The sequence below is a fragment of the Coregonus clupeaformis genome, chromosome 26, assembly GCF_020615455.1.
Source record: "Coregonus clupeaformis isolate EN_2021a chromosome 26, ASM2061545v1, whole genome shotgun sequence".
NCBI lineage: Eukaryota > Metazoa > Chordata > Actinopteri > Salmoniformes > Salmonidae > Coregonus > Coregonus clupeaformis.
The window spans coordinates 13705986-14282701 of record NC_059217.1 but is presented as its reverse complement, the minus strand read 5'-3'; the positions used below and the strand labels follow the sequence as shown (position 1 = coordinate 14282701).

The 576716-nt window shown below is 43.1% G+C and overlaps 4 protein-coding genes and 1 pseudogene across 21 annotated transcripts in view; 4 read left to right on the top strand and 1 right to left on the bottom strand.

The window, feature by feature from the left end:
* The first annotated feature begins 109268 nt into the window (after nucleotides 1–109268).
* LOC121540406 (prothymosin alpha-A) lies at nucleotides 109269–113422 on the top strand. The gene is made up of 5 exons (XM_041849253.2): nucleotides 109269–109440; nucleotides 111968–112036; nucleotides 112315–112405; nucleotides 112649–112731; nucleotides 112815–113422. The coding sequence occupies exons 1-5, from the start codon at nucleotides 109396–109398 to the stop codon at nucleotides 112854–112856; spliced, it is 330 nt and encodes a 109-aa protein (XP_041705187.1). The 5' UTR covers nucleotides 109269–109395; the 3' UTR covers nucleotides 112857–113422.
* Nucleotides 113423–210037: 96615 nt separating this feature from the next.
* LOC121540404 (disks large homolog 1-like) lies at nucleotides 210038–519771 on the top strand. Of its 16 annotated transcripts, none has more exons than XM_045207754.1 (24): nucleotides 210038–210729; nucleotides 211190–211321; nucleotides 228756–228931; nucleotides 313121–313426; nucleotides 400906–400959; nucleotides 408406–408456; nucleotides 409570–409694; nucleotides 413331–413500; nucleotides 413902–414038; nucleotides 418846–418990; nucleotides 425368–425494; nucleotides 451482–451638; nucleotides 451796–451898; nucleotides 482916–483030; nucleotides 505980–506156; nucleotides 507783–507849; nucleotides 513085–513184; nucleotides 514970–515011; nucleotides 515792–515842; nucleotides 516042–516143; nucleotides 517829–518001; nucleotides 518081–518190; nucleotides 518448–518539; nucleotides 519446–519771. In XM_045207754.1, the coding sequence occupies exons 1-24, from the start codon at nucleotides 210711–210713 to the stop codon at nucleotides 519550–519552; spliced, it is 2838 nt and encodes a 945-aa protein (XP_045063689.1). In that variant the 5' UTR covers nucleotides 210038–210710; the 3' UTR covers nucleotides 519553–519771. The 16 variants fall into 16 exon arrangements, 14 of the variants coding, with proteins under 14 accessions (XP_045063689.1, XP_045063679.1, XP_045063681.1 ...); XM_045207744.1 differs by lacking the exon at nucleotides 513085–513184 and adding an exon at nucleotides 513608–513656 and having other exon boundaries at nucleotides 210039–210729; XM_045207746.1 differs by lacking the exons at nucleotides 513085–513184; nucleotides 514970–515011 and adding an exon at nucleotides 513635–513656 and having other exon boundaries at nucleotides 210042–210729.
* Nucleotides 519772–524269: 4498 nt separating this feature from the next.
* On the top strand, nucleotides 524270–542127 carry LOC123481307 (annotated as a pseudogene).
* Nucleotides 542128–556244: 14117 nt separating this feature from the next.
* Nucleotides 556245–566566, top strand: LOC121539924 (nuclear cap-binding protein subunit 2). Its single transcript, XM_041848570.2, has 4 exons — nucleotides 556245–556409; nucleotides 565136–565317; nucleotides 565551–565689; nucleotides 566089–566566. The coding sequence occupies exons 1-4, from the start codon at nucleotides 556335–556337 to the stop codon at nucleotides 566158–566160; spliced, it is 468 nt and encodes a 155-aa protein (XP_041704504.1). The 5' UTR covers nucleotides 556245–556334; the 3' UTR covers nucleotides 566161–566566.
* Nucleotides 566567–573378: 6812 nt separating this feature from the next.
* The window catches only part of LOC121540403 (sentrin-specific protease 5), a 14188-nt gene continuing 10850 nt past the window's right edge, over nucleotides 573379–576716 (bottom strand). For all 3 annotated transcript variants that reach the window (XM_041849252.2, XM_041849249.2, XM_041849251.2), the window contains exons 8-10: nucleotides 576183–576266; nucleotides 576041–576091; nucleotides 573379–575944 (exon numbers count right to left, since the gene is read on the bottom strand). In XM_041849252.2, the coding sequence (XP_041705186.1) occupies nucleotides 575834–575944; nucleotides 576041–576091; nucleotides 576183–576266 (246 nt within the window). In that variant the 3' untranslated portion in view covers nucleotides 573379–575833. The remainder of the gene's footprint in view (nucleotides 575945–576040; nucleotides 576092–576182; nucleotides 576267–576716) is intronic.

Sequence of the window (576716 nt, the reverse complement as noted above, 5' to 3'; positions counted from 1 at the left end):
TAATGTGAGTCTGGAAGGAGAGTTTACAGTCTAACCAGACACCTAGGTATTTGTAGTTGTCCACATACTCTAGGTCAGACCCGTCGAGAGTAGTGATTCTAGTCAGGTGGGCGGGTGCGGGCAGCGTTCGATTGAAGAGCATGCATTTAGTTTTACTTGTGTTTAAGAGCAGCTACGGAAGGAGTGTTGTATGGCATTGAAGCTCGTTTGGAGGTTTGTTAACACAGTGTCCAATGAAGGGCCAGATGTATACAAAATGGTGTCGTCTGCGTAGAGGTGGATCTGAGAATCACCAGCAGCAAGAGCGACATCATTGATATACACGGAGAAAAGAGTCGGCCCAAGAATTGAACCCTGTGGCACCCCCATAGAGACTGCCATAGGTCCAGACAACAGGCCCTCCGATTTGACACATTGAACTCTATCTGAGAAGTAGTTGGTGAACCAGGCGAGGCAGTCATTTGAGAAACCAAGGCTATTTAGTCTGCCAATAAGAATGCGGTGGTTGACAGAGTCGAAAGCCTTGGCCAGGTCGATGAAGACGGCTGCACAGTACTGTCTATAATCGATCACGGTTATAATATCGTTTAGGACCTTGAGCGTGGCTGAGGTGCACCCATGACCAGCTCGGAAACCGGATTGCATAGCGGAGAAGGTACTGTGTGATTCGAAATGGTCGTTGATCTGTTTGTTAACTTGGCTTTCAAGTTAAACTGGTTCGTATTTTCCACATTGTAAGTAATGGAGGTTGGCTAGGTTGCTAATGGTTTACATGTAAGAGAAGGGATTAAGATGGCGTCCGAACTTTCTGCACGTTTTTTGGGGACTCCAGGTTTGGGTGAACGGACCAATCAGACGCTCAAGACTGCCATGAGCAAGTCCCTTGACATGTACCAGGAACGGTGGGAGGACAAACTGAAGGTAATTCTCTTTGCACACAACAGCAGCGTCCAGGCCTCCAGAGTACTCACCCTATCGCCTGCTGTGTGGACGGGAGCCACAGCTGTTTACTGAGGTAAACAATGCAATTGTATATACAATTATTGCATATACTGCAGTATTAAACATTTCTGATTGACTTAGTGATGTTTGTCTATTGCTATTTTTGTATAACATACTTTGAGATCACTGAAACTCCACCTGATGTGGTGGAAGCTGTCGAACCAGATCAGAACGCCTTCAAGGATCACCTTCAGGCATGGGCTGAGAGGGATGTGGAGGTTTTTGACCAGGTAAAAATGATTGTCCGCTGTTAATTTATTTTCTGGCCCTCACAGATATGTAAGAGATGTATTTGTAATAATATGAAATATAATTGCATTTATTTCTATTATCAATCAAGGTGAGACTGAACATGGACAAGGCGCAGGAGAAACAGAAGGAGAGCTAACGGAGGAGAATCAAGAAGGGGACCAAGTGCTTCGACATCCGGGCGAATGACTTGGCTTGGAAGAAGGACGAAAGGAAGGCGAGACCTGGGAATCCTTGCTTCTCTTTCGCTCCTAGCTGGAGTCACCATCCGTTAAGGTGAATATAAAAATCTCAGATGATAACTATTTGCATTTGCCTCCTCGTGGTGGGCGGCATCGCGATGCTGTCAGCAGTACCAACACTGGCCCAGGGTTTTCTCCAAATTTGTATTTGTATTTATTAAGGATCCCCATTAGCTGCTGCCAAGGCAGCAGGTACTCTTCCAGGGGTCCAGCAAAATTAAGGCAGATACACATTTTAAAAACATTTTAAAAATCTATACATTCATAACAGATTTCACAACATATTAAGTGTGTGCCCTCAGGCCTCGACTCTACTACCACTTATCTATAACACAAAATCCATGTGTACGTGTGTATGTTATTGTGTGTTTGTATGCATGTGTTTATGTTTGTGTTGCTTCACAGTCCCCGCTGTTCCATAAGGTGTATTTTTACTGCTGCCATGAATTACTTGATGTGGAATAGTGTTCCATGTAGTCATTACATTTACATTTACATCATTTAGCAGACGCTCTTATCCAGAGCGACTTACAAATTGGTGCATTCAACTTATGATAGCCAGTGGGACAACAACTTTTTCTATGGGGGGGTGGGGGAGGGTGGGTAGAAGCATTACTTTTGTACTATTCCAGGTATTCCTTAAAGAGGTAGGGTTTCAAGTGTCTCCGGAAGGTGGTCAGTGACTCTGCTGTCCTGGCGTTGTGGGGGAGCTTGTTCCACCGTTGGGGTGACAGAGCAGCGAATAGCTTTGATTGGGCTGAGCGGGAACTGTGCTTCCGTAGAGGTAGGGGGGCTAACAGGCCAGAGGTGGATGAATGTAGTGCCCTTGTTTGGGTGTAGGGTCTGATCAGAGCCTGAAGGTAAGGAGGTGCCGTTCCCCTCACAGTTCCGTAGGCAAGCACCATGGTCTTGTAGTAGATGCGAGCCTCAACTGGAAGACAGTGGAGTGTGCGGAGGAGCGGGGTGACATGAGAGAACTTGGGAAGGTTGAACACCAGACGGGCTGCAGCATTCTGGATAAGTTGTAGGGGTTTAATGGCACAGGCAGGGAGCTCAGCCAACAGCAAGTTGCAGTAATCCAGACGGGAGATGACAAGTGCCTGGATTAGGACCTGTGCCGCTTTCTGTGTAAGGTAGGGTCGTACTCTACAAATGTTGTAGAGCATGAACATGCAGGATCGGGGTGTTGTCCAGGGTCACGCCAAGGTTCTTTGCACTCTGGGAGGAGGACACAATGGAGTTGTCAACCGTGATGGCGAGATCATGGAGCGGGCAGTCCTTCCCCGGGAGGAAGAGCAGCTCCGTCTTGCCGAGGTTCAGCTTGAGGTGGTGATCCGACATCCACACTGATATGTCTGCCAGACATGCAGAGATGCGATTCGCCACCTGGTTATCAGAATGGGGAAAGGAGAAAATGAATTGTGTGTCGTCTGCGTAGCAATGATAGAAGAGGCCATGTGAGGATATAACAGAGCCAAGTGACTTGGTGTATAGAGAGAATAGGAGAGGGCCTAGAACTGAGCCCTGGGGGACACCAGTGGTGAGAGCACGTGGTGCGGAGACAGCCACGTGGTAGGAGCGACCTGTCAGGTAGGACGCAATCCATGAGTGAGCAGCGCCGGAGATGCCCAACTCGGAGAGGGTGGAGAGGAGGATCTGATGGTTCAAAGTATCAAAGGCAGCAGATAGGTCTAGAAGAATAAGAGCAGAGGAGAGAGAGTTAGCTTTAGCAGTGCGGAGAGCCTCCGTGACACAGAGAAGAGCAGTCTCAGTTGAATGACCAGTCTTGAAACCTGACTGGAGGTCATTCTGAGAGAGATAGCAGGAGAGTTGGCTAGAGACGGCACGCTCAAAATAAAGAAGGGATACTGGTCTGTAGTTGTTGACATCGGAGGGATCAAGTGTAGGTTTTTTGAGGAGGGGTGGAACTCTCGCTCTCTTGAAGACGGAAGGGACATGGCTAGCGGTCAAGAATGAGTTGATGAGCGAGGTGAGGTAAGGGAGAAGGTCTCCGGAAATGGTCTGGAGAAGAGAGGAGGGGATAGGGTCAAGCGGCAGGTTGTTGGGCGGCCGGCCATCACAAGTCGCAAGATTTCATCTGGAGAGAGAGGGGCGAAAGAAGTCAAAGCATAGGGTAGGGCAGTGCGAGCAGGACCAGCGGTGTCATTTGACTTAATAAATGAGGATCGAATGTAGCCAACCTTCTTTTAAAAATGGTTGACGAAGTCATCCACAGAGAGGGAGGAGGGAGGGGGAGGAGAAGGAGGATTCAGTAGGGAGGAGAAGGTGGCAAAGAGCTTCCTATGGTTAGAAGCAGAGGCTTGAAATTTAGAGTGGTAGAAAGTGGCTTTTGCAGCGGAAAGAGAGGAAGAGTATGTAGAGAGGAGGGAGTGAAAAGATGACAGGTCCGCAGGGAGTCTAGTTTTCCTCCATTTCCGCTTGGCTGCCCGGAGCCCTCTTCTGTGAGCTCGCAATGAGTCGTCAAGCCACGGAGCAGGAGGGGAGGGCCGAGTCGGCCGGGAGGATAGGGGACATAGAGAGTCAAAAGATGCAGAAAGGGAGGAGAGGAGGGTTGAGGAGGCAGAATCAGGAGATCGGAGGAGAAGGATTTAGCAGAGGGAAGAGATGATAGGATGGAAGAGGAGAGAGTAGTGGGAGAGAGAGCGAAGTTTGTGACGGCGCATTACCATCTGAGTAGGGGCAGAGTGAGTAGTGTTGGAGGAGAGTGAGAGAGAAAAGGATACAAAGTAGTGGTCGGAGACTTGGAGGGGAGTTGCAGTGAGATTAGTAGAAGAACAGCATCTAATAAAGATGAGGTCAAGCGTAATGCCTGCCTTGTGAGTAGGGGGGGACGGTGAGAGAGTGAGGTCAAAAGAGGAAAGGAGTGGAAAGAAGGAGGCAGAGAGAAATGAATCAAAGGCAGACGTAGGGAGGTTAAAGTCATCCAGAACTGTGAGGGCTGAGCCATCCTCAGGAAAGGAACTTATCAAGGCGTCAAGCTCATTGATGAACTCCCCAAGGGAACCTGGAGGGCGATAAATTACAAGGATGTTAAGCTTGAATGGGCTAGTGACTGTGACAGCATGGAATTCAAATGAGGAGATAGACAGATGGGTCAGGGGAAAAAGAGAGAATGTCCACATGGGAGAGATGAGGATTCCTATGCCACCACCGCGCTGACCAGATGCTCTCGGGGTATGCGAGAACACATGATCAGACGAGGAAAGAGCAGTAGGAGTAACAGTGTTTTCTGTGGTAAGCCATGTTTCCGTCAGCGCCAAGAAGTCGAGGGACTGCCTTGTTGGCCGCAGAACGGCAGTTCCAGAGGCTGCCGGAGACCTGGAACTCCACGTGGGTCGTGCGCGCAGGGACCACCAGATTAGAGTGGCAGCAGCCACGCGGTGTGAAGCGTTTGTATGGCCTGTGCAGAGAGGAGAGAACAGAGATAGACAGACACATAGTTGACAGGCTACAGAAAAGGCTACAATAATGCAAAGGAGATCGGAATGAAATTAACTAAACATCTGGGAAAGCGAGAGAGCGGGGCCTCCCTCACTTACGTTTCACTGAAACACTCAAAAATAACTCTTCAATGTTTTCTAGGAACAGACTCCAACTTAGTTTATTCAGCTAGATAACTTTGTACAGTATTCTTCCGTGAAAACCGCCCAGGGCACCGAATCTTATGACGCCATAGCCAACTAGCATGCTTTTGGGTTTTGGGTTAGTTTTGACAGTTTGAGTGAGTACGTTGTCAACTTATTCAGCCAGTTAGTTAGCTAGCTAGAATAGTTAGCATACTAGCTAGCCATTGCTCTCTGCCAACGAACCAACCCCTCCTCCCACGGCACAAAACACACAGAGAGAGCCAAGCTAACGTTAACTAGTCACCCATGTCCCGAATTCCCCTTGAATGACTCTGGTTACCAGTATGTAAAAACAAAACAAAAATAAATGTAGGTTAGTCATGGCTCTATGTAGTACTGTGCGCCTCCCATAGTCTGTTCTGGACTTGGGGACTGTGACGAGACCTCTGGTGGCATGTCTTGTGGGTTTTGCATGGGTGTCCAAGATGTGTGCCAGTAGTTCAAACAGACAGCCACCAGATGTGATGAATGAGCCATCTGATTCAATGGATGATGGAGCGGAGTTTGCCTTTTTGCCCAACATTTCATTTAAGGTGCTCCAAAGCTTTTTACTATCATTCTTTATGTCATTTATCTTTGTTTCATAGTGTAGTTTCTTCTTCTTTTTATTCAGTTTAGTCACATGATTTCTCAATTTGCAGTACGTTTGCCAATTGATTGTACAGCCAGACCTATTTGCCATCTATTTTGCTTCATCCCTCTCAACCATACAACTTTTCAATTCCTCATCAATCCACAGGGATTTAACAGTTTTTACAATCATTTCCTTAATAGGTGCATGCTTATTAGTAACTGGAATAAGCAATTTCATAAATGTGTCAAGTGCAGTGTCTGTTTGCTCCTCATTAAACACCACGGACCAACATATATTCTTTACATCAACAACATAGGAATCACTACAAAACGTATTGTATGACCTCTTATACACAATATTAGGCCCAACCTTTGGCTACTATATTGTGACCACTACATACAATGGATTTGGATACTGCTTTCAAACAAATCTTTGCAGCATTAGTAAAGATATGATCAATACATGTTGATGATTTAATTCCTGTACTGTTTGTAACCACCCTGGTAGGTTGACTGGTTACAGTTTGAAGCTTTCTCTTGAGTGGGCAGCTTGATGACAGCCAGTCAATATTTAAAGTACCCAGAAAGTATACCTCTCTATTGATATCACATATATTATCAATCATTTCACACATGTTATCCAGATACTGACTGTTAGCACTTGGTGGTCTATAGCAGCTTCCCACCAGAATTGGCTTTAGGTGAGGCAGATGAACCTGTATTCATATTACTTCAACAGTATGTAACATGAGATCCTCTCTAATCTTCACAGGAATGTGGTTCTGTATATAAACAGCAACACCTCCACCTTTGGCATTGCTGTCTTTTCTGTAGATCTTATAACCATGTATTGCTACCATCAAAGGTATTATCTAAGTGAGTATCAGAGATATGAATTCAGAATATGAATGTCATCTGTTACTAGCAAATTAATGATTTCATGAACCTTTATTTCTTAAGCTACATATGTTAATGTGGGCTATTTTTTAACACTTTTCTGGTATGCTTGATTGTTTTTCTTGCTTCACTGGGAAGCTTGGCAGAGGTAGACATGCTCAGGTTATTTTTTATTAGTGCAGGGTGAGCTGCACGCAGTGGACTTCCTACTAGGGCACACCACCTCAGTGCTAACAGTATTACTCTGGTTCATAGGCATATGATTACTGCATACAATAGCTGTAGGATCAGCAGAGGCATTCAGGGCAGTAAGAGGGACAACTCAGCGACACAATGGTAGGGATTAAATGAGCTGGACTTGGGTCATTGATAAGTCATTGTCTCAACGCAGCTTTATAATGCTGTGAAAGGATCCAGGAACACACATGATTTGGGTGGATCCCATCCTCCTTATAATATGAGCTTTTTTTCCAGAAGGTATCAAAATTGTCAATACATTTTACACCCACAGAGCTGCAATAGTCTCGTAGCCAGTTATAGAGGGTTAAAAGTCTGCTGAACCGTTCAATGCCACGATTTAGGGAGGGCAGAGGGCCAGATATTATGGGGCATTTGTTGGTGTCAAGTAGAGACCCAATCAGTTCTTTAAAATCCATCTTCAGCTGTTCTGAGCTGCCCTTCATAATGTAATTTGACTCCACATGAACCATGACAGTATCAGACCCCGGTGACTGACTCACAGCCTTGGGAAGCAACCTGGTTATATCCTGAACTTTTGCCCCAGGAAAACACAAAGTCTTTGCCCCAGGTACAGATACATGCCTCACCATCAAACTCCCTATCACAATCGGCGGAATAATCCGGCCTCTGCCGTGTCTCGAAGCAGATTGCGAGGCCAGAGCCACAGAACTCACCTGAGAAGAGGGCTGCTAAGACGCCGGCTGCGTGCAGGCCACAACAGCCAAAGCGACAGAGCTCTGATCCAGAGAGCACAGCCCAGCGGAGGGGGACCGTTGTGGTCCAGGCTGTGCCCAGGCAGTTGATTGACTAGGACAGGGAGAGGTAGCTGGAGGGCATCCACAGCCATGGAGGGAACACCAAAGCCCCCGGCAGAAGACAGCTGGTACTGGGGCTCAAAGCGATTTGAAAGTCCAGAAGCGGGGGAAGAAGACAGGCATGCCTAGAATGATTTTTCTCCTTCTTTCTGGTTCCGACACGCATCCATTTACACTCACCTGGATTCGGAACAATGAGCAGCCATTTTCTGGTTCAAGCTAGTAGAGGGGTGCAGTGGCTGAAATTGATCATAGTCCAGGAAGGTCCCATTATCATCCTCTTGGATGTTTTGATAGGAAGCATTTAAAGATGCTGATAGTCTCATAGAATCCTTATTCAGTTCAAGGCGCTTGGTCAAATTCTTTATTTCTTCATGAAGAGTAATAATCCTTTCTTTAGCTGCATCAATACATTTTTCACAAATGAAGGTATCCATCTGACCTTACTCTGTGACAACAACGAACATGTCACAGATTATACATTTAATATCACGTGAGTCCCCAGCAGATTCAAATTAGTTTTCACTGCTGCACGCCGACAATACAAGGGAACAAACATTTCCCGGCTCCGCCGGAGACTTAGATGCTCCCTCCATGGCCGCGGACACCCTCACCAGCCCCCGCACAACTGTGTTGTTGTTTGTCTCTCATTGAATGTGAAGAGCGAGAAAGAAGCGCAGGGGGGCGGGTGATGTCTGGGTCGGTTGTCAGTGGCAGGTCGCCGGCTGTTCCTTGCTATGCACCGGCCCCGGCAGCATTTTAGGGTTCAGTGTAGGTTCTCAGAGCTGTGTTGTGCGTTATATTTTTTGTGTTTTTTTTTAAATTTAGACCTTGGTCCTGTTTTTGGAATCAAGTTCATGAAGTCTTTCTCCTTAAGCGAGAGGAAACTTTCTTCATCTATTTCTTCATCTTCAAACCTCTGAATCAAGTCACTGTGGTTCCATTCAGTTAATATGTGTCTGACAAAATCAAATGATGCCATGAGAATTTACTAATGACCTGGCATCCTCCCAACAGCTAGCTAGTTAGCGAGCTAAAATTAGACTCTGTGTTTTTATCTTGCTAAATAAATAGCTACATAAATAGATAAGCTAGCCTATTAGCCACGTGGCCCAGTGGTTAGCCTTGAGCAAATCTCAAGGCTAACCACTGGGTCACGTTAAGTAACCTCCACTTCCAAGTAGGTACTGTTAAGGTGTATGACTCCAGTGGTCATGACACCACCCTGGAGTTTCTCTCACAACTCACCTCTCTCTTATCTTTTCCAGGGACCATCCCTTACCTCCCTCATCAACCCCACTGACATAAAGAATTACAGACAGGTATCCTTTCTTTTCTGTCTGCCATTAACATTATTGCACGTCTAATCAAACATTTAAATTAAATTATTCAATAACTGTAACCTGTGTGTTTGCTTGTTTACATCTCTGTCTCCTACCCTGTTCCCTTTAACTCTGCTCCTGTTCTCCAGGACCTAGGGGTTCTGCCCAAAACCCAGACATGGATCCACCTGATGTCCTTTTCATTACATAATCTACAGCTACTGTTATTGTCATGTTGTCATTATCTGCTAAGAAAGTTTTCTTGCTCTATCATACTGGGCACATAATGTAAGATACACAGATTAGCTAAAAACACTGGCACTGCAAACACTCGGAACAAAGAGAGCAGCAGTGCCTGGACTTCTCAGTCTCCCTCTTTGAGTCCTCATTCCAAGACTGATTGCCTGTTCAGAACAAGTGACAGGCAGAACCTCCCACCCACACAGCACCCACATCCTCTCTATTCCACACACCAGAATCCAGTATTTCAGTCTATGATGTGAGTGTAAAAAAAAATCTGTGAAAGTAAATTGACACACGTGTACAACAAAATATACACGTTTATATATTTAAACTTAAATATTGCCAGGTTGGTTTTCACAGCTGTTTCACAAGGTGTTCATTATTGTAAATTGTAAGGTATCCCTTGATGGTATTTGTTAGTTCAATATTATTAATTGTTGTATCCTAGGACCTACAATAGATACAGTTGAAGTCGGAAGTTTACATACACTTAGGTTGTAGTCATTAAAACTCGTTTTTCAACCACTCCACAAATTTCTTGACAACAAACTATAGTTTTGGCAAGTCGGTTAGGACATCTACTTTGTGCATGACACAAGTAATTTTTCCAACAATTGTTTACAGACAGATTATATCACTTATAATTCACTGTATCACAATTCCAGTGGGTCAGAAGTTTACATACACTAAGTTGACTGTGCCTTTAAACAGCTTGGAAAATTTAGAAGCTTCTGATAGGCTAATTGACATAATTTGAGTCCATTGGAGGAGTACCTGTGGATGTATTTCAAGGACTACCTTCAAACTCAGTGCCTCTTTGCTTGACATCATGGGAAAATCAAAAGAAATCAGCCAAGACCTCAGAATAAAAATCGTAGACCTCCACAAGTCTGGTTCATCCTTGGTAGCAATTTCCAAACGCCTGAAGGTACCATGTTCATCTGTACTAACAATAGTACGTAAGTATAAACACCATGGGACCACGCAGCCGTCATACCGCTCAGGAAGGAGATGCGTTCTGTCTCCTAGAGATTAACGTACTTTGGTGCAAATCAATCCCAGAACAACAGCAAAGGACCTTGTGAAGATGCTGGAGGAAACAGGTACAAAAGTATCTATATCGGTCCTCTGTAGCTCAGCTGGTAGAGCACGGCGCTTGTAACGCCAAGGTAGTGGGTTCGATCCCCGGGACCACCCATACACAAAAAATGTATGCACGCATTACTGTAAGTCACTTTGGATAAAAGCATCTGCTAAATGGCATAATATTATTATTATTATTATTATTATTTGATGAGATAGCCTATAGGGAGGAGGTCAGAGACCTGGCCGTGTGGTGCCAGGACAACAACCTCTCCCTCAACGTGACCAAGACAAAGGAGATGATTGTGGACTACAGGAAAAAAAAGAGGACTGAGCACGCCCCCATTCTCATCGACGGGGCTGTAGTGGAACATGTTGAGAGCTTCAAGTTCCTTGGTGTCCACATCACCAACGAACTATCATGGTCCAAACACACCAAGACAGTCGTGAAGAGGGCACGACAAAGCCTATTCCCCCTTAGGAGACTGAAAAGATTTGGCATGGGTCCTCAGATCCTCAAAAAATTCTACAGCTGCACCATCGAGAGCATCCTGACTGGTTGCATCACCGCCTGGTATGGCAACTGCTTGGCCTCCGACCGCAAGGCACTACAGAGGGTAGTGCGTACGGCCCAGTACATCACTGGGGCCAAGCTTCCTGCCATCCAGGACCTCTATACCAGGCGGTGTCAGAGGAAGGCCCTCAAAATTGTCAAAGACTCCAGCCACCCTAGTCATAGACTGTTCTCTCTGCTACCGCATGGCAAGCGGTACCGAAGTGCCAAGTCTAGGTCCAAAAGACTTCTCAACAGCTTCTATCCCCAAGCCATAAGACTCCTGAACAGCTAATCATGGCTACCCGGACTATTTGCACCGCCCCCCCAACCCATCCTTTTACGCTGCTGCTACTCTGTTAATTATTTATGCATAGTCACTTTAACTCTACCCACATGTACATATTACTTCAACTACCTCAACTAGCCGGTGCCCCCGCACATTGACTCTGCACCGGTACCCCCCTGTATATATAGCCTCCCTACTGTTATTTTATTTTACTTCTGCTCTTTTTTTTCTCAACACTTTTTTTGTTGTTGTTTTATTTTTACTTTTTTTGTTACAAATAAATGCACTGTTGGTTAAGGGCTGTAAGTAAGCATTTCACTGTAATGTCTGCACCTGTTGTATTCGGCGCATGTGGCCAATACAATTTGATTTGATTTGATTATTATTATTATTGTTATTATTATAACCTGAAAGGCCGCTCCGCAAGGAAGAAGCCACTGCTCCAAAACCCGCCATAAAAAAGCCAGACTACAGTTTGCAAATGCACATGGGGACAAAGATCGTACTTTTTGGAGAAATGTCCTCTGATCTGATTAAACTAAAATATAACTGTTTGGCCATAATGACCATCGTTATGTTTGGAAGAAAAAGGGAGCTGCTTGCAAGCCGAAGAACACCATCCCAACCGTGAAGCACGGGGTGGGAGCATCATGCTGTGGGGGTGCTTTGCTGCAGGAGGGATTGGTGCACTTCACAAAATAGATGGCATCATGAGGAAGTAAAATTATGTGGATATATTGAAGAAACATCTCAAGACTCACTCAGGAAGTTAAAGCTTGGTCGCAAATGGGTCTTCCAAATGACCCCAAGCATACTTCCAAAGTTGTGGCAAAATGGCTTAAGGACAACAAAGTCAAGGTATTGGAGTGGCCTTCACAAAGCTCTGACCTCAAATCCTATAGAACATTTGTGGGCAGAACAGAAAAAGTATGTGCGAGCAAGGAGGCCTACAAACCTGACTCAGTTACACCAGCTCTGTCAGGAAGAATGGGCCAAAATTCACCCAACTTATTGTGGGAAGCTTGTGGAAGGCTACCCAAAACGTTTGTCCCAAGTTAAACAATTTAAAGTCAATGCTACCAAATACTAACTGAGTGTATGTAAACTTCTGACCCACTGGGAATGTGATGAAAGAAAAAAAGCTGAAATAAATAATTCTCTCTACTATTATTCTGACATTTCACATTATTAAATTAAAGTGGTGATCCTAACTGACCCAAGACAGGGACATTTTACTAGGATTAAATGTCAGGAATTGTGAAAAACTGAGTTTAAATGTATTTGGCTAAGGTGTATGTAAACTTCCGACTTCAATTGTGTGTGTATACAGTGGGGAAAAAAAGTATTTAGTCAGCCACCAATTGTGCAAGTTCTCCCACTTAAAAAGATCAGAGAGGCCTGTAATTTTCATCATAGGTACACGTCAACTATGACAGACAAATCGAGAAGAAAAAAATCCCGAAAATCACATTGTAGGATTTTTTATGAATTTATTTGCAAATTATGGTGGAAAATAAGTATTTGGTCACCTACAAACAAGCAAGATTTCTGGCTCTCACAGACCTGTAACTTCTTCTTTAAGAGGCTCCTCTGTCCTCCACTCATTACCTGTATTAATGGCACCTGTTTGAACTTGTTATCAGTATAAAATACACCTGTCCACAACCTCAAACAGTCACACTCCAAACTCCACTATGGCCAAGACCAAAGAGCTGTCAAAGGACACCAGAAACAAAATTGTAGACCTGCACCAGGCTGGGAAGACTGAATCTGCAATAGGTAAGCAGCTTGGTTTGAAGAAATCAACTGTGGGAGCAATTATTAGGAAATGGAAGACATACAAGACCACTGATAATCTCCCTCGATCTGGGGCTCCACGCAAGATCTCACCCCGTGGGGTCAAAATGATCACAAGAACGGTGAGCAAAAATCCCAGAACCACACGGGGGTACCTAGTGAATGACCTTTAGAGAGCTGGGACCAAAGTAACAAAGCCTACCATCAGTAACACACTACGCCGCCAGGGACTCAAATCCTGCAGTGCCAGACATGTCCCCCTGCTTAAGCCAGTACATGTCCAGGCCCGTCTGAAGTTTGCTAGAGTGCATTTGGATGATCCAGAAGAGGATTGGGAGAATGTCATATGGTCAGATGAAACCAAAATAGAACTTTTTGGTAAAAACTCAACTCGTCGTGTTTGGAGGACAAAGAATGCTGAGTTGCATCCAAAGAACACCATACCTACTGTGAAGCATGGGGGTGGAAACATCATGCTTTGGGGCTGTTTTTTCTGCAAAGGGACCAGGACGACTGATCCGTGTAAAGGAAAGAATGAATGGGGCCATGTATCGTGAGATTTTGAGTGAAAACCTCCTTCCATCAGCAAGGGCATTGAAGATGAAACGTGGCTGGGTCTTTCAGCATGACAATGATCCCAAACACACCGCCCGGGCAACGAAGGAGTGGCTTTGTAAGAAGCATTTCAAGGTCCTGGAGTGGCCTTGCCAGTCTCCAGATCTCAACCCCATAGTAATAATAATAATAATAATAATAATAATAATAATAATAATAATAATAATAATAATAATATGCCATTTAGCAGACGCTTTTATCCAAAGCGACTTACAGTCATGCGTGCATACATTTTTTTTGTGTATGGGTGGTCCCCGGGATCGAACCCACTACCTTGGCGTTTCAAGCGCCGTGCTCTACCAGAAAATCTTTGGAGGGAGTTGAAAGTCCGTGTTGCCCAGCGACAGCCCCAAAACATCACTGCTCTAGAGGAGATCTGCATGGAGGAATGGGCCAAAATACCTTGTGAAGACTTACAGAAAACGTTTGACCTGTGTCATTGCCAACAAAGGGTATATAACAAAGTATTGAGAAACTTTTGTTATTGACCAAATACTTATTTTCCACCATAATTTGATAATAAAATCATAAAAAATCCTACAATGTGATTTTCTGGAAATGTTTTTCTCATTTTGTCTGTCATAGTTGACATGTACCTATGATGAAAATTACAGGCCTCTCTCATCTTTTTAAGTGGGAGAACTTGCACAATTGGTGGCTGACTAAATACTTTTTTTCCCCACTGTATATATATACAGTGGGGAGATCAAGTATTTGATACACTGCCGATTTTGCAGGTTTTCCTACTTACAAAGCATGTAGAGGTCTGAAATTTTTATCATAGGTACACTTCAACTGTGAGAGACGGAATCTAAAACAAAAATCTAGAAAATCACATTGTATGATTTTTAGTAATTAATTTGCATTTTATTGCATGACATAAGTATTTGATACATTAGAAAAGCAGAACTTAATATTTGGTACAGAAACCTTTGTTTGCAATTACAGAGATCATACGTTTCCTGTAGGTCTTGACCAGGTTTGCACACACTGCAGCAGGGATTTTGGCCCACTCCTCCATACAGACCTTCTCCAGATCCTTCAGGTTTCGGGGCTGTCGCTGGGCAATACAGACTTTAAGCTCCCTCCAAAGATTTTCTGTTGGGTTCAGGTCTGGAGACTGGCTAGGCCACTCCAGGACCTTGAGATGCTTATTACAGAGCCACTCCTTAGTTGCCCTGGCTGTGTGTTTCGGGTCGTTGTCATGCTGGAAGACCCAGCCACGACCCATCTTTAATGCTCTTACTGAGGGAAGGAGGTTGTTGGCCAAGATCTCGCGATACATGGCCCCATCCATCCTCCTCTCAATACGGTGCAGTCGTCCTGTCCCCTTTGCAGAAAAGCATCCCCAAAGAATGATGTTTCCACCTCCATGCTTCACGGTTGGGATGGTGTTCTTGGGTTTGTACTCATCCTTATTCTTCCTCCAAACACGGCAAGTGGAGTTTAGACCAAAAAGCTATATTTTTGTCTCATCAGACCACATGACATTCTCCCATTCCTCCTCTGGATCATCCAGATGGTCATTGGCAAACTTCAGACGGGCCTGGACATGCGCTGGCTTGAGCAGGGGGACCTTGCGTGCGCTGCAGGATTTTAATCCATGACGGCGTAATGTGTTACTAATGGTTTTCTTTGAGACTGTGGTCCCAGCTCTCTTTAGGTCATTGACCAGGTCCTGCCGTGTAGTTCTGGGCTGATCCCTCAACTTCCTCATGATCATTGATGCCCCACGAGGTGAGATCTTGCATGGAGCCCCAGACCGAGGGTGATTGACCGTCATCTTGAACTTCTTCCATTTTCTAATAATTGTGCCAACAGTTGTTGCCTTCTCACCACGCTGCTTGCCTATTGTCCTGTAGCCCATCCCAGCCTTGTGCAGGTCTACAATTTTATCCCTGATGTCCTTACACAGCTCTCTGGTCTTTGCCATTGTGGACAGGTTGGAGTCTGTTTGATTGAGTGTGTGGACAGGTGTCTTTTATACAGGTAACGAGTTCAAACAGGTGCAGTTAATACAGTTAATGAGTGGAGAACAGGAGGGCTTCTTAAAGAAAAACTAACAGGTCTGTGAGAGCCGGAATTATTACTGGTTGGTAGGTGATCAAATACTTATGTCATGCAATAAAATGCTAATGAATTACTTAAAAATCATACAATGTGATTTTCTCGATTTTTGTTTTAGATTCCGTCTCTCACAGTTGAAGTGTACCTATGATAAAAATTACAGACCTCTACATGCTTTGTAAGTAGGAAAACCTGCAAAATCGGCAGTGTATCAAATACTTGTTCTCCCCACTGTATATATATATATATACAGTGGGGGAAAAAAGAATTTAGTCAGCCACCAATTGTGCAAGTTCTCCCACTTAAAAAGATGAGAGAGGCCTGTAATTTTTATCATAGGTACACGTCAACTATGACAGACAAAATGAGGAAAAAAAATCCAGAAAATCACATTGTAGGATTTCTTATGAATTTATTTGCAAATTATGGTGGAAAATAAGTATTTGGTCAATAACAAATGTTTCTCAATACTTTGTTACTGTATATACCCTTTGTTGGCAATGACAAAGGTCAAACGTTTTCTGTAAGTCTTCACAAGGTTTTCACACACTGTTGCTGGTATTTTGGCCCATTCCTCCATACAGATCTCCTCTAGAGCAGTGATGTTTTGGGGCTGTCACTGGGCAACATAGACTTTCAACTCCCTCCAAAGATTTTCTATGGGGTTGAGATCTGGAGACTGGCTAGGCCACTCCAGGACCTTGAAATGCTTCTTACGAGGCCACTCCTTCGTTGCCCGGGCGGTGTGTTTGGGATCTTTGTCATGCTGAAAGACCCAGCCACGTTTCATCTTCAATGCCCTTGCTGATGGAAGGAGGTTTTCATTTAAAATCTCACGATACATGGCCCCATTCATTCTTTCCTTTACACGGATCAGTCGTCCTGGTCCCTTTGCAGAAAAACAGCCCCAAAGCATGATGTTTCCACCCCCATGCTTCACAGTAGGTATGGTGTTCATTGGATGCAACTCAGCATTCTTTGTCCTCCAAACACGACGAGTTGAGTTTTTACCAAAAAGTTCTATTTTGGTTTCATCTGACCATATGACATTCTCCCAATCCTCTTCTGTATCATCCAAATGCACTCTAGCAAACTTCAGACGGGCCTGGACATGTACTGGCTTAAGCAGGGGGACATACCTATTGCAGATTCAGTCTTCCCAGCCTGATGCAGGTCTACAATTTTGTTTCTGGTGTCCTTTGACAGCTCTTTGGTCTTGGCCATAGTGAAGTTTGGAGTGTGACTGTTTGAGGTTGTGGACAGGTGTCTTTTATACTGATAACAAGTTCAAACAGGTGCCATTAATACAGGTAATGAGTGGAGGACAGAGGAGCCTCTTAAAGAAGAAGTTACAGGTCTGTGAGAGCCAGAAATCTTGCTTGTTTGTAGGTGACCAAAATACATATTTTCCACCGTAATTTGCAAATAAATTCATTAAAAATCCTACAATGTGATTTTCTGGAGAGAAAAAAATCTAAATTTGTCTGTCATTGTTGACGTGTACCTATGATGAAAATTACAGGCCTCTCTCATCTTTTTAAGTGGGAGAACTTGCACAATTGGTGGCTGACTAAATACTTTTTTTCCCCACTGTATATTTTATCTTCAAATATCCACCATTTGCCTTAATGACAGCTTTGCACACTCTTGGCATTCTCTCAACCAGCATTTCAAGAGGTTGTCACCTCAAATGCATTTCAATTAACAGCTGTGCCTTCTTTAAAGTTAATTGTGGAATTTATTTCCTTCTTAATGCGTTTGAGCCAGGCACTTGTGTTGTGACAAGGTAGTGGGGTATACAGAAGATTGCACTATTTGGTAAAAGACCAAGTCCATATTATGGCAAGAACACCTCAAATAAGCAAAGAGAAATGACAGTCCATCATTATTTTAAGACATAAAGGTCAGTCAATACGGAAAATTTCAAGAACTTTGAAAGTTTCTTCAAGTGCAGTCACAAAATCCATCAAGCGCTATAATGAAACTGGCTCTCATGAGGACCTGCCACAGGAAAGGAAGACCCAGAGTTACTCTGCTGCAGAGGATAAGTTCATTAGGGTTACCAGCCTCAGAGATTGCAGCCCAAATAAATGCTTCACAGAGTTCAAGTAACAGACACATCTCAACATCAACTGTTCAGAGGAGACTGTGTGAATCAGGCCTTCATGGTTGAATTGCTGCAAAGAAACCACAGCTGCGCCATACAGGTTGCAAAATAAATGGGAAGAGATTTTCGATTTACCGGTTCCATGGCATATGCTTTATGAACTGATATAAAATACTCCTGTTGAACGCGGAACGAGGGAGAGCTCAGTTTGTTGTTTTGAATGTGTATTGGATAGTTTCTTAGTAGCTAGCTAACTTTTTTGTTTGGCTACCGCGACGCATTTGGCATCAGTTGCTGGGACTGCTACTCTCTGTCCAGTGATCCTACCAACCAAGGTCTGAGGAGCTATTTGACATAGCAGCTAGCCTAGCTGATAGCTAGCTAACTAGCAAGCTAGCAGGGTTTCTTGAGGGCTTGAACGCAGCCTGCGATGCGGTTAGCCATTGTGGCTGGGACCTCGGATTATCCCGGGTTTGTGGCTGTCTACATCCCTGCTGTTTGTTGTGTTCAATCTTCTCTGTGACCTGCCCTGGAACTGCGAGGAGTAACAGCGTAACCTACGTTGCTAGCTACCATGACAAAGATCAAAGCCGGCGGGAGTACCGTTAAGGACAGTGGTGTCTCTCTATAACACGTGAAGGATATTTTAAACAAACAAAAATAGTTCTACAAGCAGTTGTTACAACAACAAGAAAATAGATTCAAGCGTTTTGTCCAAATACTGGTCGATTCAACTAATAAAAGAATGGACAACCTGACCAGAGAGGTCCAGGACCTGAAGAACAGTTTGCAGTTCTCGCAGGGTCAGCTCGATGAGGTGAAACAGGAGAACAGCAAGATGACAGCAAGCTGTAAGTCATTGAGAGAGGACATCAGTTCTGTGTGTGAATCCATGATAACAATGATAGATGTATCAGACTATCCCGAGGGACAATCAAGGCGGAGCAACATGGTTGTGGACAGAATTGCAGAATCTCCACATGAGCCCTGGACGTAGTCTGAGGACAAAGTGAGGGAAATGATCTCTGAGAAATTGAAGATGGACCACCGGAAGATTGAGGTGGAGCGCGCACACAGGACTGGAAAACCCACCACCAGCCCAAGTGACAGGCCCAGGCCGATTGTGGTCAAGTTCCTGAGGTTCAAGGACAAGGTAGCTGTTCTGGAAAGAGCCAAGAACTTGAGAGGAACGTATATCTTCCTCAATGAGGGCTATCCTGAAGCTTTGCACCAGAAGAGGAAAGAACTTATCCCAGCCATGAAAGCTGCCAGAGTCATTGAGGATATTGCTTACATCCACTATGACAGGCTCATTGTCCACCCTCCCTCCCAGAAGCCTGGAAGGGATGAGAGAGCCAAGCATATGGGTTCGTAGCTTCAACCCCGCAGCACACACACACCAATTGATTAATGGACTGCTGAATGTATATTTTTTTCCCTTGCTTTGTTTGCTCATTTCCATATTATGTATATCTCTGATAAGCTACCAGGAAAGGGCTGACAATAGCCCATATTAATATATGTAGCCTTAGAAATAAGGTTAATGAAATCAATAACTTGCTAACATCAGATAACATTAATATATTAGCCATTTCTGAGACTCACTGAGATAATTCATTAGATGATACAGCAGTAGCAATACAAGGATGTAACATCTATAGAAGAGACAGAAATGCTTATGGGGGAGGTGTTACTGTATACATTCAGAGCCATATCCCTGTAATGCTTAGAGAAGATCTTATGTCAAGTGTTATTGAAGTGTTGTGGTTGCAGGTTCACTTGGCACATCTAAAGCCTTTTCTTTTGGGGTGTTGCTATAGGCCACCAAGTGCTAACAGGCAGTATCTAAATAATATGTGTGAAATGCTTGATAGTGTATGTGATGTAAACAGAGAGGTCTACTTTTTTGGGGACCTGAATATTGACTGGTTTTCATCAAGCTGTCCGCTCAAGAGGAAGCTTCTCACTGTAACCAGTGCCTGTATCCTGGTTCAGGTTATTAATCAACCTACCAGGGTGTTTACAAATACTACAGGAATAAGATCATCCACATGTATCAATCACATTTTTACTAATACTGTAGAACTTTGTTCTAAAGCTGTATCCCTACCCATTGGATGCAGTGATCACTATATTGTGTCTATATCCAGGAAAGCCAAAGTTCCAAAAGCTGGGCCTAAAATAGTGTATAAGAGATCATACAAAATATTTTGTTGTGACTCTTATGTGGATGATGTTAAAAATATTTGTTGGTCTGATGTGATGAATGAGGAGCACCCATATGCTGCACTTCCAATTATTGATAAACATGCACCTGATAGGAAACTGACTGTTAGAACTGTTAAGGCTCCATGGATTGATGAGGAATTGAAAAACTGTATGTTTGAAAGAGAAGGGGCAAAAGTAGTGGCTAATAAGTCTGGCTGCACATCTGATGATGAAGATTTTTCTGTAAACTATGAGATAAACAAAGTTAATTACAGACATGACGAACATGGAGTTGCTGGGCAGGAACTTGATTGGTTCCTTTCGCTGGGTTTGTGTGTGTGTGAAGTGGGGATCTGACCTCGGGTCGAATTCCTCGCTCTAACCTAATCCATTGCAGTCCTACCTTATCAGAGACTGAAACCAGACTGTTGCCTGTTGCCTCTCTCCTCAAAACAATCAGACAGAGTGGAGCCAGAGTTGAACAGAGTTTAGACTAATCATGAATAATTACAGCATGACGAGAGGGAAGAGAGGAGTGGGTTTGAGTACGTTTGAAAGATTGAGTGTGGACCTGTCATGTCCAACAAACAATCTTCAGGTCAAGCCAGGGTGAGCCGGGGTTGAACAGAGTTTAAACTGAACATGATTATTTTTGCTTGACAAGGGCTTGATTGATTGAACACTTTTGATTCTAAACTGAATAAAAGTCAAATTTAGCCGCTATCATAGACTAAGGAAGTGGGCAGAGCGGTAGAGAGAGGGAAACTGAAGATAATGGTGGGGGAACCCAAGAGGGAGGGGCTTTAAGCTAAGATGTATGTGAATATGACTATATTAACGGAGAGCTGAGAGGTAGACGAGAGGTGCTCTGCAGACCAGCTCGGCTTCCGTTACTCTGTGTAATAAAGTCTATCTTGATTCTACAAAAACTCTGGAAGAACTTTGATTTTTAATAAGTATAGTGATAATTTTCCACATCGCTGACTGGCTGACTTACTGCAAATTGAGAAATTATGTGACTAAACTCAACAAAAAGAAGAAGAAACTGTATTATGAAACCAAGAGCAACCAAGAGCAATGATATATAGAATGATGGGAAAAAAACTTTGGAGTACTTCAAATGAAGTTATGGGCAGAAAGACAAATTCAACTCCATCTTTTATCGAATCAGATGGCTTATTCATCACAAAACCATTTGATGTTGCCAATTATTTTAATGATTACTTCATTGGAAAAGTGGGCAAACTTAGGCAGGAAATGCCAACAACGAACAGTGAGCCCTCGTATTCATGCATAAAAAACTAATAATGAAAGAAAAGCATTGCAAGTTTGAATTTTGTAAAGTTAGTGCGGGAGAGTTGGAAAAATTATTGTTAACGATCAATAATGACAAGTCTCCTGGCATTGACTACTTAGATGGAAAGCTACTGAGGATGGTAGCTGACTCTATAGCCACTACTATCTGTCGTATCTTTAATCTGAGCCTAGAGGCAAGTATTTGTCCTCAGGCCTGGAGGGAAGCCAAAGTAATTCCGCTACCCAAGAGTGGTAAAGTGGCCTTTACTGGATCTAACAGCAGACCTATAACCGATTACCTATAACCGATTCTATCTTTTTGGAATGTTTCTGTAAGCAGAGAATACCACTAATATTCTAAATTGCGGAGCATTTCATAAAATAACCATATATTCCTGTGAGAGTGACACTTGCTTTTCATTTAAAAGTGAATGTTTTCATAAGCCTATAGGTCTACCAAGAAACCATGTTGAGGCTGAGCAAGACCTTCGATAGGCTAGTAGACTATGCTGAAATAATCGTGGAGTTAATCATTGTTCTAGCCTTGGTCACTTTATATAATCTGGACCGTTGTTTTTTCTAAGGCTAAGCACACAAGGGGTAGCATATGCTTTTTACCTGTCTCTATAACAAGGGTTAGGCCTATATCCTCACATACCCCCTCAATTCAAGCCCTGCTTTTAACCATAAGACATCTCCACAGAAATGTATAGCCTAAGGATTGCATGGTGACAGTGATTGGGTCTGTTAAACTGGTAAACTTGTGGTAAACTGGGAACTCTGGGGGAAAAAACGAGGTCAAATCATGACATCAGTGATTTTCTTTCTGAGTTCCCAGTTGTCTTGAAGGCACTGAAGTCGGAAGTCAGAGATTGCCGAGTTCTGAGTTGTTTTGAATGCGCCAGTAGAGACCAAGGCTACCTCTTATTTCTGAATAGGGCTACCTCCAACAAAGAAGCCCTTGTGTCCGTATTGATTTGAGATATAGGCATATCTACACATTAATGGTGGCTGGCTGCAAATCAACTAGCCTAATAATTTTTGTATTGAGGTGATATGCCTATTTTAGCTAAATCGACAAATGAAATTGATTAGATAACTCTGGCAATGAAAAATATTCTTTACAAAATCATCTACATGTAGACGTTTGTAAGGCGTTCATGGTGAGATCTTTAATAATAAACTTACAAGCAGACTGACACGGGACGTGTAGTTCTGTATGATAGCCACATTAGTGGCTTATTAGCGTTTAATTTTGGGGGGTAATTACAGGCGAAAATATTGATAAAAGTGACCTTGTCCAAGAGAGATTTGCGCGGTTTTCAAAACGTCATGCCAGGGTAAGCCAACACGAAACACAGACCTTATATGAAGTAGTTCTAAAATCCCAGACGGAAAATAGTGAATGGGGAAAAACTGATTGGAACCATTTCCAGGTTTTACCACTAGGTTTTATGGGTATTATGACTCATACTGTGATACTCAATTACTTGATGCAGTTACAATGTGAACAGGTAGTTCCACCCTTTCTCCACCTGATGGCGCCCCTTGCAAAACTATGGAACTCCTAGAGCCCTGATATATTCTAGGGGGTTATCTAATCTAATACTGTGATAATTTTCTTGCTTCATGCAATCCTATTCTATAATTGAATAATGTAGAAATGCAATGCCAGTTTTTAAGTTAAAACATCTTAGTAACTTACTCATTTATCACAGATATGCTGCTGCAATGCATGTATTGTGGATGTGCACCGATGTGAATGATTACGGTGTGTGCAGTCTGTGTGCAATGAAGGTTGTGTTTCTGTGTGTGTGTGTGTGTGTGTGTGTGTTTGCTTGGATGGTTGTGTTTGTGCTTGTAGAAGCACTGCATGGAGGAGGGTTTTAGAGGTAGCAGTATAATGTTTGCACACTGTTTAACGGGTTTGTTTTAACCACAGGCAGCACCTGTTTCTGTGTGCTGGCTGCCTGTTCCTGTAAGCAAAGCAGAAGTACTACTACAGGCAGTTCTTTGGTGCAGTTCTGAATATGCATATTTTTCTCACTGACACTCCCCCCTTTCACTCCTTACTCTCCCTCCCCATTTTCACTCCCTCCCTATCTCTCTCCCCTTCTTCTCTCTCTGTCTCCCTCCACCTCCTCCCTCTTTCGTTCTCTCTTCCCCTACCCTTTACTGTTCACTTGCTCACTTGGCAAAAAAGAAAGAAAAAAAGGCAGCAGCTTACTGCTCAGCTGGTGTGTTTCCATAGAAACACTGACCTCACGCTGTGACAGGCGATCTGGGCAGGTTGCCATGGTGATCTGCTGTGACATCAAACTTGAGCCTCTAGTTGCCATGGTACCACACCTACTGGCTCAGCAGCAGCTATTTCAGTGCTCCGCTTTGAGCCAGAGTTACAATGTTCCAGTTTTTACACAACGCCATATTGTGTTCTGTGTTCTCATTTTTTCCGTCTCTTCATGTTCAGTAGGCTGCAGTAGTCTACATGCAGGCAAAGAGCTGTGTTCTGACTGTGGTTGCTTGTCTCTCATTTATGGGTGTACATACTACGTACGACCTCAGTAACGCAGATGTAATGGGAATATACGATCACTGTCTGGACTGTATCCTCGTTTCATCAGTCGCTGCTAGAGCGTCTGGGTGTCTGGTAGAGCGAATGAGGGTAAATTTGCACTGTGTGTGTGTGTGTGTGTGTGTGTGTGTGTGTGTGTTTGTGTGGCTTAGCATCCGGTTGTCTATGGCTAAATCAAAATGTGCACTGTGTCTGTGTGCACGCTCACACTGCATCCGTGCGCAGTGTCATTGAGAGGGGAGCTGCACAGGGCTCCAAGGACATATGCAGGATGATCAGCTCTGCGATGGTAATCCAGAGATGGCACGAGCTCTCGCACATGCTTCCGTCTCCATACTGCCCTTCAACAAACACATCATAGCGCCGCTGTTCTCTGGTCAGTTTTTACCATGCAGACTATGTTCCTCAATATGAACAGATCTGTGTTTTATTTACTAGACCCACAGCAGGTACTGTAGGTAGGGCCATTAAAGACATGGCTGCTCTATCATGAGGCCCATTTGATCCTGAGGGTTCCTGTAATTAGAAGCCTTACATTTAGAAATTGCTCATTAAAAAGCACATGGTGGGTATCCAGGGACCTGTATTAATGGCATTATGTGTTTGCGTGTGTGTGTGCATGCTATTGTGTGTATGTGTGTGTGCACGTGTGTTCTCCTGAGTGTTGTGTATGAGTGTGTGCAAAAAATGATTGTGTTCTTACCTAAATTGTGTGGTGTGTTGTGTTTGTGACAGTTGTTTGTGTGTGTACAGTACAGTAATCACCTCAGGCGCAGCCAGCCTCTGACTGTCATCACTCATGCAGCACATCTGTTTTTCAGCTCTCTCTTTCTCTCTTACCTCTCTCTCTCTCTCTCTCTCTTTCTCTCTTACCTCTCTCTCTCTCTCTCTCTCTCTCTCTCTCTCTCTCTCTCTCTCTCTCTCTCTCTCTCTCTCTCTCTCTCTCTCTCTCTCTCTCTCTCTCTCTCTCTCTCTCTCTCTCTCTCTCTCTCTCTCTCTCTCTCTCTCTCTCTCTCTCTCTCTCTTTCTCTCTCTCTCTCACACACATACACACACACACACACACACACACAATCAGCCTCCAGTTAGATAGAGCAATCAGGGTAGTATTTCTGCACGGTGGACTAAGAGCAGAGAGGGGCAGGCAGGCAGTCAGGGGTATCGTGGCAAGATTACCCTGCTTCTGGGCGTGCTGGTCATTAGGATGGTAAATTAGGTTTCATTATGGATGGTGTTGCCCTGCTTTGCTGACTGGTGGGTTTGTTCAGTTCATTCCTCACTCACATGGTCACATGGTCCCTCCCAGCATCCCACCTCACTTCACAGCATCCGGGTTCAACCTGGTTCTCCCTCATGGATCTGATAACTGAGAAAGACAATTAGGGTTGTTCTGGAATATGGTGCCAAACTTCTAGTCTAGTATGTGATAGATTTGAGTAGATTTAGTTAGATCAATCCACAATAAATGATCTAGAAACATTCTGGCCTCTGTTCTATTTTCCTGTTTTGATGTAACACCACATCCTGTGCTGAGTTAGAGGAAGTGTGCTCCAGGTAATGCCCTCCCAGTGAGAGAGAGACAGCTCTGTAGGAGAGCAATTTGATGCTGGATGTGGGGTCTATGGGTTGACTTCAGACTGGGCATAGATAGACTAGGGCCTGGGATTCAATCAAATCGTGGGTTATAGGCATTGCAGCTTTTAAAGGCAATGTTCGCTGAGATCCCATTCACGGTAAACGCTGCATATGTCGGCTCAATCGGAAATGGCTGATTAAAACCACAATGCCTAAAACCCGTGATCGTATTGAATCCCGGCCTACATTTCCACCCCTCACCAGTCTGTGCTTGTAGAGCCCTGTGGGCTCTGCTTCCGGATATATCCTGAAGGGAGGATGAGGCAAACTGCTGGAGGAGAGAAATATGGCTGTTTATATGCTGTACCCTTTCTATCTCTCTTTGTTCGCCAACAAACACTGTTATGGTCCTGACTAGGAATGCTAACAGGCAGTGGATGATATTCCCTGTGTGGTGAAGTTGCAACTAGACACTGATCTAAGGTCAGTTTTTCTTTTGTCACCCTTATATTTAAGGTTAGGGATTTGGAGAGAATAAGCTGATCCGAGATCTGTGCCTAAGGGCAACCGCCAGCTGGAGTACCACTCAGCGCAGGAAAGAATAGCTTGGTCATGAGGTTGTAGCATGTAGTTTCAACTGAAGAGGGCCGTAGGATACAATTGTTCCTCTTTCTATCATCTAACTGGAAACAATAAGAGGGATAGAAAACTCACAGCAAATAGCTATCTACCACAGTCACAACAAGCATATACAAAACAGGCATTTTGTGGATGCTCTAGTCCATTGTATAGTATTGGTCCTCTGTAGCTCAGCTGGTAGAGCACGGCGCTTGTAACGCCAAGGTAGTGGGTTCGATCCCCGGGACCACCCATACACCCAAAAAAATATATATGCACGCATGACTGTAAGTTGCTCTGGATAAACGCGTCTGCTAAATGGCTTATTATTATTATAATTATGTCTCAGGCCATTTGAAAATAAAATTGCAGCACAAAAATGTACAGCACAACTACTATCATTTTGGCTGGTGTGTAGATCCATCCAAAGATGGTCTGGTCCCTTTTCTCTGTCCATTCTTTAGTGCTTATAAGGCATTGCATCCTATATAGACATGGCCTCAGTATCATATTGGTCTAGCTCCATCCGGAGCTAACTGTGAATGATAGAATGTGAATTCCTGGAGTGAATGAATTAATCTGCAGCCTCATGTTTCTTCTCAAATAAGCCTTAAAATGCTGAGCCCCTGCTAAGTCACAACAGAGCTTCAGTATACCTGACACAGAAAAGATCTGTCACAGAGAACAGTCAGCCTGAAAGAGATGTTGTCTGCAGAAGATGAGGTGAGAGAGCTGACCTAATGCCATATCAGCCTAGTGATCATCAGGGAAATAAAGGAATGTCTGTCTGGGCGTATTTAGTAATAAGGATCTATGCTAATATTGGTTATATCATTGGCAGCTGCCTAGAGTTTTTGGATTGTGAGTGACCAACGTAAAGCTGAACTGGCTTAAATTACCAATTAGATCAACTAAGCTATGTTTCTTTAGCCGTGACCCAAGAGGGACTGGCCCTGACCAACCATTGGATCCTGATATGCCAATAGAGAACCACCATGTCAGGGGTATTCAAATCTTACTCTACGAGGTCCGAAGCACTGCTGGTTTTCTGTTCTACCTGATAATGAATGGCACCCACCTGGTGTCCCAGGTCTAAATCAGGCCCTGATTAGAGGGAAATAATGGAAAAAAGCAGTGGAACTGGCTTCGAGGTCCAGATCTGAATTTGAGGGCACTCTGTTATATCATTATTCTGCTACGGAAGGCCTTCCAAGGTCACCCCTATAGGTCAATGGGTTCGCATTCCTAATTCTTCTTGCCCCCTCTATTCCATCCATAATGGTTTCTCCCGCTTGCATTGCGTTCAGGCTGAAATATAGCACACTCCCTCTCTCCCTCTTTTCTGTCACTCATCTTCTCGAGCTACCTTTTCCATTTCCATTCCTCTGATTTCTTTCAGGTCTCTCTCCCCCCCCCACCTCTCTTTTGTCTTACTCTTTATTATCTGTATTCCTCATTCTCACTTGTTTGTGTTTCAAGTTTTAATGTCATGTCCACAAGTACGTGAAATGCCTTTCTTGCTAGCGCTAAACCCAACAATGCAGTGATCAATATCATTGTAGTACCAAAAAATAACAAGGTAGAATAAAAACACACGAGAAATGAAAATAACAAATAAGAAGAACACGAGAAAGTAAGAAGCTATATACAGGGTCAGGTCCAATACCATATTTACAATGTGCAGGGATACTGGAGTGATAGAGGTATATACACTATATATACAAAAGTATATGGACACCCCTTCAAATGATTGGATTTGGCTATTTCAGCCACACCCGTTGATTACAGGTGTATAAAATAGAGCACACAGCCATGCAATCTCCATAGACAAACATTGACTTACTGAAGAGCTCAGTGACTTTCAACGTGGCACCATCATAGGATGCCACCTTTCCAACAAGTCAATTTGTCAAATTTCTGCCCTGCTAGAGCTGCCCCAGTCAACTGTAAGTGCTGTTATTGTGAAGTGGAAATGTCTAGAAGCAACAACGGCTCAGCCGTGAAGTGGTAGGCCACACAAGCTCACAGAGCGGGACCGTCGAGTGCTGATGTGCGTAGCGCGTAGAAATCGTCTGTCCTTGGTTGCAACACTCACTACCAAGTTCCAAACTGCCTCTGGAAGCAACGTCAGCACAAGAACTGTTTGTCGGGAGCTTCACGAAATGGGTTTCCATGGCCAAGCAGCTGCACACAAGCCTAAGATCACCATGCACAATGCCAAGCATCGGCTGGAGTGGTGTAAAGCTCCCTGCCATTGGACTCTGGAGCAGTGGAAACACGTTCTCTTCAGTGATGAATCTGGGTTTGTCTAATCTGGGTTTGGCGGATGCCAGGAGAACGCTACCTGCCCGAATGCATAGTGCCAACTGTAAAGTTTGGTGGAGGAGGAATAATGGTCTAGGGCTGTTTTTCATTGTTCGGGCTAGGCCCTTTAGTTCCTGTGATGGGAAATCTTAATGCTACAACATACAATGACATTCTAGACGTCTCTGTGCTTCCAACTTTGTGGCAACAGTTTGGGGAAGGCCCTTTCCTGTTTCAGCATGACAATGCCCCCGTGCACAAAGCAAGGTCCATACAGAAATGGTTTGTCGAATCGGTGTGGAAGAACTTGACTTGCCTGCACAGAGCCCTGATCTCAACCCCATCGAACACCTTTGGGATGAATTGGAATGCCGACTGCGAGCCAGGCCTAATCGCCCAACATCAGTGCCCGACCTCACTAATGCTCTTGTGGCTGAATGGAAGCAAGTTCCTGCAGCAATGTACCAACATCTAGTGGAAAGCCTTCCTAAAAGCTGTTATAGCAGCAAAGGGGGGACCAACTCCATACTAATACCCATGATTTTGGAATGAGATGTTCGGCGAGCAGGGGTCCACATACTTTTGGTCATGTAGTCTATGTATAGGGGTAAAGTGACTAGTCATCATTATGTATGATAAATAGAGTAGCAGCAGCGTAAATTAAGATTGTATGTGAGTGAGTGTGTGTGTGTGCGTGTGTGTGGAGTCGGTATAAATGTGTGTGCATGTTATGTGTGTGTTGGAGTGTCAGTGTGAGTCCTGTGAGTGTGCATAGAGACAAGGGTCAACTCAGATAGTCCGTGTAGCCATTTTGTTAGCTATTTAGCAGTATTATGGCTTGGGGATAGAAGCTGTTCAGGAGCCTGTTGGTGTCAGACTTGATGCACTGGTATCGCTTGCCATGCGGAAGCAGAGAGAACAGTCTATGGCTAAGGAGGCTGGTGTCTTTAACAATTTTCCGGGCCTTCCTTTCACACCGCCTGATATAGAGTTCCTGGATGGCAGGGAGCTCGGCCCCAGTGATGTACTGATCTGTCCGCACCATCCTCTGTAGCGCCATGCGATTGAGGGCGGTGCTGTTGCCATACCATGCAGTAATGCAGCCAGTCAAGATGCTCTCAATGGTGCAGCTGTAGAACTTTCTAAGGATTTGAGGGCCCATGTCAAATGTTTTCAACCTCCTGAGGCGGAAGAGGCGCTGTCGCGCCTTCTTCACGACCGTGCATGTGTATGGACCATTTTAAGTTCTTATTGATTTGGACCCCGAGGAACTTGAAGCTCTCGACCCGCTCCACTGCAGCCCCGTCGAGGTGGATGGGGCCTGTTGGAGTGGGTCTAGGGTGTCTGGGATGATGGAGTTGATGTGTGCCATAACAAGTTATTGAAACTAGCACATCAATGAGTAGTTATGTCATATAGATAAACGTAACTGTATTTCATTTGCAACTGTTTTTCACTGTGAGTGAAAGCATCCATCCGTGATAATACTTATGGCATTTGGCCAATAAGGAACATCAACGTAATAAATTATAAAACATTTATTTATGTCTATAGTTGCAACATTAAGTTATGCTTTATGAAGCTACATCATCACAAACTCTGGGTGAACCTTTGCTGCAGTTTTTTGACTTCATTTGGGAATATTTTCCCTACCTCGGAGTGGAGAATGCAAAACTGACCTTAGTGTTAAGGGGGCACACAGCAATGCTGTTTTTCCAGCAGTTCTGTAAAATATATAAATACTCAATCAATTATAATTCTGTTCGGTATAGAAAGAAATATGTTCACATTTCGAGGCATCCATGTAGAGAATGCCCTCTGGCTGTTCTGATAGTTCATGACAGGCAGGGCCGGATTAATGCAGAGGCTTACTGAAACCCCTGGGCACAGGCCCGTGGAAGGCCAAATATATATATATATATATATATATATATAATAAAGGAAATATATACTGTATATATTCTATTCTATCTGGTTTTTTTTACTACAACTGCCAACCACAGGAGGACTCAGGAGCCCGCTCTCAATGAGTGTAGACAGCCTGCTGCTGCCTGCTGTCGCTCTGCTAATCATCAGATGGGGGAGTAGAGGAGGTAGGGGGCCCACGTGGGTAACTGGGGGGGCCCTGCCTTGATTGGGTAACTGATTAATACACATTTTTAAATAAACTGTGTCATGAGTCTCATGTGATGGTCCCACGTGAGAAGCCCAAGATCAGAATACAGTACAGATCACTCTTTCTCCCGTGGTCATTTTTATGAACACAGGAGGGATTGATGTGGGGGGTTTAATGACCCCTCACGCCAATCTTAAATGGTTTGCAGCAAACGATTCCCTGTTGGTCCCTAGTATTGGTGAGCGGAATGTCTCTGTGTTACAGTTACAGATTGCCGCCTAAAAACTCTAACATCAAAAGATTGGACATTGGAACATTGATGTTGAGATCCAAATGTTTGGAATGGTCGGTGAGGATCTAAACAATAATCATGTGATATTGTTTATTGTTTTGTGATGTCATTAAGGATGGTATTACTAAATAACTGTATCTCTAGAAGTGTACACATTTCAGTTGTCAGGTTTGTATCTAAATGTTGTATAAAATATATGATTAAGTATGATAATATGTTTGTGAAGATAGCAATGTGATTTTAGCCTTCTAAATGAGAATTGTTTTTCATATAAACTTTTGCCAGTCAGTAACCACGCCCAAGTAAGCACAGACATTGGGCAGGCATGATGGAACACCCCTTTTTACTCAAGCATATAAAGGCTTGAAAAACAAATCAACCTTTAGACCAGCAAGCCCCATGGTTTAAAGTGGTTGACACTCTACAGACCAGGAAGCGTGAGATGGTAGTCCACACGTTTGAAATGGTGAGAAATTCTGAAACTCTCAATCTCTACACAAGAAGAAGAAACTCACTAGACCGTAGCATTACCAGTCTGTAGCTGGCATGTAAAGCAGTCTAGAACTTTCACTAAAGACACGAGTTGGGAAGGACAATCCCTCTCTGACAACCGTTGGTACATCTAAAGTAACTTTTCTAACAAACACTCCATTCGAAGACAAGCCCAGTCTCACCGAAGTGGGATAGGACACTCAAACCCCTCTTTTTGAGAAAGTGGTTCAACAGAGAGACGACGATCAAGGACAGCTACAGGTAAATATGTACATTGCATTTCTTCTCCGAATGAGCGGTGGTTAGGGTGCTAAGTATTATGATTACTGTGAGCGTAGTTTCCAAATGTAACAACGATAGTTTGAATGTCTGTCTCTCCCTTTCACTCTCTTTCTACTGACCCCTCCTTCTCCTAACTAAGCAGTCATGTTATTGTTAGTCCAGTCTACTAGGGACCTGTTTTTATTGTATTACGTTAGTGAGCCAGTATGAAAATGTATGCACTCACTAACTGTAAGTCGCTCTGGATAAGAGCGTCTGCTAAATGACTAAAATGTAAATGTAAAATGTAATCAATAACCTATACACTGTGTGTGTGTATGTATTCTGTGTTATTATTTAGTTAAATCAAATCAAATTGTATTTGTCACATGCGCCAAATACAACAGGTGTTGACCTTACAGTGAAATGCTTACTTACAATCCCTTAACCAACAATGCAATTTTAAGAAAGAATACCCCAAAAAATCACAATAAAATACAATATAAAATAATACAAAATAAAAGTAACAAATAATTAAAGAGCAGCAGTAAAAAAAACAATAGCGAGGCTATATACAGGGGGTACCGGTACCGAGTCAATGGCGGGGGCACCGGTTAGTCGAGGTAAATGAGGTAATATGTACAGTGCCATGCAAAAGTTTTCATCCCCCATGGCGTTTTTTCCTATTTTGTTGCATTACAACCTGTAATTTAAATTGATTTTTATTTGGATTTCATGTAATGGACATACACAAAATAGTCCAAATTGCTGAAGTGAAATGAAAAAAATTACTTGTTTAAAAAAATGCAAAAAAATGTATAACAGAAAAGTGGTGCGTGCATATGTATTCACCCCCTTTGCTATGAAGCCCCTAAATAAGATCTGGTGCAACCAATTACCTTCAGAAGTCACATAATTATTTAACTAAAGTCCACCTGTGTGCAATCTAAGTGTCAATCAATCAATCAATCAATTTTATTTTATATAGCCCTTCTTACATCAGCTAATATCTCGAAGTGCTGTACAGAAACCCAGCCTAAAACCCCAAACAGCTAGTAATGCAGGTGTAGAAGCACGGTGGCTAGGAAAAACTCCTAGAAAGGCAAAACCTAGGAAGAAACCTAGAGAGGAACCAGGCTATGAGGGGTGGCCAGTCCTCTTCTGGCTGTGCCGGGTGGAGATTATAACAGAACCATGCCAAGATGTTCAAAAATGTTCATAAGTGACAAGCATGGTCAAATAATAATCAGGAATAAATCTCAGTTGGCTTTTCATAGCCGATCATTAGAGTTTAAAACAGCAGGTCTGGGACAGGTAGGGGTTCCATAACCGCAGGCAGAACAGTTTAAACTGGAATAGCAGCAAGGCCAGGCGGACTGGGGACAGCAAGGAGTCACCACGGCCGGTAGTCCCGACGTATGGTCCTAGGGCTCAGGTCTCTCAGTTGGCTTTTCATAGCCGATCATTTAGAGTTGAAAACAGCAGGTCTGGGACAGGTAGGGGTTTCGTAGCCGCAGGCAGAACAGTTGAAACTGGAATAGCAGCAAGGCCAGGCGGACTGGGGACAGCAAGGGTGTCATCATGCCCGGTAGTCCTGACGTATGGTCCTAGGGCTCAGGTTCTCAGAGAGAAAGAGAGAACGAGAGAATTAGAGAGAGCATACTTAAATTCACACAGGACACTGGATAAGACAGGAGAAGTACTCCAGGTATAACCAACTAACCCCAGCCCCCCGACACATAAACTACTGCAGCATAAATACTGGAGGCTGAGACAGGAGCGGTCCGGGAGACACTGTGGCCCCATCCGAAGAAACCCCCGGACAGGGCCAAACAGGAAGGATATAACCCCACCCACTCCGCCAAAGCACAGCCCCCGCACCACTAGAGGGATATCCCCAACCACCAACTTACAATCCTGAGACAAGGCCGAGTATAGCCCACAGTGTAACGATCCCGGCAGTCTGAGTCGGGTCCTGTCTGGTGACTAGTTTTTCCTGTTCGTGATCTCCAGTTTCCCGAGGGTTCGGGAACGCTCCGGGGAGCTCTCTTGTTTTCCGCACCTGCATCCCATCAGCAATCTGCACACCTGGTCCTGATCATCACCCTTCTTAGGCTCTGGCCAAACATCCAGTTCCTGCCGGATCGTTAGCCATGAACATCACTCGTCCGGAACCCTCACCCTACCTCTGCCTGATGGTCGGCGGCTGCCGAGCCATCATTGGACCAACAACTGCACCCTCAACAACTCATCCACGCCGCCCGCTCTGTTCCCTGGATTATCCTGCACCTTTTTTGAATCTGTAATAAACCCTCACCTTCGTTCAACTCTCCTTGTCCTGGTCTGCTTCTGGGTTCTGTCTGAGGGAACCGTGACACACAGAGGTCTCCACCACAGCACAAACCAAGGGGGGGAGGGCGCCAACCCAGACAGGAAGATCACGTCAGTAACTCAACCCACTCAAGTGACGCACCCCCCCAGGGACGGCATGAAAGAGCACCAGCAGGCCAGTGACTCAGCCCCTGCAACAGGGTTAGAGGCAGAGAACCCCAGTGGAGAGGGGAACCGGCCCGGCAGAGACAGCAAGGGCTGTTCGTTGCTCCAGCCTTTCCGTTCACCTTCACACTCCTGGGCCAGACTACACTCAATCATATGACCTACTGAAGAGATAAGTCTTCAGTAAAGACTTAAAGGTTGAGACCGAGTCTGCGTCTCTCACATGGGTAGGCAGACTGTTCCATAAAAATGGAGATCTATAGGAGAAAGCCCTGCCTCCCGCTGTTTGCTTAGAAATTCTAGGGACAATTAGGAGGCCTGCGTCTTGTGACCGTAGCGTACGTATTGGTATGTACGGCAGGACCAACTCGGAAAGATAGGTAGGAGCAAGCCCATGTAACGCTTTATAGGTTAACAGTAAAACCTTGAAATCAGCCCTTGCCTTAACAGGAAGCCAGTGTAGGGGAAGCTAGCACTGGAGTAATATGATCAAATTTCTTGGTTCTAGTCAGGATTCTAGCAGCCGTATTTAGCACTAACTGAAGTTTATTTAGTGCTTTATCCGGGTAGCCGGAAAATAGAGCATTGCAGTAGTCTAACCTAGAAGTAACAAATGCATGGATTAATTTTTCTGCATCATTTTTGGACAGAAAATTTCTGATTTTTGCAATGTTACGTAGATGGAAAAAAGCTGTCCTTGAAACAGTCTTGATATGTTCGTCAAAAGAGAGATCAGGGTCAAGAGTAACGCCTAGGTCCTTCACAGTTTTATTTGAGACGACTTTACAACCATCAAGATGAATTGTCAGATGATCTCAGTATATATACACCTGTTCTGAAAAGCCCCAGAGTCTGCAACACCACTAAGCAAGGGGAACCACCAAGCAAGCGGCAGCATGAAGACCAAGGCGCTCTCCAAACAGGTCAGGGACAAAGTTGTGTAGAAGTACACATCAGGGTTGGGTTATAAAAAAATATTTGAAACTTTGAACATCCCATGCAGCACCATTAAATCCATTATTAAAAAATGGAAAGTATATGGCACCACAACAAACCTGCCAAGAGAGGGCTGCCCACCAAAACTCACGGACCAGGCAAGGAGGGCATTAATCAGAGAGGCAACAAAGAGACAACCCTGAAGGAGCTGCAAAGCTCCACAGCGGAGATTGGAGTATTTGTCCATAAGACCACTTTAAGCCGTACACTCCACAGAGCTGGGCTTTACGGGAGAGTGGCCAGAAAAAAGCCATTGCTTAAAGAAAAAAAGAAGCAAACACGTTTGGTGTTCGCCAAAAGCCATGTGGGAGACTCTCCAAACATATGGAAGAAGGTACTCTGGTCAGATGAGACTAAAATTGAGCTTTTTGCCCATCACCCCGAGAACACCATCCCCACAGTGAAGCATGGTGGTGGCAGCATCATGCTGTGGGGATGTTTTTCATCGGCAGGGACTGGGAAACTGGTCAGAATTGAAGGAATGATGGATGGCGCTAAATACAGGGAAATTCTTGAGGGAAACCTGTTTCAATCATCCAGAGATTTGAGACTGGGACGAAGGTTCACCTTCCAGCAGGACAATGACCCTAAGCATACTGCTAAAGCAACACTCGAGTGGTTTAAGGGGAAACATTTAAATGTCTTGGAATGGCTTAGGCAAAGCCCAGACCTCAATCCAATTGAGAATCTGTGGTATGACTTAAAGATTGCTGTACACCATCGTAACCCATCCAACTTGAAGGAGCTGGAGCAGTTTTGCCTTGAAGAATGGGCAAAAACCCAGTGGCTAGATGTGCCAAGCTTATAGAGACATCAAGAGACTTGCAGCTGTAATTGCTGCAAAAGGTGGCTATACAAAGTATTGACTTTGAATGAATAGTTATGCACGATCATGTTTTCAGTTTTTTTTGTCTTATTTCTTGTTTGTTTCACAATAAAAAATATTGTGTAAATCAAATGATACAAACCCCCCAAAAATCAATTTTAACTTTAGGCACTGTACATGTAGGTAGAGCTATTAAATTGACTATGCTTTGATAAAAAAAGAGAGTACCAGCAGCGTAAAAGAGGGGGGCAATGCAATTGTCTGGGTAGCCATTTGATTAGATGTTCAGGAGTCTTATGGCTTGGGGGTAGAAGCTGTTTAGAAGCCTCTTGGACCTAGACTTGGCGCTCCGGTACCGCTTGCCGTGCGGTAGCAGAGAGAACAGTCTATGACTAGGGTTGCTGGAGTCTTTGACAATTTTTAGGGCCTTTCTCTGACACTGCCTGGTATAGAGGTCCTGGATGGCAGGAATCTTGTCCCCAGTGATGTACTGGGCCGTACGCACTACCCTCTGTAGTGCCTTGCGGTCAGAGGCCGAGCAGTTGCCATACCAGGCAGTGATGTAACCAGTCAGGATGCTCTCGATGGTGCAGCTGTAGAACCTTTTGAGGATCTGAGGACCCATGCCAAATCTTTTCAGTCTCCTTAGGAGGAATAGGTTTTGTCATGCCCTCTTCACAACCGTGCTTGGACCATGTTAATTTGTTGGTGATGTGGACACCAAGGAACTTGAAGCTCTCAACCTGCTCCACTACAGTCCTGTCGATGAGAATGGGGGCGTGCTCGGTCCTCTTCTTTTTCCTGTAGTCCACAATCATCTCCTTTATCTTGGTCACGTTGAGGGAGAGGTTGTTTTCCTGGCACCACATGGCCAGGTCTCTGACCTCCTCCCTATAGGCTGTCTCGTCGTTGTCGGTGATCAGGCCTACCACTGTTGTGTCATCAGTAAACTTAATGGTGGGGTTGGAGTCATGCCTGGCCATGCAGTCATGAGTGAACAGGGAGTACAGGTAGGGACTGACCACGCACCCCTGAGGGGCCCCCGTGTTGAGGATCAGCCTGGCAGATGTGTTGTTACTTACCCTTACCACCTGGGGGTGGCCCGTCAGGAAGTCCAGGATCCAGTTGCATAGGGAGGTGTTTAGTCCCAGGGTCCTTCGCTTAGTGATGAGCTTTGAGGGCACTATGGTGTTGAACTCTGAGCTGTAGTCAATGAATAGCATTCTCACATAGGTGTTCCTTTTGTCCAGGTGTGAAAGGACAGTGTGGAGCGCAATAGAGATTGCATCATCTGTGGATCTGTTGGGGCGGTATCCAAATTGGAGTGGGTCTAGGGTTTCTGGGATAATGGTGTTGATGTGAGCCATGACCAGCCTTTCAAAGCACTTCATGGCTACAGACGTGAGTGCTACGGGTCGGTAGACATTTAGGCAGGTTACCTTAGTGTTCTTGGGCACAGGGACTATGGTGGTCTGCTTGAAACATGTTGGTATTACAGACAGGGAGAGGTTGAAAATGTCAGTGAAGACACTTGCCAGTTGGTCAGCGTATGCTCCGAGTACACGTCCTGGTAATCCGTCTGGCCCTGCGGCCTTGTGAATGTTGACCTGTTTAAAGGTCTTACTCACATCGGCTACGGAGAGCGGGATCACACAGTCGTCCGGAACAGCTGATGCTCTCATGCATGTTTCAGTGTTACTTGCCTCGAAGCAGGCTCGTGTCATTGGGCAGCTCGCGGCTGTGCTTCCCTTTGTAGTCTGTAATAGTTTGTAAGCCCTGCCACATCCGACGAGCATCGGAGCCGGTGTAGTATGATTCGATCTTAGTCCTGTATTGATGTTTTGCCTGTTTGATGGTTCGTCGGAGGGCATAGCGGGATTTCTTATAAGCTTCCGGGTTAGAGTCCCACTCCTTGAAAGTGGCAGCTCTACCCTTTAGCTCAGTGCGGATGTTGCCTGTAATCCATGGCTTCTGGTTGGGGTAGGTACATACGATCACTGTGGGGACGACATCATCGATGCCCTTATTGATTAAGCCAGTGACTGATGTGGTGTACTCCTCAATGCCATCGGAAGAATCCCAGAACATATTCCAGTCTGTGCTAGCAAAACAGTCCTGTAGTTTAGCATCTGCTTCATCTGACCACTTTTTTATTAACCAAGTCACTGGTGCTTCTTGCTTTAGTTTTTGCTTGTAAGCAGGAATCAGGAAGGTAGAATTATGGTCAGATTTGCCAAATGGAGGGCGAGGGAGAGCTTTGTACGCGTCTCTGTGTGTGGAGTAAAGGTGGTCTAGAGTTTTCTTTCCCTCTGGTTGCACATTTAACATGCTGGTAGAAATGAGGTAAGAACGATTTAAGTTTCCCTGCATTAAAGTCCCCGGCCACTAGGAGCGCCACCTCTGGATGAGCGTTTTTATCTGTTTGCTTATGGCCATATACAGTTCATTGAATGCGGTTGTCATGATGTCTTTTCATGGTGTTATGGGAACAAGGTTACATTTATTAGATGAGTGCCACAGAGTCTGGATTCCAGTATGTCGAGGGAGATTACTGAGGTTTATCTTGGAATTATTGATGGACATAATATACGGACTTGGGGTACAAGGTAATAACATCAAAGAAGGGAGTGCCCACTGATGGTTAACAGATGGTGTTGAAGAAACGTGTAACATGACGTATATAAACTGAGAGGTTTTCTTTGTCTAGTAGTTCGGGTGACAAGAGGCAGAGCATGCTCCTTTTGTTAGACAAACCCGGTACCGAATCTATTAAATATTTGTATGAACTCTCCATCTAAGTGTTAAATATCTTCTTGCATCATGAATTACTTGATACCCGAGAAACTCATCATAACAGCGGTCTTAGTGCCAGCATCGGTTTGTGGTGGTAAATAGACAGCTACGAAGAATATAGATGAAAACTCTCTTGGTAGATAGTGTGGTCTACAGCTTATCATGAGATACTCTACATCAGGCGAGCAAAACCTCAAGACTTCCTTAGATATTGTTTACAAATATGCATAGACCGCCACCCCTTGTCTTACAAGAGGCTGCTGTTCTATCCTGCCGATAAAGTGTATAACCCGCCAGCTGTATGTTATTCATGTATTATTTCAGCCACGACTCGGTGAAACATAAGATATTACAGTTTTTAATGTCCCGTTGGTAGGATATTCGTGCCTGTAGTTCGTCCACTTTATTATCAAACGATTGTAAGTTGGCCAATAGTATCGATGGCAAAGGCAGATTAGCCACTTGTCGCCGACTCCTTACCAAGCACCCCGATCTCGTTCCGCGATATCTCCTTTTCTTTCTACTGCGAATGACGGGGATGTGGGCCCTGTCGGGTGTCTGGAGCAAACCCCTTCCGTCCGACTCATTAAAGAAAAATTATTTGTCCAGTTCAAGGTGAGTAATCGCTGTTCTGATGTCCAGAAGCTCTTTTCGGCCATAAGAGACGGTAGCAGAAACATTATGTACAAACAATGCGAAAAAAACACATAAAATAGCACGGTTGGTTAAGAGTCCATAAAACGGCAGCCATCTTTATATCCTTTAGTTAGTAAGTAAATAATTAAGGCAATTTGTGTATTGCTGATTCATCAATAAGGTTAGGGTTCTTGCAGGTTCAAGGATTACGCGACGTTCAGAATGAGACTGATGAGGTAACGTTAATGATTTAATTTGTAAGTCGCTCTGGATAAGAGCGTCTGCTAAATGACTTAAATGTTAAATGTAAATGTTAATAAGTGACTGTTATCGATATATAACATATACAGTACCAGTCAAAAGTTTGGACACAGCTACTCATTCAATGGTTTTTCTTAATTTTTACTATTTTTAAATTGCAGTATAATAGTGAAGACATCAGAACTATGAAATAACACATATGGAATCATGTAGAAACCAAAAAAGTGTTAAACAAATCAAAATATATTTTATATTTGAGATTCTTCAAATAGCCACCCTTTGCATTGATGACAGCTTTGCACACTCTTGGCATTCTCTCAACCAGCTTCATGAGGTAGTCACCTGGAATGGATTTCAATTAACAGGTATGCCTTCTTAAAAGTTAATTTGTGGAATTTCTTTCCTTCTTAATGCTTTTGAGTCAATCAGTTGTGTTGTGACAAGGTAGGGGGGGTATACAGAAGATAGCCCTATTTGGTAAAAGACCAAGTCCATATTATGGCAAAAACAGCTCAAATAAGCAAAGAGAAATTACAGTCCATCATTACTTTAAGACATGAAGGTCAGTTAATACGGACAATATCAAGAACTTTGAAAGTTTCTTCAAGTGCAGTTGCAAAAACCATCAAGAGCTATGATGAAACTGGCTCTCATGAGGACCGCCACAGGAATGGAAGACCCAGAGAAGTTCATTAGAGTTACCAGCCTTAGAATTTGCAGCCCAATTAAATGCTTCACAGAGTTCAAGTAACAGACACATCTCAACATCAACCGTTCAGAGGGAACTGTGTGAATCAGGCCTTCATGGTCGAATTGCTGCAAAGAAACCACTACTAAAGGACACCAATAATAAGAAGAGACCTGCTTGGGCCAAGAAACATGAGCAATGGACAACAAGACTGGTGGAAATCTGTCCTTTGGTCTGGAGTCCAAATTTGAGATTTTTGGTTCAAACCGCTGTGTCTTTGTGAGACGCGGTGTGGGTGAACGGATGATCTCTGCATGTGTAGTTCCCACCATGAAGCATGGAGGAGGAGGTGTTATGGTGTGGGGGTGCTTTGCTGGTGACACTCTCTGTAAGTTATTTAGAATTCAAGGCACACTTAACCAGCATGGCTACCACAGCATTCTGCAGCGATACGCCATCCCATCTGGTTTGGGCTTAGTAGGACTATTATTTGTTTTTCAACAGGACAATGACCCAACACACCTCATGACTGTGTAAGGGCTATTTTACCAAGAAGGTGAGTGATGGAGTGCTGCATCAGATGACCTGGCCTCCACAATCCCCTGACTTCAACCAAATTGAGATGGTTTGAGTCGGACAGCAGAATGAAGGAAAGCAGCCAACAAGTGCTCAGCATGTGTGGGAACTCCTTCAAGACTGTTTGAAAAGTATTCCAGGTGAAGCTGGTTGAGAGAATGCCAAGAGTGTGCAAAGCTGTCATCAAGGCAAAGAGTGGCTATTTGAAGAATCTAAAATATAACTTATATTTTGATTTGTTTAACACTTTTTTGGTTATTACGTGATTCCATATGTGTCATTTCGTAGTTTTGATGTCTTCACTATTATTCTACAATGTAAAAAATTTTAAAAATAAAGGAAAACCCTTGAATGAGTAGGTGTACAAACTTTTGACTGGTAGTGTATATATTTTTACTCTGACATGCACTGTCAACTTTGGGACCTTATATAGACAGGTGTATGCCTTTCCAAATCATGTCCAATCAATTGAATTTACCACAGGTGGACTTCAATCAAGTTGTAGAAACATCTCAAGGATGATCAATGGAAACAGAATGCTCCTGAGCTCAATTTCGAGTCTCATTGCAAAGGGTCTGAATACTAATGTAAATAAGGTATTTTTTTATTTTTTATTATACATTTGCAAACATTTATACAAATCTGTTTTCGCTTTGTAATTATAGGGTATTGTGTGTAGATTGCTGAATGATTTTTTTTATTTAATCCATTTTAGAATAACGCTGTAACGTAACAAAATGTTAAGGGGTCTGAATACTTTCCGAAGGCATTCTATGTACATATCTACCTCAATTACCTTGTACCCCTGCACATCGACTCTGTACTGGTACCCCGTGTATATATCCAAGTTATTGTTACTCATTGTGTATTTATTCTTTGTGTTATAATTTTTCTATCAATTCCTCGTGTTATTTATTTTATTATTACGTTCCTTCTCTGCATTGTTGGGATGGGCCCATTAGTAAGCATTTCACTGTTAGTCTACACCTGTTGTTTACGAAGCATTTGACAAATAAAATGTGATTGGAGCGGGCTGGTGGTGTGTGTGGGGGTGGAGGAGGGGGTTCTCATTAACACTCGCCCTGTGATGCAAAGGCAGTCTAGAATTGTCACAACATTTACAGCAATAAAGCTGAGGCCCATTTAGTGTATAATGTTGCCAGACTGAGCAACAGAACAGCCTCATATGGTCTCTATATAAGATCATTTTCTCTTGTGTTGTTTCTCGAGAGAGATCTATCTCGTCTGACGTGGAATGCAGGGCTCAGTGAAGCAGCAGCAACGTTTCACTGATATCATTGGTTCCCTGGGGCACAGATGTCTCAGACAGAGACATTGATTACGTACATCCACACCAAGGAGAGTATCTCCCAGACCATTGGCTATGAACAGGACGTGTCATGGGCCTCTCACTCCACCGGGTTACCACCTTAATTTTCTTCCACTCTGCTCACCACTCTCTCTACTCAGCCTAACTAGCTCCACCTGTCCCTGCTCTGCTCTGCTCTAATTACTCTGCCAGCTGCGCTGCATTACCCACTACCTCTCCCAGTATTTAAGGCCCTGTCTTTCAGCTCTCCGGTGTCAGATCGTCTGCAAAGCTCACACCCGGAACCTGTTTGCTCGCGCTTCTGGCTCACCCTGGTTTTGTGACCCCCGGACCTGCCTGTTTTTTGGATACTCTTCTGCCTCAGGAGATCCAGACCTGCTTCTGCCATTACGACTCCTGACTACTCTTCAATCCCGGTAACTCTGACCAGCCTTCTGCCTTGCTACTACGTATTTTGGATTTCCCTTGAACTGTACTGCTGCCTGGTTTCATTCCGCCCTGTTGTGTCTGTGTCTCCCCCCAGGACTTCTGGACCACCCACCACCGGCTTCATAGGACGCATCGCTGCCACTGGGGGGGGGCACAGACCCAGCGCATTGGACGGGATCCCTGTTACCCCTGGAGCCTTCATTCACTCCCTACTTCCCTTTTCCCTTAAGTTTAATAAACTTTCTGGTGTGACGCAATTGTGGTCCTCTGGTCGTCTGTCTGAACCGTGACAGTACGATCTGACCATTATGGACTCAGCGCACACTTTCCCCGACATGGAAACCGATGAGCATGAGCAGCAGTTCCAGCAGCAGCAACAACAACTCGCCATGATCATTCAACTCCTCACCAACCTTACCCCAGCCAGTCTGCCCACCAGCCCAGCCCCCGAGTTACCTGCCCCGGTCATTGCAGCCGCTGCTCCGGAACCCAAGATTGGAAACCCCGAGCGGTTCAACGGCGATTCAACCCAGGTCCGGCCATTCCTGACTAGCTGCCGACTTCAGTTCTCCTTGCAGCCAAGGACCTTCGCCACGGAGGGGGCTAAAGTTGGGTATGCCATCACTCACCTGACGGGCCGAGCTCGACTCTGGGGAACAGCAGAGTTCGAACGTCAAACCCCCGCATGTGCAACCTTCGACCTGTTTGCTGAGGAGATGCTGAAGGTGTTTGACCTGGACTCACCCACCGCAGAGGCGTCTCGTGAACTGTTCAGTATTCGACAAGGCAGACGTACAGTCGCAGACCATTCCATCGACTTCCGAACCCTGGCTAGACGAAGTTCTTGGAACACACCATCGTTGGTGGACGCGTTCTTCCATAGTTTGGCTGACTATATCAAGGACGAGTTGGTCTCCCATGAACTGCCTTCCACTCTTGATGAAGCCATCGCACTGACTGTCAGGATCGACAGAGGGATACAGACCCGTCGTCGTGAGAGGGGGCGCCAAGGTCCACCTACTACCGGCATTCGGAGAGATCCGACTGGGCTCCTGTCATCTACTGCCACTCACCCAGGTCAGCTTGATCAGTCTGAGCCTATGGAGATTGGGCGAGCCTCCCTCACTCCTGCAGAGCGCCAGCGCCGCTTCACCTCAAACCTCTGCCTCTATTGTGGAGGTGATGGACATCGTGTGGTAACCTGCCCTTTAAAGGGCCGAAGCTCACCGGGCGTAGGGGGAGTCCGGTTGAGTTCAATGACCATCCAGTCCTCCGACCGCAAACCCCTGCTGCAAGTTCACCTCCGCCTCTCTGACTCTACTCACACCCTGGCTGCTCTGGTGGATTCTGGCGCCCGAAGCCAACATAATGGACATCAAGCTGGCACGCCAACTGGGACTGGAGAACCTCCGTTTGACACCTCCTATTCCTGCCCGGGCACTGGACGGACACTTACTCGGATCGGTCACTCATGTCACGGCCCCGGTCTCGATGGGTCTGTCCGGAAACCATCAAGAAACTATCCAGTTTCACCTGCTCCCCTCTCCAGGCCAACCCCTCATCCTGGGTTACCCATGGCTCCGCCCGGCACAACCCTCAGCTCGACTGGGTGACCGGGGTGATCAGGGAGTGGGGAGAGGACTGCCACCGAACCTGCCTGCTTGCTGCCGCACTACCCCCTCGGCCAGTACCTACTAACTCCGCTCCTGACCTCTCCAATGTCCCAGAATGCTACCATGGTCTCAGAGAGGTGTTTAACAAAGCAAGAGCCACATCTCTGCCCCCTCACCGACCGTGCGACTGTGCCATCGACCTCCTCCCTGGAACAGCTCCTCCAAGGGTCGTCTTTATTCGTTGTCTGCTCCTGAAAGAAAGTCCATGGAGGACTACATCAATGGCTCTCTGTCCGCAGGATTAATCCGTTCATCTTCATCTCCTGCTGGTGCTGGCTTCTTCTTTGTGGGGAAGAAGGACGGATCTCTTCGCCCCTGCATCGACTACAGGGGACTCAACGACATCACAGTGAAAAACCGTTACCCTCTGCCTCTGCTCACCTCTGCTTTTGAGTTGCTCCAGGGAGCCACTGTTTTTACCAAGTTGGATCTCAGAAACGCTTACCACCTAGTGCGGATCCGGGAGGGAGATGAATGGAAAACCGCATTCAATACACCAACAGGCCACTACGAGTATCTGGTTATGCCTTTTGGCCTCACCAATGCTCCTGCTGTGTTCCAGGCTCTAGTGAATGATGTACTGCGGGACATGTTAAACAAGTTTGTCTTCGTTTACCTGGATGACATCTTAATTTACTCCAGAAACCTGTCTGAACACACCCGCCATGTCCAGCAAGTCCTTCATCGTCTTCTGGAGAATTCCCTCTACGCCAAGGCAGAGAAATGTGAGTTTCACGTCAAGACAGTGGCCTTCCTGGGGTACATAGTGGCAGAGGGAAGTATCCAAATGGATCCTGCCAAAGTATCAGCAGTCACTTCATGGCCAGTTCCGGAGAACAGAAAGAAGCTGCAACAGTTTCTGGGGTTTGCTAACTTCTATAGGAAGTTTATCCGGAACTACAGTACCGTTGCTGCCCCTCTCACTGCTCTAACCAGCACCAAGCAACCCCTTCACCTGGACCCCAGCAGCCGACAAAGCCTTCAGTACCCTCAAGGTGAGGTTCACCTCCGCTCCCATCCTCCAGATGCCTGATGTGGACCGGCAATTCATTGTGGAGGTGGACGCCTCGGATGTGGGGAGTTGGTGCTGTGATTTCTCAGTGGGCTGCGGAGGATAGGAAGCTCCATCCCTGTGCCTTTTTCTCACGTCGGTTGTCCCCCTCTGAGTGCAATTACGACATAGGGAACCGTGAGCTGCTGGCTGTGAAGCTTGCCTTGGAGGAGTGGCGTCACTGGCTGGAGGGGTCCACCATTCCATTTCTCGTTTGGACCGATCATAAGAACTTGGAGTACATCCGCACGGCCAAACGGTTGAACTCCAGGCAGTCCCGCTGGGCCCTGTTCTTCACCAGGTTTAATTTCACTCTGTCATACCGGCCTGGATCACGCAACACCAAGCCAGACGCCCTCTCCCGTCAATTCCAGAAGGATGACACCCTCCAAGGACCCTGTGTCGATCCTGCCAAGTCCCTGCATCGTTGCAGCTCTGACCTGGGCTGTTGAGGAACAGGTGCTGGAGGCTCTCCGTAACCAGCCAGGTCCCAGCACTTGCCCAGCTGACCGCCTTTTTGTCCCCGAAGACCTGAGGTCCCAGGTCATTCAGTGGGGACATGACTCCCGCCTAGCTTGTCACCCTGGCTCCACCCGCACTTACAACCTGCTCGCCCAGAGGTTCTGGTGGCCCTCTCTGAGGAAGGATGTACGGGAATTCGTCCAAGCCTGCCCCATCTGCAACCAACACAAGTCGTCCTGCCAGCCCCCAGCCGGATTGCTGCAGCCCCTGCCTGTGCCCAGACGTCCCTGGTCTCACATCGCCCTTGACTTTGTCACGGGGCTGCCCCCCTTCAAGTGGCATGACCGTCATTCTCACCATCGTTGACCGTTTCAGCAAGATGGCACACTTCATTCCCCTCCCCAAGCTCCCAACCGCCAAGGAGACCGCCCAGGTGGTCCTGGAACACGTCTTCCGGATCCACGGACTGCCTAAGGATGTAGTTTCTGACCGTGGTCCACAATTCTCCTCCGCTTTTTGGAAGGAGTTCTGTCACCTGCTGGGAGCCACAGTCAGTCTGACTTCCGGATTCCATCCCCAATCCAATGGGCAGTCAGAGCGGGCTAATCAGGAGCTCGAGAAGGCACTGCGATGCATGACTTCACGCAACCCCCACTCCTGGTCGCAGCAATTGACATGGGTGGAGTACGCACACAATTCTCTGACCTGCTCTGCCATCGGTATGTCCCCTTTCCAATGTGTTTATGGATACCAGCCTCCTCTATTTGCCAGCCAGGAGGAGGAGGTTACTTGCCCATCTGCACTTGCTTTTGCCCGTCGATGTCGCCGCACCTGGTCACAAGCCCGAGCCACACTCCTCAGGTCCGTTGCCAGCTACACTACCGGGGCCAACCGTCGGAGAATTCCTGCTCCCACCTACCATGTTGGTCAAAGGGTGTGGTTGTCATCGAAGAACCTGCCACTCAGGGTGGAGTCGCAGAAGCTGGCACCTCGGTTCATTGGCCCATTCCCTATCATAAGAGTGATTAGCCCAACTGCTGTCCGGCTCCAACTGCCTAATTCCCTGAGGGTGCACCCCACTTTCCATGTGTCCAAGATTAAGCCCATCCATGAGAGTCCGCTGGTCCCTGCCGCGCCTGGTCCTCCTCCTCCACGGCTCGTCGATGGTGGTCTGGTTTACACCGTCCGCCGCCTGCTTCGGTCCAGACGGAGGGGTAGGGGTCTCCAGTACCTCATTGACTGGGAGGGCTATGGACCTGAGGAAAGGACCTGGGTGCCAGCTAGTCGGATTGTGGATAGGACTCTCATCACCGCTTTCCACCAACGGCATCCTGATCAACCTGCAATCCGTAGGGGCCGCCCCAGAGGGGTCCCTAACCGTCCGGCCCGCTCGGCTTCCTGTCCTGTGCCTGATCCTGTCTCGGGACCTGTCCCATCTCCCGACCACGGCCCTCCGGCTTCCTCCGAGGATGAGGACGTTCACTCGGACCGTTCGGAGGAGTTCCAGCCCTCCTCCGGCTCCCCTCCTCCCGCCCGGCGTGGTGTTGCTCTTGGGACTTCTGGGGCCGTCCCTTGGGGGGGGGGTTCTGTCATGGGCCTCTCACTCCACCGGGTTACCACCTTAATTTTCTTCCACTCTGCTCACCACTCTCTCTACTCAGCCTAACTAGCTCCACCTGTCCCTGCTCTGCTCTGCTCTAATTACTCTGCCAGCTGCGCTGCATTACCCACTACCTCTCCCAGTATTTAAGGCCCTGTCTTTCAGCTCTCCGGTGTCAGATCGTCTGCAAAGCTCACACCCGGAACCTGTTTGCTCGCGCTTCTGGCTCACCCTGGTTTTGTGACCCCGGACCTGCCTGTTTTTGGATACTCTTCTGCCTCAGGAGATCCAGACCTGCTTCTGCCATTACGACTCCTGACTACTCTTCAATCCCGGTAACTCTGACCAGCCTTCTGCCTTGCTACTACGTATTTTGGATTTCCCTTGAACTGTACTGCTGCCTGGTTTCATTCCGCCCTGTTGTGTCTGTGTCTCCCCCCAGGACTTCTGGACCACCCACCACCGGCTTCATAGGACGCATCGCTGCCACTGGGGGGGCACAGACCCAGCGCATTGGACGGGATCCCTGTTACCCCTGGAGCCTTCATTCACTCCCTACTTCCCTTTTCCCTTAAGTTTAATAAACTTTCTGGTGTGACGCAATTGTGGTCCTCTGGTCGTCTGTCTGAACCGTGACAGGACGAACCTGAGACACACTGGAAATGAGGGTAGGGCTCAATTCAGAATTGAATTGAGAATGCCTCATCAATTCCAATTAATTGAATCTAATTTTAATTGAAGTAGTAAACAGGATACAGAATTGCAACTCGAATTTGAATGAAAGGAAATACATTTAATTAAAATGTTATTCATTTAGCAGATGCTCTTATCCAGAGCGACTTACAGGAAAAATTTAGGTTTAGTGCCTTGCTCAAGGGCACATCGACATATTTTTCACCTAGTTGGCTCAGGGATGCGAGCCAGCAACCTTGCTGTTACTGGTACAACGCTCTTAATTGCTAAGCTACCTGCCGCCCCTAAATATAATTGAAGTGTAGTCTGTACAAATATACATATTGTACATAAAACATCAAATGTGTCGTTATATATACAGTGCCTTCAGAAAGTATTCATACCCCTTGACTTATTCCACATTTTGTTGTGTTACAGCCTGAATTCAAAATTGATTAAATAGTTTTGTTTCTCACCCATCTACACACAATACCTCATAATGACAACTTAAAACAGGTTTTTATATTTATTTGCCAATTTATTGAAAATGAAATACAGAAATATCTGAATGCTGTAATTTTATCTAAACCATCAGGTGTACGCCGACCCCAGCTAAGTAACTCATGCAAAGAGTTAAAGCGCAATTATGTGTTTTATCTCCAGTACTCTGCCATGATTGTCAGTTATGTAGCTGCTCTACTGATAATCTCAGTGCGTCCTTGCTGGGATGACACAATCAGTCTACTACCGGAGAATATTAACACCAAACACAAACACATTGGTTCACCGTTCCACGGGAGCGGACAGTACACAGCATACCATAATGTTCTGAATAATGGCCAAGTCTACCTCGCTCCTTATTCTACTGAACCGCTTAGGCGCAACAAACACAAGTCCAACATTTATCGGAAACTGTTAAACTACCTGTTCACTACCCTCCTGCTCTCCGGGGATGTGCAACTCAATCCTGGGCCCAACATCACCGGAGCCAGCGATACGCACCGGAGTGGAGGGCGGTGGATGGCCTCGTCCACTGATCGTCGCCGCTGTGGAGGTGGGTGAGTGCTATGGTCCTGTGGTTTCTCTCGACTCACCCGGCTCCAGGATGGATTTTGACTCTTCAAACATACCAAAGTCGCTATGTGCGATCCCTGACTCTGCTTCTGGTATGCAAGCTGTTTTAATTAGTTTCCCGCATCCAGTGCAGGCGGGAGGGATTGTTAATTGCGCTACCGAACTGCCCCTAATCAAAACGAAACAAAACGGCCTAAACCCAGCCGTCAGAAAACACAGAAAATTTACTTTTTTTCAATGTGTCAATCACTATCGAGTCATCTGGGACCCACGAGCTAAGCCCAAGGGACTACTAGGGGGCACTTGAACATTCGTAGTGTCATTCCAAAAAGTGATCAAATTCAACATCTACTCACAGACTCCAACCTTGACTTTCTCTGCCTCTCAGAGACATGGCTCCATAGAAACTCTCCATCTGCTGCTTTGATTGTGCCTGGCTACAATGTTTTCAGGAGAGACAGGACTGAAGGAAGAGGAGGGGGTGTGATGATTTATATTAAAGAACATATCCGATGTAAACAAATTGAGTGGTCATGTGATAATGAACTAGAATGTATTGGCCCGAACATTACACTGTCTCCCCAAATGTCTTTTACCCTCATTGGAATGTATAGGCCACCTTCCACCAAAAGTGTGTTTTTTTGATCAGTTTAATAACATGCTTAGGGAATGTGATTTTGGGAAAGAGGTCATCTTAATGGGAGATTTTAACATTAATTATGAAGACAAGTGTTGTAGGAAAACCCTCAAACGGATCACTAATACCTTTGACCTTACACAGCTAGTTAAAGGGCCAACCAGGGTGACTTGTTGCTCTAAAACACAGATTGATTTGGTGTTCAGTAATAAACCAGAGAGAGTGACTAAATCATTCAATATGGTTACTGGGCTATCTGATCATAATCTGACACTTATAGCCAGAAAGCTGTCTAAGAGCAGGTTTAACCTCTCTACTTTTAGAAAGCCTGATCAACTAAGAATACCTAAGAGTGAATTAAGCTATTTTGAAAATGCAATTAAGGGAATGAACTGGAATGATCTCTTGTCCTATGCAGACGTGGAAGCTGATTGTCACGATCGTCAGGGTAAGGAGTAGACCAATGCGCAGCGTGATGAATGAACATGTTACTTTATTATATTACAGCACGAACAAAAACAATAAACGACTCGTGAAGTCCACGGTGACAATGACCGAACACGGAACAAAAACCCCCCACACCCAAGGGAAAACATACAGATGAAATATGGCTCCCAATCAGAGACAACCAGCCGACAGCTGACACTCGTTGCCTCTGATTGGGAGTCACACAGGCAAACATAGAAACAGACAACCTAGAACACCCAAACAAAGAAACAGAACACATCGAATGAACACACCCTGGCTCAACATATAGAGTCCCAGAGCCAGGGTGTGACAGTACTCCCTAAAGGCGCGGCCTGCGCCCGCGCCTCAACTAAAGCAAAACAGGGGAGGGCTGGGCGGGCATACCTCCTCGGCGGCGGTTCTGCCTCCGGCCTTGACCACCACCCTCCAATGAACCCCCCATAGCGCCCCTGGTCCAGTCTGGCTCCGCTGGCTGGAGCTGACCTGGACGTAGCAGGAGCGGCTAGCTTCAGCTCCGTTGGGGAGCAATAAAGCGGTACCTGATCTGGCACCGATGACCCAGGCACGGGTTGTGCCGGACTGACGACTCGCACCCCTGGCTTGGTGCGAGTGGCAGGAACGAGCCGAGCCGGGCTGGCGACGCGCACCGTAGACTTGGTGCGAGTGGCAGGAACAGGCCGGACCGGGCTGGCGACGCGCACCATAGACTTGGCGCTTGGAGCAGGGACAGGCCGGGCCGGGCTGGCGACGCACCCCGTAGGCTTGGTGCGTGGAGCAGGGACAGGCCGGGCTGGGCTGACGACGCACACCGTAGGCTTGGTGCGTGGAGCAGGGACAGGCTGGGCTGGCGACGCACACCGTAGGCTTGGTGCATGGAGCAGGGACAGGCCGGGCTGGGCTGGCGACGCACACCGTAGGCTTGGTGCGTGGAGCAGGAACAGGCCGGGCTGGGCTGGCGACGCACACCGTAGGCTTGGTGCGTGGAGCAGGAACAGGCAGGGCTGGGCTGTCGACGCACACCGTAGGCTTGGTGCGTGGAGCAGGAACAGGCCGGGCAGGGCTGGCGACGCACACCGTAGGCTTGGTGCGTGGAGCAGGGACAGGCCGAACCGTACTGGGAACACACACCACTGGCCTTAAACGGGGATCAGGAACGGGCCGGACCGGACTGGCAATACACCTCAGTACCTCTCGCCGTGCCTCTACAACTTCCTTCCCTCCTCTCGCCAATGGCTCCCGTAACCCGGTGGCCTTCTCTCCTCGTCTCCCATTTCGCCCTGTGGCAGCCTCCTGCTGCCCAGTCGCCCATGCCGTGTGCCCCCCCCTAAAAAATTATTGGGGGTGCCTCTCGTCCGTCCGACGATGGCACTGCTGACGCCGCTGCTCCTCTCTCGCCAGGGCCTTAATCCTACCCCAAGGTCCCTTGCCCCCGAGCATGTCCTCCCAGGACCACACTTTGCCCACCTGGGCCATCGCCAGCCTCTCCATCTCCTTTCCTGGCGCTTCCTCCCATGTCCAGTCTGCCTGCTCCTGGACACGCTGGTTGGTCCTTTTACGGTGGGTTTTTCTGTCACGATCGTCGTAGGAGTGAGTAGTCCAATGCGCAGCGTGATGAATGAACATGTTACTTTATTATATTACAGCACGAACAAAAACAATAAACGACTCGTGAAGTCCACGGTGACAATGACCGAACACGGAACAAAAACCCCCCACACCCAAGGGAAAACATACAGATGAAATATGGCTCCCAATCAGAGACAACCAGCCGACAGCTGACACTCGTTGCCTCTGATTGGGAGTCACACAGGCAAACATAGAAACAGACAACCTAGAACACCCAAACAAAGAAACAGAACACATCGAATGAACACACCCTGGCTCAACATATAGAGTCCCAGAGCCAGGGTGTGACACTGATAGTCAAGTTTTTCTATCCACAATCCAGACTACATTAAATGGTTTCCTAAAGAAAATCAAATCCGAACCTGGCCAAAAGAGTACTCTTCCTTGGCTAAATGGAGAAATCTGGAAATTGATGAAAGAACGAGATTATTATCTAAAAATAGCCCTAAGATCCAAATTAGAGCATGACAGACGTAGGTTTACCATGTTGAGAAATAAGGTGATGAAAGAAATCAGACAGGCCAAGGCAAACTTTTTTATTAACATAATTGGTGAAGCAAAGGGAAATTCTAAACTGATCTGGGAGAATCTAAAAAAGTTAACAGGGAAAGACCATAGTAACACTGCAAAAAGACTAGAAATCATGGTGAATAACAATCTAACACAGGATGCAGTCGAAATAGCAATAGCCTTCAATTCCTACTTTATTGACTCTGTCAGGGTTCTGACACAGAACCCCTCCACTGGTTTCTTGGGCTCAGTGCTAGTAAATGATGCTCAACCTGTCTTCATCATAAGGGAGGTTTCTGAGTCAAAGGTAGACAAGGTGATTAGCTCACTAAAGAACTCTAAAGCCAAAGATGTGTTTGGGATGGACTCTACCTTTCTTAAAAACTACAAAGAGTCACTCATTGGCCCCATTACTAAGGTCACCAACACATCTATTGGTCTCGGGGTGTTTCCAAGGGTATGGAAGTCGGCCATAATAACGGCCATCTTTAAATCAGGCGACCCTGCTGATGTGAGTAACTACAGGCCCATTAGTATACTACCTGTGGTGTCAAAGATTGTTGAAAAGTGTGTAGCAGAACAACTGATTGCCCACCTCAACAACAGCCCCTTCACATTACATTCCATGCAGTTTGGCTTCAGAGCGAAACACTCCACAGAAATGGCCAACTGCTTTTTTCTGGAAAATGTGAAGTCCAAGATGGACAAAGGGGGCGTTGTTGGGGCTGTGTTTCTGGACCTAAGGAAGGCTTTTGATACTGTTAACCATGAGATTCTCATCACAAAATTGTCCAAGTTTAACTTTTCCCCCGATGCCTTGAGATGGATGAAATCATACCTTGAAGGCAGAACTCAGTGTGTCAGAGTGAGCAATGAGCTGTCGCCCACTCTTAGCTATGATGTGGGTGTGCCCCAAGGGTCAATACTGGGGCCCCTCCTGTTCAGCCTGTACATTAATGATCTGCCTTCTGTCTGTACTGGGTCTGAAGTTCAAATGTATGCAGATGATACAGTGATATATGTGCATGCAAAGAGCAAACAACAAGCTGCACAAGAACTCACTACTGTAATGGTCCAGGTTACAAAGTGGCTCAGTGACTCGTGTTTGCATCTCAATGTGAAAAAAACTGTTTGCATGTTCTTCACAAAGGGGGCAACAGATGCTACTGAGCCAGAAGTCTATGTGTCAGGGGAGAAGCTCCAGGGGGTATCTGATTTTAAGTACCTTGGCATCATACTTGATTCCAACCTCTCTTTTAAAAAGCATGTGAAAAAGGTAATTCAAATAACCAAATTCAACCTAGCTAATTTCCGATTTATACGAAATTGTTTGACTACAGAGGTAGCAAAACTGTACTTCAAATCTATGATACTCCCCCACTTAACATACTGCTTGACTAGTTGGGCCCAAGCTTGCTGTACAACAGTAAGACCTATTCAGTCTGTCTATAAACAGGCTCTCAAAGTGCTTGATAGGAAGCCCAATAGCCATCATCACTGTCACATCCTTAGAAAGCATGAGCTCCTGAGTTGGGAAAATCTTGTGCAATACACCGATGCATGTCTTGTATTCAAGATCCTAAATGGCTTGGCTCCCCCTCCACTCAGTATTTTTGTTAAACAGAAAACCCAAACATATGGCAGCAGATCCACAAGGTCTGCCATGAGAGGTGACTGTGTAGTTCCCCTAAGGAAAAGCACCTTTAGTAAATCCGCTTTTCTGTGAGAGCTTCCCATGTCTGGAATACACTGCCATCAGACACACATAACTGCACCACATATCACACTTTCACAAAATGCTTGAAGACATGGCTAAAGGTCAATCAGATTTGTGAACATGGTCCCTAGCTGTGTGTTGCCGCTTTCCATGTCTGTTGTCTGTAACTTGTGAGGTGTGGAAACACTTTGTTGCTTTTATGAATTTTGTCTTGCTGCTTTTTGTTCTATGTTGCTCGGTCTGTATGCTACGTCTTGTTTGTCCTATGTTGCTATGTCTGTATGCTATGTCTTGTTCTATGTTGTTATTGTCTATATTGTAATTGTTTTTAATAACCTGCCCAGGGACTGCGGTTGAAAATTAGCCGGCTGGCTAAAACCGGCACTTTTACTGAAACGTTGATTAATGTGCACTGTCCCTGTAAAAATAAACTCAAACTCAAACTCAAACTCAAACATAAGTATTCAAACCCCTGAGTCATTACTTTGTAGAAGTACCTTTGGCAGCAATTACAGCTGTAAGTCTTTCTGTGTAAGTCTCTAAGAGCTTTCCACACCTGAAATGTGCAACATTTGCCCATAATTATTTTCAAATTCTTCAAGCTCTGTGAAATTGGTTGTTGATCATTGCTAGACAACCTTTTTCAGGTTTTGCCATAGATTTTCAAGACAATTTAAGTCAAAACTGTAACTCAATCATTCACTGTCTTCTTGGTTTTCCTCTAGGATTTTGCCTGTGCTTAGCTCCATTCCATTTGTTTTTTATCCTGAAAACCTCCCTAGTCCAGCATACCCATAACATGATACAGCCACCATTATAATTGAAAATATGGAGAGTGGTGCTCAGCAATGTGTTGTATTGGATTTGCCCTAAACATAACACTTTGAATTCAGGACAAAAAGTGAATTGCTTTGACGCATTTTTTGTAGTATTGCTCACCTCCTTTGGCTGCCATTCCTTCCAGTTCTCTGCTGCAAATGACTGGAACGAACTGCAAAATTCTCTGAAGCTGGAGACACTTATATCCCTCACTAACTTTAAGCATCAGTTGTCAGAGCAGCTTACCGATCACTGCACCTGTACACAGCCCATCTGTAATTAGCCCACCCAACTACCTCATCCCCATATTGTTATTTACATTGTTATTTATTTTGCTCATTTGCACCCCAGTATCTCTATTTGCACATCATCTTCTGCACATCTATCACTCCAGTGTTAATACTAAATTGTAATTATTTTGCACTATGGCCTATTTATTGCCTTACCTCCGTAACTTACTACATTTGCACACACTGTATATAGATTTTCTATTGTGTTATAGACTGTACGTTGTGTTTACCCCATATGTAACTCTGTGTTGTTTTTATCGCACTGCTTTGCTTTATCTTGGCCAGGTCGCAGTTGTAAATGAGAACTTGTTCTCAACTGGCTTACCTGGTTAAATGAAGGTGAAATAAATACAAATAAAATAAAATAAATAATTATTTTCACTCTGTCAATTAGGCTAGTATTGTGTAGTAACTACAATGTTGTTGATCCATCCTCAATTTTCTTCTATCACAGCCATTATACACTGTAACTATTTTAAAGTCACTATTGGCCTCATGTTGAAAGCCCTGAGCAGTTTCCTTCCTCTCCAGCAACAGAGTTAGGAAGGACGCCTGTATCTTTGTTATATACTTTTTAAATATACTGATCTACCAATAGGTTCCCTTCTTTGCAAGGCATTGGAAAACCTCCCTGGTTTTTGTGGTTGAATCTGTGTTTAAAATGCACTGATCAACTGAGGGACCTTAAAGATAATTGTATGTGTGGGGTACAGAGATGAGGTAGTCATAGAAACATCAGGTTAAACACTATTATTGCTTGGATTGAGTCCAAGCTACTTATTAAGTGACTTGTTAAGCACATTTTTACTCCTGAACTTATTGAAGCTTGCCGTAACAAAGGGGTAGAATACATATTGACTCATGACATTTCAGCTTTTCATTTTTAATTAATTTGTAAAAATGTATAATTTCACTGCAGCACAACGAATTTGAGATGGCAGGTTGAAACAAATACACTTCGCCTTGTCATAATACGCATAATGCATGCCTGCTCTCTCTCTCTCTCTCTCTCTCTCTCTCTCTCTCTCTCACACACACTCACACTCACATACACACACACACACACACACATTTACACCCTGTGTGACACATATTAATGAGAGTGGATGTGGGTCATCATACTAATACAGTACATGGAAAGAAGGAGTAACGACTACCGCTCTCTTTGACAATATCTGGAGAGAAACATGTTGATAATGCTGGATTTTAATTGCTGGTACTGGACAGTAGGTTACAGTAGGTTGGAGGAAGAGAGAAGGGGAGGAAGAAAGGCGTCTCTTAGAGGTGATCCCTCATATCAGGACTCAATTCATTTATCACACAGCCTGCCAATAAGCTAGAAGCACCATCCAACACAATAGCCTCCAGGGAAGGTTACAGTGCTTTTCACTGGCTGCTGCCATATAGTAGTCTAGCTACAGTAGCTACAGTACTCTATTCCTCCCAGGGAGAATAGCCAAGGGCAACGCAGGTCAATTAGACAGGCTAAAAGGAGCATTAGCTGAGCTGACACAACCTCTCGGCTGCATTTCTTTCTCCTCCTCCTGCCCTCCTGTTCACTGCATCATGGTTTCTTTCACAAGCGCTTGTTTTGAGCCTGAACAGAGGGCAGACCTGGCCAGGGTAGTGATAGTTTTATTACATGTTTTGAGGTTGGGGGCTTTGAAAGACCTTGACATTCCTCTTTAATTGTACCTATGTGTGCTGCTCCAATAGCTTCACTCCAATGGCAAAAAAATCTGTTTCTTTTGGCAAGTAATATACATTTTAAACTGTTACTTTTTATGTAAATTTGTTTTGTATGTTTTAATTTTAGAGGAGAGTGGGGTAAGTTGAGCTATTTTTTTGCATTCAGCATCACTCCGTCAAGGGAAATATAATATTATTTCTAACAAAGATACATACTGTATATTTCAAAATGTTGTGTATCCCTGGAGATAATCAGAATTCATGTAAACAATACAGTTTTGGAAAAACATTTCTTGTCCAAAAACAAGTGGTCTCTTGGCATAACTTCATAAATTGAGCTGCGGGACAGGGTAAGGTGAGCCGCCTACACATTTCTGTACTGAGTGAAATATTACCACTCGTTTTTCAAACCATGTTTATCTTTATTTCCCAAACACAATTCAACACAATCACTTTTAACATAGGCCAGGCCCTGTTGTTACCTCATATCCCAGCAATAATGCCTTGCCGTACGCCTGGGAAGAAAACACTTCCATTGGCTCAACTTTCCCCATGGCCATTTGCTCAACTTACCCCAAGAATAACATTTTGACGATATTAGCCCACACAGCTACAAGGATGCACTTTTATGGTAGGTTTAGGACCTCATATAGAAGCTTAAAGTGTATAGAGACCCCAACTGATGTATAGAACAATCTTAAAATGATCTACTTTGGTTTTGATTCAAGAATCATGAAACGTCTACCAAAATAAATAAATTAGACTTGGTGAAAATCTGTTATTTTATTACCTAACTCGTTTACCACTTTTTACATGTGGTTTCTTCACAGACTACATGAAATGAGGACCTCTTCCTAAATATGTATTAAAATGATACATTTTGTGTATGGTTTCCTAGAAACAAGTGTGGCTCAACTTACCCCTTTGGCTCAACTTACCCCACTCTCCCCTACACCCCATTTGTGAATGTCAGTGATGTTTAACTCTTGAGGTTTTATCTTTACAGGGTGGAGGAAACAAGCATTTGTCATCAGTTAATCAGCTGCCTGAGAAAATACAGTTGGAAAGAAAAAGCGACCCAACCTATGATTTCACCTTTACCCAACTATGTTGTTTTGCTTTACAAACAGTCAATCTGTATCAACTTTTAGTGTGTCTATCACAATGGAGGCATACGACCTTACATTTAGGTAGCAAAATAAGAAATGGGCTCAATGTCTGTCATATTGCAAAGGAAAACTAGTGTTGATGTTTTCTATTGTCTCCATTCAATTTATGAAAACAATGAAGGATGGGTGTGAAAGATTACTGCATAGGTCAAAGGCTTTTTCTTTCATTTACAAAAGGAAGTGCAGGCTAGATGCACTGTATGATTTCCCTAAATCTTAAACCACTTACAGATTTAGAGAGTATTTAGAAACAAACGGTTGCAGTTACAATCTATTGTTCAGTGTTCATCCTTTCACATTAGAACATTTAGAAAATTGGCATAGCTGCAAAGCCCTCCCACAAATAACCTTTTCACGCCAATTTTCCTCTGTTGTTTTCTGTCATTGTTTCACTACAGGTGTACCAACAGTGTAATTTAGTAGATATTGGTAGTCTATTGCTGAGCTGAGCCATTCTCAGGAAGTCTACTTCTTATTGCTGTAGTACCGTGTAATAATGAGTTATTAATCTGTCTTGAGTTTGTGCAGCCTTCCCTTACTGCTCACAAAAAAAAAGCTTTTCCCGCCACTTTCTCTCTCTGTGACAGGAGTTCAAACTGTGATACAGTCCTACAGGCCTCACCCTGAGAAGCCCTGTCTGTCTCTCAGTCCCTCCTTCTCTCTTATCTCTTTCCTTCCTTCTCTCTCTCTATTTCTCTCTCTCCTTCTCACTTCCTTGTGGAGTTGCCTCCAATCCACTCCACTCCACTCCTCCCTCTCTCTCTCTCTCTCTCTCTCTCTCTCAACCAGGCCCATGTATGGGCAGGTACTTATACAGGCTGGATGGGAGCAGGAGGGGAGGAAAAGAAGGCTAGCTGTGTCAGAGTGTTTACTCAAAGGAGGAGTGAGGAAGGCAAAAGATGAAGGAGTGTAGATGGGAGACAGAGATAGACAAGCTACATCTGTCCTTGTGAGACTCATATCACATCACAACAATGTCTATGCATGTGTGTACAGTAGGATGCATTCACTTGAAGAGGGTGACCAACTGTGCTGAAGTGAGTAAACAAAACGTTATCATCACATAACAATACAGTAGGCACGCACGCACGCACGCACGCACACACACACACACACACACACACACACACACACACACACACACACACACACACACACACACACATTCTTTCTTTCATTGTGCCCCGTCCGGTCCCCGGGTAGATAAGGCACGGTTCTCCATTTAGAAAGCCTTCTTTCTCCCCGCTCTATTTTAGAGTAAACTCATTTCCACAGGAAATCAGCAGTGCCATGGTTTTGCTCTTATCAGGAAAACACGACTTGTATGGACCTGAGTGGAACTACAGCACACATTCCTCTCATTCCCACCCCACTCCACTCTCTCTCTCTTGCTCTCTCTCTCTGTCACTCACTCACTCTCTTTCTCTCTCCGTCTCTCTCTCTTTCTTTCTCTCTCTGTCTATCTCTTTCTCTGTTTTAGGCTGAACCGTAACATCCTTCTGCAGTGTGCATCCCTCAGCTTGTCTCGGTCAGTATTTCGAACCAGTAAAGATCGACCTATCTGCTCCTTGGGATTCTGGAAATAGCTCATCATGAATACATTGTGTGTGTGTGTGTGTGTGTGTGTGTGTGTGTGTGTGTGTGTGTGTGTGTGTGTGTGTGTGTGTGTGTGTGTGTGTGTGTGTGTGTGTGTGTGTGTGTGTGTGTGTGTAAGTGTGTAAGTGTGTGTGTGCAAGGAAAACAGCTGTCCTTCTTGTTCACTAGAGTTGATAAAGTTGTAAAGGTCACCTTTGTCATGACTACGGATGGGGTTCCAGTCCCTGGCAGTGCATAGAGTATTTTTAACACAACTGTAGCACCTCGATCGTTTTGCTTAGCAGGACTATTAATAAGCCTATCATCCCTGGGAAGGGCATACTTCATAAAGCATGTCAACTCTATACACAGAGTTGGAATCAGTCACCATTAATAGGGTATAGTGTTGTAATGTCTTAGACATCTCCCTTGTGCGGATTGGCTAAGGCGGTGACTTTTTCACTCCAAAGTTTGTCTTGTGGCCATTGGGTTGCGTTCATATATGTTCTCATCTGTTTTTAATCATGTGGCAGCTGTTTAAATGCACATAAAGGCAGCTAAGTAGGTGTAAGTTGATGTTCAAACTGCTATCTAATAGAGAGAAAACGGACTAGCAAGGGCTGTTCAGGAACTTCAGACTCGACTGAACAAGCATCAGCTAGGCAGTCCGGAGTCCACTCCTGAGTCTGGCTCCGTGTCTTTCTTTTAGCCGTGAGGCAGCTCCGAATGCGCAGTGTCAAATTTCTCTGTCCTCGCCTCCTCCACCGTCCGCCATTTCGCATTAAAGATGCCTGTTCTTGCACCCTGTCATGGAGGATCAACTAATTGCCTTTTACACTATTACCGCGCAGAGAACAGTAATGGGGAAGAAATGACGACGCTGCTCTTTTACTGGTGGAGCTGCGCACTGGAGATCCAAACGGACCTAAATCCATTTTGCTCCTTTAATTGACTCTCTGCTTTCTCCTAATGGAAATAGAATCCTTTTGAATATGATTTCTTTACATTTCGATTGTTATTGATTGTTTATGTTTTCCATCTCCTCATGACCCACGCTCCAATACAAGGTTTCCAATGATAGGCTACCTGGTCACACAGGTTATGCATATCTGTTTTAGGCACTGTCACACAACTGATAAAACGAATCTCACAAATAATGATTTTATACAACATATTTTTTTTAATAGTCTTTTAAATCACACGATAAGACATGTAGCCTATAGGATATTATAGCTAGCCTACCTCAAAACAGATGTTAGCCACTGCTCCATGATCCACCACCAACCACTCGACTTGAATCTTCTTTTCCAGCTTGCTTTATTTTAATGGATGGCCATATTTTTTTGTTTAGGTGGCTAATGAGCACTGAGATGTTTTATCTCTATATTTCCTTCATAAGGCTAAGTTTGACAATTATTTACATTTACATTTACGTCATTTACTAGGAGATAGCTAAGCTAGTCGACATGTTTCAGCTAGCTAAGCTACCTAGCTTGAAGACGTGGTAACAGTGCGTGTTAAATAACTAACTAGCTATGAAGTTGACACATCAGTTCAATCAAATTTACCAGGCATAAGACGTTGATTTATCTGTAGCCAACGACGATGAGCCTTCTTGGGCGGGCACTTCTACTGTAAATCAATGGAGCACGAAGATGGGCTTTTGCTGGCTAGCTCTCCCAGCAGGTGCCAGCACCCTGAGCCAATTACGCACAACCAGAAAATATCAACGATGCCTAAGCTCTGTAATTTCTCTATCTGCCCCTCCACCACAGAAATCACAGAGCGAGGATGAAACAGCTGCATTTTGGAGCTGCCTTACTCAACGAAAATCTGCCAAAACAACAATATAATGGGAAAGCAACCACATATGCTTTATTAGATCAAGCAAATTTTTTTTTTTATAAAATACATTTGTTTGCTAACTGATATATGTGACTTGTTTCAGGAAACTAGGCGTATGTCGTGCGTCATTACTTCACAGGAGAGCCATTTGAACGTAAAAGAAATGCCTTCTGGAACGTGTGAACTTTCATGTGCCTTAATAACAAACTTGTATGCCATCTGTAAATACGAATACAATTGTTAAATTATGAGCCTAGTTGGTTTAGCCACAGAAAAAGACAGCAACCTTCCCTCTAGCCATGATTGGCTGAGATAATGAGTGGACTGGACATGCCGAGAGATGAGTTTGGATTGGTCTGCCATGTAGCACGCTTCTGTCTATTTGAGCTGGTCAGTATGTGTAGGTAATCCTTTCTAATGCAGCTTTTTTTTAAAGATACCACGTAGTAGAACTGCATAAGTGTTGCTCTCCACTTTCTGGAGGACCGAGTTTTGAAATCAGTGGAATTAGAGTATGATAGCTAAGGAGATGGAGAAAATTCTGGCGTTTGATTGCAAATATGCAGACGGAGTCGAAAAGAGAACACACAGAAGGCTGTTGTAAAACACATGTCTCCGGGTTACATCTTCAAACTAAGGGCAACCATGGCATCTGTGACTGAGAGGGAGAAGCGTCCATCCATGTATACGGGTAATATAGTCTAGCTGGCTACATTTTCAGATATTACACGTTTCTAATTTTGTCAGAAAGTCATTTTCATTTCAAGTTAAAGTGTACTGTTAGCTAGCTAGCTAAGGTTAGCTGGCTGGCCCGTTAGCTAACGTTACATCTATGATCTGTGTAGTAATATTATTTGAATCTCAGAGCCATTTGCTTTGCTAGTTATAGCCTAATATTAGCTAGCTAACATTGAACCTGGTCTGTTCGCTACGTGCAGATTCATGCAGGGTAGTAACATCATGAGTTGGGATTATGGTTCATTGTTTAGCTAGCTAACAAAAGACTCCACTATGCAAGTAACCATTTCAATAGAATGTGCATGATATCACTGCGACAACTGTTGATAGATGTAGCTGGTAAATTCGCTCTGGCTATGTACTCCGATTTCAAAGCACTCTCGTCTGAGTGTGCCAGAGCGCAGAATATCTGATGAATTTACGAACTCTCAACACTCGTTGAATATGGCCAGTGTCAGTAAACGTTGACAAAAAAGCATAATTAAATTGTTGCCAGCAGCACAGTTGCAGTCACCAATGCTCTGGATAATATACAGCCTAACCAGCTCTGCTAGGGCAAGTAAAATGTGTCTGAAAGTAGCTAGCAAGCTAGCTAATGTTAGCCAGTTAGCTTGGGTGCTTGACTGTTGTTGTTAGGTCAGAATGCTCGGATCAACCCTACTCCTTGGCCAGAGCGTCTAGTGTGCGCTCTGAATGCTCCGAGAGCGAAACGGTCTGAATTTACGAACGGACAATCTGACAATGCTCTGAGTTTACGAACGCCCAGAGCACACTCTGGCACTCCAGATAAAATGTACGAACACACCCATAGTATAAACCAGCCTTTAGTCTTGAAATCTTTGGTTGTTTAGTACATAGCCTCACATGCGAATCCTTAAAGAGATGGGTGGGGCTAAAGCTTAAGAGGGTGTGAACGATGCTGAATGGGTGTAGACAAAGAAGAGCTCTCCAGTAGGTGTACCAAAACCAAAGGCCATTTTCTCAAAAGTGAGGTTACAAGTTTATCAACTTTCAAAGCAGAATAACTTTCCCATTGTTCCTCAACAGTAGTGTATGATATACAATTTTCTAGCTGTGAGTGTCTACTTTTTATTTAATGTAAAAAACACAATTTCAAATGTTGCTACAGAAGACCGAATCGAGCCTATCGGTCACATATTGTTGCATGGAAATCTCCTGGATATTGGTGGGGCTCTGCCCCACATGACGCATCGCATCTGAGTCTGTCGCTGATTACAGAGAGGCTAGTTAGCCTACAGTTAATAATATAATAATAATAACATGCCATTTAGCAGACGCTTTTATCCAAAGCGACTTACAGTCATGTGTGCATAAATGTTTACGTATGGGTGGTCCCGGGGATCGAACCCACTATCCTGGCGTTACAAGCGCCATGCTCTACCAATTGAGCTACAGAGGACCACTAATCTAGCCTAGGCCTACCTACCTAATTCAATAGCGGCCATTCTCCGATAAATAGCCTAGCTGTGCATAATGGTTCAAAACGCGGTGGAAAGTTCAGCGCACTGCAGAGGTTTTCCCCGAAAAACCATGAACTGCCCAGCTAGTGTGTGTGAGAGAGTTGGTGGGCCATAACACAGACAGTAGCTCTCTTTATTGCACCCATAGACCTACTGTTGGATGAAATAATCCCAACTGTTGTCTGATGTGGTCTGGGAGTTGTAACATTAGCAGCCTAACCGTTGATATGATCTCTATTCTCTACTCACTATAAAGAAAGAAAGTAAAGTGAGACTTTTCTGTAATTTGAACAGTAAAACACTGTAGAATGCACAGTAAAATACCTTAAATGTGTTTTACATAATTAATACTGTAGATTGAATTGCATTATGGGTAACATACTGACCAATACTGTTATTAAAGGAAACATCCAGCCAAAACCACAAATTCCTATCATTTACAGTGTTAAATAACACCAAATATGTGAGAACAATATTGTTTGTGAACAAATGTTTAATTTTGTCATTTTAATAAGGGTTGGTAGCTAGCTAGGTAGGTAGGTAGGTAGCAAGTGTAGTATCTGAAAGTCTATGATTTTGCTGACGTTTGCAAATGGTGTAATAGATGAACTTTGCTTTGCTGAAACATCTGGAAAGCATTACTACATAGGCTTCTTGGAATAGAGGACATTTGGAGATATGGGGAGGCCAGGGATTGGTCTATCAAAAACCACCCATCTTATGTTACATAGGATATAAATACCATGTTTTAAACAAAGGACAGAGAGAATAACATATTAGAGATTGGGTCAGTTGTTCTCCAGATGTCTGCAGGAGTCTGTAAATTGATACTGTAATCTTTGATGTAATAAACCATTATAATCAAGGACAGTGTCAGCAGATTTCTTGTCATCACAGCATATCAGCATTGTTGTCTCGACACCACACAAGCAAGCAAGCACGCAAGCACGCAAGCACGCAAGCAAGCAAGCAAACAAACGTAGCTGCACACAATAATACCAAAGTTAATATCAGCATGTGACATAGCTAGTTAGCTGTAAAGTCACCTAAACAAACTGCACTATCAATTTAGGAGTCTACAATTCCACCATGTTCAACCTGCAGATCGATGTGCCTCGCATAGTGGAGTCTGACATTCGCAACGGCCATGCAACAGCACCATGCAATGCACCCTGGGCTGAAGAGGCAGACAAATTGAGAAATGTGGTGTACCCTCTGTTAAATTACACATTTCTCAAGGTAGGAATATCGCAGAAATATGATAAATGGCTCATTCGAGAGAAGACAACCTCCCGCTTTATGACATCGGACAGTATTGGAATCTGACAGTGATTACCTAGCAGCCAACCTGCTTGCACCAATCCCATGCAATTACAGTAAAATACTGTATTAATTCATTACAATTACCAAAGAAAGGTTACAGTAAGAGTAAGATTACAGTATACTGCTGCAAGTATAATGCTGTACATTTACAGGGGAAAGTTTTACAGTGTATGGTCTGGGAGTTCAGTTGTGACATCAGTAGCCTCACCTTTGATATCTATTCTCTACTCACTATAAAAGCAGGTGATGTGATGCGCATATCCTATATGTGGATATTGATGGGTAAGAAGGACTCCATGGGAAGCAGTGGCAATTGTTAGGCTACTGAGTGGGCTATCCAGACTAAATAAAAATGAATGAATATGAAGAAATATAATTCTACACCTCAACAGCTCTTTAGGGATGCTGGTTGGTGGTTCCACTCCAAAAGTTCAAGAGCGTACAGTCCCAGTTGTAGGAGCAAGGAGTCCTTGGGGTGGACTGAGCGGCTGCCTTGAGGTTCAGCACCCTGTCATTTGGCATTGGTTCAAGGAGAACTAACTGCAGGCTGCAGATCAAAACATTCAGTTCAAGGTCCTCTTGAAATAGGAATACCCCACTTTTGGGGCAGGAAATCAAGTCAAAAACAGATCCACCTTGTCCCCTAACCAGGAAAGACTCTTGGCCCTAATCATGAAACTTAGCCTAGGCAACACACACTGAGTGTACAAACAAAACAAAACAAAAAACAAAACAAAAACATTACGGACACCTTCCTAATAAGGTTACACCACCCTACCAAACATTAGGAACACGGGGCATGGACTCTACAATATGTCGAAAGTGTTCGACAGGGATGCTGACCCATGTTGACTCCAATGCTTCCCACAGTTGTGTCAAGTTGGCTGGATGTCCTTTGGGTGGTGGACCATTCTTGATACACACAGGAAACTGCTGAGCGTGAAAAACCCATCAGCATTGCAGTTCTTTACACAAACTGGTGCGCCTGGCACCTACTACCATGCCCTGTTCAAAGGCACTTAAATATTTTGTCTTGCCCATTAACCCTCTGAATGGCACACATACACAATCCATGTCTCAATTGTCTCATGGCTTAAAAATCCTTCTTTAACCTGTCTCCTCCCCTTCATCTACACTGATTGAAGTGGATTTAACAAGTCACATCAATAAGCGATCATTGCTTTCACCTGGATTCACCTGGCCAGTCATGGAAAGAGCAGTTGTCCTTAATGTTTTGTACACTCAGTGTACATTATAGATGGTTAAGCATGACTGGCTTCCTCAATTAGAAAACATGTATATATACAGGCTGTCACTTGAAACAGGCAAAATGGAAAGTACTACATCACTCTGTGGGTTAAGGGGCAGGACACTTGGGAAGTTTCCTATTGGAACAGACTGCATGGTCATTTTGAGCACAATTTTCCTAATCTCTACAAATCCTTGATTTTCTTCAACTGTGTCGACACACAAGGATTAGGCTTAAATGATGTAAAGTCATGAGAGAGCCAAGGAAAACCCATACTGTGGGAGTTACATTAACCTCTACGGGATCTGTGTCCCATATACGGGACGGTTGAGCTAACGTGCGCTAATGTGATTAGCATGACTTTCCAGGACATAGACATGTCTTATATGGGCAGAAAGCTTAAATTGTTGTTTATCTAACTGCACTGTCCAATTTACAGTAGCTATTACAGTGAAAAAATACCATGCTATTGTTTGAGGAGAGTGCACAACAACAAAAAACGTATCACGGCAACTGGTTTGATACATTCACCTCTGAAGGTAAATAAGGTACTTACATTCAGTAATCTTGCTCTGATTTGTCATCCTAAGGGTCCCAGAGATAAAATGTAGCATAGTTTGTTTGATAAAATCAATTTTTATATTCAAATGTAGGAACTGGGTTCTACAGTTTGAACCCCTGCTGTCTCTGGCTCCACACCCACCCTGCCCGGCCATCTAGATGTGTGAAAGTTAGTGTACAAGCTAATGATCCATCACGTATCACATTCCTGGGAGTGTGTAAACTTACATTTAGTATTACCATATCATTTGTGTATGTTCTCTATAGTTATGTACTTGAAAATGTATCAATTGACCAATTCGGCACATTTGGGCAGACTTGATACATGATAGTCCAGTATTGCAATGCTTCACGGGATCAATCTAAAACCTTGCCCACACACTGCTGCTGTCTAGTGGCCAAAATCTAAATTGCGCCTAAACTGCAATATTATACTGTGGCCTTTCTCTTGCATTTCAAAGATGATGGAACAAAAAAATATAAACAATAGAAAACGCATGTTTTTTTGTTTGTATGATCTTTTACCAGATCTAATGTGTTATATTCTCCTACATTAATTTCACATTTCTACGAACTTCAAAGTGTTTCCTTTCAAATGGTATCAAGAATATGCGTATCCTTGCTTCAGGTCCTGAGCTACAGGCAGTTGGATTTGGGGTATGTCATTTTAGGCGAAAATTGAAAAAAAGGGTCCGATCCTTAAGAGGTAAAATATAAATCAAGTTCTCATTCTTTATAGGTCTTTATATTCACATTCATAATCAATAAATGTCTTATATTTTCTCAATTATAAAATATTCAAACTATCAACACTTGATGACTGTAGATTCTTGTTCTACAGTATATAACATCTGTTTACATTCCTGTCTTTTTTTAAAGTTAAATTGAATAAAGGAAAATGAAATAATATCGAAACTATTTATTTGAAATAATCCAACCCATAGATTTGACTGGAAGGAAGGTTCTGTTAACTAATTCTAGAGAGGTGAGGTTAGGTTCGCCCAGCTCTAACAGCAGACAATGTCACTGTTCAACACAAGATGGCAGTAAACAACTAATAATGAATCTAGCATGCCAAATATCCCACACAACTGCTGTTACGTCTGTTTTCACAGGAGTTCATGATACCTTGCAATTGCACAAACAAAGAACTCAAACGGCCTAAATGCTCATTGGTCACTGTTGGAAAGCAGCCAATGGAATGACGTTGAGAAATATAGGCTGCTCAGTTTCGGTCTCAGGAGTCTTTATTAAGTGAGTAAAGACAAAAACACTTTATTTGACTGTGTTTTAGAGCAGGGGCCCAATCTGTTGTACTTCTCCAGGGAGAGGGGTGGGATAGGAGGAGATAGATGAAGAAAGAGGGAGCGAGAGTGACAGAGAAAGAGAGAGGGGACGACTCGCAGGTTCTCGATGACAACCAGCCATGCCAGTGGATTAAAGTGTCTCATTCCACCAGTGGTGGAAAAAGTTTCCAATTTTCATTCTTGAGAAAAAGTAAAGCTACCTTAATAATAGAAAAGTCACCCAGTAAAGTACTACTTGAGTAAAAGTCAAAAAGTATTTGGTTTTAAATATGCTTAAGTGTCAAAAGTAAATGTAATTGCTCAAATATACTTAAGTATCAAAAGTTAAAGTATAAAACATTTCAAATTCCTTATATTAAGTAAACCAGATGGGATGATTTTCTTGTTTTTTAAATTTACGGATAGCCAGCAGCACACTCTAACACTCTGACATAATTTACAAACTAAGCATTTCTGTTTAGTGAGTCTGCCAGAGGCAAAAATATAATTATTAAAGTAAAGTACAGATACCCCAAAAAACTACTTAAGTAGTACTACTTAAGTAGTACTTTCAAGTATTTTTACTTAAGTACTTTACACCACTGCATTACACACATATGACACAGCTCAGGAGACATCTGATCACCACACAAACACACACACACACACACACACACACACACACACACACACACACACACAGTGTTAAGCCGCAACCCAGTAAGGACTGACCTCGCCCCACCTGGGGTCCCTACCTTTTTAGGATGAACATCAATATTTACAGGGCCTTCAGAAAGTATTCACACCCCTTTACTTTTTCAAAATGTTGTTGTGTTAAAACCTGAATTTAAAATTGATTAAATTGAGATTTTTTTGGTCACTGGCCTACACATTATCCCCCAAACCATAATGTCAAAGTACAAATTTATACAAAATTAAAAGATGAAATGTCTTGAATAAATATATATTCAACCCCTTTGTTATATCAAGCCACGAGTAACAATGTGCTTAACAAGTCACATATTTAGTTGCATGGACTCACTCTGTGTGCAATAATAGTGTTTAACAAAAAAATGTAATGACTACCTCATCTCTGTACCCCACACATACAATTATCTGTAAGGTCCCTCAGTCGAGCAGGGAATTTCAAACACAGATTCAACCACAAAGACCAGGGAGGTTTTCCAATGCCTTGCAAAGAAGGGCATCTATTGGTAGATGGGTAAAACATAAAAAGCAGACATTGAATATCCCTTTGAGCATGGTGAAGTTATTAATTACACTTTGGATGGTGTTTCAATACATCCAGTCACTACACAGATACAGGCATGCTTCCTAACTCAGTTGCCGGAGAGGAAGGAAACCGCTCAGGGATTTCACCATGAGGCCAATAGTGACTTTAAAACAGTTACCGAGTTTAATGGCTGTAATAAAAGAAAACTGAGGATGGATCAACAACATTGTAGTTTCTCCACAATACTAACCTGATTGACAGAGTGAAAAGAAGGAAGCCTGTACAGAATACAAATATTCCAAAACATGCATCCTGTTTGCAATAAGGCACTAAAGTAAAACTGCAAAAAACATTTACAAATAAATTTACTTTATGTCCTGAATACAAAGAGTTATGTTTGGGGCAAATCCAACACAACACATTACTGAGTACCATTTTTCAGATTTTCAAGCATGGTGGTGGCTGCATCATGATATGGGTATGCTTGTCATTGACAAGGACTAGGGGAGTTTTTTCTATGATAAAAAATAAACAGAATAGAGCTAAGCACAGGCGAAATCCTATAGGAAAACCTTGTTCAGTCTGCTTTCCAACAGACACTGGGAGACAAATTAACCTTTCAGCAGGACAATAACCTAAAACACAAGGCAAAATATACACTGGAGTTGCTTACCAAGAGTGCATTAAATGTTCCTGGGTTGCCTAGTTACAATTTTGACTTAAATCGGCTTGACAATCTATGGCAAGACTTGAAAATGGCTGTCTAGCAATGATCAACAACAAACTTGACAGAGCTTGAAGAATTTTAAAAATAATAATGTGTAAATATTGTACAATCCAGGTGTACAAGGCTCTTAAGAGACTTACCCAGAAAGACTCACAGCTGTAATCGCTGCCAAAGGGGATTCTAACATGTATTGACTCAGGGGGTTGAATACTTATCTAATCAAGATATATGAGTGTTTTATTTTTCATAATTATTTTACAAATGTTAGAATTGTTCTTTCACTTTGGCTTTCCATAATATTTTGTGTGGAATGTTGACAAAAAATGACAACTAAAGCCATTTGAATCACACTTTGTAACACAACAAAATGTGGAAAAAGTAAAGGGGTGTGAATACTTTCTGAAGGCGCTGTAAATACATCTCGGCTGATATATACTAAAAAAAAAATATATATATATTATATTACTATATTACTATAACTGTATAATATACTACTATACAGTTAATATCACTTGTCATACCACATTATAGTTTATGATTGATTAATATTTCATAAATGTTCCATGCCTTTTATGGTTAGAGTTGTCAGTAAATAATACAAACATTCTTCATCATACCCCTTGAATTATTTAAGTAGTTCTCACATACATTAGATTTGTTTTAAAGGAAAAGACTAAAGGTGTTCTCTGGGAAGGAATGTCTCTCATGATGGAAACAGATGTCTTTTTTTGCTCTTTTTTATTTTATTTGTCCCAGACAAAAGTGTACTCCATGTACATTGTAGGTGTATTTTAAGTGCAGCATAGTTGAGTGTGTTTATCAGTAATAATATACAATAACTGTGAAGGAAGTCATCAGCTGTTGTGGTGTGAGATAGCCAGTGATGGTGGATCCCCCAGCTCTTCTGTTCTCCACCAGAGGCCCCCAGAGGGCCAGGTTCACAGCTCTAGCCTCCAGCAGTCTGGAACATCTAGAATAAACCCAGGATTCTAGTTCAGTCAGGGCCACTCTGGTTCAGTTTCATTCACACCTACCGTGGCCATATTTATTAGATAACTTGGTTTACATACTACCTCCTGCACCCACACACTCACACATCTCTGAACACTGGAGGGATCTACCTGTGGCAGGAGGTACTAAAATTAAAGTGCCCAAAACAATTCTGTGATTTTAGGAAAAATTTATATTTTGATTCTAGAGACTAAACAGCGAACAGCAGGTTGGGTTGAATCGAGCCCTCTGTCTCTCTCTCTCCCAGTGACCATTGCTCTGATTACCTCAGAACCAGAGTCACGCTGCCCTTTCTACAGGCCACATCAGCCAAAGAAAACACACAAACACACATCTGGAACCTCCACCCTGTCCTTTTGTGGTTCTGTCTGATGTCACTAGTGAAGATCTCAGTTAATCTGCTGGCTATTTGTCTGAGTGATGGGCAGAGTGACCAATCAGATCAGCCATTTGGTAGACCTGTGATCTCTCTCTCTTTCTGTCTTTTCCTACCGTCTCTCTTTCTTTCTCTTTGGTTCAGAGGAATGGAAAGATGGTGTGATGAAAGAGCGTTAGTTCCTCTGAGGGCTAAAGTGTTGACACGGAACATGCCTGACGAAAGAGCTCATTACAATCTGTCTGTTGTATGGAGGTATATAGTAGCCTATAGGTATATACTTACCTATATACACTGAGGGTACCAAACATTAGGAACACCTTAATATTGAGTTGCACCCCTTTTGCACTCAGAACAGCCTCAATTCATTGTCGAAAGCGTTCCACAGGGTTGCTGGCCCATGTTGACTCCAATGCTTCCCACAGTTGTGTCAAGTTGGCTGGATTTCCTTTGGGTGGTGGACCATTCTTAATACACACAGGAAAATGTTGAGCGAGAAAACCCCAGCAGCGTTGCAGTTCTTGACACACTCAAACCAGTGCGCATGGCACCTACTACCATACCCATTCAAAGGCACTTAAATCTTTTGTCTTGCCTATTCACCCTCTGAAAGACACAAATACACAATCCATGTCTAAATTGTCTCAAGGCTTAAAAATCCTTCTTTAACCTGACTCCTCCCCTTCATCTACACTGATTGAAGTGGATTTAACAGGTGACATCATTAAGGGATCATAGCCTTCACCTGGATTACCCTGGTCAGTCTGTCATGGAAAGAGCAGGTGTTCCTAATGTTTTGTACACTCAGCAGCTCCTACACAAAGGCATTATTGAGTGTGTACTCTAGTCCCAGACATCAACATGACATCACCACCGCCTAGTGTTGCTGAACCACAGGACTACATGTTCAGACTGGTCTTAGTTAGGCATTCCTCTCTCTCTCTCTCCCTCTCTCTCTCTCTCTCTCTCTCTCTCTCTCTCTCTCTCTCTCTCTCTCTCTTCGCGCACACTCTCTCTCTCCCTCTGGGACCCACAGCAGGATTATGAATCCACAATAAGTACAGGGTAGCTAAATGACGCTATGTTGCAGTACTGTAGAAAGAGGGAAGAGTTTTAGAATGGTCTCCACTCTTTGTTCTTTGTTTCAGATGTAAGCAACATTGCATAGTGGTCACATAGAAATCTATTGTATAGAAAGCAAGACTTGCCATATCAACGCATACATTACATGTTTAGTTATTTCTAGCAATGTGTTCTAAACATTAAAGCCTTTGCACAATCCACAGCTCTGGTATTATATTTTTGGCCTACACACTACCCACTGTAAACAGACAAATAATGTGCCAGCGATCTATGTGTTCTGTATATACTTACTGACCCATGTAGTTGGTATATATCTGAACCCTAACCCTCCCGTACACAAGCACCAGGTCTCCCAACCCTAAACCTCCCCTACTGAAGAACCAGGCCAAGACCTCTCCTGTCTGATTTCGTATGGGTTAACTAGCATCTCACACATACTGTGGAAAGAGGTTAGCTGACTACAACTATGTTTCTTCAACGTCTTGTGCTCATAGGGCCTTGTCTGGCAAAAAACAGTGTTTTCACTCGTACAGTGCATTCGGAAAGTATTCAGACCCCTTCCCATTTTTACAGCGTTATTCTAAAATTGATTAAATATATACCTCATCAATCTACACACATTACCCCATAATGACAAAGCAAAAACAGGTTTTTAGATTTTTTTTCAAATGTATTAAAAATGCAAAACAGAAATACCTTATTTACAGTATCTCACAAAAGTGAGTACACCCCTCACATTTTTGTAAATATTTGAGTACATCTTTTCATGTGACAACACTGAAGAAATGACACTTTGCTACAATGTAAAGTAGTGAGTGTACAGCTTGTATAACAGTATACATTTGCTGTCCCCTCAAAATAACACAACACACAGCCATTAATGTCTAAACCGCTGGCAACAAAAGTGAGTACACCCCTAAGTGAAAATGTCCAAATTGGGGCCAAAGTGTCAATATTTTGTGTGGCCACCATCATTTACCAGCACTGGCTTAACCCTCTTGGGCATGGACTTCACCAGAGCTTCACAGGTTGCCGCTGGACTCCTCTTCCACTCCTCCATGACGACATCACGGAGCTGGTGGATGTTAGAGACCTTGAACTCCTCCATCTTCCGTTTGAGGATGCCCCACAGATCCTCAATAGGGTTTAGGTCTGGAGACATGCTTGGCCAGTCCATCACCTTTACCCTCAGCTTCTTTACCAAGGCAGTGGTCGTCTTGGAGGTGTGTTTGGGGTCGTTATCATGTTGGAATACTGCCCTGCGGCCCAGTCTCCGAAGGGAGGGGATCATGCTCTGCTTCAGTATGTCACAGTACATGTTGGCATTCATGGTTCCCTCAATGAACTGTAGCTCCCCAGTGCCGGCAGCCCCAGACCATGACACTCCCACCACCGTGCTTGACTGTAGGCAAGACACACTTGTCTTTGTACTCCTCACCTGGTTGCCGCCACACACGCTTGACACCATCTGAACCAAATAAGTTTATCTTGGTCTCATCAGACCACAGGACATGGTTCCAGTAATCCATGTCCTTAGTCTGCTTGTCTTCAGCAGACTGTTTGCGGGCTTTCTTGTGCATCATCTTTAGAAGAGGCTTCCTTCTGGGACGACAGCCATGCAGACCAATTTGATGCAGTGTGCGGCGTATGGTCTGAGCACTGACAGGCTGACCCCCCACCCCTTCAACCTCTGCAGCAATGCTGGCAGCACTCATACGTCTATTTCCCAAAGACAACCTCTGGATATGACGCTGAGCACGTGCACTCAACTTCTTTGGTCGACCATGGCGAGGCCTGTTCTGAGTGGAACCTCTCCTGTTATACCGCTGTATGGTCTTGGCCACCGTGCTGCAGCTCAGTTTCAGGGTCTTGGCAATCTTCTTATAGGCCATCTTTATGTAGAGCAACAATTATTTTTTTCAGATCCTCAGAGAGTTCTTTGCCATGAGGTGCCATGTTGAACTTCCAGTGACCAGTATGAGGGAGTGTGAGAGCGATGACACCAAATTTAACACACCTGCTCCCCATTCACACCTGAGACCTTGTAACACTAACGAGTTACATGACACCGGGGAGGGAAAATGGCTAATTGGGCCCAATTTGGACATTTTCATTTAGGGGTGTACTCACTGTTATACAAGCTGTACACTCACTACTTTACATTGTAGCAAAGTGTCATTTCTTTAGTGTTGTCACATGAAAAGATATACTCAAATATTTACAAAAATGTGAGGGGTGTACTCACTTTTATTAGATACTGTACATAAGTATTCAGACCCTTTGCTATGAGACTCGAAATTGAGCTCAGGTGCATCCTGTTTCCATTGATCATGCTTGAGATGCTTCTACAACTTGATTGGAGTCCATGTCAATTGATTGGACATGATTTGGAAAGGCACACACCTGTCTATATAAGGTCCCACAGTTGACAGTGCATTTCAGAGCAAAAACCAAGCCATAGGTCTGGGGAAGGGTACCAAAGATTTCTGCAGCATTGAAGGTCCCCAAGAATACAGTGGCCTTCATCATTCTTAAATGGAAGAAGTTTGGAACCACCAAGACTCTTCCTAGAGCTGGCCGCCTGGCCAAACTGAGCAATCGGGGGAGAAGGGCCTTGATCAGGGAGGTGACAAAGAACCCGATGGTCACTCTGACAGAGCTCCAGAGTTCCTCTGTGGAGATGGGAGAACCTTCCAGAAGGACAACCATCTCTGCAGCACTCCACTAATCAGGCCTTTATGGTAGAGTGGCCAGACGGAAGCCACTCTTCAGTAAAAGGCATGACAGCCCGTTTGCCAAAAGGCACTTAAAGGACTCAAATACCATGAGAAACAAGATTCTCTGGTCTGATGAAACCAAGATTGAACTCTTTGGCCTGAATGCCAAGCGTCACGTCTGGACAAACCTGGCACCATCCCTACGGTGAAGCATAGTGGTGGCAGCATCATGCTGTGGGGATGTTTTTCAGCGGCAGGGACTGGGAGATTAGTCAGGATCGAGGGAAATATGAACGGAGCAAAGTACAGAGAGATCCTTGATGAAAATCTGCTCCAGAGCGCTCAGGACCTCAGACTGGGGTGAAGGTTCACCTTCCAACAGGACATCGACCCTAAGCACACAGCCAAGACAACGCAGGAGTGGCTTCGGGACAAGTTTCTGAATGTCCTTGAGTGGCCCAGCCAGAGCCCGGACTTGAATCCGATCGAACATCTCTGGAAAGACCTGAAAATAGCTGTTTAGCGACGCTCCCCATCCAACCTGACAGAGCATGAGAGGATCTGCAGAGAAGAATGGGAGAAACTCCCCAAAAAACAGGAGTGCCAAGCTTGTAGCATCATACCCAATAAGACTCGAGGCGGTAATCACTGCCAAAGGTGCTTCAACAAAGTACTGAGTAAAGGGTCTGAATACTTGTGTAAATGTGATATTTCCCAAAATCTGTTTTGATTTTGTTATTACGGGGTATTGTGTGTAAATGGATGTTTAAATTGTTTTTTTACATCCATTTTAAAATAAGGCTGTAATGTAACAAAATGTGAAAAAGTCAAGGGGTCTGAATACGTTCCGAATGCACTGTATTTAATTGTGTGGGCATTCTCTCTGACACAGAGTAAGCCACACTCATTTAGTTACCAAAGTGGTTGCAGGGCTGACAATTAAATAAATCGTAGATGTCAACATTACAAAGCCAGCCGTTGGAATAATAATCCCATAACCGTGGTTATTTGAATGGATCAGATAATGCAAAACTACTAACGTTGGTAATGACATTCTGAGGGATCATGGTTGCTATTTGGATGATCTCTAATCTTGACTGTGAAACTAGTAGTGTGTGCCCATGCTACAAATCTATCAATTATTTTAGCACAAGCCAGCTGTGTTGTTTGGGTGGTGAAGAGTAGTCAGTAGGAGTTTTGCAGTCCATACCCTGCTTGGTAAATGTTTTCAGCTCTGGACAGATAAAGATCTGTGTCTGTCTCTAGTGCTTAATGCTTAGGTCACATCCACAGAGAGCGCTATTCACCCGTTTTCCTAACGCCCTGGCACTGTACACACTCACGCAGACACACACACACAGACACACACACACACACACACACACACACACACACACACACATTGTAACCTATTGAGACAATGAGGCAGTCTTGTGTCGGAGAGCAGAGAGGAGGGGAGGCATAGTGAAAACAAAGCCACTCTATCTCAGCGTTATTAGAACCAGAGAGTCGGAGGAGGCTCTTAGCTCACTATCCATCCAGCCTTACATCATCATCTCTGGGTGACTCTCTCCACTGAGACACTGCCACAAACACTGCCACGGACACCAGGCTTGGGGCATTTCCATTTTCAATTCAGTCAATTCAGGAAGTGATTTGAAATTAAATGAATGAAGGAAATGATTTTCATAAAAAACAATGGGCAATTTTAAACTCAAGAATTGCCCTCCCCTTCTCTCTGCTGTTCATTTTGTATATGGTATTTGCCTGGGATTTGTTAAGGAATTATGTAGTAAGTAATCTCTTGTACACAGATTACGTGAACATAAATTACGCAAGATTTTAGTTATTGGTTAACCGAGATTATGTAGTAAGTAACATTGGATACTTTCTGGTATGTCCATGTTTCACTAGATTCAACATCATTGGTAACTACCTAGTTCCAAATCCCAGTGGTGCTTGTTATAATGAATCCCAAAGAAATAAACATGTAAAATAGATGTTATTACTATGTTATTACCATTTTGCCCTTTTTCTCAATAACTCAACCACATTACTGTCAACTCAAGGTCCTGACCTCAGTATTCATGAGCCTGTCTTAAACACATAACTCATGTTTGATACTATCTAAGTTTGGAGATCTGTCTGTCTAATCGTAGAACTGCCTTGGTCATAATTTGTTTCATACACTACATATACAGTGCTGACCTGAACTGACCTCTGGGCTGAACGTGTTTCATTCAGGAGCCAGGAACTATGAGACGATTTAGTCACGGTTCATAACATGGGGATACACGCATACACATATTTTCTCGCAAATCTCACAAATCGATCTGTTACTCATTCTAATTTACATGACAGAAAATAATTTCTGCTGTCCACAGTACATATTTCTATCCCAACTCCACTCAACACTCCATTGCACTCTTGAATAAGCCCCATGTCTATCTTTATGTGTGTATGCAGTGTACCAATGTGGCCACCAGAGAGAAGTAAAGAGATGTAACAGAGCTGTGAGTACAAGACATTACCAGGCCATTGGTATTGTATTGAGTGTGCAGTGCAGGCAGCTCAGTGAAAATCAATGGAGAATTCCACTTTGCCTGAAACGCGTCCCGAGACACAGCAGGATGTCTGCAGCTGCTATCCAGGATAAGCACTAATCACATTCAGAAATCCCACACCATTCCCCCTGGAATACACCATTCCCAAATACTGGAATCACACTACATAAAGGGGAATATAGGAATACTGTGCTTTGGCAAGGAGATAGCTCTTTTCATGTTCCAGAGCAGGTGTTTGTATAGAGATGGAGAAAGTATAAAGAAGATAGAGGAGGGATGGATGAAGGAAAGGGAAGAAAGAACTTGAAGAAGGGAGAGGAGGGGGTTTGTTAGGGGTAGAGGAAGTCCTACAGACGTGTTATATGAAGGAAGGGGGGGGGGTTATCTTTTTCAGATTGATTCCCCCCATATTGATTGGTTATCCAAAGAGATGGGCGTGGAGAATTCTCCCCATCACATTTTAAACTGCTCTGATAGCTCATCTATTAGTATACTAAGGCTGCTGGCTACTGGGATCTGCTGTACAGGAACAGTTCTGTGCTGGGGGACTACTCTGTGCTCAGGCCGCCTCAATGCTGGGGATCATGACACAGCTCTGAGCTGGGGCCTCCTCCATGCTTGGGATCATGTAGCTCCGCGGTGGGGACTAACAGCTTTGTTCTGTATCACTCTCCCCAAGAGAACCTGTGGAAACCAACTCGTCGAACATCTCATTCCAAAATCATGGGCATTAACATGAAGTTGGTCCCCACCTTTGCTCCTATGACAGCCTCCTCTCTTCTGGGAAGGCTTTCCCCTAGATGTTGGCACATTGCAGCTGGGACTTGCTTCCATTCAGCCACAAGAGCATTAATGAGGTCGGGCACTGATGTTGGGCGATTAGGCCTGGCTCACAGTCTGCGTTCCAATTCATCCCAAAGGTGTTTGATGGGATTGAGGTCAGAGCTCTGTGCAGGCCAGTCAAGTTCTTCCACACTGATCTCGACAAACCGTTTCTGTATGGACCTCACTTTGTGCACGGAGGCATTGTCATGCTGAAGCAGGAAAGGGCCTTACCCAAACTTGCCACAAAGTTGGAAGCACAGAATCGTCTAGAATGTCATTGTATGATGTAGCGTTAAGATGTCCCTTCACTGGAACTAAGGGGGTTAGCCCGAACCATGAAAAACAGCCCTAGACCATTATTCCTCCTCCACCAAACTTTACAGTTGGCACTATGCATTTGGGCAAGTAGCGTTCTCCTGGCATCCACCAAACACAGATTAATCTGTCGGACTGCCAGATGGTGACGCGTGATTCATCACTCCAGAGAACGCGTTTCCAATGCTCCAGAGTACAATGGCGACCACCTTTACACCACTCCAGTCAACACTTGGCATTGTGCATGGTCATCTTAGGCTTGTGTGTGGCTGCTTGACCATAGAAAACCATTTCATGAAGCTCTCGACGAACAGTTATTGTGCTGATGTTGCTTCCAGAGGCCATTTGGAAATCGGTAGTGAGTGTTGCAACCAAGGACAGACAATTTTTACGCCCTACGCGCTTCAGCACTCGCCGGTACCATTCTGTGAGCTTGTGTGGCCTACCACTTTATGGCTGAGCCGTTTTTGCTCCTAGACGTTTCCAATTCACAATAACAGCACTTACAGTTGTTGCTCCTAGACGTTTCCACTTCACGATAACAACACTTACAGTTGTCCGGGGCAGCTCTAGCAGGGCAGAAATTTGACAAACTGACTTGTTGGAAAAGTGGCATCCTATGACGGTGCCACATTGAAAGTCACTGAGCTCTTCAGTAAGGCCATTGTACTGCCAATGTTTGTCTATGGAGATTATATGGCTGTGTGCACAATGTTATACACCTATCAGCAACGGGTGTGGCTGAAATAGACGAATCCACTCATTTGAAGGGGTATCCACATACTTCTAGATCGAATGTGTTATACACCAAGTCACTTGGCTCTGTCATATACTCACATGGTCTCTCCTATCATTGCTACGCAGACGACACACAATTAATTTTCTCCTTTCCCCCTTCTGATAACTAGGTGGCGAATCGCATCTCTGCATGTCTGGCGGACATATCAGTGTGGATGTCGGATCACCACCTCAAGCTAAACCTTGGCAAGACGGAGCTACTCTTCTTCCCGGGGAAGGACTGCCCGCTCCATGATCTCGCAATCACGGTTGACAACTCCATTGTGTCCTCCTCCCAGAGTGCAAGGAACCTTGGCGTGACCCTGGACAACACCCTGTCGTTCTCCGCCAACATCAAAGCAGTGACCCGATCCTGCAGGTTCATGCTCTACAACATTCGCAGAGTACGAACCTACCTTACACAGAAAGCGGCACAGGTCCTAATCCAGGCACTTGTCATCTCCCGTCTGGATTACTGCAACTCGCTGTTGGCTGGGCTCCCTGCCTGTGCCATTAAATCCCTACAACTTATCCAGAACGCTGCAGCCCGTCTGGTGTTCAACCTTCCCAAGTTCTCTCATGTCACCTCGCTCCTCCGCACACTCCACTGGCTTCCAGTTGAAGCTCGCATCTACTACAAAACCATGGTGCTTGCCTACGGAGCTGTGTGGGGAACAGCACCTCCTTACCTTCAGGCTCTGATCAGACCCCTCACCCAAACGAGGGCACTACGTTCATCCACCTCTGGCCTGCTAGCCCCCCTACCTCCCCTACCTCTACGGAACCACAGTTCCCGCTCAGCCCAGTCAAAGCTATTCGCTGCTCTGGCACCCCAATGGTGGAACAAGCTCCCCCATGATACCAGGACAGCGGAGTCACTGACCACCTTCCGGAGACACTGAAACCCTACCTCTTTAAGGAATACCTGGAATAGTATAACATTAATCCTTCTACCCCCACCCCCCACTCCCCCACCCCCCCCATAAAAAAGATAAGAGCGTCTGCTAAATGACTTAAATGTAATTGTAAATATGTATACTCAGTAGGCGTGTGTGTGTTTGTGTGTGTTTGTGTGTGTTTGTGTGTGTGTGTCTGTGTGTGTGTGTGTGTGCGTGTGTGTGTGTGAACGCCCACTCGAATCCTACAGGAATGTAGTGCGGAGGAGTGATTCACAACCACTGATACTGTGGCCGCCCTCTCACTCAACCTTCCCCTCTCATTACACACACACACACACACACACACACACACACACTCACTCACACATTTTACACACAATTTAACATATTTCTTCCACTGGTTACTTATGAATTACCTGAGGGTATAGATAGACACCAACCACTCACTTACATCTTATACATGTATGCTGAGTGTACAAAACATTAAGAACACCTTCCTAATATTGAGTTGCACCCTCTTTTGCCCTCAGAACAGCCTCAATTCGTTGGGGCAAGGACTCTAAAATGTGTCGAAAGCGTTCCACAGGGCTGCTTGCCCATGTTGACTCCAATGTTTCCCACAGTTGTGTCAAGTTGGCTGGATGTCCTTTGGGTGGTGGACCATTCTTGATAGACATGGGAAACTGTTGAGCCTGAAAAACCCAGCAGCGTTGCCGTTCTTGACACACTCAAACCGGTGCGCCTGGCACTTACTACCATTGGCACTTAAATATTTTGTCTTGCCGATTCACCCTCTGAATGTCACACATTCACAATCCATGTCTAAATTGTCTCAAGGTTTAAAAATCCTTCTTTAACCTCTACGGGATCGGTGTTCCGTATACGGGACGGTTGAGCTAACGTGCGCTAATGTGATTAGCATGACTGTTGTAAGTAACAGCAAACTTTCCAGGACATAGACTTGTCTTATATGGGCAGAAAGCTTAAATTATTGTTAATCTAACTGCACTGTCCAATTTACAGTAGCTATTACAGTGAAACATTTTTGTATTACCATATCATTTTTGTATGTTCTCTATAGTTATCTACTTGTAAATGTATCAATTGACCAATTCGGCACATTTGGGCAGACTTGATACAAAAGTATTGCAATCTGAATTACGCCTAAACTGCGTATTATATTGTGGCCTTTCTCTTGCATTTCAAAGATAGAAAACGCATGTTTTTTTGTTTGTGTTATCATTTACCAGATCTAATGTGTTATATTCTCCTAAATTAATTTCAAATTTCCACAAACTTCACAGTGATTCATTTCAAATGGTATCAAGAATATGCATATCCTTGCTTCAGGTCTTGAGCTACAGGATTTGGGTATGTCATTTTAGGCGAAAATTGAAAAAAAGGGTCCGATCCTTAAGAGGTTAACCTTGACTCCTCCCCTTCATCTACAACAAGTGACATCAATAAGGGATCATAGCTTTCACCAGGATTCACCTGGTCAGTCTATGTCATGGAAAGAGCAAGTGTTCCTTGTGTTTTTAACATTCAGTGTTTAATGACTGTATATGAAATTAATGGATTATTTGAATTATGTAACACTACAGAATACGGAAGCCATATAATACAATAGAATAGAATAGAATAGAATAGAATAGAATAGAATAGCTTGTACAACTGTTTTGTCCACCAAAAATGGAAATTTGCTATGACAGAACATTATCCAGAATCTCAATCTGCAGAAGCTGGTTAACAGTAATGATGATGAGGTATCCACTTCAAGGGGAAAGGAGGGAGGGAGGGAGGGAGGGAGGGAGGGAGGGAGGGAGGGAGGGAAAACAAGGAAATAGTATTGACAGGGAAATGGTGTCTGTAATACCTACATCAGGGATCATCAACTAGTCAGGTAGCCGGAACATAATTACAAATAATTTGTAGACCGCAAGAAGCCCAAACAGATATCATATTTTACTCAAACATAATCATTTCAAACTACATTTTTACACGATCACGTGTCTCTCTATTATGCGTGGGAATACTTGGGAACTGATCTCCAAAATTAAAATAACTTGGAACTGATTTCCTAGTGTTTTTATAGTCTTTTATGTCCAATGATAAAAATAATAAAAACATGTTATTTATTTTTTGCTTAGAAAACTTGGTGGGGCAAATAAAACCACCCGCAGGCCAAGTTCGGCCCGAGGGCTGCCAGTTGGGGAACCCTGACCTAAATGTTTCAAGCAGACCACCATAGTCCCTGTGCCCAAGAACGCCAAGGCCCCGTAGCACTCACATCTGTATTTATGAAATGCTTTGAAAGGCTGGTCATGGCTCACATCAACTCCATCATCCCAGACACCCTGGACCCACTCCAATTCGTATACCGGCCCAACAGATCCACAGATGATGCACTTTCTATTGCACTCCGCACTGCCCTTTCCCACTTGGACAAAAACAACACCTATGTGAAGATGCTGTTCATTGACTATAGCTCAGCGTTCAATACCATAGTGCCCTCCAAGCTCATTACTACGATAAGGACCATGGGACTGAACACCTCCCTCTGCAACTGGATCCTGGACTTCCTGACAGGCCTTCCCCAGGTGGTGAGGGTAGACAACAACACATCCGCCACACTGACCCTCAACACGGGGGCCCCTCAGGGGTGCGTGCTTAGTCCCCTCCTGTACTCCCTGTTCACCCACGACTGAGTGGCCGCGCATGACTCCAACACCATCATCAAGTTTGCTGATGACAGGACGGTGGTAGGCCTGATCACTGATGACGATGAGACAGCCAGTACAACAACCTCTCCCTCAAATTCAGCAAGACAAAGGAGCTGATCGTTGACTACAGGAAACGTAGGACTGAGCACGCCCCCATTCACATCGACAGGGCTGTAGTGGAGCGGGTCGAGAGCTTCAAGTTCCTCGGTGTCCACATCACTAAGGATCTATCATGGTCCAGACACACCAACACAGTCATGAAGAGCGCATGACAATGCCTCTTCCCCCTCAGGAGGCTGAAAAGATTTGGCATGGCCCCTCAGATTCTCTACAGCTGCACCATTGAGAGCATCTTGATCGGCTGCATCACCACTTGGTATGGCAACTCCTTGGCATTCGACCGCAAGGTGCTACAGAGGGTAATGCATATGGCCCAGTACATCACTGGGGCTGAGCTCCCTGCCATCCAGGACCTCTATACCAGGTGGTGTCAGAGGAAGGCCTTACAAATTGTCAAAGACTCCAGCCACCCAACTCTATTACCGCATGGCAAGTGGTACAGATGCAACAAGTCTGGAACCAATAGGACCCTGAAAAGCTTCTACCCCCAAGCCATAAGACTGCTAAATAGTTAGTTAAATAGTTAACCAAATAGCTACCCAGCCGATCTGCATTTACCCTTTTTTGAACTAACTGTTTTGACTCATCACATACGCTGCTGCTACTGTTTACTATCTGTTGCTTTATTCCTAGTTATATGTACATATCTACCGCAATTACCTCATCTCAATACTGGTACCCCTTGTATATAGCCAAGTTATCGTTACTCATTGTGTATCTATTATTACTTTTATTATTACGTGTTTTACTTTTCAATTTTTACTCTATTGTCTTTCTCTGTGCATTGTTGGGATGGGCCCGTAAGTAAGCATTTCACTGTTAGTCCACACCTGTTGTTTACGAAGCATGTGACGAATAACATTTGATTTGATGTTTTCCAGACAACAACCTGTGATTGTTCACTCCCTTTTCCTCCGGCAATATCAGGGTGGAGTACAACATTGTACTGACACCCTTTCACCACATATGGAACACCTTTAGTGAGGTCAACAACATCATATTAACCAACAGAAAAAGAGACATCTGGTAAAATGTCTGTGTTGTAAGCAATGTTCCCTCAACATTTTTTAGGCACTGAGCAAATTTCAGGTCTGCTGAGCGCAAACTTGAACGTTGTGAAAATTCAGTGCAACTTCCAGCACACATTTACTATGAACACTGAGGATATACCCACTTTAAATTACAGTTTTAACAGTGGCCATGTAGGCTACTGTGGCTATTTGATCATAATGTAGGCCTACCAGAGTGGCCTAACAAAAAACAAAGGAGAAAATGCATCCCTTAACATTTTAACATGGAAATAGCTGTTATATCATTCAGCCTACAGTAGCAGCCAATGTGTGGTGTTCAATGTAGGCCTACATTCCATGAGACTTTTGAAAAAAAACATGCAGGGCTTAACATTAACCTGTTTATCCACTTGTCCTTCAGACAAGGAGGTGTTTGATGCAAGAAACCACTTTACAAAATAAAATGCATTATTATTCCCATACCATTATTACAGAGAATCAGACCAATTATCTTACCCTCTGCCTATTGGCTACTAAGCTTATTCAAGCCTGTCTCAAAATACAACACTGCCCCTTTAAGACCAAAAACCCCTCTTTACCTGGCTCACTTTTCAAAGATGTCTAGAAATGTAGACGTTTTGTGCTATAACTGGGCTAATAACGCACTAACTAGCAAAGGATATGAACAAAATGTGCACACGTGCATACATGCAGCTCTCCCTTTGATCTCAAAATAAGCACATCTACTCACGACCGCTCATGCTGTAAACACAGTCCAGTTCAAAGTAAATGGCACAGATCCATATATGGCAATGGTCTATTTGCATATACAGTGGGGGGGAAAAGTATTTAGTCAGCCACCAATTGTGCAAGTTCTCCCACTTAAAAAGATGAGAGAGGCCTGTAATTTTCATCATAGGTACACGTCAACTATGACAGACAAATTGAGAATAATTTTTCCAGAAAATAACATTGTAGGATTTTTGATGAATTTATTTGCAAATTATGGTGGAAAATAAGTATTTGGTCACCTACAAACAAGCAAGATTTCTGGTTCTCACAGACCTGTAACTTCTTTAAGAGGCTCCTCTGTCCTCCACTCGTTACCTGTATTAATGGCACCTGTTTGAACTTGTTATCAGTATAAAAGACACCTGTCCACAACCTCAAAAAGTCACACTCCAAATTCCACTATGGCCAAGACCAAAGAGCTGTCAAAGGACACCAGAAACAAAATTGTAGACCTGCACCAGGCTGGGAAGACTGAATCTGCAATAGGTAAGCAGCTTGGTTTGAAGAAATCAACAGTGGGAGCAATTATTAGGAAATGGAAGACATACAAGACCACTGATAATCTCCCTAGATCTGGGGCTCCACGCAAGATCTCACCCCGTGGGGTCAAAATTATCACAAGAACGGTGAGCAAAAATCCCAGAACCACATGGGGGGACCTAGTGAATGACCTGCAGAGAGCTGGGACCAAAGTAACAAAGCCTACCATCAGTAACACACTACGCCGCCAGGGACTCAAATCCTGCAGTGCCAGACGTGTCCCCCTGCTTAAGCCAGTACATGTCCAGGCCCGTCTGAAGTTTGCTAGAGTGCATTTGGATGATCCAGAAGAGGATTGGGAGAATGTCATATGGTCAGATGAAACCAAAATATAACTTTTTGGTAAAAACTCAACTTGAAGTGTTTGGAGGACAAAGAATGCTGAGTTGCATCCAAAGAACAACATACCTACTGTGAAGCATGGGGGTGGAAACATCATGCTTTGGGGCTGTTTTTCTGCAAAGGGACCAGGACAACTGATCTGTGTAAAGGAAAGAATGAATGGGGCCATGTATCGTGAGATTTTGAGTGAAAACCTCCTTCCATCAGCAAGGGCATTGAAGATTAAACGTGGCTGGGTCTTTCAGCATGACAATGATCCCAAACACACCGCCCGGGCAACGAAGGAGTGGCTTCGTAAGAAGCATTTCAAGGTCCTGGAGTGGCCTAGCCAGTCTCCAGATCTCAACCCCATAGAACATCTTTGGAGGGAGTTGAAAGTCCGTGTTGCCCAGTGACAGCCCCAAAACATCACTGCTCTAGAGGAGATCTGCATGGAGGAATGGGCCAAAATACCAGCAACAGTGTGTGAAAACCTTGTGAAGACTTACAGAAAACGTTTGACCTGTGTCATTGCCAACAAAGGGTATATAACAAAGTATTGAGAAACTTTTGTTATTGACCAAATACTTATTTTCCACCATAATTTGCAAATAAATTCATTAAAAATCCTACAATGTGATTTTCTGGAATTTTTTTTCTCATTTTGTCTGTCATAGTTGACGTGTACCTATGATGAAAATTACTGGCCTCTCTCATCTTTTTAAGTGGGAGAACTTGCACAATTGGTGGCTGACTAAATACTTTTTTCCCCCACTGTAGGCCTACTGCAGTTCTGAATGCTGTAAAGTACGGGCCTAGTAGTGCGTGTTAATGCAATAGAATCCTACGCAGATGCGTACTGCCTACAATAAAATCTCTTGCATAGTTCGTTTTGTTTCGGTATGTTGCATTGAAAGTGGCTAATATTGTGTTCATTCGATCACAATTGCCACAGTAAAAGAAAACGTTGATAGTGTTAACAGGGAAAACTCTTGAACGGTGGTCACCAACCTTTTCTGAGTCAAGATCACTTTCAGTCAAAATGCATGCCGAGATCTACCGTTACGATCTTAATAAACGTAAGCCTATGCAACTTTAACCAATTAAAAAACAGTGCTGTTGCAATGAGGTTTGTGCAGTAACCCAATACATTATCACCGCATATTGGCTTTGCTTGAATTGCCCTGCCAATGAATGCATTGTGGTTCGGGGCCATTTAAAAATATTATATATCAACATTTGAGGTAGGCTATCACATCGGTAATAGACCCGTTGTTGTATTACTTGTGAAGCACAGCTGAGTGAGCATACATTTAAATAATTTGCTTTTTATTTATATTTTACTGGGCTGATGGTGCCTGGCTGCATCTGATGGTCAGTCTCAGCGGAGGGAGGGAGCAGCAGACTGAGGGTCCTCCTCTCAACATCCCTCCGCTCTCCCTTTCCTCCACTGACCAAAAAGGGACATCGTCTTCTAGCTGATGGCGAAAACTCGAGTCGCACCGCATTATTTCTGCCCCATGCAGAAATTCATGTTGTTACGCCTATGAACAGAGAATGTGAAATATTCCGCAATATTAAAAAAGAACCAAGCCGCTAACAATAAAAACAACGCACACCTATAGATACACTTTCCTACTCATTCATTACTGCTGCAGTGCTTGTTGTAGCGCTGAGTGGAAATAGGAAGAATGCACATTTTATGGCTTATAAAAGTGTTGAATACAAAGTGTTGACAGTGCTGAGGAAGAACTTAAACATGAACTCACTCATAAAAACAGCAGCTCTTTGCTGTATTCGTTGACAGTCTCTCTCTAGTCATGGTTTTTAACTTTTTGAAATCTCACAGTATCAACTTTGCTGTAGCTTTCTTTTATGCCTGCTACGTTACAGCAGACACGGTCATCTGAGCCATCCGATTGGCCAGCGGTAGGCCTATAGTGCACTTGATTTGCTCTCTGGGCCCGCCGGGAAGGCAGAGTTTGTACCTTCAGACACATAACATGGTTCAATCTCGTCTTTCTCTCTGTGGGCTGATATTTCTGCATGGCAGTCCAGGAGGAGCTGCACGGCATTCTCGGTCTACTGCGGCGTGTGCTTGCATGCAGTTTCGAGGGAACATTGGTTGTCAGCTGTGTTAGTGTGTTTTAGGTTGCTGTGTTAACTGTGTTTTAGGCTGAGTTGTCAGTGTTTAAGGCTATGTTGACTATTGTAGAAGGCTGTGTTGATTGTGTTAACTGCGTGAGCTGCAGCTCTGGGCCTCTGCCAGGTGGTTCAGAAGAATGGGGATGAGGGGGAGGGGTAGAAGGGAGGGAAAGGGGAGGGCCGGAGAGAGGACAGGCTTTGTGTGAGATCCAGATCCAGGGGGCCACAGCAATTATAGGAGAACAGACTGGGGGAGATCGGAGAGAGGGGAGAGGGAGAGGGGGGCAAGAGGGGGTAACAAGCTCTAGGGGGGACATGAGAGGCCAGGGGGGCTAGTGAGCGTGTGTGAGCCTGTTCATGACCCTACTCCAAACCCCCTCCACACACTCCTACTTGTTTGGGCCTTTGAGGCTGAAGCTCCTTTGCAGACTTTAACTCACATATCATAGCGCCTCCTATTGGTGACAAAAGGGACTTACACTACAGAGATGTACAGTATGTCAGTTATTCAAGCCAGTACAACGCTTGCACAGAGCGAGAGAGGGTTAGGCAGTGACTTGAGAGTGTTGATCAGAGGCCAAAACTTCTGGTGACTGGATGATTTGACTTTGAAGATCCTCTTTCAAAATCGGAGAGTCCCTCAGAGTTTCAGTCCTTTCTGTGGTGCTACACACACATGCACGCATGCACACACACATGCACACACTCATACACACACACACACACACACAAACACACACACAGATTTGCACTTTACCGTTACAGAATATATATTTTATCTATATTGTTGATGTGAGGTACTGATGTGCTAGAATTGGAGTGCTTTTCATCCAGTTGGACCTGTGGATTACAAAATAGAACAGTATTACTCTGTTATATCATGCTCTTTATCATGCATATACCATAACCTATCTCTGCATTTACTGTAATGTATTGTGTCTGGTGTATCGATCTGGAATTCTACATTATGCATTACACTGTATCTTTTTCATTACATTTCTAAGCATATTAATCAGTGGTTAAACTGCATTGCACAGGAAAACATTACTTTTGTATTGATACAAAACATCTACTGGCATATCAATGCATTATAATGGTTTTGTATTGTGTTTTATATTTCTTTGTGAGGTTCTTGATTTCATCAGAACAGCAGAAGTATATGTCACTTATCCTATACCTTTGCATTATTTGTTGTATTTTTTTTGTATTTAAAATTCTAATGACATAACATATTGTACAGAGATCCTTTCTGTAACAGTGTGTGGCTGTCCATTCCATCCTAAGAACACACAAAGTATACATGACTTACCTCGTACTAAAAAGCCAAGGCAGTAGCCTGGTAATGTTGATAAAGTCCGTAAATTTCAGTATGAGGGGAGTCAGTCAGTTCTCAGTTCTATCTACCTGTCCCTCTTAGTTCAAGCTGAGGAGTGAGCCTGGCTCTCTGGTGCTGTGGCTTTATACTCTTCACTCACTCAAACTACACAGGAGCGCCACCTAGGCCCTAAGCATGGAAATCCATTTTTTGAGAGGCTCGAATAAACTTTCTGCTTGGATGCGTTGTCTTTATCTGTGATTCTGTCCTTTTTATTGGTCGACAACAAAGACAGGATTCATGTTACACAATGATTCTGAGGTAGCCTACAACATAAAACAGAACTTTTATGAGAGTGATCTAAATTCACCTGTAAACACAAATCATTAGAACTTGTTGTGAGGTCCTTGTGGGTAGTGTAGTTTTACGTAATGATCGTAGTATTCTGTATTGTTCAGGTTAGGAGGCTTCCTAGGCTGTCCCCCTATTGGGCCTACCCCGTGCCTGTGAGATCAGTGGTAGGTTTACTATGGATAAAAGTTGCCCTTAGGTACAGATCTTAGAAAAAAAGGTGCTATCTAGAACCTAAAAGGGTTCTTCGGCTGTCCCCATAGGAGAACCCTTTGAAGAACCCTTTTTGGTTCAAGGTAGAACCCTTTTGAGTGCCATGTAGAACCCTTTACATAGAGGCTTCTATATTACATTTACATTTAGGTTTTAGTCATTTAGCAGACGCTCTTATGGAACCCAAAAGAGTTCTACCTTGAACCAAAAAGGGTTCTCCTCTGGGGACAGCCAAAGAACCCTTTTGGAACCCTTTTTTCTAAGAGTGTAGGATCAACACAAAACTGACCTTCAATCAATATCTTGGGGGAGCATCAGTGATACAAAGCGGCTGATGGGAACAAAGATCTTTCGTTGTGTCTTTTGTGTCACACTGAATTAGACCTGGACAAAGGGGCCAGAGGCCTAGTAGCACACTGAATACTGCCTGAAGATGAATAGGGGATCATCACTAACAAACATACCCCCATGTACCCCCGTGGTCCTCTGTAGCTCAGCTGGTAGAGCACGGCGCTTGTAACGCCAAGGTAGTGGGTTCGATCCCCGGGACCACCCATACACAAAAAAAATGTATGCACGCATGACTGTAAGTCGCTTTGGATAAAAGCGTCTGCTAAATGGCATATTATTATATTATTATTATTACACGCGCAAACTCACACACACACTCCTTAATGAGTGAAAACCTATTGAAATAATGCACCCACTAAACAAAAGCTTGGCTGATAGGTATTAACCAATAGGATAACCATTCTCATACGCTGAGATAACTGAGATAAACCACTGGATGAACACTGAACTGATAACAACACATGGGTTTCCAGGGGAGCAAACAAACACACAGACTGGAAGGAAATGTATCTGCCACATCCAATAGAAGCAGTGTAGTTTTCTCTCTTCCAACATAACCTTGACGTTACAGTGGAACTCTCTGTGTAACCTTGGGGCTATTCTGAGGCCTATCCACTGCCACATTAGTATTAGACCAGAGAGTCATGTTCTCAACAGAGCCCTCTGGCTGTTATGACTTCCTCTTCACTCTGATCAATGCTTCCTCCATATTGTAGTTTACATTCCAGGGTGCTTTAAAATGTTGTACAGCTTCTTAAATAGACTGTTTAGTATGGTGTGTTTCTGGTCAAGACATGTGACACCTAAACTGGACTCGCATGTGAAGAACAAGCTTTCATGCTGAGGTGACTCATGCATTGGTCTGGGAAACTGCAGCAATCCCAACATCCCTATAAGAATATATGCCATTTATGGCAAACAAGAGACACCTTAGGATGGTCAAACTTGCTGTATGTGATTGTTTATGATGGCTGGATGACTGAAATAGTGGTCTTTGTGCACCATGCTTGATCAGCTACCTCTTCTCTGCAACCCTTTTACTGTCCATCAAAGCCCAAGGGTCATCTTCAAATGTATACAGTATAATAATATAATAATATGCCATGTAGCAGACGCTTTTATCCAAAGCGACTTACAGTCATATATGTGTGTGGAGCTGTGCTATGTCCCTCACAACCAATGCTTCTTAGTCATAGTCTATGACCTACAGTGAGGGAAAAAAGTATTTGATCCCCTGCTGATTTTGTACGTTTGCCCACTGACAAAGACATGATCAGTCTATAATTTTAATGGTAGTTTATTTGAACAGTGAGAGACAGAATAACAACAAAAAAATCCAGAAAAACGCATGTCATAAATGTTATGAATTGATTTGCATTTTAATGACGGAAATAAGTATTTGACCCCTCTGCAAAACTTAGTACTTGGTGCAAAACCCTTGTTGGCAATCACAGAGGTCGGAGGTTTCTTGTAGTTGGCCACCAGGTTTGCACACATCTCAGGAGGGATTTTGTCCACTCCTCTTTGCAGATCTTCTCCAAGTCATTAAGGTTTCGAGGCTGACGTTTGGCAACTCGAACCTTCAGCTCCCTCCACAGATTTTCTATGGGATTAAGGTCTGGAGACTGGCTAGGCCACTCCAGGACCTTAATGTGCTTCTTCTTGAGCCACTCCTTTGTTGCCTTGGCTGTGTGTTTTGGGTCATTGTCATGCTGGAATACCCATCCACATCCCATTTTCAATGTCCTCGCTGAGGGAAGGAGGTTCTCATCCATGATTTGACGGTACATGGCCCGTCCATTGTCCCTTTGATGCGGTGAAATTGTCCTGTCCCCTTAGCAGAAAAACACCCCCAAAGCATAATGTTTCCACCTCCATGTTTGACGGTGGGGGTGGTGTTCTTGGGGTCATAGGCAGCATTCCTCCTCCTCCAAACACGGCGAGTTGAGTTGATGCCAAAGACCTCGATTTTGGTCTCATCTGACCACAACACTTTCACCCAGTTCTTCTCTGAATCATTCAGATGTTCATTGGCAAACTTCAGACGGCCCTGTATATGTGCTTTCTTGAGCAGGGGGACCTTGTGGGCGCTGCAGGATTTCAGTCCTTCACAGCGTAGTGTGTTACCAATTGTTTTCTTGGTGACTATGGTCCCAGCTGCCTTGAGATCATTGACAAGATCCTCCCGTGTAGTTCTGGGCTGATTCCTCACCGTTTTCATGATCATTGCAACTCCACAAGGTGAGATCTTGCATGGAGCCCCAGGCCGAGGGAGAATGACAGTTATTTTGTGTTTCTTCCATTTGCGAATAATCGCACCAACTGTTGTCACCTTACAGTTTACAGTTACAGTCTTATCCAGAGCGACATCCAATTTGTGAGAAACCTTCTCACCAAGCTGCTTGGCGATGGTCTTGTAGCCCATTCCAGCCTTGTGTAGGTCTACAATCTTGTCCCTGACATCCTTGGAGAGCTCTTTGGTCTTGGCCATGGTGGAGAGTTTGGAATCTGATTGATTGATTGCTTCTGTGGACAGGTGTCTTTTATACAGGTAACAAGCTGAGATTAGGAGCACTCCCTTTAAGAGTGTGCTCCTAATCTCAGCTCGTTACCTGTATAAAAAACACCTGGGAGCCAGAAATCTTTCTGATTGAGAGGGGGTCAAATACTTATTTCCCTCATTAAAATGCAAATCAATTTATAACATTTTTGACATGCGTTTTTCTGGATTTTGTTGTTGTTATTCTGTCTCTCACTGTTCAAATAAACCTACCAGTAAAATTATAGACTGATCATTTCTTTGTCAGTGGGCAAACGTACAAAATCAGCAGGGGATCAAATACTTTTTTCCCTCACTGTAGCTACACTCTAGGTAACCTCTAGGTAACCTTAGGTCACCATCACAGGTTCTGTCACTCTCCACATCTCTTGCTGGGTGTGCCCCAGTCCGTAATCTATGCCAACCAACCACAGTTAATATCAGCCAAATTATCATCCTACACAGTAAAAATGACAAAGTGAATTTGAAGAAAATGTTGCTCTGCCAAAGATAACATTTGGTCCCAGTCCAAAAAGAGTAAACCTACTCTGGCAACAGAGTTATTTTTTCAGAGTTGTATTTGCTCAATTTAGTGTTGATATTTAACTCCGCGTCATTGCGTTTAACTCTGTACAGTATTATTTGAAAATAACTCTGTCACTTTTTTAACTCTCTGCAGTGTTGTTCAGTATTCTAAAGTTAATTGTTTAGAGTAATGTTTACTCCTACCAGTGTCATTAGAAATTTACTCTGACTCGTAATATTAAATACATTGTCTCTTATCAGGGTAAACACAGGAAAAATATATTGCTATCATAAATCAGCCATCACAAAATATAGCATTACAGGACTTGTTTATTACATGAGATGCCAAAAACAGCCCAAACAGTACTTTCATGGTGTATGACAGGGTTCTTCAATTCCGGTCCTGGAGGGCCGAAACACCTCTGTTTTTCATCCTCTCCTTCTAATCAGGGGCTAATTCAGACCTGGGACACCAGGTGAGTGCAATTAACTACCAGGTAGAAATAAAAAACAGAAGTGTTTCGGCCCTCCAGGACCGGAATTGAAGAACCCTGGTGTATGATCTTTGAAACAAAATTAATTCCAGACAAGAGTAGTTATATGTTGTACAATCATTTAAATAAAATACATTCTAGAGCATTAACAGACATTACCAAATGCAATCGGGACAGCACAAATTGAAGGCCACACCCCCGTGCCTCCGTGGGGGAATTTCTCCCCACAGGGGCATGGCCTTTTGATTCCGAAATCTCCCTACATGACATCTGTAGGTATATGTACAAATATGTACAATTGTTCTGGTACCAAGTACAAGCGTGGGAAAAAAATCACATGAAGCAGTACGGGACCACAAACAAACTTGAATCATCACCACCATATGACATCTGTATGTCGAACGCTTTAAAGAATATATTTAAAATCAACAACATCTCACAATGAACTTTAACACAAACAACCAAATCTGAACAGTATACACTGAGTACACCAAACATTAGCAACACTTTCCTAATATTGAGTTGCACCCCCTTTTGCCCTCAGAACAGCTTCAATTTGTCAGGGCATGGACTACAAGACGTTGAAAGCATTCCACAGGGATGCTGGCCCATGTTGACTCCAATGCTTCCCACAGTTGTGTGAAGTAGGCTGGATGTCCTTTGGGTGCTGGACCATTCTTGATACACATGGGAAACTGTTGAGGCTGAAAACCCCACCAGCGTTGCAGTTCTTGACACACTCAAACCGGTGCACCTGGCACCTACTACCATACCCCATTCAAAGGCACTTACATCTTTTGTCTTGCCCATTCACCCTCTGAATGGCACACATTCACAATCCATGTCTCAATTGTCTCAAGGCTTAAAAATCCTTCTTTAACCTGTCTCCTTCCCTTCATCTACACTGATTGATGTGGATTTAACAGGTGACATCAATAAGGGATCATAGCGTTCACCTGGATTCACCTGGTCAGTCTATGTCATGGAAAGAGCAGGTGTTCCTAATGTTTTGTACACTCAGTGTAACCTCTACAGGAACATTCCCTTGATGTTTGGCCCATTTTACACCCAAAACCTTAGTGGAAGATGACACCTGGAGTGCGTTTGCTATCTAATGAGCTCCTTCCATTACAATGAAGGACACCATTTCCCCTGGATCAATATCCAATCTATCTAGGTTTGCCAGTTGTATGCCATGTGGGTTTGGTGTTTCTTGGCCAAAGTTTTAGTTATGTATTAAAGCTTTTCACTCGTTTTTTCAGTTTTTTTATTGGGTTTTGCTTCGTAGCGCATACAACCGCTATGGAGAATAGGGCTGATTTTCTCAATGTATCTCAGATAATGCCCCATAGAATTATGCCAGGGTAAGAACCTATTTCCAGGAAACAAATGCTTACACAATCTGTGGTGTTCGGCAATCAAGTGCTTCAAACAGACTGTAATACCATCTGATAACACTACAGAAAATACAATCTGGACTATTTGAAGCAACAATAACAGCAAATGCCAGTGTTGAGAATTTGGACACACCAAGTCACCAAAGATAAGTGGTAGATTGCGTAGTAGACACCAAGACTGAATGTCAGTTAAGGCAAAATCATTGTAACCCTGAAATAACGTCACTGCAGGGGGTCTGTTGTTTCTTTCCAAATAACCATAGTTGAAGCTCTGAATTCTCATGTCAATTTCCTTTTAGGTTAAATGCTCGTTTTGCAAGTGCTGTAGTAGCAATTTAACCTCATGCCCAACTGTTTCAGGAGGGGGTCGCAGTTCTGGAGCGACCCACTAGGTGTCATCCTCCGACAACCTTAGGCACCTCCTTACTCAAAGTCTGGACTAATCACCATCCTATTGGTGTCACCTGTGTCTATCTGTTCACCTGTGTATTTATGCCCTCACTTCCCTTGCTCAGTTTTCTCTGTTAGTTTCTCTGTGCTCAGCAGTACTAATCAGTGTCTGATTGGAGAAGTATGTACAGGTACTCGAGAAGTGTTCTCCCTGTTTCGTTATTATTTCAGTCATAGTTACTATTTCGTATTTTGGCTGTCAGCCTGTTTTTGGAGACTGATTTGCTCCACCTTTCTTTTATCATGTTAAGTCTGTTGTTTTGTATCCTGGCTTCGGGACCACCAGTAAAGATCCTTGTTTCACCATCTCTGCCTACTGCCTACTGTCTATCCTGCACCGCACCTGGGTCACACCTCACACCAACCCTTACACCCAACACCCTCCAAGATGTCATGCATGATATCAACTGAAAAGTTCTCACTTGCATGAAAGTACTGTAATGAATTTAACAGACAAGATTTTTTAACACCTATCACATAGTGCATAACGCTTCGATCCAAGAGTATTAGCGGTTTCAAAGTCGTCATAGAAGAGCTGAATTTGTTTCGCAAGTTTCTCTTTTGAGAATATAGCATGATTCTCAATGAACGCTCCATCATTTAAGTCATTAAGTAGACTTTCTTTGGGACCATCCACAGGCTGGAACATTTAGTTTATGTGTGTATTTTTACATAGACTCTATCGTCTGCAAAATGGGTATGTACATAATTTATCTGTAACTATAACCTGGTTATATGTTCCAATGGTTCTATTACATCGCGTGTCAAATCTTGTGACAAGAACATATTCAACTGGATCTACAGTTCCCCACTTCTCTGAGAAATATTTCAACCTTTTGGTTTCAGAATTCAATACACTGAAAGGATTTTCCATTTGCTCAAAACCCTGATCTGTTTTACACCCAATATCATTGTTGCCAGTTTCCTGTAAAGACAGACACTTCTTCACTGACTCTTTACCTTAACTGTGGATATCATCAACTACCTCTTCCATGGAACTGACTAAAGTATTCACTGTTGTTTCACCAACTCCTGCTGCTTTGAGATGAGCTACTGTCGTGGCACAAATATCTACAATACTCTTATTATACAGAGCTGAATCACAATGTGATCACCAAAATTGTTTGCTGCAAAAGTGTTAGCAGCGATAAAGGCCCTCAGCTCTGCTACCCTGGGATTTGCCTTAGTTGTTTCAACGTCAATGTTGTAGATTGTTATTTGTAGAGAAGTGTACATGTTTGCCAGACTCTGACTGTATGAGGGACCAAATACAACGTGAGCTTTGAAAAGCTCATTAAAACAGCCCAGTGAGCAAGATGCCTTACAAGGTACTGCATGTTTGTCGATCATGATGAAGTAGTCGTTAACTAGGTACCCATGTCAAGCAGATAGGGCTGTTGACTTCCGGTGATGCCATCCAGATGCTGCTGGATGCTGGTCCCTGCCTATAAGACAATAATGTATTGTTAGAACATCTACTATTAATTCTCACAAGCCAGACAGAAAAAGCCATATCTCAGACTGGCCAATAAAAATAAAAGATTAAGATGGGCAGTCTGAGATATGGCGTTTTCTTTGCAACTCTGCCTAGAAGGTCAGCATCCCGGAGTCGCCTCTTCACTGTTGACGTTGAGACTGGTGTTTTGCGGGTACTATTTAATGAAGCTGCCAGTTGAGGACCTGTGAGGCGCCTGTTTCTCAAACTAGACACTCTAATGTATTTGTCCTCTTGCTCAGTTGTGCACCGAGGCCTCCCACTCCTCTTTCTATTCTGGTTAGAGACAGTTTGCGCTGTTCTGTGAAGGGAGTAGTACACAGCGTTGTACGAGATCTTCAGTTTCTTGGCAATTTATCACATGGAATGGCCTTCATTTCTCAGAACAAGAATAGACTGATGAGTTTCAGAAGAAAGTTATTTGTTTCTGGCCATTTTGAGCCTATAATCGAACCCACAATTGCTGATGCTCCAGATACTCAACTAGTCTCAAGAAGGCCAGTTTTTTTGCTTCTTTAATCAGCACAACAGTTTTCAGCTGTGCTAACATAATTGCAAAAGGGTTTTCTAATGATCACTTAGCCTTTTAAAATGATAAACTTGGATTAGCAAACACAACGTGCCATTGGAACACAGGACTGATGGTTGCTGATAATGGGCCTCTGTACGCCTATGTAGATATTCCATAAAAAATCAGCCATTTCCAGCTACAATAGTCATTTACAACGTTAACAATGTCTACACTGTATTACTGATCAATTTGATGTTATTTTAATGGACAAAAAAATTGCTTTTCTTTCGAAAACAAGGAAATGTCTAAGTGAACCCAAAGTTTTGAACGGTAGTATATATACACTGCTCAAAAAAATTAAGGGAACACTTAAACAACACAATGTAACTCCAAGTCAATCACACTTCTGTGAAATCAAACTGTCCACTTAGGAAGCAACACTGATTGACAATAAATTTCACATGCTGTTGTGCAAATGGAATAGACAACAGGTGGAAATTATAGGCAATTAGCAAGACACCCCCAATAAAGAAGTGGTTCTGCAGGTGGTGACCACAGACCACTTCTCAGTTCCTATGCTTCCTGGCTGATGTTTTGGTCACTTTTGAATGCTGGCGGTGCTTTCACTCTAGTGGTAGCATGAGACGGAGTCTACAACCCACACAAGTGGCTCAGGTAGTGCAGCTCATCCAGGATGGCACATCAATGCGAGCTGTAGCAAGAAGGTTTGCTGTGTCTGTCAGCGTAGTGTCCAGAGCATGGAGGCGCTACCAGGAGACAGGCCAGTACATCAGGAGACATGGAGGAGGCCGTAGGAGGGCAACAACCCAGCAGTAGGACCGCTACCTCCGCCTTTGTGCAAGGAGGAGCAGGAGGAGCACTGCCAGAGCCCTGCAAAATGACCTCCAGCAGGCCACAAATGTGCATGTGTCTGCTCAAACGGTCAGAAACAGACTCCATGAGGGTGGTATGAGGGCCCGACACCGTGCTTACAGCCCAACACCGTGCAGGACATTTGGCATTTGCCAGAGAACACCAAGATTGGCAAATTCGCCACTGGCGCCCTGTGCTCTTCACAGATGAAAGCAGGTTCACACTGAGCACATGTGACAGACGTGACAGAGTCTGGAGACGCGGTGGAGAATGTTCTGCTGCCTGCAACATCCTCCAGCATGACCGGTTTGGCGTGGGTCAGTCATGGTGTGGGGTGGCATTTCTTTGGGGGGCTGCACAGCCCTCCATGTGCTCGCTAGAGGTAGCCTGACTGCCATTAGGTACCGAGATGAGATCCTCAGACCCCTTGTGAGACCATATGCTGGTGTGGTTGGCCCTGGGTTCCTCCTAATGCAAGACAATGCTAGACCTCATGTGGCTGGAGTGTGTCAGCAGTTCCTGCAAGAGGAAGGCATTGATGCTATGGACTGGCCCGCCCGTTCCCCAGACCTGAATCCAATTGAGCACATCTGGGACATCATGTCTCGCTCCATCCACCAACGCCACGTTGCACCACAGACTGTCCAGGAGTTGGCGGATGCTTTAGTCCAGGTCTGGGAGGAGATCCTCAGGAGACCATCCGCCACCTCATCAGGAGCATGCCCAGGCATTGTAGGGAGGTCATACAGGCACGTGGAGGCCATACACACTACTGAGCCTCATTTTGACTTGTTTTAAGGACATTACATCAAAGTTGGATCAGCCTGTAGTGTGGTTTTCCACTTTAATTTTGAGGGTGACTCCAAATCCAGACCTCCATGGGTTGATAAATTTGATTTCCATTGATAATTTTTGTGTGATTTTGTTGTCAGCACATTCAACTATGTAAAGAAAAAAGTATTTAATAAGATTATTTCATTCATTCAGATCTAGGATGTGTTGTTTAAGTGTTCCCTTTATTTTTTTGAGCAGTGTATATATATATATATATATATATATATATATATATATATATATATATATATATATATACTGTGCATTCGTAAAGTATTCAGACACCTTACTTTTTCCAAATTGTTACTTTACAGCCTTAATCTAAAATGGATGAAATAAAAAAAAATCCTCATCAATCTACACACAATACCCATAATGACAAAGCAAAAACAGGTTTTTATACATTTTTGCCAATTTATGACAAATAAATAACATAAATACCTTATTTACATAAATATTCAGACCCTTTGCTATGAGATTCGAAATTGAGCTCAGGTGCATCCTGTTTCCATTGATCATCCTTCAGATATTTCTACAACTTGATTGGAGTACACCTGTGGTAAATTCAATTGATTGGACATGATTTGGAAAGGCACACACCTGTCTATTTAAGGTCCCACAGTTGACAGTGCATGTCAGAGTAAAAACTAAGCCATGAGGTTGAAGGAATTGTCCATTGAGCTCCTAGACAGGATTGTGTAGAGGCACAGATCTGGGGAAGGGCACCAAAACATTTCTGCAGCACTGTCCCCAAAAACACAATGGCCTCCATCATTCTTAAATGGAAGACATTTGGAACCACCAAGACTCTTCCTAGAGCTGGCCGCCCGGCCAAACTGAGCAATCGGGGGAGAAGGCCTTGGTCAGGGAGGTGACCAATAACTTGATGGTCACTCTGACAGAGCTCCAGAGTTCCTCTGTGGAGATGGGAGAACCTTCCAGAAGGACAACCATCTCTGCAGCATTTCACAAATCAGGTTTTTATGGTAGAGTGACCAGACGAAAGCCACTCCTCAGTAAAAGGCACATGACAGCCATCCTCCTCCATGCTTTACGGTGGGAAATACAAATGAGGAGATCATCCGTTCACCCACACCGCGTCTCACAAAGACACGGCAGTTGGAACAAAAAATCTCCAATTTGGACTCCAGACCAAATGACACATTTCCACCGGTCTAATGTCGATTGCTCGTGTTTCTTGGCCCAAGCAGGTCTCGTCTTCTTATTGGTGTCCTTTAGTAGTGGTTTCTTTGCAGCAATTCAACTATGAAGGCCTGATTCACACAGTCCCCTCTGAACAGTTGATGTTGAAGCATTTATTTTGGCTGTAATTTCTGAGGCTGGTAACTCTAATGAACTTCTCCTCTGCAGCAGAGGTAACTCTGGGTCATCCAGTCCTGTGGCGGTCCTCATGAGAGCCAGTTTCATCATAGTAACTTGAAGAAACTTTCAAAGTTCTTGAATTGTTCCGTATTGACTGACCCTCATGTCTTAAAGTAATGATGGACTGTCGTTTCTCTTTGCTTATTTGAGCTGTTCTTGCCATAATATGGATTTGGTCTTTTACCAAATAGGGCTATCTTCTGTATTCCCCCCCTACCTTGTCACAACACAACTGATTGGCTCAAACGCATTAAGAAGGAAAGAAATTCCACAAATTAACTTTTAAGATGGCACACTTGTTAATTGAAATGCATTCCAGGTGACTACCTCATGAAGCTGGTTGAGAGAATTCCAAGATTGTGCAACGCTGTCATTAAGGCAAAGTGTGGCTATTTGAAGAATATCAAATATCAAATATATTTTGATTTCTTTAACACTTTTTTGGTTGCTAAATGATTCCATATGTTATTTCATCATTTTGATGTCTTCACTATTATTCTACAATGTAGAAAATAGTAAAAATAAAGAAAAACCCTGGAATGAGTAGGTGGGTCCAAACTTTTGACTGGTACTGTATATACACTGAACAAAAATATAAACACAACATATAAAGTGTTGCTCCCATGTTTCATGAGCTGAAATAAAAGATCCCAGAAATGTTAATTCTCTAAAATGTTGAGCACAAATTAGTTCACAACCCTGTTAAAGACCATTTCTTCTTTGCCAAGATAACCCATCCACCTGACAGATGTGGCATATCAAGAAGCTGATTAAACTGCATGATCATTACACAGGTGCACCTTGCTGGGGACAATAAAAGGCCACTCTAAAATGTGCAGTTTTGTCACACAACACAATGCCACAGATGTCTCAAGTTTTGAGGGAGCGTGCAATTGGCATGTTTACTGCAGGAATGTCCAGCAGAGCTGTTGCCATAAGCCACCTCCAAAGGCCTTTTAGAGAATTTGGCAGTACGTCCAACCGGCCTCACAACCGCAGACCACATGTAACAAAACCAGCCCAGGACCTCCACATCTGGCTTCTTCACCTGCGGACTTGTCTGAGACCAGCCACCCTGACAGCTGATGACACTGTGGGTTTGCTTGACAGGCAGGGCCCACAAAATATGGGAAATTAACCTAAACCACTCAGGTATAGTTCACTTTTATTTTATGTCACTCAAATATCCAATCAATGGTGGCCAATATTGAGAGATATCATGAGGCTACCCTCACGTATCTGACATTACATGATGAATTGATGTTTACTTCATGCAGTTAGGCCTACTTGCTACATAACTCTGATGATAGAGCTAAAAGTGCGCAATTTTTTTGCATGGAATCATCGAAAATGTGTAGTTCTGACTATGCTTTTCAAGAGATGATATATTTCAACCAAATAGTTAACATTTGTTTAACAATCCCTTGAAAACGGCACACAGTTGTCAATGGTTTTAGCGGTGTTGGGGGTCTCCTTACACCCCAGTAGGCAAATCGAACCCTCTACATCTTATTGTGATGTTTTATTGATAATGAAAGTAATAAAACAATTCCTCATCAATCTACACACAATATCCCATAATGACAAAACGAAAACAGGAGGGAAAGATGAACGCTTGAGGGAAAGATGAACTGAGCAAAGTACAGAGAGATCTTTGATGAAAACCTGCTTCAGAGCGCTCAGGGCCTCAGACTGGGGCAAAGGTTCACCTTCCAACAAGACAGCGACCCTAAGCACACAGCCAAGACAACGCAGATGTGGCTTCAGGACAAGTCATTGAATGTTCTTCAGTGGCCCAGCCAAACCCCGGACTTGAACCCAATCAAACATCTCTGGAGAGAACTGAAAATAGCTGTGTAGCGACGCTCTCCATCCAACCTCACAGAGCTTGAGAGGATCTGCAGAGAAGAATGGGAGAAACTCCCCAAATATAGGTGTGCCAAGCTTGTAGCTTCATACCCAAGAAGACTCGAGGCTGTAATCGCTGCCAAAGGTGCTTCAACAAAGTACTGAGTAAAGGGTCTGAAATCCTATGTAAATACGATATTTCCGCTTTTTATTTGCAATAAATGTGCTAAAATATCTAAAAACCTGTTTTTGCTTTGTCATTATGGGGTATTGTGTGTAGATTGATGAGGGGGGAAAAACAATTTAATCAATTTTAGAATAAGGCTGTAATGTAACAAAATGTGGAAAAAGACAAGGGGTCTGAATTCTTTCCGAATGCACTGTAGGCTTTATGACCGTGTTTTCACAAATGTTCACAAATTTGATATAATTAGGGGACATGATCTGGAATTAAAGTGGGAGGGGCGTTTAATTTCACAGGGTAGCAATGGCATAATTCTCCAGAACCTGTCAGTCACCTGCATCAGACTCTTGCTTTTATTTCATCCTTGCACCTCTTATGTGAAATGTCTCTAGCAATCCAATGAAATACTACAGTCAGTCACCATCCACAAAATGACAACTTCCGAAATGTATGGAGGATTGTCTACAAACATATACACTCAGAATTTAATGAAAACAAATTGAGAGATAGTAGAGAGAGAAAGTTCATCATGAATACTGTGTGTGTGTGTGTGTGTGTGTGTGTGTGTGTGTGTGTGTGTGTGTGTGTGTGTGTGTGTGTGTGTGTGTGTGTGTGTGTGTGTGTGTGTGTGTGTGTATTCCTGAACAGTTATCCTATGGGTTTCCAGTTGATTCTCATCCATTCTCATTAACATAATTCAATACAGTAATACTGGACATAAAATGGCTAGCTAACTAACTAGCCATAACTACATAGAACTACTCTTATAAATTGTTATATGAATGATCAGTATGAAAATGTATGCATTCACTAACTGTAAGTCGCTCTGGATAAGAGCGTCTGCTAAATGAAAAAAAATATCACACAAACAATGAGCATGTGTTGTTTGTTGTAGGTGATTCCACAATCCTGTTTCTCTGAAATAATATTCTGATAAATGCTGTCTGTCAGATAGATAGCAGACATACACAGCTGCTGATAACACTTTGAGACAAAGAGAACGTGAACTTTCTTATCATTTTTTATTTTTTATTTTTTGGGGTGGGGGAATGGATCAGCTTAATATTGCAGATAGATTGTATCTTCTATCAATGTAATTGTCTGCATCACTTCCAATCCCCCATGTTTTTAAAACATTTTTTTTTATATATATACTCCCCTTTATTACTTTTCAACCCCACCATCCTTTCCCTACTTGGAGTAAATTAGTGAACAACAATGCCCAGGCCTCTACTTCCGGTCTATAATTACTATCTACACCTTATGGACAGAGTTAATTTTACAATAATTCTATTATATATATATATATATATATATATATATATCTTTAAATTTTTTTTGCTCCTGAACTTCTACTCTCAACCTCTCCGATCATTTTCATGATGTCCATCCGGTTTGCTTCTATATGCCATATCATTCTAACTGTGCTCTTTCCCAAAAGCTCCCAACATACAACCTATATACTTATTATGGACACAGTATGCTTACATTATTAGATATCTTTGTTATTATTTGTTGTTATTTGTTATTAGTCCCATCCTTCAACTCAACTCTATTCAATACCTCCCATCTATCTCTTAACACCATCCATATAGGATTTCTATTTGCCATATATATTTCAACCGTACTGTGATGTTTTACAAAAGTTCTGAACCTTTCTATTCTCATTGCTTCTACAGATTGTGAATTAAAAATAAACATTTTTGCTAAAAGTATTATTATATTATTCATTGATTGACTATGACTTTTCAGATCACCCAGCACACATACACAGCTGCTGATAACACTTTGAGACAGAGAGAACGTGAACTTTCTTATCAGTTGTTTGTTATGTATTGTTCATCTATAATATATGGTTTTGGCTGTGTGGAGTATTCATTATGTAATCTGTTGTTGTTTGTTGTTGTTGTCCGTATAGTCATACTCAGCAACAATTACCCTTTGGGGCCAAATCAAATTTATTGAATTGGTTTTTCTTTTCAGGAGGCTGTTGCATACTGCTCATCATTGCAAAAACGTGTTATTAATGTGTAATAGTCAGATCTAGACAGAATTTGCAACAGTATCATTTCTAGAATCCCCTGAAATTATTGAACACATCAAACCCAATACTGCTGCAGAACACGAACAGCTACTATTATGTTGATTACTGTAAAGCAATGCTGTGTAGGTGAGAAAACCTATGCAGATTCTGTCTGCCCAAAACAATCTTTCAACATGCTTTGTAGATACTTAAATTAAAAATATAAGATAGAGGCAAATGAAGAACTCACATTTTTCGGTCAATCTTTAAAAGTTGGCCCGCACTGCTATTTTCCCATCTGTTTGAGGAGCTCCTCCAGTGTCTTGAGTGTTCCACTAGAGGGAGAAGAGGAGAGAGTAGCTGTGGTAACAATAGCACAGAAACATGATACAGTAACTCTGTCAGGACAATTTGATGTTAAATATGACAGACAGGCAGCCCATTGACAATCACACAGCTTTTCTTTATGTTGTTCTACCACAGATAGTAATTTATCCATTCACAGAGAAAGGTGTGTGTGTGTGTGTGTGTGTGTGTGTGTGTGTGTGTGTGTGTGTGTGTGTGTGTGTGTGTTTGTGTGTGTGTGTGTGTGTGTGTGTGTGTGTGTGTGTGTGTGTGTGTGTGTGTGTACTGTATGTACTATGTATGTGCCCGTGTGAGATAAGATCCCATCTCTGTAACAGGACAACACACATGTTCCCATCCCAGCCTGGATCCTCTCTGCAGGTCACAGCATGTAGAGTCCATCGGGGCCTCCTTAGGAAGAGACGTTTTGATTTCTACAACGTAACACAAAGCAACCTGACACAGCTGTCCTACAATTCCTTACAAATGTAACACATGCTTGCTTTGATTATTGAATACTTACCATACATTAGTGTACATTTTCAGCATGTAAGATTACAAACATGCAGTCAAACTTCTTTGCAAATGTTGAATATTGTTTGTTGACACACAAAACTTTCACTTTTTTCCATCTTCTATTTCCTATTTTATTCACTTCTGAAAATAACAACCGCACATATTGTTATTGTGCAAATGCCTAATAAATATTACCCTATGTACAACTGTTGCAACAAACTACTGACATCATTGCCCTATGTCAATGGGCTCATACCATATGGTGCATAGCCCAACTGTCTCAATAGGCCATTTAAAATACATTATTTATTGAAAATCTTCATTAACATACAGTACCAGTCCAAAGTTTGGACACACCTACTCATTCAAGGGTTTTTCTTCATTTTTGCAATTTTTTACATTGTAGAATAATAGTGAAGACAACAAAACTATGAAATAACACATTTGGAATCATGTAGTAACCAAAAAAAGTGTTAAACAAATCAAAATATATTTTATATTTGAGATTCTTCAAATAGCCACCCTTTGCCTTGATGACAGCTTTGCACACTCTTGGCATTCTCTCAACCAGCTTCACCTGGAATGCTTTTCCAACAGTCTTGAAGGAGTTCCCACATATGCTGAGCACTTGTTGGCTGCTTTTCCTTCACCCTGCCGTCTGACTCATCCCAAACCATCTCAATTGGGTTGAGGTCGGGGGATTGTGGAGGTCAGGTCATCTGATGCAGCACTCCATCACTCTCGTTCTTGGTCAAATAGCCCTTACACAGCCTGGAGGTGTGTTGGGTCATTGTCCTGTTGAAAAACAAATGATAGTCCCACTAAGCCCAAACCAGATGGGATGGCGTATCGCTGCAGATGCTGTGGTAGCTATGCTGGTTAAGTGTGGCTTAAATCTAAGTAAGTCACAGATAGTGTCACCAGCAAAGGACCCCCACACAATAACACCACCTCCTCCATGCTTTACGGTGGGAACTACACATGCGGAGATCATCCGTTCACACACACCGCGTCTCCGCGTCACTCCGTTCACAATGTCCATTGCTCGTGTTTCTTGGCCCAAGCAGGTCTCTTCTTATTATTGGTGTCCTTTAGTAGTGGTTTCTTTGCAGCAATTCGACCATGAAGGCCTGATTCACACAGTCCCCTATGAACAGTTGATGTTGAGATGTGTCTGTGACTTGAACTCTGTGAAGGATTTATTATGGCTGCAATTTCTGAGGCTGGTAACTCTAATGAACTTATCCTCTGCAGCAGAGGTAACTCTGGGTCTTCCATTCCTGTGGTGGTCCTCATGAGAGCCAGTTTCATTGTAGCGCTTGATGGTTTTTGCGACTGCATTCGAATAAACTTTCAAAGTTCTTGAAATGTTCTGTATTGACTGACCTTCATGTCTTAAAATAATGATGGACTGTCATTTCTCTTTGCTTATTTGAGCTGTTCTTGCCATAATATGGACTTGGTCTTTTACCAAATTGGGCTATCTTCTGTATACTACCTTGTCACAACACAACTGATTAGCTCAAATGCATTAAGAAGGAAAGAAATTCCACAAATTAACTTTTAAGAAGGAACACCTGTTAATTGAAATGCATTCCAGGTGACTACCTCATGAAGCTGGTTGAGAGAATGCCAAGAGTGTGCAGAGCTGTCATCAAGGCAAAGGGTGGCTATTTGAAGAATTTGAAGAATTTGTTTAACACTTTTTTGGTTACTACATGATTCCATATGTGTTATTTCATAGTTTTTATGTATTCACTAGTATTCTACATTGTACAAAATAGTAAAATAAAGAAAAACCGTTGAATGAGTAGGTGTGTCCAAACTTATGACTGGTAGTGTATGTCAGCATCCAGTGACTTCGTGCTATCCAGTACTGAGGGTTTAAAAACCACACTCTCCAGGTTTTGCAAACACCCCTAGTGGAGTACTACATTTGATTGACAGTCGGATTATCCAATCCATGGGCGCAAAGCGTCAGGATTATGTTTGTTCCAGTTCATCTACCAATGAGGTTAGTTCTTTTACAATCACGACGACATATGGCACTTGGAAAAAGCCATCTTGGTGAGGTAAGTATCTCCTTTTACCTCAATGGTGCACTCATGCATAAAAGGAATCACTATGCAACACTGTTACATTTATTTTCTGACAATGTGTGAGTTTTTTGCCTTGACTCCTTGGTGTAGGCTATAGGTTCAACTTATTATGACTTCAATTTTTATTTCAGCGCAGTGTGCGTAAAGTGTGTGCATAAAGTAGCCTATTAATGCATTTCCTGACTGATTGCTATTTCTAAACAATGAATCCTCCAACAAATATGCTCTAAACATGTTTCAGAAGTAAATCTCGGTGGCGTCGACCTTCACTCACACAAACACACAATAATGTCTGAGCCGGGAAAGGGAAGCTTCTAACCGCGGAAAAGGGCGCACGCGCATTTCGGTTTCCAGAGAGCGCGCGCGCGAGAGAGAAAGCGAGAGAGAGAGAGAGAGAGAGAGAGAGAGAGAGAGAGAGAGAGAGAGAGAGAGAGAGAGAGAGAGAGAGAGAGAGAAAAAAAAACAGAGGGAGGGGCGTAGATAAAGAAGGGGAAGGGTGGGTGCGGAGAGGGGGGGGGGGGGTGAGGAGTGCGGTGGAGAGGAAGGTTTAAGTAGAGTGGGAGGAAGGGGGAGGATGAGAGGGGGGCTATTCGTCAGTCTGTCGTGAGTAAACTAGAGATAGGCTTCCTTCTTTGAATGCCACAATAAGCCATTGAAGATCTTTTAAATCATTGCAGCCAGTTCATCCATTTGAAGTTGTTACATTTCTTCATTACATTAGTTAGGCTACATTAATTAATATACAGAATATAAAGATGTGTATTTTAGCAAACTAGACCGTCTATCAGTCAAATGAAAGTGCACGCAGGGTCAACCAGCAACATCTCATGTAATAAACATTAAATAACCTTTTTAAGTAATGATTGATTAGGTTAGACTATTTGTAATAACGTTATAAGTGTGTTATTACGTGTAACAACTGCGGATATGTGTGTTACATGTTGCCCAATGCAATAGTCTAGAACTGAATCCATCTGTCCACTATTGGACATATCCTATGTGGGAGTTGTAATTTAATATTGGCATATATTACGTCCTGACGCGAGAATCGTCCACTTTGACACATTTAATCTTGTGTTGACAGAGAGTAGCCTATGCTATGGGGGTCATCAATCCCAGCGCGGGTTACGGACAGCCACTTGTCACAGCAATGATTCGGAGAGGCTGGTAAGGGGGCGTGAGCGCCTCTCAGAAAATACTGTCCATTGTTCCCCTCGGACCAATCGGGGCTAGAAATTGTCCTAATTATGGACCAATCATAACGCACTGGCCGTCCCCCGACTCCGCCCACAACTGTATATTAAAGATTCCCCGGTCGAGCCATGCCACTGGCACTATTGGCTGTCTTTTTTTGTTTTACAGTGGTCGGACTGAGTGGATTGTATCATTATTTATCATCCTTTTTTTACGAGCCCAACATTTGTTACATTAGGCTAAGACAGAAACATGGCTGACACAAAAGTCGAAACTAGTAAGGAGATCTCTGCCAAGGTAAGTGGACGGCAACTTGTGACCTGAGTGATGAATAAATGACAATTTCTACACTTTCTTTCATTCAAATATATTCCGGATTTAAGATTTTGAATGGAGAACAACTATCGGAAGCTGGAACAAGTGTTTATCCGAGCTTCATTAAACCTAGCTGGCTTTGGATGTGTCTTCTGTTGCGGATGTTGGAATGGAAACACTTTTATTGGAGATCTCTATTTATTGGAGGCTCTGTCGTAGCCGGCCGCGACCGGGAGACCCATGGGGCGGCGCACAATTGGCCCAGCGTCGTCCAGTGTAGGGAAGGGAATGGCCGGCAGGGATGTAGCTCAGTTGGTAGAGCATGGCGTTTGCAACGCTAGGGTTGTGGGTTCGATTCCCACGGGGGGCCAGTATGAAAAATAAAATAATGTGTGCACTAACTGTAAGTCGCTCTGGATGAGAGCGTCTGCTAAATGACTAAAATGTAGCCAAACAATTTGTATCCAAAGTTGCACTCACCTCACTAGTCTATTGAAACAATCACGCCAAGCGATGCTTTTATTGCCCGGAGTATAACAGTCTGCGCGCGGTTCTTTGTTTATGCTAACGTATCCGTTCACTTGAACACCGATTTTAAGCTCTTTTGAAGAACTCACTCACACACGCACGCCTGGTTTACCGTTTCGATTAATTAGCTTTGTGTGCATCTAATATCATAGGCTACATTGCAGTTGCCGGACGCAATCGCGGCTGCTATAGTGGCTACTGATCCATTCTCCAATTTTGTACCACGCACCGGTCTGTCATAACTTGCTACTTGAATATATCCCATTGTTTTTGGAGGTGGTTTCATGGAGTATATGATATTGATATAGAAGTTTATGGGGAATGGCTCGGGCATAAAAGCCTCGCGCCTTTTATAATACAGAATGAGGTGAAAGGGATTTAAACAGCGCGTAAATGTTTAATAACGTAACCAACATAAAACAATTATACCCGACCTAAGTACGAGATGAATAGGCTACAGGAGTAATTATATTTACTGTAAACGGAGTGACGATAGCTGCTCCTGTCTTCGAGCTCTGTGTTTATGTTGAGTGATTCACGGCTGTATTGACATGGATAAACCCCGCGGTGTGTTCATTCCACCAGGCTTGTCTGCGCGCAATGTGACGGAGCCTCGATCGGAGCTCCGGAGTCTCCCGTTTAAGAGCATCAGTTGGCTTGTAAACCAAATTTGGATTGACATTCTTTCTATAAAAAAAGCGCACGAAGTGTGTCATCCAGACAGTGATTCACTTTGGTCATATTTGGCGAGAAAATATATTTTGATTTAGACAGCGGTAGTCTTATGATAAATCGAACTCGATGAGTGTATATGTGGGCTTTGGTGGCGCGCAATAACGATATGAATAACCAGTGTAGGACGTGAGTGCGAGCGAAAAGTTGAACTGTGTTCATTCTCTCTTTCTCTCACACACCAGCTCCTTTACAGCGTAACCCTATTCGGGGGGGTGGACGGACAAAAACCCAAAACCCTGGCATTGCAAGCGCCATGGTATACCAACTGAGCCACAAGGGTCCACTCATCATATGTTGTTCAAACGACCCCGGTGATGATAAAACACATTTGGTATGTTGATGTCTCTTTTAGTCTATAGGATGACATTTATGCTTAGTTTCCCTCGCTATTGGAGCAGCGGCGCCGCTGTGCGTAGTTGCCTATATATAGGCTACAATACAATATTGGCATGTAAAGGTGTTGTTGAAGGAGGGTACAGGGGGATGTAGCTGCTTACCGGCGTATGGGCTCAGCTCTACTCAAACTAATTCATGAATAGATTTCCTTATAGGAAGAGGTTAAAACTAATGAGAGTAAGACAATCTATTTTTTTTGGGGGGGGGGGGGGCACTAAAAAGGGCTATTGGAAAAAGTGCCTTTGTCCTTCAAGTGAAAAGTCGTTAACATAGCCTGATATTATCATAAAGACCTTTAATGGAACACCAACACCCAATCAGAATGGTTTTTGATTGGTTACAAACCTTATTGTCTTCATTTGTAGAATGGAAAGTCAATCAAACGCATATCCCTTCTAGACGCTATTGTCTCACTTCCCTGGAGTTAATTTAGTCAGCCTCCTTCTGGTAGCGTTCGTTTGGACGCTCTTATTGGCTGTGTTAAAACAGGGTTCAAGGGGATTTGTAGTCTTTTTCCGGGCGTGTCTTCATAGCGTCCCATTACATGGGTCCTTGACTGAACTACAATGCTCGTTGCACTCAACTCGCTCATGGTGTCAGGTTGCAACACTTCTATTAGATCTCCAAAAGTAGGCGGGGAGTAGAGCAGAAAAGCAACCAATAGAAGGTTTAGGATCAAAGTATCGCATTTCAAATGAAAAACGAAAGCATGCTTTACAACTTTAGGTGAGGTTGGAGGGAGAGAGGATGTGTGTGTGACAACCTTGATTGAACCTGTGATATATATTTTATCCACCATGTGCCACACACCTTATGACTCAAACAGTCTCTCATTTTCAATTTCCCCCAGGACCTGAAAGAGAAGAAGCTTGTTGAAGAGGCAGAAAATGGAAAAGACACCCCAGCCAACGGAAAAGCTGTAAGACTTCACCTTTAGGACTTTACCTTTAATTGGCCCTTTTCTCCATTTTACCTTTAAGATGGCCCCATCAGTTTCTTTACACCTGTCCTCACCTGTCTTCTTCATTACCCTTATAAAAAGGTATTTGTAGAAGTAAATCTATGAGGCAACTCATGTTTTCTTTTGTTTTTATTACTAACAAGATATCACCACGCCGAAATAATACAGTGTTTCATCCAGCATGTATTTTTCCCTGGAGACAAACATATCTGATGCATTGTGTTGTTTTTCCACAGGAAGCTGAGGAGAATGGCGATCAGGACAATGATGTAGAGGAGGATGATGATGATGTGGGAGAGGAGGAGGATGAGGAAGATGATGCTGAGGGTAAGTGGTCTGGTCTTTCACAACGCTATGATGCTCTGGATAAGAGCGTCTGCTAAATTACTTAAATGTAAATGTATGATGGCAGAGTATCCATTACATGTTGACATATTCACCTTGTGGCAGTGATGTCTATTTGCTTGTACTAGTCTGAGGCAGTCTGCCTGAGAAATTGTTTTGTTGGAGCGCCCTCTATGTGTTATAAACTGTAACTACTAGAAACTAAACCTGTCTTCCTCTCTGAAGGTGATGAAGAAGATGATGACGATGAGGTCGAGGGTCGTGCAGGCAAGAGGGCGGCAGAGGATGATGAGGATGATGATGACGAGGTAATGTAAGAACTTGAATCTATCTATTGCATTTACACATAGAAACAAAAATTACTGATCACATATTGACTTTTTCTTTGCAGGATGATGTTGGAACGAAGAAGCAGAAAACCGACGATGATTAAGAGTTTTGTGTTCAACCCGCTGGAAGCTGCTGCAACCTCTCTCCTCGACCGATGAGCGTTTTGGAGGGAAACTGTGGTCATCATCAAGTAGAGTTCAACGTCCGTGTACACACACACCCAACTGCAAATTTTTTTAGAAAACCCAAGACGTCAAAGTTCTACCTTCTTAACAAGATACAGTACTTTAAAATGAGAATTTGTTTGTATTTTTATTTACATTTTATATTTTTGTACATATTGTTAGGAGGTTAGCCATTTTTCGACAGTGATCTCTGGTTACCAAACGGTGCTTTGAAGTTGATGCTTCTCTATGAAATAGACTTTACTTGTGGTTTGACCATGTCATGCTATCTCAACACAAACTTGTACAAATTTCAGAAAACAATTAAATTCAAAGCATTCCAGTAACTTTGTAATTGTACTTTAGTTGTACCATACAAAGTTGGTTTGTATGAGATGGCAAGGCCAAAGAAAAGAGGTGTCTTTTCTGTCTGTTAAATGGCTGTCTGTTGTGGCCTGTTTAATGTATGTGTGAATTTCTTGAACAACAATAAACCGGAATCTTATTTTGTGAGTTCTTAATTTCTTCTGATTCGTTTTTTTTGTTTTGTTTTTTTGACCCCGTCATAGATGGGACTTCATAATGTTATGTTACAGACAGCCACCTCAACTATGAAAATCATCATGCAGCTTTTGGCTCTATAATCTATAAAAGTATCGTTTTCAGATATGCTGTTCATGTGTTTTATTGGCCTGTTAGAACTGTACATCAATGTAAATTATTCATGCCTTATCTTAAAGACTTCAAGATCTGGTAAATTATGTTGCATTTAATACATTTACCTGAGTGAATCCTTACTTCCGATACACATTTCTTTAAACACCAAATATCACACATCAAAACAAAAATACATGAAGTGCTAATTGACCATTTCCACAACAGCTGCATGCTCTTAGGGGTTAATTTCTAGGAAATAACCAGGGAAATATTTAATAACTATTATAGCCCAATGGACTGTGTCATTTCATTTGACATTAGAAGAGTAGATGTTGAAATCAAAAAGTAACCTAACAGCATTAATCTGCTCAATATATAACTTCCATGTAATTACATCAATCAACTACCTTATTATGACACGATAATAACCACATAAACACCAATATATAATACAACTTTATTGTCCTCCCTCACAAGTTACATTATCACATCACACATACATTATGTTAAAAGCAGTATTACAACTCATTCCTTTGCCTACCATGTGTCACTGTGGTTGTGCTTTATGTGGTAACACGGTTTCAGGTGGGATGTAAACAGACATAAAACCGCTTCCTGTCACATGGTGCGGTAGTCAGGTGTTTCTGAGAGCTGTGGCGAGTCAGAGTGGAAATGGCCAAAGCAGCTCTTGGTTCTGTGGGTTTCCTGTGAGGCCAATAGGAACTTAACCACTGACACAAACTAACAACCTCACTCCCTGACGAAAGCCATGCCGAAACGAGTCAGAGTTTTAAAAGTTGTTCCACTGAACATGCCATAGCAATAAAGGCACTTTTAAGAGTACTATGAAGAGTGCCCTGGTTCTCCTTGTTTTTCTATTACAGAGAGAGAGAAGCAGCTATGCTATGTTAATAATAAGAACCAGTCAACCAGAGAGCAGAAAGAAACTGCTGTGGTTCCTCCTCCAATGCTGCTACTGCCACTGCAGCCTCCTAAACAAGTGGAACAAGTAGATGTTTTTCTATTTCAAGGAAACATGCCGCTAGTGTTTTCTGTTTCACTCTTGTCGGCTATGTTGACATAACTAATCTTTGATAAATAGCTTTGGATGTTGTGGATTAATAAAGTATCTATCTATTCAGAATATCAACATAGCGTGCAGTAGAGGGGCCGAGATATCAAAATTGTAAGGTGTAAAGCAGAAGGGAACAGACTTTATAATGTATTGTGGAATACATGAACATGCATTATTTCAATGGGGGATACTGCTACTGAAAATTATTGTTCCAATTAGGCTACTACACATACTGATCTATTATTAAATACTAATCTAATGAAGCATCATATACATACTGTATATACATATACAGTGCCTTCGGAAAGTATTCAGTCCCCTTGACTTTTTCCACATTTTGTTACATTACAGCCTTATTCTAAAATTGATTAAATAATATACATTCCTCAGCAATCTACACACAATACCCCATAATGACAGAGCAAAAACAGGTTTTTAGTAATTTTTGTGACGTAAGGAGGGGTCTATGTTGATAGAGTGAATGTGTTCGCGGTAGAAAAGAGAGAAGAGAGGGAGTGCCATAAGGGTGGGAGGGAGGAGAAGAAGGGGGTGCAGGTGTGGGCAGGACCCAGAGTTGGAGCCCCCAGGGTGGCACTGATGACAATGAGGGGAGCTAAGTGCCAAATGGTCTCCTTCCCTCCCTCCCTTCTCTCTCTCTCTCGCTAACCCTCCCTCTGTCCCTCCCTCCTTCCCTCTCTCCCAGTCTTCCCTCCATTCCTCACTCACTCACACTCACCGAACCTTGGCTCAGAACAAAGTGTGATGCAGCTACGTCCTTCCCTCCCCTCATACCCAACCTAAAGTGCCATACTGTCCCCCTATTCCCCTCCGTTGCTCCCCCTTTCTCTCTCCACCCTCCCCTCCAACCCCTACACCCTCCTTCACCTAACTCTGGCTCAGATCCAAATCCTAAAATATTCCGCTCCTTCCCTCCCTCAATCCCTAACCCCAGGTCCAAGTGTTACATTTCCTCCCCTGTCCGTCTGTCTCTCCGTATCCCAGGCCCAGATGGTGAGTTTTCTTCTCCAGTCTGGTGGAGCACCAGCAGCTGTGCAGATGTCCTGCTCTTCCTCCCCCTCCTCTTTGGCCCCTCTTTTACGCTAACTTAATTTCACTTGTTTTGTGTTGCTTTAACCCTAATGCCATATTGTCTCTATGTGGGTGTTGTACATGTCTAGTCAGAGACCATTTTCTCTAGGGCACTCGAGAACAACGGTACAGCGAAGCCTAATCATTACAACAATTATTATCTGGGTGAACGGTACAGCGTAGGCTAATCATTACAACAATTATTATCTGGGTGATTTTTTTATAGTCGCACTGGTGCTCCCAAAATAAAATGTCAGGTTGCACAGCATGCTGTGTACATGTATGATTACAAATCGTTTTTTGTATGATAGTTTCATTTTGTATTATAGTTTATGTCTCACATTGTAAGGTTAGAGTATTTGGTCATTGGATGAACAGTAAACATTCTCCACCTTCCAAATTGTATTTTCACATACGGCAGACAGTGACAATGACCCATGGTGCTAATAAGCTTTTCATTAGAGGAAACAGGATTGACTCTGACTCGTCAGAAGAAGCAGGGAGGCTGGTGTTGATTGTCTCCATGATGTCAAAAGGAAACCAGGGCACCGGAGCTCATGGTATAAAGTCTTAATTAAAAGAAGACTGGTAATCTTCTGCTGTTTCCTGTGGAGGTGTTTACATGTTACATGTTTACTGATTTCAATGTGTGTGTGCATGCGTGCATGCATGTGTCTTTCCTGGTCTAAGGGAAACTAGACCAGGGTTTAGCTCAGTGAGTTAACACTGTCTTGTAATGCACATGCAGGTTCAAATCCAGTTAGTCACACATACGTGTGTGCGTGCGTGCATACGTTTGTATGTGTGTGTGTCAGCTAGAGAGCGCTAAAGAAAGCAGTCAACTGGTCAGTGTGAGGCTGAAGGTTAGTCTCTCACTGGGTCACAGATTAACACTGTATTTCGTCATGCATGCCATGACACTGTACCACACACACGAAATCCAATACTATCCTGCACTACACATTTTGCTATGTCACAGTGATACTGTAGCTAGAGTGATCTTTTGTACTGATGAGTGCAAACATATTTCAATCCTGATCCCTCATTCCGTTCCCAATAAGAAGACAATAAAAAGCCAATTTCACTGCTACCCTCACCAAAATATGATTTGAAACACATCAATGTAGCTACACCAACATTTAGACTAAAATGGCACACTAATAGTTCCCCAGCTCAATAACCCCAAATTACATAGTAGAATGTGCTCCATTTACCGCAATTCACCCAAATTACATAGACCATTTCAGTTACTCACAAATCAACAAGTTCTTCATGGAGCTGTCTGCCCAGCTGGTTGGAAAAGCTGCACAGGGAAGAGAGTGGAATGCAGCCACTAAGTCAACAGTTTTCAACTGCTGTGTTTAAGTATTGCTTCTAGCCAGGATCATGAGCAGTGTACCAGTCCAAAGGGTTAGTTTGGCTCTTAGGTTCTGTAACCATCTCTTCCTTTCAGTCTTGAGAACCCTGCTGTGTCCTCTGTTTGAACATAATGTATATGCCTCACATCCAAATGGAATGCCTGGATTCTAGAACTCTCTCAATATCTCACCTCTCACTTTCTCTCTCCCTCTCTCTCTGTATGCAGAAGGAGGGAGTAGTATAATGTGTGTGTGTGTGTGTTCTGACCCCAGGCTTTAGTTCCCTGGCAGATAGACAGAAGAGAGAGAGAAGCACACTCCACAGCATCTCCCAGAGAGCCACAATGCATGGTGCTGTATCTCATACTCCTCTACTGCCACCTGGTGCTAAAGAGAAGTACTGCTGCTCCATTTGACATTGCCGCCACCTTGGTGGAGCTGTCTTCTGTAGACTGCCTAATGAATAATAATAAACCAGCACATCACCATAGGCCTAGATATATAAGATACACTAGAAAATGGCAAGATTAGAGTACAAATGACTTTGTATTGCCTAAAGCCTTCCTCAAGCCTTCTTGGTCCCTCCCCATGTTTGCCTTTTCCTGTCCTATTGACAGCCATACAGCCTACTGACAGCCAGGTAGGGGAGAGTGGGGTATGTTGAGCCATTCTTTACATTCAGCATCACTACATCAAGGGAAATATAGTATTCTTTCTAACAAATATATCTACATATCTTTCAAGATGTTGTGAATCCCTGGAAAGAATCAGAATTCATGTAAACATAACAGTTTTGAAAACATAGCTTGTTAAAAAAAACGGAGTCTCTTGGCACAACTTACACAGGATATGAGGTAAATTGAGCATAAGGATTGGGTAAATTGAGCAGCCTTGGGGTAAGTGGGTGGTGATGTCCTGTGACAGTGGATGATGGTGCTGGTAGGTCAAAGTTTAATTCATAGAATGGGGGTGTGGTATATTGTATATCTTAAATGTATGCCTACATTCAGACATACAGTTGAAGTCGGAAGTTTACATACACTTAGGTTTGAGTCATTAAAACTCGTTTTTCAACCACTCCACACATTTCTTGTTAACAAACTATAGTTTTGGCAAGTCGGTTAGGACATCTACTTTGTGCATGACACAAGTCATTTTTCCAACAATTGTTTACAGACAGATTATGTCACTTATAATTCACTGTATCACAATTCCAGTGGGTCAGAAGTTTACATACACTAAGTTGACAGTGCCTTAAACAGATTGGAAAAATCCAGAAAATGATGTCATGGCTTTAGAAGCTTCTGATAGGCTAATTGACATAATTTGAGTCAATTGGAGGTGTACCTGTGGATGTATTTCAAGGCCTACATTCACACTCAGTGCCTCTTTGCTTGACATCATGGGAAAATCAAAAGAAATCAGCCAAGACCTCAGAAAAAAAATTGTAGACCTCCACAAGTCTGGTTCATCCTTGGGAGCAATTTCCAAACGCCTGAAGGTGCCACGTTCATCTGTACAAACAATAGAACGCAGGTATAAACCCCATGGGACCACGCAGCCGTCATATCGCTCAGGAAGGAGACACATTCTGTCTCCTAGAGATGAACGTACTTTGGAGCGAAAAGTGCAAATCAATCCCAGAACAACAGCAAAGGACCTTGTGAAAATGCTGGAGGAAACAGGTACAAAAGTATCTTTATCCACAGTAAAACGAGTCCTACAGTATATATCGACATAACCTGAAAGGCCGCTCAGCAAGGAAGAAGCCACTGCTCCAAAATAGCCATAAAAAAAGCCAGACTATGGTTTGCAACTGCACATGGGGACAAAGGTCGTACGTTTTGGAGAAATGTCCTCTGGTCTGATGAAACAAAAATAGAACTGTTTGGCCATAATGACCATCATTATTTTTGGAGGAAAAAGGGGGTCGCTTGCAAGCCGAAGAACACCATCCCAACTGTGAAGCACGGGGGTGGCAGCAACCGGCTGTGGGGGTGCTTTGCTGCAGGAGTGGCTGGTGCACTTCACAAAATAGATGGCATCATGAGGAAGGAAAATTATGTGGATATATTGAAGTAACATCTCAAAACATCAGTCAGGAAGTTAAAGCTTGGTCGCAAATGGGTCTTCCAAATGGACAATGACCCCAAGCATACTTTCAAAGTTGTGGCAAAATGGCTTAAGGACAACAAAGTCAAGGTATTGGAGTGGCCATCACAACGCCCTGACCTCAATCCTAAAGAAAAAATGTGTGGACAGAACTGAAAAAGTGTGTGCGAGCAAGGAGGCCTACAAACCTGACTCAGTTACACCATCTCTGTCAGGAGGAATGGGCCAAAATTCACCCACCTTATTGTGGGAAGCTTGTGGAAGGCTACCCGAAACGTTTGACCCAAGTTAAACAATTTAAAGGCAATGCTACCAAATACTAATTGAGTGTATGTAAACTTCTGACCCAATGGAAATGTGATGAAAGAAATAAAAGCTGAAATAAATCATTCTCTCTACTATTATTCTGACATTTCACATTCTTAAAATAAAGTGGTGATTCTAACTGACCTAAGACAGGGAATTTTTACTAGGATTAAATGTCAGGAATTGTGAAAAACTGAGTTTAAATGTATTTATCTAAGGTGTATGTACATTTCCGACTTCAACTGTAGATCTCTCTGTTCAATATCACTTACCCTTCCATTTATTGACCAGTTGTCTGGGACAGGGATGTTGTTTCGATGTGCCAATTTGTAGGCAAGTTCTCTGCATTTGAAGCTACTAAGCTACATTTGAAGCTATTAAACTGGTCCGCGAGATTCTTCATATGTTTAGCAAATGTGAGCCTCTATCATAGCCTCTCTTTCGCACAGGTACATGTTCTTTTTTTTGTGTGTCTTTATTTGTCTGTTCAGTGTCCTTCAGGCTTTTTCTTTGTTGGTATATCCTCAAATGGACTTCTACCCTTCTCTCACTTCCTTGAATGCTCTCTCAATAACCTTAACCTGACTGACTGGGATGCTGACGGGAGAGGTTGTGTTTTCTCTAGCAGGAGGTAAGCTTGGCTTCTTATATGGTGTTGAGTAAAGCTTAAACCATGTATTTAGATTGTAGGTAGGTATTATAGGTAGTTTACTCAGGTAGTTATTGAAGGTTATTGTAGGTAATTATTGTAGGTAAGGACTGTATTCGGCGGACTCCGGCGAAGCACGAGGCTAGCCTACCCACTACTTGGACCAACAAAGCTAGCTAGCTAGCGGGTAGCTACCGGTAACTTTTAGCAACTGTGGTTAGCTGTTTCCAATGTTATTTCACGCTTAAGAGTACCTGTAATTGAGCCAGCTAGCTGCCACCTTCAGCTGTTTTTCTAACCTCATTATCATTAACGTTAGGTGGTTGGTAGCTGCTGTACTTAATTTCGGCTACTGATTGCAGTCTGCCAGTTTGGCTTTATACATAGCTTGGGCTTTGTCGAGTAAGGCTTAAACTATATATTTAGATTGTAGTTAGGTACTATAGGTAGGCATCGTGGGCTGTATATTATTAAGTAGTATAGGTAGGCATCGTGGGCTGTTGTGGGTAGCTGTTGTGTAGTTATTGTAGGTTACTTTTGTATTCGGCGGTGCCGGATGTAGCATGAAGCTAGCTAGCTAACTCACCTCCTGGATTAGCTGGCGAGTTGCTATTAGCAACGGTTGCAACTAAAAACAATATCCTTTTAGCCAGCTACATTCATTCGCAGCGACGTCGTTTTTCAAACAAAGTCAACACAGTAGCCATTGCTAGCCAGCCAACACTACCAGCAGGCTGTGGTAGCTAAATACAATATCTTTGTGCTAGCTACCCAACGTTTAATCGTTGCTGCGTTATGAAAGGTAAGCTTGGCTTCTTATATGGTGTTGAGTTAAGCTTAAACCATGTATTTAGATTGTAGGTAGGTATTGTAGTTTGGTATTATAGGTAGCTTACTCAGGTAGTTATTGAAGGTTATTGTAGGTAATTATTGTAGGTAAGGACTGTATTCGGCGGACTCCGGCGAAGCACGAGGCTAGCCTACCCACTACTTGGACCAACAAAGCTAGCTAGCTAGCGGGTAGCTACTGGTAACTTTTTGCAACTATGGTTAATTGTTTCCAATGTTATTTCATGCTTAAGAGTACCTGTGATTGAGCCAGCTAGCTGCTACCATTCAGCTGTTTTTCTAACCTCATCCGAGGCATTAACGTTAGGTGGTTGGTAGCTGCTGTACTTAATTACAGCTACTGATAACAGTCTGCTGTAGTTTACAACAATTCTAATTTCTAAAGTGGAAGTTGGGAGAGTTTTACTCGGGTGGTTCAGTGAAACAATTATAGTTTCTGAGGTGGAAGTTGGGAGAGTTATATATATATATTTTTTTTTGGTGAGGGAGGCCTGCTCTCTCCTTTCCCTGATGTTTAGTTCATTTCATCCCGATCTCCTCTGCATTATTGTAGCCATCTGCTGCAGCCTGTCAACTATGCCTCTGCCTATCCCTGTTCTCTCCTCTCCGCACAGGCTACACAAACGCCTCACACCGCGTGGCTGCTGCCTCTCTAACCTGGTGGTCCCTGCACGCACCACACACCTGGAGTTCCAGGTCTCAGGCAGCCTCTGGAACTGCCGTTCTGCCGCCAACAAGGCTGACTTCATCCCAGCCTATGCCACCCTCCAGTCCCTCGACTTCCTGGCACTGACGGAAACATGGATTACCACTGAAAACACTGCTACTCCTACTGCTCTCTCCTCGTCTGACCATGTGTTCTCGCATACCCCGAGAGCATCTGGTCAGAGGGGTGGTGGCACAGGAATCCTCATCTCTCCCAAGTGGTCATTCTCAATTTTTCCCCTAACCCATCTGTCTATCTCCTCATTTGAATTCCACGCTGTCACAGTCACTAGCCCATTTAAGCTTAATATCCTTGTCATCTATCGCCCTCCAGGTTCCCTTGGAGAGTTCATCAATGAGCTTGACGCCTTGATAAGTTCCTTTCCTGAGGATGGCTCACCCTTCACAGTCTTGGGGGATTTCAACCTCCCCACGTCTACATTTGACTCATTTCTCTCTGCCTCCTTCTTTCCACTCCTCTCCTCTTTTGACCTCACCCTCTCACCATCCCCCCCACTCACAAGGCAGGCAATACGCTTGACTTCATCTTTACTAGATGTTGCTCTTCTACTAATCTCACTGCAACTCCCTCCATGTCTCCGACCACTACTTTGTATCCTTTTCTCTCTCGCTCTCCTCCAACACTACTCACTCTGCCCCTACACAGATGGTAACGCGCCGCCGCAACCTTCGCTCTCTCTCTCCCACTACTCTCTCCTCTTCCATCCTATCATCTCTTCCCTCTGCTCAATCCTTCTCCCTCCAATCTCCTGATTCTGCCTCCTCAACCCTCCTCTCCTCCCTTTCTGCATCCTTTGACTCCCTGTGTCCCCTATCCTCCCGGCCGGCTCGGTCCTCCCCTCCAGCTCTGTGGCTTGATGACTCATTGCGAGCTCACAGAACAGAGCTCCGGGCAGCTGAGCGGAAATGGAAGAAAACTAAACTCCCTGCCGACCTGGCATCTTTTCACTCCCTCCTCTCTACATTTTCTTCATCTGTTTCTGCTGCTAAGGACACTTTCTACCACTCTAAATTCCAAGCATCTGCCTCTAACCCTAGGAAGCTCTTTGCCACATTCTCCTCACTGCTGAATCCCCCCTCCTCCCTCTCTGTGGATGACTTTGTCAACCACTTTGAAAAGAAGGTTGACGACATCCGATCCTCGTTTGTTAAGTCTAATGACACTGCTGGTCCTGCTCACACTGCCTTACCCTATGCTTTGACTTCTTTCTCCCCTCTCTCTCCAGATAAAATCTTGCGACTAGTGACTGCAGGCCGCCCAACAACCTGCCCGCTTGACCCCATCCCCTCCTCTCTTCTCCAGACCATCTCCGGTGACCTTCTCCCCTACCTCACCTCGCTGATCAACTCATCCTTGACCGCTGGCCATGTCCCTTCCGTCTTCAAGAGAGCGAGAGTTGCACCCCTTCTCAAAAAAACCAACACTCGATCCCACTGATGTCAACAACTACAGACCAGTATCCCTTCTTTCTTTTCTTTCCAAAACTATTGAGCGTGCCGTCTTTAGCCAACTCTCTTGCTATCTCTCTCAGAATGACCTTCTTGATCCAAACCAGTCAGGTTTCAGGACTGGTCATTCAACTGAGACTGCTCTTCTCTGTGTCACGGAGGCTCTCCGCACTGCTAAAGCTAACTCTCTCTCCTCTGCTCTTGTCCTTCTAGACCTGTCTGCTGCCTTTGATACAGTGAACCATCAGATCCTCCTCTCCACCCTCTCCGAGCTGGGCATCTCCGGCGCGGCTCACTCCTGGATTGCGTCCTACCTGACCGGTCGCTCCTACCAAGTGGTGTGGCGAGAAGCTGTCTCCGCACCATGTGCTCTCACCACTGGTGTCTCCCAGGGCTCAGTTCTAGGCCCTCTCCTTTTCTCCCTATACACCAAGTCACTTGGCTCTGTCATATCCTCACATGGCCTCTCCTATCATTGCTACGCTGACGATACACAACTAATCTTCTCCTTTCCCCCTTCTGATAACCAGGTGGCGAATCGCATCTCTGCATGTCTGGCCGACATATCAGTATGGATGACGGATCACCACCTCAAGCTGAACCCTGGCAAGACGGAGCTGCTCTTCCTCCCGGGGAAGGACTGCCCGTTCCATGATCTCGCCATCACGGTTGACAACTCCGTTGTGTCCTCCTCCCAGAGTGCGAAGAGCCTTGGCGTGACCCTGGACAACACCCTGTCGTTCTCCGCCAACATCAAGGCGGTGACCCGATCCTGCAGGTTCATACTCTACAACATTCGGAGAGTACGACCCTGCCTTACACAGGAAGCGGCACAGGTCCTAATCCAGGCACTTGTCATCTCCCGTCTGGATTACTGCAACTCGCTGTTGGCTGGGCTCCCTGCCTGTGCCATTAAACCCCTACAACTCATCCAGAATGCCGCAGCCCGTCTGGTGTTCAACCTTCCCAAGTTCTCTCCACGTCACCCCCCTCCTCCGCACACTCCACTGGCTTCCAGTTGAAGCTCGCATCCGTTACAAGACCATGGTGCTTGCCTATGGAGCAGTGAGGGGAACGGCACCTCCGTACCTTCAGGCTCTGATCAGTCCCTACACCCAGGCGAGGGCATTGCGTTCATCCACCTCTGGCCTGCTGGCTCCCCTTCCTCTGCGGAAGCATAGTTCCCGCTCAGCCCAGTCAAAGCTGTTCGCTGCTCTGGCACTGCTTTTTTTTCTGAGGTCTTGGCTGATTTTATTTTGATTTTCCCATGATGTCAAGCAAAGAGGCACTGAGTTTGAAGGTAGGCCTTGAAATACATCCACAGGTACACCTCCAATTGACTCAAATGATGTCAATTAGCCTGTCAGAAGCTTCTGAAGCCATGACATCATTTTCTGGAATTTTCCAAGCTGTTTAAAGGCACAGTCAACTTAGTGTATGTAAACTTCTGACCCACTGAAATTGTGATATAGTGAATTATAAGTGATATAATCTGTTTGTAAACAATTGTTGGAAACATTACTTGTGTCATGCAAAAAGTAGATGTCCTAACCAACTTGCCAAAACTATAATTTGTTAACAATACATTTGTGGAGTGGTTGAAAAAGCAGTTTTAATGACTCCAACCTAAGTGTATGTAAATTTCCGACTTCAACTGTATATATATATATATATATATATATATATATATATATATATCAGTGGGGAGAACAAGTATTTGATACACTGCCGATTTTGCAGGTTTTCCTACTTACAAAGGATGTAGAGGTCTGTAATTTTTATCATAGTTACACTTCAACTGTGAGAGACGGAATCTAAAACAAAAATCCAGAAAATCACATTGTATGAATTTTAAGTAATTAATTTGCATTTTATTGCATGACATAAGTATTTGATACATCAGAAAAGCAGAACTTAATATTTGGTACAGAAACCTTTGTTTGCAATTACAGAGATCATACGTTTCCTGTAGGTCTTGACCAGGTTTGCACACACTGCAGCAGGGATTTTGGCCCACTCCTCCATACAGACCTTCTCCAGATCCTTCAGGTTTCGGGGCTGTCGCTGGACAATACAGACTTTCAGCTCCCTCCAAAGATTTTCTATTGGGTTCAGGTCTGGAGACTGGCTAGGCCACTCCAGGACCTTGAGATGCTTCTTACGGAGCCACTCCTTAGTTGCCCTGGCTGTGTGTTTCGGGTCGTTGACATGCTGGAAGACCCAGCCACGACCCATCTTCAATGCTCTTACTGAGGGAAGGAGGTTGTTGGCCAAGATCTCGCGATACATGGCCCCATCCATCCTCCCCTCAATATGGTGCAGTCGTCCTGTCCCCTTTGCAGAAAAGCATCCCCAAATAATTATTTTTCTACCTCCATGCTTCACGGTTCGGATGGTGTTCTTGGGGTTGTACTCATCCTTCTTCTTCCTCCAAACACGGTGAGTGGAGTTTAGACCAAAAAGCTATATTTTTGTCTCATCAGACCACATGACCTTCTCCCATTCCTCCTCTGGATCATCCAGATGGTCATTGGCAAACTTCAGATGGGCCTGGACATGCGCTGACTTGAGCAGGGGGACCTTGCGTGCGCTGCAGGATTTGAATCCATGACGGCGTAGTGTGTTACTAATGGTTTTCTTTGAGACTGTGGTCCCAGCTCTCTTCAGGTCATTGACCAGGTCCTGCCGTGTAGTTCTGGGCTGATCCCTCACCTTCCTCATGATCATTGATGCCCCACGAGGTGAGATCTTGCATGGAGCCCCAGACTGAGGGTGATTGACCGTCATCTTGAACTTCTTCCATTTTCTAATAATTGCGCCAACAGTTATTGCCTTCTCACCAAGCTGCTTGCCTATTGTCCTGTAGCCCATCCCAGCCTTGTGCAGGTCTGCACTTTTATCCCTGATGTCCTTACACAGCTCTCTGGTCTTGGCCATTGTGGAGAGGTTGGAGTCTGTTTGATTGAGTGTGTGGACAGGTGTCTTTTATACAAGTAACGAGTTCAAACAGGTGCAGTTAATACAGGTAATGAGTGGAGAACAGGAGGGCTTCTTAAAGAAAAACTAACAGGTCTGTGAGAGCCGGAATTCTTGCTGGTTGGTAGGTGATCAAATACTTATGTCATGCAATACAATGCAAATGAATTACTTAAAAATCACACAATGTGATAACAATTACAGACCTCTACATGCTTTGTAAGTAGGAAAACCTGCAAAATCGGCAGTGTATCAAATACGTGTTCTCCCCTCTGTATATGCTTTGACCATGACAGTTTACAATCTAAGGTAAGGCCAAGTAATTTCTCCTCAACTTGTTCAATAGCCACACCATTCATTACCAGATTCAGCTGAGGTCTAGAACATAAGGAATGATTTGTACCAAATACAATGCTCTTAGTTTTAGAGATGTTCAGGACCAGTTTATTACTGGCACCCATTCCAAAACAGACTGCAACTCTTTGTTAAGGGTTTCAGTGACTTCATTAGCTGTGGTTACTGATGCGTATATGGTTGAATCATCAGCAAACATGGACACACATGCTTTGTTTAATGCCAGTGGCAGGTCAGTGGTAAAAATAGAAAAGACTAGAGGGCCTAGAGAGCTGCCCTGCGGTACACCACACTTTACATGTTTGATATTAGAGAAGCTTCCATTAAAGAAAACCCTTTGAGTTCTATTAGATAGATAGCTCCGAATCCACGATATGGCAGAGGTTGAAAAGCCATAACACATACGTTTTTTCAACAACAGGTTATGGTCAATAATATCAAAGCCTGCACTGAAATCTAACAGTACAGCTCCCACAATCTTCTAATTATCAATTTCTTTCAACCACTCATCAGTCATTTGTGTCAGTGCAGGACATGTTGAGTGCCCTTCTCTATAAGCATGCTGAAAGTCTGTTGTTAATTTGTTTACAGTGAAATAGCATTGTATTTGGTCAAACACAATTCTTTCCAACAGTTTGATAAGAGCTGGCAGCAAGCTTATAGGTCTGCTGTTAGATCCAGTAAAGGCCGCTTTACCACTCTTGGGTAGCGGAATTACTTTGGCTTCCCTCCAGGCCTGAGGACAAATACTTGCCTCTAGGCTCAGATTAAAGATACGACAGATAGTAGTGGCTATAGAGTCAGCTACCATCCTTAGTAGCTTTCCATCTAAATTGTCAATGCCAGGAGGTTTGTCATTATTGATCGTTAACAATAATTTTTCCAACTCTCCCGCACTAACTTTACAAAATTCAAACTTGCAATGCTTTTCTTTCATTATACATTTTTTATGTATGAATACGAGGGCTCACTGTTCGTTGTTGGCATTTCCTGCCTAAGTTTGCCCACTTTTCCAATGAAGTAATCATTAAAATAATTGGCAACATCAAATGGTTTTGTGATGAATAAGCCATCTGATTCGATAAAAGATGTTGAATTTGTCTTTCTGCCCATAATTTCATTTAAAGTACTCCAAAGTTTTTTTCCCATCATTCTATATATCATTGCTCTTGGTTTCATAATACAGTTTCTTCTTCTTTTTGTTGAGTTTAGTCACATAATTTCTCAATTTGCAGTAAGTCAGCCAGTCAGCAATGTGGAAAATTATCACTATACTTATTAAAAATCAAAGTTCTTCCAGAGTTTTTGTAGAATCAAGATAGACTTAATTACACAGAGTAACGGAAGCCGAGCTGGTCTGCAGAGCACCTCTCATCTACCTCTCAGCTCTCTGTTAACATAGTCATATTCACATACATCTTAGCTTAAAGCCCCTCCCTCTTGGTTTCCCCCACCATTATCTTCAGTTTCCCTCTCTCTACCGCTCCGCCCACTTCCTTAGTCTATGATAGTGGCTAAATTGGACTTTTATTCAGTTTAGAATCAATAGTAGTTCAATCAATCAAGCCCTTGTCAAGCAAAAATAATAATGTTCAGTTTAAACTCTGTTCAACCCCGGCTCACCCTGGCTTGACCTGAAGATTGTTTGTTGGACATGACAGGTCCACACTCAATCTTTCAAACGTACCCAAACCCACTCCTCTCTTCCCTCTCGTCATGCTGTAATTATTCATGATTAGTCTAAACTCTGTTCAACTCTGGCTCCACTCTCTCTGATTGTTTTGAGGAGAGAGGCAACAGGCAACAGTCTGGTTTCAGTCTCTGATAAGGTAGGACAGCCATGGATTAGGTAAGAGCGAGGAATTCGACCCGAGGTCAAATCCCCACTTCACACACACACAAACCCAGCGAAAGGAACCAATCAAGTTCCTGCCCAGCAACTCCATGTTCGTCATGTCTGTAATTAACTTTGTTTATCTCATAGTTTACAGAAAAATCTTCATCATCAGATGTGCAGCCAGACTTATTAGCCACTACTTTTGCCCCTTCTCTTTCAACCATACAGTTTTTCAATTCCTCATTAATCCATGGAGCCTTAACAGTTCTAACAGTCAGTTTCCTATCAGGTGCATGTTTATCAATAATTGGAAGAAGCAATTTCATAAATTCATCAAGTGCAGCGTATGGGTGCTCCTCATTAATCAAATCAGACCAACAAATATTTTTTAACATCATCCACATAAGAGTCACAACTAAATATTTTGTATGATCTCTTATACACTATTTTAGGCCCAGCTTTTGGAACTTTGGCTTTCCTGGATATAGACACAATATAGTGATCACTGCATCCAATGGGTACGGATACAGCTTTAGAACAAAGTTCTACAGTATTAGTAAAAATGTGATTGATACATGTTGGGAATCTTGTTCCTGTAGTATTTGTAAACACCCTGGTAGGTTGGTTAATAACCCGAACCAGGATACAGGCGCTGGTTACAGTGAGAAGCTTCCTCTTGAGCGGACAGCTTGATGAAAACCAGTCAATATTCAGGTCCCCAAAAAAGTAGACCTCTCTGTTTACATCACATACACTATCAAGCATTTCACACATATTATTTAGATACTGGCTGTTAGCACTTGGTGGCCTATAGCAACACCCCAAAAGAAAAGGCTTTAGATGTGCCAAGTGAACCTGCAACCACAACACTTCAATAACACTTGACATAAGATCTTCTCTAAGCATTACAGGGATATGGCTCTGAATGTATACAGCAACACCTCCCCCATAAGCATTTCTGTCTCTTCTATAGATGTTACATCCTTGTATTGTATTCTTGGCTCTTTCCAGAACAGCTACCTTGTCCTTGAACCTCAGGAACTTGACCACAATCGGCCTGGGCCTGTCACTTGGGCTGGTGGTGGGTTTTCCAGTCCTGTGTGCGCGCTCCACCTCAATCTTCCGGTGGTCCATCTTCAATTTCTCAGAGATCATTTCCCTCACTTTGTCCTCAGACTACGTCCAGGGCTCATGTGGAGATTGTGCAATTCTGTCCACAACCATGTTGTTCCGCCTTGATTGTCCCTCGGGATAGTCTGATTCATCTATCATTGTTATCATGGATTCACACACAGAACTGATGTGCTCTCTCATTGACTTACAGCTTGCTGTCATCTTGCCGTTCTACTGTTTAACCTCATCGAGCTGACCCTGCGAGAACTGCAAACTGTTCTTCAGGTCCTGGACCTCTCTGGTCAGGTTGTCCATTCTTTTATTAGTTGAATCGACCAGTATATGGACAAAACGCTTGAATCTATTTTCTTGTTGTTGTAACAACTGCTTGTAGAACTATTTTTGTTTGTTTAAAAGATCCTTCACGTGTTATAGAGAGACACCACTGTCCTTAACGGTACTCCGCCGGCTTTGATCATTGTCATGGTAGCTAGCAACGTAGGTTATGCTGTTACTCCTCGCAATTCCAGGGCAGGTCACAGGGAAGATTGAACACAACAAACAGCAGGGATGTAGACAGCCACAAACCCGGAATAATCCGCGGTCCCAGCCACAATGGCTAACCGCGTCGCAGGCTGCGTTCAAGCCCTCAAGAAACCCTGCTAGCTTGCTAGGCAGCTAGCTAGCAGCTAGGCTAGCTGCTACGTCAAATAGCTCCTCAGACCTTGGTTGGTAGGATCACTGGACAGAGAGTAGCAGTCCCAGCAACTGATGCCAAATGCGTCGCGGTAGCCAAACAAAAAAGTTAGCTAACTACTAAGAAACTATCCAATACACATTCAAAAAAACAAACTGAGCTCTCCCTCGTTCCACGTTCAACAGGAGTATTTTGTATCAGTTCATAAAGCATATGCCATGGAACCGGTCAATCGAAAATCTCTTCCCATTTATTTTGCAACCTGTATGGCGCAGCTGTGGTTTCTTTGCAGCAATTCGACCATGAAGGCCTGATTCACACAGTCTCCTCTGAACAGTTGATGTTGAGATGTGTCCGTTACTTGAACTCTGTGAAGCATTTATTTGGGCTGCAATCTCTGAGGCTGGTAACTCTAATGAACTTATCCTCTGCAGCAGAGTAACTCTGGGTCTTCCTTTCCTGTGGCACGTCCTCATGAGAGCCAGTTTCATTATAGCGCTTGATGGATTTTATGACTGCACTTGAACAAACTTTCAAAGTTCTTGAAATTTTCCGTATTGACTGACCTTTATGTCTTAAAATAATGATGGACTGTCATTTCTCTTTGCTTATTTGAGCTGTTCTTGCCATAATATGGACTTGGTCTTTTACCAAATAGTGCTATCTTCTGTATACCCCACTACCTTGTCACAACACAAGTGACTGGCTCAAACGCATTAAGAAGGAAATAAATTCCACAATTAACTTTTAAGATGGCATACCTGTTAATTGAAATGCATTTGAGCTGGTTGAGAGAATGCCAAAAGTGTGCAAAGCTGTCATTAAGGCAAATGGTGGATATTTGAAGATTCTCAAACGTAAAGTATATTTTGATATGTTTAACTCTTTTTTGGTTACTATAAAAAGGTTTGTACAATGTAAAAAATCCAAAAAAATAAAGAAAAACACTTGAATGAGTAGGTGTGTCCACGCTTTTGACTGGTACTGTATGTTGTGCAGAAAAAAAGTACATTATGAATGATTTTGTCTTAGTTAAGAACTAATTGTCATCCAATAGGCTTTGATTACATTTCCAATATCCCCGTCCACGTGGAAATTTTGTAAGACTTATGTGGAGGCTAATTAGATGGTGGTCTGATCGCATTCGGTCTCCTATTAATATATATTTTTTTACTTTTGATGCCAGCAAGAATGAGACCAGGAAGTATTCAAGACATCTAGCTTCATTAAGCCTCCTCCATGCTTTATCTTGGCCAGGTCGCAGTTGTAAATGAGAACCTGTTCTCAACTGGCTTACCTGGTTAAATAAAGGTGAAAAAATAAAAAAAATAAAAAAAATGTACAGTTGAAGTCGGAAGTTTACATACACCTTAGCCAAATACATTTAAACTCAGTTTTTCACAATTCCTGACATTTAATCCTAGTAAAAATTCCCTGTCTTCGGTCAGTTAGGATCACCACTTTATTTTAAGAATGTGAAATGTCAGAATAATAGTAGAGAGAATGATTTATTTCAGCTTTTATTTCTTTCATCACATTCCCAGTGGGTCAGAAGTTTACATACACTCAATTAGTATTTGGTAGCGTTGCCATTAAATTGTTTAACTTGGGTCAAATGTTTCGGGTAGCCTTCCACAAGCTTCCCACAATAAGTTGGGTGAATTTTGGCCCATTCCTCCTGACAGAGATGGTGTAACTGAGTCAGGTTTGTAGGCCTCCTTGCTCGCACACGCTTTTTCAGTTCTGCCCACACATTATATATAGGATTGCGGTCAGGTCTTTGTGATGGCCACTCCAATACCTTGACTTTGTTGTTCTTAAGCCATTTTGCCACAACTTTGGAAGTATGCTTGGGGTCATTGTCCATTTGGAAGACTCATTTGCGACCAAGCTTTAACATCCTGACTGATGTCTTGAGACGTTGCTTCAATATAGCCACATCATTTTCCTTCCTCATGATGCCATCTATTTTGTGAAGTGCACCAGCCACTCCTGCAGCAAAGCGCCCCCACAGCATGATGCTGCCACCCCCGTGCTTCACGGTTGGGATGGTGTTCTTCGGCTTGCAAGCTTCGCCCTTTTAACTCCAAACATAACGATAGTCATTATGGCCAAACAGTTCTATTTTTGTTTCATCAGACCAGAGGACATTTCTCCAATAAGTACGATCTTTGACCCCATGTGCAGTTGCAAACCGTTGTCTGGCTTTTTTAAGGCGGTTTTGGAGCAGTGGCTTCTTCCTTGCTGAGCGACCTTTCAGGTTATGTCGATATAGGACTCGTTTTACTGTGGATATAAATACTTTTCTACCTGTTTCCTTCAGCATCTTCACAAGGTCCTTTGCTGTTGTTCTGGGATTGATTTGTACTTTTCACACCAAAGTACGTTAATCTCTAGGAGACAGAACTCGTCTCCTTCCTGAGAGGGTATGACAGCTGCGTGGTCCCATGGTGTTTATACTTGCGTGCTATTGTTTGTACAGATGAATGTGGTACCTTCAGATGTTTGGAAATTGCTCCCAAGGATGAACCAGACTTGTGGAGGTCTACAATTGTTTTTTCTGATGTCTTGGCTGATTTATTTTGATTTTCCCATGATGTCAAGCAAAGAGGCACTGAGTTTGAAGGTAGGCCTTGGAATACATCCACAGTTGCACCTCCTATTGACTCAAATGATGTCAATAACCCTATCAGAAGCTTCTAAAGCCATGACATAATTTTCCGGAATTTACCAAGCTGTTTAAAGGAGCCGTCAACTTAGTGTATGTAAACTTCTGACCCACTGGAATTGTGATACAGTGAATTATAAGTGAAATATTCTGTCTGTAAACAATTGTTGGAAAAATTACTTGTGTCATGCAAAAAGTAGATGTCCTAACCGACTTGCCAAAACTATAGTTTGTTAAAAATAAATTTGTGGAGTGGTTGAAAAACAAGTTTTAATGACTCCAACCTAAGTGCATGTAAATTTCCGACTTCAACTGTATATCTCACTAGGTCAGTGTTTTTCAGCCTCCATATATCCACTAGTTCTAATGTATCCATGATATTTGTGATCTTCTTAAGTGCTTGAGGGTGATAGTTTGTAGTGTGATTTCCTTTACGATCCATTGAGGTACACATTATAATCTATAAATCTTTAATATCCTTTATATTTAGAGGGAATGTTTTCCCATTTGTGGAACCAAACATGCACACAGTCATGCAATAAAATGCAATAAAATGCAAATTAATTACTTAAAAATCATACAATGTGATTTTCTGGATTTTTGTTGTAGATTCCGTCTCTCACAGTTGAAGTGTACCTATGATAAAAATTACAGACCTCTACATGCTTTGTAAGTAGGAAAACCTGCAAAATCGGCAGTGTATCAAATACTTGTTCTCCCCACTGTATGTCTGGTGCAGAGGGACAAGAGAGACCCATGAGAAAACACGTTTTGAGCTAAATGGAAAGGCAAGTAATATTGCACAGTAAAAAGGACTCTTTCATTATTTCTTTCTGGCTTTCATTATTGTCATGTTGCCATGCCAAGCTAGAATTTGTACATTGTATTGTCAGAAATGTCAAGTGTAGAAAAAGAGGTCTCTGAAGAGGGGGTGGGTTTCTTTAGGATTCAGATTAGGCATAGATGCTTGTAATGTCCAACTGGTATAGTCATGATGATAACACTGACATAACATCATGTCACCCCTCCAACTCAGTACCTCCTCATGTATACTCCAAATGCCATTCTGTTTGGGCTGTACTTTGTTAGATGAATATCTCACATTAAAATGCCCTCTTTCATAATTTAATTCTGTCTTTTATTATTGTCCTGTTCACATGGGAAACCATCAGGCCAGGCTAAACATTTGTCTGAATTTGAGAGTCAATCTATCATTACGTGTACTGCATGTAACATCTGTGGTTTAGGATTGTTTATCTTGAGCTGAATAGGCAATATGTATTATTTATTTATTAAGTTTATTTGGCAGGGGCAATGTACCACAAAACATAATTCTCAGAATATGAGAAGTCAGGCATTGCACCAGATTTAGCTGACAGCTAATTTACATCTGCAATCCCAGGCAGCCGAACATATACAGTTGTCCGAAGTTTACATACACTCATTTTTCAACCACTCCACAAATGTCTTGTTAACAAACTATAGTTTTGGCAAGTCGGTTAGGACATCTACTTTGTGCATGACACAAGTCATTTTTCCAACAATTGTTTACTGACAGATTATTTCACTAATAATTCAATGTATCACAATTCCAGTGGATCAGAAGTTTACATACACTAAATTGATTGTGCCTTTAAACAGCTTGGAAAATTCCAGAAAATGATGTCATGGCTTTAGAAGCTTCTGACAGGCTAATTGACATCATTTGAGTCAATTGGAGGTGTACCTGTGGATGTATTTTAAGGCTTAACTTCAAACTCAGTGCCTCTTTGCTTGACATTATGGGAAAATCAAAAGAAATCAGCCAAGACCTGAGAAATTTTTTTTTAGACCTCCACAAGTCTGGTTCATCCTTGGGAGCAATTTCCAAACACCAGAAGGTACCACGTTCATCTGTACAAACAATAGTACGCAAGTATAAACCCCATGGGACCACGCAGCTGTCATATCGCTCAGGAAGGAGACGCGTTCTGTCTCCTAGAGATGAACGTACTTTGGAGCGAAAACTGCAAATCAATCCCAGAACAACAGCAAAGGACCTTGTGAAGATGCTGCAGGAAACCGGTACAAAAGTTTCTATATCCACAGTAAAACAAGTCATATATCGACATAACCTGAAAGGCCGCTCAGCAAGGAAGAAGCAACTGCTCCAAAACCGCCATAAAAAAGCCAGACTATGGTTTGCAACTGCACATGGGGATAAAGATCGTACTTTTTGGAGAAATGTCCTCTGGTCTGATGAAACAAAAATATAACTGTTTGGTCTTAATGACTGTCGTTATGTTTGGAGGAAAAAGGGGAAGGCTTGCAAGCCGAAGAACACCAATCCAAACGTGAAGCACGGGGGTGGCAGCATCATGCTGTGGGGGTGCTTTGCTGCAGGAGGGACTGGTACACTTCACAAAATAGATGGCATCATGAGGAAGGGAAATTATGTGGATATATTGAAGCAACATCTCAAGACATCAGTCAGGAAGTTAAAGCTTGGTCGCAAATGGGTCTTCCAAATGGACAATGACCCCAAGCATACTTCCAAAGTTGTGGCAAAATGGCTTAAGGACAACAAAGTCAAGGTATTGGAGTGGCCATCACAAAGCCTTGACCTCAATCCTATAGAAAATATGTGGGCAGAACTGAAAAAGTGTGTGCGAGCAAGGAGGCCTGCAAACCTGACTCAGTTACACCAGCACTGTCAGGAGGAATGGGTCAAAATTCACCCACCTTATTGTGGGAAGCTTGTGAAAGGCTACCCGAAACATTTGACCCAAGTTAAACAATTGAAAGGCAATGCTACCAAATACTAATTGAGTGTATGTAAACTTCTGACCGACTGGGAATGTGATGAAAGAAATAAAAGCTGAAATAAATCATTCTTTTTTATTTTATTTATTTCACCTTTATTTAACCAGGTAAACCAGTTGAGAACAAGTTCTCATTTACAACTGCGACCTGGCCAAGATAAAGCAAAGCAGTGCGATAAAAACAACAACACAGAGTTACATATGGGGTAAAACAAAACAAAGTCAAAAATACAACAGAAATACATATAATATACAGTGTGCAAATTTAGCAAGTTATGGAGGTAAGGCAATAAAATAGGCTATAGTGCAAAATAATTACAATTAGTATTAACACTGGAATGATAGATGTGCAAGAGATGATGTGCAAATAGAGATACTGGGGTACAAATGAGCAAAATAAATAACAACATAGGGATGAGGTAGTTGGGCGGGCTAATTTCAGATGGGCTGTGTACAGGTGCAGTGATCGGTAAGGTGCTCTGACAACTGATGCTTAAAGTTAGTGAGGGAGATAAGTGTCTCCAGCTTCAGAGATTTTTGCAATTTGTTCCAGTCATTGGCAGCAGAGAACTGGAAGGAATTGCGGCCAAAGGAGGTGTTGGCTTTGGGGATGACCAGTGAGATATACCCGCTGGAGCGCAGACTACTGGTGGGTGTTGCTATGGTGACCAATGAGCTAAGATAAGGCGGGGATTTGCCTAGCAGTGATTTATAGATGGCCTGGAGCCAGTGGGTTTGGCGACGAATATGTAGTGAGGACCAGCCAACAAGAGCGTACAGGTCACAGTGGTGGGTATTATATGGGGCTTTGGAGACAAAACGGATGGCACTGTGATAGACTACATCCAATTTGCTGAGTAGAGTGTTGGAGGCTATTTTGTAAATGACATCGCCGAAGTCAAGGATCGGTAGGATAGTCAGTTTTACGAGGGCATGTTTGGCAGCATGAGTGAAGGAGGCTTTGTTGCGAAATAGGAAACCGATTCTAGATGTAACTTTGGATTGGAGATTCTTAATGTGAGTCTGGAAGGAGAGTTTACAGTCTAACCAGACACCTAGATATTTGTAGTTGTCCACATACTCTAGGTCAGACCCGTCGAGTAGTGATTCTAGTCGGGTGGGCGGGTGCAAGCAGCGTTCGGTTGAAGAGCATGCATTTAGTTTTACTAGTGTTTAAGAGCAGTTGGAGGCTACTGAAGGAGTGTTGTATGGAATTGAAGCTCGTTTGGAGGTTTGTTAACACAGTGTCCAATGAAGGGCCAGATGTATACAAAATGGTGTCGTCTGCGTAGAGGTGGATCTGAGAGTCACCAGCAGCAAGAGCGACGTCATTGATATACACAGAGAAAAGAGTCGGCCCAAGAATTGAACCCTGTGGCACCCCCAGAGAGACTGCCATAGGTCCAGACAACAGGCCCTCCGATTTGACACATTGAACTCTATCTGAGAAGTAGTTGGTGAACCAGGCGAGGCAGTCATTTGAGAAACCAAGGCTATTTAGTCTGCCAATAAGAATGCGGTGGTTGACAGAGTCGAAAGCCTTGGCCAGGTCAATGAAAACGGCTGCACAGTACTGTCTATTATCGATCGCGGTTATAATATCGTTCAGGACCTTGAGCGTGGCTGAAGTGCACCCATGACCAGCTCGGAAACCGGATTGCATAGCGGAGAAGGTACGGTGGGATTCGAAATGGTCGGTGATCTGTTTGTTGACTTGGCTTTCAAAAACTTTTGAAAGGCAGGGCAGGATGGATATGGGTCTGTAACAGTTTGGATCTAGAGTGTCACCCCCTTTGAAGAGGGGGGATGACCGCGGCAGCTTTCCAATCTCTGGGGATCTCAGACGTTACGAAAGAGAGGTTGAACAGGCTAGTAATAGGGGTTGCGACAATTTCGGTGGCTAGTTTTAGAAAGAAAGGGTCCAGATTGTCTAGCCCAGATGATTTGTAGGGGTCCAGATTTTGCAGCTCTTTTAGAACATCAGCTGTCTGGATTTGTGTGAAGGAGAAGCGGGGGGGGGGCATGGGCAAGTTGCAGCGGAGGGTGCAGAGCTGGTGGCCGGGGTAGTGGTAGCCAGGTGGAAAGCATGGCCAGCCGTAGCAAAATGCTTGTTGAAATTCTCGATTATTGTAGATTTATCGGTGGTGATAGTGTTTCCTAGCCTCAGTGCAGTGGGCAGCTGGGAGGAAGTGCTCTTATTTTCCATGGACTTTACAGTGTCCCAAAACTTTTTGGAGTTAGTGCTACAGGATGCAAATTTCTGTTTGAAAAAGTTAGCCTTTGCTTTCCTAACTGCTTGTGTATATTGGTTCCTAACTTCCCTGAAAAGTTGCATATCGCGGGGGCTATTTGATGCTAATGCAGTACGCCACAGGATGTGTTTGTGCTGGTCAAGGGCAGTCAAGTCTGAGGAGAACCAGGGGCTATATCTGTTCTTAGTTCTGTATTTTTTGAATGGGGCATGTCTATTTAAGATTGAGAGGAAATTACTTTTAAAGAACAACCAGGCATCCTCTACTGACGGAATGAGATCTATATCCATCCAGGATACCTGGGCCAGGTCAATTAGGAAGGCCTGCTCGCTGAAGTGTTTTTGGGAGCGTTTGACAGTGATGAGGGGTGGTCGTTTGACCGCGGACCCGTTACGGACGCAGGCAATAAGGCAGTGATCGCTGAGATCCTGGTTGAAGACAGCGGAGGTGTATTTAGAGGGTAAGTTAGTCAGGATGATATCTATGAGGGTACCCATGTTTACGGATTTAGGGTTGTACCTGGTAGGTTCGTTGATAATTTGTGTGAGATTGAGGGCATCTAGTTTAGATTGTAGGATGGCCGGGGTGTTAAGCATATCCCAATTTAGGTCAAGCGGCAACAGTGAGAGATTTATTTCTGGAAAGGTGGATTTTTAGAAGTAGAAGCTCAAACTGTTTGGGCACAGACCTGGATAGTATGATGGAGCTCTGCAGGCTATCTCTACAGTAGATTGCAACTCCACCCCCTTTGGCAGTTCTATCTAGACGGAAAATGTTATAGTTGGGGATGGAAATTTCAGAATTTTTGGTGGCCTTCCTAAGCCAGGATTCAGACACTGCTAGAACATCAGGGTTGGCGGAGTGTGCTAACGCAGTGAATAACTCAAACTTAGGAAGGAGGCTTCTGATATTTATGTGCAGAAAACCAAGACTTTTATGGTTACAGAAGTCAACAAATGATAGCTCCTGGGGAGTAGGAGTGATACTGGGGGCTGCAGGGCCTGGGTTAGCCTCTACATCACCAGAGGAACAGAGGAGGACTAGAATAAGGATACGACTAAAGGCTTTAAGAACTGGTCTTCTAGTGCGTTGGGTACATAGAATAAAGGGGGCAGTTCTCCGGGCGTTGTAGAAAAGATTCAGGGCATTATGTACAGAAAAGGATATGGAAGGATATGAGTACAGTTCAGGTAACCCTAAGCGTTGGGTAACAATGAAAGAGATAGCGTCATTGGAGGCATCGATTGAGCCGGTCTCGGCGTGTATGGGGGGTGGAACAAAGGAACTATATGAGGCAGTTTGAGAGGGACTAGGGGTTCTACAGTGAAATTGTATAATAAGAACTAACCCAAACAGCAATAGGCAAGGCATAATTGACATGGGAGAGAGGCATAAAGCAGTCACAGGTGTTATTAGAGAGAGCTAAGACACAACTGGAAATAGCGATAACGTTTGGGCTAAGACTAAACAGAATAAACAGGACAGGGTACCGTGTAAAGGAACAGTCCAGCAGGCATCAGCTGTGCAGCTGAGTGATCATAAGGTCCAGTGAACAGCAATATGTGAGTCCGAGAGCAGTTCAAATTGGTGCTTCAGCACAGCTAGCAGGGAGCACAGTTGTAGTTTGCGTGTGCTAGCGGGCCGGGGCTGGCAGATGGATCTTCGTGGTCGTCAGAACGGGAAGCCTGTTGAAACCACATCAGACTATTTCGTCGGCAAACCAGTCGTGTTGGATCGGCGGGGCTCAGTGTCAACACTAGGAGGTCCCGTCCGATTGACAGAGAGGTAGATAGCCGGGAGATGGGCCTGAGGCTAGCTCAAGGCTAACTGGTGCTTGCTATAGGGCAATGGTAATCAGCCAACAACAGGTTGCAGCTAGCTAGCTGGTTGTGATGATCCGGCGCTAGGGTCCAGTGATTCCGGCAGAAAGTCCAATAAGCTCTGGGTCGATAGCACGCTGGGTCGATAGCATGCTGTGCAGACTGGCCGACGAATTGTCCAGGCTAGAGCTAGAGCTGGCTGGTGGATAGTGTATGCCACGGACAGTGGTGAAGACGCTAACGTTGACTAATAGCAGGTAGCCATTCAGATTGCGGCTACACTCGTTTCAGCTCACGGTTCTTGATGAAAGTTATAAAGAAATAATAGAATCCTTTCCACGTTGGGTGAGGCGGGTTGCAGGAAAGTATATTTAGTTAAAGAATGAAAGTAAAAAAAATAAAGTGGTGATCCTAACTGACCTAAGACAGGGAATTTTTACTAGGATTAAATGTCAGGAATTGTGAAAAACTGAGTTGAAATGTATTTGACTAAGGTGTATGTAAACTTCCGACTTCAACTGTAAACATGACAACATTATATACAAAAATACATTTAAAACCATAGATCAGGACATGCAGATATTTTAACAGCATTTCATCAGGTGTAAAGCTTAATGTCTGTCAAGATGAATAGGCTATGTATCAGAATAATATGTAGGCCTATCATTCAGGACAGATCATTGTGTTTCCTAAGGTAATCCAAGCTTTACTTTATTGTCCGCAAGGGGACATTTGTCCAGGACACCACATAGCTGCTGCATACAGTAACAGTACAAACATGAAAGTACATTCAGTCACAAACATTTCACGTGTCCCTATCATACATAGCCCACCTAATCACAGAAGATTTAATCAGACCTACATACAGTATATATCACATTGCACATGATCTCCACCTACATACTGCTGTTTAGGAATTTGACTGGCAGGTGGAGGAAGGAGTGCTTTTATCTGTTCAGCTTACACTGAGGAACCCTTTTGCGTATGACTGAGGGGAGAAGTTGAATCTCTGGGTGGAGTACATTGGAGAGGTCTGACATTATTTTCTTGTCCTGTCTCATGATTGTTTGTTCAAAGACAGTCTACTACAGTGACGGGTGCGACCTCACTCCCATCACCTGCATGGCTGTCTGGACTAGGCGATTGATTTGTGATTTTAAGGTAACTGATGAGTTGCCAAACCAGGCTGGAATGCAATAGAATAGAATGCTCTTTATGACAGCCTGGTAGAATAGGAGACCTTCTGTTTGACTCCCAAAATCTGGAACCTATGCAGAAAATAAAGGCGTTGTTGGACCCTAGAGCATTTGTAAGAGTGGACCTGAGTAATGTCCACATTATGGACCACAACAGGTGAGGGGTGACCAACAGATTTGGGGTCAAAAACAATTTCCTAATTTTGCTTGATATTTAGAATGAGGTGGTGGTCATCACACCACTGCACAAACATCTGTATCTCTGACCTATACACAGTAGTATCGGTGTCTAGACATTGGACCCAGAATGGCAGTATCATCAGAAAACTGGACAATATAGTTATCAGGGTGTCTACTTGTACATTCATTTGTATACAGTGTGAATACGATGGGTGAACTCTCAGCCTTGGGGGGCACCTTAATGACCTCGAGCTCAGATAGGGTCTCGTTCACTTCTGTTGGTCAGAAATGAGTGATACCACCTGATGGTATAGGGTTTGACTGACATCTGTCTGAGCTTACTGAGGAGGATGTGTGGCTGCAAGAAGTTAAAGGTTTGCTGCCCAATTCTACAAGAACAATTATATTCAACCAAACACAATTTTATTTTCATCATCTGATGATAGTCAAATAGATCCCATGAGTTATAATAATCAAACATAGATTTATTGGTAAAGGAAAAATTGGTAGGCTGTTTGCTGCCCAATAGTAATTATAATGAGCCTTATTCACAAAACACAATTGTACTGTCATCATCATATAGCCAAACAGATGTCATAATGAGGCCCAATAATTATAGGCCCAATCATGAAGATTTATTGGTAATAAATGAAAAACTGGTTGACATAAAAATTACTTTTATTTTCATATTTAGGCTATAAGTGAGGAGTTTGTTGTGTGTTTTGTTAACATTCAAATGGAACAGAATGATTCTTTATCAAGAATAGAGTGTATTTTTGCTCTCCCAGTCTTGTTTCACACGGTTGGGAACTGACCAATAAAAACATGTTAAGAAACTAAAAACAACATGCTCAATCAAAACACCCACTTTCAGACACACTCCACGTATGCAGTTACCCATACTTGTGTTCTTTTCACACTGTTACATGACGTCAGTGTCAACACATGTGGGCACGTTCGAGGTCGTCCATATTTTCGAGCATGTTGCCCAGATGGGCAGATCTTGACATGAAGCCTTAATAAATAAATAAATGCACCAATGCATCCCATTCGAAAGTGAGAATGTTCCTCAACAGTAAAACCCTTGCAAGGTTACGTGATGGAATAAGAGTTTATCTTATGAAAATTGATTCAACTTAGATCAATAGACGGGTTGGTTGTTTAGCAACAAAACTGACGTGTGCGCAATATGGGGAAAAACAGACGGGGTTGGCTTAGGTTGTTGACAACATGTAAGCTATATTTCGTCTCTAATGTTTATTGAAAACATAAATAAATATGCACAATGAGCACTTGTTGTCTCTCAAATACATCGTTACATTTGTTGCTTAGCTAGCTAGCGAATCTTAGCCATATTAGCATTGACATGAAATAAGTTAAAACACCTCAAAACAAGACATGGTATAAAGAACAAGATTAAACAAGCCACTTACGATTCGCCATATGGCAGTTTATTGTCATTCTTGCTAACAATCTGGCCATCCAGAATCACAACATGCTGACTTCTGCCCCATCGAAGCATGCACATTGTTTTCATGAGGTTGTTGTCCCATGTAGCTCAATTGGTAGAGCATGGCGTTTGCAATGCCAGGGTTGTGGGTTCGATTCCCACGGGGGGCAAGTATGAAAATGTATGCACTCACTAACTGTAAGTCGCTCTGGATAAGAGCATCTGCTTAATGACTAAAATGTAAATGTAAAAATGTTGTGAGCTAACCCATCTATAGGCTTACAATTTGGCAAGAACTAATGACTATCTCACAACTTTAAACATAGCTGTTTATTAATGTGTCTAAAAATGTTTAATTGATGTAAGTAATTGACCCATTCTCAAATGCACCATTAAATGATTTAACAATGTACGTTTTTTTAAAAATGTGAACTGTTTGTGAACCCATTTTTTCCATTTGGCCTGGGCATCAGACTCCAGACCTTTATTGCAGAGTTATGTCAATAAGGTGATTAGTGGTCGGTTTTCAGTTGGCTGACACTTATCACGTGGTTTGTGCAGGCTGAAATATGGTGTGTTAGGATGCTATCGGAAACTTTAACATTTCTAGCAAGCATGGTAAAAAGCATTTGTTGTTACACCCCTGTAATTACAGACTGCAATTACCACCAGTTACATGTTGCTATTACAGTGTAACTATGAATTATTACAATTATTTACAGTACTTGTTAGTGCAATTACACATGTAATTACACTGTAATAAGGACCCCTAAATTGAAGTGTTACCAAATGTGCCTTTCAAAAATGCCATTTACATGACAGAAGGCATTAGCTGAATCTTTTTCAATACCACACAAATGACCAAAATGAGTGGCTACTCTGACTGACAAACTGCGATCAATCTGGTCTTCAATTCAAGCAAACAATAGCCCAGGCCAATGAAGCGACACACAGATTGTACAATATTGGGAGGAAATATATATATAATACTTTTTATTTGTATATTTGTTTGCCTCTTGGGCCCCAAACGGGCTTGGGCCCAGCCCCTGACTCACACAATTGACCAGTCACATTTATTTATTATGCAGTTTATTAAAAAATATATATTAATCAGTTACCCAATCAAGGCAGGGCCCCCCCAGTTACCCACGTGGGCCCCCTACCTCCTCTACTCCCCCCATCTGATGATTAGCAGAGCGACAGCAGGCAGCAGCAGGCTGTCTACACTCATTGAGAGCGGGCTCCTGAGTCCTCCTGTGGTTGGCGGTTGCAGTAAAAAATACAAAATATATACTACATATATAATATATACAGTATATATTTTCTTTATTATTATTTTTGTAAATTATACTAATTATACTAATTATAATTATTTTGCCTCCTCTTGGGCCCCCCACAGCCCCTGCATTAATCCGTCTCTGGCTATATGTACTGTTAAAGAGACTGAATGAACATAGGATATGAAAGTATGTGAATGTATATTTTTTTTATGTAATATTTTTCTATTGATAATGATAACTGTGAATTTATATTTTTCTACAAAGCAATTGTGCTGAACCAGATAATTGACCCTTGACACTTTTGGAAAAAATATATTTATTAAATTCTATTGAGATATCTTTTCTTTAAACCAGCCAACTTTCTCTTGTCTCATCATTTCCCCTGTTTTACAGGAAACATATTATCTGTTTTCCTGGTCTCAATCCTGGGACCTGTAACAAACACATCATAAACCATGATAGCTTTTTTTTTATATACAGGAAATTAGCTTTTTTTTCTCTCTGCCCCATAACATGTTGTTGTTATGATAATGTTATCTGGCTTAGGGCTGGCTAACGCTACCACGCTTTTTGAATAATTCCTTTTTTATATTTTAATGATGATTTTGAACCCCTGCTCAGATGAAACCTCTCTCCTGGATGAAACAATTCATCAGTCACTCTCCCCCATCCTCACCTACAGGTCCTCCTGGCTGGCTGAGTTAGTGCTATTTTAGCCAATGCAAACACAACACTATTTAGAATATCTAGTGTATTCGGTATACTGACTCACTTTTGAAAGTGGTCCCACAAGGGACCCTGTTTATAGTATCTGTAGGCTATCCAGTGCTTAAAAAAACATGTACACATAACTACTAGACATACACACAATTGTATTTATTTCACCTTTCATGCTACTCAAAGATAAATAGCATACATTTTTCTAAACTATTACACCTGTTACTGAAATGGTTGTTCCAGTTTAGATGGTTTAGGTAGTCTCATTTATTCATCGTTCTAACCCTGGCAGTCATTCTGAATGCAGATTGTGGGTTTGCATCTATTTTAAGTTACAAAACATCCCCAGTCAAACAGGATTCCAATTAGACATCACTTTGCAAGCCAGCATAATGTGACTTGATGCTGGTTTTGCAGGTGACCAGCATATGCTGGTGACCCGCTTATGTGTCCAAAACACAACGAAGGCTGGTCTCCAGCAAAAACACAATGAAGGCTGGGCTCCAGTGAAAACACAACGAAGGCTGGTCTCCAGTGAAAACACAACAAAGGCTGGTCTCCAGCGAAAACACAACAAAGGCTGGTCTCCAGTGAAAACACAACGAAGGCTGGTCTCCAGACCATTCTGGTCTATGCTGTTTTTTCAGCAGGGACCCCTGACCTAGACCCTAAGGCTACTGACATGACAACAACAGGAAGTCAACAACAGTGACATGGAAGCCTGACAGTGGATAAATGATAAAAGAGACATTACCATTGGAAATATGATCCTTTCCTTATACAATATGTTCTCGTGGGAAGAATGACGGATGCAGTGGTTGCTTTTGTGGAACAAAGGTAATATTTAAAATTATTGTCCTGTGTAGAAGTATTTTGCCCCAGAATCTGTGGTGTTTGGTGGTGTTTTGGATAACACTTGGAGAGAAGGCCCTCTCTTGTAGGCGTCCATCCATCCATTGTTGGATTGTCATGTCCTTCCTGAGAAGTAGTGAGTGCCTGAGGGAAATGTAGGTTCTCTTTTTTTGTTCACTGGGGTTCGTGTAGACTTTGTAACAACAACATAAAAACATTGTATGTATAGATTGTATGATGCATCCCTTCCACTGAGTGTTTAATGTGTGGTTGTGTGAGAGCTGGAGGTGGATGTGGTGCTGATATGATGCCGCAACAGTAGTAGGCCTTACTAACCGTCACACTGTGTAGGCCTTTCCTCTCTGCGTCTGATAAGCACCATCTGACACGGGGAGTGAAACATGCCACAAAACCACCCACGCAGCACAGCCCTTCACTTCCTGTTTGTCATTAGTGCTATCCTGAGATCAGTTAGCTCCACTTCTGTTTCCCTTTGAAGTTACTCTGGCTATTTGGGTCAGGGTGACAGAAAACAGGTCAGTTTTGGTCTGTTAGCAGTGAGTGACACATAAAGGGACACATTGGTGTTTGGATACCATCCTCATAAAAACATGAAATAAAGTGATAGGGGTATTTATAAAAAAGAATATGAGGATAGTGGACCCTACGGTCTTGTCAGGGGGGTGCGAAGCATCAGGAGTCAGGTGCAAAATGGTGGTCTTTATTTACCGGTGCAGAAGGTGAATAAAGCTGCATCCAAAATATTTTGCTGAAAAACACTGACATAGACTTTCAAAATAGTAACTAAATGTCCAATTAACTGAAGCTACTGGCTTCTAAGGCAAAACACCTTTAAAATAGGCAGAGCACCTAGCCTATAACTTTTACAGTGTCAATCATTCCTCACGCAGATGAGTCTAAGAGAGCACTAGGAGAGCATGTCACTCCTGCCTAAGCTCTCCTGAAAATCAGCATAGACTAGAGCAGGGCTGTTAAATTCCGGTCCTGGAGGGCCGAAACACTTATTTTTAGTTTTTTTATCTGGTAGTTAATTGCACTCACTTGGTGTCCCAGGTCTGAATTAGTCCCTTATTAGAAGGAGAGGAAGAAAACCAGAAATGTTCCGGCCCTCCAGGATCGACATTGAACAGCCCTGGACTAGAGCAACCTGAAATAAAAACACTGGAAAAATCCAAAATCCACCTAAACAGGTATTTCATCATAATATTTCACTCAATAATCAATCCTTTTCACTAATTTCAACATCAATGGCCAATACATAATACACTACATGGCAAAAAGTTATTCCACACCAATCTCAACAAACCATTTCTGTATGGACCTCGCTTTGTGCAATGGGGCATTGTCATGCTGAAACAGGAAAGGGCCTTACCCAAACTGTTGCCACAAAGTTGGAAGCACAGAATCGTCTAGAATGTCATTGCATGCTGTAGCGTTAAGATTTCCCTTCACTGGAGCTAAAGGGCCTAGCCCGAACCATGGAAAACAGCCCCAGATCTCATCCACCAAACTTTACAGTTGGCTCTATGCATTCGGGGAGGTAGCGTTCTCCTGGCATCCGCCAAACCCAGATTCGTCCGTCGGACTGCCAGATGGTGAAGCGTGATTCATCACTACAGAGAACATGTTTCCACTGCTCCAGAGTCCAAAGGCGGCAAGCTTTACACCACTCCAGCCGACCCTTGGCATTGCGCATGGTGATCTTAGGCGTGCTTGCGGATGCTCGGCCATGGAAACCCATTTCATGAAGCTCCTAGCGAACAGTTATTGTGCTGACGTTGTTTCCAGAGGCAGTTTGGAACTCGGTAGTGAGTGTTGCAACCGAGGACAGATGATTTTTACATGCTATGCGCTTCAGCACTCAGCGGTCCCGTTCTGTGAGCTTGTGTGGCATAGCACTTCGCGGCTGAGCCGTTGTTGCTCCTACACGTTTCCACTTCACAATAGCAGCACTTACAGTTGACCGGGGCAGCTCTAGCAGGCCAGAAATGTGATGAACTGGCATGCTATGATGGCGCTACGTTGAAAGTCACTGAGCTCTTCAGTACGGGCCATTCTACTGCCAATGTTTGTCTATGGAGATTGCATGGCTGTGTGCTCGATTTTATACACCTGTTAGCAACGGGTGTGGCTGAAATAGCCGAATCCACTAATTTCAATGGGTGTCCACATACCTTTGTGTATATTCGGGCAGGTAGCCTCGAGGTTAGAGCGTTGGCCAGTAACTGAAACGTCACTGGTTCGAATCCTGGAGCTGACAAGGTCAAGAACTCTGTTGCTGTGCCCTTGAGCAAGGCACTTCACCACAATTGCGCCAGGGGTGCTGGACAATGGTGACCCTGGCCATGACCCAACTCCCTGTGGGTGTCTCAGGGGAAGTTGTGATATGCAAAAAACACATTTCCATTACACACGTGTGTAACAGGACAAATATAATCACCCCCCAAATTAATATTATTTATACATCATATGTGAAGGACCTCGGCGTTACTCTGGACCCTGATCTCTCTTTTGACGAACATATCAAGAATATTTAAAGGACAACTGTTTTCCATCTTCGTAACATTGCAAATATCAGAAACATTTTGTCAAAAAAATGATGCAGAAAAGCTAATCCATGCTTTTGTCACTTCTAGATTAGACTACCGCAATGCTCTATTCTCCGGCTACCCGGATAAAGCACTAAATAAACTTCAGTTAGTGCTAAACACGGCTGCTAGAATCCTGACTAGAACCCCAAAATGTGATCATATTACTCCAGTGCTAGCCTCTCTACATTGGCTTCCTGTTAAGGCTAGGGCTGATTTCAAGGTTTTACTGCTAACCTACAAAGCATTACATGGGCTTGCTCCTACCTATCTCTCGGATATGGTCCTGCCGTACATACCTACAAGACGCAGACCTCCTTATTGTCCCTAGAATTTCTAAGCAAACAGCTGGAGGCAGGGCTTTCTCCTATAGAGCTCAATTTTTATGGAATGGTCTGCCTATCCATGTAAGAGACCCAGACTCGGTCTCAACCTTTAAGTCATTACTGAAGTCTCATCTCTTCAGTTCGTCCTATGATTGAGTGTAGTCTGGCCCAGGGGTGCGATGGTGAAAGGCAAGGCACTGGAGCGACGAACCGCCCTTGCTGTCTCTGCCTGGCCGGCTCCCCTCTCTCCACTGCGATTCTCTGCCTCTGACCCTATTACGGGGGCTGAGTCACTGGCTTTTTCGTGGGCTATACTCAGCCTTGTCTCAGGGTAGTAGGTTTTTGGTCTGTTGATATCCTTCTGGTGGTGTGGGGGCTGTGCTTCGGCAAAGTGGGTGGGGTTATATCCTGCCTGGTTGGCCCTGTCCGGGGGTATCGTCGGACGGGGCCACAGTGTCCCCCGACCGACCCCTGTCTCTGTCTCCAGTATCTATGCTGCAATAGTCTATGTAACTGGGGGCTAGGGTCAGTCTGTTATATCTGGTGTAATTTTCCTGTCTTATCTGGTGCCTGTGTGAATTTAAGTATGCTCCCTCTAATTCTCTCTCTCTCCCTTTCTCCCTCCCCTCCCGGAGGACCTGAGCCCTAGGACCATGCCTCATGACTACCTGGCCTGATGACTCCTGGCTGTCCCCAGTCCACCTAGTCGTGCTGCTGCTCCAGTTTCAACTGTTCTGCCTGCGGCTAGGGAACCCTGACCTGTTCACCGGATGTGCTATCTTGTCCCGGACCTGCTGTTTTCGACTCTCTCTCTCTCTCTCTCTCTCTACCGCACCTGCTGTCTCGACCTCTGAATGCTCGGCAATGAAAAGCATACTGACATTTACTCCTGAGGTACTGACCTGTTGCACCCTCTACAACCACTGATTATTATTTGACCCTGCTGGTCATCTATGAACGTTTGGACATCTTGAAGAACAATCTGGACTTCAATGGCCATGTACTCTTATAATCTCCACCCGGCACAGCCAGAAGAGGATTGGCCACCCCTCAGAGCCTGGTTCCTCTCTAGGATTCTTCCTAGGTTCCTGCCTTTCTAGGGAGTTTTTCCTAGCCAACATGCTTCTACATCTGCATTGCTTGCTGTTTGGAGTTTTAGGCTGGATTTCTGTATAGCACTTTGTGACATCGTCTGATGTAAAAAGGGCTTTCTAAATACATTTGATTGATTGATTGATATATTCCAAAATATCAGGCCATAATATAAACATAAAGATATTAGGAAAACACAAACACCCCTCTTCAACATAGAAGATTTTCATTACTATGCTCACTCACCTGCTGGATATCTATGAACATGACCGGCGCGCCCTCATCAGTCTACAAACAATCCACGGCGGTGAGTATAGGTCGGCGATACAAAGTAACTTTAAACTATACACAATGTTACAATTTTGTATCGCCTGTGATCTTTTATGTAACAAATTTAATGCATGTTAAGGCTTTAACAACAGAATGATGCTTATACACACTATCAAATGACTCACAGAAATGTTAGCAAACATTTTCAATGTGTGTTTGGCACCAATGAGGGGTTAGCAATGGAGTGAAATGTCCCACGTGACAAGCGCTCTTCAGACAAGTCTGACTGTTACAGTAATCATCAGTAGGCCTGTGATTAAATACACCTACTCTCACTGATCAGAAGACTTTGCTATAGATGTTGTTGCTGTTATTGTTTCTTACTCAGATTAAGTCACTGATGTAACCTGTCCTAGTGTAGAACATAAACAAATACTATTGTAATGCTTATGAGCCCATGTTATTCAAATCCTGTCCTCTTTAGCAGTGTTAAATAGCTCTGGTTTAACTGGCACATCCACTATGAGGAGCACAAAAGAAGGGTTTATCTAAGGACATGAGAAAGGTGTGTGTGTGTGTGCACAACTGTGTCTATGTGTTTGAGTGTGCGTGTTTGCGTGAGTGGGCGTGTGTTTGAGTGTGTGTGTCACATGGAAGGACATGAGAAAGGTAGAGAGGTAGTGATTCATAATTTGACAGGTCCTTTGTGGCCTCTAGGTTGAAAAGAGAAAAGAGGAAGGTCGTCCGACTGGACATACGACTGGACTGAATAGTCTTGAGATTTCTGTATGCCACTTAAGCTGTTGTAAGGATATACAGTAACATTGTCACATTGACTGGCAGCTCTCTCTGATAGGTGTTGTGTGATGTGTTTCTGTCATCATGTGCAAACAAACCCAATGTAAACATGTTTTCAATATGGATCAGATAATGGGGATTGGAAGTGTTCATTATGCTTATTTAAGTGTTTTTTTTTTTGTGTTCTGTGGTGTTATGACTATGTTGTTATGGGTTATATTATGTCATGCATTTATATCAGTGTTTGTGTGATGGCCTGCCAAGAGATATAGTGTTTAATTAACTCTAATGACTGAGCTCTGCATTGATAAACTCAGGCTAATTGTCTGGGAAAACCAGTTTCTCCTTACAGTCTTGGCTCAATCAGGTTGTTGGTTGTACTGGCATTTGTCTCCCTCTTGTGGTCAATGGTTCGTTTCAGTGAAACTTATCCTCAGTCACAGACCATAAACTGTCTATTCAATCAGCTAACATACAATTCTGACAGACATACCAGTCAAAAGTTTGGACATACCTACTCATTCAAGGATTTTTCTTAATTTTTTACTATTTTCTACGTTGTAGAATAATAGTGAAGAGATCAAAACTATGAAATAACACATATGGAATCATGTAGTAACCCAAAAAGTTTTAAACAAATCAAAATATATTTTATATTTGAGATTCTTCAAATAGCCATCCTTTGCCTTGATGACAGCTTTGCACACTCTTGGCATTCTCTCAACCAGCTTCACCTGGAATGCTATTCCAACAGTCTTGAAGGAGTTCCCACATATGCTGAGCACTTGTTGGCTGCTTTTCCTTCACTCTGCGGTCCGACTCATCCCAAACCATCTCAATTGGGTTGAGGTCGGGGGATTTTGTGGAGGCCAGGACATCTGATGCAGCACTCCATCACTCTCCTTCTTTGTAAAATAGCCCTTACACAGCCTGGAGGTGTGTTGGGTCATTGTCCTGTTGAAAAACAAATGATAATCCCACTAAGCCCAAACCAGATGGGATGGCGTATCGCTGCAGAATGCTGTGGTAGCCATGCTGGTTAAGTGTGGCTTGAATTCTAAATAAATCACTTACAATGTCACCAGCAAATCACACCCACACCATAACACCTCCTCCTCCATGCTTTACGGTGGGAACTGCACATGCGGAGATCATCCGTTCACCCACACTGCGTCTCACAAAGACACGGCGGTTGGAACCAAAAATCTCCAATTTGGACTCCAGACCAAAGGACACATTTCTACCGGTGTAATGTCCATTGCTTGTGTTTCTTGAGCCAAGCAGGTCTTTCTTCTTATTGGTGTCCTTTAGTAGTGGTTTCTTTGCAGCAATTTGACCATGAAGGCCTTCTTCACACCGTCTCCTCTGGACAGTTGATGTTGAGATGTGTCTGTTACTTGAACTCTGTGAAGCATTTATTTGGGAAGCTACAGTGAGGGAAAAAAGTATTTGATCCCCTGCTGATTTTGTACGTTTGCCCACTGACAAAGAAATGATCAGTCTATAATTTTAACGGTAGGTTTATTTGAACAGTGAGAGAGAGAATAACAACAACAAAATCCAGAAAAACGCATGTCAAAAATTTTATAAATTGATTTGCATTTTAATGAGGGAAATAAGTATTTGACCCCCTCTCAATCAGAAAGATTTCTGGCTCCCAGGTGTCTTTTATACAGGTAACGAGCTGAGATTAGGAGCACACTCTTAAAGGGAATAATCCTAATCTCAGTTTGTTACCTGTATAAAAGACACCTGTCCACAGAAGCAATCAATCAATCAGATTCCAAACTCTCCACCATGGCCAAGACCAAAGAGCTCTCCAAGGATGTCAGGGTCAAGATTGTAGACCTACACAAGGCTGGAATGGGCTACAAGACCATCGCCAAGCAGCTTGGTGAGAAGGTGACAACAGTTGGTGCGATTATTCACAAATGGAAGAAACACAAAATAACTGTCAATCTCCCTCGGCCTGGGGCTCCATGCAAGATCTCACCTCGTGGAGTTGCAATGATCATGAGAACGTTGAGGAATCAACCCAGAACTACACGGGAGGATCTTGTCAATGATCTAAAGGCAGCTGGGACCATAGTCACCAAGAAAACAATTGGTAACACAATACGCCGTGAAGGACTGAAATCCTGCAGCGCCCGCAAGGTCCCCCTGCTCAAGAAAGCACATATACAGGCCCGTCTGAAGTTTGCCAATGAACATCTGAATGATTCAGAGGAGAACTGGGTGAAAGTGTTGTGGTCAGATGAGACCAAAATGGAGCTCTTTGGCATCAACTCAACTCGCCGTGTTTGGAGGAGGAGGAATGCTGCCTATGACCCCAAGAACATCATCCCCACCGTCAAACATGGAGGTGGAAACATTATGCTTTGGGGGTGTTTTTCTGCTAAGGGGACAGGACAACTTCACCGCATCAAAGGGACGATGGACGGGGCCATGTACCATCAAATCTTGGGTGAGAACCTCCTTCCCTCAGCCAAGGCATTGAAAATGGGTCGTGGATGGGTATTCCATCATGACAATGACCCAAAACACACGGCCAAGCCAACAAAGGAGTGGCTCAAGAAGAAGCACATTAAGGTCCTGGAGTGGCCTAGCCAGTCTCCAGACCTTAATCACATAGAAAATCTGTGGAGGGAGCTGAAGGTTCGAGTTGCCAAACGTCAGCCTCAAAACCTTAATGACTTGGAGAAGATCTGCAAAGAGGAGTGGAACAAAATCCCTCCTGAGATGTGTGCAAACCTGGTGGCCAACTACAAGAAACGTCTGACCTCTGTGATTGCCAACAAGGGTTTTGCCACCAAGTACTAAGTCATGTTTTGCAGAGGGGTCAAATACTTATTTCCCTCATTAAAATGCAAATCAATTTATAACATTTTTGACATGCGTTTTTCTGGATTTTTTTGTTGTTATTCTGTCTCTCACTGTTCAAATTAACCTACCATTAAAATTATAGACTGATCATGTCTTTGTCAGTGGGCAAACGTACAAAATCAGCAGGGGATCAAATACTTTTTTCCCTCACTGTATCTCTGTGGCTGGTAACTCTAATGAACTTATCCTCTGCAGCAGAGGTAACTCTGGGTCTTCCTTTCCTGTGGCGGTCCTCATGAGAGCCAGTTTCATCATAGCGCTTGATGGTTTTTGCGACTGCACTTGAAGAAACTTTCAAAGTTCTTGAAATTTACCAGATTGACTGCCCTTCATGTCTTAAAGTAATGATGTACTGTCGTTTCTCTTTGCTTATTTGAGCTGTTCTTACCATAATATGGACAGTCTTTTACCAAATAGGGCTATCTTCTGTATACCCCCCCCTACCTTGTCACAACACAACTGATTGGCTCAAACGCATTAAGAAGGAAATAAATTCCACAAATTAACTTTTAAGAAGGCACACCTGTTAATTGAAATACATTCCAGGTGACTACCTCATGAAGCTGGTTGAGAGAATGTCAAGAGTGTACAAAGATGTCATCAAGGCAAAGGGTATTTACTTTGAAGAATCTCAAATTTCAAATATATTTTGATTTGTTGAACACTTTTTTGGTTATTAGATGATTCCGAATGTGTTATTTCATAGTTTTGATGTCTTCACAATTATTCTACAATGTAAAAAATTGCAAAAATTAAGAAAAACCCTTGAATGAGTAGGTGTGTCCAATCTTTGGACTGGTAGTGTATGTACCCCACCAGGCATGCTACCAGGGGTCTCTTCACAGTCCCTAAATCCAAAACGAAGTGAAGGCAACGCACAGTATTATATATAGCAATGATTTCATTGAACTCCCTGCCATCTCAAATCACTAAAGCAAACAGCAAAATGAGCTTTAAAAAACTAAAACAGCAGCTCACAATAAAATGCCTCTTCCCTTACTGACCTAAATAACTTGTAGACCTATTATGTACTGATATTTGTGTATGTGTGTAGCTGGTGGGAACTGCTGGGTGTGAATGTGGTGTAGGGGAATAAAAATGGAAATGTAAGAAAAGTTGCTGAGGTAGAAAACCATTGAGTTGAAAGTTTAGCAGGAGGAAACTCCACACGATTCAAGGTTGCTGTGTTCACATTAGGGAATCTAACGGGAGTGATAGGCCTACTTCGGTGCAACTCCATATGATTCAAAGCAAGGGCGAATTTGTGGTGTAGACGGGGAAAAAACATTTGGGGGACATTTTAAAACACATTTCCTGCAATTCTACACGGTTTGACATGACTTATTACACCTCTTTTGAGGGGTATTTTGAGGGGTATTTTGAGGGGTATTTTGAAAACACAGTATAAGTGGAAGGATAAGTGGAAGGGTAATCATTAATGAAGGTATTTCAAGGCAAATATTAAGAACACACAAAAGATGAAGACAGTTGTATTGTAATCATGCACATGAATATTTACATATAAAAAGTTCCTGCAATTCTACAGTTTGACATTACTTTATGGCCTCTCTTGTGGGTTATTTCGAAAACAGTATAAGTGAAGGATAAGTCTCCATCATCAATTAAAGTATTTCAAGGAAAATATTAAGAAGACACAAAAGGTGAAGACTGAGTACTATTTTAATGATGAACATTAATGTTTACATAGGATATCATCTACAAAGTTGATCGTACATTGACTATCAAGTTTTGTAGTTTTCATAGTTTACAGGTGGAAGACATACACTTGGGGGGGGGGCTGAGCTAAAAGATACCTTCCAGTATATTTAGTCCTGATATTCAGTCTAACAAACTGCTGTCATTTAAGACAATAGTTAAAAAGTGGCATTTAGATATTCCACTTAATATTAAAGAAATATGGTCACTGGCACTGGGACACCTCAGGGTTCAGTGTGGTCTGAGTTGAACTAAGGACTGGCTGAATGACTGTTGAGAGTAGAGAGAGTAGAGAAAGAGAGACTCAGAGGAGAGTCTCCATTGAAACTGTAAAATAGTCCTGGAGTATTTCAATTACTGGTACTGAAGCTTGAGGGTTGATGTAATTGGTTCCAGGCTGGGCTCTAACGGTGGCTGACATACACACCTGACTGCGAGGCAAGTGCTGACTTGGCTGAGGCTAAGCAGCACACTGAAATCAGGGGCGATTCTAGGATGTTTTTTTCTAGTTTGCAAAACCAGAGAGAGAAGTGAATACAGATTGAGAGGCATTGGGTAGTGAAAAGTGTCGGCATACAAACAATGGGCATATTCCTGGCTTTGTGAATATTCCAGCCATGTAAATAGTCTTTGTACCATGTGACATTTAAAAGTCCTCTTCCTGTTAGCTTGTCCTTGCTGTGTTCTGGGGAACATCTTAATCTTAGGCTGTACTGGACCTACCGCTCTGGATTGTGAAATATCTAAAAGCATAACTACAATATCAAGATTAGTCCCTCTTATTTCAAGATCAAAGTTATTTGTTGTGAAATGGTCTGAAACAAACCCACTGACTGGAAGATCAAATTTGACAACATACCTTGAGGTCCAACAGGACAGCAAATGTGGATCCAGATGGGACTGTGAGGTGCTCTCTGTCACTGTCGCTATCTGAACCACTGCTGTTATGCCTGCTCAGAGACTGATCTTCTTCTCCCTCAGAGATTTGGTGGGAGCTCTCATTCCTGGGTATATCTAAAACATGAATTGATTACCATGGTTAATATTGAGGAAAATGTACTTACTATGACTGTGCTATGTGGTTGTCTCACCTAGCTATCTTAAGATACAGTGGCTTGCGAAAGTATTCACCCCCCTTGGCATTTTTCCTATTTTGTTGCCTTACAACCTGGAATTAAAATTGATTTTTGGGGGTTTGTATCATTTGAGTTACACAACATGCCTTCCACTTTGAATATGCAAAATATTTTTTATTGTGAACCAAACAGGAAATAAGACAAAGAAACTGAAAACTTGAGCGTGAATAACTATTCAACCCCCCAAAGTCAATACATTGTAGAGCCACCATTTGCTGCAATTACAGCTGCAAGTCTCTTGGGGTATGTCTCTATAAGCTTGGCACATCTAGCCACTGAGATTTTTGCCCATTCTTCAAGGCAAAACTGCTCCAGCACTTCAAGTTGGATGGGTTCCGCTGGTGTACAGCCGTCTTTAAGTCATACCACAGATTCTCAAATGGATTGAGGTCTGGGCTTTGCCTAGGACATTCCAAGACATTTAAATATTTCCCCTTAAACCACTCGTGTGTTGCTTTAGCAGTATGCTTAGGGTCATTGTCCTGCTGGAAGGTGAACCTCCGTCCCAAATCTCTGGAAGACTGAAACAGGTTTCCCTCAAGGATTTCCCTGTATTTAGCGCCATCCATCATTCCTTCAATTCTGACCAGTTTCCCAGTCCCTGCCGATGAAAAACATACCCACAGTGAAGTATGGTGGTGGCAGCATCATGCTGTGGAGATGTTTTTCAATGGCAGGGACTGGGAAACTGATCAGAATTGAAGGAATGATGGATGGCGCTAAATACAGGGAAATGGTGTTTACATTGACATTACATTTTCGTCATTTAGCAGACGCTCTTATCCAGAGCGACTTACAAATTGGTGCATTCACCTTATGATAGCCAGCACCACTTTACAATATGTTGTTTCTTTCTTTGGGGTGGGGTAAAGGGGGAGGTAGAAGGATTACTTTATCCTATCCCAGGTATTCCTTAAAGAGGTGGGGTTTCAAGTGTCTCCGGAAGGTGGTGAGTGACTCCGCTGTCCTGGCTTCGTGAGGGAGCTTGTTCCACCATTGGGGTGCCAGAGCAGCGAACAGTTTTGACTGGGCTGAGCGGGAACTGTGCTTCTGCAGAGGTAGGGGGGCCAGCAGGCCAGAGGTGGATGAACGCAATGCCCTCGTTTGGGTGTAGGGACTGATCAGAGCCTGAAAGTACGGAGGTGCCGTTCCCCTCACAGCTCCGTAGGCAAGCACCATGGTATTGTAGCAGATGCGAGCTTCAACTGGAAGCCATTGGAGTGTGCGGAGGAGCGGGGTGACGTGAGAGAACTTGGGAAGGTTGAACACCAGACGGGCTGCGGCGTTCTGGATGAGTTGTAGGGGTTTAATGGCAGAGGCAGGGAGCCCAGCCAACAGCGAGTTGCAGTAATCCAGACGGGAGATGACAAGTGCCTGGATTAGGACCTGTGCCACTTCCTGTGTAAGGCAGGGTCATACTCTGCGAATGTTGTAGAGCATGAACCTACAGGATCGGGTCACCGCCTTGATGTTAGCGGAGAACGACAGGGTGTTGTCCAGGGTCACGCCAAGGCTCTTTGCACTCTGGGAGGAGGACACAACGGAGTTGTCAACCATGATGGCGAGATCATGGAACGGGCAGTCCTTCCCCGGGAGGAAGAGCAGCTCCGTCTCGCCACCTGGTTATCAGAAGGGGGAAAGGAGAAGATTAATTGTGTGTCGTCTGCATAGCAATGATAGGAGAGGCCCTGTGAGGACATGACAGAGACAAGTGACTTGGTGTATAGCGAGAATAGGAGAGGGCCTAGAACTGAGCCCTGGGGGACACCAGTGGTGAGAGCACGTGGTGCGGAGACAGATTCTCGCCACGCCACATGGTAGGAGCGACCTGTCAGGTAGAACGCAATCCAAGAGTGAGCTGCGCCGGAGATGCCCAACTCGGAGAGGGTGGAGAGGAGGATCTGATGGTTCACAGTATCAAAGGCAGCAGATAGGTCTAGAAGGACGAGAGCAGAGGGGAGAGAGTTAGCTTTAGCAGTGCGGAGAGCCTCCGTGACACAGAGAAGAGCAGTCTCAGTTGAATGACCAGTCTTGAAACCTGACTGGTTTGGATCAAGAAGGTCATTCTGAGAGAGATAACAACAGAGTTGGCTAAAGACGGCACGCTCAAGAGTTTTGGAGAGAAAAGAAAGAAGGGATACTGGTCTGTAGTTGTTGACATCGGAGGGATTGAGTGTAGGTTTTTTGAGAAGGGGTGCAACTCTCGCTCTCTTGAAGACGGAAGGGACATAGCCAGCGGTCAAGGATGAGTTGATGAGCGAGGTGAGGTAAGGGAGAAGGTCTCCGGAAATGGTCTGGAGAAGAGAGGAGGGGATAGGGTCAAGCGGGCAGAATGTTGGGCGGCCGGCCGTCACAAGTCGCAAGATTTAATCTGGAGAGAGAGGGGAGAAAGAAGTCAAAGCATAGGGTAGGGCAGTGTGAGCAGGACCAGCGGTGTCATTTGACATAACAAACGAGGATCGGATGTCGTCAACCTTCTTTTCAAAATGGTTGACGAAGTCATCCACAGAGAGGGGGGAGGATTCAGCAGGGAGGAGAAGGTGGCAAAGAGCTTCCTAGGGTTAGAGGCAGATGCTTGGAATTTAGAGTGGTAGAAAGTGGCTTTAGCAGCAGAAACAGAGGAAGAAAGTGTAGAGAGGAGGGAGTGAAAAGATGCCAGGTCTGCAGGGAGTCTAGTTTTCCTCAATTTCCGCTCGGCTGCCCGGAGCCCTGTTCTGTGAGCTCGCAATGAGTCGTCAAGCCACGGAGCAGGAGGGAAGGACCGAGCCGGCCGGGAGGATAGGGGACATAGAGAGTCAAAGGATGCAGAAACGGAGGAGAGGAGGCAGAATCAGGAGATTGGAGGGAGAAGGATTGAGCAGAGGGAAGAGATGATAGGATGGAAGAGGAGAGAGTAGCGGGAGAGAGAGAGCGAAGGTTGCGACGGCGCATTACCATCTGAGTAGGGGCAGTGTGAGTAGTGTTGGAGGAAAGCGAGAGAGAAAAGGATACAAAGTAGTGGTCGGAGACTTGGAGGGGAGTTGCAGTGAGATTAGTAGAAGAACAGCATCTACATTGGGGAGAACAAGTATTTGATACACTGCCGATTTTGCAGGTTTTCCTACTTACAAAGCATGTAGAGGTCTGTCATTTTTATCATAGGTACACTTCAACTGCGAGAGACTGAATCTAAAACAAAAATCCAGAAAATCACATTCTATGATTTTTAAGTAATTAATTTGCATTTTATTGCATGACATAAGTATTTGATACATCAGAAAAGCAGAACTTAATATTTGGTACAGAAACCTTTGTTTGCAATTACAGAGATCATACGTTTCCTGTAGGTCTTGACCAGGTTTGCACACACTGCAGCAGGGATTTTGGCCCACTCCTCCATACAGACCTTCTCCAGATCCTTCAGGTTTCGGGGCTGTCGATGGGCAATACGGACTTTCAGCTCCCTCCAAAGATTTTCTATTGGGTTCAGGTCTGGAGACTGGCTAGGCCACTCCAGGACCTTGAGATGCTTCTTACGGAGCCACTCCTTAGTTGCCCTGGCTGTGTGTTTCGGGTCGTTGTCATGCTGGAAGACCCAGCCATGACCCATCTTCAATGCTCTTACAGAGGGAAGGAGGTTGTTGGCCAAGATCTCGCGATACATGACCCCATCCATCCTCCCCTCAATACAGTGCAGTCGTCCTGTCCCCTTTGCAGAAAAGCATCCCCAAAGAATGATGTTTCCACCTCCATGCTTCACGGTTGGGATGATGTTCTTGGGGTTGTACTCATCCTTCTTCTTCCTCCAAACACGGCGAGTGGAGTTTAGACCAAAAAGCTTTATTTTTGTCTCATCATACCACATGACCTTCTCCCATTCCTCCTCTGGATCATCCAGATGGTCATTGGCAAACTTCAGACGGGCCTGGACATGCGCTGGTTTGAGCAGGGGGACCTTGCGTGCGCTGCAGGATTTTAATCCATGACGTCGTAGTGTGTTACTAATGGTTTTCTTTGAGACTGTGGTCCCAGCTCTCTTCAGGTCATTGACCAGGTCCTGCCGTGTAGTTCTGGGCTGATCCCTCACCTTCCTCATGATCATTGATGCCCCACGAGGTGAGATCTTGCATGGAGCCCCAGACCGAGGCTGATTGACCGTCATCTTGAACTTCTTCCATTTTCTAATAATTGCGCCAACAGTTGTTGCCTTCTCACCAAGCTGCTTGCCTATTGTCCTGTAGCCCATCCCAGCCTTTTGCAGGTCTACAATTTTATCCCTGATGTCCTTACACAGCTCTCTGGTCTTGGCCATTGTGGAGAGGTTGGAGTCTGTTTGATTGAGTGTGTGGACAGGTGTCTTTTATATAGGTAACGAGTTCAAACAGGTGCAGTTAATACAGGTAATGAGTGGAGAACAGGAGGGCTTCTTAAAGAAAAACTAACAGGTCTGTGAGAGCCGGAATTCTTACTGGTTGGTAGGTGATCAAATACTTATGTCATGCAATAAAATGCAAATTAATTACTTAAAAATGTGTGATTTCGGCAGTGTATCAAATACTTGTTCTCCCCACTGTAGTAAAGATGAGGTCAAGCGTATTGCCTGCCTTGTGAATAGGGGGGGACGGTGAGAGGGTGAGGTCAAAAGAGGAGAGGAGTGGAAAGAAGGAGGCAGAGAGAAATGAGTCAAAGGTAGACGTAGGGAGGTTAATGTCACCCAGAACTGTGAGGGGTGAGCCATCCTCAGGAAAGGAACTTATCAAGGCATCAAGCTCATTGATGAACTCTCCAAGGGAACCTGGAGGGCGATAAATGATAAGGATGTTAAGCTTGAATGGGCTAGTGACTGTGACAGCATGGAATTCAAATGAGGAGATAGACAGATGGGTCAGGGGAGAAAGAGAGAATGTCGACTTGGGAGAGATGAGGATTCCTGTGCCACCACCCCGCTGACCAGATGCTCTCGGGGTATGCGAGAACACATGGTCAGACGAGACGAGAGCAGTAGGAGTAGCAGTGTTTTCAGTGGTAATCCATGTTTCCGTCAGCGCCAAGAAGTCGAGGGACTGGAGGGTAGCATAGGCTGAGATGAACTCTGCCTTGTTGGCCGCAGAACGGCAGTTCCAGAGGCTGCCGGAGACCTGGAATTCCACGTGGGTCGTGCGTGCAGGGACCACCAGGTTAGAGTGGCAGCAGCCACGCGGTGAGAGGCGTTTGTATAGCCTGTGCGGAGAGGAGAGAACAGGGATAGACAGACACATAGTTGACAGGCTACAGAAAATGGCTACAATAATGCAAAGGAGATCGGAATGAAATGAACTAAACATCTGGGAAAGCGAGAGAGCGGGGCCTCCCTCACTTACGTTTCACTGAAACACTCAAATATAACTCTTCCAACTTCCACTTTAGAAATTATAATTGTTGTAAACTACAGCGGTTCAATGTTTTCTAGGAATAGACTAACTTAGTTTATTCAGCTAGCTAACTTGGTACAGTATTCTTCCGTGAAAACCGACCAGGACACCGAATCCTATGACGCCATAGCCAACTAGCATGCCAGCCTCCAATAACACGGTTTAGCACCAATACTTACAACAAACCACCAGTGTGTTAACATGCCAAGCAGATCATTCATGTCCGTGTCTGACGTTGTGTAAAGTTTTGGGTTAGTTTTGACAGTGTTCTCGGGGTGATGAGAGGAGTTGGGTTTGCGCCAGACATTTTCCTTGATGGCCAAACAGCTCAATTTTAGTCTCATCTGACCAGAGTACCTTCTTCCATATGTTTGGGGAGTCCCTCACATACCTTTTTCTTTAAGCAATGGCTTTTTTCTGGCCACTCTTCCGTAAAGCCCAGCTCTGTGAAGTGTTGGGCTTAAAGTGGTCCTATGGACAGATACTCCAAACTCCGCTGTGGAGCTTTGTAGCTCCTTCAGAGTTATCTTTGGTCTCTTTGTTGCCTCTCCGATTAATGCCCTCCTTTCCTGGTCCGTGAGTTTTGGTGGACGGCCCTCTCTTGGCAGCTTTGTTGTGGTGCCATATTCATTCAATTTTTTAATAATGGATTTAATGGTGCTCCGTAGGATGTTCAAAGTTTCGGATATTTTTTATAACCCAACCCTGATCTGTACTTCTCCACAACTTTGTCCCTGACCTGTTTGGAGAGCTCCTTGGTCTTTGTGGTGCTGCTTGCTTGGTGGTGCCCCTTGTTAGTGGTGTTGCAGACTCTGGGGCCTTTCAGAACAGGTTTATATATACTGAGATCATGTGACAGATCATGTGACACTTAGATTGCACACAGGTGGACTTTATTTAACTAATTATGTGACTTCTGAAGGTAATTGGTTGCACCAGATCTTATTTAGGGGCTTCATAGCAAAGGGGGTGAATACATATGCACGCACCACTTTTCCGTTATTAATTTTTTTGAATTTGTTGAAACAAGTTATTTTTTTCATTTCACTTCACCAATTTGGACTATTTTGTGTATGTCCATTACATGAAATCCAAATAAAAATCCATTTAAATTACAGGTATAGGATAGGAAAAACGCAAGGGGGATGAATACTTTTGTAAGGCACTATAACTAACTGTAAGTCACTCTGGATAAGAGCGTCTGCTAAATGAAAAAAAAAATGTAAGTGGTGTCTTGTGAACTGGATAAGGAGGAAATCACATGAAAGGTGTAACTGATTGTTACTCTGACATGCACCTGTGCATGTCACGATCGTCATTTGAAGAAACGGGCCAATGCGCAGCGTGGAATGCGAACATACTTTTATTAAATATTCACCACACGAACAAAAACAACAAAACGATACGTGAAGTCCTTGGGTACATACACAAACCATACACGGAACAAGATACCACACCACACAAATGCCAAATGACTACCTAAGTATGGTTCCCAATCAGAGACAACAAGCAACAGCTGATTCACGTTGCCTCTGATTGAGAACCACCCCGGCCAACATAGAAACACATAACGTAGACTCTACACACCCTGGCTCAACATAACAGAGTCCCCAGAGCCAGGGCGTGACAGTACCCCCCCCCCCCCAAAGGCGCGGACTGCGACCGCGCCAAACATAAACCGAACAGGGGAGGGCCGGGTGGGCATTCCTCCTCGGAGGCGGATCCGGCTCCGGGCTTGACCACCACCCTCTAACAACCCCCCCGTAGCGCCCCTGGTCTGGTCTGGCCCCGCTGGCTGGAGCTGGACTGGACATCGGTGGAGCGGATTGCTTAGGCTCCGGTGTGGAGCAGCTGACCGGTACCTGACCAGGCACCGGTGAAACGGGCACGGGCTGTGCCGGACTGACGACGCGCACCACAGGCTTGGTGCGGGGAGCAGGGACGGGCCGGACCGGGCTGACGACGCGCACCATAGACTTGGTGCGGGAAGCAGGAACGGGCCGGACCGGGCTGGCGACGCGCACCACAGGCTTGGTGCGGGGAGCAGGAACAGGCCGGACCGGACTCACGACGCGCACCATTGGCTTGGTGCGGGGAGCAGGAACGGGCCGGGCCGGGCTGACGACGCGCACCATAGACTTGGTGCGGGGAGCAGTAACGGGCCGGACCGGGCTGGCGACGCGCACCACAGGCTTGGCGAGGGGAGCAGGAACAGGCCGGGCCGGGCTGGCGACGCGCACCATTGGCTTGTGGTGCGAGGGGCAGGAACAGGCCGAACCGGGCTGGCGACGCGCAACATTGGCTTGGTGCGAGGGGCAGGAACAGGCCGGACCGGGCTGACGACGCACACCATTGGCTTGGTGCGAGGGGCAGGAACCGGCCGGGCCGGGTTGGTGACGCACATCACAGGCTTGGTGCGAGGGACAGGAACAGGCCGGACCGCACTGGGAACACACACCACTGGCCTTATACGGGGATCAGGAACGGGCCGGACCGGACTGGCAACACACTTCAGTACCTCTCGCCGTGCCTCTACACTTTCCCTCCCTCTAATCACCAATGGCTCCCGTAACCCGGTGGCCTTCTCTCCTCGTCCACAAACTCGCCCTTTATCTGCCTCCAGCAGCCCCGTCGCCCATGCCATGTGCCCCCCCCCTAAAAATGTATTGGGGGTGCCTCTCCCCCGTGGATTTGCCCTCCATGGCTCTCGCCACTCTCCATCCTCTGCTCCCAAGTCCAACCTCTCTCCTCTTCATGCGGCTTGACCCAGTCGAGGTGGTATCTTCTGTCACGATCGTCATTTGAAGAAACGGGCCAATGCGCAGCGTGGAATGCGAACATACTTTTATTAAATATTCACCACACGAACAAAAACAACAAAACGATACGTGAAGTCCTTGGGTACATACACAAACCATACACGGAACAAGATACCACACCACACAAATGCCAAACGACTACCTAAGTATGGTTCCCAATCAGAGACAACAAGCAACAGCTGATTCACGTTGCCTCTGATTGAGAACCACCCCGGCCAACATAGAAACACATAACATAGACTCTACACACCCTGGCTCAACATAACAGAGTCCCCAGAGCCAGGGCGTGACAGTGCAACAGGTCGAAGGCTGCTGGTCTGGCCCTGACTGGTCTCAGCTTGGCTTTGACCTGCATTGTCTGTCTGACAGGGTTTCTTCTTTAAAAATAAGCTTTGGATATCTTGTTTCCTTTTAATGTTTTATATTTTCCCCACTAACATCTCCCTAAAGAATAAAATAATTCTGTATTATACTTAATTGCGTATATACAGAGTACACAAAACATTAGGAACACCTTATTTTGCCCAGAACAACCTCAATTCGTCGGGGCATGGACTCTACAAGGTGTCAAAAGCGTTCCACAGGGATGCTGGCCCATGTTGACTCCAATGCTTCCCACAGTTGTGTCAAGTTGGCTGGATGTTCTTTGGGTGGTCAACCATTCTTGATACACACGGGAAACTGTTGAGCGTGAAAAATCCATTAGCGTTGCAGTTCTTGACACACTCAAACCGGTGCTCCTGGCACCTACTACCATACCCCATTCAAAGGCACTTAAATCTTATGTCTTGCCCATTCACCCTCTGAATGGCACACATACACAATCTATGACTCAATTATCTCAAGGCTTAAAAATCCTTCTTTAACCTGTCTCCTCCCTTCATCTACACTGATTGAAGTGGATTTAACAAGTGACATCAATAAGGGATCACAGCTTTCACCTGTATTCAGCTGGTCAGTCTATGTCATGGAAAGAGCAGGTGTTCTTAATGTTTTGTACACTCAGTGTATATATGCATACTAGACATTCTAGTAAATTAGGCCAATATCTAAAGTATAATACATACATACAAATATTCAGGTCAGGTTAGCTAAACATGGTAGCTAGCTTGACTTTATATAATGTTTTGAAGTGACCTTTGCTCAATTGAATGTCAATAACCATTAACCTACACAAAGCTACATTTAAGAGCTAAGGTTATGGTCTTGTCTGAATAAAGACACAATTCTTATGTAAATTATATATACCCATAGATTCTTGTAGATAATAGCTTATAGATGCTCATGGGCTTATTGCAACATTCTCACCGCATCGCAACCCAAAATATAAGGTTGTTTTGTTCCAATAAAAATGTAAACAAACAATTTATAGCTTCAAAATTAGCCTTTTAGTTAGTCTGCTGAAGTTAGCAAGCTATCTCCCCCTTTTCTTGTGGCAACAGGTCACAAATCTTGATGCTGTGATGCCACAGACTGGAATATTGGTAAATTAGCGATTGTCTTACGTCAGATAGCGTATTGATTCCGCCTGCAGTGACCTGTCTCGTATCTCGCAAAGGTTAATGGGAGAGGAAGTGAGCTTGTGAGAGTTCTGAAAGCACTTTGAAAAAAATATGTGTTGAAACATCAAAGACAACGACGGGTTGGGAGGTAACGATCGAGGAGAAGCATGGAGAGGCCAGAGATAACCGAAACAGAAGTTGGGTTTTGAAGAAACGGCATCAGTGCGTGCTCTGCAAGCAATACAGCGGATGAAGGCGTGGCAAGAGCGTGGTGAGAAGATAGACGTAGTTATGGACAGCGAGGAAGAAGGAGAAGAGCCAAGTGCAGTGGGAAGATGTGTGTTGAGGAAGAATGGCACCAAGTACAAACCGTATTCTGCTGTCTCTGATGGCACCGAAATTGAACCTGACGAGAGTGAGGATGAATTACCTGTGGTGGCAAGTGTGGTGGGGACCGCCGAGTCCGAGCCTCGCCCCGATTGTCATGCGGAGGATGATTCGGGCCCAGTGGGAGTGAGATTTTTGGAGAGAGTGTATCCCTGCCTTTTGGCTGATCCATATGTGTTCTCAGGCTGGGTGGAAAATAAGTTGGGTGCTGTTGGATCGGTGAAGTTGGCTTGAAGTGGACTTGTGATGGTTTTCTGAGTTTCTTTCATCCAGAGGGAGCGGGCACTTCGTGTCACATGACTAGGGACAAGACCTTTGAAGAAAGTGATTACTAGGGTTAAGTGTTGAGGTGGAGCAACTGAAATGGAAAATTCCCTGTGTCTGTGACGCCTGCCGTTTGGTGCGACGCAGACCCGATGGCGAGTGTGGTGAAACTTAGAAGACATTGTCTTTCCTTTTGAAGCAGATTCTTTACCTGATAAAGTAATGTTAGGATATGTCAGTTATCCAGTGAGAGCTTTTGTGCTGAACCCACTAAGGTGTTTCAGATGGCAAGCTTATGGTCATGTTGCAGCAGTGTGTTGAAGGAGATTCCGAGATGCAGGAAAAAGGAATGCGTAAATTGTGGGGGTGCCCATGTTGCTGGGGATCAGAAGTGTCTGGTGCGAGAGAGACAGGTTGAGGTTGCCAGGGTCAGAGTAGAACAGAAGGTGTCGTATGCTGAGGCAGTGAAAAGAGCAGAGGATGATGGGTCAAGGGTGAGTTGTAGGCCTAGGCCAATACAGAGTGATATGAATTTGTACATCAGTAAGTTTGGCTTCTTAGAATTCATTGCCATGGTTATCAACTGTACCGCAGAAATGGAACGTAAATCACAGAAAATAGATGTTGTGGTGGCAGCTGCAGAGAAGTACTTGGGTGTACAAGGTTTTACTGCAGAAGAGTTACAAGTGTGTTGAATGAAAGTGTCCTGTCCTCCCAGGCCGTTGGCCTGGTGTAGGATCAGTTAGGGTCAAAGTAGTGGAATGGGGTGGTGATAAAAAAAAAATGAAATAGTGGTATATAGGTGTAGGGTTAGTTGGTGGTGCATTTATTTTATTTTTTTCCTTCCTTTTTTATTTTTGTATCACAAAATGTAAATTGATCGATCACACACTATCGCACAGTAGGTGGCGGCATGCACAAACAAAATGTGTGAAGGCCATAATAAAGAAGAAGAAGAAGAAGAAGAAGAAGAAGAAGAAGAAGAAGAAGAAGAAGAAGAAGAAGAAGAAGAAGAAGAAGAAGAAGAAGAAGAAGAAGAAGAAGAAGAAGAAGAAGAAGGTTAATGGGATAGCTCGAAAGTAGTTTGGTTACAATGTGCTGTCTAACTTTCAACTATATTACCTAGGTGACATTGTCTGCTGAACCCCATTTCTGCCTCAAAACTGTCTGAATTAATCTAAGCTAAAACAATAAATATGTCAATAATGTAGATTTCTTTGGTGAGGAATTATTTTACATCTAGCTAAGGATTATTATTATTCAATGAGCAGTATTTCTGAAGTTTGCTAGCATGAAAGCTAGCATAAATTTGTCCAACAATAACGTTAGCTAAGCCAGTCACTGAAATCATCTTTGACTGAAACGATGCTGCTAACCAAACAGCTACCTACTAAGTGCTGCACACCAGTGGAAACTGGTGGGAGGAGCTATAGGAGGACGGGTTCATTGTAATGGCTGGAATGAAATTAATGGAACGGTATCAAACACATCACACATATGGAAACCACGTGTTTGACTCAGTTCCAATAATTCCATTCCAGCCATTATAATGAGCCTGTCCTCCTATATCTCCTCCCACTAGCCTCCACTGCTGCACACACAATGTTGAATATTGCAACAAAAGCTAACTAGTGCTAATGCTTACATTATTAGGAGTTTTCATGAAGCAGCTGTTCTTCTGTCACAAGTTATTGCAGTAGCCTCCCGAGTCAGCTGCTGTGTTCAACTGACCCAATGATAAGATCGCAGAGAAACATGCTGATCTACGCACCAATTTCTGATAAAAGTCAGTTCCTCTTAATTGTGGCTCTGCATGTCTACAACTTCAGAGTAATTTAAACAGGCTATGCAAGCTTTTTATGTCAGTGAATGAAGAGCTATAGCTAACTATTTAGCTACTTGTCAGTAAGCTATCTAGCTACAACAGTTACTATACCTACATAGTTGATCAAGTCACTGCACTGGCGACATCCTTGCACAGAATTTGTGCAGGAGCTAGCCACCAGTTAGTTTTTATTTTCTCACAATAGCAAACTATTAAATCACTGTCACAATGTTTGTAATAATTCAGCTACCTAGTTATTCTGCCTACAGTGGGGGAAAAAAGTATTTAGTCAGCCACCAATTGTGCAAGTTCTCCCACTTAAAAAGATGAGAGAGGCCTGTAATTTTCATCAGAGGTACACGACAACTATGACAGACAAATTGAGGAAAAAAAATCCAGAAAATCACATTGTAGGATTTTTAATGAATTTATTTGCAAATTATGGTGGAAAATAAGTATTTGGTCACCTACAAACAAGCAAGATTTCTGGCTCTCACAGACCTGTAACTTCTTCTTTAAGAGGCTCCTCTGTCCTCCACTCGTTACCTGTATTAATGGCACCTGTTTGAACTTGTTATCAGTATAAAAGACACCTGTCCACAACCTCAAACAGTCACACTCCAAACTCCACTATGGCCAAGACCAAAGAGCTGTCAAAGGACACCAGAAACAAAATTGTAGACCTGCATTAGGCTGGGAAGACTGAATCTGCAATAGGTAAGCAGCTTGGATTGAATAAATCAACTGTGGGAGCAATTATTAGGAAATGGAAGACGTACAAGACCACTGATAATCTCCCTCGATCTTGGGCTCCACGCAAGATCTCACCCCGTGGGGTCAAAATGATCACAAGAACGGTGAGCAAAAATCCCAGAACCACACGGGGGGACCTAGTGAATGACCTGCAGAGAGCTGGGACCAAAGTAACAAAGCCTACCATCAGTAACACACTACGCCGCCAGGGACTCAAATCCTGCAGTTTCAGACGTGTTCCCCTGCTTAAGCCAGTACATGTCCAGGCCCGTCTGAAGTTTGCTAGAGTGCATTTGGATGATCCAGAAGAGGATTGGGAGAATGTCATATGGTCAGATGAAACCAAAATAGAACTTTTTGGTAAAAACTCAACTCGTCATGTTTGGAGGACAAAGAATGCTGAGTTGCATCCAAAGAACACCATACCTACTGTGAAGCATGGGGGTGGAAACATCATGCTTTGGGGCTGTTTTTCTGCAAAGGGACCAGGACGACTGATCCGTGTAAAGGAAAGAATGAATGGGGCCATGTATCGTGAGATTTCGAGTGAAAACCTCCTTCCATCAGCAAGGGCATTGAAGATGAAACGTGGCTGGTCTTTCAGCATGACAATGATCCCAAACACACCGCCCGGGCAACGAAGGAGTGGCTTCGTAAGAAGCATTTCAAGGTCCTAGAGTGGCCTAGCCAGTCTCCAGATCTCAACCCCATAGAAAATATTTGGAGGGAGTTGAAAGTCTGTGTTGCCCAGCGACAGCCCCAAAACATCACTGCTCTAGAGGAGATCTGCATGGAGGAATGGGCCAAAATACCAGCAACAGTGTGTGAAAACCTTTTGAAGACTTAAAGAAAACATTTGACCTGTGTCATTGCCAACAAAGGGTATATAACAAAGTATTGAGAAACGTTTGTTATTGACCAAATACTTATTTTCCACCATAATTTGCAAATAAATTACAATGTGATTTTCTGGATTTTTTTTCCTCATTTTGTCTGTCATAGTTGACGTGTACCTATGATGAAAATTACTGGCCTCTCTCATCTTTTTAAGTGGGAGAACTTGCACAATTGGTGGCTGACTAAATACTTTTTTCCCCCACTGTATATCATGGAGAGTCATATGAGAGCGCAGTGATATAAAAAAATGAGGAAGTATGTTTTAATCTTTTTAATGGTGGGATGCTCAATATTCAAATTTTAATATGAGTTCCACGTCCTACAAGACAGATCGGTTGAGGGACAAGCGTCGCGGAGTAGTGACGCCATCTGACGTGAGACATTTACATTTACATAATTTAGCAGACACTCTTATCCAGAGCGACTTACAAATTGGTATGATCGTGAACTCACCCCTTGTCACACGTCATCAGAGCACAACGCATGCTGAATGCGGAACGAGAGAGAGCTCAGTAAATATATATATATATTTTTATTTTTTATTTTTAATTGTTTATTAGCCAACCTGTTTAATTTTGATCCCGCAACTTCCAAACCCTGACGTCTGAAGAGCTGCTGCTTGGCGAAGCAGCTAGCCTAGCTGCTAACTATCAAGCTAGTCAGGTTTCCTTGACAGTTTGAACACAGCCCACGACGTGGTTAGCCCTTATGGCTGGGACTGCGGATAGTCCCGGGCTTGTAGCTGTTTAAATCCATGCTGTTTGTTGCTGTTTCCATCGACCCTGCAAACTGTGCTGGCTGGAATTGTGTGAGTACCAGCGTTAGCCTACGTTGCTACCATCATGCCACCCAAAGTTAAAGAAAGTTGGGGTAATGGAGAAGACAGTGTTTCGCTAACACAGGTGCTTGATCTTTTAAATCAACAACAAGATGTCTACAAGCAATTGTTACAACAACAGGAGAATGGCTTCAAGAGCTTTGTCCAAATACTGGTGGACTCAACTAACAAAATAATGCACTATCTGACCAGAGAGGTCCAAGACCTTAAGAACAGTTCTCCCAGGGAGCGAAGGATGTCATGAAAGAGACTTGCAGCAACCACCATGCAAAATATGTATTTTTAAAAATATTTTAAAGAAATGATTGAGGGGGCGAATCAACCTGTCCTTAATATTGGCAACTTTGCCTGTGATTCAAGGTTGCTGCATTCACCTTAGGGGAATGTAGAGGGAGTGAAACTTCAGTGCAACTCCATACGATTCAAGAGATACAGTACATGTTACCCCAGGAAACCCATTACTGGTGGTAACTGTATATGACAAGGTAGCTTTATTCACGTCCAGGGAATTTTGCTAAACAATGTAGCTTTATTCACGTCAGGGGAATTTAGCAAAATAAGGTAGCTGTATAGACGTCAGGGGAATTTAGCAAAACAAGGTAGCTTTATTCAAGTCAGGGGAATCTAGCTGAGTGTGGTGCAACTCCAAACGATTCAAGGTAGCTTTATTCACGTCAGAGGAATTTTGCAAAACAAGGTAGCTGTATTCACATCAAGGGAATTTAGCGAAACAAGGTAACTTTATTCACGTCAACGTCAGGGGAATTTAGCAAAACAAGGTAGCGTTATTCACATCTGTGGATTGCGGTGCAACTCCATACAATTCAAGGTTGCTGCATTCACATTAGGGGAACATAGCAAGAGTGAAACTTAGGTGCAACTCCATATGATATGATATGTGGCTCTGTTCACGCCAGCGGAACTGAGCAGATGTTAACGGCTTCAGTGAAACACCACATGATTATTGCATTTCATTTTCGTTTTTGTGTGTTGCACTTGCGTTCAGTAGCATCTATGAGTCATGATTATGAACCAAGGACACAGATGGTTCCTGATGTTGCGAAATTCTCTCTGGTGTTTACAGAACAACTGGTGCTGTGTATTTGGGCAGTTACCTGTAGATTGTGATTTGACTGTTTCACCACACTGCTTTCTGTAATGTGTACTATATTCCAGTAGATGTCAGCACATTATTACTGTTAGCCAGTACACACAGCAAATGACAACTCAAGTGTGTGTGCATTTATTCTACTCAGAACCGGCTCTAACCTTATGGGGGCCCTAAGCACCTAGCAGCAAAACATTTTAGTGGCCCCCCTCTTGACGGCGGAGAGTTAAATTCCTGCAATTCTACACATAACAAATGTAATGCAATTCTACTCATTTTGCTGTGGCAGTATGGTGGTGGCAGCATCATGTTATGGGTATGCTTGTCACCGGCACAGACTGGGGAGTTTGTTAGGATCAAATTAAATATGAAAGGAGAAAGTACCAGGTAGAAAGTTAGAGTAAAACCCGCCTCAGTCTTCTGAAAATCTAACCCTGGGATTGAGTTGTATTTTTCAGTGGAAGAAAACACATTTTAACGCCAAAGACACAGCAGAATGGCTTTCCAAGAGGTGTTGCGTGTTCCTGAATGGTCCAATCTCCGTCCTGAAGCTTATAGTTGCTGCTGATCTTAGATTCCCTCGAAGCACGCTTCACTGTAATCAGCTCAGTGTCAAAGAGCCCTGTCTGAGAGAGACCACTTTATCTGCCATGCTTTAGTGACACGCATGTGTGCGCGCACGCACACACAAACACACACTAAAGGCTTTGGATTAGGTTACCTTATACAACCGTCTCATTGTAAATGCATGGGGAAGTTTGGAACTGTAGGATTATAGGTCAAGGTGTATTGATTAAAGTGTATTGTCTGTTCCCCAATCTCCTCACCTTCTCTTCCTCTCTGCCATCTGATTACTGCTCTATAATAAGCTCTAAATAAAGGTTTGTGATGGTGAATAATAGTGACCTAATTCCCTTCACTATATGTATTTTCACCTCACCATATGCCCTGTGTTATACCTTCTCTCAGTGGAAGCAGAGGTGTTGTCTCTTTTGAGAAGGAGTCATCATAATCAGTTCCTGGTTGTGACACTGTGGTTATCAGTGGAGAATGGACTGCACCTGTTCAGCACCTGTTTGTCATTATACAATTTTAAAAAAGGGCATTGCATTGTATAATGACATATAATATACAGTGAGGGAAAAAAGTATTTGATCCCCTGCTGATTTTGTATATTTGCCCACTGACAAAGACATGATCAGTCTATAATTTGAATGGTAGGTTTATTTGAACAGTGAGAGACAGAATAACAACCAAAAAATCCAGAAGAACGCATGTCAAAAATGTTATAAATTGATTTGCATTTTAATGAGGGAAATAAGTATTTGACCCCTCTGCAAAACATGACTTAGTACTTGGTGGCAAAACCCTTGTTGGCAATCACAGAGGCCAAACGTTTCTTGTAGTTGGCCACCAGGTTTGCACACATCTCAGGAGGGATTTTGACCCATTCCTCTTTGCAAATCTTCTCCAAGTCATTAAGGTTTCGAGGCTGACGTTTGGCAACTTGAACCTTCAGCTCCCTCCACAGATTTTCTATGGGATTAAGGTCTGGAGACTGGCTAGGCCACTCCAGGACCTTAATGTGCTTCTTGAGCCACTCCTTTGTTGCCTTGGCTGTGTGTTTTGGGTCATTGTCATGCTGGAATACCCATCCATGACCCATTTTCAATGCCGTGGATGAGGGAAGGAGGTTCTCACCCAAGATTTGACAGTACATGGCCCCGTCCATCGTCGCTTTGATGCGGTGAAGTTGTCCTGTCCCCTTAGCAGAAAAACACCCCCAAAGCATAATGTTTCCACCTCCATGTTTGACGGTGGGGATGGTGTTCTTGGGGTCATAGGCAGCATTCCTCCTCCTCCAAACACGGCGAGTTGAGTTGATGCCAAAGACCTCGATTTTGGTCTCATCTGACCACAACACTTTCACCCAATTCTCCTCTGAATCATTCAGATGTTCATTGGCAAACTTCAGACGGGCATGTATATGTGCTTTCTTGAGCAGGGGGACCTTGCGGGTATTGCAGGTTTTCAGTCCTTCCTTCAGTGTGTTACCAATTGTTTTCTTGGTGACTATGGTCCCAGCTGCCTTGAGATCATTGACAAGATCCTCCTGTGTAGTTCTGGGCTGATTCTTCACCGTTTTCATGATCATTGCAACTCCACGAGGTGAGATCTTGCATGGAGCACCAGGCCGAGGGAGATTGACAGTTATTTTGTGTTTCTTCCATTTGCGAATAATTGCACCAACTGTTGTCACCTTCTCACCAAGCTGCTTGGCGATGGTCTTGTAGCCCATTCTAGCCTTGTGTAGGTCTACAATCTTGTCCCTGACATCCTTGGAGAGCTCTTTGGTCTTGGCCATGGTGTAGAGTTTGGAATCTGATTGATTGATTGCTTCTGTGGACAGGTGTCTTTTATACAGATAACAAGCTGAGATTAGGAGCACTCCCTTTAAGAGTGTGCTCCTAATCTCAGCTTGTTACCTGTATAAAAGACACCTGGGAGCCAGAAATCTTTCTGATTGAGAGGGGGTCAAATACTTATTTCCTCATTAAAATGTAAATCATTTTATAACATTTTTGACATGCGTTTTTCTGGATTTTTTTGTTGTTATTCTGTCTCTCACTGTTCAAATAAACCTACCATTAAAATTATAGACTGATAATTTATTTGTCAGTGGGCAAACGTACAAAATCAGCAGGGGATCATATATTTTTTTTCCTCACTGTATGCACATCCCAACAGTTCAGAAAAACAAGTTTGGAAGAGAAGTATGAGCTCATATGAATAATGTATTCAACTTGATTGGGGAATCTAAACATAGTCTATGTCTGCGTCTCACCAATAAATCCCCTTTAGAAGCACATTCGAGTTGCAGAGCTAAAATAAACTTGAAGATTCAATGTACCACGAAGCCAGAGAGAGCGGAAGAGAGATCATTTTTCGGATTAAGTGAAAATAGTAATGAGTGCCATTTGATTAGTTGGCTGGTTCTCCTCTCTGCTCTCTCAGTGCTGTGTTGTAAAGGCAGATATTGTTCTGACTGCCAAGTAGCACCCACCAGCAACACTACTGTGTATTTTAGACCTTGACTAGAGTGTGTTAGTGTGTGTGTGCTTGGAAATGAGTGTGCTCTTCCCCACTCTCTTGTAAGCCCGGCACTGTGGCCATAGAGTCCTCGGAGGGATTGAGTGCTGTGTTGTGTTGGTGTCTGTTTGGGTCATTGTCTGTTGATTGGAGCCTTCTCTATTGAGCCGTAGGAGGATTTAAGAATGTGCATTAGGGTGGGATGGAAACAAAAGGCACAAGAGAGGATCAGGACAAGGTGGAGCCATTCACCAGGCTATTACCACATCATCAATTATTCATTAACATCATCATGTAAGTCACATAATGAGATGAAACAGGCAGAGAGTGGTTCAACAGAAAAAACAACTGCATACATGTTCTGGGCTTGATATTATAAGTCAAATCAAATCAAATTTGTCACATGCACCGAATACAACAGGTGTAGACCTTACCGTGAAATGCTTACTTACAAGCCCTTAACCAACAATGCAGTTTAAGAAACACCCACACTACCCTCTGTAGCTGAGCAGTTGCCATACCAGGCGGTGATGCAACCGGTCAGGATGCTCTCGATGGTGCAGCTGTATAACGTTTTGAGGATGGGGACACATGCCAAATCTTTTCAGTCTCCTGAGGGGAAAAGGCATTGTCGTGCCCTCTTCACGACTGTCTTGGTGTGTTTGGACCATGATAGTTTGTTGGTGATGTGGACACCAAGGACCTTGAATCTTTCAACCCGCTCCACTACAGCCCTGTCGATGTGAATGGGGGTGTGTTCGGCCCTCCTTTTCCTGTATTCCACGATCAGCTCCTTTGTCATACTCACGTTGAGGGAGAGGTTGTTGTCCAGGCACCACACTGCCAGGTCTCTGACCTCCTCCCTATTGGCTGTCTCATCATTGTCGGTGATAAGTCCTACCACTGTTGTGTCATCAGCAAACTTAATGATGGTGTTGGAGTCGTGCTTGGCCACGCAGTCGTGGGTGAACAGGGAGTACAGGAGGGGACTAAGCACGCACCCCTGAGGGGCCCCTGTGTTGAGGAACAGCGTGGCAGATGTGTTGTTGCCCACCCTTACCACCTTTGGGCGGCCCATCAGGGGAATGTTGTATTCCCTAATTTTCAAAATTCCTCTGATCTTGCTCTCAAATATCACATTAAACGATTATCAATCCCCTGATCTTCACAGTCAATTGAGGTCATCATATTAGATTACATTTGGTTGACTGGTTCTTACATGTAATTATCTCAAATCTGTTGACAGTCAAACAAACAAAGCCTACTTTATAACGACAAGGAAGCCCAATCTGTTTATACACACACACATACACACACACACATGCACACGCACACTAGATCTGGGACGATAAACCGAAAATTATCAACACCGACCAAACCAACCACTTATCGTGGACATTTTGCTGAAATTGTTAATTACAATAAACAACCTATAGGGCCCTACTAGAGAAATGTGAAGTTTGAAATGAAATACATTTGCTAATATGGTTGATTGTTAATGGGACACAGATGGCAAGATGGCGCCTATAGACACGGCCACCCTGTTTCTAGCTCCTAGACAACCTTGCAGTATTTTGTTATTTCTTCCTTTATTTGCTCAGAACGTTTATGGTATAATTAAGCAATAAGGTCCGAGGGGGTGTGGTATATGGCCAATATACCACGGCTAAGGGCTGTTCTTACGCACGACGCAATGTGCCTGGATACAGCCCTTAGCTTTGGTATATTGGTCATGTACCACAAACCCCTGAGGTACCTTATTGCTATTATAAACTGGTTACCAACGTAATTAGAGCAGTAAAAATACATGTTTTGTCATACCCGTGGTATACGTTATGATATACCACAGCTGTCAGCCAATCAGCATTCAGGGTTTGAACCACCCAGTTTATAATTTCCTATAACCGACAAGAACTTCTGAACATTAGATCGGCGATCACTCACCACAAATTGGGGTATGTTTCATGATTAGTAACTAATGGTGTGACTATGGTAGCGTACAAAAACTGAAGACCTTTTGCTCTCCCGATCTGGAATGCCTCACCATCAAATGCCAACCACATTACCTCCCAAGAGAATTCTCATAATTTATTGTCATGGCCGTTTATATCCCCTGTCAAGCCAACACTACGATGGCACTCAAGGAACTATACAAGACTTTAAGCAAACAGGAAACCGCATATCCTGAGGCCGCATTTGTTGCATCTGTGGACCTTAACAAATGAAATCTGAGGAAAATTCTCCCGAAATTTCACCAATATATCTCCTGTGTTACAAGCGGAGAAAGGATGCTTGATCATTGTTATTCTTCCTTCTGGGATGGCTACAAGGCCCTCCCCCGCCCCCCCTTAGGCAAATCAGATCATGCCTCCATTCTGCTCCTCCCTACCTAAAGCCAGAAATTAAAGCAGGAAGCACCCGTGGGAAGGACTGTTCAACGTTGGTCTGACCAATCGGAATCCATGCTACAGGACTGTTTTGATCACGTGGACTGGGATATGTTCCGGGTTGCCTTTGGGAATAACATCGACGACTAAACTGACTCTGTCACTGGTTTAATCAGAAAGTGCATAGAGGTTGTTGTCCCTACAGTGACGATTAGAACATATCCAAACCAAAAACCGAGCATAGATGGCAGCATACGTGCAAACTGAAAGCGAAAAACCACCACATTTAACCACTGTAAGGTGACAATGAACATGTATGAGTACAAACAGACCAGCTATGACTATAGAATAACTATCTTCAAAGCAATGACTTGGGATGTTGGTTAGAAGATTAAAGCTTCTTTTAAGTAATAATACTTGTTCACGTTACATTTTACCACTTTAGATACTACAAAACAATAAAATAATGTTGTAAGCGAAAGCCAGGATAATCACTTGTCACTTGTACATAACTGGCGCGTTCTCGTTTTTCTTACTTCCTGTTGCAAGGCATTCTGGTACTTGCAGTCAATAGTGTAATCCAATACTAACCAATACAACAGAAATATGTACATAGTTCTCTCAATCTCCATCACATGAATTCTAATACAGTTAGTCTTCTACATATGTAAATAACTGTAAAAGAAAAATATCTTTAGATACAGCTCAATGAATTAACAGTAAACATTAACTCTGTAACCCATTAAAGTTACAACAATGACCTTTGTAAGTCAATCAATGAGACAAAAATACATTACAGGGACAAGGTGGATGCAATTCAATGGCTCAGACACGAGACGAATGTGGCAGGGACTTCAGACTATCACGGATTATAAAGGGAAAACCAGCCACGTCGCGGACACCGACGCCTCATTACCAGATGAACTTAAAACCTTCTTCACCCGCTTCGAGGAAAATAATATAGAGCCGCCGTCGGGGGCCCCTGCAGCTTACGAGGACTGCAGGCTCCTGATCTCTGTAGCCAACGTGAGTAGAACTTTCAAGCATGTTAACCCTCGCAAGACCAGCTGGCTGGAGTGTTTACAGACATATTCAACCTCTCCCTATCCCACTCTGTTGTCCCCACTTGCGTCAAGATGTTGTAGTGTCGAGTCAATGTTGCTAATTATGCTGTAACAAAGGAGTCCGCTTATACTGAGCTTTGATCATAAGTTTTATTCATATCACAAGATTTCAGCATAAGTTTACAGATGTCCAGAGCATCCGGAGAGCAGTGTCCGAAAAGAATATGTCTGCTCTAATGTTCTTTGTTCAAACCCAGTACTTATAATATTCCCCAAAATATGGGTGGCTCCCTCTACTGTCCAATCCCCTGTCTACAACACACACTCCCTCTGTTCTATGGGGCGTCACCCTAAAACAACTCCCTCTGAAACTAAATAAACATCCTCTCAGGTTCCACTTGAAAACATTAGCAAAGTCATAATTCTTAATACACTACATATTTTCCCCCTTCGAGACTAACTAAAAGTCTCGAAAACAAAAAGAATAGGATTATGACAAGTAACAATCTCTCTTATTGAGTATCTTTAACAATAAACCCAAACCACTTTTCTCTGGAGTGTAAATACCTTTCTATGAAATATGAACAAATCTTTATGAAGTGTGAATACATTACTATGAAATATGAACAAATCTTTATGAAGTGTGAATACATTACTATGAAATATGAACAAATCTTTGTGAAGTGTGAATACATTACTATGAAATATGAACAAATCTTTATGAAGTGTGAGAGCGAAAAACCTGTCTGGCAGCCTTCTTTCCAAATATCCATCCATCAATCAAGACAGTAAAATTCTCTCACGGCCCCTCTGCCCCACCGACAACGATGAGACAGCCTATAGGGAGGAGGTCAGAGATCTGGCCGTGTGGTGCCAGGACAACAACCTCTCCCTCAACATGACCAAGACAAAGGAGATGATTGTGGACTACAGGAAAAAAAGAGGACTGAGCACGCCCCCATTCTCATCGACGGGGCTGTAGTGGAACAGGTTGAGAGCTTCAAGTTCCTTGGTGTCCACATCACCAACGAACTATCATGGTCCAAACACACCAAGACAGTCGTGAAGAGGGCACGACAAAGCCTATTCCCCCTCAGGAGACTAAAAAGATTTGGCATGGGTCCTCAGATCCTCAAAAAATTCTACAGCTGCACCATCGAGAGCATCCTGACTGGTTGCATCACCGCCTGGTATGGCAACTGCTTGGCCTCCGACCGCAAGGCACTACAGAGGGTAGTGCGTACGGCCCAGTACATCACTGGGGCAAAGCTTCCTGCCATCCAGGACCTCTATACCAGGCGGTGTCAGAGGAAGGCCCTCAAAATTGTCAAAGACTCCAGCCACCCTAGTCATAGACTGTTCTCTCTGCTACCGCACGGCAAGCGGTACCGGAGTGCCAAGTCTAGGTCCAAAAGACTTCTCAACAGCTTCTACCCCCAAGCCATAAGACTCCTGAACAGCTAATCATGGCTACCCGGACTATTTGCACTGCCCCCCCACGCCATCCTTTTTACGCTGCTGCTACTCTGTTAAGTATTTATGCATAGTCACTTTAACTCTACCCACATGTACATATTACCTCAACTAACTCAACTAGCCGGTGCCCCCGCACATTGACTCTGCAACGGTACCCCCCTGTATATATAGCCTCCCTACTGTCACTTTATTTTACTTCTGCTCTTTTTTTTCTCAACACTTTTTTTTGTTGTTGTTGTTTTATTTTTACTTTTTTTGTTTAAAATAAATGCACCGTTGGTTAAGGGCTGTAAGTAAGCATTTCACTGTAATGTCTGCACCTGTTGTATTCGGTGCATGTGACCAATAAAATTTGATTTGATTTGATTTGAGGTACTCCAGATCAATTCATAAATCTTTATCAATGCATTTGAAACTATGATGCCATTAAATACACATGAAAGCCCAAGCAAACAAAATACTATCCAAAATGTCCACTCTCAGGCTGGTCGACCCATCGGACCCTACGGTGGATTATCTCTATCCCTGCCTAGACTCCATGTCCCTAAGCTTCCACGAAATAAACAAAAACATCTAAGATCCCCACATGTATCCAATAACATCAAATATCATTCTACAAAAATGTATACCTAAGAATATGACACAAATTATGTATTACACATGCAAATATGTCTATATTTCATTGCAGACACTGGAATGTAGTCCACTACACTTCATTTCCTCCGCAGTCTCGACTTCCAATGCATCGTTGATGATGGAATTGGAACATTTCCACACCTTCCTTGTTCCATCTCCTCCTTTCCCCTTCATATTCTCCTTTCATATTGTCCCTTCATATTGTCCTTGTTTGAGTATTTCAATCTCTACATATTCCCCCAAATGCTTCTGGAAGAAAAGAAAAGACCAAACAGTATCTTTTGCAAAACAACACATTCAAATTAAAACATCAATATCAACTAAGAATATAAAAATGATATATAAATGATATATGAATGAATATAAAAATGATATAAAATGATAGAATAATGTGATTCATTCATACATTTCCCCCCTTTGATTCATAACAAAATACTAAAATCACACTAATATTGAAAAACATTTGAAAAATAATCAAAAAATCAAAAAGGATATTTATCCATCAATACTCCATCCAGTCCCACTTGTCCATCTTCATCCAGATCAGGAACAGTCAACAACGGCATCTGAGTGTTGTCTCCAGGCATCACAACTCCAACCCATCTCAATATCATAGCTTTCGCAAAGGTCAGTAACAAATTACAAAAGCAAAACATCACACACAGTGCTATCAAAGCTGCTACTAAAATCTGAACCATCACTGCTCCCACTGGGCCTAACTGATCTTGCAACCAAGTCTTCGCTAACCATCCAGCTCCTTCAGATCTACCAAATGCATCCCTTATATTCTTCAATGCATCTATAACACTAGTGATATTATCTGAACTATCTGGAATCAAAGTATAACAATCATCCCCCGTCAAATTCATAGCCAAACATAAGCCACCTTGTTTTGCTAGAATATAGTCAAGAGCCATATCATGTTTTAACAGCGTCAGTCTGTGACTTCTTTGAGTATTCAACAGAAGGTTAAACCCTCTTATCGTTTCATTTGCAAAACCCTGCAAAGTATAGGTAATATTATCTATGTTATCTTCCCAGACTATGAAATTCCTCTAAATTGGTGCTGGAGCTATCTGCTCCCTTGTAATCAAATGCGATATATTTATGGCTTTAATAACTATCAATGTTGAAAGAGTTAAATTGCTTCTCACTGTTGTTATAATAGGCTGAAGTGTTGATGTCCTTGTTGTTACTTCATCCATTCTCCCTAAGACTTTGAACTCCTGACTTGTATTTCCATCTATCACCACTAGTGTCACTACATTCGCTCTCAGTCCTAACTCTAATCCCTCACTTTCAAACTGTTGATTATAAAAATACACTTATAATCACCTTGATCTTCCTGCTGGGAATTGTAAATATAGATACCGCAATCACCCTCTCCTACTACTAACATTGAAACTTAGCTTACTGTCCAAGTGTTCCTTCAACCCTAGTTTTCCTAACTTTTTTTAATCTAATCTTTTCTCCTAACTTTTAAAAAACTATTCCACTGATTTATTCACAAAATCCCTTTACCACCAATTTTTAGAATATGTGATCGGGAAGTCCCCACCTGCTTCTGACTTCTTTACACACAGACTTGGCAAACGATTGAACATCTTTTAGCCTAGTTTGAAATCTCTTGGTGTAGGAATGTAACCAAGAATAACAGTCACCCCTTTTAACTTTATTTTTCAGACAGATTGTCTAATAGGCAGTCCAATAGATTGTCCTCCTTCCTATGATATTATCTTTTCAAGCAAATATGATTCCCAAAAACCTTACTCCTTTAAAATCTTCTACCAGACAGCCGTCTAGTGTACAGTGGGGAAAAAAAGTATTTAGTCAGCACCAATTGTGCAAGTTCTCCCACTTAAAAAGATGAGAGAGGCCTGTAATTTTCATCATAGGTACACGTCAACTATGACAGAAAAAATGAGAAAAAAAATCCAGAAAATCACATTGTAGGATTTTTTATGAATTTATTTGCAAATTATGGTGGAAAATAAGTATTTGGTCAATAACAAAAGTTTCTCAATACTTTGTTATATACCCTTTGTTGGCAATGACACAGGTCAAACGTTTTCTGTAAGTCTTCACACACTGTTGCTGGTATTTTGGCCCATTCCTCCATGCAGATCTCCTCTAGAGCAGTGATGTTTTGGGGCTGTCGCTGGGCAACACAGACTTTCAACTCCCTCCAAAGATTTTCTATGTGGTTGAGATCTGGAGACTGGCTAGGCCACTCCAGGACCTTGAAATGCTTCTTACGAAGCCACTCCTTCGTTGCCCGGGCGGTGTGTTTGGGATCATTGTCATGCTGAAAGACCCAGCCACGTTTAATCTTCAATGCCCTTGCTGATGGAAGGAGGTTTTCACTCAAAATCTCACGATACATGGCGCCATTCATTCTTTCCTTTACACGGATCAGTCGTCCTGGTCCCTTTGCAGAAAAACAGCCCCAAAGCATGATGTTTCCACCTCCATGCTTCACAGTAGGTATGGTGTTCTTTGGATGCAACTCAGCATTCTTTGTCCTCCAAACACGACGAGTTTAGTTTTTACCAAAAAGTTATATTTAGGTTTCATCTGACCATATGACATTCTCCCAATCCTCTTCTGGATCATCCAAATACACTCTAGCAAACTTCAGACGAGCCTGGACATGTACTGTCTTAAGCAAGGGGACACGTCTGGCACTGCGGGATTTGAGTCCCTGGCGGCGTAGTGTGTTACTGATGGTAGGCTTTGTTACTTTGGTCCCAGCTCTCTGCAGGTCATTCACTAGCTCCCCCCTTGTGGTTCTGGGATTTTTGCTCACCGTTCTTGTGATCATTTTGACCCCACGGGGTGAGATCTTGCGTGGAGCCCCAGATCGAGGGAGATTTTCAGTGGTCTTGTATGTCTTCCATTTCTTAATAATTGCTCCCACAGTTGATTTCTTCAAACCAAGCTGCTTACCTATTGCAGATTCAGTCTTCCCAGCCTGGTGCAGGTCTACAATTTTGTTTCTGGTGTCCTTTGACAGCTCTTTGGTCTTGGCCATAGTGGAGTTTGGAGTGTGACTGTTTGAGGTTGTGGACAGGTGTCTTTTATACTGATAACAAGTTCAAACAGGTGCCATTAATACAGGTAACGAGTGGAGGACAGAGGAGCCTCTTAAAGAAGAAGTTACAGGTCTGTGAGAGCCAGAAATCTTGCTTTTTTGTAGGTGACCAAATACTTATTTTCCACCATAATTTGCAAATAAATTCATTAAAAATCCTACAATGTGATTTTCTGGATTTATTTTCCTCAATTTGTCTGTCATAGTTGACGTGTACCTATGATGAAAATTACAGGCCTCTCTCATCTTTTTAAGTGGGAAAACTTGCACAATTGGTGGCTGACTAAATACTTTTTTCCCCACTGTACATCTTATTGTACAGTTCAATTTACACAATGCATCTCTTCCCAACAATGCAATAGGTATATGTTCTGATACCAGTATGTGTATTTTAATTTCTCTTTGATTTTTATAGCAGAGCTCAATTATTTCCTTAAGAGTAATCAGCTGTTTTACTCCCTCAAATCCCTATCCTAATTAGTTAATTTTACATAGTGAGATGTGTAACCTCATCAGGCTCAACACAGATAAAAGCTTTTCCACTATCACTTCTCCTAGTCCTTTTATTTTCACTTCAATTGTTGGACATTTTTTTCCTCCCTAATCGGTGCTATCAGCTGACACCCCCCTTCGGATCTTCTAGGCACTCTAGAATCCTTGCTCCCTTAAGGGTTCACCTGTCCTCCAGATGATCTTCACTTGCTCCTTTATCTTCCTCTGAAATTCTTTCTCTCCAGAAACTATCTATGGATATGAAACAACTTTTACCTCTAGTTGTGGCTGGTACAATTGCATTTGACCATGTTCAGTTGAAGCTGTAGCAGTGATTGTTGATTTGATTCACTCTGATTCTTCATAACCAAAGCTTCTCTTCTCCTTCTTCTTCTCCCCCAGCTCTATTTGATTGAGTTTTCTGAGAGTTTCTTGGTCCTGTTCTTTCTGGTTGTGTTCCTTTTTTCTGTACAAATCCACTTGATGGGCTATATATTATCTGTATAGACACCTTTTGTCATGCTTCCAAGTCCAACCACCTCTGCCAGTTTACTCCTTACTGGTGAGGGCAGTCCCATCTGCAATTTAGCTCTCAAAATTGACTGCTCAATTTGACTCACATCTGGATCATTTCCAGCAATATTTCTCCACACTTGATGAACTCTTGACACATAGGCTCTCGGATTTTCTTGTTGTCCTAATGGGTCAATCAGAATGTTATCAGGATGTACATTTGTTGGAAATGTATCTTTCAATGCTCTCCACAGACGATTCCTACTTGCAGCCAACAATTCAGGGTCGTTCACTGCAGTCCCCACATATCTATTCAGTCCCGCTCTCTGAAAAATTTCTTCCATACCTGGAATCCCCAAGAGATTAGCCAAAAGTATCTTAATGTCTCATATAGCAGACTGTGTTCCCACTGTCATTTCTTCCAATTTTGAAATCCAAGGATAGGCTCCATCTTGAAGAGTAGGCAGCTTCTCAAGTATATCTGACATATCGGTACTTTGCAAAGGCTTATATTCTAAGTTTTGACCTCGAATGATCACTGGCATAATTTTCTTGCTAGTGCCCTCTTTCCTTGGCCTCAATGTATATTTTTTCTCAGATTCTTGGGATTCTTTTCTCAGCAGTTTCTTCTTCTGTATCTTCAGCTTCTTGAGTTGTTCCTCCAGTTATTTTACTTCTCCTAAATCATTCGCTTTATCCAGGCATGATACGCATCGGTCTATATCTCTTTCTATTTCTTCTGTGCTAGTCATTGCTGGATAAAATCCTCTTGAATATGAAGCACCCTTACCAGTGGCGGCTCCTGAAAAAATTCTCAGGGGGGGCAATTTTTCTGATGATTTAGGTGACCTACACACATTTTTAAAAAGATATGTCCAGCAACAACATGAAGACAGGGACAGCATATAAGTCAATACCAGAAGCATTTATTGACTGATCTCAAAAGTGTTGGCTTACAAAATCAAAATAAGTTATCACAGTAAAAATAATCAAGGGTGTTCTTTCACATTCCTCAACACTGCATAAACAATATGCATTTCCATAAACAAATGAAATATCAGCTGAAAATACAGCATCTTGGTATTTGTTCAGATTGCAGGATCAACAAGAGCTTTTACCACATTTTTTGCTTCATGGTTGAATTGGAAATATGTGCACCTGAGCATAATTCACAACAAGCAAGCAGGAGCTTTTGATAGAGGCTACTGAAAACATTGATGCAAGTTATTGGTAATAAGACATTTTTATAGACTTCCATATTCTGCCCTCTTGTATAGATTTGTGAAAATGAACAGTGATAGACATTTTGCCTGAAAACAGAATTTGAAAGTAATTTCTAGAAAAGGTAAACACAGCTATCTGTATGGCTTTGTAAAAATGAACAACCATATTCTGGCCAATTGTATAGATTTGTAAAAACTTTTTTTTAAATGAAAAATAACTATTTTAAACAACATCAACTGTGAACTGATTTGGGCGTGTGTGTGTTAAAGAGACAGACAGGGAGGGACAAAGAGAGAGAGAGGCTACATTACTTGTACTGAAACTGTTCTCTTCTCTGTTTCAATACAGCAAAGCGTTCAATGACTTTCTCATTGAAATCAGGCATGCTGAGGACTAGTTCCCTCTCCATGGAAAGCATGGCCAGTGCATTCAGACGTTCCTGGCCCATTGAATTTCGCAGGAATGTCTTAACTCGTGTCAAAGTTGAGAAACATCTCTCAGCTTCAGCTGTTGTCATGGGAGTAGTTATGAGGATGTTCAACAGAGTCACAGTCTCAGAGAACGTCTCCTGGAGGTTGTAGCTCATGAGAACCTGGTACTGTGCCAGTGCACCACAGCATCCCTTGAATTCAGGATTCTCATAGATCAGAGATAGTTCTGTCTTGAGCTTTGCCTTGCTCAGCATGGGGTATGCATTCACAGTGGCATTCAGAGCCTCATCAGGAAATGAATGGCAGTACCTTTCAAACATGTCTGCTTGCAGTAAGGTAGCACTCACAAGGTGGCCAGAGAAAGAGAACCTTTCTTTGGTGTGATCCAGGATGGTGTTGCAGACCTCTTCAGCCTCTGCTTCTCCTCTTCTCTCAAAGCTGTTCTGGGTCTTTTGGCTCCTGTTGCTTCTTGCAGCTGCTGTTGAGAGGAGTCCCTGAAGGCAAACAGACCAATGTGTTTGTTGGCTTTGTACAGTACTGTTGTCTATGTGATGCACAGGTATATGCAATGTATCCATATATAGTACAAATACTTCAGTTCCACTTAAAATGGGCAGGGATGCATAAAGTCTTTAGTGTTTAAGTTAGCCTTTGTGTCTCACATAGCCTGGATGTTCAGCACAGTATACAGTGGTGCTCATAAGCTTATGATCCCATGCTAAAGTTGACTAAAAAGAGGAATAAAAAAGAAAAGAAAATTGGTGTCCTTAAAGGTTGGATTTTCCAACTTTTTTAATTAAGTCATTAAGATCAATTTCCAAAAAGATGATTTTTTTTATTTTTGTATTCCTCTTTTTAGTCAACTTTAGAATGTGTTCATACACTTATGAGCACCACTGTACAGTACACATAGTATATAAAATAAGCTAGATTACACCACTGGCCATATATAATGAGAATAATGTAATTTCAAACACAAATGCAGTCTCCTTTCATGCATACATTTTCAAATAAAGCTCTGCTTTGAGAAAGATCGAATGATATTGTTTAATCTTACCTTATGGCCTGCACACTGCTTGTGAAGCTGTCGAGGGCACGTTTGATAAAGACAGCATCGATGTCCTTCTTCTGTAGCTTCTGGTACAGAATGTCGACGTGGGGCATGATTTTGTGAAAAAGCCGCAGGAAAAAAATGTAATCTTCATCATGTAGCATCCTCACGTAGCCAGATGCCTCTCTCACGGTGGGCTGGTCAAATGAACCCAATGAACCCGTCCGAATGGCTTCAAAACATTCTATGAGGTCGTCTCGATTCTCGTAGACAGTGTTCACGACTCTGCTTAGTAGAAACCTGTTGAATTATTAAATTTGGTCTGGGAGGTCCTAATTGTTTCGTTGCCAATTTATCTTGATTTGTTCGCCGACAAAAAGGAACTTCTTTCAAAGAGACAATCGAGTTGCACTAAAGGCTAGCCATTTTGACAGTAGTAGTGAATTGATTGATGAGGCTACCCGCTCTTTTCTTAGTTACGTTCATGGTTATGTTACGTATGACGAAAGCGCGTAAGTGCAAGCCCTCAGAAACCCATAGAGATTGTATTGAAAGCTCTGATATTTGAAAAAAATTGATTTTACATTAGAGGCTATGAGAGACTTCTGGGCGATTTTCAACCTGACTGAAATCGCCCCAAAACGGGCGGGGACATTTGAAGCACGACTTTAGCCTGATTGGACATTTAGTGGCAGATCAGACGTCTAGATTAGAACACTGATAACTACTGTTGCCGTGATATAATTGATTAGAAAAAAAATCCCTTCCTTTTTCCCGTTTGGCAGTGCGTCGCCCATATCGCCCTAATGAACACACCGCCCCTGACCCTTACTCTCCCACTCTTTATCGCTGTCTTCATCTTTACTTTTATCAGAACTCGAATCTCCTGTATTCTTCTTCTTCAAACATCCATCACCCCTTTTTTCCGCTCTTGCCAACCTCCGTCTGATCACATGGTCATATCCACCCATGATCTCTTCTGGATCACTCTGATCATCATCATCATCATCATCATCTTCATCAAGTTCCATTCTCCTGAACCTCATTCTACCCTTAGTTTCCAGACATCTCGGTTTTTTCTTACTTCTGGAGTTTGGATTCATTTTTATGGTCGTTTCTGCTTGTCCTCTCTCTATTATTCATTCATCTTCATCTCTGATGCAATAATCACCCTCCTGAACGATCACTGGAAGCTGAGGATAGACGTCCTTAAGCTCTACTTCTTCCTCATAAGGTGGGGGTCTTTTTGCTGAATCCGTATGTGAGAAAGGTGTACTGACTTCTGCCATTAGTTTTTCTGTCGCCTTTCCTTGTTTCACCATTTTCTCTATACCTTTGTTTATTTTATCGCTGGCATCTTTTATCAGTTTTTGTCTGAGAATGAAGGACAACTTAAGAACACCCAGCTCTCTTTGTCTCTTTTCTTTACGTTGTTCCCTTTTTTTCCCTTTCTTTTGATCTGCTTTATGAATTGACAGAAGCACTTTCATTATGTTGATTACATCAGGGTTAAGAGTCCCTTCCACTGGCCATGGTTGTTCAATGTCAGGCCAACGTTTGTTCCATTTGCCGGATAACCTAGCAATACCATTAACTAAAGGATTACTATTTTGTACTATATCAACAGGTGTAATTACCTTCATAGTCCTTATGTCCTTTTTCCCCATTGTAACAACTCTTTTATATTCCTTTATTGTGAATTATTTTATTATTTTAGAATATATAGCTTAGTGTCCTCCCTTTAATTATTAATATAAACAAAAAAATTTTTTTTTTCTTTTAAATCCAAATAATAAAACAATTATCAATAAAAATATGAATATTCAAAAATAAAAATGTATTTATTTATTCTTAAATTAAACAATTAATCAATAAATGTATGAATAATCAAAAATAATTTTTTATTTATATTTCCTATTTTACTAATTTATCAATTAGTGGCTATCTTACCACCTTCAATCAGGAAAAGTACAGAAAAGTAGACAACTTCAGAGCAATCCAAAAAGAAAATACCTATAATCCAGCAACACTACAGTACTCATAAACCAATTATTTAATAAGCACCCAATTATCTTAATTTTACAGAATAATGTCAGTACTCGATTCCCAACACAACTCTAATCAAACCCACTCATGCACAAAAACTCCTAAATGCAATCACTTCAATTGATCAGTCTGTTGCCAAGTCCCTGCCAAATTGTCATAACATCAAATATCCTCTCAAGAAAACAGTTTCATCGTCAAACAGCAGCCGATGTAACAACCAGAATACACCATTAGACTCTAAATGTCTCTGTCTTTTGTTCCTTCGTTCGTCTACGCCTCCCCCCTTGCACAGTGTAGCAGAGGGGTGACCTATTTACCCCTACGTCACTCTAGTGTCGTAAAATCACACGCATGCGCAGTACATTCATCACTACGATTTCACAGTGGAAGGAGTTCTCTATCAGCTCTCTTCACTCCAGACAACAGAACGTTGGCAGTCTGCTATACCTCCTCTCTTTTACCCTTATAGACAAACAATAACACTTAACAGAGCTCACAAAACATCAGGCACCAAGCCCAAACTATCTAAACACACCTTTTGGTGGCTCGTCCCATTCCTATGGACCACCAAGGAAAAAATATTAAACATAACCCGCATCAAAAATTGGCATGTAGCAAGAATTAGCATTTAGCATTTAGCATTAGCATTAGCATTAGCATGTAGCATGAACCATAATTAGCAGGCCACGTTTAGCATTTCTCCCTCCGCCGTGCCGTAAAATTTCTTTGTTTGCTAAATTTGTGCTACCACGAGATCCCTGTGGAATTGAAACGAGTGGTTACATCAATCAAACAATTCGTCAACTGTCAGCTGAGCAGTAACATACAATATCAATATACCACGGCCTCCAGTCCCCAGGACTCACCTAACTACACCTAACGCGTTATTAGGATTTTTGGCCCACCTTAGAGGTCGCCTTTATAAAAGGGCTTACCGTTGATTCACGGCGGTTCTAAGTTACATACATATGCCTAAGCCTTATTCCTCTCAATCGATTGTTCTTGAATTCTTATTCAAGCAAAATATCTCTATAGACACTCTATAGACACTCCCCCCTTTTGCGCTGTTTACCAGTGCAAAGACATTTAGAATGGTTAGGCCAGACCCCTAGTCCACAGCAATAAAAGCAACACAAGCACACACCGGTCCTGTACGGTACATCTCCTGAGCGCACACACCCAGAAGCTAACGAAGGAAACACACACAAGACCGTGAGAAATCTCACCTTAAGCCGGCGTCTTGAGCGAGAGTCACGTCGTTGCTCATGAATATGACACTGCAGAGACGTAAACCCGCCTCATCACTCGTCGCCAAATTTGTAGTGTCGAGTCAATGCTGCTAATTATGCTGTAACAAAGGAGTCCGCTTATACTGAGCTTTGATCATAAGTTTTATTCATATCACAAGATTTCAGCATAAGTTTACAGATGTCCAGAGCATCCGGAGAGCAGTGTCCGAAAAGAATATGTCTGCTCTAATGTTCTTTGTTCAAACCCAGTACTTATAATATTCCCCAAAATATGGGTGGCTCCCTCTACTGTCCAATCCCCTGTCTACAACACACACTCCCTCTGTTCTATGGGGCGTCACCCTAAAACAACTCCCTCTGAAACTAAATAAACATCCTTTCAGGTTCCACTTGAAAACATTAGCAAGGTCATAATTCTTAATACACTACAATGTCAATCATTGTTCCTGTACCCAAGCAAGATAAAGTCACTGAACTAAATTACTATCACCCTGTAGCACTCACCTCTGTCATCATGAAGAGCTTTGAGAGGCTAGTCAAGGAACATATCACCTCCACCTTGCCCGACGCCCTAGACCCACTACAATTTGCATACTGCCCCAACAGATCCACGGACTACGCAATCGCCGTTGCACTGCACACCGCCCTATCTCACCTGGACAAGAGGAATATCTATGTGAGAATGCTGTTCATCGACTACAGCTCTGCTTTCAACACCATAGTGCCCTCCAAGCTTGTCACTAAGCTCAGGGCTTTGGGTCTGAACTCCTCCCTGAGCAACTGGGTCCTTGACATCCTGATGAGCCAACCCCAGGTGGTGAAGGTAGGCAACAACACCTCCTCCACGCTGATCCTCAACATGGGGTGAGTGCTCAGCTCCCTCCTGTACTCCCTGTTCACCCATGAATCCAACTCAATCGTTTGTTGACGACACGACAGTGGTAGATTACCAACAACAATGAGACAGCCTACATGGAGGAGGTTAGAGCCCTGGCGTGGTTCCAGGAAAATAACCTCTCCTCAACGTAAAAAAAAACGAAGGAGCTGATTGTGAAGTACAGGAGACAGAAGAGGGAGCACGCCCCCATCCACATCGATGGGGCCACATTGGAGAAGGTCAAAAGCTTCAAGTTCCTTGACGTGCACATCACTGAGGATCTGAAATGGTCCCACCACACCGACACCGTGGGGAAGAAGACACAAGAGCGCCTCTTCAACCTCAATGGCCCCTAAGACACTCATGAACTTCTACAGATGCCCCATTGAGAGCATTCTGTCTGGCTGCATCACCGCCTGGTACGGCAACTGCACCATCCTCAACCACATGGCTATCCAGAGGGTGGTGCGGTCAGCCCAACGCATCACCGGAGGCACACTGCCTGCCCTCCAGGAAATTTACAGCACTCAGTGTCAAAGGAAGACCAAGAAGATCATTACGGATCTCAATCACCCGAGCAATGGTCTGTTCACTCTGCTACCATCTAGCAGACAGAGACGGTACAGGTGCATCAGACCTTGAGAGGATCTGCAGAGAGGAATGGGAGAAACTCCCCAAATACAGATGTGCCAAGCTTGTAGCGTCATACCCAAGAAGACTCGAGTCTGTAATCGCTGCCAAAGGTGCTTCAACAAAGTACTGAGTAAAGTTTCTGAATACTTATGTAAATAAGGTATTTCAGTTTTTATTTTTTATACATTTGCACACAAATAAAAAACTGTTTTTGCTTTGTCATTATGGGGTATTGTGTTTAGATTGATGAGGGAAAACATTTTAGAATAAGGCTGTAATGTAACAAAATGTGGAAAAAGTCAAGGGGTCGAATGCACTGAATTTTCGACATAGCTCATCCTAAAATACCTACTACTTTACATACCACTTTCTTTTTCAAATTATATACTCTCCATACAAACCACATATTTATATTCTGGATTCTCACACATGCTCACTCTAATATACACTACATGACCAAAAGTATGTGGGCACATGCTCGTCGAACGTCTCATTCCAAAACCATGGGCGTTAATATGGAGTTGGTCCCTCCTTTGCTGCTATAATAGCCTCTACTCTTCTGGGAAGGCTTTCCACTTGATGTTGGAACATTGCTGTGGGGACTTGCTTACATTCAGCCACAAGACATTAGTGAAGTCAGGCACTGATGTTGGGCGATTAGGCCTGGCTTGCAGTCGAAGTTCCAATTCAATCCAAAGGTTTTCGATGGGGTTGAGGTCAGGGCTCTGTGCAGGCCAGTCAAGTTCTTCCACACCGATCTCGACAATCCATTTCTGTATGGACCTCACTTTGTACACGGGGGCATTGTCGTGCTGAAACAGAAAAGGGCCTTTCCCAAACTGTTGCCACAAATTTGGAAGCATAGAATCATCTAGAATGTCATTGTATGCTGTAGCGTTAAGATTTCCCTTCACTGGTACTAAGGGGCCTAGCCTGAACCATGAAAAACAGCCCCAGACCATTATTCCTCTCCCACCAAACTTTACAGTTGGCACTATGCATTGGGGCAGGTAGCGTTCTCCTGGCATCCGCCAAACCCAGATTCGTCCATCGGATTGCCAGATGGTGATTCATCACTCCTGTGAACGCGTTTCCACTGCTCCAGAGTCCAATGGCGGCGAGCTTTACACCACTCCAGCCGATGCTTGACATTGCGCATGGTGATCTTAGGCTTGTGTGCTGCTGCTCGGCCATGGAAACCCATTTCATGAAGCTCTCGACAAACAGTTATTGTGCTGATGTTGCTTCCAGAGGCAATTTGGAACTTGGTAATGAATGTTGCAACCAAGGACAGAACATTTTTATGCGCAACGTGCCTCAGCACTCAGCGGTCCCATTCTGTGAGCATGTGTGGCCTACCACTTCGTGGCTGAGCCGTGGTTGCTCCTAGAGGTTTCCACTTCACAATAACAGCACTTACAGTTGCCCGGGGCAGCTCTAGCAGGGCAGAAATTTGATGAACCGACTTGTTGGAAAGGTGGCATCCTATGATGGTGCCATGTTGAACGTGACTGAGCTCTTCAGTAAGGCCATTCTACTGCCAATGTTTGTCTATGGAGATTGCATTGCTGTGTGCTCAATTTTATACACTGTCAGCAACGGGTGTGGCTGAAATAGCCAAATACACTAATTTGAAGGGGTTTACACATACTTTTGTATATATAGAGTATCTACTTTGGATTGTTATTTCTTGATTTCTTGTTTAGATATTTTTTTTGTATTTGTGTATTTGTTTTCCTGTGCTGTTTGTAAATACCCTGGTAGGTTGACTGATAACCTGAACCAGGTTGCAGGCACTGGTTACAGTTTGAAGCTTTTTCTTGAGTGGGCAGCTTGATGAAAGCCAGTCAATATTAAGGTCACCCAGAAAATATACCTCTCTGTTGATATCACATACATTATCAAGCATTTCACACATATTATCCAGATACTGACTATTAGCACTTGGTCGTCTATAGCAGCTTCCTACAAGAATGGGCTTTAGGTGAGGCAGGTGAACCTGTAGCCATATTACTTCAACAGTATTTAACATGAGATCCTCTCTAAGCTTTACAGGAATGTGGCTCAGAATATAGACCACAACTCCGCCCCATTGGCATCTCTGTATTTTCTGTAGATGTTATAACCATGTATTGCTACCACTGTATCATCAAAGGTATTATCTAAGTGAGTTTAACAGATTGTTAGAATATGAATGTCATATTCTGTTACTAGCAAGTTATTGATTTCATGAAACTTGGTTCTTAGGCTACATATGTTAATGTGGGCTATTTCTAGCACTTTTCTGGGATGCTTGATTGTTTTTATTGCTTTACTGGGAAGCTTATCAGAAGTAGACATGACCATGTTATTTATGTTTAAGCTGATAGTGCAGGGTGAGCTGCACACAGCGGACTTCCTACTAGGGCACACTGCCTCAGTGCTAACAATATAACTGTGGTTCATAGGCACATGATTACTGTATACAATAGCTGTAGGATCGACAGAGGCATTCAGGGGAGTTAGAGGGACATAAATTAGGTTACTTACATTGTGACTGCCAACGCCGCTGGGATAGTGTACATTTGCTGCAGCATTACGACAACTCAGCAACACAATTGTAGGGACTATCTGACCTGGGCTTGGGTCATTGATAAGTCATTGTCTCAACGCAGCCTTGAAATGCGTGGACAGAGTCTAGGAGCGAAGATGATTTGGATGGACTCCGTCATTCCTGTAGAGCGTCTTCTGTTTCCACAAGGTGTCAAAGTTATCTATAAAAGTTATTCCAACAGAGTTCACACCCACGGCCCAACGATGGTACCGGACCTGAAATAATTAGCCGCTTTTTTGAATATTTCAGAGCTAGAATCAGTTCTTTAAAATCAATTTTCAGTGGTTCCGAGCTAGCCCTCCTGATGTTGTTTGACCCCACATGGACTATGACAGCGTCAGCTCCCGGCAGCTGTTGTAGAACGGTTGGAAGCAGCCTTGTAATGTCCTGTACTCATGCTCCAGGACAGCACAGGGTTTTTGCCCCGGGAACCGAGATGTTTCTTATCATAGAGCTGCCGATGATGACAGCTGGTGCAATGGCTGAGGAGGTCCGGCCGTTCTTTCACCTCGAGTGGTTTCGCAAACCCCTCGAGTGTGCGGGTGTCACCTTGATAAAAAAAAAATCTGGTTCTTCAAAATGTCCACCATCACAATTGCCATCACAATAAGCACATTTTATATTGTGTGTAATTGTGTAATTATAATTTTTGTGAGTTTGATATTCAAATTGTTTCTAATAGGTAAATATCTCAGGAATAGTTTAGTGAGTTTTCAGAGCAGTGTAATACTTTTTTCACATTAAACAAGAGGTAAATAAGAGCTTGTTAATAAATGTCCCCTAAATTATATTAATTAACAGTAATTTCAATCCGAATGTGCAAATTGTCCAAACAGATACGCAAGGTAGATGGATTATTTAAAATATGTTATTGGACCATAAACAGATATGGCTCTTTAACCTTTACAGACCAAATAATGATGATCCACACTTCTTTGACAATATATATAATAAATTATTAACCCTGCAAGCAATTCAAGACTCTATTATTATGGTGGGAGATTATAATACCGTTTTAAATAGCTCAATGGACCGTAAAGGAAATCACACTACAAACAATCACTCTCATGCTCTTAAGGATTTTGTGAATGTCATGGATACATTAGAACTAGTAGATATATGAAGGCTTAAATATCCTGATCTAGTGAGATATACATGGCGGAGACTCAATCAAGCTAGTCATCTTGACTTCTTTCTTATGTCATTCATTCTCGTTAAAGTTAAAAAAGTGTTGATAGGGGACAGAATGCGGTCGGACCATCATATAATTGGCATATACATTACTCTTACTGAATTTCCACGTAGGCGAGGATATTGGAAATGTAATCAATGCATATTGGATTATAACTTGTTTTTAACTAGAACAGAGGAATTTATAACTGATTTTTTTCGACTTAACATAGGTACAGAAAATTGTATGGGACACCTTTAAATGTGCCTTTAGAGGCCATACAATTCAGTACTCATCTCGAAAACAAAAGCAATTTAAGTCAAAAGAGTCCATACTAACTGGTGGACTTATGTCGCACATGCAGCTAACAAAAACATATGGAAATGTCTGCTCTACCCAAAATTACAACCAAATAATTGCAGCATTAACGCAAAAATGGAAGAGGAAAGTGGAAGGGGGAAAAGGTAAGGAACTTGTCTATAGGCCCTGCATTAAAGAACATAATTGGTTAAAGAAAATTGTGATAAATAAAAACGTATACCAGTTTCATTTAAGGACCAAAGGATTGGAAGCCGTCCCATACAGATTGCAAAATAGTTGGGAAGAGATTTTTGACGTACTGATTCCATGGCATAGTGTGTATGAACTGATACGCAAAACGACGCCGGATTCAAAACTTAGAATTTTTCTATTTTAAATTATTATATACAATTCTTGCTACCAATAGAATGTTATTTATATGGGGGATACAATCTTCCGAGTTCTGCAGATTTTGCTGCGAAGAGAAAGAATCATTAGATCATTTGTTTTGGTACTGTCCATTTGTAGCTTGTTTTTGGACACAGGTCCAGGATTGGCTAAAGGATTGCAATATTTACCTGGAGCTAACCCTGCAGATAGCACTACTGGGTGATTTGAAAAGTCATAGTCAATCGATCAATAATATAACATTACTTTTAGCAAAAAAAAATATTTTCAATTTACAATCTGTAGAAACAATGAGAATAGAAAGGTTCAGAACTTTTGTAAAACATCACAGTACAGTTGAAAAATATATGGCAAATAGAAATCCAATATGGATGGTGTTAAGATATAGATGGGTAGTGTTGAATGAAGTTGAAGGATGGGACTAATAACAACTAACAACAACTAATAACAACAAGATAACTAATAATGTAAAGCATACTGTGTCCATAATAAGTATATACAGTGGGGAGAACAAGTATTTGATACACTGACGATTTTGCAGGTTTTCCTACTTACAAAGCATGTAGAGGTCTGTAATTTTTATCATGGGTACACTTCAACTGTGAGAGACGGAATCTAAAACAAAAATCCAGAAAATCACATTGTATGATATTTAAGTAATTAATTTGCATTTTATTGCATGACATAAGTATTTGATACATCAGAAAAGCAGAACTTAATATTTGGTACAGAAACCTTTGTTTGCAATTACAGAGATCATACGTTTCCTGTAGGTCTTGACCAGGTTTGCACACACTGCAGCAGGGATTTTGGCCCACTCCTCCATACAGACCTTCTCCAGATCCTTCAGGTTTCGGGGCTGTCGCTGGGCAATACGGACATTCAGCTCCCTCCAAAGATTTTCTATTGGGTTCAGGTCTGGAGACTGGCTAGGCCACTCCAAGACCTTGAGATGCTTCTTACAGAGCCACTCCTTAGTTGCCCTGGCTGTGTGTTTCGGTTCGTTGTCATGCTGGAAGACCCAGCCACGACCCATCTTGCTGCTTGCCTATTGTCCTGTAGCCCTCTGGTCTTGGCCAATGTGGAGAGGTTGGAGTATGTTTGATTGAGTGTGTGGACAGGTGTCTTTTATACAGGTAACGAGTTCAAACAGGTGCAGTTAATACAGGTAATGTGTGGAGAACAGGTGGACTTCTTAAAGAAAAACTAACAGGTCTGTGAGAGCCGGAATTCTTACTGGTTGGTAGGTGATCAAATACTTACGTCATGCAATAAAATGCAAATTAATTACTTAAAAATCATACAATGTGATTTTCCGTCTCTCACAGTTGAAATGTACCTATGATAAAAATTACAGACCTCTACATGCTTTGTAAGTAGGAAAACCTGCAAAATCGGCAATGTATCAAATACTTGTTCTCCCCACTGTAGGATATAGGTTGAGAGCTGTTGTTGTGAAAGAGCACAGTTAGAAAGATATGGCATATACAGTGGGGAAAAAAAGTATTTAGTCAGCCACCAATTGTGCAAGTTCTCCCACTTAAAAAGATGAGAGAGGCCTGTAATTTTCATCATAGGTACACATCAACTATGACAGACAAAATGAGAAAAGAAAATCCAGAAAATCACATTGTAGGATTTTTAATGAAGTTATTTGGAAATTATGGTGGAAAATAAGTATTTGGTCAATAACAAAATTTCCTCAATACTTTGTTATATACCATTTGTTGGCAATGACACAGGTCAAACGTTTTCTGTAAGTCTTCACAAGGTTTTCACACACTGTTGCTGGTATTTTGGCACATTCCTCCATGCAGATCTCCTCTAGAGCAGTGATGTTTTGGGGCTGTCGCTGGGCAACACAGACTTTCAACTCCCTCCAAAGATTTTCTATGGGGTTGAGATCTGGAGACTGGCTAGGCCACTCCAGGACCTTGAAATGCTTCTTACAAAGCCACTCCTTCATTGCCCGGGCAGTGTGTTTGGGATCATTGTCATGCTGAAAGACCCAGCCACGTTTCATCTTCAATGCCCTTGCTAATGGAAGGAGGTTTTCACTCAAAATCTCACGATACATGGCCCCATTCATTCTTTCCTTTACACGGATCAGTCGTCCTGGTCCCTTTGCAGAAAAACAGCCCCAAAGCATGATGTTTCCACCCCCATGCTTCACAGTAGGTATGGTGTTCTTTGGATGCAACTCAGCATTCTTTGTCCTCCAAACACGACGAGTTGAGTTTTTACCAAAAAGTTATATATTGGTTTTATCTGACCATATGACATTCTCCCAATCCTCTTCTGGATAATCCAAATGCACTCTAGCAAACTTCAAACAGGCCTGGACATGTACTGGCTTAAGCAGGGGGACACGTCTGAAACTGCAGGATTTGAGTCCCTGGCGGCGTAGTGTGTTACTGATGGTAGGCTTTGTTACTTTGGTCCCAGCTCTCTGCAGGTCATTCACTAGGTCCCCCCGTGTGGTTCTGGGATTTTTGCTCACCGTTCTTGTGATCATTTTGACCCCACGGGGTGAGATCTTGCGTGGAGCCCCAGATCGAGGGAGATTTTCAGTGGTCTTGTATGTCTTCCATTTCTTAATAATTGCTCCCACAGTTGATTTCTTCAAACCAAGCTGCTTACCTATTGCAGATTCAGTCTTCCCAGCCTGGTGCAGGTCTACAATTTTGTTTCTGGTGTCCTTTGACAGCTCTTTGGTCTTGGCCATAGTGGAGTTTGGAGTGTGACTGTTTGAGGTTGTGGACAGGTGTCTTTTATACTGATAACAAGTTCAAACAGGTGCCATTAATACAGGTAACGAGTGGAGGACAGAGGAGCCTCTTAAAGAAGAAGTTGCAGGTCTGTGAGAGCCAGAAATCTTGCTTGTTTGTAGGTGACCAAATACTTATTTTCCACCATAATTTGCAAATAAATTCATAAAAAATCCTACAATGTGATTTTCTGGATTTTTCTTTTCTCAATTTGTCTGTCATAGTTGACGTGTACCTATGATGAAAATTATAGGCCTCTCTCATCTTTTTAAGTGGGAGAACTTGCACAATTGGTGGCTGACTAAATACTTTTTTCCCCACTGTACAATAAAAAAAGTGTACTTTTTTCCCCCCACCCCAAACACTTATGTCATGTAAAGTGCAGGACATTACTTATCTCTGGTGACAGACTATTCTCAGGGCAAAAAGTTACAGAGAGCCATTCAAGGGTAAAAACGCATGACGTAGAATGCACTGGCATTTACAGTATTGTTAGTATGGTCTATACCAGGGTTCTTCAATTCCGGTCCTGGAGGGCCGAAACACTTCTGTTTTTTATTTCTACCTGGTAGTTAATTGCACTCACCTGGTGTCCCAGGTCTGAATTAGCCCCTGATTAGAAGGAGAGGATGAAAAACAGAGGTGTCTCAGCCCTCCAGGACCGGAATTGAAGAACCCTGGTCTATACAGTACATGGTTGTTTGTAAAGACCCATGCCTGTCATTAAGACTTTGTCTGACATGACCAAATGTAACACTTTACATCACCCATCGGACTATATAGGCTAATACTGTTATAAAACTATCAGCTGTCAGATGTGACGGAATGTGTAGACCTGTTGTATGTGTGCAGCGTGAAGGTCTGTAGAGACAGAATGACTCAGTGTTGGCCTTCGTGGTCTAGACACAGACAGAGAATAGTTAGAGGTCTTGGACAGCTCAGACAGGTGAATTGGGCTGGAGGTAAGTTGTGAAGTTGGCTTGTGAATAGAAGGTAAATTGTTGAAATAAGGGTACCTAAAGTTATTGTCAAGTGTGTCCAGATTTCATGAAATATGACCTATAATTAATTACAAAAAAGAGTGTGTTGGGACTTTTCTGTGTTGGGATGGTGTCCCAACAATAGAATGGTGTGGGCGTATACCGGTTAATCAAAATATTCATGCAAGTAGACCACTGATTGGCCAGCTCATCCTCCTCAGGAGGATAACATCATCCTCTATGAGGAAATAGCAAGCATTTTTTAAATGGTCTGTTTGAGATACAAGTTTGAGGTGGGGTTTTTGAAGTGTTTTTTTTTCTCCAATTTATGCTTTGGCCACAAATACGAGTATAAGATATGTCAACAACATTGTTTGGGTATGAGTTAACAGAATATTAACTTTTAAAAGTGATATTTTCACCGGACAGTTACTTTAAATGACTTTAATGATTTTTCTTCAATCCCTGTTTTGTTCAGTACTCCTGAGGACAAACCAGCAGAAAGAACCGAAACTGCATCTCTTCCTCCTTGGGCAAGAGTGGGCTCGCTGAGGTGAGTGGGTGGTGGGAAGACAGGGGTTGTAAAACATATTTGGAGGATATGAATGACGATCATTAAAACAAACTAAGGCAAATAAATAACTGAATGAACGTTCCCACTCTCTTTAGGACAAGACTTTGACAGGGGTTCAGTAAGGAATTTTCTATTGGAAGGGTTGGCTCTAGACATGTTTAACTCTGACACATATAACTCTGACACAATTATTGGCAAAATATCTGATCTGATTGGTCGAAAGACCAATTAGTGGAAAAATATCAGAATTGGGCTATCTGTGTAAACGCAGCCATAAAGCATCAAATGCATGACATTGCACTAAAAATGGTGGAGGTAAGTGAACCAACATGCCAAATATCTACTTTCCCCTGTACGTGTTTCATCACATCAGCAGATAAAGGAAATTAGACAAGTAGAGAAAGCCACCACATTACTTGTATGCATCATATAAGTTACTACCATGCTTATTCAACAAAACTAACAAACTGCACTATGATATCAGCTAGTCCAGACAATGATGTCTCTCCCCCTATAAAATAATATCACTCCCAGTCCCCCAGTGTCCTGACGGCCCCCAGGTCAGCTGAGTGAATGACCAGTGCTGTCTGTCAGGTGGCCAGTGACAGAGAACCTCTGTTCCCAGGATAGTGGTATGTGCTGTGCGGACTGGGCCCCGCCCTCCCCAGACCATTACATGGTGGTTGTATCCGGCACCTGGCATCACTCCTCTCACAAGACGGACCAGGCTGAGGCTAACAAAGGCCTGCTGTAGTCACAGAGGGAACAAGCAACAATGGTGGAGTAAGGACGCTGGTCTATTATTTTGTTCACACACACACACTTACACACAGGCAGACACGCACGCACGCACACACACACACGCGTACACACACACACACAGACACACACACTCAGGCCATATTCTAACTTCCATATGAGTATACTTTATCTTTTCCCTATTGATATCAGTTGATGATTCATGTGAAAGTTTTAGTCTTACGTTTATTTGTCAGGAGTCAAACCAAAGAACTTCAGTCAGCTGTAATGGCAAAACCTTATCTGCATCATTAAAGTGAGCGTGAGAGGAGAACCCCCTCCCTGCAGACATCCCAGTAAGCCTGAGAATGCTGCAGACCTCAGTGGCATGGTATATGCAGAATCACAGGGTTATGTCTCAAATGGGTTCGTATATGTACGGATCCTGCATTCAAATCAGCCTCCCTCTCTCTTTCTAGCGCTCAAAGGGAGCAGAAGACAAGTGAGTGAGCAGGCATAGACTGAAGAGATGATGGGTGATGGGAAGGGAGGAGAGAAAAAAGGATGGAGAGAAAAATACAAATGTTCTGCTTGTCATCTATCTAACTTTCCTGGGATCATTATAATAATGGTGCTATAACATGATGTAAGGGATATTTTGAGGGAGGGATGAGGCCATCTGGACAGTCAGTGGATGTCATTACAGTAAGTGATAAGTCTTTCTCCGTCAATACTTTTCATCAGTAGTAGCAGACAGGGCAGACTAGATCAGATTACAAGGAAATCCCTCACACTATAGAGGGATGGATGGATAGAGAGGGGAGGGACAATTGGCCACAAAGCCACCCAATCAATCAATCACGTTCTCTTGGTAACAATCAATTACAATCCCACAAAGTCAGGAACACCAACATCCATGACATTTGACTGAGTAACAGTCATTTCATTGACAATGTGTCCAGTAACACTGTGTGTGTGTGTGTGTGTTTGCGTGTGTGTGCGTGTGTGTGTGTGTGTGTGTGTGTGTTTGTGTGTATTCTGTGCCAGCCAGTGGTAGTAAGGTTCTGGTGCCAGTGGTAATAAGGTTCTGGTGCCAGTGGTAATGAAGGTCCCATACAGTCCTCTCTTATAGGAACACAAATCTACACATTATGGGGCCAATAGCACACAGTATACCCATAGGGTTACTCAGCGTTTAAAACCAAAATATGTTGTATACCTTGACAGTTGATATCTACCTCCAGTGAAATTTGTAGTCAGAATGGTAGTCATCCTATTAAATTCAAGAAATATATGAAATGGCTTCTTGCTGCGTAGTAATATATAATTGGTGAGATGTTCTTGTTTTCCACATCCTAAAGAAAGCCTAAAACCTTGCTACAGAGTGAAAGGTTGGGTTTAACTAAATTACTTCAACGAAATAAATGGAATTCAACTGAAATTTAGAGATTAATGAACCATTAATAATGAATCTCAGATCCTTTCCTGAACCTCTCCAACCCTGCTACCAAAGGATGTCTAACACTTATCATCCTCTGCAGAACCTCTAGGAAACATACAGAGCAAGCAAACATTCATAAAACATGACTACTAGAAAATAACACCCTCTCTTAGCCTCTTCCCTCTCCTCTCCTCTCCTCTCCTCTCCTCTCCTCTCCTCTCCTCTCCTCTCCTCTCCTCTCCTCTCCTCTCCTCTCCTCTCCTCTCCTCTCCTCTCCTCTCCTCTCCTCTCCTCTCCTCTCCTCTCCTCTCCTCTCCTCTCCTCTCCTCTCCTCTCCTCTCCTCTCCTCTCCTCTCCTCTCCTCTCCTCACTGCTGTCTAATCTGGGCCATAGTGTGTGCTGCTGCTATCTGGTCTGTGTAAACGTGAGTGAGCACAGTGCTAGGAACAGACAGACCAGGGTTATTTATATCACAACATACCATAAAGAGAACCAACCAGACACCAACCCCGAGTTTATGTGAGTATACAGACAACAGACACCAGGAATATTAGAGCACCGCACAATGGATCAGTTAAGCATGACAATGCAAGAATCAGACACAGACAAGCAGGCAGAGAGAGATATAAGGAGGCTCTCAGATCAAGAGCATTGCTTGAAACCTGCAGGGAATATGGACCAGTTTGTAGTGGTGGTGCACCACAGACGATTCACTGATGGAATGGAGTCCTTGGTATGAACAGAATATAGTCTATGCAGTGCATATGAATGAATTAATGGATAAATTGATAAATGAATGAATACGGGTTGACAACATCTTGTTCTGTGCTAATGTATGGAAAAGATAGTGATCCTTGGAGGTAGTTGGATTTGGCTGGGATCAGACTGGCAACCCAGTACACCCAATCCAGGTACACTAACCAGGTGCACTTACCAGGTGCACTTACCAGGTGCCAATAGGATTAACCCATCTGACTGTGGTCATGGTATGCTGCCAAGGGCAGGATGAGGATCACCACTTTGTATTGAAATTGTGTGTGTAGTGGACAATATTCAATAAATCCCCTGGGGATTAACTGTTGAAGTCCTCATACTTTAATCAGGTATTGGGATTATTACTATGAATCTGATGTCAGGGAATAGTCCTCCAATTCATTGCCTGGCCTCCATAGTTTAATCTTGTGTTATTACAAATCTCACCATGCAAATCTGTAATGTCGCCTTCAGGCTACCTAGATATTACATTAATTCTAACCATAACAGATCGATACATTAACATGTAACATCACTGAAAAACCTGTGTGCTTGAATGTAGGCTATAACTTTTGTAAGTCAAGTTAATTGTAAGGATTTTTTATTTATTAATAATGTCAAATTGACAGCTGTACAGAAAGACTCATGTGAAGGCCAAATCACAGAGGATGAACTTCTAGATGCAATTAAACCCTTTAAGTCCAGGAAAACTCCAGGGTTGGATGTCATACTAGTTGTGGTATATCAAACCTTTTTTGATGTACTCCGAGGACCGTTATTAGCATGTTTTAACCTCTCCTATAAAAATGGTAGATTATTATATACTCAACAAGAAGGTCTGATTTCACTATTACTGAAACAGGATCCAGGTGGTAAAAATAAAGATCCAGTCCATTAAAAAAATTGGAGGCCCCTTCCACGTCAGTGTTGTGACGCAAAAATTATAGTAAAATGCATAGCGCATAAAATTCAAAAGCTATTGTCGGATATTATTCATCCTAATCAGACAGGTTTTTTACATGGACGATACGTTGGAGATAATATAAGACAAGTACTGGAAACAGTAGAACACTATGAAAAATCAGGGAAACCAGGCCTGGTATTCATAGCTGACTTTGAAAAGGCTTTTGATAAAGTACCACTGGAATTTATATAAAAATATTTCAATTTAGGAGAATCTCTTATACAATGGGTTACAGTTATGCATAGTAACCCTAGGTGTAAAATAGTAAATAATGGCTACTTCTCAAAAAGTATTAAACTGTCAAGAGGAGTAAAACAAGTTTTCCAATATCGGCATATCTATTTATAATGGCCATCGAAATGTTAGCTATTAAAATCAGATCCAACAATTGTATCTAGGGGCTAGAAATCCAGGGCTTAAAAACAAAGGCATCATTGTATGCTGATGATTCATGTTTTCCTTAAATCCACAACTAGAATCCCTCCATAGCCTCATAGAGGATCTAGATAATTTTTCTAATCTCTGGATTACAACCAAATTATGATAAGTGTAATATTACGTATAGGATCACTGAAAAATACAACTTTTACATTACCGTGTAGTTTACCAATAAAATGGTCTGATGGTGAAGTGGACATACTCGGTATTCACATCCCGAAAGAAAGAAATGATCTCACTACAATACATTTTTATAGAAAGTTAGCAAAAATAGATAAGATCTTGCTAGCATGGAAAGGAAAATAGCTGTCTATTTATGGAAAAATCACCTTGATTAACTTTTGAGTTATATCCCAGTTTACCTATTTTCTTATGGCCCTGCCTAAACCTAACGACTCAATTATATGATCAAAAAATATTACATTTTATTTGGAATGGCAAGCCAGACAAAATTAAAAGGGCCTATTTATATAATGAATATGATTTCGGAGGGGAGACATTATTAAATATTAAAGCATTGAACCTCTCACAAAAACTCAACTTAAATCAGAACTGGTTCTCTAGCAGATTAGTAAGAATGGCTCAACCAGTGTTCTAGAATGGCCCTTTTCCCTTTATTCAGATTACAACCTCTCACTTCCGGTTAATTGAAAATTAAATAATCTCCAAAATATCGCTATTTTTTTAAACAAGCCATAGAAAGTTGGTTGCAATTTCAGTTTAATCCACTGGAAAAAAAAGATCAAATATTAGAACAAATATGATGGTTAAACTCAAATATGCTAATTGATAAAAAAAAAACTGTTTAAAAACAGTATAATCTTTGTAAATGATATCATAAATATATGGAAATGTCTGCTCTATCCAAAGTTACAACCAACTAACTGCATCATTACCGCAAAAATGGAAGAGGCAAGTGGAACAGGGAGAAAGTAAGGAACTTGACTGTCGGCCCTGCATTAAAGACCAGAATTGGTTAAAGGAAATTGTGATAAATAAAATAGTATACCAGTTTAATTTAAGGACCATAAAATTGACAGTTGTGCCATACAGATTACAAAATAGTTTGGAAAGAGATTTTTGATGGACCGATTCCATGGCACCTGCATGGTTTATGAACTGATACACTAAACGATAACGGATTCAAATGTAATTTTAATTATTATTTTCAATTTAAATTACTATACAAAATTATTGCAACCAATAGAATGTTATATGGGGGATACAAACCTCCCAGCTCTACACATTTTACTGCGAAGAGACAGAATCATTAGATCATTTATTTTGGTACTGTCCATATGTAGCTTGTTTTTGGTCACAGGTTCAGGAATGGATGAATAATTGCAACATTAACCTGAAGTTAACTCTGTAAATAGCACTGCTGGGTGATCTGAAATGTCCTAGTCAATCTATCAATAATATAATAATACTCTTAGCAATACATTTGATATTTAATTTAAAATCTGTGGAAGCTATGAGAATAAAAAGGTTCAGAGCTTTTGTGAAACATCACAGCACAGCTGAAAAATATATGGCAAATAGAAGTCTAAACTGGATGGTGTTCAGAGATAGATGGGAGGGGTTGAGTGGAGCTGAAGGGTGGGACAAACCCCCCCCCAAAAAAACACGATAACCAATGTAAAATATACTGTGTCTGTAAAATTTTGCCTTGCAAAAGCATGCATTCCCCTTGGCGTTTTTCCTATTTTGTTGCATTACAACCTGTAATTTAAATAGATTTTTATTTGGATTTCATGTAATGGACATACACAAAATCTAAGTGTCACATGATCTGTCACATGATTTCAGTATATAACACCTGTTTTGAAAGGCCCCAGAGTCTGCAACACCACTAAGCAAGGGGCACCTCCAAGCAAGCGGCACCATGAAGACCAAGGAGCTCTCCAAACAGGTCAGGGACAAAGTTGTGGAGAGGTACAGATCAGGGTTGGGTTATAAAAAAATATCTGAAACTTTGAACATCACACGGAGCACCATTAAATCCATTATTAAAAAATTGAAAGAATATGGCACCACAACAAACCTGCCAAGAGAGGGCCTCCCACCAAAACTCACAGACCAGGCAAGGAGGGCATTCATCAGAGAGGCAACAAAGAGACCAAAGATAACCCTGAAGGAGCTGCAAAGCTCCACAGCGGAGATTGGAGTATCTGTCCATAGGACCACTTTAAGCCGAACACTCCACAGAGCTGGGCTTTACGGAAGACTGGCCAGAAAAAAAGCCATTGCTTAAAGAAAAAGGCATGTGGGAGACTCCCACATCACTTATCCGCCAATTATTTTTTAGAATTTTCAGAGATTTTTTTTAAAATTTCACTTAACCAATTTGGACTATTTTGTGTATGTCCATTACATGAAATCCAAATAAAAATCCATTTAAATTACAGGTTGTAATGCAACAAAATATGAAAAACGTCAAGGGGGATGAATACTTTTGCAAGGCACTGTACCTCAAGAGACTTGCAGCTGTAATTGCTGCAAAAGGTGGCTCTACAAAGTATTGACTTTGGTGGGGTGAATAGTTATTTACGCTCAAGTTTTCTGTTTTTTATGTCTTATTTCTTGTTTGTTTCACAAGAAAAAATATTTTGCATCTTCAAAGTGGTAGGCATGTTGTGTAAATTAAATGATACAATCCCCTGAAAATCCATTTTAATTCCAGGTTGTAAGGCAACAAAATAGGAAAAATGCCAAGGGGGGTGAATAATTTCACAAGCCACTTTATAAGCGGGAAGTAGAAGTATAGGTGTTGTTGTCCATTAGTTTACTCCAATTAGGGGAGGTAGGGTTAGGGGAAAATAATGAAGGAAAATATATTTTAAAATCTCTCTCTCTCTCTCATTTAATTTAAGGGCTTTATTGGTATGGGAAACGTATGTTAACATTGCCAAAGCAAGTGAAGTAGATAGTAAACAAAATTGAAATAAGCAATTATTATTAACAGTAAACATTACACTCAGAAGTTTCAAAATAATAAAGACATTTCAAATGTCATATTATGTATATATACAGTGTTGTAACAATGTGTCAAGTGCCTTCGGAAACTATTCAAACCCCTTGACTTTTTCCACATTTTGTTAGGTTACAGGCTTATTCTACAATTGATTATATTGTTTTTTCCACCCTCATCAATCTAAACACAATACCCCATAATGACAAAGAAAAAAAAGGTTTTTATAATTTTTTTCTAATAAAACAATAACTGAAATATTACATTTCCTTAAGTATTCAGACCCTTTAGTCAGTACTTTGTTGAAACACCTTTGGCAGCGATTACAGCCTCGAGTCTTCTTGGGTATGACACTACAAGCTTGGCACACCTGTATTAGGGGAGTTTCTCCCATTCTGCTCCGCAGATCCTCTCAAACTCTGTCTGGTTGGATGGGGAGCGTTGCTGCACAGTCCAGGATCTGGCTGGGCCACTCAAGGACATTCAGAGACTTGTCCCGAAGCCACTGCTGCGTTGTCTTGGCTGTGTGCTTAGGGTCGTTGTCCTGCTGGAAGGTGAACCTTCGCCCCAGTCTGAGGTCCTGAGCGCTCTGGAGCAGGTTTTTCATCAAGGATCTCTCTGTACTTTGCTCCGTTCATCTTTGCCTCGATCCTGACTAGTCTCCCAGTCCCTGCCACTGAAAGACATTCGCACAGCATGATTCTGCCACCACCATGCTTCACCGTAGGGATGGTGCCAGGTTTCCTCCAGATGTAAGAGTTCAATCTTGGTTTCATCAGACCAGAGAATCTTGTTTCTCATGGTCTGAGAGTCCTTTAGGTGCCATTTTGGCAAACTCCAAGTGGACTGTCATGTGCCTTTAACTGAGGAGTGGCTTCCATCTGGCCACTACCATAAAGGCCTGATTGGTGGAGAGCTGCAGAGATGGTTATCCTTCTGGGAGGTTCTCCTATCTCCACAGAGGAACTCTGGAGCTTTGTCAGAGTGACCATCGGGTTTGTGGTCACCTCCCTGAGCAAGGCCCTTCTCCTCCTATTGCTCAGTTTGGCCGGGTGGCCAGGTCTAGGAAGAGTCTTGGTGGTTCCAAACTTCTTCCATTTAAAAGTGATGGAGGCCACTGTGTTTATGCACATGAGCTCAATTTCGAGTCTCATAGCAAAGTGTCTGAATACTTATGTAAATAAGGTATTTCTGTTTTTATTTAATTTTTTATTTGCAAACATTTCTAAAAACCTGTTTTCACTTTGTCATTATGGGGTATTGTGTGTATATATATATATTTTAATCAATTTTAGAATGTAACAAAATGTGGAAAAAGTCAAGTGGTCTGACTACTTTCCAAATGCACTGTATATATATTTATAAAAAATAAATATTGGTGATTGGAAATTTTGCAGACAATGACATTGATAGAAGCCAGATGATCCACCCCCCAAAAAAAACAAAAAAAAAATATGTTTAGGTTACCTGACAGGAACTACCTAGTCTATACCTGTTTGTTAATACACAGGTTTTAGACCACTCAGTGTAAAGTTACTTTTAAATTATTTCTTACAAACTTTCAGATCTCACCTCTTCCACACTTGGGACTCCATTTTGGAGGAACGTTTGGAATTTCACATACATAGGTTGAACAAAAAAAGGGGAGAGCGCGGGGCAGGGGAACTTTGACTTTGAAATATATGGAGGATAGCGGGAAACGAGTAATTCAGCACTCAGGAAGAAAAATATGATTCAGCCTACTCACGAATTAATGCACAGACTGAACTTTCCGATTTGTTACTTGACATATTTTGATACTTTAAAATGTACGTTTTCTCATATTTTTCAGGCGGCTATATTAATTGCACAGTGCAGAGCAGGGCTTGCTGAGAAGCGGTTTGTTTATGTTTAGTGTGTGAGAGTTGATTGGATACGAACGGGACATACAGCAATAGGATCGTAGCTGTTGTTGGTAAACTGGTGTTAGAATCTTGCCCTGCGCTGTCACTATTGGCGGGTGTCAGTAAACGAACACTGTCATTTAGCTAACAAACTGGTCGCATTGCCATTCACGTTACAGGGCATCTGAATAGGCTATAATCAAAAAATAAATAATTCGGATTCATTGGATGTATTTAGTCTAGTAACAAAACAGTGCCTTTTGTAGCCTATTGAACAGGCGGAGCTATAGCGCACTTTGCGTTTTTGTGGAGAGAAGAGACTAGCTTCTATTCATGCTAAAACGGTGCAAATTCCTTGGTTGCTCCTCTGTAGCTAAGGATATCTGAAGCAAGTAAGTGTAGGATACTACACCCAACATTAGCCTGCACGAAACAGTGCCTGCGTTTACTTTTCGGCTGCACTTGGGAGCTGTCATGCATATACGAAAGAAAGGTGAGAATCTGATTAGTCGGTTTTGTGATAGATAGCACATAGCCTAACATGTAATGGCAGCCTGCTATAAGAGCGATATGCTACATAATTTCAATAGCTGTAGCAAGCTAAATCAAACGACAGCATGCCAATGTAAACGAATAGAAACATTGTTGCCAGTTGTGTTGCCACCTCAACTGATATTGCGCAACAAATGTACTCGCGCAACAAATGTAGCGACAGTCAGACCACGTACTGTATGTTGCATGTGAGTTGTTGCCAATGCATTGTGCCACCTGCTGTCAGTCACCGATTTAAATACGAAACCATAGCCAGTCGGTTGATATCACATAGCTTATATATATATTAATTTGATTATGTTTCAAAGTTGGCATTCATTCATACATTCATTAATTCATTCATTAATTCATTCAATCATTCAATCATTGCCTTGTTGGTTGTTGATATGTTTTGTTTACAGATGCCCAAAGAGCTTTACTGCTCATGGAGGAATACAAGATGAAACTTGGACAGACAGAAGACCAACAACTCATAGAGTCACTAGAAAGAGTCATCAACATCTTTCAGAGCAACCTCTTTCAAGTCTTGATAGGTAGGATTGCACTTCATTCAAACCTAGGCCTAATGTGGTCACAAACACAAAGTCTGTCAAATCAGTTTTGGTGTTGTGTTGATATTTTATTATCAGCTGTAACAAGTTTTATACAGGTCTATAGTTTTCAGAAATGTCAGGCATGCATATACAGTATTTTGTCAGCAGTTGACTTCCACTACTTTTCCTGTGTATTGTCAGTGTCACCTGACAGGGCCCAAAAAAGTATAAAATAAATAGAGCCTGCACACTCATAAGCTCCACCATGTACCTTTATTCACAAAAAAAAGATGTTTCAATCCTGAAACCCTGCAAACAGGGGACGTCCTAAGGACGTCCAGAGGACCATGACACAACCTCCTGAAGTCCCCGGGACGTCCTATTGACTCATTTCTGTTTGCAGGGAAGGGTCTTCGTCAGGTCACTTGACTAACCTGCTTGAGCAATGCAAACAGGTTTTTCTGTTTTTACCTGGAACATGTCTCTCCCCCACCCGGACCACACTAATCTCACCATGCTCAAGTTGAAATGTTTTACCTAGCAAGGAATACAGTGATTTGATTCAAACAGAATGGTCATTATAAATGTGTATATTCTAATCATTTCAAGTTATGCTGTGCCTTATCTAGGGCTTTATGCCTGTAATAACATAGTAACTACTACACTACTAACTCATTTCAAACTGAATTTGTACAGTTTCCTATCATTACAATTCAGTCATTCTTTTCTGTGGGATATCTTTCAGTTTACAGACTAGTAATAACTTTATTGTTCCCAAAGTAGCCTAGTTGTTTACTAACTATTTGGCATGAAGGCAATGGACATCATGAAAATGATTGGCGAGGTTGAGGGTAGAGGAAGTTCAGGAGTAAAAACAAACAAAATATAATTATTGTAAAATTGACTGTGTCCATAAAATATCTATAGTATGTATAAGTTGGATGTTGAGGCCTAAGAATTGTTGTTCACTAGTTTACTCCAATTAGGGAAGGCGTGGTGGGGTTGGAAAGTAATAAAGGGAAATATATTTTAAAAAAGGGTATATGTGTATGTATGTATGTACAGTGGGGAGAACAAGTACTTGATACACTGCCGATTTTGCAGGTTTTCCTACTTACAAAGCATGTAGAGGTCTGTAATTTTTATCATAGGTACACTTCAACTGTGAGAGACGGAATCTAAAACAAAAATCCAGAAAATGACATTGTATGATTTTTAAGTAATTAATTTGCATTTTATTGCATGATATAAGTTTTTGATACATCAAAAAAGCAGAACTTAATATTTGGTACAGAAACCTTTGTTTGCAATTACAGAGATCATACGTTTCCTGTAGGTCTTGACCAGGTTTGCACACACTGCAGCAGGGATTTTGGCCCACTCCTCCATACAGACCTTCTCCAGATCCTTCAGGTTTCAGGGCTGTCGCTGGGCAATACGGGCTTTCAGCTCCCTCCAAAGATGTTCTATTGGGTTCAGGTCTGGAGACTGGTTAGGCCACTCCAGGACCTTGAGATGCTTCTTACGGAGCCACTCCTTAGTTGCCCTGGCTGTGTGTTTTGGGACGTTGTCATGCTGGAAGACCCAGCCACGACCCATCTTCAATGCTCTTACTGAGGGAAGGAGGTTGTTGGCCAAGATCTCACGACACATGGCCCCATCCATCCTCCACTCAATACGGTGCAGTCGTCCTGTCCCCTTTGCAGAAAAGCATCCCCAAATAATGATGTTTCCACCTCCATGCTTCACGGTTGGGATGGTGTTCTTGGGGTTGTACTCATCCTTCTTCTTCCAAACACGGCGAGTGGAGTTTAGACCAAAAAGCTCTATTATTGTCTCATCAGACCACATGACCTTCTCCCATTCCTCCTCTGGATCATCCAGATGGTCATTGGCAAACTTCAGACGGGCCTGGACATGCGCTGGCTTGAGCAGGGGGACCTTGCGTGCGCTGCAGGATTTTAATCCATGACGGCGTAGTGTGTTACTAATGGTTTTCTTTGAGACTGTGGTCCCAGCTCTCTTCAGGTCATTGACCAGGTCCTGCCGTGTAGTTCTGGCTGATCCCTCACCTTCCTCATGATCATTGATGCCCCACGAGGTGAGATCTTGCATGGAGCCCCAGACCGAGGGTGATTGACCATCATCTTGAACTTCTTCCATTTTCTAATAATTGTGCCAACAGTTGTTGCCTTCTCACCAAGCTGCTTGCCTATTGTCCTGTAGCCCATCCCAGCCTTGTGCATGTCTACAATTTTATCCCTGATGTCCTTACACAGCTCTCTGGTCTTGGCCATTGTGGAGAGGATGGAGTCTGTTTGATTGAGTGTGTGGACAGGTGTCTTTTATACAGGTAACGAGTTCAAACAGGTGCAGTTAATATAGGTAATGAGTGGAGAACAGGAGGGCTTCTTAAATAAAAACTAAAAGGTCTGTGAGAGCCGGAATTCTTACTGGTTGGTAGGTGATCAAATACTTATGTCATGCAATAAAATGCAAATTAATTACTTAAAAATCATACAATGTGGTTTTCAGGATTTTTGTCTCCACGTACTGTAACTTACAGTTGAAGTGTACCTATGATAAAAATTACAGACCTCCAAATGTTTTGTAAGTAGGAAAACCTGCAAAATCGGCAGTGTATCAAATACTTGTTCTCCCCACTGTATGTGTGTATATATATATAAGTGGTGGTTTTCTGGGACCTGGCCTCCTACCAAAAACATTTCTGGACTGTCTGAGTTACATCTCTGTTTTAAACAGTCTGTGTGTGATTGTGTGCGTGTGTGTGTAGGCTGTTCCCCCTTTTATAGGCCCTGCATTGCAATATAAGTCTAGTATCTTTACTGTTTGTAATGAATACTAAAAAAATTACAAACAGGTTGAGAGTCGTCTATATGCTATCTATTTCAGTAGCCAATAAAGAGTGTGTGCTTTGTACTGTAGATTGCTGGACTATGTAGCAACACGTCTTCTAATATTACCTTTAGATCTAAAGTCATGTCTACCTTTAAGAGACTGGGTGCTCAGTAGACATATACTGTATGTTGCTTTACTCAGTTGTTGTTGTTTTTCCTCCAACTTTTATGTTTTTGGCAAAAGTTGAAGAATGGTCACATTTGATCATAGCAGTACTCATATAAAATGTATTTGAGTGAAAGGTTCCATAAATGTCTGTCTCCCTGTGATAGAAGTTCCGGTCCAGACAGTTAGGCTAACTTTCATTTGATTCCTTTCCACCAGCCCACCCCTGTAGGTAATGCTCATTGGATTGGAACACCTCCATTCACTGGTGTAATTGAAGAGCATGGCTTCTCGACTGGTTAACCACTCCTCATTGTCCTCCTTTACATGCTCTTTTAATCTTATTAGCTGGTTCCCCTGGGTCTCCCTGGCCCTCCTTGGGACTCCCTGGGCCTCCCTGGCTCTTCCTGAGCCTCCCTGGTTCCCTTGGGCCTCCCTGGTTCCCCTGGTTCCCCTGGGTCTCCCTGGGCCTCTCTGGCTCTCCCTGTTTCTCCGGACACTAGGGTTTCATGCTTTGATCAGTTCACACACAGGAGATTTCTTGACCTTGACCCTTGCAAGGATTCACACACATTCCTACATTATACACACGACTGCTGATCAATACATAGACATACAGTACAGTAACCTACTACTACTACACACACACACACACACACACACACACGCACGCACACTCACTCTGACCCACTCTCGTTCGCTCCTCCCTCCCTCCCTTTGGGACATGTTGCATGGTTGAATGGGATAGGATGGGAAGCAATCTGGGCTGTGTAAGATATGTATAAGAGTCAGGAGTGTAATCCGTCTACTGACATGATTATTCTAATGCTACTGCTGGTAATCTCTTCTGCTTGATTTACTGCCTGTTCCCAGAGCCTTTTCAGGTGTGTGTGTGTGTGTGTCACTTTTCAATACAGAGGCCTAATTCTACTGCAGCTTTATCCAACTCTTATTTGATCTAATTCTCATCATAGTGCAGCAGTGGGCAATGCTTGTTTTGGTTGAATAGAGCCCCAGGTGTTTTACTGTAGCTAACATGAATGTGGCTGCTGCACTCAAAAACATGTTCAAAACGTTTTACAGTTGGTTTACATTTTTGGGCTTCGGCAGCTGTATCAAACCACCTGGCTAGAGATGTGCAGTCAGTGTGCACGTACTGTATGAGTGTGTGTGTGTGTATTTGCTAAATTATGTTTGAGAAGGGAGGATACAGTTTAATATTAATTGCTGAGACACATCCGGTGCGGCAGGTAGCCTAGTGTTAAGAGTCGTAGCCGTAGCCGGCCGCGACCGGTAGACCCATGGGGCGGCACACAATTGGCCTAGCGTCGTCCAGGGTAGGGGAGGGAATGGCCGGCAGGGATGTAGCTCAGTTGGTAGAGCATGGTGTTTGCAACGCCAAGGTTGTGGGTTCGATTCACATGGGGGAATAATGTACTCACTAACTGTAAGGCGCTCTGGATAAGAGCGTCTGCTAAATGACAAAAATTAATCAAATAAAAATAAAGAGCATTGGGCCAGCAATCGAAAGGTCACTGGTTTGAATCCCTGAGCTGACTAGGTGAAAAATCTGTTGGTGTGCTTTGAGCAAGGCCCTTAACCCTAATTGCTCTGGATAAGAGTGTCTGCTAAAATGTAAGGTGATGAATTATATTCATGGTGTGCTCCTCCTCCATCATTGTTGAACCTGTGAGCTCCACTCATCCTCTTACTCTTTCCCCTGTAGTTATCATAGAGCTCCACTCAGGGCCCACTAGGCCACTCCAAGGTATCCTGCTCTAATTATTTCCTACAGAAGCCTATACTATATATAGTCCCAGGCAGTCTTGAATCGTGCAAGGTGAATACAGCAGGCAGGCCAGCTATCTTCAGAAAGGGATGGACGGGAAAGTGCGTCATTAACCTTTGAGCAACTGCATCTTGATTTGGACACGGGTATCGCGAATGTCAATCACTAAGTTGTATTGGACCTGCTATAAGCTGCCTTACTCATTGTGTGTGTGTGTTCTTTTATTTTGGTAATGGTATGATGAGTTGGTGAGAGGGGATTGACCTGAGCCGATCACTTCTGAATGCAGGTCAGAGTCAGCCTGCCTTGACCTGGTGCCCAGGGGTTACAGGTCAAGGGTCAGGGCAAAAGAGTTGTAGAACTCTAACTTTACTAGACCTTGACTAACTTTAACCCTCTGAAGACTACAATTTTTTTTTAGCTAGAATTTCTGAGAAATGAGTATGTGAGGCAGAAAAAATAACACAATAGTTATAAGCTGTAATACTGTAGCCCTGTAATTCCTTCCCACTTCCTTCCTGTGGCAGGTTGTGACCTTAGACAGTTCTCAGTAATCCTTGGCTTTCCCCTTAAAGGTGTTACACCTAGAATGTCTTACTTATGTGGAAGCTAAGTGAATTGCAACAGCACTAGACTGCATTCAAAACAAATCTCCCACCTCCCATGCATCCCATTTCCCCGTAACTGTCACGCCCTGGCTCTGGGACTCTGTTATGTTGAGCCAGGGTGTGTGGTTTCTATGTGTTTTGTGTGCTAGGGTGATTATCTAGTTCATTTGTTTCTATGTTGGCCGGTGTGGTTCTCAATCAGAGGCAACGTGTATCAGCTGTTGCTTGTTGTCTCTGATTGGGAACCATACTTAGGCAGCCTGTTTTCCACAGTGTGTTGTGGGATCTTGTTCCGTGTTTGGTTAGTGTCTATTGCCAAGGACGTCACGTATCGTTTTGTTGTTTTGTTCGTGTGATCATTAAAAATAAAAGTATGTTCACTCATCACGCTGCGCATTGGTCCACTTCCTCCAGCGATCGTGACAGAAGATCCCACCATAACTGGACCAAGCAGCGTGTCCAGGAGCCAACGCCAGAGAGGGCTCTAAAGGATATCAACCTCGACTGGGTCAAGCAGCGTGAGGAGGAGAGAGGCTGGACTTGGGAGCAGAGGAGCGAGAGTCTGGCGAGAGCCATGGATGCCTGGCCCACGGGGAGGAGAGACGCCCAGAAAATGTTTAGGGGGGGGCTCACGCCGTGGACGACGGGGCAGCAGGAGGCCGGGATAGAGTGGTTCAGCGGGTTGGCAAAGGAGGCCGCCAGGTTACGGGAGTCACTGCTCACCAGGGGGAAGGAGAATGTAGAGGCATGGCGAGAGGTACTGGGGTGTGTTGCCAGTCCGGTCCGGCCCGTTCCTGATCCCCGCACCAAGCCTGTGGTGCGCTTCGTCAGCCCGGTCCGGCCCATTCCTGCTCCCCGCACCAAGCCTGTGGTGCGCTTCGTCAGCCCGGATCGGCCCGTTCCTGCTTCCCACACCAAGCCTATGGTGCGCGTCGCCAGCCCGGCCCGGCCTGTTCCTGCTCCCCGCACCAAGCCAATGGTGCGCGTCGCCAGCCCGGTTCGGCCCATCCCTGCTCCCCGCACCAAGTCTATGGTGCGCGTCGCCAGCCCGGTCCGGCCCGTTCCTGCTCCCCGCACCAAGCCTGTGGTGCGCGTCGTCAGTCCGGCACATCCCGTGCCTGGGTCACCGGTGCCTGGTCAGGTACCGGTTAGCTGCTCCACATCGGAGCCTGAGCGATCCGCTCCACCGATGTCCAGTCCAGATCCAGCCAGCAGGGCCAGACCGGACCAGGGGCGCTATGGGGGGTTTGTTGGAGGGTGGGGGTCAAGCCCGGAGCCGGAACCGCCTCCGAGGAGGAATGCCCACCCGGCCCTCCCCTGTTCGGTTTATGTTTGGCGCGGTCGCAGTCCGCGCCTTTGGGAGGGGGTACTGTCACGCCCTGGCTCTGGGACTCTGTTATGTTGAGCCAGGGTGTGTGGTTTCTATGTGTTTTGTGTGCTAGGGTGATTATCTAGTTCATTTGTTTCTATGTTGGCCGGTGTGGTTCTCAATCAGAGGCAACGTGTATCAGCTGTTGCTTGTTGTCTCTGATTGGGAACCATACTTAGGCAGCCTGTTTTCCACAGTGTGTTGTGGGATCTTGTTCCGTGTTTGGTTAGTGTCTATTGCCAAGGACGTCACGTATCGTTTTGTTGTTTTGTTCGTGTGATCATTAAAAATAAAAGTATGTTCACTCATCACGCTGCGCATTGGTCCACTTCCTCCAGCGATCGTGACAGTAACATGGCGGAGACTCGCGCTTGAGCTTTCAGTTTTGGTCCACCAGCCTAAAACAGCTGTAAAAACTATATTTTTTGTTATTGAACATATATTTCACAGCGATTTAGATGGTACAATGATTCCCTACACTATTGAGTGCTTGTTTTCTCACATAAACTGAAATTGAGCGAACAGTGTAGAATTCTAGCGACCAGGAAATGACAGAGCGATTTATACGTTGGCCACTTGACCCGATTTCCACTAGATAACACAGCCACAAAAACAGCTTTGCCATTTTGAGAAATCGATACGCGAATATCAAGGCCAATGACAACACTGGCAGGTAAGTAATACTGTGAAACACTCTGTGTGGCTCAGTTGGTAGAGCATGGCGCTTGCAACGCCAGGGTTGTGGGTTCGATTCCCACGGGAGACCAGTATGAAAATGTATGCATTCACTACTGGATAAGAGCGTTGGCTAAATGTAAAACATTATTATTACAGATATATTAAGGACATTTTCTGAAATTACTATGCAAAAATGCAAAAATTCCTGTGTAGCACCTTTAAGTGTTGTCTAATCTCCTTACCTGATCTAGGCTCTGTGATGCCCTGCAAACAACCCTCCATTTTGTAACCACACTGGCTGGAGGAAGGGAAGGGCAGGGCAGCACTGCTGTGCCCTCTTCAGAACCATGCCTAACTCAGACCTATATTTGTACTCGACAAAGTCAAACTATCATCCATGTTGGATTCAAATGCTCCACGATAAAAGCATTGTCATTTGTATTTTCAAAATGCAAAAATAGCGCTCATAGAAATTCTAAATGCTAAACAGAGTTTGCAGACTTTACAAAAACGTTTATTTTGTATTTAGTTCCCACAAAATGCTAGATAATGTGTTCCTTTGAATTGAGGTCTGGTCTGCTATTCTCGTACAATTCCTGCTTGTTCTTTTATTTTTACGAGATCCTTTAGCATTGTCAGCATGAGGCTGTTATTTTGTATTTTTTTTCGGCCATTTTCTGGTGTGAACAACGTGTAGCTTGTCTCTAGTTGGCTCTAGCCTTTTGGGGGCCCTAAGCGAGATCTGTTTGAGGGGCCCCACACCTTGCGGCAAAACATTTTATTGGCCCCTCTCTTGACAGTGGAGAGAATTTTAACTTTTAAAGGTAATTTCCTGCAATTTTACTAGGGCTGTCCCCGACGGTTGACCGAGAGTCGTCTGTTCTTTAGAGTATGATTGGTCGAAATGTTTAAACGTGTATTTTTCCATATAGACACACCCTATGAGTTTGAATATAATCAACTATATGCACTGAGCTTGTCTGATGCTTCAAGCGCACTGTTTGATTAAATAATTAAGACACACAAATAGGCCTGTGGCGGTCATGAAATTTCGTCAGCCGGTGATTGTCAAGCAAATAACTGCCGGTCTCACGTCATTTACCGTTAATTAACACAAACACATTTAGCATCTCCTGTATTCCACGCATAGCCTACAAGCCACTGATGCAGACCTTTGGAACATCTACATTTTAAAAAGTCTAATAAATCCATGTAATATAGCCTACACAATCACATTAAATCCATTATTTATTTTAGACAGGTCTAAAGAAACATGATATGAAGAAAATGTAGTCTATTTCAGAAGAACAGAGTAGCATACTCTGAGTTGTCCTTATGTTAGGCCCTGATCTGACTATGCCATATGACTGTGGATTACACTAGTTCATTTAGCAGACAAGATTTGCTTAGAATTCCGTGGCATTATTTTATATTATTTTATAATATGAAGAATACAATTGAACATAGCTGAATAAAATAGGAAGATATATTCTCCAAACGATTTGAGGGAGTGCGCACATGCGGCTATTCTGTGTTGAGTAGTTAACAAAGAAACAGGTACTCCTATATGCTTAATTTAGAGTTATTTATGTAGCTTTACATGCTGACTAGACCGGGTGCGCGTGTTGATTTTGTCCAACCACACCAAACGCGATCAGGACAAGCAGGTTGAAATATCAAAACGAACTCTGAACCAACAATATTAATTTGGGGACAGGTCGAAAAGCATTACATATTTATGTCAATTTAGCTAGCTAGCTTGCTGTTGCTAGCTAATTTGTCCTGGGATATAAACATTGGGTTGTTATTTTACCTGATATGCACAAGGTCCTCTACTCCGACAATTAATCTACAGATAAAAGGGTAAACAGAGTTAGTTTCTAGTAATCTCTCCTCCTTCAGGCTTCTCTTCTTCTTCTTTGGACTTTATATGGCGGTTGGCAACCAACTTTAAGGTGCATTAACCCCACCAACTGGACTGGAGTGTGTACCTCAGTTCATCTTTCAATCACCCACATGGGAATATGCTCCTAAAAACCAATGAGGAGATGGGTGAGGCGGGACTTGCAGCGCGTCAAGCGTCACAAATGGAACCAAGTTCTATTTTAGCGCCTGGCTACGCAAACGCTCGTTGACGTGCACGAGCAGTGTGGGTGCAATGATTGAATAACATGTATGTGTACATTTCTTTTGCAATGCTCGCACACGCGACGCAAGCGGTGTGGTCAGCATGTTAGTTGTGATACAAACGTTGGGCTATATGTTTAGATTTTTTATACATTCTAAGGCTGCATGATGCGACTCTCTCATTCACAATTTGACAAGCACTTGATAATGCCTCAAATTTCCCAGCGGCATCCCCTTTGTGTGGCCGTAATGTCCCCTAAAAAAATCCATGCCTTTTGCGGCATTTCCAAAGCACCTTTCACTCAAATAGCTCTCTGTCACGTGAGTGGGTCTTTCTCACAGGCTACAAGTGAAAACAGACACATCGGGGACGCAACTGCGCGCGTCCTTATCCAATTCCGAGTCGCATATTGAAGATATTGGAAGAACTGTCCACATTTACTTTTCATCAGCCAACAAGATGAGGAGGCCTAACAAACAGCAAAAGCACTAGCCTATGTCAATCTACTATCCCTCATAGTACAAGTTGATCTGTTCTATTCTATTCTGTGTGAGAAATACATATTTACATAGTGGCTCCGGAGAAGATGGCTGCCGTTTTACAGCCCTCTAACCAATTGTACTATTATGTGTGTTTTTCCGTGTTATTTGTAATTTGTTTTGTACATAATGTTTCTGCCATCGTCTCTTATAACTAAAAATAGCTTCTGGATATCAGGACAGCGATTACTCACCTCGTATTGAACTAATAATTTTTCTTCAACGAGGCGGCCGCGAAGGATATCCTACAGACACCCGACAAGGCCCAAATCCCCGTCATTCGCATGAGGAAGAGACGGAGATATCGTGGACGTAGGTCGGGGTGCCTTGTAAGGATCCGACGGCAAGCGAGTAAACTGCCGCTCCCATCAATTCTATTAGCCAATCTTCAATCATTGGAAAATAAATTGGATGACCTAAGATTACGGTTATCCTACCAACGGGACATTAAAAACTGTAATATCTTATGTTTCACCGAGTCGTGGCTGAACGACGACATGGATAACATACAGCTAGCGGGCTATACGCTACATCGGCAGGATAGAACGGCTGACTCCAGTAAGACAAGGGGTGGTGGTCTGTGTATATTTGTAAACAACAGCTGGTGCACAAAATCAAATACTAAGGAAGTCTCAAGGTTTTGCTCGCCTGAGGTAGAGTATCTTATGATAAGCTGTAGACCACACTATTTACCAAGAGAGTTTCATCTATATTTTTCATAGCTGTCTATTTACCACCACAAACCAATGCTGGCATTAAGATTGCACTGAATGAGCTGTATAAGGCCATAAGTCAACAGGAAAACGCTCATCCAGAGGCAGCGCTCCTAGTGGCCGGGGACTTTAATGCAGGGAAACTTAAATCCGTTCTACCTAATTTCTACCAGCATGTTAAATGTGCAACCAGAGGAAAAAAACTCTAGACCACCTTTACTCCACACACAGAGACGCATACAAAGCTCTCCCTCGCCCTCCATTTGGCAAATCTGACCATAACTCTATCCTCCTGATTCCTGCTTATAAGCAAAAACTAAAGCAGGAAGCACCAGTGACTCGGTTAATAAAAAAGTGGTCAGATGACGCAGATGCTAAGCTACAGGACTGTTTTGCTAGCACAGACTGGAACATGTTCCGGGATTCTTCAGATAGCATTGAGGAGTACACCACATCAGTCACTGGCTTCATCAAGTGCATAAGTGCATCGATGATGTCGTCCCCACAGTGACCATACGTACATACCCCAACCAGAAGCCATCAAGGAGCGGGACTCTAACTCGGACGCTTATAAGAAATCCCGCTATGCCCTCCGACGAACCATCAAACAGGCAAAGAGTCAATACAGGACTAAGATTGAATCGTACTACACCGGCTCTGACGCTCGTCGGATGTGGCAGGGCTTGAAAACTATTACAGACTACAAAGGGAAGCACAGCCGCAAGCTTTCCAGTGACACAAGCCTACCAGACGAGCTAAACCACTTCTATGCTCGCTTCGAGGCAAGCAACACTGAAGCATGCATGAGAGCACCAGCTGTTCCGGATGACTATTTGATCACGCTCTCCGTAGCCGATGTGAGTAAGACTTTTAAGCAGGTCAACATTCACAAGGCCGCAGGGCCAGACCGATTACCAGGACGTGTACTCCGAGCATGTGCTGACCAACTGGCAAGTGTCTTCACTGACATTTTCAACATGTCCCTGACTGAGTCTGTAATACCAACATGTTTCAAGCAGACCACCATAGTCCCCGTGCCCAAGGACACTAAGATAACCTGCCTAAATGACTACCGACCCGTAGCACTGACGTCTGTAGCCATGAAGTGCTTTGAAAGGCTGGTCATGGCTCACATCAACACCATTATCCCAGAAACCCTAGACCCACTCCAATTTGCATACCGCTCCAACAGATCCACAGATGATGCAATCTTTATTGCACTCCACACTGCCCTTTCCCACCTGGACAAGAGGAACACCTACGTCATAATGCTATTCATTGACTACAGCTCAGCATTCAACACCATAGTGCCCTCAAAGCTCATCACTAAGCTAAGGATCCTGGGACTAAACACCTCCCTCTGCAACTGGATCCTGGACTTCCTGACGGGACGCCCCCAGGTGGTAAGGGTAGGTAACAACACATCTGCCACACTGATCCTCAACACGGGGGCCCCTCAGGGGTGCGTGCTCAGTCCCCTCCTGTACTCCCTGTTCACCCATGACTGCATGGCCAGGCACGACTCCAACACCATCATTAAGTTTCCCGACGACACAACAGTGGTAGGCCTGATCACCGAAAACGATGAGACAGCCTATAGGGAGGAGGTCAGAGACCTGGCCATGTGGTGCCAGGATAACAACCTCTCCCTCAACGTGACCAAGACAAAGGAGATGATTGTGGACTACAGGGAAAAAAAGAGGACTGAGCACGCCCCCATTCTCATCGACGGGGCTGTAGTGGAACAGGTTGAGAGCTTCAAGTTCCTTGGTGTCCAAATTATACAGCTGCACCATCGAGAGCATCCTGACTGGTTGCATCACCGCCTGGTATGCAACTGCTTGGCCTCCGACCGCAAGGCACTACAGAGGGTAGTGCGTACGGCCCAGTACATCACTGGGGCCAAGCTTCCTGCCATCCAGGACCTCTATACCAGGCGGTGTCAGAGGAAGGTCCTCAAAATTGTCAAAGACTCCAGTCACCTTAGTCATAGACTGTTCTCTCTGCTACCGCACGGCAAGCGGTACCGGAGTTCCAAGTCTAGGTCCAAAAGACTTCTCAACAGCTTCTACCCCCAAGCCATAAGACTCCTGAACAGCTAATCATGGCTACCCGGACTATTTGCACTGCCCCCCCACCCCATCTTTTTACGCTGCTGCTACTCTGTTAATGATTTATGCATAGTCACTTTAACTCTACCCACATGTACATATTACTTCAACTACCTCAACTAGCCGGTGCCCCCGCACATTGACTCTGCACCGGTACCCCCCTGTATATATAGCCTCCCTACTGTTATTTTATTTTACTTCTGCTCTTTTTTCTCAACACTTTTTTGTTGTTGTTTTATTTTACTTTTTTATAAAAAATAAATGCACTGTTGGTTAAGGGCTGTAAGTAAGCATTTCACTGTAATGTCTGCACCTGTTGTATTCGGCGCATGTTGCCAATAAAATTTGATTTGATTTGATTTGATTTGGGACAGTTGTGGGATGGGATAGATCCCAAATTAATACAACCACTAGCATAAAAAAAACAGTTTTGAGCAATGAGGCTGACACAACAGATCAGAACTTATAGTTGATAAACTATTAGGCTATTTCTTCACATAATAAGCTCAGCAATGCGCACATGGCAGTAGGCTATTAGCGCGAATGTTCCATTAGCAGGAAAACACCATTCTCAAAAGTGACCGCAAATGCGATTATGCATATAATGCTTTTATTATAAAGGTTCATTGTTATGGTGAAAATGATCTTTCTCAAACTTGAAACTCACTTGCTGCGTACGTATGCCAGTTAGGCTCTAAACCCGCTGTAAAGCGAATTCATGTGCTTCATTTTAAGAAGTTATTTGGCCGCTTTAGGGCTATGGGCTAGGCTACATAAGGTGTGCGACTATGATTAGAAAAAGTTGCAAAAAAAAGGAATGCGTTTCTTGCCTTACAGCACACAAGCTGGGCATCATTGACAAGGGATAATATATAATTCACAAGTGATAGGCTAATATTGTCACCCATCAGACTATTCTTGATTTAATCTTGTATTTACATACGCTAAACAATATATGTGTGAAATTTGTTTTGATTTAGAATGGACCATTATCATGCACCTGTTGGAATAGGGGCAGGGGAAAGAAATACATGTCATCTATAAACTTAAATAGCGAATGGAGGACTCTTTTCCCGTGGTTAATTTTCATGCCAGCCAGGTAGGCTATACTCCTGTTGTAAAAAGAAGCAATATGCTTAATATTAGGAAAGTTGAGAAATAAATATAGGAGGCCTAGCCTATAGAAAGCTGATGGGATCCTCCTCTTTTTAATAGAGTCCAATTGCATAGCCTATAGAAATGTAGCGCAACATGAGCTCATGGGCTCTCATGAAGTGTTTGATTAGATCTTCGATTACATTTGCATTGATTTCAGAGTGATTAGAGGGACAATATAGTTCTGAGTACCAGGCAGTTAGCAAGTTTTGTAGGCTACTAATGACCATCAGCAGCATCAGAGCTTGGAGAAGCCTAATTTCCGTGACTAAATGGTCAAGTGGAATTTGACTGCCATCATGACTCATGACCGCCGGTGTGGCGGTAATACGGTCACCGTAACAGGCCTGCACACAAATGACTCAAGAGGGAGACCAATGGCCACGCTGTGTGACTGGCGCATGTTGTCTCTCTCTCCTCCTTGCTGCAGCGAACAGGCACCTCAGCACAGCAAGTGTTTATCGCAATGTCCATGCTGAAGCTGCAATATAATTACAGCCATTTGGTTTCTTACTTGTTTCTTTGACTGAAAAGTTATATTACCGAAATACCTCATTTGTTTAGGAAAAACATTCCCTATTCCCTCAACCCTTGCTCTCTTTACGTGAAACATGTATGCATTGCATGCATGTGACCGATAAGGCCTGACCTATAGCCTATCATAATCACATCAATAAATCGGTAATAACTAACTCTGAACACCGTAACACGTGACAGCAAAATGGATGCGGAGGACGTAAAAAATTATCTCGAAATGGGGGAATGTTTACAGGTTGCTCAGGAGGGAAAGGGGAAGTCAGATGTGTGGAAGACATTTGACTTAGTTGTGGAAACTACTGGAGATCAAGAAAGAGGAGGGTATAGGAGCAAGCGCTGCGTGAGTATTGTGTGCCAAACAAGTGCTGAACGATTACAATATAATGATTTCTTCTGACCTTTTTTAACAGCTCATGAGAGTGTTTTTTGAAATAATACTGACATTTTGAGAAATATGAATAACATTCCACCCATGAGGCCACTAGGTAATTTGACTGCAGGAAAGTGCTAGACAAACATTTACATTTGCAATAGAAGCTGGATCTGTCTTATTTCTGTAGATATACAGTATATATGGATGATTTATAAAGCTGTTACATAAAGCCAGGCACGTTTAACAGTTAAGCTATTGATTATAGACCTAATTAAGTTTGGGTTTCCTCTCTCCTCAATTTTCTTAGACAATTAAGGCAAGGTCTGTTTCCTCGACTCGTCTTTTCGTTGCTGCCTCCGCCTCATTGTTCTCAACACCAATATGCTAACTTCGCTATTATGCACATAGCAACATACAGTTGAAGTCGGAAGTTTACATACACCTTAGCCAAATACATTTAAACTCAGTTTTTCACAATTCCTGACATTTAATCCTAGTAAAAATTCCCTGTCTTAGGTCAGTTAGGATCACCACTTTATTTGAAGAATGTGAAATGTCAGAATAATATTAGAGAGTGATTTATTTCAGCTTTTATTTATTTCATTGCATTCCCAGTGGGTCAGAAGTTTACACACACTCAATTAGTATTTGGTAGCATTGCCTTTAAATTGTTTAACTTGGGTCAAACGTTTCGGGTAGCCTTCCACAAGCTTCCCACAATAAGTTGGGTGAATTTTGGCCCATTCCTCCTGACAGAGCTGGTGTAACTGAGTCAGGTTTGTAGGCCTCCTTGCTCGCACACGCTTTTTCAGTTCTGCCCACACATTTTCTATAGGATTGAGGTCAGGGCTTTGTGATAGCCACTCCAATAGCTTTACTTTGTTGTCCTTAAGCCATTTTGCCACAACTTTGGAAGTATGCTTGGGGTCATTGTCCATTTGGAAGACCCATTTGCGACCAAGCTTTAACTTCCTGACTGATGTCTTGAGATGTTGCTTCAATATAGCCACATCATTTTCCTTTCTCATGATGCCATCTATTTTGTGAAGTGCACCAGTCCCTCCTGCAGCAAAGCACCCCCACAGCATGATGCTGCCACCCCCGTGCTTCATGGTTGGGATGGTGTTCTTCGGCTTGCAAGCCCCCCCTTTTTCCTCCAAACATAACGATGGTCATTATAGCCAAACAGTTATATATTTTTTTTTTTTGTTTCATCAGACCAGAGGCATTTCTCCAAAAAGTACGATCTATGTCCCCATGTGCAGTTGCAAACCGTAGTCTGGCTTTCTTATGGCGGTTTTGGAGCAGTGGCTTCTTCCTTGCTGAGCGGCCTTTCAGGTTATGTCGTAATAGGACTAGTTTTACTGTGGATATAGATACTTTTGTACCTGTTTCCTTCAGCATCTTCACAAGGTCCTTTGCTGTTGTTCTGGGATTTATTTGCACTTTTCGCACCAAATTACGTTAATCTCTAGGAGACAGAATGCGTCTCCTTCCTGAGCGGTATGACGGCTGCGTGGTCCCATTGTGTTTATACTTGCCTACTATTGTTTGTACAGATGAACCAGACTTGTGGAGGTCTACAAATTTTTTTCTGAGGTCTTGGCTGATTTCTTTTGATTTTCCCATGATGCCAAGCAAAGAGGCACTGAGTTTGAAGGTAGGCCTTGAAATACATCCACAGGTACACCGCCAATTGACTCAAATGATGTCAATTAGCCTATCAGAAGCTTCTAAAGCCATGGCATCATTTTCTGGAATGTTCCAAGCTGTTTAAAGGCACAGTCAACCTAATGTATGTAAACTTCTGACCCACTGGAATTGCGATACAGTGAATTATAAGTGAAATAATCTGTCTGTAAACAATTGTTGTAAAAATTACTTGTCGTAACCGACTTGCCAAAACTATAGTTTGTTAACAAGAAATTTGTGGAGTGGGTGAAAAACAAGTTATAATGACTCCAACCTAAGTGTATGTAAACTTCCAACTTCAACTGTATATGGAAAGGTGCCAATTCACCGGCGCTCTGAAGATTATGTTTCAGATCCACAGACAGCGACTGCTATCCATCGCGGGAGAAAGCACAATTATTATAAAATAATATTATATTTATTAGCGTTGCACCATTATTCTTACATAATATATATATATAACCATTTACAATTTCAGTATCACGTCTTAGAGTGAAGGACTGTGCCATCCCCGTGGGCTCCGCAATGGATTAGTCCACTGAGACAGGCGCGACTCAGACAGATGTCTTGTGCACCATAAGAAATAATAAAACATTTTGATTGTTCGACTAAAGAAATCTCAGTCGACCAACAGCCAATCAGCCCTACAATGCTTACAGATTCTCCACTCCCCATTCACCTCATGGACATTAATCCATTCTTCTCCCTACTCATTCAGATATCCAGGAGTTTTATGAAGCGACCTTACAGGACGGCCAGGCATGTGTGGAGCTATCCAAGCCAGCGGAGCCCCCTGCTCCCCCTGTCACCCTGTGGGACTTCTCCAGCCTGCCCTCCCCCTCCACCGCTGTCACCTCTGACACCCTGCCCAGCAGCCTTACACCCAGCATAGAGGTAAGCACACTTTATAGCACTGATATAAGCACTTATAAGTTATGTTATTAGCATTTATATGGTAAAAACCCTGTTTATATTGCCCCAATCTGTCCACTAGAACCAAATGTGGTAAGCCAGCCTGCTGCTCACTGTTTCCATAGTCCTCCTCTGTCTGAAAATGTGTATGGCTATGTGGTCAGTCACCATACATTGCTCTTTGGGTGTTTGGGCTTAGGTCTAAGTCTTGAGTTTGAGTCTCTTTGTGTGAAAAATGATAATCCTCCTCTGTAATGTACAGCTACAGCGGTGTGGCGTCAGTACTGATACCTGTTTGTATGAGATCAAATAAAATCAAGCTTTATTTACACAACACATTTCAGACATGGAATGCAACACAATGTGCTTCACAAAAAAATAAAAATAAAAATGAAATTACTAATATTTACTACATGACAAACATAAGAGGATAAAAAAACAAAAGAATAACAATAAAAACTGAACGACTAGAACGATGTGTTTTAAGATCTCTTTAAAGAATGTCCACAGTTTCGGCCCCCTTTAGGTTCTCTGGCAGGCTATTCCAGAGGCTGGGGGCATAGTAACTAAAGGCTGCCTCTCCATGCCTCTTGGTCCTAGGCTTTGGGATAGTTAAAAGGCCAGTGCCAGAGGACCTGAGGGACATACTGTGTACATAACTTAAAAGCATGTCTGACATGTATTGGGGTGCACAATCGTGGATTGATTTAAAAACCAATAGAATAATCTTAAAATTAATTCTAAAACTCACAGGCAGCCAGTACAGAGACCTTAAAAACCGGTGTAATGTGTGCTCTCCGTCTGGTCTTGGTCAGTACCCATGCTGCAGCATTCTGTATGTTTTGCAGTTGACCAATGGCTTTCTTGGGTAGACCAGACAGGAGAGTATTACAGTAGTCAAGCCTGCTTGTAATAAGCATGGATGAGTCTCTCTGTATCAGCCTGAGAGTGAAATGGCCGCACCTTGGCAATGCTCCTCAGGTGGAAAAAATCTATTTTGGTCACATTCCTAATGTGTGATTCGAAATTGAGTTCAGAATCTAAAATAACACCTAGGTTTTTTACCTGTTTTTTTATTTTAATTGCCAGTGAATTAAAATGTGCGGCCAGATTCTCTCTCTGTGCTTTGGCTCCAACAATAAGTATGTCGGTCTTGTCTTGATTTAGCTGGAGGAAGTTGTGAGCCATCCAAGTATTCAAATCACTAATACAGTCTAATAATGTATCCGTGGAGCTAAAATCCTCTGGTGACACAGAAATGTAAAGTTGTGTATCTTCTGCGTAGCAGTGAAAATCAATGCTGTGCTTTCTGATAACGCAGCCAAGGGGTATCATACAGTGGGGGAAAAAAGTATTTAGTCAGCCACCAATTGTGCAAGTTCTCCCACTTAAAAAGATGAGAGAGGCCTGTAATTTTCATCATAGGTACACGTCAACTATTGTAGGATTTTTAATGCATTTATTTGCAAATTATGGTGGAAAATAAGTATTTGGTCAATAACAAAAGTTTCTCAATACTTTGTTATATACCCTTTGTTGGCAATGACACAGGTCAAACGTTTTCTGTAAGTCTTCACAAGGTTTTCACACACTGTTGCTGGTATTTTGGCCCATTCCTCCATGCAGATCTCCTCTAGAGCAGTGATGTTTTGGGGCTGTCGCTGGGCAACACGGACTTTCAACTCCTTCCAAAGATTTTCTATGGGGTTGAGATCTGGAGACTGGCTAGGCCACTCCAGGACCTTGAAATGCTTCTTACAAAGCCACTCCTTCGTATTCCAGGCGGTGTGTTTGGGATCATTGTCATGCTGACAGACCCAGCCACGTTTCATCTTCAATGCCCTTGCTGATGGAAGGAGGTTTTCACTCAAAATCTCACGATACATGGCCCCATTCATTCTTTCCTTTACACGGATCAGTCGTCCTGGTCCCTTTGCAGAAAAACAGCCCCAAAGCATGATGTTTCCACCCCCATGCTTCACAGTAGGTATGGTGTTCTTTGGATGCAACTTTGTCCTCCAAACACGATAATTTGAGTTTTTACCAAAAAGTTCTATTTTGGTTTCATCTGACCATATGACATTCTCCCAATCCTCTTCTGGATCATCCAAATGCACTCTAGCAAACTTCAGACGGGCCTGGACATGTACTGGCTTAAGCAGGGGGACACGTCTGCCACTGCAGGATTTGAGTCCCTGGCGGCGTAGTGTGTTACTGATGGTAGGCTTTGTTACTTTGGTCCCAGCTCTCTGCAGGTCATTCACTAGGTCCCCCCGTGTGGTTCTGGGATTTTTGCTCACCGTTCTTGTGATCATTTTGACCCCACGGGGTGAGATCTTGCGTGGAGCCCCAGATCGAGGGAGATTATCAGTGGTCTTGTATGTCTTCCATTTCCTAATAATTGCTCCTACAGTTGATTTCTTCAAACCAAGCTGCTTACCTATTGCAGATTCAGTCTTCCCAGCCTAATGCAGGTCTACAATTTTGTTTCTGGTGTCCTTTGACAGCTCTTTGGTCTTGGCCATAGTGGAGTTTGGAGTGTGACTGTTTGAGGTTGTGGACAGGTGTCTTTTATACTGATAACAAGTTCAAACAGGTGCCATTAATACAGGTAATGAGTGGAGGACAGAGGAGCCTCTTAATGAATAAGTTACAGGTCTGTGAGAGCCAGAAATCTTGCTTGTTTGTAGGTGACCAAATACTTATTTTCCACCATAATTTGCAAATAAATTCATGAAAAATCCTACAATGTGATTTTCTGGATTTTTCTTTTCTCAATTTGTCTGTCATAGTTGACGTATACCTATGATGAAAATTACAGGCCTCTCTCATCTTTTTAAGTGGGAGAACTTGCACAGTTGGTGGCTGACTAAATACTTTTTTCCCCCACTGTATATAAACTGAACAGTACCGGACCCAAATTCAAACTTTGTGGCAAATTCAAACTTTGTGGAACGCCACTTGACATATATATTTTCTCTGAGTTATGTTCACCAAGGGTTAAATAGGTCCTGAACCAATTTAGAACTGGACCGGAGAGGCCAACCCACCTCTCCAGTCTGTCCAGAATGTCATCATGTTCAACAGTGTCGAATGCAGCACTTAAATCTAAGAGTACAAGGACAGAGAGCTGTTTGGCATCTGTGTTGACTCTAAGATAATTTACCACTTTAACTAAGGCTGTCTCTGTGCTGTGGTGGGGCCGAACACCAGATTGTAATAAACATTTAAAAAATATTAGAATTATTCAGAAATACAGTTGGCAGTTAAAAAAATAATTTAGCTGTTTGAAAACCAATTTCTCCAGAATTTTGCTTAGGAATGGAAGGTTGGAGATTGGCCAAATATTGCTAAGAGCTGAAGAATCTAGATTACTTTTCTTCAGAAGGGGTTTCACCATAGCAGTGTTTAGTGCAGTGTGGAAAGTGCCTGTCAACAGTGAGTGATTAACAATAGCTTGCACTTCTTCAGATTTGCAACTAAAAACTATTTTGAAGAAGGTGGTTGTCACGATCGTTAGAGTGAGTAGACCAAGGCGCAGCGTGAGATTTGTACATCTTATTTAATTAAGTGCACACACAATAAACAAAACAACAAACGATACGTGAAGTCCACGGTACAAAACCAAAACCAACTGGAACAAGATCCCACAACTATTGTGGGAAAACAGCCTGTATAAATATTGCTCCCAATCAGAGACAACCAGCAACAGCTGACACTCGTTGCCTCTGATTGGGAACCACTCTGGCCAACACAGAAATACAAAACTAGAATCCCGACATAGAGCAAATACATAGAATCTACACACCCTGGCTCAACATATAGAGTCCCCAGAGCCAGGGTGTGACAGTACCCCCCAAAGGCGCGGACTGCGACCGCGCCTCAACATAACCCAAACAGGGGAGGGCTGGGTGGGCATTCCTCCTCAGAGGAGGTTCCGGCTCCGGGCTTGCCCACAACTCTCCAATAATCCCCCCGTAACGCCCCTGGTCCGGTCTGGCCCCGCTGGCTGGAGCTGGACTGGACATCGAAGGAGCGGATTGCTTAAGCTACGGTGTGGAGCAGCTGACCGGTACCTGATCAGGCACCGGTGACCCAGGCACGGGTTGTGCCGGACTGACGACGCGCACCCCTGGCTTGGTGCGTGGAGCAGGAACGGGCCGGACCGGGCTGACGATGCGCACCCCTGGCTTGGTGCGTGGAGCAGCAACGGGCCGGACCGGGCTGACGATGCACACCCCTGGCTTGGTGCGTGGAGCAGGAACGGGCCGGACCGGGCTGACGATGCGCACCCCTGGTTTGGTGCGTGAAGCAGCAACGGGCCGTACCGGGCTGACGACTCGCACCCCTGGCTTGGTGCGTGGAGCAGGAACGGGCCTTACCAGGCTGACGACTCGCACCCCTGGCTTGGTGCGAGTAGCAGGAACAGGCCGGGCCGGGCTGGCGACTCGCACCCCTGGCTTGGTGCGAGTGGCAGGAACAGACCGGGCTGGCGACACGCACCATAGGCTTGGTGCGAGTGGCAGGAACAGGCCTTACCAGGCTGACGACTCGCACCCCTGGCTTGGTGCGAGTGGCAGGAACAGACCGGGCCGGGCTGGCGACGCGCACCGTAGGCTTGGTGCGAGTGGCAGGAACAGGCCGGGCCGGGCTGGCGACGCGCACCGTAGGCTTGGTGCGAGGGGCAGGAACAGGCCGGGCTGGGCTGGCGACGCGCACCGTAGGCTTGGTGCGAGTGGCAGGAACAGGCCGGGCCGGGCTGGCGACGCGCACCGTAGGCTTGGTGCGAGTGGCAGGAACAGGCCGGGCCGGGCTGGCGACGCGCACCGTAGGCTTGGTGCGAGGAGCAGGAACAGGCCAGGCCGGGCTGGCGACGCGCACCCTTGGCTTGGTGCAGGGAGCAGGAACAGGCCGGGCCGGGCTGGCGACGCGCACCGTAGGCTTGGTGCGAGGGGCAGGAACAGGCCGGGCCGGGCTGGTGACGCACACCACTTGCTTGGTGTGAGGAGCGGGACTGGGTTTCGTCATAACCCTCCGCTCCCTCAGCTGCCTACACAGATCCTCTCGCCGTGCCTCTACTCTCACCTTCTCCCTTATCGCCTCCAGTAGCTCCACCCTCTGCACCACTAACTCCTGCTCCCTCTGCACCAATAGCCCCCTTAACCTGGTGGCCTCCTCACCTAACCTCCTAATACGCCCTGTAGCTGCCTCCTGCTGCCCCGTCGCCCATCCGACGACGACCCTGTTGACGCCGTTGCTCCTCTCTCCGTCGCGCCTCTACCGTCTCCCTCCATGGACGGCGATCCATCCCGGCCTGGATTTCCTCCCAGGTCCAGGACCCCTGCCCGTCCATTATCTGCTCCCACGTCCAGGCTGCCTGCTCCTGGACACGCTGCTTGGTCCTGGTATGGTGGGATCTTCTGTCACGATCGTTAGAGTGAGTAGACCAAGGCGCAGCGTGAGATTTGTACATCTTATTTAATTAAGTGCACACACAATAAACAAAGCAACAAACGATACGTGAAGTCCACGGTACAAAACCAACTGGAACAAGATCCCACAACTATTGTGGGAAAACAGCCTGTATAAATATGGCTCCCAATCAGAGACAACCAGCAACAGCTGACACTCGTTGCCTCTGATTGGGAACCACTCTGGCCAACACAGAAATACAAAACTAGAATCCCGACATAGAGCAAATACATAGAATCTACACACCCTGGCTCAACATATAGAATCCCCAGAGCCAGGGTGTGACAGTGGTGGGGATAGGATCGAGAAGGCAGGTAGAAGGCTTAAGTTGTGATATCACTTTCCTGAGCATGTCTGTGTCAATCTGGGAAAATAAATCATTTGCGTGGTAGGCTAGGGCACATATCAAACTTATCTCTGAAATATGCCGCAAACTCATCACATTTAGATGTGGAGGAAAGTTCACATATGTTTGCGGGGGTAGGATTTATCAGGCCATCAATGGTCGAGAAAAGCACTCTCATACTATTCTGATTTATTAGTGACCAAGTTAGAAAAATGAGCCCATCTGGCATTTCTAATTGCCTTGTTAAATACAATACATTCGGAAAGTATTCAGACCTTGACTTTTTTCACACTTTGTTACGTTACAGCCTTATTCTAAAATTGATAAAATTGTTTTTTCCCCCCTCATCAATCTACACACAATACCCCATAATGACAAAGCAAAATCAGGTGTTTTGAAATTTTTACAAATGTATAAAAAAAAAATAATACGTAAATATTACATTTAGTAGTATTCAGACCCTTTACTCAGTACTTTGTTGAAGCACCTTTGGCAGCGATTACAGCCTTGAGTCTTCTTGGGTATGACTCTACAAGCTTGGCACGCCTGTATTTGGGGAGTTTCTCCCATTCTTCTCTGCAGATCCTCTCAAGCTCTGTCAGGTTGGATGGGGAGCGTCACTGCACAGCTATTTTCAGGTCTCTCCAGAGATGTTCGATCGGGTTCAAGTCCGGGCTCTGGCTGGGCCACTCAAGGAAATTCAGAGACTTGTCCCGAAGCCACTCCTGCGTTGTCTTGGCTGTGTGCTTAGGGTCGTTGTCATGTTGGAAAGTGAACCTTCGCCCCCAGTCTGAGGTCCTGAGCGCTCTGGAGCAGGTTTTCATCAAGGATCTCTCTGTACTTTGCTCTGTTAGTCTTTCCCTCAATCCTGACTAGTCTCCCAGTCCCTGCTGCTGAAAAACATCCCCACAGCATGATGCTGTCACCACCATGCTTCAACGGTGGGATGTTGCCAGGTTTCCAAATATCCAAATATCTTCCACTTAAGAATGATGGAGGGCACTGTGTTCTTAGGGACCTTCAATGCTGCAGAAATGTTTTGGTACCCTTCCCCAGATCTGTGACTCAACACAATCCTCTCTCGGAGCTCTACGGACAATTCCTTCGACCTCATGGCTTGGTTTTTGCTCGGACATGCACTGTCAACTGTGGGACCTTATACAGACAGGTGTGTGCCTTTCCAAATCATGTTCAATTAATTTAATTTACCACAGGTGGACTCCAATCAAGTTGTAGAAACATCTCAAGGATGATGAATGGAAACAGGATGCACCTGAGCTCAATTTCGAGTCTCATAGCAATGCGTCTGAATTCTTATGTAAATAAGGTATTTTTATATTTTTAATAGATTTGCAGAAATGTCTGAAAACCTGTTTTCGCTTTGTCATTTTGGGGTATTGTGTGTAGATTGATGAGAAAAAATAGTAATTAAATCAATTTTAGAATAAGACTGTAACGTAACAAAATGTGGAAAAACGGAAGGAGTCTGAATACTTTCCTAACGCACTGTATGTAATTCCACCCAAAAAATTATTCTGTTGTTGCTAACTATATTCATAAAAACATCCACTTTTTTTCCGTCAATATTGTTGTGGACCCCCTGCAGTACCTCCCCCAGTTGAATACCCCTGGTCTATTAAGGAATACCTGGAATAGTATAAAAGTAATCCTTCTCCCCCCCATAAAAAAAAGAAAAGTGGTTGTCCCACTGGCTATCATAAGTTGAATGCGCCAATTTGTAAGTCGCTCTGGATAAGAGCGTCTGCTAAATGATGTAAATGTCTATGTTTATGGCTGTTAATCTTTCTGTGGCATAGTTTTCCACAAATATTAAACGTTTGGAAGAAATGTAATTGTGGGCTATATTTTCAGCTGGCGCTATGGAGACGCAAGTATCAAACGCACGTTAGTTTGCAATTTCGTCATGTAAAAACTGGAGCACTGGCATTTTTCACCCCTGACAGCAGGTTCGGAAATTGACATGTCTAACATCAGCTCGCCTCCGCTGAGGTGGGAGGGGTTGCAATATTCGAGATGTGTCCTTAATATTTGAGGTTTTTGTCCTCTTGCTTTTTCATGATTCACAATTCACATACCTGCATCATTTCGCTTGTTCAAGTAGGCTATCCATCCAGTATTTTGTATAGATGTGCGAATGTTATGTTTAAACACGTTTAGGCCTACGTATACACCCAGTGTCATGAAACAAGAGATGCGATTTATAATATCATGCTTCTGACCCCATCCTATTTAGAAATATTGTTGTTGTTTTAAAAAACAGTTTGCTTGTTTTTCGTTTCATTTTATAAAAAAACAAGCATAGCCTCCCCTCTCCTCAATGTTTTTTTTGTCCTGCCCAATGCATTCTCCAAATAGCAGCCTATCAATAAAGGGTTTGGCTCATGAGAATGCTTTGAAATGAATAGTAATAGTAAAGCTTTATTAAAATATCAAGTCTGGGAACAGCAAAACAGTGAGCGGACTTCTCCTTTTTATCATTATTTTAGCCAGCTCCCATTATTATTTTGAATGTGCGTAAAAGCCTCCATAGTCTACCTTAAAATGTGGCAATATGTAACTTTTTGGGCGCCATAGAAAAATGAGTTATAGATCTATCATTCTACTTGAAAGCAAGTCTAAGAAGCGGTAGATCTGTTCTATGTGCGTTATTTCTATGCTTCCCGTTCTTGTTTTGTTTTTGCGTCTTTTACTTTCGGTTTTGTACACCAGCTTCAAACATTATTTTTGGTTATGGAAAATATATTTCACAGCAGTTTAGATGGTACAATGATTCTCTACACTATACTAGCTTTTTTTGTCACATAAACTGAAATTAGGGTAACTATTAGAGTTTTAGCAACAAGGAAATGCCGGAGCGATTTCTGCATAGTGCAACTTTAAGAGTCTATTGACGCGTCAATCTAAGTAAAATAATACCCATCAAAATCTGTCAGTTTAAGCTAGAGAGGTGGCAGAGCTACAGCTGTGTTTGTCAGACTATGAGACATCCTTGGTCTTCTCACGTAAACGTCTGTAGCGTTCAAACTATTATGACCACTCTATGGAAAGGGGAGACTCACGAACACGATGGTGTTCTCTGTTTTGCTATAAGACCCCCACAAGTGTCACGGGACTCGTCTGAAGTCGCTAACGCTGATGTGCCAACTTCTGTCTGTAGCGTTCAAACCGTTTGAGCTACATACTGATATGGACCCACTATGGCAAGGGGAAACTCTCACAAACACAATGGTGTTCTCCATTTTGCTTCTTACAATGTGGACTGTAAACTTGTTCAACATATTTAGCAAAGATGGGATAGGCTTACATGCATGTTGTTATTTTGTTTCTGTAGGCAGGTAGCTTAGTGGTTAAGAGTGTTGTGCCAGTACCCGAAAGGTTGCTGGTTCTAATCCCCAAGCCGACTAGGTGAAAAATCTGTCTATGTGCCCTTGAGCAAGGCACTTAACCCTAATTGCTCCTGTAAGTCGCTCTGGATAAAAGCGTCTGCTAAATGATTAAAATGTAAAAATTTTTTAATGTATTTAACAAACTAATATATAACAGATTAACATTAGAATTGGAGTTGATTACAACGCAATACTTAAAAGACCATAAATACACAACTTGAAGCAACCACATATTTAGCCATTGAGTACGTTCTGATTGGCCAGTGAGGGGTCAAGCCTCGACACACCTACAACTGGTTTATTCATCAAAACCCAGCCCTTTCGCGCCACCGCCAACTACTGGGCCCATAATTCCGGTTGTGAAAATAGCTAAAATATTTCTGACACCCCCGAACCTATAGCGTTACTGCCAGTGCTAAGATTTACCATTGCATTAGGTTTGTTAAAATAGAGCCCTGGGGCCTCATTTATAAACGTACTTACAAAATATACCCCAAAACATGCATGCGCCAATTTTCAAGCAGAAGTTGGCATTTATAAAACTTGACTTGAGAATTTGCTTGGCTTCCCGCAAACTAGTGGCAATAGCCTAGTATTTTGTGAAAATGGGGGATATGATGACACGCTTGTACATAACAGCAAAAACTGATAGATTTAATAACAAGATGCAATCATTTGCCATTAGTGAGAATAGTAAATATCAATTTACTTTGCATCTTTTCATCAAGTAAACAATATTTAATTTATGAACATAATAGGCCTACATAATACATATTTTCATAATCATTGCAGAATAAATTCCTCACCACCTTTTATGGCCATGATTGGCTCATATTCCCGAAGAAGCTTTAGCCAACAACAAATTACTATGCACATCTAATTTAATTGGGCCTATTAGATAGGCTATTAAGTATTTTGCTCTATGCATTCGAAAGGGAGTGCGGTTTACACAGTGGAATTTAACAGATGCTTTGAAGTGTATAGGCTACCTCTGTATGTAGGCCTACTGTAGTTTTACATTATTTCGAGTAGACGTAAAATACCGGTCAAAGGTTTTAGAACACCTACTCATTCAAGAGTTTTCCTTTATTTTTATCATTGTAGAAAAGTAGTGAAGACATCAAAACTATGAAAAACACATGGAATCATGTCGTAACCATTTTTTTAATTTTATTTTTTACAAATCAGAATATTTTAAATAGGATAATCTTCAAATAGCCAACCTTTGCCTTGATGACAGCTTTGCACACTCTTGGTATTCTCTCAACCAGCTTCATGAGGTAGTCACCTGGAATGCATTTCAATTAACAGGTGTGCCTTCTTAAAAGTTAATTTGTGGAAATTCTTTCCTTCTTAATGCGTTTGAGCCAATCAGTTGTGTTGTGACAAGGAAGGAGGGGTATACAGAAGATAGCCCTATTTGGTAAAAGACCAAGTCCATATTATGGTAAAAACAGCTCAAATAAGCAAAGAGAAACGACAGTCCATCATTACTTTAAGATATGAAGGTCCGTCAATCCGGAAAATTTCAAGAACTTTGGAACTGGCTCTCATGAGGACCGCCACAGGAATGGAAGACCCAGGGCTACCTCTGTTGCAGAGGATAAGTTCATTAGAGTTACCAGCCTCAGAAATTGCAGCCCAAATAAATGCTTCACAGAGTTCAAGTAACAGACACATCTCAACATCAACTGTTCAGAGGAGACTTTGTGAATCAGGCCTTCATGGTCGAATTGCTGCAAAGAAACCACTACTAAAGGACACCAATAAGGAGAAGAGACTTGCTTGGGCCAAGAAACATGACCAATGGACATTAGACCGGTGGAAATCTGTCCTTTGGTCTGGAGTCCAAATTAGAGGTTCCAACCCCTGTGTCTTTGTGAGGGTGGGGGTGAACGGATGATCTCTGCATGTGTGTTTCCCACCGTAAAGCATGGAGGAGGAGGTGTTATGGTGTGGGGGTGCTTTGCTGGTGACACTGTCTGTGATTTATTTATAATTCAAGGCACACTTAACCAGCATGGCTACCACAGCATTCTGCAGCAATACGCCATCCCATCTGGTTTGGGCTTAGTGGGACTATCATTTGTTTTTCAACAGGACAATGACCCAACACACCTCCAGGCTGTGTAAGGGCTATTTGACCAAGAAGGAGAGTGATGGAGTGCTGCATCAGATGACCTGGCCTCCACAATCCCCCGACCTCAACCAAATTGAGATGGTTTGGGATGAGTCGGGCCGCAGAGTGAAGAAAAAGCAGCCAACAAGTGCTCAGCATATGTCGGAACTCCTTCAAGACTGTTGGAAAAGCATTCCAGGTGAAGCTGGTTGAGAGAATGACAAAAGTGTGCAAAGCTGTCATCAAGGCAAAGGGTGGCTATTTGAAGAATCTCAAATATGAAATATTTTTTGATTTGTTTAACACTTTTTTCCTTACTACATGATTCCATATGTGTTATTTCATAGTTTTGATGTCTTCACTTTTAATCTACAATGTAGAAAATAGTAAAAATGAAGAAAACCCCTTGAATGAGTAGGTGTTCTAAAACCTTTGACCGGTAGTGTACTCTACAATATTTCAGAATCTACGGGCCGTGCAGCATATCTAGGTTTGGGCAAAAGTAAACGCAAAACATTATTGAATTCAATCGATCTGTTTGCAATCGTTTTTTTTCTTTCAGAAACTGTCAGATACAGCAAATGTCACAGTAAAAGTTGTAAACATTCTGCCAACACCTCCAGAAACATTTGATCAAGTTTGCCATTGCTATTTCCTTTAGAATCTTCCTTGGCCTAATTCCAATTCAGCAAATAAGGGCGTTGTTGTCACCTTAAAAGGTGAATGATGGCCGTTTTTCTGACAGAGTTCGTTCATGCACGCACAATTTCAGGACAGGTCTGATTCATAACAGAAAAAATGCGTATGTATGGCGTGCGCCAAGTTTATAAATCTCTATATTTTTGTACGTGCGCGCAGCCTTTTCAGAAATGGCACACTAAGATATTTAGTGTGACATGTACGCAACGGTTATAAATGAGGACCCAGCGTGTTCATGTCTGATATCAAATAGTATTTTGATGTGTTCTGTCTTTGTATTCAATTATATATTAAACCAATATGTCCTGAAGCCTTCAAGGTGATGAGTTGGAAAGTTATTTGCAGTCACCACCATTGTCACCCAGTGCTGCGAAACTTGGTAATAATCCATATTCTCAGATTTGATATTGCAAAGGGGTTATCCATGTGTCTTAAGCAGTGGGTGATATGTCTCACTAAGACTTTTGAATTAAAGTTTAAGCAAAATGTTTAAGCATAACTTTTCATGGCAATGTCTTTGTTGAAATTAATTGATTGTCTCTCTCTCCTCTCTTCCTCCTTGTGAATAACATTGCCTCGATAGGATTCTCCCCTCCTAACAGAAATACTCCTTGTGCTAGGAAAATCTTTTTCTGCTGAGTTCAGGCACGTAAGTAATCTGTTTAGATGAGGTGTGTTCTGTTCTGTCACTCCATGACTATCTGCCCCATCGCATGATGTCCACCAGTCATTCGCTGGCAGTGGTGCCTGGAGAACTGGGTATACTCATATTTTGCCAAAAACTTCCCAAAAGGAAAGGTGCCCTGTGCAAAACATTTTATGAGAAACAGTTGCACACTCTGAATGACCTAAAATGATAAATCCAATATTATTCTTTCACAGTCAGGCCAATACAAGCTGTACTGTGCAAGTAGGCTAATAGTAGGCCTACTATTGAAACAGATAAATGAGGCTGTCAACTGAGTCAGAAATTCACAGGTTTCAGATATTTCAAATGTTTTTCAGGTTTTCGCTCTCAAAGTCCCACTTTTTAAATAGAACAACAACAAAATGTAATGTTCTAAGTCCACAACAATGCTTAAACCACATAAGGAGATCGCTTTTAATGTCTGGAAAAAATCTAAGAAATTTAGATTTTTTTGTGTAGTTACCCTTTAATTGAAGTGCCAGGCACCTACCACTGTTGTTTGGTTAGTGGTGTTTCTGAAGCACATGAGATGGATTTTGAAAAACATATGGCCACTTGATTGATACAAATAATCATGATATCATTCTGCCAGGTAGGCATATGCTACTTTGTAGCTAGTTAACATTTAATTGAGAAGGTTTTTGAGAAAGCCTTTCCATCTACCAGAAGATGTTTAGGCCTATCATTAGCATCTCTATATTTTTTATATTCCTTAATTGTTTGAAACCTGAACGTTTTAATACATATTATGAGGCATGTCTTACCTTGCTTCAAAGTAGCCTACAGCCAAAATCCCACCATAGAAATGTGGAGGCAATTATTTATAAAGACTACCTCATATGCATTGTCCTGTTCTAAAGGCATTATCCTAGTCATATTAGCAACCCATGATAGTTGTTGCATCTTTAGATCTCCCCTCTACATTTCGAACGGATATTTCCAAACTCTATTCATGAAATCAATTGCATGTGTGGTGCGCATTTTAGAACGTGTTTTCATTTCAATTGCATTTTGGAACATTGGCATGTAGGCTTACCGCCGTGTGAACATTTCTGCTTTGAAAATGTAAAGAAATAGATTATCAACATTTGAAGCAAAACATTCTGATCTGTTCCATCAGCCTTATTAATTGAAATGGCATATACCTCCACTATACTAATTTGATACGCATCCTGGGATCTAAGAAGTGAGTATACACTATGCCCACTGAAAAATAAGTAGGTCTATGGCATATACATGTGTATACCCTACACTACATCACTGTTCACTAAGCTCTGATTTCATATAGATTTAATATACTGTATGCCTGGTACCATTTTCGCCCCTAGCATAGGGGCCCAAAATGTCATTGCCCCATTCATCCAAACCTGCAGCCATTGGACTGACACCCTTCCCCAGGCCACTCCAGACTTGTGGCCTCTGATAGCTGGACATCAGTTTTTAATTCTCATTACTCAGCACCTCTTACTCCTCGTTAAGAAGGGGTCGTCACACTTGCTGCTAATGAGTTCTGCTCCAAGCCAATTCTGCACTTTTATGTCATATACTGTATCAGTGTTAGTCAGCATTTGTCCTAGTTTTCTTTCTGTGGCTATTGTGTTACAGTTATCGTTAGTGTTGGGAGTGAGGGAGAGTGGGTGAAGGCAGGCAGTGAGGAGTCTGTACACTCCGTGCCTTAGGGAAATCATTTGATGGCTACATGCTCCACAGAACACCATCTGAGATCCAGACTGTTGGAATATTAATGTGTTAGACCCCCCTGAAGGTCACTGGGTTTCTAATGTTTTGGTTCACACATTTGAATATGCTGACATCAAATCAAAAATAAAATCAAATGTATTGGTCACATACACATGGTTAGTAGACGCAGAAGAAGGCCCTCAAAGTTGTCAAAGACTCCAGCCACCCTAGTCATAGACTGTTCTCTCTGCTACCGCACGGCAAGCGGTACCGGAGTGCCAAGTCTAGGTCCAAAAGACTTCTCAACAGCTTCTACCCCCAAGCCATAAGACTCCTGAACAGCTAATCATGGCTACCCGGACTATTTGCACTGCCCCCCCCACCCCATCCTTTTACGCTGCTGCTACTCTGTTAATTATTTATGCATAGTCACTTTAACTCTACCCACATGTACATATTACTTCAACTACCTCAACTAGCCGGTGCCCCCGCACATTGACTCTGCAGCGGTACCCCCCTGTATATATAGCCTCCCTACTGTTATTTTATTTTACTTCTGCTCTTTTTTTCTCAACACTTTTTTTTGTTGTTGTTTTATTTTTACTTTTTTGTTAAAAATAAATGCACTGTTGGTTAAGGGCTGTAAGTAAGCATTTCACTGTAATGTCTGCACCTGTTGTATTCGGCGCATGTGGCCAATAAAATTTGATTTGATTTGTTATTGCGAGTGTAGTGAAATGCTTGTGCTTGTAGTTCCGACAGTGCAGCAATATCTAGCAAGTAATATCTAACAGTTCCACAACAAAAACCTAATACACACAAATCTAGGCCTCCTGTAGCTCAGTTGGTAGAGCATGGCACTTGCAACGCCAGGGTTGTGGGTTCGATTCCCACGGGGGGCCAGTATGAAAAATGTATGCACTCACTAACTGTAAGTCGCTCTGGATAAGAGTGTCTGCTAACATAAAAAAATATATATAATGGAATAAGAATATATAAATATATGGATGAGCAAAGTCATTATCGGTGGCATAGTCTAAGATATAGATAGAATACAGTGTATACATATGAGATGGGTAATGCAAGATATGTACAGAAAACATTAAAATGGCATTATTAAAGTGACTAGTGTTTTTCAAGTCTGTATGTAGGCAGCAGCCTCTCTGTGCTAGTGATGGCTGTTTAACAGTCTGATGGCCTTGGGATAGAAGCTGTTTTTCAGTCTCTCGGTCCCAGCTTTGATGCACCTGTACTGCCCTCGCCTTCTGGAAGATAGCGGGGTGAACAGGAAGTGGCTCGGGTGGTAGTTGTCCTTGATTATCTTTTTAGCCTTCCTGTGACATCGGGTGCTGTAGGTGTCCTGGAGGGCAGGTAGTTTGCCCCTGGTGATGCGTTGTGCAGACCGCACCACCCTCTGGAGAGCCCTGTGGTTGTGGGCGGTGCAGTTGCCATACCAGGTGGTGATACAGCCCGACAGGATGCTCTCAATTGTGCATCTGTAAAAGTTTGTGAGGGTTTTAGGTGACAGGCCAAATTTCTTCAGCCTCCTGATGTTGAAGAGATGCTGTTGCGTCTTCTTCACCACACTGTCTGTGTGGGTGGACCATTTTAGTTTGTCAGTGATATGTACGCTTAGGAACTTAAAACTTTCCACCTTCTCCACTGCTGTCCATCGATGTGGATAGGGGGGTACTCCCCCTGCTGTTTCCTGAAGTCCACGATCATCTCCTTAGTTTTTTTGACGTTGAGTGCGAGGTTATTTTTCTGACACCATACTCCGAGAGCCCTCACCTCCTCCCTGTAGGCTGTCTCATCGTTGTTGGTAATCAAGCCTACTACTGTTGTGTCGTCTGCAAACTTGATGATTGAGTTGGAGGCGTGCATGGCTACGCAGTCATGGGTGAACAGGGAGTACAGGACGGGGCTGAGTACACACCCTTGTGGGGCCCCAGTGTTGAGGATCAGCAAAGTGGAGATGTTGTTTCCTACCTTCACCACCTGGAATAACGTTTAGAGAATATTAAGTTGGACATTAACTGTTATCTATAGTCTATTTTACAGAATGTTAAATAGGAAATTAACAATATCTCAAATGTATCAATAGGTCAATATTGAAAATATACTGTACTGTTGCATTGTGGGATGGGTGCCAACAGTGTCTGTGGGCTCAGGGGGCAGATCTGATCTCACTAGGCTGTCCCTATTTTTTTGTCTGATTGCAGAATACACCAGTGCTTTTTCAGGATAGCTTTAATTTTCTCTGAGCACTTGGTGTACTTTGTGCAAAAGACTGTTGCCTTCTTTTTATTTTTTGTCTTAGTTTTGAGCATTTCTTGGTATTTTAGATACAGTATTTTCACCATTGCATCAGTAAGAGTTTTGACCTTGTAGCCTCTAATTTAGAATGTGTCACTCATTTTCTTAGCATTGTTGTCAAAATCGGATCATTGGCCACAGATGCGTTTAACCCTACACAACTGGGTATATGGTAACCCATTCTTGAGTGGGAGGGGATGCATACTGTCTGCGCGTAGCAGGGCATTGCGGTCGGTGGGATTTGTGTAGATGTCAGTGTGCAATGTTTCATTCTCTTTAATGATCCATAAGTCCAGAAAGCATATTTTTCGCTCATCAGTCTACATGGTGAATTTGAGATATTTAGAGAGCTCTCGTTTAGCAGAGTGTGTAATTCATTTAGCTTCTGCTGACTTCCTCCCCAGAGGACAAAGAAGTAATCTATGTGTCTCTTCCATATGAGGATTTTAGACAGGAGGGGATGTGTCTCTGTTTTGTAAATGAGCTCTTCCTCAAATTGTACCACCTATAGATTAGCATAGTTGGAGGCAAAGGGGGAGCCCATGGTCACACCCCTAATCTGGAGAAAATCCTGTATGTCTGTGGAGCATTCGGTGGAAAGAGCGTGTATATGGAGAGCTTCTGGTGATACTTTTCTTTGGAGAAACCATGTCTCAGGATTGCTTCAGAGAGATCATGCGTTATCTCCATTTTGATGACAAAGAAACAGACAAATTCGATATGGTATCCAACTAATAAATAATTGAAAATGTTTGACTGCTGTCATATCGACACTTACATTCATTATAATGCCATTATCGCTTTTGTGCTGATTTTCACTATTTATCAAGCACACTTGGCACTTATAATGATGTTTAGGATTCTGATGTTTTCATCATATAATTATTTTTATTTTTATTTTTACATATAGCCTATAGTAACATAAACTAATGTTTGAAGTAAAATATAAATCGTATTCTAATGTTACCTTAAACCTTCATAAACACAACCAAATTATAATTTTTGCGATATTATATATGAAATGTATTAATTACACTGTTAGAATATTGCAGTCAAAATGAATGATAGTTTGCTTGAAGGGGGAGTACCTCGAGGCCCAGAGGTTTTAATGTTAACTACCTTACTTTGATTTTTTTTATTAAAATGGTTACAAATAATCTAAAATAGCTTCTTAGCAAAGAGCAATTTCTCAAGCAAGAATTTAACTAGGACTGTCTGGGAGTGGTCTGAGTGGGGAAGGGAAAATTATCTGTTATTGGAAAAGAGGTTTGGAACTCTTTCTTATACAGTGGGGAAAAAAAGTATTTAGTCAGCCACCAATTGTGCAAGTTCTCCCACTTAAAAAGATGAGAGAGGCCTGTAATTTTCATCATAGGTACACGTCAACTATGACAGACAAAATGAGAAAAAAAAATCCAGAAAATCACATTGTAGGATTTTTTATGAATTTATTGGCATATGATGGTGGAAAATAAGTATTTGGTCAATAACAAAAGTTTCTCAATACTTTGTTATATACCCTTTGTTGGCAATGACACAGGTCAAACGTTTTCTGTAAGTCTTCACAAGGTTTTCACACACTGTTGCTGGTATTTTGGCCCATTCCTCCATGCAGATCTCCTCTAGAGCAGTGATGTTTTGGGGCTGTCGCTGGGCAACACAGACTTTCAACTCCCTCCAAAGATTTTCTATGGGGTTGAGATCTGGAGACTGGCTAGGCCACTCCAGGACCTTGAAATGCTTCTTACGAAGCCACTCCTTCGTTGCCGGGGCGGTGTGTTTGGGATCATTGTCATGCTGAAAGACCCAGCCACGTTTCATCTTCAATGCCCTTGCTGATGGAAGGAGGGTTTCACTCAAAATCTCACAATACATGGCCACATTCATTCTTTCCTTTACACGGATCAGTCGTCCTGGTCCCTTTGCAGAAAAACAGCCCCAAAGCATGATGTTTCCAACCCCATGCTTCACAGTAGGTATGGTGTTCTTTGGATGCAACTCAGCATTCTTTGTCCTCCAAACATGACGAGTTGAGTTTTTACCAAAAAGTTATATTTTGGTTTCATCTGACCATATGACATTCTCCCAATCCTCTTCTGGATCATCCAAATGCACTTCAGACGGGCCTGGACATGTACTGGCTTAAGCAGGGGGACACGTCTGGCACTGCAGGATTTGAGTCCCTGGCGGCGTAGTGTGTTACTGATGGTTGGCTTTGTTACTTTGGTCCCAGCTCTCTGCAGGTCATTCACTAGGTCCCCCCGTGTGGTTCTGGGATTTTTGCTCACCGTTCTTGTGATCATTTTGACCCTACGGGGTGAGATCTTGCGTGGAGCCCCAGATCGAGGGAGATTATCAGTGGTCTTGTATGTCTTCCATTTCCTAATAATTGCTCCCACAGTTGATTTCTTCAAACCAAGCTGCTTACCTATTGCAGATTCAGTCTTCCCAGCCTGGTGCAGGTCTACAATTTTGTTTTTGGTGTCCTTTGACAGCTCTTTGGTCTTGGCCATTGTGAAGTTTGGAGTGTGACTGTTTGAGGTTGTGGACAGGTGTCTTTTATACTGATAACAAGTTCAAACAGGTGCCATTAATACAGGTAGCGAGTGGAGGACAGAGGAACCTCTTAAAGAAGAAGTTACAGGTCTGTGAGAGCCAGAAATCTTGCTTGTTTGTAGGTGACCAAATACTTATTTTCCACCATAATTTGCAAATAAATTCATTAAAAATCCTACAATGGGATTTTCTGGATTTTCTTTTCTCAATTTGTCTGTCATAGTTGACGTGTACCTATGATGAAAATTACAGGCCTCTCTCATCTTTTTAAGTGGGAGAACTTGCACAATTGGTGGCTGACTAAATACTTTTTTTCCCCACTGTATATGCTTTTAGCAGACACTTTTTTCCAAAGCTACTTACAGTCATGCGTATATACATTTTATGTATAGGTGGTCGCGGGAATCGAACCCACTACCCTGGCATTACGAGCGCCATGTTCTACCAACTGAGCTACAAAGGAGCTATCTTATTGGTCTATTAACAAATTTAACGCCAGGTGATGTCGCCAGATAGGCCAGAACTCCATCCCACCAAAACAGGTAAAACATTTCAGGCGGTCTTTTCATCTCTTACAGTGCCTTCGAGAAAGTATTCATAGCCCTTGACTTATTCCACATTTTGTTGTGTTACAGCCTGAATTCAAAATGAATTAAATATATATTTTTCTCACCCATCTACACACAATACCCCATAATGACAAAGTGAAAACTTGTTTTTAGACATTTTTGCAAATGTATTGAAAATGTAATACAGAAATATCTCATTTCCATAAGTATTCACACCCCTGAGTCAATACTTTGTAGAAGCACCTTTGGCAGAGATTACAGCTGTGAGTCTTTCTGGGTAAGTCTCTAAGAGATTTCCACTGCTGGATTGTGCAACATTTGCCCATTATTATTTTTATAATTCTTCAAGCTCTGTCAAGTTGGTTATGATTATTGATAGACAACCATTTTTATGTCTTGCTATGGATTTTCAAGAAGATTTATGTCAAAACTATAACTTGGCCTCTCAGGAACATTCACTGTCTTCTTGGCAAGCAACTCCAGTGTAGATTTGTCTTTATGTTTTAGGTTATTGTCCTGCTGAAAGGCGAATTCATCTCCCAGTGTCTGGTGGAAAGCGGACTGAACCGGGTTTTCCTCTAGGATTGTGCCTGTGCTTAGCTCCATTCCGTTTCTTTGTTATCCTGCACTCCTTAACGATTACAATGATTACTAGCAATGTTCCCTCTAAGCTGCATGCGTGCAATCAGCCCGCGCAGAGAAGCACGAGAATGAACTTCCCCCTTAGTTAACACTAACAACGTTTCCCTTTACTGTGGGAATTGTGATCGAATCAACACAATATTAGCCACTTTCAATGCAACATACCGAAACAAAACAAACTATGCATGACTTAATATGCAAAACTAACTATGCAAGAGATTTTGTTGTAGGCAGAACGCATCAGAGTAAGATTCTATTGCATTGACGCGCACCACTCAGCCCGTACTTTACACAGACCGGTATGGCATAACCAATCAGAGCTGCAGTAGGCCTAAATGCAAATAGACCATTGCCATATATGGATCTGTGCCATTCACTTTGAACTGGACTGTGTTTACAGCATGAGCGGTCTTGAGTAGATGCGATTGTTTTGAGATCAAAGCGAGAGCTGCATGTAGCCACATTTGCACATTTGTTCATATCGTTTGCTAGTTAGTGAGTTAATAGCCCCAGTTATAATTTGTAGTCAGCAATGGGGCAGTGATTGCTTCCTAGAAGAGCACAAAACGTGTACGTTTCTAGACATCTTTGAAAAGCAAGTCGGATAAAGAGCAGTTTTTTGTCTTAAAGGGACAGTGTTGTATTTTGAGACAGGCTTGAATAAGCTAAGTAGCCAATAGGCATAAGAGTGTAGAATAATTTGTCTGATTCTCTGAAATAATGGTATGGGAATAATAATGTATTTTATTTTGTAAAGTGGTTTCTTGCATCAAACAGCACAACAACTTTTTCAGTCACCTCCTTATCTGAAGGACAAGTGGATAAACAGGTTAATATCAAGCCCTGCATGTTTTTTCAAAAGTCTCATGGCTTGCTTGCGAAAGTATTCACACCCCTTAGCATTTTTCCTATTTTGTTGCCTTACTTATTTTTGGGGGGTTTGTATCATTTGATTTACACAACATGCCTACCACTTTGAAGATGCCATAAAAAAAAAAAAAGTGAAACAAACAAGAAATTAGACAAAACAACAGAAAACTTGAGCGTGCATAACTATTCACCATACCCCCCAAGTCAATACTTTGTAGAGCCACCTTTTGCAGCAATTACAGATACAATTATCTTGGGGTATGTCTCTATAAGCTTGGCACATCTAGCCACTGGGATTTTTGCCCATTCTTCAAGGCAAAACTGCTCCAGCTCCTTCAAGTTTGATGGGATACGCTGGAGTACAGCAATCTTTAAGTCATACCACAGATTCTCAATTGGATTGAGGTCTGGGCTTTGACTAGGCCATTCCAATACATTTAAATATTTCCCCTTAAACCACTCAAGTGTTGCTTTAGCAGTATGCTTAGGTTCATTGTCCTGCTGGAAGGTGAACCTCCGTCCCAGTCTTAAATCTCTGGAAGACTGAAACAGGTTTCCCTCAAGAATTTCCCTGTATTTAGCGCCATCCATCATTCCTTCAATTCTGACTATTTTCCCAGTCCCTGCCGATGAAAAACATCGGGGTGATGAGAGGTGTTGGGTTTTGCCTTTTGGCGAACACCAAACGTGTTTGCTTATTTTTTTCTTTAAGCAATGGCTTTTTTCTGGCCACTCTCCGTAAAGCCCAGCTCTGTGGAGTGTATGGCTTAAAGTGGCCATACGCCAATCTCCGCTGTGGAGCTTTGCAGCTCCTTCAGGGTTATCTTTGGTCTCTTTGTTGCCTCTGATTAATGCCCTTGCCTGGTCCGAGAGTTTTGGTGGGTGGCCCTCTCTTGGCAGGTTTGTTGTGGTGCCATATTCTTTCCATTTTTAAATAATGGATTTAATGGTGATCCGTGGGATGTTCAAAGTTTTTGATATTTTATAACCCAACCCTGATCTGTACTTCTCCACAACTTTATCCCTGACCTGTTTGGAGAGCTCCTTGGTCTTCATGGTGCCGCTTGCTTGGTGGTGCCCCTTGCTTAGTGGTGTTGCGGACTCTGGGGCCTTTCAGAACAGGTGTATATATACACTGAGATCATGTGACAGATCATGTGACACTTAGATTGCACACAGGTGGACTTTATTTAACCAATTATGTGAATTGGTTGCACCAGATCTTATTTAGGGGCTTCACAGCAAAGGGGGTGAATACATATGCAGGCACCACCACTTTTCCGTTATTTATTTTGTAGAATGTTTTGAAACAAGTAATTTTTTTCATTTCAATTCACCAGTTTGGACTATATTGTGTATGTCCATTACATGAAATCCACATAAAAATCCATTTAAATTACAGGTTGTAATGCAACAAAATAGGAAAAACGCCAAGGGGGATAAATACTTTTGCAAGGCACTGTAGGCCTAGATTGAACACCACACATTGGCTACTACTGTAGGCTGAATGATAGTACAGCTAGTTCAATGTTAAAATGTTATGGGACACATTTTCTACATTTTAATGGTAGTCCACTCTGTTAGGCCTACATTATGATCAAATAGCCTCAGTAGCCTAGTTGACCACTGTCTGAAACTGTAACTTAAAGTGGGTACAGCCTCAGTGTTCACAGTAAATGCGCGCTGGATGTTGCACGTCATTTTCTCAACGTTTTTTGTTTGCGCTCAGCAGACCTGAAATTAGCTCAGTGCCGAATTTTCTTTGAGGTAACATTGATTGCAAGCATAACATGATGCAGCCATCACTATGCTTGAAAATATGGAGAGTGATACTCAGTGATGTGTTGTGTTGGATTTGTCCAAACATAACGCTTTGAATTCTGGACATAAAGTTAATTTCTTCGCCAAATTTTTTGCAGATTTACTTTAGTGCCTTATTGCAAACAGGATGCATGTTTTGGAATGTTTTTATTCTGTACAGGTTAGTATTGTGGAGTAACTACAATGTTGTTGATCCATCCTCAGTTTTCTCCTATCACAGCCATTAAACTCTTTAACTGTTTTAAAGTCACCATTTGCCTCATGGTGAAATCCCTGAGCCGTTTCCTTCCTCTCAGGCAACTGAGTTAGGAAGGACACCTGTATATTTATAGTGACTGGGTGTATTGATACACCATCCAAAGTGTAATTAATAACTTCACCATGCTCAAAGGGATATTCAATGTCTACTTTGAGACCCATAAGGCGGCGCACAATTGGCCCAGCGTCGTCCGGGTTAGGGGACGGTTTGGCCGGCCGGGATGTCCTTGTCTCATCGTGCTCTAGCAACTCCTTGTGGCAGGCTGGGTGCCTTCAAGCTGACTTCGGTCGGCAGTTTGACGGTGTTTCCTTCGACACATTGGTGCTGCTGGCTTCCGGGTTAAGTGAGCAGTGTGTCAAGAAGCAGTGCGGCTTGGCAGGGTCGTGTTTCAGAGGAAGCTTGGCTCTCGACCTTTGCCTCTCCTGAGTCCGTAGGTGAGTTGCAGCGATAAGTATGCTTGGGGTCATTGTCCATTTGGAAGACCCATTTGCGACCAAGCTTTAACTTCCTGACTGATGTATTGAGATGTTGCTTCAATATATCCACATAATTTTCCTTCCTCATGATGCCATCTATTTTGTGAAGTGCACCAGTCCCTCCTGCAGCAAAGCACCCCCACAGCATGATGCTGCCACCCCCGTGCTTCACGGTTGGGATGGTGTTCTTCGGCTTGCAAGTCCCCCCTTTTTCCTCCCAACATAACAATGGTCATTATGGCCAAACAGTTCTATTTTTGTTTCATCAGACCAGAGGATTTCTCCAAAAAGTACGATCTTTGTCCCCATTTGCAGTGCAAACCGTAGTCTGGCTTTTTTATGCCGGTTTTGGAGCAGTGGCTTCTTCCTTGCTGAGCGGCCTTTCAGGTTATGTCGCTGTAGGACTCGTTTTACTGTGGATATAGATACTTTTGTACCTGTTTCCTCCAGCATCTTCACAAGGTCCTTTGCTCTGGGATTGATTTGCACTTTTCGCAACAAAGTACGTTAATCTCTAGGAGACAGAACACGTCTCCTTCTTGAGCAGTATGGCGGCTGCGTGGTCCCATGGTGTTTATACTTGCATACTATTGTTTGTACAGATGAACGTGGTACCTTCAGGCGTTTGGAAATTGCTCCCAATGATGAACCAGACTTGTGGAGGTCTACATCTTGGCTGATTTCTTTTGATTTTCCCATGATGTCAAGCAAAGAGGCACTGAGTTTGAAGGTAGGCCTTGAAATACATCCACAGGTACACCTCCAATTGACTCAAATGATGTCAATTAGCCTATCAGAAGCTTCTAAAGCCATGACATCATTTTCTGGATTTTTCCAATCTGTTTAAAGGCACTGTCAACTTAGTGTATGTAAACTTCTAACCCACTGGAATTGCGATACAGTGAATTATAAGTGAAATAGTCTGTCTGTAAAGAATTGTTGGAAAAATTGCTTGTGTCATGCTCAAAGTAAGTGTCCTAACCGACTTGCCAAAACTATAGTTTGTTAACAAGACATTTGTGGAGTGGTTGAAAAACAAGTTTTACTGACTCCAACCTAAGTGTATGTAAACTTCTGACTTCAACTGTATATACTAGGCGATGTCAGAGGAAGTCCCAAAAAATGTTCAAAGACCCCAGTCACTCAAGTCATAGACGGTTCTCTCTGCTACCGCACGGCAAGCGCTACCGGAGCGCCAAGTCTAGGTCCGAAAGGCTCCTTAACAGCTTCTACCCCCAAGCCATAAAACTGCTGAACAATTAACCTTTGTTTTTACAATGCTGCTACTCTCTGTTTATTATCTATGCATAGTCACTTTACCCCTACCTACATGCACAAATTACCTTGACTGACCTGTACCCCCACACATTGACCCCTATTTATAGCCTCATTGTTGCTATTTTGTTGTGTTACTTTTTTTAAATCTTTTTTTTTTACTGTAGTTTATTTAGTAAATATTTTCTTAACTCTATTTTCATAAAACTGCATTGTTGGTTAAGGGCTTTTAAGTGACAAATACAATTAGATTAGATTAGATTTGATTAGCACAGTTTTAGACCGGCAGCAGCCCCAATTATTTCCTTCTAAATTATGAGACAGTAGGGGTTAACAAGATACCAGCATCCTACACTCTACTGTGGGGTACTGTAGCCCACATGGCTCTCTCTGACTATGGTGTGAGGGAGCGCAATGCTCCTGTGAGCGCACCAGCCCACTGTGTGCATTGGTAGCTATTCGAGCTCCTATCAGTGTAAGTGAAAACGAACATTATCCACTACTGCCCTCCGTAAACCTGCGAAACGAAGGATGCGGACCTCACCTTACCCCTGGACTGTGGCATGGAACGAGTTTTACTCACCGAGGCGGTGTGTGCTCATCGCATTCGTTTAGTGGGTAGTTGTGTGGTCGTAAAGCGCAGATGTGAAGTGTGCTGTAGGATCATTATGAGATGCTGATCGGTCTGGGGCTGCTGCTGCTGCAGTGTTCGGGAGAATGGACTGCCTATGCATTGTTACCACAAAGGTAAGCAAGCTGGGGGTGCATGTCCGTAGTTGTCCCTGTTGATTAGTGCTGAGCAAATAGTGTTTTTTGAGGTAGTTTTGTTTAGCTTCTAAAATTATACTTTTTTTTATTTCATTTATTTTATTAAATACATTATGAAATAAGGACATTACAATTATTTTGTATAGCTTTTTGATGGAAATTCCAAAGCCAAATATAGTGAACATTCAATTGCCAAAATATTTAAAACATTCCATTGTCTCTGTCAGGTCCACCTTTGGTAGACATCAATAGAACAATAGGAAATTACTATGAAATAATACAATATTTCAGTTGTGTATATTACTTAGTTTTTATAATAATATAATAATATAATAAGCCATTTAGCAGACGCTTTTATCCAAAGCGACTTACAGTCATGCGTGCATACATTTTTGTGTATGGGTGGTCCCGGGGATCGAACCCACTACCTTGGCGTTACAAGCGCCGTGCTCTACCAGCTGAGGACTTAATTATTTTTAATTCCTTAACCCTTTAGACCCCAATAGAATTCTAGAATCCTGCTGTAGATGAGAGAGAGAGAGAGAGAGAGAGAGAGAGAGAGAGGAGCAACAACAAAAAGGATACAATTGTGGTCAGAAACATCATCTCTCTCTCTCTCCCTCGCACACTGTCTCTCTCTTCTTTCCTCTCAACCATACACATACTCTCTTCCTAATAATAACCTCTTAGGGGTTTCCATAATAAATTATGTGGTACAGTTACACGCCTCTCATTCCACACACGACAGTATTATCATGATGCTATACAGCACTTTCAATCAATCAATCAAAATAATTGTATGAAGCCCTTAGTGGGCAGATTTTTTCTCAGTTGATGGTGTGTATTTGTATGTCAGACTGATGAAAAGTCAGACAGGATAGAGTACACAAAAATACGTTCATGAATATGTTCATACTGTAGATGGGTGAAATTATAACCATGAAGGCTATATAGGGTACACACTTCAAGACCCATGGTTACTTTTCGTAGATGGTAAGAATTCAAAGTATGTTGCACAATGGTTTACAGATTCAACATATCATCAACTATTGTTTATTTATTTAGGAAGTTGAAAGTAAAAGATTACAAAGATGACACTGTGCAATTTAGCCAATCAGGTTTAGAATAATTCTTCATGTATTTCGATGGACAAAGTTAGCTGGTTGTCTTTGTAGGGAGGGAGTGAGACGATCAAGTGACAGCGTTGTGAGTGAAGCAAAAATGTTGCCTCCAATCAACTCTCGTTTTCTTGCCTGACAGACTACAGAGTTCGCCAATGTTAGCTGATTAGTTACGAAACTGGGACACTTTCCAAATGAATTGCATCAGTAGAAACAGGACAAAACAAGCAACTTGTTAGCTGGCTATGGAAACAAATATCACTGCAACTAAGCTTTTCTTGCCTGACAGACAGACTAGCTAGCTATAGCAAGCAGTTTGGGCCGTTTCCATATGAATTATATTTGTAGAAACAAGACAAAACAACCAACTATACTGAACAAAAATATAAACGCAACATGCAACAATTTCAAAGATTTTACTCAGTTACAGTTCATAGAAGTAAATCAGTCAACTGACATCAATTCATTAGGCCCTAATCTATGGATTTCACATGGGGGCAGCCATGGGTGGGCCTGGGAGGGCATAGGCCACCCACTTGGGAGCCAGGTCCAACCACTGGGGAGCCATGCCCAGCCATTCAGAATGAGTTTGTCCCCACAAAAGGGCCTTATTACAGACATAAATACTCCCTCAAAACTTGAGATATCTGTGGTATTGTGTTGTGTGACAAAACTGCACATTTTAGAGTGGCCTTTTATTGTCCCCAGCACAAGGTGCACCTATATAATGATCATGCTGTTTAATCAGCTTTTTGATATGCCACACCTGTCAGGTGGATGGATTATCTTGGCAAAGGAGAAATGCTCACTAACAGGGATGTGAACAAATTTGTGCACAAAACTTTAGGGAAATAAGCTTTTGTGCATATGGAACATTCTGGGATCTTTTATTTCAGCTCATGAAAGATGGGACCAACACTTTACATGTTGTGCTTATATTTTTGTTCAGTATAGTTAGCTGACTATATACAGCTAAACACTGCAACTATTTCCATGAGACAGAGAGCAATCATTCTAGCTCCTGTTCCACCACTGATGTGCTCGCCTGTACCAACCAAGTGATGATGACAAGATTTGCTAATCTGAGAGCTATTCCCCAAGTTTCATAGCATCAAACATAAACAACACCAAACATATGTCTGTCAGCTGTTTAATTATTTCACTTACTTCAACATCATCACTTTCAAAGTATAAGGACGTGTCCGAATCCGTATCACCAACCAACATAGATACAGCCTCTTCCACAGTGAAAAGTTGTGGCCGCTTCCGTCATTTTGAGCAATTACATTTTTTTATATTTTTTGTCAAATTACATCATACCCTGTTTCCGGTTTCTGGTTGATGACAACAGCCATGCGAATACGACAACAGGTTGTTAGCAAGTTAATTTTGCGATATTGACACAGATATTATTGTTAGAAACACAAGGCAGTTCGCAGCCGCTATAGTAATTTAAAGAATGGAGGTTGATGGCCGCTATTGGTTCTAAAGGGTTAAAGTCATCATCTCATCTCTGCTCAGATATCCATCTAACATTATCTCTATTCTTCCCATACTGTACAGTGAAAGATGGCGCTGCAGTGGAGAGCAGCCGTCTTACGGTCTCCTGACCAATTCTGTTATTTTGTGTTTTTTTAAAGCTGATTTTAACTTTTTTTGTACATAATGTCTCCTCCAACATTTGCTATGACCAAAAACAGCTTCTGGACATCAGAACAGCGATCACTAACCTCGATATGGACGAACATTTCTTCTTCAACAAGTTGGCAGCTCTGGACGTTCTGCTTACTCAGGACCAGGCACTAATAATCCGGGACTCGAAAGAGGAAGCGGCGGCGAAAGAGAAGCAGTTGAGTGGGCTCCCTGACAAGACTATGTCAGCGAGCAAATAGACCGCCATTGCCCTCTGTTCTATTGGCAAACACGCAATCACTGGAGAACAAACTGGATGAGATCCGTTCGAGATCTCCTATGAACAGGACCTGAGAAACTGTAATATCCTATGTTTCTCAGAGTCGTGGCTGAACGAGGACATGGATATATGGAAAGTATTCAGACCCCTTGACTTTTCCCACATTTTGTTACGTTACAGCCATATTCTAAAATGGATTCAATTGTTTTTGTCCCCTCATCAATCCACACACAATACCCCATAATGACAAAGCAAAAATAGGTTTTAGAAGTTTTTGCAAATGTATAAAAAATGTAAAAAGTATTCAGACCCTTTACTCAGTAAAGGCAGCGATCACAGCCTCGAGTCTTCTTGGGTATGATGCTACAAGCTTGGCACACCTGTATTTGGGGAGTTTCTTCCATTCTTCTCTGCAGATCCTCTCAAGCTCTGTCAGGTTGGATGGGGAGCGTCGCTGCACAGCTATTTTCAGGTCTCCAGAGATGTTCGATCAAGTTCAAGTCCGGGCTCTGGCTGGGTCACTCAAGGACATTCAGAGACTTGTCTCAAAGCCACTCCTGCGTTGTCTTGGCTGTGTGCTTAGGGTCGTTGTCCTGTTGGAAAGTGAACCTTCGCCCCAGTCTGAGGTCCTAGCACTCTGGAGCAGGTTTTCATCAAGAATCTCTCTGTACTTTGCTCCGTTCATATTTCCCTTGATCCTGACTATTCTCCCAGGCCCTGCCGCTGAAAAACATCCCCACAGCATGATGCTGCCACCACCATGATTCACCATAAGGATGGTACCAGATACAGTGAGGGAAAAAAGTATTTGATCCCCTGCTGATTTTGTACGTTTGCCCACTGACAAAGAAATGATCAGTCTATAATTTTAATGGTAGGTTTATTTGAACAGTGAGAGACAGAATAACAACAAAAAATCCAGAAAAACGCATGTCAAAAATGTTATAAATTGATTTACATTTTAATGAGGGAAATAAGTATTTGACCCCCTCTCAATCAGAAAGATTTCTGGCTCCCAGGTGTCTTTTAAACAGGTAACGAGCTGAGATTAGGAGCACACTCTTAAAGGGAGTGCTCCTATTCTCAGTTTGTTACCTTTATAAAAGACACCTGTCCACAGAAGCAATCAATCAATCAGATTCCAAACTCTCCACCATGGCCAAGACCAAAGAGCTCTCCAAGGATGTCAGGGACAAGATTGTAGACCTACACAAGGCTGGAATGGGCTACAAGACCATCGCCAAGCAGCTTGGTGAGAAGGTGACAACAGTTATTGCGATTATTCGCAAATGGAAGAAACACAAAAGAACTGTCAATCTCCCTCAGCCTGGGGCTCCATGCAATATCTCACCTTGTGGAGTTGCCATGATCATGAGAACGGTGAGGAATCAGCCCAGAAATTTGACATGTGTTTTTCTGGATTTTTTTGTTGTTATTCTGTCTCTCACTGTTCAAATAAACCTACCATTAAAATTATAGACTGATCATTTCTTTGTCAGTGGTCAAACGTACAAAATCAGTAAGGGATCAAATACTTTTTTCCCTCACTGTAATCTTGTTTCTCATGGTCTGAGTCCTTTAGGTGCCTTTTGGCAAATTCCAAGCGGGCTGTCATGTGCCTTTTACTGAGGAGTGGCGTCTGTCTGGCCACTCTACCATAAAGGCCTGATTGGTGGAGTGCTGCAGAGATGGTTGTCCTTCTGGAAGGTTCTCCTATCTCCACAGAGGAACTCTGGAGCTCTGTCAGAGTGACCATTAGGTTCTTGGTCACCTCCCTGACCAAGGTCCTTCTCCCCCGATTGCTCAGTTTGGCCGGGTGGCCAGCTCTAGGAATAGTCTTGGTGGTTCCAAACTTCTTCCATTTAAGAAAGATGGAGTCCACTATGTTCTTGGGGAAATGTTTTGGTACCCTTCCCCAGATCTGTGCCTCGACACAATCCTGTCTAGGAGCTCTACAGACAATTCCTTCGACCTCATGGCTTGGTTTTTGCTCTGACATGCACTGTCAACTGTGGGACCTTATATAGACAGGTGTGTGCCTTTCCAAATCATGTCCAATCAATTGAGTTTACCACATGTGGACTCCAATCAAGTTGTAGAAACATCTCAAGGATGATCAATGGAAATATGATGCACCTGAGCTCAATTTCGAGTCTCATAGCAAAGGGTCTGAATACTTATGTAAATAATGTATTTCTTTTTCTTATTTGTAATACATTTGCAAACATTTCAAATAAACTGTTTTCACTTTGTCATTATGGGGTATTATGTATAGATTGATGAGGAATATTTTTTATTTAATCAATTTTAGAAAAAGGTTGTAACGTAACAAAGTGTGGAAAAAGGGAAGGGGTCTGAATACTTTCCCAATACACTGTACATCTCACTGGTTTTCTATGTATCGTCAAGACCGGACAGCAGACTCGGGCAAGATGAAGGGAGCAGGGGTGTGTTTCTTTGTGGCTGGTGATTTTAATGCAAGGAAACTGAAATCCGTTTACCTCATTTTTACCAGCACGTCACCTGTGCAACTAGAGGTGACAAAACTCTAGATCACCTTTACTCCACAAGCAAAAACTCAAACAGGAAGTACCAGTGACGTACTCAAAACCGAAGTGGTCCGATGAAGTGGATGTTAAGCTACAGGACTGATTCGCAGGCACAGACTGGAATATGTTCAGGGATTCATCCGATAATATTTAGGAGTTTACCACATCAGACACCGGCTTCATTAATAAGTGCATCAACGACATCATCCCCACAGTGACCGTACGCACATACCCCAACCAGAAGCTATGGATTACAGGCAACATCGGCACTTAGTTAAAGGCTAGGGCTGCCGCTTTCAAGGAGCGGGACACTAATCTGGACGCTTATAAGAAACCCCGCTACGACCTCCCATGAGCCATCAAACAGGCAAAGCATCAATAAAGGACTAAGATCGAATCCTACTGCGCCGGATTTGACGCTCGATGGATGTGGCAGGGCTTGCAAACTATCACGGATTACAATGGGAAACCCAGCCTCGAACTGCCCAATGACGCGAGCCTACCAGACGATCTAAATGCCTTCTATGCAAGCAACACTGAACCATCTATGAGAGCAACAGCTGGTCCGGACAACTGTGTGATCTTGCTCTCCGTAGCCGATGTGATTACTCAGCAAACCCAGAACATTAGCTAAGATTCCCATTAAGTTCTAGTTGGGGTTTTATCTAACATTAGGAAAACATAATGGTTTTGATGACTAAATCGTGTTTTATATATATATATATATATATATACAGTACCAGTCAAACATTTGGGTCAAGGGTTTTTCTTTATTTTTACTATTTTCTACATTGTAGAATAATAGTGAAGACATCAAAACTATGAAATAACACATATGGAATCATGCAGTAACCAAAAAAGTGTTAAACAAATCAAAATATATTTTATATTTGAGATTCTTCAAAGTAGCCACCCTTTGCCTTGATGACAGCTTTGCACACTCTTGGCAAGCTCTCAACCAGCTTAATCTGGAATGCTTTTCCAACAGTATTGAAGGAGTTTCCACATATGCTGAGCACTTGTTGGCTGCTTTTCCTTCACTCTGCGGTCCAACTCATCCCAAATCATCTTAATTGGGTTAAGGTCGTGATTGTGGAGGCCAGGTCATTTGGTGCAGCCCTCCATCACTCTCCTTCTTGGTAAAATAGCCCTTACACAGCCTGGATGTGTTTGGTCATTGTCCTGTTGAAAAACAAATGATAGACCCACTAACCCCAAACCAGATGGGATGGCGTATTGCTTCAGAATGCTGTGGTAGGCATTCTGGTTCAGTGTGCCTTGAATTCTAAATAAATCACAGACAGTGTAACCAGCAAAGCACCCCACACCATAACACCTCCTCCTCCATGCTTCACGGTGGGAACTACACATGCATAGATCATCCGTTCACCCACACACTTATTACACAGTTTTGATGTTTTCACTATTATTCTAGAATGTAGAAAATAATTTAGGAAAAATAAAGAAAAACCCTTGAATGAGAAGGTGTGTCCAAACTTTTATTTATCTATCTATCTATCTATCTATCTATCTATCTATCTATCTATCTATCTATCTATCTATCTATCTATCTATCTATCTATCTATCTATCTATCTATCTATCTATCTATCTATCTATCTATCTATCTATCTATCTATCTATCTATCTATCTATCTATCTATCTATCTATCTATCTATCTATCTATCTATCTATCTATCTATCTATCTATCTATCTATCTATCCTTAATCAGTATAAAGGAGGAAATGTTGCCTACTTGTTGAGCAAAATCAAACCTGTAATGCATCCCAATGTATTTGCTTGCTGGTTCAGTAGGGCCCCCTGGAGACAACTGCAGGTCTTGACAGGTGGTCTTGCAGTCAGCGACCATCTTCTGGTAGAGAGACTGCTCACTCTGAACAAGCAGGAGATGCTGCTCTTGCTACTTCAGCTTCGCCTAGTTTCCTGGAACGAGTCACATATGCTATGAATGTCATATAAACAGATCAAAGTATGATGACCAAAGTATGAAAAATTACTGTTGTTTCTACATTGATAATGTTTGATCATAAAGTTACTGGTCCCCTCCCCCATGTCAAACACTTTATTAAGGGGACAAGGTGGTTTATATAGCTAGATAGCTACTGGTAACACTTTACTTGACACCCAGCGTCATAACACATTATGACACGGTCATAACCATGTCATAATATGTCATAACAGCTAACATAACTTTTCATAATATGGTCATAACACTGTCATGACACATATTTTGACCTGTTGTGACATATATTGCATTATTTTATGGCTGGTTATGACACCTACATAAGGCAGTCGGGAGGAGGCAAGATCAGGTGGGACAATTCTAGCCAATGAGAGGACAGATATTCGTGTGAACAACAGGCACAAAGTGTTTTATGTCAAAGTTGCCGGGATGTCACGTGTCCTACATATATCAGTACACTCGTAACAACCTAAGCATTACAAAATTTATATTTGATGAAATATGCTCACGTAGTAAACAAGCCATTACATTTTTGTTGACCAAATTCAACACTCTCTCATTGACCTCCATACAAAATCTCCTCGCTTGGTGAGTGAAAAAAACAAATAAACGCCACCTGATGGAGAAGACTGATTTTGGGCACAGTTATCCCTCTCGCTTCGCCTCTTCCTCTCTGGTATAGGCTATCTGTCTCTGTCTGAGCCGGGGGGGAAAGGCGCAATGGATTATGGTCATTGTAGTTAATTACCACATTTCTGTGTTGAACTAGGTTGAATATTTGCCTAATGAAAACTTCTACTCCCTTCAGTCCAGCGTCCCACATACAGTGCCTTCAGAAAGTATTCACACCCCTTGACTTTCTCCAAATTGTGTTGTGTTACAATGTGGGATTAAAATGGATTGAATTTTCATTTTGTGTCAAATATCTACACAAAATACTATGTAATGTCAAAATGGAAGAAACATTTGAACGTTTGTAAAAAACTAAAACACGCCCTGAGCCAATACATGTTAGAATCACATTTGGCAGTGATTACAGCTGTGAGTCTTTCTGGGTAAGTATCTAAGAGCATTCCACACCTGGATTGTGCAACATTTGCCCATTATTATTTTCAACATTCTTCAAGCTCTGTCAGGTTGGTTGTTGATCATTGCTAGACAACCATTTTCAGGTCTTGCCATTTAATATTTAAGTCAAAACTGTAACTCGGCCACTCAGGAACATTCACTGTCTTCTTAGTAAGCAACTCCAGTGTAGATTTGGCCTTGTGTTTTAGGTTATTGTCTTGCTGAAAGGTGTATTAATCTCCCAGTGTCTGGTGGAAAGCAGACTGAACCAGGTTTTCCTCTAGGATTTTGCCTGTGCTTAGCTCCATTCAGTTAATCTTTTATCCTGAAAAACTCCCCAGTCCTTAACGATTACAAGCATACACATAACATGGTGCAGCCACCACTAGGTTTGAAAATATGGAGAGGGTTACTCAGTATTGTGTTGTATTGGATTTGCCCCAAACATAACACTTTGTATTCAGGACATAAAGTTAATTTCTTTGCCACATTCTTTAAAGTTTTACTTTAGTGCCTTATTGCAAGCAGGATGCATGTTTTGGAATATTTTTATTCTGTACAGGCTTCCTTCTTTTCAGTCTGTCAATTAAGTTAGTATTGTGGAGTAACTACAAAATGTGGAGTAACTACAACCTCCCTGGTCTTTGTGGTTGAATCTGTGTTTGAAATCCACTGCTCGACTGAGGGACCTTACAGCTAATTGTATGTGGGGTACAGAGATGAAACACTATTAAAACACTATTATTGCTCACAGAGTGAGTCCATGCAACTTATGTGACTTGTTAAGCCAATTTTTACTCCTGAGCTTATTTAGGCTTGCCATTTTTTATTAATATGTAGAATGTTTTAAAAACACAATTCCGCTTTGACATGATGGGGTATTGTGTGTAAGCCAGTGACACAAAATCTCCATTTTAACTGGGGTCTTAAACTATGGGCTCATTCCATCATTTTCTGTTGTAGGAAGGTTCAGAAAACAGTTTTTAATTGTCAATAGAAATGTGGTCTATGAAGAACTATATTGCTGATATTTTTGTTAATTGTTTGAGTGAACAGGACTGGTCTGCTTCATTGAAATGCAATGAGGTGGAAAATGCCTGGTGCAATTTTAAAAAAAAATTTTTAGATGCTGTAGACAAGCAGGCCCCGATTTTTTTGTTGAATTAAGCAACGAACAGATCCATGGATAAACGATAACATTTTAAAGGCAATTAAGCTTAGAAATGAATGCCTTCTGGAGTTCAGGAAATCCAGGGCAGATTATGTTCTTATAGACAATAAGAAATTAAGAAATGATGTTAACAGGATGATAGAGAAGGCCAATAAATATTATTTTAATGACAAAATAGTTGAGAATAGGAATAATCCGAGTAAATTATGGAAGTGGCTGAAGCTGTTAGGTTACAGTAACAGACCAAAGCTCGAAATCTTAGTTTGGACATCGGAGGAAAGGTTACATCAGACAAGACCATGGTTGCAGACTAGCTATTTTACAACTATAGCTAATACATTAGTTAGCAAGTTACCTTGTCAGGTTGTTATGGGGAGTGTCAAGTCCAGCAGTTTTACTCGCAGCAGGGGATTCAAGTAGATGCTTTTTTATTTGAAAAAGTGTCTGAGCCAACTGTGCTAAAGAAGCTGAAATAACTTGACCATTCCAAAGCAACTGGCCTTGACAACATCCTGCCAGATTTCTAAGTGATGCTGCGGTAATTATCACCCCCTGCGTAACTCACATTGTAAGTCTATTGAACTCGTTTTTTTCCCCAGTAAACTAAAACTTGGGTCATTCCTCTATATAAAAAAAGGAATAAGTTAGATCATGGAAACTATCAGCCTGTCTCAATCCTGTGTATTTGATCGAAGGTCATGGAAAATATTATGTTCGAGCAGACTGAGAGTTATATTTCCTTACATAACCTACTATATGAGCTCCAATCTAGCTTTAGGAAATTCCATTCCACCGACACTTGCCTACTATATCTAACTGACCACACCAGAAAGGAAGTAGATGGAGGGACATTTTGTGGTATGGTAATGTTAGATCTCCAAAAGGTGTTTGATACAGTGGATCATGAGATTCTGTTAATCAAACTAAGAGCCATGGGCTTTAACAATTTAGCCGTAAAATGGATTAGCTCTTATTTGCAAGGAAGAAAACAGATGGTGGATGTGGATGGGACCCTGTCTAAACCCAAAATCTTGAACTGCGAGGTACCCCAAGGGAGTGAGCTGGGTCCACTTTTCTTTCTGTTGTATATAAATGATCTGAAATCTGCCTGTACATGTGACCTTTTCCTCTATGCAGATTATTCTGCACTGTTGGTTTCCCACAAAGACAAACATGTGGTTGAGAAAGCCCTCAGTGCAGATCTTCTGAATGCCCATCTTGTTTGGGTCCAAAGTGATAGTGGTAGTAGGTGACATAGTAGGCACAGCAAAAGGCTCAGTTAATTATAGTGGATGTGTGCTAATTAACCATCTGACAGGGGAGAGCATGGCACAAAAAGTTATCTCCAAAGTGAACCGTAAAATTACGTTTCTTGCAAGGATCTCCAAGTATTTGGATAAGAATGCAATTGTGGCATTGGCAGGGGCTCTTGTTCAGTGCTACTTCGACTATGCATGCTTTTCCTGGTACAATAGTGCCCCCAAGATAATTAAAAATAAATTGCAGACATCTCAGAACAAATTAGTCAGGATTATTCTTAAACTTCCAGCGCGTACTCATCTTGACCATTCCCACTTTGAAAGCCTCAGATGGCTCAAAGTGGAGGAGATAGTCTCTCAGATTTTGAATAGTTTTGTTGAATAGTTTTCCAAAGAATTTGAAACTTATAACATTCAAGTTCTCACTGAAAAAATTGCTAAATAGCAGCATGTCTCAAAAGTGAGTCGTAAGATTATAGTACGTGGCTGAGAAGGAAATGCCCGGGATAGCATATGGTCTGCCTTTTGGTGCCTATTGTGTATCATATTGTGATTGTCTTTTATATTTTAAGGATTGATTGTTTTATATATTAAGGGTATGTGAGACAAGGGAGATGTACTGTCCATAATTGTTTATTAGGAAATGGAACTGTACTAATTAGCTCAGTTTATAAAACAAACAACAATTTTGTCTGTCATTGTATGTTGCCACTACAATTGCCGCCAAACCTTGCTGCATCCCCCCTAACCCTTCAAAAGGACCTCAATAGAAATACGCTTTTAAGCTTTATTGTGTTATCCTTGATGATTTTCTTAAATTGTATGTGGAGGCATCACCGGCTGGAGCACCCTTATGTATGTATTTTAAAAATGGTCTAATAAATTCAATCAATCAATCAAATTCATGCAGTAACACACAAAATGTCAAGAGGTGTGAATAGTTTCTGAAGGCACTGTACTTGTTGACTTAATTCCTCCTGTAAATTATTTGATTTCTCTCTAGAGCATGCCCCCTCGCTCAGCACTACCGTTAATATGAAGGAGCAGATATTTTTTCCGGTTGGCATGCTAAATAATACATTGATCAACCGTCAAAGTTAATTTGAGGTTAAATTGCAGTTGTGCCATATTAATCAGATTTATCATGGCTGAAGTACATTTTTGATGATCTTGATATTGGATTTATGCATGATTGCACAGGTGCTCATCTTAGTCTAATGACTAGGTAACAGGACAGTCAGTTAATCTTAAACCTATTAACTGTACTTACCAGTGTTTTCAAAGTGTTTAATGTCAGGGCTGGGAATTGCCAGGAAACTCACAATATGATATTATCACGATACTTAAGTGCCGATACGACATGTTTTGCGATTCTCATGATTAAATATGTGTTTTGCGATTCGATACTGTGATTTTATTGTGATGTTCCAAACATATTGCTCACCATCTCTGCAGTGAGACAAAATAGCATGGAAATAAAAGTGCTGAAAACAATTTGTCTCCCTATTTAAAAAGAAGATGGAGAACAAGCTATGAAGGAAAAATACTGGAGTTTTGGTGCAGGTTCAGCCAACTAGCGCAAAAATAATATTGTGATGTTGTCAAAACTATATGATATATCTTACAAAATAATATCCCAATATGTAACTGTATTTATTCCCCCATCACTATTTAATGCGTGCTTTAACAAAGTTGTGAATACAAAGTTGTGAATACTGCATAGCATGAACAGCATTTGTTTGAAAGTTATTGGACTGTGACTGATTTAATTACCTTTCCTATGATGCTAATTAGTCAGAGTAGCCTAAGCCTATATATCTGAGTGAAGATTATTCAAGTGATTTGTTTGATAAAGTTATGAGTAAGTAATAATAACTCCCAGATAGATGACATGAAAAAGGGTCATCCCTTTTTGGTGTTTGGTAAACAGTCTCCACTCCCCAAAATGGGTTGCTTTGTCAGTAATTTTAAACATAATTTTGTCTATTCGTTTTTTTTTTTACATACATATTTTATTTTTCAAGAAAAAATATCTCATACAGTTCCTTTAGGGATTTTTTTTGTCACAGAGATATACTGTACATGCAAGTTATGGGGGGAAAACATATTATCAAAAAACAAAAAAATAAGAAAGATAGGTAATGTTAGCTAGCGCTAGTCGGCTATACCTGTACCAAAACTCCAGTAATTTCCATCCTATAGCTTGTTCTCCATGTTCTTTTTAAATTGTAAGCCAACATGTTTTCAGCACCTTTATTTCCATGACTGATCAAAACTCGTTCATTCATGCTCTCTCTTGTCTCTCTGCAGCAGACATAGTGAGCAATATGATTGGAACATCAAATCGCAATAAATATAGAATCGTGAGAATAGTGAGAATTGCAATAAATATCGTATCGGCACTTAAGTATTGTGATAATATCGTGATGCCCCTGGCAATTCCCAGCCCTAGTACATACTGTACGTACACGCGTTGATCTTGTTTATTCAATGCCTACTGTTTGCTGTCTGTCCCTCATGTGGGACATGAGGTGGCGACCCCCTTCACAGGTTAGCATTTTCCGTCATGAATCTTGCCCTGGAGGCTGCTCTGCAGAGTGGTCATTAGCTGGCACAGCCACAAAGTCATAAAATCTGATTTTAAACCTTAACCATAACCTTAACCACACTGCTAACCATAATGCCTAACCCTAACCTTAAATTAAGACCAAAAAGCACATTTTTGTTTTCAGGAATTTTTACAGTATAGCCAATTTTGACTTTGCAGCTGGGACATTTCTACTAGAAATCTCTAAATTCTGCCTCCAGGACAAGACTCATGCCAATAAATGTCAACCTGTGCCCCCTTCCTACACCCCTTCTATCCTATGTTACAGTAGCCTACAGTTGAGTTTATTTCTACATCAGATCAATATTTTTAGCTCTGCCTCTGCTTCTTTGAGTGAGGCTGAAATTGGGTTGGTGGCACAGCAGTCCCTTTAAAGGGCTACGTGGTCTCAGGGTGTAAATTAATATTTTATCAGACTGGCTGGCTGGCTGGCAGCGGGGTCTCTCTCCTCCCCAGTACTTATAAGTCTTCCCCAGCCCTGCTCTGGGTATGGACAGGCCAGCCAGTCCCACAACCACTGAGGCCCTGTGGCCCAGTTCAACTGGATCAGAAATAACTTTTTGTAAATCACGTTATACATTGTTACTAAAACAGGAATAAGGTCAGACACCCTCTCTTTTTTGCCTTGTGGTCATGTACCCTGAACTTCTATCCGGTTAGAGTAAATGAAGATGGGCTTCTTTCCGCCTCCTGCTCTAGAGTCTGGTTCCTCTTAATGTTTATTCTTGCCTGGGGAGTTGATCCATTCCACTGTCACCTTGTCTTGCTGCTCTTCTGGCAGTAAGACCCACACTCTTAGAAAAAAATTTACAAGTCTCTATAAATACATTTTTAAAAAGTGATATACAAATGAAATGTTATATATTTATGTATTTCGTATAATTCTGTGTATGAACAAAAAATATCACATTTGTCATACAGAGGTAACCTTGTTGAAAGAAACACAAGATGGGTAATTGAGGTGTGACATACAGTAACAGTAGCCTATTCCCACTCCAATGTGTAAGGCCCTACAAAATCTGTGTTGTGGAGAACGTGGACGGAATCACAGAATCCAGACATTACAACGGAACTCAACAATATTCAAAAATCTATTGAACGTAGTAGGAAATCAAGTAAATGTATTGAAATTATTCGAAAATCCATTAATTTGCCCAAGATTATCATAAGACATGAACGAAATGAATCAGTGATTCGTATTTTCCTTCAACTTTATTTTTTTGTTTTTGTAAGATATTTTTTTTTCTTCAAACAATACAGAACATACACATACAAACGACAGCATACAACTCCCCACAAACATCAGCGATATCACACCTGCCCAGACCCACCTGCTCACACCCCCATCTCCAGCACCCTCATCACTCTCCACCACATGGCCTCAAACTGCAACATTTTGTTTCTCTCAGTCGCCCACGCACTTTCAACATTTAGATAATAAAACATTTTACCTTTCCATTATGTTAACGTTGGAAGATTGGTTGATTTCCAGTAAAAAAATAAAAAAATAATCTAGATGTCAGGACTGAGACTAGACCGCTCAGGAGCTCTCAGCACCTCTTGGAAAGCCATTCTGGTGTGTCTTTGGCATAAAAAAATGTGTAATTGTCTTGCTGAAACATTAAACTCTATCCCAGAGTTTTCAGAAGACTGAGGCTGGTTTTCCTTTAACTTTTTACCTGGGCTTTGCTCCTTTCATATTTATTTTGATCCTGACAAACTCCACAGTCCCTGCTGATGACAAGCATACCCATAGCATGATGCTCCAACCCCATTCCTTGAAAATACAGAGGGTTTCACTCTGTGTTGTGTTGGATTTAGGCCAAAATGTTAATGCCTTTGCTGCGTTGTCTTGCATTATTACTCAACAACCTTGTTGCAAACAGAATGAATTATTTAGAGTGGAATTTTTTAACACAGGCTTCCTTCTTTTCACTTTGTCATACAGGCCAGTAATGTGGAGTGAATGCAATGTTGTTGATCATTTTGTATTTTCAAGTATTGTGGTGGCAGTATCATGTTATGGCTTTGCCTGTAACCAGCAGGGACTGGGGAGGTAGTTAGGATCCAAACAAATATGAAAGGAGCAAAGCCCAGGTAAAAAGTTAGAGGAAAACCCGCCTCAGTCTTCTGAGATCCTAAACCTGGGATAGAGTTGTATTTTTCTTAAGATACTGTAGCTAGGTGAGACAACCACATATCACATTCAAATTTACAGGATACGAACACTCCATTCCAGCTAAACTATGGATATATATGTTTCATACACATCTAAAAATTGAGAACAGTAATATTTTACACACACATAAAGGTACCCATAAGCAATCATATAAAAAAATATAAAAAAAATAACAATTGGTGGAATAGCGTTTTGGAAATAAACTCTTCATATTTTAATTTTGTATATTTTAGTAATTTGGAAATGTTCTATAATTTTTCTTTCACTTTGAAAATGTGGAGTAGTTTGTGTGGATCGATAGGGGAAAATCGAATGTAATCGCTTTTATGATTTAATTTTAAGGCAGCAAAATGTGAAGACTGTGCAAGGGATGTGTAGACTTTCACTAGCAACTGTATATGTCGTAAATCAGCTCTGTGTTTTGACTTCCTGGACATTAGTTCTGTGTGTTTATATCCCCATGTTCACACAGAGTAATTATTTAGAGGAGTTTCACATCTACATGCAGTTAATGATCTTTATGATAATTGTGCAATGTGATTGACTGTTTTAACTCCTAGTTTTACAAACATCTTATACTACTGAACATTATTGGTTAATTGTGTTGTTGTTTAACCGACGCTCCCCAGGTCAGTTCTCTTTAATGTATTTGAACGCAAACATCTCCAAGACCATAGCTATGTTGAGAGTAAGACAAAACATTTTCCTAATTAGCCTCAGTAGGGAAAGTGTGCTACAGAATAATCTCCATGTCAGTCTGGTGCCTTGGCCCTTGTGCAGTGCGTCATTCAGTCATCTTCGTGAGAAGAGGGGAACTGGACAACATCTGGACCCCCTCTGCTATGCTCTGCTCTGTTCTGCCCTGGGGGAGACCTGGAACTAGAACTCACTCACCCCTGATCTGCTCTGCCATGCAGGAATTCTCTCTCTTTACTGGAACCGAAGAGCTGTGTCCAAAATGGTACCCTATTCCCTATATACAGTACTGCACTACTTTGATGGTCAAAAGTAGTGCACCAAATAGTGGATAGGATACCATTTTGGACACAACCCCTTAGGTGCCATTTCGGGACATACCCCCAGCTCTCCTATAGACTCCCGCTATAACTCCATCCTCCATCCTGTTGCTGACCTTCCCCAAAAAGATAAACAGCCTCTTCTCAGAGGAGACAGGATATTATTGTCACTATCTTATCTGGCCACTATAGAAAGGATGAAACTTTTCTGACCATATAATTTAAAGTTTGACCTTTAGCGCCAACCTTAGTCATTATCCTAACCTCACCCCCAACCTTGTCCCTGGGTCTTGGTTAAGAACAAAAATAGCTCATGTAGCTGAAATAGCTGAAACAGCTGTATCATCATTCTTTCTAGCATGGTCATCTATTGTAGGGACTACCACCACAGGATGGCTGGGCTCTGGAGGAGACTAGGGGAGAAAGAGAGATCTCTCTTAGGAAGACAGGAGGTTGTCTGGAACAATAGTAGAGAATGACATTGACTGCAGTACAGTAGAGTTATGCCTTTCTCTTTTATGTACACAGTTTACAGAGTTTGGGATTTAGCTCTAATGGACATTAAGGAGTCGTTTGTGAATAAATGTCTGAAAGACACTTTTTCTTAGGCTGTCTGAGAGGCAAGGGTTGTTGACCACTTTCCATTCTGTTATCAGTCGTTTATCACTCAGAAGGGGGTCAGTTCATCTGCCTACAGACATACAGAGCCCATTTAATCACTTCCTGTCTGCCTGTGTGTCTGTAGCAGTCTGTCTGTCTGTCGTTGACCAATGGGAAAGCTGCCATCCATCTCTACAGCCAGCTCGTTAAGCTAATTATGGTGTCATGAGAACCTGACCAACCACAGGGCTGAAGGGACAAACATATAGTGTAGTGACAGGGACCAGGGAGGGATGTGCTACCTCCAGGGTACAAATTACAGGGGTCTAGAGGGCACCTCAATAACAAATCAGGCCCCACCCATAAATGTCAATGTGGGCCCCCCCTACAATTGTGAAAGATATCGACGTCGTGCACCCCCAAGAGCCAATGGGTAATTCGAACCTTGGCTGCCCCAGCTCATCCCTCAAGATCAGCCACTTCAATAATCTACCTCTGACACACAGACAGACAGACAGACAAGTCAATCTCAGCTCATCCATTATCAAATCACAGGCCTCCCCTGATAAAACACTTCCTTTACAGTAAGGTTGGTAACACTTCCTTTACAGTAAGGTTGGTTGAGCTAAAACCAAGGGATCTGTAAGGGTCATGTGTTTGTGTTCGTGTGTGTGTGCATTTGTATTTGTATTTATTATGGCTCCCCGTTAGCTGCTGCCAAGGCAGCAGCTACTCTTCCTGGGGTCCAGCAAAATTAAGGCAGTTATACATTTTAAAAACATTACAATATATTCACAACAGATTTCACAACATATTAAGTGTGTGCCCTCAGGCCCCTACTATACTACCACATATCTACAACACAAAATCCATGTGTACGTGTGTGTATAGTGCGTATGTTATCATGTGTTCGTATGCATGTGCCTGCGCCTATGTTTGTGTTGCTTCACAGTCCCCTCTGTTCCATAAGGTGTATTTTTATCTGTTTTTTAAATCTAATTGTACTACTTGCATTAGTTACTTGAAGTGGAATAGAGTTCCATGTAGTCATCACTGTAGTTTGCCTTTTTTGCCCAAAATTTCATTTAAGGTGCTCCAAATCTTTTTACTATCATTCTTTATGTCATTTATCTTTGTTTAATTTCTATGTCATTTCTTCTTTTTTATTCAGTTTAGTCACATGATTTCTCAATTTGCAGTACGTTTGCCAATCGGTTGTGCATCCAAACGTATTTGCTATTTCTTTTGCCTCATCCCGCTCAACAATACACATTTTCAATTCCTCATCAATCCACAGGGATTTAACAGTTTTTACAGTCATTTTCTTAATGGGTGCAGTAACTGGGATAAGCAATTTCATAAATGTGTCAAGTGCAGCATCTGGTTGCTCCAGATTACGCACAACAGACCAACAAGTATTCTTAACATCAACAACATAGGAATCACCACAAAACGTATTGTATGACCTCTTATGCACTATATTAAGCAAAGCCTTTGGAATTTTGGTTTTCCTAGATATGGAAAAATGAAGGAAAACCCTTGAATGAGTAGGTGTTCTAAAACTTTTGACCGGTAGTGTATATATATATATATATGCACACTACCAGTCAAAAGTTTGGACACACGTACTCATTCAAGGGTTTTTCTTAATTTTTACAATTTTTTACATTGTAGAATAATAGTGAAGACATCAAAACTATGAAATAACACATATGGAATCATGTAGTAACAAAAAAAGTTACTACATGAGGACCGCCACAGGAATGGAAGACCCAGAGTTACCTCTGCTGCAGAAGATAAGTTCATTATAGTTACCAGCCTCAGAAATTGCAGCCCAAATAAATGCTTCACAGAGTTCTAGTAACAGACACATCTCAACATCAACTGTTCAGAGGAGACTGTGTGAATCAGGCCTTTACTTTTCGAATTACTGCAAAGAAACCACTACTAAAGAAGAAGAGACTTGCTTGGGCCAAGAAACACGAGCAATGGACATTAGACAGGAAATGTGTCCTTTGGTCTGGAGTCCAAATTTGAAATTTTTGGTTCAAACCGCTGTGTCTTTGTGAGACGTGGTGTGGGTGAACGGATGCTCTCCGCATGTGTAGTTCCCACCGTAAAGCATGGAGGAGGAGGTGTTATGGTATGGGGAATTCAAGGCATTCTTAACCAGCATGGCTACCACAGCATTCTGCAGCGATACGCCATCCCATCTGGTTTGGGCTTAGTGGGACTATCATTTGTTTTTTAACAGGACAATGACCCAACACACCTCCAGGCTGTGTAAGGGCTATTTTATCAAGAAGGAGAGTGATGGAGTGCTGCATCAGATGACCTGGCCTCCACATTCCCCCGACCTCAACCCAATTGAGATGGTTTGGGATGAGTCGGACAGCAGAGTGAAGGAAAAGCAGCCAACAAGTGCTCAGCATATGTGGGAACTCCTTCAAGACTGTTGGAAAAGCATTCCATGTGAAGCTGGTTGAGAGAATGCCAAGAGTGTGCAAAGTTCTCAAGGCAAAGGGTGGCTATTTGAAGAATCTCAAATATAAAATATATTTTGATTTGTTTAACACTTTGTTGGTTACTACATGATTCTATATGTGCTATTTCATAGTTTTGATGTCTTCACTATTATTCTACAATGTAAAAAATAGTACAAATTAGGAAAAACCCTTGAATGAGTAGGTGTGTTCAAACATTTGACTGGGAATGTATATATACATACAGTGGGGAGAACAAGTATTTGAAACAGTGCCAATTTTGCAGGTTTTCCTACTTACAAAGCATGTAGAGGTCTGTAATTTTTATCATAGGTACACTTCAACTATGAGAGACGGAATCTAAAACAAAAATCCAGAAAATCACATTGTATGATTTTTAAGTAATTCATTTGCATTTTATTGCATGACGTAAGTATTTGATCACCTACCAACCAGTAAGAATTCCGGCTCTCACAGACCTGTTAGTTTTTCTTTAAGAAGCCCTCCTGTTCTCCACTCATTACCTGTATTAACTGCACCTGTTTGAACTCGTTACCTGTATAAAAGACACCTGTCCACACACTCAATCAAACAGACTCCAACCTCTCCACAATGGCCAAGACCAGAGAGCTGTGTAAGGACATCAGGGATAAAATTGTAGACCTGCACAAGGCTGGGATGGGCTACAGGACAATAGGCAAGCAGCTTGGTGAGAAGGCAACAACTGTTGGCGCAATTATTAGAAAATGGAAGAAGTTCAAGATGACGGTCAATCACCCTCGTTCTGGGGCTCCATGCAAGATCTCACCTCGTGGGGCATCAATGATCATGAGGAAGGTGAGGGATCAGCCCAGAACTACACGGCAGGACCTGGTCAATGACCTGAAGAGAGCTGGGACCACAGTCTCAAAGAAAACCATTAGTAACACACTATGCCGTCACGGATTAAAATCCTGCAGCGCACGCAAGGTCCCCCTGCTTAAGCCAGCGCATGTCCAGGCCCATCTGAAGTTTGCCAATGACCATCTGGATGATCCAGAGGAGGAATGGGAGAAGGTAATGTGGTCTGATGAGACAAAAATAGAGCTTTTTGGTCTAAACTCCACTCGCCGTGTTTGGAGGAAGAAGAAGGATGAGTACAACCCCAAGAATACCATCCCAACCGTGAAGCATGGAGGTAGAAACATCATTCTTTGAGGATGCTTTTCTGCAAAGGGGACAGGACTACTGCACCGTATTGAGGGGAGGATGGATGGGGCCATGTATCGCGAGATCTTGGCCAACAACCTCCTTCCCTCAGTAAGAGCATTGAAGATGGGTCGTGGCTGGGTCTTCCAGCATGACAACGACCCAAAACACACAGCCAGGGCAACTAAGGAGTGGCTCCGTAAGAAGCATCTCAAGGTCCTGGAGTGGCCTAGCCAGTCTCCAGACCTGAACCCAATAGAAAATCTTTGGAGGGAGCTGAAAGTCCGTATTGCCCAGCGACAGCCCCGAAACCTGAAGGATCTGGAGAAGGTGTGTATGGAGGAGTGGGCCAAAATCCCTGCTGCAGTGTGTGCAAACCTGGTCAAGACCTACAGGAAACGTATGATCTCTGTAATTGCAAACAAAGGTTTCTGTACCAAATATTATGTTCTGCTTTTCTGATGTATCAAATACTTATGTCATGCAATAAAATGCACATTAATTACTTAAAAATCATACAATGTGATTTTCTGGATTTTTGTTTTAGATTCCGTCTCTCACAGTTGAAGTGTACCTATGATAAAAATGACAGACCTCTACATGCTTTGTAAGTAGGAAAACCTGCAAAATTGGCAGTGTATCAAATACTTGTTCTCCCCACTGTACATACAGTATATATATTTTTTATTTATTTATTATTATTATTTGTATAATGTAGATATAGAGAGGTATGTTGCCGGAAGACCCCATCCGCCGACCCCAGGAAGACCGCCAACCCCCTCCTCTAGACCTCTTTCACCCTCCCCCGCTAACTCTGCCACCGCTGCTGAAAAAAATCCTTGGGTAAACACTGCAGTTACACATGTTGTTGATGTTGTGGCTATTGTAATTTTCTTTAATGACAACAGGTGGACTCAGACATTAAAAACTGTACTTTTTTTTCAATCAAAGGTTGCTTTGTGGATTTTATATGTTCAGCCCCTACTCTTGCAATTACGTTAGTGGGTCCCCCTAGATTTGACCGCAAATCCAATATGGTGTCCAAATCCAATTTGGCTGCCACAATACTGTTAAATGGTGGTTTAATCACCTGTATATTCACTCTATGTGTTTTAAATAAGATAAAAATTTTAGATTTGTGTACTGTACAATTTCTGTGTAATTCAACTATGTTGGGAATCCAATATGCCCGCCCTAATTACATTCAAACACCTTTGTCTGAATTTAGAAAAGGCAGCAGACTGCTTGGCATGGCAACACCAAGTATTTCAAGTCACAAGCCTCTTTTAGGATCAATGAGGCAACTCGGAGGCTCCAACGAAAGGAAAGAGAATCCAACTCTGAACTTGGACACCTGTTCCCTAGCTTTACAACTTTCCCCCACTGTGGTATAACTTGAGCCTCCAGGATTGGGCTGTTAAGTAACCTCCTTCTCATTTCGAAGTGAGTTTTGATTCATTGCTAGTCCAATATGGCTGCCTGAATCCAACATGACATTGACATGTTCCGGTGCCCTCTTAAGCTGTTCAGGTTGAGCTGGCACATTGCTTCTTCCAGAAAATCATGTCCAGCATCTTATATGTCTGCCCTAGAGTTGCCGTATATGTCGACAGTCATTATGAAGTATGGGGAGGATGCAACCACACATGATTACAAGCGCATAAAGCATAATTTACAGTGCAAAGACGCAGAGACACGATAGTCTGGCGTCACATTGTGACATAGCTACGCAGTTCTTAGACCACCGTCCGCGGGGGATGCACAGCCCAAACGCGCACTTCCCCAAAATTCCCTACCAACTACCTCCTCTGCAACCCCTTTCCTGTCCATCAAAAAAGCCCAGGGAAAATGTGTGTGGATCTGTGCTACGTGCCTCACAACCAATGGTTCTGAGTCATAGTCTATGACCTACACTCTAACTAACGCTCAGGTTCTCTCACTCTGCTCAACACCTGCTGGGCCTGCCCCAGACCATAATCACAGCCTACCACCCACATTTAATTTTTGCCAAATTATCATCCTACCCGACTTCCAAAATAATATGAAGGAATATGTAGGACTTGACCTGCAGGACTTTTTTCCACATACAACATAAAAAACTCACAGGCCAATTAGGTGTTGGAAATATCTAAGGGGAGGTCTGTTTATAAAAGCCCTTTCACAGTCTTTCTTTCACATCCAGACAACCAGCCATTCCACTACTGGGGTATCCCCGGCATCATTCAGGCTGGGGTAACATTCCAGTTAGTCAATGGGTCTCTTTGGCATTCAAGCTGCATCTGCTGAGTGCCTGCACCAAACTGTAGAAATGAAAACTGATCACCCCACAGCCCAAATACCGTGCCAGTCGTACAGTAAGGATACTGCCCTTGTCGCTGCAGCTTGCCCAGAATGACCAGTTAGCTGTGCAAGTTGATCAGGCCCCAGAACTACAAACACCACTGGCTCACCCTGTTAGGATACACTCATGTCCTGCACACTTAGTTTCAGTGAGGAAAAGAGTGGAAATACAATACAAAATAAAAAAAGGGCAACGTATAGGTAACTGCCAAAATAATGGAAACACTTGAGTAAATGAGGTATACAAAGTGTATTAAAAGTAGGTGCTTCCACACAGCAATTCACATCCCATCATGCTTAGGGTCATGTATAAAAATGCTGGGTTGGCCATTATCATGGCCATTATTTTGGCTACCGTAGCTATGCCCACATAGGATGACAATGCCCCCATCCACAGGGCACGAGTGGTCACTGAATGGTTTGATGAGCATGAAAATGATGTAAACCATATGCCATTGCCATCTCTCTTCACCAGATCTCAACCCAATTGAGCACATGGGAGATTTTGGAGCGGCACCTGAAACAGCGTTTTCCACCACCATCAACAAAGCACCAAATGATGGAATTTCGTGTGGAAGAATAGTGTCGCATCCCTCCAATAGAGTTCCAGACAGGATCTATACCAAGGTGCATTGAAGCTGTTCTGGCTCGTGGTGGCCCAAAGCCCTATTAAGACACTTTATGTTGGTGTTTCCTTTATTTTGGCAGTTACCTGTAAATGCAGGTGAAGGTGTTTGAGTGTAATCATGTTGGCCATATTGGATTTGAAAATCGATTTATTTATTTATTTTTAGTCATTTAGCAGACGCTCTTATCCAGAGCGACTTACAGGAGCAATTAGGGTTAAGTGCCTTGCTCAAGGGCACATCGACAGATTACCTACACCAAAACAGTCTTTACAGGCATGAATGTTTTACACAATTCTGAAAAAATATTTACATTTACAAAAATCATATTTACAGGTGATTTAACCTCCATCAAATGGTACTATGGAAGCCATTTGGGATTTTGGACACCATATTGGATTTGAAGCTAAATCCAGGGTGGCCTCCTGACTTAATTGCAAGAGTAGGGGCTGAAAATACAAAATCCTTCAAGGATTCTTGGACCCCAACATTTTTTATTTAGATTTCTGAGTCTACTTGTTTTCTTAAGAGCCGATTACAGTAGCCACAACATAAAAAAACAAAAACATGTATAACTGTTCAGCTACCAAAAAGTAAATCTTACATTCGTCATAAATATTCCTAGTTGATATTTCCGCCTATTGTATCTCTGTGTTTACAGGTCTATATTTCCAAGAAGCATTAAGATATCATAATGCTGTTTGTTTGTGTATGTAGGTTATTCCACATTTTAGCAATATCAGAGCTTGCAATATTTGTTAACATTAAGCTTATGTGACTCATCCCTCCTCCAGCAAGGCATTATTCTGCACTTTTTGAGTTTAGGGGTTGTGTCACAATATCTATCAATTTAACCACTTTTGCAGTAAAACATTTTTACACAATCATCCATTTCATAAATGAGAGACATTATAGATGTGAAAAACATGGTTGTGTTTTGTTATATCTCGTGTAGGGGTATCTAAAAATGTTGAGGGCCTTACCACTAGCCTACGATACTTAGGTGCCAATATGATATGTATTGCGATTCTCACAATTCTATATGTATTGCGATTCGATACTATGATTTTATTGCGATTCGATGTTCCAAACATATTGCTCACCATGTCTGCAGCAGAGGGACAAGAGAGAGCCATGAGAAAATGTGTTTTGGTCAGTCATGGAAATAAAAGTGCTGAAAACATGTTGGCTCACCATTTAAAAAGAAGATGGATAACAAGCTAGAGAAGAAGAAATACCAGAGTTTTGGCACAGGTACAGATGATTAGCGCTAGTTAAAGTTAACTACCTAAGCTTTAGAGAATCGATACTTGGAGTCATAGAATCAATATAATATTATCAAAAATAATATCGCAATACTCTACTGTATCAATTTTCCCCCCATCACTAAACGTCAATGTGCTTCCTGTGAATTTACCTGACCCCACAGCACCTGCGGTCAAGGACAGACACTGTGCTCTCTCTTCTCTACTGCAGTGTTTCTCAATCCCTTCCGTAGTGAATTCCAGTTGTTTCACATTTTTGTTCTATTCCACCACTAGCACACCTGCTGTTTAACTTGTCAGCTAATCATCAAGCCCTTGATTCGGCCCTTATCGTCTCCACGCTGTTTCAATGGACGCGTTCAACTTGTTTCGATAGCTCGGAGCCAGAGCAAAATTTGATTTAGAGTGGAGTCGAGAGGCGGAAGGAGAAGATGGCGGAAACTGAGCTTTTGTTTGAAACTGTGAGTGAGTCGGGGGAAGCTAATAGCACAGAAAGTGAAAATGTGTGGAGAAGAAAAAGGGAAACAAGAGAAGTAAAGCTGTGGTGGAAAATTGGAAACCACTAGACTGTATGTAATCCTGTCTAACGCAGCTTTTTTTTTTATGTATCGTGGCATCCGTGACAGGGAGACGCGTCCATCATACATGATGTATACGGATAAGATAGACTAGCTAGCTACATTTTCAGATATTACACGTTTCTAATTTTGACAGAAAGTGTACTGTTAGCTAGCTAGCTGGCTGGCTCGCTAACGTTATGTATATGATCTTATTATTCATATCTCAGAGCTATTTGCTTGCTAACATTGAACCTGGTTAGTTAGCTACCTGCAGATTCATGCAGGGTAGTAACGTCATGATTTGGGATTATGGTTCATTGTTTAGCTAGCTAGCTAACGTTAGTTGACTGGCTTACTAGCTAATGCTACGTATATGATTTTATTATTCATATCTCAGAGCCATTTGCTTGGATAGTTAGAGCCTAATGTTAGCTAGCTAACATTGAACCTGGTTGGTTAGCTACCTGCAGATTCATGCAGGGTAGTAACGTCATGAGTTGGGATTATGGTTCATTGTTTAGCTTGGCTTTGCTAGTTAGAGCCTAATGTTAGCTAGCTAACATTGAACCTGGTTGGTTAGCTAACTGCAGATTCATGCAGGGTAATAACATCATGAGTTGTGATTATGATTAATTGTTTAGCTAGCTAGCTAACGTTAGCTGGCTGGAACGCTAGCTAACGTTATGTATATGATCTTATTATTCATATCTCAGAGCCATTTGCTTGACTAGTTAGAGCCTAATGTTAGCTAGCTAACATTGAACCTGGTTCGTTAGCTACCTGCAGATACATGCAGGGTAGTACCGTGATGAGTTGGGATTATGGTTCATTGTTTGGCTTTGCTAGTTAGAGCTTAATGTTAGCTAGCTAACATTGAACCTGGTTGGTTAGCTAACTGCAGATTCATGCAGGGTAGTAACGTCATGAGTTGGGATTATGATTCATTGTTTAGCTAGCTAGCTAACGTTATCTGGCTGGAACGCTAGCTAACGTTACTTATATGATCTTATTATTCGTATCTCAGAGCCATTTGCTTGGCTAGTTAGAGCCTAATGTTAGCTAGCTAACGTTGAACCTGGTTGGTTAGCTACGTGCAGATTCATGCAGGGTAGTGATGTCATGAGTTGGGATTATGGTTAATTGTTTACCTAGCTAGCTAGCTACATGTCTTAACAAAACACTCCACTATGCAAGTAACCATTTCGGGTGCGTTCATATATTCAGTCTGAGTATGCCAGAGCTGTGAAGAACTGATGAATTTACGAACCGCAACACCCGTTGAATGTGGCCGGTGTCAGTAAACATCAGCAAAAAAGCGTAATGAAATTGTTGCCAGCAGCACAGTTACAGTCACCAACGTTCTGGATAACATGAAAACAGCCTAACCAGCTCTGCTAGGGCGAGTAAAATGGTCAGTGGGGTGTTCTCTTATTAAATGACCATTTTACTCACCCTAGCAGAGCTGGGTTTTTTATTTAACTAGGTAAATCAGTTAAGAACAAATTCTTATTTACAATGACGGCCTACCCCGGCCAAACCCGGACGACGCTGGGCCAATTGTGCACCGCCCTATGGGACTCCCAATCACGGCCGAGTTGTGATGCAGCCTGGCATCGAACCAGGGTCTGTAGTGACGCCTCTATCACTGAGATGCAGTGCCTTAGACCGCTGCGCCACTGGTTAGGCTGTTTTCATGTTATCCAGAGGTAAACAATTAACCATAATCCCAATTTTGTGTCTGGAAGTAGCTAGCCAATGTTAGGCAGTTAGCTTGGATGCTTGACTGCCGTTGTGACATCAGAATGCTCGGATCAACCCTACTCATCGGCCAGAGCGTCAAGTGTGCGCTCTGACCACTCCGAGAGTGAAATGAGATGGGTGGGGCTAAATCTTAAGAGGGTGTGAACGATGCTGAATGGGTGTAGACAACGAAGAGCTCTTCAGTAGGTACCAAAACATTCAAAGGCCATTTTCTCAAAAGTGAGATTACAAGTTTATCAACTTTCAAAGCAGAATTACTTTCCCATTGTTCCCTTAAATGCAGTGTATGATATACCATTTTGTAGCTCTGTGTCTCTGCTTTTATCAAATTTTGCTACATAAGACCGAATCAAGGCGGTCGGTCACATATTAGTAATTGACCGACCAGGTCTCTCCAGATCTCCCAACAATAGTATTTCTAGGGTTCATTTTAGATCAATGTTATGCATTTTCAGCCATTCCTGAACCTGAGACCAGAAACAGGCTTCCTGAGGGCAATACCAAAAACAAACAGTCTATTGATTCTGGATCCTCACAACAACATCTGCAGAGCTGCGATGATTGTATGCCCCAAATATTCAACATTTTGTTGGTGGCAAGAATTCTGTACAATAATTTTAGCTGAAAAGCACGAAGTCTTGAATCTTGCGTCGTTTTATATATCAACTCATACACCCTGTACCATGGAATTGGTATATCAAAAATCTCTTCCCAACTATTTTGCAATCTGTATGGCACAGCTGTCAACATCCTGGTCCTCAAATGAAACTGGTATACTTTCCTATTTATGCAATTTTTATTCCTCCACCAGTTTTGATCATTTATATTGGGCAGACAGACCAGTTCCCTACCTCCTCCCACTGCCACCTGCCTCCTCCATTTTTGGGGTAATGCTGTAATCAATTGGGTGTAATCTTGGATTGAGCAGACCTTGCCATACAATTCTGATAACTCCATGAAATACATAACTCTACCATTCCGATTGACAATATCATTTAAAAACAAAATACCCTTTTCAAACATATTTTCCATAAATATGGGTATTTTATCAACCAGCACATTTGAGTTCAGCCATAATATTTGTTGTAATATTTGTTCTATCTTTTCAGGGGGATGAAATTGAAATTGTAGCCAGCTCTGTAATGCTTGTTTGAAAAAGAGAGATACTTTGAATTTTTTTCCATTTTCATTTAATCGAAAATGAGACATGGCAATCTGCACAAAGGCAAAAAGGCCATTTTTAAACAATGGATGAGCTTTTCTTAGTAATCTACTTGAGAACCATTTAGAGTTCAAGTAAACCGGATAAGTGAAGCTTTTAGAGAGAGGTTTGGTGCTTTTATATTTAATAATCTCAACCCACCCAATTCATATTCATTATATAGATAGGCATGCTTTATCTTGTCTGGTTTAGCATCACAGATAAAGTGAAATATTGTAGTCAAGACGACTAGCTTGATTATGTCTCCTCCATGTATATATCACTAGGTCAGGGTTTTTTAGTCTCCAAATATCCACTATTTCTAATGTGTCCATAATACTTTGTATTATTTATTGCAATGGTCATAAACTGTAAAGCACAAGCAGAGAAGAAGTCTAAGAAAATTGGAATCATTGTGAATGACGCTGAACGTTTTTTGGGTGATTTCACAGCCGAGGCCGTGCAAGAAATCCTGTCGGCCATCACAAGCCCCTGAGCATGTGTAAGGATGTATTTTGGAGTGGACTGTGATTGAAGAAGTGCGATGGTTTTTGGTTTTATTTTGTATGGATGCCGTTTTCCACCTTTCCCCGCAATGTTTTTTTTTCTTTCTTATTCAGCTGGTGGCGGTAATGCACTATTAACATTGGATACCAACCGCCGTTAAACCGCATCGAAGAAAAAGAAGCCCTTGATTCGTTGAGTCAGGTGTAGAACAACAATGTGCACTGGCAAATGCTCTATCACTCTACTCTACTGCATCTGTCGTTTTTCTCAGACCCGCTGCAATAATGCTCACAGCTTCTAAAGTTAGTCTTCAGAGATCAGGCTATTGTTGGATTTTTATTTTGGCCACAGGGTTTGCTGTTTTGTATGGATCAAGTCTATAAAAGAAACCTGGGGAGTATTGTTGTGATACAGTTGTTGGCATTAAATAGTAATGTTGAATGTTGAGTTCCTCATTAACATAGTTAACTAATTTATTGATTGAGTTATTAGAATAGGGTAGCGACTGAAGAGGTTATCCCTGGCTTAGTCTGAGGAATCGTGTTAGTTAATGCCTAGGCCCCAGGCTTTAGCTCAGCAGGTTGAAAAGGGTCTTAACTAAGTCACGCAGAAGACTGAAAACCAGTCAGTTACATGAGGACACTGACAGGTGGGGAAGAGAGAGATAGCTTTGAATGAAACTCAGGGTTTTCTTTAGCCAACTGGTATCTGCAGTTTTCTGTATCATTGTTAATGTCACTGGGCGTAAATAACGCACCAGAAATGCCCTGCATCTTCTCCAGTCGTCCTTTTGATTACTTTGGTATCCCTGTGCTCCAAGAGAGCAAAAGTTTCCCCCCTAAGCGTACCCTCTTAAGCTCTAAGAAGCTTACCTTTATCCTTTAATTGTCTTTGGAAATACCTATTTTAGAGAGGCAGAGAATTGGAAAGAGCTTGGTAGCGTGGCTTTTTGTTCAGGTGCCCGTGGTTACGGTAGAATGCATTGCGGTAGCCAGCCGTCCATCCAGCCAGAGGTATAATCCAGGGGAGTTTTCATGATTGGATATATAAATCTAAGCTTGGGAGGGAGAGGAGGGGTGGAGTAGGGTCAGCGCTGCACTGTGGGGAGAGCTGCTGTGGTGTACAGTAATAATCAATAACACACCTTCACTACACCATGGAGGACCATAGGAGAGACAGAGGACGCAATGTAAAGTATACTTTGTGTTTGACGCTGGTTCGTTGTTGAGTTATGGGGATTGAGGGGATCTTTAGCGGATGTGGGCTGTTACTCTTATACCAGATTAAACCTATGGAGTTAGCATGTCCTATGAGTTCCTTCACTAGCATATTCAATGTTGTAAAAGGCTTGAGATGTGGTTTGATGTAGTAGGACACAGTAGTTTTTTTAACGTTCTTAAACCAAAATAGTACATTTGTGAAATAGATTTATTGTGAATGATTAGTGTTTGATAAAGTCAATTTAAATGCAATCTTAGTCAGGTCCAAAGTTATTGCCACCCTTGATAAAGATGAGCAATACAAAAACTGAGCTACAGTATATTGTATGCAAAAAATATACTTTTATACTAATATATTTGCTCAAAGAAAGAGATTTTGTTTAATAAGTAAAAAATGAAATAAAAAAATAAGGTTCAAAATTATTGCCATCCGTGTTTTCAGTACTCCAGCACCCTCCTTTTGTGAGGATAGGACCATAGCACCGGTTCCAATCCAAGTGCCAATGACATTTATCAAACTCCAGGAGGTGCTATGGTCAGATGACATGATGATGAAGCTGTTTGGCCACTCACACCAGTGGGTTTAGCGTCGAAAAACAGAACCATATATATAAGCAGGATATCAAGGATCTGGAAAGATTATGTATGGTGGAATGGCCTAAAATCCCTCCCAATGTGTTTTCCAATCTCATAAAACATTTTAGAAAAAGGCTAAGCATCATTATCCTTGCAAGGGGAGGGTGCTGGAGTATTGGAAACAGGGGTGCCAATAATGTTGATCTACACTATATATATACAAAACTATGTGGACACCCCTTCCAATTAGTGGATTTGGCTATTTCAGCCACACCCGTTGCTGAGAGGTGTATAAAATCTAGCACACAGCAATGCAATCTCCATAAACAAACATTGGCAGTAGAATGGCCTTACTGAAGAGCTCAGTAACTTTCAACGTGGCACCGTCATAGGATGCCACCTTTCCAACAAGTCAGTTTGTCAAATTTCTGCCCTGCTACAGCTGCCCGGGTCAACTGTAAGTGCTGTTATTGTGAAGTGGAAACGTCTAGGAGCAACAAAGGCTCAGCCGCGAAGTGGTAGGCTACACAAGCTCACAGAACGGGACCACCGAGTGCTGAAGCGTGTAGCGTGTAAAAATCGTCTGTCCTTGGTTGCAATACTCACTACCGGGTTCCAAACTGCCTCTGGAAGCAACGTCAGCACAAGAACAGTTCGTCGGAAGCTTCATGAAATGGGTTTCCATGGCCGAGCAGCCGCACAGAAGCCTAAGATCACCATGTGTAAATGCCAAGTGTCGGCTGGAGTGGTGTAAAGCTCGCCACCATTGGACTCTGGAGCAGTGGAAACGCGTTCTCTGGAGTGATGAATCACACTTCACGAATCTGGGTTTGGCGGATGCCAGGAGAACGCTACCTGCCCCAATGCATAGTGCCAACTGTAAAGTTTGGTGGATGAGGAGTAATGGACTGGTGCTGTTTTTCATGGCCCTTAGTTCCAGTGAAGGGAAATCTTAACGCTACAGCATACAATTACATTCTAGACGATTCTGTGCTTCCAACTTTGTGGCAACAGTTTGGGGAAGGCCCTTTCCTGTTTCAGCATGACAATGCCCCTGTGCACAAAGCGAGGTCCATGCAGAAATGGTTTGGCGAGATCGGTGTGGAAGAACTTGACTGGCCTGCACAGAGCCCTGACCTCAACCCCATCTAACACCTTTGGAATGAATTGGAACGCTGACTGTGAGCCAGGCCTAATCGCCCAACATCAGTTTGCAACCTCACTAATGCTCTTGTGGCTGAATTGAAGCAAGTCCCTGCAGCAATGTTCCAACATCTAGTGGAAAGCCTTCCCAGAAGAGTGGAGGATGTTATAGCAGCAAAGGGGGGACCAACTCCATATTAATGCCCATGATTTTGGAATGTTCGACAAGCAGGTGTCCACATACTTTTGGTCATGTAGTGTATCTTTTTTAGATCTCTTTCTCTAAGCAAATGTATAAAATAATATGATTTTCCTGTTTTTTTTTATAATAATTTTTTTTACATACAACATAGCTCAGTATTTGTATTATTTATTAGTATTTTTTGCTCGTCTTTATCATGGGGCCAATCATTTTGGACCTGACTGTATGTGGCGCAAATATGCCTTAATATTTTGTTGGAAAGAGCAAGGAAGAATAAGTGTTGCTCTGGCTTTATTTATTAATACATTTTTGGGTCATTTAGCAGACGCTCTTATCCAGAGCGACTTACAGTAGTGAGTGCATACATTTTCATACTTGTTTTTCATGCTCTGACTTTAAGCTCCTCAACTGGCTCTTCAACTATTTTAATGGTTTTTATAAGCAGTCCTCCTTTTAAAACAGATAATTCCCTATCTTCTGTTCTGATCCAGCCAAATGTTGAGAAGCTTTCCAGGATTCATCAGCTGTAATATTGTGTTCTGGCATGCTTGGTGGAAACTCCTTAACTTTAACACGCGTGTGTATCGTGTGTGTGTCATGTGACGTGAGCAAGGCTCATCACTCGTGTGTAGCAGAGATGAGCAGGGTGTTTTCTAAAGCGCAGGCAGAGATTTGTGTGATACTGACACTATGATGATGTCTGTCTAGAGAATTCAGACTCTGTGTGTGAGACTGTGTGTCTTCCCCCATCATATCGCAGTCTCCTTAGAAACAATCTCTCTGATGCCATCCGATGTTCCACCAGAAGAATTAGAACTCATTTTATGTATTCTATTTCACTCTATTTCACTTTATTACACTATGGTTCCACCTTGTGTGTATTTTTGTACAGATGGAAATAACAGGATATGGTTGGAGTGAGTCTTCTTGCTGCTCTACAGTACAATGAAAGGTGCTCTTTTTTGTACATTTTCTATGTATTAAAAGTATAGCCAACTTAAACGATCTAAAGTGAAAGACATTGAATTCTCCTATAAATCAAATCGAATCAAATGTTATTAGTCACGTACACATATTTTTTTGCAGATGTTATCGCAAGTGCAGCGAAATGCTTATGCTTGGGTGGCTGAGGTCCTTGATTATCTTTTTCACCCTCCTGTGACACCGGGTGCTGTAGATGTCCTGTAGGGCAGGCAGTGTGCCCCCGGTGATGCGTTTGGTTGACCGCACCACCCTCTGGAGAGCCCTGCGGTTGCGGACTGTGCAATTGCCGTACCAGGGGGTGATACAGCCCGACAGGATGCTCTCAATGGTGCATCTGTAGAAGTTTGTGAGGGTCTTAGGGGCCAAGCCAAATTTCTTCAGCCTTGTGAGGTTGAAGAGGTGCTGTTTGCGCCTTCTTCACCACACTGTCTGTGTGGAGGAACATTTTAAGCTTTTGACCCTCTCCATTGCAGCCCTGTTGATGTGGATGGGGTGTGCTCCCTCTGCTGTCTCCTAAAGTCCACGATTAGCTCCTTTGTTTTGTTGACGTTGAGGAAGAGGTTATTTTCCTGGCACCAATCCACCAGGGCCCTCACTTCCTCCCTCTAGTCTCTCATATATGTTAAAGTGGTATAATTTAATTGTTATATCCAATTTGAGGAAATAACTGTCTAGATCAAAATAAATTGCTCTTACAGTTACAACTGACTACATAAAAAAATCAGTTTTCAGCCCGTCAGTATTTGCCATGGTCCACGTGGTAGGATAATTCAATGTTCTTATTTTGTGTTCTATCTGTGGTACTTGCTATGCACGCTATTGTGTTGGCATGAATAAGTAATATTGAAACAGGGAGAGAGTTATCTTCCTTCTGTAGCCTGTGTCCTGGCTCTGTTTAATATACTGTACACAGTTTAACTGGGACCACTTGGCAGGACTGGGGAGTAGGGGGTCTCACTATCCCCCGTCCCCCCTTTCTCACACATATTCTCTCTCTCTCTCTCTCTCTCTCTCTCTCTCTCTCTCTCTCTCTCTCTCTCTCTCTCTCTCTCTCTCTCTCTCTCTCTCTCTCTCTCTCTCTCTCTCTCTCTCTCTCTCTCTCTCTCTCTCTCTCTCTCTCTCTCTCTCTCTCTCTCTCTCTCTCTCTCTCTCTCTCTCTCTCTCTCTCTCTCTCTCTCACTGTTCAGTGAGTCATTGGCCTCCCACTCTCCTCCACCTCTCTACCTACCTACAGTTCACCGTCCCCTCACCATGGGTAGTATTAATCAGTCTCATTGACTGTCTGTCAGTCTGCGGAGGAGCAGGCAGGACAGGGATAGAGCACCACGCCACCGCTCAGCTCAGCCTAACCCATGCTAAAAACAGCCCTGGCTGGCCTGCCGCCCTCAGCCAGCCACTGCTCTTCTTTCCCTGGCACCACGGCACCACGCTACACCATGGGCAATGCCTCCCTGCTAGGCTAGCTGCTCTGGCTTCCTCTTCAGGTCACAGTCACCTGCCTGGGTCACCCTACTGTAGAGGACCGCCTGATACCCCTATCACCGTCTTCCATCTGTCATGGAGTTCCTAATTGCCTTCTACAGGCCTTTATTTACTCCCTGGTGGCATTTTGTGGCTGCAAGCTGGCTGTCAGCAACTCTGCCAGACACGTCCAAAACTACCCTACATAGGCTATATAGTACACACACACACTTACACATTCATAGTGTAAGCTGTAAGCCCAATAAACAACCACACCCACTCAGGAAAGTAGGGAAGACACATTCAGCGTAACTTGGCCGAGCAAAGCACAGCCACAAACGCACTTCTCTGATCAATCAGAGCCGTCTGACAGCAGTGAGACCGTTACAGAAGCTCTAGTCTCTTCCCTCCCAACCAACAGAAACTCTGTCTGTCTGTCTCCATTTAGTAAGAGAAACTCCAAACATATCCCAGAGTCTAATCTCACATTTCCAGCCAGGCATCCATGGAAACATAACACATGTTCTTGTGATGTTCTTGTGTAATGGAAGGGGTAATGATTAACATTGCCTGAGACCTAAAGACTTGTATTAGCTCCCTAAGGCTATGCTTATACTTTAGCTCAGAGGACTAAGACAGTCTTGTGGCTCAAACCTCAGTCCACAGAGACACTGGAAAGTCGAATATGGGCCAGTGGGAATCCCTCCCCAACCCTTCTATACTAGACCCTTTCTAAACCACAGTATTTGCTCAGTCTGGTTGATGTGAACACAAACACACACACAATGATATTGTAGGAGCTCTCCGTTTCCTCTGCCCTTTCCACTGGCTTTTAAAGGCTGTCATTATATGCTCTTTCATAGAACATTGATTCTGTGGTCATTCATTTAATTCAGTCTCTTCCCTTCAGCGCAGAACAAAACATATATTTACCATCGCTGAAATTAGTTATGTTGTCACTGAAAGAACTGCATAGAAATACATACATATACATATGGCAATGTGATGGCGACAGTGCCCCACTTCCCGAACTTGCTATTGATTTTAAACATGTGAACAACTGCTAAATACTCCCTTTATTGCTAGCAAGGGCGCCAGTTAGCTGTGTAACAGTTAGCATTTATTTACTTTGTGTTTGTCTTGTGTTTGTTGCCGTTTATCGGAGCTCCGCTCGTGCACGTACGTGCTCTACTACGAGATGTGCGTGTACACCCGCAAGATATTGTTGTAATATTATAATGTATTATTTTGAGCAGGTTAGCATTTTTCGTCATGAATCTTGTTCTGGAGGCAGCTCTGCAGAGTGGTCATTAGCTGGCACAGCCACAAAGTCATAACATCTGATTTTAAACCTTAACCCTAACCTTAACCACACTGCTAACCATAATGCCTAACCTTAAATTAAGAAAAGAAAGCACATTTTTGTTTTCATACATTTTTACAATATAGCCAATTTTTTCTTTGCAGCTGGCCTATCTAAGGGGAAATTGCTCAGTTCTGCCTCCAGGACAAGACTCATGACAATAAACGACAACCTGCTTATATTGAGGTCACTCGGAATGAAAATGAATACCGGCTAGATTTGAGAAAGGCCTGTTTTGTGAATATGATGTGATGTAATGATGTTAGTCTAGCCATCAGCTTGTAAAGGTTTCAACAAGTTAATTGGTCATGTGCACCCCTGCTTGTTGAGGCAATGGTTTTGCCCAGGGGGTTGGTTCAAGATATTTCTACCTGGTTTCGCCAGTGTTCTGTAAGCTCTGAAGGGGAGAGTATCCTGGATAAGGCGCTCATTTTTGTTCATTGTTTGTTTGTTCTGTCCTTTAGCCTATTTTGCCTAACATTATTTACCTCTACCACCGCTACATAGTAATGGGGAAACAAAGCTTCCTGAAGCATTGAGGCTTTCCAGTTAATTGTGTCAAAAATAGGTTCATTACTCAAGGCTTTGATCAACACAGTGTACACTAGTGGCACCTGCTGGTCAAAATAATTTAGAGCAGCCAAATTATTATAGATGACATCCCACATGCTGTAGCTCGTACGCAGAGTAGCCTTTTTGTCTTCTACCAAAACCAAACCAATCAGGTGGTTGTTAGACGAAATGAAGCTTTGGATGTCATTGTTTGCGTATTTCTGATAAAGTGATACAGGCATCGGCACACTGCTTCGAAGTAAACTGCTTAGCGATTTCGACGCATGCCTCGGAGCCCCAGTATCAAACGGAACATCACTACTGCTACGACTTCTACCATTATTTTGTGAATAAAACCACCACTTTTGCAACTTATCTTCTGCCTCCTGCCTGCCTGCCATTAAGACCGTAAGACCCATTTACCTTTTCACAGGCTTTTGTTGCTTTTGTTGGTATCTCTATTGTATTTCACTGTGACTGGCCCTCAGACAGACAATAATGTTGTGGAACAACCACTACTGCCCTCTACTTTAGGTATAGAATGAGGTATAGAATATGAATTTTCATGGGTAGGGTTTATAGTGGCCACTGTCTTAGCCGGCACCTCTATCGCAAAGGTAGACTAGGTCAGTGATGGAGGCTAAGAAATTGTTCCTGGAAAAACAAGGGATTATTTTAGGGCATTAGGTTTTGTCATATCTCATTTTAGGACTTTGCAGTGGCTCAGCTCTCCTGGTGCCCATTAGGAGTTGCTCTGTGTGTGTGTATTAGCCATCAGTGTGGAAGAGGAGAGCCACTCATGTGGAATCAGCCCTGTAACATACAGAATACCCAGAATACCCCACTAGGGACAAAGAGCAGCATGTCATGTGACCAATACTACTACTACTGCTACAATTCTAATGCTTCTAAATTGACATGCATTATATGAAATCATTATATAGAATAACGTAATGTATAGAATGTTATTTTAGGATAACTGGTTCGCTGTCTTTATCCATTGTTTCATTGGCTGAAGCCCCTCTGGCGTTGCTGCTGTTTCAAGCTGGTTTATTTTAGTGCTGACCTACAAATGTGAACAAGCAGTCCATGGCTAGCAGGCACATGAGCTTGCAGTATAACTTTCTAATTCTCGTTCTCATTCTTACTCCCTCTCGCCCCTTTTATGTCTTTATCTTGCTCTCTCTCTCTCTCTCTCTCTCTCTCTCTCTCTCTCTCTCTCTCTCTCTCTCTCTCTCTCTCTCTGTCTCTCTCTCTCTCTCTCTCTCCCTGTCTCTCTCTCTCTCTCTCTCTCTCTCTCTCTCTCTCTCTCTCTCTCTCTCTCTCTCTCTCTCTCTCTCTCTCTCTCTCTCTCTCTCTCTCTCTCTCTCTCTCTCTCTCTCTCTCTCCCTGTCTCTCTCCATCTATCTTTCTTTCATTCTCGTTCTTGTTCAGATTCTCTTTCTCTCGTGAGTGGTGTTTGTTGTGTTGTGGTATGTGTGCATTAACTTGACGAGAGGAAAGAGAGAGTTGTAAATAATTAAAGTAATACAGAGGGCTCTGCCTCTGCAAATGTGTGTGTGTGGGGGGGTCAGACAGTGGTGCGACAGGTAAGAATATGTGTTTTAGCTCTCTCTCACCTAGCTGAAAGGGTGAAGGGGAAGGAAAGAGAGATAGATGAGAAGGAAGTAGAGAGAGAGAGAACGAGAGGTGAGAGGTAATGAGAGAGAGAGAGAGAGGTATGTATTTAAGGCCAGCCTGTCTCTCCCTCGCTGCTGATGTTGTAATTGTTTTTGGCCACCAGATGGTGTGGCCTTGAGGATGATCAACTGACTCACTGTGTTCCTCACTTTCTCCACTTCTTCGCCTTACCTCTCTCCCTCCCTACATCCCTCCCTCTCTCCTTCTCTCTCTCCACTCCCTTGTCCATCCCTCCCATCTCTCTCTCCTTCCCCTGCCCTCACTTCTACCTTTTCTGCCTCATCTCTTGAAGTTGATGGCCTCATATAGTGTTTGTTCAATGTGTCCCATTAATCCTTCTCCTCCCTCTCCTCCCTATTTCTCTCTTCACCTTAATCTCCTTCCCTCTCTTCCGCATTCATCTGCCTCTCTCCTTTACCCTCTCTCCTGTCTGTCTTCCTCTTTCCTTGAAAGTTGAGATCGTCATTACCATGTACAGATGCAACCTTTATGTCTTGTGTCCCCCACCGTCTGTTCACTGAGGCAATGGTTGTTATGTAAGAGAGATTCCATTTTATTCCACCACTTAACTACCAGCTGGAAGCCCCCCGGTCCCCTATACACACACACACACACACACAAACACGTAAACACGTACACACACACACACACACACACACACACACACACACACACACACACACACACACACACACACACACACACACACACCCACCAGTGGAGGCTGGTGACTTGACAGATTATGGAGGATGGGAGACCCACAGTACACTCTTAGAAAAAAAGGTTCCAAAAGAGTTATTCGGCTGTCCCCATAGGATAACCCTTTTGGGATCCATGTAGAATCCTCTTTGGAAAGGGTTCTACATGGATCCCTAAAGGGTTCTACCTGTAACCAAAAGGGTTATAACTGGAACCAAAAATAGTTATTCAAAAGGTTCTCCTATAGGGTTCTCCTATAGGGACAGCCGGAGACTCCCTTTAGGTTCTAGATAACACCTTTTTTTCTGAGTGTATAGGCACGGACTGCATGGAGACGACAAAGCATTTAAAAAAAAAGAAAAATTATTTTAACCTAAAACGTTTAATAAAGACATTTATAGTAACATATTATGGGAATGAGAGGGCTACTAGTACACTCTTAGAAAAAAGGGTTCCAAAAGGGTTCTTCGGCTGTCCACATAGGAGAACCCTTTTAGGTTCCAGGTAGAACCCTTTTTGGTTCCAGGTAGAACCCTCTGTGGAAAGGGTTCTACATGGAACACAAAATAGTTATACCTGGAACCAAAAGGGTTCTACCCACTACATTGTCGTTAGCATTAGGCTAGCGATTCTAGCAGAGAAAACTGCACTCTGGTAGTTAGCTAGCACACAGAATACATTTCTAGAACCAAGAAAACAATATATAATCAACCTCCTCCATATCCTGTAGTTTGAAAAAACTAAATTGAATTGAATAATATCCTAAACATGCTCAACTAGCTATCACTATTCATGTCAATCTCAATCTATCCAACAATGTCACCAACTCACCAAGATTTTGAATCACACATACGTAGTATTAGGTTCATTCTCTGATCCTTTGATGCGAGTTCATAATGCAAAAGCTTTGATTGGTTGGAGGACGTCCTCCGGAAGTCGTCATAATTACCATGTAGGTTTATGGAAGGGGTGATGAGCACGAGCCTCCTAGGCTTTGTATTGAAGTCAATGTAGCCAGAGGAGGACAGAAAATAGCTGTCCTCCAGCTACACCATGGTGATACCCTAGAGGGTGCTGTTGACACTACTGTAGACCATTGCAAAACAGTGTGTTTTAATCAGGTATTTGGTGACATGAATATATTTAGTATAGATTTATCTAGAAATGATAACTTTTGAAATGTTTTTTAAAATTATTTTTGGTCCTCCACTTCCTTCTCTGAGGAGCCTCCACTGACCGACCACACACACACACACATACACCACACTCACTCTCAGCAGTAAATGGATAGGAGAGTGATCTATAATGACATCTCATTCACTCACAGTCACTCGCCCACTGATGGAGGAGAGTGGAGGGAGAGGAGAGGGAAAGGAAGCAGGAGGAGAGGAGAGGAGAGGAAAAGGAGAGGGAAAGGAAGAAGGGAGGAGATATAGAGAAGGAGAGGAAACGAGAGGCCTGTGTTTCGCCCATCTCTCTTCCACTGGGTAATTCATAATTCAATGCTATGTAGGATAATACTGCATAATTTAAAAGAATTCAATATATTCAAGTCTTCACAAGATACACTAACAGTACAGCCGTAGAAAGTCATAATGATCGAAGTTCTGCTTGATGAACATGCATGCTAAATGTATGGAACTCGTGGCTAATGTGTGGCTTTTTTACTAAACCATTTAGTACTTAAAATGTTATAGATTTGTCATAGTGAAGCATGTCCTCAAAATGTTATTGAATTTTACACCCAGGCTTTATGCAACGTTGACAAACTTTCCGTCCATCCTTAGCTCTCCCTCTGCATGTGGAAATAGACAAACTTCTGCAGAGTAAGAAGATGAAATTATAAACCCTGTGAGGTACAAGAGAGGAAGTTGTGCTGAGATGGACTGAACTAATGTCTTCCTTTTTTTCTGAGATGGTGGAAGATTTCACTGAGATGTCTCTCTTTGAGATGTTAGTTCTCCTTCTCTCTCTCTCTCTTTTTATATATCTTTGTCTCTATTTCTCTCTCTCTCTCCCTGGGGGTGTATCTGTGGTGGCATCACTGCTGCTCAGCACTCTGTGATCTAGATAGAAGCTGATTGGTTGACAGGCCCAGAGGAGCGATTGGGATCTCCTCACACCTGCTTCCTATCTTCTAGCTCTGTCATCAGAAAGAGAAGGACTATATACCGTGTATGTCTGTAATGGTTTTAAAGTGCTGAATACACAAACACACACACTTCTGAATACAGGTTTGTCTTGTAACTTTTATTTTCCCCCCACTCCATATACAAACTTATACATACGAACGACAACTTACAGACGCACAAAAACAATGACTACATCTCATCTGCCTAGACCCGTATGCTCACACCCCCATCCCTAGTGCCAGCATTATTGTTTGCCACTTGGTTGCCCATGGTATTTCAATAAGAAATAATTAGATTGTTCCATTGTGTTAATGATGGTGGATTGATTTCCACGTTCTTAGTATATGTTTTTTCAAGATGAGTGATGAGAATCGTCCAGCCCATTCGGTATCTCACTACACCACCATATGCCGTGTCTTGAAATAATGCAGAGAGACAGATTAAAAGTAAGTTTACATTATAATACTTCTAACAGCCAACGTTCTAGCTCCGCCCACAACTTCCGGACTTCATAGCATTCCCAGAAAGCATGGAGTATTGAGTCATTATTTGTTTTACACTTAAGACATGACTCTACCGTTGTACTGTATAATTTGTGGATTTTTTCTCTTATATAATCCAGTATATACATTAGTTTATACTGGATTAAGCGTACATTTTTTAAACTGTAATTTCGTTAGTTATGCTCCAACTTTCCCTCCATCTTGTGCCAACATCAGTTATTTATGAGTCGTTGTTCTAATAGTTAATATTTTTTCTAAGCGATTGTGAGTTGGATATGCTCTCTACAAGGTTTTATATATCTTCGCTATCATATAAACATCATTTTCGGACTCAAATAAGATTCCCTCAAGGTTGCTCTGATGTCTAAAATATTTCAATTCGACATTTCGAGATATTTAACTTTTAAGTTGCATGTATTTGAAACTATCTACATTTGGAAGTCCAAAATTACCTTTTAATTCTGTCATGGAAATACATTTATTTCCTGTTACCAAGTCATTTACGGTTCCTATGCCTTTAGTTTTCCATGTGGACCAATTTATCGCTGAATTCAGAAAATATATCCAAGGATTGTTCCATAAGGTTGTGTTTTTAGGGAGTAATACTGGTTCTTGTAGAATACGTTTTATTTTCTTCCGTATTGTTATAGTGTTCTTAACCATGAAGTCAATGTTCTTAGCTTTATCCTTTAAAAATAGACACGTAAAAAGATTATGGAGATGAGCATGCACTTTTTCAATATGTACCCATTGTTCCTCTTTATGGCATTTAACTATATGTCGCAAGTAAAAGCCTTGGGTAGCGAGTTGATACAATTCCATGTCTGGAAGGTTAAAACCACCCTCAGACTAAGGAAGAAGTAAAACTTTCCTTTTTATTCTATGAATTTTATTTGCCCGTATAAAGTCAGTTATGACCGAGTATACTTTTTTAAAGAATGTCTTCGGTGGGGTAAATGGTAATACCAAAAATAAAATAAATAAACTTTGGCAGGCATTCCAATCTAAAGAGGATTATTCTACCTGTAAGATTTATGGGAAGATTATTCCATTTTATTAGATCTGCTTTCATATTGTTGAGTAATGGAATAAAGTTGTCTTTATATATTTGTTGTTTGTTGTCACTTATTTAGCATCCTAAGTATTTCATATTTTTTTGTGGTCCACTTAAAGGATTGCTGTAGAGCATGAGTTATTATTTTACTATTGCCATTATTTAGTTTTATTCCATGTAAATGTTGACTTTTGTTTATCAAAGAGGGCATTGAGTCTTCAATATTGGTCAGGTATGTAAGGAGATCATCTGCAAATAAGTTTAGTTTATATTAATGTTTACCAATGTGTTTGGGTCCTGTCTAATTCTTTCTGCAAGCGGTTCAATTGTCAGTACAAACAGGAGGGGGGAGAGTGGACATCCCTGTCTTGTGCACCTTTCTAAAGCAATTTCATCAGATAATGTATTATTTGTGTATACAGTGGTTTGCGAAAGTATTCACCCCCCTTGGCATTTTTCCTATTTTGTTGCCTTACAACCTGGAATTAAAATTGATTTTTGGGGGGGGTTGTATCATTTGATTTACACAACATGCCTACCACGTTGAAGATGCAAAATATATTTTATTGTGAAACAAACAAGAAATAAGACAAAAAAACTTAACTTGAGCATGCATAACTTTTCCCTGTATTTAGCGCCATCCATCATTCCTTCAATTCTGACCAGTTTCCCAGTCCCTGCCGATGAAAAACATCCCCACAGCATGATGCTGCCACCACCATGCTTCACTATGGGGATGGTGTTCTCGGGGTGATGAGAGGTGTTAGGTTTGCGCCAGATATAGCGTTTTCCTTGATGGCCAAAAAGCTCAATTTTAGTCTCATCTGACCAGAGTACCTTCTTCCATATGTTTGGGGAGTCTCCCACATGCATTTTGGCGAACACCAAATGTGTTTATGATTTTTTTCTTTAAGCAATGGCTTTTTTCTGGCCACTCTTCTGTAAAGCCCAGCTCTGTGGAGTGTACGGCTTAAAGTGGTCCTATGGACAGATACTCCAATCTCCGCTGTGGAGCTTTGCAGCTCCTTCAGGGTTATCTTTGGTCTGTTTGTTGCCTCTCTGATTAATGCCCTCCTTGCATGGTCCGTGAGTTTTGGTGGGCGGCCCTCTCTTGGCAGGTTTGTTGTGGTGCCATATTCTTTCAATTGTTTAATAATGGATTTAATTGTGCTCCGTGGGATGTTCAAAGTTTCGGATATTTTTTTATAACCCAACCCTGATCTGTACTTCTGAATATATGGTAACCACTGGAGTTTTATTGGACAATAATGTCCTCCAGGCTATATGGACATCATATTGTACAATTTGCGTCTCCCTTTTTCACGGTCATGGCTAGAAGGGATCCAGCTTTTGTCATATTAACACCTTATTTGACATTTCATAGCAGATTAGGAGAATTTAGGCAGCAGGTTAGGAGAATTAGGTTAAGGTTAGGAAAAGGGTTAGGGTTAGCTAAAATGCATTTGACAATTTGAGAAAAGCTGGATGGATCCCTTTCAGCCAGGAACACTTTTTCATAGGCCTAGATTACATGGTTGCATTCAAGACAAGGTCATTTTTTCATCTGTTGTCAGTGTCAGTAGAGTAGACCTAAGCTACCGTATTAAAAAAGATTCTACTAATTTCTCCAGTCATATAAAGTGTAGTAGAATTGCATTACATTTTTCCCGTGCAAAGGAAACATCTCTGATATAGCCTATAAACATATGCCACTACGCACATACTAATAACCTAAATTATCTCTATTCAATCTACTCACAACATTTGTAATAGTAGTCTTTTTTTATTTTTTTTTCTGGGGGATGGATCAGCTTAATATTGCAGATAGATTGTATCTTCTATCAATGTAATTGTCTGCATCACTTCCAATCCCCCATGTTTTTTATATATATACCCCCCTTTCTTACTTTTCAACCCCGCCATCCTTTCCCTACTTGGGGTAAATTAGTAAACAACAATGCCCAGGCCTCTACTTCCAGCCTATACTTACTATCTACACCTTATGGACACAGTCAATTTTACAATAATTCTATTATATTTGTTTTTGCTCCTGAACTTCTTCTACTCTCAACCTCTCCGATCATTTTCATGATGTCCATCCGGTTTGCTTCTATATGCCATATCTTTCTAACTGTGCTTTTTCCCAAAAGCTCCCAACATACAACCTATATACTTATTATGGACACAGTATGCTTACATTATTATTTATCTTGTTATTATTTGTTGTTATTTGTTATTAGTCCCATCCTTCAACTCCATTCAATACCTCCCATCTATCTCACACCATCCATATAGGATTTCTATTTGCCATATACATTTCAACCGTACTGTGATGTTTTACAAAAATTCTGAACCTTTCTATTCTCATTGCTTCTACAGATTGTGAATTAAAAATAAACATTTGGAATAGTAGGCTTACATTGGTCTGCAAATGTGATGATAGTGGTCCTCTGTAGCTCAGCTGGTAGAGCACGGCGCTTGTAACGCCAAGGTAGTGTGTGCTATAGGGAGAGGTTCAGTTCACTATGAGTGTGCTGCTTTGATATGCTCTTGGGTAGCAGCGGGTTGTAGTGTGAAGAGGTTTCTCTTGACTGGTGAGATCACGTCTCCCTTTCCTGGGTGACTTTCTCCTCTCCTCTGTTGTTCAGTTTGTTTGTTTGGTCAGTCCTGTCCACTGGGCTGTGTAATAAGCCCCTCCCCCTCATATTCAGTCTCTCTCTCTCTCGCTCTCTCTCTCTACCTGCTGCCCATGTTTATGTTTTGTGTGTGTGTGAGTGCACAAGTCATGGCAGAGCCTCCACTGCAGCAGGTGGAGAGGCAGTGACGGAGTGCGTGGAAACGCAGGGTGAGCGAGAACACACGCGGTCCCCTTGCACCCCCCCCGACCTCCTTCCCCATCCATCCCCCCGGCCCAGGGCTCTCTTTCTCTCTCCCTCTCTCCGCCACCATGGCTCTTCCCTCTCTCTCTCTCTGAGCTCATTGATCTGACTGCCTCATCGCAAAGCGCGAGTCAGCTGAGCGGAGAGTGAGGGAACGAGAGAGAGGGAGAGTGAGAGGCACAGACACAGACTTCGATAGCTGAGCTGTGAGCTGGGCTCACAGAGAGAGAACTGGGACTGCCGTGCTGTGTACGAAGTAAGGAGAGAGACGGGGGGAGACGGAAGGACAGACAGACTGACGGAGGGAGGGAGGGCGGGAGAGAAAGAGGGACTCTATGAAGACTGCCAATACCTCCGACTGCCTACGAGGATGAGGATGATGAGGATGGTGGTTGTGATGAGGAAAAGACAGGGGGAGCAGGCCGGAGGCAGGAAGAGCCGGGGCTGAAAGACCAACAGAGAGTGACAGACAGTTGTACAGAGGGCTCCTGGGGTGGGGTGGGGGGGCAGGGGGGGACACAGAGAGAGAGAAACCATGATGGAGGTGCCCACACTGACAACAATATGACACCCAGCATCAAGCACTCGGATTGATTTACACCAATGTTGTGCCACTGTAAAGTAGCCTGCACCAACAGCACCATCTCGCTTATGTTCGGATGCAAGGTAGGAGACAAGCACTCACTCACTCACTCACTCACAAACACACACACTCACACACGCTGTCTGGTGATGTGGCCGAATACTCTCAGTAACATAGGGAAGCATGGATGAATGGTGGTCAGTGTTTGTTTACGTGTGTGTGGGAGAGTAAGAGGGAGATGTCTCATTGGAATGTACTATAATAGTCAGCCAAACGGGGTCTGGGTGGAATATTTGCCATTTGTGTAAAAGAGAAGAGAGAACGAGATGAAAGTAGTGAGAGAAAGAGCGAGAGAGAGGGAGAAAAAGATGGAGAGTGAGAGAGAGAGGGAGAAAGAGAAATGGAGGAAGAGTTGAGCTGTCAGGACACTGTGTTAACCCAAACAGAGCTAACACACATGCTCCTACACATGCTCCTACAGTTAGGCTGCTCAGTGTGTGAGCAGAAGGAATCACTGTGTGTGTGTGTGTGTGTGTGTGTATGTGCATGTATGTGTGTGTGTGTTTGTGTGTTAAGACCCTCATAGCTGCCTCTTTTAAGAGCACATCAAGCGTAAATAATCGGTGTGTTTCCTCTCTTTGTCTTCACACACACACAAACACACACTGGTGATGTGCTCACTTTGAGTTTAGACATGTTTTTCTGGCAACGCAAGACTGAAGCTGATTCCTGACACACTGACATATGACAGCCTGTGTGTATGTGTGCATGTGTGTGCGTGGGATTAGCTGTTTCTGAGTGTGCTGCATCAAGTCAAGCAGACACAGAGAATGTATCTCACCAAACCAAGCATGTATGTACTGTAGGATGCTTTCTATATCATAATTAACATGTCATTATACTGATGCACATATATAGCATGCTACCATGCCCTCAGTAGCTCCTCTTAAAAGCATCCAAAACAATTATTCTCAATCTTATCTGTTTTGCTGCCTTCCCATCGAACTGTCTATCTATGTTTGTGCGTGTGTGTGTTTGTGTTTGTGTGTGTGTGTTCTCCCTGTGTTGTCATCAGTTTTAGAAAACTTACACAGGAAACAAACAGCTACTTCAGCTGATTACGCAACAACCTTTTGCTCTGCTCCTCTCCTCTCCTCTGGGGGGTTCCCTACCTCCCCCTTCCTCCTCCTCACCCCTCTCACTGTCTCATGTGATAACACTCCAGCTAAAGCACTCTGGCTAAAGGCATCAGCATGGTTCAGTTCGGCTGGCAGTTCGAACCGAACGAGTGTGCTCACATATTCCCTTAATAGACCTTCGCTTGAGAAATGAGAAAAAAGCGGCAATAGTACTGTTTGTCCATTTTGACAGGCCGTTGCCAGTATACACTTCCTTAAAATAGTCAGAATTAATCAAAGATAACTCAAGAAATCTGTCATTAATTTTGATGTTTTTGCCGAGGAGATCTTAGTTGCGCAATCTAACTAAGATGTTTGGTGCAGTATTTGTCATTGAAAGAATGTGCATGACAACGAGTCGTCCCTTGTTGAATGACAACAAAGACTTTATTGAAGAATCCCTACTGTTGACCAATCACAGACGAAGGGGCGTAGACTTCGGCTACCGACTTCAGCTTGCCTCTGTCAGTGTTTGAAGTGGATGTGGTGTTGGAGTCAGGCGCAGGACACAGAAGCTTAGTCCAACAGACTTTACTAGTCAGAAATATGACAATACAAAAGAACGGGCCTCAAGCAACGGAGGCGAGCGATACGCGAACAGTGCGTAAAACACGAAATATAAGCGATGCGCAAACAGTGTGTCAATACACTTAAATACACCAGAGCAAAATCCAAAACCCCAACGGACAGGCGGACAACAACACACAACTACAAACAAAACCAAAGGAAACTTATATATATAATCAATAAGTGATAAGACACAGGTGCACCAAACAGACAAAACCAAACAAACATAGAGAACATCAAACGGTAGCAGCTAGTACTCCGGGGACGACGAACGCCGAAGCCTGCCCGAACAAGGAGGAGGAGCAGTCTCGGCGGAATTCGTGACAGCCTCGAAGAAATGTAATGTGCCCGGACTGCAGAAAAAACCCTTACCGAAGACGAAAACAAACAGAAATGTCACAATGTCGTCATAATATATGCACAAACTATTCCGAACTGTTTCGGCTGGGAAGCATGCGGACGCCTTAACACACTTGCCTCGCTCTGCACTGGAGAAAATGACCTCTCATAAGTGTTAGTAGGAAGGCAGGCCAGTACAGTGGACTGGTGATTATATTTATGTGAGTCTAACTCTTTGTTTCCCAACTGTTTCAGTGAAGAAAGGACCAATTCAGTGAGATGTGGTTGTTAGTCTTGGCCTCTGAAAGTTTTTCATCTCTCTAATCTAACTGATTCAGGGCATCCTGAGGGTAGAGCTGAGCAAGGCAGTGTAGTGGAGAGCAGAGCAGAGTACATGTTCATGTAATGTTCTGTAAGTAATTGGCTGCAGGGTTGGTGTATGTATATGGGAAGGCTCAGGCTGGGTTGGTGTATTTTTTATGTTTTTGTTTTACCTTTATTTAACTAGGCAAGTCAGTTAAGAACAAATTCTTATATATATATTTACAATGACGGCCTACACCGGCAAACCCGGACGACACTGGGCCAATTGTGCGCCGCCCTATGGGACTCCCAATCACGGCCGGTTGTGATACAGCCTGGAAGGCTAAGGCTGGGAGTTTGGCTGTCAGAGGAAACGTCAATCATGGGAGAGGGAGAGACTGTTAGTGGCTGCAGTTTACCTGAATATGGTACTGCTGAAGACAAGTAACATAATGAATAGACAAGGCGAGAGACGAAACTCCTATGTCTGGGTGTCCTCTGTCTGCTGCTTGAGGTTTCTAAATAAATCCAAATGATTCAGTGACTGAGGGTTTACTCTTCTCTATTTCAATCCTCTCATCCTCCTCTTCCTCCTCCCGCTGTCAGTATGCAGGGAGATTGGGAGGGGAGCTACTGCTCAGAGCGAACAGAGCTGGAGATGAAGAACAAAGCAGAGAGACGAGACAGTTCGATCCATTGCCCATTTCTTCCCTTCCACCGACTCCTCCATAGCTCTACAGGAAACATACTGAGGCCTTTCACTGAAACCAACTTACTGAACTGGGGTGTATGCAGAAAGAAGCTGTGTGTGCCTGCGTCAGTGCATACGTGTGTGCGTACGCGTGTGTGTGTGTGCGTACGCATGTATGTGTGTGTGTGCATCATGTGCATTGTGTGTGTGTGATGCATATTGAGTACTCTGACTGCCCAGGCAGTCTTTAACCCACATCAAACAGCTCCGGTTCGATGCAGCCGTTATCCATCAAAGCAGCTGTTGTCATGAGCACTCTCTCTCCCTGGTAGCAACATTAATTGCATTCAATTATCTTCCACTCTGCTCACCTCCCTCTCTCTACTCAGCCTAACTAGCTCCACCTGCCCTGCTCTGCTCTTGTTACCTGGCCAGCTGCACTGCATTTCCCACTCACCATCCTCACCTTGCCTCACTCTGTTCTAATTACTCTGCCAGCTGAACTGCATTTCCCCACTACCTCTCCCAGTATATCAAGCCCTGGTTTTCAGCCAAGCCCTGTCAGATCGTCTTCAAACCCGGACCAGTAACCTGCCTGTCTGCGCTCTGACTCCTGTTTGTGATACCGATCCTTTCTTGACTGCCTCCTTGTTCTACTGCCCCGTCTATCCCAACCTGCCTTCTGGACCTCGACTACTCTCCGATCTTCAGCCCCTCCGGGTACTCGTTTCTGCCTTCTGTCTCTCACCACGTTATTTGCCCAGCCCTGATCTGTACTTCTGCCTGCCATTCATATTGCTGTTGTGTGTGTGTGTTCCCCCAGGTCTCCGACCACCAGATGAGCGTGCCCAGACGTTTCACCACCCTCAGCCCGATACGCCGCTCCATCACTGGGGAACACACACACTAAGCACTTGGACTGGACACCCCCGGACATTTGGTGACCCCCGGAGCACAGGTACCCACAGGAGGACCCTGAAAGACCCCTGACACCCCTGGGACTCCTCTTCCCGCCTGTAACCTTGAATAAAGAACTCTGAATTTGAACTTGCGCTCTTGGGTCCTCTTCTGTTCGTGACAGCTGTGACATGTGGAGGGACTGACTGACTGCGCTGCTCTTTTAGCGTCTCTGGGCTTCCGTAATGAGCCACACACCAGATGCTGCTAATCCTCTCATTCGCTCATCTTCTCCTTCTCCATCCTTCTTCACTTTCCCTCCTATCCACTCCTTTCTCCGGATTTCTCTCACTCACTTGTATTGCGTGCTGTACCTCAAGGCCCGGAGATTAATACTACCCGTGGTCGTACAAAAGCCATACATACACCTATGTTTGAGTGGGAGGCTCAAGGTCCTCTGGCAATTAGTGTAAGGACTGGGGCAGACATGATGTGTGAGGTTTTGAGTCGTTGTGCCAGGGCTGGGCAGGGACGATTTGGGCTGCGTGACTGGAGATTGAGGGAGAGGAGAGATAGGGCTTCAGTACCCTTCTGGCTATGGGACGCCTCCCTCAGCCCTCTCTCGCTCCCTCAGCCCTCTCTCTCTCTCTCTCTCTCTCTAACTCTCTCTCTCTCTCTCTCTCTCTCTCTCTCACACACACACACGTGCACACGTGCACACCCTGCCTCATTTCTGCCCCCTCCTCTCACACACACAGTCACACAGCCTGGCTAAGCCGGTCACAGCATAGCAAGCCCAGTCAGACTCACGAAGGACAGAATAGAAATGGTACGTCTGTTTGCAGCCTGCTCAGTCTGTGTCATTGTTTGCTAAAGCTACAACCTGAGAGCATCTGAGTGGGTGGTTAGCTATTTGACAGGATACAACATGGCAGGTTGTACCACTCTGCCATTGCACACTCATGGCATGCTGAGGGAACTGTACAGTACGGTAGGTAGGCCCATCAGATGGCAGCTACACTATATATACAAAAGTATGTGGACACCCGTTCAAATTTGTGGATCTGGCTGTTTCAGCCACACCCGTTGCAATCTCCATAGACAAACATTGGCAGTAGAATGGGCTTAATGAAGAGCTCAGTGACTTTCAATGTGGGACCGTCATTGGATGCCACCTTTCCAACAAGTCAGCTAGAGCAGCCCCGGTCAACTGTAAGTGCTGTTATTGTGAAGTGGAAACGTCTAGGAGCAACAACGGCTCAGCCGCGAAGTGGTAGGCCACACAAGCTCGCAGAACGGGATTGCCGAGTGCTGAAGTGTGTAAAAATGGTCTGTCCTCGGTTGTAAAACTCACTACTGAGTTCCAAACTGCCTTTGAAAGCAACATCAGCACAATAACTGTTCGTCGGGAGTTGTTCACTTAAGGACCAAAGGATTGACAGCCGTCCCATATAGATTGCAAAATAGTTGGGAAGAGATTTTTGACGTACCGATCCCATGGCATAGTGTTTATGAACTGACACGCAAAACGACACCGGATTCAAAAATTAGAATCTTTCAATTTAAATTATTATATAAAATTCTTGCTACCAATAGAATGTTATTTATATGGGGGATACAATCTTCCCAGCTCTGCAGATTTTGCTGTGAAGAGACAGAATCATTAGATCATTTGTTTTGGTTCTGTCCATTTGTAGCTTGTTTTTGGACACAGGTCCAGGAATGGCTAAAGGATTGCAATATTTACCTGGAGCTAACCCTGCAGATAGCATTACTGGGTGATCTGAAAAGTCATAGTCAATCGATAAATAATATAATAATACTTTTAGCAAAAATGTTTATTTTTAATTCACAATCTGTAGAAGCAATGAGAATAGAAAGGTTCAGAACATTTGTAAAACATCACAGTACAGTTGAAATATATATGGCAAATAGAAATCCTATATGGATGGTGTTAAGAGATAGATGGGAGGTGTTGAATGGAGTTGAAGGATGGGACTAATAACAACAAACAATAACAAGATAACTAATAATGTAGGCATACTGTGTCCATAATAAGTATATAGGTTGTATGTTGGGAGCTTTTGGGAAAAAGCACAGTTAGAAAGATATGGCATATAGAAGCAAACCGGATGGACATCATGAAAATGATCGGAGAGGTTGAGAGTAGAAGAAGTTCAGGAGCAAAAAATAAATAATAATAATATATATATATATATATATATATATATATATATATATATATATATATATATATATATATATATATAATATAATTAATAATATAATTAATGTAAAATTAACTGTGTCCATAAGGTGTAGATAGTAAGTATAGACCGGAAGTAGAGGCCTGGGCATTGTTGTTCACTAATTTACTCCAAGTAGGTAAAGGATGGCGGGGTTGAAAAGTAATAAAGGGGAGTATATATATAAGAAAAAAAATAAGAAAAAATACAAAAATAATAATATTGTGCGCCGCCCCATGGGTCTCCCGGTTGCGGCCGGCTACGACAGAGCCTGGATTTGAACCAGGATCTCTAGTGGCACAGCTAGCACTGCGATGCAGTGCCTTAGACCACTGCACCACTCGGGAGAGATTACATATGCACACACTCTTTCACACACAGATGTACAGTCTAACACAGTGGTATTTCAACTTTTTCAGCGGGGACACCCCATCCCATATCTCTTCCACACAACCTTAAAATCGGCAAATTTAGATTTTTACATCAACAAATAACCTTCAATTAATTACATTTTCATCGCTCTTATTAAAATTAAGAGAACCAATGAATACATTTACTCAATAACATTTTATTGTTCAATGTTTTTTTTATTATACTTTTTTATGTGGATAAAGATTAAGCAGAATGTGTACAGCTCAACTGAGCAGACACATTCCCATTAGAACATCAAAGTAATTTAGCAGTAGTACATATCCCAGACCTAATGTATTGTGTCTTTGTGGAGTGTGTGAATACATCAGGGCATATTACTGCTGTTTGGGCCCTCTGCTCTAAACCGGATTAGTGCTGTGGGCTCACTGAGTCTTATTTTGGGTGATTGACAGGGCAGGGAGGAGGGGAGAAGAGGAAACTGGAATGGTTTGAACCAGGAAGCTAATCTAATACTTCTTCTTACTCCCTCTACCATTTGTATACTCTTTGCCTAATGGCATTTATTGGATGGCCATGTTCACATTGCTTTTGAATGTTCTCACAATCAAATGGGAGCCAGCCAAAATGGTTCTGATTGGTTTTTTTCTTTAATAGCTGGCATAGCTAATCTGTACAGTAGCTGTATGTCTGTGGTCCATCTAAGCACAAGTGGTGTTGATTTTGTTAGAGTGCCCTCTGCTGACCCCTAAGAAGCCACAGCAGCCTTCTGAGGGGTCAGTAGGTTAAAGGTCAGACAGAGTGGACAAACCGCAGTAGGAGAGGGATGGGATGGCACGTACTCCCTGAGGCTGGCAGCTGAGTTGACAAACTGACTGCGTTAGAGTGTGTATGTTAGGGATGGGCATTTTAAATAATTTCACTATTTTAAATAATTTCATAAAATCTTTTGGGATATCCGGATAGTTGAAAAACGTGTTTTTTATAACTTTGCTTAAACTTGGACACTTGTTTGCTGCGCAACCGGCGCAACTCGGGAGAGACGGTGCGTGCTGCATAATGGTGGGGGATGGGAAGGGGCGAGTGGTGTGTGTGACACAGGAGGGATAGAGAGAAAAAGTAGCCACTGACTCATTTACATTTACATTTTAGTCATTTAGCAGACGCTCTTATCCAGAGCGACTTACAGTTAGTGAATACATTTTAATTTTTTCATACTGGCCCCCCGTGGGAATCGAACCCACAACCCTGACGGACTCCTGCTACAAACTTGTAAATGCAATAGGTTATCTACACTACATGACCAAAAGTATGTGTACACCTGCTTGTCGAACATCTCATTCCAAAATCATGGGCTTTAATATGGAGTTGGTGCCCCCTTTGCTGCTATAACAGCCTCCACTCTTCTGGGAAGGCTTTCCACTAGATGTTGGAACATTGCTGTTTGGACTTGCTTCCATTCAGACACAAGAGCATTAGTGAGGTCGGGCACTGATGTTGGGCGATTAGGCCTGGCTCGCAGTCGGCATTCCAATTCATCCCAAAGGTGTTTCGATGGGGTTGAGGTCAGGGCTCTGTGCAGGCCAGTCAAGTTCTTCCACACCGATCTCGACAGACCATTTCTGTATGTACCTCGCTTTGTGAACAGGGGCATTGTCATGCTGAAACAGGAAAGGGCATTCCCCAAACTGTTGCCACTAAGTTGGAAGCAGAGAATCGTCTAGAATGTCGTTGTATGTTGTAGCGTTAAGATTTCCCTTCACTGGAACTAAGGGGGTTAGCCCGAACCATGAAAAACAGCCCCAGACCATTATTCCTCCTCCACCAAACTTTACAGTTGGCACTATGCATTGGGGCAGGTAGCGTTCTCCTGGCATCCGCCAAACCCAGATTCGTCCGTCGGACTGCCAGATGGTGAAGCGTGATTCATCACTCCAGAGAACACGTTTCCACTGCTCCAGAGTCCAATGGCGGCGAGCTTTACACCACTCCAGCCGTCGCTTTGCATTGCGCATGGTGTTCTTAGGCTTGTGTGCCTGCTCGGCCATGAAAACCCATTTCATGAAGCTCCCGACGAACAGTTTGTGTGCTGACGTTGCTTCCAGAGGCAGTTTGGAACTCGGTAGTGACTGTTGCAACCGAAGAAAATACGATTTTTACGCGCTTCAGCACTCGGCGGTCCCGTTCTGTGTGACGAACTGACTTGTTGGAAAGGTGGCATTCTATGACGGTGCCACGTTGAAAGCCACTGAGCTCTTCAGTAAGGACATTCTGCTGACAATGTTTGTCTATGGAGATTGCATGGCTTCATGCTTAATTTTATACACCTGTTAGCAATGGGTGTGGCTGAAATAGCCAAATCCACTAATTTGAAGGTACTTGTGTATATATCTTTACTATCTTTACTGCATCAAATGATGTGAATAAGCTAAGATAGTAAAGATAGCCAGATATTAGCTAGCCAGCTACCAAGGCTAGTTGAGGGTATTTTGCTGCTCTCCCCATCCTTGTCTACAACAACTCCATTCAGATTAAACAACAGCCTACCTGTCGGTTGCTCGTTGTAGCCTACTCCTATTCATTTAGCTAACTGAATTCCGTAATTGTAATCCATCTTGCATTGATTAGATATCTCCCACTTCACATTAACAAGAAGCTACATGCGTGAAACCTGTGTAGGCTATACGGTGTGTCTTTTTAGTGGCGCACGTCATAAAAACTAAATTCAAAAGCTTGTTTTCTTAAATTAAGAATGTAAAATGTCATGATATATCCTTGTGTGTAGCAATGTCACATAGATCATTGTATTTAATTGAGACAAAGCCTTTTCATTGCAAAGAAAACAATTATTTGAATAACCGTGCCCATCCCTAGCGTGTGTGAGTGTATGTGTGTTTGCGTGTGTGGGACTGTGTGTCATGAATTGCTGATTTTGTTATTGTTCCTGGAGCATTGTTCACATGTTTCTCATGGAGGTAGGATGTACAGCAGGGATGTTGAACACTGTTATAGTTAGTTTGTTAGTTAGTTAACGTGTTGAGCAGCCCAATCACAGTCCAAGGCCCAGCCTGCTGCTGAGAGCAGAGTTTCATTGGAGAGCGTGGCAGATTGGTGTCAGTGTGATGGCCCAGTGTGATGGCCCAGGGAGAGAGTGTGCATCGTGTGCATATTGAGTACTCTGACCGCCCAGGCAGTCTTTAAACCACATCAAACAGCTTTGGTTCGATGCAGCCATTATCCATCAAAGCAGCTGTCAGGGCTCGTTAAACCATTCCAGTCCACTCCTAAAGTAGAGCACTTCAAACCAGTCCAGTCCGGTCCAGTACACTCCCAAAACAGGCCAGGGTTCTTTAAACCAGTGTAGTCCAGTCCAGTACACTCCCAAAGTAGAGCACTTCAAACCACTGCCGTAGCCCTTTACACTCATGGGTTGAAAATGTCAGATTTGGTCACTGATAAGCACCTAAATTAGAATGCAGTGGCTGTACAGTAACTGTAGTGGCTTTACAGCGCTGTATGGGATTTAATTGACAGCTTTCTAAACATGTTCACCAGTCGAATAAGAAGATGCCTCCATCTCTCCCGCTAATTGGGCTACTTTTGCAAAATGTTTGTTGTCTGAGAGAGGGGGACGCTGTAAATCAAGAGGACTCGATGTGTTCTTTAAGTGCAAATGTGCACTTCATTTAATTTGATGCATTTCCATAATATAAAACTCATGTCATTTACACTATCAACGTTTATTATCCCTGTTTGATGTACAGTACAAGGATGACATGCTGTCATACCTTGGGTTGTTCTGAACAGAATGAGCTTATGTTTGTCATTGTGAAGAAAATTAGCTGCGGAACACGCACCTGAATGCACTCATGAATCCGTTCTATGCGCACCAAAATTACAATTTGTTTCTCTGAAGTGCCTTCTGAAAGCCTAACACTGTAAGATCGTATTTTATAACTTAGCTAGTCATGTTGGCAATAGAATAAGCTTTCAAATGATAATTGTGATTTATAATGGACTGTTTTTGATGGTTGGGATGCAGGGCTATGTTTCAAACAAAAAAATACAAGTGTGCTTATTAAAAAAAAAAAAACTAATAGTTAAAGGCTTTTTTCTTGAGTCATAAAAGTGCATTGAAATTATTTAGTAACTGTGCACACTTTGGAGAGATGTGTGGCCACTTGGAGACACCAGTTATTGACAAATGCTGCGAAAAGAGTGTTATGTTTGGATTCAGGTGAACTGTTGTGTCCTAACCTTTTGTTCGGATAATTTCACCATAATCTCCAAAGTGCTCCCCTTCAATTGCCACCATGGTTATGCATATGCTTCTCATATTTCTTCTGTTTGAAACATTTCAATTTGGCAATATTCATATAGGCCAATTCCCAAGAGTGTAAATGGTTAAGAACTGCAATATTGCTGGTTTCCATTTCTCCCTGGTAGTTAATTCATTGTCCAATCACTGGTCACTGATTGCCCAGAGAGTCCAAACAACTTTTTTCCATGGTCTGAATAAGTCCCACTACCTGTCTGGTAGTGGCCCAGACTAGTCGTTACCTCCTGCCATGTAGCGGTGCTGTGTTGGTTGATTGGGTGGGTCTGTGCTGTCCCAGTGAGAGGCAGTGGTCAAAGTGAAAGGGAAGGGTTTTAGATGTGATCATGCTGTGTATTTTCTCAGCAACATTCTTTTATTATTATTTATTATAGCTATATCATCATGGAACAATGGGAAACACTTATAAAGCTGTTACGTCCACACTGGGTCTACACCTGTGTAGCTCAGTTGTTATAGCATGGCGCTTGCAACGCCAGGGTTGTGGGTTCGATTCCCACGGGGGACCAGTATGAAAATATATGCACTCACTAACTGTAAGTCGCTCTGGATAAGAGTGTCTGCTAAAATGACTAAAACAAACCTGGCTGGCCTACAGATAAATACAACCCCCCCCCACACACACACAGCGCAATGGAACAAAGTCTGTTTGATCTTCATACAGTTCTAGCTGAGTGACACTAAGCCCATTTAGAAGTGTTTAGTCCTCTTCCACTGTGACCTGAAAACTAACAGAAACCTCTCCTTCTTTCCCCTTCACTTCTCTATTTTATCTCTGCCTTTCCCTCCCTTTTCTATCTCTTCTTTTCCTCTCACTATCCCATCTCTTGCCCCCTCATCTACCCTCTACAGAAGTACAGGATTCAGGATGAAGATGGCTCAAACCCCCAGCAGGACCAAGGTCAGTCCCAGGCCTGTCCTCAGCACCCCTACCCTGGCTTGGAGGGCAGAGAGAGGGAGCTGCCGGGTAGCCACCACGGGACCCTCCGCAGCCACCATGGAACCCTGGACGGGCACCACCAGAGCAGGGGAGAGCGAGAGGGCAGGGAGGGCAGGGGGGAGGGACGGCCAGAGCTGGTCCAGGTATCAGAGAAGAACCTGTCCCGAATAGAGTACGTCCACGGATACGTCTCCCATGCACACATCTCCCCTATGAAGGTAGGACACAGCTATGTACATTTGTGCAATGTCAACAGAGAGAAACATGCAGTACATGCTTGCATGCACATGAAAGTGAAACGTATCCTTTGTTGATGTACTGTGTGACCCTGCTCCCCCTCTGTCCACTTCTTCTTTCTCTATCTGGTCTCCACTTTCCTATTTACACACACACACTGTACCTTATCGCACACTCTTTGCACACACTCATACACAATATCATAATGGAATCCCCCTGCAGTGCTTGCATCAACACACAAAGCATTAGAGGAATGAGAAATTCTTCCATGACTGTTTAAATACATCTCAATGTTTGCATAGTCTCCAGCCAGCAAACCGGGAACATTGCCAGAATATTAGCTAAGATTCTAGTTAGGGTTTTATCTAACATTAGGATGATAACATCCCAAAAACATTCAAATAATGTTTTTGACAACAATATATTTTTAAATTAAATATCCTCTACAACAACCACCACGGAATATTCTCAAAAAGTTCTCATTAGGTTTCCAGGTAATGTAGTAGCACAATGTAACAGTAATATTTTCCCAGCCAACAAAAATTGGTTCTGTGAAAGTTCCTAGAATATGTGTTAAATTATGGCAACTGTCCTCATCACAAAAACTGTCCAGTCGTGCTGATGATTATACAATGTTTGTATAAAACATTTGTGTGATGTTGCAATTACATTCCCAGAACACCTTTTGTCTGTTCTTTAAACGTTTTCAGAATGTTTCATTAGGTTGTGGGAACAGTCTGGTGGGAACATTGTGGGACATCACAAAATATATGTTCCCAAAACACACAAAAACTGTCCAATTATGCGGATGATTATACAATGTTTATTTTAGGGTGCAAAAAACATTCACCTGATGTTACAACAATGTTCCCAGAACACATTTTTTCTGTTCTTTAAAGGGTCCTGAAATGTTTCATTCGGTTGTAGGAACAGTCTGGTGGGAACATTGTGGGGACATTACGAAAGATATGTTCACAAAACACAAAAACTGTCCAGTTGTGCTGACATTCAGATATTGTTTGTATCAGAGTGCAAAAAAACATTGCTTTTATGTTGCAAGAATGTTGACAGAACAGCCTTTCTGAGTTCATTAAAGGTTCCCAGAACATTAATTAGGTTGTGGGAACAGTATGAGAGATTGGTTCCCAAAACACAAAATATGCTCAGTTACATTCGTATAATGTTTAAGTTAGGTTGCACAGGACATTCCCTTAATGTTGCAAGAATATTCTTGTGATATTGAGAAAGGTTGCACAGAACATTCCCACAATGTTGCATAATGTTCCACAATTTCCAAATAAGTCAATTTTTATGACATTCATATCATATTTGTTTTAGGTTTAACATAATATTCCAATGATGTTCACGCTATATACATTTTACTTGTCTTGGAGGTCCATTTAGAAAATGTTTTACATAATATTACCACAACATTCTCAGCATGCAAATTTGTAGCTCCTTAAAGCAGATTGGAATACATCCCCACTATGTTTCTCTCCAGATTCTCTCCATTTGAGGATTGTATTGTAGTCCCACCACAAGGTGTGATAGACACACAACATTTTAATTTTATTCATATGAACAGCATTTAATCATACAAACACAACCATATTTTTGACACTTTATATGTTGACAATCTGCACATCGCGGGTTTGATCCGGCAATGTTTGGTTCCCAAGACAGGTCTTTTGTCCTTTGCGCCACCAGGGAAGCTATCTTACATCTTAATTTTTCAGTAGCCATAGCAGTACGGACAATCAGGAACTCCATATTTCCGTTTTAGCCTTCTTAGACATAACTATCCCAAGGACATACTGGTAACTGGGTTATTCACCATCACTTCACCCATCCTCTCTATATGCTGCATACTTCTGGGCCCATATTTCCAAGGTATCCAATTTTTGCTTTTCAGATCTGGCTTAGGAACCAAACATTGCAGGCTCAAACCCCACATATGCAGATTCTATGAAGTGTAAAAAATATGGTTGTGTCTATATGATTAAATTCTGTTCAAATGTCCTATGAATCAGTGACGTGTGGTCAGGTCTGAGGCCAGGCGTGATAGCGTGAAAAAAAATGGGGCAACCAAATCATGGGCTGGTGCCACAAACTGAAAAACTTAGTGGCACCAGTGCCACCAGGGGAAAATGTTAGTCTGGAGCCCTGCTACAAGGGGAATGTCCTCTGTATGGACAAGTTTTATATTGTAGTGGACAAAGATGAGAAGAATGTTGGCACGGCCAAATGCAAGCTACTGTACAACTCGCTATTCAGGTAGGATGCAATTATGGAAAATTCATTTATCAATGTTTTTCTTATTTATAATAATTTGTTTTATCATTATTATACTGTATATCATTGTTATTATTGTAGGCATATTCATTCAAACGTAACTACCAAAAGGCGGCAAATGACGTGTGACGTCCATAGGCAGGAGTAAGCTCTGCCTATCCTCCTGCCTATCACATGACTTTTTTCACGCCAAAACACACAAACAATTATTATTTGAGTGCAATGAAAATGAATGGGACATGTTGACACATGAAAGGCAGCGAAGCTCTCTGCCTGCAAGAGAAAGGCACACGGCAAGGCTGCCTTTCCCCTGGCCTCCGTGCGCATTTTTTACCATATAACCGAAATTTCGGGGAGTACTAAATCAGAAATCGATTTTATCATGCAGAAAAAACATGAAGGTGACAAAATTATTATTGATGAAATTAATATTCATTTATTTTTCACGTCACTGCTATGAATGAAATAATGTGCAAATTGTCAACATACAGTACCAGTCAAAAGTTTGGACACACCTACTCATTCAGGGGTTTTTCTTTATTTTTACTATTTTCTACATTGTAGAATATTAGTGAAGACATCACAACTATGAAATAACACATATCGAATCATGTACTAACCAAAAAAGTGTTTAACAAATCAAAATACATTTTACATTTTAGATTCTTCAAAGTAGCCACCTTTTGCCTTGATGACAGCTTTGCACACTCTTGGCATTCTCTCAACCAGCTTCACCTGGAATGCTTTTCCAACAGTCTTAAAGGAGTTCCCACATATGCTGAGCACTTGTTGGCTACTTTTCCTTCACTCTGCTGTCTAACTCATCCCAAACCATCTCAATTGGTTTGAGGTCGGGTGATTGTGGAGGCCAGGTCATCTGATGCAGCACTCATCACTCTCCTTCTTGGTCAAATAGCCCTTACACAGCCTGGAGGTGTGTTTTGGGTCATTGTCCTGTTGAAAAACAAATGATAGTCCCATTAAACACAAACCAAATGGGATGGCGTATTGCTGCAGAATGCTATGGTAGTCATGCAGGTTAAGTGCGCCTTGAATTCTAAATAAATCACTGACAGTGTTACCAGCAAAGCACCCCCACACCATCACACCTCCTCCTCCATACTTCACGGTGGGAACCACACATGCAGTGATCATCCGTTCACCTACTCTGCGTCTCACAAAGACACGGCGGTTGGAACAAAAAATCTCATATTTGGACTCATCAGACCAAAGGACAGATTTCCACCAGTCTAATGTCCATTACTCGTGTTTCTTGGCCCCAGCAAGTCTCTTCTTATTATTGGTGTCCTTTAATGGTGGTTTCTATTATATGGCAATTTGACCATGAAGGCCTGATTCACTCCTCTGAACAGTTGATGTTGAGATGTGTCTGTTACTTGAACTCTGTGAAGCATTTACTTGGGCTGCAATTTCTGAGGCTGGTAACTTTAATGAACTTATCCTCTGCAGCAGATGTAACTCTGGGTTTTTCTTTCTTGTGGCGGTCCTCATGAGAGCCAGTTTCATCATAACGCTTGATTTTATTATTATTCTTTTATTTTTCTACCTTTATTTAACTAGGCAAGTCAGTTAAGAACAAATTCTTATTTAAAATTGCGGCCTACCAAAAGGCAAAAGGCCTCATGTGGGGATGGGGGCTGGGATTAAACATTAAAATTAAAATATAGGACAAAACAAACATCACGACAAGAGAGACACTACAACACTACATAAAGAGAGACGTAAGACAACAACATAGCATGGCAGCAACACATGACAACACAGCATGGTATCAATACAACTTGACAACAACATGGTAGCAGCACAAAACATGGTACAAACATTATTGGGCACAGACAACAGCACAAAGGGCAAGAAGGTAGAGACAACAATATAACACGCGAAGCAGGCACAACTGTCAGTAAGAGTGTTCATGATTGAGTCTTTGAATGAAGAGATGGAGATAAAACTGTCCAGTTTGAGTGTTTTTTGCAGCTCGTTCCAGTCACTAGCTGCAGCAAACTGAAAAGAGGAGCGACCCAAGGATGTGTGTCATGAATGTCTGTGGAATGCGGTAGGCCAGAGTCAAGCGCAGGACACAGAATGAAATGAAAATCTACTTTACTAATTGTAAAGAAACAAGCAAAGCCTCCAAACACAGGGAGGAGCACACCCGCTCACAAACGACACTCGTAACAAGTAACAAACACGCACAACACACAGTGGGGGCGAACCGGTTAAATAGGGAATTACCTAATACTATAATGGGAAACAGGTGAACATAGAAACATAAAAAATAGATCGGCAGCAGCTAGAATTCCGGTGACGACGAACGCCGTAGCCTGCCCGAACCAGAAGGAAGGGCAGTCTTGGCAGAATCCGTGACAATGTGTGTGCTTTGGGGACCTTTAACAGAATGTGACTGGCAGAATGGGTGTTGTATGTGGAGAATGAGGGCTGCAGTAGGTATCTCAGATAGGGGGGAGTGAGGCCTAAGAGGGTTTTATAAATAAGCATCAACCAGTGGGTCTTGCAACTGGTATACAGAGATGACCAGTTTACAGAGGAGTATAGAGTGCAGTGATGTGTCCTATAAGGAGCATCGGTGGCAAATCAGATGGACGAAGGGTAAAGAACATCTAACCGCTCGAGAGCACCCTTACCTGCCGATCTATAAATTACGTCTCCGTAATCTAGCATGGGTAGGATGGTCATCTGAATCAGGGTTAGTTTGGCAGCTAGAGGAAACCAAGTCTAGATTTAACCTTAGCCTGCAGCTTTGATATGTGCTGAGAGAAGGACAGTGTACCTCAGAGGTAGTAATCACACCGGTGGGGAGAGGGACATTCTTGTTACCAAACCACATGACCTTTGTTTTGGAGGTGTTCAGAACAAAGTTAAGGGCAGAGAAACTTGTTGGACATTAAGAAAGCTTTGTTGTAAATCGTTTAACACAAAATCCGGGGAGGGGCCAGCTGTATCATATGCATATAAATGGTTGAGAGAGCTTCCTACTGCCTGAGCTATGTTGTTGATGTAAATTGAAAAGAGCGTGGGGCATCTGACCCAGATGGTTTTTGGGGGTCAAGTTTAAGGAGCTCCTTTAGCACCTCGGACTCAGTGACCGCCTGCAGGGAGAAACTTTGTAGCGGGACAGGGGAAAAAGAGGGACGAGCGTCGGGTCTAGTCGCATTACAAGGGGTGGGAGATAAGGAAATGTTGGACGGGCAAGGAGGCATGGCTGAGTCAAATAGGAATCCTGACTTAATGAAGTGATGATTAAAGAGCTCAGCCATGTGCTCCTTGTCAGTAACAACCACATCATCAACATTAAGGGACATGGGCAGCTGTGAGGAGGAGGGTTTGTTCTCCAGGTCTTTAACCATTTTCCAGAACTTCTTGGGGTTAGACCCACAGAGAGAGAACTGCTCCTTACAGTAACTAACTTTGGCCTTCTGGATAGCCTGAGTGTACTTATTTCTCATTTGCCTGAACGAGAGCCAGTCAGCCTGATTATGCATGTGCCGATCCTTTCGACAAATGGAATTCTTGAGGTGGAGTAACTCTCCCAGATCACGGTTAAACCAGGGGCTGAACCTGTTTTTAATTCTCATTTTCTTTATGGGGGCGTGTTTGTTAACAATACCACTGAAAATATCAAAAAAGAAGGTCCAAGCATCTTCGACAGAGGGGAAGATTCTATACCAATTTACAGAGGCCATGTCATGAAGGAAGGTTTGCTCATTCAAGTTTTTTAGCAAGAGTCTATGACAAATCAGGCCATTTCACTGAGCAGCCATTATGAACACAGGCTGTAAAACAGTGATCACTAACGTCATTACAGAAAACACAAGACTGATACCTATCAGGATTATTTGTGAGGATAACATCAAGGAGAGTAGCCTTTTCTGGGTGTTTGGAGTCATACCTTGTGGGATTGGTATTAATCTGAGAAAGATTTAGGGAGTCCCATTGCTTTAGGACCTGGTCAGGTGGTTTAAGCATGTCCCAGTTTAGGTCACCTAGCAGGACAAATTCAGACTTAGTGTAAGGGGCCAGGAGAGAGCTTAGGGCATTTAGGGTACAGGCCTGTGCTGATGGTGATGGTGGATGATAATACCCAGCAACAGTCAACAAAGAGCTATTTGAAAGTTTAATGCTTAAAACCAGCAAATCAAATTGTTTGGGGACAGACTTGGTGGAGACAACTGAGCACTGAAGGTGCTCCTTGGTAAAGATTGCCACTCCACCATCTTTGGAAGATCTGTCTTGCAGAAAAAGGTTCTAACCAGAAAGTGTTCAAAACACTCTTTCTTAACCACGTCTCAGTAATGACCAACACATCTGGATTGGAGCTGTGAACCCACACATTCAATTGATCAATTTTAGGTTATAAGCTTCTAGTGTTAACGTGCAGAAAACCAAGGCTTTTACGAGAGCAGAAATCAGTGAAGCAGATATCAGAGCACAAGTCAGAATTGGGGCTAGCAACAGTAGATGGGCCAGGGTGTACATTCACATTTCCAGATATCATCAGCAGTAATACAATCAGGGCACGGCAGAGGACAGGGAGAGCTCTGCAGTGTTGATTAATGACATTTGAATATGCATTAGATGGCAAAAATATCATATTGTACAGCAATTTCATCAGGTAACATGAATACAAAGCCGGCGAGAGGTGGTTAGAATAGGATGGGAGGCCAAGAGTCTGTGTAACCAATAGAGAGTCAGAGTCCCGAGTGTGGGAACAAACACAGTCTGTCCCATGGTTGGGTAAACAAGCAAGTTCATAGTCAACAAAGCACGCAGGAGTCATGAGGCAAATAGCATAAAGCACAATAAAAAAATATAACGACTTGGGGCTAGCCATTGTAAGTTCAGAGTCACTCGCCCCAGCAGTGCGTGTGTGCTGGAGGCGAGCAAAAGCTCGGAAGAGAGGGGGGAGTGTGGCGGGGGTACCTGTACCAGACAGGGAGACAGGCCAGGGCAGATGGTGAACAGATCGCCAGGTGGAATCCAAGCAGCAGTGGTGTTTGCGACTTCCAGATTGACTGACCTTCATGTCTTACAGTAATGATGGACTGTCATTTCTCTTTGCTTATTTGAGCTCTTCTTGCCATAATATGGACTTGATCTTTTACCAAATAGGGCTATCTTCTGTATACCAACCCTACCTTGTCACAATACAACTGATTGGCTCAAACGCATTAAGGAAATAAATTCCACAAATTAACTTTTAACAAGGCACACCTGTTAATTGAAATGCATTCCAGCTGACTACATCATTGTCACGTTGTATACTGATAGAAGACAGGAACAGGAATACGTAATAGTTTTTTTTATTATTCAACCCAACATATGGTACGTCATGGAAAACGACGAAGACGATGCCCAAAACAAACACATATATATACATATATATATATAACACAGGGCTGTAACCCAAACAAAAGAGCAAGGTGTAAACCTCTAAATAATACACGGGACGAGACCCGTAATAACAAGTGCACAATTACTCTGCATGTAAACTGTAATACAATGTACTCACGACACCAACAGACATGGGACAATAATCGGACGTTACCCGGAGTTGAGACTAACAGTGACCCCAGGCGTCCCATGAACGCTTTCCATATGTGTGAGGTGAACTGAGGACCACGGTCTGACATAATGTCCTCTGGGATCCGGTAGTGCCGGAAGACGTGTGTAAAAAGAGCCTCCGCGGTTTGCATGGCCGACGGGAGCCCAGGCAGAGGAAGGAGGCGACAAGCTTTGGAAAACCGGTCCACAACGACGAGAACAGTGGTGTTCCCCTGGGAGGGGGGAAGGTCAGTGACAAAGTCCACGAGAGGTGAGACCAGGGTCGTTGTGGAACCGGCAGGGGAAGGAGCTTTCCATAAGGGAGGTGTCTGGGTGTCATAGACTGGGCACAGATGGAGCAGGAAGAGACGTAAACCCAGACGTCCCTAGCCAAGGTGGGCCACCGGGTTTAGCCTCTTCGCTGCCCTGATGTACTCAAGGTTGCTTTGGTCTGTCCACACCAGGAAAGGGTGTTTGGACCCCTCCACCCAGTGCCTCCATGCCTTCAGATCCTTCTTGACCACCAAGAGTTCCCGGTCCCCTACGTTGTAGTTCTTCTGGGCGGGGCTCAGCTGCTTGGAGTAGAAGGTGCAGGGCAGCAGTTTTGGAGGGGTTCCGGTGCGCTGGGACAGCACTGCCCGACTCCTACTTCGGAGGCATCCACCTCAACGATGAAGGGGAGTGAGGGGTCGGGCTGTGCCAGCACGGGAGCGGTGGTGAAGCATGCCTTCAGTGTCTCGAACGCCCTCTCCGCCTCCGCCATCCAACGAAGCCGCTGGGGACCTCCTCTCAGCAGGGAGGTAAGAGGCACAACCGAGTTGGGGATGGGCCATGACCTGACTGCGCTGACGCGTTGCTCCTCCATCTCCACTCCCTCCATGGATATGAGGTAGCCAAAAAAGGACACGGACTTCTGGAAAAACAAACATTTTTCTTGTTTAACATAGAGATTATGCTCCAGCAGTCTTCCCAGCACAGACCTGACTAACGAGACATGCTGGGCTCGGTCAGCAGAATAGACCAAAATCTTGTCTGTATAAACCACTACACCCCGTCCCAGCATGTCCCGAAACACTTAGTTAATAAAGGCCTGGAAGACTGAAGGAGCATTAGACAGGCCAAATGGCAATTCCATTAGACGTGGAAAAGGCAGTTTTCCATTCGTCGCCTCCACGAATGCGCACCAGATTGTAGGCGCTCCTCAAGTCCAGTATGTTCGATGATGGTTGGGATGAGGGGTAAAGGATAGCTGAACTTAATGGTGGCTTTGTTCAGTGTTCGATAATCAATGCAGGGGCGCAGTCCCCCATCTTTCTTCTTAACAAAAAAGGAGCTTGAGGAGGCTGGTGACGTAGAGAGGCGGATAAAACTCTGCTGGAGGCTCTCCTGTACGTAGGTATCCATGGCCTCGGTCTCCGCATAGGAGAGGGGATAGACGTGTCCTCTCGGGAGGACTGCGTCAGACAGCAGGTCAATGGCACAGTCCCAGGGGTGATGAGGAGGCAGGCGTGTAGCCTGGGTCTTAGAGAAAACCCATTCCAGATCCTGGTATTCCTCTGGTAAATCCATTTGAGTGGCATGGTCTGGACCTTCCACCATAGTGGTGTTGACAGACACCGCGAGACACCTCCTCTGATACCTCCTGTGACCAACCCAGATTCTTCCTTCTCCTACGCTCTGCCTCGGGCAAACGTGCAGAGTCCACCTCCATCGGCTCCGGCTACGGAGCAGGTGTAGCCATGGGCTCCGGATTCCGCGCAGGTCTTCGTCGGGACCGCAGGAGGTTGTCCAACCGGATCTCCATGCTGATGAGCTGGTCAAGTGACAGGTTGTCATCACGGCAGGCTAACTCCATCTGTACCTCCTCCTGCAGTCCGCTGCAGAAAACGGTGACCAGAGCCGACTCGTTCCATCCGGTGGAGGCCACGATGGTCCGGAACTCCAGGGTGAACTCCGAGGCGGTCCTAGATCCCTGGCGTAGTCGGAGTAGACACTCACCCTCCTCTCGGCCCTCCACAGGATGATCAAACACCGAACAGAAGAGGAGGGTGAAGTGCTCGTAGGACTCAACCTCGGGTCCGCCCGTTTCCCAGACCGTGGCACCCCAGTCCAGGGCCCTTCTGGTCAGTGCCGAGATGACTGTGGCAACCCTGTCTCTCCCGGAGACAGCCTTGGCATAGCGAGCGAGGTACATGTCGCATTGCAGAAGGAATCCCTTGCATCTCGCTGGCGCACCGTCAAAGCACTCCGGGAGAGACAGAGGTATTCCGCAGACTGGCTCAGATGGGACGGAGGCAGGTAGTGGTCGTGTTGGAGCTGGTGCCGGAACCGGTACTGGAGACTGGAGGGACTGCGCATTCCCCTCCAACCGCAGGATGGTTGCCAGGACGCTGTCCATGGCGCTGCCGAGTCTGGAGAGACAGTCCTCGTGATGCTGGACGGTCTCTACGATGGTCGTCAGCTCGGCCTTTCCCGCTGTCTACATTTTTATGGGTTGATTATTCTGTCACGTTGTATACTGATAGAAGACAGGCGCAGGAATACGTAATAGGGTTTTTTAATATTCAACCCAACATAAGGTACATCATGGAAAATGACGTGGACGAAGCCCAAAACAAACACGTCTTTAATATATAACACAGGGCTGTAACCCAAACAAAAGAGCATGGTGTAAACCTCTAAATAATACACGGGACGAGACCCGTAATAACAAGTGCACAATTACTTGGCATGTAAACTGTAATACAATGTACTCACGAGACCAACAGACATGGGACAATAATCGACAAGGACAATGGGGAACAGAGGGCACATATATACACATAGTAATCAGGGAGAATGGGGACCAGGTGTGCGTAATGAGACAAGACAGTACTGCTGCTCATTCCGTTTACCAGCTCCAGAGGTTGGTGGTAATGAACCAGGTCAGTGACGCCTAGAAGGCCGGTGACGTAGACCTCTGGAGCTGGTAAACGGAATGAGCAGGAGTACTGGGAGGATCCGTGACGCTCATGAAGCTGGTTGAGAGAATGCCCAGAGTGTGCAAAGCTGTCATCAAGGTAAAGGGTGGCTACTTTGAAGAATCTCAAATATAAAATATATTTTGATTTGTATAACACTTTTTTGGTTACTACATGATTCCATATGTGCTATTTCATAGTTTTGATGTCTTCACTATTATGTAGAAAATAGTACAAATAAAGAAAAAGCCTGGAATGAGTAGGTGTGTCCAAACTTTTGACTGGTACTGTATGTTTAAAAAATATGGTTGTGCTTGTATGATTAAATGCTGTTCAAATGTCCTATGAATGCGAATTGCCATTAAATCTGGAGAGAAACATCCTGGGGATGTATTCCAACCTGCTTTCTTATGCTTTAAGGCGCTACAAATTTGCATGCTGAGAATGTTGTAATATTTGGTAAAACGTACGTTCTTGCAATGTTTTGAGGACCTCCAAGACAAAGTAAAATATATATTGCATGAACATCAATCAAATATTATGTTAAACCTAAAAAGAATATGCTATGAACATCATACAAACTGACTTATTTGGAAATTGTGTAACATTGTGCAACATTGTGGGAATGTTCCGTGCAACCATGTGAATATCACAATAATATTCTTTCAACATCCCACTCTCATACTTAATTAAATGTTCTGGGAACCTTTAAAGAACTTAGGTTCCCAAAACACAAAATATGCTCAGTTGTGATGACATTCATAAAATGTTTAAGTTAGGTTGCACAGAACATTCCTATAACACTTGGTCTGTCTCTTGTAATCTACCCACACTGTTCCCACAACCTAATTATATGAAATGGGGACATTTAAAGAACTCAGTAAGGCTGTTCTGTCAACATTCTTGCAATATCAAAGGAATGTTTTGTGCAACCTGATACAAACATAATCTGAATGTCAGCACAAATTGACAGTTTAATGTTTTGGGAACCATATCCCGACAATGTTCCCACAACCTAAAGAAACATTCTGGAAACCGTTAAAGAACAGACAAAATGTGTTCTGGGAATGTTCTTGTAAGATCAGGTGAATGCTTTTTTTTACAACCAAAACTGAACATTGTAGAATCATCCGCACAACTGGAATTTTGTGTGTGTTTTGTATTGGTATTTGTATTTATTTGCCAAGGCAGCAGCTACTCTTCCTGGGTCCAGAAACATTTAAGGCAGTTATATACAATTTAAAATATTACATGACATTACATTTCATAACATACATGTGTTCCCTCAGGCCACTACTCTACTACCACATATTTACAATACAAAATCCATTTGTACATGTGTGTAGAGTCTTATCATGTGTGTATGTAAGCGTGTGTCTGTGTGTATCTCTTCACAGTCCCCGCTATTCCATTAGGTGTATTTTTATCTGTTTTTAAATCTAATTAAACTGCTTGCATGAGTTACCTAATGTGGAATAGAGTTCCATGTAGCCATGGCTTGACGTGGTACTGTGCACCTCCCATAGTCTGTTCTTGACTTGGGATTGTGAAGAGACCTCTAGTGGCATGTCTTGTGGGGTATGCATGGGTGTCCGAGCTGTGTGCTAGTAGTTTAAACAGACACCTCGGTGCATTCAGCATGTCAACACTTCTTACAAAAACAGGTAGTGATGAAGTCAATCTCTCGACCACTTTGAGCCATGAGAGATTTACATGCATATGTACATTTAAGGTACAGCCGTGCTGCCCTGTTCTGAGCCAATTTTCCGAGGTCCCTCTTTGTGGCACTTAACTGAACAGTAGTCCAGGTGCGACAAAACTAGGGCCTGAAGGACCTGCCTTGTTGATAGTTTTGTTAAAATGGCAGTGCAGCGCTTTATTATGGACAGACTTCTCACCATTTTAGCTACTGTTGAATCCACATGTTTTGACCATGACAGTTTACAATCCAGGGTTACTCCAAGCAGTTTAATCACCTCAACTTGCACAATTTCCACAATATTTAGTTGAGGTTTAGTGAATGATTTGTTCCAAATACAATGCTTTTAGTTTTGGAAATATTTAGGAGTAACCTATTCCTTGCCACCGATTCTGAAACTAACTGCAGCTATTTGTTAAGTGTTGTAGTGATTTCACTCGCTGTAGTAGCTGAAGTGTATAGTAAATAAATAATATGCCATTTAGCAGACTCTTTTATCCAAAGCGACTTACAGTCATGCGTGCATAAATTTTTTTTTTTTGTGTATGGGTGGTCCCGGGGATCGAACCCACTACCTTGGCGTTACAAGCGCCGTGCTCTACCAGCTGAGCTACAGAGGACCACTAGTGTTGTCAAAGAGTGGCTACAGAGGACCACTCTTTGACAACACTATAGTGTTGAGATCCATATACATAGACACACTGGCTTTACTCAAAGCCAGTGGCATGTCATTAGTAAAGATTGAAAAAAGTAAGGGGCCTAGACAGCTGCCCTGGGGAATTCCTGATTATACCTGGATTATGTTGGAGAGGCTTCCGTTAAAGAACACCCTCTGTGTTCTGTTAGACAGGTAACTCTTTATCCACAATATAGCTGGGGGTGTAAAGCTATAACACATACGTTTTTCCAGCAACAGACTATGATCGATAATGTCAAAAGCAAAACTGAAGTCTAACAAAACAGCTCCCACAATCTTTTTATCATCAATTTTCTCAGCCAATCTTCAGTCATTTGTGTAAGTGCCGTGCATGTTGAATGTCCTTCCCTATAAGCGTGCTGAAAGTCTGTTGTCAATTTGTTTACCGTAAAATAGCATTGTATCTGGTCAAACACAATTGTTTTCCAAAAGTTTACTAAGGGTTGGTAACAGGCTGATTGGTCGGCTATTTGAGCCAGTAAAGTGGGCTTTAATATTCTTGGGTAGCGGAATTACTTTTGCTTCCCTCCAGATCTGAGGACACACACTTTCTAGTAGGCTTAGATTGAAGATATGGCAAATAGGAGTGGCAATATCGTCCTCTATTATCCTCAATAATTTTCCATCCAAGTTGTCAGACCCCGGTACCTTGTCATTGTTGATAGACAATAATATTTTTTTTCACCTCTTCCACAAACACTTTACGGAATTCAAAATTACAATGGTTGTCTTTAATAATTTGATAAGTTATACTTGGATGTGTAGTGTCAGCGTTTGTTGCTGGCACGTCATGCCTAAGTTTGCTAAACTTTCGAATGAAAAAAATCATTAAAGTAGTTGGCAATATCAGTGGATTGCGTGATGAATGAGCCATCTGATTCAATGAATGATGGAGCTGAGTTGACCTTTTTGCCCAAAATTTCATTTAAGGCGCTCCAAAGCTTTTTACTATCATTCTTTATATAATTTATCTTTGTTTTATAGTATAGTTTCTTATTTTTCTTCAGTTTTGTCCCATGATTTCTCAATTTGCAGTACATTTGCCAATCGGTTGTGCAGCCAGTCTTATTCGCCATTCCTTTTGCCTCATCCCTCTCAACCATAAAATGTTTCAATTCCTCATCAATCCACAGGGATTTAACAGTTTTTACAGTAATGTTCTTAATGGGTGCATGCTTATTACTAACTGGAATAATCAATTTCATAAATGTGCAAAGTGCATCGTCTGGTTGCTCCTCATAGGGTAGAATCTGTTGAGAAGCCTTTTGGACCTAGACATGGCACTCCGGTACCGCTTGCCGTGCGGTAGCAGAGAGAACAGTCTATGACTAGGGTGGCTGGAGTCTTTGACAATTTTGAGGGCCTTCCTCTGACACCACCTGGTATAGAGGTCCTGGATGGAAGGAAGCTTGGCCCCAGTGATGTACTGGGCCGTAGGCACTAACCTCTGTAGTGCATTGTGGTCAGAGGCCGAGCAGGTGCCATACCAGGTGGTGATGCAACCAGTCAGGATGCTCTCGATGGTGCAGCTGTATAACTTTTTGAGGATCTGAGGACCCATGTCAAATCTTTTCAGTCTCCTGAGGGGAAATAGGCTTTGTCGTGCCCTCTTCACGACTGTCTTGGTGTGTTTGGACCATGATAGTTTGTTGGTGATGTGGAGACCAAGGAACTTGAAGCTCTCAACCTGTTCCACTACAGCCCTGTCGATGAGAATGGGGGCGTGCTCAGTCCTCTTTTTTTTCCTGTAGTCCACAATCATCTCCTTTGTCTTGGTCACGTTAAGGGAGAGGTTGTTATCCTGGCACCACACGGCCAGGTCTCTGACCTCCTCCCTATAGGCTGTCTCATTGTTGTCGTTGATCAGGCCTACCATTGTTGTGTCGTCGTTAAACTTAATGGTGGTGTTGGAGTCGTACCTGGCCATGCAGTCATGGGTGAACAGGGAGTACAGGAGGGGACTGAGCACGCACCCCTGAGGGGCCCCCGTGTTGAGGATCAGCGTGGCAGGTGTGTTGTGACCTACCCTTACCACCTGAGGGGCGGCCCGTCAGGAAGTCCAGGATCCAGTTGCAGAGGGAGGTGTTTAGTCCCAGGATCCTTAGCTTAGTGATGAGCTTTGAGGGCACTATGGTGTTGAACGCTGAGCTGTAGTCAATGAATAGCATTCTCACGTAGGTGTTCCTCTTGTCCAGGTGGGAAAGGGCAGTGTGGAGTGCAATAGAGGTTGCATCATCTGTGGATCTGTTGGGGCGGTATGCAAATTGGAGTGGGTCTAGGGTTTCTGGGATAATGGTGTTGATGTGAGCCATGACCAGCCTTTCAAAGCACTTCATGGCTACAGACGTCAGTGCTACGGGTTGGTAGTCATCTAGGCAGGTTATCTTAGTGTCCTTGGGCACGGGGACTATGGTGGTCTGCTTGAAACATGTTGGTATTACAGACTCAGTCAGGGACATGTTGAAAATGTCGGTGAAGACACTTGCCAGTTGGTCAGCACATGCTCGGTGTACACGTCTTGGTAATCCGTTTGGCCCTGCGGCCTTGTGAATGTTGACCTGCTTAAAAGTCTTACTCACATTGGCTACGGAGAGCGTGATCACATAGTCATCCGGATCTGGTGCTCTCATGCATGCTTCAGTGTTGCTTGCCTCGAAGCGAGCATAGAGGTGGTTTAGCTCGTCTGGTAGGCTTGTGTCACTGGGCAGCTCGTGGCTGTGCTTCCCTTTGTAGTCTGTAATAGTTTTCAAGCCCTGCCATATCCGACGAGCGTCAGAGCCGGTGTAGTACGATTCAATCTTAGTCCTGTATTGACTCTTTGCCTGTTTGATGGTTCGTCGGAGGGCATTGCGGGATTTCCTATAAGCGTCCGGGTTAGAGTCCCGCTCCTTGAAAGCGTCAGCTCTACCCTTTAGCTCAGTGCGGATGTTGCCTGTAATCCATGGCTTCTGGTTGGGGTATGTACGTACGGTCACTGTGGGGACGACGTCATCGATGCACTTATTGATGAAGCCAGTGACTGATGTGGTGTACTCCTCAATGCTATCTGAAGAATCCCGGAACATGTTCCAGTCTGTGCTAGCAAAACAGTCCTGTAGCTTAGCATCTGAGTCATCTGACCACTTTTTTATTATCCGAGTCAGTGGTGCTTCCTGCTTTAGTTTTTGCTTATAAGCAGGAATCAGGAGGATAGAGTTATGGTCAGATTAGCCAAATGGAGGGCGAGGGAGAGCTTTGTATGCGTCTCTGTGTGTGGGGTAAAGGTGGTCTGGAGTTTTTTTTCCCTCTGGTTGCACATTTAACATGCTGGTAAAAATGAGGTAGAACGGATTTAAGTTTCCCTGCATTAAAGTCCCCGGCCACTAGGAGCGCTGCCTCTGGATGAGCGTTTTCCTGTTTAGTTATGGCCTTATACAGCTCATTGAGTGAAATCTTAATGCCAGCATTGGTTTGTGGTGGTAAATAGACAGCTATGAATAATATAGATGAAAACTCTCTTGGTAAATAGTGTGGTCTACAGCTTATCATAAGATACTCTACCTCAGGCGAGCAAAACCTCGAGACTTCCTTAATATTTGATTTTGTGCACCAGCTGTTGTTTACAAATATACACAGACCACCAGCCCTTGTCTTACCTGAGTCAGCCGTTCTATCCTGCCGATGTAGCATATAGCCCGCTAGCTGTATGTTGTCCATGTCGTCGTTCAGCCACAACTTGGTGAAACATAAGATATTACAGTTTTTAATGTCCCGTTTGTAGGATAAGTGTAACCGTAGGTCATCTTATTTATTTTCCAATGATTGAAGATCAGGTGTCTGTAGGATATCCTTCACGGCCGCCTCGTTGAAGAAAAAATCTTCGTCCAATACGAGGTGAGTAATCTCTGTCCTGATATCCAGAAGCTCTTTTTGGGTATAAGAGACAATGGCAGAAACATTATGTACAGAATAAATTACAAACAATGCGAAAAAACACACATAATAGTAAAATTGGTTAGAGGGCTGTAAAACGGCAGCCATCTTCTCCGGGGCCATCATCTCAGAACCTCAAATCTCAGATTTGATTTGATATCTCATACATTATCAAGCATTTCAATCATGTTATCCAGATACGGACTGTTTGCACTTGGTGGTCTATAGCAGCTTCCCACAAGAATGGGCTTTAGGTGAGGCAGATGAACCTGTAGGCATGATACTTCAACAGTATTTAACATTTTGTGATGTACCCACAATATTCCCACCAGACTGTTCGCACAACCTAATGAAATATTCTGGGAACCTTTAAAAAACACATTAAATGTGTTCTAGGAACGTTCTTGCAACATCAGGTGGATGTTTTATACACATATTCTATAATCACCAGCATGACTGGACGGTTTTTGTGTTATGAGAACATTTGCTTTGACCTAACGAATGTTCTGGGAACTTTCACAGAACCAATATTGGTTAGCTGGGCAAGTACTACACACAGTAGACAGCCATGGTAAGAACCAGAGATAGAAACAAGCAGTAGCGTATCTTTATGCACTTGTTGTGTGTATGTGTGTTTACCATAGACTGTATGGTGTTTACATACATTACTCTGTTGACTGTGGTCTTTGTCTGGAAACATTTAGTCTTCAAGTCAAACCCTTTTAGCTTCCAGGTAGAACCCTTTCGGTTTCCATGTAGCTAGAAACAAAAAGGGTTCTTCAAAGGGTTATCTTATGGGGACGGCCGGAGAACCTATTAGGTTCTAGATAGCACCTTTTTTTCTAGGAGTGTAGCGTTGTGTAAGGTTCATTGTCAAAAATGGATGCCTTCCCCCACCTAGTGGATCATTCCCATCACTGCAGCTGTGAGGACAATATTTCTCTGCAAGTGAAATACTTTGCTGAATCCCATATCGACCACTAGCACCTTGGCACATGTAGTAGCTCGGTCAAGGTTGGATAGGTAAAGGAACTATAATAATAGCTCCACCTGGCTTTTTGAATTCTGGCTGTATTTATTAAACTATTGACACAGACAATGTACATTGATGTACTGTAAATTATGTACTAGAGTTTAGCTATAAAGCTCATTTACTAAACCTACTGTCAGTGTTTTTCTCAAGTAAACTATTCAATGATGCCTTTGACTCTTTAAAAAAATTATTTGTGACTAGTGTTTTGTTCAGTCTAGGGTCTGTGTGTCTCTCTGTGTGGTTATTTTGGTGTGGCCCCAGCCGGTGTGTTTGTGTTTGTGTGTCACAGTAGCTTCACAGTGGTCTGCTTGGCTCTGTAGGCCCTGACAGATGGAGCAGCCATCTTGTTTCTCTCCAGGACTCTGGTACTGCAGGGCTCTGGACCCAACTGTACCTCATGTACCTCATGTACTGGCCAACACCACACACACACACACACACACACACACACACACACACACACACACACACACACACACACACAGTGTAGGCGCGACTCTGACATTGGGGACACACACATTTTGCTACAGGGGTCAGGGGGCATACCCCCAAAAAATGTTATGCTCATTTCTAATGACTTTTGAGAAAATTATACAGACAAATATTAACTTACACATTTACAAGGCTAAGGGGGGCAAAGGGTCACTTATCAGTATTAGGACCATGGCCATTCATACTGTACTGAATACCAGTGTGACTATTACAGTTTTTTACGATTGTTTACACACTAAAATTAAAATTTCCACACAATTAGCAAAATTGTACTCCAATGAGCAAAACACCTCCACAGATTTGCACAACATTACACACAATGTCCGCCTCACCCTTTTTGCAAAACATTACACACAGTGATTTGTGAAACTCTACACACATTTTCACACCTTAGACACAGATAAGGATCGTGAGGTTACTTCCTTGTAATTACAAAGCACCGGATTGCCAATTACCACACTAATGAACGAATTGGATAAACACATCTACCAGGTGTGGAAGCACACATGTGCTAATTTGAAAACGCAGCACTCAGGTGTGCTATAAAAGGCAGCAGGTGAGTTCACCTGTCTTCAACAAAAATGGAAGGAGTTAGAAGAAGAAGAAGAGTGAGAATGAGAGGGGGAGCTCAAAGAGGAGATGAAGGCGGTAGAGGAAGAGGAGAAGGAGGTAGAGGAAGAGGCATAGGTAGAGGAGAAGAAGGTAGAGGAAGAGAAGGAGGTAGAGGAAGACACCTAGGTAGAGGAAGAGGTAGAGAAGGACTTGAAGAGTTGATAGAACCTGAACAAAGAAGACGAGGACCAAATTTGACTCGAGAAATCCGTGCAACACTTATTGACCATGTTATCAACCATGGACTGACACTGATGGAAGCTGGACAAAGAGTTCAACCAAATCTCAGCAGAAATACTGTTGCGTCAGTAATTCGGACATTTCATCGAGAAAACAGGTAAGCTAACCACACAGTATACATTGAAACTGAAGCTTGTATAATCAATATTGTTTACTGTGACATTTGACAGTAGGCTGCATATATATATATATTTATTTATTTTTATCTTATTTTGTTTTTACATAGGATTGAGGGTCGAGGACACCAAGGTGGAAGGGGCCCTATGTTTAGTCGTGCACAAGAGGCCGCCATTGTGAACATGGTTTTGGCCAATAATTGTATCAGGCTACGAGAAATCCAAGCCAATATCATCAATGTTGACAATATTTTCAATAACATCCAACGAGTCTCTCTGTCAACATTAGGTCGAATCCTAAAGAAAAATCAAATATACATGAAGCAACTGTATCGGGTACCATTTGACAGAAATTCAGAGAGAGTGAAACATCTGCGCAATGAGTATGTGGAGGTATGCATTGTTCATCTGACTATGGTGTGGTATCATGCACTGCTCATAATGTTCTGTCACAAAAAAAATACTGTGCTATAGATATTGAATAGCATCCTATTTTCTTTAATGTGTTTCAGAGAGTCTTGCAAATGGATGCTGCTGAAATTCAACATGAATTTATATACAGGTAAAAGTCAATAAATTAGAATATTTTGAAAAACTTGATTTATTTCAGTAATTGCATTCAAAAGGTGTAACTTGTACATTATATTTATTCATTGCACACAGACTGATGCATTCAAATGTTTATTTCATTTAATTTTGATGATTTGAAGTGGCAACAAATGAAAATCCAAAATTCCGTGTGTCACAAAATTAGAATATTGTGTAAGGGTTACATTTTGAAGACACCTGGTGCCACAAACTAATCAGCTGATTAACTCAAAACACCTGCAAAGGGCTTTAAATGGTCTCTCAGTCCAGTTCTGAAGCCTACACAAACATGGGGAAGACTTCAGATTTGACAGCTGTCCAAAAGGCGACCATCGACACATTGCACAAGGAGGGAAAGACACAAAAGGTTATTGCAGAAGAGGCTGGCTGTTCTCAGAGCTCTGTGTCCAAACACATTAATAGAGAGGCAAAGGGAAGGAAAAACTGTGGTCAGAAAAAGTGTACAAGCGATAGGGATCACCGCGCCCTAGTCAAGATTGTGAAAAAAACCCATTCAAAAATGTGGGGGAGATTCACAAGGAGTGGACAGCTGCTGGAGTCAGGGCTTCAAGATCCACCACCAAGAGACGCTTGAAAGACATGGGTTTCAACTGCCGCATACCTCGTGTCAAGCCACTGTTGACCAAGAAACAGCGCGAAAAGCGTCTCACCTGGGCTAAGGAAAAAAAGAGCTGGACTGCTGCTGAGTGGTCTAAAGTCATGTTTTCTGACGAAAGCAAATTTTGCATTTCCTTTGGAAATCGAGGTCCCAGAGTCTGGAGGAAGACAGGAGAGGCACAGGATCCACGTTGCCTGAAGTCTAGTGTAAAGTTTCCACCATCAGTGATGGTTTGGGGTGCCATGTCATCTGCTGGTGTCGGTCCACTCTGTTTCCTGAGATCCAGGGTCAACGCAGCCGTCTACCAGCAAGTTTTAGAGCACTTCATGCTTCCTGCTGCTGACCTGCTCTATGGAGATGGAGATTTCAGGTTCCAACAGGACTTGGCGCCTGCACACAGCGCAAAATCTACCCGTGCCTGGTTTACGGACCATGGTATTTCTGTTCTAAATTGGCCAGCCAACTCCCCTGACCTTAGCCCCATAGAAAATCTGTGGGGTATTGTGAAAAAGGAAGATGCAGAATGCCAGACCCAACAACGCAGAAGAGTTGAAGGCCACTATCAGAGCAACCTGGGCTCTCATAACACCTGAGCAGTGCCAGAAACTCATCGACTCCATGCCACGCCGCATTAATGCAGTAATTGAGGCAAAAGGAGCTCCAACCAAGTATTGAGTATTGTACATGCTCATATTTTTCATTTTCATACTTTTCAGTTGGCCAACATTTCTAAAAATCCCTTTTTGTATTAGCCTTAAGTAATATTCTAATTTTGTGACACACGGAATTTTGGATTTTCATTTGTTGCCACTTCAAATCATCAAAATTAAATGAAATAAACATTTGAATGCATCAGTCTGTGTGCAATGAATAAATATAATGTACAAGTTACACCTTTTGAATGCAATTACTGAAATAAATCAAGTTTTTCAAAATATTCTAATTTACTGACTTTTACCTGTATGTGGATGAGGCTGGATTTAACCTTGCAAAAACAAGAAGAAGAGGGAGAAATGTAATTGGGCACAGGGCAATCACCAATGTGCCAGGGCAGCGAGGGGGTAACATCACCCTTTGCGCTGCTATCACACAAAATGGGGTCCTCCACCACCATGCAAATCTGGGACCCTATAATGCAAATCTGATACTTGCATTTCTTGACCGATTGCATGAGATTGTCACAGCATTACACCAAGTGGACCAGATGCGGTACATTGTCGTTTGGGACAATGTCTCATTTCATCGGGCTGCTCTAGTCCAGAACTGGTTCCATGATCACCCTGATGTTGAAGTTTTATACCTTCCCCCATACTCCCCCTTCCTGAATCCTATAGAAAAAAAAAAATTCAGCGTGGCGGTGGAAGGTATATGACCTGCGGCCTTATGACCGTTTGCCCCTCATTCAGGCCATGGAACAGGCATGTGATCTTATTGAAGCAGCTTCAGTGCAGGGGTGGATTCGTCACACAAGGCGATTCTTCCAACGGTGCCTTGCCAATGAAGACATAGCCTGTGATGTGGATGAAATGTTATGGCCTGATCCAGCCAGACGGAGAGACGGATAGTTACAGTATTCTTGTTGCTTTTACAGTAGTTTTCTTTCATTTCTGTTTACTTTTACTTTACTTTTCTTCAGAGTCAAAGTGTATGTACTGTAATTCATGCAGTAATTTTTATTTGTCTACGGATTTTATTTGTTTACAGTAATTGATATCATTGTTGGTTGATTACTGTAACTGATTATGGTAAGAAATACTGTAAGTATTGAAATAAATACTTGAAATATTCAGTCTGCAGCATCAAGTGTTGTGCAGTGCTTGGTAAGGTTATAGTAGGCCTACAGTATTTGTCTACATTCTCCTTATATCTCAAAACAAATCATGAATAATGTTGTGAGTTTCTCACTATTTTTTGTCACCTAAATTATCTCTCACATACAGTAAGAATGTCTGGCCAAAAATCTTTTTTTTTTTTTTTTTTTACAAATGTGTTTTTTATTTATCACAGCAGTGTGAAACTGGCTGCAATAGTGTATGATCATTGATGACTGTGTTGGTTAAATGAAAACAAATAGCATTTTCACAAATATGTGTATATGTTTTGACTGAAGTGTGTATGTTTTGACTGAAGTGTGTCATTTTACAAACAATCTAGGAATTTTGCTAATTGATTGTGGTGTTTGGATAATTGTGATTATATTTTGACAAAAAGAACTCTGTTTTCAAAATCGCGTGTAAACAATTGAAAAAAACTGTAATGTGAATATATTCAATTAACCTTTTCACTTGTGAGTTCCAAATATATATTTATAAAACAATTGTTTGTACTTTTACTCCGCAATTTTGTGATATCCAATTGGTAGTTACAGTCTTGTCCCATCGCTGCAACTCCCCTACGGACTCGGGAGAGGCAGGCATCCTCCGAAACACTGTGCAAATGTCTGCATACTTGACCTGGAGAAACACTGGGGGAGTGCTTGGGCTCTCATCGAAGAGAGAAGTTTGCCTGGCTCATCTAGCTACTCATCTAGCTACTCCACCTCCCCCATCTGCATCTTCCTGCTTCCGAACGCTGGCATCCCCTTCCTGTTCGACCTGACTGTGCCACAGGCCCCTGTGCTGTTGGAGAGCAGATGCTGGAAAACTGTGGGAATGCTGTACCAATTGTCCACATACAAAGTGTGGCCCTTCCCGAGATGAGGAGCCAGTGAGGTCATCACCATGGACCCAGACACCCCAAGCCCCTCATAATGTTGGATGTCAGTGGTGGACCCTGTGTAGACTATAATGTCCTGGACAAATCCTGTCTTCACGTGACACATAACAAAGAACTTGACCCCAAACCTGTGCCTTTTGGAGGGAATGTATTGATGGAATGCCAGCCTACCCTTCCATAACATTAGGGACTTGTCAATGCATAGGTCCTTGTATAGCACAAAGACCCGACCAAATGCTTCCCATGAGAAAGACTGTCACCAGGAAGTTATACATTTAGCTAATTGTGATTGTCACCCATTTAGCGAGCTTCCCCCTCATTCCTGGTAGAGCATGGCGCTTGTAACGCCAAGGTAGTGGGTTCGATCCCCGGGACCACCCATACCTAAAAAAAAAAAAATGTATGCACGCATGACTGTAAGTCGCTTTGGATAAAAGCGTCTGCTAAATGGCATATTATTATTATTATTATTATTATTATTATTATTCCTGGCTTTCTCTTCTCCTGTAGCTACAAGGCATAGCGATTGGTCTCCTCCACTATGTCTCCCACCAGCTCCTCTGTCAGAAACACCTTGAAGCACTCTGCCTCAGAGGGCGATGGCAAGGGTCTTTGCACTCCAGACTGGGATTCATCGAAGCCAACAGCAGGGCCAGGAGAGGTGAAATTGCTGGTGGCCTTCAAGCTACCGCAGACCTCCTGTACTTCACCCACTGTTGGTCTACCTCCATCACCACCAGTATCTTCAGAGGGATCTGGGACTTTGTCGGTGGGCAAGGGGTCCTCAGATTCAGGGTTCTCAATGGCCACAAGGTTTGGGGGGCAGTTCCTCATTGTCACTGTCAGAATCTGATTCCTCACTTTCATACTCCGACAAATTACCAGAATTTCTGAATTTTTGAGTTGTCACCTTTTGAAAAACATTGCTAATGCTACAGCTTAGCCCATTAGCTACATACATAAACAACAACACTTAATGGCTCCGAGTGAGTGTCAAAGGTTACGTGAGAGTGTCAGAAGTTACGTGATTGACTGCCGGCACGTGCCAATTGTATCAATAAATCATTATCAGAAAATGGTTTGTGTGGTAATAATTGATTTATTTACTGTTTTATTCTTGCATAGATTGTAATGGACACATACTCTATGTTGTGTGTAAAATACCTTTTTGAAGGTTGTACTGATTATGATGAGCTAATGCTAAGGTAATTGCCAGCTATGTGTGGAGCCATGTTTGTTGACATTATGCAATGCATTCTGGGTGTCACGTAAATTACTGTCAGACGAAAGATGTTATAACAAAACGAGGTGAAGGGATCGTTCACTCGTCTTTTGAGTAAACTTCCGGAAGTGAATGATGGGAAGTGAATGATGGTACATGACACACCCCCTTCAACATGCATACTGCAAACAGACCCTACTCATTTTGTCGCCTCTTCTTATCTTTAGTTGAAGCGAAAAAACCAACATGGCGGATCGCACAAACTCTACCCACTGTGGGATTACTTTCGACTTTTAGAAAGTGTTTTACTCAATTATTTCGATCACTGGTGAGCTCGCCCATAATGTGATGAATTGTAAATAGTAATTGCTATTAGCTAATTCATATGATGGTTTCTGTCAGTAGAGAGTTAGCTAAATATGACCGCTTGTGTTAGCTCACTCTTTCCTCAGTTAGCACTAGGACTAATGTAGCCTACATTTTCTGATTTGGATGAGAATTGTGTTAAGCTGTTCCTACTTCTGTGAATGTCTGAACATTGCATCCAAAAATAAATTGCTCACATTGAGGACATAAAGTTGTAAAGACTGTGTTTGTACAAAATGTTACGTGGCCTGCTCGAACGCTGACTGTTGCGTCAATCGTATCTAGTAAAGTGTTCTAATCACACCGGTTTGAGCGTACGATGCAGTGACCAGTGTAGAATGCTCAAACCCATGTGCTCATACGTGTCAAAGGGTGAAACAATCATTTTGTACTCTTTCTCTGCTACTGTATGATTCATTTCCTAGTATTTTTCTCACTGCCCCCATGTCAGGTTGTTACTACTGCTACTCTACATACTGTATGGTTTAACATTTAACATACTATTTTCAACTTATAATACAGTTATTAACCAGCAACATACAGAGTTAAAAACAGTTGTGGGGGCCACAAAAAAATATGATCTCATCATGAGGGGCCGCAGTGGCTCTCGGGTGTGCGTACCCACATCCATGGGGCGTAGAGAAAATGTTGCAGTTATAAATCAAGTTTGCTGCAATTCTACACATTTTGCCATGTGGCGGAGAGAACAATTTTGCAATTTTTTTATCATTTCATGCAATTCTATTAATTTTGCCATTAGGCGAAGATTTTTTTGTTGCAGTTGTGTAAATTGTAAAGGATGTGTGGATATTCCTAGTGCATTTCCATTGGGATGCATCATGCACGTACATATCACACATTCATCTTCCTAGCTGGCTGCTCAATCGCTTCTCATTCAACATACGTTTCTGTTGGTTGAAAGCTCTCTCCATCTCAGGACTTGCACTCGCTTTTCATGCTTTCACTTTCATACCGATGCCCTGGAAATGCTTCTTCCATTCAGCCATCACATCGTCTATGTTCATCTTGCACACTTGAATCAATCGAAGTGTGTGTTTTTGCATGGAGATCAGTCAGTGTGTGTGTGTGTGTGTGTGTGGAGTTCTTATGGTCTCTGTGAGCTTGGTGTTCTACACAAGGGAGAAACTCTGGCTTCTCTCAGTGTTGTGTTCATTGTATAGACTACAGGATCAATCTGAGCAATGAGCTCAATGCAGAGTAGACAGCATCATCTCATCATACTGATCCTCATACTGGCTGGCTGCTCTATGCGCGTGTGGCACGCTTTGCTCCACACACTGTGCGTGAACACATTTCCGTCTCTTTCAGTCGTCTCTGTATGTATGAATGTGTACACTCATTGCAGTAACAGGCTGAGTCCCTGTCCTCTGTACTGTAGGTAGAGTCGTTGGAGTGTGTCTTCGACGCTGGGTCACCTGTAGGCTATGAGGAGGTCCCTGTTCCTGACTTCTCTACACTGTACGCTACCAACCACGCCCTTCTACAGGTAACACCCACCGACCAACCACCTGCTATGCCACACTGTTAGTTCGCCCCGGAATGACAGCATCACTGCCAATTCTGCGTTCTGCTTCTCCATTTTGCTTTGTTTTTCTATTCAGTTTGTTATTTCATTCGTTAATGCTGACACTTCTACCATAGCTCTTCTATTCTCAGTATTCCTGCAAAATGTTGCAGTAACATTTTGAAAGCTCTAGGTGGCATTGTTGCCATAGAGAGCTTGCCAGCTTTCAGCTAGATAGAGCAACATTATTTTGTATTTTCTGTTTACATGGATGTTCTGGCTTTGGATTGCACAAGTGCTCATTTGTGGGGCTTTGTCATCATGTAGCTGGCTGTACTGTGAGCTGATGGTAAATGTTAGTGATGGATGCACCATCAGCAGTTGTATATATGTTTTGTGTCAACCTAATTTTCTTGTCTTTGGTGTATTTTACCCCCTTTTTCTCCCCAATTTCGTGATATCGAATTGCGATCCAATTACGATCTTGTCTCATCGCTGCAACTCCCCAACGGGCTCGGGAGAGGCGAAGGTCGAGTCATGCGTCCTCCGAAACATGACCCGCCAAACCGCGCTTCTTAACACCCGCCCGGAAGCCAGCTGCACCAATGTGTCGGAGGAAACACTGTTCAACTGACGACCAAAGTCAGCCTGCAGGCGCCCGGCCCACCACAAGGAGTCGCTAGAGCGGGATGAGCCAAGTAAAGCCCCCTTGGCCAAACCCTCCCCTAACCCGGACGACACTGGGCCAATTGTGCGCCACCCTATGGGACTTCCGGTCAAGGCCGGTTGTGACACAGCCTGGGAACGAACCCGGATCTGTAGTGACGCCTCAAGCACTGCTGCGCCACTTGGGAGGCCTTCAACCTCATGTTCATCCAGGAAGTAGCCTAAGCTTGGTGTCATGAAAAATGTCCTCCTGGGAAATAGACCGGCAAGCTGTTTGGCTGATGGTGATGGTTTCAGCAAACCTGTCATTTTTGTATGATTTGTATTGTATGTTCCCTTCCCCTTCTCCTCAGTAGCCATCTCCTGTCTAGTGAGCCTAGTGTATGTAGGAGTCAGAGCTGCGATAATAGGACTGACGGCTCGTTCAGGCCAATAAGTGCATTAGTTCTCTTCAACTGCTCCATGTAATGCAGACTGGAGGGGGAGGCATTTCTGCAGCGCACCGCACTGACTGGTGGAGGACACATTTCAGCAGCGCACCACCCTGAATTCCAATGAATTGCCTCCTATTCAACAGCCCTCTCTCTCTCTCTCGCGCTTTCGCTCTCAATTCAATTTCAATTACTTTAATGGCATGACGTGACTATGTACGTATTGCCAAAGCGTACTGGAATGATTCATTAACAATATCAATCAATATCTCTCTCTCTCTTTCTTGTTCTGACTCTCTCTCTCTCTCTCTCTCTCTCTCTCTCTCTCTCTCTCTCTCTCTCTCTCTCTCTCTCTCTCTCTCTCTCTCTCTCTCTCTCTCTCTCTCTCTCTCTCTCTCTCTCTCTCTCTCTCTCTCTCTCTCTCTCTCTCTCTCTCTCTCTCTCTCTCTCTCTCTCTCTTTCTTGCTCTCTCTCTGTCATCACACACAATCTCTCTCACTCACAGCAGTATGCACTATTGGCCTACTGCCCTATAATCACTTACATTATGAGACAGGAGTGCCTGATACCACTCCACTGGTAGTATCAATATTGGCTTTATTTGGACTTAAACTGACATGCCATTGTTCACAGCACATTATAATGACTGAGAGGCATCCAAGGTGACAGAGCGGGAGACAAAAGAGAAAGAGAATAAGGAGACGGAAGTGAAAGAAGAGAGATTGTGCTGAAGTTTTTCAGGCTCTTTTTGTTCTATGCTGTTGTGAATGTACTGTGCTGTGCTCTGGGTCTGAGCCTATTAGGAGATGGTACCGATGGGCCGGGTGCTATGCAGAGCACAGAGGGAGCACTTAGTGATCCCAGCACCGCTCTCTGTGTCATTAAGCTAATGCACTCTATTAGGGAGGGCTGCCTTCTGTCCTCTGAGGGAGAGAAATGGAGGAACGGAAGGAGGGAGTGAAGTGAAAGAATGAGTGAGTGAGTGAGTGAGTGAGTGAGTGAAATGGCTGGTTCTAGACTGGTCCCTGCTGTGATTGGTGTAGCTGTGTGGTGATGGGGGACAGAATGTGGTGATTTGGGTGGGGAGGAGGGGAGGGATGGGATGAGACAACGATGAGAAATGATACGTCTCCACCTCTCTCTCTCCCCCCTCCTCTCTCTCTATCTCTCTCTCTCTATCTCTCTCTCTCTCTCTCTCTCTCTCTGAGGGAATGATGCAGCAGACAGAAATTTAGAGTCCTCTAAACCTGCTGTCTCTCTTCGCTGCCAACCACTCGTCCCTGATCTCCGTCCCTTAGTGTCCTGTGTGTGTGTCCTGCCGCTGGAAGCAGGCAGAGCAGCAGTGGTGCCTTATCTTGTACCCGCCACACACACACACACACACACACACACACACACACACACACACACACACACACTGGTGGCTCAGCGTACTGCTTGACGGGGACATGCTGCTGGGTTGTACAAAGCAGGTGGACAAGTTAGCATCTCTAGAACCTTTCAAGTCCCCACAGACAGACCCTTGATCAGGAGGTGTGTGTGTCATGTTTGTGTGTCTTTGTTAGCGCGAGTCATACCACATGGGGGCATGTTGGCCTCGGTGTGGTACGCCAAAAAGATGGGCCGGTGCCTAATCAAGACCATGAGGAGAACCAAGGGACTGCAGCGGACCTTACTGGTAGGTAGGGAGTGTGTCTGTGTCGTAGTGAGACAAACAGCTTGTCAAAGACTGACACTCTTAGCTGATAAACTCTCCACAGTGTTCACTGCCCACTTACTCTATATGCATGCAGTGAACGTGGTTTCCAGATCAGACTTCTGTGGGTTTTTTTTTTTCACCATTGTGAATGAGTAAACTACAGTGGTGTTTGTAGGACTTGTGTACTGTTTATCCGTGAAGCTGGGTTTGTTGACTATTGTATAGAGTTGATTTGGAGGTTTGTTTAGTGTTTATGTGCTAGTGCTGCTTTTAAAAGTATGTTTTCTGCTCTCTTAAGACTACTACTTCTATGAAGCAGGTATGTTTGGTTTTGGAAACAATGTTATATTCTTATAGGAATGGTCATGCTTTTGCAAAATGTAAAGCAGATTTGTTTTGGCGTCATGACGATGCATTGTTTTAGCTCCCTGTCCTGCTCTCACCTCCGACAACATGAGAACTCTCTCTCTGCTTTTCTAACAGCACACAGCCACACTATATGCCAGAAGTACCAAACACACACACACACACACACACACACACACACACACACACACACACACACACACACACACACACACACACACACACACAGACACATCCCACTCCTTCCACAGTAACACAACGCTCCCATAGCTCACAGACCTCAGCCTATTCTACCGTGGGTGTGATGCTACTGCTGGACAGACAGACAGAAAGACAGACTGAGCTGTGCTGCAATGCTATGTGAGCTGAGCTGGAGTAAGTAAGTAGCCCTCTGAATGAGTTCTAGAGATGAACTATAGAGCAAAATAAACCCTGTTCAATGTCCCTATCTGTCTGCCTGTGCGCTGTGTCTCTGAGGTATGCATGTTGATGGTGGGGAGGATGGGTGTTAGGAAGGTGTTCCTAATGTTTTGTACACTCAGTGTATGTGTTTGCATTGATTGAATGACCTTATTAAATAATACGTCAGAGGACTGATGTTATAACTACTGTATTGAAAATGTTAGATTCAGTTTATTGGAGTAGAATTGTCCTGGCAGAATACAACAGGCTTTATAGTATGTTATAATCCAGTATATTTACAGTGTTATTGTTTTCACTCATAGTACTCCAACATCTTATTCACACAGCAAGTGTTTGATATTATTTAAATGTAGTTGCTTCGTTAAAATTAGAGCTTTGTCTTGAAGCAAAACCGTTTCAGCACCCTGCAATATTATCAGTGAATAAGTGCATGGTACTTCCATGAACCCATAAATCCTTCCATGAACCTATAAGTCATTGTGAATACGGTAACCCCACCACCTTAGCATGGGCCCAAGGCTTTTCCCAAGTCATCTAACTGAGCTTCCACCTTTGATTTATATTTATGTTTGTGAGGTGAGAGACTGAATTGAAAAAACATACATCAACGTTGATGACGGCATGCTGCTGCGTATGCATAACGTGTGATATGAGCCCATGCAAACAAGAGCTCTGATGCTCGTTCTTTATGAGAGAGAAGAAGGGAGAGAGAGAGGGGAGAAAGAGAGGCGATGGACTGTCCATCTCGAAGACGATGTCCTCTTGCTCAGTTGTGCACCAAGGCCTCCCACTCTTCTTTCTATTCTGGTTAGAGCCAGTTTGCGCTGTTCTGTGAAGGGAGTAGTACACAGCGTTGTACGAGATCTTCAGTTTCTTGGCAATTTCTCGCATGGAATAGCCATCATTTCTCAGAACAAGAATAGACTGATGAGTTTCAGTAGAAAGTTATTTGTTTCTGGCTATTTTGAGCCTGTAATCGAACCCACAATTGCTGATGCTCCAGATACTCAACTAGTCTCAAGAAGGCCAGTTTTATTGCTTCTTTAATCAGCACAACAGTTTTAAGCTGTGCTAACATAATTGCAAAAGGGTTTCCTGTTAAAATGTAAACGTGGATTAGCAAACACAACGTGCCATGGGAACACAGGACTGATGGTTGCTGATAATGGGCCTCTGTACGCCTATGTAGATATTCCATTACAAATCTGCAGTTTCCAGCTACAATAGCCATTTACAACATTAACAATGTCTACACTGTATTTCTGATCAATTTGATGTTATTTTAATGGACAAAAAAATTGCTTTTCTTTCGAAAACAAGGACATTTCTAAGTGACCCCAAACTTTTGAACGGTAGTGTATGTAACCTTAGAGAATGGGAATTCACTAGCTACATCACTCGCGGACAACAGAAGCCGCCAAAGGATAGCCTACCACGCAATTCATTGACGACGAGCCTTGTGTTTTTCACAATGCCTCTTCTGGCGGCAGTAATAGCTTTCCTTGTACTTCTCATGCAACAAATATGTACTTACCATATGAGCAACAAATGAGAACCACAAAACAACAATGTGCCCGTAATGTACCCATCCTCTGGCTGTGGTTCAATGTGAAGTAGTACTGAAACTGGACTTTCATTCCATAATAGCAGTTTGACATTTAACAGTCGCATTTCCTTCACTCAGTCATTTTCTGCAATTTCTTGGAGATTAATGATTAACCAGTAAAAACAATTAAAACCACTGAACTAATATGTATACCAAACGTCTTAGAGTCCATACACAGATCAGCTACATAGCTACACATCCATAGGCATACAATCTTAGAAAGAAATGTGCTATCTGGAAGCTAAAATGGTTCTTCAGCCCATAGGAGAACCCTTTGAAGAACCCTTTTGGTTTCCATGTAGAACCATTTCCATAGAGGGTTCTACCTGGAACCCAAAAGGGCTCTAACTGGAACCAAAAAGGGTTATCCTGTTGGGACAGCCGAATAATCCTGTTGGTACCCTTTTTCTAAGAGTGTACAGGTATTTTATCCTCCACTACACAATAAGCAAGAATATAGTTAGCTATGTTACTTACATTTACATTTACATCATTTAGCAGACGCTCTTATCCAGAGCGACTTACTTCAGCTGCATTCCATGGCAAATATATTTAATCTCTAACATTAAGGTTTCTACAATAAAGACAAATGACAGGTTATTGACTTTGAAACAGCAAGGCAAATTGACAGTAAATGCTATAGCTAGATTATTTACATCCACGGGGTTTCACAAGATCACAGTCTTGTTTGCTGGTTTGCTCAGGAGTCCATAAAACATTAAACAACACACACAAAATTCATAGAAATGTCAAAATGGCTAAATATAGCTAGCTGGCTAATGTTAGCTAGTCAGCTAGCTTGCTAAATAGCAATTTTCATAAATGTACTTTATGACAAAAAATATGCATAATTGTTTGTCTCTACATTAACTAACATAACATATTCCTCTTAACTGTAAATGTTTTGCATGATTCGTTATGAAGTTATAATTACTTACATTTGCTTCTATCGTAGTATTTTTGTCAGCCATCTTCCCTGAAACAACTCTCCAGCCTTGGGTCGCAGTGCTTCATGGGAGTGTTGGGAATCAATTGATAAGAAGTCTGCATCTCGATTCACTTCTTTTGGAGGGCCAACTAGAGGGCTGAAAAGGCAGTGCGCCTCGCTCAAAGTTGAATCAGAACACAACTCCGACTCGATGACGCTCGCAGGATCACACAAAACGTAGGGGAAGGGCTAATGGGAGGGCTGGGGGGGGGGGGCTATTGGGATTAAGTCAACGTCTCATCTCTCTGCTTGGTTAGTCAGTCCAGTCATTTAGCCTTGACACTGGCAACTACAGTACAGACGGCGGTGACGGTGGTGACAGGGGACATTCCCTGTCTACTGTGTCCTTGTACTGCGCTATTGATTAAGCCCCCACAATGCAGCAGGGGAGGGAGATGTGTGTGGATTGGGTGAATGGACCGTTAAAGCAATATGTCACAAATACGTTCAGATGTATCTGTTTTTATTTTTTATTTTACAGTCTTATTTTAGCTCTTTTACCTAGAGTAAGTGCTAAGCTACAGCTAAGCTATAATAACTTTTCCATAAACTCATGTGGATTAGTGTTGAGCCATATGGCTATATGTGCCACTAGTTAAAGCTATGGTTCATGTTAGACATGGTTATCCTAGAAGCTAGGACGCATTAGGGCTTATTCAGATTCAAGAGAGTTCTAGCAGAGGCACCGTGACAAGCTTTCAATTTTCATAATATGTACATAAACTTTTCAATTTACATTAGCAACGGACTGTCATGTGCCGAGAGAGAGTTCGGGGGCTTGGCAATGGACATTCTTTCACTGCAGCTTAAAATTACCATAAATATCCCAGTAACGTTAGCCACTAGCAGTAGCTAAGCATGCTTACAACAAACTATTCAACTATGCATGCTGCTATTTATCTTAACCATTTTACACTGTTGAATAATGCAATCAAATCACATTACACTCTTGAATAATGCAACAATTCACAAGCATTTGTAGACCATTAAAGGGTTTATTTTCTCGTCCATACACTCATATTTATTTTGCTTCAAGACAAAAGCACAGTTACTGCTAGCTAGGTATAGCTAACGACATGTCTTCATCAAGTAACATTAGCCTATCAAAAATGAATGATTAGCTACCCCTCTCATACAAATATAAAAGTACAGTAGGCATACCTTACAACATTACAACAAATCAGGCTTAATTTTTATCAATATCATGCAAATCATTACATGTGGTAAAAGCAAATTGTGACTGAAAACGTGGGTAATTCACTGCGAGTTGACATCAGCTGTTTTACGTTCTAAGTGCAGCCAGCCAAAGCACCATTGGCCTTTTTTTCCCTTAATGCTACGGTGACAATTTCCGAATGTGACAGGCTGTTACTGCAATTTCAGTTAAAAACTAAATAAAACAAGTCTCAAATACAGTATAAGGAAAATGTCTATACAATGTCTTCAAAAACATTGCTCTGCTATTACGATTTTACTGTAGGAGTGTTTGGCTCAACGAGACAATTTTGTTTACACTGCCCTGCTCGGAGGGGAGTGACTCTTGAGCAATGGAGGCTCCTCAGAGGAGGAAGGGGAGGAACATCCTACTCAGTGAATTAGATTTTTTTTTTTTTATATATATAGTGAAACATTACAAAAGTTATCATTTTTAGATACGACATACAGTACCAGTCAAAAGTTTGGACACACCTACTCATTCAAGGGTTTTTCTTTCTTTATACTAGTTTCTACATTGTACAATAATATTGAAAACATAAAAACTATGAAATAACACATATGGAATCATGCAGTAACCAAAAAAGTGTTAAACAAATCAAAATATATTTTCAAATATATTTTTATCTTCAAATAGACACCCTTTGCCTTGATGACAGCTTTGCACACTCTTGGCATTCTCTCAACCAGCTTCACCTGGAATGCTTTTCCAACAGTCTTCCAACAGTTCCCACATACGCTGAGCACTTGCTGGCTGCACTTGCTGGCTGCTTTTCCTTCACTCTGCGGTCCGACTCGTCCCAAACCATCTCAATTGGGTTGAGGTCGGGGTATTGTGGAAGCCAGGTCATCTGATGCAGCACTCCATCACTCTCCTTCTTTTAAAAGTCTCCTGAGTGGCGCAGGGGTCTAAGGCACTGCATCGCAGTGCTAGCTGTGCCACTAGAGATCCTGGTTCGAATCCAGGCTCTGTCGCAGCCGGCCGCGACCGGGAGACTCATGGGCAGCGCACAATTGGCCTAGCGTTGTCCAGGGTAGGGGAGGGAATGGCCGGCAGGGATGTAGCTCAGTTGATAGAGCATAGCGTTTGCAATGCCAGGGTTCAATTCCCACGGGGGACCAGTATGAAAAAATATATATATATGTATTCACTAACTGTAAGTCGCTCTGGATAAGAGCGTCTGCTAAATGACTAAAATGTAAATGTAAAATGTAAAATAGCCCTTACACAGCCTGGAAGTGTGTTGGGTCATTGTCCTGTTGAAAAACAAATAATAGTCCCACTAAGCCCAAACCAGATGGGATTGCGTATCGCTGCAGAATGCTGTGGTAGCCATGCTGGTTAAGTGTGCCTTGAATTCTAAATAAATCACAGACAGTGTCACCAGCAAAGCACCCCCACACCATAACACCTCCTCCTCCATGATTTACGGTGGGAAATACACATGCGGAGATCATTTGTTCACCCAGTAGTGGTTGTTTGCAGCAATTCGACCATGAAGGCCTGATTCACACAGTCTCCTCTGAACAGTTGATGTTGCAATGCCAGGGTTCAATTCCCACGGGGGACCAGTATGAAAAAATATATATATATGTATTCACTAACTGTAAGTCGCTCTGGATAAGAGCGTCTGCTAAATGACTAAAATGTAAATGTAAAATGTAAAATAGCCCTTACACAGCCTGGAAGTGTGTTGGGTCATTGTCCTGTTGAAAAACAAATAATAGTCCCACTAAGCCCAAACCAGATGGGATTGCGTATCGCTGCAGAATGCTGTGGTAGCCATGCTGGTTAAGTGTGCCTTGAATTCTAAATAAATCACAGACAGTGTCACCAGCAAAGCACCCCCACACCATAACACCTCCTCCTCCATGATTTACGGTGGGAAATACACATGCGGAGATCATTTGTTCACCCAGTAGTGGTTGTTTGCAGCAATTCGACCATGAAGGCCTGATTCACACAGTCTCCTCTGAACAGTTGATGTTGAGATGTGTCTGTTACTTCAACTCTGTGAAGCATTTATTTGGGCTGCATTTTCTGAGGCTGGTAACTCTAATGAACTTATCGTCTGCAGCAGAGGTAACTCTGGGTCTTCCATTCCTGTGACGGTCCTCATGAGAGCCAGTTTCATCATAGCGCTTGATGGTTTTTGTGAATGCACTTGAAGAAACTTTCAACGTTCTTGAAATGTTCCGTATTGACTGCCCTTCATGTCTTAAAGTAATGATGGACTGTCATTTCTCTTTGCTTATTTGAGCTGTTCTTGCCATAATATGGACTTGGTCTTTTACCAAATAGGGCCATCTTCTGTATACACCCCCTACCTTGTCACAATACAACTGATTTGCTCAAACGCATTAAGAAGGAAATACATTCCATCAAATTAACTTTTAAGAAGGCACACCTGTTAATTGAAATGCATTCCAGTGGACTACCTCATGAAGCTGGTTGAGAGAATGCCAAGAGTGTGCAAAGCTGTCATCAAGGCAAAGGGTGGCTATTTGAATAATCTCAAATAATTGATTAAAACACATTGTTTTGCAATGAAGGTCTACAGTAACCTCAACAGCACTCGCTGGATATCATCATGGCATAGCCTGAGGACTGCTATTTCCCGTCCTTCTCTGGGTACATTGACTTCAATACAAAACCTAGGAGGCTCATGGTTCTCACCCCTTCTGTAGACTTTCACATTCATTATGACAACTTCCGGAGGACATCCTCCAGCCTATCATCAGCATGAACTGACATGTTGTCCACCCAATCAAAGGATAAGAGATTGAATCTAGTACTGAAAGCATAAGCTACAGCTAGCTAGAACTGCAGTGCATAAATTGTGGTGAAAGAGAAATACAATAGCTGAACAATTTGAACAAATTAATTTCTAAACAAATGAAGGAGAAGCAGCAGAGAGAGAGACAGCTATATTTTGTTGTATTTTTCTTCACTTTTACTTTCACTTACTTAGCTACCTAATGCAGCTGGCAAATCTAGCCTACTCAAACAGGGAGGAATGTTATTTATGTTAGCTAGCTGGCTAAAGCTATCCAACACTGGAACTCTTCCAATGCACAAGCATTTCGCTACACCCGCAATAACATCTGCTAAACACATGTATGTGACAAATAACATTTGATTTGATAAGTCAAGGTAAGCTTTCGGTTTCATTAATGTATTGCCACCTGGCCCGCCAGTGTAACTGCTAAACTGCTTGCTGTACACAGTGCTGCGTGATTGTAGCGGGTTTACTAACGTATCAGTTCTAGTATCTATGTTGACTGACATTAGCTAATATGGTGACAATGATGTAGGCTGTTTTTAGCGGATTAGCAGTTATGATATGAAGGTTTGGCCTGGTCACAGATGGCCGGTGTGTTGTGCACTGAAGTTCACAAGCGAAGAGAAAACGTGAGAGGAGGAGAGTGCGTCGATGCGAGAAGGAGTTATACAACTAACAAAGTGATGATGCTGTTTGTATGTGGCTGCTATGAAAGTGAACTGTGTGTGCGGGTGATCAGGGGTGTATTTATTCCACCGATTTTGTTTCTTAAACGTTTCTTAAATGAAAGCAAATAGAACTAAACCGGGATAAACCTACCTGAATCTGTTTAATAGAAACTCTTGTTTGCAAATGTTTGGACTAATGATGACACCCTAGATCAGCTAGATGTATGCAAGAGTGTGCAAGGCGGTGTTGAATGTGTCACTGTCTGTCACCATGATTACTCCAATTTGTCTCTCAACCTGTGCACCAACTTTATAAACGTTCATTCGTAGGCTAGGTTGTAGCAGCCTCATGATGAGTAAAGGGAAAATGTTAGTATCATGTAGTATCCTAAACCAATCAATGTTACATTCAGCTGGGTGAATGGAATATGAGTGACAGTCATCCAATATGCTGTAATAGAAATGAGGCCATGCTCATAAAAAAATTATCATCCTCCCTTATCTTAAACAGCACTGCTCTCGAGGAAGGCTCACCTTTGGAGGTCGCGGTCGAGATGTAAGAAATGTGGAAGTTTACATTACAGTGATGTCACTCGTGAATCTTTTGTGAATCTCCTTAACACTCATCAATGTGAAATGAGCCTTAGTCTGTAGACTGTAGAGCAGACCATTCACCAGGCAGGCTGCATTGCAGTGTTGGGGCTGGGTTACGTGGAACAGGAGATTGGAAGGGTCAACCGTACTGGTGTACTGGACCGGAGTAAACATTTCTCTGTTGGGATCACCTTGGGAGTCTGTCCAAATCGTATGCTAAAACTAAGGGTTACACCTCCTTGGTTGCACAGATACAATGTAGTTATACATTTCACGTGGGGTACTTACACCGTGACTATACTAGTCATTAATTTGAAACATAATTTGGCTAGCTTCCTTGTTATTGTGCTGTATCTGCAACATGGATCAGCTCAAAAACATTCTGGAAAATGTGCATGCTACAGATATTTGATCTTAATTTGAGCCAGTTTGCTACGGCGGGAAAATAATCCTGCAGCAACAGGAAATGTGAATTATTAGTGGATTATAATTAATGCACATTTTTGTAGCGGTTGATACATGTCAAGAATGACATTTCCAAAGTGGAAATTCCAAACTTCAGAAGCCTTTTTAACCTTTTGACGCGTACCAACACATGGGTATCATGTGTTGATCATTCTACAGTGGTCCCTACAGCGTACGCTCAAACCGGTGTGATAAGAACGCGTATTTAGAACGTCCAGTTTCGATTGACGCAACAGTCAGCATTTAAACTGGTAACACTGTTTTTTTTCACATAACATTTTTGGACAAACACAGTCCTTACAACGTTATGTTCTGAATGTGACCAGTTTATTTTTGGATGCAATGTTCAGACGTTCACAGAAGTGGCGACAGCATAACACAATAATCCAAACAGGAAAATGTAGGCTACGTTAGCCCTAGCGCTAACTGAGGAAAGATTGACCTAACACAAGCGGACATATTTAGCTAACTCTCTGTTGACAGAAACCATAATATGACTTATCTAATGGAAATTACTATTTAGAATTCATCACATCACGGGTGAGCTCACCATTGATCCAAATAATTGAGTAAAACACTTTCTAAAAATCGAAAGTAATCTGCTGATTAGTTTGTGGGCACCGCCATGTTTGTTTTTTCGTGTCAACCAAAGATAAGAAGACAAGATGAGTTTGGTCTGTTTGCAGTATGCATGTTGAAGGAGGTGTGTCGTCTACCATCATTCACTTCCCTTCATTCACTTCCGGAAGTTTACTCGAAAGATGAGTGAACCATCCCTCACCTCATTGTGTTATAACATCTTTGGTCTGACAGACGTTTACACCCAGAATGCATTGTATAACGTCAACAAACATGGCGCCACACATAGCTGGCAAATACCTTAGCTCATCATAATCAGTACAACCTTCAAAAAAGTATATGTGTTCATTACAATCTATGCAAGAATCGTAATGCATGATTTGTCATAAGTACTTGAAAACGTGAATTAAACAGTAAATACATTATGCTCCATACATACATACAGTATGCTACAGTAGAAATGACAACACGATATACAGAAAATAAGGCACTTACTTTTGATTGGACACGTGTCCAAAGTTGCCAGGGGGGAAAAGTTTGCGCTAGACTGTGCAAATGTCTGCATACTTGATCTGGGAAAACACTGGGGAGGTGCTTGGGCTCTCATCGAAGAGAGAAGTTTGTATGGTTTAGTAAAGCCTCAAACATAAATTGTCCGCAACAGTGAAATTGGCTACTTCTATGTGAATTAATGAGGAGGCGGAACACACCTCAATTCAAACTGTTGTTACAAAATAAAACTTGTTAGAAAATAATTTCAAATTGACAAGTTGAAATATAGCCTATAGATAATTAACAGGGAGCATGCGTCTTGGTTTGAGGGCAGTGCGGGTTAACTGTCCTGTTGCGTAACAATCACCTTTTGAAACAGTGAGTAAAATCTGACATCACGCGCATAAAAAACTCACGCTGTGATATTTGGAACTCACGGTGAAAAGGTTAAACCTCATACATTTCCTGCAACAGGGTGATACAATTTTTCCTTGCATATACACTGAGTATAGCAAACATTAGGAACACCAGATTAAAAAATCTCCTCCCCTTCATCTACACTGATTGGTGGATTTAACAAGTGACATCAATAAGGGATCATAGCTTTCACCTGGTCAGTCTATGTCTTATTGTTTTATATACTCAGTGTATCTCTGTCACTGCTTACAGTGGAGAGCTGAGCTGAGAGAAATACTTTTAACTCTGTCGGACACACTCAGTGGTCCACAGCACCACTCTCATCAAATAAACATGACCTGTGTACTTTTTTAATAGTAATGGATTATTTAACGGCACCAATGTTTATAAGGTCATGTAAGACTGAGGATGCAGAGACAGATGGTGTGTCAGAATGAGTTTTGACAGCCGCGCTGTCTGCCTGAGTACAGTATGTAATTGATAATTTAGGTACTGGAAAGTGTAATGGCTTGTATGCCTGAGTGTCATTCACATGTATTGTGTACTGGGCATGGATGGTCATGCATACTGTATGTACTCTGTGTGTAAAAGGTCTCGAGAAAAGCCTCCTGTATCATAGGGGAAGGACTGGGAGGGAGACAACCCAATGACACTTGCCCACCTGTAGCTTTGGTTATCAATGTGTTAGTAACAGTCTTGGAGAACACATTAATCTAGCAACATTTGACCACATATCCATGTAGCAGTGTATGGAACCAATCAGTGGCGATTTTAGCATTTAAATCTTGGTGTGGCAAACTCAACAAAAATGTTTTGGGATGCATGCCAGCAAAGCCACTACACAACACATACATTAATTGCACTATAACGGTAACACAAACTGTTAGGGCCTACATAAAGCTGTCCCAACAGCAGAGTCCCAACAGCTGTCCCAACACCTTACCATTGCTACACCTGGCTATCAGCTGAGCCTTGTCTGGCAGCGAAACAGTTAATTCAGCATCATTTACTGCCCTTAAAAAAATAAACATAGCTGATATGGCTGACTTGCTTAAACAAATGTGGTTTCTACTGACAATTGAGATGTACAAACTATGGCTTAAGCGGATAAGAGGCAATCCGTAATTCCGATTAAGACATTAATGAGCGAGCTAGGACGGACGTAGTCAATATATCTATTTGTTCAGCACTTTTGAAATGTACAGTGACAGAATTCAGAACATGGGCCGTTCTTACAGTATTCTCCTTGTACACCAAGTCAGAATCGTAGGATAAATAAAGGGGGCTTATACAGTGCATTCAGAAAGTACTTTTTACACATTTTGTTACGTTACCGCCTTATTCTATAATGGATTAAATTATTATTTTTCCTCATCAATCTACACACAATACCCCATAATGACAAAGTTAAAACTGGTTTTTAGACATAATTTTTTAAAATAATAATACTTTATTTACATAAGTATTCAGACCCTTTGCTATGAAACTTGAAATTGTGCTCAGGTGCATCCTGTTTCCATTGATCGTAATTGAGATGTTTCTACAACTTGATTGGAGTCCTCCTGTGGTAAATTCAATTGATTGGACATTATTTGGAAAGGCACACACCTGTCTATATAAGGTCCCACAGTTGACAGTGCATGTCAGAACAAAAAAACAAGCCATGAGGTCGAAGGAATTCTCCCCAGAGCTCCGAGACAGGATTGTGTCGAGGCACAAGTCTCTAAATGTCATTGAGTGGCCCAGCCAGAGCCCGGACTTGAACCCGAACGAACATCTCTGGAGTGACCTGAAAATAGCTGTGCAGCAACGCTCCCCATCCAACCTGACAGAGCTTAAGAGGGTCTGCAGAGAAGAATGGGAGAAATTCCTCAAATACAGGTGTGCCAAGCTTGTAGAGTCATACCCAAGAAGACTCAATGCTGTAATCGCTGTCAAAGGTGCTTCAACAAAGTACTGAGTAAAGGGTCTGAATAGTGTTTAAAAAAATAATAATTTGTAAATATGTATAAAAGCTCTTTCTGCTTTGTCATTATGGGGTATTGTGTGTACATTGATGAGGGGAAAAAACAATTTAATCAATTTTAGAATAAGGCTGTAACGTAACAAAATGTGGAATAAGTCACAGGTTCTGAATACTTTCCGAAGGCGAAGTTGTTTGAGTGTAATTATGTTGGTCATATTGAATTCAGAATACAATTGATTTTCACTAAATGTCTTTATAGGCATGAGTGTTGTACACAATTCTGAGAAAATGCCTTGCATTTACATAATTCATATTTACAGGAGATTTAACCTCTATCGAATGTTATTACGGTAGCCAAATTGGATTTTGGAAACCATATTGGATGTTAGGCTAAATATAAAGATAAGTAATATGTGATGGCCCCCTGAGTTAATTGCAATACTAGAGGCTAAATATACAAAATCCTTTAAGGAACCTTGGACCCCAAACATTTTTATTTCGATGTCAGAGCCCACTTGTTTTCCTTAGAGCTGATTACAATAGCCACAACATCAAAAAACGTGTAACTGTATGCATTTTTGTCAGGCAAAATGCACCTACAGCAACCAAAAAGCAAAGTTAACATTCATCATAAATGTTCATAGTTTATATTTCAGTCAATTGTATCTATATTTTAAAAAATGCAATATCAGATTTTAGCAATATCAGAGCTTGCAATACTGGCTTATATGAGCTTATGTGGCCCACCCCCCCATCCAGCCAGGCATTATTCTGTACTTTTTGAGTTCAGTAAGGGGGTGTGTCACAATATCTATCAATTTAACAACTTTTGCAGTAAAATATTTGTACACAACCATCCTTTTCATATATGGGAGACCTTAGAGATATGGGAAAATATGGTTGTGCTTTGTTATATCTTGGGTAGGGGTATCTCAAAAGTTTGGGAGACTTGCCACTATTCTAAAGTAACTCCCATGCTGTCAAGATCTCCCCTGAAAACTTGATATTTTAGCCTTACAAATAGATAAACATGTCTTAGTTAGCTAGCAATGAAGTTGCCCATCTTAGCCATTTAATCCCTGGTTCATTGAATGAGGGAATTACTTTATAAAGACATACATATTTGGCTGTTATTGTAATGTTGCAGGGTGGCCAACCATCCTCCAGGAGAGCTACTGGGTGTAAAGGCTTTTGCTCCAGGGTTGACCACATCAGTGCAGTATTTTACTTTGTGGGGGGTTAAGTGCCATGCTCAAGGCCACAATGGCAGGAGATATAATACATGGGATCAGAGACGAGCAGCCTTCCGTTGTCAATACCAGTGATAATAATGCATTTTATTTTATGAAGTGTTTCCTTGCATCGTACAATAAAATGTTCAGTAAAATAAAAATTGACCAATGTTTATTTTTGGACAAGTGACTTGAGCTATGTCCTAAGAACAAGTGGCTAAAGCGGTTAATGTCAAGCCCTGAGATGCATTTCTGTCTCCTAGCTACAGTACAGATACAGCGAGGCTGATCTGATCTCCAGTACCTGACTGTAGGTGCCTGTACATGTGAAGACAGACAGCACAGTGATATGTGGACTAGGAGTCCTATTTATACTCTCTCCCTCTCTTTGCTGTGCTCTGGAGAATATATTTAGAGCAGGAGGAGGAGGCAGGAAGGGAGGGATGAGCTTGGTTTGTGGGGTTGCAGCTCTATTTGATGTGAAAGGTGTTGCCATGGCGCCGGTCCCCTGGGAGTAGGAGCACAAGCTGTGACAATAGCTCTTACCTCGTTTGACACCTGTGGCACGGGCACACCTATAGGCTGGCTCTGGCTCTGAATGGAGAAGGAGAAGGATGCTTATACTAATTCAGTGTGAGAAGAAGAGGAAGAGGAGATGAAGAGAGGGAATCAACAGGCTTTCACACAGACGTGGATCGTGAGTGTGAGTCTCTCCTTTTTTTCCCCTTTTTTCTACCTCAGATTGGCACAGCCTGTTGTTTTTCCATTCTGGATCGACGGCAGAAGTGTGTGCGTGGGAGACCAGGGAGCCGCAGTGTCTGAAAACACCTGCGGAGGAGGGGACACTCTCACACAGACTCACCATCACGCAGGACCAAAAGCCAACGTTTACCACACTGGACTGGCTAACGGCTTATACTTCCTTCCTGAATTTCACACACTCACCTGGGAAGTGTCCGCGGCATCTCACTCTCTTCTTTTCCTTCTCTTCTCCATCTGTCTCTCCCTTCTGGACCTGCTAGCATGTTTAGAAAGATTTGTTGGGTTTCATCGTTATGCAATTGGTCGGCTGGCAGGGGCGTCAACAGTGTCCATAATCATATCGGGTGAAGCGAGGCTTGGGTTTCTACGCCTGGACAATGGCTCTGGAGTGGGCCCAATCAATGACTGCTCACTGTGAAAGCTTTCCTGTGGCCACAGAGGTTTCTGATTAGTTCCAATAGAGTTAAACTCTTCTGGGACTAAGTTAGGGGGAGGAGGGTGGTAAGTAGAGGAAGAGGAGGAGAGGAGTAGGAAGACCACACCACCCAGCCATCAGATCAGAGTTCAGGATGGATCTCTCTGTCTCTCTCTCTTCCCTCCCTCCATCAATATTTAATGTGAGTGTGGAGGTTTAGAGTGAGGAGTTTCAGAGTTCTTCTTCTGTGATTGAGCCCTGGTCATTTGACTGCACTTTACTGAAGGTCCACTTACAACCAGGAATTAAGGGAGAGGGAAGGAAAGAGAGCGAGAGGAAGAAACACAGAGAGCTCCCTACTCTGTCTCCAAGACTTGTCAGGTAATCAAGCCTATTTCCTGACTTTTCGACCGGCCCTCTCTCTTCTATCATTCTTGAAAGGGGAAGAAAATAAGGGAGAGGAGGGCCTCGGTGATCCAGAGACTCTATTACTGGCGAGTTGTTGGCGGTGCGATCTGTCTTTTTCTCTCCCCGTCCTAACTGCCTTCCCAGCTGTTGACCATGTGGTGTCTGGTGTGTCCCCCTGGTTAGGGAACGGAGGATGCCGACGGGGCTGTTTGTCTGTCTGTCGGTCGCGATCTAATAGACTTCCCTTTGGACTTTTACTCTCTCTTACTGCTCAATAGGATGCAGTGAGTAACCTTATCCTTGCCTTCACACCCCCCCACACCTCCTCCTCCTCCACCTCTTCTTTCTCTCCTCTCCTCTGTGGCTGCCGGTCCAATCGCTCCATAGGCCAGCTGTTCTCTCGTTCCCGGCCCTGAGGAAAGAGACGAAAGAGATTACTCATCTTCTTCCTTCCCCCCTCTGCTCCCTCACTCCAGAGATGAATTTCATCTTCGGTAACAACACTCAGTTCCCGCGGGGTGGGCGAAGCGGTGGGGGCGGGGGTCAGGGTCATGGAGGGCCCAGGAAACAGAAGCAGGGGCCCAAGAGATGCTCCTCAGAAGAACTGCACTCGGGACATAATACGGGCTCACCTTCCTCCTCCTCCTTTTCCTCCTCTCGCTGGCAGCAGCTCATCACCTTCATCTCAAAGAGAAACGCCTTCAGTGAGTGCATCACGGTTGGAGCCACACAGGTAATACCAGCTTACATACCTGTATATGTACACCTGTAGTACCAACAGGTATACTGTAAATGCGTTCACACTGTGGAATCCCTGCTTTTATTATCTGGTGTGTTCGATTGTTTGGGCTTGATATTTGCCTGTGTAGACTGTGGTCTCTGATACTTGTGTGGGAAACAATATTTATATTTCTACTCCTCAGTTACTATGGTAGCTTCTGATGCTCTAATAACTCTCAAAGCATGTAGGCAAAAAATGCAGAACGTTTCCAAAAGCTGAAAGCTGAAAGGCTAAACTAAGATGTCTGTTTCCTCAGTCTTGGAAAGAGAGATGTAGAGCTGTCAGTCCTGGAAGCAGTGGCAACGCCCACCTGTTTAGCATAAACAAAACAAAAAATATTTTTGTTGTTGCCTGTTTTGCATGTTATTTTGGCATTAATACGTGTCACATATCAGTTTGCAAAAAATAATAATTGAGTTCATAAAGCCACATACAAACGTAGTCTCTTTTTTGCTTCCTTGAGTAAGTGTTTCAGCCTAGCTCAGTGCTTTCTGTGGTGGTGGCTTGGGGTTGGTAACGTTCTCTAGTTGCGCCGTGATTGGCTTAGTGTTCTGTCACTCATGGGGACACTACGTCACCATGGGGACACTACGTCGCCGCAAAATCTACGGGGAGAGCTTGAAAATTCAAGCCCCTTGGGTGCTGCCTTAGAGTTACATTAGAAGTGCCCATCCAAGAAGGCTCAAGGTCATTGGCCACAGATAAAATTACGTCAAATCACATTATATCTACCGTAGCTTTGATTGGACTGATCATGTCAACATTATACTTTTAAAATCTTAAGTAGCAAGCTAGCAGTCATCATCATGAATCAAGTCGACAATCTACTGGCAAACCCTTTTCAACCCTTGTTCTATGAAGAGAAATTATAGATAAAACCTATCGGACATAAACATTACACAAGTTGGAAATCACAAATTCAACAATTACTGGTTTGGAAGGAATCAGGAGCTAACTGCAAGCATTGCAAATCAATCACTATTCTGCTGTTCAGTGGAGTGGGTGTGTGGTCCAACTCTGGGTTTTGTTTTCTGTTTTCCAAGCTTAAAAGGATTAACTATCAACATTGGCCATGCTGTCAATCCAGCATGACGTCTGCCACGTTCAAAACAACTACATTAATGTATTGTTTAGTGTTGTGTTGTGTAGTGGCTTTGCTGGCATGCATCTAAAAAATGTTTTTAGTTTGCCCCACCAAAATGTACATGCTAAAATCCCCACTGCCTGGGAGTGTACTATAGAACGTGAAACGTTAACAGAGACCCAATCCCCTGGTCCCCTGGCACCTAGCCCCCTACTAACACCTCTCTGGAGCATTAGATATTCTGCTTTTCCATTGTTATTTTACTCATCAAGTTATTCAGTAATTTAGTCCTTGACCAAGCTTAACTAACCTGGCTAGCTTCCTCACAGTGTTGTCTCAGTGTCCTGTCCTGTCCTGTCAGCCACAATGAGTTGGGACTGGAGAGGAGAGATCAGGGCTGTCTGGTGAGGCAGGAGGGCACATGGTCACTACTGATTTCTCTCTGTGTGTCGAGTGAGGCAGGAGGGCACATGGTCACTACTGATTTCTCTCTGTGTGTCGAGTGAGGCAGGAAGGCACATGGTCACTACTGATTTCTCTCTGTGTGTCTAGTGAGGCAGGAGGGCACATGGTCACTACTGATTTCTCTCTGTGTGTCTAGTGAGGCAGGAAGGCACATGGTCACTACTGATTTCTCTCTGTGTGTCTAGTGAGGCAGGAAGGCACATGGTCACTACTGATTTCTCTCTGTGTGTCTAGTGAGGCAGGAAGGCACATGGTCACTACTGATTTCTCTCTGTGTGTCTAGTGAGGCAGGAAGGCACATGGTCACTACTGATTTCTCTCTGTGTGTCTAGTGAGGCAGGAAGGCACATGGTCACTACTGATTTCTCTCTGTGTGTCTAGTGAGGCAGGAAGGCACATGGTCACTACTGATTTCTCTCTGTGTGTCGAGTGAGGCAGGAGGGCACATGGTCACTACTGATTTCTCTCTGTGTGTCGAGTGAGGCAGGAGGGCACATGGTCACTACTGATTTATCTCTGTGTGTCTAGTGAGGCAGGAAGGCACATGGTCACTACTGATTTCTCTCTGTGTGTCTAGTGAGGCAGGAAGGCACATGGTCACTACTGATTTCTCTCTGTGTGTCGAGTGAGGCAGGAAGGCACATGGTCACTACTGATTTCTCTCTGTGTGTCTAGTGAGGCAGGAAGGCACATGGTCACTACTGATTTCTCTCTGTGTGTCTAGTGAGGCAGGAAGGCACATGGTCACTACTGATTTCTCTCTGTGTGTCTAGTGAGGCAGGAAGGCACATGGTCACTACTGATTTCTCTCTGTGTGTCTAGTGAGGCAGGAGGGCACATGGTCACTACTGATTTCTCTCTGTGTGTCTAGTGAGGCAGGAGGGCACATGGTCACTACTGATTTCTCTCTGTGTGTCTAGTGAGGCAGGAAGGCACATGGTCACTACTGATTTCTCTCTGTGTGTCTAGTGAGGCAGGAAGGCACATGGTCACTACTGATTTCTCTCTGTGTGTCTAGTGAGGCAGGAAGGCACATGGTCACTACTGATTTCTCTCTGTGTGTCTAGTGAGGCAGGAAGGCACATGGTCACTACTGATTTCTCTCTGTGTGTCTAGTGAGGCAGGAGGGCACATGGTCACTACTGATTTCTCTCTGTGTGTCTAGTGAGGCAGGAGGGCACATGGTCACTACTGATTTCTCTCTGTGTGTCTAGTGAGGCAGGAGGGCACATGGTCACTACTGATTTCTCTCTGTGTGTCTAGTGAGGCAGGAGGGCACATGGTCACTACTGATTTCTCTCTGTGTGTCTAGTGAGGCAGGAGGGCACATGGTCACTACTGATTTCTCTCTGTGTGTCTAGTGAGGCAGGAGGGCACATGGTCACTACTGATTTCTCTCTGTGTGTCTAGTGAGGCAGGAGGGCACATGGTCACTACTGATTTCTCTCTGTGTGTCTAGTGAGGCAGGAAGGCACATGGTCACTACTGATTTCTCTCTGTGTGTCGAGTGAGGCAGGAGGGCACATGGTCACTACTGATTTCTCTCTGTGTGTCTAGTGAGGCAGGAAGGCACATGGTCACTACTGATTTCTCTCTGTGTGTCTAGTGAGGCAGGAGGGCACATGGTCACTACTGTAGTGGGGCCTCTGGTTTCACTACTGCTGTTTGTCTGGGCAGTGTCTTTATATTTTATTAATGAATATTATAATAATTTGTTTTACTCCAAATACAAACTTATGCATATGAACCACAACTTACATACGCACACAAATAACGACTACATCTCATCTGCCCAGACCCGCATGCTCACCCCCCCATCCCTAGTGCCTGCATTATTGTTTGCCACTTGGCCTTAAATTGTACAAATGTGTTTTTCATCGGTCGCCCATGCTATTTCATGTTAATGATGGCGGATTGGTTGATTTTCATGTTTTTAGTATATGTTTTTTTCAAGATGAGTGATGAGATGAGAATTGTCCAACCCATTGGGTATATCACTACACCCCCATATGCCATGTCTTGAAATATGCAGACAGACGGATTAAAAGTAAGTTTACATTGTAATACTTCTGACAGCCAACTTTCTAGCTCCACCTAGGGCTGTTGCGGTGACTGTCATGTGCCTTTTACTGAGGAGTAGGGCTGTTGCGGTGACCATATTACTCACACACCCGCGGTCACGAGTCATGAAGGCAGTCAAATTCCACGTGACCGTTTAGTCACGGTAATTAGGCTTCTCCAAGCTCTGATGCTGCTGATGGTCATTAGTAGCCTACCAAACTTGCTAACTGCCTGGTACACAGCGGAATCTAATCATACACTTCATGAGAGCCCATGAGCTCATGTTGCGCAACATTTCTATAGGCTTTGCAATTGCATGAGAAATACAGAGTGATGGCCTCTATTAAAAAGAGGAGGATCCCATCAGCTTTCTATAGGCTAGGCCTACTATATTTATTTCTCAACTTTCCTAATATTAAGCACATTGCTTCTCTTTAAAACAGCAGTATAGTCTACTTGGGTGGCATGAAAATGAACCACGGGAAAAGCGACCTCCATTCACTATTTAAGTGCATAGATGACATGTCTTTTTTCCCCCTTCCCCTGTTTTCGAGACGTGCATTATAATGGTCCATTCAAAATCAAACAAATTTCACACATATATTATTTAGTATATGTAAAGACAAGATTAAATCAAGAATAGTCTGATGGTTGACAATATTAGCCTATCACTTGTGAATTATATATTATCACTTGTGAATGATGCCCAGCGTAAGGCAAGAAACAAAGCCTTTTTTTGTGACTTTTTAAAATCATAGTCGCACATGTAACCTAGCCCATACAGTGAGGGAAACAAGTATTTGATCCCCTGCTGATTTTGTACGTTTGCCCACTGACAAAGAAATGATCAGTCTATAATTTTAATGGTAGGTTTATTTGAACAGTGAGAGACAGAATAACAACAAAAAAATCCAAGAAAAATGCATGTCAAAAATGTTATAAATTGATTTGCATTTTAATGAGGGAAATAAGTATTTGACCCCTCTGCAAAACATGACTTAGTACTTGGTGGTAAAACCCTTGTTGGCAATCACAGAGGTCAGACGTTTCTTGTAGTTGGCCACCAGGTTTGCACACATCTCAGGAGGGATTTTGTCCCACTCCTCTTTGCAGATCTTCTCCAAGTCATTAAGGTTTCGAGGCTGACGTTTGGTAACTCGAACCTTCAGCTCCCTCCACAGATTTTCTATGGGATTAAGGTCTGGAGACTGGATAGGCCACTCCAGGACTTTAATGTGCTTCTTCTTGAGCCACTCCTTTGTTGCCTTGGCCGTGTGATTTGGGTCATTGTCATGCTGGAATACCTATCCGCGACCCATTTTCAATGCCCTGACTGAGGGAAGGAGGTTCTCACCCAAGATTTGACAGTACATGGCCCCGTCCATCATCCCTTTGATGCAGTAAAGTTGTCCTGTCCCCTTAGCGGAAACACACCCCCAAAGCATAATGTTTCCACCTCCATGTTTGACGGTGGGGATGGAGTTCTTGGGGTCATAGGCAGCATTCCTCCTCCTCCAAACACAGTGAGTTGAGTTGATACCAAAGAGCTCAATTTTGGTCTCATCTGACCACAACACTTTCACCCAGTTCTCCTCTGAATCATTCAGATATTCATTGGCAAACTTCAGACGGGCATGTATATGTGCTTTCTTGAGCAGGGGGACCTTGCGGGCGCTGCAGGATTTCAGTCCTTCACGGCGTAGTGTGTTACCAATTGTTTTCTTGGTGACTATGGTCCCAGCTGCCTTGAGATCATTGACAAGATCCTCCCGTGTAGTTCTGGGCTGATTCCTCACCATTCTCATGATCATTGCATCTCCACGAGGTGAGATCTTGCATGGAGCCCCAGGCCGAGGGAGATTGACAGTTCTTTTGTGTTTCTTCCATTTGCGAATAATCGCACCAACTGTTGTCACCTTCTCACCAAGCTGCTTGGCGATGGTCTTGTAGCCCATTCCAGCCTTGTGTAGGTCTACAATCTTGTCCCTGACATCCTTGGAGAGCTCTTTGGTCTTGGCCATGGTGGAGAGTTTGGAATATGATTGATTGATTGCTTCTGTGGACAGGTGTCTTTTATACAGGTAACAAGCTGAAATTAGGAGCACACCTTTTAAGAGTGTGCTCCTAATCTCAGCTCGTTACCTGTATAAAAGACACCTGGGAGCCGTAAATCTTTCTGATTGAGAGAGGGTCAAATACTTATTTCCCTCATTAAAATGCAAATCAATTTATAACATGTTTGATATGCATTTTTCTGGATTTTTTGCTGTTATTATGTCTCTCACTGTTCAAATAAACCTACCATTAAAATTATAGACTGATTATTTCTTTGTCAGTGGGCAAACATACAAAATCAGCAGGGGATCAAATACTTTTTTTCCCTCACTGTAATTGCTATTAAATGTATAATATCGAAAATGTAGCTAGCTAGACTCTCTTACCCGTATACATGGATGGACGCTTCTCCCTCTCTGTCACGGATGCCATGGTTGCCCTTACTTTGAAGATGTAATCCGGAGACAGGTGTTTTATACAACAGCCTTCTGTGTGTTCTCCTTTCGACTCCCTCTGCATATTTGCAATCAAACGCCAGAATTTTCTCCATCTCCTTAGCTATCATACTCTACTTCCACCGGGCATTCCACTGATTTCAAAACTCGGTCCTCCAGAAAGTGGAGTGCAACACATTTGCAGTTCTACTACGTGATATCTTTCAAAAAAAGCTGCGTTAGAAAGGATTACCTACCCATACTGACAAGCTCATGTTATAGACAGAATCATGCTACATGCCAGACCAATCCGAACTCATCTCTCGGCATGTCCAGCCCACCCATTATCTCAGCCAATCATGGCTAGCGGGAAGGTTCCTGTCTTTTTCTGTGGCTAAACCAACTAGGCTCGTAATTTAACCATTTTATTCATATTTACAGATGGCATTCAAGTTTGTTATTAAGGCACATGAACGTTCACATGTTCCAGAAGGCATTTCTGCCCCAAAACAGATTTTAATATAAAAACATTTTTACTTTCAAATGCCTCTCCTGTGAAATAGTGACTTGCGACATACGCCTAGTTTCCTGAAACGAGTCATGATTCTTAGCTGCATGCAGGGGTTCATCACTTTTGTCTGAGTAAGGACAAACTATAGATACTCAGTGCGCCCACAATATGTTCTGGCCGCAGGACACCTAAGGTGAACCCCCTGATCCTGTAATTGTTATAATGCTACTTTTCTTCTTCAGCACTTTATTCAACAAGTAATTTAACTAGTTAATGAAAACCAGTAATGCTTCTCTTTTGGTTCCACAATTTCACAACTGATGGATTTTATTGTGTTTTTTTTATATAGCAATTACAATGCAGTAGCTTCTAACAATAGTAATTAAGTTCTGTTCTTACCTTACCCCAAAAGTCTTCTAATTCTAGTACACCATTCAGCTCCTTATCTTTCTTCCCCAGAATCTCCACTCTTTCCCTATCTTTTACATAGGTTTTTATACCCATTAATTGTCCAAGCACATGCCTGCTTTGAATACAGCTACACAAAACATCCAAAACCTTACAGGTGACATTTAAGCAAAGTTACATTGGCTCCTTTACACGTGATGTCTACACAGTCAGGTAACACATTGGTTCCTTCGTAGTTGAGACAAATCCGTGGTGTCATCTGCTTCATGGCCCATGTGCCATCAGGCAACTCGACCAACTCCACCCAGGGCCCGAGATCTGACGGGGGTGTCGCCATATAAGATGAACCTCTGCCCTCCGGCAGAGGATCATCTGCATCTTCTGATCATGTACCCTCACCCGACATTTCCTCTCTGCCTTTGTCTTGGTTTTGCTGCTCCCCAGCTTCCTGTCCTTCTTCCGCTTCTTCTTCTTCTTCTTCTTCTTCTTCTTCTTCTTCTTCTTCTTCTTCTTCATCTTCATTGTCTTCTTCATCATCTTCCTTGTCTCAGTGTTACCATAGCTCTGACTAGAGACTGGAGGAGTCACCCGGTCATACTGACTCAGCTCATTCACAATACCGCTCAAGAGGAAGCTTCTCACTGTAACCAGTGCCTGTAATCTGGTTGAGGTTATTAATCAACCTACCAGGGTGTTTACAAACACTACAGGAACTATACAGAACAAAAATATAAACGCAACATGTAAAGTTTTGGTCCCATGTTTCATGAGCTGAAATAAAAAGATCCCAGAAATGTTTTATATGCAAATAAAGCTTATTTCTTTCAAATGTTATGTACAAATTTGTTTACATCCCTGTTAGTGAGCATTTCTCCTTTGCCAAGAAAATCCATCCACCTGACAGGCGTGGCATATCAAGAACCTGATTAAACATCATGATCATTACACAGGAGCACCTTGTGCTAGGGACATAAGGCCACTCTAAAATGTGCAGTTTTGTCACACAGCACAATGCCACAAATTTTGAGGGCGCGTGCAATTGGCATGCTGACTGCAGAAATGTCCAACAGAGCTGTTGCCAGAGATTTGAAGATTAATTTCTCTATCATAAACCACATCCAACGTCGTTTTAGAGAATTTGAAAGTACATCCAACCGTTTTCACAACCACAGGCCACGTGTAACCACGCCAGCCCAAGAGCTCCACATCTGGCTTCTTCACCTGCAGGATTGTCTGAGGGGGAGGGGCGGTGCAGAGGAGTATTTCTGTCTGTAAAAAAGCCATTTTGTGGGGGAAAACGAATTATGATTGGCTAGACCTGGTTCCCCAGTGGGTGGGCCTATGCCCTCCCAGGCCCAACCATGGCTGCGCCCCTGCCCAGTCATTTGAAATCTAAAGATTAGGGCCTAATTAATTTATTTCAATTGACTGATTTCCTTCTATGAACTGTAACTCAGTAAAATCTTTGAAATTGTTGCATGTTGCGTTTATATTTTTGTTCAGTATATATCATCCACGTGTATTGATAAAAAAAATAAAAAGATAAAGATAAAAAGCTGTATTCACACCAATTGGATGTAGTGACCATGATATAGTGGCTATATTCAGAAGCCCCAAAGTTCCAAAGACTAAGCCTAAAATAGTATATAAGAGATCATACAAAATGTTTTGTAGTGATTCCTATGTTGAAAATGAAGAAAAAAAAAATGTGTTGGTCAATGTGTGTAATGAGGAGCATCCAGACGCTGCACTTGATGCATTTATGACATTGTTTCTTCCAGTAATTGATAAACACGCACCTATTAAGAAACTGACTGTTAGAACTGTTAAGGCTCCGTGGATTGATGAGGAATTGAAAACTGTATGGTTGAGAGAAATTAAGCAAAAGTAGTGGTGAGTCTGGCTGCACATCTGATTGGCAAACTTACTGTAAATTGAGAAATTATGTGACTAAACTGATCAAAAAGAAGAAGAAACTGTATTATGAAATTAAGATAAATAATGTGAAGTATGATGGAAAAACACTTTGGAGTACTTTAAATTAAATTATGGGCAGAAAGACTAATTCAACTCCATCTTTCATTGAGTCAGTCAGAAGGCTCATTCATCACAAAACCTTTTGATATTGGCAATTATACTATTTTGTTGGCAAAGTGGGCAAACTCAGGCATGAAATGCCCAAAATAAACTGAGACATCATATCCATGCATAAAATAGCTAATAACGAAAGAAAATCATTGTCATTTTGAATTCTGTAAAGTTAGTGTGGAGAGACAAAAATGGTTGTCCATCAATAACGACAAACCACCTGGCATTGATGACTTAGATGGAAAGCTGGTAGCGGACTATATGGATGGTAGCGGACTATATTGCCACTCCTGTTTGTCATATCTTTAGCGTCCCTCAGACCTGGAGGGAAGCTAAAGTCATTCCGGTACCCAAGAATGGTTCTAAGAGTCATTCCGGTACCCATTTACTGGTTCTAACAGCCGACCAATCAGCTTGCTACCGGCTCCAAGCAAACTTTTGGAAAAAAATGGTGTTTGACCAGATACAATGCTATTTCTCTGTGAACAAATTAACAACTGACTTTCAGCATGCTTATAGAGAAGGGCACTCAACATGTATTGCACTGATACAAACAACTGATGATTGGCTGAAATAAATAGATAGTAAAAAGATTGTGGGATCTGTATTGTTAGACTTCAGTGCAGCCTTTGATATTATTGACCATAATCTGTCATTGGAAAAATGTATGTGTTATGGCTTTACATCCTCTGCCATATCATGGGTTGACAGCTATCTATCCAATTGAACACAGAGGGTTTTATTTAATGGAAGCTTCTCTAATGTAAAACGTGTGGTATTCCGCAAGGCAGCTTTCTTGGCCCTTTACTGCTCTCTATTTTCTCTATTTTTACTAATTATTTAGCACTAGCATTAAACAAAGCCTGTGTGTCTATGTGCACTGATGATTCAACATTATACACGTCAGCAACCACAGCTAGTGAAATCACTGCAAACCTAAACAAAGAGTGGCTGTCAGTTTTTGAATGGGTGGCTAGTAATAAACTAGTCCTGAACATATCTAAAACTAAAAGCATTGTATTTGGTACAAATCATTCCCTAAATTCTAGACCTCAGCTGAATCTGTTAATGAATGATGTGGCTGTTGAGAAGACTAAACTTCTTTGTGTCACCTTAGACTGTAAATTGTCATGGTCAAGGCATATTGATTCAATTGTTGTAAAGATGGGGAGAGGTAAAAAGAAGCTCAGCTTTTTTAACAGCACAGTCGACCAAACAAATCCTGCAGGCTCTAGTTGTATCTAAAACTTGACTATTGCCCGGTGATATGGTCAAGTGCTGCAAAGAAGGACCTAGAAAAGATGCAGTTGGCCCAGAACAATGCACATAGAGGGTTAATGTCAACAGTATGCATGTCAGTCTCTCTTTGCTCAAAGTAGAGGAGAGATTGACTGCATCAATTCTTTTTTTGTGAGTAATATTATTGTGTTAAAAATTCAAAATTGTCTGTATAATCAACTTACATATAGCTCTGATAGACATACCCCACCAGACATGCCATCAGGGGTCTCTTTACAGTCCCAAAGTCCAGAATGAATTCAAGGCAACGTACAGTATTATATAGAGCCATGATCACATGGAACTCCCTTCCATCTCAAATGAATTAAGTAAACAGCAACATTTTATTTAAAAAAAAAACAGTAGAACAACACCTCACAACACAGCACCTCTCCCCTGTATGACCTAGTCAACCTAGTTAAGGCATATGTATGCAGATGTAGGATCTTAATTTGAGCCAATTTGATACAGCAGGAAATAATCCTGCAGCAAAAGGAAATGTGATATGTGGATTATAATTAATGAAATTATTTGTAGGGGTTGATACATTTTTTGTTAGGGAAAATCCAGTCTGACATTTAGAAGCCTTTTTAAACCTTGAATACACTACAAGCTTGCACTTCCTGCTGTGCAGGAAAATTCTCAGCAACAAAAGAGTGATCAAATTAAGATCCTACATCTGTATGTATGCGTGTAAGTCTGTAATGTTTAAAAATTTATGTAAAGTATTTTTGTCTGTAATGTATTTTTTGGTATATGTTGGACCCCAGGAAGACTAGCTGTCACCATTGCCATCAGCTAATGTGGATCCCAATAAAATCTAAATCCCAAGGTGTTATCCAGAGCACTTAGCGGAGGAATAATGGCCCATCATACCTGCTGCGCTGTGACTGGAGCTGCCTGGTGGGGGGCCATCACTTTACATAAATTCATCCTCACAGTCTTTTACTGATGGAGAGGGATGGATGGAGACTTTTGAGAGAGGGAAGGATGGAGAAGGGCACTGGGAGGAAGAGTAAACTGTAGTGCTCACGTGTGTGTCTGTGTGTGTGTGTGCAGGTGCGTGCATGCAGTGTGTGAGTGTGTGTCTGCATCGAGCATGCTTGGGGGCTGAGTCTTGTATACTTCTAGATCTCCTGTAAAGCAATGCTTCGTACAGGACTACATAATGTACAGAGCTGTATGGTCATGCAGTATTGAATGATGTGATGTATGTCCATTGTGTAGAAAACTTGAAACTAGTACTTTTTTATGTCATATTTAGTGCCTGTCTTCTAGTGTGGTCGGGTGTTCAAAAGCTTTCTCAGGTAACATAGTTGGAGATGTAGGTCTCTCTATAACTGGAGTGGAGTAATGGTAGAAAGCAGAGAGGTAAATGTCTCTCTGTCTTGTGGTTGGGCTCTGTAATAATGCATGAGGACATGAACATCTCTGTGGAGGAAACTTATACACAAACTACAGTGTTTCTTAACAGACTATCATGTAAAACGGAGGGAAAACACAGGAGGATTGCTTTGGTGGATCCATCCCCAAACATAGGGATCCTTGAATATGAACCTGGTTGAGAGAGAAAGTAGTTTCTTCTAGTGGAAACGGTCTCCTCACTCTCAGTCCCAGAAGCAATCCCCTTTACTCCCCTGTCTCTCTCTCAGGTGACTGATCTAGTGTGTAGCCTACCTGAGGGAATATATTACCTTCTGTGTACATGCGTGTGTTCGCGTTTGTGTATTAGCATAAGCATCTCTAGCTACTGTTCGTGACCATATCTCTCCACTGTCAGGGCTAGTGTATTTCCAGAGGCTGTTTGACAAAGTCCCTGTGAATGGTGGCAGCTAATTTAGAAGTCATTTGTAGTTTTAAATGAGTAAAGCCTTGGTCTTTGTGAGCTCCTTTCAGCACCCCCGTCCATTAAGCTCCAATGACAGCACCTGCTCGCCTCGCCTGCTCTAGTTACAACAGCTCTCTATCACTCTATCACTCAGGTTCATATGCAAGGATCCAGGGGTTGGAACCGGTTCAGGAAACTGAACCTACATTTTTCAAGGAACAGAAACGGAACCTGGAACGAAAGTGATCCATACTGTTCCGGAACAGAACCGTTATTTGAAAAGCATGGGAACTGCTTAATAACATTATTTTACGTTCCAGACATTTTTCTAGTCCCACAAAAAAATATGCAACAAAGCTCCTATGCAAAGCCCTCACTCAGTCACTCAGGTACTTATTCCAGTGTGTGTTTGCAAACTGAAAATCTTTGCTAATGTGTGTACATGTTTAGGCTACCTGCTCTGTGTGTGTGTGTGTTTAGGCTACCTTCTTTTTCTCTCTCTTTTTCTCTTGTCACACTCTCTCTCCCTCTCTCAATTGGCCAATTTGTCTGTGTAATCCTCTATGGTCTTGGTCTTTGATGTATCAGAGTAGCACCAGCCCCCAGAGACGACACATAACCTTGCATCGTAGCCGTCATCAAGACCAGAAGGTCTCTCTGGTCCTCTCCTCTCCTCCAATGGCGTCACGTGTTGTATTTTAGTTTATTTATTTTGACTCAGCTAGCTGTGGGTTGTGCTGGTGCGTGTTGGACACACGTGTGCGCACACACACACGGTGGTGCATTTTCGATGGCTAGGCAGTGATGCTGTATCCAACACCAGAAGGCAGCTCACCTCAACCAAATAATAACCCTCCTCTGCTCTCCCTACTCCCTATCAGCCATCTGCCCTGTATAATGCACACACACACACTTAGACAGACAGACACACACAGGCTTACATTTTACTCATTTAGCAGACACTCTTATCCAGAGCGACTTACAGTTAGTGCATACATTATTTTATCGAACCCACAACCCTGGCGTTGCAAACGCCATGCTCTACCAACTGAGCTACCCCTCCCCTACCCTGGACGACGCTGTGCCAATTGTGCGCGCCGCCCCATGGGTCTCCAGGTCGCGGCCGGCTACGACAGAGCCTGGATTCGAACCAGGATCTCTAGTGGCACAGCTAGCACTGCGATGCAGTGCCTTAGACCACTGCGCCACTCGGGAGGCTTAGACAGACACACTCTCAGACAGACGCTCAGACACAAACACACACAAACACAGGCTTCGACATGTCACACATTCAGACAAACACAAATTCAGACAGACTCACACACGCACACACACACATAAGTGCCACCTGTCGTTGTTATTTTGTGTTATTTTGTTGCAGTCTTGGCTCCAATCAAATCAAGGTTTATTCGTCATATTCACAGTATACAGCGGGGTGTAAACGGTACAATGTTTACTTGTGAGCTCTCCTCTTGACAGTGCAGCGAAAATATCAACAACAACAAAAAAGGGAGGGAGGGAGGGTAAGTGCAGATGGAAAAGTGTGTGGTTATTTTATCACTGCATCACGCTGACTGTGTGGGACGGAGACTCACTCTGCCTCGCAGATCAACTCTCCCACACGCACCACATACACATGCTCTCTCTCTTCCCATTACCATCTCCTTGAATTCTCAGTACCAAGTTATTTCCACCAAGGCATTGCCTTACTCTCAGTGAACTGCCTCATGTCCAAATGAGAGTACCTTTGCCCTTGCCTGGGCAGGCCTAGAGACCGTTGCATACAGTTTACTCTACACTGGAGATATTCCATTTACTGTGCCAGCACAATCCTACTCTATGTGCACACCTAGGACACTGGGCAGAATTGAGTTACAGTTGGCCTGGCTCTTGATAAAGTTACAATATCACTTCTCCCAGTCAGTCAGAGCAATGGGACTGGAGTAAGTGATGTATATGAAAGCTCTTCAGAGATTCTTTAAATGGCTGATACCGAAAGTCATCAGGTAGCAGAAGTGGCCTAGCCCTAGTTGATCATCTTGACTCAGATGGTAATGTACGTGCATGTAATGAAATGTAATGTAATATGATCTTGATAATCATCTCAAAGGATTTCCTTTCTACCATTCCATTGATCACAGACACAATATATCACAGCAAGACCTGCAAAATGTGTATTGTAGTAATCTCATTAATTTCCATATACACTGAAACAGTATCACAGACATTTATAATTAAACTAGCATCCAATAAAGACCTTGTCTGTACCAATCAGTCTGTCTGCATCTCAAGTACCATGAGGCTCTCTCTCTGTATGAGGCCTTGTAATCGTTCCTGATAATTATTGGCCGCTCTGGGTAGAAGTTGCCTGTAGGCACAGATCTAGGATTAGTTTACCCTCTCTGAATCTTAATCCTAACCATTAGGCAGGGGAAGCACAAAATGGATCTTAGATCAGTGTCTATGAGAAGCTTCATCCTTATAGGCCAGTGTGAGTGCCGGTCCCTGTGGGTCTGTAGAGCCCCCTGGTGTTTAGTCTTGGGATGTGTTCTCCAGTGACTGCTAATGGGAGAGCCATTACTACAGTGGTTCCCAAAGGGAGAGTCCCAGCACATACTATTATGGTCACAGCGTAATGCTACATTGTGGGCAGTAATATTGGGTTGGTCACAAGACAATCTGAAAGGCCTCAAATGGGTCACAGTGCATGAAAGTTTGAAACCCCTAAACCATACAGCCCCCTGTACATGACGGTACGTAAACTGCAATAGAAACCATCAAGTGGGTGTGGTTGGGTTGGGTTATCCTCATACTGTACAAGGTGCTTTGAGACCTTGGGTGAAAAATGCTGTGTAAATGCAGTCCATTATCTGTTATTACCCATTCCTGTAGTAAGTGTTTTGAGTAAATCTCCCTCGCTTGTCGTGCCTTTGTGTTAGGCTAATAATTACACAGTTTACACAGTTTCACATGAAGAGGTTATATTCAGTCATTGTATTTGAAGGGTTCCTGTACACGTCTTCCAGTATATCCGACACACTTTGTCCATCTCTTTCTCTTTCTCCCCCTCCCTTTCTTTTTAATGCAATTACTAGTCTTTCAGGGCTGTCCTTTGTCAGAGTGGTGTTTTTAGCGGTAAGATGCTAACCTATTCTTTGTAGCCACTTTAACTGGTGGAATAAAATAACCTCTAGGGTTAGTACTTCACATACAGTAGAGACCACCTCTCTCTCTCTCTTACCCTGATATGCAGTCCTCCCTTTTGTCTTGTCTCTCTGTTTCTCTCACTCTCGTCTCTTTCTTTCTCACTCAGTCTTATTCTTTCTTACTCTGGGTTACAGTCCTCCTCTTTCTTTCTTTCTTTCTTTCTTTCTTTCTTTCTTTCTTTCTTTCTTTCTTTCTTTCTTTCTTTCTTTCTTTCTTTCTTTCTTTCTTTCTTTCTTTCTTTCTTTCTTTCTTTCTCAGTGCCCTCAGCACTAGTGTTAGCTCTTTATAAAGACTCTCATGTACTAGCCTGTCTATGTGTCTCTCTGTGCGTTACAATGGAACAAGTGAACAGTTCAAATCTCTCTGGTGAGGGCTAGCCATGACACACATTAATGCCACCTGCCTTGGAGCCCTATAGAGTTTTAGCATATGACTGCTAGTAGGGCGCATTACTATATATAATTTTAATAAACATGAAATACCATGCATATATGTCTTTGCTTTGGTCATATGACCCTAGGCATTGTTTGTCCGATAGATGCTTGTGACTTTTACAAATATTAAATGCACACTGAGGAAATGTACCGCATCATGTATCTAATGTATCTCTACAGTGGCTTGCGAAAGGATTCACCCCCTTGGCATTTTTCCTATATTGTTGCCTTACAACCTGGAATTAAAATGGATTTTGGGGGGGTTTGTATCATTTGATTTACACAACATGCCTACCACTTTGAAGATGCAAAATATTTTTTATTTTGAAACAAACAAGAAATAAGACAAAAAACTGAAAACTTGAGCGTGCATAACTATTCACCCCCCCAAAGTCAATAATTTGTAGAGCCACCTTTTGCAGCAATTACAGCTGCAAGTCTCTTGGTGTATGTCTCTATAAGCTTGGCACATCTAGCCACTGGGATTTTTGCCCATTCTTCAAGGCTAAACTGCTCCAGCTCCTTCAAGTTGGATGGGTTCCGCTGGTGTACAGCAATCTTTAAGTCATACCACAGATTCTCAATTGGCCATTCCAAGACATTTAAATGTTTCCCCCTAAACCATTCGAGTGTTGCTTTAGCAGTATGCTTAGGGTCATTGTCCTGCTGGAAGGTGAACCTCCGTCCCAGTCTCAAATCTCAGGAAGACTGAAACAGATTTCCCTCAAGAATTTCCCTGTATTTAGCGCCATCCATCATTCCTTCAATTCTGACCAGTTTCCCAGTCCCTGCCGATGAAAAACATCCCCACAGCATGATGCTGCCACCACCATGCTTCACTGTGGGATGGTGTTCTCAGGGTGATGAGAGGTGTTGGGTTTGCGCCAGACATAGCATTTTCCTTGATGGCCAAAAAGCTCAATTTTAGTCTCATCTGACCAGAGTACCTTCTTCCATATGTTTGGGGAGTCTCCCAAATGGCTTTTGGCGAACACCAAACGTGATTCCTTATTTTTTTTCTTTAAGCAATGGCTTTTTTCTGGCCACTCTTCAGTAAAGCCCAGCTCTGTGGAGTGTACGACTTAAAGTGGTGGACAGATACTCCAATCTCCGCTGTGGAGCTTTGCAGCTCCTTCAGGGTTATATTTGGTCTCTTTGTTGCCTCTCTGATTAATGCCCTCCTTGCCTGGTCCGTGAGTTTTGGTGGGCGGCCCTCTCTTTGCAGGTTTATTGTGGTGCCATATTATTTCCATTGTTTAATAATTGATTTAATGGTGCACCGTGGGATGTTCAAAGTTTCAGATATTTTTTTATAACCCATCCCTGATCTGTACTTCTCCACAACTTTGTTCCTGACCTGTTTGGAGAGCTCCTTGGTCTTCATGGTGCCACTTGCTTGGTGGTGCCCCTTGCTTAGTGGTGTTGCAGACTCTGGGGCTTTCAGAAAAGATGTACAGTATATATACTGAGATCATGTGACAGATCATGTGACACTTATAGATTGCACACAGGTGGACTTCATTTAACTAATTATGTGACTTCTGAAGGTAATTGGTTGCACCAGATCTTATTCAGGGGCTTTATAGCAAAGGGGTTGAATACATATGCACGCACCACTTTTTGAAACTTTTTGAATTTTTTGAAACAAGTTATTTTTTCCATTTCAGTATACCAATATGGACAATTTTGTGTATGTCCATTACATGAAATCCAAATAAAAATCAATTTAAATTACAGGTTGTAATGCAACAAAATAGGAAAAATGCCAAAAGGATTAATATTTTTGCAAGGCACTGTATCTCTAATGTATCTCTATTGGTGTATTGGCCCTCCTGTAGCTCAGTTGGTAGAGCATGGTGCTTGCAACGCAAGGGTTGTGGGTTCGATTCCCACGGGGGGCCAGTATGAAAAATTTATGCACTCACTAATTGTAAGTCACTCTGGATAAGAGCGTCTGCTAAATGACAAAAATGTCAATTGGAAAAAAATATGCAACCCATTATATGCAGAGTTAGTACAGAGTGTATGTCAGAAACAACTATAGAGTTGTTTCTGGTGATAGAGTTTCATTCTCTGTACAGCATGTACAGTACCACATCCATGATGACACACTTCTGTGTTCTTAACGCGTGCTGTCTCTGTGTCGTCATACAGAGTAGCCCCACAGCTGGTCGCATCCACTGTTAAACTTCTCGTACTTTAGAAGCATTCACTGGTCAGCGTTTTCTATATTATAATTTTTGTAGGGTGGGGGGGGGGTAATTGGTGTGGCCAATAGCGCAGTCTCCACCGCTTCTAAATGAATATAGGGGAAACACTGCTAATGCTGTCGTGAAAAGAGAAACAAAAGCCTGTGGATGTAGATGTGAGTTAGACAGGCAACTATCACACTCCTCCTCCCACTGTAGGGAGCATGGAGGGTCAGCCAGGGTCCACTGATGAGCCCTGATCCCCATATCACAGTCCCGGCTCCACATTGATTATTCATGCCTGTGTGCTGTCATGTGCAGTGCCCACTGGAGCTCATTAATTGGCGAGCGAGGGAGAGGGAACGAGAGGGGGGATGAGAGGCAGAGAGACAGAGCAAGAGCGATGGAGAGGCAGAGACGCTGAGCGGTCTGAGAGAGGGAAGCAGTGCAGAAGAGAAAAAGAGAGAGAGTGAGTGAGAGTGGAGAGAGGGGGCTACAGCCAGAGGATAAGACTGGAGATCTCTGTGTTGTGCTGCTGTGCTGAGGTCTCTCTCACCGGTAGCCCGCTATACACCGCTAGCTAGCCTGCTACAGGAGACCGAAGAGGAATACCAGGCTTTCTACCTACTCCTCATCTCCATCTCCAACTCTACTATTCCTACATATTTTCTTGGACCTACGTCTAAGCCCCAGCCATGACCACCTACTACCACAATCACGAATACTGCTGCGGGGGCCCTGAGGGCTGCAGTCCCAGCCCAGGAATGGTGGTCTCCGGGCTGAGTAAGACGTCTGGGAACCAGGCCCTGGGGAACCAGAACCAGTCCCGGGTCCAACACACCCAACAGAGGCAGCTGGGTGTGATCCACAGACAGCAACAACACCTCCAACAACAGCAGATCCAGCTCCAACAGCAGCTCCAACAACCACAGATGCAGATTCAACACCCCCAACAGCTACAGTTGCAGCTACAGCACCATCAACAACAACAGCCACAGATCCAACACCACCAGCAGCTCCAACAGCAGGCACTACAACACTACCAACAACACCAACAGATACACCACCATCAACTACAACAGCAGCAGCTACAGCGCCAGCAGCATCATCCTCACCAGATGCAGCAGGTGCCCAACACCCCTCCGTTGAACCTCCACCCACTGCTCTTGCAACCGCTCCCTCTCTCTGGGAGCTCTGTAAACTACAGCTCCTGCACGCTGCCTGCCTCCATGTCTAAGAGCCGGGGCAAGTTCACCAACCTGAGAGACAGCGTAAGGAAGAGTCCAACCAAGAGCAAGGCCAAGATCCGGGCAACACACAGGCAGAGTGGCTGGTGGTCCGATAACACCCCATGGGCCACACTGTCACTAGAGAAACCACCCCAGGTATGTGTGTGTGTGTGTGCATAGGGGACCAATGTGGGAGAAGCCCTGTAGGTATGTAGAGGATGGATCGACATGGAGATGGTATTTGGATAAACCTTTTGTAGGTATGTCTGAACAGTGGTCATCATGGAGACTACTACAGGAGAATTGAACCACCAACGGGAGAGGAGAATCTAAGCCTGGATATCTGCAAGGTTTGGGGGCTGGAATCATAGAGAGGGTCCTGGTGGAGGCTCAGTTGGCTGGAGCCTGGAGCCTGGAGCCTGGTGCTGGCCTGGCAATGCCTGGGTTAGAGCTTTTGGAAAGAAACAGGAGGAGGAATGTTGTGTGTTTTGTTTTTGTTGATGTTGATGTTGTCATAATGGTCAGAGTGAGCCATTTCGGATTGGCATGGAGGTCAGGAATATTTCATTAGCATTATGCTTCCTCTGATTAATATATAATAGTATAATATATGCCATTTAGCAGACACTTTTATCCAAAGCGACTGAACACTCATTCACATTACCCATAAGCACTCCGCTACGTTGCGCCGGATGTCATGCATTTCAATGGGGATGTCCACAACGGCAAGACGGACGCTGCATACTTTGACTTTTTTTTTTACTTTGCATCGTCTTCAGTCCAGCTAGAGTCTGTCAAAGAACAGGAAGCTACCAAACCATAGAAGAAGATGAAAATATGTGGTTTTCGGTGATGCCTTTATGGGATGGCTAGCAACTTGTAAACATTTACCCATTACTATAAGTGAGTACTATTTTAATAGTAATGTAAAATAATACACATTGGCTATTAAGCCAATAATATTATATGACTGTTGCCTCCTGTAAGTTTATTGTGACGGTAATGACCTTTGTTTTTGATGATAATTATTAGGTGGAGGTTGCTAGCTACAATGGTATCTTTAACCTAGCCTAGCTTTTAGCAAGCTAACTAGCTACCTAGTTAGCTGTTCTGCAGTGCAAGCTACCTTGACTTGCTATAAAGTTAGAGAAACAAGTTGAGGAAAAAGTTACTAAATAAAACAGGTGTTATCACCTCAAACAATATATTTATCCTGTCTTGAATTAAAAGGTCATATTTTGCAATCTGCCAAAAATAAATGCGATCTCTGACGAGAGACAGGCTCTTCTCCATCTTGCGTTACAAACACTACACTTGTCAGTTCAGTAGCGGGGCAAGACTCCATAAAGATAACGTACGGCGTAATGAAATATGTCACGATGTAAATGGGGCTTTAGTCATGCTTGCAACATCTTTACGTATGGGTGGTTCTGGGAATCGAATCCACAATTCTGGCGTTGCAAGCGCCATGCTCTATCAACTGAGCCATACAGAACCATTCACTAACCACAATATGATAGTGATGCATCACCGCTGCATATAAACTATGATGTGTTGCTATACACTGAGTATACCAAACATTAGGAACACCTTTGTCTTGCCCATTCACCCTCTGAATGGCACACATACACAATCCATGTCTCAATTGTCTCAAGGCTTAAAAATCCTTCTTTAACCTGTCTCCTGACCTTCATCTACACTGATTGAAGTGGATTTACCAAGTGACATCAATAAGGGATCAAAGCTTTCACCTGGAGTCACCTGGTCAGTCTATGTCATCGAATGTTTTGTAATGTTTTGTATACTCAGTGTATAGCTTGAGCTAGAAGTTTCCTTCAATTACAGATCTAGGGTGGGTGGGGGGATATCCGACTGTGTCAGTATCAGGGGCAACCTCTGTCTATCCTTGTTTAAGTATTACTGAAGGCCTTCCCGTATGTAAACCAGATCTTGAATGGAAGTTAATAATGGAGAGTAATGGACCATCAGCTAGGTTTGTGTTCTCGTCCAAGGCACTTAACTGTCAAGTTCAGTCCAACTTGTTTGGGATGTTGAGACAGTAGTTGGAGCTGCAGGCTCTATCCCTGATCAAAGGTAATGATCCATGCCCATTTTTGTTCTGTCATGCCGGCTAGGCTATGTTGTAACAGTACAGCTGTGTTATGTAACGACCTCACATATCAGCCAATGGGCCCAGTTTATGGATCTCCCCCCTGTGTGGTGTGTCTGTTACACTAGTTTACAGTATATGGGTGCGGGCGATATATGCCAAACAAACAAGTGGGGTTGGTTAATGGCTTTGCAGGAATGTGGCCTCCATTTTGACTTGGTTTTTGGGTTTGGTGTAAAATACTCAGGTCCCAAAATGTGATTCTCCTGGTTTGAGACTCCAGCTCAATTTAGCTTAGGACAGCTTGTGTGTTTAAAGTGTCTCCACCCCATTCTGTCAGGGGCCCCTGGGCTCTCTCAGCATTAGGAATCTGCTGAGCAATAGTAAATGCTGTGTGTGCGTGCATATGTGACGTGTGTGTACTGTACGTGTGTGTATGTGTCTGTCTGTCTGTCTACATGGATTACATTTAGATTTGTTTTGTTACCGGCCTACACACAATAACCCATAAGGTCAAAGTGGATTTTTTTATTTTTTTACAAAATTATTTCGAAATGAAAAGCTGAAATGTCTTTAGTCAATAAGTATTCAACCCCTTTGTTATGGCAAGCCTAAATAACTTCAGGAGTAAAAATCTGCTTAACAAGTCACGTATTAAGTTGCAAGGTCTCACTCTGTGCAATAATAGTGTTTAACATATTTTTTGAATGACTACCTGTTCGCTGTACCCCACATGTTCAATGATCTGTAAGGTCCCTCAGTCGAGCAGTGAATTTCAAACACAGATTCAACCACAAAGACCAGGGAGGTTGTCCAATGCCTCGCAAAGAAGGGCACCTATTGGTAGATGGGTAAAAATAAGAAAAGCAGACATTGAATATCCCTTTGAGCATGGTGAAGTTATTAATTACACTTTGGATGGCACAGGTGTCCATCCTCACTCATTTGCCGGAGAGGAAGGAAACCGTTCAGGGATTTCACCATGAGGCCAATGGTGACTTTAAAACAGTTACAGTCTGTGTTAGGAGAAAACTGTGGATGGATCAACAACATTGTAGTTAAAGTTCTGACTTAAATCTACTTGAAAATCTATGGTTGACCTGAAAATGGTTGTCTAGCAATGATCAACAACAAATATGACAGAGCTTGAAGAATTTTGAAAAAAAGAATGGGCAAATGTTGCACAATCCAGGTGTGGAACGCTCTTACAGACTTACCCAGAAAGACTCACAGCTGTAATTGCTGCCAAAGATGTTTCTACAAAGTATTGACTCAGGGGTGTGAATACTTATGTAAATGAGATATTTTTATATTTCATTTTCAATACATTTGCAAACATTTCTAAAAAAGTGTTTTCACTTTGTCATTATTTGGTATTATGTCTAGACAGATGAGAAAAAAAATCAATTTAATTAATTTTGAATTCATGCTGTAACACAACAAAATGTGGAATAAATCAAGGGGTATGAATTCTTTCTGAAGGCACTGTATGTGAATGGTGTACTTTATATAATGGTGTGTATAGACAGTATGGACAGTATATGAGTAGAAAAGGTGTGTACAGCATTAACTGTGGATGGGGGCGTGCTCTCGCAGCTCCTTCGTTTCATTGATGTTGAAGGAGAGGTTATTTTCCTGGCACCACTCCGCCAGGGCTCTCACCTCCTCCCTGTAGGCTCGTCGCTGTTGGTAATTAGGCCTACCACTGTTGTATCATCAGCAAACTTGATAGAGTTGGAGACGTGCGTGGCCACGCAGTCATGGGTGAACAGGGAGTACAGGATGGGGCTGAGCACGCACCCCTGTTGGGAACCCGTGTTGAGGATCAGTGTGGCACTATGGTGTTGAACGCTGAGCTGTAGTCAGTGAACATAATTCTCACGTATGTGTTCCTTTTGTCCAGGTGGGAAAGGGCAGTGTGGAGTGCAATAGATATTGCGTCATCTGTGGATCTGTTGGGGCAGTATGCATATTGGAGTGGGTCCAGGGTGTCTGGGATGATGGTTTTTATGTAAGCCATGACCACCCTTTCAAAGCATTTCATAGCTACAGTTGTGAGTGCTATAGGGCAATAGTCATTCAGACAGGTTACCTTGGTGTTCTTGGGCACAGGGACTATGGTGGTAAGCTTGAAACATGTAGGTATTACAGACTGGTCAGGGAGAGGTTGAAAATGTCAGTGAAGACACTTGCCAGCTTTTCAGCGCATGCTTTGAGTATGCATCCTGGTAATCCATCTGGCCCTGCGGCCTTGTGAATGTTAACCTGTTGAAAGGTCTTACTCACGCATGGTTCAGTGTTGCTAGTTTTGAAGCGAGCATAGAAGGTATTTAGCTCGTCTGGTAGGCTCCCGTCACTGGACAGCTCGCTGCTGGGTGTCCCTTTGTAATCCATTACAGTTTGCAAGCCCTGCCACATCCGACGAGTGTCAGAGCCAATGTAGTAGGATTCGATCTTGGTCCTGTATTGACGCTTTGCCTGTTAGATGGTTCGTCAGAAGGCATAGCGGTATGTCTGATAAGTGTCCCGCCCCTTGAAAGCAGCAGCTCTAACCTTTAGCTCAGTGCAGATGTTGCCTGCAATCCATGGCTTCTGGTTGGGATATGTATGTATGGGCCAATTGTGTGCCACCCTATGGGACTCCCGATCGTGGACGGTTGTGATACAGCCCAGGATCGAACCTGGGTCTGTAGTGACACCTCTAGCACTGCGATGCAGTGCCTTAGACTGCTGCGCCAATCGGAAGGCCCCTATCGATGCACTTATTAATGAAGCCGGTGACTGATGCAGTAAAGTCATCAATGCCATCGGATCAATCCCTGAACATACTCCATTCTGTGCTAGCGAAACAGTCCTGTAGCTTAGCATCCGCTTCATCGGACTACTTCTGTATTAATCTGGTACTTCCTGTTTGAGTTTTTGCTTGTGAGCAGGAGAATAGAGTTATGGTCAGATTTTCCAAATGGAGGCCGAGGGAGAGCTTTGTATGCATCTTTGTGTGTGGAGTAAAGGTGATATAGAGTTTTTTCACCTCTAGTTGCACAGGTGACATGCTGGTAGAAATGAGGTGAAATGGATTTCAGTTTTCCTGCATGAAAATCACCGGCCACTAGGAGCTCCGCCTCTGGGTGAGCATTTTCTTGTTTACTTATGGCCCCGTGGTCCTCTGTAGCTCAGCTGGTAGAGCACGGCGCTTGTAACGCCAAGGTAGTGGGTTCGATCCCCGGGACCACCCATACACAAAAAAATAATAATTATGCACGCATGACTGTAAGTTGCTTTGGATAAAAGCGTCTGCTAAATGGCATATTATATTATATTATATACAGCTCGTTGAGTGCGGTCTTTGTGCCAGCATCGGTTTTTGGAAGTAAATAGACAGCTACGAAAAATATAGATAAAAACTATTGGTAAATAGGATGGTCTACAGCTTATCATGAGGTATTCTAACTCAGGCAAGCAGAACCTTGAGACTTCCTTAATATTACAGATTGCGCATCAGTTTTTGTTGACAAAGAGACACACACCCCCTCCCCAGAGCTTTCCCAACGCTACCATTCTGTCCTGCCGATGTATAGAAAAACCCGCTAGAATTAGATTTACTTGTTCAGCCACGACACCAATGTACATCTGAGAAAGGATATCACAGTTCTTCAGATCACGTTGATAGAATAGTCTCGAACGGAGCTCAGCCAGTTTCTTCTCCAGTGATTGCACATTCGCCAACAGAACGGAAGGAAGAGGCAATTTATCCACTCTCCGACATAGTCTTGTCAGGTATCCCGCACGCCGTCCTCTATAGCACCGTCTCCTCCTTCTTCGAGTGTCGGGGATTTGGGCCTGGTCCGGGATAATCATTATGTGTTTTGCTTCTGACTCATTGAAGTAGAAGTCCTCGTCCAAATCGAGGTTAGTGAAAGCTATATTGATCTCCAGAAGGTCTTTTTGATCATAGGAAACTATGGCAGAAACATAATGTGCAAAAAAAGTTACGATTAGCGCAAAAAATATACAAAATTGGTCAGGAGCCCGTAAAACGGCCGCTATTCCCTCCAGCGCCCTCTACCCTGAAGAGAGCAAATTCAACTCTGCAGCCACGGTTTCTCCCGTAAAAATCTTGCACGGGCTCAGTATCAGAGCATGATGAACTGCTCTCATGAGAACTTAGAAATGATGAAAGCAGGTGTATTCATCAACAAGCAGTAGGCCTACCCCTTAATTGGTGCCAGTCCAGATGGACTTGTCAGTTGTAATTGCTATAGAATAATCTGTGTGGAAATCAAATATCCTTTCTGCCAGAGGAAGGATCCTGTCAAACCAGGAGATGAGCATGGAGGAGTGAAATGTCTGGAAGCAGGAGATTACATTTACATTTTAGTCATTTAGCAGACGCTCTTATCCAGAGCGACTTACAGTTAGTGAGTGCATACATTTTCATACTTTTTTCATACTGGCCCCCCATGGGAAACAAACCCACAACCCTGGGGTTGCAAGCGCCGTGCTCTACCAACTGAGCTACACAGGATCCTTAGCTTAAAACACACACACACACACACTACTGCTACTAAGTATTCACTCGACCTAGAATACCTCACAATCAAATGCCGACCGTATTACCTCCCAAGATAATTATCTGCGGTTATAGTCACAGCCGTGTATTTCCCCCCCAAACCGATACCACGACAGCCCTCAAAGAACTACACTGGACGTTATGCAAACTGGAAACCACATATCCTGAGGCCGCATTTATTGTAGCTGGGGATTTTAACAAAGCAAATTTGAGGAAAACACTACCGAAGTTCTGTAGCACTCGCTCTGAGAAAACATTAGACCACTGCTACTCAGCTTTTCGAAATGCCTACCTCCCCCGCCCTCCCTTCGGCAAATCTGATCACAACTATATTTTGTTCCTCCCTTCCTATAGGCAGAAACTCAAACAGGAAGTACCCGTGCTAAGGACTATTCAATCCTGGTCTGACCAATCGGAATCCATGCTTCAAGATTGTTTTGATCCCACGGACTGGGATATGTTCCGGGTAGCCTTTGAGAATAACATTGACAAATACACGGATACGGTTCATCAGGAAGTGTATAGGAGATGTTGTACCCACTGTGACTATTAAAACCTACCCAAACCAGAAACCGTGGATAAATGGCAGCATTCGCGCAAAACTGAAAGTGCGAACCACAGCATTTAACCATGGCAAGGAGACTGGGAATATGGCTGAATACAAACAATGTAGTTATTCCCTCCGTAAGGCAATCAAACAGAAAAAAAACTTCAGAATAGAGACAAAGTGCAGTCGCAATTCAACGGCTCAGACACAAGATGTATGTGGCAGGGTCTACAGACAACCTCAGACTACAAAGGGAAAACCAGCAATGCGGACACCGACGTCTTACTTACGGATAAGCTAAAGACCTTCTTCGCCCGCTTTGAGGATAACACAGTGCCACCGAAGCGGCCCGCTACCAAAGGACTGTGGGCTCTCCCTCTCAGTGGCCGGCGTGAGTAAGACATTTAAGCGTCTTAACCCTCGCAAGGCTGCCGGCTCAGACGGCATCCCTAGCCGAGTCCTCAGAGCATGCACAGACAAGCTGGCTGGAGTGTTTACGGACATATTCAATCTCTCCCTATCCCAGTCTGCTGTCCCCACTTGCTTCAAGATGTCCACCATCATTCCTGTACTCAAGAAAGCAAAGGTAACTGAACTAAATGACTATCGCCCCATAGCACGCACTTCTGTCATCATTAAGTGTTTTGAGAGGCTAGTTAAGGATCATATCATCTCTACCTTACCTGACACCCTAGACCCATTTAAAATCGCCATCGCACTGCACACTTCCCTTTCCCATCTGGACAAGAGGAATACCTATGTAGGAATGATGTTCATTGACTCTAGCTCATCATTCAACACCATAGTACCATCCAAGCTCATCATTAAGCTCGGGGCCCTGGGTCTGAATCCCATCCTGTGCAACTGGGTCCTGGACTTCCTGACGGGCGCCCCCAGGTGGTGAAGGTAGGAAACCACACCTCCACTTCGCTCAACACAGGGGCCCCACAAGGGTGCGTGCTCAGCCCCCTCCTGTATACCCTGTTCACCCATGACTGCGTTGCCACGCACGCCACAGTAGTAAGCCAGATTACCAACAATGACGCCCCTACAGGGAGGAGGTGAGGGCCCTGGAAGTGTGGTGCCAGGAAAATTATCTCTCATTCAACGTCAACAAAACAAAGGAGCTGATCGTGGACTTCAGGAAACAGCAGAGGGAGCCCGCCCCTATCCACATCGACGGGATCGCAGTGGAGAAGGTGGAAAGCTTCAAGTTCCTCAGTGTACACGTCACTGACGATCTGAAATGGTAATTCGCAGAGTACGACCCTACCTTACACAGAAAGCGGCACAGGTCCTAATCCAGGCACTTGTCATCTCCCGTCTGGATTACTGCAACTCGCTGTTGGCTGGACTCCCAGCCTGTGCCATTAAACCCCTTCAACTTATCCAGAACGCTGCAGCCCGTCTGGTGTTCAACCTTCCCAAGTTCTCTCATGTCACCCCGCTCCTCCGCACACTCCACTGGCTTCCAGTTGAGGCTTGCATCTACTACAAGACCATGGTGCTTGCCTACGGAGCTGTGAGGGGAACAGCTCCTCCTTACCTTCAGGCTCTGATCAGACCCTACACCCAAACGAGGGCACTACGTTCATCCACCTCTGGCCTGCTAGCTCCCCTACCTCTACGGAAGCACAATTCCCGTAGAGGTAGGGGCTATTCGCTGCTCTGGCACCCCAATGGTGGAACAAGCTCCCCCACAGCGCCAGGACAGCGGAGTCACTGACCACCTTCCGGAGACACTTGAAACCCTACCTCTTTAAGGAATACCTGGAATAGTATAAAGTAATATTCTTCCCCCACCCCCCTTAAAAAAAAAAAAAAAAAAGTTTGTAAGTCGCTCTGGATAAGAGCGTCTGCTAAATGATGTAAATGTAATGTAAATGTCCACCTACACAGACAGTGTGGTGAAGAAGGTGCAACAGTGCCTCTTTAACCTCAGGAGCCTGAAGAAATATGTTTTGGCACCTAAAACCCTCACAAACATTACATTTTCTTGGCTCCTATGCACAATTGAGAGCATCCTGTCGGGCTATATCACCGCCTGGTACTGCAACCGCACCCCCTGCAACCGCAGGGCTCTCCATTGGGTGGTGCGGTCTGCCCAACGCATCACCGGGGGCAAACTAACTGCCCTCCAGGACACCTACAGCACCTGATGTCACAGGAAGGCCAGAAAGATAATCAACGACAACAGCCACCCGAGCCACTGCCTGTTCACCCCACTATCATCCAGAAGGCGAGGTCATTACAGGTGCATCAAAGCTGGGACCGAGAGACTGAAAAACAGCTTCTATCTCAAGGCCATCGGACTGTTAAATAGCCAACACTAGGCAGCTTCCACCCGGTTACGTAACCCTGCACCTTAGAGGCTGCTGCCCTAAATACATAGACTTTAAATAACTGGCCACTTTAATAATGGAACACTAGTCACTTTTTAATAATGTTTACATATTTTTGCTTCACTCATCTCTTATGTACACTACCGTTCAAAAGTTTGGGGTCACTTAGAAATGGCCTTGTTTTCCATGAAAACATACATTCAATGAGTTTGAATAAGAAATATAGCAAAATGCATAGGAAATGTAGTCATTGACAAGGTTAGAAATAATGATTTTTAATAGAAATAATAATTGTGTCCTTCAAACTTTGCTTTCGTCAAAGAATCCTCCATTTGCAGCAATTACAGCCTTGCAGACCTTTGGCATTCTAGTTGTCAATTTGTTGAGGTCATCTGAAGAGATTTCACCCCATGCTTCCTGAAGCACCTCCCACAAATTGGATTGGCTTGGTGGGCACTTCTTACGTACCATACGGTCAAGCTGCTTCCACAACAGCTCAATAGGGTTGAGATCCGGTGACTGTGCTGGCCACTCCATTATAGACAGCATACCACCTGACTGCTTCTTCAAATCAAATCAAATCAAATCAAATTGTATTGCGCCGAATACAACAGGTGCAGACATTACAGTGAAATGGTTACTTACAGCCCTTAACCAACAGTGCATTTATTTTAAACAAAAAAAGTAAAAATAAAACAACAACAAAAAAAGTGTTGAGAAAAAAAAGAGCAGAAGTAAAATAAAGTGAAAGTAGGGAGGCTATATATACAGGGGGGTACCGTTGCAGAGTCAATGTGCGGGGGCACCGGCTAGTTGAGGTAGTTGAGGTAATATGTACATGTGGGTAGAGGTAAAGTGACTATGCATAAATACTTAACAGAGTAGCAGCAGCGGCAGCGTAAAAAGGATGGGGTGGGGGGGCAGTGCAAATAGTCCGGGTAGCCATGATTAGCTGTTCAGGAGTCTTATGGCTTGGGGGTAGAAGCTGTTGAGAAGTCTTTTGGACCTAGACTTGGCACTCCGGTACCGCATGCCGTGCGGTAGCAGAGAGAACAGTCTATGACTAGGGTGGCTGGAGTCTTTGACAATTTTGAGGGCCTTCCTCTGACACCGCCTGGTATAGAGGTCCTGGATGGCAGGAAGCTTTGCCCCAGTGATGTACTGGGCCGTACGCACTACCCTCTGTAGTGCCTTGCGGTCGGAGGCCAAGCAGTTGCCATACCAGGCGGTGATGCAACCAGTCAGGATGCTCTCGATGGTGCAGCTGTAGAATTTTTTGAGGATCTGAGGTCCCATGCCAAATATTTTTAGTCTCCTGAGGGGGAATAGGCTTTGTCGTGCCCTCTTCACGACTGTCTTGGTGTGTTTGGACCATGATAGTTCGTTGGTGATGTGGACACCAAGGAACTTGAAGCTCTCAACCTGTTCCACTACAGCCCCGTCGATGAGAATGGGGGCGTGCTCAGTCCTCTTTTTTTTCCTGTAGTCCACAATCATCTCCTTTGTCTTGGTCACGTTGAGGGCGAGGTTGTTGTCCTGGCACCACACGGCCAGATCTCTGACCTCCTCCCCTATAGGCTGTCTCATCGTTGTCGGTGATCAGGCCTACCACTGTTGTGTCGTCGGCAAACTTAATGATGGTGTTGGAGTCGTGCCTGGCCATGCAGTCATGGGTGAACAGAGAGTACAGGAGGGGGACTGAGCACGCACCCCTGAGGGGCCCCCGTGTTGAGGATCAGTGTGGCAGATGTGTTGTTACCTACCCTTACCACCTGGGGGCGGCCCGTCAGGAAGTCCAGGATCCAGTTGCAGAGGGAGGTGTTTAGTCCCAGGATCCTTAGCTTAGTGATGAGCTTAGAGGGCACTATGGTGTTGAATGCTGAGCTGTAGTCAATGAATAGCATTCTCACGTAGGTGTTCCTCTTGTCCAGGTGGGAAAGGGCAGTGTGGAGTGCAATAGAGATTGCATCATCTGTGGATCTGTTGGGGCGGTATGCAAATTGGAGTGGGTCTAGGGTTTCTGGGATAATGCTGTTGATGTGAGCCATGACCAGCCTTTCAAAGCACTTCATGGCTACAGACGTCAGTGCTACGGGTCGGTAGTCATTTAGGCAGGTTATCTTAGAGTCCTTGGTCACGGGACTATGGTGGTCTGCTTGAAACATGTTGGTATTACAGACTCAGTCAGGGACATGTTGAAAATGTCAGTGAAGACACTTGCCAGTTGGTCAGCACATGCTCGGAGTACACGTCCTGGTAATCCGTCTGGCCCTGCGGCCTTGTGAATGTTGACCTGCTTAAAAGTCTTACTCACATCGGCTACGGAGAGCGTGATCACATAGTCATCCGGAACAGCTGGTGCTCTCATGCATGCTTCAGTGTTGCTTGCCTCGAAGCGAGCATAGAAGTGGTTTAGCTCGTCTGGTAGGCTTGTGTCACTGGGCAGCTCGCGGCTGTGCTTCCCTTTGTAGTCTGTAATAGTTTTCAAGCCCTGCCACATCCGACGAGCGTCAGAGCCAGTGTAGTACGATTCAATCTTAGACCTGTATTGACTCTTTGCCTGTTTGATGGTTCGTCGGAGGTCATAGCGGGATTTCTTATAAGCGTCCGGGTTAGAGTCCCGTTCCTTGAAAGCGGCAGCTCTACCCTTTAGCTCAGTGCGGATGTTTCCTGTAATCCATGGCTTCTGGTTGGGGTATGTACGTACGGTCACTGTGGGGACGACATCATCGATGCACTTATTGATGAAGCCAGTGACTGATGTGGTGTACTCCTCAATGCTGTCTGAAGAATCGCGGAACATGTTCCAGTCTGTGCTAGCAAAACAGTCCTGTAGCTTAGCATCTGCGTCATCGGACCACTTTTTTATTAACCGAGTCACTGGTGCTTCCTGCTTTAGTTTTTGCTTATAAGCAGGAATCAGGAGGATAGAGTTATGGTCAGATTTGCCAAATGGAGGGCGAGGGAGAGCTTTGTATGCGTCTCTGTGTGTGGAGTAAATGTGGCCTAGAGTTTTTTTTCCCTGTGGTTGCACATTTAACATGCTGGTAGAAATTAGGTAGAACGGATTTAAGTTTCCCTGCATTAAAGTCCCCGGCCACTAGGAGCGCTGCATCTGGATGAGCATTTTCCTGTTGATTAATGGCCTTGTACATAGACAGCTATGAAAAATATAGATGAAAACTCTCTTGGTAAATAGTGTGGTCTACAGCTTATCATAAGATACTCTACCTCAGGCGAGCAAAACCTCGAGACTTCCTTAGTATTTGATTTTGTGCACCAGCTGTTGTTTACAAATATACACAGACCGCCACCCCTTGTCTTACCGGAGTCAGCCGTTCTGTCCTGCCGATGTAGCGTATAGCCTGCTAGCTGAATGTTATCATTGTCGTCGTTCAGCCACGACTCGGTGAAACATAAGATATTACAGTTTTTAATGTCCCGTTGGTAGGATAACCGTAATCTTAAGTCGTCCACTTTATTTTCAAAAGATTGAACGTTGGCTAATAGGATTGATGGAAGAGGCAGTTTACTCGCTCGCCGTCGGATCCTTACAAGGCACCCCGATCTACGTCCACGATATCTCCGTCTCTTCCTCACGCGAATGACGGGGATTTGGGCCTTGTCGGGTGTCTGTATGATATCCTTCGCGGCCGCCTCGTTGAAGAAAAAATGTTTGTCCAATACGAGGTGAGTAATCGCTGTCCTGATATCCAGAAGCTCTTTTTGGTTATAAGAGACGGTGGCAGAAACATTATGTACAAAATAAATTACAAATAACGCGGAAAAACACACATAATAGTACAATTGGTTAGAGGGCTGTAAAAGGGCAGCCATCTTGTTGCAGGAGGAAATTGGCTCCAATCAAGCGCCGTCCACAGGGTATGGCATGGCGTTGCAAAATGGAGTGATAGCCTTCCTTCTTCAATATCCCTTTTACCCTGTAGATATCTCCCACTTTACCACCACCAAAGCACCCCCAGACCATCACATTGCCTCCACTATGCTTGACAGATGGCATCAAGCACTCCTCTAGCATATTTTCATTTGGTCTGCGTTTCACAAATATTATTCTTTGTGATCCGAACACCTCAATGTGTCTGTCCATAAGACTTTTTTCCAATCTTCATCAGTCCAGTGTCTGTGTTCATTTTTCCAATCTTCATCTTTTCTTTTTATTGGCCAGTCTGAGATATAGCTTTTTCTTTGCAACTCTGCCTAGAAGTTCAGTGGAAGGAGGAAAAAGTAAGGAACATGTCTGTCGGCCCTGCATTAAAGAACATAATTGGTTAAAGAAAATTGTGATAAATAAAAAAGTATACCAATTTCATTTAAGGACCAAAGGATTGACAGCCGTCAATAGTTGGGAAGAGATTTTTGACGTACCGATTCCATGGCATAGTGTTTATGAACTGATACGCAAAACGACGCCATATTCAAAACTTAGAATTTTTCAATTTCAATTATTATATACAATTCTTGTTACCAATAGAATGTTATTTGTATGGGGGATACAATCTTCGCAGCTCTGCAGATTTTGCTGCGAAGAGACAGAATCATTAGATCATTTGTTTTGGTTCTGTCCATTTGTAGCTTGTTTTTGGACACAGGTCCAGGAATGGCTAAAGGATTGCAATATTTACCTGGAGCTAACCCTGCAGATAGCATTACTGGGTGATCTGAAAAGTCATAGTCAATTGATCAATAATATAATAATACTTTTAGCAAAAATGTTTATTTACAATTTACGATCTGTAGAAACAATGAGAATAGAAAGGTTCAGAACTTTTGTAAAACATCACAGTACAGTTGAAAAATATATGGCAAATAGAAATCTAAAATGGATGGTGTTAAGAGATAGACGGGTGGTGTTGAATGAAGTTGAAGGATGGGACTAATAACAACTAACAACAACTAATAACAACAAGATAACTAATGTAAAGCATACTGTGTCCATAATAAGTATATAGGTTATAGGTTGAGAAACTTTGTGAAAGAGCACAATTAGAAAGATATGACATATAGAAGCAAACCGGATGGACATCATGAAAATGATTGTAGAGGTTGAGGGTAGAGGAAGTTCAGGAGTAAAAACAAACAAAATATAATTATTGTAACATTGACTGTGTCCATAAAATGTATATAGTATGTATAAGCTGGAAGTAGAGGCCTAAGCATTGTTGTTCACTAGTTTACTCCAATTAGGGAAGGGGTGGTGGGGTTGGAAAGTAATAAAGGGAAATATATTTTTTAAAAGGATATGTATATGTGTATGTATATGTATTTATGTATATATATGTGTGTGTGTATGTATGTACAGTCGGAAGTTTACATACACTTAGGTTGGAGTCATTAAAACTCGTTTTTCAACCACTCCACAAATTTCTTGTTAACAATCTATAGATTTGGCAAGTCGGTTAGGACATCTACTTTGTGCATGACACAAGTAATTTTTCCAACAATTGTTTACAGACAGATTATTTCACTTATAATTCACTGTTTCACAATTCCAGTGGGTCAGAAGTTTACATACACTAAGTTGACTGTGCCTTTAAACAGGTTGGAAAATTCCAGAAAATGATGTCATGGCTTTAGAAGCTTCTGATAGGCTAATTGACATAATTTGAGTCAATTGGAGGAGTACCTGTGGATGTATTTCAAGGCCTACCTTCAAACTCAGTGCTTCTTTGCTTGACATCATGGGAAAATCAAAAGAAATCAGCCAAGACCTCAGAAAAAAGATTGTAGACCTCCACAAGTCTGGTTCATCCTTGGGAGCAATTTCCAAACGCCTGAAGGTACCACGTTCATGTCTACAAACAATAGTACGCAAGTATAAACACAATGGGACCACGCAGCCGTCATACTGCTCAGGAAGGAGACGCGTTCTGTCTCCTAGAGATGAATGTAGTTTGGTGCGAAAAGTGCAAATCAATTCCAGAACAACAGCAAAGGACCTTGTGAAGATGCTGGAGGAAACAGGTACAAAGTATCTACATTAAAACGAGCCCTATATCAACATAACCTGAAAGGCCGCTCAGCAAGGAAGAAGCCACTGCTCCAAAACCGGCATAAAAAAACCAGTTTACGGTTTGCAACTGCACATGGGGACAAAGATCATACTTTTTGGAGAAATGTCCTCTGGTCTGATGAAACAAAAATATAACTGTTTGGCGATAATGACCATCGTTATGTTTGCAGGAATAAGGGGAAGGCTTGCAAGCTGAAGAACACCACCCAACCGTGAAGCACGGGGTGGCAGCATCATGCTGTGGGGGTGCTTTGCTGCATGAGGGACTGGTGCACTTCACCAAATAGATGGCATCATGAGGAAGGAAAGTTGTGTGGATATATTGACGCAACATCTCAAGACATCAGTCAGGAAGTTAAAGCTTGGTCGCAAATGGGTCTTCCAAATGGACAATGACCCCAAGCATACTTCCAAAGTTGTGGCATAATGGCTTAAGGACAACAAAGTCAAGGTATTGGAGTGGCCATCACAAATCTCTGACCTCAATTCTATAGAAAATGTGTGGGCAGAACTAAATATATATATATATATATATATATATATATATATATATATATATATATATATATATATATATATATATATATATATATATATATTAGGTGTAACGATCCATCTACTACATCGATGTATCGATTTATATTCCTATGATCCAACCACATCGATCTGTGCTCGCGAGTTGGCCTTTTGGACAACATATATCGATCTAACATCGTTTTAAAATGTTATAAATCGATTGTATCGATACTAGGAAATAACCCATTGGATTTAAGCACGTCAGACTTTATATGGATGTTTTTTCTTAGCACTTTTAATGATAAAGGCTTTAAACATTACTCGATTCAGTCTGCCTATCCGTGACGTCATCGCGCAACAGCAGCGCAAAGGCGCAAAGACAACAAAACATAGCATGGCGGACGAAAGAGGAGAAGCCGACGAGCAAGAAATTATCAAGCCACCATTGCGGTCCTTACAAGAAACAGGAATCTAGGAAACTTCACCTGCACTGTCCAGTATCCAGGTATTTATTTCAGTCACACTGGTTGAATTTTTGGCTAAAAGGTTACTGAATCGATTTCAAGTCACTGAATCGTTTCGGATCGTATCGTTCTAAATGAACCAATATCGTCCTTGAATCGTATCGACAACCACGAATCGTGATACAAATCGAATCGTTGTTAAAACGAATCGTTACACCCCTAATATATATATATATATATATATACGTGAGGAGGGTATGCGAGGTGGGGTGCTGAGGGATTATTTAAGAAGTTCTTTGAGGTAGGGTTTCAGATGTTTTCGGAAGATGGTCAGGAAATCTGCTGTCCTAGCTTCAGGGGGAAGCGGGTTCCACCATTGGGGTGCCAAGACAGAGAAGAGCTTGGACTAGGCTCAGCAGGAGCTGCCCTCCCATAGGGGTGGGAGGGCCAAGAGACCAGAGTTGGCAGAACGGAGTGCTCGGGTTGGTGTGTAGGGTTTGAGCATAGACTGAAGGTAGGGAGGGGCAGTTCCTCTTGCTGCACCGTAGGAAAGTACATGGTCTTGTAGTGGATGTGAGCTTCGACTGGAAGCCAGTGTAGTGTGCGGAGGAGTGGAGTGACATGGAAGAACCTGGAAAGTGTTAACACCAGGCGGGCTGCAGCATTCTGGATAAGTTGCAGGGGTTTGATGGCACAAGCGGGGAGCCCAGCCAACTAGGAGTTGCAGTAGTCCAGACGGGGGATGACAAGTTCCTGAATTAGGACCTGCGCCGCTTCCTGTGTGAGGTAGGGTCGTACTCTACGGATGTTGTAGAGCATGACCCTGTAGGAGTTAGTCACTGCTTTGATGTTTGCAGAGACCGACAGGATGTTGTCCAGAGTCACGCCTAGGGCTGTGGCGGTCACAAAATTTTGCCAGCCGTTGATTGTCAAGCAAATAACTGTCGGTCTCACGGTAATTGACGTTAATTAAGATAAACACATTTAGCATCTCTTGGATTCCACACATAGACTACAAGCCACTGATGCAGACCTTTGGAACATCTACATTTAAAAAAGTCTAATAAATCCATGTAGTATAGCCTATATCTTCACAATAAATCCATTATTTATTTTAGAAAGGTCTAAAGAAGCATGATGAAGAAAATGTAGTCTATTTCAGAAGAACAGAATAGCATACTCGGAGTTGTCCTTATGTTAGGTCCTGATCTGGCTATGCTGAATGGCAGACAAGATTTGCTTAGAATTCCGTGGCATTATTTTATATTATTTTATAGTAAGAAGAATACAATTGAACAAAGCTGAATAAAATAACGATTTGAGGGAGTACGCACATGCGGCTATTCTGTGTTGAGTGGTTAACAAAGAAATAGGTTCTCTTATATGCTTAATTTAGAGTTAATAATGGAACTTTAGTTGTTCTACAAACGTTGGGCTATATGTATTGATTTTTAATACATTGTAAGGATGCATAATGTGACTCTGATGATTTGAAAAAAGTAGCTTGAAAGGCATAAGCTCTGCTTTGTTGTTTTGTGCAGGTTGTACACACTTTATCAGTCTCTCATTCACAATTTGACAAGCACTTGATAATGCCTCGAATTTCACGGCGGCATCCCCTTTGTGTGGCCGTAATGCACCCTAAAAAAATCCATGCCTTTTGTAACCAGTAGCCGTTGTGCCCTTCTCCCTGAGTTCTGCACGCTCCGAAGCACCACCTGGCTCTCCATCAGGTGATCGGGTCTTTCTCACAGGCTACAAGTGAAGACTGACACATCGGGGACGCAACTGTGCGCGTCCTTATCCAATTCTGAGGTGCATATTGAAGATATTGGAAGAACTGTCCACATTTACTTTTCATCAGCCAACAAGAACAAAAGCAGTAGCCTATGTCAATCTACTATCCACCATAGTACAAAAGTCAACCTATTCTATTCTGTGCGAGAAATAAATATTCCAAACATAGTCTGGGACAGTTGTGTAATGTGATAGATCCAAAATTAATACAACCACTAGCACCAAAAAAGCTTTTTTACACAATGTGGCTGATGCAGTAGATCAGAACGTTTAGCTTTAAATGTTGATAAACTATTAGGCTACGGTATTTCTTCACATTATAAGCACAGCAAATGTGCACATGGCAGTAGGCTAAAAGCACAAATATTCGATTAGCGGGAAAATACCATTATCAAATGCTTTTATTATAAAGGTGTATTTTTATGGTGAAAATGATCTTCCCCAAAATTGAAACGCACGCGCTGCTTATGTATGCCACTTAGGCTCTACACCCCCAGAAATGTGATTAATGTGCTTAATTTTAACAAGTTATTTGGCCACTTTCATTGTGATACAAACCCTATCAAAACATATAGGCCTATGGGCTAGGCTACATGAGGTGTGCGACTATGATTAGAAAAAGTTGCACAAAAAAAGGCTTTGTTTCTAATGCTGGGCATCATTCACAAGTGATAATATATAATTCAAAAGTGATGGGCTAATATTGTGACCCATCAGACTGTTCTTGATTGAATCTTGTCTTTACATATACTAAATAATATATGTGTGAAATTTTGTCTTTACATATACTAAATAATATATGTGTGAAATTTGTTTTGATTTAGAAAGGACCATTATCATGCACCTGTGTCGAAACAGGAGCAGCGGGAAAAAATAAATGTCTTCTATGCACTTAAATAGCGAATAGAGGATGCTTTCCCATGGTTCATTTTCATGCCAGCCAGGTAGGCTATACTCCTTTCGTAAAGAGAAGCAATGTGCTTAATACTAGGAAAGTTGAGAAATAAATATAGCAGGCCTAGGCTATAGAAAGCTGATGGGATCCTCCTCTTCTTAATAGAGGCCATCACTCTGTTTCCTCGCGCAATTGCATAGCCTATAGAAATGTTGCGCAACATGAGCTCATGGGCTCTCATGAAGTGTTTGATTAGATTTCTGATTACATTTGCATTGATGTCAGAGTGGTTAGAGGGACAATAGAGTGCTGAGTACCAGGCAGTTAGCAAGTTTGGTAGGCTACTAATGACCATCAGCAGCATCAGAGCTTGGAGAAGCCTAATTACCGTTACTAAACGGTCATGTAGAATTTGACTGCCTTCATGACTCGTGACCGCCGGTGTGGCGGTAATACGGTCACTGAAACAGCCCTAGTCATGCCAAGGTTCTTTGCACTCTGGGAAAGGTGACACTGTGGAGTTGTCAACCGTTATGGAGAGGTCTTGGAGTGGGCAGACCTTCCCCGGGAGGAAAATCAGCTCTGTTTTGTCGGGGTTGAGCTTGAGGTGGTGGGCCGACATCAAAGCTGAGATGTCTGCCAGGCACGCAGAGATGCGTTTCGCCACCTGGCTCTCAGAAGGGAGGAAGGAGAAGAGTAGTTAAGTGTCATCCACATAGCAATGATAGAAGAGACCATTTGAGGATATGACGGAGCCGAGTGACTTGGTGTATAGAGAGAAGAGGGGGACACCAGTAGTGAGAGTACGTGGTGCAGACACAGATCCTGCCAGGTAGGATGCAATCCAAGAGTGTGCTGAGCCTCAGACGCCCAGCCCTGAGACGGTTTAGAGGAGGATTGGATGGTTCATGGTGTCGAAGGCAGTGGATAGATCTAGGAGGATGAGAACTGAGGAGAGAGAGTCAGCTTTGGCAGTGTGGAGAGCCTCCATTAGGGTCAAGAAGATTGTTCTGAGAGAGATAACAAGAGAGTTTGTCAGAGACAGCACGCTCAAGTGTTTTGTAAATAAAAGAAAGAAGGGATACTGGTCTGTAGTTTCTGACGTTAGAGGGGTCGTGTGTTGGTTTCTTGAGGAGGGGAGCGATTCTGGCCATTTTGAAGTCAGAGGGGATGCAGCCAGTGGTCAGGGATGAGTTGGTAAGGGAAATGAGGAATGGGAGAAGGTCTCCAGAGATGGTCTGGAGAAGGGAGGAGGGGATGGGGATCGGGTCGAGCGGGCAGGTTGTTGGGTGGCCAGACCTAACTAGTCGCAGGATTTCATCTGAAGAGAGGGGAGAAAGAGGTCAGGGCGTAGGGTAGTTATGTGTGAGTGGGACAGGTGGACTCTATAGGCTGAGTGAATGAGGAGCGGATGTTGTCATCCTTCTTATCAAAGTGGTTGACAAAGTTGTCCGCAGAGAGGGAGGGGGCGGGGTGGAGGATTAAGGAGGGACGACCTCACTAGGGAAGTGGAAAATAGTTTCCTAGGCAGACGCTTGAAATTTAGAGTGACACAAAGTGGCTTTAGCTCTGGATACAGAGGAAGAGAAGGTAGAGAGGAGGGATTGAAAGGATGATAGCTCCTCTGGAAGTTTAGTTTTGTCTCACTTTTCTCTAAGCTGCCCGCAGCCCTGTTCTGTAAGCTCGTAATGAGTCATTCAGCCATGGAGCATGAGGGGAGGGCCGAGCCGGCCGGGAGGAAAGGGGACAGTGCGAGTCATAGGATACGGAAAGAGTAATGTTGAAGGAGACAGGAGGGAGAAGGATTTAGCAGAAGACAGAGATGATAGGATAAAAGAGGAGAGTAGTGGGAGAAAGAGAGCAAAGATTGCGACAGCGCATGACCATCTGGGTAGGGGCTGAGTGGCTAGGGTTGGAGGAGAGGGAGACAGAAAAGGAAACAAAGTAGTGATCAGAGACCTGGAAGGGGGTTGTAGTGAGATTAGTAGGAGAACAGCCTCTAGTAAAGAGGTCAAGCGTATTGCCTGCCTTGAGTTGGAGGAGACTGGGAAAGGGTGAGGTCAGAAGAGGCAAGGATGTTCACATCGTTCTTAGTACTCGGTCAATAACATAGTGGTAAATCCTGGCTGGATCCTCAGTCGCACAGAACAACACACCAAATCCCCAAACTCTTATCAATGGATGCACTTTGACAGCCTCTCTGATGCTGGGTGATTGAGCCCATTCTTCTCTCTCTCTCCATTTTCTCCTCTCATCCCCCTCTCCATAATCTACACACACATATGAGCCCTCAGCAGCTGCCACTATCAGACAATCCTCCCTCACTATCACATTATCACTCAGAACATTATCATATTTTCTCTCTCTCAAGTTCTCTCTTTCGATTTCTCTCTCACCTGTTTTCTGTCTCTCACCCACTCACTCAATCTCTCGATTTCTCTCTCTCTCTCTCTCTCTCTCTCTCTCTCTCTCACTCAATTTATCTCTATCTCTCTCACTCACTCACTCTCATTCTCTCACTCTCTATCTCTTTCTTTCTTTCTCTCTCTCACAAACACCCACTCTGTATCTCTTCCTCCCTCCCTTCATCATGTGTAGTGTGTGTATTCTGCCTGTGTGTCTATATGTGTTGTACCCTGACCCTTGACCTGCATTGCCGTTGTTTAGCAGCCAGATGTGGTGGTCCCGCCCCCTGTACCCATAATCCCTGTGATCCCTATACCAGCTGAGACCACTCATGCCATCTCTCCACCCTCCTCTCCACCCGTACCCACGTCACCCATGTCACAGGTCGTCCTCTCTTCTTGTCTCCTCTTTTCTGTTGCTGTTTTTTTTTTTTTTTACACCCCTCCCATTTGGCTTCTGTTTTGGTGGTGGTGGTGGAGTTTGAAGGATTAGTGTTTCTGAGGGAGAGATATTCACCTTTGGGTGATTGTTTTTACCTCCAGACCTGTAGGATAGATCAGCCCAGTGAAGCGCCAGAAGGAGTTGTCTGTTATTAAGGCTGTAGTTGGGGGTGTTTGGGTTGATGCTACAGCTATAGGCTTCAGGAGTTCTGCACAACAGAACAGTATGTCATGTCGCATATGGACCCATTCTGCCGGGATAATCTCTAGCCGACGCTTTCAGAATGTTCTACCAAAACATGCGGAGAGTATGTGATTATTTTGTCTCACAATTGTTTTGGGGTCTTTGTCCATTTTTTTGTCTTTTCTTTTTTTTGTCTTTTTTTTTAAAGCTTTTGCAACACACTGCCAGGGAATCGCTAAATATTTTGTGTTTTACTGTTGCAGGCGAACCCACCTCCAGTGGTGGTCAACACAGACAGCTTGGACACCCCAACATACGTAAGTCTGCATTTCTTTACGCACGCACACAGACAAACACTGAACTGAAATTAGCCACAAATAAACCAAATGGTTATTAGAGAACTGTTATGTAATTACCATGTCACCATGTAATGTCGACGATGTAGGCTAAGTACCAGGAAATAACGGACTACAAATAGAGTGTAACCATCCTGTTTGTTGTTTATGAAGCACATCGTAGTTGCTGTTAAAGTGAAATACCATTTAAAAGTTATAATCTATAATTGTTACCAGCCAGAGCTAGAAATCAAAGACACAAGCTACAGCCGTTGACTATTATGTCTGGTTTATCTACTTGGTGATTTCAACCTCTCTTTATATGCACCAACAACATTGTACTGTACATTTTACATGATTATTACTTTCTGTTACATTTCAATAACCAGGCTCACTGAAGCTCCCGAATGTCCAGAATAGTGTATTCATCTGGGCTGGGGAAATGCCTTCCATTCAGAATGTTTATTGCGATTACAAGCCAAATCATTATGCGTGGTCTAGTCTCCGTGCGTAATTCTGCTGAGGGGAATATAGAACGTACACTCATCCCCTGTAAACCCACTGCTCAATCTAATGGTCAGTGAATAGCACGTCTATTACAGTAACTGCTGTTCCCGGTGGAAATTGCTGGTGATGTGACTATTGCATAAGAACTCATCAGGTCCTCATGATAGCAGCATGGTAATAATAATAATATTAATAAGGAGAGGGCCATATACTAAGGGATGAGGTGTGAATTACAATAACCAGGGTGCCAGTTTTACACAGAGAAGATCGAGAAGGTGTGTGTGTGTGTGTGTGTGTGTGTGTGTGTGTGTGTGTGTGTGTGTGTGTGTGTGTGTGTGTGTGTGTGTGTGTGATACGACAAGATGCTTCTAAGACACCATTGGAGTTAAGATAGCTATTGTTCTCTTCTGAGCAGGTTAGAGAGAGAAGGCAACTTCACTCTACTGTAGTTCAGCCATCACACTGTCCACTGGCTACAGATCGTTTTTCTAGCTAAATAATGAGTTCGCTGCTACCTCCTCACAGAGAAACAGCGGAAAGTGCAGACCAGCCTATGCTAATAGATGTAAAACCTTTGGGAGGGTTGGATATCATACATTACATGTTGAACTGATTCTCTTGCCTTGTCTCTGTTACTCCCACCTGCTGGAGAATAGTTATTTGCTCTGAGGGTGTTACTATAGTTCTGTGCCCAGAGATTCCATTCCAACTCAGTGCTTGAGTGTATCTAGTGTTGAATACTTGACTTTGTCTCAGCAGCCTAGAGAATGACTGTTTGAGTTCAGTAGTGTTGCTTTCACTGACTGTCCTGTTCATCTGTTTCCCTAGGACTCTGATGACAGCATCAGAGGCCTCATTTATAAACGTAGCGTACATACAAAATATAACCCAAAATATGGGTCGGTTTTCACGCAAATGTTGGCATTTATAAAAACTGAACTTGATGTGAGAATATGCTTAGCTTCCCGCAAACTTCAGACCATGCGCACGCACAGTTTCTAGTGATTGAAGTATTGCATTGCAAGCAGGTAAGTAGCCTAGTATTTTGTGCAAATAGACAGGAATGCATTTGGTATTTAAAGGCCTTAGAGTCCCATCAGGGAGCTTAAAGCCTGGGTTACAGGATCACACTCAAATAGCCCAAATCATGGACATGGCCTTGTGTAACACTTTGGCATGCTGGGGTTGGTTGGGAGATTAATCTATTTATTTCCCTATTGCAATTTTTATTTAGGACCTCTAAACCTCTAATCCCTCCCCAGCACTCTATGTGTGTGTGTGTGTGTGTGTGTGTGTGTGCATATTATTTTATCCCTAACATTGTTATTCAACCAAACTGATTGAAAGAAAAAGTGGAAAAGGCAGTTTCTACTACACCAAATGTCTCTCATTGACCCTAATTTGGTTACCCTGGGAAAGAGAGAGAGAGCAAGAGAGTGAGAGAGAGAAAGAGAGACTGACATTTGGATCACTGATATTATGCATTTTGACACAATGAGACTGCATGTTTCGGTAATGAGTGTTGCATAGTTTGCCATTGAAAAATTGTACTGATCTCTATCAGGGATTCAGTAACCCAACAAATCATAAAAGTGTGCAATTTATTAATCCCAAATGACATGCATAATACTAAAATATCTGATCAATGCAATTGACTATAATCAGTAAAAGTACTGTAATTACATGAATGTATTTTAGATGGACATATTTATCCAAGGTCTTTACAGGTAATATTGGTGTATTAGGATGTAGATATTTGTGGTTTAAGGTATTTTACATGTATTTCTGAATTGAATTGGATCCTATGGGCAAATGGCATAACACAATATGCCTATAAAGTTTCTAAATACGTGAAATGTGGACCAAAAACTGTCTTGGGATATCAAACAACAGTATAGGCAAGTGTGAAAATAGGCACACATGTCAAAAGTGGTGGGGTTGCTCTTTGATGAAACACAAACTACCGATTGTGGCTTAAAGTAAGTTAAATGGGGTTTATACACCCCATATTTCTTGGCAAACCGTACTTAATCAAATAACTGTTTTACAAAAATGATTTACAATAGATTTAAGAAGTGTTCTTAGTAATTAAAGTCCCGCAGATCACTTCACTAAGTATAAAAACATGACCAAACCCGTTCACAGGGTTGGTTAACTCTTGAGGTTCCTCGGGTCTCCACTCATTACAATTACCGTATTTTCCGCACTATAAGGCGCACCGGAGTATAAGCCGCAGCAGCTAAATTGAATGATATTGAATGATGTGTACATATATAAGCCGCACTGGACTATAAGCCGCAGGTGTTTTAATGTTTAATTACCATATGTAAGGGTTCGTGCACAGAGGGGATTGTCGGGAAAGAGACAAACTGTCTCGCTCTCGTAATGTCTGTCTGTCTTGCTCTCGTTCTGTCTCTCGTTCTGTCTCTCGTACCACTCTCGGTTCAACTTTTACTTTTGCGCGCTACCTGTCTCACTCTTTTCCGGCCTCCAGCTTTTCCTGCTGGAGCCCGCCGCTTAAAGGTGGGGGGCGCGGACCGGTCATAGAGCCCATAGAGTTAAAGTTGGTGGACTGTAACCTGTAAAATCCATAGATTTAGGAGGTCTTCTAGTGGCCGTTAGCTGTAAAAAACCATAGATTAGCCGCACCGTTATATAAACCGCAGGGTCGAAAAATGGGAAAAAAGGCGCGGCTAATAGTCCGAAAATTACGGTAGATGTTCTGGTGCTGCTCGGGCAGTTTAGGGTGTTAATTGAGGACCTAGTACCTGAGGACTGTAACTGCTTTTCATAAATGTTGTGTTTTGTGTTGATTGATGGTTAACATTGTATTGTTGTTGTATTGTTATGATCAGGGCACCCTTGGGAATGAGACCATTGTCTTAATGGGGTTTCCCCTGAATAAAAAAAACAAAAAACAATCCTAATATGAGTCAGCAAACAATTGACCACATCACTAAAGCCCATTCTTGCCTCCATGTAATGGTTCTCTGACTTTTTCCCAATTTGAGGTTTTTAGCCGTTTTGGTAATGAGAAGGCCACGGGGGTGTTTGAGAATCAGAACCTCATTCTGAAGGCATATAAGCGAATAAATTAACTTAACTTGGCTCATCTAAGAACTACTACTCTAGATGATGTGTGATGGGTGAATAAAACTCTATTTAAAAACTGACTGGAGTTTTTACAGGAACTTAGAAAAGTGTTACAGTAATGAGATGTGTTTTTACATAATACACGTAATATTTTAATGTAAACTTCAACTAGTAAAAAAATATATAATTTCCGGAAAAACTGCAGCAACATATACAGCTCTGGAAGAAATTAAGAGACCACTGCAGATTTTTCTTAAATCAGCATCTCTACATGTATGACAGCCATTCCATTCCAGTGTATGTTGAATTCCAACACAGGCACACCTCATTCTACTGAATTAGGTACTGATTAGGTGATCACCTGAACCAAATCTTATTTAACGAGGAAAAGTATAAAAACCACTGCTGTGGTCCTCACTATCCTCCTGCAATAGGACCAGCTGGATGGCAAAAACAGTGCTAATAGTACCTAAAAAGTAATATTAATCAAAAAAGGACTATTGACCATGGAAAAAGAGTTGAAAAGGAAAGTTTTGAGTGAGGAAAAGAAGGGTTCAATTATGGCTTTACTGGCAGAGGAATACAGTGAATGTCAGGTTGCGTCCATCCTTAAAATTTCAATGACGGCGGTTCATAAGAACAAGTTCAAGCAGCAGACATTGGGGACAACAAAGCTACAGACCGGCAGAGGGCGAAAACGACTCTCTACTGACCGGGATGACCGCCAACTCATTTGAATGTCACTCAACAACCGTAGGATGACATCAAGTGACCTACATAAAGAATGGCAAACGGCAGCTGGGGTCTGAGGATGGTTCGAAACAGGCTCCTAGGGGCAGGGCTGAAGTCGTGGAAAGCTAGAAAAAAGCCCTTCATCAATGAGAAGCAAAGAAGAGCCAAATGCAAAATACCATAAGGATTGGACCATAGAGGACTGGAGTAAGGTCATCTTCTCTGATGAGTCCAATTTTAAGCTTTGCCCAACACCTGGTCATCTAATGATTAGACATTTCATTTACATTTCAGTCATTTAGCAGACGCTCTTATCCAGAGCGACTTACAGGAGCAATTAGGGTTAAGTGCCTTGCTCAAGGGCACATCGACAGATTTTTCACCTAGTCGGCTCGGGGATTAGAACCAGCAACCTTTCGGTTACTGGCACAACGCTCTTAACCACTAAGCTACCTGCCACCCCATCTGTCAATCATCTCTTGTCCATCTATCCATAGACGAAGACCTGGAGAGACCTACAAGCCACAGTGTCTCACACCCACTGTGAAATTTGGTGGAGGATCAGTGATGATCTGGGGGTGCTTCAGCAAGGCTGGAATCGGGCAGATTTGTCTTTGTGAAGGATGCATGAATCAAGCCATATGCAAGGTTGTCCTGGAAGAAAATGTGCTTCCTTTTGCTCTGACATTGTTCCCCAATTCTGAGGATTGGTTTTTCCAGCAGGACAATGCGCCATGCCACACAGCCAGGTCAATTTAAGGTGTGGATGGAGGACCACCAGATTAAGACCCTGTCATGGCCAGCCCAATCTCCAGACCTGAACCCCACTGAAAACTTCTGGAATGTGATCAAGAGGAAGATGGATGGTCACAAGCCATCAAACAAAGCCGAGCTGCTTGAATTTTTGTGCCAGGAGTGGCATAAAGTCACCCAACATCAATGTGAAAGACTGGTGGAGAGCATGCCAAGACGCATGAAAGCTGTGATTGAAAATCAGGGTTATTCCACCAAATATTGATTTCTGAACTCTTCCTAAGTTAAAACATTAGTATTGTGTTGTTTAAAAATGAACATGAACTTATTTTCTTTGCATTATTCGAGGTCTGACAACACTGTTGTTATTTTTGACCAGTTGTCATTTTCTGCAAATAAATGCTCTAAATGACAATATTTTTATTTGGAATTTTGGAGAAATGTTGTCATTAGTTTATAGAATAAAACAAAAATGTTATTTTTACCCAAACACATACCTATAAATAGTAAAACCAGAGAAACTGATAATTTTGCAGTGGTCTCTTAATTTTTTCCAGAGCTGTGTATATATATATTTTTTTTTTATAATTTAGGATTTTCTCAAGTAAAATGTTATATAATTACCCGAGAATTTAATATGGATGCTGAAAATGAGAATCTAGGGTGAAAATGTACAAGAATCAGGAGAAAATGATACATGTATTTAAAATAAGACTAAACATCTTAGTCTTCAGAATGATAGTAGATTTTTGCAAATGCATGATGGTTTTGTAACTCAATTTGTTACAGACATGTTTAAAAATGGTTTCATAAGAATCACCCATCTCCTGCTGCCTCAGTCAAGACACACACTCGTGTTACATGGCTTCTGAACTTTCCAAGACAGTGTTAGCCTACTGTAGATGAATGACATACTCTTGAATCCCACCACTAAAGTTAGAGACTGGTGTCCCAGAAAGACCTTTTGTCTCTTAGCGCCCAGCACAGTTACACCTGATTCTACTAATCTAATCAACTCCTCATCAAGACTGATGGGCTGGGGGTGGGGGAGGAGTTAGGGTGAACATATGACCATATAATCACTAGCAGCACAGCACAGTGTTGCATGTGAACTGAGCGTATAGACTCCATACATTATGCAATTAGCAAAAGGGTCATAGGATTATGGAACAATTGACCAAACGTTTGTTTACTGTTGTTGTTTCTCACTGTTGTTTTGTGTTTCACCGCTGATGTCTGAATCACGTCACAGTTCATTCCAGATCAGAGGTGCCACATGATCCATACAAGGTCTCTCTTGTTGGGACACAGTGTTCGTTATTCCTCCCATGTTGTGTTGATGATTGCGTTAAGTAGTGATAGTAGGGATGGTAGCAGTTAGGCAGGGCAGGTGCAGAGTAGCCCTGCTGTCATCCTCTCAGTTAAGTAGTGGTAGTAGAACAGAAGTAGTAGTAGTAGAAGTAGTAAACTCTTAGAAAAAAGAGTTTAAAAGGGGTTTTCGGCTGTCCCCATAGGAGAACCCTTTTTGGTTCCAGGTAGAACCCATTTGGATTCCATGTAGAAACCTCTGTGAAAAGGGTTCTTCATGGTACTCAAAAGGGTTCTACCTGGAACCAAAATGGTTCTTCCTGGAACCAAAAAGGGTTCTCCTAAGGGTTCTCCTATGGGGACAGCCAAATAACACTTTTAGGTTCTAGATAGCACCTTTTTTCCCAAGAGTGTAGTAGTAGTTAGTAGTAGTGGTGGTGGGGGTGGTAGTAGTAGTGGTTGTATGACTGTGTTGTATATGATAGAGTAGTAGTAGTAGTTGATTAGGATCAGGGCATATACAGAGCAGCCCTGCTGTCAACCTCTCTCTCCCAACATGGCTATCACCTCTAATCCCATGGAGATTATCCCCCCGCGCCACACAGGAAGACAGCATTAGCGCTGTGCTCTGCTCAGAAAGCCCTGCTGCCTGCCTGCCTGCCTGCTGCACGTTGCTGCAGTATTCCTCACAGAGCAGAGGGGATTTCACATGGATAGCCAGCCTGCCCTGCCCTTTATTAGGCTGCTACTGAGGGGTCAGCTCTGCTCTCCTCTTCTCTCACCCACCCACTGTTTGTTATAGCTACAGTACTACTACATATATACCTAGTCCCTCACACCTCTGTCTTTAACACCTCCAGTTTGGGTTTTGAGGAGGAATAGTTGACCATCAAAATGAGACATGCAGTGGGAGAGACGTTTGATCTGTCAATCATCTCTTGTCCATCTATCCATAGGCACCCTCTCCTAGGCCAATGGAGACAGCTCTCTTATTATCCCCTCGATACTGATTGGCTGATATCTTGTGTCTTTCAGGTGAATGGAACAGAAGCAGATTATGAGTATGAGGAGATCACTCTGGAACGGGTAAGTAGGAGGAACATCACATCTCAGTTGTTACTTTAAACCAATCATCCATGAAGTGCCTCTAAACTTAAAGGGCCAATCACCAGTTGAAATGATAGCAAAGTGAACTCCCTGCCACTGTTTTGGTAAAAAGATGAGGGATGTGGCTGGAGAAATGTAGTCACTCTCAAATTCATAGACAGAGCTAGGGATGCAAGGACTGACCAGTCATGAGATCACAATTATAGGTTTAACAATGTTTTGAGGCTATATAGTGTTTGTTTACATTTACTTTGTTTACGAACATTTGAGTAAAACAAGGTTATATTTTGGGTTCTGATGGGGTATGACTAAGCTCATGAGGCATTTGTAAGTTACATTCTTTAAGAATCAATGGGTACATATCATTAATTCCAAAAATTGATGTACCAACTGCTGATTGTCCCTTTAAGGTTTTAATGTAGATTAAAGGTAGAAATTTGAATAAAAATGTACGTTTAAAATGTTAAAACCATGCAAGATATTTCATTTATATTTCCACTTCGCTATATTTTCTCCCAGTCGATAATGTTTAAAAAAGCCCTTTCCATAGTGGGTCCAAGGCTCTCAGTCGTAAAATATGATGTAAAGCTGTGTATCAGGGAGCAGGGAGAGGAGAGAGAGAAGGAGGGAGAGCGGGGAGAAGAGCAGGGAGCTGTTTCTGTGCCTGCCTGTAAGGCTGCAGGGCTCTCTTCTCTCCTTCTCTTCTCTTTTCTTCTGCTGTGACCTGATTCAGCCACGATCTGCGCTTGCATCTCTAACTCTACATCAACTTCACCGTTAAAGACACAATGCACAACTCTCTCACAGAGACACACACCGCCCCTAACCACAACCACACACTGACCCTTAGTGTAGGCAATATAGTCAGGGCCTATACTACTGCTCTTAAATACACACTATACTACACTGCCACTACCCTCCAACCATAAATAGCTCCCATTATACATAGAGCCCCCCAGCCATACACATACATTTACATTTAAATGGGTCCTAGCTATGGAGTTTAATATAATACCATATAAGTAATACAGCCTATATTTTTCATTACTTGAAGTAGACGTGCAGATTTCTCTCTTCTGCCCCTCTGTGAAGGGTAACTCGGGGTTGGGCTTCAGTATTGCGGGGGGGACAGATAACCCCCACATCGGAGAAGACCCCAGCATCTTCATCACCAAGATCATCCCTGGAGGAGCTGCAGCTCAGGACGGATGCCTCAGGTGGGTACCACCACAGTGTATGGTTACATGATCCCAATCGCATTTCACATTGTTGCTTATGGGTCCAAGGTGTGAATCACATTAACTGACTCTTGTTGAGTCTCCCTGTGATTCTCCCTGTGGAGTGAATGACTGATGTACCACAAAATATATCTCCAAAAGTTTTTGTTGAGCAAGAGCAGTGGCAGCAAGGGAAAGTGTTGGGAAAATAATTTTGTGACATCTACGTGAGAATGCTATTAATTGACTACTGCTCAGCATTCAACACCATAGTGCCCTCAAAGCTCATCACTAAGCTAAGGACCCTGGGACTAAACACCTCCCTCTGCAACTGGATCCTGGACTTCCTGATGGGCCGCCCCCAGGTGGTAAGGGTAGGTAACAACACATTTGCCACGCTGATCCTCAACACGGGGGCCCCTCCGGGGTGCGTGTTCAGTCACCTCCTCTACTCCCTAATAACCCATGACTGCATGGCCAGGCACGACTCCAACACCATCATTAAGTTTGCCGACGACACAACAGTGGTAGGCCTGATCACCGACAATGATGAGACAGCCTATAGGGAGGAGGTCAGAGACCTGACAGTGTGGAGCCAGCACAACAACCTGTCCATCAACGTGATCAAGACAAAGGAGATGATTGTGGACTACAGGAAAAGAAGGACTGAGCACGCCCCCATTCTCATCGACAGGGCTGTAGTGGAGCAGGTTGAGAGCTTTAAGTTCCTTGATGTCCACATCACCAACAAACTAACATGGTCCAAACACACCAAGACAGTCGTGAAGAGGGCACGACAAAGCCTATTCCCCCTAAGTAGACTGAAAAGATTTGGCATGGGTCCTCAGATCCTCAAAAAGTTATACAGCTGCACCATCGAGAGCATCCTGACTGGTTGCATCACTGCCTGGTATGGCAACTGCTTGGCCTCCGACCGCAAAGCACTACAGAGGGTAGTGCGTACAGCCCAGTACATCACTGGGGCCAAGCTTCCTGCCATCCAGGACCTCTATACCAGGCGGTGTCAGAGGAAGGCCCTAAAAATGGTCAAAGAATCCAGCCACCCTAGTCAGACTGTCCTCTCTGCTACCGCATCGCAAGCGGTACCGGAGCGCCAAGTCTAAGTCCAAAAGGCTTCTTAACAGCTTCTAACCCCAAGCCATAAGACTACTGAACAGCTAATCAAATGGCTACCCGGACTATTTGCATTGTCCCCCCACCCCCTCTTTTACGCTACTGCTACTTTCTGTTTATTATCTATGCATAGTCACTTTAACTATACCTACATGTACATATTACCTCAATTACCTCGACTAAACGGTGCTCCCGCACGTTGACTCTGTACAGGTACCACCTGTATATAGCCTCGCTACTGTTATTTTTACTGTAATTTTACTGATTTTATTTTTTACTTATCTATTGTTTACTTAACACTTACAGTGAGGGAAAAAAGTATTTGATCCCCTGCTGATTTTGTGATCAGAAATGATCAGTCTATAATTTTAATGGTAGGTTTATTTGAACAATGAGAGAAAAAATCCAGATAAACGCATGTCAAAAATGTTATAAATTTATTTGCATTTAAAAGAGGGAAATAAGTATTTGACCCCCACTCAATCAGAAAGATTTCTGGCTCCCAGGTGTCTTTTATACAGGTAACGAGCTGAGATTAGGAGCACACTCTTAAAGGGAGTGCTCCTAATCTCAGCTTGTTACCTGTATAAAAGGCACCTGTCCACAGAAGCAATCAATCAGATTCCAAACTCTCCACCATGGCCAAGACCAAAGAACTCTCCAAGGATGTCAGGGACAAGATTGCAGACCTACACAAGGCTGGAATGGGCTACAAGACCATCGCCAAGCAGCTTGATGAGAAGGTGACAACAGTTGGTGCGATTATTCGCAAATGGAAGAAACACAAAATAACTGTCAATCTCCCTCGACCTGGGGCTCCATGCAAGATCTCACCTCGTGGAGTTGCAATGATCATGAGAACGGTGAGGAATCAGCCCAGAACTACACGGGAGGATCTTGTCAATGATCTCAAGGCAGCTGGGACAATAGTCACCAAGACAATTGGTAACACACTATGCCGTGAAGGACTGAAATCCTGCAGCGCCCGCAAGGTCCCCCTGCTCAAGAAAGCACATATACATGCCCGTCTGAAGTTTGCCAATGAACACCTGAATGATTCAGAGGAGAACTGGGTGAAAGTGTGTGGTCAGATGAGACCAAAATCGAGCTCTTTGGCATCAACTCAGCTCGCCGTGTTTGGAGGAGGAGGAATGCTGCCTATGACCCCAAGAACACCATCTCCACCGTCAAACATGGAGGTGGAAACATTATGCTTTGGGGGTGTTTTTCTGCAAAGGAGACAGGACAACTTCACTGCATCAAAGGGATGATGGACGGGGCCATGTACTGTCAAATCTTGGGTTAGAACCTCCTTCCCTCAGCCAGGGCATTGAAAATGGTTCGTGGATGGGTATACCAGCATGACAATGACCCAAAACACACGGCCAAGGCAACAAATGAGTGGCTCAAGAAGAAGCACATTAAGGTCCTGGAGTGGCCTAGCCAGTCTCCAGGCCTTAATCCCATAGAAAATCTGTGGAGGGAGCTGAAGGTTTGAGTTGTTAAATGTCAGGCTCAAAACCTTAATGACGTTGAGAAGATCTGCAAAGAGGAGTGGGACAGAATCCCTCATGAGATGTGTGCAAACCTGGTGGTCTACTACAAGAAACGTCTGACCTCTGTGATTGCCAACAAGGGTTTTGCCACCAAGTACTAAGCCGTGTTTTGCAGAGGGGTCAAATACTTATTTCCCTCATTAAAATGCGAATCAATTTATATCATTTTTTGACATGTGTACTACTCCCTTCACAGAACAGTGCAATCTGGCTCTAACCAGAATAGAAAGAGGAGTGGGAGGCCCCGGTGCATAACTGAGCAAGAGGACAAATACATTAGTGTCTAGTTTGAGAAACAGGCGCCTCACAGGTCCTCAACTGGCAGCTTCGTTAAATAGTACCCGCAAAACACCAGTCTCAACGTCAACAGTGAAGAGGCGACTCCGGGATGCTGACTTTCTAGGCAGAGTTGCAAAGAAAAAGCCATATCTCAGACTGCCCATCTTAATCTTTTCTTTTTTTGGGCCAGTCTGAGATAGGGCTCCTTTACTAGGCTACCACGTACGTTCATCCACTCGCAACATATTTCCAGCCTCCAAACAGTTGTGAATGGAAAGAGACATATTTTACACAGAACACCAAAAAGTGTAATTTATGCCTCCACTGCTGTCTGCGCGTGTCTCGGTGTCTGCCACTCATCTCTGCCTTGGCAAATTTCAGTGTTCTCGTCGAACCACATAGAATTTTGGAGCATAGGCTATACTGTAGGCCTACCACCCGTTTTCATGTCCATTCGCTCATATTAATGCTTCTGCCATATGGTAATGATAAATAATGGTGTAATAGCCTAAAGTTTCCTTGACATTTTGTTTTCATTATTGTGATAGGCTCATGTTTTACCGGTACAGCACACCCCCCACTATTTATTTTGCCGGGACGTTGTACAGGACCATACTGCCTTACTTTCACCCCTGTTAATGACTGGTGTGTTTGACTCTTCCTGCAGAGTGAATGACTGTATCTTGAGAGTAAACGAGGCAGACGTGAAGGATGTGACCCACAGTAAGGCCGTGGAGGCCCTGAAGGAGGCCGGCTGCATCGTCAGGCTCTACATCCGCAGGAGAAAAGCCCTCTCAGAGAAGATAATGGAGCTCAAACTAGTCAAAGGTCCTAAAGGTAAGAGAACCAGCGAGCTCAAACTAGTGAAAGGTCCTAAAGGTTAGAAAACCATGGAGCTCAAACTAGTCAAAGGTCCTAAAGGTTAGAAAACCATGGACCTCAAGTAATAAAAAGGTCCTAAAGGGACTGTTTCTGTCACCGTGGAGATTAAAGCTAGACACAGTGATATGATATCATCGTACATCACGAGGCGACTTCCTATACATAAATCTACCTTTAAATGTGTTGAGTTGATGGATAACTTTATGAGGCTTGTTGTTGACTCTCTGTGGTCATTGTGCTCCTAGTGATACCCCCTGAGAGGATGAATATAGTTTGAATAGTGTTTTATTTTTCTCTCTACCCTTATCATTTCCCTTTCACTCTCTCACTCTTTTCCTACCTCCCTCCCTCTCCAGGGCTAGGGTTCAGTATTGCGGGGGGAGTAGGGAACCAGCACATTCCAGGCGACAACAGCATCTATGTCACCAAGATCATCGAGGGAGGGGCTGCACACAAAGACGGGAGGCTGCAAATAGGAGACAAACTATTGGCTGTAAGAACATCAAAAAATAGTACTGTAACTTCATCTTCTCCTTACTGAAAGACAGTTCCCACTGGGCACAGACATCAGTTCAATGTCTAGTTTTGATTTACATTGAATTGAGTTGTCAACTAACGTGAATTCAACCTGAAATCAACAACAAAAAAGGAACATATAATTTAGGTTTAAAGTTGTGGTCCTCTGTAGCTCAGTTGCAATGCCAGGATAGTGGGTTTGATTCCCGGGACCACCTGTATGTAAAATGTATGCACACATGACTGTAAGTTGCTTTGGATAACAGTGTCTGCTAAATTACATATTATGTTATTATTATTATTATTATAAAGTTGGGTGAAAAACATACAAACATTTTCAAAATTCCTTTACATTGATTACTTTTTGCAAATCCGATCAGTATTCCACTTTGATTCTAGGGCTGGGAATTGCCAGTGACCTCACTATACGATATTTTCACGATACTTAGGTGCCGATAAGATAAGTTTAGCGATTCTCATGATTCTATATATATTGCGATTCGAAACTGGGATTTTATTGCGATTTGATGTTCCAAAAACATTACTCACTATATGTCTGCTCCAGAGAGACAAGAGAGAGCATGATCAGTCAGGGAAATAAAAGTGCTGAAAACATGTTGGTTCACTATTTAAAAAGAAGCTGGAGAACAAGCTTTAGGATGAAAAATACCAGAGATTTTGGCGCAGGTACAGCCGACTAGCGCTAGATAACGCTTCCTACACTAGCAAATAAACAAATATATGCTCGCTTCGATGTGAGTCAAACCTTTAAACAGGTTAACACTTGCAAGGTCGCCGGGCCAGACGGAATACCAGGGCATGTTCTAAGCGTATGCACAGACCAACTTCACTGACATTTTCAATCTATCTTTGTCCCAGTCGGTAATTCCAACGTTTCAAGCTGACCACCATTGTCCCTGTTCCCAAGAACTCCAAGGTAATCTGCCGAAATGGTACTATCGCCCTGTAGCACTCACATCTGTAATCCTGAAGTGCTTTGAAACGCTAGTCATGACACACATCAACACCATCATCTCAGACACCCTGGGCCCACTCCAATTCGCATACCACCCCAACAGATCCACAGATGACGCAATCTCAATTGCACATCACACTGCCCTCTCCCACCTGGACAAGAAAGGAAATAACTATGTGAGAATACTCTTCATAGACTACAGCTCAGCGTTCAACACCATAGTCCACTCCAAGCTCATCACCAAGCTCAGGACCCTGGGACTGAACACCACCCTCTGCAACTGGATCCTGGACTTCCTGACACGTCGGCCCAAGGTGATGAGGGTAGGCAACAACACCTTAGCCATGCTGACTCTCAACACAGTCCCCTCCTGTACTTCCTGTTCACCCACGACTGTGTGGCCACGCACAACTCCAACACGACGGTGGTATGCCTGATCCCCAACGGTGATGAGACAGCATACAGGGAGGTCAGAGACTTGACAGTGTGGTGCCTGGACAACAAACTTTCCCTCAACGTCAGCAAGACAAAGGAGATGATTGTGGACTACAGGAAATGGAGGACCAAGCACGCTCCCATTCTCATCGATGGGGCTGTAGTGGAGCGGATCGATAGCTTCAAGTTCCTTGGCGTCCACATCACTAAGGACTTAATATGGTACACACACCCTCATAATCGTGAAGCGGTCACAACAGGGCCTATTCCCCCTCAGGAGGCTGAAAAGATTTGGCATGGGCCCTCGGATCCACAAAAAGTTATACAACTGCACCATCGGTAGCGTGTTGATGTGCTGCACCACCGCTTGGTATGGCAAATTCACCGCCCTTGAACGCAAAGCGCTACAGAGGGTGGTCTGGACAGCCCAGTACATCACTGGGGCCAAGCTCCCTGCCATCCAGGACCTCTATAATAGGTGGAAGGCCCGAAAAATTGCCAAAGACTTCAGTCACCCTTCTGCTACCGTCCGGCAAACGGTATCGGCGCATCGGCTCTCGGACCAACAGGCTCCGAGACAGTTTCTACCCCCAAGCCATAAGACTGATAAATAGTTAATTAAATGGTTACACAGACTATCTGCATCGACCCTATCTTGCACTGACTCTATGCACACTCACAAGACTATACACTGAGTGTACAAAACATGAGGAACACTTGCTCTTTCCATGACATAGAATGACCAAGTGATATCCAGGTGAAAGCATTGATCCCTTATTGATGTCACTTGTTAAATCTACTTCAATCAGTGTATGTGAAGGGGAGGAGACAAGTTAAAGAAGAAAGTTAAAGTTTTGTGTATGTGTGCCATTCAAAGGGTGAATAGGCAAAACAAAATATTGAAGTGCCTTTGAACGGGGTATAGTAGTAGGTTTCAGGTGCACCGGTTTGAGTGTGTGAAGAATGGTCCACCACCCAAAGGATATCCAGCCAACTTGACAGAACAGTGGGAAGTATTGGAGTCAACATGGGCCAGCATCCCTGTGGAACGATTTCAACATCTTGTAAAGTCCATGGCCCGATTAATTGAGGCTGTTCTGAGGGAACAAGGGGGTACAACTCAATATTAGGAAGGTGTTCCTAATGTTTTGTACACTTAGTGTATATACACACTCACACACACACACTACACTGACACTAACACAAAACACACACACATTCACATACACTACATACGCACACATACATAAGACACTCGCATACCGACACAATGCATGCACACGCACCCACACACACAAACATACGCACACACTTTAACACTCATCATATGCTGCTGCTACTCTGTTCTTTATTCTTACTCTTATTATTATTATTAACTATTTTGATGCCTAGTCACTTTACCCTGGCTTTATGTACATATCTATCTCAAATGACTCGTACCCCTGCACATTGATCTGGTACTGGTACTCCCTGTATATACAGTGAGGGAAAAAAGTATTTGATCCCCTGCTAATTTTGTATGTTTGCCCACTGACAAAGACATGATCAGTCTATAATTTTAATGGTAGGTTTATTTGAACATTGAGAGACAGAATGACAACAAAAAGCTCCAGAAAAATGCATGTAAAAAATGTTATAAATTGATTAGCATTTTAATGATTGAAATAAGTATTTGACCCCTCTGCAAAACATGACTTAGTACTTGGTGGCAAAACCCGTGTTGGCAATCACAGAGGTCAGACGTTTCTTGTAGTTGGCCACCAGGTTTGCACACATCTCAGGAGGTATTTTGTCACACTCCTCTTTGCAGATCTTCTCCAAGTCATTAAGGTTACGAGGCTGACGTTTGGCAACTCGAACCTTCAGCTCCCTCCACAGATTTTCAATGGGATTAAGGTCTGGAGACTGGCTAGGCCACTCCAGGACCTTAACGTGCTTCTTCTTGAGCCACTCCTTTGTTGCCTTGGCCGTGTGTTTTGGGTCATTGTCATGCTGAAATACCCATCCACGACCCATTTTCAATGCCCTGGCTGAAGGAAGGAGGTTTTCACCCAAGATTTGACGGTACATGGCCCCGTCCATCGTCCCTTTGATGCGGTGAAGTTGTCCTGTCCCCTTAGTAGAAAAACACCCCCAAAGCATAATGTTTCGACCTCCATGTTTGACGGTGGGGATGGTGTTCTTGGGGTCATAGGCAGCATTACTCCTCCTCATAACACGGCGAGTTGATGCCAAAGAGCTCCATTTTGGTCTCATCTGACCACAACACTTTCACCCTGTTCTCCTCTGAATCATTCAGATGTTCTTTGGAAAACTTCAGACAGGCCTGTATATGTGCTTTCTTGAGCAGGGGGACCTTGCGGGCGCTGCAGGATTTCAGTCCTTCACGGCGTAGTGTGTTACCAATTGTTTTCTTGAACCATGGTCCCAGCTGCCTTGAGATCATTGACAAGATACTCCCGTGTAGTTCTCGGCTGATTCCTCACTGTTCTCATGATCATTGCAACTCCACGAGGTGAAATCTTGCATGGAGCCTCAGGCTGAGGGAGATTGACAGTTATTTTGTGTTTCTTCCATTTTCGAATAATCACACCAACTGTTGTCACCTTCTCATCAAGCTGCTTGGCGTTGGTCATGTAGCCCATTCCAGCCTTGTGTAGGTCTACAATCTTGGCCCTGACATCCTTGGAGAGCTCTTTGGTCTTGGCCATGGTGGAGAGTTTGAAATCTGATTGATTGATTGCTTCTGTGGACAGGTGTCTTTTATACAGGTAACAAACTGAGATTAGGAGCACTCCCTTTAAGAGTGTGCTCCTAATCTCAGCTCGTTACCTGTATAAAACATGTTGTTGCCAGAAATCTTTCTGATTGAGAGGGGGTCAAATACTTATTTTCCTCATTAAAATTCAAATCAATTTATAACATTTTTGACATGCGTTTTTCTGGATTTTATTGTTGTTATTCTGTCTCTCACTGTTCAAATAAACCTACCATTAAAATTATAGACTGATCATTTCTTTGTCAGTGGGCAAACGTACAAAATCAGCAAGGGATCAAATACTTTTTTTCCCTCACTGTAGTTTCATTCTTGTGTATTTTATTCCTCTTGTGTTACTATTTTTATTGTTTTGTTGGGAAGGGCTCGTAAGCAAGCATTTCACTGTAAAGTCTACACCTGTATTCGGCACATGTGACAAATAGAACTTGATTTGATTTCTTAAAGTACTTGACTTAGATTAAGTTATGTTGTGGCTTGTTGAAAATGCCAGCCTGTTTGACTGTTATGTCAGCTACTGTATGTAACCAACTGCCAAACCAACTGCTAAACCAACTGAAAAGCCAACTGACTCTGACTACCTCCCTCTCCTTCCAGGTAAACAGCGCTGGTCTTCAGGAGGTGAGTCACGAGGATGCCGTGGCGGCCTTGAAAAACACCCCCGATGTGGTTTACTTGAAAGTGGCGAAACCCACCAGTGTCTTCATGAATGACAGCTTCGCTCCCCCCGACATCACCAACTGTGAGTGCACACACATACATATATGCGCGCACACACACACATGGTGATCACACTCTTTCCACTCATCCCAGGGCAGCTGTGACAGACAGACAGACAGACAGCAGGTTATTTGAAAGGAGCCATGTGGTGTGGAACTCCCATGGAGGGCTGCTACATCGATCCACAACTTCTCAGAACTACAGAGTGAAGCTAGTCAATGAAAACATATCTAGCTTCCTAAACAGAAACATGCTAAATATTAGCGAACCTGTGTTACCATAGATAACATTTACATTACATTTTAGTCATTTAGCAGACGCTCTTATCCAGAGCGACTTACAGTTAGTGAGTGCATAAATTTTTTTTCTCCCACTAGCATCCCATCCAAAAAGGCCAAATGCTAAATGCTAGCAACCCAGTGTGTTATTGTAGAGTTCCTGTGTGAAGGAACAGTATTATGACAGATCGTGTGTCAGTGGGTCTGAGAGGAATGAAGGACAAAAACGAATCATTAAGCCCACCCAGACCCAGCATGTTGCTGGCTGCTGTCCCCCATAGCTACAGTAGTAATCCAGTAGGCACAGTAAGTTAGTGGGGGGAGGGAGTAGGCCTATATCTGGACCAATTACTGAGCATCAGTTCCAAGATAACGTAGCAGTGTGGTCGTGTTCTCTTGTGTGTCCATGTAAATAGCCTGTTTTTTGTATTTTATTTGGTATTTTACGTATATATTTCCCTATCACACTTTTCATCCTTCTACTAAATATACTTTCCTGCAACCCGCCTCACTCAATGTGGACCGGATTATATTATTTACTCACCTTTATCTAGAATCCCAGTTGAAACTAGCCAGCCAGCTAACTAGCTAGCTACTTGCTATTAGCCACCGTTAGCGGTTTTCACCCAGAACATTGGATGTTCTGCCGGAATAACTGAATCACTGGACCTTAACACCGGATCTAGCTAGCCGCAACCGAATGGATGTTGAATGGATGTTGCTGTAGGCTAATCACCACTGCCCCCAAAGCACCAGTTAGCCTTGAGCCTTGAGCTAGCCCCGGCTATCTACCTCTCTGTCTACCGGACGGGAGTAGCCAGCTAACCAGCTAACTAGCTACTTGCTATTAGCCACCGTTAGCGGCTTTTCTCCATTGTCCGTGGCCTGCACTACCTACCAGCCAGCTCTAGCCTGGACTATTATCGGCCAGTCTGCACTGTCTGCACAGCGCGTTATCGACCCAGAACCTATCAGATTTTCTGCCGGAATCACTGAATCACTGGACCTTTAACACTGGATAATCGAACTAGCTAGCTGCAACCAAATTAATGTTGTTGTTGGCTAATCAGCCTTGAGCTAGCATTGAGTCAGGCACATCTCCCGGCTATCTACCTCTCTGTCAACCGGACGGGACATCCTAGAGTCGACACAGAGCCCTGCCGATCCATCACGACTGGTCTGCCGACGTAATTGTCTGTGGTTTCAACAGGCATCCCGTTGCGACGACCACGAAGATCCATCTGCTAGCCCCGGCCCGCTAGCACACGCAAACAACAACCGTGCTTCCTGCTCGTTGTGCTGAAGCACCAATTCAAACTGCTCTTGGACTCACATATTGCTGTTCACTGGACCTTATGATCACTCAGCTTCACAGCTGATGCCTGCTGGACTGTTCCTTTACACAGTACCCTGTCCTGTTTATCTGTTTAGCCTCAGCCCAAACTTTATCGCCATTACCAGTTGTTTTCTTAGCTCTCTCTAATAACACCTGTGATTGCTTTATGCCTCTCTCCCATGTCGATATGCCTTGCCTATTGCTGTTCCAGTTAGTTCTTATTTTACCATTTCACTGTAGAACCCCAAGTCCCTCTCAAACTGCCTCAAATAGTTCCTTTGTTCCACCCCACATACATGCCAAGACCGGCTCAATCGGTGCCTCCAGTGATGCTATCTCATTCATTGTTACCCAGCGCTTAGGTTTACCTCCACTGTACTCATATCCTTCCATATCCTTGTCTGTACATAATGCCCTGAATCTTTTCTACAACGCCCGGAAATCTGCCCCCTTTATTCTCTGTACCCAACGCACTAGAAGACCAGTTCTTAAAGCCTTTAGCCATATCCTTATTCTAGCCCTCCTCTGTTCCTCTGGTGATGTAGAGGCTAACCCAGGCCCTGCAGCCCCCAGTATCACTCCTACTCCCCAGGAGCTATCATTTGTTGACTTCAGTAACCGTAAAAGCCTTGGTTTTCTGCACGTTAACATTAGAAGCCTCCTTCCTGAGTTTGAGTTATTCACTGCGTGAGCACACTCCGCCAACCCTGATGTTCTAGCAGTGTCTGAATCCTGGCTTAGGAAGGCCACCAAAAATTCTGAAATGTCCATCCCCAACTACAACATTTTCCGTCTAGATAGAACTGCCAAAGGGGGTGGAGTTGCAATCTACTGTAGAGATAGCCTTCAGAGCTCTATCATACTATCCAGGTCTGTGCCCAAACAGTTTGAGCTTCTACTTCTAAAAATCCACCTTTCCAGAAATAAGTCTCTCACTGTTGCCGCTTGATACAGACCCCCCTCAGCCCCCAGCTGTGCCCTGGACACCATATGTGAATTGATTGCCCCCCATTTATCCTCAGAGTTCGTACTGCTTGGTGACCTAAATTGGGATATGCTTAACACCCCGGCCATCCTACAATCCAAACTAGATGCCCTCAATCTCACACAAATTATCAACAAACTTACCAGGTACAACCCTAAATCCGTAAACATGGGTACCCTCATAGATATCATCCTGACTAACTTACCCTTTAAAAACACCTCCGCTGTCTTCAACCAGGATCTCAGTGATCACTGCCTTATTGCCTGCATCCGTAATGGGTCCGCGGTCAAACGACCACCCCTCATCACTGTCAAACGCTCCCTAAAACACTTTAACGAGCAGGCCTTCCTAATTGACCTGGCCCAGGTATCCTGGATGGATATCGATCTCATTCCGTCAGTAGAGGATGCCTGGTTGTTCTTTAAAAGTAATTTCCTCTCAATCTTAAATAAACATGCCCCATTCAAAAAATACAGAACTAAGAACAGATATAGCCCCTGGTTCTCCTCAGACTTGACTGCCCTTGACCAGCACAAAAACATCCTGTGGCGTACTGCATTAGCATCAAATAGCCCCCGCGATATGCAACTTTTCAGGGAAGTTAGGAACCAATATACACAAGCAGTTAGGAAAGCAAAGGCTAGCTTTTTCAAACAGAAATTTGCATCCTGTAGCACTAACTCCAAAAAGTTCTGGGACACGGTAAAGTCCATGGAGAATAAGAGCACCTCCTCCCAGCTGCCCACTGCACTGAGGCTAGGAAACACTATCACCACCGATAAATCTACAACAATCGAGAATTTCAACAAGCATTTTGCTACGGCTGGCCATGCTTTCCACCTGGCTACCACTACCCCGGCCACCAGCTCTGCACCCTCCGCTGCAACTTGCCCATGCCCCCCCCACTTCTCCTTCACACAAATTCAGACAGCTGATGTTCTGAAAGAGCTGCAAAATCTTGACCCCTACAAATCATCTGGGCTAGACAATCTGGACCCTTTCTTTCTAAAACTAGCCGCTGAAATTGTCGCAACCCCTATTTCTAGCCTGTTCAACCTCTCTTTCGTAACGTTGACATCCCCAGAGATTGGAAAGCTGCCGCGATCATCCCCCTCTTCAAAGGGGGTGACACTCTAGATCCAAACTGTTACAGACCTATATCCATCCTGCCCTGCTTTTCGAACATTTTTGAAAGCCAAGTTAACAAACAAATCACCGACCATTTTGAATCCCACCGTACCTTCTCCGCTATGCAATCCGGTTTCCGAGCTGGTCATGGGTGCACCTCAGCCACGCTCAATAATAATAATAATATGCCATTTAGCAGACGCTTTTATCCAAAGCGACTTACAGTCATGCGTGCATACATTTTTTTGTGTATGGGTGGTCCCGGGGATCGAACCCACTACCTTGGCGTTACAAGCGCCGTGCTCTACCAGCTGAGCTACAGAGGACCACGGTCCTAAACTATATTATAACCGCGATCGATAATAGACAGTACTGTGCAGCCGTCTTCATCGACCTGGCCAAGGCTTTCAACTCTGTCAACCACCGCATTCTTATTGGCAGACTAAATAGCCTTGGTTTCTCAAATGACTGCCTCGCCTGGTTCACCAACTACTTCTCAGATAGAGTTCAATGTGTCAAATCGGAGGGCCTGTTGTCTGGACCTATGTCAGTCTCTATGGGGGTGCCACAGGGTTCAATTCTTGGGCCGACTCTTTTCTCCGTGTATATCAATGATGTCGCTGTTGCTGCTGGTGACTCTCAGATCCACCTCTACGCAGACGACACCATTTTGTATACATCTGGCCCTTCATTGGACACTGTGTTAACAAACCTCCAAACGAGCTTCAATGCCATACAACACTCCTTTAGTAGCCTCCAACTGCTCTTAAACACTAGTAAAACTAAATGCATGCTCTTCAATCGAACGCTGCTGGCACCCGCCCACCCGACTAGAATCACTACTCTCGACTGGTCTGACCTAGAGTATGTGGACAACTACAAATACCTAGGTGTCTGGTTAGACTGTAAACTCTCCTTCCAGACTCACATTAAGAATCTCCAATCCAAAGTTAAATCTAGAATCTGCCTCCTATTTCGCAACAAAGCCTCCTTCACTCAGGCTGCCAAACATGCCCTCGTAAAATGTACTATCCTACCGATCCTTGACTTTGGCTATGTCACTCTACATATTCGTCGCCAAACCCACTGGCTCCAGGCCATCTATAAATCACTGCTAGGCAAATCCCCGCCTTATCTTAGCTCATTGGTCACCATAGCAACACCCACCCGTAGTATGCGCTCCAGCAGGTATATCTCACTGGTCATCCCCAAAGCCAACACCTCCTTTGGCCGCCATTCCTTCCAGTTCTCTGCTGCCAATGACTGGAACAAATTGCAAAAATCTCTGAAGCTGGAGACTCTTATCTCCCTCACTAACTTTAAGCATCAGTTGTCAGAGCACCTTACCGATCACTGCACCTGTACACAGCCCATCTGAAATTAGCCCACCCAACTACCTCATCCCCATATTGTTATTTATTTTGCTAATTTGCACCCCAGTATCTCTATTTGCACATCATCTCTTGCAAATCTATCATTCCAGTGTTAATACTAATTGTAATTATTTTGCACTATAGCATATTTATTGCCTTACCTCCATAACTTGCTACATTTGCACACACTGTATATATATTTTCTGTTGTATTTTTGACTTTATGTTTTGTTTTACCCCATATGTAACTCTGTGTTGTTGTTTTTATCGCACTGCTTTGCTTTATCTTGGCCAGGTCACAGTTGTAAATGAGAACTTGTTCTCAACTGGCTTACCTGGTTAAATAAAGTTGAAATAAAAAATTTTAATTAAAATAGGGCTTACAGTAGTAGGCCTAATGTGAGCCAGGCTTATGAAAGAGGAGAGGTTCCCATCAAAAGCAGGGTGAATGGCTGTCTATTTAACTGTAGCTGAATATAATACTATGGATGTCCCCCTGTCTGCACTACACACTAAGCAGGGCTATTGAACTGAAATCAATCAATGACCAGTTGTGGTTTGACAGTAGCCTACATAGGAACATCAACCAACAAGGATGGCAGGGCAGAGCTTTGTTATTATTCACTTAAAACACTCCCTCCTGTCTCCCCACCACAATACTGGACTGATTAGGTTGTAGTTTGACTTTGACCAATCATAATGGGAAATGTGACATTGGTGGAAAACATTGGTTTAATCACTGTTCAGGTCACGTTCACATAGGCTCTTTCAAACCTGTCACCTATAAACATCTTTATCATAGATATTGGTCTCTTTTCTCACTTCAAGAAACTACAAGCATTGCTTTTAGTTAATATACCTATGAAATAATATTTTATGTTATTATAATATTATAAAATATGATCCCTTATTTTTTATCAGCTCACTTCAGTTCTGCATTGTTGCCTATGGGCCAGCCCTGTCCAGTGCAAGGCGGAACACTCCCATATTCTACCTGGACAACGTTATTAATAGTTCTGTTCTGGTGCTTGTGCCATTATTGAAGGTCGACTTCATTTAAGGAGATTACCTCCCCCTGCCAGCCATGTGTTGTATAGTTTCCTGATCTGCCTCTGTCTGTCTACACCAGGGAAGGCTCAAGTAGAAAGTGAGCTATTAGCCTAGCGTAGCCTAGCTCCTCCCACACTAAGCAGCATTTTATTACAGTTTATCATAGCATTAGCTTCTAATGCTAACTTGCTATCTACACACTGAGGCTGAGACCCATTGTATACAGGTTGTGTGTGTGTTTTTTCTTTAGCATATTCCCCTGACAAGGACAACCATATCAGCCCGTCCAACTACCTTAGCCAGCCCCGTACCCCCGCCACGCCTGGACGCTACTCACCCATCCACAAGAGCATGCTGGGAGACGACGAGGTCACAAGGTAAGCTGTGTGATAATGAATAGACGCCATTTGACCACCTTTCTTTTACAAAGGGTTTCATGTTCATATGTTATGTTTTGTTCATGTGATTTGATTTGTTTATGTTCGTTTATCTGTGTAGGGACAAGGGCAGTGTGTTGCCAGTACCCGAAAGGTCGCTGGTTCTAATCCCAGAGCCGACTAGGTGAAAAATCTGTCGATGTGCCCTTGAGCAAGGCACTTAACCCTAATTGCTACTGTAAGTCGCTCTGGATAAGAGCGTCTGCTAAATGACTAAAAATGTAAATGTAAAAATGTTGCTATTATAAGTTGCTGCTGCTGCTGAGATTCGTCACTACGATGAATAGGTCATTTTCCTTCGTGCCACTCTCTTGCCTCTCTCAGTGACACTGAGTTATGATACTATTTTTGAATGACTACCTCATCTCTGTACCCCACACATACAATTATCTGTAAGATCCCTCAGTCGAGCAGTGAATTTCAAACACAGATTCAACCACAAAGACCAGGGAGGTTTTCCAATGCCTCGCAAAGAAAGGCACCTTTTGGTAGATGGGTAAAAACGAAAAAAATAAGACATTGAATATCTTCTGAGCATGGTGATGTTATTAATACAGGTGTCCTTCCTTACTCAGTTGCCGGAGAGGAAGGAAACCGCTCAGGGATTTCACCATGAGGCCAATGATGACTTTAAAACAGTTATAGAGTTTAATGGCTGTGATAACTCCTGAGTGGCGCAGTGGTCTAAGGCACTGTATCGCAGTGCTAACTGTGCCACTAGAGATCCTGGTTCGAATCCAGGCTCTGTTGCAGCCGGACGCGACCGGGAGACTCATGGGCGGCGCACAATTGGCCCAGTGTCGTCCAGGGTAGGGGAGGGAATGGCCGGCAGGGATGTAGCTCAGTTGATAGAGCATGGCGTTTGCAATGCCAGGGTTGTGGGTTCGATTCCCATGGGGGACCAGTATAAAAGAAAATATGTATTCACTAACTGTAAGTCGCTCTGGATAAGAGCGTCTGCTAAATGACTAAAATGTAAAATAAGAGAAAACTGAGGATGGATCAACAACATTGCAGTTACTCCACAATACTAACGTAATTGACAGAGTGAAAAAAGGACACCTTTACAGAATAAAACATATTCAAAAACATGCATCCTGTTTACAACAAGGCTTTCAAGTTTCAAGTTTTAATGTCACATGCACAAGTACAGTGAATTGCCTTTCTTGCAAACTCAAAACCCAACAATGCAATAATCAATAACAATGTAATACTAGAAAAAACTAAAGAGAAATAAGAAGAAATATGAAGAACACAATAAGTAAGTAAGTATACTACAGGGTCAGTTCCAATACCATATTTACAATGTGAAGGGATACTTTAGTGATGGAGGTACACATGTATAGAGGTAAGGTGACTAGGCATCAGGATATAAGATAAACAGAGTAGCAGCAGCTTGTATGTGAGTGGGTGTGCGTATGTGTAGAGTCAGTATAAATGTATGTGTATGTTATGCGTGAGTGAGCAGATGATGGAGTGAGTGTGTAGGGCCCTGTGAGTGTGCATAGCGACAAAAATGAAAATAAAAAGGTCAATAAGGATAGGATACAAGGTTAACTCAGATAGTCCATGTAGCTATTTTGTTAGCTATTTTTCCATCTTATTGCTTGGGGATAGAAGCTGTTCAAGAACCTGTTGGTGCCAGACTTGATGCACCGCTTGCTGTGCAGAAGCAGAGAGAATAGTCTATGGCTTGGGTGGTTGGAGTCTTTAACGATTTTCCGGGCCTTCCTACCATACCACCTGATATATACTGAACAAAAATATAAACGCAACATGTAAAGTGTTGGTCCCATGTTTCATGAGCCCAAATAAAAGATCCCAGAAAAAAGATCCATAAGCACAAAAAGCTCTGAAATGTTGTGCACAAATTTGTTTACATCCCTGTTAGTGAGCATTTCTCCTTTGCCAAGATAATCCATTCACCTGACAGGTTTGGCATATCAAGAAGCTGATTGAACAGCATGATCATTACACAGGTACACCTCGTACTGGGGACAATAAAAGGCCACTCTAAAATGTGCAGTTTTGTCACACAACATCATGCCACAGATTCCTCAAGTTTTGAGGGAGCGTGCAATTGGCATGCTGACCACAGGAATGTCCACCGAAGCTGTTTACAGAAATTGTAATGTTCATTTCTCTACCGTAAGCCGCCTCCAACATTTTTTTAGAGAATTTGGTTAGTATGTCCAACCGGCCTCACAACCGCAGACCACATGTAACCACGCCAGTCCAGGACCTCCACATCTGGCTTCTTCACCTGTGGGATCGTCTGAGACCAGCCACCCAGACAGCTGATGAAACTGATGAGTAATTATGTCTGTAATAAAGCCCTATTTTGGGGAAAAACTCATTCTGATTGGGTGGGCCTGGCTCCCAAGTGGGTGGGCCTATGCCCTCTCAGGCCCACCCAAGGCTGCGCCCCTGTCCAGTCATGTGAAATCCATAGATTAGGGCCTAATGAATTTATTTTAATTGACTGATTTCCTTATATGAACTGTAACTCAGTGAAAGCTTTGAGATTGTTGCTGTTCCCACATGCTACCATTCTTCCAGTACCCAAGAAAGCAAAGGTAACTGAACTAAATGACTATCGCCCTGTAGCATTCACCTCTGTCATCATGAAGTGCTTTGAGAGACTAGTCAAGGATCAAATCACCTCTACCTTACCTGTCACCCTAGACCCACTTCAATTTGCTTACCGCCCCAATAGATCCACAGACGATGCAAATGCCATCACACTGCACACTGCCCTATCCCATCTGGACAAGAGGAATACCTAGGTAAGAATGCTGTTCATTGACTATAGCTCAGCATTCAACACCATAGTACCCTCCAAGCTCATCATTAAGCTCGAGGCCCTGGGTCTGAACCCCGCCCTGTACAACTGGGTCCTGGACATCCTGACGGGCCGCCCCCAGGTGGTGAAGGTAGGAAACAACATCTCCACTTCACTGATCCTCAACACTGGGGCCCCACAAGGGTGCGTGCTCAGCCCCCTCCTGTACTCCCTGTTCACCCATGACTGCATGGCCAAGCACGCCTCCAACTTAATCATCAAGTTTGCAGATGACACAACAGTAGTAGGCTTGATACCAACAATGACGAGACCGCCTACAGGGAGGAGGTGAGGGCTCTGGGAGTGTGGTGCCAGGAAAATAACCTCTCACTCAACATCAACAAAACAAAGGAGATGATCGTGGACTTCAGGAAACAGCAGAGGGTGCACCCCCCTATCCACATCGACGGGACCGCAGTGGAGAAGATGGAAAGCTTCAAGTTCCTTGGCGTACACATCACAGACAAACTGAAATTGTCCACCCACGCAGACAGTGTGGTGAAGAAGGCGCAACAGAGCCTCTTCAACCTCAGGAGGCTGAAGAAATTTGGCTTAGCACCTAAAACCCTCACAAACTTTTACAGATGCACAATTGAGAGCATCCTGTCGGGCTGTATCACCGCCTGGTACGGCAACTGCACCGCCCACAACCGCAAGGCTCTCCAGAGGGTGGTGCGGTCTGCTGAACGCATTACCGGGGGCAAACTACCCGCCCTCCAAGACACATACAGCACCCGATGTCACAGGAAGGACAAAAAAATCATCAAGGACATCAGCCACCCGAGCCACTGCCTGTTCACCCCGCTAGAATGAAAAACAGTTATAGCTCAAGGCCATCAGACTGTTAAATAGCCATCACTAGCACATTAGAGGCTGCTGCTGCCTATTGAAATCACTGGCCACTTTAAGAAATGGAACACTAGTCACTGTTTACATATCTTGCACTACTCATCTCATATGAATATACTGCATGCTATTCTATAATATTCTACTGTATCTTAGTCCATGTCGCTCTGTAATTGCTTGTCCATATACAGTGGGGAGAACAAGTATTTGATACACTGCCGATTTTGCAGGTTTTCCTACTTACAAAGCATGTAGAGGTCTGTAATTTGTATCATAGGTACACTTCAACTGTGAGAGACGGAATCTAAAACAAAAATCCAGAAAATCACATTGTATGATTTTTAAGTAATTCATTTGCATTTTATTGCATGACATAAGTATTTGATACATCAGAAAAGCAGAACTTAATATTTGGTACAGAAACCTTTGTTTGCAATTACAGAGATCATACGTTTCCTGTAGGTCTTGACCAGGTTTGCACACACTGCAGCAGGGATTTTGGCCCACTCCTCCATACAGACCTTCTCCAGATCCTTCAGGTTTAGGGGCTGTCGCTGGGCAATACAGACTTTCAGCTCCCACCAAAGATGTTCTATTGGGTTCAGGTCTGGAGACTGGCTAGGCCACTCCAGGACCTTGAGATGCTTCTTACGGAGCCACTCCTTTGTTGCCCTGGCTGTGTGTTTCGGGTCGTTGTCATGCTGGAAGACCCAGCCACGACCCATCTTCAATGCTCTTACTGAGGGAAGGAGGTTGTTGGCCAAGATCTCGCGATACATGGCCCCATCCATCCTCCCCTCAATATGGTGCAATCGTCCTGTCCACTTTGCAGAAAAGCATCCCCAAAGAATGATGTTTCCACCTCCATGCTTCACGGTTGGGATGGTGTTCTTGGGGTTGTACTCATCCTTCTTCTTCCTCCAAACACGGCGAGTGGAGTTTAGACCAAAATGCTCTATTTTTGTCTCATCAGACCACATGACCTTCTCCCATTCCTCCTCTGGATCATCCAGATGGTCATTGGCAAACTTCAGACGGGCCTGGACATGCACTGGCTTGAGCAGGGGGACCTTGCGTGCGCTGCAGGATTTGAATCCATGACGGCGTAGTGTGTTACTAATGGTTTTCTTTGAGACTGTGGTCCCAGCTCTCTTCAGGTCATTGGCCAGGTCCTGCCGTGTTGTTCTGGGCTGGTCCTTCACCTTCCTCATGATCATTGATGCCCCACGAGGTGAGATCTTGCATGGAGCCCCAGACCGAGGGTGATTGACCGTCATCTTGAACTTCTTCAATTTTCTAATAATTGCGCCAACAGTTGTTGCCTTCTCACCAAGATGCTTGCCTATTGTCCTGTAGCCCATCCCAGCCTTGTGCAGGTCTACAATTTTATCCCTGATGTCCTTACACAGCTCTCTGGTCTTGGCCACATACCCCAACCAGAAGCCATGGATTACAGGAAACATCCGCACTGAGCTAAAGGGTAGAGCTGCCGCTTTCAAGGAGCGGGACTCTAACCCGGACGCTTATAAGAAATCCCGCTATGACCTCCGACGAACCATCAAACAGGCAAAGAGTCAATACAGGTCTAAGATTGAATCATACTACACTGGCTCTGACGCTCGTCGGATGTGGCAGGGCTTGAAAACTATTACAGACTACAAAGGGAAGCACAGCCGCGAGCTGCCCAGTGACACAAGCCTACCAGACGAGCTAAACCACTTCTATGCTCGCTCGAGGCAAGCAACACTGAAGCATGCATGAGAGCACCAGCTGTTCCGGACGACTATGTGATCACGCTCTCCGTAGCCGATGTGAGTAAGACTTTTAAGCAGGTCAACATTCACAAGGCCGCAGGGCCAGACGGATTACCAGGACGTGTACTCCGAGCATGTGCTGACCAACTGGCAAGTGTCTTCACTGACATTTTCAACATGTCCCTGACTGAGTCTGTAATACCAACATGTTTCAAGCAGACCACCATAGTCCCCGTGCCCAAGAACTCTAAGATAACCTGCCTAAATGACTACCGACCCGTAGCACTGACGTCTGTAGCCATGAAGTGCTTTGAAAGACTGGTCATGGCTCACATCAACAGCATAATCCCAGAAACCCTAGACCCACTCCAATTTGCATACCGCCCCAACAGATCCACAGATGATGCAATCTCTATCGCACTCCACACTGCCCTTTCCCACCTGGACAAGAGGAACACCTACGTGAGAATGCTATTCATTGACTACAGCTCAGCATTCAACACCATAGTGCCCTCTAAGCTCATCACTAAGCTAAGGATCCTGGGACTAAACACCTCCCTCTGCAACTGGATCCTGGACTTCCTGACGGGCCGCCCCCAGGTGGTAAGGGTAGGTAACAACACATCTGCCACACTGATCCTCAACACGGGGGCCCCCTCAGGGGTGCGTGCTCAGTCCCCTCCTGTACTCTCTGTTCACCCATGACTGCATGGCCAGGCACGACTCCAACACCATCATTAAGTTTGCCGACGACACAACAGTGGTAGGCCTGATCACCGACAACGATGAGACAGCCTATGGGAGGAGGTCAGAGATCTGGCCGTGTGGTGCCAGGACAACAACCTCTCCCTCAACGTGACCAAGACAAAGGAGATGATTGTGGACTACAGGAAAAAAAGAGGACTGAGCACGCCCCCATTCTCATCGACGGGGCTGTAGTGGAACAGGTTGAGAGCTTCAAGTTCCTTGGTGTCCACATCACCAACGAACTATCATGGTCCAAACACACCAAGACAGTCGTGAAGAGGGCACGACAAAGCCTATTCCCCCTCAGGAGACTAAAAAGATTTGGCATGGGTCCTCAGATCCTCAAAAAATTCTACAGCTGCACCATCGAGAGCATCCTGACTGGTTGCATCACCGCCTGGTATGGCAACTGCTTGGCCTCTGACCGCAAGGCACTACAGAGGGTAGTGCGTACGGCCCAGTACATCACTGGGGCAAAGCTCCCTGCCATCCAGGACCTCTATACCAGGCGGTGTCAGAGGAAGGCCCTCAAAATTGCCAAAGACTCCAGCCACCCTAGTCATAGACTGTTCTCTCTGCTACCGCACGGCAAGCGGTACCGGAGTGCCAAGTCTAGGTCCAAAAGACTTCTCAACAGCTTCTACCCCCAAGCCATAAGACTCCTGAACAGCTAATCATGGCTACCCGGACTATTTGCACTGCCCCCCCCACCCCATCCTTTTTACGCTGCTGCTACTCTGTTAAGTATTTATGCATAGTCACTTTAACTCTACCCACATGTACATATTACCTCAACTACCTCAACTAGCCGGTGCCCCCGCACATTGACTCTGCAACGGTACCCCCCTGTATATATAGCCTCCCTACTGTCACTTTATTTTACTGTATATATAGCCTCCCTACTGTCACTTTATTTTACTTCTGCTCTTTTTTTCTCAACACTTTTTGTTGTTCTTGTTTTATTCTTACTTTTTTTGTTTAAAATAAATGCACTGTTGGTTAAGGGCTGTAAGTAAGCATTTCACTGTAATGTCTGCACCTGTTGTATTCGGCGCATGTGACCAATAAAATTTGATTTGATTTGATTTGATTTGATTTGATTTGATTTGATTTGATTTGTGGACAGGTTGGAGTCTGTTTGATTGAGTGTGTGGACAGGTGTCTTTTATACAGGTAACGAGTTCAAACAGGTGCAGTTAATACAGGTAATGAGTGGAGAACAGGAGGGCTTCTTAAAGAAAAACTAACAGGTCTGGGAGAGCCGGAATTCTTACTGGTTGGTAGGTGATCAAATACTTATGTCATGCAATAAAATGCAAAGTAATTACTTAAAAATCATACAATGTGATTTTCTGGATTTTTTTTTAGATTCCGTCTCTCACAGTTGAAGTGTACCTATGATAAAAATTACAGACCTCTACATGTTTGTAAGTAGGAAAACCTGCAAAATCGGCAGTGTATCAAATACTTGTTCTCCCCACTGTATGTATGTATGTATGTATGTATGTATGTATGTATGTATGTATGTATGTATGTATGTATGTATGTATGTATGTATGTATGTATGTATGTATGTATGTATGTATGTATGTATGTATGACCGGTCAAAAGTTTTAGAACACCTACTCATTCAAGGGTTTTTCTTTATTTTTACTATTTCCTACGTTGTAGAATAATAGTGAAGACATCAAAACTATGAAATAACACATATGGAATCATGTAGTATCCAAAAAAGTGTTCAACAAATCAAAATATATTTGGCATTCTCTCAACCAGCTTCATGGGTTAGTCACCTGGAATGCATTTCAATGAACAGGTGTCCCTTGTTAAAAGTTAATTTGTGGAATTTCTTTCCTTAATAATGCGTTTGAGCCAATCAGTTGTGTTGGGACAAGGTAGTGGTGGTATACAGAAGATAGCCCTATTTGGTAAAATACCAAGTCCATATTATGTCAAGAACAGCTCAATAAGCAAAGAGAAATGACAGTCCATCATTACTTTAAGACATGAAGGTCAGTCAATCTGGAACATTTCAAGAACCTTCAAAGTTTCTTCAAGTACAGTCGCTATGATGAAACTGGCTCTCATGAGCACCACCACAGGAAAGGGAGACCCAGAGTTACCTCTGCTGCAGAGGATACTTTCAGTAGAGTTAACTGCACCTCAGATTGCAGCCCAAATAAATGCTTCACAGAGTTCAAGGAACAGACACATCTCAACATCAACTGTTCAGAGGAGACTGCGTGAATCAGGCCTTCATGGTTGAATTTCTGCAAAGAAACCACTACTAAAGGACACCAATAAGAAGAAGAGACTCGCTTGGGCCAAGAAACACGAGCAATGGACATTAGACCGGTGGAAATCTGTCCTTTGGTCTGATGAGTCCAAATTTGAGATTTTTGGTTCCAACCGCCGTGTCTTTGTGAGACGCAGAGTAGGTGAACAGATGATCTCCGCATGTGTGGTTCCCACCGTGAAGCATGGAGGAGGTGGTGTGATGGTGTGGGGGTGCTTTGCTGGTAACAATGTCAGTGATTTATTTAGAATTAAAGGCACACTTAACCAGCATGGCTACCACAGCATTCTGCAGCGATACGCCATCCCATCTGGTTTGCGCTTAGTGGGACTATCATTTGTTTTTCAACAGGACAATGACCCAAAACACACCTCCGGTCTGTGTAAGGGCTATTTTACCAAGAAGGAGAGTGATGGAGTGCTGCATCAGATGACCTGGCCTCCACAATCACCCGACCTCAACCCAATTGAGATTGTTTGAGATGAGTTGGACCGCAGAGTGAGGAAAAGCTGCCAACAAGTGCTCAGCATATGTGGGAACTCCTTCAAGACTGTTGGAAAAGCATTCCTCATGAAGCTGGTTGAGAGAATGTCAAGAGTGTTCAAAGCTGTCATCAAGGCAAAGGGTGGCTACTTTGAAAAATCTCAAATATATAATATATTTTGATTTGTTTAACACTTTTTTGGTTACTAAATGATTCCATATGTGTTTTTTGATCGTTTTGATGTCTTCACTATTATTTTACATTGTAGAAAATAGTAAAAATAAAGAAAAACCCTTGAATGAGTTGGTGTGTCCAAACTTTTAACTGGTACTCAGATCCATTGACTTTTTCCACATTTTGTTATGTTACAGCCTTATTCTAAAATGTATTAAATTGTTTTTTCCCCCTCATCAATCTACACACAATGCAGCATAATGACAAAGCAAAATCAGGTTTTTAGACATTTTTGCACATTTATAAAAAATAAAAAAAAACAGAAATATTACATTTACATAAGTATTCAGATCCTTTACTCAGTACTTTGTTGAAGCACCTTTGGCAGCGATTACACCCTTGAGTCTTCTTGGCCATGACGCTACATGCTTGCCACACCTGCATTTGGGGAGTTTCTCCCATTCGTCTCTGCAGATCCTCTCAAGCTCTGTCAGGTTGGATTGGGAGTGTCGCTGCACAGCTATGTTCAGGTCTCTACAGAGATGTTCGATCAGGTTCAAGTCCGGGCTCTGGCTGGGCCACTCAAGGACATTCAGAGACTTGTCCCAAAGCGACTCCGGAGCACAATTGGCCCAGCGTCGTCCAGGGTATGGGAGGGAATGGCCGGCAGGGATGTAGCTCAGTTGGTAGAGCATGGCGTTTGCAACGCCAGGGTTTTGGGTTCGATTCCAGTATGAAAAATAAAAATAAAAATAATGTATGCACTCACTAACTGTACGTCGCTCTGGAGTGTCTGCTAAAATGACTGAAATGTAAATGTAAATGTTGTCTTGGCTATGTGCTTAGGGTCATTGTCCTTTGTAAGGTGAACCTTCGCCCCAGTCTGAGGTCCTGAGCGCTCTGGAGCAGGTTTTCATCAAGGATTTCTCTGTGTTTTGCTCCGTTCATCTTTCCCTTGACCCTGACTAGTCTCCCAGTCCCTGCCGCTGAAAAACATCCCCACAGCATGATGCTGCTGCCACCCCCATGCTTCACCATAGGGAGGGTGCCGGGTTTCCTCCAGACGTGATGCTTGGCTTTCAGGCCAAAGAGTTCAATTGTGGTTTCATCAGACCAGAGAATCTTGTTTCTCATGGTCTGAGAGTCCTTTAGGTGCCTTTTTGCAAACTCAAAGCAGGCTGTTATGTGACTTTTACTGAGGAATGGCTTCCGTCTGGCCACTCTACCATAAAGGCCTGATTGGTGGAGTGCTGCAGAGATGGTTGTCCTTCTGGAAAGTTCTCCCATCTCCACAGAGGAACTCTGGAGCTCTGTCAGAGTGTTTGTCATGGAAATTACCACCAGGGACACATGAAGTCAATATTAATTGAATATTTTTTAATTATCAGCCAGCTGGAGAGGTTCCAAAAAACGTTATGCACGATAGTACACGTCGGTTGGGAGCGCCGTCGGGGCAGTCCCGTTAGTTCTCTTATATACTGCATACACAGACAAGTTATATTTGCATGATTTACAATATTCATAATTCCTAATTAATTCATAATTAACTTTTGGTTCATGCATGTGACCAACCTATACCTCACAAGGCTTATTTGCTCCAAGCTGAGACCTTGAAACTGAGACACCCCTTTCAGTTCTCAAAACAATGTTCTGGGCATACTGCCAAATTTCTTATACTGATAGTGCGGATTCCTTCCAGGCATGATCAGTTCAGTCACTTGCATGAAACCAGTCTAGTTGGTTATTAGAAAAGCACAAACATAACATTTTCCTTCACATGACCATCGGGTTCTTGGTCACCTCCCTGACTAAGGCCCTTTTCCCCCCGGTTACTCAGTTTGGCTGGGCGGCCAGCTCTAGGAAGAGTTTGGTGGTTCCAAACTTCTTCCGTTTAAGAATGATGGAGGTCACTGTGTTCTTGGGGACCTTCAATGCTGCAGAAATGTTTTGGTACACTTCCCCAGATCTGTGCCTCGACACAATCCTGTCTCGGAGCTCTATGGACAATTCCTTCGACCTTATATAGACAGGTGTGTGCCTTTCCAAATCATGTCCAATCTATTGAATTTACCACTCCAGTCAAGTTGTAAAAACATCTGAAGGATGATCAATGGAAACAGGATGCACCTGAGCTCAATTTCGAGTCTCATAGCAAATGGTCTCAATTATATAAGTAAGGTATTTCTGTTTTTTATATTTAGTACGTTTGCAAAAATTTCTAAAAACCTGTTTTTGCTTTGTCATTATGGGGTGTGTAGATTGACTAGGGAAAAATTTATAATTTCATCAATTTTAGAATAAGGCTGTACGTAACAAAATGTGGAAAAAGGGAAAGAGTCTGAATACTTTCCAAATGCACTGTACATAGGGCAGCAGCCTCTAAGGTGCAGGGTTGAGTAACCGGGTGGTAGCCAGCTAGTGACAGTGACTAAGTTCAGGTCAGGGTACTGGGTGGAGGCCGGCTAGTGATGGCTATTTAACAGTCTGATGGCCTTGAGATAGAAGCTGTTTTTCAGTCTCACAGTTCCAGCTTTGATGCAGTTGTACTGACCTCACCTTCTGGATGATAGTGGTATGAACAGGCCAAGGCTCGGGTGGTTGATTATCTTTTTGGCCTTCCTGTGACGTCTGGTGCTGTAGATGTCCTTGAGGGCAGTCAGGGTGCCCCCGGTGATGCGTTGGGCAGACTGCACCACCCTCTCGAGAGCCGTGCGGGCGGTGCAGTTGCCATACAAGGCGTTGATAGAGCCCGATAGGATGCGCTCAATGGTGTATTTGAAAATGTTTGTGAGGGTCTTAGGAGCCAAGCCAAATTTCTGTTGTGCCTTCTTCACCACGCTGTCTGTGTGGGTGGACCATTTCAGATTGTCAGTGATGTGAACGCTCCCTGGAATATTGTCGGGCCCCGCGGCCTTGCGGGTGTTGACCTGATTAAATACCTTTTTCACATCGGCCTCGGAGAGCAAGATCACCCAATCCTCTGGGTCAGTGACGGTCCTCACACCCGGCACGATGTTGTTGTTGTCAGATTGTTGTAGTATGATTTGATCGTATTTTTATTTTGTTCGTTTGATGACTCTGCGGAGGTCATAGCGGAACTTCTTGTACTTCTTCCTGTCCCCAGTCATAGCCTCAGGGTTGTCTGCAATAGCCCTGTGCGCGGTAGCCCTGTCCTTTATCTTAGCTCCAACCTCCGTGTTAATCCAGGGCTTTTGATTGGGGAAGCAGCGAACCCTCACCCTGGGGAAAACGTTGCTGACACATTTTCTAATGAAGCCGGTGATGGAGGTAATTAGCTCATCAATGATATCGGCGGAGTCTCTAAACATATTTCAATCAGCGCTAGCAGATCAGTCCTGTAGCATAATCTCTGATACTGATTACGGTTTCTCAACGGAGCGAGTCATGGGTACTTCCTGTTTTGCTTGTAAACAGGAAGCAAGAGTTCGGAGTCAGGATCTGATTTGCCGAATGGCGGACGAGGCAGGGCTTGTATGCTTGCTTGTGGGTATAATAACAGTGGTCTAGGACTTTATCGACCCTAGTGGCGTTGGAGACGTGTTGATGGAAGTTGGGCATCAAGTGTCTTAGTGAGGCGGAATTAAAATCGCTGGCATCCAGAAAAGCAGCCTCTGGATGGAGGTTTTCTTCCTTGTTTTTAGACTTGTAAAGTTTGTTAAGTGCCAGCTTGTTATTTTTCTTATCCTGACGTGGAATGTATACAACAGTCACGATAACAGCTGAAATCTCCCTCGGGAGGTAGAAGGGTCGGCATTTGACCATCAGGTTTTCCAAGACGGTTGAACAGTGGGTCGACACTTCCACCGCGCTGGAGTTAGCACACCAGTTGGAGTTGATGTAGACGCATACCCCTCCCCCCTTCGATTTCCCCGATTCCACTGTCCTGTCCGCCCGGTGATTGGAGAATCCATCGAGTTGGATAGCTATTGGGGGTATCTTGTCCGAGAGCCATGTTTCAGAAAAGCAATATTGCAGTTTTGGTAGCAAATCCGCGATCGGAGGTCATCCATCTTATTATCGAGTGACTGTACATTGACCAGTAGAATGGAGGGAAGAGGTGGCCGGTTTTCCCTTCGCCTTAATCTCGCCAGGATCCCCTCCCTCTTACATTTACATTTTTTAAAACATTTTAGTCATTTAGCAGACGCTCTTATCCAGAGCGACTTACAGTTAGTGAGTGCATACATTTTTCATACTGGCCCCCCGTGGGAATCGAATCCACAACCCTGGCATTGCAAGCACCATGTTCTACCAACTGAGCTCTTGCCTCTGTAATGCCAGCGTTTCCTCTTGGGTAGCCTGAAAATTGGGTCGGAATTAGAGAGAGATCCCAGGGCAGATGAGTCGAAGTTGAATCCAGAATTGGGGTAAGTAACTGCTGATCTGATGTTCAAAAGTTCTTGTCGGTTGTAAGAAATAATACATTTCGTGAAAATGAAGTAAAAATAAACTACAAAATAATCACAAAATAGCAACGTTGGGTCAGAGCTTGCAAAACGGCGGCCGTCCAGTACGGCGCCATCTTGTTAAACTTTTTGTCCTGAGTACAAAGTGTTATGTTTGGGGCAAATCCCATACAACACATTACTGATTACCACTCTCCATATTTTCAAGCATAGTGGTGGCTGCATCATGTTATGGGTAAGCTTGTAATCGGTAAGGACTGGGGAGATTTTCAGGACAAAAAAGAAACGGAAAGGAGCTAAGCACAGGCAAAATCCAAGAGGAAAACCTGTCTCAGTCTGCTTTCCACCAGACACTGGGAGAGGAATTCACCTTTCAGCAGGACAATAACCTAAAACACAAGGGCACTCTACACTGAAGTTGCTTACCAAGAAGACAGTGAATATTCCTGAGTGACCGAGTTACAGTTTTGACTGAAATCTGCGTGAAAATATGTTAAGACTTGAAAATGGTTGTCTAGCTATGATCGACAACCAATTTGACAGAGCTTGAAGAATTTTGAAAAGAATAATGGGCAAATATTGTACAATCCAGGTGTACAAAGCTCTTAGAGATTTACCCAGAAAGACTCACAGCTTTAATCACTGCCAAAGGTGATTCGAACATGTATTGACTCAGGGGTGTGATAAATGAGATATTTCTGTATTTCATTTTCAATAATTTAGCAAAAATGTCTAAAAAACTTTTTTTCACTTTGTCATTATGGGGTATTGTGTGTAGATGGGTGAAAAAAATAATATTTCATCCATTTTGAATTCAGGCTGTAACAAAACGAAATGTGTAATAAGTCAAGGGGTATGAATACTTTCTGAAGGCACTGTATCTCCTCCTCCTCATCTTTCTACTACTCCTCCTCCAGCCATCCCTTTCTCTGTAAGTCTCCAGCTATCTACCCCCTTCTTTCCCTCACTCTCCCACTCTTGTTCTCTTTCTCTTCTTTACGCTCTCTCTGTCTCTGCTAACTCTCTCTCCCTCTCTCTTCTCCCTCTCTATGCCCCCTCTCTCTCCGTCTCTCTCTCTCTGCCCTCTCTCTCTCTCCCCCCGCTCTCTCTCTTTATCTCTCCGCAGCTGTGTAACTCCTGGGGAGATATGTCTGGGGGGCAGGGAGGTGAACCAGATAAAAAGAGAGATGGAGAGAGAGAGAGAAAGATGGAGTGCAGGGCTAAGCTCTGGTCACCTTGGGCAGCTTTCTCCTGCCACAGCCAGAGACATACAGGGCTGTCATAAGTAGGAACAGACTGCCAGGTCACAGCAGGGACCACAGCAGTCCATCTCTGTCTCTCAGCCTCCTGGACCTACAGACAGAGGCAGACACTAAATAGAACGTATATATATATATATATATATATATATATATATATATATATATATATATATATATATATATATATATATATATATATATATATATATATATATATATTCTAGACACACAAACACACACACACACACACAGGATTAGACACACACACACAGACAGACAAACACACACTCCGAAGTGCGCTGCCAATTGTCTTGTCTCTCTGCTTAGCTCCCTCTCCATGCTCCCCGTTGCCGTGAGCAATGAAATGAGAAAGAAAACAGAGAAAGAGAGCGAGAAAGAAAGAGAGGAAGAATGTTTGCCCATAGATGACATTCCGACAGGCTATATGAAATCCTCAGATCAAAGCCAGTGTTTTGGTGAGCGTGGTGTTGTTCTTTAGCATGCAGTTGAGAGAGAGAGAGGCGAGGGAAAGAGCACCCAGGCTACTCCGTAGAGAGAGAAGACACAGAGAGAGAGATGGATGGATAGGTAGTGAAAGAAAGTGGTACAGAGAGAGAGATGGATAGGTAGGGACAGCGAGATGTATGGAAAGAGAGATATACTCCAGCCGTCTATGTGTATTGAGCCCTTGGAGGCTCCCTCTCTCAGCTAAACATCTAAACCTCTTACCATTGGCAGCATGGGACAGTTACTAACTTCTATCTGGGAAACGTACGTATTTTACCTATGAAGTACACACAGGCACGCATCTTGGCTTTTGTATGCGTCTGTCTATGCGTGCGTGTGTGTGATATTTAAAGGTAGTGAGGGAATCAGGCAGTGGGCAGTGCCACGATGGGGTGAAGGAGTGAGTGTTGTCTGGGGATATGTCGATGTTGCCTCAGGTCACGCGCATATTTGCCTGTGTGCTTTACCATATTTAATCCACTTTAATGGAAGGAGCTAAGGCCGGGGCCCATCGGACGGAACAGCGTCACCCAACAGATGTCACGTTGGTTACCGAAACCCGCGTGGCAACGTCATCCGCATCCAGGACCCGATCAATAGCTGAATTTCCTTTTTTATAAATCGAATAAGCTTTCAGATCCAGCCCTCTCACCATATCCACTGTCTAATGCTAATTTTCTCTCATTGTGCAGAGAGAAGCTGGATCCTGTAGAAAGGCTGGCATGCGATCCCATAGGATTATGTTGTCCCTGTATAACATATTCTTATTGATGTTGAATACTATTTGATGATCAGCTAATGATAATATTAGAGTCTGAATGATATTCTAGTGTTGATATGTCAGTATCATGCACCATTGTAATATGTATTTTATTAACATTTATTTAAACAGGGAGTCACATTGAGAAAACTATTTTACAAGAGAGCCCTGTATACGTTTACAAAGAAAACCTCAATACATAAATAAAACACAAAGGGCCCCACAAAACACACTATAATAAAACACATAATACAAAACATTAAATATATTTAAGAAAAGCAATCGCATTCTGTAACATAAAAGTCTCCAATCAATAATTTAAAATGCCTGAAAGGCACCGGAATATCTAATTGCAAGGAACTCTGCATATTGTTCCACACATAAGGGGCAAAAAAACTCAAAGCTGATTTTCCCAATTCTGTGGAGACCAAAGGGATCTCCAGAGTTATCCATCCGTGAGAACGGGTTTGGTCATTTGTACATCTAAAATTAATCAATGACATAAATGTACAGACGAAGTTTCTGCAAGACTGCTTTGTAAATAAATAAATAAAAAATGTATTGCTGAATGGAATACTGAGTCCAATGGTTTCAAAACAGAATGTTGCCATAGTCTATTACAGGAAGAAGCGTTGTTTGAACAATCTTCCTTATATTTTCAAAACTGAGGCAGGATTTATTTCTATATAAAAAAACAATCATAGATCTCAGCTTCTTTGTCAAGTTTTCAATGTGTGTTTCAAAAGACAACTTGTCATCAATCCAGATACCCAAGTACTTATAGTGAGAAACCTGCTCAATTTGGGCTCCATTTGGAGTGCAAATACGCAAATCCTCAGGGTCAACATCACGAGACCTAGAGAACAGCATAAACCTGGTTTGATTTGCATTTAACACCAATTTAAGATCAGTAAGTGATTTTTGGATTGAGTCAAAATCATGCTGAAGGTCACAAATGGCCTGCTGCACTGAAGAGGCACAGGAATAAATAACTGGGTAATCTGCGTAGAGATGAATGTTACAGGTGTTAACAGTATTTCCAATGTCATTTATATACAACGTGAACAACAATGGCCCCAAAATCGAACCCTGGGGTACCCCTTTAAGTACTTCAAGAAATGTGGATTTAACCCCGTCTATCATAATAGCTTGGGTTCTGTCACTAAGATAATTCTGAAACCACAAACAGGCATCAGTGCCAAGGCCTAACACAGACAACTTACTACTCAATAAGATAGAATGATCAACTGTATCAAAAGCTTTTGACAAATCTATAAATAGGGCAGCACAATTCATCTTAGCATCCAAAGCATTGACAATACCATTTACAACTGATGTGGTTGTATTAATAGTACTGTGCCCTGGTCTAAACCCTGATTGATGTACATTCAAAATACAGTTCACAGATAAAAAATAAAGAAGTTGCACATTCACCAAGGATTCAAGAATCTTAGCAAGAAAGCCTTGATATGGGACGACAGTTATCAAGATCACAACAATCACCTCCCTTATGTAGTGGCAGCAAATAAGCTGATTTCCACACTTTATGAATATTTCCTGATAACAATGTTAAATTAAGCACACTTGAGCAGACCTGGATCCAAATGGTCGGTCCCTGTAGATTTCTTAATATCTAATGCCAACAACACATCAAGGACTACATTGTCTGTGAATTGCTGAAAGAAAAAACCCTGTCCGACATGTTCAATATTTTTCAGTAAAATCCCCCCCATCAACATCCAGTATATTGTCACAGTGAGTAGGTTTTTGAATTATATCAAAGAGAGAGCCTGCAGAAATAAAATGTTGATTAAATTCATTAATTATATAAATTTGATCAGTAATAGGGCCAGACTCTACATTAATTTGTAAAGGAAGAGTGGAGGAAGTACAACCCTTTAATGATTTCACAGTTTTACAAAATGTATATGGATTTCCAGTACAGGCAGCTAGAGTGTTAATATAATAATCAGACTTTGATTTCTCAATTTTCAGAAGGATTGCCAGTCCCGGCCTGAGTCAATACTTCTAGCCATGGCCCAGGCAACATCTCTATTGTGTATGAACTCAGATAATTCAGGGGTTAACCAAGGGTTCAATCTATTTTGAACTCTAAATTTTTTAAACAGGGCATGCTTATCTGCAGTGATGTTAAAAACAGTAATAAAGTGATTTATAGCCAATTCAGAATCCGGTATAGCTAAGATACCATTAAGATCACAATGGTAGAGATCATGTGAAAAAGCTTGTTCAGTAAAAAAAAAAAATCCTAACACTAATACAAACAATAGGACAGTGATCACTAATATCCAGGGAGAAAACACCACTAGTGTCACGATCGTCGTAAGAACCGGACCAAGGCGCAGCGTGATAGGCGTACATCTTTTAATGAGTACTTTAACACCAACAACAAAACAACAAAACGATACGTGAAGTCTAAAAGGTTCACCAACACAAACCTATACAGATCAAGATCCCACAATAAACTAGTGCCAACCGGCTGCCTAAGTATGGTTCCCAATCAGAGACAACGAGAATCAGCTGCCTCTGATTGGGAACCACCCTGGCCAACATAGAAAACACGAACTAGAACGAAACATAGAAAATACAACATAGACACAACACACCCTGGCTCAACATTAGAGTCCCCAGAGCCAGGGCGTGACAGTACCCCCCAAAGGCGCGGACTGCGACCGCGCCAACCAAACTCAAGAGGGTAGGGGCCAAGTGGGCATTCCGCCTCGGAGGCGGATCCGGCTCTGGGCGCGACCACCACTCTCTCGCCATCCCCCGTAGCGCCCCTGGTCTGGTCCCGCTGGCCGGAGCTGGACTGGACACCGGTGGAGCGGATTGCTCAGGCTCCGGTGTGGAGCAGCTGACCGGTGCCCGACCAGGCACCGGTGGAACAGGCACGGGCCGTGCCGGACTGACGACGCGCACCACTGGCTTGGTGCGGGGAGCAGGAACGGGCCGGACCGGGCTGACGACGCGCACACCTGGCTGGCTTGGTGCGGGGAGCAGGAACGGGCCGGACCGGGCTGACGACGCCGCACCACTGGCTTGGTGCGGGGAGCAGGAACGGGCCGGACCGGGCTGACGACATGCACCACTGGCTTGGTGCGGGGAGCAGGAACAGGCCGGACCGGGCTGGCGACGCGCACCACAGGCTTGGTGCGGGGAGCAGGAACAGGCCGGACCGGGCTGGCGACGCACACCACAGGCTTGGTGCGGGGAGCAGGAACAGGCCGGACCGGGCTGGCGACGCGCACCACAGGCTTGGTGAGAGGGATAGGAACAGGCCGGACCGTACTGGGAACACACACCACTGGCCTTGTGCGGGGATCAGGAACGGGCCGGACCGGACTGGTAACACACCCCAGTACTTCTCGCCATGCCTCAACACTCTCCTTCCCCCTCATGACCAATGGCCCCCGTAACCTGGTGGCCTCCTCTCCTAGTCCACAAACTCGCCCTGTAGCTGCCTCCAGCAGCCCCGTCGTCCATGCCGTGTGCCCCCCCCAAAAAAAATTATTGGGGTTGCCTCTCGCCTGTCCGACGACGGCACGGTTGGCGCCGACTCCTCCTCTCGCCAGGGCTTAAACTTTTGCCCATGGCCCTTTGCCCGCGAACATGTCCTCCCAAGACCACCATTCGCCCACCTGGGACATCACCAACTTCTCCAGTTCCTTTCCCGGTGTCTGCTCCTGAACACGCTGCTTCGTCCTTCTTTGGTGGGATCTTCTGTCACGATCGTCGTAAGAACCGGACCAAGGCGCAGCGTGATAGGCGTACATCTTTTAATGAGTACTTTAACACCAACAACAAAACGATACGTGAAGTCTAAAAGGTTCACCAACACAAACCTATACAGATCAAGATCCCACAATAAACTAGTGCCAACCGGCTGCCTAAGTATGGTTCCCAATCAGAGACAACGAGAATCAGCTGCCTCTGATTGGGAACCACCCTGGCCAACATAGAAAACACGAACTAGAACGAAACATAGAAAATACAACATAGACACAACACACCCTGGCTCAACATTAAAGAGTCCCCAGAGCCAGGCCGTGACAACTAGCCACAAATGTCTCTGAAGTATTTGTAAACATAAGATCAATTATTGATGATTTAGTATAATCCCTCAGATTTGGACGTATGGGTTTAGTAATCAACTGAGTGAGGTTTAGGTGTCAGGGGCGACGTGTATGCGGTGAGTGAAGTCAAGCGCAGGACACAGAGATACTAGCAGACGTACTTTACTAATAGTAAAGAACATGCAAAACAAAACCTCCTAACAGGGAGGAAAACAAATATAAGTATACGACAAAAACAGCAATGCCGATACAGCCTAGACACAAAACAATAACACACAATACCAAACGAGAGACATGGGTAAATATAGGGACTACAATCAAACATAATAGACAACAGGTGTAACCACTCAAGACAGAACAAGACAAACACCGAAACATCGATCGGCAGTAGCTAGTACTCCGGGGACGACGAACGCCGAAGCCTGCCCGAGCAAGGAGGAGGAGCAGCCTCGGCAGAATCCGTGACAGTACCACCCCCCCTTGACATGCGGCCCCAGCCGTGCGCCGACCCCGGCCTCGGGGACGGCCAGGAGGACGCGGAGCAGGGCGAGTCGGACGACTCCGGTGGAACTCCGTCAACAGGGAGGGATCTAGGATGTCCCTCCTAGAGACCCAGCACCGTTCCTCCGGACCGTACCCCTCCCACTCCACGAGATACTGCAGACCCCCCATCCGACGTCTCGAATCCACGATGGAACGGACTGAGTACGCCGGAGCCCCTTCGATGTCTAGTGGGGGCGGAGGAGCCTCTCGTATCTCATTCTCCTGGAGTGGACCAGCTACCACCGGCCTGAGGAGAGACACATGGAACGAGGGGTTAATGCGGTAATTTATGGGCAGTTGTAACCTATAACATACCTCGTTCAATCTCCTCAGGACTTTAAATGGCCCCACAAACCGCCGACCCAGCTTCCGGCAGGGCAGGCGAAGGGGCAGGTTTCGAGTCGAGAGGCAGACCCGATCTCCAGGTGCATAAACTGGACCCTCACTGCGGTGGCGATCGGCGCTGGCCTTATGCCTACTGAAAGCCCGCTGCAGATGGACATGCGCAGCGTTCCATGTCTCCTCCGAGCGCCGAAACCACTCATCCACCGCAGGAGCCTCGATCTGGCTCTGATGCCAGGGTGCCAGGACCGGCTGATACCCCAACACACACTGAAAAGGAGTAAGATTAGTGGAGGAGTGGAGAAGTGAATTTTGGGCTATCTCTGCCCAGGGGATATACCCCGACCACTCCTCCTGCCTGTCCTGGCAATAGGACCTCAGAAACCTACCCACATCCTGGTTTACTCTCTCCACCTGCCCATTACTCTTAGGGTGAAAACCCGAGGTAAGGCTAATCGAGACCCCCAAATGTTCCATAAACGCCCTCCATACTCTATAGGTGAACTGGGGACCCCGATCAGACACTATATCCTCAGGCACCCCGTAGTGCCGGAAGACGTGGGTAAACAAGGCGTCGGCCGTTTGTAGGGCTGTAGGGAGACCTGGCATTGGAATGAGACGGCAGGCCTTAGAAAACCGATCCACAACGACCAAGATCGTGGTATTCCCCTGGGAGGGGGGAAGGTCCGTGACAAAATCCACCGATAGGTGAGACCACGACCGTTGTGGAACGGGTAGAGGTTGTAACTTCCCTCTGGGCAGGTGTCTAGGTGCCTTACACTGAGCGCACACCGAACAGGAAGAAATGTAAACCCTCACGTCCTTAGCCAAGGTGGGCCACCAGTACTTCCCGCTAAGGCAGTGCACCGTTCGACCAATACCCGGATGACCAGAGGAGGGTGACATGTGAGCCCAATATATCAGTCGATCACGGACCTCGAGCGGCACGTACTTCCGCCCCTCTGGACACTCAGGAGGAGTAGGGTCTGTACGTAACGCCCGCTCGATCTCTGCATCGACCTCCCACACCACCGGTGCCACTAGACAAGACTCTGGAAGTATGGGAGTGGGCTCAATGGACCTCTCCTCTGTGTCATATTGCCGGGACAGGGCGTCTGCCTTCACGTTCTATGACCCTGGTATATACGAGTGCTTAAATACAAATCGGGCAAGAAACATGGCCCACCTAGTCTGACGAGGGTTCAGTCTCCTCGCTGCCCGGATGTACTCCAGGTTACGATGGTCAGTCAGAATGAGGAAAGGGTGTTTAGCCCCTTCAAGCCAATGCCTCCACACCTTCAGGGCTTGAACCACCGCTAGCAGCTCCCTGTCCCCCACGTCATAATTGCGTTCCGCCGGACTGAGCTTCTTAGAATAAAAAGCACAGGGACAGAGTTTTGGAGGCGTGCCCGAGCGTTGAGACAGTACAGCACCAATCCCCGCCTCGGACGCATCCACCTCAACTTGGAACGCCAAAGAGGGGTCCGGATGTGCCAGCACCGGAACCGAGGTGAACAGGTCCTTCAGATGTCTAAACGCCCTGTCCGCCTCTGCCGACCACTGCAAACGCACCAGGGCCCCCTTTAGCAGGGAGGTGATGGGAGCTGCTACCTGTCCAAAACCCCAGATAAACCTCCGGTAGTAATTGGCAAAACCCAAAAAACCGCTGCACCTCCTTAACCGTGGTGGGAGTCTGCCAATTACGCACGGCTGAAACGCGGTCAATCTCCATCTCCACCCCTGACGCGGACAACCGATGTCCCAGGAAGGAGATGGACTCCTGGAAAAACAGGCATTTCTCCGCCTTCACATACAAGTCATGCTCCAACAGTCTACCCAACACCTGACGCACCAGGGACACATGCTCGGCTCGTGTAGCGGAGTATATTAGAATGTCATCAATATACACCACTACACCCTGTCCATGCAAATCCCAGAAAATCTCGTCCACAAATAATTGGAAGACTGAAGGAGCATTCATTAAACCGTATGGCATGACGAGATACTCATAGTGACCCGAGGTGGTACTAAATGCTGTTTTCCATTCATCTCCCTCCCTAATGCGCACCAGGTTGTAAGCGCTCCTGAGATCAAATTTTGTGAAGAATCGCGCCCCATGTAATGACTCCGTCATACTCGCAATCAGAGGGAGAGGATAGCTGTATTTAATGGTAATCTGATTGAGACCACGGTAATCAATACACGGGCGCAAACCCCCATCCTTCTTCTTCACAAAAAAGAAACTAGAGGACGCAGGAGAAGTGGATGGCCGTATGTAGCCCTGTCCCAGAGATTCGGTGACGTATGTCTCCATAGCTGCCGTCTCCTCCTGAGACAGAGGATACACATGACTACGAGGAAGTGCAGCGCCTGCCTGGAGGTCTATCGCACAATCCCCCTGTCTATGAGGTGGTAATTGAGTCGCCCTCTTCTTACTGAAGACGAGTGCCAAATCTGTATACTCAGGAGGAATGTGCATTGCGGGCATTTGGTTCGGACTTTCCACCGTCGTTGCCCCTACGGAAACACATATACACCGCCCGACACACTGATCAGACCATTCCCTGAGAGCCCTCTGTTGCCATGAAATGTTGGGGTCATGAGATATTAACCAGGGAAGCCCCAACACCACGGGAAACGCAGGAGAGTCAATCAAATACAACTATATAATCTCCTCATGACCCCCCTGCGTCTTCATCTTAAGTGGCGCTGTGACCTCCCTAATCAATCCCGACCCCAAAGGGCGGCTGTCTAGGGCATGGATGGGGAAGGGAATATCAACTGGTATAAGGGGAATCCCTAACTTATACGAGAAACAGCGATCGATAAATTTCCCAGCTGTGCCTGAATCGACTAGCGCCTTATGCTGGGAGTGAGAAGAAACCTCGGGAAACACAACTTTAATACACATGTGTACAACAGAGAGCTCTGGGTGAGTTGGGTGCTTACTCACCTGGAATGACTCATCAGTGCGTGGCCTGCTGCCCGAGCAAGGAGGAGGAGCAGCCTCGGCAGAATCCGTGACATTAGGTAATTACAAAAATCCTTTTAACAGGATTTTTGGGTTCCCCAGGACAGGTTAAAGTCACCTACGACAAACATCTCAGCAGTAGAAAAGGAAGCTATTAAGTCAGTGAGACTAGTTAACAAACATTTCTTAGCGGAGGGAGGGCGGTAGACTCCCAGAACAGTTACTTTAGAATTAGAACCTAGTTGAAGACTTAAAGCCGGATCATTACCTGCCAATCTATTATTGATAACCAAAGGCTGCATAACAATGGAAATTAAATTGTCAAAATTGACCCCAATCCGCCCTATATATTGTTTATCTATCACTGTTTGCTGGGGGCGTTGAGACGTAATAATGGTAGGGATTACCTGAGACGGCAGCGGCTTCACTTTACAATACAAATGAGTACAAATGCGAATGGCAGTACCCTCCTTTCTAGCCATACCAGGGCTAGTAAAATAGCATAAGAGTCAATTTCTTTGAGCTACGTTGTAGTGGTTAGATAGTGTCCACGCGCCAAGGTGATTTGGGTGAATTCCATCATCCCTGAAAAGTTTTTTCTGTTTCCAAAAGGTATCAAAATTGTCGATAAAAGTAATGCCTGCGGCTCGACAGTAGACTTTCAGCCAGTCATGGAGTGCTAGCAGTCCACTGAATCTGCCACTTCCATGACCCAGCGGAGGAAAAGGGCCAGAGATTAACGGACACTTAACGGACACCTGCTTAGCAGGACAGGAAAATGGTCTGATTCACACACTTATCAAGAGAACATCCCTGGTCATCCCTACTGCCTCTGATCTGGCGGACTTACTAAACACATGCTTCGTTTGTAAATTATGTCTGAGTGTTGGACCATGCCCCTGGCTATCTGTAAACTAAAAAAAAATTGAAAAAGGTTGACTTTATATAAGGAATAAAACATTATTTATACCTGTACCTTTACTTTTAATACTTAAGTATATTTTAGCAATTACATTTACTTTAAACCAAATACTTTTAGACTTTTCCTCAAGTAGTATTTTACTGGTTGACTTTTCACTTTTACTTGAGTCATTTTCTATTAAGGTATCTTTATCTTTTACTCAAGTATGAAAATTGGGTACTTTTGCCACCACTGCGTGAAGTGTAATGTAAAATGGACTCGGGATAGTGAAGTAATGATGGTGAATATAAAGGCACAGCATAGCAGTGCCCTCTGCTGGCCGCTCCTGTGCATGCTTAAATTCCCTTTCTGAAGAAGTAATAGACCTGGGGTACTCATTTGAGAAGGTCCAGTCACACAAATTTCCTCGGTGGCAATGGTCCGGATGTATATTGTCATTTATCGGTGTTGTAACAAATCCCCACCTCGCAATCCATGCGACCCCCAACTGTTCAAATTGTTCACACCCCTCTTGTTGGCAGAGAGAAAAATTTAGCCAGTTTTAAAACTAATTTCCTGCAATACTACAAATGTTCCATGTCTTATGTGTGTTCATATGATACCAGTGAGACCCCCAGTCCGTATTGACCACGTTCTGGGTCCTGGTCGTGGTCCGGCTATTGGGTATGACTGTAACAGACCAAACAGCCATGTGTAACGTCCACGATCACCACTAGGGGGAATGCTACGTCCAATAATAGGACTGGAGTAACTAAAATGCAACTTTTGGGTCTGGGCTTCGACTTTGTGTGTGTATCAGTGTGTAACAGGGTGTACTGTATGGAACATAGGTGTGTATGTTCTGATTTCACGGGTTGTACTTGTACTACACTGTGGCTGTACAGGACCAACCGCTAACAATGTGTGTGTAATGGAGAGTGTGTAACAGTGTATATATATTTATGCATGTGTTTCAGGGAGCGCAGGAAGGTGGTGTTACACCGTGGATCTACAGGCCTGGGTTTTAACATAGTAGGAGGAGAGGATGGAGAGGGAATCTTTATCTCCTTCATCCTGGCTGGTGGACCTGCTGACCTCTGTGGAGAGTTCCGGAAAGGAGACCGCATCATCTCAGTAAGAACATACACACACACACCGAAACGTGATAGTCTCTTATTGATTTCTGGTGATTTATGAGTATTATTGACAAGGTTAGATTGACTGTAGATCTCCATTGACATGCCTTGGGTCTCTGTTAATTTGCTGTTCATTGATCAATCTGTGTGTGCAGGTGAACGGGGTTGACCTCCGCAGTGCGACCCATGAGCAGGCTGCTGCAGCTCTGAAGAACGCTGGACAGACGGTCACCATCGTAGCCCAGTACAGGCCAGAGGGTGAGAAATACTAATACTCCTACTACCGGTACAGAGTCAATGTGCGGGGCACCGGTTAGTCATGGAGCCTGATGTGAGTGTGATCTGTGATGTGAGTGTGCTTTTCCCCCATGGTAACCGTAGAGTAATGAAGGTCACAGCTCTGGTAAACAGGTTACACACACTGATTGGGTTATCTACTCTGATGTCATGGCAACAGGATCCTCTAAGGTGGGGAGAGAGGTGAGAGTGGGCCTCCCTGGCAGGAGTGAAAGCCATTACACACACACACACACACACACACACACACACACACACACACACACACACACACACACACACACACACACACACACACACACACAGCCTCATGACACTGAGTGAGGTAAATTGTGTTCCATTTCAGAATAACTACATTAAAACAACCTGGAACTACCTGAAAATAAAGGCTTTCATCTCAGTCCAACTACAGGACAACACTCCTCCTAACAAGGGCTTCTATGCTGCCTGCCACTGACATGAAAGTTCTTTCTCCCTTCACTACGATTGGGTTACAGATTGGACACTGCATGGCATGCTGATATTCCATTGGTCTATGGTACCTCAGCTCAGGTTAAGTTTCTCACCTCTGTGGGTGTTTTGTTTGCTCTGCATATCATTACCCTTTACTGTTTGTGGTCTGTCCACACTTGTTTCGGCCCTCCAAAGGTAGAGGGGTTTTAAAGGGGTTTAGTGATTGTCAGATATGGCCCTGACCAGAGGTTCAACCTTGACCAGGCCTCATTAAATCACCATTACCACTATTACCACTCTCTCTCTCTCTCTCTCTCTCTCTCTCGCTCTCTCGCTTTAGTGTGTTCCCTCAGGCCACTACTCCACTATCACATAATTGCAATACAACATCCATGTGTAGGTGTGTGTAGTGTGAGTGTCTATGTGTCTCTTCACAGTCCCCGCTCTTCCACAAGGTGTATTTTTACCTGTTTTTTTAATCTCATTCTACTGCTTGCATAAGTTACATGATGTGGAATAGAGTTCCATGAAGTCATAGCTCTATGTAGTACTGTGCGCCTCCCATAGTCCGTTCTGGACTTGGGGACTGTGAAGAGACCTCTGGTGGCATGTCTTGTGGGGTATGCATGGGTGTCCAAGCTGTGTGCCAGTATTCCAAACAGACAGCTCGGTACATTCAGCTCGTCAACACCTCTCACAAAAACAAGCAGTGATGAAGTCAATCTCTTTTCCACTAGTCTAGGTGCGACAAAATTAGGGCCTGTAGGACCTGCCTTGTTGATAGTGTTGTTAAGAAGGCAGAGCAGCGCTTAATTATAGACATACTTCTCCCCATCTTAGCTACTGTTGTATCAATATGCTTTGACCATGACAGTCTACAATCCAGGGTTACTCCAAGCAGCTTAGTCACCTCAACTTGCTCAATTTCCACATTATTCATTATGAGATGTAGTTGAGGTTTAGGGTTTGGTGAATGATTTGACCCAAATACAATGCTTTTAGTTTTGGAAATATTCAGGACTAATTTATTCCTTGCCACCCATTCCGAAACTAACTGCAACTCTTTGTTAAGTGTTGCAGTTATTTCAGTTACTGTAGTAGCTGACGTGTATAGTGTTGAGTCATCCGCATACATAGACACACTGGCTTTACTCAAAGCCAGTGGCATGTCGTTAGTAAAGATGAAAAAAGCAAGGGGCCTAGACAGCTGCCCTGGGGAATTCCTGATTCTACCTGGATTATGTTTGAGAGGCTTCCATTAAAGAACACCCTCTGTGTTCCGTTAGACAAGTAACTCTTTATCCACATTATAGCAGGGGGTGTAAAGCCATAACACATATGTTTTTCCAGCAGCAGACTATGATCGATAATGTCAAAAGCCGCACTGAAGTCTAACAAAACAGCCCCACAATCTTTTTATCATCAATTTCTCTCAGCCAATCATCAGTCATTTGTGTAAGTGCTGTACTTGTTCAATGTCCTTTTCTATAAGCATGCTGAAGGTTTGTTGTCAATTTGTTTACAGTAAAATAGCATTGTATCTGGTCAAACACAATTTTTTCCAATAGTTTACTAAGGGTTGGTAACAGGCTAATTGGTTGGCTGTTTGAGCCAGTAAAGGGGGCTTTACTATTCTTATGTAGCGGAATGACTTTTGCTTCCCTCCAAGCCTGAGGGCACACACATTCTAGTAGGCTTAAATTGAAAATATGGCAAATAGGAGTGGCAATATTGTCCGCTATTATCCTCATCAATTTTCCATCCAAGTTGTCAGACCCCGGTGGCTTGTCATTGTTAATAGAAAACATGAATTTGTTCACCTCTTCCACACTCACTTTACGGAATTCAAAATTACAATGCTTGTCTTTCATAATTTGGTCAGATATACTTGGATGTGTAGTGTCAGCAATTGTTGCTGGCATGTCATGCCTAAATATGCTAATCTTGCCAATGAAAAATGTATTAAAGTAGTTGGCAATATCAGTTGGTTTTGTGATGAATGAGCCATCTGATTCAATGAATGATGGAGCTGAGTTTGCCTTATTTCCCAAAATTTCATTTAAGGTGCTCCAAAGCTTTTTACTATCATTCTTTTTGTCATTTTTCCTTGTTTCATAGTGTTGTTTCTTCTTCTTTTTATTCAGTTTAGTCACATGATTTCTCAATTTGCTATACGTTTGCCAATCGGTTGTGCAACCAGACTTATTTGCCATTCCTTTTGCCTCATCCCTCTCAACCATACAATTTTTCAATTCCTCATCAATCCATGGGGATTTAACAGTTTTTACAGTCATTTTCTTAATGGGTGCATGCTTATTAGTAACTGGAATAAGCAATTTCATAAATGTGTTAAGTGCAGTGTCTGTTTGCTCCTCATTACACACCACGGACCAACAGATATTATTTACATCAACAACATAGGAATCACTACAAAACTTATTGTATGACCTCTTATACACAATATTAGGCCCAGCCTTTGGAACTTTGGTTTTCCTAGATATGGCTACTATATTGTGATCACTACATCCAATGGATGTGGATACTACGTTCAAACAAATCTCTGCAGCATTAGTAAAGATATAGTCAATACATGTTGATGATTTAATTCCTGTACTGTTTGACTGATAATCTGAACCAGGTTGCAGGCACTGGTTACAGTTTGAAGCTTTCTCTTGAGTGGGCAGCCTGATGACAGCCAGTCAATATTTAAATCACCCAGAAGGTATACCTCTCTATTGATATCACATACATTATCAATCATTTCACACATGTTAGCTAAATTATGTAAATGTAATGTTATCCAGATACTGACTCTTAGCACTTGGTGGTCTAAAGCAGCTTCCCACCAGAATTGGCTTTAGGTGAGGCAGATGAAACTGTAGCCATATTACTTCAACAGTATTTAACATGAGATCCTCTCTAATCTTCACAGGAATGTGGTTCTGTATATAAACAGCAACACCTCCACCATTGGCATTTCTATCTTTTCTGTAAATATTATAACCTTGTATTGCAACCACTGTATCATCAAAGGTAGTATCTAAGTGAGTTGCAGAGATAGTCAAAATATGAATGTCATCTGTTACTAGCAAATTATTGATTTCATGAACCTTGTTTCTTAAGCTACATATGTTAACATGGGCTATTTTGAGCACTTTTCTTCTGGGATGCTTACTTGTTTTTATTGCTTTACTGGGAAGCTTAGCAGCAGTAGATGTGCTCATGTTCTTTATGTTAGTGCACGGTGAGCTGCACACAGTGGACTGCCTCCTCGGGTACACCGGCTAATGGAGATCCTTAATAAATACAAATAACAGACGCAACATATTCACAACAACTTTGTCAATATGACTTGCCCATGATAATTTACCATCCAATGTTATACCTAGGAGTTTAGCTTCCTCAACTTGCTCAATGGTCACACCCTTTATGCACAACTCCAGTTGAGGTTTAGGTCTTAGAGAATATCTTGAACCAAATATCAAAGGCTGCACTGAAATCTAACAATACAGCTCCAACTATCATCTTATTATCCATTTCTTTTAACCAATCATCAGTCACCTGAGTCAGTGCAGTACAAGTTGAGTGCCCTTCTCTATAGGTCGTTATCAATAAAACGTCACAATACGGTGCAGAGTGTTTGATTTGACTACTGGGGTATAAGGAGTCCCCCAGCTCTGCTAAACCATTAAAAACAACGTGCCGTTTTCAAGGGATTGTTAAATAAATGTTATAACTATTTGGTTGTAATGTCATCATCTCTTGAAGAGCATAGTCAGAACAACACATTTCAGATTTTTCCACATTTAGCTCTATCATCAGAGTTATACAGCATGTAACTGCATGCTTTTCATGATCAGTAAACATCAATTGATCATGTAATTTCAGATATGTGAGGGTAGCCTATCCTTTTGGCATATAGTTAGCTAGCTAACTAAGCAAACAACGTGTCATTTAGCTTGCTTCATCAGAGATTAGGCTTTTGGAAAGAACTTGACATCGGCAAGTCTTCATCCTGGTAAAGTTGTCAGTCGGACTACTGCCATCACCACTATAGATGGCAAGCAAATCAAACAATATTTGGATGTAGCCATCTATTTTATCCCCTGAACGCTTGTTAACTAGCCACATTGACGTGATCTGTTATTATTAGCTAGCTAGACAATTTGACGTGGTCCATCAATCAATGTAGCCTATCCTGTCTGTCAGCAGCAATCGTGATTAAACAGTTTTTAAAACAATGTCGAAAAGGGGATGTTAGCTAACTTCACTAGGCAAGCCTACATTGGTTGGAGAAAAAAGTACATTAGGTCTACTTACCACTATATGTTTAGCCAACTTTACATCGTTTCTACAGGTAGGTTGCAATGTAAACATTACCAGCTAACAGTACATTGGTAAATGCGCCCTTCTGCTGCTTGACAGGCAGAGCCCACAAAGGATGTGAAATTAACTTAACCACTCATACTTGTCAGGTATATTTCACTTTTATATCACTCAAATATCCAATTAATTAATGGTTCGCCAATATTGAGAGATATCGTGAGGCTATCCACACATATCTGAAATGACATGATCAATTGATGTTTACTGATCATGAAAAGCATGTATACAGTGCATTCAGAAAATATTCAGAACCCTTGACTTTTTCCACATTTTGTTACGTTACAGCCTTATTCTAAAATGGATTCAATTGTTTTTTCCCCTCATCAATCTACAAACAATACCCCATAATGACCAAGCAAAACATTTGTAATTTTTTACATTTGCAAATGTATTAAAAATTAAAAACTGAAAAATTACATTTACATAAGTATTCAGACCCTTTACTCAGTACTTTGTTGAAGCACTTTTGGCAGCAATTACAGCTTTGAGTCTTCTTGGGTATGACGCTACAAGCTTTGCACACCTGTATTTGGGGAGTTTCTCCCATTCTTCTCTGCAGATCCTCTCAAGCTCTGTCAGGTTGGATGGGGAGCGTCGCTGTGCAGCTATTTTCAGGTCTCTCCAGAGATGTTCGATCGAGTTCAAGTCCGGGCTCTAGCTGGGCCACTCAACGACATTCAGAGACTTGTCCCGAAGCCACTCCTGCGTTGTCTTGGCTGTGTGCTTAGGGTCGTTGTCCTGTTGGAAGGTGAACCTTCGCCCCAGTCTGAGGTCCTGAACACTCTGGAGCAGGTTTTCATCAAGGATCTCTCTGTACTTCGCTACCATTCATCTTTCCCTCGATCCTGACTAGTCTTCCAGTCCCTGCCGCTGAAAAACATCCCCACAGCATGATGCTGCCACCACCGTGCTTCACCCTAGGGATGGTGCCAGGTTTCCTCCAGACGTGACGCTTGGCATTCGGGCCAAAGTGTTCAATCTTATTTTCATCATACCAGACAATCTTGTTTCTCATGGTCTGAGAGTCTTTAGGTGCCTTTTGGAAAACTCCATGTGGGCTGTCAAATGCCTTTTAATGAGGAGTGGCTGCCATCTGGCCACTCTACCATAAAGGCTTGATTGGTGGAGTGCTGCAGAGATGGTTGTCCTTCTGGAAGGTTCTCCCATCTCCACAGAGGAACTCTGGAGCTCTGTCAGAGTGACCATCGGGTTCTTGGTCACCTCCCTGAGGTGGCTGTGTGTCGTGACTCCCACATGGTGCCTGGGTGTGACACGCTTTTTTCATGACTGCTAAATCCGTTCCCTTCCCCTGAGTGGCGCCTCCTGTCCACTCAGAGGTGTCCGTGTGTGTGTGTTCCATCGTGTCCAGTGTGTGTGTAATTATCATCCCAGTGATCTCATCTCTGCCCTAGTGTGTGTGTGTTTGTGTGTTTACGTGTGTATGTGTCCTGCTCACATGGCGACGCTGTTGTCCGATCACTGATCCTCAGCAGCACTTCCTTAGGCTGGCGTTCTCCACTTCCTGCCAACGCTATGGGGAGGAACACACAGACACACACACTTCTTTCCGATGCTATGGGCATGCCAGGACAGGGCAGGATAGAAGGAAGGGAGGAGAAGTGAGAGGTGGAAGAGTAGGAGGTGAAGGGAAAGAAATGGAGCGAGAGGTGGAGTAGAAGGAAGGGAGGGGTAAGAGATGAATTGTATGAGGGATGAGGAGATGGAGGGAAAGAGATGGAGGTGTATTAGATGGAGGGGAAACAGCAATTAGACTGCACCTGACTCTGTACAGCATAGAACAGCACAGAACAGCGCTACGGGGATGCATATTTTGTGTACGTTGCCACTCTCCTCGTGAATATGATCCTTCATTTATTTATACAACCACTTTCTTCACTTTCTCAGTCTGCTTCTAGCATGTTTTCATCTGTCCGTTTTTTCATCTTGCGCTCCTCTTTTCGTTTATTCTGCATGCACAAGCAGGCCCACGTCGTGTGGGACTGGAGACGCATCCCCAAGGCCTCATTCAGTTCCATTTTCACTCTGACACAAACAGTCACATACACAAACCGTAGCTGGTAGTACAGTTCTCCCACGCAGCACACAGGCAGCTCCATCCATTAGGGCAATGTTTCCCAACTCCAGTCCTCGAGAACTCCCAACAGCACACATTTTTGTTGTAGCCTGGAAAGATCACCTGATTTCTCCGGGACTACAAAAAAATTTTGCTGTTGGGGGTACTCGAGGACTGGACTGGAGTCCTCGAGTACCAGGGTATCCAGCCGGTCAGAGAGCAGAATCTTCCCGCGCGAATGCGCCCCCATGCAGCCACACACGTAGAATGGTTGCAGTGAAGTTAGTCACATCCATCTTGTAGAAGCCAAGGCTCGGACCAGCATTGAGTGGCGGTAGAAGCCCCATTCCCACTGCGTCAACAAAGCAAAAGTAAATGTCCAAGATGTGTAAAAGTCTGGGTAAAATGTATTAATTGGTAAAGATGTTTCAGACAAGTGGACAGTCTTAATGCATTCTCATTTCGACGCCAAACCCACCTCTGGTGTGAGTGGCCAAAGAGCTCTATTTTCATGTCATCCAACAAATGTAAACGGCTGGAGTTTGCTAACGGCATTGGAACCGGTGCTATGGTCAGATGACATGAAAATAGAGCTCTTTGGCCACACACACCAATGGTGGATTTTGCCTTTAAATGAGAATTAATATGCAGAAAATAACCCTGTTCCTACTGTAAAATATGGTGGTGGATCTTTGATGTTACGGGGCTATTGAAAAACCTAGGGCCAGTGGAGAAAAAAAGTATTACGGTACTTGTTAAACAAAATCTCTTTCTCTGAGCAATTGTATTAGTATAATATAATATAATGGTGGTCCTCTGTAGCTCAGCTGGTAGAGCATGGCGCTTGTAACGCCAAGGTAGTGGGTTCGATCCCCGGGACCACCCATACACAAAAAAAAATGTATGCACGCATGACTGTAAGTCGCTTTGGATAAAAGCGTCTGCTAAATGGCATATTATATTATTATTATTATTATTTATAATTTTCCAATGTTTTGAGAATTCAATATATCTCAGTATTTGTATCATTTTTGTATTTGTTTGCAAATTTTTATCAAGGGTGCCAATAATTTTTGACCTGACTGTACGTACACCGTAGTAGCACTATATAAGGAGACTAAGAGAGGGATAGGTATTTTATTATTTTTTTTTATTTTTTTTATGTATTTTTTTAGTTTTATTTTTTTCACCTTTATTTAACCAGGTAAGCCAGTTGAGAACAAGTTCTCATTTACAACTGCGACCTGGCCAAGATAAAGCAAAGCAGTGTGTTAAAAACAACAACACAGAGTTACATATGGGTTAAAAAAACATAAAGTCAAAGAAATAAAACAGAAAATATATATACAGTGTGTGAAAATGTAGCAAGTTATGGAGGTAAGGCAATAAATAGGCTATAGTGCAAAATAATTACAATTGGTATTAACACTGGAATGCTAGATGTGCAAGAGATTATGTGCAAATAGAGATACTGGGGTGCAAAAGAGCTAAATAAATAACAATATAGGGATGAGGTAGTTGGGTGGGCTAATTTCAGATGGGCTGTGTACAGGTGCAGTGATCGGTAAGGTGCTCTGACAACTGATGCTTAAAGTTAGTGAGGGAGATAAGTCTCCAGCTTCAGAGATTTTTGCAATTCGTTCCAGTCATTGGCAGCAGAGAACTGGAAGGAATGGCGGCCAAAGGAGGTGTTGGCTTTGGGAATGACCAGTGAGATATACCTACTGGAGCGCAGACTACGGGTGGGTGCTGCTATGGTGACCAATGAGCTAAGATAAGGCGGGGATTTGCCTAGTAGTGATTTATAGATGGCCTGGAGCCAGTGGGATTGACGACGAACATGTAGTGAGGACCAGCCAACAAGAGCGTACAGGTCACAGTGGTGGGTAGTATATGGGGCTTTGGAGACAAAACGGATGGCACTGTGATAGACTACATCCAATTTGCTGAGTAGAGTTTTGGAGGCTATTTTGTAAATGACATCGCCGAAGTCAAGGATCGGTAGGATAGTCAGTTTTACGAGGGCATGTTTGGCAGCATGAGTGAAGGAGGCTTTGTTGCGAAATAGGAAGCCGATTCTAGATTTAACTTTGGATTGGAGATTCTTAATGTGAGTCTGGAAGGAGTTTACAGTCTAACCAGACACCTAGGTATTTGTAGTTGTCCACATACTCTAGGTCAGACCCGTCGAGAGTGGTGATTCTAGTCGGGTGGGCGGGTGCCAGCAGCGTTCGATTGAAGAGCATGCATTTAGTTTTATTAGTGTTTAAGAGCAGTTGAAGGCTACTGAAGGAGTGTTGTATGGCATTGAAGCTCGTTTGGAGGTTTGTTAACACAGTGTCCAATGAAGGGCCAGATGTATACAAAATGGTTTCGTCTGCGTAGAGGTGGACCTGAGAGTCACCAGCAGCAAGAGCGACATCATTGATATACACGGAGAAAAGAGTCAGCCCAAGAATTGAACCCTGTGGCACCCCCATAGAGATTGCCATAGGTTCAGACAACAGGCCCTCCGATTTGACACATTGAACTCCATCTGAGAAGTAGTTGGTGAACCAGGCGAGTCATTTGAGAAACCAAGGCTATTTAGTCTGCCAATAAGAATGCGGTGGTTGACAGAGTCGAAAGCCTTGGCCAGGTCGATGAAGACGGCTGCACAGTACTGTCTATTATCGATCGCGGTTATAATATCGTTTAGGACCTTGAGCGTGGCTGAAGTGCACCCATGACCAGCTCGGAAACCGGATTTTTAAACTGGGCCCCAGCCCCCAAGCCTCTGGGAGTTACTCACTGGTCTGACAGACATGGATGCTAATTGTACCATCCTCAATGAATGCAAATTAATGATTTCATTCATTAACGAGCTGCAGACAGTTTTCATGGGCATTAAATGCAATTAAGGGAATTCCGTCGGTGCAGCAGTGCCGTCACGGCCAATATAGAGCCATTTAACTGTAGTGAGTTATGTATGAACGGTTGTATGCGTATGATTTGTCTGGCATTTGTCCTTATCATTAATGCGGCAATCAGCAATTGAAACAATAACAACGCGCCTCCCTGCCCCTGTTCAGTAAAAAGCTGAGGGATGGGGCTGAAGAAATGTTCCAATTCATAGACAGAGCTATGGACTGACCACCCATGATATCAAAATTATAGTTTTAACTATGTTTTGAAGCTATATAGTTTTTATTTACATTTGCTTTGTTTACAAACATTGGGATAAAACAAGCTTATATTTTTGGTTCTGATAGGGTAAGACAGTTCAACTAAGCTCGAGGCATATAAGTTACATTCTTCAAGAATCAATGGGTACATATCATTAATAATACAATTTAAAAAATGGATGAAGCAGCTGCAGATTTCCCCTTTAAACCCCTTTAACTAAAGTGCATTCGGAAAGTATTCAGACCCCTTCCCTTTTTCCACATTTTGTTACGTTACAGTCTTATTCTAAAATGAATTTAAAAAAATGTTTTTCCCTCATCAATCTACACACAATACCCCATGTTGACAAAGTGAAAAAAGGTTTTTAGAAAAAAAAAAATACCTTATTGCCATAAGTATTCAGACCCTTTGCTATGAGACTCGAAATTGATCTCAGGTGCATCCTATTTCCATTGATTATCCTTGAGATGTTTCTACAACTTGATTGGAGTCCACCTGTGGTAAATTCAATTGATTGAACATGATCTGGAAAGGCACACACCTGTCTATATAAGGTCCCACAGTTGACAGTGCATGTCAGAGCAAAAACCAAGCCATGTCGTCGAAGGAATTGTCCATAGAGCTCCGAGACAGATTTGGGGAACGGTACCAAAAAATGTCTGCAGAATTGAAGGTCCCCAAGAACACAGTGGCCTCCATCATTCTTAAATGGAAGAAGTTTGGAACCACCAAGACGCTTCCTAGATCTGGCCGCCCAGCCAAACTGAGCAATAGGGGTAGAAGGGCGTTGGTCAGGGAGGTGACCAGGAACCCGATGGTCACTCTGACAGAGCTCCAGAGTTCGTCTGTGGAGATGGGAGAACCTTCCAGAAGGACAACCATCTCTGCAGCACTCCACCAATCAGACCTTTATGGTGGAGTGGCCAGACGGAAGCCACTCCTCAGTAAAAGGCAAACGACATCCCGCTTAGAGTTTGCCAAAGGGCATCTAAAGGACTTGATGAAAACCTGCTCCAGAGCGCTCAGGACCTCAGACTGGGGCAAAGGTTCACCTTCCAACAGGACAATGACCCTAATCACACAGCCAAGACAACGCAGGTGTGGCTTCGGGACAAGTCTCTGAATGTCCATGAGTGGCACAGCCAGAGCCCAGACTTGAACCCGATCAAACATCTCTGGAGAGACTTGTGTCATGCACAAAGTAGATATCCAAACCGACTTGCCAAAACTATAGTTTGTTAACAAGACATTTGTAGAGTGGTTGTAAACTTCCGACTTCAACTGTATATACATTTACATTTGACATTTGAGTCATTTAGCAGACGCTCTTATCCAGAGCGGCTTACAGTTAGTGAGTCCATACATTTTCATACTGGCCCCCCTTGGGAAACGAACCCACAACCCTGGCGTTGCAAGTGCCATGCTCTACCAACTGAGCTACAGGGGACTACAATAGCTGTGCAGCGACGCCCCCCATCCAACCTGACAGAGTTTGAGAGGATCTTTAGAGAAGATTGGGAGAAACTCCCAGGTGTGCCAAGCTTGTAGCGTCATAACCAAGAAGACTCAAGGCTGTAATCGCTGCCAAAAGTGCTTCAACAAAGTACTGAGTAAACCGTCTGAACACTTACAGTACCATTCAAATATTTGGACACACCTACTCATTCAAGTGTTTTTCTTTATTTTCACTATTTTTTACATTGTAGAATAATAGTGAAGACATCAAAAATATGAAATAACACATATGGAATCATGTAATAACCAAAAAAGTATTAAACAAACCAAAATATATTTTATATAGTCACTGTTACTAGCCGGGCACCACCCGGTACTCTAGCCTGCACCTTAGAGAGTGCTGCCCTATATACAGTTGAAGTCAGAAGTTTATATACAGCTTAGCCAAATTAATTTAAACTCAGTTTTTCACAATTCCTGACATGTAATCCCAGTAAAAATTCCCTGTCTTAGGTCAGTTAGGATCACCACTTAATTTTAAGAATGTGAAATGTCAGAATAATAGTAGAGAGAATGATTCATTTCAGCTTTTATTTCTTTCATCACATTCCCAGTGGGTCAGAAGTTTACATACACTAAATTCGTATTTGGTAGCATTGCCTTTAAATTGTTTAACTAAGTTGGGTGAATTTTGGCCCATTCCTCCTGACAGAGCTGGGGTAACTGAGTCAGGTTTGTAGGCCTCCTTGCTCGCACACGCTTTTTCAGTTCTGCCTACACATTTTCTATAGGATTGAGGTCAGGGCTTTGTGATGGCCACTCCAATACCTTCACTTTGTTGTCCTTAAGCCATTTTGCCACAACTATGGAAGTATGCTTGGGGTCATTGTCCATTTGGAAGACCCATTTGCGACCAAGCTTTAACTTCCTGACTGATGTCTTGAGATGTTGCTTCAATATATCCACATAATTTTCCTTCCTTATGATGCCATCTATTTTGTGAAGTGCACCAGTCCCTCCTGCAGCAAAGCACCTCCACAGCATTATGCTGCCACCCCGTGCTTCACGGTTGGGATGGTGTTCTTCGGCTTGCAAGTACCCCCTTTTTCCTCCAAACATTACGATGGTCATTATGGCCAAACAGTTCTATTTTTGTTTCATCAGACCAGAGGACATTTCTCCCAAAAATACGATCTTTGTCCCCATGTGCAGTTGCATACCGTAGTCTGGATATTTATGGCGGTTTTGGAGCAGTGGCTTCTTCCTTGCTGAGCAGCCTTTCAGGTTATGTCGATATAGGACATGTTTTACTGTGGATATAGATACATTTGTAACTGTTTCCTCCAGCATCCTTTGCTGTTGTTCTGGGATTGATTTGCACTTTTCGCACCAAAGTACATTAATCTCGAGAAGACAGAACGCGTCTCCTTCCTGAGCGGTATGACGGCTGCGTGGTCCCATGGTGTTTATACTTGCGTACTATTGTTTGTACAGATGAACATGGTACCTTCAGGCATTTGGAAATTGCTCCCAAGGATGAACCAGACTTGTGGAGGTCTACAATTGGCTGATTTCTTTTGATTTTCCCATGATGTCAAGCAAAGAGGCACTGAGTTTGAAGGTAGGCCTTGAAATACATCCACAGGTACACCTCCAATTGACTCAAGTGATGTCAATTAGCCTATCAGAAGCTTCTAAAGCCATGACATAATTATGTCTTGCAATAAAATGCAAATGAATTACTTAAAAATCATACAATGTGATTTTCTGGATTACAGACCTCTACATGCTTTGTAAGTAGGAAAACCTGCAAAATCGGCAGTGTATCAAATACTTGTTCTCCCCACTGTACATTTACATTTGACATTTTAGTCATTTAGCAGACGCTCTTATCCAGAGCGACTTACAGTTAGTGAGTACATACATTTTTTTCCTGCTTTTTTTTTTTTCATACTGGCCCCCCGTGGGAATCGAACCCACAACCCTTGCATTGCAAGAGCCTTGCTCTACCAACTGAGCTACACTACCGTTCAAAGGTTTTGGGTCACTTAGAAATGTCCTTGTTTTTCATGAAAACATGAAATGAGTTTGAATAGGAAATATTGCTAAATGAATTGAAATGTAGTCATTGACAAGGTTAGAAATAATGATTTTTTATTGAAATATTAATTGTGTCCTTCAAACTTTGCTTTCGTCAAAGAATCCTCAATTTGCAGCAATTACAGCCTTGCAGACCTTTAGCATTCTAATTGTCAATTTGTTGAGGTAATATGAAGAGATTTCAACCCATGCTTCCTGAAGCACCTCCCACAAGTTGGTCAAGCTGCTCCCTCAACAGCTCAATAGGGTTGATATCCCGTGACTGTGCTGGCCACTCCATTATAGACAGAATACCAGCTGACTGCTTCTTCCCTAAATAGTTATTGCATAGTTTGGAGCTGTGCTTTGGGTCATTGTCCTGTTGTGGGAGGAAATTGGCTCCAATCAAGCGCCGTCCACAGGGTCTCCCACTTTACCACCACCAAAGCACCCCTAGACCATCACATTGCCTCCACCATGCTTGACAGATGGCATCAAGTACTCCTCCAGCATCTTTTCATTTGGTCTGCGTCTCACAAATGTTCTTCTTTGTGATCCGAACACCTCAAACTTCGATTCGTCTGTCCATAACACTTTTTTCCAATCTTCCTCTGTCCAGTGTCTGTGTTATTTTGCCCATCTTAATCTTTTGTTTTTATTGACCAGTCAGAGATATGGCTTTTTCTTTGCAACTCTGCCTAGAAGATCAGCATCCCGGAGTCTCTTCACTGTTGACGTGAGACTGGTGTTTTGCGGGTACTATTTAATGAAGCTGCCAGTTGAGGACCTGTGAGGCGTCTGTTTCTCAAACTAGACACTCTAATGAATTTTTCCTCTTGCTCAGTTGGCCTCCCACTCCTTTTTCTATTCTGGTTAGAGCCAGTTTGCACTGTTCTGTGAAGGGAGTAGTACACAGCGTTGTACGAGATCTTCAGTTTCTTTGCAATTTCTCGCATGGAATAGCCTTCATTTCTCAGAACAAGAATAGACTGACTAAAATAAAATTAACTTTTAACAAGACACAACTGTTAATTGAAATACATTTCAGGTGACTACCTCATGAAGCTGGTTGAGAAAATGCCAATAGTGTGCAAGGCTGTGATCAAGGCAAAGGATGGATACTTTGAAGAATCTCAAATATAAAATATATTTTGATTTGTTTAACACTTTTTGGTTACTACATGATTCCATATGTGTTATTTCATAGTTTTGATGTCTTCAATATTATTCAACAATGTATAAAATTGTAAAAATAAAGAAAAACCCTTGAATGAGTAGGTGTGTCCAAACCTTTGACTGGTAGTGTATGTAAATGGGGTATTGTGTGTAGATTGATGAGGGGGGAAAAAACAGTTGAATCTATTTTAGAATAAGGCTCTAACGTAACAAAATGTGGAAAAAGGCCGCTATAGTAATTTAAAGAAAGGCCGTTGACGGCCAATATGGGTTCTAAAGGGTTTTAAACCAGAATACACCATTTCCACATCTCCTATTATGTTCCAAGGCTGTGTCAGCCCAAATGTTACAGGCTGGGGTGGCTGGGGTATTGTAATGCCTTAGTAGAGTAGAAAGTTCTCCAGCCCCACACCAAGCCCTAGTCATTGCCAGCCAAGCGATTTGGAAGTCAAATACCAGGCAGCCAGTGCAGATGTTGGGGCTGTAATGCCTAATTCCCTGAATGCATTAGCAGTCAGATGTGAGGGAATAATGGGGAATTAATGCTGGGATGTGTTTGGCTGAGGCGGTTGTACTCACTCTCTCCCTCCCTGGCACTTAGAGCTGAAGGGCCCTACCTTTTGTCTGGGAAGGCTGTTGTGTGTGTAAAAGCGTGCGTGCTTGCGTACATGTGTAGGTTGAGGGTGTTTAGGGATCATGCTGGTGTGTGGTCAGAGATGGGGTCTGTTCTTCTAGTTGACCAGAGGACCAGTGTGTTCCCAGTCCTGCTACAGTCATGCTATAGTTACTTAGTCTGGTACACAGAGAACAGCACCGCACATGCCATGCCTGATGTTCCGCAGAGACTTGTTCTGTGGCCCAGCTGAAGCAGCAGATGTGCATCTCTCAATGTGCTTAATGACTGTGTAATGGGTTACTGGGTAATGCAGCGTTCGCTGCAGTGTGTGGGTCTGCCTGCCGTGCTCAGTCAAAGGGATCAAGTATAGACTTCCTACACAGCGGCTGTGTCCCAATCCAAAGGCATCATCCTTGTCGATTACCTCTCATTCTGCCTTCCCTTCAGCCAAATTGAAATGAGATGAATCTACACACTGTTGGATAGTACAGTTTTCCAAAGTGCTCTTTCTAATAAAAGGACAACAATTTGACCTAGAACTGGATCGTATTGTTAGAGGTTGGTTGTGTGTGTCAGTCAGTCAGACAGTTAAATCCATGTGCCACATAGAGTTCCCGTTGATCCACTCCAAAACAGCACACTTTGATCAGCATGACTTAAGTGAGCTCAAGGATCTGTGCTTAATGGTTGGAGGTGTGTGTGTGTGTGTGTGTGTGTGTGTGTGTGTGTGTGTGTGTGTGTGTGTGTGTGTGTGTGTGTGTGTGTGTGTGTGTGTGTGTGTATGTGTGTGTGATGGCATGTTAACCCCCTAAGGGGATGACTGCAGTATTAGTCAGTGTTTTGTACACTGCACTGGAAGAACTTAAATGCAGAAAGACAGACATAAAGACAGACTGAGTATTAGTCTATCAGGAGCTGGGCTGAGATGTAGCTGTAAGAGATGAACATGAGATCCGCCTGCCTGCTCATTGTACAATGTTCGCTATGGAATAACTCTTAGTTGATTTTGTTGCAAGTTTGAGAGTATGTTGATACTCTCCTATATGGGGTTGCTTTCTCTCTCTCCTAGGCCCTGTTTGAACACTGTAGAAATGCTGCATTTATTCTCTGCTGTCTGATTTCCTTTCTCGCTAGAACATTACTTTTAAATGTCATTTCATTCAATGTTGTTATACTATACATCATTAAGCTGCAGCGCTAATGGAGTCAATGGTCTGGATGTGAAACTGGATGATGATTGATGGTAAAGAGGGTATGTTTCACAGATCCTTTAGCTCTGTATTGATGTGCACAGGAGGAGCACAGACAGTACTTAAAGGGATACAGCCAGGCTAGTATAAGCATCGATAACCCTAAAGCAATGCCGTTCAATGTCACTTACTTCACGTTGTCTAAATTGTAGACCAGAATCATCAATTCATAGTAACTTCGCCCGTCGCTTTCACTAAATGTCAAACATTGACAGTGATGTAAAAATACTTGAAAGTACTACTTAAGTAGTTTTTTGGGGTATCTGTACTTTACTTTACTATTACTTCACGACATTCCTAAAGACAATTATGTACTTTTTACTCCATACATTTTCCCTGACACCCAAAAGTACACGTTACATTTTGAATGCTTAGCAGGACAGGAACATTTTACTAATTCGCACACTTATCAAGAGAACATCCCTGGTCATCCCTACTGCCTCTGATCTGGCGGACTCACTAAACAGTGTGAGTGTTGGCGCGTGCCCCTGGCTTTTCATAAATAAAAAAAACAAGAAAATAGTGCCTTCTGGTTTGCTTAATATAAGGAATTTGAAATGATTGATAGTTTTACTTTTGCTTTTGATACTTTTTTTTTACTGGGTGACTTTTTCTATTAAGGTATCTTAACTTTTACTCAAGTATGACAATTGGGTAGTTTTTCCACCACTGTGTATCAGAAATCCATACTAAGCAGCAGGGGGAGAAATGCAGTGAAGACACTCTGGCTAAGAGAACGTTTCAGCGATGTTAGCAACCAGCCCATCTCCCCATCAGAAGACTGGCGAGGCGTGAGGGCATGTGAGCCCCAGCCTCAGCCGCAGCTGGCCCAGAATAGCTCAGGAGAGAATGGGTGTCAGACAACCAGAAGTGTCGCTGCTGAGACATTGTTTGTAAGACAAACAGTTTGTGGAGTAAAAGCTTTCCCCAGAGAGTAATATTGCTACTGCATGATCTTGTTTAAGACTGAGCTGGCCATTCATCCAATTGGGCGACACTTCCCTCACGAAAAACAACATTGAACTGTGCAAAATATAACATAAAACTAATTATACACTGCAACATGATTTATGCAGTAGCCTTTCGGTAACAATGTCCATGAGAGGGAGATTTTAGATTGTCTGTCAGTTAGTGGTGTTTGCAGACAAGGAGGGATTGGAACCAGATCATAATATCAATAAAACCATTGATCCAATCTATTGACAGCCTGACCTGGAAGACATTAAGAATGAGTTGTTTCGTCAGGATAGCCTTCAGTCTTCCCTGTTGATGTGTGGTGGGGAAGGACTTTAAACCCCTACTTGAGTACTATTCATTAGTATTAGCTTTAACCTTCTCTTCCTTCTCTTCTCTTTTTCTCTCACTCGCTCTGACAGTAATCTGAGTGAGATTAGTTCTTCCCATCTCTATCCCGCTGCCTACAGTCTGCCCCAACGCACTGCAGAACAAACACACAGACAGACATACAGAGACACAGACACACACACACACACACACACACACACGTTCAAGGGTGTCATTTAAAGCTGGCCTCCTCCACCTGCAAAGGCTCTCTCTAGCATCTATATCCGTGAACAAAGTGCATATTCAGCATTTATATATAATAATAATAATAATAATAATAATAATAATAATATGCCATTTAGCAGACGCTTTTATCCAAAGCGACTTACAGTCATGCGCGCATACATTTTTTGTTTGTTTGTGTATATATGTGGATATACGGTTCATTGGTACCTTTCCCCTTTTCCGCCAACTCTGCTTGTGTGAAATTAGAATAGTTTTTGCATCTACCTATCAATTTTGAAATTTGTTGGTATTTTGGTGAATTAATATTAGTATAAAAAAATAAAAAAATAAAAAATGTCATAAACTTAGGGGATACTTTGGGATTTATCTACTTCCCCAGAGTCAGATGAACTTGTGGATACCATTTGTATGTCTCTGTGTCTAGTACGAAGGAAGTTAGAGCGAGTTTAGCATGCTAGTAGATACCCATAGACTTCCAGTCATTGCACTAGTTAGCATTGGCTCGTGAAACTACCTCTAACTTCCTTCATACTGGACACAGAGACATACAAATGGTATCCAGGAGTTCATCTGACTCTGGGGAAGTAGATAAAGGGCATCATTGCCAAAATCCCGAAGTATCACTTTAATGAAAATCATATTTTAATTTTGTTTATTATACTACTGTCATCAACATGTTTATGAATTTTTACCACTTTAAAATGGACATACATCAATACATTCAAAGGTCAACCAACTGCAATACTCTAAATTCTTAGAGTGTAAATTCTTTGTACACCCATGTATTACTATTGTGAACCATGTTATGTGATAGTGATGACTGTAAATTGCAGCATTGGCATGTTAGTGTCAGCATTAGAGAGAGAGATCACCATCTGTGTGTGTGGTGGAGGCTGCCAGTGTGGGGCCAGTGTGCCAGAGCAGGGACCCAGACCCAAACTGGGGCAGGAGCACAGGGGGCAGAGCTGGGCTCTGGACCAACCATTACCCTTCGACATAATTAACTGTGTGTGTGTGTGTGTGCGCACACAAGCGTGTGTGTGTGCCAGTATTAATTTTGTCAACAATAACTATGACAAATAACTAATGACGATAACGAGACAACAATTTTTGTTATAATTCGAACACATTACGAGACAAGAATTCTACGTGAGACTACTGGACATTAAATTTGACATGAAGCTCCTTTTCATGTGTTTTGTCCAATCATAAGCATGCATGCCTTGGCAGAATATTTTCTGCAATCCTCTCATTGGCCGATAACATCTTTCAGTTGCACAGGCTTCGTGAGCTCAATGAGCTCTCACACAGGAGCGGTCACTTGAATCACTCCTCTCTTTTAAACTGATGCACAGCCAGGACACTTCAATTGTAACTTACCTCAATTAGAAATAATAATGTATTTGATAATTTTTGCTTTCATATAGGCCATTTCTGCGCTGATCACATCAGAAGTTATATTTTACCATGTGCGCTGGGCAAATGCGAGTTACGATTTATTTTTTCAAATTGGAAAAAACTATAGCTATTTGTTGAATATCAGAGGTACTGTTATTTACCCCTCTACGACGGTTATAATGGGGAGAAAATCAGAGCTGTAAATTGTTTAACCTATAGCCAAGGCTTTATAGCCTATATGATCAATTATGGCTGGCATTGGTTACAATCTGCCACTATAGCAATGTTGCCAGCTAAGGTATAAGAGGGGACTGTAGGCTTAGTTGGACATGGCTATCTGAATGTACACATGATGGAAGTTAGAGGTAAATATTATGTTACTATAATGACTGTGACTAAAACTAGACTAAAATTGTCCAGAGTTTTAGTCGAATGATAATAACTAAAACTAACGAACAATGAAATGACTAAAATATGGCTAAGACTAAAAGGTATTTTAAGACTAAAACTAAATCTAATATAGCTGAAAATGAACACTGGTGTGTGCGTGCGTGTGCATGTGTGGGTGCATGTGTGTTGTGTGGGTGCACAACACAAAGACTTGTCAAATGTATCATTATAAAAACCGGGAAATATCACATTTATATAAGTATTCAGAACCTTTACTCAGTACTTTGTTGAAGCACCCTTGGCAGCGATTACAGCCTTGAGTCTTCTTGGGTATGACACTAAAAGCTTGGCACACCTGTATTTGGGGAGTTTCTCCCATTCTTCTCTGCAGATCCTCTCAAGCTCTGTCAGGTTGGATGGGGAGCGTTGCTGCACAGCTATTTTCAGGTCTCTCCAGAGATTTTCAATTGGGTTCAAGTCCGGGCTCTGGCTAGGCCACCCAAGGACATTCAGAGACTTGTCCCGAAGCCACTCCTGCGTTGTGTTGGCTGTGTGCTTAGGGTCGTTGTCCTGTTGGAAGGTAAACCTTCGCCCCAGTCTGAGGTCCTGGGCGCTCTGGAGCAGGTTTTCATCAAGAATTTCTATGTACTTTGCTCCGTTCATCTTTGTCTCGATCCTGACTAGTCTCCCAGTCCGTTCCGCTGAAAAACATCCACACAGTATGATGCTGCCACCACTATGCTTCACTGTAGGGATGGTGCCAGGTTTTCCTCCAGACGTGACGCTTGGCATTCAGGCCAAAGAGTTCAATCTTGGTTTCATCAGACCAGAGAATCTTGTTTCTCATGGTCTGAGAGTCCTTTAGGTGCCTTTTGGCAAACCCCAAGCGGGCTGTCATGTGCCTTTTACTGAGGAGTGGCTTGTGTCTGGCCACTCTTCCATAAAGGCCTGATTGGTGGAGTGCTGCAGAGATGGTTGTCCTTCTGGAAGTTTCTCCCATCTCCACAAAGGAACTCTGGAGCTCTGACAGAGTGACCATCGGGTTCTTCGTCACCTCCCTGAACAAGGCCCTTCTACCCCGATTGCTCAGTTTGGCCGGGCGGCCAGCTCTAGGAAGAGCCATGGTGGTTCCAAACTTCTTCTATTTAATTGTGTTCTTGGGGACCTTCAAAGCTGCAAAAATGCTTTGGTACCCTTCCCCAGATCTGTGCCTCAACACAATCCTGTCTCGGAGCTCAACAGACAATTCCTTCGACCTCATGGCTTGGTTTTTGCTCTGACATACACTGTCAACTGTGGGACCTTATATAGACAGGTGTGTGCCTTTCCAAATCATGTCCAATCAATTGGATTTACCACAGGTGGACTCCAATCAAGTTGTAGAAACATCTCAAGGATGTTCAATGGAAACAGGATGCACCTGAGCTCAATTTCGAGTCTCATAGCAAAGGGTCTGAATACTGATGTAAATAAGGAATTTCAGTTTTTTGTTTTTAATACATTTGCTAACATTTCTAAAAACCTGGTTTCGCTTTGTTATTATGGGGTATTGTGTGTAGATTGATGAGGAAAATAAACAATTTAATGCTGTAACATAACAAAATGTGGGAAAAGGAAGGGGTCTGAATACTTTCAGAATGCACTGTATATGCATGTTGCACAGGGCAGAGGGCTGCTCTGACTATGTCAGCCCTGAAGCAAGTTGCCTTGAACAAGGGGGAGGGGTGAGCGCAGGAGCGATAGAGGAGGATCGAAAGAGGGAGGAGTGCAGTGGGAGAAAAAGAGGAGCTGGGGGAGTGCATTATCATCTGTTGGTTTTTAGTTCTGGCTGACAAAAGCTGGAGGACAGACAGAACGTAGTGTCTCTACATTCACACACACACACGCACAGGAGCCAACGTGGAGCAGACGCTAGAGAGACCTCGTCTTCACTACCACACACACACTCACACACACGCCGGCACAGGCACACACACACTCAGAGAGTAGCGACCAGGCGCTAACCCAAAGAGAAAAACCAGCATTTTCACCCTTTCTCTCTCACCGGTGAGAAGCTATTCCTCAGCAGAGCAGAGCAGCATGTAAGTACAGGACGCCGTTACAGCCTTGTCTTTCAGAGATAAAACAATAGACAGAGCACAATGGGCAGATTGATTCCTTCCCTGTGTGTGTGTGTGTGTGTGTGTGTGTGTGTGTGTGTGTGTGTGTGTGTGTGTGTGTGTGTGTGTGTGTGTGTGTGTGTGTGTGTGTGTGTGTGTGTGTGTGTGTGTGTGTGTGTGGAGCTCCAGTACGATTGGATTACTCAGCCTTAATTAGATTCTGTGTACAGTAATGGGATGGGCAGTAGGATACGGTACGTGGCTAGGTACAGACAGCAAAGTGCTCTGCTCAGCTCCTTTATGATGCCTGCTGCTATGTCTATCTGAGATGAGAGAGGAGACATACATGCTTCAGCACGCAACACAGCAGTTTTCTATTTAGAAAAAGGCTTATTTAAGACTTGTCAGGAATTCAGCTGAATGTTCTCTCTTCTGGTGTCTGCATGTGTCTGTTGTTTCATGAACTGGATTTTGCGCCACAGGGTTTTAGGGGGGATTGTGTTCACCTTAGTTTCACCTTTTAATACAACTGCCTGGCTCCCTGTTGTGCGTGTGTGTGTGTGTGTGTGTATGGACCTTTTATATAATCTAGGAGGTATTTTGGAGTGAGTGTTTTTCTGCCTCCTATGTTTTGATGTCTGTTGCTGTAGCTGTAGTAATCCAGGGTGTTTCTCTTACATTTACATTTACATTTTAGTCATTTAGCAGACGCTCTTATCCAGAGCGACTTACAGTTAGTGAGTGCATACATTATTTTATTTATTTATTTATTTATATTTTTCATTCCCGTGGGAATCGAACCCACAACCCTGGCGTTGCAAACGCCATGCTCTACCAACTGAGCTACATCCCTGCCGGCCATTCCCTCCCCTACCCTGGACGACGCTGGGCCAATTGTGCGCCGCCCCATGGGTCTCTTGACAGTTGTTTAAAATATTACTGCACTGAAGACGGCTAGGAAACAAGACAGAGTGATAGATTTGTAGCACTGGAGATTATGTCAGAGGGAATTCTAGGTCAGTGAGATGTGTTTCACAAAGAGGGCTGGACTGAGCGATACACCCTATGACAACTTCCAGAGTGCGAGATCTGAGATCTCGCACACTGGGGAGATCTGAAAATAAATGTATTCCTGCTTTGTGGCATTTCCCGAAGCCTCTATGTTATACCGATCGCACTATATATGTTTTTTTGTGTGTAGATGTCCTTGTTTTATAGAGCCATTGGACGTCTTTCAGCGATGTTCCTATCAGCGGATTCATTGCTAAATAGACAAGGTGACACATTTTCTCCAGTCTCTGAAAGACTACAACTCCTGTGGGGCGGTGCTTCCTGATCTGGCCCTGTCTCTCCCCTGAAGATGGGCTTTTTTGAAAGGGATGCGGACACAACACAAAATCCTCTGGTCAAAACTGAAAGAACTGACCAGACCACCACAATGGCTTCAAGTGATTCCTCTCATCAACACAAGTTCGACGATGGATCATTTTTTTTATGTTCAATTAGCTACATGGTGACAGTCAACAATACATGTTTCAACTGGTATACAGTGCCTTCAGAAAGTATTCAGACCCCTTGACTTTTTCCAAATGTTGTTACATTACATCAATCTACACACCATACCCCATAATGACAAGGCAAAAACAGTTTTTTTGAAATTTTAGCAAATATATTACAATTTTAAAACCGAAATACCTTATTTACATAAGTATTCAGACCCTTTACTCAGTACTTTGTTGAAGCACCTTTGGCAGCGATTACAGCATTGAGTCTTGTTGGGTATGATGCTACAAGCTTAGCACACCTGTATTTGGGGAGTTCCTCCCATTCTTATCTGCAAATCCTCTCAAGCTCTGTCAGGTTGGATGGGGAGCGTTGCTGCACAGCTATTTTCAGGTCTCTCGCCACTCAAGGACATTCAGAGACTTGTCCCAAAGCCACTCCTGCGTTGTCTTGGATGTGTGCTTAGGGTCCTTGTTCTGTTGGAAGGTGAACATTCGCCCCAGTCTGAGGTCCTGAGCGCTCTGGGGCAGGTTTTCATCAAGGATCTCTCCGTACTTTGCTCTGTTCATCTTTGTCTCGATTCTGACTAGTCTCCCAGTCCCTGCCACTGAAAAACATCCCCACAGCATGATGCTGCCACCACCATGCTTCACTGTAGGGATGGGGCCAGGTTTCCTCCAGACGTGACGCTTGGCATTCAGGCCAAAGAGTTCAATCTTGGTTTCATCAGACCAGAGAATCTTGTTTCTCATGGTCTGATCATCTTTAGGTGCCTTTTGGCAAACTCCAAGCGGGCTGTCATGTGCCTTTTACTGAGGAATGGTTTCCGTCTGGCCACTCTGATTGGTGGAGTGCTGCAGAGATGGTTGTCCTTCTGGAAGTTTCTCCCATCTCCACAGAGGAACTCTAGAACTCTGTCAGAGTGACCATCAGGTTCTTGGTCACCTCCCTGACCAAGGCCCTTCTCCCCCGATTGCTCAGTTTGGCCGGGCGGCCAGCTCTAGCAAGAGCCTGGGTGTTTCCAAACTTCTTCCATTTAAGAATGATGGAGGCCATTGTGTTCTTGGGGACCTTCAATGATGCAGGAAATGTTTTGGTACCCTTCCCCAGATATGTGCCTCGACACAATCCTGTCTGGGAGCTCTACGGACAATTCCTCAACCTCATGGCTTGGTTTTTGCTCTGACATGCACTGTCAACTGTGGGACCTTATATAGACATGTGTGTGCCTTTCCAAATCATGTCTAATCAATTGAATTTGCTAAAAAACAGTTTTTGCCTTGTCATTATGGGGTATTGTGTGTAGATTGTTGAGGAGAATGTTATATTTCGTCAATTTTAGAATAAGGCTTTAACGTAACAAAATGTGGAAAAGTCAAGGGGTCTGAATACTTTCCAAGGCACTGTATAGCGAAGAGGATTCGAAACAAAGAGTTGGATTTAGCTAGAAGCTCAGCTACAGCCGATTCCAGCATGAAGATGCAGATGACAAATACGGTAGCTAGGTGAGTTATTTTTCATGCAAGCCACCTAGCTAGCAAACTTTAGTTTATCTACTGAAACCCATATTGTGTAATGCTGGGTAACATTCTACTGTTTTACAGTGGGGGAAATCTAATAATTTCTGGGTTTGCTAACTTAGGTAGCTAGCTAAAATTATAGGCATGATACAAGATAGGATTCCAAACAGATGTGAATATCAATTATTGGCTATTCAGCTAACTAGCTAGCTAAGTTTACTAACAGTGAGGAGAAACAATAATACAACAATTTACAGTTTTTACATTTCTAAAACTGATAGGCTGGTTTTAATAGAAAAATGTCTAGCTGCAGCTAGGTACTGTCTGCCTACCTAGGTATATTTGTATGGTCTGGTCACCATGCAACGGTTATGGTTATGCCATATTTCTTTCTATTACTCTATATGTTGTCCTAAATGTAATCTCTGTGCCTGTGCACATGTATGCATGTTCAATTAGCCTATTCTAATGTTGATGTTAGGCTGGCACAGTTCAACTGTAGTTCAAACTGTACAATTAGTATAATTTCATATATTTTCTGTCTTACAGACAATACCATGTGGTGCCAGGGCTTCTTCCTGGAGTGGATTCTAGATGGAAAGAAGCGATTCCTTTGCCTGTGTGTTTCATTGGAGCAGAACTGTATCCCTCTCCCACTGGACATTATGCTTGATTTCAAGCAGTAGATGACTCAAGAGGAGCTGAATGGCAGTCTGATCATGACAACACCCCTCCCATAATTTGCTGATCAACAGATGTCTGCACTTTACACATGTATTTGCTGAACTTTACTACACTTATCATACTGTATTGTCTTGCTGTATGTTTCTTTGTGAATGGTAATTTCATCATGACCACCTCTCCCATCATCTGCTGATCACCCAGTTCTCTTTTTGAGTTAGCATTAAATAGTGTACACTCCCCTGTATTTGAGAATTTGACAAATAAACATATATATGACTGTCTAACATCTGTTTGATGCTACAGAGCCCTGTACAGTTTATATCAATATATTCTGTGAATCCATAAAGGCAGACACATTTTAAGGATTGATAGAAAAGATCCACATTTATTTTATGGTGGTTCTACATGTCCTTATGTTGAGCCACACTGTCCTTTATCCGACTTAGGTACTCTGGCAATGGTGTTTGGCATGTTGGGCTGGGGAAGCTGAGACTCTTTGTGCTTGTGGCAAATGGTCTTGTCCTGTCTGCGGTGTACGGCCAGCTGGATCAGACTCTGCCGGAAGTGGTGAGTGCAGGGCTCGTAGACCTTCTCAACCACCCACTGCTGGTACTGCACGTCTCCTGGAAAGACATGGTTGTGGTGTTATCATTTTAAACTTAGTTGGGGAAGGGACATAGGGCAACATGCCTTTGTTGGTAAAGGTGTCAAGCGAATAAGATCTAAGTGTTTAGAGAGGTATATTGTTTAGGAACAATGGGGGACATTGGGAGCTGCTTTTGAGAAGGAAGAGCAGTCAAAAAATGAATGGGCTGGGAGCCAGAAGGAATGAAAAGTCTTATGATGGCAGTTCTAACACAGTATGTATTGTTGTGTATGGGAGATTGAGGAGAAATGGCACCTCTCAATCACTCTCATACACAACAATACATTTACTGTCTCTAAGCACAACCCTGCACAATCCCCCAAAACCGTCCTCATCTTAAAGTCCTGTCTGTAAACCTCCCCCAGCCCATTGACTTTGACAGATCATTTTTGTCAAAAGTAGCCCTTGGCAGTGGGATTTTTTTAGTAATGTATTTATATTGTGTTTAGAGAATCTGCAGAGAGAAGAATGTGGTGGTTGTGTCATTACTGTTGTCTTGATTTTTCCCTTGCTGGTTTCTGTCCCACAATCTTGTTGCGCTCGTGTACCCAAAATACAGCTTTGGGGTATATTTCAGCAGGGCACTGTGGAAGGACTCCAGATAACCTGAGTTTTACAAAGAGAAAAGGTTAACAGAGAAAATTGGTAGACTAAACTGATTACAGTGTCTGTAAGGTCCAGTACTCTGTGGTCCTCAGGCTACCTCTAACCACCCTTAACCCCATAACACAAACACAAACCCATACAAACACTACCCAATTCATCTTTGTGCCATGCTTACTGTAAATTGAGCCGTCAGCTTGTAAATATTTTTGTAAACTTACCTTCACCTTGTGCAGAGCTAGGGGTTGGAAGCACATGCTGGTGAAATCAGATTCTGTACCATCTACAACAAAATACACAACAATACACAATTTAACCACCCCACTAATTGTATTGATCTCTATTAGACTGGCTAGCTTAATACACCTAACATGGACATTTCAATATTGTCAGCTTGCTGTTAGCTAGCTAGCTAGCTAGCATCACTAAATTGGCAGCAAGATTGCTAGCCAGCTGAGAACCAACTAGCTAACCAACCATAGACGATTTATAAACATTCATCATTGCTACCAACACACAAACAGAGAGTGAGTTATGTCGACAATTCTATTTCTAGTACGGAGTGTTTTCCAGACAAGCGTGGAATCGATGGCTACCAGATTGAGCTACTCTTATTTGCTAACATTAGCTAGCTTACGTTAGCTAACGTTAATCAAAGATGTTTACTCTGCTGAAAGTCTAGCAGTGAATAGTCTAGCAGTGACAGACATGGCATAGGCGAAATTGATTGACAGTATGTGTCTAGCCCAAAGGCCGGCAGATGGTGATATTGAGTGATGTCATCTTACCATCCAAACGCATTGTATATTGTATGCAGCCTGCAATACATTCATATCCCTCGTGGACCGGTTCATACCTAAAACATTCTCCATTCAGGCTGCATAGACTTCAATTTCGTCATTACCTTTATTTAATAGTGAGAAGGCAGAAAAAAAACAGGGGAAAATGTTTACTTTCCTTATGAAACGCCAGTGGCTAAATGCTAATCCTGGATGTTGTGTATCGCATTCTGACAATCAGGTTGCAGCGGTCTGTTTTTTCACCCCTAACCTAAAGCAGTGCTGTTTCACATTAGTGGAAACCAAGACTGTTCTCAGGGCGGGTCTGCCGGTTTTGATTAGCAGAAGTGACTATTCGTAGCAAGTTAGGAGAACGTATGCAGTAGGTTAGGGTAATTCATGTGGCAGGTTAGGAGAATTAGGTTAAGGTTAGGAAAAGGGATAGGGTTAACTAAAATTCTAAAATTGTCCCAGACGCGACTCGAATATATCTAGCTACAACCAGGTCTGCCCTGAGAACTGTCTTGGTTTCCACTAATGCGATGCTGCTAACACAGCAGGTGTAAAAGAAATGGAACCACTGGTCTGATAGTTTCATACAGGTGGTCCTGGGGATCGAACCCACTATCCTGGCGTTGCAAGTAAAGCGTTGCTCTACTAACTGAGCTACAAAGGACTCAGCCAGTCTAATTGAAGGTCACCTCATTCAGCCTACATCTCTCCCCTCTGCTCATCCCTGCTAAAGCCAGTGGGTTGGAGAAGTGAGAAGAGCATTACTACAAAGTAGGCAAAAACATCAGAATTATTCAACAAGAGCATTTTCTCCATTACTGTCTCTTCTGACTGGAGACAGGGTTTAACCAAGGCTTCCAAAAAGTCTAAACTAACTGGAGGCTCTTAATTGATGATGCTCTTAATGATGTATTACAGATGTGTTTTGATTTGGCTCAGAGCATTACAGTACTTCTACCAAGCCCTAAATCAGTTTATAACTCTCTCACCTACACATGTCTGCATGGGATAACTGATTTCAGTCTTAACCAGAGTAAAAGCTACTGGTAGTCCTCTCCTATTCTCAGAATTCCTCTCATCTTTTCAGAAGAGATGAGAGAGATTTGGTCAGACGTTGCAGCCAGAGAGACATAAACCGGTTCTCTCTCTCTCTCTCTGTCTCTCTCTCTCTGTCTCTCTCTCTCTCTCTCTCTCTCTCTCTCTCTCTCTCTCTCTCTCTCTCTCTCTCTCTCTCTCTCTCTCTCTCTCTCTCTCTCTCTCTCTCTCTCTCTCTCTCTCTCTCTCTCTCTCTCTCTGTCTCTCTCTCTCTCTCAACACTACAGCATACAATGACATTCCAGACGATTCTGTGCTACCAACTTTGTGGCAACAGTTTGGGGAAGGCACTTTCCTGTTTCAGCATGGCAATTTTTTTATTTAATTTTTTATTTCACCTTTATTTAACCAGGTAAGCCAGTTGAGAACAAGTTCTCATTTACAACCAAGATAAAGCAAAGCAGTGCGATAAAAAAAAACAACAACACAGAGTTACATATGGGGTAAACAAAACATAAAGTCAAAAATACAAACAGAACATATATACATTTACATATTTACATTTTAGTCATTTAGCAGACGCTCTTATCCAGAGCGACTTACAGGAGCAATTAGGGTTAGGTGCCTTGCTCAAGGGCACATTTACGTCATTTAGCAGACGCTCTTATCCAGAGCGACTCACCAATTGGTGCGTTCACCCTATAGCCAGTGGGATAACCACTTTACAATTTTTGGGGGGGTAGAAGGATTACTTTTTCCTATCCCAGGTATTCCTTAAAGAGGTGGGGTTTCAAATGCCTCCGGAAGGTGGTGAGTGACTCCGCTGTCCTGGCGTCGTGAGGGAGCTTGTTCCACCATTGGGGTGCCAGAGCAGCGAACAGTTTTGATATATTCGCACACAGTGTGCACACAGTGTGTGCGAATGTAGCAAGTTATGGAGGTAAGGCAATAAATAGGCCATAGTGCAAAATAGTTACAATTTCGTATTAACACTGGAATGATAGATGTGCAAAAGATGATGTTCAAATAGAGATACTGGGGTGCAAATTAGCAAAATAAATAACAATAAGGGGATGAGGTAGTTGAGTGGGCTAATTTCAGATGGGCTGTGTACAGGTGCAGTGATCGGTAAGCTGCTCTGACAACTGATGCTTAAAGTTAGTGAGGGAGATAAGTCTCCAGCTTCAGAGAGTTTTGCAGTTCGTTCCAGTCATTGGCAGCAGAGAACTGGAAGGAATGGCGGCCAAAGGAGGTGTTGGCTTTGGGGATGACCAGTGAGATATACCTGCTGGAGCGCAGACTACGGGTGGGTGTTGCTATGGTGACCAGTGAGCTAAGATAAGACGGGGATTTGCCTAGCAGTGATTTATAGATGACCTGGAGCCAGTGGGTTTTGCGACGAATATGTAGTGAGGGCCAGCCAACAAGAGCGTACAGGTCACAATGGTGGGTAGTATATGGGGCTATGGTGACAAAACGGATGGCACTGTGATAGACTACATCCAATTTGCTGAGTAGAGTGTTGGAGGCTAATTTGTAAATGACATCGCCGAAGTCAAGGATCGGTAGGATAGTCCGTTTTACGAGGGCATGTTTGGCAGCATGAGTGAAGGAGGCTTTGTTGCGATATAGGAAGACGATTCTAGATCTCTTGATTGGAGATGCTTAATGTGCACAAAGCAAGGGCCATAGATAAATGGTTTGTTCGAGATCTGTGTGGAAGAACTTGACTGGCCTGCACAGAGCCCTGACCTCAACCCCATCGAACACCTTTGGGATAAATTGGAACGCCGACTGCGAGCCAGGCCTAATCACCCAAAATCAGTGCCCGACTTCACTAATGGTCTTGTAGCTGAATGGAAGCAAGTCCCCGCAGCAATGTTCCAACTAGTGGAAAACCTTCCAAGAGGAGTGGAGGCTGTTAGAGCAGCAAAGGGGGGACCAACTCCATATTAATGCCCATGATTTTGGAATGAGATGTTCCTCTGCAGAACAGAGTCTTCTTTCCATACAACAGATTTTCTCCTTTTCCTTCAGAGGATTTATCTCTGTCTCTTATTTTCCAGACTACTGCCAGTTTTCAAATGTTCATGTTGTTAATTTCCTATTTTCCTCTGTTTTCCAGAGTACACTCAGTTTGAAGCCAAAATCCATGATCTTCGGGAGCAGATGATGAACAGTAATATCAGCTCGGGCTCTGGCTCTCTACGGACCAGCCAAAAGAGAACACTCTACGTCAGGTAATTACTACTCTATAACCCCTTTATAATTTCTTTATGTCAGGTACAACTACTTGATAAACCCTTTTGATCACGTCTATGACTTCATCTGTTAATGTCCTTCTCTACCTCTGCACTGATCCGACAAGTGGAGAGCAGTGGGTTGATGGGCTCCTCACCAATTCTTCTATTTTGTGTGTTTTTATGATGATCTTAACTTTTTTTGTACATAATATCTCTGCCATCATTTCCTATGACCGAAAACAGCTTCTGGAAATCAGAACAGCCTTGATCACTAACCTCGATTTGGATGAAAAGTCCTACTTCAACTAGTCAGTAGCTCTGGAAGTTCTGCATACTCCAGACCAAGCCCTAATCCCCAGGACTCGAAAGAGGAAGCGATGGTGCAAAAGGGCCGGCATCCTGACGAGATTACGTTGGCAAGCAAATAAACTGCCTCTACCCTCTGTTGGTGAACAAACTGGATGAGCTCTATTCAACACTATCCTGTCAACGGGACCATAGAACTGTAATATTCGCTAGCACAGACTGGAATATGTTTTGGGATTCATCCGATAACATTGAAGAGTTTACCACATCAGTCACCATCTTCATTAATAAGTGTATCGATGCTGTACTCCCCACAGTGGCCGTACGTACATATCCCAAACAAAGCCAGGGATTACAGGTAGGTTTGGGCGGTATACCGTATATACAGTATACCGGGGTATTTGGAAATAGTTACTGGATGGTTTTTCAATACCGTCATAACCGTCAAAACTATTTATTTTACATTTTTCAATAAATGTGAATATTTGTAGCTACTTTTTAAGTTAATACCTGCAGTTAACTTGTGCAATACGTTAAGAGATAAAGCAGATTGCGTTTTTCATTTCACCTGTCACATTATTTTACATTATGAAGCTTACCATAGTTCCCCAGAACAGTTGAGCCAGTCACGTGTTTGTTTATAAATAGCACAACAGGAGAAAGTGGGAGCTGGTGAGTCCATAGCATTCTATATCTATCGGTGAATCTTTGTTGTGCGGCGTACATGAGGTGATGAAGTTACACTTGTATGCAATTCACTACTTTTGCCTTCAGATATCTTATAATGGCTTTCTGCCAGAAGTCAAAGAAATCTGGATGAGTTCTGTACAGTTTCCATTTTGTCCCTGTGCTTCCTACTAGCGTTTTTTTTCTCCTCCGTTCTTCGTCCCTCTGCTCTGTACACATGTTGCTCTTCCTTCAGAAAAGCCTCCATCACAACTTTGGTCATTTGCACAATTTCTCTTGTTCACTTTCGCTTGTAAATGTCCACACTCACTGAAAATGGCATTCGGTAGCTACTAGCTATGCTTGTATAACTTTATGAGCTGTATTTGCCTGTATTTGCAATTAGTTTGTTTGTTTTCACTCATTAGCATTTAGCTAACAGCTTCTATGTGATTTCGCTACTAGGTTAATTTTGTTAGCATTCTGGTAATAGAGGCCTAAGGGGGATTTCTTGCATTTTTAGTGCCCCTTGTGTGCTATGCCGGTAATACCGTAAATCCCGGGATGAGAGAAGGATGGTATGATACTGCCCAAGCCTAATTACACGCAACATCCGCGCTGAGCTAAAGGCTAGAGCTGCCGCTTTCAAGGAGCGGGACACTATTCTGGACACTTATAAGAAATCCCTCTACGACCTCCGCCAGTCATCAAACAGGCAAAGAGTCAATACAGGACAAAGATCGAATCCTACTACGCCGGCTCTGACACTCATCGGATGTGGCAAGGCTTGCAAACTATCACGGATTACAAAGGGAAACCCACCCGCAATCTGCCCAGTGAAGCGAGCCTACCAGACTAGCTAAATTACTTCTATGCTTGCTTCAAGGCAAGCAACACTGAACCATGCATGAGAGCACCAGCTGTTCCGGATGACTGTGTTATCTCATTCTCCGTAGCCGATGTGAGTAAGACCTTAAAACAGGTTAACATTCACAAGGCCGCGGGGCCAGAGGAATTACCAGACGTGTACTCAGAGCATGCGCTGACCAGCTGGCAAGTGTCTTCACTGACATTTTTAACATCTCCTTGACCCAGTCTGTAATACCTACATGTTTCAAGCAGACCACCATAGTCCCTGTGGCAAAATAACGCCAAGGTAACCTGTCTAAATGACTAGCACTCACATCTGTAGTCATGAAATGCTTTCAAAGGCTGGTCATGGCTCAACACCATCATCCCAGACACACTGGACCCACACCAATTTGCATACCAATGACATAGTGCCCTCCATGCTCATCACTAAGCAGGACCCTGGGACTGAACACCTCCCTCTGCAACTTCCTGACGGGCCACCCCCAGGTGGTGAGGGTAGGCAACAACACATCCCAATGCTGACTCTTAACATGGAGGGCCCTCAGGTGTGCGTGCTTAGTCCCCTGCTGTACTCCCTGTTCACCCACGACTACGTTGCCACACACAACTCGAACACCATCATTAAGTTTGTTGACGATACGACGGTGGTAGGCCTGATCACCGACGTTGATGAGACAGCCTATAGGGAGGAGGTCAGTAACCTGGCAGTGTGGTGCCAGGACAACAACATCTCCCTCAACGTCAGCAAGACAAAGGACCTGATCGTGGACTACAGGAAACGGAGGGTCGAGCACGCTTCCATCCACATTGACGGGGCAGTAGTGGAGCGGGTCGAGAGCTTCAAGTTCCTCGTTGTCCGCATCACTAAGTAATTAACATCGTCCACACACACACAGTTGTGAAGAAAGCATGACAACGCCTCTTCCCCCTCAGGAGGATGAAAAGATTGGCATGGGCCCTCAGATCCTCAAAAAGTTATACAGCTGCACCATTGAGAGCATCTTGACTCGCTGCATCACCTCTTGGTATGCCAACTGCTTGGCATCCGACTGCAAGGCGCTACAGAGTGTAGTGTGAATGGCCCATTACATCACTGGGGCCTAGCTCCCTGCCATCCAGGACCTCTATACCAAGCGGTGTCAGAGGAAGGCCCTAAGGATTGTCAAAGACTCCTGCCACCCAAGTCATGAACGGTTCTCTCTGCTACCGCACGGCAAGCGATACCGATGCACCAAGTCTGGAACCAACAGGACCCTGAACAGCTTCTACCCCCAAGCCATAAGACTGCTAAATAGTTAACTAAATAGTTGCCAGACTATCTGCATTGACACTTTTTGCACTCTTTTGACATCACATACGCTGCTGCTACTGTTTGTTTTCTATCCTGTTGCCTAGTCACTTTACCCCTACCTATATGTACATACTGTATCTACCTCAATTACCTCGTACCCCTGCACATCGACATGGTTAGTGCAATTTCTTTAGGGGAGGGAGTGTTTTTTATTTATGTATGACGTCATCGTTTTCTCAATCAAAGTTTGTAACGACAGATTGAATAGCCTATAATAATAATAAATAATAATATGCCATTTAGCAGACGCTTTTATCCAAAGCGACTTACAGTCATGCGTGCATACATTTTTGTGTATGGGTGGTCCCGGGGATCGAACCCACTACCTTGGCGTTACAAGCGCCGGGCTCTACCAGTTGAGCTACAGAGGACCTATCATTATATAATCTGCATAAAAGGCATCCTCCATTTGCAACGTCTGCCTATGCCCACATATTGTCTAAAGAACATTTTATATTTTTAAGTTAGGCATAGGCTACCTTATTTCAAAATATGCCATCATCACTGTCAATTGTGAATGATAATTCATCATGTTTTACCGGTGAAACGTCCAAACTGCATCTCCATGCCAATCATTTAATTGATCTCAATTAAGTTCATGGGGATATGTATTTATATATTATTGAATTACTGTTTCGTGAGCGAATTAGAGCAGATGGTGTTAACAAAATGCTAGCCTTTCTTGTATTTTGTTTTAATCAAAGCATACATCCTGCCTAGTGGTGCGCTCTGTTGAGTTGTGGCGCATGAGAAAAGAAAGTGACTATTCAGCTTCAGCAAACCATCCTAAAATCTCATTAGAAATTAGGTGTTTTTGGAGTAACAGTAATGTTATAGGCCTACTATGGTATGGTATTATATTCTATTCTGTTCTGTTATGTTAAATGCAAATTAATCATTATATGATCTTGCGAGACATTGATTCAGCTTTGATCTAACGTTACTAAACAAGCACCATTGTGAGAAGTGATAATCTTCTATTTGTAATAAAAGTAATAATAAGTGATGAGTATGACTATTAGGCGTAGGCAACAGATCTTGATGAGATGTCCTTTTAAGCGATTGGAGCACCCTTCGTGGTGCTGAATATTGTTAAAGAAGTTGAACCAACTTGTCGTGCTGAAGGATAGCTCTGTCGTTCGGCCAGTTCAGGAACAAACAACAATAATGTGCAGTATAGCCTAATAGGCATCCGACTAGGTGGTATAGCTATTTGTAGGTTATAGCCTAATGTCAATACAAATACGTATTGCTTAATATCGTTGCAATGTTTGCAAGGAGAGCGTTATTGCGAGTAGGCATTTCATTGTATTGTGTAGCTTACACGCTGTATTCATCATTCTCGCCACCGCAAGAGAGAATACAGGGAAGAAACCACCATTTACCTACCTCTAGTCTGCTATACATATTTATTTGGTTTGTCATTCTATCGTTTTTCATGGAATTTTTGTGGTCATTAAATATATATTTTTAGAATTTATCTCCGTGTATTCTCAAATTGAAAAAAGTGAGGAAGCGCCGCTCCGACAGCACTATGTATAAAGCCAAGTTATCGTTACTCATTGTGTATTAATTTCTCTTGTTATAATTTTTTCTATAATTCTTCTATTTTTCTCTCTGCTTTGTTGGGAAGGGCTCATAAAGTAAGCATTTCACTGTTAGTCTACACCTATTGTTTACGAAGCATGTGACAAATAACATTTGATTTGATTTGATATGAAGGAACTCGACAGGTGAAAAAGCAGACTCCTGATAGGCATGCACCATATTGCTTCCATCTGTCTCGTCAGATCAGTGAAGATGAAGTTACAGAGATGAGCCACTTTGGATTATATATGCTATATACAGTACCAGTCAAAGGTTTGTACACACCTACTCATTCCAGGGTTTTTCTTTATTTTTACTATTTTCTACATTGTAGAATAATAGTGAAGACATCAAAACTATGAAATAACACATATGGAATCACGTAGTAACCAAAAAAGTGTTAAACAAATCAAAATATATTTTATATTTGAGATTCTTCAAAGTAGCCATCCTTTGCCTTGATGACAGCTTTGCACACTCTTGGCATTTTCTCAACCAGCTTCATGAGGTAGTCACCTGGAATGCATTTCAATTAACAGTTGTGCCTTGTTAAAAGTTAATTTGTGGAATATCTTTCCTTTTGAATGCGTTTGAGCCGATCAGTTGTGTTGTGACAAGGTAGGGGTGGTATACAGAAGATAGCCCTAATTTGTAAAAGACCAAGTCCATATTATGGCAAGAACAGCTCAAATAAGCAAAGAGAAAAGACAGTCCATCATTACTTTAAGACATGAAGGTCAGTCAATTCGGAAAATATCAAGACATTTGAAAGTTTCTTCAAGAGCAGTCGCAAAAACCATCAAGCGCTATGATGAAACTGGCTCTCATGAGGACCACCACAGGAAAGGAAGACCCAGAGTTACCTCTGCTGCAGAGGATAAGTTCAGTAGAGTTAACTGCACCTCAGATTGCAGCCCAAATAAATGCTTCACAGAGTTCAAGTAACAGACACATCTCAACGTCAACTGTTTAGAGGAGACTGTGTGAATCAGGCCTTCATGGTCGAATTGCTGCAAAGAAACCACTACTAAAGGACACCAATAAGAAGAAGAGACTTGCTTGGGCCAAGGAACACGAGCAATGGACATTAGACCGGTGGAAATCTGTCCTTTGGTCTGATGAGTCCAAATGTGGGATTTTTGGTTCCAACCGCCATGTCTCCGCATGTATGGATCCCACCGTGAAGTATGGAGGAGGTGGTGTGAGGGTGTGGGGGTGCTTTGCTGGTGACACTGTCAGTGATTTATTTAGAATTCAAGGCACACTTAACCAGCATGGCTACCACAGAATTCCTCAGCGATACGCAATCCCATCTGGTTTGTGCTTAGTGGGACTATCATTTGTTTTTCAACAGGACAATGACCCAAAACACACCTCCAGGCTGTGTGAGGGCTGTTTGACCAAGAAGGAGAGTGATGGAGTGCTGCATCAGATGACCTGGACTCCACAATCACCCGACCTCAACCCAATTGAGATGGTTTGGGATGAGTTGGACCGCAGAGTGAAGGAAAAGCAGCCAACAAGTGCTCAGCATATGTGGGAACTCCTTCAAGACTGTTGGAAAAGCATTCCTTATTAAGCTGGTTGAGAGAATGCCAAGAGTGTGCAAAGCTGTCATCAAGGCAAAGGGTGGCTATCTCAAATATAACAAATATTTTGATTTGTTTAACCTTTTTTCGGTTACTACATAATTCCATATGTGTTATTTCATAGTTTTGATGTCTTCGCTATTATTCTACAATGCAGAAAATAGTAAAAAATAAAGAAAAACCCTTGAATGAGTAGGTGTGTCCAAACTTTGGAATGGTACTGGGTATCAAATTGTCTGGAGGCTGTTGTCTGTACTTTCTGGGTACTTTGACCACCTCCTTTACCTGCATGACGCTATCAATTCACTTTACCACCACTGTGGCTTTCAGTCTGAGGAGAATAGAAAAAGGAAACATTTATTGTCCACAAAATGACATTGTCAATATTCAACCCATATGGATGGAGCACAGGAGCACTGACCCTGAGATTGATCGAGTCTTCTCTGTATCTCTGTCTGTGTTGACACAGGCACATAGACAACAATACACACACACACACTCAGGCCTTTTCAGCACCATCTGAAGTGATTGGATCTGCTGCGCTGTTGATTAATTGCAGAGAATCCATTGTCCTTTATGTTGACTGGAGCCCTGATATGGCTGGCCTTCCTCCATTATTATGTAGACAGCATGATAATAGAGAATAGCTGTATCAGGGCTCGTTTGACTGGGCCATTCAGGTCTTATCTGCGTCTGCCCAGCCTGCCTCCTGTACACAGCAGGCCCAGGGGAGGGGGGAACGTCACTGTTACATGCCCAACCCTGGTGTACAGGGAGAACAGTGGTGAATAACGGTTAGAGATAGAGAATGACACCCAGATCTTTAACCTCATGTCACAATAAGACATTAAACCAGCTGACATAAGACCTTTATCACACAGACTCAGGCAAAGCCATGTGTCTCCAAACACTGATTTTATATGAGTAGTGATTTTTGACAAGTAGTTAAAATATAATTGTGGAGTAAGCAGATCCAACCTTTTGTAACATTGTGTATTTTCGGTGTTATACAATACATAACGAACAAAATAGTTTACAACAAGAAGCCACACTGAATTTCTTCAAGAATATGTACACAGCAAATGTTGGACCCTGCCCTGTCTTTGGCAGTGGGCTCTGATGCAGTCTCAAGTTATCTCTTGTGTGTTCAACAGTGCTCACTTGAACAGTTTCATCCTCCCCTGGGTGCTAGCCAGTGCACACTGATGCACTCCTCTTGCACTCTTGACCTCTCTGGAGCACATGTGCAGTCTTATTATTGGCCCTGAGAGCGCTGGAGGTTGACTCATTGACCCAGACTACTGTAGTGAAGACTTCACAGTTTTCTCCCAACCTAAGGAGCTCCTGTCAATCAGACTCACATGACCTGCTCTACTGGAGGAGAGTTTAGGGGTTAGAGGTCAGGGACAATGAAGCATCCTGAGACTACAGTATATACTGGTTAGAACGAACTGGCTCCAGACTAGAGAAACTCTGATCTGACAGCAGTCGTTATACCTGCAGTACAAACATACACTCTGGAAATGTATTTGATTTTATTATATTTAGTTGAATTCACCAGATACAGTAATCATTATTCCTATTTGCCAAAGAGAATGCACATCTATGAATCAGAATGTTGACAGTGTATTGTCGAGAATCTTGGTTTGGCCGAGGTTTGTTAGAAAACAGAGCAGTGGTACCAGACAGGAGAGCAGCAGACTGGGCTTGACATATTGGGGCTTAGTCAGGCCCCAGGCTGAGGAGAACTGTGGAGAGGACAGATGAAGAGACTGGCCGTGACATCAGGTCTGTGTTAGGCCACTATAACCTTTACAAAGAGGAGAGGTGTTATGCTTGCTGGAGCAGGGCGTTGGAAAAGCAGTGTTGAGTGTCCAGTGTGTGTGAGTGTTGAGCTGCCCTTTGCGTTCAGAGCTGGTAGCACTTGATTTGAAGGTCTGCTTACAAATACTATTGTGACATGGCTTTATATATAGAGGAATATGTGGAGAAGGATTTAGTCCCAGTGGTTTGAGTCCCAGTCTCCCTAACATGATTAGTCTCTCTGCTGGTGGATCTTTAGGTGATTGAAACTGGAACCAGTCCCTAAAACCATCCTTCTTACACATACTTCCAGCAACAGAAAATATACTGCATTATGGAAATCCAAGCTTTGCGGAATTATTTCCTTTACAGACGTCTAGAACTGCATGCATAAAAATAGCACTCCGTATCATGTAGGAAAGTTATAGCACAGACGGACAACAGATGAAATGCAATGAACGGCTAGTATTCCACTGCTCAAACATCTACCCTGAGTTCTAACTTACTTAACAACACCTCCCGCTCCACATTAGAATAGTTCAATCAGTGATCCGTTTAGCTAGAACTATAGCTCAGGGGCTGTGGTAAACTATAGTATCCCCTAGGGGGCAGCCCTCAGTTATACTCAAGGGACTGTGGGTCCCACTGGGCTCTACAGAGGCCAGGATTAGCCAAAAATGACAGCAGGATAATTTTGGTCAGTTTGCCGTCAGGCAGCCCTGTGGATCTGGTGCATTGTAGCGTTTAGTATCCCCTCTACTTTGTGCTGCCTTCCATCTCATTACAGCAGAGGAGAAGTGGCTAGAAAACAGAGAACCCCACATTTGAATTAGCTGCTTTTAACCAGGATGTTTTGCCCCTGGCACTGCCCGGCTGGCTGCTGCACTACAGTAAGATGTAGTCTTCTCTTTAAGAGCTGTAGCTGGAAACACTCACAGGAAGCCTGCCTGGGTGGGTGGTCAAGGTGGATGACCTCATAGCAGATGGGCGAAAAATGATTTACACTATTTTATTGATCATAATAACACAATCTGAGAAAGGCCTGTAGAATCCTATGGCTATTTTTGATCTGGCAGCTGGAGCTGTGTGTGTTGCTGTATGTACCTGTCTCAAGACATTTATTTCCCCTCAAAAAATAGTAAAAGGTGTGACACACTTCAGAAATTCTTATTATCAGACTACATTAAAATGATGTAACATTGGCAGGAACATTACGGTTAATGTTATTGCTGCTCATTGTTCTCAGTGCTCGATCATTCAATTTGTTTTGACCTGTCATGCACATCTTTAATAAATACAAATATTATACCATAATTGAATTGTGGCTGTCACTATAGGATTATTACACTAGAAAGGCACTGTACAGTACAGTAAGTGTGATGGCTTCTGTTTTTCCTACAGTACCTAGAGTATGTGGACTTAACATTTTTCTGACCTAGACACTGTCTAGTGTTTTTCCTCTTTTAGTATCCTAGTATTCCTATTTCTCAGCTACTGTATATCAGTCCCAGTGCTGGAGTACAGCCCTGTTTTATTGATGAAGGAAAGGCATGGGGATGATACAGCCTGGACGCTAGGGGATGGCTGTTACTTCAGCTCCAGTTTCTAAGCAGGCAGACACACACACGAACACACACACACACATGTTCATGCCCTACTTAACATCCTGGATCTCGGTGGGCTGATTTGTCTCAGGAAAGCCACGCTCGCTTAGTCAGAACACACACACAATGTAAAGTTTATGCGGTTGGAAAATCTCTCCTGAGCTGTCTTTTGTGTGCGACATATGTTTATTATTGCATCTTTTCAGATATGGATCATATATTCCATGTGCCTGCTCAGTGCTCAGTCATTGTGATCTGTATCTGAACTCAGTCCATCCATATTTATCATGCTTCTTCAGTCTATCATAGACAGAAAGAGTAGCTACAGACTCTCTGACAGGGGCTTTTTGGACCTGTCAAACAATCTCATCTTTGCTAACTTTAACAGCCAACCAATTAGCTTGCTGCCAGTTCTCAGGAAACTAATAGAAATTGTGACCAGATACAATGCTATTTCTCTGTGAACAATTTAACGACTGACTTTCAGCATGCTTATAGGGAAGGACACTCAATATGTACTGCACTGACACAAATTACATGATTGGCTGAAAGAAATCGATAAGAAGATTGTGGGAGCTGTATTGTTAGATTTCAGTGCAGCCTTTGATATTATTGACCATATTTGTTATTGAAAAAAATGTGTTATGGCTTTACATCACCTGTCATATCATGGATAGAGATATATCTATCTAATAGAACACAGAGGGTTTTCTTTAATGGAAGTTTCTCCAAGGTACAACAAGTGTGGTATTCCACAAGGGAGCAGTCTTGGCCCTTTACTGTTCTCTATTTAAGTGATAACGACCGAGAAGCCGGTGTTTGGCACAGGTGTTGTTAGGCCTGAGACGAAGTCTCTAGAACAATTCTAAAACCAAAAGCATTGTATTTGTACAAATCACTCACTAGGTACTGGACCTCAGCTGAATCTGGCAGTGTGATTCAGCAAATTTCATTTGTCACATACATGTGTTTAGCAGATGTTATAGCGGGTGTAGCTAAATGCTTGTGCTTCTAGCTCCGACAGTGCAGTAATATCTAACAAGTAATATCTAACAATTTCACAACATATACCCAATACACACAAAACTAGTAAGGAATGGGATTTAAGAATATATACATATATGGACAAGCAATGACAGAGCGGCATGGACTAAGATACGGTATAATATTATAGAATAGAATGCAGTATATACATATGAGATGAGTATTGCAAGATATGTAAACATTATTAAAGTGACTAGTGTTCCATTTCTTAAAGTGGCCAGTGATTTCAATAGGCAGTGGCAGCCTCTAATGTGCTAGTGATGGCTATTTAACAGTCTGATGGCCTTGAGATAGAAGCTGTTTTTCATTCTCTTGGTCCCAGCTTTGATGCACCTGTACTGACCTCGCCTTCTGGATGATAGCGGGGTGAACAGGCAGTGGCTTGGATGGTTGATGTCTTTGATGATCTTTTTGGCCTTCCTGTGACATTGGGTGCTGTATGTGTCTTGGAGGGCGGGTAGTTTGCCCCCGGTAATGCGTTCGGCAGACCGCACCACCCTCTGGAGAGCCCTGCAGTTGTGGGCGGTGCAGTTGCCATACCAGGCGGTGATACAGCCCGACAGGATGCTCTCAATTGTGCATCTGTAAAAGTTTGTGAGGGTTGTAGGTGCTAAGCCAAATTTCTTCAGCCTCCTGAGGTTGAAGAGGCTCTGTTGCGCCTTCTTTACCACACTGTCTGCATGTGTGGACCATTTCAGTTTGTCGGTGATGTGTACGCCAAGGAACTTGAAGCTTTCCACCTTCTCTACTGCGGTCCCGTCGATGTGGATAGGGGGGTGCACCCTCTGCTGTTTCCTGAAGTCCACGATCATCTCCTTTGTTTTGTTGATGTTGAATGAGAGGTTATTTTCCTGGCACCACACTCCCAGAGCCCTCACCTCCTCCCTGTAGGCGGTTTCGTCCTTGTTGGTAATCAAGCCTACTACTGTTGTGTCATCTGCTTACTTGATGATTGAGTTGGAGGCGTGCTTGGCCACGCAGTCATGGGTGAACAGGGAGTACAGGAGCGGGCTGAGCACGCACCTTTGTGGGGCCCCAGTGTTGAGGATCAGCGAAGTGGAGATGTTGTTTCCTACCTTCACCACCTGGGGGCGGCCCGTCAGGAAGTCCAGGACCCAGTTGCACAGGGCGGGGTTCCCACCCAGGGACTCAAGCTTAATTATAAGCTTGGAGGGTACTATGGTGTTGAATGCTGAGCTATAGTCAATGAACATCATTCTTACATAGGTATTCCTCTTGTCCAGATGGGATAGGGCAGTGTGCAGTGTGATGGTGATTGCATCGTCTGTGGATCTATTGGGGCGGTAAGCAAATTGAAGTGGGTCTAGGGTGACAGGTAAGGTAGAGGTGATATGATCCTTGACTAGTCTCTCAAAGCACTTCATGATGACAGAGGTGAGTGCTACAGGGCGATAGTCATTTAATTTCAGTTACCTTTGCTTTCTTGGGTACAGGAACAATGGTGGCCATCTTGAAGCATGTGGGAACAGCAGACTGGGAAAGGGAGTGATTGAATATGTCCATAAACACACCAGCCAGCTGGTTTGCGCATGCTCTGAGGACGCGGCTAGGGATGCCGTCTGGGCCGGCATCCTTGCGGGGGTTAACATGCTTAAAGGTCTTAATCACGTCGGCCATAGAGAAGGAGAGGCCACAGTCCCTGGTAGTGGGCCTCATCAGTGGCACTGTGTTATCCTCAAAGCGGGCGAAGAAGGTGTTTAGCTTGTCTGGAAGCGAGACGTCGTGTCGGCGACGTGGCTAGTTTTACTTTTGTAGTCCATGATTGTTTGTAGACCCTGCCACATACGTCTCGTCTCTGAGCCGTTGAATTGCGACTCCACTTTGTCTCTATACTGATGTTTTGCCAGTTTAATTGCCTTGCGGAGTGAGTAGCTACACTGTTTGTATTCTGCCATATTCCCAGTCACCTTGCCATGGTTTAATGCGGTGGTTCGCACTTTCAGACTTGCGTGAATGCTGCCATCTATCCACGGTTTCCCAGTCCGCGTGATCAAAACAATCTTGAAGCGTGGATTCCGATTGGTCAGACCAGCGTTGAATAGTCCTTAGCACAGGTACATCCTGTTTGAGTTTCTGCCTATAGAAAGGGAGAAGCAAAATGGAGTTGTGGTCAGATTTGCCAAAAGGAGGGCGGGGGAGGGCCTTATAACCATCCCGGAAGTTCGAATAGCAATGGTCGAGGATTTTAACAGCGCGAGTACAACAGTCGATATGTTGGTAGAACTTCGGCAGCCTAGTCCTCAAATGTGCTTTGTTAAAATCCCTGGCTACAATAAATGCAGTCTCAGAATATGTGGTTTCCAGTTTGCACAAGGTCCAGTGAAGTTCTTTGAGGGCCGTCGTGGTATCGGCTTGAGGGGGGATATACACGGCCGTGACTATAGTCGAAGAAAATTCTCTTGGGAGATAATATGGTCGTCATTTGATTGTGAGATATTCTAAGTCGGGGGAACAGAAGGACTCGAGTTCCTGTATGTTATTACAATAACACCATGAGTAAAGGGAGAGAATATGTCCATAAACACACCAGCCAGCTGGTTTGCGCATGCTCTGAGGACGCGGCTACCATGGGGCGGCAGGTAGTGGTTAAGAGCGTTGTGCCAGTAACCGAAAGGTCGCTGGTTCTAATACCCAAGCCAACTAGGTGAAAAATCTGTCGATGTGCCCTTGAGCAAGGCACTTAACCCGAATTGCTCATGTAAGTCGCTCTGGATAAGAGCGTCTGCTAAATGACTAAAATGTAAATGTAAATAAGTTGTTAATCATGAAACACACACCTCCACCCTTCTGCTTCCTGGAGAGATATTTATTCCTGTCTGCACGATGAACTGAGAACCCATCTGGCTGGACCGATTCTGACAGAATATCCCAAGAGAGCCATGTTTCCTTGAAACAGAGTATGTTACAGGCCTTGATGTCTCTCTGGAAATAAATCCTTGCCCGTAGTTTGTCAATCTTGTTAGCCAAAGACTGAACATTAGCGAGTAGAATACTTGGAAGCGGTTGGTGGTGTGCGTGCCTCCTAAGTCGAACCAGCAGGCCGCTCCGTGTGCCTCTCCTCCACCGGCGATGTTTTGGGTCGGCCGCTGGAATCAGTTAAGTTGCCCTGGGGAGAGAAAACAAAGGATCTGCTTCGGGAAAGTCGTATTCCTGGTCGTAATGCTGGTGAGTTACCGCTGCTCTGATATCCAATCGTTTTTCCCGGCTGTATGTAATGATGCAAAACACTTTCTGAGCTAATAATGTAAAAAATTATACATAAAAGAAACAAAATACTGCAACGTTTCCTAAAAGCTAGTCGCGAGGCCGTCATCTTCATCGGCGCCAGGGTGTGTTCAGAGAAGGCCTAAGGTTTTATATATATACAGTACCAGTCAAAAGTTGGACACACCTACTCATTCAAGGGTTTTTCTTTATTATTACTATTTTCTACATTGTAGAATAATAGTGAAGACATCAAAATTATGAAATAACTCATATGGAATCATGTAGTAACCCAAAAAGTGTTAAACAAATCAAAATATATTTCATATTGGAGATTCTTCAAATAGACACCCTTTGCCTTGATGACAGCTTTGCACACACTTGCCATTCTCTCAACCAGCTTCACCTTGAATGCATTTCCAACAGTCTTGAAGGAGTTCCCACATATGCTTAGCACTTGTTGGATGCTTTTCCTTCACTCTGCCGTCCGCCTCATCCCAAACCCTCTCAATTGGGTTGAGGTCGGGGGATTGTGGAGGCCAGGTCATCTGATACAGCACTCCATCACTCTCCTTCTTGGTAAAATAGCCCTTACACAGGCTGGAGGTGTGTTGGGTCATTGTCCTGTGAAAAACAAATGATAGTCCCACTAAGCCCAAAGCAGACGGGATGGCGTATCACTGCAGAATGCTGTGGTAGCCATGCTGGTTAAGTGTGCCTTGAATTATAAATAAATCACAGACAGTGTCACCAGCAAAACACCCCTACGCCACAACACCTCCTCCTCCATGCTTTACAGTGGGAACTACACATGCAGAGATCATCCGTTCACCCACACTGAGTCTCACAAAGACACGGCGGTTGGAACAAAAAATCTCAAATTTGGACTCCAGACCAAAGGACAAATTTCCACCGGTCTAATGTAAATTGCTTGTGTTTCTTGGCCCAAGCAGGTCTCTTCTTCTTATTGGTGTCCTTTAGTAGTGGTTTCTTTGCAGCAATTCGACCATGAAGGCCTGAATCATACAGTCCCCTCTGAACAGTTGATGTTGAGAAGTGTCTGTGACTTGAACTCTGTGAATTATCTGCAGCAGAGGTAACTCTGGGTCTTCCATTCCTGTGGCGGTCCTCATGAGAGCCAGTTTCATCATAGCGTTTTTTTTTTTCAACTGCACTTGAAGAAACTTTCAAAGTTCTTGAAATGTTCCGTATTGACTGACCTTCATGTCTTAAAGTAATGATGGACTGTTGTTTCTCTTTGCTTTTTTGAGCTGTTCTTGCCATAATATGGACTTGGTCTTTTACCAAATAGGGCTATCTTCTGTATACAGTTGAAGTCGGAAGATTACATACACTTAGGTTGGAGTCATTAAAACTCGTTTTTCAACCACTCCACAAATTTCTTGTTAAAAAACTATTGTTTTGGCAAGTCGGTTAGGACATCTACTTTGTGTATGACACAAGTCATTTTTCCAACAATTGCTTACAGACAGATTATTTCACTTATAATTCACTGTATCACAATTCCAGTGGGTCAGAAGTTTACATACACTAAGTTGACTGTGCCTTTAAACAGCTTGGAAAATTCCAGAAAATGATGTCATGGCTTTAGAAGCTTCTGATAGGCTAATTGACATCATTTGAGTCAATTGGAGGTGTACCTGTGGATGTATTTCAAGGCCTACCTTCAAACTCAGTGCCTCTTTGCTTAACATCATGGGAAAATCAAAAGAAATCAGCCAAGACCTCAGAAAAATAATTGTAGACCTCCACAAGTCTGGTTCATCCTTGGGAGCAATTTCCAAACGCCTGAAGGTACCATGTTCATCTGTACAAACAGTAGAACGCAAGTATAAACACCATGGGACCACGCAGCCGTCATACCGCTCAGGAAGGAGACGTGTTCTGTCTCCTAGAGATAAATGTAATTTGGTGTGGTGTGAAAAGTGCAAATCAATCCCAGAACAACAGCAAAGGACCTTGTGAAGATGCTGGAGGAAACAGGTACAAAAGTATCTATATCCACAGTAAAATGATTCCTATATCGACATAACCTGTAAGGCCGCTCAGCAAGGAAGAAGCCACTGCTCCCAAACCGCCATAAAAAAGCCAGACTACAGTTTGCAACTGCACATGGGAACAAAGATCGTACTTTTTGGAGAAATGTCCTCTGGTCTGATTAAACAAAAATAGAACTGTTCGGCCATAAAGACCATTGTTATGTTTGGAGGAAAAAGGGGGTGATTGCAAGCCGAAGAACACCATCCCAACTGTGAAGCATGGGGGTGGCAGCATCATGCTGTGGGGGTGCTTTTCTGCAGGAGGGACTGGTGCACTTCACAAAATAGATGGCATCATGAGGAAGGAAAATGATGTGGATATATTGAAGCAACATCTCAAGACATCAGTCAGGAAGTTAAAACTTGGTCGCAAATGGGTCTTCCAAATGGACAATGACCCCAAGCATACTTCCAAAGTTGTGGCAAAATGGCTTAAGGACAACAAAGTCAAGGTATTGGAGTGGCCATCACAAAGCCCTGACCTCAATCCTATAGAACATTTGTGGTCAGAACTGAAAAAGCGTGTGCGAGCAAGGAGGCCTACAAACCTGACTCAGTTACCCCAGCTCTGTCAGGAGGAATGGGCCAAAATTCACCCAATTTATTGTGGGAAGCTTGTGGAAGGCTACCCGAAACGTTTGACCCAAGTTAAACTATTTAAAGGCAATGCTACCAAATACTAATTGAGTGTATGTAAACTTCTGACCCACTGGGAATGTGATGAAAGACATAAAAGCTGAAATAAATCATTCTCTCTACTATTATTCTGACATTTCACATTCTTAAAATAAAGTGGGGATCCTAACTGACCTAAGACAGGGAATTTTTACTAGGATTAAATGTCAGGTATTGTGAAAAACTGAGTTTAAATGTATTTGGCTAAGGTGTATGTAAGCTTCCGACTTCAGCTGTATATATATAAAATGTGTTTTTAAAAAAATAAAATGTCATTTGAATTTCTATTTAATATTTCAATAATTTGAATGATCTTCTGTTTTTATCTCTTCAGTGTGTATACTGAAGAGAAAAAAATATCCAATCATGATTTTTCTTTGGTGGCCTCTGGGTCGAGAAATCTAGCTAGCTCAGCCAGCCATTGGCTAGGCCTTTAGTAGCTGGACAGAAGGCCTCTGCCATTCAACTGTATTAGAGCAGAATTCTGGAGTGACAGTGGAATGAACCAATCACAGTTTGACTTGCAATGGGTGGGAACTAGCCTGGGTACCAGTCACTTTAGCTAATCCACCCCCTGTACTCCATGTCATATGCCATAGAGACTGACCTTTCTGACATCTTCAAATATGAACTTTATATAATTAATGAGTTTGAGGAGAACAGAGGATGTTATCCTGATTCGATCACACACACAGCTATCCTCCAATCACAACGATTATGCAAATGTTGTCCAGATGAAACCAGTCTTTCAAAAGTTTCTGGCTCACATCTAAATTCTCAAACTAAATACATACAGCAATTCCAACCATAAAACGTCTTAGCCTCAAAACATCTTAGCCTCAAAATACATCAACTTGCCTAGCTAACAGCTAAATGTTTGTTTTTGACTTTGTTATAAATTGTAATTCAATTTTCGAGGCTCCACATGTTGTCATGGAAAATATTAATGTTGTTTCCAACAACCAATGAGCAACTCCGCCCTAAATCCAGTGCATATTGAACGTTGAGATTGCCGAAAGGCCAGTCTCTTTGGCAATGACAAGGAGTGGCAAGGAGTGGAATGATAGATAAAGAGAGTGGTACTCAGAATTAGTGGAACCATAGCTCAGTGGGTGGCACTGTTCTTCTGGAAGGCCTAGATACAATGAGGGGAAAAAAGTATTTGATCCCCTGCTGATTTTGTACGTTTGCCCACTGACAAAGAAATGATCAGTCTATAATTTTAATGGTAGGTTTATTTGAACAGTGAGAGACAGAATAACAACAAAAAAATCCAGAAGAATGCATGTCAAAAATGTTATAAATTGATTTGCATTTTAATGAGGGAAATAAGTATTTGACCCCCTCTCAATCAGAAATATTTCTGGCTCCCAGGTGTCTTTTATACAGGTAATGAGTTGAGATTAGGAGCACACTCTGAAAGGGAGTAGTCCTAATCTCAGCTTGTTACCTGTATAAAAGACACCTGTCCACAGAAGCAATCAATCAATCAGATTCCAAACTCTCCACCATGGCCAAGACCAAAGAGCTCTCCAAGGATGTCAGGGACAAGATTGTAGACCTACACAAGGCTGGAATGGGCTACAAGTCCATCGCCAAGCAGCTTGGTGAGAAGGTGACAACAGTTGATGCGATTATTCGCAAATGGAAGAAACACAAAATAACTGTCAATCTCCCTCGGCCTGGGGCTCCATGCAAGATCTCACCTTGTGGAGTTGCAATGATCATGAGAACAGTGAGGAATCAGCCCAGAACTACACGGGAGGATCTTGTCAATGATCTCAAGGCAGCTGGGACCATAGTCACCAAGAAAACAATTGGTAACACACTACACCGTGAAGGACTGAAATCCTGCAGCGCCCACAAGGTCCCCCTGCTCAAGAAAGCACATATACATGCCCGTCTGAAGTTTTCCAATGAACATTTTAATGATTCAGAGGAGAACTGGGTGAAAGTGTTGTGGTCAGATGAGACCAAAATGGAGCTCTTTGCATTAACTCAACTCGCCGTGTTTAGAGGAGGAGGAATGCTGCCTATGACCCCAAGAACACCATCCCCATTTTTGTTTCGTGCTGTTGGCGGTAGGTGCACTTTATTCAGCAGCCTTTTGTCGGGAAGGCAAACTGTTTTTTACCAATTTCATGTGCCTGAAGTTAGAACTCCGCCTACCCGGCAGGCCCAGAGAGCATTTCAAGTGCACCTATAGGCCTACCGCTGGCCAATCAGATTGCTCAGATAACTGTGTCAGCACAGTGCCCTCGAGCAATAGACTGTTAAAAGAAGCCTCGAACGCACAGCATTGTTGATACTGTGAGCTTTTTCAAAACTTTTAAAACCATGACTAGAGACTCAACGAATACAGCAAAAAGCTGTTCATTTTTTTAGCAAGTTCATGTTTAAGTTGTTGTTTAGCACTGTCAACACTTTTATAAGCCATAAAGTTTGCGTTTTCCCTACTTCCACTCACGCTACAACCAGCACTGCAGCTGCAATGAATTAGTATAGCAAAGTGTTCCGATAAACAATAGCGGCTTGTGTCTTTTTTTAATATCGTGGTGTATTTAACTTTCTCTGGCTGGTCATAGGAGTAACAACATGAATTGGTGTATGAGGCAGAAATAATGCAGTGCGACGTGAGTTTCGCCATCAGCTGGAAGACTGTGTCCCCTTTTCTCAGAGGTGGGAGGGAGAGTGGAGGGACGGTGAGTCGGGTGAGAGGCAGCCTCACTGCTGCTCCCTCCCTCCCCTCAGACTGACCATAAGATGCAGGCCATCAGTCCAGTAAAAAAAAAAAACTAATTATTATGTTCACTCAGCTGTGCCTCACAAGTAATACAACAAATCTTCTATTAGCAGTGTGATCATATACTTACATGTTTTAAATATAATTTCTAAATGGTCTGAGAAGAACAACATTGGCAGGGCAATTCGAGCATAGCCAATATGCAGTGATAATGCATTGGGCCTATAGCCTACTGCACAAACCTTATTGCTACAGAACTGTTTTTAATTGTTTAATGTTGCATAGGCTTGTGTTTAAGTCATGTTTAAAAATCTGAGTGGTAGATCTCGGTTTGCATTTTGACTCAAAGTGATCTTGACTCAGAAAAGGTTGGTGACCACAGCTGTAGACCTACTACTGGGATTGGCTACTCTTCAGCACCGATAAGACATCAACCTGGGCCAGTACTGGTTTCAAAGAGACCTAGACAGTTTTACGAAGTCAGCTCTGCGCCACCAAGACTTAACTTCACACCTGCGAGCTACGGTGAGTTCAAAAACATTTGGGGACACAAGAGTAGACCTTCAGCTTAACGAGCAGAAGCACACAGAGACTCTTTCTCACAACGATAAAATACTGCGTTCTCAAGTCTCGAGGAAAGCTATGGGCCCAACTTTGATCTGGCGTGGCTCAAAACGGAACTCACAGTGATGTACTCCATGTCTGACTTCGAGGGTAGGACCTCCACTTTCACTGGCAGAAGAGGCTTAATGAGAGTGTGTACCAACTGTATCTGCTTACCTGTCTGGTCTTGACCATCCCCCTGTCCACTGCCTCAATTGAAAGGACATTCTCCGCCCTGAAACGGATCAAGACTTACTCCAGGAAAACCACCGGACAGACCCGACTGTCAGCCTTGGCTTTAATCTCAATTGAGAAAATACTTATCTCTAATATAAAATCAAAGGACAAACTTCATGACCCTGTCATTGCCCATTTCATAAAGAAGGACTGGAGGAGGGACTTTGTTTTCAAATTACCATCATCTGGTGAGTGGCACTGTTTTTTAAAATTGTGGTTTGCTTGCTGTTGCTATTCATCTCTTTGATATAATGCGAGTGAGACATTGTTGCATTTGAACTTTAGACCACCGGTTATTTTGTGTGCTGAACGTGATAAAATATGTTTGAAATGGGAAGCAATAGCTGGCTTGTTCATTTTTTGTTGGAATTTCTAAATGGTTGTGTTTTTGTATTGGGGACTACTGGCTTATTATTTTCTAGTGAATGGACTGCTTATTCTTGAACATTATTTGATGCTGTGTGTTACTGCTGTTTCTATCGGCACTCTCTTTCAGCATGATGCTGAAATAGTGGAGGCAGCGCACCTGTTTTCTTTGCTCTGACTCGCAGTAACTGTCCATGGTCCTGAATCAATAGTTAGGCCTATGTGTGGTTGAATTTATTCCGTCACTGTGTGAGTGTGACTGATGTCTTTTGGAACCGTTTCTGTGAATCGATGTATGGCTTTTCGACCTTAGCCTATATATCATGGTGGCGTATGAATGCATTTCTAACGAGTTATAGAATAGCCTAACCAACGCAATTATCACAACATAAGTTGTAATATGGCTTTTTGTCCTGGCTTGTTCCCCTGTGATTTAAACGCACCGCTACTGTTGATGTTTCAACTCTGACTTTCCGTGTGATGTCTCTGAAGCACGGCTCAGGCCTGTTTGGTTTTTGTCATCAAAAAGCATTGCTTCTCCTGCACTAGAATGGTCCGACTACGCCATATAATATAGGGCGCATTAAGTGATGCTCTGTTTCTGTTTTCTTGATTTCTGAATTTGATATGACGTATTGGAAATGTTTTCCCCAACTGAATGCCTAGGTCCAATAGTCACAGTTTGCCACTGGAATCTGGTAATGAATAATGTGGCAAGTAGAAGAGACTAAAGTTATTGGTGTTATATTAGATTGTAAACTTTCATGGTCAAAGAATATTGATTCTATTGTTGTAAAGATGGGGAGAGGTTTTTCTGTGATAAAGAGATGCTCTGCTTTTTTAACATCACATGTAACCAAACAAGTCCTGCAAGCTCTGTTTTTGTCACATCTTGAATATTGCCCGGTTGTATGGTCAGGTGTGGCAAAAAAGGATATAGAAAGGATGCAGCTCGCCCAGAACAATAACATGCATGTCAGTCTCTCCTGGTTCAGAATGGAGGAGAGATTGACTGCATCATTGCTGGTCTTTGTAAGAAGTATTGATGTGCTGAAAGTACCGAATTGTCTGTTCATCCAGTTAACCTTTTACTGCAGTCGGCTAAATCAGGGACACACAGTGTGTGTTTCTTGGTAGTCTTAAACAAATCTACTTTGAAACAAAAGTGTACACCTCACTCACAGTTATGGGCTTTAAAAAAAGAAGACACCTGTACCATGTCAGATATAGACTTGAAATGTATTCAATTTGGAGATTGCATTCCAATATTACACTTTATATACATCACAGAAGACTGAAATCAACAAAACCGTTTGACATAGAAACACCGGATTTTCAGCAGGTTTTTTGTAATGTTTATTAATTATGAAAAACATAACATTCCACCCATGAGGCCACTAGAAGGCGATTTGGTCATTTGACTGCAGGAAAGGGCTACCACACAGCTGAAAAGCCCATACATACCCCACAAGACACACAATCAGGGGTCTTTTCACAGTCCCCAAGTCCAGAACAGAGGCTGGGAGACCCACAGTACTGTATAGAGCAATGACTACATGGAATTCTCTTCCACCTCAGGTAATTCAGGCAAGCAATAAAATCTGTTTAAAAAAAAGATCAAACAACACCTCAAATAACAGCATGGACTGTGAACACATACAAACACACACTCTACATAATATTCTTAGTATTTTTCATGTTATTTTTCTTTATTTTAAATAGTCGTATTGTTCTTTAGTATTAGTGCTCTTAGTTTAAATTTGTGTTGCTGTTTCCTGTCCATTAGTGTTCTGTATTTTGTCATGTTCTATGTTTTGTTTGGATCCCAGGAAGAATAGCTGCTACTTCTAATGAAAATCATCACTCAATCTAGGGTGTAAAATCATGGTCGTTGCCTTCCCTTCCCTGTGTGTTGTGTTGTGTATTTTATATAAAGAATACCTCCACTCACCTGATGCAGACACAGTTTCTTATAAGGCTTCATGCAATCCTTGTCTTTCACACAAGGCTCCTCCTTGACTAACAGCTCTCTAAAAATATATTTTTACTGAAGGATATATAGTATCATTGAATGTGTCATGTTGTTTCTCTCTCCGCAGGGTCGATTTGACTATGCCAAGACAAACGACTCAGTTCCACCCTCATCTATTGTTGTAGTTGTTGTTTATCTGCAGGGCGCTGTTTGATGATGTAATGTTGATTCTCCTCCTCCAGGGCTCTGTTTGACTATAACAGGACAAAGGACTCTGGGATGCCCAGCCAGGGGCTTAACTTTCACTTCGGAGACATCCTTCACGTGATGAACGCCTCCGATGACGAGTGGTGGCAGGCGAGGCAGGTGACCCACGAAGGAGAGGGAGATGAGGTCGGAGTCATCCCCAGCAGGAGGAGGTGAGGGGTCAGGGTTGCTCAAGTTAGAAGCTGCCTACAGGCACAGATCTAGGGATTGTCAACATGCTACACTAGACTTCAGTCTCAAACTTAAATCTTATTTTAGGAGATTGGCCAAAAAAAGTTTGAATTAGTAGGCATCCATCTTGTCAGTTAGCATGGCATGACATTAAATAAGCCCTCTTACTCACCAGTTTGGGGAATTCAGTTTTAACACCATTGCATGCTCAGTGTATGCGCGTCGGCACAGCCCAGTGCTGGTCTTATCCCTGGACACAGCATGGTACCACTGCTGATGCCAATGTGACTGGCAATGCACCATAAGGGCACCGTGGGGGCAGAGAGTATGCCTACAACATACAACCACAATCTTTTTGTTTAGCCAAGGATTGTACTGAGGTGTGGTACGACAGTCTTTCAGTGAAATAAAGGTTGCAGTCGAAACAAACACACCCATTAGCCTTACACTTCCTGTGTTAAATCAGCTGTTTCATTTTATACTTCAGTCTCTCTCTGTCTCACACACAGAGTCGAGCTTCACCTCTATTTCCTCCCTCCGTCGCTCTCTCACCCAGCAGAGGGGTGATGGACAGATGATAATTGACTTCTCACCTGACTCTGGTTCGTCTGTCACCTTGGAAGCTGGATATGATGATGGCAGCAGTAGCAGGGTGTTTTGTAAAAAGTTGTATGACATGAGAGTAGGAGTCTATCATGTCAAAGCATGAGTCATTGTGCGGATCGGCCACCAGGATTGTAGAATTACACGATATGGTTGCAGTGTGAACCTATTTATCTTGAGCATGGCAATGTCTAACTGTTTCTGACACTTAAATGAAGATGAATATAGCCTGTAAATAAATATTTTCAAAGCATGGCAGCCATTGAACAGCCATGCTTTGAAGAGTAGCTTGTGGCAACTGTTCACCCAACTGAAGGCTTAAAAGGAAAGCTGTACTGCCCTAGCTGTTGATGCAGAGCAGAAGACTGTTAGCTTCTCTTATCTGGAGCTCAGAGTTCTTTTACTCTTCCTGCTCTCCAAGCCATTGCTATATTCTCCTGTGATGTCCTCATTATAAAGGAAAGGAAGAAAAATAGGAGATAAATTATTTACATTCTAAACTAAAGCTTTATAGAGCTCTGTAGAATTGCTTTGTAGGATTTAATACAAAGAAAAGGCAGTGCAAAAAAAAAAAATCATTGTTTTCTAATAATTCTTAAGTGCGATTTGGAGTCTGAAAATATTTCCTTTGGGGTCTCATTTAAATTAAAATGTAGCAGGGACTTAATTACTGGTAGATAAAAAGTATATTCAGGCTCTGTGTTGTAATGTTGCTTCCAAGGCTCACTTTATTAGAGGGAAATTAAAACGTTTTCCCTCAAGGCAACTGTTTTTATCCTTCTGATGACTGAATCACCACTTTCCTCTCTACTCGTCAATCTCAGCAGAGTACTGTGGTAGTTACTATAGAGATGGAACTGAGTCTTCACACACACGCAATATCCCAGCAAAAAAATAGCCGGCTTGTTTCAAGGCACGATTATGCTAAATGTTTCATCAGTGACCCATGGGTTCTGCCCTCGCTCCTATTTTCACCCCCTCTCTTTCTCTCTCTTCTCCTGCAGGGTAGAGAAAAAAGAGAGAGAGCGGTTAAAGACTGTCAAATTCAATGCCCGGTCTCAAGACAAAGGGGTGAGTGGATCTCTGTTACAGTATCAGTGCTGTTATGGAAATATTGCTTACAATATAGCGGTCAGGGGGGGCCGGGCTGGCCCACAAGTGACGAGTGTGAAGTAACACAAGGTTAGACCAAGATGGAATTTTCTCCAGGGAAATGACCCAGGACTTTTATTCAGGAAAAGAAACAGAATGCGCCACAGTGCTGGGTAACAATAAAACCCAACCAAAAACCTAGCTCCTCTTTGAGCCTTTCTACACAGTTGTTCTGGTCCCCCTCTGCTACCGGACAGCTAAGCTGTTTACCGGCGTATCAAACAAAAGAAAACAGAAATCCAACAGGCTTGTCCTTACTGGGGTCAGGTCTACGGCCAAGGAACGTCCAGTAGGTTCTTGTCCCGTTGGGTTCGATATCCCTTTCAGCGTTGGTGGGCTCAGCATGTCAGCTCTTGCTGCTCCAGAGACAAAAACAGATCTGGCCAGAGCCAGGTTAAAACAGCCACCACCCAACCTCCAAACTAATTATATTCAGGTGTGTGTAATTAGGCTCTTACCCCTCCGGGCCACCCTCTATCCTGGCCAGCAGATGTAGCCAACGAGCAGGAATGTACCGGCCATCACACACCCACCCTCTCACTCCATCACAACAATAACATACTCTTCAGGATAGTTAGGTTTCGAAACATTTTAAAATTAGTTTAAGGTTTGTTAAAATCCATAAACACCTCAGTAAATATGGCCCTAAAACTAAATCTCACATCATTACAAACTTCATCCCATCATCTAATATTATCCCAGGTCTTCACATCATGTCATTAGTATGACTTGTTCAGAGAAGCATAATGATAGCTCCATTCCTTCCTGATAGAGAGAGCTAATTCATGTGTTACCTGCTCAGAAACCAGTCGAGTCACAGTTAAGTGCACACTCACTATCATCAGAAAGAACACTGACCTCTCAAAACAATACAGTGAAATATGGCTTTATTTTATATGGATGCAAAAAAAAAAAATGTTTTTAATATTTTAGAGCAGAATACTACACTTGAGATACACACAGATTTCAAGTCAGCGTTCTACCCATAATTATATTGTGAAGCTGTTATTTATTATTTTCTATCAACATGACCAAAATGAATGTACTGTTTACTATACTAATATCTGAGTGTCTGTGTGTAAGAGTCTGAGGCTACTGTCTACTGTGACCACTGTCTAGTTCTCCTAGCCACAACACTTTTGTTACTCATCAAAACATTTCCCACCTAACTCAGGGAATCTCCCAGAGGAGAACTGTGCTGCGTTGACACAGTGGTGGGTTACAGCCACATGCACAGATTCTATCCAGATCTGATCAGTGCCCAAATTCACAAAGTGTCTCAGAGTAGAACTGCTTATCAAGGATCAGATTTCTCCTCCTATTCATTGTGATCTAAAAAGCTAAACTGATCCTAGATCAACACTCCTACTCTGATAGCTCTATATTCAGCTGGCGCTAAGGAGGCGCAAGTGTCAAACCCAGGTTAGTTTGCACTTTCGCCATGTACAAACCTGTGCACTGGCATTTTCCAGCCGTTACGCCAGGTTCGGCAATTTGCCTGTCTAATATTAGCTCGCTTGCGCTGAGGTGGGAGGGGTGGAAATATTTTAGGTGTGTCCTTGAAAACGTGCGCAAATTTCACTGTGAATGCGCGCTGGAAGTTGAACAGAATTTTCACAATGTTCAAGTTTGCGCTCAGCAGACCTGAAATTTGGTCAGGGGTGAAAAAAATTGAAGGGAACATTGGTGCTGAATCCGCTATATTTGCCTGATGTTGGTTTACCTTTCAGGTGGCAAAGTCACTAATGGTCATATCAATGGCAATGGTAGGCTACAGCTGCAGTGGGGAGAACAAGTATTTGATACACTGCGGATTTTGCTGGTTTTCCTACTTACAAAGCATGTAGAGGTCTGTAATTTTTATCATAGGTACACTTCAACTGTGAGAGACGTGATCTAAAACAAAAATCCAGAAAATCACATTGTATGATTTTTAAGTAATTAATTTGCATTTTATTGCATGACATAAGTATTTGATACATCAGAAAAGCAAAAGTTAATATTTGGTACAGAAACCTTTGTTTGCAATTACAGAGATCATACGTTTCCTGTAGGTCTTGACCAGGTTTGCACACATCGCAGCAGGGATTTTGGCCCACTCCTCCATACAGACCTTCTCCAGATTCTTCAAGTTTCGGGGCTGTCGCTGGGCAATACGGACTTTCAGCTCCCTCCAAAGATTTTGTATTGGGTTCAGGTCTGGAGACTGGCTAGGCCACTCCAGGACCTTGAGATGGAGCCACTCCTTAGTTGCCCTGGCTGTGTGTTTCGGGTCGTTGTCATGCTGGAAGACCCAGCCACGACCCATCTTCAATGCTCTTACTGAGAGAAGGAGGTTGTTGGCCAAGATCTCGCGATACATGGCCCCATCCATCCTCCCCTCAATACGGTGCAGTCGTCCTGTCCCCTTTGCAGAAAAGCATCCCCAAAGAATGATGTTTCCACCTCCATCTCCATGCTTCACGGTTGGGATGGTGTTCTTGGGGTTGTACTCATCCTTCTTCTTCCTCCAAACACGGCGAGTGGAGTTTAGACAAAAAGCTCTATTTTTGTCTCATCAGACCACATGACCTTCTCCCATTCCTCCTCTGGATCATCCAGATGGTCATTGGCAAACTTCAGATGGGCCTGGACATGCGCTGGCTTGAGCAGGGGGACCTTGCATGCGCTGCAGGATTTGAATCCATGACGGCGTAGTGTGTTACTAATGGTTTTCTTTGAGACTGTGGTCCTAGCTCTCTTCAGGTCATTGACCAGGTCCTGCCGTGTAGTTCTGGGCTGATCCCTCACCTTCCTCATGATCATTGATGCCCCACGAGGTGAGATCTTGCATGGAGCCCCAGACCGAGGGTGATTGACCATCATCTTGAACTTCTTCCATTTTCTAATAATTGCGCCAACAGTTGTTGCCTTCTCACCAAGCTGCTTGCCTATTGTCCTGTAGCCCATCCCAGCCTTTTTTTATCCCTGATATCCTTACACAGCTCTCTGGTCTTGGCCATTGTGGAGAGGTTGGAGTCTGTTTGATTGAGTGTGTGGACAGGTGTCTTTTATACAGGTAACGAGTTCAAACAGGTGCAGTTAATACAGGTAATGAGTGGAGAACAGGAGGGCTTCTTAAAGAAAAACTAACAGGTCTGTGAGAGACGGAATTCTTACTGGTTGGTAGGTGATACTTATGTCATGCAATAAAATGCAAATTAATTACTTAAAAATCATACAATGTGATTTTCTGGATTTTTGTTTTAGATTCCGTCTCCCACAGTTGAAGTGTACCTATGATAAAAATTACAGACCTCTACATGCTTTGTAAGTAGGAAAACCTGCAAAATCGGCAGTGTATCAATTACTTGTTCTCCCCACTGTATATACAGCAAATGTATTGACACCCTTTATAAAGATTAGCAATAATGATTGTGTGAACGAAAATACCCTAAATAAACAATTCAAATACTGAGCTATATTGTATGCAAAAAAAATTGGGAAATTATATCATTTTATACTAAAAGAGATTTTGTTTAACAAGTAATATATATTTTTTCTCAAAGGTTCGGGGTCAAAATTATTGATACCCCTATACATGATCTACATGAATGTGGATGCTACCATGTGGATGCTACCATGATTATGGATCATCCAGAATGATTAATGAAAGTTACTGAGGTCAAAGATCATACCCCCAAGACATGCTAACCTCCCCTGTTATCGGTAATTGTGAGAGGTTAGCATGTCTTGGGGGTATGATCTTTGACCCTTTGTAACTTTCTCACAATTCATTCAGGATTATCCGTAATTATGGGAGCATCCACGTTGATGTAGGCGTGTTTAGAAACATATTCTATTCTTATTTACAATAAAAGTGACTCCAAAATGACATACATTGTTGGTTAAGGGCTTGTAAGTAAGCATTTCACAGTAAGGTCTACACTTGTTGTATTTGGTGCATGACAAATAAGATTTGATTTGATTTGCCATTGGGCACAAAAAATCTGAAACACAACCAAAATGAACTGCAAATGCATCCAACAAGTTTGTAGAGTCACAAGCTTGATGTAGTCAATGCGTGCTATAAATATGGACCAAATAATACACTTTTGACTACTTTATTTATAATAATATTTTGGGGTGTCATGTCTCCCATGTCACCCCTCCACACGCTCCACTGGCTTCTAGTCGAAGCTCGCATCATCTTCAAGACCCTGGTGCTTGCCTACGGAGCAGCAAGGGGAACTACACCTTCTTACCTTCAGGCTATGCTCAACCCCTACATCCCAACCCGAGCACTCCATTCTGTCACCTCTGGTCTCTTGGCCCTCCCACCCCTACAATTTTGCATTAGATAGGAGTATATGGACAGGGGGAACCTGATCCTACTCGGAGAATCCCTGAGATTCTGCACTGACCTGCATAGATAGAATCTGTATGTGGAAGGTACCCTGTTCTTACATGGCAGCCAGACCAATGCATGACCTGTACACGGCAGTGAGTGGACAAACCAAAGGACTGATATACGTTTGCCATTGATGCTTCCTCTACCTACCCTCACCAACCACCTATCTCTACTTTCCATGAATACAAATACAACCTCACCTTCCACAAATATTTGTTATCCTTGCTTTTTTGTGCTTTGATCAGTAGCTTAAATCTATCAGAATCATGGCGCTGAAGTAATTGATCCGTTATGGTGATGGAGTAAGGGGTCTTGTTTTCATAAATCAGTGTCTAAAAAAGTGTATTACGCAAAAAGTAGCATTATACAAGGAGCATGATACTTCCTTTCCTTCTGTACTCCTTTGCATGCTAGTGTTTAAAGCATTGGGCTTTGAACCGTTCTCATTTAAATCCTTCTTGCTGCTCTGCTTTAATTCAGCTTGGCTTTGGGATGTCTTTTCATAAATGTGTAATTTATTTGGTCAGATGTCTGATAATTCCATTTCATTTACTGAGCTGACTCGGTAGCCATCTTGGTGTAAAACACTTTTAATCTGTTGTAGTTCATTGTGTGTGCTTAAATCAAGATGGCTGCCGAGTCCAGCTCGGGGGGTTGTGGGTAACTGTCCTGGGTTTGTTTTGTTCACACCAATATTAGACACCTCCATCCCTCCCTTTTTTGTTTTACCCCCTACCTCCATCCCTCCCTCTCTTCCCCGACAGTCATTCAATGACAAGCGTAAAAAGAACCTATTTTCCCGAAAGTTCCCTTTCTACAACAAGAGCAAGGAGCACAGCGAGCAGGAAACAAGTGATGTCGACCGTAAGTACACCGTTAAAGAGCCGTTCACGGGCGGTCGCTAGAACAGTAGGTCAGGGCAGCCTCATGCACAGGACCGTACAGGTACCGCCAGACACAACCACTAGCGCTGCAGCGGATAACCCTAGTATCAAGGTAAAGCATTGGGCTTTAATAACTAGGGCCATAAGTTTTTCCTAACCACCAAGAAGGGATCTGGACCCATAGTTCTAACTAATATTAGCTCAATCTAAACAATACTTTTATATAAGGAGTCCTCTATGGATCTGGCCTGCATTTCCAGTAGCTTTGAGCATTGCTCATTGGTTTATCAGTTGGTCAGCTTGACCATTTGAGTTCAGTGCAGCGCTGCGGTCGTGCATGACGGTTGAACAGCGTGTTGTGTTCCAGTAATGAATATCTCTCTTGTGGTTGTGTCTCCTGTTGGTTTGCTCTCTGACGACTGCTTCACAGGACCCTGACGACAAAGGACTAAGTAAGTCACATAAGGATTTCACTCTCACACAACCATCTGAAGCTCATCCATGGCTCCCACAGTCATATAATATTGTAATTTAAGCCTTGACTATGACATCCAATGCATTGTCATCAAAACCTCTCTCATAGTCATCCAGCCTCTAACGTTTTGATAGTCGGCCTAGTTTGACTACATAAAAATATATACAACACTGTGCTTATTATCTATTCCGTTCAAAGCACAAACAGTACTCTCTAAACACACATTGCATCCATGTAACACTACCCAACACTCATATTTCTAACAGATTGTCTTGACATCAGCCTCTGTACACTGTGATCAGCATTTACACTGTAGTCAGCATTACATTATCACCAGCAAACTGAGTCATATAGTGTGATGATGTCACCAAATCAATGGTGATTCGTCGGTTGGATCATGTAGGCTGCTTTTGCATTGTTACAGCAGGCTCCTCAGAGAGTACTATTGGTATGTGTTTCCCCAGCATAGATAGGCCAGTTTAGAGACACATACAGTAGAGAAAAAAGTCTGTAGAATAATATACTGTAGGGGACATAATAGACTGTCTTGACTCCTGTGTAGTCCAGGAGACTTAACTCTGATGATCCAAAGTTTTAAATTCTTAAAACTAATAGAAAGAACAACGAATATAAAATCACAAAACTATAATAACGTGTGGGTGTGTGTGTGTGTGCGTGTGCGCATGTGTGTTACAGAGGTGTCATATTACTGTCAGAATCACCATTTTGTTGGGGACCTTTTCTGTTGAACAAATCCCTATTCCACACCCTTGGCTGTGTTAAGACCCTTCAGGAGTCCTGAATGTTGTGCTAGTATGGTTCCAACCATAACTTAAAACATGTATTTTTAGTTCACCTTTATTTCTTCAGGTATAATCTCTTAGTCCAAAATGGCCGCAGGGCCACAGTGTTGTAAAGAAAAACATGAAAACACACATTAACATGGTGTATAAAGCTCTATGACCTTGACATGGCCATGCATGCACCTTGATGTGATTTGATAGGAGGACCTGCTGTGATCTAATTTTAGGATAGAGGAGGAAGGTCTCACAGATATACCGTAATGCTGCCCTTCACAAAACCTAACTTGAGAGGGTATAGTTTTTAGAAAGCACAATACGTACAATATTCACACCTCCATCTCCTAAAGGTTCCTAGCACTGCACTCTCCTGGTGAACCCGTGTATCTCTGTGCCTTCACGTTGTGACTTGTATTACGTTAACTCAATAGACGTCATCAGTGGGAGGGGTGTTTCTGTGATGCTGACATTCTCTTCGTTATACTTTCAGAGCATGTAACCTCTAATGCCAGCGATAGTGAAAGTAGTTACCGTAAGTCCTGGTGTCCCCTCTCCTTCCATCCCTCCCTCCGTCGACAGGCTGCCTGTATTCTTTAATTTGTTGTTTTACATGTCTCCATCATCATCTTCTGTTGTATGATCTATTCTGTGTTTGGTCTGAGCAGCATACTCAGAGGATCACACACGTTAGGGTCCCCAAGCTACTTCAGGGATGCATGTTGAAATAGAAGTCTTATTAGAACAGTGGTTCTCAACCCGAGGTACAGAGAGTACTTGAGAAGACTCATGAGACCATAGGCTTACTGGTAAAATGCACATGCGGGGTTCTTCAGCGGTACTCCGGACAGAGCTAAACGTATTCGGTGGTACAGTAACCAAAAAAGGTTGAGAACCACTGTATTAGGACAGCTACTGGATTGACATGAACACAATGTAGAGCTTTAGCAGTGTGTTTGTGTGTGAGAGGAACATAGAGAGTTGTGACTATACAGCAGGTGTTCTGCTTTCTCTACTGCAATTAAATACTTTTGAAGAAAAGCAAATCTGCTCATACATATTCACAAGCTTTGTGACATGCATGCACATTAGCTACTCGTTTAATGTTGTTCTGTACAGATGGAGCAAAGGGGGTCATTAAGTGAATTCCATTTTGATACGCACACTTACAACGGGGACAAGGAGAATACTGACTGATACACACACTCACAAACAGCATGCCAACAGCTGGTCTGACTCCTAACCATTATCACAGTATCTACTGCACCGCCACTGTCTGTCTAAACATGACTGCCTGTTCTGTCTGTCCTATCAGGTAGCCAGGAGGAGTACGTCCTGTCCTACGAGCCAGTCACACAGCAGGAAGGTAAGACACTTACATTATCATCTCTGTCACACATCATCTGACATACAGCAGCAGAATCACAGGATAGCTCAGCTCTCACTGCCCCATTAGAGTTAGTTATCTGACTTGGTTACAGTATCTTAGTTGGTTTGTTATCTTAGTTAGTTATATGCTTATACAAGGGCAGTATTGATACAATAGATCCTTCTTGTCTGTCCAGTGAACTACACACGGCCCGTCATCATCCTGGGGCCAATGAAAGACCGCATCAATGATGATCTCATCTCAGAGTTCCCCGACAAATTTAGGTCCTGTGTCCCACGTGAGTACCAACATTTTTGTTACATACACAATTTGATGTTTTTATTTACATTTTAGTCATTTAGCAGACGCTCTTATCCAGAGCAACTTACAGGAGCAATTAGGGTTAAGTACCTTGCTCAAGGGCATATCGACAGATTTTTCACCTAGTCGGCTCAGAGTTACGAACCAGCAACCTTTTGATTACTGGCCCAATGCTCTTAACCACTAGGCTACCTGCCGCCCTATGTTGACCCTTGTCTTCTACAGTTGAAGTCGGAAGTTTACATACACCTTAGCCAAATACATTTCAACTCAGTTATTCACAATTCCTGACATTTAATCCTAGTAAAACGTCCCTGTCTTAGGTCAGTTAGAATCACCACTTTATTTTAAAAATGTGAAATGTCAGAATAATAGTAGAGAGAATTATTTATTTCAGCTTTTATTTCTTTCATCACATTCCCAGTGGGTCAGAAGTTTACATACACTCAATTAGAATTTGATAGCATTGCCTTTAAATTGTTTAACTTGGGTCAAACGTTTCGGGTAGCCTTCCACAAGTTTCCCACAATAAATTGGGTGAATTTTGGCCCATTCCTCCTGACAGAGCTGGGGTAACTGAGTCAGGTTTGTTGGCCTCCTTGCTCGCCACGCTTTTTCAGTTCTGCCCACATATTTACTATAGGATTGAGGTCAGGGCTTTGTGATGGCCACTCCAATACCTTAACTTTTTTGCCACAACTTTGGAAGTATGCTTGGGGTCATTGTCCATTTGGAAGACCCATTTTTGACCAAGCTTTAACTTCCTGACTGATGTCTTGACATGATGCTTCAATATATCCACATAATTTTCCTTCATCATGATGCCATCTATTTTGTGAAGTGCACCAGTCCCTCCTGCAGCAAAGCACCCCCACAGCATGATGCTGCCACCCCCGTGCTTCACGGTTGGGATGGTGTTCTTCGGCTTGCAAGCCTTCCCCTTTTTCCTCCAAACATAACGATGGTCATTATGGCCAAACAGTTCTATTTTTGTTTCATCAGACCAGAGGACATTTCTCCAAAAAGTACGATCTTTGTCCCCATGTGCAGTTGCAAACCGTAGTCTGGCTTTTTTATGGCGGTTTTGGAGCAGTGGCTTCTTCCTTGCTGAGTGGCCTTTCAGTTTATGTCGATATAGGACTCGTTTTACTGTGGATATAGATACTTTTGTACCTGTTTCCTCCAGCATCTTCACAAGGTCCTTTGCTGTTGTTCTGGGATTGATTGGACTTTTCGCACAAAGTACGTTAATCTCTAGGAGACAGAACGCGTCTCCTTCCTGAGCGGTATGACGGCTGCATGGTCCCATGGTGTTTATACTTGCGTACTATTGTTTGTACAGATGAACGTAGTACCTTCAGGCATTTGGAAATTGCTCCCAAGGATGAACCAGTGTATGTAAACTTCTGACCCACTGGAATTGTGAAACAGTGATTTATAAGTGAAATAATATGTCTGTAAACAATAGTTTGAAAAATTACTTGTGTCATGCACAAAGTAGATGTTCTAACCGACTTGCCAAAACTAGTTTTAATGACTCCACCCTAAATGTATTTAAACTTCCGACTTCAACTGTACCTAACGGTGTGATAACGAGTTTGCAAGGGTTGTCGATAATTAAATGTATCAAACAAATTTAACTACATTTGTTTGGTTTTCCAGACACGACCAGACTAAAGAGGGATGACGAGGTGGATGCCAGAGACTACCATTTTGTGATGTCCAGGGAGCAGATGGAGAAAGACATCCAGGACCACAAGTTCATCGAGGCAGGCCAGTACAACAACCACCTCTATGGAACCAGCGTCCAGTCTGTACGGGAGGTCGCTGAGAAGGTGAGGGGAGGGGGAAGTGTCAGCATACGGCTATGTTTTGATGTGATGAGTTGTCTTATCTATCTCTCTTTATGTCCAGGGGAAGCATTGCATCCTGGATGTTTCAGGCAACGCCATCAAACGACTACAGTCGACCATGCTCTACCCCATCGCTATTTTTGTCAAGCCCAAGTCTGTGGAGAATATCCTGTAAGTTAATTTCATTCAACATTTCATTTTAAGAGGCCAAAGCAATGGGAATTAAGGGGCAATGGGAATTAAGAGTTCAGACTCTGTGTGTTTTTATTCACAGTCACCTATTTGCTGTATATAGGGCAATGTCTTAGTCATTCTCTCTCTCTCTCTCTCTCTCTCTCTCTCTCTCTCTCTCTCTCTCTCTCTCTCTCTCTCTCTCTCTCTCTCTCTCTCTCTCTCTCTCTCTCCCCCCACCCCTCTCTCCCCTATAGAGAGATTAATAAGAGGCTAACAGAGGACCAGGGGAGGAAGATGTTTGACAGAGCCATGAAACTGAAGCAGGAGTTCACTGAGCACTTCACTGGTGAGTCCAGCCCCCCACACCAGTCCACTCTCAACCTGCTTCATACACTACATCTATTTCTGCACTCAGCATGATGACAAGTGTCTGATGTAGCAGATCCCTGAATTAAATAATGGGCAAAATACAGGAAAACCTGTCCTAGCTATAATATACACTGAGTATACAAAACATTAAGAACACCTCTTTCCATGATATAGACTGACCAGTTGAATCCAGATGAAAGTTATGATCCCTTATTGATGTCACTTGTTAAATCCACTTCAATCAGTGTAGATGAAGAGGAGCAGACCGGTTAAAGAAGGATTTTTAAGCCTTGAGACGATTGAGACATAGATTGTGTATGTGTGCCATTCAGAGGGTGAATGGACACGACAAAAGATTTAAGTGCCTTTGAATGGGATATGGTAGTAGGTGCCAGGCGCACCGGTTTGTGTCAATAACTGTAACGCTGCTGGGTTTTTTACGCTCAAGAGTTTCCCGTGTGTATCAAGAATGGTCCACCACCCAAAAGGACATCCAGCCAACTTGACACAACTGTGGGAAGCATTGGAGTCAACATCGGCCAGAATCCCTGTGGAACGCTTTCAACACCTTGTAGAGTCAATGCCCCGATGAATTGAGGTTGGTCTTAGGGCAAAATGGGGTGGTGCAACTGAATATTAGGAAGTTGTGCCTAATGTTTTGTGTACTCTGTGTATGCATTTAGTATCTTTGAGATGTAGTAAGTAGCCTTGCTCGAGCCTTGGCTTGTGCGAGCCGGAACGGCTCATAGGATAAGGAGCCTATATCCTGTTTCTGCAGCGTGAGGCAGCTTAATCTACAAGTACACTCCCGATACAGGACACTAGTCTATCACTGAGATGTAGTGATGTGTCTAATGTATGTCCCCTCTGTGTGTTGCTGCAGCTATAGTCCAGGGGGACTCTCTGGAGGAGATCTACAACACAGTGAAAATCATCATCGAGGAGCAGTCAGGACCCTTCATCTGGGTTCCTGCCAAGGAGAAGTTGTGAAAGGAGGACAGAAGAGATTACCCTTATTTTCTTTAAGTGGTCTTCATATCGTCTCTGGTTTTACATGTCTTCTTATTTGTTTAATGTTTACCAACCTGGCCTGCTGTGATCGCTGGCCCTCTTGCCCAGACCTTAGGACCCCTCTCCTACACACACACCTCTCCATCTTTCACTCACTCTCTCACATACACACACAATTATTTAACGCTGTCTGTCTCTCTTTCTCTCTCTCACACACACACACACACACACACACACACACACACACACACACACACACACACACACACACTCTATGTGGTTTTCTTGGGCTGTCTCTCACACAGACTGGTGTCTGGACCTTGTCTCTGGATGTTTTTCCTGCTAAGGGGGAAAGGCTCTGCCTGACCAGCATCATATGAGGAGATTTTTCTGGTACTATTCCTTAATATTTAAGGAACATGATTTAGATGCAATATTAATTATATATATATATATATATATATATATATATATTTTATGTATAGGTTTGTCAAAGGAAATGACATGAGGCAAAACGTAGCATGCTATAGCTTTAAAGAGCATGTTTCTGACAATTTTGACATTTGTTTTTGTTGTTCTTCATTTCTCCTTTAGACTTGTATCTGAACTGCTTTACTCAGCCATTCTTTTCACATGTTGTATATCCGCGCACACCAACTGTGTCTCTGCTCACCTGAAGTAGCCATACATACCTGTTTTAGTCTATTCGAACTGCACAGAGGTAACTAGGTGAGTGGTTAGTGGATTTCACTCTGGCACAAAAAGGTTGTTTCTATCATTAGCCGCCTTCATTCACTCCAATCCATTATGGTTTTCATCTATTCATGTCAATAAGCTTTTGGGGGGTTTACTTCCCGACCAGAAATAGAGTGAATGAATGAATGGCTGTTTTTAAACTGACTCCAGGAGTCCATGTATTAATATTAGTAGGAAGGAAGCGAAACACCAATGCAAAAAAGCAAAATAATGAATTGTACTCTGACATTTTAACATATATTTAACCCTCAGTCTACTGCCTATTTTGTTATAATAAAATGTCTATGTTGAGCTTTACTTATTTTCTTTGCATTGTCGAACCAGAGGATAGGGTTGGGGGTTAAGGTTAGGGTTGGCGACCGGACACATGTAAACCCTGACTCTGAACTCCAGTGACTGGCTGGGGTGTAAACTGTGTGTTGGTGAAGCAGTGGAAATGTAAACTAACCTATGTGTTGGCAGCTGGTTCTCCTCTCCCCCTGTCCATTCCACTTCCCTGTGAGTTGTATTTTTTCATGTGATGTGCATGGTTTTTAAAAGCAATAGTCTTTATTAAATAAAAAACAAGGAAACGAAAGACAAAAAAAGGATCCTGTTCACCAAGGATTGTGACAAGGTCATATCTTCAAGCTCCGCGAGGGGATCCTCCAGACAGACACACAGCAGGAGTGTGTACACACAGCAGTAGACAGTCCTCAAGAGTGTGTTCGTATCTGAAGGGAAAAGAGCTGACAACACGCTCCGAAGCGCAACGCCTTTACATGTCCTCCGGAGGGCGCCGTGCTCGAATCCTCCCTCCCGCTCCTGCTTCCACACAGATGATTGTTTTCTATACGACTTCTTCTTCTTCATCAGTTCAGCACAGCTTTCTATCTATCTCACTTTTGGATTTGAGTCTGTAAATCATCCCCTTCCTGATTCATTCCATTTGTCATAAAGAGGAGAACTGCCAATAAATCCTTTCTCATACATCCCAGTGCTGTGTGACTATTCCTTCTGGATGTGTCTCTCTCTGCCTCTACTGAAACTCTTAGGCTAATGGTGTCCTGTTTTGTTGTTTTTGATTTAAGTCCACTCAGACAGAAACACTCTTGTCAGAGTAATTCAGAGAGTTCCAGGATCCACAAACGCATTAGCATAAACCAAAAGTTACATGTGCACGTAAAAATGAAAAATAACAAACATTTTTCCATGTCTACTTTGGGGGCTTTGTGCAGATACAAATACTTACTATAGTATGTGCTTACTATATTCTTGGAATTCATTCATCGCAGGCATTTTATCCACAGTTTTTTAGTCTTCTCCTAGGGAAAATGTATAACGTTAAATCTATTTTCGTGTTGTGAGTATGTGACATGGACATGTCTGATGTGTCTCTCAGTTGTTTTAAGAAATGGATCAGTCTGCTACTGTGATTGGCTACAAAATATAATTTTATCAATAAGAACTTGGCACAGACTCTCTCAGGATGTTCATGGGATCATGTCCTAACTGTAGGGTAAGCAACATTTATTTCCTGTTATGAACAACTGTCAAGTTTGATGGGGCAAAAAAGTACAGGTATCTGTAAGTGGCCAGGTATCTGTAAGTGGCTTGTGCAAGGCTACTTACTTCTCTGTAAGTCAGGTAGTTGATATGTAGTTCCACCGGACAGGAGGCATCTGATTATTTCATGATCCCACTTTAGGAACGTCAGCTCTGTACTGATCTCTATGGTCCCCAAAATGCAGTGCCTTGCAAAAGTTTTCAGACCCCTTCGATTTCTTCACATTTTATTGTGTTACAAATTGATTTAATTGTCAGTTTTTGTCAACAATTTACATATAATACTCTGTAATGTCAAAGTTGAAGATTTAAAAAAAATATATATATATAGTCATTGCATAAGTATTCAGCTCCCTGAGTCCATATATGTTAGAAACACCTTTGGCAGTAATTACAGCTGTGAGTCTTCTTGGGTAAGTCTCTAAGGATTGTGCAATATTTTCCTATTATTCTTTTCAAAATTCTTCAAGCTCTGTCAAGATGTTGGGGATCATGGCTAGATAGCTATTTTCAAGTCTTGCTATAGTATTTCAAAGCTGTAACTTGGCCAATTAGGAACATTCACTGTCTTCTTGGTAAGCAACTCCAGTGTAGAATTGGCCTTGTGTTGTAGGTTATTGTCCTGCTGAAAGCTGAATTCCTCTCCCAGTGTCCAGTGTAAAGCAGACTGAAGCAGGTTTTGCTCTAGGATTTGCCTGTGCTTAGCTCTATCCCATTTGTTTTTATCCTAAAAAACTCCCCAGTTTTTGCCGATGCCAAGCATACCCATACCATGATGCAGCCACCACCATGCTAAAAAATGAGGAGGCAGTTACTCAGTGTGTGTTGTGTTGGATTTCCCACAACATGGGGCTTTGCATTTAGGCCAAAAAGTGTATTCCTTTGCCATGTTATTTTGTATATTTGTGTTTTCTTTTCACTCTGTCATTTAGGTTATTATTGTGGAGTCACTATAATATTGTTGATCCATCCTCTGTTCTCTCCCATCACAGCCATTTCACTCTGTAGCTGTTTAAAATCAGCAATGGCCTCATGGTAACATCCCCCAACAGTTTCATTCCTGTCCTGCAGCTCAGTTCAGAAGGACGACTGGGTGGTTTAATACATAACTACACCATGCTTAAAGAGATGTTCAATGTCTGATTTGTTATTGTTACCTATCTACCAATCACTGCCCTTCTTTATGAAAAGCTCCCAGGTCTTTGTAGTTGAATCTGTGCTTGAAATGAAATACTTGACTGAGGGACCTTACAGATGTTGGGTTAGTCATTTAAAAATCATTTCAACCACTATTATTTCACAAAAAGTGAGTCCATGTAACTTTTTATGTGAATTGTTAAGCCAAATTTTACTCCTGAACTAATTTAGGCTTGTCTTATGGATACAAGTGGCAAAACAAAAGCTGCCACTAAATTCTGAGGTTACAATGGTTTACTTTTATTCTAGAAAACCTGTGTTTTAGATTTTAGAGAGATTAACAACTCTTACATCATAATGCTTCATATATTTATACATGTTGTAATGGGGGAAGAAAGCTATTACAAAACTATTACATCATATTGTGATGTGAACACCTGGCCAAATTGCTGTGGCTGAAATGCTGTGCAGCCAGAGACCCTGCTTGAATTCACTGTGATCCTGATTGAGTTTAGGAGGGAGAACGGAAATGCAACCAGGCAAATCTGTTTAGATTGCTGATAAGGTTTTACTGATGCAGGGCATGCACAAAACTAAATATGAAGATGTCCACATCAGTTAATGGAATATGAGCTTGAGCTTCACATTTAATGTATCTCCTTTTATCCTAGTCAGGAATTACTTTTGTGAACATTTTTATTTGGTTGTACTGAAACACTGGTAATTAAATAAACAAGAGAAGACATAAGAAAGACAGTAGCATTGGAAATTAGTTATTTAGGATGATGCACTTTTATTAGTATTATTAGTCTTCACATCATTTCTACATTTGAAAAAGTGCAACAAGATTCCAGAAATTGTATTTGTCATTGACTGCGTCAGGCAGAAGAAGTTACTACAGTTACTATGTCCAACCCCCACGTCCTTGAAGTGTGGACGATGGAAAAACACAGAGCAGGGCCAGCAGAGGTGGGGTCTTCCTCATCAATGGCCTCTTTGTGCTCGGCCTTGCCAGACACCAGCTGTAGGAACATGTCATCCCAGGTATGAGAAACTTCCTGAGGATTCTCCGTGAAAAACCTCGATAGAATGTCTTGTGATTCTCATACAATTATGTTGTAAAATACTCATAACTTGCTTCACGTTAGGCATTATGCGGAAAGCTCGACATGGAACTTGAACTTTGGAGCTGCTATCAGAGGTTAGGCAGTTAGAAATAATACTACAGGACCTGGTATTCTCACACCTGGCTGACACCATGGCAATGTGGATACTTGTCGCCTCTCTAATATTAGGCCTTCAAACTGGTGAGTTTCCTCAATATATAAGTAAAGGACCAATGTAGGCCCTTTATAATAAATGAAATATTTTAATCAGCCCATGTTCTTTCATATTCATTCCTTTTGTATTATAAAACAGTAGGCCTAATAGCCGACCAGGATACATTTGAATAAAGGTTTGGTTTACATTATTTTCAAAATATTTTTTAACATATACACTACCAGTCAAAAGTTTAGACACACCTACGCATTGAAGTGTTTTTATTTATTGTTGCTATTTTTTCACATTGTAGAATAATAGTGAAGACATCAAAACTATGAAATAACACATATGGAATCATGTAGTAACCAAAAAAGTGTTAAACAAATCAAAATATATTTGAGATTTGAGATTCTTCAAATAGCCACCCATCAACTTCGCACAGAAAGAGGAAGGCATATCAAGTAAATCTGTTCACTGCTTCATACAGATGAAGTCGGAATTTTACATACACCTTAGCCAAATACATTTAAACTCAGTTTTTCACAATTCCTGACATTTAATCCTAGTAAAAATTCCCTGTCTTAGGTCAGATAGGATCACCACTTTATTTTAAGAATGTGAAATGTCAGAATAATAGTAGAGAAAATTATTTATTTCAGCTTTTATTTCTTTCATCACATTTGCAGTGGGTCAGAACTTTACATACACTCAATTAGCATTTGATAGCATTGCACGTTTCAGGTAGACTTCCACAAGCTTCCCACAATAATTTGGGTGAATTTTGACCCATTCCTCCTGACAGAGCTGGTGTAACTGAGTCAGGTTTTTAGGCTTCCTTGCTCGCACACACTTTTTCAGTTCTGCCCACAACTTTTCTATAGGATTGAGGTCAGGGCTTTCTGATGGCCACTCCAATACCTTGACTTTGTTGTCCTTAAGCCATTTTGCCACAACTTTGGAAGTATGCTTGGGGTCTTTGTCCATTTGGAAGACCCATTTACGACCAAGCTTTAACTTCCTGACTGATGTCTTGAGATGTTGCTTCAATATATCCACCAAATGTTCCTTCCTCATGATACCATCTATTTTGTGAAGTGCATCAGTCCCTCCTGCAGCAAAGCACCCCCACAGAATGATGCTGCCACCCCCGTGCTTCAGGGTTGGGATTGTGTTCTTCGGCTTGCAAAGAACACCCTTTTTCCTCCAAACATAACGATGGTCATTATGGCCAAACAGTTCTATTTTTGTTTCATTAGAGCAGAGGACATTTCTCCATAAAGTACGATCTTTGTCCCCATGTGCAGTTGCAAACCGTAGTCAGGCTTTTTTTTGGCGGTTTTGGAGCAGTGGTTTCTTCCTTGCTGAGCGGCCTTTCAGGTTATGTCGATATAGGACTCGTTTTACTGTGGATATAGATACTTTTGTACCAGTTTCCTCCAGCATCTTCACAAGGTCCTTTGCTGTTGTTCTGGGATTGATTTGCACTTTTCGCACCAAAGTACGTTAATCTCTAGGATACAGAACGAGTCTCCTTCCTGAGCGGTATGGCGGCTGCGTGGTCCCATGGTGTTTATACTTGCGTACTATTGTTTGTACAGATGAACGTGGTACGTTCGTGGTTTGGAAATTGCTTCCAAGGATGAACCAGACTTGTGGAGGTCTACCATTTTTTTTCTGAGGTCTTGGCTGATTTCTTTTGATTTTCCCATGATGTCAAGCAAAGAGGCACTGAGTTTGAAGGTAGGCCTTGAAATACATCCACAGGTGCACATCTAATTGACTCAAATGATGTCAATTAGCCTATCAGAAGCATATAAAGCCATGACATCATTTTCTGGAAATTTCCAAGCTGTTTAAAGGCACAGTCAACTTACTGTATGTAAACTTCTGACCCACTGGAATTGTGAAACAGTGAATTATAAGTGAAATAATCTGTCTGTAAACAATTGTTGGAAAAATTACTTGTGTCATGCACAAAGTAGATGTCCTAACCGTCTTGCCAAAACTATAGTTTGTTAACAAGAAATTTGTGGAGTGGTTGAAAAACGAGTTTTAATGACTCCAACCTATGTGTATGTAAACTTCTGACTTCAACTGTATGTAAGTTGGTGATTTACTAGAGATTCAAGTAACTTATTTAATGCACCTGAAATGCACTTACAATAACATAGATTGTGGAGCGAGAGACCCATTTAACTCAGAGTACTTCACCCCTCATCCTGTAAGCTGGCATGCATAAGACTAAATTGGTTGATAATTATTTGAAATGATAAGTCAAATCCTATTAAAGGGGTCAAGGTCATATCCCTGACAACGTCAACTTATCCCCTAGCAAATCACTGTCACCCTAACACTGACCCCTGACCTCAACAGGAGAGGGCACCACCTACTATGCGGTTGCCGTGGTGTAGAAGACAAACCCGAGCATTAACATCAATCATCCTGAAAAGCAGGAAGACGTGTCACACAGGGAAGGGCTGTACCGCCGGCTGGAACATGCCTCTGGGATACCTCATTGACCAGGGCAAGATGTCTCCATGGGCTGTGACATCCCACAGGGTAGAACGCACGCAAACACACACACACACACACTCACACTCTACACTGTAGGTGCTCTGGAAACCAAAACACTAAACTGTGTGTGGTGTGTTTCCTCCAAGGGGTGGCAGATTTCTTAAATGCCAGCTGTATCCCTGGGTCACAGGGGGACCCACTCTCCCTTTGCCAGCTGTGTAAAGGCAACGGAGCTGGACAGTTCATATGTGACAAGACTGAAAATGAGAGATACTACGCTTACAACGGTGCCTTCAGGTAAAGTAACCCTCTCATGCTGATAATGTGCAGCCTTTACGACTATACTCTCAGCGGTTAACCCACGGAATATGATTTCTATGTGTTAACCACTATACTGTGCTCTCTCTGTCTATCTCTCTCTCTCTTTCTTTCTCCCTTTGTCTCTCTCTCTCTGTGTGTCTCTCTCTCTCTCTCTGAGACAGATGCTTGGCTGAAGATGCAGGGGATGTGGCCTTCGTGAAGCACACCACAGTGGCGGAGAACACAGACGATAGGCTGAGCTCTTCTCTATCCTCCCAAACCCTCCTTCCCTCTGCCCTCCACCTCCTCTGCCCCCTGTTGTTGTATAACTGTATAACCCTGTGTCTGTTTTTTCCTGCTGTGTTCGGACTACGAGCTGCTGTGTAGAGACGGGACCAGGGCCCCAGTGAGAGAATACCACCGGTGCCACCTGGTCAGGGTGCCAGCCAGGGGCATCGTGGTCAAATCTGACATCAGTGGCACAGCGGTCTACGACATGCTGACCGAGGGACTGGTGGGTATTCTTCATTACATTTTTATTTTTTGTCAGATTTATTTTTTGTTCTGTGTTGTGTTTTATATATAGTATGGTCTGGCTGTTTCTCGCTATGGCAAAGACACTCTTGAGACGTAGTCAGAGGTACGCTGGTCTTGTTGTCTAGATAACCCTGGTTTAATACTGTTTTTTTTATCAGAAGAAGTCAGGTTTCCCCATCTTTCAGCCGGGCGAGTTCGGCGATAATTTGCTGTTCAGTGATTCGTCCACAAAGTTCCTGGCGGTGGAGTCTGATGATCCTAAGGTGTGGTTGGGCCCCATCTACCACAGCACTCTCAAAATCATGGACTGCATCCCAAAGGGTGAGACGACCTCTCACTTTACCTCCCTCTCTCTCTCTTTATCTCTCTCTCTCTGCCACCCTCTCTGCCTCCATCTCTCTCTCTCTCTCTCTCTCTCTCTCTCTCTCTCTCACTCTCTCTCTTTCTCACTGTCCATGTTTGTTTGTATTAAACTGACTATGGTCCTTTCTGTGTGTGTGTGTGCAAAGATGCCCCAGTTCCTGCGTTGGTGTGTGTTGTCCAGCGGTGAGCAGCAGAAGTGTGCAGACATGTCCGAGGCCTTCAGCGCCAAGTCTCTGCTTCCCAGTATCCAGTGTGTGATGGGATCGTCAGTGGAAAACTGCATGAAGAAATTCCAGGTAAAACAGACACTACATTTACGTTTTACTTTTATTTAAAGGGACACTTCAACACTTTTTAACCACATATTCATTATCTCCAACACCATACCAGCCTCTTCATGTGAAAACAGTGATTTTTTATCTGATGAGATAACTAATGAATTGAACTCTTATGTATGTGGAATAGTTCCAAAAGTACAAACCCAACCCATCTGTCACTTCAGGCCGGCTCAATCAGACTCTCAAAGTATTAGAAAGAAACAAATACAATGTGAACCCAAGTCTGGTAGACTCACAGGGCTCTTTCTACATGGGCTGTTGAAAGAGACTAGGGTGTAGGAAACTTATATCTCTGATATCCTTCCCTTGTGTGTGTTTGTAGAATAAAGAAGGAGATGCCATCACCCTGGATGGAGGTTACATCTACACAGCAGGGAAGACCTATGGGCTGGTGCCTGTTGCTTGGGAGAGCTACACAGGTAGGACCCCTCCACCACCAATTAAACCAAGCAGAAACGGACATGTCCTCAATACTACGTTTTGCTTAAAACAGCAGTCAGCAGTAGAAACAATAACAAAGCAGCCTCCCCACCCCTGGTTCGGTAAAAAGCTGAGGGGTGGGGCTGGAGAAATGTAATCACTCTCAAATTCATAGACAGAGCTATGGATTCAAGGATTGACCATCCATGATATCAACATGATAGTTTAACCATGTTTTGAGGCTGTATAGTGTTTGTTTGTACAAACCCAACCCGTAACATTGCAAAAATCAGAAATGTTCTGTCCAAAAATGATGCAGAAAAATTAATCCATGCATTTGTTACTTCTAGGTTAGACTACTGCAATGCTCTACTTTCCGGCTACCCGGATAAAGCACTAAATAAACTTCAGTTAGTGCTAAATACGGCTGCTAGAATCCTGACTAGAACCAAGAAATTTGATCATATTACTCCAGTGCTAGCTTCCCCTACACTGGCTTCCTGTTAAGGCAAGGGCTGATTTCAAGGTTTTACTGTTAACCTATAAAGCGTTACATGGGCTTGCTCCTACCTATCTTTCCGAGTTGGTCCTGCCGTACATACCAGTACGTACGCTTACGGTCACAAGACGCAGGCCTCCTAATTGTCCCTAGAATTTCTAAGCAAACAGCGGGAGGCAGGGCTTTCTCCTATAGATCTCCATTTTTATGGAACAGTCTGCCTACCCATGTGAGAGACGCAGACTCGGTCTCAACCTTTAAGTCTTTACTGAAGACTTATCTCTTCAGTAGGTCATATGATTGAGTGTAGTCTGGCCCAGGAGTGTGAAGGTGAACGGAAAGGCTCTGGAGCAACGAACAGCCCTTGCTGTCTCTGCCAGGCCGGTTCCCCTCTCTCCACTGGGGTTCTCTGCCTCTAACCCTGTTACAGGGGCTGAGTCACTGGCTTGCTGGTGCTCTTTCATGCCGTCCCTAGGAGGGGTGCGTCACTTGAGTGGGTTGAGTTACTGACGTGATCTTCCTGTCTGGGTTGGCGCCCCTTGGTTTGTGCTGTGGTGAGACCTCTGTGGGCTATACTCGGCCTTGTCTCAGGATTGTAAGTTGGTGGTTGAGGATATCCCTCTAGTGGTGCGGGGGCTGTGCTTTGGCAGAGTGGGTGGGGTTATATCCTTCCTGTTTGGCCCTGTCCGGGGTTTCTTCGGATGGGGCCACAGTGTCTCCGGACCGCTCCTGTCTCAGCCTCCAGTATTTATGCTGCAGTAGTTTATGTGTCGGGGGGCTGGGGTTAGTTGGTTATACCTGGAGTACTTCTCCTGTCTTATCCAGTGTCCTGTGTGAATTTAAGTATGCTCTCTCTAATTCTCTCGTTCTCTCTTTCTCTCTGAGAACCTGAGCCCTAGGACCATACGTCAGGACTACCGGGCATGCTGACACCTTGCTGTCCAAAGTCCGCCTGGCCTTGCTGCTATTCCAGTTTCAACTGTTCTGCCTCGGTACGAAACCCCTACCTGTCCCAGACCTGCTGTTTTCAACTCTTAATGATCGGCTATGAAAAGCCAACTGAGAGACCTGAGCCCTAGGACCATACGTCGGGACTACCGGCCGTGGTGACTCCTTGCTGTCCCCAGTCCGCCTGGCCTTGCTGCTATTCCAGTTTCAACTGTTCTGCCTGCGGTTATGGAACCCCTACCTGTCCCAGACCTGCTGTTTTCAACTCTTAATGATCGGCTATGAAAAGCCAACTGAGATTTATTCCTGATTATTATTTGACCATGCTTGTCACTTATGAACATTTTTGAACATCTTGGCATGGTTCTGTTATAATCTCCACCCGGCACAGCCAGAAGAGGACTGGCCACCCCTCATAGCCTGGTTCCTCTCTAGGTTTCTTCCTAGGTTTTGGCCTTTCTAGGGAGTTTTTCCTAGCCACCGTGCTTCTACACCTGCATTACTAGCTGTTTGGGGTTTTAGGCTGGGTTTCTGTACAGCACTTCGAGATATTAGCTGATGTACGAAGGGCTATATAAAATAAAATTGATTGATTGATTGATTGTTTGTATTTTCTTTGTTTACAAACATTGGAGTAAAACAAAGCTTATATTTTGGGTTCTGATGCGGTACGACAGTTGAACTAAGGCATTTATAAGTTATATTCTTCAAGAATCAATGGGTACATATCATTCAGTTATAGGTCCAAAAATGGATGTAGCAACGGCTGATTGCCCCTTTAAAGGCTCAATGCAGCATTTTTTATATCAATATCAAATTATTTCTGGGTAACATTTAAGTACCTTACTGTAATAGTTTTCCATTAAAATGTGCAAAAACAGCTTTTTAGCAAAAAAACTTTCTCAAGCAAGAATTTTGCTAGGACTGTCTGGGAGTGGTCTGAGTGGGGAGGGGAAAACTGAAAACTAGCTGTTATTGGCAAAGAGGTTTGGAACTGTCTTTGTTATTGGTCTATTAACCAATTTACCGCAAGGTGATTGTCACGAGTTGCTAAGCCAGAACCCAGAAGCAGACCAGGACAAGGTAAGTTGAAACGAAGGTGAGTGTTTATTACAAATTCAAGAGTGATGCTGAATAATCCAGGGAACAGAGCGGGCGGCGTTGATTAGTTGTTGGGGGTGCAGTGGTTGATCCCATCCTGGTTCGGCAGCCGCCGACCACCAGGCAGAGGTTGGATGAAGGTTCCGGACGGGTGACTGCAGATGGAACAAAACGGGGTAAGTAAGCAACAAACCAACAAGGTGCAAAAACAACAAAACTAACGCTAGGCTCTAAGACTGATACTCTGGTAAACCTACTGTTCATGGCCCTAACCATCCGGCAGGGAATGGATGTTAGGCCAGAGCCTAAGAAGGGTGATGATCAGGACCAGGTGTGCAGATTGCTGATGGGATGCAGGTGCGGAAATCAAGAGAGCTCCCCGGAGCGTTCCCCGAACCCTCGGGAAACTGGAGATCACGAACAGAAAACTAGTCACCAGACAGGACCCGACTCAGACTGCCGGGATCGTTACAGTACCCCCCCTCCGACGAACGCCACCGGGCGGGACTCCCCGGAGCGCCAGGATGGAGGCGGTGAAGTCACTGATGAGGTCAGCATCTAGGACCTGTCGCCGCGGAATCCAACTCCTCTCTTCAGGACCATACCCCTCCCAGTCCACGAGATACTGGAAACCCCGGCCCCGCCGTCTGGAATCCATGATCGACGACCGTGTAGGCAGGACCACCTCCGATCATCCGAGGAGGAGGAGGAGGAGGCGGAGGAGGCAACAGAGGACTGAGGAAAACAGGCTTGAGGCAGGAGACATGAAAGGTGGGATGGACTCTGAGCGTCCTCGGGAGTTTGAGTCGAACTGCCACCGGATTGATCACCTTCTCCACCACAAACGGACCAATGAACTTCGGTAACAACTTCCTAGACTCAGTCCGTAACGGAAGATCCCGTGTGGCCAACCAGACCCTATCTCCGATGGAATAGGTGGAGCGATCCGGCGACGATTCGCCTGGAGCTGATACCGGTCCGAAGCTCTAAGGAGTGCCTTTCTGGCCCGATGCCAGGTCCGGTGGCAAGCGACGAATATGGGCCTGAACAGAAGGCACTGAGAGCTCCCTTCTCCTGAGAAGGGAACAGGGGAGGTTGGTAGCCATACAGGCACTGGAAGGGAGACATCCCAGTGGCAGATGTAGGGAGAGTATTGTGGGCATACTCAACCCAAGGCAACTGAGAGACCCAGGAGGTGGGGTTGGAAGAGACCAGGCAGCGTAGCGTGGATTCCATCTTCTGGTTGGCTCTCCCGCCTGACCATTGGATTGGGGGTGAAAACCAGATGTGAGATTGACTGTAGCTCCAATGGCCAAACAGAAGGACTTCCAGACAGCAGAGGTAAACTGAGGGCCACGGGTCGGAAACGATATCACTGGGCAAACCGTGGACCCTGAAAACCTCCCTAACCAGGATCTCGGACGTCTCCGAGGCAGAGGGAAGCTTGGCAATTGGCACAAAGTGGGCGAACTTGCTGAATCTGTCCACGATAGTCAGAACGACCGTGTTCCCCTCGAAGCGGGCAACCCAGTGACGAAGTCCAGGGCCAGATGCGACCATGGTCGCCGGGGAATAGGAAGGGGGTGAAGTAGTCCAGAGCTGGGCCGATTGGTACTCTTATTCTGCTGCACACACTGGACAGGCAGCAACAAAACCCCGAGTATCCTCGGCCATGGCAGGCCACCAAAAAGCGTCTGCGAAGAAACGCCATTGTCCGAGCCACGCCAGGGTGACAAAGCCATCTTGCTGGCGTGGGACCATTTGAGGACAGCAGGACGAACCGACTCAGGCACAAACAACCGACCGGGTGGACCGTTACGGGACCGGGGCTGAGTCCGAAGGGCCGCCAGCACCTCCTCCTCAATCTTCCACATAACTGCTCCCACGACGCAGTTCCGGGGGGAGAATTGTCTCGGTCTTGGACCCACTCTCCTCCGTCTTGGAGAACATCCGGGACAAGGCGTCCCGCCTTGCCGTTCTTAGATCCAGGTCGGAACGTCAGGGAAAACTTGAATCGACCGAAAAACAACGCCCACCTGGCCTGGCGGGAGTTGAGACGTTTAGCCGATTGCACGTAAGCAAGATTCTTGTGGTCAGTCCAGACAATAAACGGTTGCTCCGCCCCCTCCAACCAGTGGCGCCACTCCTCCAAGGCAAGTTTCACCGCGAGAAGCTCCGGTTACCCACATCGTAATTCCTTCCGCAGGCGAAAGGCGAACAGAGTAGTAGGCGCAGGGATGGAGTTTACTGTCCGTGGAGCATCGCTGCGACAGGATGGCGCCAACTCCCACATCAGACGCGTCCACTTCAACGACGAACTGACGGGCCGTGTCCGGTTGAGAGAGAATCGGTGCGTTGGTGAATCGCCTCTTCAAATCCAGAAACGCTCGATCCGCCTCGGATTCCACTTGAAGGTCCTGATACTGGAAGTCAAGGCAGTTAACGGAGCGGCCACACGGCTGTAATCCCGGATGAATCTGCGGTAGAAATTCGCAAACCCCAAAAATCTCTGGAGCTGCAATCTCGTACCGGGCTGGGCCCATTCCAGAACCGCTCTAACCTTCTCCTGGTCCATCCTAATCTCTCCCCTGGAGATGATGTACCCGAGAAAAGGATGTCGTGTGGGCGTGAAACTCGCACTTCCGGCCTTCACGAACAGGCGATTCTCCAACAATCGCTGCAGAACCCTGCCGGACATGCTGGACGTGGTCGGAAGGTTCCTTCGAGAAGATCAGAATGTCATCCAGGTAAACAAACACAAAGAGACCGATCATATCTCTCAGGACGCCGTTCACCATACTCTGGAATACCGCTGGAGCATTGGTCAGTCCAAAACGGCATCACCTGATACTCGAAGTGACCCATCGGTGTATTGAAACCCGTCCAACCACTCGTCCCCCTCTCTGATCCGGACCATGTGATACGCATTGCGTAGGTCTAGCTTGGTGAACACCGTAGCACCCTGTAAGGAGTCGAAGGCAGAACTCATCAAGGGCAGGGGATACTTGTTCTTGACCGTGATGTCATTCAACCCCCGATAATCAATACACGGTCGAAGAGAGCCATCCTTCTTACCCACAAAGAAGAATCCTGCCCCAGGGGTGATGACGAGGACGAACGAGACCAGCAGCTAGGGACTCCTTGATGTAGGTCTCCCAAAGCCTCACGTTCAGGTCGGGAGATACTGTATAACCTTCCCTTGGGGTAGACAGCTCCAGGGAACAGGTTGATGGCACAATCATATGGTCGGTGGGGAGGGAGTGACAGAGCCTTCTGCTTACTGAACACTTCCCCCAAATCGTGATATGTCTCGGGAACCAGGGACAAATCTGGGGGTTTTAGCCTCAATCACCTGACTGGGAACCGAATGGGGGCAGGCAGTCTTGAGACAGTTAGCATGACAATCAAGGCTCCAACTCGTTACCTTGCCCGTCACCCAATCGAACGTGGGATTGTGTTCCTTCAGCCAGGGGTATCCAAGGACCAGAGGAACATGGGAAGACGCGGCAGAATGAAGAATGAAATCATCTCAGAATGATTCCCGACAACCGCATCTTAACCGGTTCAGTCCTCATCGTGATACGTACAGACTACTGCCGTTCAGAGTGGTAGCTTCAATGGCTTCCGGCAATTGCTCCTTGGAAAGCCCCAGCTGTTCCACCAACTTCGGCATCTAGAAAGCTTCCATCGGCACCTGAATCGATCAAAGCGTTAATCGCTAAGCTCTGATTCCTGTTCATAAGGGTAGCCGGGAAACGGGTCTGACAGGAGGTATCGAGAGGGTCGAAACTGGCTCGCTAAAAGTCCTCCCAACTTTAGCGAGCCGCGCAGTTTGACGACCCGACTGGAACCTGAGAAGCTGATCGGTTGGACGGAACCCATTGCTTCTCCCTCCCGCTCTCGGACTCGATTATCCACCCGAATAGACAAGGCTACCAAGCTGCTCCAGGTCACTAGGCTCCGGATAGGAGATCAACTCATCCTTGAGCTGCTCCGACAGACCCTGGTAAAAGGCCGCTTGCAGAGCCTCCTCATTCCACCCACTCTCCACAGCCAACGTCTTGAACTCGATCACGAAGTCGGCCCACGCTGCGAGTTCCTTGGCGAAGCGAAAACAGGCGCCTAGCTGCGTCCCTCCCTCGGACGGAATGGTCGAAGAGCTTCCTCATCTCGGCCGGTGAACCCCCTGGTATGAAGCCATGCAGGGATCCTGTCGTTCCCAAACGGCTGAAGCCCACTCCAGCGCTCGACCACGCAGCAACTCAATCACAAAGGCTATCCTAGCCTTGTCTGTGGCATAAGAGTAGGGCTGTAGATCGAACACTAATCCACACTGCATAAGGAAGGAACGGCATCTTCCCAGCTCCCCCCTCATATTTATCCGGCGCGGAACCTTGGGCTCACGGAAGGACACAGCTTCAGAAGCGGCAGGCGAGATGGGTGAAACCGGTAGTGGATCCTCCACCGGACACTTTGCGTTGGTTCTGGACCTCCGTAGACCGGTAGAAAGGTTCCGAACTGACAACGCGATCTCCTGTAGTACCGTGCTATGATGGCCCAACATCTTCTCCTGCTGGGTAATGGCATGGCGAACAGAGTCCAGGTCCGCTGGGGTTCATTACTGGCCGGATCGTTCTGTCACGAGTTGCTAAGCCAGAACCCAGAAGCAGACCAGGACAAGGTAAGTTGAAACGAAGGTGAGTGTTTATTACAAATTCAAGAGTGATGCTGAATAATCCAGGGAACAGAGCGGGCGGCGTTGATTAGTTGTTGGGGGTGCAGTGGTTGATCCCATCCTGTCGGCACCGCCCGACCACCAGGCAGAGGTTGGATGAAGGTTCCGGACGGGTGACTGCAGATGGAACAAAGCGGGGGTAAGTAAGCAACAAACCAACAAGGTGCAAAAACAACAAAACTAACGCTAGGCTCTAAGACTGATACTCTGGTAAACCTACTGTTCATGGCTAACGATCCGGCAGGGAATGGATGTTAGGCCAGAGCCTAAGAAGGGTGATGATCAGGACCAGGTGTGCAGATTGCTGATGGGATGCAGGTGCGGAAATCAAGAGAGCTCCCGGAGCGTTCCCGAACCCTCGGGAAACTGGAGATCACGAACAGAAAAACTAGTCACCAGACAGGACCCGACTCAGACTGCCGGGATCGTTACAGTGATGTCACTATGGAAAGTCGAAACTCCCGCCCCTTGCAAACCTGCTGAATAGAAGGTCCTGTGTAGACTGTATTTTCAACCAGCAATTATTAGGAAATAATACTGATCAGCATTTTTCACACTTTTACACTATTAGTTTCATCAACTGTTGTACAATATGATATAAAACACACTTCTGCTGCTCACCGCTGGAAAAAACACACCAACGCAGGAACTGGGCCTTTAAGTTCCTTCCACACATATGGGGTTTGATCATGTGATGATTTGCTGCAAATCAAATTGCCTTTTGGGACAATAACTAAACACACAATAAACCCTCTTCCTCTTTTCCTCTTTCCCCTCCTCCTCCTACCTCTTCCTTCTTCTCCTGCTCCTCCTCTCTCTCATAGGGGACAGTGATGGCAGTATTTACTATGCCGTGGCGGTAGTGAAGAAGTCCAACCGTGATATCACCAAGCTGGAGGACCTGAGGGGGCTGAGCTCCTGTCACACTGGCTATGGCCGTACCGCCGGCTGGAACATCCCCATAGGCCTGCTCATAGAGAAAGGCCTCTTCAGACCCGCACAGTGCCAGATACCACAGGGTAGGTCATAAACCAGGGTGTGTGTCTCATGTGTGTGTGTGCATGGAAGCGTGTGTGTTCATCTTACTTTCCTACTGTCTGTCTGACCCTCTCTGTCTCCTTCTGTCCACCTCAGCCGCTGGAGTTTTCTTTAAGAACAGCTGTGTCCCTGGTGCCAATCTGCCTGGTTTCCCTGACAACCTGTGTGGCCTATGTGTTGGGGACAGCAGCGGGCAGAACAAGTGTGAGAAAGGCAAGGACCTGTTTGACGGATATGATGGAGCTTTCAGGTACAGTACATCTCACAACTTAATGGTACACTTAAAGAGTTTGGCTCAGACATAGATTTAGACATAGAGATTTAGAGTTATATAACAGGCACCAAAATGTGCCAAGACAATTCCATTGCAGTTATAACACCAATTACAGTGTTATATTCAATGAGTGTATGCCAAACTATGTACATGTTTATTGGCTCTGGTTTGGTGCAATGTTGGATAGGGAACATACTAGGAATAGATAGCGTCATTGACTTTCATACAATGTTTGTTCATTTGAATCAGGTGTTTGGCCAAGGGAGATGGAGAGGTAGCCTTCATCAAACACACCACTGTCTTCCAGAACACTGATGGTAAGTGTGTGTGTGTGTGTGTGTGTGTGTGTGTGTGTGTGTGTGTGTGTGTGTGTGTGTGTGTGTGTGTGTGTGTGTGTGTGTCAGAGTTATTATAATAAACTAAAACTGAAACTAAAACGAAAACTAATCATGAAAAAACGATTTAGTAAACTGAAATAAATCATTAATAAATCCGTTTGAAAAACTAAACTATACTGAAACTATTATCTTTGACTCCAAAACTAACTACACTAAAATGAAAACCATCATGAATAATGTTCAGTTTTAGTTTTTTGGGGGCAGAATTTCTGATGGGGTTTTCAGCTTTTTTTCTAATGGGGTTTTCAAGCTTCTGAATTTGGCGGGTCACATTGAGATTTAATTTATAATTTAAAGGTAGACTCAGTGAAATGTTGTTGCCACGAGCAGCACCTGCAGATATTGGGTGCGTTTGAGTGGTAAAGCTAAAGCATCCGACTGTAGACGAAAGTCAAGGAGTAAAGTCAGGCTGGGTTGCATCTGCGACAGCCAAAAGTCAGACACTATTGTTGTTTCAAAAAGCAAGGCTCAGATCAATATGACAGTGTTCCCATTGTTTATAAAGGTTTTTCTTTATAATGTTGAAATAAACATGTATCTAACCCCATATCACATACTCACAAACTGAAATCATAGTATAATATTATGTGTGTACACATTGTACAATCAATCAGTGTGAGAGAGACTAAAATATCACATTTATTTGCATACATCCACTGTACACATAAATCACAGTAAATTGGTTTCTGTTTCAATCATGTCTTTGGTCACGTTTCCGTCAAACAAAAACACCCTAATAATGCAGGCGATGGCTGCAGGATGAAGTCGGTGAGAGCAACTACAGAAACTTGCGATCGACTGCAGTTAAAACTTCATGGCCTTTGATCACATAATTTGTGCAAAGTTAATGTCGGCATGTACAGTGGCTTGCGAAAAGTATTCACCCCCTTGGCATTTTTCCTATTTTGTTGCCTTACAACCTGGAATTCAAATGGATTTTTGGGGGTTTGTATCATTGATTTACACAGCATGCCTACCACTTTGAAGATGCAAAATATTTTTTCTTGTGAAACAAACAAGAAATAAGACAAAAAAACTGAAAACTTGAGCATGCATAATTATTCCCCCCCCCAAAGTCAATACTTTGTAGAGCCACCTTTTGCAGCAATTACAGTTCTCTCTGCTACCGCACGGCAAGCGGTACCGGAGTGCCAAGTCTAGGTCCAAAAGACTTCTCAACAGCTTCTACCCCCAAGCCATAAGACTCCTGAACAGCTAATCATGGCTACCCAGACTATTTGCACTGCCCCCACCCCATCTTTTTACGCTGCTGCTACTCTGTTAATTATTTATGCATAGTCACTTTAACTCTACCCACATGTACATATTACTTCAACTACCTCAACTAGCCGGTGCCCCCACATTTGACTCTGCACCGGTACCCCCTGTATATATAGCCTCCCTACTGTTATTTTATTTTACTTCTGCTCTTTTTTTCTCAACACTTTTTTGTTGTTGTTCTATTTTACTTTTTTATAAAAAAAATAAATGCACTGTTGGTTAAGGGTTAGGGTTAGGGTTAGATAAGATAACAAAATACAAACAAAAAAAACATGTGATTTCTATTTATTTTTTTGTTCCATTATCTTTGAAATGCAAGAGAAAGGCCACAATATACTATTGCAGATTAGGCGTAATTTAGATTTTGGCCACTAGAAAGCAGAAGTGTGTGTGCAAAGTTTCAGCTTGATTCAGTGAAGCATTGCAATACTGGACTATCTTGTATCAGGTCTGCCCAAATGCGCGAATTGGTCAATTGACACATTTTCAAGTACATAACTATAGAGAACATACAAAAATGAAATGGTAACACAAAATGTAAGTTTACACACTCCCAGGAATGTCATACATGATGGATCATTAGCTTATACACTAATTTCACACATCTAGATGGCCGGGCGGGGTGGGTGTGGAGCCAGAGACAGTAGGGGTTCAAACTGTAGAACCCAGTTCCTACATTTGAATATAAAAATGGATTTTATCAAACAAAACTATGCTACATTTTATCTCTGGGACTCTCAGGATGACAAATCAGAGCAAGATTACTGAATGTGAGTATATTATTTACCTTCAGAGGTAAATGTATCAATTCAGGTGCCGTGATAAGTTTTTTTGTTGTTGTGCACTCTCCTCAAACAATTGCATGGTATTTTTTTCATTGTAATAGCTTCTGTAAATTGTACAGTGCAGTTATATGAACAAGAATTTAAGCTTTCTGCCCATATAAGACATGTCTATGTCCTGGAAAGTTTGCTGTTAATTACAACAGTCATGCAAATCACATTGGCGCACGTTAGCTCAACCGTCTGGGACACCGATCCCGAGAGGGTTAACAGAAGACAGGTCCAATCGGGTCCAGTTGGTAAATCTATGTTAATTGCACATACCCGAGACCCGTGGCAATAATATCAGACCGGACCCAGATCCGAGACAAAAGTCACCGGTCTGTTGGACCCGTGGAGACCTCTACTTCACGCTGCTAGCACGTGGTAGCTACGGGACCAAAACAGTAGAGAAGTTTAGCCTCACACTTCTACGCTCCTGAGCCCTATACTACATACCTGGTTTGAGGAGTTAGCGAGGTAACTTTGGTCAACTCTGAGTTCAACTAGGATTACTGGTACCACTAAAGTGGTTCACCTTTAAGGCAAGTACCAACACATTTATACAGAACAAACCTGCTCCGGGACAGGCTAACTCATGGCTAACTCCATTTATACTAAATGAAGTGTCTGAGCCACGAAGTTGAGGCCCAATGAAAGCAGATTCCTCCTTCTCGCATCATCCTTCTTTTGAGAAAGACTGATAAAATATTTTATGAATAATTTGTTTTGTGTGTAAAAAAATTGTCATGTTAAAATACCTATCACATTTAGTAATGACAGAATGCATTGGAAACTTCACACACAATAAAACTTTTGTATGACTTCTCGAAATGAGTGGGGGAAAAGGTGCCTAGCAGTAACGAAAGGTTGCTGGTTTGAATCCCACGCTAACAAGGTGAAAAATCTGCTATTGTGTCCTTGAGCAAGGCACTTAACACTAATTTGCTCTAGGGGTGCCGTACTACTAAGGCTGGCCCTGTAAAACAACACATTTCTACTTTGTTTTACTATGACTGACTCTGTAAACAACACATTTCACTGCACCTATCCGTGTATGTGACAATAGAAAACATATATTTTTATAATTTTTATTAACGATACGTAATAATATAAAGACTGCACTTCTAAAAGCCTATTTCACATCATAGCCAGCTGAAATTGAACGATAACTTTTCTTTCGTTTTGATTTTCGCACAAATGAAAAGGTGGCACTGACTCTCCCATGGATTGATGTTGCAGCATTGTCTCAGTGAAGAGTTCAGCATTCGACTAGCCACGTGTGACATGCACACGCAGTTACAAGCCTGCTAGATTTAGCGGCAGGCGGACAAGCAATATCCACCGTCGTAATACGAATGAAGCCTGAGCTGGAATGTGAAGCTAACTGAAGCTGGCTAGCTTTAGAAAACCCTGAGTAGGGGCTCCATATGATCCACATCACGGAAATTCAGCTTTACGGTGTAATTTAAATTTTAAAATGTTCCCGCTTTACCGGAGACTGCATTTACGGAAACGCTGCTTATGTCAGCAAAATCAGAAATTACTTTAAAAATTTATATCGCAGAATCTGTAAATTGACATCCCAAAAAACACAAAAACTAAACACATAAATGGCTAACCTTCCACATATAGGCTTCTTTGAGGCCCCTAACACTAAAACTAAAACTGAAACTAAATAATATAAAAACGTCAAACAAAATAACATGTTTTTATCAAACTTAAACATAATAAAAACTAGTAAACTGGATCTGAAAACTAACTGAAAATGAACTGCATTTCTAATGAAAATCTTAAAACTAATATATACAGTTGAAGTTGGAAGTTTACATACACCTTAGCCAAATACATTTAAACTCAGTTTTTCACAATTCCTGACATTTAATCCTAGTAAAATTCCCTGTCTTAGGTCAGTTAGGATCACCACTTTATTTTAAGAATGTGGAAATGTCTGAATAATAGTAGTGTTACGGTGTGACATGTTTTTTCTTTCTCCCAATCTTCCTTTGTGGTGTCTGTGGATCAGAGTGGTTGTTCTGTTTGTGTGTTCTGGTCATTACAGGTGTGCTGAGTTGCGGCTGACGATGGTGGGCGTGGCTTGGGTCCGGAGTCCTGGCAGCTGTGGCTGATTGACTAGAGTATAAACTGTTTGCCATGTGAGCTCGAGAGGAAGAGGGGGTACTTTTGTTTGGCTGAGGATTTGGTTATTTTAATGTATCTTTGTTTGTGTTCCAGCCTGTCATCTTCCACCCTACCTGGGTCCTGGAGAAGGGAAAGGTAGTTCTGCCCATGGGTGTACATTCACACGTAGATAACCCACTGTTTTACACACTAGGTTAGCCGAGGCGGGTGTCACCCCTGTATTTGTGGTAACAGGTAGGAAAGCTGGTTAAGGGTTAGAGTGTGATAGGAAGGATTAGGTGTGTAGAAGAGAAGGGACCTTTTGTTTATTTTCATTACTTGGACCCCGATCCCAAACATTCCCTTCTCTTACCTTCCTGGTTTGTTTGATTGGTTTTTGTTTTATTTACTGTTTCTTTATGGGTGTTGTATAATTCTGTTTAATTACTCTACTAAACGTCCCTGAGGGCTAACATTGAGTTCTGCTTGTTGTGTCTGGTTATTTTAGTTCGTTACACCCCACATTTCTTCCCCATCCATCTAGTTTACATTGTGTGCGCAGGCACGGGCATTTACGTCTCCTCCTCAGACGATCTACACCCAAGGAGAACGTAACAGAGAGAATTATTTATTTCAGCTTTTATTTCTTTCATCAACATTCCCAGTGGATCAGAAGTTTACATACACTCAATTAGTATTTTGTAGTGTAGTATCTTAAACAGTCTAGAAATGCTGATTGTTGCAGAAAGTGTGATAGAGGGAACTTGGCCCTAAGATTTTGCTGATGTGGCAAAATGGTGTACTCTACTGTGCTGGAAACATCTGGAAAGCATTACTAAATTCCTGGAAAAGAGGATATGTAATGGCCAGGGATTGGTTTTTAGAATCACACCATAATACGTCATAAAGGATATAAAACCATGTCTTGAACAATAGAATAAGGAGAATAGCTAATCAGATTGGCTCGGGCTGTTTTCCAGACATCTGCAGTGTTGGTCAAAATTCGATGCTGTAAACTCTTTGTTATAATAAACCTTTGTGAACAGAGTACAGTGTCGGCGGATCTTTTTATCATCACAAGCATGGACCAGCAAAGTGTTTCTTTTAGGCACTACATTAATGGCTGATCGTCAACCAAAGAAAGTTCAACTTACCTCATGTTGCATAATTTTAGGACCACAAGGAGCAGCTATGAGAGATAAACACAGACGATTATCTGGATAAAGAATTTGAGATTGAGAAGAGTGTGCCACATGTGACCTTGTTGGTTTCTGAAGGCTATGAGCAGAAGCAAATAGGAGAAATGATGACAGAAGCAGAGAAAGCTGTTTTCATACCAATGAAAGAGAATTTGGCGATTTGGAGGACTGAAGAATCATCGATTTCTCAAAATCATGATTTCGGCTCAAGGACAAGGAGAGCCACAAGCTGTACGGATAACACACGAATCTATTTGAAGTGTGAAGATGGATTGAGAATCTATGGAAGAAGAGATGTTGGAAAAAAAAAAGTTCAAGAATGTTTGAGATATCAAAGTAGTACTGATATTGGATTTGTGAAATCAGCCCAATTGAGGTGAAAGTTGAGGAGCCAGACCTCCTTGGAAGAATCAGTATCCATTGAAAGATGAAGCAATCCAAGGAATTGAACCAGAAATTGAAGGACTTTTCGAAAGCAAGTGTTTTGAAGACAATAGAAAAAATCGTTAGAGTAGAAATCAATTATTGTTTTGGAGAAACCATGATGATTTAGGAAGCTATGGGTTAGCTAATGTTGTAAAAGGGGAGATTAGGATAAAGATCATAAAGGAGTAGAGTTTTTGGGAACCATATTTTCTTGAATAGATTGACTATGTCATAGGTAGGTGCATAATCTGTCTGAAAAATAATGTGTGACTGTTATTCTTGGTTACATTCATATACCAAGTGGTGCATAAGATGTTCAACTAAGCTAAAACATGCTCAGTCGGTTGCAAAGTTATTGTGTAAAGAAGTCATCAGCAGGTGGGAATTTCCCCGATTTAATATACTCAAAAGAAAATGGGAAAGAGTTTTGTGAATAAATCAGTGAAATGGGTTTTTGAAAAAAAAAAAAAAAAATTAGAGAAAGATAAAATTGAAAAAAGTCAGACTAAAATGTTATGAAAACTAGGGTTGAAATAACTCTAGGAAATTTGGAATATCTGATTGTGGGATGATTATATTATTGTGATGAATCAAAGGGGGAAATGGAATGTGATTCATTTTATATCTAATTTTATATATCAATTTTAGTTGACATTGATGTTTTAATTTGCATGTGTTGTTTTGCAAAAGATACTGTTTGGTATTTTCTTTTCTTCCAGAAGCATATGGGGGAATATGTAGAGGGACTCAAATACTCAAACATGGACAATATGAATGGACTGGAGGAAGTGGAACAAGGAAGGAGTGGAAATGTTCCGATTCCATCATCAACGGCGCATTGAAAGACGACACTGTGGAGGAAATGAAGTGTTGTGGACTACATTCCAGTGTTATATTCTTTCTGTATTAATTTTTGAAGAATTATGTTTTCTGTGTTGGGTACATGTGGGGACCTCAGATGTTTTTGTTTATTTCGTTGGAAGTTTAGGGATATGGGGTCTAGGCAAGGACAGAGAGAATCCACAGGAGGGTCCGATGGGTCGACCCAGCCTGAATGTGGACATTTTGATTGTATTTTGTTTGCTGGGGTTTTCATATGTATTCAATTGCATCATAGCTTAAAATGTATTCATGAAGATGTGTGAATTGATCTGGAGTACTTAGGTGGTCGCCTAGGGCAGAGGGGCCGTGAGAGAATTTTCCTGTCTTGACTGACTGATGGATATTTGGAATGAAAGCTGCCAGACAGGTTTTTCGCTCTTACACTCCATGACAATTCATTTACACTCCATGACAATTCATTTACACTCCATGACAATTCATTTACACTCCATGACAATTTATTTACACTCCATGACAATTCATTTACACTCCATGACAATTCATTTACACTACATGACAATTCATTTACACTCCATAACAATTTATTTACACTCCATAATAATGTATTTACACTACATACAAAAATGTGTCTATATAAACATGTGTTTAATCTCCATTAATTTTGGTTTATTGTTAAAGTTACTCAAGAGCAAGAATTGTTATTTGTCATAATCCTATTCTTTTTGTTTTCGAGACTTAATTAGTCTCGAAGGGGGGAATATGTAGTATCTTAAACAGTCTAGAAATGCTGATTGTTGCAGAAAGTGTGATAGAGGGAACTTGGCCCTAAGATTTTGCTGATGTGGCAAAATGGTGTACTCTACTGTGCTGGAAACATCTGGAAAGCATTACTAAATTCCTGGAAAAGAGGATATGTAATGGCCAGGGATTGGTTTTTTAGAATCACACCATAATACGTCATAAAGGATATAAAACCATGTCTTGAACAATAGAATAAGGAGAATAGCTAATCAGATTGGCTCGGGCTGTTTTCCAGACATCTGCAGGTGTTGGTCAAAATTCGATGCTGTAAACTCTTTGTTATAATAAACCTTTGTGAACAGAGTACAGTGTCGAGCGGATCTTTTTATCATCACAAGCATGGACCAGCAAAAGTGTTTCTTTTAGGCACTACAGTAGTATTGCCTTTAAATTGTTTAACTTGGGCCAAATGTTTTGGGTAGCCTTCCACAAGTTTCCCCACAATAAGTTGGGTGAATTTTGGCCCATTCCACCTGACAGCTGGTGTAACTGAGTCAGGTTTGTAGGCCTCCTTGCTCGCACACGCTTTTTCAGTTCTGCCCACAAATGTTCTATAGGATTGAGGTCAGGGCTTTCTGATGGCCACTCCAATACCTTGAATTTATTGTCCTTAAGCCATTTAGCCACAACTTTGGAAGCATGCTTGGGGTCATTGTCCATTTGGAAGACCCATTTGCGACCAAGCTTTAACTTCCTGAATTATGTCTTGATGTTGCTTCAATATATCCACATAATTTTCCTTCGTCATGATGCCATCTATTTTGTGAAGTGCACCAGTCCCTCCTGCAGCAAAGCACCCCCACAGCAGGATGCTGCCACCCCCGTGGTTCACGGTTGGGATGGTGTTCTTCGGCTTGCAAGCACCCCCTTTTTCCTCCAAACATAACGATTGTCATTATGGCCAAACAGTTCTATTTTTGTTTAATCAGACCAGAGGACATTTCTCCAAAAAGTACGATCTTTGTCCCCATGTGCAGTTGCAAACCGTAGTCTGGCTTTTTTATGGCGGTATTGGAGCAGTGGCTTCATGGTGTTTATACTTGTGTACTATTGTTTGGTAATGTGCTCCCAAGGGATGAAACCAGACTTGTGGAGGTCTACATTTTTTTATGAGGTCTTGGCTGATTTCTTTTGATTTTCCCATGATGTCAAGCAAAGAGGCACTGAGTTTGAAGGTAGGTCTTGAAATACATCCAAAGGTACACCTCCAATTGACGTCAATTAGCCTATCAGAAGCTTATAAAGCCATGACATCATTTTCTGGAATTTTCCAAGCTGTTTAAAGGCACAGTCAACTTGTTTATTTTTTTTGTCATTTAGCAGACGCTCTTATCCAGAGCGACTTACAGGAGCAATTAGGGTTAAGTGCCTTGCTCAAGGGCACATCAACAGATTTTTCACCTAGTCTGCTCGGGATTAGAACCAGTGACCTTTCGGTTAATGGCACAGCGCTCTTAACCGCTAAGCTACCTGCCGCCCCACACTTAGATGTATGTAAACTTCTGACCCACTGGAATTGTGATACAGTGAAATCATCTGTCTGTAAACAATTGTTGGAAAAATTACTTGTGTCATGCACAAAGTAGATGTCCTAACCGACTTGCCAAAACTATAGTTTGTTAACAAGACATTTGTGGAGTGGTTGAAAAACGAGTTTTAATGACTCCAATCTAAGTGTATGTAAACCTGCGACTTCAACTGTATACTGAACAAAAATATAAGTGCAACATGTAAAGTGTTGGTCTCATGTTTCATGGGCTGAAATAAAAGATCCCAGATATTGTTCATATGCACAAAAAGCTTATTTCTCTCAAATGTTGTGCACAAATGTGTTTACATCCTGTTAGTGAGCATTTATCCTTTGCCAAGATAATCCATCCACCTGACAGGTGTGGCATATCAAGAAGCTGATTAAACAGCATGATCATTACACAGGTGCACCTTGTGCTGGGGAAAATAAAAGCCACTCTAATAAAATGTGCAGTTTTGTCACACAACACAATGCCACAGATGTCTCATGTTTTGAGGAAGCATGCAATTGGCATGCTGACTGCAGGAATGGTCACCAGAGCTATTGCAAGAGAATTGAATGTTCATTTCTCGACCATCACGCAGCCTCCAACGTCGTTTTAGAGAATTTGGCAGTACGTCCAACCGGCCTCACATCCGCCCAGGCCACGTGTATGGCATCGTGTGGGAGAGCGGTTTGCTGATGTCAACATTGTGAACAGAGTGTCCCATAGTGGCGGTGTGGTTATGGTATGGGCAGGCATAATCTATGGACAACAAACACAATTGCATTTTTATGATGACAATTTCTAACGCACAGAGATACCGTGAAGAGATCCTGAGGCCCATTGTCGTGCAATTCATCCATCACCATCACATCATATTGCATGATCATGCACGGCTCCATATATCACAAGGATCTGTTCAACATTCGTGGAAGCTGAAAAAGGTCCCAGTTCTTCCATGGCCTAAATACTCACCAGACATGTCACCCATTGGGCATGTTTGGGATGCTCCTGATCGACGTGTACGACAACATGTTCCTGTTCCTGCCAATATCCAGCAACTTCGCACAGGCAATTGAAGAGGAGTGGGACAACATTCCATAGGCCACAATCAACAGCCTGATCAACTCTATCCGAAAGAGATGTGTCGTGCTACATGAGGCAAATGGTGGTCACACCAGATACTGACTGGTTTTCCGATCCACGCCCTACCTTTCTTTAAGGTATCTGTGACCAACGAAGCAAAGCTGTCATCAAGGTAAAAGGGTGGCTTTTTGAAGAATCTCAAATAGAAAATATATTTTGATTTGTTTAACACTTTTTTGGTTACTACATGATTCCATGTGTTTTTTCATAGTTTTGATGTCTTCACTATTATTCTACAATGCAGAAAATAGTAAAAATAAAGACAAACCCTTGAATGAGTTTGTGTGTCCAAACTTTGACTGGTACTGTATATCTGTTCTCTAGGTAACTCAGGTGAGTCGTGGGCCATACACCTGCAGTCTAAGGATTTCCAGCTTCTGTGCCCCAGGGCTCCAGGGTGGAGGTGACCCAGTATGGCCACTGTAACCTGGCCCGGGTCCCCTCCACGCCGTCATGGTACGGCCCGACACCAACATCTACGCCCTCTACGGCCTGCTGGACAAAGCACAGGTAAGACTGACTGGGCCAGTGGTTGGTTGATTGATTGATTGATAGTACACATGTAGCATAACATCATAGAACTAAATAAATTACCCTTCTATTCACACCTTAAAAAGTGAACATTAAAAATTAACTACATGTTTATTATTAACTACATGCTGATAAAACTAAGTGGTAGTTGATATACTTTCCTCCTCCTTATCTCCCTCCATGACTACTATAGGAGTGACATGCATTCGGAGTTCAAGATGTTTGACTCGATCTGAGTACCAGGGCTCTGACCTCATCTTCAAAGACTCCACTGTCAGTATGATCAGAGTGGCCGAGAGGAAAACCTATGACCAGTGGCTGGGACAGGGCTACATGGACTCATTCACCAACATGGAGTGCAACTCCTCTGCTAAAGGTACAGTGTACACACACACACACTTTGATCTCACTCATTGTACTGACAGTAATGCTTTGAAAATAGTAGCTTTCATATGTGTTGGTGTACTGAATACAGGAGGTTGGTTGCACCTTAATTGGGGAGAAAGGGCTCATGGTAATCCCTGGAGCGGTATCAAATACATAAAAAACATGGTTTCCAGGTTTGATGCCATTCCATTAGCTCCGTTCCAGACATTATTATGAGCCATTCTCCCATCAGCAGCCTCCACTGGTACTGAAGTATGTTTGTGTGTTTTTCCTGCAGTACTGTCCTCTGTCTCCCTGCTCCTGGTGGCACTGATGAGCTCCATCTTCATCTGGGCGTAAGAAGACTTGTCCTTCCCCAAACCCAACCCCCAAACCCCATCCATGTTCCAGCCCCAACTCTAACCCCTGTCCCAGCTCCAACGTCAGCCCCAGTCCCACCTTGAACATTTCAACCCTAGCCACAGTCCCAGTAACAACCTAAACCTATGTTCTTGTCCCAACCCAAATATTCCATTCCCAGTCCCTAACTCCAACCCCAACCCCAGTAGCCTACTACCGCTGTAGGGAATCTCTCCTCTCCTGCCAAAGCACCAGCAATAACACTGAACATTACCACCCAATGAACCGCAACAGCTTTTCCTGTCTTTAGGAGATGCTGCCTCCGTCCCTTCATCTGTATGTAATTCATGGCTTATGATTGTACTACAGATTTGCTTACTACTGTATATGTTGATGTTAGGATTTGGTCATTGTTGTTGAGTCAGTGAGTCACTTATTGAGCCTGTCTCTCAATGGGGAAAAGAGAATACAGCTTTATTTGGTTGAGCCATAGGAGATTAACTCATTCCCAACCAGAGATGACGAAGGACGTCATTGCTATTATGCTTACCGACGGTAACTGCCATATCAGTGCATATGCTTTTAACTGTTACATACTTTACTATGCAGTGTTTGTCTTTCCCAAGGATTTATGTTGCCTACACCAACTGATGAAAATGATGAAAATTACAGGCCTCTCTCATCTTTTTAAGTGGGAGAACTTGCACAATTGGTGGCTGTCACGAACGTCATAATGAGTGGACCAAGGCGCAGCGTGATATGCGTACATCTCTTTAATAGTGTACTTAGCAACACGATACAAATAACAAAACAACAAAACGAAACGTGAAGTCCTCGGTCATACACAAACCTACACGGAACAAGATCCCACGAATCACAAGTGCACAAAAGGCTGCCTAAGTATGGTCCCAATCAGAGACAACAAGCAACAGCTGATTCACGTTGCCTCTGATTGAGAACCACCCCGGCCAACAGAACATAGGAAACGAAACATAGACACTACACAAAGAAACTAACACCCTGGCTCAACATACAAGAGTCCCCAGAGCCAGGGCGTGACAGTGGCTGACTAAATACTTTTTCCCCCACTGTATGGATGGTGTTAAGAGATAGATGGGAGGTATTGAATAGAGTTGAAGGATGGGACTAATAACCAAATAACAACAAATAATAACAAAGATAGCTAATAATGTAAGCATACTGTGTCCATAATAAGTATATAGGTTGTATGTTGGGAGCTTTTGGGAAAGAGCACAGTTAGAAAGATATGGCATATAGAAGCAAACCGGATGGACGTCATGAAAATGATAGGAGAGGTTGATAGTAGAAGAAGTTCAGGAGCAAAATATATATATATATATATATATATATATATATATATATATATATATATAATATAATTATTGTAAAAATAACTCTGTCCATAAGGTGTAGATAGTAAGTATAGACCGGAAGTAGAGGCCTGGGCATTGTTGTTCACTAATTTACTCCAAGTAGGGAAAGGATGGCGGGGTTGAAAAGTAATAAAGGGGAGTATATCCATACACAAAAAAAAATGTATGCAAGCACGACTGTAAGTCGCTTTGGATAAAAGCGTCTGCTAAATGGCATATTATTATTATTATTATTATATATATATATAAAAAACATGGGGGATTGGAAGTGATGCAGACAATTACATTGATAGAAGATACAATCTATCTGCAATATTAAGCTGATCCATCCCCCAAAAAAAGAAAAATAAATAAAGATAAATAAATGAAGTAATAAATAAATAAATTAAAAATTAAAAACATAACTTTCTTTTACAAGTGAACTAACGCCATGCTGATGTTGTTGCCAGCTAGCCAGTATTAACTAGCTTGCTGGGAAGGAAGAAGCTCATCAGGCACCAGGGGCCTCATTTATAATCGTTGCGTAAATTTTATACTAAATATCAGCCTGCACTATTTCTGAAAAGAAAAATATTGAGATTCATAAACTTGGTACATGCCATACATATATAAGTCAGACCTGTCCTAAATCTGTTCACGCGTGAACGAGCATTAAAACTCAGCCTGAATAACGCCCATCATTCCCCTTTTATGGCTGACAATAATGCTCTTATTTGCTGTATACTTTCGAAATATTGGAATTAGGTCCAAGACAGTATATCTACAGGAAATATAAATGGCGAACTTGATCAAATGACTTTGGAGGTGTTGGCAGAATGTCTTTTTTGCAGTGACATTTGCTATATCTGACCATTTCTGAAACACAAAAACAATTGCAAATTGTTGTGGACCTGTAAACAGATGGTTTGAATTGAATAATGTTTTGCATTTACTTTCTCCCGAACCTAAATATGCTGCACCGCTCGCAAATTCTGAAACATTGTCTACTTTGGTTTTATTTGTTTTTTTACTAGCGTAGGCCTACTTACAGTGGTAACCTATTAAATTCTACTATATGACCTTTTCCTCAGTTTCTCAGAGATCGTTTATGGTAGTGGATTCTAAACTTGATTCAAACAACCTACACCTGTCCTTGGTGTGGTTATTATATATGTAAATCAAACTGCAAATGCATGGTGTCTTAAATACAAGGAGTGAAGTGTTACAATTTACCCCCATGGTCTGGGTTAGTTGTAACAGTGCTTGGGAGTGAATTGATAACATAATTAAAAAGTGATTAAATCATGACATGTAACTAGTTATTGAATGCCTTTATTGAGACCATGAGAGCTACATTGGCATGTTTAGCATTTTGTTTGATAGAAATAATAATAAATATAAATGATAAAATGTTTATTATTTTACCCCTTCACTAACTGATCTTTCTCAACCAAACAACAACTAGGCTAAACTAAACACCTGAACGTTTGTGGTGTGTGTGTGTGTCTGTGTGTGTAACTGAATGTGGGACATGTTCACTTAATCAGAGTCACAGTTGTGACACTGGTATGGCTGTCCTGGGGTACAGGCTTGGTGGGCCCTCAATTTGCATTCCTAGCACTGCACCCAGACCTTCTTGGACTTGGAATTGTTCAAGTGCTCCATGCACACAATGCAGAGGTTTTCCTCATTGGAGGAATCTGAATCTTCTGGTTCAATGTGCTTTGTTTTGTATTTTTTCTTAGGCAGGACAGTTTTTGTTGTTGTTCAGTGTCTTGGCTTGCTTCTTTCCAGCTGTTCTTTTAGGCAGAGCAATTTTTATTTTTGCCTTCTGAGTGCTTGACTTTTTATGCTCTTCTTCCAGTGCCTGCTTGATGGGTGTATCCGTCAAAAATCACAGTTTTTCTCCTCTTCCTACCATTGTTGTAATTTTCCTGGGCCCTGCTTTTAGGAATGGGCGTACATCAACTGGGTTTAAATCAGAAGAGTAATCAGGTGTTTCCCAGCCACAGCCTGATATATGTGGGGAGGTGCCCTGTGAAGTGGCTGGAGAGTTGGCCTGGAAGGCAGCTGGAGAGGTGGATTGGAAGGCAGCTGGGGAGGTGGCCTGGGAGGCAGCTGGAGAGGGGGCCTGGGAGGCAGCTGGGGAGGTGGCCTGGAAGTCAGCTGGAGAGGTGAGCTGGGAAGCAGCTGGAGAGGTGGCCTGGATAGCAGTGGGCACAGTGGGCATACATCAGCTGCCCTCAAGAGATACTCTGACAACTTCTGCTCCTGCTCATCCATGAAGACCCTGTTTCCACTACGGTAGCCTACATGAGGAAGCTCTCTCAACCCCTTCTCCAGTAGCTTCTTTCTCTCTTTGCAGAATCTGTACAGCATCACATGACATATGCCATACAACTTTGCAACTGATCTGATTGACTTCCCATGCTCTGCTACATCATTTGACGCTCTTTTCAAAGTGTGGAAAGGTACTCCCCTGTCTGTCTTTCTTTTCCATGATCTAGGCATGCTGAAAGTAAAATATAACATGTACCAAAAACATTCAGTTTTACTGAGTTAGTTGTAACATCTTCTCACAAGTTGTTACAACTAACCCTGACCCTTGCAGCCATTAGCTAGCTTCCATTTTAGCTAAATGTTAAAACTTTTGCATTGCTAACTTGTATGGGGGATTTATTATTCTCATAATTGATGGGATGACTAACTTAGAAAGAATACATTCTAGACTGGGCTGATGTAGGTTGTGTCACCTAGCAAGCTGTGATTGATGTGAAGAGCTGTTTTAGGGGGTAAGATAAGATAATAATTTGTGTCTCCAAATACTAGACTATACTGGTTCTTTGTGATCTGTGAACCATCCTTGGACGTAGGAATGGTGTCTAGGGGAGCTGGCTCTTCTCACCATGACAGGTTGTTATGATAAACTTATGCCTGGCAACCGGGATGCGCTAAGGGGATGGGATTAGCCCGTGCGTCAACGGATAGGCTGAGTAAGTCTAAACCACGCTCAGCCTCTACTCTGATTGGCCAGCAGAGAGCAGGAACTGAGAACTGTCAAGAGTATTTGAAGAACAATCTGAAACAATGGATTAGTTCTCTGAGTGCCCTGCGAGGTATTTCAAGGAGCCCGTATATACAAACATCATATTTACCATTGAAGGTTTTGCATTAATTAAAATACTAGTCTATTTAGAAGACGTGTATTGACCTCTTTTGTTCCTAATGCCAGATTTGAATTGACGCAACTTTGACACTTGCATCAAATATCTCTACTCAGACTGGTTATAAACCTGATATAAGTTTGGTGAATGAAACTACAAAGCAGTTGATGCCATCACAAAAACAAATTTGGTCTAAATAATTACTTTCTTACCTCAAAATCAGATTTCTGTCAATAGAATCTGCAGAGTTTATCACAGGGACTTGCTTTTTCACATGAGGGTTCAGGACTAAACTGAGCGAAAACCCCCACAGATGAAGACACCACGTCCTTTGTTGTTGCATGTTTCCGTTTCCTATCTGATTTTGTGTTCCACTACTGTCTTTGGTTCTACCAAAGATATTATAACTAACCCAAGATAGTTAATCTGTGTCGTTTACAGTGGGAGAAAATTAAGCATAGTGGGCAGAACAAGCAAAGAGGTGGGCAAAACCAAGCACGAGCTAGCGAGATCCAATTTGTAGCGTTGTAGCATTACTCGCATATTTCCATTAGGGAACGCCTCTACTGTGAAGTGCACTTGTGCACAAACTCAATTCGAACTTGCGTCGAAAAAAAATAAACACTTTGGCAAAGTGTCAAGTCTATAGGACTTAGTGCACTGTGTTCGTAAAATATTTTAGTTTTGGGAACAGAAAAATGTATTGCGATCAGATGTTTAATCTATGAGAAAATTTGCAGAATGTCTGCCCAATTTCACCTAAGTTCCATCCTCTCCCACTACCCGTGACTGGACTTCCTCTCACTACCATATTTGGTGGTGAAAAAATATTCTAAACGGATGCTTCAGCTTTACAGCCCCAGTGACGTGTCTGGGTTACCCCTTCTCTCTGTGGTTTTAATGTTGTTAGCATCATTGGAGCCATCATTGGGCGGTTTCTGACTTTCTGGCGGAAGGATGCACTGTTGAGCGTTACATCCCGAGGGGTTCGTGCTGATTGTACGGAGATTGTGACAGCCGTTTAAATGGCGTCCTTAGACAAGGCAAGAACTAGATGTATGTCAGGAGAAGTGCAGTACTATCATAAGGAGAGTTATACATGGAATACGGAGGAGGAATGGAGGGGAAAAGAGGCAGAGGAGGTCTAAGACAGAGAGGGAGGAAGAGGGTGAGCTTGAGTCAGTTAAAAATGCGGAAAAAAAGGAGATGGTTTGTTAAAGAAGAATGGTAGAAAGTGTAAGCAGAGTGAGTTGAAGACAGGAGGAGAAATGGAAGTGAATGAGAGCGAAGTATCGGAGGTGATAACTGTGGTGAAGTTCTCGGAGGTTTGCAGCGATGGTCAGGATAAAGATGAGTCTGTGACAGTAGGAGTGAAGTTTTTGGAAAAAGTGGACCCTTGCCTTTTGGCTAATCCATTTGTGGTTTCAGGGTTGGTGAAAACAGAGTTGGGTGCTGTGGAATCGGTGAGGGTAACCAGAAGTGGTCTAGTGATAATTGTTTGTGTTTCTGCTGGTTAGAGGGAGTAGGCGCTCCATGTTAAACGAATGGGGGCAAGAGATGTGAATTGTTTTGCTCTCAAGAAAAGGGCGCCATTGAAAGGTGTGATTACAGAGGTAGCGGTAAATGTGAAAACTGACCAACTGAAGGGGAAGATTCCCGGTGTTTGTGATGCTTGTTGTTTGGTGCGACGCAGACAGGGGGGCATGAGTGGTGACACAGAAGAGTCATTGTCTGTTCTTTTGAGTTTTGATGTTGAGTCTTTGCCCGACAAAGTGATGTTAGGATATATAAAAGTTATCCGGTACGAGCTTTTGTGCCGAATAGGTTACGTTGTTACAGGTGTCAAGCTTATGGGCATGTGGCAGCAGTGTGTAGGAGGGAGGTTCCTAGGTGTGAGAAGTGTGCAGAAGGGCATGAGATAAAGGAATGTGTAGCATTGGGGAAAGTAGTGGTATGTGTTAATTGTAGGGGTGCCCATGGGGCTGTAGATAAGAAATGTCCGGTGCGAGAGAGGCAGGTTGAGGTTTCCAGGGTTAGAGTAGTGAAGAAGTTGTCATATGCTGAGGCAGTGAAGAAAGTAGAGGAAGATGAGTCAAGGGGGAGGGATCCTGAGAGGAATGGTGTGAGTCGTATATCTGTACCAGTACAGAGGGATAAACCAACAAGTGATATGTGTTTCAGCAACATTGGATTTTTGGCATTTATAGCAATGGTTGTCAACTGTACTGCAGGGATGGAATGTAAGTCACAGAAAATAGAGGTTGTGGTGGCAGCTGCAGAGAGGTATTTGGGTGTGTGAGACTTGACATCAGAAGAGTTACAGGGTGTGTTAAGTGGTGGTGTCCCATCCATTCAGGCTGTTGGCCTGAAGTAGGAATAAATAAATTTAAATAGCAGAGTATGGTAGTTATTATTATTATTTATTTATTTATTGTGAGTGTAGTGTTAGATGGTAGGGTATTTGTTGCATTTTTTTTATTTTTTTTAAGCAAAGTATAAGGGAGTTATACTCCAGTCTAGTAGGTGGCGGTAATGCAACATATATTGGATGCCAAAAGCCGTTAAACCTCATCGACGAAGAAGAACAAGCACAAGAAGGAGCCATCATGCTAGCGAGAACAGTTTACTCCATTTAATCTTTGAAACACGATGTCTATTAAATTAAATGCGCTAATCAGCGACTCCTACGTTGATGTAAGTCAATATAGAGACCAACATTTTAAGGTAAGAATGGTGAAATCAAGAATCGACTGAATATTTTTGGCAGCTAACTATTGTTTGTTAGCTAGCTAACGTTAGCCCATGATCAAGACTCTCAGTTCTATTACATCACACACAAGTCATTGGACGAAGGCGTCTGCTGTACGGGGGCGTTTTGTTAAGATTCCCGACGCTTGGTCTGAATATGATTATGTATCACTGGCGGTACGATTTTGGAAGTATAAGGACCTTATCTTTCATAACAGAAAAATAATAATAATAATACAAAAAATAAGTTGATACACACCTTTTTAATAGGGCCTCACGCAGCCATATTCCCATGTTATAGGGCGTTCACTCATTGCTGTAGAATGCAGAGAAAAACGGGGTTTGCTTGTCAGCTGAAGTTCTGCGGCAGAACAGCGCCACAGTTCTCCACTTTTTGATCATGCCTGTGATGACATTACATTCACTCTAAACATGCAAAATTCTCAGTAAATCGTCTAACTTTTGAACCATATATGGTGAAGAAGTGCTTCGGACTACTGTTTTTCTGACAATTTTCTATTGGTATAAACCTTGAATTAATTAATCATTTTATGGGAGAACCGCCTACATGTTACATAGCTGGTTTACGGAAGACAGTGGACTACCTATGCTAATTACACTGAACAAAAATATAAACAACATGTCAAGTGTTGGTTTCATGAACTGAAATAAAAGATCCCAGAAATGTTCCATACGCACAAAAAACTTCTCCAATTTTGTTCACATTTGTTTACATCCCTGTTAGTGAGCATTTCTCCTTTGCCAAGATAATCCATCCACCTGACAGGTGTGGCATATCAAGAAGCTGATTAAACAGCATGATCATTTCACAGGTGCACCTTGTAAAGCCCTGTTTCCACTGGCACTTAAAATTTCAAAAGTTCAAGTTGGCTCGAATGGAATTCTCAAATTTGAGCTGGGTTAAGGGAAACCCGGGACAGCGCAGCCCAGTTTCACAACTGGTGCCAGCTCGATTAGAATTCGGGCTGGTGACACCGTTACTATGCAACCACCAAGCTGATCACTTCTGGATGTTGACACAACGTTTAGCTAGCTCGTCTGGGCTTGTTGCTATTAGCTAGCATATGGACAAGCAGTACTGCAATAGTCAGACATGACATGAATTACCACCATAGATGGATCCTTCATTAATTGTTGCACTACACAATAAACTTTTATGAGAACAGTCAGCCCTCGAATGCTAAATAACTAACGTTAGCTAACTAACATTAGCTAGCAAATCAGAGTTGAAACTAGTTAGCTAGCTAGCAGGAATTTTAGCTGGTCAGGTTGTATTGAAAGCTAGCTAGTAACATCATATCAAACCTGTCGTCTGGTTTGCTTGGTTAGCAAGCTAATCGCCAATGACATGGCAAGCAAGGTAGGAATTAAGTGAGCAAGCTAGCCTGTTATGCTAACTGTTTAGCTAGCCCACCAAGGCCAGCCCAACCTAGGTTGACTTCAAAGTGCCAATGGAAACAGGGCTTAAAAGGCCACTCTAAAATGTGCTGTTTTGTCACACAACACAATGCCACAGCTGTCTCAAGTTTTGAGGGAGGATGCAATTGGCATGCTGACTGCAGGAATGTCCACCAGAGTTGTTGCCAGATAATTTTATGTTAATTTCTCTACCATAAGCCGCCTCCAACGTCGTTTTAGAGAATTTGGCAGTACGTCCAACCGGCCTCACAACCACGCCAGCCCAGGACCTCCACATCCTGCTTCTTCACCTGTGGGATCGTCTGAGACCAGCCACCCGGACAGCTGATGAAACTGGGTTTGCAAAACTGTTTCTGACAGTTTGTGCAGAAATTCTTCAGTCTCAGGGAAGCTCATCTGCGTGCTCGTCGTCCTCACCAGGGTCTTGACCTGACTGCAGTTCGGTGTTGTAACCGACCTCAGTGGGAAAATGCTCACCTTCGATGGTCACTGGCACACTGGAGAAGTGTGCTCTTCACGGATGAATCCCGGTTTCAACTGTACCGGGCAGATGGCGGACAGCGTGTATGGCGTCGTGTGGGCGAGCGGTTTGCTAATGTCAACATTGTGAACGGACTGCCCCATGGTGGGGTTATGATATGGGCAAGCCTAAGCTACGGACATGAACACAATTGCATTTCATTGATGGCAATTTGAATGCACAGAGATACCGTAGCGAGATCCTGAGGCCCATTGTCGTGCCATTCATCCACGGTCATCACCTCATGTTTCAGCGTGATCATGCACGGCCCCATGTCGCAAGGATCTGTACACAATTCCTGGAAGCTGAATGTCCCAGTTGTTCCATGGCCTTCATACTCACAAGACATGTCACCCATTGAGCATGTTTGGGATGCTCTGCATCGATGTGTGTGACAGCGTGTTCCAGTTCCCGCCAATATCAAGCAACTTCGCACAGCCATTGAAGAGGAGTGGGGCAACATTCCACAGGCCACAATCAACAACTTGATCAACTCTATGTGAAGTAGATGTCACGCTGCATGAGGCAAATGACTGACTGGTTTTCTGATCCATGCCCCTACTTTCTTTTAAGGTACACTATATATACAAAAGTATGTGGACACCCCTTCAAATTAGTGGATTTGGCTATTTCAGCCACACCCGTTGTTGACAGGTGTATGAAATCGAGCACACGGCAATGCAATCTCCATAGATTGGCAGTAGAATGGCCTCATTGAAGAGATCAGTTACTTTCAACGTGGTACCGTCATAGGATGCCACCTTTCCAACAAGTCAGTTCGTCAAATTTCTGCCCTGCTAGAGCTGCCCTGGTCAACTTTTAGTACTGTTATTGTGAAGTGGAAACGTCTAGGCGCAAAAACGGCTCAGCCATAAAGTGGTAGGCCACACAAGCTCACAATGGTACCGGCGAGTGCTAAAGCACGTAGGGCGTAAAAATTGTCTGTCCTTGGTTGCAGCACTCACTACCGAGTTCCAAACGGCCTCTGGAAGCAACATCAGCACAATAACTGTCGGGAGCTTCATGAAATGGTTTTCCATGGTCAAGCAGTCGCACACAAGCCTAAGATGACCATGCGCAATGCCAAACGTCGACTGCAGTGGTGTAAAGCTCGCCGCCATTGGAATCTGGAGCAGTGGAAATGTGTTCTCTGGCGTGATGAATGAGTCTTCACCATCTGGCAGTCCGACGGACAAATCTGGGTTTGGCAGATGCCAGGAGAATGCTACCTGCCCCAATGCATAGTGACAACTGTAAAGATTGGTGGAGGAGGAATAATGGTTCGGGCTAGGCCCCTTAGTTCCAGTGACTGGAAATCTTAACGCTACAGCATACAGTGATATATTCTAGACAATTCTGTGCTTCCAACTTTGTAGTAACAGTTTGGGGAAGGCCCTTTCCTGTTTTCAGCATGACAATGCCCCCGTGCACAAAGCGAGGTCTATACAGAAATGGTTTGTGGAGATCGGTGTGGAAGAATTTGACTGGCCTGCACAAGACCTCAATCCCATCGAACACCTGAGGGATGAATTTGGAACACCGACTGCGAGCCAGGCCTAATCGCCCAACATCAGTGCCCGACCTCACTAATGCTCTTGTGGCTGAATGGAAGCAAGTCCCCACAGCAATGTTTCAACATCTAGTGGAAAGCCTTCCCAGAAGAGTGGAAGCTGTTATAGCAGCAAAGGGGGGACCAACTCCATATTAATGTCCATGATTTTGGAATGAGATGTCCGACAAGCAGGTGTACACATACTTTTGGTAGTGTATCTGTGACCAACAGATACATATCGGTATTCCCAGTCGTGAAATCCATAGATTAGGGTCTAAACTCAACTTTTCGAAACGCTTACAAGGCCCTCCCCCGCCCTCCCTTTGGCAAATCTGATCACGACTCCATTTTGCTCCTCCCTTCCTATAGGCAGAAACTCAAACAGGAAGTACCCGTGCTATGGACTATTCAATGCTGGTCTGACCAATCGGAATCCATGCTTCAAGATTGTTTTGATCACGCGGACTGGGATATGTTCCGGGTAACCTCTGAGAATAACATCGACGATTACACGGATACGGTGACTGAGTTCATCAGGAAGTGTATAGGAGATGTGGTACCCACTGTGACTATGTTATGTGAATTATTTAACAAACTATTTTAGTGTCTCTGTGCGTCTCCCAAAAGGTTGTAAGTCTTTTGGGATTTAAGTAACGGCCAGAGTCCCGGTCTGCATAGTCAGAGATATTTATTCATTGAGAATTCTGCCATCACAATTTCAGAGTCCATCTTTTATACTCGTACGTCATACAAAAATAAATCCCTCCCCTCTGTAGGCGGGCTGTAGTTTTCCACTCTAAAACTGCTCTACTGACCTTCAGTTCACACACACACACACACATACACACTTGCATACACACATACATACATACACACGCACACACACATATCCTACTCCCTGCATTACTCAGTTATTGCCGTTCTCACAATATTCTGCACCATGTTTTCATAAGTTTCTCCCCTCCCTAAATTGGGAGGCCTCTTCATCTTAGTTTCTCAGTTGTCTTTGTTGTCTGGCCTAACTCTTACTCACATTGCTAAATAGTGGCTCAATGCCATAGCCTTTACTGGTCCTACACTCACACATTTCTAACACATTATACACAGTTTCAGGGTGTAATAATTAGTCATTAATAATTAATCTATCAGACTATTAAATCAAAGTTTTTGTCACATACACGTGTTTAGCAGATGTTATTGCGGGTGTAGCGAAATGCTTGTGCTTCTAGCTCCAACAGTGCAGTAATATCTAACAAGTAATATCTAACAATTTCACAACATATACCTTATACACACACATCTAGTAAGGAATGGAATTTAAGAATATATACATATGGACAAGCAATGACAGAGCGGCATGGACTAAGATACAGTAGAATATTATAGAATACAGTATATACATATGAGATGAGTATTGCAAGATATGTAAACATTATTAAAGTGACTAGTGTTCCATTTCTTAAAGTGGCCAGTGATTTCAATAGGCAGCAGCAGCCTCTAATGTGCTAGTGATGGCTATTTAACAGTCTGATGGCCTTGAGATAGAAGCTGTTTTTCATTCTCTCGGTCCCAGGTTTGATGCACCTGTACTGACCTCGCCTTCTGGATGATAGCGGGGTGAACAGGCAGTGGCTTGGTTGGTTGATGTCCTTGATGATCTTTTTGGCCTTCCTGTGACATCGGGTGCTGTAGGTGTCTTGGAGGGCGGGAGGTTTGCCCCCGGTAATGCGTTCGGCAGACCGCACCAGCCTCTGGAGAGCCCTGCAGTTGTGGGCGGTGCAGTTGCCGTAACCAGCCGGCGATACAGCCCGACAGGATGCTCTCAATTGTGCACCTGTAAAAGTTTGTGAGGGTTTTAGGTGCCTAGCCAAATTCTTTCAGCCTCCTGAGGTTGAAGAGGCTCTGTTGCGCCTTCTTCACCACACTGTCTGCGTGGATGGACCATTTCAGTTTGTAAGTGACGTGTACACCAAGGAACTTGAAGCTTTCCACCTTCTCATTTACATTTTAGTCATTTAGCAGACGCTCTAATCCAGAGCGACTTAGTTAGTCTCCACTGCGGTCCCGTCGACGTGGATAGGGGGGTGCACCCTCTGCTGTTTCCTGAAGTCCACCATCATCTCCTTTGTTTTGTTGACGTTGAGTGAGAGGTAAAACCTACCCAAACCAGAAACCGTGGATAGATGGCAGCATTCGCGCAAAACTGAAAGTGCGAACCCACCGCGTTTAACCATGGCAAGGTGACTGGGAATATGTCCGAATACAAACAGTGTTTGTTATTCCCTCCGTAAGGCAATCAAACAGGCAAAACGTCAGTACAGAGACAAAGTGGAGTCGCAATTCAACGGCTCAGACACAAGACGTATGTGGCAGGGTCTACAGACAATCACGGACTACAAAGGGAAAACCAGCCACGTCGCGGACACAGTCTTGCTTCCGGACAAGCTAAACACCGCTTTGAGGATAACAGTGCCACTAACGTGGCACGTTACCAAGTACTGTGGGCTCTCCTTCTCTGTGGCCGACGTGAGTAAGACATTTTAAGCGTGTTAACCCTCGCAAGGCTGCCGGCCCAGACGGCATTCCTAGCCGCGTCCTCAGAGCATGCGCAGAGCAGCTGGCTGGAGTGTTCATGGACATATTCAATCTCTCCCTATCCCGTCTGCTGTCCCCACTTGCTTCAAGATGTCCACCATTGTTCCTGTATCCAAGAAAGAAAAGGTAAATGATGATCGCCCCGTAGCATTCACTTCTGTCATCATGAAGTGCTTTGAGAGGCTAGTTAAGGATCATATCAACTCTACCTTACCTGACACCCTAGACCCATTTAAATTTGCTTACCGCCCCAATAGATCCACAGACAATGCAATCGCCATTGCACTGCACACTGCCCTATCCCATCTGGACAAGAGGAATACCTATGTAAGAATGCTGTTCATTGACCAAAGCTCATCATTAAGCTCGGGGCCCTGGGTCTAAACCGCGCCCTGTGCAACTGGGTCCAGGACTTCCTGACGGGCCGCCCCCAAGAGTTGAAGGTAGGAAACAACACTTCCACTTCGTCGATCCTCAACACAGGGGTCCCACAAGGGTGCGTGCTCAGCTCCCTCCTGTACTCCCTGTTCACCCATGACTGCGTGGCCAAGCACGCCTCCAACTCAATCATCCAAGTTTGCAGACGACACAACAGTAGTAAGCCTGATTATCAACAATGACGAGACAGCGTACAGGGAGGAGGTGAGGGCCCTGGGAGTGTGGTGCCAGGAAAATAACCTCTCACTCAACATCAACAAAACAAAGGAGCTGATCGTGGACTTCAGGAAACAGTAGAGGGAGCACATCCCTATTCACATCGACGGGACCGCAGTGGAGAAGGTGGAAAGCTTCAAGTTCCTCGGCTGATGCTCTGAAATGGTCCACCCACACAGACCGTGTGGTGAAGAAGGCGCAACAGCACCTCTCCAACCTCAGGAGGCAGAATACATTTGGCTTGGCACCTAAAACCTAACACTTTTTTACAGGTGCACAATTGAGAGCATCCTGTCGGGCTGTATCACCGCCTGGTACGGCAACTGCACCGCCCGCAACCGCAGGGCTCTCCAGAGGGTGGTGCGGTCTGCCCAACGCATCATCGGGGGCAAACTACCAGCCCTCCATGACACCTACAGCACCCGATGTCACAGGAAGGCCAAAAAGATAATCAAGGACATCAACCACCCGAGCCACTGCCTGTTCACCCCGCTATCATCCAGAAGGCGAGGTCAGTACAGGTGCATCAAAGCTGGGACTGAGAGACAGAAGCTGTTTTTCAATCTCAAGGCCATCAGACTGTTAAATAGCCATCACTGGGCGGCTTCCACCCGGTTACGTAACCCTGCACCTTAGAGGCTGCTGCCCTATATACATAGACTTGGAATCACTGGCCACTTTAAATAATGGAACACTAGTCACTTTTTTATAATGTTAACATATTTTTGCTTTACCCATCTCATATGTGTATATACTGTGTTCTATTCTACTGTATTTTAGTCTATGCCACTCCGACACTGCTCATCCTAAAATTTATATTTCTTAATTCCATTCTTTTACTTTTAGATTTGTGTATATTGTTGTGAATTGTTAGATATTACTTCACTGTTGGAGCTAGAAACACAAGCATTTAGCTACACCTGCAATAACATCTGCTAAATATGTGTATGTGACCAATACAATTTGATTTGATAAATGTATTTCAATTGACTGAAATTGTTGCATGTTGCGTTTTTATATTTTTGTTCTCCGTCTCTGAACACCTGTGTGTAAATGGAAGACAGACGCCACAAACGTTTTGTCACTTAAAAATACTGTCTGCTGCAACGGTTAAACCGGTTAAAACAGTGTATAGTAAGTGTGTATTTTGCATTTGTGAAATTTATTTTGATGTGATATGTAAGAGGGATTTATGTTTCTAGAACCGTACCGCAATTGAGAGTCGATTCATGTTTAGATGGAATATTTGGCTTCCAGAGTCAATTCGCCCTTACAGAACATGTAAGGTCCTTGGACGATATTCGTAGAGGCTAGGATCTTGTTATTTTCAGAGGTAGAATGACTCTGGCAGCCAAAACAGCCAAATACTCCATCAAAACGTGAATTGATTTTCAATTGCGATATGGTTCTAGAAACATAAAGCCCTTTTACATTCATGCCACATCAAAAAAATTCCCAAATGCAAAATATACATTTACTGTACACAGTATTTTTCAGTGACAACACGTTTCTGGCAGCCTTCTTTCTTTACACACAAGTGTTCGGAGCATGCTAGATAGCTAATTAGCACAGGTGGTCCCTCTGTCTTCCGGAAACACACGCTGTAACATGGCGAAATGGCCTTGTGGGAACATGAACCCTAACGCTATAAAGGTGTGTAATAATTTAACCTTTTTTAGTTTTTTGGGTAATTATTTCTCGCCGATATGATTGATAAGGTCCTTATGCTTCCAAAAACGTACCGCAAGCGATGCGTGTTAATGTTGAGACCAAGCATCGCGGCTCTTAACAAATCCACCCACCCCCTGACCTCTATACTCATTTCCGTGGAAATTAGTGTTGAATGATACTAATGTTAGCTAGCTAGTTACTGTATGTCCTCCGGGCTGCTGTGCAGTTACATGACTCTTCTAAATATGTTTTCTCCTCTCCTCCTTCCAGGGCAATCGATATGAGCAAGAGAAAGTGCTGAGACAGGCTAACACACTCTACGTTGGTAACCTGTCCTTTTACACCACAGAAGAACAAGTGTACGAGCTCTTCTCCAAGAGTGGGGATGTGAAGAGAATCATCATTGGCCTGGATAAGGTGAAGAAGACTGCATGCGGCTTCTGCTTCGTCGAGTATCCTTTTTGAGTTGTTTGAGCTTTTTGGTTCAAGACTTGTAATTCTATACCCATACACTTTAGGCTGTGTTTCCGGAAGCAGATTAAGCCTAGTCCTGGACTAAACGCATGCTCAATGGAGATTGCCCATTCAAAGTCCTTCAAAGTCCTTCTTAGTCCAATAGTAGGCTTAATCTGTGTTTCTGGAAACTGGCACATTGGCCACAAGAGCGCCTTAATCCCTGTGCCAGGTACTACACGCGTACAGATGCAGAAAATGCTATGAGGTTTGTAAACGGGACACGTCTGGATGACCGCATCATCAGAACTGACTGGGATGCTGGTTTCAAAGAGGGCAGGCAGTATGGCCGTGGCAAGTCGGGTGGTCAGGTAAATTTACACGGGATGAATGGGCAAACCCAAGGGAAATGCATGCTTACTACCTTAGAGATGACATCAATGATTTGTGTATTAGCTGTGTTTTAGGTTTATATTGATTTTTGAATTGATAGTTTTCACAAAATTGTTTGATTTTAAAGTGATCAACTAGGTCAACAAGTTAAGTGTATGAGAACGTTGAAAGTTACATAACACTAACAATGCTGAATTATCAATTGGACAAATGGAATGTTAATTGGTTATATAATTGTGACCATGTTGTCTCACCGTTCTGTGACCGTGTATATATGATCTATTATGTGAGCTTAGTCTGTGAACTATGCCACCCCCTTGTAGACCAAAACACTTGTCTGTGGCAAAATAAACAAGTGGGTCTCTTTTTCTCCTCAGGTCAGAGACGAATACAGACAAGATTATGACCCAGCCAGGGGGGGCTATGGGAAAGTTGTATCACGACCATGAGAACATGTCCTATGCTGTTGCTTTGGGGGGGGTGTCACAAGCCTGACTCAACCTGTTCTCTGCTGTTTCTGTGCCTTTTTGCAGGTCAGAGATTAATATAGAAAAGATTATGATCCTGCTCGGTTGATAATGGAAATTAGCTCTGCTGCAGAGACTTCCCGAGGGACGGAACAGTTTTACGTTTGGTGAATTTGACCTGGGCTAGATTTGGGTTCCAAACAGTTTTTTTTTTTTTGTTGGAAAAAGTAGTCCGTTTAAGCATTTTCAGTTAGCCAAAGTTTCATCAGTCATTTTGACCTGTGTAAGAATAAGCTTGCGCAGATAGGTTGCAGTCCACACGTTTACAAATGTAATTGTCTCCCAAACTGTGTATACTTTTTTTAATAAACATAAATGGATTTACAAATTGTTCTTATTAAGCACTGCTTTGTCCCTGAAATGTGGAACAGCCTTTCTGGTGTGATTCAGATTATTGCTAATTCAGCAGGCTATCGTGTGAAATAGACTTTTAGGTGTGGTTATCAATGCACAAGCACCTTTTCTTCCCACTCCTATCGATAAAATCATTGTATTAAGTCATACAAAAGTTTTACTGTGCGTTAAGTTTCAAATGCATTTCTTACTAAATATGTAATGTGATATTTTAACATTATTTAACACACATTTGATTAATACAAGATGTAATTAGTTGTCATCCTCAAATGAAGTGGATGATGACACAATCTTTGTGAGGAGGCGGCAATCTGATTTGAAGTTGCAGCTCAGACACTTCATTCAGGATAAATGTAGTTATCCCGGAGTTAGCCTGCCCCGGAGCAGGCTAGTTCTGAAGCATTCTTTGCCATAGAAATGTACCTGGCTAAAAGGTAAGCCACTATCGTGGTACCAGTTATCCCAAGTTGACCAAAGTTACCTTGCTAACTCCTCACACTATACTGAACAAAAATAGAAACGCAACATGTAAAGTGTTGGTTCCATGAGCTGAAATAAAAGATCCCAGAAATGTTCAATACGCACAAAAAGCATATTTCTCTAAAATGTTGTGCACAAATTTGTTTACATCCCTGTTAGTGAGCATTTCTCCGTTGCCAAGATAATCCATCCACCTAACAGGTGTGGCATATCAAAAAGCTGATTAAACAGTGTGATCAGTACACAGGTGCACCTTGTGGTGGGGACAATAAAAGGCCACTAAAATGTGCCACAGATGTCTCAAGTTTTGAGGGAGTTTGCAATTGGCATGCTGATTGTAGGAATGTTCATCAGAGCTGTTGCCAGAGAATTGAATGTTCATTGCTCTACCATAAGTTGCCTCCAACGTAGTTTTAGAGAATTTTGCAGTACGTCCAACCGGCCTTACAACCGCAGACCACGTGTAACCACGCCAGCCCAGGACCTTCACATTAGGCTTCTTCACCTGTGGGATCGTTGGGGGGGGGGGAGTATTTCTGTCTTTAATAAAGCCCTTTTGTGGGGAAAAACTCAATTCTGATTGGCTGGGCATGGCTCCCCAGTGGGTAGGCCTATGCCCACCCATGGCTGTGCTCTGTGACAAGATCCTGAGGCCCATCGTCATGCAATTCATCCACCGCCATCACTGCATATTTCAGCACCGCCCCATATTGCAAGGATCTGCACACAATTCCTGGAAGCTGAAAATGTCCCAGTTCTTCTATGGCCTGCATACTCACCAGAAAGGTCACCAATTGTGCATGTCTGGGATTCTCTGAATTGACGTGTACGACAGCGTGTTCCAGTTCCCGCCAATATCCAGCAACTTCGCACAGCCATTGAAGAGGAGTGGGACAACATTCCACAGCCCACAATCAACAGCCTGATCAACTCTATGCGAAGGAGTTGCTGCATAAGGCAAATGGGGGTCATCTTGAAAAATGTATGCACTCACTAACTGTAAGTTGCTCTGGATAAGAGCGTCTGCTAAATGACTAAAAATGTTAATGTAAAAATCTTTGTAGCTGCACGGTCGAACAGAATGCTACCAACCATAGTGGTCCAGTTGTGGTCAACACATGTAGTCCTTGTGCGAACGCCCCTACCTTTTTTTAAAGGTATCTGTACCCGTCATGTGAAATCCATAGATTAGGGCCTAATGAATTTATTTATATTGACTGATTTCGTTATATGAACTAACTCAGTAAAATCTTTGAAATTGTTGCATGTTGCGTTTATATTTTTGTTCATGCGTAGTAAACAGTCGTGGTCAAATGTTTTGAGAATGACACAAGTACTGGTCTTCACAAAGTTCACTGCTTCAGTGTTATGAGATACTTTTGTCAGATGTTACTATGGTATACTGAAGTATAATTACAAGCATTCCATAAGTGTCAAAGGCTTTTATTGACAATTACATTAAGTTTATGCAAAGAGTCAATATTTGCAGTGTTGACCCTTCTTTTTCAAGACCTCTGCAATCCGCCCTGGCATGCTGTCAAATAACTTCTGGGCCACATCCTGACTGATGGCAGCCCATTCTTGCATAATCAATGCTTGGAGTTTGTTAGAATTTGTGGGGTTTTGTTTGTCCACCCGCCTCTTGAGGATCGACCACAAGTTCTCACTGGGATTAAGGTCTGGGGAGTTTCCTGGCCATGGGCCCAAAGATGTCCCCAGCTGTCTTTAGACGTTCCCTGGCCTTGCACTTTCTAGGCTCTACACCTTCCTTGACCTCTCTCCTTGCAAGTTCTGCTCCATCATGCTGGAAAAGGCATTGGTTGTCACCAAACTGTTTTTGGATGGTTGGGAGAAGTTGGTACCATTCTTTATTCATGGATTTATTCTTAGGCAAAATTGTGAGTGAGCCCACTCCCTTGGCTGAGAAGCAACCTGTTACGTGAATTATTTATCAAACTATTCTGTGTCTCTGTGCGTCTCCCAAAAGGTTGTAAGTCTTTTGGGATTTAAGTAACGGACAGAGTCCCGATCTGCATAGTCAGAGATCTTTATTCATTGAGAATTCTGCCATCACAATTTCAGAGTCCATCTTTTATACTCATACGTCATACAAAAAATCCCTCCCCTCTGTAGGCGGGCTGTAGTTTTCCACTCTAAAACTGCTCTCCTGACCATCAGTTCACACACACACACACACACATATACACACATGCATACACACATACATACACACACACATGCATACACACACACATACATACACACTTTCTTATCATAGCCTACTCCCTGCATTCCTCAGTTATCGCCGTTCTCACAATATTCTGCACCATGTTTCATAACAGTTTCTTTCCTCCCTAAATTGGAAGGCCTCTTTATCTTGGTTTCTCAGTTGTCTGTAGACAGTTCTCCTTGTCCTTTGTCTGGCCTAACTCTTACTCACATTGCTGAATAGTAGCTCAATGTCATAGTCTTTACTGGTCCTACACTCACACATTCTAACACATTCCACACAGTTTCAGGGTGTAATAATTAGTCATTAATAATTAATCTATCACAACCCCACACATGAATGGTCTCAGGATGCTTTACTGTTGGCATGACACAGGACTGATGGTAGCGCTCACTTTGTCTTCTCCGGACAAGGTGTTTTCCGGATGCCCCAAACAATCGGAAAGGGGATTCATTAGAGAAAATGACTTTACCGCAGTCCTCAGCAGTCCAATCCATGTACCTTTTGCAGAATATCAGTCTGTCACTGATGTTTTTCCAGGAGAGAAGTGGCTTCTTTGCTGCCCTTCTTGACACCAGGCCATCCTCCAAAAGTCTTCGCCTCACTGTGCGTGCAGATGCACTCACACCTGCCTGCTGCCATTCCTGAGCAAGCTCTGCACTGGTGGTGCCCCGATCCCGCAGCTGAATCAACTTTAGGAGACGGTCCTGGCGCTTGCTGGACTTTCTTGGGCGCCCTGACACCTTCTTCACAACAATTGAACCTCTCTCCTTGAAGTTCTTGATAATAATAATAATATCCCATTTAGCAGACACTTTTATCCAAAGCGACTAACAGTCATGTGCGCATACATTTTTACATATGGGTGGTCCCGGGGATCGAACCCACTACCCTGGCATTACAAGCGCCATGCTCTACCAATTGAGCTACAGAGGACCATTTGATGATCCAATAAATGGTTGATTTACAGTTGAAGTCGGAAGTTTACGTACACCTTAGCCAAATACATTTAAACTCAGTTTTTCACAATTCCTGACATTTAATCCTAGTAAAAAATTCCCTGTCTTAGGTCAGTTAGGATCACCACTGTATTTTAAGAATGTGAAATGTCAGAATAATGGTAGAGAGAATGATTTATTTCAGCTTTTATTTCCTTCATCATATTCCCAGTGGGTCAGAAGTTTACATACACTCAATTAGTATTTGGTAGCATTGCCTTTAAATTGTTTAATTTGGGTCAAACGTTTCAGGTAGCCTTCCACAAGCTTCACACAATAAGTTGGGTGAATTTTGGGCCATTCCTCCTGACAGAGCTGGTATAACTGAGTCAGGTTTGTAGGGGTCCTTGCTCGCACACGCTTTTTCAGTTCTTCCCACACATTTTCTATAGGATTGAGGTCAGGGCTTTGTGATGGCCACTCCAATACCTTGACTGTGTTGTCCTGCCACAACTTTGGAAGTATGCTTGGGGTCATTGTCCATTTGGAAGACCCATTTGCGACCAAGCTTTAACTTCCTGACTGTCTTGCTTCAATATATCCACATAATTTTCCTTCCTCATGATGCCATCTGTTTTGTGAAGTGCACCAGTCCCTCCTGCAGCAAAGCACCCCCACAGCATGATGCTGCCACCCCGTGCTTCACGGTTGGGATGGTGTCTTCGGCTTGCAAGCGTCTCACTTTTTTCTCCAAAGATAACGATGGTCATTATGGCCAAACAGTTCTATTTTTGTTTCATCAGACCAGAGGACATTTCTCCAGAAAGTACGATCTTTGTCCCAATGTGCAGTTGCAAACCATAGTCTGGCTTTTTTATGGCTGTTTTGGAGCAGTGGCTTCTTCCTTGCTGAGCGGCCTTTCAGGTTATGTCGATATAGATACTTTTGTACCTGTTTCCTCCAGCATCTTCACAAGGTCCTTTGCTGTTGTTCTGGGATTGATTTGCACTTTTCGCACAAAGTACGTTAATCTCTAGGAGACAGAACGCGTCTCCTTCCTGAGCGGTATGACGGCTGCGTGGTCCCATGGTGTTTATACTTGCATACTATTGTTTGTACAGATGAACGTGGTACCTTCAGGCGTTTGGAAATTGCTCCCAAGGATGAACCAGACTTGTTGAGGTCTGCAATTCTTTTTCTGAGGTCTTGGCTGATTTGTTTTGATTTTGATGTCAAGCAAAGAGGCACTGAGTTTGAAGGTAGGCCTTGAAATACATCCACAGGTACACCTCCAATTGACTCAAATGATGTCAATTAGCCTATCAGATGCTTCTAAAGCCATGACATCATTTTCTGGAATTTTCCAAGCTGTTTAAAGGCAGTCAACTTAGTGTATGTAAACTTCTGACCCACTGGAATTGTGATCCAGTGAAATAATGTCTGTAAACAATTGTTGGAAAAATTACTTGTGTCATGCACAAAGTAGATGTCCTAACCGACTTGACAAAACTATAGTTTGTTAACAAGACATTTGTGGAGTTGTTGAAAAACGAGTTTTGATGACTCCAACCTGTATGCCAAGTGTATGTAAACTTCCGACTTCAACTGTAGGTGCAATCTTACTAGCAGCAATATCCTTGCCTGTGAAGCCCTTTTTGTGCAAAGCAATGATGACGGCACACGTTTCCTTGCAGGTAACCATGGTTAACAGAGAAATAACAATGATTTCAAGGACCACCCTCCTTTTAAAGCTTCCAGTCTGTTATTCTAACTCAATCAGCATGACAGTGATCTCCAGCCTTGTCCTCATCAACACTCTCACCTGTGTTAACGAGAGAATCACTGACATGACAATGCAAGCTCATAGCGGCCATATTGTTTCAGCTAGTCTTGGAAAATATTGCATTTGAAGATGTGCATACGTAGATGCTACATAACAAATTTGGTGCCGATCGGTCCAGCGGTTCTGGGGAAGACGTTTTAAAGTAGTCAACATCAGTGAAGTTGATCCAAAATACATCAAAAGCATATTAAATGGCACGATCAGTTTGATTTCAGTTCTGATATTTGGCAAGCGTGGTAAACAGTAAAGAAGTAACTCATCCTAGGGCAATGTGTCAATTTTTTCCTGATGGTGGCACAGTCATAGATGAACCCCGGCATTGCTGCTTGCAGCTATATTTGTATAAGAGTTTCTACAATTTATAGTTGTTTTGAGGTTAAGTAATAGAAATGTAGAGCTATTGCGATTTTTATATGTTGTTCTATTTACAATTAGTAATTTACCAAATGGTCCCTATAGCTCCATAGGGATATCCAAAGTGAAGCCAAATTTACCAAAGGCATTACGATCAGGTCACGTGCAGCTGCACTCAGAATTAATGATTACTTGTGTGTGGCCAGCAGCGGGCAGGATTGAAACCAACCCAGCCTTCATTTAGGTTGTGATGCAGTCAAGATCACAAGTCTCACAAAACTCAATTTTGGACAAGACTGACCAAAAATAAGTTGTTTTTTTAGGGTAATTGCTTTTTAAAAGACGTGATGCCTAACCCGCGATCGGATTGAATAACAGCCTGAGTATCATGGAATCACCACACATTGGCTCCTCTCTGTCAGAGAAACAGTTTTGTTACACTTCAAGTAACTTTACAAACACCACATCACCGCCCATAATTTGATCATTAAAAACATCCTCACATGGGACATTGTTTGCTGAAGCAGTTAACATTGACAGATCCACCCAGTCACCAACATGCTGAGTTGACAAACATATCTGCTCTGTTGCCAAGGTCACAGTAGTAGTATTTTCTTTACATAATAAAAATACAAAACCATAAGGCCATCATTGCTCCAGATGGCTACCCTACAAATCAGGTTTGAAGAGTTAGGGAGGTAACTTGTCAACTTGGACTTCAACTCGTGATAACTAGTTATAAGAATGTGGCTCACCTTTTAGTCAGGTACATTTCTATGGCAACAAATCCTTCAGAACTAACCTGCTCCGGGGGAGGCTAACTCAGGGCTAACTCCATTTATCCTGAATGAAGTGTCTGAGCTGCGAGTTGAGGACGATTTAAATCAGATTCCCTCCCTCTCGCAAAGATTGCGTCATCATCATCCCCTTCATTTGCAAAAGACTGATTAAATATTTTATTAATCAAATGTTTTTTTTGTTAAAAATAGTAAAATGTTAAAATACCTATCACATTATTTAGTATTGACAGAATGCATTTGAAACTTCACACACAAACTTTTGTATGACAAATAAAATTGATACAATTATTTTTATCAATAGGAGTGGGGGGGAAAAGGTGCTTATGCATTGATAAGCACACCAAAGATGGCATTAACGATAAATAATACAATTAAGCCAGCACTTCTAAAAGCCTATTTCACACCATTAGGATTGAGCCTATAGCTTGCTGAATTTGCAAGTATTCATTTTGATTTCAGCACAAATGAAAATGTGACACGGACTTTCCCCTGGATTGATGTTTCAGCATTGTCTCGATGAAGAGCTTGGCGTTCGACTAGCCATGTGTGACATGCACGCGCAGTTAGAAGCCTGCTAGAGTTAATGGCAGGCGGACAAACAATATCCACCGTCCTAGTACAGATGAAGCCAGACCTGGAATGTGAAGCTAACAGAAGCTGGTTAGCTTTAGGAAACCCTGAGTAAATCTAGCTTGTGTTGTAGGATTCCCCTCTGTTCTGTGTGGCTGGGCATCCTGTCAACACTGTTGCAACAACCCGGAGTAATCTCTCAAACATGATTTAAAACCAAAAAACATGATTTAAAACCAAAGTGGAGAAAATGAATGCCTGTGTCATACAAGCTACATCATGTGTTTGTGTATGAATGTATTCAGGGGTTAACTTGGGAAGGAAACTGTTCCACCATTTTAGGATGAGACGCATACATTGGGAACTTCCATAACCATCAAATTTTGAGGACAGTTTACAAATCTAGAGAATCCCAATTTAACCCCTCTGGGTATCTATTTGTAAGTGTAACCCTGCATTACTTCAAGAAATTGCAATACAATATTTCAGGCTACACCATCGCAACTTAAATACAAATCAAGAACTGAACAAAATGAAATCAAAACCAGAAAGCGTTTCCTTCAACGAAGATCAAACAGATTTAACCATAGTACAGAGAATGATGTGAACATGATCTCTAATGGTAGCAAGTGTACATCAATGAAATGGATGACAGACAGAATAGATGGGATTCAGCATGTTCTACAGCAGCGTTTCCCAACTCCATCCAGTCTGTGGACCAGCACCAGCTCCCTAAGATGGGTAACTGACACCAATGGAGTCAGTTCAAGTGCTTGGTGGTCCTCCAATGAGAACCATAGCTTGCCAGCCCCTCGTACAATAAAAGGCACCAAAAAAAAACCTGTTCTACTGCAGTAGCATTACTTCTTCCTCAGTACACTATGTCAAGATGCGCTATTGAAACAATAAGAAAAAGTGTATTTTCAACAGAATCAGAAAGAGCGGTGTTGTCATGAAGCTATTATCAGTGGAGTAGGATGGCCAATTGTAACTAAATACCTCCACTTTAACTCTTACTTTCCTCCTGAAGATCCATGTAATAGCGCAATTTAAATGTAAATGTAATTTTTGATTGACCTGACATATGCAATGTTTACCGAATGCGGAAAAATTTAAATTTAAAAAAGGCAATCTCCCTATAGTTCGGATCTTCCGCATTCCGGATTGAATCTAGGCCCTTGTCTCAACTGCTTTTTGATGCGAAAAGTGGAGTTTCACAAGAACTAAGGGCTGGATTCAATCCGTATCGCGGAAGATCCGCATTATCGCTCTATTGAAATTTCAAGGCAATGTTCCCGCGTTCGCGGAGACTGCATCCACGCAAACGCTGCATATGTCAGCTCAATTGGAAATTACCTTTAACTTTTAATACGGATCTTCCGCGATACAGATTGAATCTAGCCCTAGAGAGCTGTTTGAGATTAAGAAGCAACAAAACAGTACATTCAATTCGAAGCTAGCCTTTGATGAGTCTTCTTGTTCTGTACCTCACACTACAGTCAGGTGGAGATTACATGATATAAAAGAAGAACCTTCAAGTTTCACCTAATGTCCCATATAATCTGCTGCTTACATTTCAAGAACTGAAGTGAGGAAACGTTATCAGTACATATAGGTCCGTTACTGGCATCTGAAACCTTATAGCAGCAGCGTTAGTTCCGGACCCAGGACAGTCAGTCAGCAGTGGAAACTTTGTGGACGTCGACTCCCAAAGGAATTGAAAGTCTCAGATCCCTCCCTCCCGTTATCAAGATTTTAAAAAACAAAACAAAAAAACTGGCCGAATATGCACCGCTGGCCCTCCTCTGAAGGCGAGAAAAGACTGACTGTCACCATATGTGTCGTTAGTCAAATTACGTGTCCTGTTTCCAGGGCATTTCCTTCCGTTTCTCCTTGGCTCCTGTCGTTTAAAAAAAAAAGTGTTAATGGCCCTTATACAATATTATACAATAACGGTCAAACAGTTGTTAACCCATGGTCCACTGGAAAGGCAGGGGTACTTTCTCAGCTGTGTTGCTGTGTTCAGTCAGTCACTCAGTTTACAGTCACAGAGCTCTTTGTAAATCCTCTTGCGGACTTTGGGCATGTCGTGCTGTGTGAACTGCAGAGGTTCTTTTAAAGCCAGGCATTTGCAGTACTGTGAGAGAAGCAGAGATAAAAACATTAAATAAAAAAGGTTCACCACAGCAGTGTGTGGGGAATTTGTGGTATGAGAGGGAAATTCCTCACTCACCTCCAATACGAAGACTCCACAGTCACTGTCGTTCTTCTGTTGAGGAATACCCTGAGGGTGAGAACCAGAGACAGTTAGAGGTCAAAACACAGAGCCAATCGTGAGAGAGAACACGGTCACATGGTGTCATATGAAACAATACCTTGTTTATAATCATCTTCCAGCCATTCTGATAGGTAGCTTGATTCTTCTCCTTCGCCTCGGCCAGGATGTATCTCATGATGTTCTGTGGGGCAAATAACCAGAGGAAGACAAGGGTTTAGTTAACAAAAAAGGTTAAGTTACACATTGACTCCTTCAGGGTTCCCAAAATGTGGACTAGGTAGACCAGGGATGGGCAACTTTGATAGGGGTGGGGGCCACAAAAGAAAACGGAACTCATGAGGGGCCGCAGTGGCTCGTGGGTCTGCGTACCCACATCCATACAACCCCCCCTCCCCACCACCACAACCTTGTGAGCAAAACATTTTATTGGCCCCCCTCGTGACAGCAAAAAGAAAAAATATATGTTTTAAAGTTAATTTCCTGCAATATGGCACATTTTGCCATGGGGCGTATGGAAAATGTTTGCTGCAATTTTACACATTTTGCCAATTCTACAAATTTTGCCATGCGGCAGGGAGAAAAATGTTTTACAGCCAATTTCCTACAATTCTACACATTTTGCCATGGGGTG

Coding starts and splice junctions, on each gene's coding strand:
- LOC121540404 (XM_045207741.1), top strand. CDS start 377,807: ATGACCACCTACTACCACAATCACGAATACTGCTGCGGGGGCCCTGAG. Junction 513,657..514,969: donor CCCTGACGACAAAGGACTAA/GTAAGTCACATA, acceptor TTATACTTTCAG/AGCATGTAACCTCTAATGCC. Junction 518,191..518,447: donor AAGTCTGTGGAGAATATCCT/GTAAGTTAATTT, acceptor TCTCCCCTATAG/AGAGATTAATAAGAGGCTAA.
- LOC121539924 (XM_041848570.2), top strand. CDS start 556,335: ATGTCTATTAAATTAAATGCGCTAATCAGCGACTCCTACGTTGATGTA. Junction 565,318..565,550: donor TGCGGCTTCTGCTTCGTCGA/GTATCCTTTTTG, acceptor TCCCTGTGCCAG/GTACTACACGCGTACAGATG. Junction 565,690..566,088: donor GTGGCAAGTCGGGTGGTCAG/GTAAATTTACAC, acceptor TTTTCTCCTCAG/GTCAGAGACGAATACAGACA.
- LOC121540406 (XM_041849253.2), top strand. CDS start 109,396: ATGGCTGACACAAAAGTCGAAACTAGTAAGGAGATCTCTGCCAAG. Junction 109,441..111,967: donor GTAAGGAGATCTCTGCCAAG/GTAAGTGGACGG, acceptor AATTTCCCCCAG/GACCTGAAAGAGAAGAAGCT. Junction 112,037..112,314: donor CCCCAGCCAACGGAAAAGCT/GTAAGACTTCAC, acceptor GTTTTTCCACAG/GAAGCTGAGGAGAATGGCGA.